Source organism: Culex pipiens, chromosome 3 (genome assembly GCF_016801865.2).
Source record: "Culex pipiens pallens isolate TS chromosome 3, TS_CPP_V2, whole genome shotgun sequence".
Lineage (NCBI taxonomy): Eukaryota > Metazoa > Arthropoda > Insecta > Diptera > Culicidae > Culex > Culex pipiens.
This window is the reverse complement of record NC_068939.1, coordinates 51,277,675-51,750,216: the sequence shown is the minus strand read 5'-3', so window position 1 is coordinate 51,750,216 and position 472,542 is coordinate 51,277,675. Positions and strand designations below refer to the sequence as shown.

Here is a 472,542-nt window from a genome sequence, read left to right as displayed (position 1 = left end):
TATCTTAACGTGTGGCCGCTATCAATTTTGTCACGCTAGATTACGGTTTCGGACCACTGTGCAGTGCAGGAAAAGTGCCATACAAATGTAAAAAAATCAGTACCTTGAGACTTTTGTTGTATCGATTTATTATCTTTGGTAAGTTAATATATACATTGATGGCAAAAATTAAAATTTGGAACCATTCAAAAAAAAAAAAAAAAATTATTGAAAAAAAAAAGTTCTATAAAACCCAAAACACAAAATGGTCAAAATCGTAAAAAAATGACCGTTCTGCGATTTTTTCAACAACACATAAGGATGATACGCCCCCCCCCCCTTGAAATTTGACCCGAAAAATCAGGGGGCAAAAAAATATTTTTTCAAAAAACATCAAAATGGATGAGTTTCCGCCTTTTCGAACGCGGTTTGTCTGAGATTCGGCCTTTTGAGCATTCGATCTTTTGGGATTTGGCCTTTCGTAGAAGACCCGATTAAACTATTTTAACAAGGACAATTGTCCCGTGAAAGAAGTCACCCAATTTAAATGTGCAAATTGTGGTGGAAATCACAAATCAAATTTCTGGGATTGCCCCATCAGAAAAAAGGTTTTGGATTCTCGTGCTAAGCATCAGCCGAAATCCAAACCGAAATTTTCTCAAAGTCAGGTTGTACCTGCATCTTTAAATCAAACGTTCGTGCTGTCTCACTCGAACAATTCTAGAAATACCCCTACCGTGGAAAAGTTAGGTAACAACAATGGCATTTCTTATGCTAACGTCGTTTCGGGTTCGGGTTCATCCACGAATTTTAAATCCTCTACCAATTTTCAAATTGGGCAGGTACCTCAAATTTCATTTGAAAATTTTTCTGCTGGCAACGCTTTGGGATCTTCTGATCTCGGCGATGTTACGTTTGAAAAAATGACTTTTTTGCAAAACTCACTGTTTGGTTTGATTCAAACAATGAGTAATGCTACATCCATGATGGAAGCAATCCAGATTGGATTAAAATTTGCGAATGATGTTGTTCTTACCCTGAAGTTTAATCATGGATCTAAGTAATTCCATCAATATTATGAATTTTAATGCTCGCTCTTTAAAAGCGAAAGAAAATGAATTTTTCAACTTTTTACGAGTTCATAACGTGCATGTTGCTGTTATAACCGAAACATTTTTAAAAACTGGCACTTATTTGAAAAGTGATCCAGATTATAAAGTTATAACTAATAACCGAATGAATCGAAATGGCGGTGGAGTTGCAATAGTTATCCACCGTAGTATGACTTATAGCACGTTACGTGACTTTAAGTTAAAAGTTATTGAAAGTTTGGGCATTGAACTTGAAACTTCTTTTGGGAAAATTATGATTGCAGCTGCATATTTGCCATTCCAATGCACTGGGGAAAATAAAAATTATTTCAAAGGGGATTTGAATAAACTTACTCGGCATAGATCTCGATTTTTGATCATCGGTGATTTTAATGCCAAACACCAATCTTGGAATAATTCAAAAGTAAATTCCAACGGTAAAATTCTATTCAGAGATTGCACTTCTGGTCTTTATTCGGTATTATACCCGAATGGACCAACTTGCTTTTCTTCTGTTAGAAATCCATCAACAATTGATTTGGTTTTGACAAATCAAAGTCAGTATTGTGGTCCTTTAGTGACTCATGCTGATTTTGATTCTGATCATCTTCCAGTAACTTTTTCGCTTTCTCATGAAGCAGTTACCAGACCCAATAGTTCTGTGTTTAATTACCACAAAGCTAATTGGGACAGGTATCAGCATCATATTGAGAATAATTTAAATCATGATTTTGTTTTAGAAACCAAAGCTGATATTGATTCAGCCTTGGAATCTTTAACTAATGCAATTTTGGATGCTAGGAATATTTCTATTCCTAAAGTCCAAGTCAAATTTGATTCTCCCATTATTGATGACGATCTTCAGCTTTTGATTCGTCTGAAAAATGTTCGCCGAAGACAGTATCAACGTTCTCGTGATCCTGCACTGAAGCGAATTCAAAAAGATTTGCAAAAGGTTATTGACCACAGATTCACTCTCCTGCGAAATGAAAAGTTCGCAAGAGATGTCGAACAAATTAAACCTTATTCCAATCCTTTTTGGAAACTTTCAAAGGTTCTTAAGAAACCACAAAAACCCATCCCTTCTTTAAAAGATGGTGATAATATTCTATTAACTAATGGGGAAAAAGCTCAAAAACTTGCTCAGCAGTTTGAGAGTGCTCATAATTTCAACTTGAATGTTTTGAGTCCTATTGAAAATCAAATTTCAATAGAATTTCAGAATATTGTTGAACAAGAATTTTCATCAGATGAAGTTTTTAATACGGATCTGAATGAAATAAAATCTATTATCAAAAAATTTAAAAATATGAAAGCCCCTGGTGAGGATGGCATTTTTTACATTTTAATTAAAAAATTACCTGAAGCAACTTTAAGTAGCTTGGTCAAAATTTTCAACAAATGTTTTGATTTGGCATATTTTCCCAGTAGTTGGAAAAATGCCAAAGTAATTCCGATTTTGAAACCGGATAAAAATCCTGCTGAAGCCTCAAGCTATCGGCCCATTAGTTTGCTTTCATCTATTAGTAAATTATTCGAAAGAATAATTCTTAATAGAATGATGACGCACATTAATGAAAATTCAATTTTCGCTGATGAGCAGTTTGGATTTCGCCTTGGGCATTCAACTACTCATCAGTTGTTGAGAGTTTCAAATTTAATTCGAAGCAACAAATCTGAGGGCTATTCTACTGGCGCTGCTCTTCTAGACATAGAAAAAGCATTTGACAGTGTTTGGCATAAAGGTTTGATTGCGAAATTGAAAAGGTTTAATTTTCCGATTTATATCGTGAAAATTATTCAAAATTATTTGACGGATCGTACTCTGCAGGTATGTTATCAGAATAGCAAATCTGATCAACTACCTGTACGTGCCGGCGTCCCTCAAGGAAGCATTTTGGGTCCAATTTTATATAATATTTTTACTTCTGACTTGCCTGATTTGCCCCCAGGATGTCAGAAATCACTTTTTGCTGATGACACAAGCATCTCCGCCAAAGGCAGAAGCCTTCGTGTCATCACAAGAAGATTACAAAAAAGCTTGGATATTTTCAATTCTTATTTGAAAGAATGGAAAATTACTCCAAATGCTGCAAAAACTCAACTTATTATTTTCCCTCACAAACCAAGGGCTGATTTTCTTAAACCAAAAAGTCATCACATTATAAAGATGAATGAGGTAAATTTAAAGTGGGAGGATCAAGTGAAATATCTTGGACTTGGTTTTGACAAAAACCTTACTTACAAGGATCACATTGAAAGTATCCAGGTTAAATGTAACAAATATATTAAATGTTTGTATCCACTTATAAACAGGAATTCTAGACTTTGTCTCAAGAATAAACTGTTAATTTATAAACAAATTTTCAGACCTGCCATGCTTTATGCTGTGCCGATCTGGACAAGCTGTTGCTTAACCAGGAAGAAAAAACTTCAGAGGATTCAGAACAAAATTCTGAAAATGATTCTGAAACTTCCTCCCTGGTTCAGCACCAGTGAACTTCATCAATTAGCCGAAGTTGACACTTTGGATGTTATGTCCAATAAGATAATTGATGCATTTCGACAAAAATCATTGCAGTCTTCAGCTGCATTGATCCGCTCTTTATATAGTTTATAAGTTAGTTTTAAGGTATCCCTTTTCCCTTTTGTACATGTAGGACCTCCTACATTTGAAATCACTGAATAGCGAAAGCTACAATATTTCATGAATAAATGAAAGTTGCTAGTATTTAAAATTGAGGTGAAAAGTCATCGTTTGTGATTGGACACTCAATAATATTTTAATTGAATGAATGTACATGGAAAAGAAATTTGAATAAATATAAATTAAAATAAAAAAAAAAAATTAAACTATTTTAAGGGATTACATACATGTAAATATGCAAAAATGTCAAAGGATGGTATGAGCACAAACTTAAGCTTTTTTTTAATGTGTTTTCGGGGCATTAAAATATACATTTTCATCTATTAACAAGCAGTTTCAAAAAATGGGTGCCGCGATATCTCAAAACTGATTGGACTAAAATTTTGGTGATAAGTGGTCCCGTGTGCGGTTTCAAAAAGTTTACTTAGAAAAAGATAAAGATATTTTTACAGTATTCCTATAAAAAATCATCAGTTTTGGATTTTTTAAAACCAAATTTAAAGATCGGGCTTCGTCATGCACACTAAGGTAGTCCAAATCCGGGATTTCTACCACCTGAAATCATAGATTGACCCATCACTAGGCTAAATTCCAAATTTGAGCTCATTCTGACCGCGGGAACCCCTCCCCCTAATCGCTTGCTATTTATTTTCTGTTATGAAAATATAACGTATTGATGTTCCCCTTGTTATACTTTGTTCACGTTTTCGGCCTTGTTCTCGGCCCAGTTACTGACCAAGTACTGCACTAACAAAATCAATACATCATATAGTTTGTTTGCTGTTTTTTTTGTTTAGTATAAATAATTTTTACCAGGGGCGCCGACTAGTCCAAAATGTTGGGGGGGCACGGTTGTTTTCCAAAATCGATAGGTAAGAGTGGCGATTAGATGTTAAAGTTTATTGTATATCACGAATTTTAATAATTTCATTACGATGTGATACGATTTATTTTTCATCTGTTTTCATTTTGTTTTTAAGAAAAAGATAATTTATTAAAACGTGATTAGAATGTTGATTGGGGGAAATTTTTTATATGTTTGGAAGGCGAATTCCATCTAATTGGCATATTCTCACTTATTTTCTAGAAGTAGGTAACAGTCAATAATAAAAATAATCAGATATTTAGAAATTTAACAATACAAATATTCTAAAAATAAAAACAAAAGAAAAAGCAAAAATTTAAAAATACAAATACACATTTATAAAACATCCATTTTTCAAATCTGCAATTTAGAAAAAAAATAACAGATACATAAAATTCAATATTCCAAAATAAAAAAAAATTAACAGTATAAAAATATTCTGAGAGATAAATTTTTTTTTAAGAAATCAAAAGCAGAAAACCAGAAATTTAAAACATCAGAAATTTAGAAATAACAATAAAATTCAATGTTTAAAAAAATCGAAAATTTAAAAATTATGATACATGAATTATTTTTTTAATAATTTAAGAATTTAAGAATTTAAGAATTTAAGAATTTAAGAATTTAAGAATTTAAGAATTTAAGAATTTAAGAATTTAAGAATTTAAGAATTTAAGAATTTAAGAATTTAAGAATTTAAGAATTTAAGAATTTAAGAATTTAAGAATTTAAGAATTTAAGAATTTAAGAATTTAAGAATTTAAGAATTTAAGAATTTAAGAATTTAAGAATTTAAGAATTTAAGAATTTAAGAATTTAAGAATTTAAGAATTTAAGAATTTAAGAATTTAAGAATTTAAGAATTTAAGAATTTAAGAATTTAAGAATTTAAGAATTTAAGAATTTAAGAATTTAAGAATTTAAGAATTTAAGAATTTAAGAATTTAAGAATTTAAGAATTTAAGAATTTAAGAATTTAAGAATTTAAGAATTTAAGAATTTAAGAATTTAAGAATTTAAGAATTTAAGAATTTAAGAATTTAAGAATTTAAGAATTTAAGAATTTAAGAATTTAAGAATTTAAGAATTTAAGAATTTAAGAATTTAAGAATTTAAGAATTTAAGAATTTAAGAATTTAAGAATTTAAGAATTTAAGAATTTAAGAATTTAAGAATTTAAGAATTTAAGAATTTAAGAATTTAAGAATTTAAGAATTTAAGAATTTAAGAAATTAAGAATTTAAGAATTTAAGAATTTAAGAATTTAAGAATTTAAGAATTTAAGAATTTAAGAATTTAAGAATTTAAGAATTTAAGAATTTAAGAATTTAAGAATTTAAGAATTTAAGAATTTAAGAATTTAAGAATTTAAGAATTTAAGAATTTAAGAATTTAAGAATTTAAGAATTTAAGAATTTAAGAATTTAAGAATTTAAGAATTTAAGAATTTAAGAATTTAAGAATTTAAGAATTTAAGAATTTAAGAATTTAAGAATTTAAGAATTTAAGAATTTAAGAATTTAAGAATTTAAGAATTTAAGAATTTAAGAATTTAAGAATTTAAGAATTTAAGAATTTAAGAATTTAAGAATTTAAGAATTTAAGAATTTAAGAATTTAAGAATTTAAGAATTTAAGAATTTAAGAATTTAAGAATTTAAGAATTTAAGAATTTAAGAATTTAAGAATTTAAGAATTTAAGAATTTAAGAATTTAAGAATTTAAGAATTTAAGAATTTAAGAATTTAAGAATTTAAGAATTTAAGAATTTAAGAATTTAAGAATTTAAGAATTTAAGAATTTAAGAATTTAAGAATTTAAGAATTTAAGAATTTAAGAATTTAAGAATTTAAGAATTTAAGAATTTAAGAATTTAAGAATTTAAGAATTTAAGAATTTAAGAATTTAAGAATTTAAGAATTTAAGAATTTAAGAATTTAAGAATTTAAGAATTTAAGAATTTAAGAATTTAAGAATTTAAGAATTTAAGAATTTAAGAATTTAAGAATTTAAGAATTTAAGAATTTAAGAATTTAAGAATTTAAGAATTTAAGAATTTAAGAATTTAAGAATTTAAGAATTTAAGAATTTAAGAATTTAAGAATTTAAGAATTTAAGAATTTAAGAATTTAAGAATTTAAGAATTTAAGAATTTAAGAATTTAAGAATTTAAGAATTTAAGAATTTAAGAATTTAAGAATTTAAGAATTTAAGAATTTAAGAATTTAAGAATTTAAGAATTTAAGAATTTAAGAATTTAAGAATTTAAGAATTTAAGAATTTAAGAATTTAAGAATTTAAGAATTTAAGAATTTAAGAATTTAAGAATTTAAGAATTTAAGAATTTAAGAATTTAAGAATTTAAGAATTTAAGAATTTAAGAATTTAAGAATTTAAGAATTTAAGAATTTAAGAATTTAAGAATTTAAGAATTTAAGAATTTAAGAATTTAAGAATTTAAGAATTTAAGAATTTTAGAATTTTAGAATTTTAGAATTTTAGAATTTTAGAATTTTAGAATTTAAGAATTTTAGAATTTTAGAATTTTAGAATTTTAGAATTTTAGAATTTTAGAATTTTAGAATTTTAGAATTTTAGAATTTTAGAATTTTAGAATTTTAGAATTTTAGAATTTTAGAATTTTAGAATTTTAGAATTTTAGAATTTTAGAATTTTAGAATTTTAGAATTTTAGAATTTTAGAATTTTAGAATTTTAGAATTTTAGAATTTTAGAATTTTAGAATTTTAGAATTTTAGAATTTTAGAATTTTAGAATTTTAGAATTTTAGAATTTTAGAATTTTAGAATTTTAGAATTTTAGAATTTTAGAATTTTAGAATTTTAGAATTTTAGAATTTTAGAATTTTAAAATTTTAGAATTTTAGAATTTTAGAATTTTAGAATTTTAGAATTTTAGAATTTTAGAATTTTAGAATTTTAGAATTTTAGAATTTTAGAATTTTAGAATTTTAGAATTTTAGAATTTTAGAATTTTAGAATTTTAGAATTTTAGAATTTTAGAATTTTAGAATTTTAGAATTTTAGAATTTTAGAATTTTAGAATTTTAGAATTTTAGAATTTTAGAATTTTAGAATTTTAGAATTTTAGAATTTTAGAATTTTAGAATTTTAGAATTTTAGAATTTTAGAATTTTAGAATTTTAGAATTTTAGAATTTTAGAATTTTAGAATTTTAGAATTTTAGAATTTTAGAATTTTAGAATTTTAGAATTTTAGAAGTTTAGAATTTTAGAATTTTAGAATTTTAGAATTTTAGAATTTTAGAATTTTAGAATTTTAGAATCACCGATGCCTCTGTGCTCTTGTACTAAGCTTACTGATTTTCCTAGAGAGCACAGTGGTATAGATAAAACGATGTCGATTTAGAAAAATAATGCATCTAAATCCAGAAAATTGTAAACGATTTTGTTCAAAAAATTTCAGCGATTTCGAAAACAACAAATGTTTTTGAACTATTTTACGGATTCGCTTACAAGAATTCTATCCGTGTGTCAAACAATGTTCCATTTATGTTTTAGATATTATTTTCAATTATTTCCTTTTTTTTATATTTGATATAAGAATATTTTTCTTCCAAAATTTCTGGGGGGGGGGGCACAACGTATGGTCTGCCCCCCCCCAGCCAAATTTTAGGAGGGGCAAAAAGTACCGTGCCCCCCCAGAGTCGGCGCCCCTGATTTTTACAATACTTTTTTATTGCGGGTCGAGGTGATATAGCCAGGATCAAGTCAGTCCAAGTCCAGTTGTGCGACGTGCCAAAACACTTTCAGATCACTCGCACTCCATAAGAAATTCACATAAAAAAATATTTTATTCAATAAAATTGTCTGGAAAGTGTCAAGTTTCTGAAAAAGTTACCAGCGCATGATTAAAGCTGAAAGAATGTAAAATTTCGAGATAAGGGTCGGAAGCTGACTTTTAAAAATATTAAAAGCACGATAAATCAATGGTTTGGTCTCAGTATGTAAGCACATGCTGGAAGTTGACGTTATGATCGTTAGATCAAAGATTTCTTCTCCAATAATTTCAATTATTGAAATTTTAGCCTAAATAGATTAAAACAACCACAATATAAACAAGAACTTAGTAGGCAGCACTAAATACCTCAAACTTCACAACTCATGCCTGAAATTTTGGAAGGTTAGTAAATCAAACAACTCATAAAAGATGATTACTAAAAATCAAACAAATATGTTTTTCAACAGCAGAGATGGAACGGCCCCCGACCGGCTGCTGCACGCCGAAGCGCACGACCTGGTCGCTGGCTCTGCTGCTGCTGGTGGCCATTCTGGTCGCGCTGCTCCTGCTGGGAATCTTCGGCATCGACGCGTCCAAACAGCTGGAGCGACGGCTGAAGGCGATCGAGCGGGCAAAATCGCACCAAGTGTGATGAACTTTTAAGTAATTAAAGCATTTTAAGACCAGACGATCGAGTTTCGATGCAGGTTGTGCAATTGCAACGCGCGGGTGTTGCCGGTACCAAGTGGGGGTCGTCATGTACTAAACACACAGCATTATCTCGATGATGATGATACAAGTTGCGACTTTGTACCTCTTAGTATTGGTGGTGACTCTTCGTGTAAACCTCGTAAATCCACGATACGACGACGCCGCTGAGAATCGATCCGAGTTGCATCTCTCTGAGCATAAGGCCGGCCCTCCGGATGATGCAACCTAGAACTTTGACGTCACCGATGGAGCTCGACACAATCCGCTCGAAACAGAGGAGAGGTCGAGCAGTGGCCGAATTGAGTTCGACTACGGAGTGGAAAGCTCCGAACAATAGTCAACACCGGGCACAGGGTAGTCCGGAATGCGGACAAGGAGTTCCCATCACTGGGAAGATACTTACGTCCAGGTTGTACGTGTTCCGGATGTCCCGGAACGAGGCCCAGGACTGCTCCTCCGTCGCGGCATCGATGTTGAGCTGCTCGCAGATGCGCCGGTGCTCGGCCCGGGGCGACTCCACGTCGCTGGCGTTTGTCATCTTACTAGGAGCGTAGAACCGGTTTCTTGGCACTGTTTCCGGCTCAAAAAGAGTTCACTAATCACTGGGGTGCAACACAGAACAGGTTCACTTCACTTCTTGCTCGCTGAGTCGCTGGATGGGACAAAGAAAAGTCCCAACACCGAGGACTGATGACCTGGGTAGCTGGTTTAGACACGGACACACTCCCGCGGCCACGACTTCGTACGAACTGGTGCGTGTTTCTGGCGCTTCTCGGAGGGTGGTTCTTCCAAGTTTGACAGCTGAAGTTGGTGGGGTGTTGTGGACAGTGTGTGAAGAGGGAAGGGGAGGAGGACGGTGTGCTAGAAGTAAAATTTTTGCAAGAAAAAATAGTTCTTGAATAGATAAAAAATATATTTTTTTTGCTGACATTAATGTCAAAACATATAGTTGTTATATTCAAATAAATAGTAAAAACTTTTTTTGTTCATGAACATTTTCATAAAATTGGTTGAGGAAACAAACCAAGAAAAAAAATCTCCAAAATAAAATTCTGGAGTTTTTTTTTTGAAAAGGTCCAATAAACCAAATTTTCATTTTTAGCTTTTTGGGTGTTTTTTAATACCCCTGACTCAAGGCGGTTTCAAAACACCCAAAAAGCAAAAACTGGAATTTTGGTTTATTGGACCATTTAAAAAAAAACTCCAGAATTGAAGTATCAGGATAGTTTATGAAAACTAGAGTAAATATTTGAACGACCTATCAGTCATGGGTCCTATGCAGATAGGATCTATACATTTTTATTTTGATTTTTGTCCAACTGTATTAATTTTTCACAATAATTATTTATGAGAATTTCTATAAAATTCTGGAAGAAATGCGATTAAAAAAATTAAAGCTTGCAGAATTTAGAACCAAATGGCGCGCTAATGTGCGTACGCGAAACGTCATAAAGCTCTAATGGGAAGTGAGCAAGCAAGTTTGGCCCAAAAATTTTGTCAAATAAATATAACAATAGTAGAAATAATCTCTAGGGAAACATTAAATTTTATTGCTATTACAGAGAATAATGTCTCAAGCCAACCCTTGATTTCTAAGCAGAGTGCGGACATTTTTCTCTGAATCGGCTATAATGTTGACGGCGCAATGTCTAATAACAAAAAAGTACAAAAAATACGTTTCAAATTAAAAAAAAAACTTTTTCCTGTCTAAACCCGAATTTCAACCAAATTTTTCAGTTTTTGCTTTTTACGTGTTTTTTGAGACCGAAAATTTGGTTTATTGGACCTTTAAAAAAACTCCAGAATTCAACCCACCGCGGTCTCAGCTAAAAAATAAAAACAACACACCCTCACACGCACGAGGAGGGCGAGGTAGAACGAAAAGAAGGGGCAAAAAAGAAAACGCACACAAACAAACAAACGTGAAACGTCATCCGCGCCACTTTCGGCGGGAAAATCTCGGCGTCCCCAGTTTCGACGCCGAGTGCACTGAGGTTGGCTTGGGACGTTCTGGGACGGGACGTACCTTTTTGGAAGACGGCAAATGGTGGCTCCCAAAGCTGGAACGTGTCTTATCAGAGGCCGCAAGATAAGGAATTTGGTGGAGGCGTAAAAGTTTTATTTCGTGGAGGGGGTGGCTTGTTCTGAGAGGGTGTGGAGGAACTGTGATTGGCGCGAGAAAGCATTTTTGACAGCGGCGTCGATGACGATGTTTTTGAGGGGTAGGAAACTTAAAACTGTTAGGTACAGAAAATTTAGAGACATCAGTGCAGACATTTTGGGACAAGATTTTCCTCTGTGAAATTCGACACGAAATCGACAGATATCATTGTTTTATATTTTAAAATTAAATATGTATCTTTAGGGTGTAATATCAAAATCGATTTTCCAGCACAGCAATTTTTCAGTTCCTTTTGGGGTCCTAAACAACTCCCCAAAGTTTGGGAACGATTGGTTTAGTCCTCACTTTGCGCAAAGCGATTCAATTTTCCATATAAATTTGTATGGGAAAACCCATTTTTTTGGATTTTGATATTTATAAAACCCACGATTCACGCTGTACTAAAACCGGATTCATATTCGGATGCTCTGGAATGTGCTCTACAACTTTCCCGAAGAGAGTATGGTGCTATCTTGTCCCTGAAAGAAGATACAGCGTCCTCAAAACTCGTCTAAATCGTGATTTTCGAGCAAAAAACACGTTTTAGACGAGTTTTGAACACGCTGTATCTTTTTATAGGAGCAAGTTAGCACCATACTCTCTTCGGGAAAGTTGTAGAGCACCTTCCAGAGTATCCGAATATGAATCCGGTTTTAGTACAGCATGAGACGTGGATTTTATAAATATCAAAATCCAAAAAATGGGTTTTCCCATACAAATTTATATGGAAAATTGAATCGCTTTGCGCAAAGTGAGGACTAAACCAATCGTTCCCAAACTTTGGGGAGTTGTTTAGGACCCCAAAAGGATCTGAAAAATGGTTGTGCTCGCTAAATTTGGACAACTTTATTTTTTTCCATACAACCATATTACACCCTAATGTATCTTAGGAAGGATTTTTTGATCGATTGGATGTCTTCGGCAAAGTTGTTGGTATAACCATTTTTTTTCAATTTACTTTTTAATTACCAATAGTTGAATTACAAAAATCCTTATTTTCAGATTTTCAATTTTTTATATGTTGAAGGGGACCAAAACAGCATATTTTGAACATCAGAGAATGTTTTGAAACAATAGTTTTTAAAAATAATCAAAAGGTAACTTACAACATTTTTGAAAAAGTTTCAAGTTTAGCCTTTAAGTTTAATTTAGAGAAAAAATCAACCATTTTTCGATTCGTAAAAATAAATGTTTTAAGTGCCAATTTCTGAACAATATATTTTTGTTTTCCAAATTCTGAGCAATTTTTTTTATAAAATCGACTCTAAAACATTCAAGATTGGAGATGCTACACCCCTAAAATAGAAATGTAGTGTTTTTATTAATGTCCTACAAGTTACTGTGTTTCATAAGTTCATTAAAAAAAACTCTAGAAATAAGCAATTAAATAATTATAATGTACAGTCCGAACTCGATTAATCAAAGTTTCGATAATCCGAAGGTTTTTTGATAGTTTAATCACGTACAAAAAAAATCGTAGAACAAACTTTCTTCTTTTTCTTCATCTTCTGCCCAATCTCCATATGACTTCCAGCCATTTCCGGGGGATTTCTGAAAAGCCTCTCCCCCCCCCTCCCTCCCTGGCTACGGCACTTTTAACAATAAAAAAAAAGGCAACGAAAGTTCTTATTTTTTGTGATTCGTGACTGTATTGAAGTATTTTAAGTGCAACCAAACCAGCACTCAATTTTCAGATGCCGATATCTCAGAAACTAATGCTCCATTTTTTAATGTCAAAAATTGAATCATTCGTGAAATGTTCTGATCTTATCGAAACAAACATTTTGAAAATATTTAATTCAAGATTGCAATTTCAAGAGGAGCAAAACTGTTGAAAAATCAGGGATTTTTTGCTTTTCTCACCTTACTGAGGAAAGGTTATACAATCACTCGTAAAAATTGACATCTTATTTCGACCTCCTAGACCCACCTTCACGTTTACATATCTGGAGTTTTTTTTTTTTTGAAAAGTTTCAATAAACCAAATTTTCAGTTTTTGCTTATTGGGTGTTTTTTAATACCCCTGACTCAAGGCGGTTTCAAAAACATCCAAAAAGCAAAAACGGGAAATTTGGTTTATTGAACCTTTCCAAAAAAAAAAAAAACTCCAGATATCGATTCAGAATCAAAATTTTAACAAATTTCGGTGTGTGTGTTTGGATGTCACTCAATTATCTTGGCACTTGATAAACCGATTTTAACCGTTTTGGTCTTTCTTGGGGTCCCATAATACCCGATTGAATATTATGAAGTTTAGTAAAGTACTTCAAAAGTTATGCTAAATAAAATGAGGAAACTCCGGAAGATTGTAAAAGGGTGGTTTTGTAAAGAAACTTGTCATGTTATATATTTTTAGATAGGCTCATTAAAAGACCATAGACTTTGTTGAGGCCGGATCTCAGATATTTTGATGAAAACGTTGTCCGGATCTATTATGCAACCCATTGGTTAGATGGGTAATCAAAAGTCCTTTCAACGAGTCCAAAAGATTGAACATCTGAAAACCCTATCGAAAGTTACAAGCACTTAAAGGTGGATCGTATTTATCAGTTATATTGAAAGAGCAATAACCATCAAAGTATTCGGATGAATGAATCAATTCAATTTAACATACCTACTTAATAAGTTTTATATTTGATCAAATGAAAAGTATACATTGCTTATTCTATTCACTAGCACTAAATGTTGAAAACTGTAGATAAAATATGAAAAATGATTAGTTTAAACACTTTTAGAATGTTTTAATTTGTGTGAAAAATGTAACAAGTTGTAATAAATTTTACCACAAATAAAAATGCACATGAAAAATATGTCCTCTCTCCACTGATCACGAGCTACTTGCATGCAAGTTTGAAAGCAAGTCCATTTTCTAGGCGCTTCGAACTCAATGCGCGCCCATTAGAACGCGCGTTGCCACTAGCAACGACTACGCAAACGAAGTTCCGCTTGTTGTTCTGGTTCCGCGTGGCCTCCAAGTAAACAGCATGAAAGAACCTTCCGGCGATGGCGAAAGCTTCTTCCATCTAGCGGTAACGGGCCAACTGGAATCGGCGTACTTTCCAATGGGTCCCGACGGTAGTAGCTTGTTCTGCCGGTATGACATCGTGGCTGGACCGGACTGGGAGTTGGTGTCCGGGATGCGGTCTGGAATTACGCAGAGTGCCCAACCGGAAGACGACTACCGGACGGTGGTGTTCAATATGCCGTTGGAGTTTACGATGAAGTCCACGAATCCGCACGGCTGGCCGCAGGTTGTGTTCAGTTTGTACGGAAACAACTTTTGGAACGTCGAGACGAATCGGGGCTACGCGAGGATACACTGCCCGCTGAGTGGGATGAAGCGAACGGTGAGGGCGCCACTGTTTGTGCCCAAGTTTAGCAACATTTGGTCGGCGGCGATGAGCTGGCTGACGGGCGTTAATCCGGAAATGCGTGATCCCAAGATTTTGGCGGATGGATCGAAGCACAAGGGGCTGGCGTGCGAGAGTTACGGCGAGTTGGTGGTCAGTTTGCAGGCGATTTCGCGAGGATGCAGCCGGATGGGCCTCGATTGGGGACAGTCTTACGATTAGGCTGAGTTGTGTAATTCCTTTACCAATAAAGATTATCTTATACTTGCAGTAGAGTTGGTTCATTTTTAGAGTTTCCTATGCAGAAAGATAGAAAGACAAAGAAATGCTAAGTAAAAATCTTACTTTCTACGCTAAAAGGCACATGTTGTCGATATCGAGGATTGATTGTTCAATAGCGTCAAATCTCAGTGATGTACTGGGACAAACTCCTCATGGCCTGCAATCGGATGTGTATTGTACCGTTTGACGACAATCGGAGGATCCGAGTCCGAGTGATGTTCCTGCTTCTTGTGCTTCTTAGCCAGCTTGTAATAATCGCTCTTCCCGCCCGTCTTCTCCACCAGCATTATATTTTTAATCAAAATTTCGTGCGAAACCGATTTGCACATGTCGTAAACGGTCAGCGCGGCAATCGAGGCCGCCGTCAGCGCTTCCATCTCGACGCCGGTTTTCCCATCGCACTTGACCTTGGTCAAAATGTGAACCTCGTGGGTGGCCGCGTTCAGGCTCGTCTCAACCTTGATCGACGACAGCGGAATGTTGTGGCACAGTGGGACCAGATCGGACGTCTTCTTTGCCGCCACAATGCCGGCCATTTGGGAAATCGACAGGACGTCACCCTTCTTCAGTTCGTTGCTCTCGATCAGCGAGGAGATGGTGGGCCCCACGTAAACCGTTGCTTGGGCCTTGGCTTCGCGTCTGGTGGACACCTTGTCGTCTACGTCGACCATTGTTGCTTTGCCGGTGCGCTCATCCACGTGGCTGAGTGAGGAGAAGGCGCGTACCCCAAGCAGGGGGTACGATCGGATGGTGGATGAGATGAGAGATGGTTGTGCTAGAAAAGAAGTAGAAAAAAAAGTTTAATTGTTTTGTCTACGCCAACAAAATTGAATATACTAAATAATAATTCAATTCAATATCTTTTTGAACCCTCTACAACGTAAGCTCCTATATTTATTAATTTTATGAAAATTTCCCAAAAAATATTTTTTCATCAAATTTAAGATGTCAGAGGTACTTATAAAAAGAGCCGTTACGCAGCCCTTGGCCGTTAACAATGTTTTAACAAATTGTTTGTTTTTAATTTTTATATTCGTAATATTATACTTCGATCGATAGATCTGTTATGAATTTCCTATGCAGATTCGTCAAAAAAAATTGAACCAGTTTTGTGTTTTTCTGCTTTTTCTCAAAAAAAAATCGTATATTTATGCACATAATCAAATGCTTAACAATGAAAATTGTGCCTTAACTTGTTGACAAAATTTATACTTTTTAAATAAGCCTGCAGAATTATATCTGATCTAGCATTCCTTTTAATGTGTTAGCAAAGAACATTCCTTGCAAACAAGAATTTTGTGAGTCATTAACAAAAATTCTGCATTTTTCGGACATTTTATCTGAAAAAATAATCACAACACTCTTTGATATCTTTTGAAAATTAGTTATTTAAGCCTGGTACAAATTTTCGACCCCGCCCAGAGCCGAGGGACAAAAACTTTGAAAAACATTTGCATTGGCTTAATTTATCGATAAAAGAAGTCGATTCTAGTTTTTATTTTTGAGAAGCCTCAGAATACAGTTTCATTGCATCTTAAACCATGACTAAGCAAAATAAACAAGATTTTTTTTCTTGATACCGGCACTCAACATCCGACCATGGCACGCACACCTCAACACATTTTTTTTCGCAAATATCGTAAACAAACCCTCGTTCGGATTTGCGTAATAAACGCCGGCTATGAATATCCAGATTTAGCCGGTTTGGCTTGTCTCACTTCGCGCACGAAACCGCGAAACAAAAATAAAAAAGAACTCGTTCGTTCGTATTTTGATCGTTTGCGCGTTTGGCGAGTACATTCGAGTCACAGGTACAATGCCACTGCCTGGAAATGGGGGACGATTCCCACACAGTTATGGGGACATACATTGAGCGAGAGACAATCACACACGATACAATCTTGTGAAAAGTTAGATGGGGTCATAAATCAATCGCTTACCTCTTATATTTTACCCGTTTTTGCTATCTATTCTAAGTGTATTGCTATCACGTCCCTGTTTGTAATTGCGCTTGTTTTATTTTGGAGGTCAGCTGCCTTCCATTTGTTCTACCGGGTGAGCGTTATCCTCCGATCAAAATCATCGGTCGGTTCTCCATCTGGGATAGGTTCAGCATTCCTACGATAATACGAACGTATTGGTCACTGGACAGGGTTCTCCGAATATCTCATCAACACTAACCTGCGTGTTGCTTCTTTTTTCGCTTGACTGCCGCCGAAATGAGGCAGCGCAAGTCGTCCTCGGAACATCCGGAGCGCAGTGCATCGCGCAGTGAAACCTCGGTATTGCCAAACAGGCACACCTTCAGGTTACCGTCGGCCGTGATGCGCAAACGGTTGCAACCACCGCAAAAGTGTTCCGTCATCGAGCTGATGAAGCCCAGCTGACCCCGGAAGCCCGGCACGTGGAACGCTTTGGCGGTGTCGTTTGGACCGTTGTCGAGGGCCGTAAAATCCGGGTAGCGCTCGCGAATGGTGGCCAGAGCCTCACGGAACGGTACCATCTCGCTAGTGTCCCACCGATTCCCAGTGAATGGCATGTACTCTATGAATCGAATGTCTACGCAACGATCCCGGGTCATCTCGACAAAGTCGCACAGCTCGTCATCGTTGAAACCTTACAACAAACCAAAGGGCGTGGGTCATCAAAGAAGCAGTGTTACACTTCGATCAATCCTCTACTTACCCTTCATTAGTACGCAGTTGACTTTCGGTTTGTAGCCCAGCTGAATGGCCAGGTCAATTCCGGCGATGACCCGCTCCCAGCCCTTCCGCCGGGTGATGCGTTCATACTTGGCCGCCTTCAGCGTGTCCAGGCTGATATTGAGCCCGTCCAGACCTGCCCGCTGCAGGCCCACCAGCTGTCGGGTCAACATGAGGCCGTTCGTTGTGATGCCAACACTTTCCAGTGACGGAATGCGCTTCAACGCAGCGACGATATCGGTCAAATCTTTGCGCACCGTTGGTTCACCCCCGGTAAGTCGTATTTTGCGGACGCCCTCGCGCACGAATAGACCGGCCAGACGGAGCACTTCGTCGGTTGTGAGTAGACTGTCCTTTGCCGTTAGGGGGACACCTTCTTCGGGCATGCAATACTTGCAGCGTAAGTTGCACCTCTCCGTCAGCGAGATTCGCAAGTAACTGTGAAATCGGCCAAACTTGTCCGTCAAGGGGCTGGCCTCTTCTTCCTGCTTCCCACTGTTGTTGCTGTTTGCTTTACTCAATGGAATCTGAACGGGGAGAAGAAGCAGAAAAAATTTATGGAGAATACATGTACAACAGCAGTCAAGTCTCGCTGTCTCTGTGGATTGAGTGAAGTTTTTTTTTGTCTGTTTTGTACAGCGAAACAGCGAAGTTCATGAGAGTTCGAACTTGTTTTTGGAATCTGAAGTATGTTGGTACTTGCCTAACCAAAAAACATACTTAAAAAAATACAAAGACCTGCTACCAAGCTTCTCCTTTGAAACGATTCTGGTAGACAAATTTCATGGAGACGCATGATAGCTTGTAACTTTTATGCTAGTAGGGGAAATTCTCGTATCTTTGGCAGGTTAAGCTCTCACTCCTAACTCCATCCAATTTGCTAATTTTCACTATTTAAACAACTAATTTTGCAAAACTCATGATTGAAACTTTCTTGCTCACTTCTTATTCAGCTATTTATCACCCGATTTCAGTTGAAAACGCTTTTAATTAGCTTTAATTGAATGTCAAAGTTCTGACCTGCCAACATTAGAGGCACGCTGGAATTAGATGCTGTTCCCCTATCCAGTATATTCACTAGAGGTCGAAAGTCATGGATTATGAATGTGCCGGACGTTTTTAAGTTGTTAACACCTTACCGAACCGTGCGATTTCATCAAAGGAGTGTATCGTTCTTTAAGCTTGTAACTTAAATCTTCCCCAATTTTAAAATATTAATAAACCTCGTACCTACACTGTACCGATAGCCGATACCGGAGAGCTCAGCAATATTTACAAACAAAATCACCAACCATTTGAGTGGGTTGCCTCCACACACCAATCGACGACCTGTGCGGCCAGTTAAACGCACAACGTTGTGTGAGTTTGCGTTTTTTTATATGATTGAATCTGTGTTTACTTCTCGACACTGCACTCATACAGAGCTAAATTTAGCCGGCACTTTAGTATTGAAAGCTAAAGCAAGTCTGATACGCAAGTCATCCAATGGTTCAAGGTGGATATGGCGGAGTTCTGCGTCACAATCTATGGTGTTTGATGGAGGTCGAATATTAATTTAACATTGCAGCATAATGTGGGGCACAGTGGAAGTTGAGTTCTTTGGGGACACTAAATACATGCATATTTAGTCACCTGAATAATTAATGTTAAACGCTCACTTCGTTGTGTCCAATTTTAACAGTGCATTTGAGTGAGGTCAATAATTCTATACACATTAGGGTGTTTCATCCAAAACCAAAAGTTCTCAAAATCAGGCAAACCGAGGATCCCCTAGTAGAGGATACCCATAGGGACTCTCATGCCAAATATCAGCCCATTTGGTTGAGAATTGGCCTGTCCCCAGCGGTTTAAAGTTTACATGGAAATTACTATGGGATTTTTGTGCTTTTCGTTCAATCGTTCCTACAGGTCTGGGGACAACATGGATTCACTCGGAATAAAGACAGGTGTGTAGGGGATGGTCCAATGAACACATTCCAGAAGGAATTAGGCTTGTCCATTCTGTCCCCAAGGTGCGCATTGGATCTACGTCCGGTATTTCCAAAACCAACGATTCATCCTTCAAAAGCATCGCATTTCCATAGTATGCTATGACGGCTAGGTGGAAACCACGACGCCCCATATGAGACGGTGAACACGTGGAGAGGCATCGATTGCATTATTAACACAAAATCATCATTTTACTTTATTTAGAATAGTTGAAATTCTTCCAGGAACATCAATAATTATAATTTTAGTACTTTAAAGAATGTTTCTGAGCCAAAACTCGAGTAGATGCTCTGCCACATGTTCACCGTCTGACATGGGGCGTCGTAATTTTCTCCAAGCCGTCATAGCATACTAAGGACAATGCGTACATTTGAAGGGTGAATTGATGATTCTGGAGACACCGGACGTCGATCCAATGCGCACCTTGGGGACAGAATGGACAAGCCTAATTCCTTCTGGAATGTGTTCATTGGACCATCCCCTACACACCTGTCTTTATTCCGAGTGAATCCATGTTGTCCCCAGACCTGTAGGAACGAATGAACGAAAAGCACAAAAATCCCATAGTAATTTCCATGTAAACTTTAAACCGCTGGGGACAGGACAATTCTCAACCAAATGGGCTGATATTTGGCATGAGAGTCCCTATGGTTATCCTCTACTAGGGGAACCTCGATTTGCCTGATTCTGAGAACTTTTGGTTTTGGATGAAACACCCTAATACACATATTGAAGATGTTATATAAACAGTAACCAGCAACAAACCACTTGTATCTGAGTTAAGGCAAGTTGTTTTTCGAAACTTTTAGTCCATTATCACTAGCTTTCTCGTTCAAGCAAAGGGGGACTCAACAATTTGTTGACACAGCGTGTACTTTTTGCGAGTTCCTGTTAATATTCAGTGCAAATAATTAACTGTCGTTAGCGTGTGCAACAAATGGGGCAGTATTTGTCAGCAAAATTGAGTATGAACTATTGAAATATATGACTGACATGGAACAGCGGGTAGAGATACTTATAGAAATATAAAATGTTAGTACTTAATTATCATGCACCTTGAATGATATGACCGAGCCATGTAGCCCAGTGGTAACGCTTCCGCCTCGTAAGCGGTAGATCGGGGTTCAAATCCCGGCTCGGACCAACACAACTGGTGATCTTTTCCCTTCTGGAATCGATTGCTTAGTAAAGCGAAGGTAGAGTATCGTCACAAACTGGACCTTATCACGACACCTTAGGGAGGCGACCTATGGAATGTTATCATTAAACCTAACATGTTAACATTAAGTTGAGAATGAAACTGCCACTGAATCCGCTTTGTAAATGCCGGCCCCAATACTCTTCAAGGGTGTTCCCCTCAGGAACTGGGAAAGATTTACTTTACTTTTTTTTACTTGAATGATAACACAACTAGATATTTTTTGAAGTCGATGTCAGTAAACGCTTCAGTCGATATTATTTAATTTTAGTGATTTCCCGGCCAATTCATATAAAAGTAAATTTCAGCTATTAATGATATGGAATCAACTAAAGCAACCATGCGCACCCACGTTTACACCCAAATAAAAGGGTGCGCATGGTTACATACAAAATCTCATCTCCACTGACGTGAATTCGAAATTAAAATGCTTTTATCACTGGTTAGTTTGCAAGACGTCGTTGTTTCAATTGTTTGCCTTTTATATTTTTATTTTATGTTTTGAACATTTTGGTCACCATCTTGAACTTAATAAACTCTAAATCATTTTAGTGTAGTTTAGGGGTCATACTTAAGCTCAACAATCAAAAATAAGACAGCGGAACATTTTTTTTCTTGATTCGATGATCTGAAGTGATTTTTTTCCGAGGCCTTCGGATAATCGAGCCTGGACTGTATAACAAGCTACACTCAACCCCCGGTGGTTGGTCACTTTTTCGTTTAACACTTTTTTAGTTTGTACCCCGTTGGTTGGTCAAAGTCAAACTAAAAAGTGACGAACTGTCACTTTTTACACGGCGCTCACGTACACCATCAAAACAAACGTTTGGTAGTGTATGTGAACTCCGTGTAAAAGGTGTGTCAAACTAAAAAGTGACCCCGTTCGTTTGACACCAGTTGGTGTCAAACCATCGGGGTTTGAGTGTACAATTAATACTTTGAAAAAAAAAAAATCGAAAAAACTGTATCCCTTGAATACAATTCATGTTGGTCAATTCTGAACTCAATTTAAACTCTGATTATTGTAGTCAAAACTGGGAATTTATTGAAACTAAATAGAAAATTAACATACCATGCGTCTCCACTGCAATTTACTTCGCCTCATATAAAACGTAAAAGCATACAAATATTAAATTTATTTCATCTTGTAATTAACAATGAATTATACATAAAAAAATGCATACTAAAGTTACAAGCAGAAAATGTTAATAATAGCGAAAACATAACTAAACAGAAGCCATTTCCTGTTACTATCGAACACCGTAGACTAAATTATCATACCTTATTGCCGTTATCAGCTGCTCCGGTACTAGATGACGACTGTCTATATTGGAGGCCACGGTTGACGACCAGCGAAGTGGCTGTGGCCTTGGCAGATACACTTTTCAGATTCTGCCGTACTGGATCGGCCATCCGAGCCGCAAATTTGCACAAATTGAGCGGAAGACGATGCATTTTCCTCGTTGTATGTTAAACAAATTAATCACAGTATTTAGAGTAAAATCTCCAGCAAAATTACACGAACAAGAACGAAAACATGTTTTGATCGCGCTATTTAGTTTTCTACACTGAATGTGAGTGCCAAACCTGTTGAATGAGTAAAGGAAAATGTCATTGCTCCGGCAGAAGTCTCAGCGCGTAGTCGTGTTTTTTTCGCGGTGTGTTTGGCGCGTTTTTCACGGCGATTCCGAGGCGTGTGCGAGCGGACAAGCCCGTTCCGGTGGTCAGAGAGGCCACAATCTGGTCGTCGTGGACACGGCGGCGGTGCAGCAGTGGAAGAGGAACGAGTTCCTGCATCCGAGCAGCAGCAGCAGGAGGAGTCAGCAGCAGCGGCTGCGGAGGCAGCTGAGGCGAGAGACAGTCGTTGGCCGGTGGAATCGGCCCCGGAGAGTCGACTGCGGTCGGCGGACCAGTTTTCGGCCAGGCCAGGTCGGAGACAACCCCGTTGTTTACGTGGCTGGCAGCAGGCAGCACAACAACAACAACAACAACAAGCGCGCGAAAACGAGCTTCCCGCGCATCCCGCTGCGGGCGGCAGCCAGTGCGGCCAGTTCGGCGGTGAGTGCGAAAGGCGAGTTTTTTGTTAGCGTTTAGTTTTTTTTTTTTTTTTCTCATAGTTTTTTTTTTCGGTTAGTTTTTTTTTTCTTTCTCCTTTTTTACTTTTGCGATTAGTTTCATCACTTTCATTTTCGTTTAGTTTATCGCGTTTCTTCGCAAACATGGATCCGACCGAGTCGGACCATGAGGAATTCGACTCCGATTCAACCCTTGAGGGTGACGAGGACGTGGAAATGGAGGACTCTGTTTTGGGAGTTCCTTCAAACACCACCAACAGGGACCTCTTCCTGAAGGATAAGGATCCTGGCGGTAAAGGGGGATCCTCGGACGGGTCTAAGAGGACGAAGCGAAAGCGTTCTAAATCAGATCCGAATCCGGTTCCCCCTCAACCACCGATTCCTCCCTTGACTCCAGACCCGATTCCTCCCAATCCAGATCCAATTCCTCCCAATCCAGATCCAATTCCTCCTAAAACACCAGTGCCGAATCCGGATCCAAATCCCCCCCCGCCCCTGAATCCTCATTCTCAAAAACCGATTCCACGTCCTCGTCAGTATCAAGAGGGATCGCAAACGGAATGGGTGGTCTTCTTCCGGCCCAAACAGAAGCCGTTAAACTTTGTACAGATCACCAAGGATTTGCAGAAGCACTATCCTGGGGTGGTCGAATGTACCAAGCTGAACAAGAGCAAGCTCCGCGTGATCGTGAACTCCGCGGTGCAAGCTAATCAGATCGTTACTGATCTGCGGTTCAGCATTGAGTACCGTGTTTGGATTCCGGCCCACAAAGTCGAAATCGATGGCGTGGTGACCGATGACAGTCTGTCGCTTGTCGACCTCTCAAGGGCGGTGGGACGCTTCAAGAACCCTAAACTTCCAGCTGTGGAGGTACTCGAGTGCCGGCAACTGGGCAACGTCACCACCGAGGGTGGCCAGAAGAAGTTCATTCCTTCTGCCTCGTTCCGGGTGACTTTTGCAGGGTCAGCTCTGCCGGACTACATTGAGCTGTACAAGCTTCGGCTTCCAGTTCGATTGTACGTTCCGCGAGTGATGAGCTGCGAAAACTGCCAGCAGTTGGGACACACCAAGACCTACTGCAGCAACAAGAGCAAGTGCTCAAAGTGCGCCGGCCCCCACAAGGACGTGGATTGCCAAAAGCAGGCTGAAAAATGCCTGCTTTGTGGCGGGGAACCGCACAAAACTCGGCAGTGCCCAAAGTACAAGGAGCGCGAGGACAAGATGAAGCGATCCTTGAGGGAACGCTCCAAGAAGTCCTTCGCGGAAATCCTGAGTCAGGTGACCCACCCCAATCGCTTCGCTCCTTTGGCGGATGAAGATTCGGAGGACGAGGAATCCGATGTGGAGGTTCTCTTCCAGAGAGACGAGGAAAGTGACTCTTCCGGGCCAAACCCGAAGCGCAACAAGGCTTCCAAGTCCAAAAAAGCCGCTGGCGGCAAGGGTAAGGAAAGTGACTCGTTGAACTTCGAGGAGGATTTTCCTTTCGGTCCGTCGGGTAAGCCCGCTCCGAAGCCGGTACCGAAGCCAGTTCCCAAGCCGCTGAAGCCCGTTCCCAAGCTGCCAAAGATCCCCCTGAAACCGGTTCCTCAACCGAATCCGATCACCGATGCCTTCAAAGGAGTCCTTCCTTTTTCCACAATCGTGGAATGGCTGTGCTCTTTTGTGAGTGAACCGACGCGTTTAATCATAAAGCGGTTTGAGCCTCTCGCTAGACACATCGGGAAACAGCTTGCTAGCACGATGCCCCTCTTGTCGTTCATTTCCTTTGATGGGTAATACACCAAAAACGAAAAACGGCATCTCCATTCTACAATGGAATTGTAGAAGTTTAACCCCCAAGTTAAACGATTTTCAACAATTCGCATTCGAACGGGACTGTGATGTGTTTGCGTTGAGCGAAACGTTTCTTATCGGAGATGAGACGCCAGCTTTCCGGGGGTACAACATCATCACAGAGAGCAGGGCAGGACCAAATAGAGGTGGAGGCGTACTGATTGGGGTCAGGAAATGCCACACTTTTAGAAAGGTCACGCTCCCGAAGCTAGGAGGAATCGAAGCAGTCGCAGTACAGGCCAGGATCAGAGGACTGGACATTTGCATTGTGTCCGTCTACGTTCCCCCACAGGTGTCGTTAACTCGACAAAAGTTGTGGGGTATGCTTGAGCTGTTGCAGGCACCGCGACTGGTTCTGGGTGACTTTAATCTTCACAGCACCGAGTGGGGAAGTCACAAGACAGACCCTCAAGCATATCTGATTCATGAACTGTGCGACGACTTCCAGATGACCCTCCTAAACAGGGACAAGCAAGTTACGCGGATTGCAACACCACCAACGTCAACCACGTCCGGTACGAAGGCGAGTGCCATCGACTTGTCGCTCTGTTCCAACAGTCTGGCAGTTCTCTGTGACTGGAACGTGCTCCAAGATCCTCGTGGCAGTGATCATTTGCCGATCGCTATTCTGGTTAGCCATGGCCCACAGCAATCGACAACGGTGGAGATGCCTTACGATCTGACGCGAAATATCGACTGGAAACAGTACGCGGAGGCAGTCTCCATTGGAGTTGAGTTGCGAGATGGGTTGGCACCGCTTGAAGAATATGCGTTTCTGGCTAATTTGATCTATGACAGTGCGATACAAGCTCAGACGAAACCCGTCCCGGGACCATACATCCGAACGCGCCCTCCACTTCCCTGGTGGGACAAGGAGTGTACGGATCTCTCGGCGGCCAGGTCAGAAGCTTATGTGGACTTCTGCAAGTGTGGAATCCGAGCGAACTTCCAAAAGTACAGAGCTCTTGATCGCAGGTATAGTAATACTCTGAAGCGAAAGAAGCGAATGTACTGGCGGGAGTTCGTTGAAGGACTACCAGCAGATACGTCCATGAGCACTCTGTGGCGCGTTGCGAGGGCCATGCGTAGAGGTTCCGTTCCGAACGAGAGTGTGGAAAAATCGGACAAGTGGATATTGGATTTCGCCAAGAAGGTGTGCCCGGACTCGGTGCCGACACAACCATCATTCGACGTTGTTGATGGGAGCGATTCTAATCCTCCCTTCTCGATGGTAGAGCTCTCCATAGCACTATTGACGGGCAACAACACTGCTCCTGGTCCGGACAAGATCAAGTTCAGCTTGCTGAAGAATCTTCCGGACGTCGCCAAGCAGCGTCTGTTGAATCTGTTCAACACGTTGGTGGAGCAGAACATAATTCCACACGAATGGCGACAGGTTCGGGTGGTTGCCATTCAAAAGCCCGGTAAGCCGGCGTCCGACCACAACTCGTATCGTCCAATCAGCTTGCTGTCGTGTCTACGCAAGTTGCTGGAGAAGATGATCCTCGACCGCCTCGAACCATGGATGGAACGAGAGCACTTGCTGTCAGACACGCAGTATGGCTTCCGGAGAGGCAAGGGAACAAGCGACTGTCTAGCCTTGCTGGCCACAGGAATCGACATAGCCCGTGGTAAAAAACAGCAAATGGCTTCTGTCTTCCTAGACATCAAGGGTGCATTCGATTCAGTCTCCATCGAGGTGTTGGGAGTAAAGCTGCGGCGGAGCGGTCTCAATCCGACGATGTGCAACTTCCTCATCAACCTGTTGTCAGAAAAACACATGCACTTTGTGCAAGGTGATCTGGCAATCACCCGGATAAGTTACATGGGTTTGGCACAAGGCTCACGCCTAAGTCCATCCATGTATAACTTCTACGTCAGCGATATCGATGATTGCTTGACCGGAGACTGCTCCCTTATACAGTACGCAGATGACGCAGTGGTTTCAATCGCTGCCAAGAAGGAAGTCGATCTGCTAGAACCCTTGCAAGATACCCTGAACAACTTGGCCCATTGGGCAGTTGGAAAGGGTATTGAATTCTCTCCGGAGAAGACGGAACTGGTCGTTTTTACGGGGAAGCATGAACCGCCGCAGCTCAATCTTTCTCTTTCGGGAAAGACTATCGAGCAGTCGGACCACTTCATGTACATGGGTACCATCTTTGATCAAAAGGGAACATGGGGGAAGCACATTAACTACCTGAAGCAAAAGTGCCTGCAAAGAACTAATTTTCTGCGCAGCGTCTCTGGCAACCGGTGGGGTGCTCATCCTTCTGACCTGCTTCGACTGTACAAGACAACGATACTCTCGGTGCTGGAATATGGCAATTTCTGCTTCCAAACAGCTGCGAAATCACGCTTGTTGGTTCTCCAGCGGATACAGTACCGAAGTCTTCGCATTGTCTTGGGATGCATGCACTCAACTCACAACATGACCCTCGAGGTCTTGGCGGGAGTGTTGCCTCTGCGAACTCGTTACTACGAACTGTCTTACCGGTTCCTGATCCGGTGTGATTACAGGAATAAACTGGTAATTGACAACTTTGAAACGTTGCTGAACCTTCACGTTGAGTCTCGGCGCATGCTTCTATATTATGACTTTATGTCATCGTGGGAGTGGAGCCCGAGCACAACGGTACAGCGCACGCCTCCGTTAACCAGCAGCACCCTGATTGGCTTCGACACGTCCATGAAAGCCGATACTCGCGGTATCCCAAACCATCTTCTGCGGGGGGTTGTACCGTCGATCTTCGCATCGAAGTACAACCATGTTCCTCCAAACAACAGATTCTTCACCGATGGCTCCAAGCTTGACGGCTGTACGGGCTTCGGTGTTTATCATGAATCTTATCAACTGTTCTTTAAGCTGAAGGACCCGAGTTCGGTTTACGTCGCAGAGTTAGCCGCGGTTTACTGCGCACTGCGAATCATCGAGACCATGCCACCTGACCACTACTTCATCTTCACCGATAGCTTTAGCTCTGTTGAGGCTATCCGGTCTCTGAAGCCGACCAGGGAGTCTACGTTTTTCCTCACGGAAATACGTAAGACTTTAAACAACCTGGCGGCTCAGTCCTTCAGCATCACGGTGGTGTGGGTCCGCGCTCATTGCTCGATTCCGGGTAATGAAAAAGCGGACTTGCTCGCCAAGAAGGGTGCTGAGAGTGGAGACATTTTTGAAAGGCCAATTAGCCTACAAGAATGCTACGGTTTTCCGAGGCAGCGTGCGCTTCTGGATTGGCAAACACAATGGGACGGCGACACCAAGGGACGTTGGATGTATTCCATACGACCTAAGGTGCAAAGAAAAGCCTGGTTCAAGGGAATGGACTTGACGCGTGGATTCATCAGAACGATGTCCCGCCTTATGTCGAACCATTACTCGTCCAAGGCTCATCTTTACCGTATCAACATGAGTGATACGAACTTATGCGACTGTGGGCAGGGTTATCAGGACATCGACCATCTCGTATGGGCGTGTCCAGATCACCATGTTCACAGAATTAAGTTGAAAGATACCCTCAGGGCCCGAGGAAGACCACCAGAAATTCCGATGCGAGACGCGTTATCTCAACTAGACCTTGATGTTCTCTATCCGATCTATCAGTTCCTCTTAGATTCCAAAATATCTATTTAGTTTTTCTTCCAGTTAGTTTTCCTTCAGTTAGTTTTCCTTCTGTTAGTATAACTCGCCTTCGCACAAAGCCGTCGTTTCTGGTTGCACCGGAAGCAAAGCAAGAACGCCCCAGCAGCTGGACACCGAGTTGCGGCTGAGGACAAAACGCAAAGGCCAGCAGAGCCAACCAAGACCCCTACACAATCCCCCTTCCCTTCCCACGCCTTGTCTTTAACATCAATCCCTTCCCTACTAACCCCGAGTAGGCCGCGGGTAATCGGCTCCCCTCCCACTAACATTTACACACAAGATCCTCTGTAATTATTAAGTCAAATGTAATTACAAAAGCCGACTCGGTCCTAACCAGGTCCCAGTACCGAAAAGGACCTAATAAAAATAATTTTATGAGAAAAAAAAAAAAAAAAAAAAGGAAAATGTCAAAATCAGCAGTAGCGTGCTTGGTAGGGAGCAACAAAAATGACTTATTTTTTGTGTCGGTGGGCATACTGCGCTTAAATCCCAAATTTGACATTTTTTTTAATTTGAAAAACTAGCCCAAAAATTGGCGTCGCAGTTGTTGCGAGGTGCTCCGCATATCTTTCTTACTGAGGCTTATTAAGAAAATCATGCTTAGAAGGTCAGTACAGAGCTCCAGAGTACACAAAACATCAATGTTATTTGTACCAAAACATGCCATGGATCTAACCTTCAAGCCAGTGATGTAGAAAAAAAATCGCATTAGTGGTCAAAGCTCCAAAGTCGACATCATTGAAAAAAATAAAATAAAAAGCTCCTTTTTCGTCACATCAAGCTCATTATTATTTGGAATTTGTCCAATGTAATTTTTGTTACACTCTAGTGCTTACATACTGAGCGGCTTTGAGGCGTGAGTTCCTTCCCGTGTGTTGGTAACAACAGTGCAGAGTACATTGGCGAAGTCATTCCAATAAGAAAACATGCAACTCAATGGAGACGCTTTGTCGATAAACGTTATCTGGCAAATATCAGTGGTTTGCAATTAATACTAACTTATTTTGCAAATATGTGAACAGGCAATGACTTGAAAATATCGAGTAAGGTAAATTGAATGCTTTGCAATTCAAGCCATAGTTAGATAAGTGTTTAAAGATCCCAATTTACTTCATTTGACTCCACTACAAAACGTTATTGAACAATACCGTATACAAATTTTGCAAAGATTCACGTCCTACTTCTACCAGCCCGGCATTAGAACTAAAGTGCTTTCAGACTGATTAATACCTTCATTCAGTTTGCCTAAAATATGATTCATCTGACCAATTAAAAAGCGCCTAAATGTTTGCTAAACATTGATGCTCTCAAAACGATATGCTATATTGAAACGAACCTACTAGCAGAGGAACACGGCAACAAATATGCCAATCAAAAGTTGAAAAACTGTAAAGATCTGTGAAAGCTATTTTTTCATACTACAGGTGTCGCATGGAACTTATTAAAATTCAGTTATTTTTGTTCAGTTATTTTTGTCTTTTTTTTTACTAGATTTCAATTTTGTGTTTTCGATTGGCATAAAACTTTCCCTGAATCAATGAAGACATTTTGCATCATTAGTTTAGCATTGTTTGTAACTTTTTATCTCTTGAATTAAAATTCCTAAAACATGTATTTCATAATAATAGAGTAATTCTCCGCCAACTCGCACAACAGTTGCCCCTCTTCGATTTGCGGGAAACTTTGTCTTAAGGAGTAACTTTTGTCCCTGATCACGAATCCGAGGTCCGTTTTTTTAATATTTCGTTTCGAGGCGTCTAATTTTACATAAAATTCCCTTTGACATCAAATTTCTACCTCATCACCGTTTCAGGCTGCAAATTATTGAAAAACACCTCTTTTTTCGCATGTTTGGAAGGGGTCGTACCACACCTCCGTCACGAGATATAAAAAAAAACGGAACATTGAATCGTGATCAGGGACAAAAGTAACCCCTTAAGACAAAGTTTCACGCAGATCGAAGAGGGGTCGAGGCACCTTTTCCCGATTTCATGTTAGTTGATTGAGAATTACTAAGGCTAGTGATTTTTCGCGGCAAAAAAAAATCGAAATTACGCTGCATGTTATTTTTTGAAACCACGGATGTCATGGCGATTCCACGGCACTCTAAAATCTGCTCAAAATAAATATAAAAATACTTTTTTGCAATTCCGTCGTGAAACTACTTACTTTTCCTGTCATTCTTGAACGACGAAATAGCCTTCTTTTCTGTACCAAAAATAACAGAATCGAATAGCAACACTTTTCAAAATAAATGCTGAAAAGTTGAACTTTTCAGCACTTATTTCGAAAAGTAACACTTTTCAACATTTTTTGATTTAAACTATTTATTGACAAAAAAAAATTAAAATTTGACATAAAATTTCACTCAGTGTGTGATTTTTGGAAATGCAAAAAATGTTGTATGGAACTCGTTGCAAAACTTAATTTTTTCAGCACTCTTCGTATTTATCCAACTCGGTGACCCTCGTTGGATAAATGTGCGACTCGTGCTGAAAAAAACCTCTTTTTGCAACTTGTTGCATAAACTACTATATTCAAGCATAATTATGTACAGAAAAGTGTCTTAAAAAGATAACAGTAGTTCAAGATACAAATAAAACCACCTCACACATATTATTCGATTTCCAAAAAAAAATTGGTTAAATTATACAGAATTTGCGTCAGCTAAATTATGATTCAGCTATTTTAAATTTAATGAGATTTTCGAAATTGATTTTGCTAAAATATCTCTGAATCAAAGCAAAACCTAAAAGTAGAATCAGCAAAATAAATGTAAAATAAATAAAGATTTTTTTTGCATTCAAACAATGATCAGACAAATTTAATTTGTAGCATTTATTGACATTTATTGATAATTTCAAATAATTATTATACCATAAAAAATGCATGTATACCTTATCATGTATGGGTAATTCTCCGCCAACTCACACAGCAGTTGCCCCGACCCCTCTTCGATTTGCGTGAAACTTTGTCCTAAGGGGTAACTTTTGTCCCTGATCACGAACCCGATGTCCGTTTTTTGATATCTCGTGACGGAGGGGCGGTACGACCCCTTCCATTTTTAAACATGCGAATAAAAGAGGTGTTTTTCAATAATTTGCAGCCTGAAACGGTGATGAGATAGAAATTTGGTGTCAAAGGGACTATTATGTAAAATTAGACGCCCGATTTGATGGCGTACTCAGAATTCCGAATAAACGTATTTTTCATAGAAAAAAACATAAAAAAGTTTTCAAAATTCTCCCATTTTCCGTTACTCGACTGTAAAAATTTTTGGAACATGCCATTTTATGGGAAATTTAATGTACTTTTCGAATCTACATTGATCCAGAAAGGTCATTTTTTCATCTAGAACAAAATTTTTCATTTTAAAATTTCGTGTTTTTTCTAACTTTGCAGGGTTATTTTTTAGAGTGTAACAATGTTCTACAAAGTTGTAGAGCAGTCAATTACAAAAAAAAATTGATATATTAACATAAGGGGTTTGCTTATAAACATCACGAGTTATCGCGATTTTACGAAAAAAAGTTTTGGAAAAGTTGGTCGTCATCGATCATGGACGTTCATGGTCACCCGCGACAGGCACGGGCAACGAAACAAGGAAAAACGCAAAAAGTAACTTTTTCAAAACTTTTTTTCGTAAAATCGCGATAACTCGTGAAGTTTATAAGCAAACCCCTTATGTCTATATATCATAGTTTTTGTAATTGTCTGCTCTATAACTTTGTAGAACGTTGTTACACTCTAAAAAATAACCCTGCAAAGTTAGAAAAAACACGAAATTTTAAAATGAAAATTTTTGTTCTAAATGAAAAAATGATCCTTTTGGGTCAATGTAGATTCGAAAAGTACATTAAATTTCCCATAAAATGACATGTTCCAAAAAATTTTACAGTCGAGTAACGGAAAATGGGAGAATTTTTGAAACTTTTTTAGTGTTTTTTTCTTTGAAAAATACGTTTTTTCGGAATTTTGAGTTCGCCATCAAATCGGGCGTCTAATTTTACATAAAATTCCCTTTGACACCAAATTTCTATCTCATCACCGTTTCAGGCTGCAAATTATTGAAAAACACCTCTTTTTTCGCATGTTCAAAAATGGAAGGGTCGTACCGCCCCTCCGTCACGAGATATCAAAAAACGGACATCGGATTCGTGATCAGGGACAAAAGTTACCCCTTAGGACAAAGTTTCACGCTAATCGAAGAGGGGTCGGGGCAACTTTTCCCGATTTCGTGTGAGTTGGTAGAGAATTACCCGTATACCTATCGGCTCAGAATCAAATTCCAGGCAATGGCTGTGTATGTGGTGGGATGTTGATCAAAAAATTGTCACTCGGTTTTGTCCGTTTTGGCCTCATTCGATCCGTCTTTGGGTCCCATAAGTCGCTATTAAAAATTATGCAGTTTAGTTGAGTACTTCAAAAGTTATGCTAGAAAAACAATTTTGACAATAGTTCGGAAGATTGATGATTTTTTGTATGAAAATCTGTCATGTTATACATTTTCAGAAAAATATTTGAAAGACCTTTTCAACGCGACCAAAACATTGAAGATCTGACAACCCTATCAAAAGTTATAAGCACTTAAGTGTTATTTATGCACTTTTTGGAGGCCGGATCTATCATGCGACCTATCTTTGGATAGGTAATTGAAAGACCTTTCCAACAAGTACCAATTGAATTGGAGATTTGACTACCCTATTATAAGTTGTAAGCACATAAACGAAACGAAACTATTGGCACTACGCCCCCCGGGGCATGGCCTTCCTCTAACGTGGGATTTCTGCTCCAGCGCCTCTGACGAGACAGGAGAAACCGGGACCGACGTTTTACTTCACCATCCGATAGAAGCTCAGTGGATAAGGCGGGAATCGAACCCGCGTCTCATAGCATCATCGGGTAAGCACATAAGTGCCCTGGAATATGAAGATCTGAACAATATTTTCAAAAAAAAAAAAAATCTAAATTTGCCTTGCATTTTTGTTTGATTTGGAAATTTGTAAAGCGTTCGAATAAAAAAAATCAATGCTTTATTGCTCTGAAAAGTAATTTTTCTCATAACTTAAATTTCACGGCCAGGAGCAAATTTCACGGATTACGCAGCTTCCGCGAAATCGCAACAAATCACTAGCCCTAAGAATTACGCATAAGGATTGAACAAAGTTTCATAAAATTAAAAAAATACAGTAAAAAGTCTAAATAAAACGAAACAAACGTTTGTAAACTGAAAAGTCACCATTCGTTCTCACCAAACTTCGAACGCAGGCACCTCTCGGAAGAGGGTGACTCGAAGCGGTGGATCTAACGCGTCTGTCCCTCGCAGCAGGACGTCACCGAGCTAGCTAGTTCGTTGGCGGTCCATCATCGATGTTGGACCCACGGACAAAATATTTTGTCAGCTTTACTCCTGCTCGGGCCACTTTTGAAAGATTGAATCGTTTGTAAGCATGCGCATCCGTCGATAGTTGCCGCACAGGGCGTTAGAGTTCTCCGAATTATATTGATTGCTGCACTGAGGACTTCATTTGGCCCGCCGGATATACCTACGTGGAAGAAAGGAATTGTTTGAGCTAAACAAATATTATGATGCCTTCGAGAGCGGCGTCGGAACTCATGCTGAGCTTCATTTATTGGCATTTGAAAAAAAGTAGAATTAATGTTTGTTGGTTCTCGGGAGGTTTTTCTGGACCACACATTAACGAAATTTATCTAGACTGTTAAGAATTGATATATCTTTCTAACAATTACTTTTTTTAAAATATATTTTTTAATTGATTTAATGATAATATTAAATCAAATATAAATTGTCTTGACACAGTACAATACTTGATTGGAAATGACATAACTAAGGCTACTAAACTTTACTGATTTTTTCCTTACCGTACGGATTTTCAACTCTCTCCGCGGATTTTAAATAGACCGGAATTTATTGCATAATACGGATTTGTACGGAATTTTACAACTTTTGAAAAATTTGATTGTTATTTGAAATGGGCCAAAGCTTTTGATAATTAGACATTTTTATTCAACTTTCAGTTTTATTTTAATGAGATATCTTGCATAATTTTCCGGGTTTTCTTCAGTTCAAAGTTGGTTACCAATAATAGTTTTTTTTTCAAATTCCTCGCAAAACATATTTGTCTAATATTTAAAAGATCCAAAATCTTTCTAAAGCTTGTTAAAACCTGTGAACATTTGCATCAACATATCTAGAGGTTTTACTTTTTTGAAAAGGTCCTATAAGCTTTTTTGTTTTACATCTTCATAAAAACACTGAGAACGATATTAGTCTTAAAAGAAAACTTGACATTTCGTAAACTTTCAAACGTTCAACAAGAAAGAATATAAAGATTTGGTTTTGCAAATCACGGTTCATTTTGTGAATATTTTTTAACGTGCAAGTCATAAGCACTCTGATAGGAATGTGATATTTGTAAGCTGCAAAAACAAAACAGTTTTATATTTTTCTTTCTAAAATTTCAAATTTATCTAAATGATTGCTCGACAGTTTTTTTATACAATGATCGGTCATAAGTGTACGGATTGTTGTTCAGAAAAAGTTGGTAGCTTTACTGTATGGTCTGTAAAAAAAGTATTTACATCCCTTGGGTACTATGCACATTTTGTGATGAAATTTGTAAAAATTGACAAAAACCTCTACGTTTTGTTCAGAAAATCATGCCAAACATTTTGCTATAAAAAGCTCACGAAAAAATGATTTCTATAAAAAGTTCTATAACAAATACTATTACAAAAATCAAAAAAGCTGCAAAAAAAGTTTGTACACCTTTCGAAAAATTAACATAAATAAAGTAATTTGTTGACAAATCACCGAAAATCCAGTCTCCAAACTCCAAATAAGCATCCTTGACTGATCAAAAAATAATTTGGATTGAAAATAAAATTTACTAACTTCTAAGTATACAAGTTTATATAACTCTGGAAATTCTATATGAAACTTATCTAAACTTAATTTTGCAAACTTTTAATTAAACTAAATGTCAATATATTACCACAGAATTGTTGAATAAACATTTTGGAGTGGGTATAACACCGTTTTGGAGGTCTTTGTATCGATAAAATAGATTTTTCGTTGGAATTTCGTACCAACCCGAAATTACGTCGTCAGAAAATCCGCCGGCATCCGAACCGGTCCACGATTCACAAATTAACCTATGTGGCATCGGAAAGAGCATAAAATGTCCGATCTTTTGATACCCAAACATCTAGGTGTTTTATAAAACCCACGCTTTAAAATACCTGAGCAAAAAGTAAGTTTGATCCACGAGAACAAAAATTACGAAAGTCCATACGAGCAATTCTCTTTTTATTGACCATTTTTATTTTTTGTATTTTTTTTTATTTGGCTCAAACATTGGGGGGGCCTTCCCTAAGACTAAAAAAGCTATTTTGCGTCATTGGTTCACCCATACAAGTCGTCATACAATTTTGGCAGCTGTCCATACAAAAATGGTACGTGAATATTTAAATAGCTGTAACTTTTGATTAAATTTTCTGATAAATTTGGTTTCTTGGGCAAAGTTGTAGGTATTGTTGAGGACTATTGATAAAAAATGGGTACACGGAAAACATTTTTTGTCGATTTTTTATTATCATTCTTTTCACAAAAACTCAACTTCCCACAATATTTTTTGTAGTTTTTATATTTTTTGATTTTCGAGCGACAAAAACCCGCAACTTTTGAGCCATAGAGAAGTATGGTAAAAAATCTGCCGCCAAATTATGATTTTTTGAAAAATATGTTAGTTTATACGAGAGATCAAAGTAGTTGAGCAGTTAACGTAGTAACGGAGAGCTTGTTATTTTTACAAATAAACTATTAACCTGTGAACCCTTACCCGAACCGGACGTACTTTCTTTGAATTCCAACTGGTTATGGGCCCAGGACGAGTTCGGAAGGAGAATCGTTAATCAAGAACTAGGAAAATGGAGATGAAGCAATTGGAATCGACCAAGCTGAACAATTCGAACTACGAGAACTGGAAAATACGGACGGAAGCGCTCCTGATCAGAGAAGGGCTGTGGAAATATGTGAAGAATGACATCCCACCGGCTGAAGGAGGTGCAGGAGATGCTGCCGTTGCAGTTCCGCTAGAATGGGCAGAGTTCGACGAACGGGCTCGGGCCACGATCCTGCTGCTGTTGGAAGAAAACCAGTACGGGATTATCAAGGCGACTAGAACGGCAAAAGGAACTTGGGAAGCTTTGGCCAAACACCACCAGAAGGCTACGCTTTCAACAAGAGTGTCCTTGCTGGAACAATTGTCAGAGACCCGATACCGAGCTGGCGATGACATCGAGGAGTACATCGCCAAAATGGAGAATATCTACACCAGATTGTGCAGTGCAGGAAAGGATCTCGGAGAGGACACGATGGTAGCGTTTATTCTACGTGGATTGCCCCGTTCGTTCAACGCGCTAACGACAGCTCTGGAAGCTCGCTCTGACGATGAGTTGACGCTTGGTCTGGTGCGAGAGAAACTGTTAGATGAGGTGAGCAAGCAGAATCGGGATGACGCAGGACCTGCTGGAGATATGGCGTACGGCGTTGCTGGACGGAGAGTTACCCAGCTGATTTGCCATTTTTGTAAGAAGCCAGGACACAAGCAGCGAGATTGCAGACAATATCTGGATCAACAAGAACAAGACAGTGAAGATGATAATCAACAAGCAAGATACGCGTTTGCTGTAACTTCTAAGGAAGCAAAGCTGAAGAAGGAATGGATAGTCGACTCAGGAGCCAGCGCACACATGACATCCAACAGGAGTTTTTTCGAGAAGCTGCGGCCAGTTTCTGGAGATGTCGTTCTGGCGGATGGACGGATTTTGCCGATAGAAGGAGTTGGAAGCGGAAACATAGTCTGCAACGATGGAAAAGGTAACAGCAACAGAATTCGACTGTATGGAGTGTTGTTCGTGCCTAGGCTTGCTGGCAGCATGTTGTCCGTTATGACGATGACATCACGGAAAGCGAAAGTTGAATTTGAAGGCATACACTGCAAGATCAGCGTGGATGGACAAGTTGTAGCAGTGGCGTGCAAAACAGCTGGTCAGTACAAGTTGGAAGGATTAACTGCAACGCAACGGGTTCGATTTGAGAAGGAGAAATTGAAGCAGAAGCAAAGTCAAAACCGTGTGCAGTCCATTGAAGAGATTCTGCAGCCTTTGCCGCCAATGTGGAAACCTGAAGTAGCTGGCTTGCGGCGGGCCGGAGATGACAACGATGTACGCAGATCGGTAAGGACCACGAAGGGCGTACCACCATCCCGTTACGCAGCTTCTGCAAACGTAGCTGTCGGACGAATCGAGAATTCACAACGCGCTGGACGATTTGGATTGATCAGGACGAAGTCGTTTGGATCGAAGGACCGGAATCGCGATCGTTTGCTGTACGTATCAAAAGGCATCGCATGAGAGACAAATCTTGACGATCCATCAGCAGGAAGTCGTGTTTATGCTGTAACAGGAGGAGCAACCAGAGCACAAAAACGCCAGATGGACCAAGAGGCCAATTGGTATCGTAACAAACGGTCTAGCAACTTTGGATATCTCGAGAAGGAGTGTTAGTTTATACGAGAGATCAAAGTAGTTGAGCAGTTAACGTAGTAACGGAGAGCTTGTTATTTTTACAAATAAACTATTAACCTGTGAACCCTTACCCGAACCGGACGTACTTTCTTTGAATTCCAACTAAATAGTGTACGCAAACTGGGCAGCTACTCGGCAGGACGTCTTCTCCGTGGGGTTTGTTTCGGTGTGGGGAACTTGCCAAAATCAAAAAAACGAACTTTCGAAGAAAACTACGGCTTAGTCTTGGGCCATTTATTTAAAGTAAAAGCAAAAGTAAAGTTGGCAGAGGTTCCTCCTCGATGTATTCTCTGTAACGTTGTCGAATACGAACTAAACCTAATGAGCCGTAGCTCCCTATCGGCTACCCGATCGATCGTGCTGACGATCGTCGGCGGAAATGCAAAAGATCGCAGAGAGCGATTGAGATTGATTGAGAGAACGCAATAATTCATGATTACATTAGAACAGTCCAAAAATTCTTATATCTAGGGTAACAAATTCAATCATCGGCAGTAGTTCTCCAACAAATAGTGATTTAAAAAAACGAAATTTTACCCAAAAAAATGTACCTCAATTTTTGATGTAAAATTAAATTTGCGATCAAAAAGTTATTTACAGATTTTTTGATAAAGGGCTCCATTTTCAAGATAAAACCACCGAATGTTTGAAAAAAGGTGCAGGTGGTTATGTTCTACATGACCAATATGACAAAGAACTTTGTACAAAACTCAAAAAATCATGCTATTTTTATTTATATTTTTTAATTCTTTGCCAATTTATTTAATCCTGAGTAATTAATTCTAATTAAATATTTGCATTCAATGGCACCTCTGTCGATATAAATTGCCCCAAGTCGAATGGCTCGATAAACGTCCCCCCGGTAGAACCTTCCCTCAGGGCCATGGCTACTCCGGGTGTGGCCAATCCTGTCAAAATGGCCATTTTCATTACCAGTATCAAAAACCATGAATTTTGATACCCATATTGCCCCAAGTCGTATGGTTCGATAAATGTCCCCCCGGTAGAACCTTCTCCAAGGCACTGGCCACTCCGGGTGTGGCCAATCCTGTCAAAATAGCAATTTTCACTACCACACCCAAAGTTAAAGAACGAAGGGATAGTCCTCACGAAAAGAAGCGTGAGGAAAGTGCTATTTTGCGAGAGTATAGTCCTCTCGCGTGTTCATTCGCTCATTGGAATAGTTCATCCTACTGAATGGCTTATATGGACAAATGACCACCATTCAGTCACCGAACTATGGTGGCCCATACGGCAAAGGCACGGATCAATATGCCGAAGGTCTTGGGTTCGAGTCTCGGTACCGGTTCGTTTTTTTTATGGATGAACTTTTTTTGAAGATGAACCTATGAGTAAAGTACTCTCGGTAATTTCGGGATTTATCCTCTCAGTCCGTACACAGTAACATTTTACTACCGAATCGAGCTCTTTATACTCTCGAATGCCGATGTCCAGTTCTGGGTGCAGTATCAAAAACCATGAATTTTGATATCCATATTGCCCCAAGTCGAATGGTTCGATAAATGTCCCCCCGGTAGAACCTTCCCTCAGGGCCATGGCCACTCCGGGTGTGGCCAATCCTGTCAAAATGGCCATTTTCACTACCAGTATCAAAAACCATGAATTTTGATACCCATATTGCCCCAAGTCGAATGGTTCGATAAATGTCCCCCCGGTAGAACCTTCCCTCAGGGCCATGGCCACTCCGGGTGTGGCCAATCCTGTCAAAATTGCCATTTTCACTACCAGTATCAAAAACCATGAATTTTGATACCCATATTGCCCCAAGTCGAATGGTTCGATAAATGTCCCCCCGGTAGAACCTTCCCTCAGGGCCATGGCCACTCCGGGTGTGGCCAATCCTGTCAAAATGGCCATTTTCACTACCAGTATCAAAAACCATGAATTTTGATACCCATATTGCCCCAAGTCGAATGGTTCGATAAATGTCCCCCCGGTAGAACCTTCCCTCAGGGCCATGGCCACTCCGGGTGTGGCCAATCTTGTCAAAATGGCCATTTTCATTATCAGTATCAAAAACCATGAATTTTGATACCCATATTGCCCCAAGTCGAATGGTTCGATAAATGTCCCCCCGGTAGAACCTTCCCTCAGGGCCATGGCCACTCCGGGTGTGGCCAATATCCTACCAGTATGGTCCCAACCCCATTGCCTTAAATTGTTCTGGTTTTCGAGTGACCGATCTAACAATCTTCGTTAGAACAGAATTCCTCCCAAGTTGGTGCACAACCTGTGTCTTTAAATGTGTGCATGTGTGTGTGAGCAATAAAATTACCACCGTCGATCCGTCTCTGACGGATTTTCGAATAAAACTAAAATTGTTCAGAGGCTATCTGTTAGCTTATATAGTAAGCATGAAATGTGGCAACATGGTGCAAATTTAGCCTCGTCTCCTGCTTTCTTGGAACTGTCACGCGAAAATGCTGCACCATTGTTGCCACATTTCATTCGTTGCAGACCCCTTCCGCAGTACCAAGCATGCAACATTTTCGTAACGCGCGACATTTTTCGTTTTTCTGGATTGACACCTCACCAGAATAGAGCCCTTAGGACAAAGTTCTTTGTCAAAAAATGTTGCGGCTCCTGGCAACGGTTTTGGACAAGGTGGACTGTCCTTCAACTTGAGCGGACTGTAAAAACTCAAGCTTCTTTTGGGAGTTCAATTCCGGGACGAAAACACAGTTTTTCACTAGCACTAAACTTGTATTTCCGATGATATTTACAGGATTACGATCTGTTCTCTACGCGATCCTTCGTGCGACTTGCTTTGGCGCGCACTTTCCGTTCGGTTTTCGTGTTCGTTGCGCGCGAACTCTCGTCGTCGCGCCGTTGTTGTTGTTCTGTCAAGTTGGCAGCGCCGTTCTGTCAGTGGCGCAGGGGTGGGGTTGCGCACACTGCTTCAAACTGCGAATTTCTTGGTGAAATCTTCGGCATCGGCCGAACAAAAAATAAAAAAACGAACAATGTGCAATTTTTCGATTTTTGAAAATAGTGACCATGAGTAACCCTACCTAAAATAATTATTTTTGAAAAGTTCAGAAAATTTGTTATGGAATTGTCTAAGAGACATCGAAGATTGGACCTCTGGTTTTTGAGATACAGCTGCTTAAAGAAAAAGAAACATGAAAATTGAAGTTGTCCAAGTCTCACTCAAACAACCCACCATTTTCTAATGTCGATATCTCAATAACTAATGGTTTCCAATGTTAAAGCATGAAACATTCGTGAAATTTTCCGATCTTTTCGAAAAAGATATTTTGAAAAAAAAAAATAAATCAAGACAAACATTTCAAAAGGTCATTATATTGAATGTGTGTTCCTTTATGAAATTCCAAAGAAAAATCTATTTTATCGATACAAAGGCCTCCAAAACGGTGTTATACCCTCCTCAAAATGTTTATTTAGCAATTCTATGGTAATATATTGACATTTATTTGAATTAAAAGTTTGCAAAATTGGGGTGGGTCTCGTGGCGCAGGGGTAGCGGCTTCGGCTGCCGATCCCGATGATGCTTTGAGACGCGGGTTCGATTCCCGCCTTATCCACTGAGCTTCTATCGGATGGTGAAGTAAAACGTCGGTCCCGGTTTCTCCTGTCTCGTCAGAGGCGCTGGAGCAGAAATCCCACGTTAGAGGAAGGCCATGCCCCGGGGGGCGTAGTGCCAATAGTTTCGTTTTTTAAAATTAAGTTTAGTAAGTTTTATATATAAATTCCAGAGTTATACAAACTTTTATACTAAGTAGTTAGTAAATTTTATATTCAATCCAAATTATTTTTTAATAAGTCAAGGACGCCTATTTGGAGTTTGGAGACTAGATTTTTGGTGTTTGTCATATTGTTATTTATGTTAATTTTTCGAAAGATGTACAAACCTTTTTTGATTTTTGTAATAGTATTTGTTATAGAACTTTTTATAGACATAATCTTTTCATGAGGTTTCTGTCAAACTTTAAATTGTTTACATGTTTCAACACAAAATGTGCATAGTGCCCAAGGGGTGTAATTACTTTTTTACATACTGTAACTAATGGTGTCCGTAAATGTTATTCTTAGTCATTAGCCGTTGCCGACCGGTTACATTATTCGTCTGTAGAAAAATGCATTTCCTTAATTTACACGGTGCCAATATAAATTCTCTTGTCTTTTGCGATCGAATCCATTTCAACTTGCAGGACGTTGCAGTTGCAGTTTAAGCGTGCGCGTCATAAGTTTGACGAGTTTGGATGTTTTGTGTTTCGTAATGGATGATCAAGTTCAAAGATCAAGGATCAAGGATCACGAGTTGACAAATTATACGGCTGGGAAAATATCGCTACGAGTTGTTGAAGGTTCTCATATGAGTATGCTAGAAAATCCATCTCCCGTGCGTGTAATAAATAACTTTCTCTATTAGTATTTCTCTACTCACTAGTTTTTGCTTAAGCTATGAAAGATTAATTTAGAATTGAAATCTGTGTAGAGATCATCAAATATGAGGTCACTCCTTTCTAAAAATAACAATCAAAACGGGAAAAGAGAAACGATTTTTAAAGAAGTCAAAGTATTTGTCGTCGCAATCCCAACATAAGGAGCACACAATCATCGATATGTTAACACGCACCAGTATCAATGACGAGCTCAGAAAGTCCACTTATAAAAAGTTAGTTAGCATAACCATCGCGCCTAGATCGCATATCGTCGACCACTACTAATAATGCTACTAAACTGATATGCTAGCAGCCGCGTGAGAAATCGATGGGAAAAATCGCGCGTATCGGATTTATTCTGACCGCACCGCCGACAAAGGGTTTGTTCCGCCACGGTGCGTCGAGGACAATCAACTATCAGATTTATGGCCACAATAAAGACACCCATGGTGACACTCGGAAACTATGGCCCTCGCTTTAGCAAAGCTGCCCCGCGTTGATCGTTTAATCAAGATATAGCTGCGGAGATAAATTACAAAACTATGTGTGTGAGATATCGATCTTGAAGTGGCGGCGACGTAGAAGAAAATTTTCTGAATGTTTTTTTTTCGGTAAATTCGTGGAAAAGCCCGAATTCCTCCCGCCAGAATGCGTGGTGAATCCGGTTGAAAGCAGTTCTCAGGCGATTGTTTGCGGTTGATTAGAGGATTTAAGCTCCGAAAAATGTTTGGAAATAATAGTCGTTTATAATCATGCAACCAAACAAAAGACTTGCTGGCTTGAGCAAGCAGCGAACCCAGGACTGGCAGCCCTGCTGAAGATGGTGGACTCTGCGGGAGAATGACACTTGTGTGAAAATGTTTTGTAGGGTGAGGATTAATAATACTGTTGAAATAGAGAAATTTGTTGAAGAACAGAACAGTAAAAACTATAAATTCCATGATAAACAATCTTACGAATCTTTCAAATTAAGATTGCGCTATCGATTTAACCAATATTCTGATTTTTCCAGTGTTTAAAAATGTGTACAATGAACATTCATTTCTAGATTTAAAGTGATGCAAAAACTGCAGTCTTTATTTAGACTTGAATCCCGATTCGCCCCTAATAATAATATTTTTTTCTACTCCCGTTCTCCCCTTTTGCAGCTTTTCGTCATTTGCACTTTATTGAAATATTCTTTACTCAGTGTGTTCATATTTAATTCGTATTTTTCGGTAATAGAAAAAACCGAAAAAGGAATAAGTAACGTTAACATTTTTGTTTTTATTAAACTTTTTTATCTTTTGAAAGTTTCTTTTCGAGGAGAAGGTGTCTTAGAAAAGTAGAAAGATTTTTTTTTTGAACGAACTTTGGAGATCTGGCAACTTTGCGTGAGATATCAAAACTCCTGCTTGAATTAAAGTTTAATTTAGATTAACGAAAATTAAGTTCAGATGGCAGTTTATTAGATGTTTCATTTACTTGCAAAGAAACATTAAGTTTTTTTTAGGAAAATGAATTCATATCAATGTGGAGAAGGCACCGTCTAATCGCGCATTTGAATTAACATTCAAAACATTTAAATTCCACTAAAATCATGACAGAATTCATGTTTGTAATTTCTTATCATCTACTCACAATCTCAACTTTTGAAATAAATGGTAAAAATCAACTTATATACTTTGGTTATGAAGTTAAATCTTGTTCGACTGTGTAATTGTCCACTCGTATCATCGGCTACAACCATGTGGTGACACGAAAAAGACACATACATACTAACACACACGCCGCCACCACCTTCAAGCAAAATGTTACCTTTTTCATGCGTGCCAAGCCGTCCGTGTGGCGAATCGTGGAGAGTTGCTTAGGTGCCCACAGAACGCACACGCACTCTCATATTTCGATGTCGGTGCGGTTGATGATCTCTCTCTCTCTCTCTCACTACCTTTCCTAGTTTACGGTTACCCTATAAAATACGCAATCTGTCACAGGCGGCAAAAGATCAAACGCGTCGGAGGCGAGAGACAGACGGTGAGAGAGAGAGAGTGTTTGTATGTGTGTATGTGTGTGTGAGAGAGAGAGAATTGGTAAAACATGCGTAGAGAGCCATCCACCGATTTTCCCCATGCCTCATGACCCCTTCTCTTTTTCGTAAGTTAAGGCAGGTACTTCTTGTTCAAGTTGGGTTAGTTTGTGGGTCCTTGGGAATATTATACAAATCCGAAACGTTTGGGCAATATTTTGCTGAGGTCGGTCATATAATTAAGACCTGTACCGTGATCATCATTTTTGTGATTCGAGAACAGATCTACTGTCCATAATTGCCCAAATGCGGCTATTATATGTAAAAAATTCATCATGTATTCTACAAAAATGTGTTCAAGAGTTCGATGCCAAATCTTCGCAAGTCGATTACCCATTACAATCCAGACTCGATTATCCGAAGCCTCTATTTCGTAGGTTTGTGTGGAACTTTGAATAATGGAATTATCAAATTAACGGATTTTTTAAATTTTCTCGAATAGTTGTTTGCCTATAAAATCAGAAGATGCATTTTTTTTTTTTCAATATGTCAACGCCGCCGTTTTGTCCGCCATCTTGTTATTAAAAATAATTATCTTAATCCACCTATGTGGTTGGTACCTTCCTCACTTTTTTTGAGTCTGGACACAAATTACATATATCTTCTTCTATATATACACACAATTTCGACGGTTTTGTTCGAACGCGAATCAATTCAACACGGAATGTCGGATTGAGGTGCTCTTTGTTGCGTTGGGTTCGTATAAGTACAAGGAAGGTTTTTACGCCAAAAAGTTACAACTTTGGCCATTCTGGAACCGATTCCGGAAAAGCTACAGATTGTATGGAAAAAGTTAAAATCAAATTTTGATCACAGGAGGCTGAATAAGCAAAAAAGTTAAAAAACGTCAACAAACGAAAAAAAGGCAGAAGTTTGTCGGGTAAGGCTTGTTTCTCAAAAAAAAAAAAAAAAATACACAAATGTCACTAAAGCGGTCATAACCTGAGACTAAGCGTTGCCAGATCTTCAATGTTTTGGACTCATTGGAAAGGTCTTTTGATTGCCTATCCGACGATGGGTTGGATGATGGATCCATACATACATTTAAGTGAGATGTGGCATCAAAAAAGTACATAAATATCACTTAAGTGGTCATAACTTGAGAAAGGGTTGCCAGATCTTCAATGTTTTGAACTCATTGGAAAGGTCTTTTGTTTACCTATCCAACGATGGGTCGGATGATGAATCTGGACTTAGTTTACATGCATTTAAGTGAGATCCGGCATCAAAATTCAAGCATCCGATTCGCAACTCTGACACTTTTTGCCTTTCTTACTAAAGAAAGGTATAGGGTTTGCTTTTGGCTCCGACGCCAAATCAAGCTTCGTTCCCAAATCATTTCTCGAGCAATATTCATTCGAAAAATCTGCAAAAAATCATGGACGATCGATTTTCGACGCCCGATTGATTGACAATGACAGAATTGGTCTACCTCCAATATCCGAATTTTGGCGCTTAATTTACTGTAGAGCACGCGTGACGTCCGTGTGTGGTAAAAAAGTGCTCAATTTTGTGGTAGGGGGTTTCTCAGAGCCCACATTATGGATTTAAGCTCTCTTGGGCGCATTTGAAAGGGGATGTGCTGAACCTGAACCAGTTCCATACCAAATTTGAATTTATCCATTTTTTATGGGGACTCGGAGTGTGTTTTCACCAAATCAGGCGGTTTTCTTATGAAAATTCGGTCGAAAATTGAAGTATTGAAATCGTTTATTTATCCAAAAAATTGCATTTTTCCAGCCCTACATCCTCCCAAATTTTCATCCATGTTGGTAATGTGGTTCTTGATTTACAGCTTGTGGACTAATTCACTGTGAGGGGGAAAAACCCCTAAAAAAGGTAAAAGCCAATTTTCACCAAATGCCAAAACATCTAATTTTTTTTCTCCACATCATAATCTAGACCATACTCGATGTTCTGAAACAAATTTGACCTCATTCGGATTTACCGTTCAGATTTTAGAAAATTTCCATTTTTGCCTTTCTTACTAAAGAAAGGTATAGGGTTTGCTTTTGGCTCCGACGCCAAATCAAGCTTCGTTCCCAAATCATTTCTCGAGCAATATTCATTCGAAAAATCTGCAAAAAATCATGGACGATCGATTTTCGTCGCTTCGTCGACAAGTTGTCAAGTTGAGCTTCACATGCAGACGCGAGCAATGCTGGCGCGTGATGCTGGCGCGTATAGAGTTTTGATACTAGATTACCCCCTTTTAGTGCAAGTTGCTTTATCGATTGCTCGTTCATCACACATCGCCTATCATTATTTTCTATGCTAAGCTTCAGTGAACGCAAACTAGACGCAAGCAGCTATCTGTTCTGAAGCCTCATGCTCATTTTTTTGCCTTTCTTTTTTGTTTTGCTCATTCTCTGATCGATATCTGAGCGAACGAATTTCTGGGAAGCGTCCAAGCTTCCCATGTGCCAGTAACAATGCACATCGCTGATTTGGTTTTCTAGCCTTTTTGTGTATTAGTATTTTTGTTTATCGTACCAGCGCACCAAGGTGGTTTATTCGGTACGTTTGCGTTTGTCGTAGTGAAGTCCCACCGAGCGCTCAGTCGTTGTTTGCTTCCCAATCCCAAAAACGCCTAAATGCATACTCTGGCTTGCTTATTGAAAGCTCACAATTTTGCCTAACGCCTAAATGACAGTTTAGTGAATTACAGAAGGCGTTTCAAAGCTTTCAAGAACATTTATGCGGCTTTACCGTTACATCGTTGTTTACAACACGGCAAATTCTCGGGTGTTGAAACACTTTCTGCCAGTCATTTTGTTACCACTTAAACGCTCTGGAGCAAGACGGAATTATTTTGTTTTCTCGTTAATTTTTAATATATTGAAAAGTGCAAAAAACACTCAGAGAATACGAACAATTTAGCGATATGCAGAAAACATTACGAACATCGCAAATTGTGAGCTAATTCTCTGTCGCAAAAACAATGTGTTCTGATTTAATAAATCGAAAATGCTTGTGTGCGAGCACAGCTTACAACCGGCCATGGCAAATGGGGCAAAAACCAGCGCTTTTCAGTTATATGAAAAAATATGGTTGAGTTTCGAGTTGAAGAATGCATGGACCATTCTTTATTTTGCTATTTCTTTGAAAAAAAAAAAAATCAACTGCCGCTAACTTCCTTTTGTAAGAAAGGCTCTATCTCACCCCAGGTGGGATTAAATCGGGTTTTTATACGTAACTTTTGAATTACTTATCGGATCTTCAAACAATTCAATAGCGCAGTAAAGGGCACCAAACCGGATCGAATGTAACTTGTTTGACTCAAGAAGAAGAAGAATTTTGAGCACTAAGTGGAATACACAAACACACATACACACAGACATTTGTTCAGTTTTCGATTCTGAGTCGATATGTATACATGAATATAGGTCTACGAGCTGTTTTTTCAAAAGTTCATTTTTCGAGCAGGATTATAGCCTTACCTTAGTGAGGAAGGCAACATTAATAATCACTTTAGCGTAGTTTATGGGTCATACTTAAGATTTAGATCGACATGTGTGATTTAAATACACGAAGTGTAGTTTTTCCGTAATTAAGTCTGAACTGGATGTTTTATGGGAGGTTTAATGATCTTTTTAATCTGCAATAACCTTTTGTGTAAAAATATTGGATAACGGACCTCAGATTCGTAATCAGGAATCAACATTAAACCTTAGAGCACAGTTTTACGAAAATCAACGAAGGATCGGGGCAACTTATTCTGATTTCGTATGCAGTTTGCAGGTTTTGGAAATTGATTCAGGAATTGTAGTGCTTTTTTACCTTGAAAAGATTAATCAGAAGACTTTCTTCAATAACAACTTCACACCAAAGTCATAATTAAACCTTGACGAACAAGCAGCATCAAACCATATTCTGCAACCCTTCAGGGAGCATAAATTCCACCTTTCAACAACAAAATAGCCCCAAATGTATGCTGCGTATACAACACCATAAACTTCAATTCGTCGAGCTTACCGTGCCGATCCCTGAGCTACGGCCACGGGCGGCCCCTTTTTCGGCAAAACTTCTGTCGTAAAACAGTTGTGAATATTTTATTGTCCCGCAGGACCTTTTTGTGCTGTGCTTGCGGGCTGCGAATACCTTACGACCTCTCCGGTTCCGTAAATTAACTTTTCAATGTTCAGGAAAACAGAAAAGTGAAAAATTTCTCGGATTTAAATTCTCTCATATTTATACCCTGCTTCTCTGCATATTTTTCCCTTGGCCGCGGAATACTTGCCGTTCGTAATGGGCTGGGCTGGCCGGGGCCCTGGCCAGAGCGACCGTGTGCCGGTGTATCCCGCGCACAAATGGGTCCCGACCCCGACAATCGACATGATCAGGCATCAGGCCCTTTCATCGTACCGCCGCCGCCAACGACCGCGTCAGCACTTGGAGAGAAGATCCTTTTTATTTGTTTTCGAGGATCAGGTTAGGATTATATTCAGATTTCCAATTTGAGATCAAAGGGTCCGAGCCGCCGTCCCGGAGCTGGCCGAGCTTGGGATGGGAGCTTAAGAGGTCAAGTGGGCTGCACAGGGACTACAGGGCTGTGATACGCACCGGCTAATGTGTACGCCACAGGATATTTTTTGACGAAATAAATCTCTTCCGAAGAAAGCCTCTGGGACAGGAAGGATGAGCCGCTTGAGGTTCGACGACGATGTTGGTGGTCCTAGGGCAGTGACGACCTCCCACTGGGTATCTATGACCCGAATTGAAAGTGCGTAGAAGCCTTAGATAGGGTGCCATAAGCGGCCAAAGTAGTCACTGGATCATTGTTTTTGTGAATTTAAAATATAATGGCAAGAGAAAAGTTATTTTTTATTTCAAAGTTTCAACATAAGTCATTTCATGTAGATCCACTCACCTGTTGTCTCGATCCTTTTCTCACACGATTTTCTCCAATTTGCAGTTCAAAAGATCGACGTGATCCAGCTATTCAGGGATTCAGGGAATACAAAATAAAATACAGAAACTATAAAAAAGCATTCCAATTTCTACAAGAATCTAACTATAAAGGATTTTTGGTTGAGAACGGCTGTTCTTGTTGGGCACACGTAAAAACTCCGTTGAAAACTGCTTCCTCAAACCGGGACTTGCTGTGTTTTTCTAATTGATTGCTTCCTATCGTTGATGCGTTTGTAGCCGTACTCATTAGAACGATGCTAAGATTGAGTGCTTAAGAAACGGAAGAACCCAAACCTTGATGCGGAAGAACGGGCACGTGTTGCCGGTTTCAACACTTTATCGATATTCGCGGGGGTTCCAAAACATGGCCAACCTCTGGCATGCCGTCTCGGTACACATTACCAAACCGGCTATCGGTTGAGAACCTCTGTGCCCAGTGATGCAATCCAAGTGAAAGAGCCTTTTACCTTCAATGATCTAACTGCAAGTGCTGTGGGCAAGGGGTTCCGCGGGCCGCGGCGAAGAAAGGTAAATATTACTTCCCTTTCGGAAATTGTTTACCTTGAAAACCACTAAAGCCACAAGAGGAGCAGCGAAGAAAACCAGCCCAAACCAGCCTGCCAGAGCAGCTCCCAGAAGAGAGGAAAAACTGCTGCGCTGAAGGATGAGGCGGCAAAAGTGCGCCCGGATTTGTTTACATCGGATCAAAGGAAGGCCGCCGCAGCACGCTTATTAGAACGATTTATGATCGGATTGTTATAACCTCACTTTAGTCCGCAGTGAGGAGGGCTTGTTTCCTTTCTGCTGGGCTTGAAAGCGTTTTTTTTTCATATGTATAAATTTTGGGTACAAACCGGCGGCGCGCAAAGCCCAGAGGGGCTTTGCAGGGAGATCGGACGGCTGCTGTTGGCCGCAGGGCTAAAGGAAACGATTTTTCAGGGTACGATCGCGAGTTTTTTTTTTTCTGAATGAGAATTGCAATGCTTTGCTACCAATAAACATGTCACTGTTGAGGGCTGCACTAGATATGTTGTTGTTTTCTTCAGTTTTACCTTAAGGTGATAACTTCAATCGTTGCAATGATTTTTCATTGGAAGATATGAATTTTGCTTACATGGCAATATTTTTTAGGAAAATGTTAAATTATCTTGCCTAGCATAATATCTAACCACCAAATACATATATGCGAAAACACATTTGTATACATAAGTGTTGAATAGGGTGACAAGAAAAATTGAAAATTTCGGAAAATCTCAAGAGATACCCACTGGCTCGATTTTTTAGGCAAAAATAAGTATCTGTGCCAATTTTGAGCCAAATCGGTTAAGGTTTAAGGGTCGCTTTTTATCGTTGAATTTTATATGAGGAAAATCGAAAAAGTGTATAGAGGAAAACATCGATTCAGGATTTTTGCAGCAGGTGATGCAGGTCTCGCTCAAAATTGCCCAAGTGTGAGATTCTCCTAGGAAATTTAATTTCTTACAACCTTGTCGAAGGGTGCAAGACGATCCGAGTTGATCCTGATGGGTTATTAACAATTCTATGAAAAGAAATCGGCTTATTTACTTGAAAGTATGTTACACCCAAAATTCGGAATCAAGAGAATCGTTCCCTCAAAATTTATGGAGAGCTCAGTGCCAAAACTGAAAGAATAATGCTTTCAACGCACACCTTGACTCACACCATCATAACAAATGTGTTCAATCGTTAATTGAAACAATAAATCTCCAACAAGTGTCATACATATCGACATCTAATCACTCCTTAGTCACCTAGCTGTGGTGGCCGAGGCAGTTAAGTCATTTTGTTAATCTGTCAAAGGTCTATGGTTCGATTCCCGTAGTCGAAACTTTTTTTTTTGTTTTGACAGATGAACTTTTTTTTACAAATGAACCTCCAGGGAATAAATCTCTCGCCCATTTCAAGTTGTGTTCTCAGTGTCCGTAAATAGTACCACTATTCTCTCGACTCAAGGCCATTATTCTCTCGGATTGGCGCTGTCCAGTTTTGGGTGTACACCAAAATTTTAACAATTTTCCATAAAGCCAAATTTATTCTGATACAAGCCCAAAAATATTGAAATTATTCATCAGATTCTGTTCCTCTATTTTCACAATCTTATCCGTATTTCCAAACCCAAATTAGCATGATTTTTTTTTCAATTTCTGGGAAACTGGGACAAAATTCCAAGTTTTGTCCAAGTAAAATTAATGGTTTTGATCAATTAGAGCCAAAAACCAACCGAAAATTAATTTACATCTTCGGTAATGTTTTAAAGTACACACTACTTCAAACCCAATTTGAAATTAAGCAGTGTTTTTTTTTGTCGCGTGTGACAGCTGCAATCAGTCAGTGTTATGGTGTTTTAATGATTTGTGTGTGTGCCAAAACTAAAAAGTGTAAAATGAAAGCTTAAGTTGTGCTCCTTTTTTGAGCACGGCATCCAATGTAAATTCACATGATTTTTTTTACTGTGTATCTTTTGATTGCAGAAATGATTTTTTGGATAAGTTACTTCAAAATTTTAAATGCTTTTAATTATGTTGCGTTCATTGATGTTATTTAGAAGAGGCGCAATAAATTCATGGTTCATTGGGGCATGGTAAAGTCACAGCAAAGCGTTTGCGGACTCGGCTCGAAAGCAGGTCGTCGAGAAAAGTGGAAACATTTCTTCTTCCTTTGGGTGACCAATACAACCAGCGTGCCGAAGACGACGGCGACAACGACGCCGCTGCTGGGCTCTGGGCTGGTGTGGTGTGTGTGTTCGGGTTGGCTACTTGGCGGCCCCTTTGATCTTTCCGTAATTGGTTTATTACTTTGTCGGCATGCCTTATTATTAGCGCACGTGTGTGTGTGTGTGAGAGAGAAAGAGAATATTACGCTGCTCTTTGAGAGAGTTGGGTTTGTATTATTTTTTCGTTATCTGCTTTTTGACATCCCTCCTCTTACTCTCTTTTTATCTGTGGTTCCTCTTTTGTTATGTGTCTCTCTAAATGTGTGCATGTGTTTGGAGCATATTTTACTCCAGTTTTACGTTCTGTTTTCCGATTCATCAATTTTTGTGTACGAACTTTTTTTTCTCACCGCGATGCCACGACCACTGATGATGGCTAATGATGCACCGTCACTGGGTGGTTATAACAAGCCTACTTTTAACATACATGTTAAAACTTAATTGTTGACAGACAAAATCGAGTTCTGCTCCAGGATAAAACTCATGAATTTGGCTCTCCTGTTCACTAGCGTGTACCTGCACAGGGTGTGGTAACATGCTGGGTGCAGAATAGTTGTTCGTAAAGCGGCCTCAATTTAGAACTGTCAAAGTGGAACCAATTTACTGTTCGCAAAATGATACCAAGAAGTGGAAAGTATTGTAATCGATCTATAATTTATTTTGTCGCTGGTGTCGAGCTTTTGCGGTATTCGACGTAAACAAATCTTAAAAAGAGGGTAGAAATCGAGAATGGGTAAATTCGTCGCTAGCATTTCAATAAGCGCTATGTCTTAAGCAAAACCTACGTTTATGACGTTTTTTGAAATATTAGCGACGAATTATCAATGAATGGCACATGCCAAATAATATTGAATAATCTTACTCCAACATTATTATTGCGCTTCAAAGATACATAATCTCGGAACTTCGATTCGGTTGTTCTTCTGATTCCCAAAATTCCACCCACTTCTGACGCAATATTTCGTCACGTGGAAATCAAGAAAGGCCTCTTTTGGCCGCCCATTTTGTTTTTTTTGTTCGATTAGTCTACGAACAAAAAAAGTGCGAAGCGCTTAATTTTTCAACGAAAATTTCAACATGAACAGATTTAAAAAAAATCAAAACAAGTCATTTCCGCAGCAAAAAATATGTCACGATTGAGCTTGAACATAGCCTTCCACTTTGTTTATGTTTACAGCTGTAGTGCAGATGTATTAGTGAGGAGCAGTGGGGAGCATTCTAAAATCACGTTACGCATTCTGTCTTTTCAGCACCCAGGTAACATGGAGCAACTGCCCTAGCAATCAGAGAAATTTATTCTTAATTTGGTTAGGGGATGTCCAACAACGACGTAATTATCATTTTTTTGCTTACTTTTTGTGTAGGATTCATAGATAAACGTAACTAGAAGGTTTCAAGAAAAATTTGCGATGATTTTTCTCCGAAGAGTGTATGGGAGCAATTCTCTACAATATCGGTCTTTTTTCTTCAATTTTAATTTGGTGCCTTCGGTATGCCCAAAGAAGCCATTTTATATCATTAGTTTGCCCATATAATTTCCCAAACAAATTTGGCAGCTGTCCATACAAAAATGATATGTGAAAATTCAAAAATCTGTATCTTTTGAAGCAATTTTTTGATCGATTTGATGTCTTCGGCAAAGTTGTAGGTATGGATACGGATTACACTGGAAAAATTGTTACACGGTAAAAAAAAATTGGTGATTTTTTATTTAACTTTTTGTCACTAAAACTTGATTTGCAAAAAACACTTTTATTTTTTTTAATTTTTTGATATGTTTTAGAGGACATGGCATTTTTTCAGAAATTTCCACGTTGTGCAAAAATCGAGTTATGATTTTTTTAAATAAATAGTAATTTAAAAAAAATCAAAATATTGCTCGCAAAAAATTTTCAACTTCATTTTTCGATGTAAAATCTAATTTGCTATCAAAAAGTACTTTAGTAAAATTTTGATAAATTAGTACACATGTTTGCCCACTCTTGAAAAACATATTTTTGAAAAGCTAAGAAAAGTCACCTAAAAATGGATTAGGGATAGGGTTTTAGGGTTAGGTAAAACAAAAGTTATCTTACAAAGCGTCTTTTAAAAACTCTAATAACTTCTCAGGATCAATTCAGATAGCTTTGCATTCTTGGAAAAAATGGTTGAGCGTTAAGATAAGGGATAAGAAGATGGATATGAAATTCTGACTGAGTTTTTGGAAAAACTTTCTTTGGAAAAACTGTACAAAAAAACTCCCTTCGACGGTAGATTCTAAAAGTTTGCAAGTGGCTGCTGGTGTTGTCCTCTCTTCTTAGCTTGGGTTGTGGATGTGATCGTTGATGCCAACATGGTAGTAGTTGTTGCTGCTGGTATCGGAACGAATAAATAAGGTATAAATTCAACGGGGCACACGCCATTTCCAAGATCAAAGGGAAAATGCCGCCGAATAAAAATTCTTCGGGCACCCTCTCTCTCTTTCTCGATGACGATGATGATTCCAGATGGCAGGAACTTGGTTTAGAATAAGTTCCAAGGGCAATTAATTTGATATTTCTATTATTTTCCGTGAGCATTTTGCCTATGCTACAATCAAGATAGAATCAACTGCTAAATTCCCGTTCAGCCTGCTACGACCAGTTGTGGGTCAACCTAGGCAAGGCCGCCAATTTTAGTAAACGGCCAAACCCCAACATCACTGATTCCGACTGATTCGATAATAACCGCGCGCGAATGACCATACACAGTGGCCCATTTCCATATCTTCCCCGAGCGGCCACCACTAGAGTTCAGCCGCGCGCCGCCCTGGCAAAGGAATTCGACGAAATGATAATCAGCAGCCAATTTCACAATGGAGGCGCACGGTATTTTATGATATAATTATTGTTTCCGATGAATGGTAGTTTATTTGTTACTTATTATCTAATTTCATAATCTCCGCTGTTTTTGGCCGCCTGGTGGTGGCCGCCCGCCAGCATGCCAGCGGCCGCGGCGGCGCCCCGGAGGTGCCTCAAACGGGCGCGCCCCGTAACATACCTCGGGGTTGTTCAGCGAGCCTCATTTGGGCATTTGATCATAAATTTGGTTTCTTTCTGTTCTCGCCGAAACGCCCCGCGCACATTTTTTTCTCTTTTAGACAGCGTTAACGGGGAGGAGGGGTTTCCCCCGAGGGGAGGAAATTAGAAATTACATCTCGGGGCAGCGCCGGTGATTTACAAAATAAACCACTGGCTCAGGTTGGTTCCCGATCTACAGACTGCGGGATATCAACGCCGCCGCTGCCGTTGCGTAGGCAAACGGAATCGGACACTTTGGCCGCGAGCAGAACTATTGGAAGAATAGTGGAACATATGAAGGTGTTTAGATGGATTGAAATTTTGTTGTTGTTTTTTTTTTATAGGCATAGTGATTTTTCTCACTGAACATTTTAAATTCAGCTGGGTCCAAATAACCAAACGCAAATTTTCATGCAAAATTTCGTCAGCTACAGAAAAATATTAAACAAAATTAAAACAAAAACAAGATGAGAAATATTTGTTATATTTTTAAGAATATTAATCAGTCATAGATCAAATTATCTCAATTCTTCTGGTATTTTAGAGTAAGTGAATGTTTACGATTTCGTAAAACACGTGAAGTACGTAAAATTTAAAACAATCCGAAAAACGTATATCCAAATAAAAAAAATAAAATTTGGATAGGATTGTTGCTGCACCCAACAAAATAGACACGGAAAAAAATCAATTCTCGAAATCGTGAATGTGAGAACCACGAAGGAAATTATTGATGAGAATGGTGCATTTGCACTATAAACGTGAATAAGCTTAATTCACGATTACGCGAAAAGATTTTTTTTCTGTGAATAAAAATAAAAGAACGGTAATTTATTACATTTTTTATTCAAATTCAACACAATTTATGACCTGCCCGTGTGGATCAATTGGACCGCGCACTGGACTCACAATCCAGTGGTTGCTGGTTCGAATCCCGCGGCGGGTGCTCTCAAATTATAAGTGTAAATATGGGTATCCGGCGCCATCGCTTTGTGCCGTAAAGAAATGGCCTACTTTGCTCTATTAAAAACAACAGGTTGGAAAATTAATACCTTTCAATACCAGCTTTTTAGCACTGAAATGGGTGCATCTTTCAATATTTTTTTGTTTTGAACGATGATTTTACTAAACACATGGATGATTGACAAAATAATTCCATTCAATAATCGTTTTTCGGAATTGCAAAAAATGTTGTAAGCAACTTGTTGCAAAACTTGATATTTTCTACTTTTTGTACCCTGTTGCATAAACTAGTGTTTTATCTGTGCAAAATATTGAGGATCACTTTACCAACAAATACAAAAAAAAATTGCATTGAAAATTTATTTCCTCAAAAACCTAACTTAAAGAATGATAAAGTGGTATGCATGATAGCCTTTTAACTTCCGCTGAAAAGATTTTTGGACAGAATGTCAGAATATCTGACGACTTTGTGGGGGTATTACAAATTTTTAACTTTTAAAAACATCAGTTTCACGCTTTTTCTTTAAAAATATCAATAAAAATCAAATTATACGCCCTACAGCATTGCCTTGGCGTTCTCGATTGCGAGATTCCTACTCGAAACTAGGTGTCCGAAGGCTTGATTGTTGAGGCAATTGCAAACCTCTTTTCACACCTAAGCTTCCATCCACCCTGGGATTTGAACTGACGACCTTTGGACTCTGAGTCCAACTGCCTACCAGCGACTCCACCGAGGCAGAACCCAGGGAAACGACTCCTACACCTGGACTGAGCTATCGACTTAACCCTTTAGGTTTGACCGGGGCCAACATTTACTTCCCCATCCGACGGAAGGCGTGGTCAGACAAATCTCGTCTCTAAAAATGCCAAAATATCAATATAAATTCCATTTAATTGCAGTTGAAAGAATAGCAAAATTTAATGAAATCTTTTGTAAGTATTTTGTCAAAAATGTTGTTCAGTTTTCTACGAAGCTAAAAAAATGTTTACAGATGTCATTTTTTCAATCATTCTGATTCTTCAAAATATATGTTGAATGGAAGATAATGTTTTCACATAACATAAATAATTAAAATACATTTGGAACAATAATACTTGTTTTGAATGATAAAATCATACATCTAAATCCTAATCTAAAACCTTATAAAAAATTTGTTTATGGATTCAGATTTTGTTCCGTGATAATTGCACATTTTCGTAATCTGAGCGCTAATACAAAATAAATATTTTTTTAATTGGAACTGAGCATGAGCATGAGCATGACCCATTGTTGCCCCTCCGTTGCTGAACAGAACCGTAATATCCTTTCAGCACGACCGATCATAGGCTTCATTGATCTAGTGGTGTTTCCCTTATCAACAGCATGTATGCTGAAAAGATAAAACACCATGATTGCTAAAACTAGATCAGTTGCGAATAGGTAACAGTCATTGGCCACCAACGGCGCCCACCATGTCAGTTTGTAGATCTCGATTTTAAGGGACGAGAACGTTAGTTAACGCTGGTTGCTACTAGGGCAGCGGTTTTATCCCTTATCCCCGAATCCCACTTTCCCGAATCCCATATCCCCGAAAATCATTTCCCCGAAAAGTCCACATCCCCGAAAATCATCTCCCCGAAAGTGCCACTTCCCCGAAAATCATTTTCCCGAAAACTCCACATCCCCGAAAATCATTTTCCCGAAAATTCCACATCCCCGAAAATCATTTTCCCGAAAATTCCATATCCCCGAATGTCATTTACCTGAATGGCCATTTTACCGAACAGCCGTTTTCTCGAATTTACATATACCCGAATGGTTACTTCACCAAAAAATCAATTTTTCCGAATGATGACCTAGATATAAACTAATTTTTTTTTATAAAAGTATGACGTTAATATTAAATTCTCCTACGTGTTTTGTAAGATTAAAAAAAAAACAAATAACCGTAGAAGGCCATTAATAAACCACGCGGACACTTCAAGAGTGCGGGGTATTGAGATCATCCACGTTCCATAAAAAAAGATTTTTTTTTGTAGCGGCCATTTTCAGCAAAGGACAATTTTCCAAAACGGTATCTTCGTGGTAAGGATAGAACAGCAACGATAGCTTCATGCGACGACTCGATGCGCAGGATTCAGTTTGTTCTAGATTTTGTTTAACTGAACTTTATCAATTTTGGCTGGATGAAGGCTTTGAACAATTATTTTTTATTTTTTTACGTCCAATTCGAGTTCTGCGACCAACACTTTTAATCAAATCTAAATAGTTGATTATTGAATTACAAAAAGCATTTTTTGAATATTTCATCACCGCCATTTTAGATTTAAAATTACTAAATCACTTTAAAGTAGTTTAGGGGCTATACTTAAGCTCGACAGCTGATTTTGGTTGCCAAGGTCCCGAGTAACAATTACAATTTTTTGCGGTAGTCGGGCCTGAACGTGTGTCAAACACGTTCTGACCTGAAATCCCTTTGGCCAGTTGTCGCACTTACATCAATTTGAATATTCAAAATTCAAGTGAAGCTCGGAATTTTTTGAACGTTCAATAGAGTAATCTACGTTCGTTTGTATTGCGTGTACGTACACAAAAATTAAGTGAGGTTAAATTTTGTCAGCCAGCAAAATCATATGGTGCATTAGTGTGCGTACGCGAAACGTCATAAAGCTCTATTGTGGACAATCAAAAATCAAAAAATCAAACCATCCACATTAACGACCCCGGGTCTTTTGTGGTCTCTATTGCAAGTTTCTGCTCGAACCTAGGAGTCCGAAGGCTTGAATGAGGAGAGCACCCAAACCTCTTTCTACTCCAAGGAACCTTCCACCCCAGTGTTTGAACTGACGACCTTTGGATTGCGAGTCCAACCGCCGCCAGCGATTCCACCGGAGTAGGCTTGGTTTGGTGTGTTGTTTGTACTTATGGCATGGAGACAACTCCTACACCTGGAATGGCTTAACGGCCTAACAACCAAGGCCGGGACCGACATTTTACTTCCTCATCCGATGGTAGGTTGCAGCAGATGGGAATCGAACCCAGAATCATCCGCTTACAAAGTGGACAGCGTAACCATTCGGCCACGCACTGCCACACATGATTGTGGACATGATACTTTATTGGTCGCTACTTCCCCGAACCCGGGGAAATGGCCGGGGATTATGGTCATTCGGGAAAATGATTTTCAGGGATGTGGAAAATTAGGGGAAGTGGCCATTCGGGAAAATGGTTTTTAGGGGAAGTCGCCATTCGGGGATGTAGCCGTTCGGGGAAATGGATCGTTCGGGGAAATGATTTTCGGGTAAATGACATTTCGGGAAAGTGTCTTTTCGGAGATGTGGCATTCGGGGAAATGTCTCTTCGGGAATGTGGGTTTCGGGGAAATGTCATAGATTCTAGGGCAGCTGGTTTGCCCTGTGCTTACACCCCACAAGCGCCAGGAACCTGAAACTTTGTTAGTAGGATAGGATGTTTGGTCAGGATTCATCATAAAAGATGATGATGCGACCCAAAATCATAGTGTTTGTTGAAAGGTATAACATATTATTCCCAAGGCAAGCAATCGGATGCTGTGGATGAGACATTTCCCGTTTATCGGTTGTTAAATTTTAAATGAAATGGTTTAATCTTAGACAGCCGGCTGTGGAAAGATAGAACCAAAATCATTTGTAATTAAATAATAAAGGATTAAGCAGTGTAACTATTAACTTGAGATGATTTAACGAGTTGTAAATGATTGATATTTAGTGAGGTATTGATTAACGAAGCGAACGCTGAGTTACGATTTTTATCGAGCAGGAATGGTATAATAAGGTTTAGTTTTTGTTGACCACCGACGACGAACGCGAAAAATCTTGCGACCCTACGGAAAGGCATCGCCAATCTCAATAAATAATTTTTTGATTGAAACTTTACATTAATTTTGGATGAATATAGTTGTTAAAGAAAAACAAAAAAATAGTAACATTTTTTAGCATTTAGGCCATTGCAAAAAAAATTCAAAGTTTATGTCACCCCATAATGGTGTATAATGCATTTTAAAACACTTTGTTTATTGTTGTTGTTGAATCTGTGACTTTTAATTTCATTTTTTTTTTCTTTTTACCTGCCCCCTTGACATAAAGTTTGACAAATATTTGCAACGGCTTTATTAAAAAAATATTAAAAGGAAAACCAACAACATTTGTTGTTATTTCCATTGCACCAAATATCCATATTCAATTTCATGGAGAGATTGAATTGAAAGTCGTTGAACAATTTTAAGAAGCTGTCGCGGGCTGGATGACATGTTTTCACGGACCTGCTCCGTGGGTTTGGCATCCCTGGTGTACAATAATATTAACTTTCAATATGATGTCTATGTTTCTTTTCCATACATGTAATTTAAATTTTTCATAAAGTGTCCTAGTTGACTTTGAAAAAAATACCTCTTTTCAACACCACTTTCCCACTGTGAGCCGTTTTCGTCGATTGATACAAGCCAAACCAGAGGGCGGGAGAAATCATAACTATCTACAATTGATCAATCAGCAGAATCATCATCATCATCGTGTTCGGCGTCTTTTGCTGTGCGGTGGAATGGAATCTAGGCTCCGTCCCGACCCTGGCCCTGGTCGTCCGGTAGAAACGGAACAACAACAGCAACACGTGTGCTGCGCGGCCTGGACACGACAAAACGGGCCACAACAGAGAAGCCAAGAGACCATTTATCGTGTTTTACATTCCAGTCGAAATTATTTCGGAAGGCACCACACTAACAACCTTTTTTTTGCTGTTCCTCAGGAGAAACAAGCCGCCGGTCAGCTAATGGTTTAGAGCCTTCTTGCCCCCCTGGGCTCCAGGTGGGTCCCTGGCGCTTCGGCGAGTTAGTCCGACTTTGGAATTCCTCCGGCAATTTCCTGCGCTCGCTTCCTGCGTGATAATTGGCCAACAGGCCGCCACCACTGGCCGGTTCCGTCTAACTAAGCCGCGCCGCCAGTCAAGTGATGATAATTGCCGGAAAATACCACGAGCCAACCCCCAACAACGAGGCCGCCCGAGATCCGGAGAATCGGAAAACGGGATACGTGTCGCCCGGAAGGCGCGCTTCCAGCTGCGCAGCATCCGCGGGGCGCCACCGACACACAGCCGGAACTGCCGGGAGCTTAATTTGCGAGGATCTTGGGTGGAAACGTGGCGCGGCTTACGTATGTTGAGCGGGCAAATGTGTCTGAACGATCACACCTGTCGGGATGGAATGGGCTGATTTGGGATTTGTCTGTAATTTGTTTTAATTAAGGATGCAATTTGCGAAAAACCCAACACATTTCTTGGCTCCAGAAATCTTTTGCGTGTTTGAACTGCGCATGAGAAGCCACTGCTGTGCCTTGATTTAAATGTTACAGAAATGGAAATAGTTTGTAGTTTTTGTTTTCCATTTGAACTAAGTGTAATTCTGTTCAAGATTCACCTTAAGAATTGCAAAGAAGGCCATCGACAAATTGACGCTCTTGTGACAAAGACCATTTTGGTAGAAATGAGTGATGAATGTTGATGTTTTAAACCGATTGTGGGTTTTCGCTTCCGTTTAGGGCTTCCAATTTTGAAATTCCCGGGAAACGGGAAAAATATTTTTTTAATCCTGGAAATTCCCGGGATTTTTTTAAAACAGTCATAAAATCTATGTTTTGCCTTCCTCACTGAGGTAAGGCTGTAATCCTGCTCTAAAAATGAACTTCGTATACAAACGTCGTAGACCCACCTTCATGTATATATATCGACTCAGAATCGAAAACTGAACAAATGTCTGTGTGTATGTGTGTGTGTATTAGGATGTAACAAAAATGACTTTTTGGCGGGCATTCAAGGGTTTGTTCCGGTGGGCATACTAAGCCCAAATCCAAAATATGAGCTTGATTGGACGTAACAGGAGCTGGCGCTCCGCCCTTCAATTTTAAATGGGATTTAACCCGTAAAAAAAGATTTTTTCAAAAATGTCACTTTTTGAGGCATTTTGGCCACCAATGCGTTTACCAAAAACATCACTAACGTGTAGGCCAGATCCTTGCGCATCTTTTGGTATATATAACATTGACATTTGGAGCACCCTGGAGCTCGATACAGGCCTTCAAAGTTTGCATTTTTTTCGAAAAATCGGTCCCGGCAAAAAAGATATGCGTCGCGCCTCGCGACGCCCTAGACGCCATTTGATTTTGCCGGGGCTGATTTTTCGAAAAAATGACAAACTTTGAAGGCCTGTATCGAGCTCCAGGGTGCTCCAAATGTCAATGTTATATATACCAAAAGAAGCGCAAGGATCTGGCCTACACGTTAGTGATGTTTTTGGTAAACGCATTGGTGGCCAAAATGCCTCAAAAAGTGACATTTTTGAAAAAATCTTTTTTTACGGGTTAAATCCCGTTTAAAATTGAAGGGCGGAGCGCCAGCTCCTGTTACGTCCAATCAAGCTCATATTTTGGATTTGGGCTTAGTATGCCCACCGGAACAAACCCTTGAATGCCCGCCAAAAAGTCATTTTTGTTACACTCTAGTGTGTATGTGTGTGTGTATGTATGTATGTGACCAACAAACTAGCTCATGTTTCTTGGCACTGGCTGAACCGATTTGACCCGAACTGGTTGCATTCGACTTGGTTTAGGGTCCCATAGATCGAGTTTTATCAGATTGAAGTTTCGATAAGTAGTTCAAAAGTTATGTATAAAAATTTGTTTTCACATATATTTGGATCTTACTTAACTGTATGTAAACTATGTCCGGGTCCACTATCCGACCCATCGTTGGTTAGGTTATCAAAAGACCTTTCCAACGAGTCTAAAACATTGAAGATTTGGCAACCCTGTCCCGAGATATGGCCACTTAAGTGATATTGATATACTTTTTTGAAGCCGGATCTCACTTAAATGTATGTAAACTATGTCCGGGTCCATCATCCAATCCATCGTTGGTTAGGTTATCAAAAGACCTTTCCAACGAGTCCAAAACATTGAAGATCTGGCAACCCTGTCTCGAGATATGGCCCCTTAAGTGATATCGATGTACTTTTTTGAAGCCAGATCTCACTTAAATGTATGTAAACTATGTCCGGGTCCATCATCCGACCCATCGTTGGTTAGATTATCAAAAGACCTTTCCAACGAGTCTAAAACATTGAAGATCTGGCAACCCTGTCTCGAGATATGGCCCCTTAAGTGATATTGATGTACTTTTTTGAAGCCGGATCTCACTTAAATGTATGTAAACTATGTCCGGATCCACCATCCAACCTATTGTTGGTTAACTTATCAAAAGACCTTTCCAATGAGTCCAAAACATTGAAGATCTGGCAACCCTGTCTCGAGATATGACCACTTAAGTGATATTGATGTACTTTTTTGAAGCCGGATCTCACTTAAATGTATGTAAACTATGTCCGGCTCCACTATCCGACCCATCGTTGGTTAGGTTATCAAAATACCTTTCCAACGAGTCCAAAACAATGAAGATTTGGCAACCCTGTCCCGAGATATGGCCACTTAAGTGATATTGATATACTTTTTTGAAGCCGGATCTCACTTAAATGTATGTAAACTATGTCCGGGTCCATCATCCAATCCATCGTTGGTTAGGTTATCAAAAGACCTTTCCAACGAGTTCAAAACATTGAAGATCTGGCAACCTTGTCTCGAGATATGGCCACTTAAGTGATATCGATGTACTTTTTGGAAGCCGGATTTAAAAAATAGATGAAACTTGTGTACAGCCATTGTTGTGAGGAAGGCTCCAACTACATAGGTGGATTAAGTTAGTTTTTATTATAGTTGTTATGTTTTCAAGCTCAAAATCATAGAATGACCTCAGTACTAGTAATTGTTGATAATCTACACTTCAATCTAAACACGGACAGAAAATATAGCTAGATTAAAAAACATTTAAAAAAATTGAACAAAAATTATTGTTGTGCTTTGAATTTGGGTAATTCTCTACCACCTCACACGAAATCGGGAAAAGTTGCCCCGACCCCTCTTCGATTTGCGTGAAACTTTGTCCTAAGGAGTAACTTTTGTCCCTGATCACGAATCCGAGGTCCATTTTTTGAAATCTCGTGACGGAGGGGCGGTACGACCCCTTCCATTTTTGAACATGCAAAAAAAGAGGTGTTTTTCAATAATTTGCAGCCTGAAACGGTGATGAAATAGAAATTTGGTGTCAAAGGGACTTTTATGTAAAATTAGACGCCCGATTTGATGGCGTACTCAGAATTTCGAAAAAACGTATTTTTCATCGAAAAAAAACACTAAAAAAGTTTAAAAAATTCTCCCATTTTCCGTTACTCGACTGTAAAAAAATTTGAAACATGTCATTTTATGGGAAATTTAATGTACTTTTCGAATCTACATTGACCCAGAAGGGTCATTTTTTCATTTAGAACAAAATTTTTCATTTTAAAATTTCGTGTTTTTTCTAACTTTGCAGGGTTATTTTTTAGAGTGTAACAATGTTCTACAAAGTTGTGGAACAGACAATTACAAAAATGTTGATATATAGACATAAGGGGTTTGCTTATAAACATCACGAGTTATCGCGATTTTACGAAAAAAAGTTTTGAAAAAGTTACTTTTTGCGTTTCTCTTTGTTTCGTCGTCCGTGTCTGTCGCGGGTGACCATGAACGGCCATGATCGACGACGAACAATTTTTTCAAAACTTTTTTCGTAAAATCACGATAACTCGTGATGTTTATAAGAAAACCCCTTATGTCTATATATCAACATTTTTGTAATTGTCTGATCTAAAACATTGTAGAACATTGTTACACTCTAAAAAATAACCCTGCAAAGTTGGAAAAAACACGAAATTTTAAAATGAAAAATTTTGTTCTAAATGAAAAAATGACCCTTCTGGGTCAACATAGATTCGAAAAGTACATTAAATTTCCCATAAAATGACATGTTCCAAAATTTTTTACAGTCGAGTAACGGAAAATGGGAGAATTTTTAAAACTTTTTTAGTGTTTTTTCGATGAAAAATACGTTTTTTTCGAAATTCTGAGTACGCCATCAAATCGGGCGTCTAATTTTACACAAAAGTCCCTTTGACACCAAATTTCTATCTCATCACCGTTTCAGGCTGCAAATTATTGAAAAACACCTCTTTTTTAGCATGTTCAAAAATGGAAGGGGTCGTACCGCCCCTCCGTCACGAGATATCAAAAAATGGACCTCGGATTCGTGATCAGGGACAAAAGTTACCCCTTAGGACAAAGTTTCACGCAAATCGAAGAGGGGTCGAGGCAACTGCTGTGTGAGTTGGCGGAGAATTACCCATTTAAATTAAACCAAAATTTTTGAACCAATGTGATTCAAATTAATTAGGATTCTTATTAATATATCTCTTTTAATGATTTTTTCTATGGCATGACTACTTAAGCTTAAACAAAATCTTTAAAACTGGCTTTAAAAAACAAGAAACGAAAATGAATAAAATGATAACAGCCAATGTAATTTTTTTGATAAGTTTAAATTTTCTTATTTTATGTAAAACACATTTTACGAATTATCTTTAAGTCACTAACGCCATCTGGGGATAATCGAGACTACAGTCTGAATAGGTACAGGGGATTTTAGAGCAATAAATTTGAAAATCGGTGTACTAACTGTTTCGCTCTGTTCCTGTTTTAAGCGAAATCAATAAAAAAATCAAAACATTTGGCCTAACAGCTGTTAATTCGTTACTTTTGTCCTGATTTGCTCCAGATGCCGGTGTTTGATGAAAAATAATTAAATATGATATTTTTATAAGTTTAAAATCATAAATTTACGTATTTACGTTTTTTGAGCACTAGGAATTTTGCGAATCTGTAAAGTTAATTTTGAACAATTTTCCTTAATAAGCTAATTTAATGCTGATATATGCCGGAAACAAATTTTAATACTATAAAATTCTTATCGATTACTTATTGATGTTCAAGTGTTCATCTATTTCCTTAACCAAATCTAAATTTGCAGACCAATATTTGTTTTTTTTTTTCGATTTCGGGAATTCCCGGAACAAAATATGAAAAATTCCGGGATTCGGGAATTCCCGGTTTTGGAAAAATCCCGGGAATTCCCGGGATGGACGCACTACTTCCGTTGTCCACTACATTCCAGTTATCATCATCAAAATGATCGTGCTATCTTGTAACTCATCATACGTACTGTTTTCTTTTCTTTTTCTTTTTTTAAAGACTAACGAGACTTTAACGCATTGTTCAAAAAGACGAAAAACTAATTCTTATTCTTCTCAAATTTATTTTGATACGCATTTTTCATAAGCAATGACATCTTTTATTTTAAAATGTACAAAGAAATACGATTATTTGAAAAATAAAACATGTTGTTGTCACAAGATAGCACACAAGTTACGAAATGGAACCGTCAACTGTATTTGGTGCCGGCCCAGTTTTTTTGGAGCTTTCGGAGACAACGCACAAGCATCTGTAGGGGAGAGTGAGGAGACTTGATCCCCGGGGACACTTGATCCCAAGGCTGTATCTCGTCAGCATGAGGGTAAAAAAAATAGATTTGTTCTAGAAAGTTGTGCGAAATTGGCTCAAACTCATTGTAGAAAACAAAGAAAAAAAATTAAAAATGTTTGGATTGAGTTACACACATTTTTCTGAAAAGTGGTGCAAAAAAACTCAATTTTGGTCTAAAAAGAATATTTTAAGTTTTCAAATATTTTACATACTAAACTCGTTATATTTTGAACATAAACATACAGGTTTTATGAGAAATTGCTTTAACTTATAGTAAATCACAAGTTTGGATGAATAAGAAACAGTTTGCTTGACATTTCTTCAAAATGTTCAAAGGGGGACCAAGTTACCCCTAACATTTGGGAAATGCCGGTTTGAATTTATTTTTTAAACGCTTGGCATGATTTGAAGAGTTTATCTGAATAAATACCCTTATCAGCCATACACAGTTGAATGTTTAAGCTTTCAAATAAATCAAAAAGTTCATAGTTTTGTGAGAAATTGACAGAGTTATGTGTGATATAAAAAAGGGGATCAAGTCTCCCCACTCTCCCCTATGCATAAACTCTTTTCCAAGCGCTCCTCAAAAGACTATTTTGTATAAATCCATTCAAAGGCAACATTCCACTGAAATCACGCAATTATGCGTAAAACGCTTACAAATGCCATCATCACTCACCGACATGAATAATTCTCCTTCAAAGTTCTAAGCTGGACGCCGCCACACCAGCAAGCGGCCATTGGGTTGCGGCAAACTCATAAGTCAGCATTAATCTCCTCACTTTCTAGGCTCCAAACATAAATTTAATCGTAAAACTAGTAGTCGATTGTATATTCATTAAGCTACTTTATTCGCTTGATAAACCTAACGCGTTTAAGCTCCTCTAATGAATGGTGGCGGTGGCAGCAGTGGCAGCGGCTTTTCGGGACGAGACTTCAAAAGAATCATCAAAGAGGAACGAACGGTCAACTTAACACCCCGACCGACTTCCAACCGTGGCGACGAGGTCCCACAAGGTTGGTCCTTGGCCACCTCACCATGCCCTGCCCGGGAGTGTTGGCTTATTCTTGTTGATGGTGCGCGCATGCGCTCTATTGATCATAATGATGATAGTCATAATCGGCGATGAGGAGACTTTGCCGGTTGACTTCTGGTTTTGAACGCTGGCCTCGCGGCAGGGTAGAGTGCTCTGTTTTTTTTTGTTTTCTATAGGACGTTGTATCGAATTCCCCATGCAACAAAAAAATCAGTAAAAAAGGTTTAAAAGTAAGATCCGAAAAACCGAAAATAGTACGTCCAACCCTTACATAACTTCTGATGCACGAAGCTCAAGTGAAAGAGATATACGACAGTGGCACAAAGTGTCTCGATTATCATCCGTCCAGGTATAACCAAACCTGACCAAGGATCACCATCACGCCACCACCGTCTTTCCAGAACCAGAGCGAACCGACTGAAAAGCTTGCCACTCAACAAGAACGTTAGATTAAAATAAAAATTACATTAAAAACGCATTACATCCGAGATTATGAGCGTTCAAAGTATATTTAAAATAATAAAATAGTAATATATTTTGCCATAATCCAATCCATCAGCGCTAATAAATATAGGATTTAAGCCGGCTTTGGGTGACTTGAACGCTGGTAGCGAGAAGCTCAGCGACGAACCCACTACGATCTCGTTGGACGACGAGAATGAGCTATCTTCGTCAAAACGAGCACAACTTCCAACTGGAGGAAGAACGTGTGCGAGCGCGCGCTTGCGGTGCATCAATTTTATGCTTATGCACTTTGGTTTTATGCGCGGGTCGTCGGAAGCTGCTGATCAGGCAAAACCAGCGATGCCGCGGCACGCTTCAAAGGCCAGTGATAAGGGAGGGAAAAAAAGTTTTATTTTATGATGGCGCGTTCTGCGCAAGTTATGTGCGATGAGAAGTTTGTAATAAAAATACTATTACGGCGAGCGCGCGAACGAAGATGCACAAAATTATGACCCCAGCAGCATCGCGGGCAAACGCGACGAAAGGGCGGTTATCAGCCAGGCCGGGTAAAATGTGCTGCAATGTAGCCGATTTTGGTTACGTCGGGGCTGGTTGAAATTTCAGTTGAGATTCCGAATAAACGATTTTATTTTTTTAGACTTTGGTTTATAGTGAATAGAAAAAAGTCTGGCTATGTGGATCAATCGGACCGCGCGCAGGACTCCGGTTCAAATCCCACAGTGAACGCTAAAAACTCAAATTGTATAAAATGGGTGAAATACGTTAGTTCATCATAATATGAACTGTTGGCATCATACAACATTAAATTGATTCAAAATTTTCTCAAGGTTTGTTGCTGAAAGATCATTTATGTTCAAAAACTTTTTTTTTACTTTAAATAGCTGGCCAATTCTCTACCATTTTGCAAATTTACAGGCGATTTTTTATGTTGCTAATGAACCATTTTGTATTGATTAAAATATAGATTTTGACAAACTATAACCTCTTAGTTTTTTTAGTTTTTTATGTTTTAGTGGTGGTTTTAATACTGTGGGGACATTTTAAGTTCGGCCAAGTTACGATTTTTGAAAAAAAAAATATATATATATATCCAGATCTCACTTAAATGTTTACATACATTTAAGTGAGATCTGGATATATATATATTTTTTTTCAAATCTGTCCCGGTCCATCATCCGACCCATCGTTGGTAAGGTTATCAAAAGACCTTTCCAACGAGTCCAAAGCATTGATGATCTGGTAACCCTGTCTCGAGGTATGGCCACTTAAGTGATTTTTATGTACTTTTTTATTCCGGATCTAAAAAATAGATGAAATTTTTGTACAATTCCATCATATCAGCCATTGTTGGTAATAAGTGAGGAAGGCTCCAACCACATAGGTGGATTAAGTAAATTTTTTCCAGAAAAGTTACTAACCTCCAAAAATGACCATTTCCGCGCTGATTGGGATTGGTTGGTTACCAGCCATTCCAAGAGATTGAAGATTTGCAAGGATTTATTAGAAGTTGAACTTTTCAGCACTAGTATCGAATGACATTTTTTAATTTTCTTTATTTTGTAAGAAATTTGTCCACAAGGGGCGGAGGAGAGGATTTGAGATTTCAAAAAAAGTATCCACTTTTGGTTCAAAAAAAAAAATGATGTTAAAATTGGATATTTTTCTTCTTTTTGAGATCCACAAACAATGTTTGGCTCATAACTACACCCCCAGTAAAAAAATCTTTTTTTCCCTAAGATTTCTGGAGAACTGTTTTAATCAATAAGAAAACGGTTATATTCTCAGTTCTAAGGCTTCATTATTACTGCTATTGTTAACATTCCGTGCATAGTAAATAATAAGTTCCCAAAACAGTGAATAATTGTTCACGAAACTGAGAACCAAGAAACCATGTTTTGAAGTTTAATGCTACGCAAAGAATAACAATTACCCGCATGGAAAGTTTTACTCAAAAACGTATATAATTGAATTATTCGTGGTTTCCAATTTAAAGAAGGCTTGTTCACGATTTTGGAAACTTATTTTTCACCGTGTAGATCAGGGGTGCCCAACCTTTTGCCCTGCCAAAAAATTGAAATTACAGGCCACGGTTTCATCATTTCAATGAAAAAGGTGTTTAAAAATGCATTGAACATCTATCCAGTTGTTTTGCAATCATAAGTTTCCAAAATTTCCAAGTATTGAGGAAAATTTTATTTTTGCGAGAAAAAAAAAGTTTTTGCGGAGATAAAAATTGGAATTTTATAAAAGTTCAAAATATTTTTAAGCGAGTCCAAACATGCTAAATAAGATTATCAATACAGAATAGCGCATTTTTTTATTGGTTTCAGTTGATTACACTTCTATTTCCATAAACAATTTTCATGTCTCTTGAAAAAAAAAAAAAAAAACAAATTTCCCCCTGATTTTTCGGACCAATTTTGAAACGATGAGGAGGGGGGGGGAGGCGACATAAACTTTGAAAAATATTTGCAACGGCCTATTGCAATTTTTTAAGTTTAATTTCCTCAATATATAAAAAAAAAAACAATAAAACATGATAAAATGTATCCAAACAATATTTGGATTCGAACATCCTTAACAAAAAACCCTTTTTAAGTTGTTGTGCACATTTATTCAAATATTTTAAAATGATTTTTTACACACAAATTTTAAAAATTGTAAAAAAATATTAAATCATTTCCAATTCGCTATTCTTCGATATTCAAAGTTTATAAAAAAAGTTATTTTTTGCTCCCTGATTTGTTGGAACATTTTGAGAAAAATACAATAGATTATGCTTACTTATTTATTTAAAAAAAATAGAAGATAGAAAAAAACTTCAATTTTAAGTAAACACAGTTAAAACTGACAGAAATTTAAATTTAGTGTCTTTTTTTACATCTTTAGACAACAAACCAAGTTTTTTTATTCCACAATTTTACGAAATTGACAATTTTGTTCTCTTGCGCTATTTTTCAATTTTAAAATATTTGAACTCAAGCTTAATTTTTTTATTCAGACAATCAATTTATTTATTTAATATTTCATGAACAGCCTTAAGGGCAGGTCACAGAACTATTTTGAAAAGCCGTCGCGGGCCGAATGGCTTCACGGGCCGGATCCGGTCCGCGGGCCGGATGTAGGGCAGTCCTGGTGTAGATCGTCTTACCTTAGGAGTCCTGATAAAGGGATACAGCTTACATAAATATTTTTTAATGCTTCTCAAATAGTAGGTACGATTTTCATGAAACCAACACAAAATTTATAATAAATGTATCACAAATTAGATTTGTATTTCTCTCTCCTCTCTTGTATGATTTGATTGTGATTTGCTCTCCTAACTATTTCCATCAGTTTTCCTTTCCAACACTTCTCCACAAATCACCTTTCGGGGTCCCTTACTACTCGACATACACACAAACACCGTACCGCCACTGCTGCTGCCACTTTCGGAGCCCTCCCGCTGGTTGGTTGGCGGCGGCGGCACCTTTTGATATGTCGGCAAACTTCAAACGGGCCCGTTGTTTACATAATAGTGGTCTTTTGATACGGAAACAATAGACTGACAGGATGAAAGACACCGCTCCAGTAACAGCTGTGTAAAATCGTTCTCTTTTCTCTTCATCTGATGTGCCCGTTTTTATTCCCTCTCTCTCTTTCTCTCTCTCTCTCTTTTTTCTCACTCATTCCTTCTTTCCGTTTTACCGCGATCGATCAGTGGTGGGACTTGATTTAGCCTCTTTTTTTACTACTTTATCGCACTTATTGCTTTAAATTGAATTGTTGATTGTGGTTTGTAACCACATGAGGTTAATTTTTCTCATTCTAGTGTATATGATTTTATATTTTGTGAATTAAAAAAAATCATTGCCATGTGTTCAAATGTTTTGATAGTTGGGTCTTTAATTTTGAATTCTGTCAAGTTTAATTTTGAAGATATTCAATTAAAATTTTTAACATAATGGCTGGCATTCTTGACACCCACAAAATAGTACCCTAAAATGACTTATTTAAACTATTCATCAAAGCAAAACTTTGAAGTAAATTATTCAGCATATTCTGATCTCAGGAACGGTAGAAGATATATCTTTATAGTTAGGTTGGTACAATTTTTTTTAAAGTTTTGTCTCCCCACCTTCAAAGTTGGCCCGAAACATAAGGGGGCGAAACAAATATTTTCTCAAAAAACTTCAGTATTTCAATGAAAATTTAGGTGCAATCAGTTGAAATCTATTTAAAATTCATACCCCTGCGTTTAGAATCTTCTTTAGCATGTTTGGATTGACTAAAAAATCTTTTGAATTTTTTTTTTAATTTTCGATGTTTATTATCGCAAAAAGTTTTATTTCGCTAAAATTTTTGTGTTCGTATTTTACATTTTTCGAAAAACTAGAGATTGCAAAACAACAGTGCTAGTGTAAAATGCATTTTAAAACACTTTTTCCATGCAAATGTTTATACTATGGCTTGTTATTTCAATATTTTTATTTTTTTGCCCCCCAGAGTCCAGGAAACAAAAACATTGAAAAATATTTGCTTCGGCCTTAGTAAAAACGGCAACAAATTTTGAATCACAAATGGAAAAACCTACAACTTTTGCCGAAGACATTAAAATGATTACAAAATATTTTCCCTAGTTGCAGCTTTCCAAAAAGTTGTCAACATTTTATGGAGACTTGTTTGGATAAAGAAATGACTACTGTTATTTGATATGAATTGGATGCTATGAATGGTTAAGTTTCCCCACAAAAAAAAAGAATAAAACATTTTTGAAATACCGCTGTAAAACTGTCAACTTTTCCTGTCCTTCTGGAGAAACGAAACGGCCTACTTTTCCCTACTAAAAATAACAAAATGGAAAATAAATACCTTTCAATACCAATAGCACTGAAATGGGTGCTGAAAAGTTGATCTTTTCAACACTAGTATAGAAAAGTAAAATTTTTCATATTTTTTTATTTTGAACGATGAAATTACTAAACACATGAATTTTTAACATAATAAAACATTCAAGAAGCGTTTTTTGGAATTGCAACTTGTTGCATAAACTACTATTACATACTTAAAATATAAAGGTTACATTAACTAAATTATTCATCCTTGATCGACATGCATGGACACGATTTTAGATTTTTTGCTAGCAATTTAATAGTTTTTTTTTTTCAAAACCAACGTAAAACCTCCTATTATGGAGATCAGCTATAATTGATCATTAATCATATAAATTAAGAGATCTTTTCCGTCTTTTATAAATATTGATTTCGTAGGGAATAAGGCTATTAGCGTTATAACCGTCAAAAATCACTTTCACCTGTTCCAAATTGATAAATAACATAAATTAAAGATATAGCAAGCTCTTCTTTTTGATTTTCGATAAAAATGTATTGACAGTGAAATACTTCAAAGGTCCCTTTTAAAAATTTGAAGGAGACCTCAATCAATTACAAATAAATTAGGAATTATATGTTATGAAGAAATCGAATAAAAACATGAAAGAATATCAGACTAGTTTCATCTTAATTTTTATTTTCCAAAAATCCAAATCAGACCATTCAATCCCACAGTGCGTCTTGGGAACAATCAGAACGAGAACGACCTAGCCCCAGCCAGCCCAGTCGCACATCGACATCTTTTAGTGAGACTAATTATGTAATTTGCGTCCGAAGGTTACTTGCAGCATCAGCATGAACCATTTCGTTCGGCTCTGCCAGCATGTTCTCCGGTCGCTCCTTACTACTGGTGTTCCGTAGAATCGTGTTCTCTACTATGAAGCGGCAAAAGAGAAAAGGAAACCCCGAGAGGCGGTACTTTTCTTATTAAAGATATGATGGCAACAACTTGCCACTCTCTTTCGGGTCCCAGCTGGGGTAGGGGAGCTTGGGTCTTCGATTTCTTGGTGTCTTTTCACCGATACTAAATGATCGGAAGCATCAAGATGAACCTTTGGAGATTGGATACGATTAGGTTTACAATTTTTTCAAAGTGATAAGTAACCCCAACCTCCCCTACGTTCCCACCAGTTGACGCAGCGTGTGGGTCGTCGTGATCGCCTTTAACGGTTCGTTACGGATCGATCTGGCTGCGACGATCCGGGAGAGGAACCCACCTCGGGGGAGACCCAAGGATCAATCCTAGGTCCCATCACACCTCCTCTTTCGTGGAACTGACGTCTGCTTCCAGGTCATCAGACAGAGCCGGAGGGACCTGCGGCTGAGCCTTAATGGAAATCATGACTTAATTGATTCGACGTGGAACGAATCTAATTAGTATTTGCTTTTAGGGATATTAAAGATTTAATAGGAGGCTATTCCGAACGCAGGTGCAGGTGGGTAAGGGCGGTCCGTTTGATGTTGAAGTCGGTTGCCGTGTTTTTTTTTTCGCCACAGACTCTTCTCCCGGGGTGAGGCATAAGTAGATTAGGTCCGTAGCCGGGCGGTGGCAGTGCTGGTTGCGAAGGGCACTGGTTGGTCGTTTATGCTAGATGTAGGAGAGTATTCAAAAATGATTCTGTAAAATTTTAAGAAAACTGTTGTATTATTTATAAATTACCTAACAAGATTGTTTTTCTTGTTATAAAAACAAATCACGAAGAGTATTTTTTTCATTCAGCAGAATTGTATTTACTAACTCATGCCCACGATAATAGTACACTAATTTTCTTTCGAAAAAAAAAACATAAAAACACCACCAAAAAAGATGCCAATTTTGTTGAAACTTCGTTAGGTTTTTAACGTGAAGACTTCCAGCATTGTCATGATTTTCCTTTAAAGATATAAAATTTGCGTCGCTTTCAATATTTTGAAAAAAAAAATCCTTCAACAATTTGTTTAGAATAGTGCCCTACACATGCTGATTCCTTTTGGTAACGATTATCCCATTCCTTGTAAAGATATGGAAATCGTCATTAATCAATGATTGCCAACTAGGACATCAATGATTGTACCACAAAATTATATAAATTTTGAAACACAATTGCTTTAGATCCAAAGTTCATTCAGTGGCTTCAAGAATGCAACAACCAGCACATGCTGATTAATTTTGGCGCAGAAATTCGTTAAATTGAATTTTATACAGAGTATTTTATAGTGATGATCAATTTTCTTCGAAAATGATCAACGGCTTCACCTTAAACATATTTTTTAAATTTTATAATAGATAACATAAGAAGATTCAAGTTGGCTGTTCAAAAAAGATGGAAGATTTTTTAGAAACAAACAAATGTTTTTTAAGATAAAATAAAAAATACATTAGTAAATTATTAGGCTTCGTGATTTTTCACGCTCAAATTTCAAATCACCAAATTTCCCGGAAATTTCGCGGAACTTTATTTTTTTTTGAATGTTTATTTATTTGTATATGCTTTATTGTATATTTGTTCAATAAAACTAATAAAAATCTTCGAACAGCAAAAAATTTTGGTTGGTTTACAAAATGTTGAGCATGCGTATTGTCATTTATTGAACTGCTTTATTAATGCTCAGTTAATGTAATGGAACAGTTTTCGCTGATTTGTAGTATACTACTTAACCTTTTGAAATTTTAGTGAATTTCATATCAGAACATGATTCAACAAAAATAACTAAAAACTTTTCTGTGGCATTTTTCCCAGTAAAAATATGTTAAAGTTTTCATCTCACTTTGCAAAAACTAAATTAAAAATCAATAGGCAAAAATAATTTAATCTGTAACGAAATCTTCAAAATTTTATGCAGACTCAGAACAGAAAAAAACTGTATTTTTTTTTGTTTCCTCGAGAACCATCCATCCAAATAATCGAATATCGTGAAAATTAAACAGGACTCAGACAGAAAATCTGAAAAAAACGAAGTTGATTTTATAGCTGTCGGCCACTATTCCTAGTACCAAACACTTGTGTCTTCCTTTTAACTACAAGGACTTCGTCGCTCTGGGCTCCTAAGTGTTTGAGTACGGCACGGAGTACCCATATTTACACTTAGAATTTTTAGGGCGCCCACCGCGGGATTCGAACCAGCAACAGCTGGAATGTGAGTCCAGTGCGCGATCCGATTGATCCACACGGGCGGGACAAAAAAAAAACTTAATTATTTTTAAAAGGCGATTTCGAAGATAAAAAAATCTATTCATTAAATTTTTAATAAACCAAGCTAGACTCTTTTAATTTCTTTCAAATTAAATCTTACAATTAAAAAATAGTCAAACTTATAAAACAGCGAGTGAAAATGTTACTAAATTTACTACACAGAAAAAAAATCATGGTAATATTACATCTGGGAAGGGGTACATCTTTTATGTCAGAAAAAAGATGTAATTTTACCTCTAGAAATGTGTAATTTTACCACTTTTCTTGTGTAATGTCACTTTTTAAGTCTAAACTGAGGTAAAATTACATCATAAAAGAGGTATCATTCAACCTTCGAAAATTACAGCATCCAAATTTACATTATTTTTTCTGTGTAAATAAAACTGATGAACTATTATTGATACTTTAAACAGCAATATTTTTTCTCAAAATTTTTCTCTATTTTGATTAAATTCAATTTTCCAATCAATATTCTTATTGTTCGCTACTCCGGTCAATGATATTTTATCTTTTAAAAAAATAGAATTTCAAAAAAATGTACGCTGTCCGCGATCGTGAAAATTCACTAACCCTAATTGCAATGATAATCGCATTCATATTGACTGGCAACTCATAAACATATCGCTAAGAAACGTGCTCTAAAATCTATTTCGATCCATAGATTTTCAATAAAATAAAATAAAAATTGTGCGTAATATACAATAAAATCAATTTAAGATTGGAAAATGATCTACGCCTAATTGCCTGAAGGACGGGTCTCTGTGTATGCTTTGAGCTAGTTTTTCTTGACTGACTCCCCTGCAAAATATATTTTCAAAGGCTGAAAAAAATCCTCAGCTGGTTATTGAGATGGATCTCGCTAAGCAAGCTCTTTAAGCTTATTTTTTCTAGTGTTACATAATTAAGGCTACCAACTGTACGGATTTTTTCCTTACCATACGGATTTTCGACCTTCTTCGCGGATTTTTAACAGCCGGAATTTTGGTACGGAATACGGATTTGTACGGAATTTCAACAACTTTTTAATCATTGAATTGCTCGAAGCTTTTGTTAACCAAGTTTTTTATTTTTCTGTGAGTTTGATTTAAAAAGAGAGAGTTTTCCGGGGTTTCCTCAATTCAATCTTGATTATCAATAATTCTAGAGTTTTTTTAACTATTGTCTTTCATATGTTGATAGGACCTTTAAAAAAACTCGAGAATTGTTTTTTTAGAAATTCCTTACTAAATATATTTATCCATTTCCAAAGATTAGAAAGCCTTGTGAATACATTTGAATTAACAAATCTAGAGATTTTTTAAAGGTCCTATAAACTGTTGTGTTTCACATGTTATAGGACCTTTTCAATAAAAAAAAAATCAGGAAAAATGTTCGTGAAAACACTAAGAACAATATTATTCGTAAAAGCAAAGTTGACAAAAAAAATGAAGAACGTAATGATTTGATTCAAATTACGGTTTATTTTATGAATACTTTTAAACGTGCAAGTCATAAGCACGCTAATAGCATTTTGTGAAATTTGTTAGCTGTAAAAACGACAAAGTTTTATATTTTTAACTCTCAAATTTATTAAATTTAGTTTATCAAAATAATTCATTGGCAGTTTTTGTTACACCATGGTGTCATATCGGCAAAGTGTACGGATTTTTGCTCAGCAAGAGTTGGTAGCCTTATACATAATTAACCCTCTTTTTAAGTTTACGATTCTTCGGAAAATATTGGTATGATTGTCTTGTAAAAAAAATAAATTTTCAGCAAACTTTATTGATTTTTTTCGTTTCAACAAAAAAGTTGAATAAAATTTTGGATTTTTCCGTGCACAGTCTAGACTCGATTATTCGAAGCCTTGATTGTCAAAAGTTTCGATTATACGAACTTCGTTTATCCGATGGTTTGTATGGTATTTCGGATAATCAAATTACGAAAATATTTTTGTTGCATTTTTTATTTTCTTATTCCAAGGCTTTTGAATAATCTACTCTGGTATCTATATCAATCATAACCTACAACTTTCCTTCTTAAGATTAAGATTTTTGAATAATGAATATGAATAACTGATTATAAACAGATAATTATCAGATCGCTAAAGTTATTAAGTAATATTTGAGCTAAGCGACCCAATTTTTCATAATCGTGATTCTCACGACGATTGAGCCTAGAAGTCCAATACAAACCTTCGGATAATTAAAACTGCGATTAATCGAGACTTCGGAGTGTGGACTGTACTGGAAAATTCCAGGTAATTTTGAAATCCATTTTTTTTTAAATTGTGGTTTTACCGCGTTTGTACGCCGAAAATCTATTTCCCAGGACTAAAAACTTTCCCCTAAAAAGAAACAAGCATAAACCCACCCCAATGCGACACCCAACACCGGCAACCGATCGGTGTCTTCCGATTACACCCACACACCCCCTGATCGCTTGCATGCGTTGATCGGTGCGGCACCCCCGCCTCCCCAGGTCCTACCAATTATGAACCCCGGCCTGAACGGGCCCAGCAGGACGGTATAATTGGCGGCAAAAGATGACAGGGAGCGACAACGGTCAAAGAAAGCCGCCCGCAAAAGGACCCCGATTACCGAGATTACCACCACGATCAGAGAGGGAGAGAGGTTGCTTCCGTGGTGAGGCGGAACCGAACGGAGAGACCCCGAATCAGGTCTGTACGCAACGAACGAAGGAATTGGTTTGAGAGTGAGAGAGCGAGAGAGAGAGAGTACAGCACGTTCGTAGTTGGAAGTGTTGGTGAAGAGAGCATGAAGCATGCGGGAGAGAGAGAATGCTCCTAGCTGGTTTTCCCGGGAAAGTGCGCACCAACACATGGCCAGCCGTGGGAAAATCCTCCATCGTATACGCACGCAGATCTTCGTGAGAATAGAAGAGAGCGGCTCTCTCTCACGTGGTTCCAGCCACCAACACAGTGCGGACGGGAACAAGCTGAAGTTTTCCGTACCTGCGCAACATCCAGGGCCGACACTACCCAGTGATCAGTCGACGGAGTGAGATGTTTGACCGTTGTGCTCTCCGGCAGAAGAAGAACCGCGAGGATCTGTGAGTGAGAGTTCAAGTGATCAAGGCGTTTGCGTAGAAGGTACTCGGACCTGTTCAAGGAACTGATTCGCTGATGAACTATTGTTATACGCGTGGACAAGAATCTACGCAAAGTGCGTGTGTGTACAGTACAGCAGTACTCGGAGGAGACAACTCGGGTGAGGTGTTGTCGGCATGCGTGTTTGGCGGCGAATTGATTGATTAAGTGTGTTGGCGGTGTACGCTACTTCGCGCGAAACAAAACGCGCACACACATCAGAAGGAAAAGAGTTCGGAATTTTGTTTTTGATCTGCGCGGCAGTTCACCTTACGGAAAAGAAGGTGAAAGAAAGTGAGGCGCGCGTACTGAGGAAGAAGAAGAAGAGGGTTGATAAAGCAAGGAAAAAAAAGAGCGCGAATAAAAATATATGATGATGAAAGTACGGAAAATGGTGTGGTAATTGAAAATTAACGTGACCACAACGTGACGGCTGCGCTGATCCCGCTGGGGGTACCTTCCGAGGAAGAAAGTGTAATGAGTGGTGTTCTGTGTTGAAGGTGCCGAGTTCAGCAGGTAGATGCGAGCAAGCGGAGCGGAATGTTGATCACGGTGTACAGCAGTCCGGTCGGAATGTGATCGGTATGCCGCAGCAGCAAGAAGCAGTGAAGAATAGATCACCGCGGGCTTCGCTGAGAAAGTGTACGGGAAAGGGCATAAAACAAACCTTAAAACAACGGCAACGACGACAGAGAGCGACATCAAAGCAATTGCATGGCCAAGTACAGCAAAAGTAGCAGTCGTCGTAGCAGCAGTAGTAGCAGTCGTACCAGCGAAAGTAAAGTCGATCGGATCAAAGTGAATTACGCTGGTGGTGTGTTGTGGAAAATTAAAAGCTGTACCAGCAGCAGCAGCAGCGGCAGCAGCCGTTCGCAGTAGATCAAAGGAAAAACTCGCGTGGCCGGTGCCCGAGTTCAAACGGTTTTGTTGTTTGCGCGCGCAAAAATATTGTTGTTGTTGTGGTCGTGAGGGAGGTTGAGAAGCGCGATGGGTGGAGTGACGAAGCTGGTGAAGGTGAAGCAGGGGCAGTGTTTTGGTTTGTTGGATGCATCAGCGCAGAACCTGCAGATGGCGAGGAGGAGGAGGTCGTCGATTGGGCGAAGAGGCGATGTGAACACGGTGAGTTGGGAATGTTTTGGAAAGATGCTGGTTTTTTTAGCTTACGATGTTGCAGTTTGAATGCAACTTGTTTGATATTTGACGTAATACATCAGACTCTGATAAATTTCAAATCAATTTAAGTTTGAGCCGTCAACTATTTTGATATTAATTTGATCATCACTCTTAACTGCTCTGTATTTAATTCAGATTAATGAATATCTGCACCAAAATTAATCAGCATGTGTCGGTTGTACCCTTCTTAAAGCCAGTGAAAGAATTTTGGATCTAAGGTAAATGTTTCTCTAAATTCATATGATTTTGTGATACAATCATTGACGTCCTCGTTGGCAATCTTTGATAAATGACGGTATCCATAATTTTACAAGGAATAGGAAAACCATCTCCAAAAAGTATCACGACGACTACTTTTAACAAATTGTAGAATGAATTTTGTCAAAATATTTAGGGCGAAGCCAAATTTATATCTTCGAAACATATCACTGACACTTGACAGATTTTTAATATATACAATGGGCGAAGGTATGCAAATAGTACCTCTTCAAAATGAACGCAAATGTTGTAATGGTGACAATCTCTAGAATGCATGCCAAGTGAAATAGCTTGTAGTTTATCTTAAAAAAGCAATCCTTTTAAACAGCTTATATTCATTTTTTAAGGATTCTTTGCAATGTGCTCTGTGAGTGAATTTTCAGTTTTTGTAAATTAAAGGGAAAAAAAAAGATTTTTTTCCTGAGTTTAATAAAACTACTGAATATTTGTTGTTTTATGTTTGTGTGAGTAGTTGTTGCCTTTTTCACATTTATATAACTTTTTATTCTAAGATATATCATCATTCCTTGGAAGTCAGTAATCTAAGCATAATTTCAAAGTCTCATGATAGCAGGGTGCCATTTTAAAAGTAAAATTCACAGCACTCTAACTTTAAAATCAGATCATCAACCTTTACATACCGATATTTCATAAAAAGGGGTTCAAACTTCAAATCAAATACCAATCCCGTTGTTGGATACACAGAGGGAAATCTGTTCCCAAAATCGTGAACAAGCGTTACTGAAATTTGAAACCACGAACAAAGTTTTAAAATTGGAACGGAACAGGGAATATTTTCTTTTATGCTGCAAATGATTGTGGCCAGCGATTTTAAAACAAACTATTTTTTTTTTCTATTTGTATACAAAACCGTTTTTGAATCAGTTTTCGTACTTTTCCGAGAAAACAACAGAAAAAAAGTCCAACGATGAAGTAAAAAAGGGATTGGACTACGACAAACAAACAAGCTTGCACTTTTTGTGTTTGACAGTTTTCCAAACTCGCAAACAAAACAAAATGTATGCAGGCTGACGTTTCTGCATACAAATAAAGCAGACAAAGTGTCAAACTGTCAAAAAGTGCAAGATTGTTTGTTTGTCCTTTAACTTGTTAGGCTGTCATATCGATGAGTCTAAATTTAAAAATAAAACTTTCAGCGATTGTCCACGCTCGCATATTTTATTTTAACAATTGAAGGGTTTCTCATAAGAAATCGACAAAAAAAAATAATATGAAAAGTTTATCACATAAAAATATTTTTTGTTTGGAAAATTCTTAAACTGGCCTGAAAAGTTAAAAAGAGCTATAAACTTTTACGTCAAATGCTGTATCAAGTAGGCGAAAACCTGTTTTACCCCTAATCCAACAAATTGTTAAAAAATATTTTAATTCATTCTAAATGGCAATTTTTCCAATCAAATTTACTACTCCAATACTACTAACTTACGTGAAATTGTCCGAGGATTCCGAATATGACAAAATTGAGACCAAAAAGTGCCGCTATGGCGGCCTACAGGGCAAAAACTTACGTTGTAAAATGTTTGTTCTAGAAAAATCGAAAAACTATGAGAAAAACTGCGATTGACCAAAAAGTTAACACCGTAGGCTTATAGTCCATGTTATTACCTATCTTTTGACCTATGGGAGTATGGGTGTTGGAGGCTGTTGCAAAAAGATATTAAGGTTTTAAAAAAATCCATTTTTGACAGTAATTTGCAAAAGCTAAGAGAAAAAGTCGAACCAATCCTGGATGTCTATGGCACATTTTGAAGTGCTTCAAATGACCTTTTAAATGCATCAAAGAGAGTTGGAATTGATGAAGTTTTACGGAAATGCGAGCAATTTTAAGATTTTTTAGGTTTTTTGGACCTCAAACTTCAAAGCCCGTTTTACCCCACTTCCCTTTGTCGTAGAGGGCTCATATTTGGCATGAGTTCATCTCATGTATAGACAAACAAACCCTTAAAGTTTCATCCAAATCGGAGCACCTCGATACGACCTCTAGAACAAACCGAGCAATATTTACAAATACTGCCTCTTAATGATAACATATACTTTTGAAATGTAAGAATAAAGGTATTGAACAATGTAGCAAGAAGGTATTTTTTAGAGCATCTATTTGGATCTTTAAAACACTTTGAAAATGTTAATCGAGTTTTATTCGACTTCACTCCACGTGACTCCCCTTTGATCTCCCGATTCAAAGGCTTCCCTAGCACGACCCTTTAATCTTCCGGGGAACACTTTTGACACCCCGAAGTGATCTTAATCAGACCTTAACTCGCTGCTGTAAGAACATCAGACATCAGAGAGAGAGCACGGTGGAAAAACAACAAACACACACCCACAAATACTTGGCTTTGAAGTTGCACACGTCAGCGTTCAGTCGGTCAATTAATCGGTCTGGGCCGTTCCGGAACGATCTCCTTTGATCACCCGAGCCGGTGGGTTCACGCTGGACAGGTAGACGCGTGCGGGGGCGGCGGCACCAACAGGTGCTATATTTATCAGGTTGGTCGCCGCGAGCGGAGGATGTCAGTACAGATTTAATCGTCCCGTGCACGTGATGTTTTGCTTCCATGGGGTGAAACTTGAAAGGAATGCTCGGTAAATACGGGATCGTCTGTAGAATTTCTCTTTGATCGCCTTGATGCAAGTCAACAGTCGGTTATCTGAAACTGTCTTTGAAGAAGTTCATAATCTGAAATTGCGTTGTTGAAAATGTTCTGTTGAAAGAAGCTTCAACATGCGTTTCAAATCATCGAAGATCATCGCTGGTTAACTAATTGGGCTCCAGATTACTCAACCAACTTCCGCTGCCCCAGTACACGTAAGTTATTTCCGAATAAGGCAATTTCAACTGGGCCGATATCCTGACAGTGCCGCTGATTAGCGCAGAGGGGAGGAAATTATTCAAATCACATTGTAATTATCCCGCGCGCCGTAACGCATCGGCGTCGGCAAAGATCACACAGGGGCGCGCGCGTGGGCAATTATAACGCGATTAATCTGGGCGCGCACGCGCTCTCTCCGCGCGGTGCCCTCAGAACCGGCCTCCTAGAGGGCTCCAGATCTAGCCCGCTCAGAACCAATCAACTAAGTACATAGCTGAGAGACCGCGCGCGCGTCTGTGTGTGCGTGCGTGTGAGTGTGTGTAATGCCGAAAATGATGGTTTGAATTTTGAAGCACGAGCTCCAAGTCTTCTGGAGATTGCTCGATAACAGAGCACGAATTCCGCCTTCCTTCCTGGGCCTGTTGATGGGCGGCCAGGTTGTTGGATCTCTCTCGCTCTGTCCGTCTGTTGCGCGTACGCGTGGTGTGTCTGCCCCACCGTACCTGCCGCCGCCGTAGACCCGGTCCGGGATGATGAACGAGCCCTTTCTTGGCGTTAACGAGCATCGCGTTGAAGGCAACTTCAAAGGTTCCGCCGCGGCCGCTGCCGCCACAGCCGCAAAATGAATTTGATAGGCTCGGCTAAAAGAGGCGCGATACCGCCACCATCACTTATTATTAAATTATGTATAATTTCAGATACAGTTTACTATTATTATTGTATCATTAATGATATTTCTTCTCTCATTTTTCGCTCTTTGGTTCGGCGGCCTGACGGCTGCTGGATCAGCTCGCCGAGTCCGGTCGAGCTGCTGGCTGGATGGGATTGGTCTGCCGACTTTGCTGTGTGGGGTTCATCGCTTGGAAAATCTTCGCGTGGCTTTGCCGGAGTAATTAGTACGCGCAGCGAACATTGTCATGAAGATCCGTGCACTTAAATAAGCGAGGTCTGACAGTCTTGCTCGACGATGACAGTTTGTTAAACAATCCAGCATCTCTCACTTGGGTGTGCAGGTCAACACGCAAGGATCAACGCGGCAAAGGTCTTCCCGGACGCCCAAACCAGATACGACGGGGGCGTAACGGCGTAAACAACAAAACTTGACAACAATCGTCCGGCTTGTTCCGTCTGTAAGCTGCCGCCGCCGTGTGATCACAGCGTTCCGACACAGCGCGGTCGGACGCCGCAACATAAGTAGATATTTGTGTTCCTAGTCATGTTTTACACGGCGGATGGCCCCCTTGTCAGTCGGACGGTCTGCGCTGCTGGTACCTCGCGAAGGGTAGTTGTTTGTATGTCAGCGGCAACCGCTCGCGCTGCAGGTCGTCCGCTCTCCGAGCTGGTCGGCCTGGTATTGTACGCGGACAACGCTAGGCTAGGTGTGGGATTCCTTGCGTGCCGTTAATTCTCGGCCAGTAATTGCAACGCCGCACCCGGTGTTTGCGGATCTCGCTGCGGAGCAGCAGCAGTAGCTAATTGAAATATCCCTCACGCACTGTCGGCCGGTCGCGGCAGATGGTAAAGGGGTAATGATCATCCGTCACGACGACGGCAGGACCGTTAATCACTCTCGGGCGGCTTTTTACACACTCACAGAGGGTTCCGCCGCGGCACTCTCGCTAATCGGCCCTAAATGGTGCGCCGAGGGCAAATTGGACGGCCTAGTTGTGATGGTGGCGCGAAAAACCATGAGCAATCGACGTGGATGTCACGGTGGTGATTAGCGTGACTTTCAGATGTCGAGGAACTAGCTCGAGTCTTCGGCGATTTGTGTTGGAGCTGTGGGAGTAACTGCACAAATTGGTACGTCGACTAATAGAGATCATATCAACGCTAACTTTTTTTAATAGATCTATGTGTCCCGCCATGACATGGCACTTTTTAAAATGTTGGCATTGGTCATCGGACTTCCGATAGAGATTATTAGTCAATATTAGTCCATAGATGGACTACTAGAATAAACAAGTAAAGTTAAGAGCTCAACCACAGATTAGGGTTAAGCTGTGATGTTTTGACCAATCATATAACGACAGGGGCTTTTGTGACCTACATTTGCTATTTTGTTTTCATTTTAGGATGTTCTTGAGAATCCGACTTGCTAGATTTGAGGTCCTAGAACATAGACCTTACTGTGAGCTTTTCGATAAAATTATGAAGAAATTGCTACTGTTATAGTTGTCCATAAGTGTTAAACCAATCCTGCACTTTTACCACAAAGAATGCAACTCTGGTGATAAGAATTGAACCTCAATTCTGCTGCAGAACTGCAGGTTGCGGTCGATTGGAGGCTCGCTCACCAAGAATGAACGAAAGCCACGTGATGCACCTGTTGTTGACGTCGTCGATGCATGCAAGCATGCATGCACGCCAAAGCAGCTGCGCAAAAGACTTTCGGTTGCGCGATGCATATAATCAGAACCCTGGATCCAGAAAGGCGGAGAACCGCCCCTCCGGGAACGGGGCAGGACGTTGGTGTGTTTCATAAACTGAAATGTTGCGCCGTCACCTGCGGTGTCAGATAAATGACGGCAGACGGCGGCGGCTTTCTTGGTGCTCTTCTTGGCGGAGTTCACGCCGATGCAGTTTTGGACCATGGAAGCCAACGAAATGGGATGCAAAGTGCATGCTCAAAGATGAATTGCAAACTTCTTACCACTCAAATAAAGTACGTGGTGAACTCCAAAAACCTAAGGTCAAACGACCTCGCAGTGGCACACGTCTGGAATGCGGTACCGATAATGTTCACCAGCTGCGGTCCCGCCAACTCGCGGCTCGTTATCTTTGGCGTGAGCTGTTAAAAAGGCGCTACTCCATAAAGTTAATTTTTCAAAATAAAGGTAGTAAAATAAATTGCCAACAAAAAAAAAATCAACTGCGCGAAAAACGAGTCCTCGCGAGTTGGCGCTGGTCGTCGGTGTCTTGTACCCCCAAAATATATGCCTGAAAATCTACATATACGCGCCCGTTTGATAAAAAGGCGACGCCGCATCATTACGCAAGTTGATAAACGCCATCTCCAGAGGCTGGCTGGCCCGGCCGAAACCGGTCCCGGGCCGATCAAGTTCGAGCCGTTTTACGCTCGCGCGGACGGGTGGACTCATCGGGGGTCAGGGTTGTGAGATGGTGATCTTTTTAGTTGTTTATCCCATGGTTGATATTTTCAAAAACGTTTTTACTTTTGTACATAAATTAATGAGTGCTTTCTATCCTATACATAAATTAAGTGATATTCTGAAGTTGTTAAAAAAACTGCCTGAGTGAAAATATTGCAAAATAAGAATTTAAAAAATGTATTTTTGGTTATTTACGACATTTTCCGATACGTTACATCCACAAAATAATTATTTTTGTCTCGAAGGAAAAAAATCATGTATTGATTTTTGCATCCAAGAAAAATGATTTGGATCTTAATTTTAGAAAACATGTTCCCAAAAAAATCTACAAAAACTGAGTTGGCCTAAAGAAATTATTTGCTTGAATTTTTTTAAGAGTAAAATTTAAAAAAAAAATATTACGGCGAAGTTTAAATTTTTTGACCTAAAAACGAAACTATTGGCACTACGCCCCCCGGGGCATGGCCTTCCTCTAACGTGGGATTTCTGCTCCAGCGCCTCTGACGAGACAAGAGAAACCGGGACCGACGTTTTACTTCACCATCCGATAGAAGCTCAGTGGATAAGGCGGGAATCGAACCCGCGTCTCATAGCATCATCGGGATCGGCAGCCGAAGCCGCTACCCCTGCGCCACGAGACCCAAAAAAATAATAAAAAAATAATAAATTAAGTAGCCTTATATGTGGAAAGGTTTCAAAATTTGGGAAAATACTCATCATCAAAACGCGTTTTTTAAGGTTTCAGAACCCGTTGTTTATTTAAACAAAATTATGATTTTTTTTGCTATGCTCTGTTTGCAATTAGCTGGTTTTAGGGAATTTATTTTGGCAAAAACATTGACAAATATTTGCAGGCAGAAAAAATGGCTACACTCTAAAAGAATAACCCATTTTTAAAAATCTGGATAAAATTTTCAAAAAGTTCCTTTCTGCATAGAAAGCCCATGACTCATGGGTTTTTTTTGAAAATTTAGTCTAGAAATACCTTTAAAAAAATAATTAAAATTCAGAAAAATGGCGTTTGTCAATACACTCTATAAAATAACTCATTTTTTAAATAAATTGTTTTAATAAAAAATAATTTCCAAAGCATATGAGTATAATTTCATTACCAAAAATAACTTTCATGCTCATCTTTTAAAAAGATATTTTCAAACTACTTAGAAATTTATCCAAAATTTTCGATTCTGAGATTTCAAATAGGATAAAACAGAAATTTAGATAAAAAAAAAATCGAATGTTTTCCTTCAAAATTAAGCGTGAACTTACTCGAAACGAAAGTTATTAATTAAATGTTGATGCAAAACTTAAGATTTAATGTAATCGTCTGAATCAGAAGTAAAATTATGTTTTTACGTATGATTTGTTGCAAATTTATATCACATCATATTTAATTTAGCGAAATTGCAAAATTGTTACAAAATTTATAAAGTAATTTACATCATTAATGATGAACCAATTTTGCATGTCATTAAACATTCAACTTTCAATGTCGACCCTTCTTCGATTTGCGTGAAACTTTGTCCTAAGGGGTAACTTTGATCCCTGATCACGAATCTGAGGTCCATTTTTTGATATCTCGTGACGGTGGAGCGGTACGACCCCTTTCATTTTTCTGTTTTTTACTAAGACACGTCTTTAAGTGATTTGTAGCTCGCAACCGTGAAGAGATAGAAATTTGATTTCAAAGGGACTTTTGTGTAAAATTAGACGATTTGATGGCCTACTCAAAATTCCGAAAAAACGTATTTTTCATCAAAAAAAGTAAAAAAATAGTTTTAAAATCGCTGCCATTTCCCGTTACTCAACGGGAAAAAATCGTGAGACATGTCATTTTATGGGAAATTTTTAGGTACTTTTCGAATCTGAAATAACCCAGAAGAGTGATTTTTTCATTCAGAACAAAATTTTTCATTTTAAAATTACGTGTTTTTTTCTAACTTTGCAGGGTTACATTTTAGAGTGCAACAATGTTCTACAAAATTGTAGAGCAGACAAAAACAAACATTTTGATATGTAAACATAAGAAGTTTGCATGTATTCTTCACGAGTTATCGGAATTTCACAAAAAAGTTTTTTGAAAAAGTTATTTTGACCATTTTTGACCAGTTTTTCGAATTTTTGACCCCAAAAACTGAAACGTGTGCTTTTGAAAGTATTTTTTTCGGAAAGTTCAGCTATTTTTGCATAAGAATGACCCCTTGGACGATTGTTGTGGCTTGTGCCGTGGCTATTTTTTAACTTTTTTGATGAAAAATACGTGTTTTTCGGAATTTTGAGTACGCCATCAAATCGTGCGTCTAATTTTACACAAAAGTCCCTTTGACGCCAAATTTTTATCTCTTCACGGCTAACTGCAAATCACGGAAAAACGTGTCTTAGTAATAAACCAGAAAAATGAAAGGGGTCGTACCGCCCCACCGTCACTAAATATTGAAAAATGAACCTTGGATTCGTGATTAGGAACCAAAATAACCCCTTAGAGCAAAGTTTTACGCAAATCGAAGAGAGGTCGGGGCAACTGCTGTGTGAGCTGGCGGAGAATGACCCATAAATAAGTCAACAAATCGTAAACACATGATTTTACCTGTGATATTCTTTTCGATTGGCATGAAAATTTTGAAACTTTTTAAATGGTATAAAAATCCTTTTGGGATAAGTCTAGAGCTTTATTTGAAGAAGAACTTAGATGCTATGTTTCATACGTATAAATAGTTATAATCGTCACAGAGAATTACTCTTCTTGAGATTTTCACAACTCTGGTATTCCTGAGGAATTTGATAAAACAAACCTAATTTTCTACAAAAGCTTAACTTAGCAAATACAATTTTCTTACTAGATTCTTTACGACCTTTTTGTTTAAAATTGTTCAAAAAATAAAACTGCAAAAAAAACAAAACAAAAAAAACAGTCGCTCTTCCAGCTGCGCGATCGCTCGACTTGTTGTAAACCCTGCAGGCTGGCATTTGGCACTGTTGGTATGCGAAGTGGCTCCAACGGGCTCCACACCTCCTCCATCTCCTCTCCGTTCTCCAGTTGCTTCTGAATGCGGCCGGCCGGTCCCATGACAAGCCTTACAGCAGCGGGCACCCCCGGTGATTTACGGTCGCGTGAAAATTGCCGACAAAACTTTCGTCATCCGGAGGTGGAGTGGCAGAAGTTGTGGCAAGGTTGTAGGGGAGCCCCTTCCGCAAGAAAAAACGGTGAGCCCCAAAACTGCTCGATAACGCACTGTAGGCGCTCTCGCGACACCAAGAAGCAGTTCAGTGTTCGATTCCAGCCGCGGCCGCGCAAGCCAAAAAGACTCGACGACGAAACCAGAAAGAGATCGACCACAAACCACAAACAGCAAGCGGCGGCAGAAACACGCAGAGAAGAGAGAAGGAGGTAAAAAAAAGGAGAAACACAACAAACGAAAGATCAAAGGATTTTTGCCGACACGCCGCGCCGGACCTGAAGAAGTAACAGTCGCGCTCCAACAGAGTACTAGCGCGCGTATCGGTGTGCATGGGAGAGTCTGACACCCAACCATGTGGTGGTGGTGGTAGTTTCCGACCTCGCGAGGAAAACGTGGAGCATAAGAGAGTTGAGAATGAGAGGGAAAGAGAGCCTGATGGTGTGTTGGGCAACTTGTTGTGGTTGTGGGACTTATCAGCTGCTGGAAAAATTCACAATATTTTTGTTCAATCAGATTATTAAGTTTAAATTGATTAGTAATAATGTCAAATGCTGAAAAATTTTAGTTAATATTTTGAACTTGTAAAACTTGTTCATCAAGTTTTTTTTATGAATTTGCAATTTTACAAGTTATCACTTAAGTTTTCACATATTTTATAAATAATTCTAAAAGGCATTTTTTGGGGAAGCAGTCTTGAATTGCAATTTTGAACTTACGAGTGGAATCAACAATATTGTCACCTTGAGAGTGAAAATTGCATCAAGATATGGTCATAATAATGAACACGATCAGTACAGACTCGATTATCCGAAGGTTTGTATGAAGTTCGGGTAATCGAATCATGACCAAATAGTAGTTTATGCAACAAGTTGCAAAAAGAGGATTTTTTCAGCACGAGTCGTACATTTATCCAACGAGGTTCACCGAGTTGGATAAATACGAAGAGTGCTGAAAACATCAAGTTTTGCAACGAGTTCCATACAACATTTTTCAATTCCAAAAAACACACACTGAGTGAAATTGAAAAATGAAAAGTTCAACCCATTTGAGTGCTGAAAAGTAGAACTTTTCAGCATTTATTTTGAAAAGTGTTGCTTTTCGATTCTGTTATTTTTGGTACAGAAAAGTAGGCTATTTCGTCGAATGACAGGAAAAGTAAGTAGTTTCACGACGGAATTGCAAAAAACATTTTTTGAAATTCCGTCGTGAAACTCCCCTCTTTTCTTCTCATTTTCGAACGACGAAACAGCCTACTTTTCTTTATCAAAAATAACAGAATCGAATAGTAACGCTTTTCAAAATAAATGCTGAAAAAATATACTTTTTTGCTGAAAATTTGTGCTTTTCAACACTTGTTTGGAAAAGTTATACTTTTCAACATTTTTTTTTATTTAAACGACTAAATGCATGGACATTTTACCTATAATTCTGTTCAAAGGGTGTTTTTCGGAATTACAAAAAATGTTGTATGGAACTCGTTGCAAAACTTGTTTTTTCAACACACGTCGTATTTATCCAACTCGGTGACCCTCGTTGGCTAAATGTACGACTCATGCTGAAAAAGTCCTCTTTTTGCAACTTGTTGCATAAACTACTATTATGCAACAAGTTGCAAAAAGAAGGTTTTTTCAGCACGAGTCGTACATTTTTCCAACGAAGTTCACCGAGTTGGATAAATAGGATCAGTGCTGAAAAAATCAAGTTTTGTAGCGAGTTCCATTCAACATTTTTTCAATTCCTTAAAACACCCTTTGAGTTGAATTATAAGTCAAATTTTCATGTATTTTCATTTCAGCATTAATTTTGAAAAGTGTAAGTATTCGGTTCTGTTATTTTTGGATTGCAAAAAAATGAATCCTGTATTTTTTTCAAATTTGACTAAAATTGGGTCGCAGAACACGAATTTAATGACAAAAGCAAGAAAATTAAAAAAATACGATGGTGACCAAAATGGCGATGATGGAATATTGGTTGACGAAAACAAAAATTTTAGAAAAAAAATATCGAAAATTTTCAGAAAATTCAAAAGATTTTCAAATCAACTCCAACATGTTAAAAGTGATTCTTAACGCAGGGAAAATTATTGTATTTAAATTTTTATTGAAATTTTAGATTTTTGAAAAAACATTTTTTGCCAGTCCGATGAGGAGTTCGTTCGTGGCCGTCATCGGGAGCAGTTCGTTCTGCTTGGCGTCCGTGTTTTTTTGTTCAATTGTTCGCGTTTTTTCTCATTTTTGTGGATCGTCCGGGTTCTTTCGATTGACCATGTTCCGAGTATTGCCACGGTGATCGTGTTTTGGTCGGTTATCGGTCGGGGAACCGTGGAAATGCGGTTTTTGCGACGATTTTGTAGTATATTTGCTAATTTTAGCGGCGTCGTTTGCTTCGATTCGGAAACGAAAGAGATGAGAAAAACCGAGAGAAAAACTGTGTTTGTGTTCGTGCGCTCTTGCCGGTCTGATAGTGTTCGTGCTGCGTCCGTTGAGCCCGCGTGTGTGGTGTTGGCAGACACGCTCCCGCTTCCAAGAACGAGAGCGGCTGTGTCATCATTAGAATCATTGCGAGCGGCGATGATGATTGCCTGGAGAGAGAAGCCAACGGGGAGACTGCTGACAGTTTATGCTGTTGGGGTGGGGGTGACGCGGGAGTCGACAGTGCTGCCGGATTAATGTTTTATTTTTCGTTACAGTAATTTATATTTTCTTCCCTATTTCCTCGACTTTTTTTGCTTTGCATTGCGATTACTTCGTAAATATTTCTTTCAAAATCAATTAAAGTTCAGAACAAAATAACTTGTTTTACTTAATGCGATTTATTCTAAGATTAGGTGTAGCTGATTTCAAAAAATATTTAACTGGTCTTTTAATTTAACTCTTTCGATCAAGTATTTAATTACTCTTCCTTCGTTTCCCTTCTACTTTTTCTTTTAATTAATATTCTTTTTCAGGAAAAATCAAGGTAATTTGTAAAACTGCAATTGATATATTATCTATATATTTTATTTATCTGAAAATAAATAACTACTATATAACACACATGAAACATGAAATTGGAGCGTTTGGTACGGTATGTCCACGCATCCTTCCTCCCCTGTAGATTCTGTGAAATGTGATCCGTTCTCAGAATCCTCTCTGCGGTAAACACAACGCAGTAGGGCTGGCCGCTTTAATTTTTGTAATACATTTTCGGGTGTTCTCGGATGTACTGCAATTATTAATATTGACAAGAAAAGTGCTTGGGGCGTTATCTAATCACAAGACTTTCCAGCATGCTTTCATCGGACTGGCTGCGTTTGTGTTAGATTAGATTAGATTAGAAAACATTTTTTGCCAGTCCGATGAAAATTTTCTAAAAAAGCTTAACTCGAATTTATTGTTAAAAAAAAGAATATAAAAATCGAAAAAAATGTCCCTTATTCGATTATTCCAAGTTTCTTTAAAAACCATTGGTTATAAAACATCGGTTAGTTAAAATTTCGAACAATTTAAACTTTGAATAATTTATTTTTTAATTACGACTATCCGAAGCCTCGATTATCCGATGTTTCGATTATCTGAAGTTCGATTATCCGAAGGTTTGTATGGCACTTCGGATAATCGAATCAGGAACAAAAAATCTTGTTTTTTTTTTATAAAAATAAATGAGTTTTACAACCTCATTTTAGTCAAATTTGGGTTGTTGATTGCCTTTAAAAAATAAAATGCATCACCGTCATTTTGGCCGCCATCTTAGATTTAAAAATTCTATATAATTTTAGCGTAGTTCAGGGGTCATACCTATGCTCATGCTCAACAATCAAAAATTAGACAACAACAATTTTTTTTCGTGATTCGATTATCCGAAGTTTCGACTATCCGAAGTGATTTTTTTCCGAGGCCTTCGGATAATCGAGTCTGGACTGTATCAAGTTTTTTTTTTAAATATTTATCACACTGTATTTTTTTCTAATTCAAAAAGAAATAATTATCATGAAACGATTTGCTCGATTTTAGCCCTATGCTGTTTTATTCATAAATAGTTTCAAATAACCTATTACAGTTCAGATTTGAAAGTTGGATATTCAAATCAACTATATCTACTACAAAGCTTGACTGCATTCCCAATCAATCAGTCAGTTCTGCAGAAACCCCCCGATACAATCGCATGTTCCGAAAGAACTCTCAGCAGCAGGAACAAAACTGCCTCAACTTTTTATTTTATTTTTCAATCTGCACAAGCAGAACAAGAAGGCACTCCAGAACAACAACAGCAAAAAGTCCAACAACACGCTACAAAATAGAAGGAAAGAGAGAAGCAAAAAAAAACGTAAACAGTGTTTTGGCGGAATCTTTGATCAAAACTCGAGCAAGGAACCCCACGCCATCGGGGCCACTTCAAACAAACGATGCCGCCCCGACAATTTATATGTATGAGATATTTCCCTCACTCGCTCTCTCTCTCTCTCCCTCTCTTTCTTTCTCCGCGCACTATCATTGCTCACACTCACACATTCAAATACTGAAAAATGAGGAAAAATCGCTCAGTTGGTCGCTCGTGCGCGTGTAAGCGCGCTCTCTTTTGCTCTTTTTTTCCTTTTGTTTTTCGCATGCTTGTGGAAAGGGGAAGGGGGAGGGGGCACCATCCCCCAAATATTTTCATGTTTGTAGTTTCGCTCTCGGCATACCATTGAAGTGGTGCCAGAATCTTTCTTTTTGTTTTGTTTATTCAAGTTACATCATGATCTCCTTATTTATTTTTGATTTTTTACAAGTCAATACTAATTTTGTAAAAGTAACAATTCTGGCAACCCTGTCATCCGGAAAATTCCTTCGATTTCTCGCTCTCTGCACTCTCTCCCAGAGCGGTGGTTGTTTTTCTTTTCGTCTGCTTTGAATGATCGTTTCCCTTTAGCGACTCTCTCTTGACCAGCCGGGTTACGGCTTCGGCGACGGAACTTGTCCGACATTCAACTTCCACCTTGCAGCAGCACATCCTCCTCGTCTCCGGTTCGTTCTCCATGCCTTGCCATCCCTCTACAGTTTCTCCCACGAGCGCGAGCACACGCTGCACGATTCGTTTGAGCATTCCGGGTCATGATCAGATCAGTTCTGAGCGGACTTTAACATAAACAACAATGCTTTGTTCAGCACGCTGAGCCGGTTGGCTAAGCCGAAAGAACGGAATGCTTTGTCGGGATGTTCCCAACAAGCATCACACGCACTCGCAGGGATTAACAACGAACGAGTCCTCGCAGATTATCTGTGGTCGTTTATCCGAAAATATTTGCTTTGTGGTCTCTGGTTTGAGCGGCGACGGCCGGCACCATTCATCTCCGGTTCGTGTTCCACCCAGAGAGGAAACCAGCAGGAGGGACCCGCTTTCACACCTAGTTCTTAGAATTTGTTTACTTAGGACCACAGACAGTCGCCGCCGACGCCGCCGCCAACGTTCTCTGTTTGTTGTTCTTGGCGATCGGAGCTTGTTTCAGCGCGGACTCACGCAGAGTATAAATCTTTCTTCGACCCCGGGACCAACCACCGCGGGGGCTCATCCGACGCAAATACCGGAGAAACACGATGCTCTCGGGCATCGTCGTCGGCAAAACCGCTTTGACATGGTGGCGGCGGCCGCCGCAAACCTGCTCAACAATTAATTATCAGCTGGAGGAGAGCTCGGATTTCAACGAGTGGCAGACGCCGGCTTCCACCGCGGGAGGACCGTAAATCACCTGCGAGAGAGAGAGAGAGAGAGAGCGAGTGTGTGTCTAGGTCGGCAAAGTTGAAGCGCGTTCGGGCACGACAGGAGACCGACGTTCGACGAACCAAACCGGACGCATTCTTCGGCGTCAGTATCGGCATCGAGTAAACATCAACAAGTGCTCGCTGACCCGCTGGGCTTTTTGGAGCACTTGAGAGTCGTTTCTTTTTTTTTTGAGGAAAAGGCCGCCAACTCGGAAAGTTGGGCCGTATTTATTCGATCTGCACGGTTGGTGGCGCTGAGCGAATCTGCGCACTGTCAATTGTACGATAAAGTAGTGCCGCTTTTCCGTAGAAATGTTTATGTGTACGTCGGTTGTTTTACAGTTAAAAGTAAATTGTTTAGGTGCAGATTTCTGAAAAAATAAATGATTAACTCCACAGCAAGCTTTATATCTGAAGATTTCAATAAAAATTTAGGTTCAAACTTACCGTCTGAATTTGCACATCATTTTAAATAAAACTGACTTATTAGCACGAAAACCATTCCAAACGCATTTTTTTTTTCATGGATGGACGTTTTGTCAAAAAGACAATCTACTGAAAATTTGTTTTACTTTAAAAATCATGCGAAATGCTTTGTATTTAGTTTTGCCTGAAAACTCACAAAATTGATCTTTTTTCCTTCAAATGATTTGATCTGTTTTTTTTTCACTGGGATTTGAAACTGACAAAAGCATATTTTTGAAAATAATGTTTCTTAGAACTGGCCATGGTCAATAGAATTCAGAGCTCTGCATCAGAATAATTAATAAAACTTTCTTTTTTTAAAAATCCCAATGAATTGCTAAAATCCTCAAAGAAATAAATGAAAAAAAATAAAAAATTTGGGTAAATGATCTTTTATTTATTGTTTTTCAAACTGCTCATTAGGGTGGGTACGGATTTTGAAAAGTTCTCAGATCAAGTTCTGGTGTGGTTCCCTTTGTAGGGCATACCCATAGGGACTCTCACGCCAAATTTCAGCTCATTTGGTTGAAAACTGGCTTGTCTCAAGCGAGTTCAAGTTTACATGGGATTTACTATGGGAAATTTTGAATTTTTATTCATTTGCTCCTACACGCCTGTGAAAAACATGTAGAAACTTCTAGGATGGTCAGAAATGAGCGGAATCGTCTGGGGAACAACTTTCCCGAAGGGACCAGGTCGATTCATCCAACCTCCATCGGGCTCAACGGGAATACATCCGGGGTTTTCGGCACCAACGGTTTTCCCCAGAAAAGCATCAAATTTACCTTAGCATGCTATGAATGCTATTATTTGGAGGTTTGAATACAGCTATATAGTATCAGGATCACCATAAATGATAACTCTATAGTTCAAAAAGTAATAAAAAGTCATTTTTTTTATAGGCGATGCTAGTCCACGTGGTAGCTGTTTGACATGTGGCGTCACGGTGTTCATCAAGCATTCATACACCCAACTGGCAGTCGCATGATTGTGATGCATGGCGGCATGAAAGTATATCAGAATCTGCATGAAATCTTTCCTCATGCATTTTTTGCGATATAGGAGTATGACATTTTTGCCCGTTACCGACAATTATCGACATTACCGACGACTTTTTGGTTGTATTTCACAAAAAAAACACTTAGCAGAACGAGGATTGAACCACCAACTTCTTGGTTATTGATCCGACACGCTACCACCGCGCCATGGACGCTTGATGAAAAGTGAGTGAAAGAGCACCAACATATGCTTCTCTTTGGAGTGTTGCTCGGGGACGGGCCAGCTTTATATGTGTTGGTGAGAACTGCAGATCGCTGAAATTTTTACACGCGGGCAAAAATGATCTACGGGCTTGCTGCAAATATGTTATAAAATATGACATTTTCTGCAGCAAATCCAATGTTGCAGATTTTGAGATATATTTTTCCTTTGGGTGTAGCATGCTAAGGAAAATTTGATGCTTTTCTGGGGAAAACCGTTGGTTCCGAAAACCCCGGATGTATTCCCGTTGAGCCCGATGGAGGTTGGATGAATCGACCTGGTCCCTTCGGGAAAGTTGTTCCCCAGACGATTCCGCTCATTTCTGACCATCCTAGAAGTTTCTACATGTTTTCCCCAGACCTGTAGGAGCAAATGAATAAAAATTCAAAATTTCCCATAGTAAATCCCATGTAAACTTGAACTCGCTTGAGACAAGCCAGTTTTCAACCAAATGAGCTGAAATTTGGCGTGAGAGTTCCTATGGGTATGCCCTACAAGAGGAACCACACCAGAACTTGATCTGAGAATTTTTCAAAATCCGTACCCACCCTAGCTCATGGTTGTAAGAATAATAAAATATCCATAAGTAATTTTTTTCTTAAACTGCTTATATATTTCATATTTTTTTTTAAATAAGTTTGAGTTCAAAGAACTGATCATGCTGAATAGAATGCAACTTCCAGATTTTTTTTGGAAATCTTTTTTTTAAGGCGTTAGTCATATCGAAAAGAATTTTAAATGCATGCAGGAATAAATTAAAGCAGCCTTTAATAAGTTCAACGAATTGCTCGTGTTTGAAAGAATGTAAAAACTTGGAAACTAACTTTTTTAAAAAAATTATTTAACAACTGATTTATTCTACACAATTGATTTCATCCCATTCGGTGAAAGGACTCAAGGCGCACCCCACCACTATTACCAATATGAACCATTTTTGTTTAGTTATGGGTAGGGCTAGTGATTTTTCGCGATTTCACGGAAGCCGCGTAGTCCCTTGCCTTGGCCGTGAAATCTGGTCAACACCGTGAAATGTCGCGAAATTCGAAAAATGACATGAAAAATTGAGGAGGATGATTTTTGAATTGAAACAGATCACAAGTAGAGCATTTTGGGAGCAGTTGTTGAAATAAATTTAAAAATATTGCATGATTATTTAGGCTCTCATTTTTTAAGTTAGATTTTCACATGTATACAGTGAACTGAACTTTGATTGTAACATGACATGGATTTTTTTAAATTACATATACTTTATTGAATCTTTCTTACAACAATTACATTTGATTTATATAATAAGGTGTCAGCTGTTGCTTTTCAGTTTTAGTTTGCTTTTCGTGATTTTAACACTGTTCATATACTTCAAAAGTATATGATTTATCATGTTTGTAACACTAGGTACAATAAAAAAATGTAAAGAAATCATAACCTAACCTAAAATAAACTTAAACTTAAAATAATCCTTGAATCTAGGAACATGTCATGGATACCATGGACACAATGTGAAATTCAATAAAAGAAACCACCAAACAGTTTGAGCTATTTTATTTTTAAATCTCTGTTAAATTTAGTAAAATAACGATGAATAAGTCACATTGAATAACGTGAAAAAAAATTCAAAATGATTTGAATATTTTAGGTAGAAATTATGTTTTTTATTCAATTTTGAAATAAAATACATGTTGATAAAGATTGCATTTTTTAAGAATTTTTGAATGGTTTAATTTTGTTTGTTGCAAAAATGTTTCAAATGGAGTCTTGCCTAAACTTATTCGAAATAATCATACACCCAAAGTTAAAGAATGAGGGGATAGTCCTCACGAAAAGAAACGTGAGGAAATTGCTATTTTGCGAGAGTATACTGCCGCTCCAATCTAGTCCGTCCCATATGTAAAAAGTGAGTGCTGAGATAATGCTGTGAGAAGCCCAAAAAAAAGTCTACCATTTTTCCCATTCTAAACAAACAATTTCCATAATTTTTTTTAAACAGTTATTTCAATATCAGTCTAAAGAATACCACTACCATAAATTTGATTTTTAAAACTTAAAATTTGGAGATAAAAAAAAAAAATTTTCAGCAAGAGACCGACTTGACTTTATTTGTCCATAAATAAAGGCAAGTCAGTGATGGTATCAAGGTAGGCTTGAACATTTACAACAGAAATTTACCTGTCATTTGTTGGTTTGTTTTGGTAGATTTTCAAGTAATTTTTATTAAATGATCTAAAAGTTTGTTTGTTTCAGGTTAATCTTATTGACGAATAGTTTTAGTAAAATTCCTAGGTATGAAACTTTAAACGGCGACGAGACAAGCAATTTCTTTTGCTGCAAAGTGGAAGATATTTGAATGCAAGTCTCAGCATATGGAACCCACGAAATTGAGTTATCCACAATCTGCGTTGGAAGGCAATCTCATCCAGAACCGGGATCAAGGGAATTCAACCAAGAAGTAACAGAACTGTTTTTTAAATATTAGTTACAATGGTATGTAGTTTCTTTTCTGGCCGTGGTTGTCCCTCGCATGAGAAAAAAAAATGCAGAATAGGTAACTTATTTTGCGCTTCAAAATTCTTAAACATTAATTAATTATCAACAATTTAAGTTTTTTTTAAGTTCAACAGGCTCTTAGAGACATAGTCTGTGTATTATTTAAATTATTAAATATTTATATTATCGATTTGAGAGACATTTCTATACAAGAACTGACTTGCCTTTATTTTGCATATGGGACAGCACAATAGTCATTTTTATTTTGGAATTTTTAGAACAAACATGACTTTTTTATTAAATAGGCTTGAAGTAGATGTTATAACAAGACTTTTGTCAGGTTTATCTCGAAATCGACAAAAATACATATGGGACGGACTAGATTGGAGCGGCAGTATACTCTCGCAAATTATTTTTTTATGTATATTTATCAACCTTACACCCAAAGTTAAAGAACGAGGGGATAGTCCTCACGAAAAGAAACGTGAGGAAAGTGCTATATTGCGAGAGTAAAGTCCTCTCGCGTGTTCATTCGTTCATTGGAACAGTTCATCCTATTGAGTGGCTTATATGGACAAATGACCGCCACTTAGTCATCCAACCATGGTGGCCCATACGGCAAAGGCACGGTTCAATATGTCAAAGGGCTTGGGTTCGAGTCTCGGTAACGGTACTTTTTTTTTGATAGATGAACTTTTTTTGAGGATGAACCCATGCGTAAAGTACTCTCGGTCATTTCGGGATTTATCCTCTCAGTCCGCACACAGTACCATTTTACTACCGAATCGTGCTCTTTATCCTCTCGTATGCCGATGTCCAGTTCTGGGTGTATATTAAAATTGTACTTTTGATGGATTAAGAATGGTTTTCGGTTGGAGAGACTTTTGCCAATTATTTTAATATTGAAATTTCAAAGTCATTCAAATGTTAAATTGGAAAAAATGAACTCATTCAAAATTTGCAATGATTATTTTGTGTCAGGGGATAATATTTTGTTTTTTTTTTTTTTTTGTGAACTATTGTTAGTTTTGAAAGTAATTTTCCTCTACACAAAAATACTAAAATAAAATAGTTTTGCCTTTTTTCTAGCAGATTTTCCAGTGCCGTGAAATTCCAATGTTTTGTAATTGGCATGCCAGGAAATTTCAATTTTTGAGCCGTGAATAATCACTAGCCCTAGTTATGGGTCTCCAAATTGTTCTGGAATACTAATCTTGGAGTCTACCAACATAACAACACGACTCTTCCGAACTCGCATTGGTGGTTCATAATTAGTGATGTCTCTTCGACGTTTGTCGACCACCTTTGGAATGTTGTGAGTCCTCCAATAGTCTACTGCCATAACATCATAATTCAACCTTGCCTTTGATCATGTTTTATACTCAGAGGTGCCCGTAGGACGTTCTGATATCACTATAAACTCTTTGAACAACCATTAGGATGTTCTGGGTCTTCCAAATCGCGAATTTGTTAGGAGAGTTACATTCCCTTAACATATAACGTACACAATTTATTTAAGAAGTTTTATTTAAAGCACAAAAAGTAGGTAAACCAAGCATAATTGCATGAAAAAAAAGTTAAACAAAAACCGCACAGACCACAGAAACTCCGGTAGCGGCATCCGTATCGAAAAGCGTCATAACCATAATAAAATTTGCACCCGGTCTTGAGAGTCCCTCCTCGCCGTCCAAATATGAAGCGTGAAAGCGGCGGCGGTCAGAGCGGTAGCCCAAGTCCAAAGCAAAAGCAAGAACTCGTGAAGGCAGTACCTCCAGATCGTCATTACCTCCCCGCACCGATCGTCGTCCCGCAAAGAACCCCCCGATGGAGTACCCAGTAAAGACACCACCAAGAAAACCTCAAAGCCCCATTAGTGGTGTCATGGCTCAGAACGTACTCCCCGGTATTATGCTCTCTTTCACACTTTGGTAGCAGGTCGGTTGGCTCCCGGACAGACGGTAGCAAATCGCCGCCACTAAAGTGCGACGTTGGTCATCGTCGTTTTTATTTTTTTTTTACTTGAGGAGTTTGGAGGAGACCTGGAGAGCGCAACGCCAAAACAACAAAGTGCCGCCGCCAGCCCAGCACCGGCTGCTACTGTTGGTGATGATGATGACGGTGATGGTTAATACCCTGGTTGGGGTCTCCCGGCGAGGGCCTCGATGCACCCACCGCCGGCCACCACACCAGCAGTGTCTTTCCAGGGCCAGTTAAGGTGTACCACTAAGGGTACGCTGATGTTGTTTGGGTTCTTTGCTGTGATCTTGGAAATTCAGTCAAGTGGGATTTACATGTAAAGATAATTTTTTAAGAATTGTGTAATTTTGAAGAACAGAATTTTGCTTTCAATAATAAAGTTCAACTGTTTCACATATTCAAACACATCATTCTTAGATTTAAAAAAAAATCTTGGAAATTGGTAAAAAAAAAAAAATCTACTCAACTTTGAATTTTACATTTTATTTGAATACAAAAAATCTTTTAAAAATGCGTCTCCTCAATAAAAATGTCCTATAAAACAAAACCTACATAATAACAACAACGAAGAAGTCGCGCGGCCAGTGGCGGCACTCTTCAAAGAACCGCGCGGCGAATCACACCGACCGACCGCCAAACAAATCGATCAGGTTCGTCGCCTGCCAGCGTGCGACGACGCCGTGAAATTATCCAGTTCAGGCGTGCCGCCGTCGCCGCTGCCTCCACTCAGTGATTGATGTCTTTTGGGTTGCGGCCGCTGGCGGGGCCCACACACCTGTCCGTCAGTTAAAAATACACTCGCGGTGATCGCTTCAGGGGTTGGGTTTCGTCGGGTTGGCTGTGCCCGGTTGGTATAATGGTCATTTAGCATACAGCTGTTTGGCAGAAGGGTTGTTTTGGCATAAAAGTCGATTCACATTATGGTCCTTACGTAGACCTAAAGAGACAAAAATCCTTTGGGCATTATGGTTTGTTTTACATGAGGATCATTTAGACATGATGATTACTTGATGGTCTTTTGGACATGATGGTTACTTGGACATGATGGTCACTTGGACATGATGGTCACTTGGACATGATGGTCACTTGGACATGATGGTCACTTGGACATGATGGTCACTTGGACATGATGGTCACTTGGACATGATGGTCACTTGGACATGATGGTCACTTGGACATGATGGTCATTTGGACGAGATGATCATTTGAAAACGAAGGTTTATTTACATTCGTTTGATTTGATCGTCGTTGGGACAATTGAATCTTTATGTCACACGTATTTATACCAACCGGGGTACACTCCTTCAACCCGGTTTTCTTCACATTCCATCAACCCTTTCCCTCCCGGCAGCTCTCCGTCGCAAATTATTTAATGACAGTTTGATTAATTTCTTGATCGATTTCTTCTTCCGCAGGCGACAACGAGGACAGTTGAAGTGACCCTGGCGGCGTGTTTGTGGCTGCTGTTGGCGGCCCTCTGTGTCGTGCCAACGAGCCGGGCGGCGGCAGTTCCGGTAACACCCGCCCCCGGCAACCGTCCCCGAATGGGCAACATCTCCATCGAGAGCAACTCGATCCAGCGGCTGGTGGGCAGTGAAAGTGAGCCGTTGGCTGCGACGGCGTTGCCAGCGGCGCCAGCAGGCGCCAACAATGGAAACAATCAGCAACCTCCGGTGGTGACGGCGTCGGCCGGTTCCGTGCAGAAGGAGTTGAAGCGGGTGTTTCTGTCCAACCGGACGGTGACCTGTAACGACGGGTCCCAGGCTGGGTTCTATCTGAGGAAGTCACCGGGCTCGAGACGGTGGGTGGTGTTCTTCGAAGGAGGATGGCACTGCTACGATCACAAGTCGTGCCGGGCCAGGTGGCTCAAGCTGCGACATCTGATGACGTCGGCGCAGTGGCCGGAAACTAGAGATGGTAAGTCATAGCGATATTCTAACCTGTTTAGAACCCTCACTCATCAATCTCTCCCACTTCAGTTGGTGGTCTGCTGTCCCCGTTGCCTCAAGAGAATCCCTACTGGTACAACGCCAACCACGTGTTCGTCCCGTACTGCAGCAGTGACTCGTGGAGCGGAACCAAGATCAAGCCGGACACCCGCGACGGGCTGCGCTTCATGGGATCGCTGATCGTGCGCCAAGTGGTGGCCGATCTGATCCCACTCGGCCTGGGACACTCGCAGGGCGCTGACCTGCTCATGGCCGGATCATCTGCCGGTGGACTGGGCGTGATGCTGAACTTGGACAAGGTGCGCAGCTTTCTGCAGTACGAAAAGGGTAAGTTTGTAGCTATGTAATCAATTCCGAATTTATGTTTTAACAATCCTTATTTTATCCAAGGACTGAAAGTGAGTGTCCGTGGCGTTAGCGACTCCGGCTGGTTCCTCGATCGGGAACCGTACACGCCAGGAGCGGTTGCCGCGTCGGAGGCAGTTCGCCAGGGCTGGAAGTTGTGGGACGGCGCCCTGCCCGAGGCGTGCGTTGCCGAACATGTGAAGGAGCCGTGGCGGTGCTACTTCGGGCATCGACTGTACAATACACTGAAATGTAAGTTGATTAAAATGTTACCATTATAAATCATATCTTATCATCAATTTCATCCTTCCAGCTCCCCTGTTCGTGTTCCAGTGGCTCTTTGACGAGGCTCAGATGCGTGCGGATCACGTTGGCGCTCCGGTGACGCCCCAGCAGTGGGACTACATTCACGACATGGGCGGAGCACTGCGAGAATCACTCAACAACGTCACAGCGGTGTTCGCTCCGTCCTGCATCGGCCACTCGGTTCTGACGAAGCGCGACTGGCTGAGCATCAAAATCGACGACATCAGCCTGGCGGATGCGCTGCGGTGCTGGGAACAGTCGGACGTACGGGAACGGCAGGTTCAGCGGAGACAGTCGAACCGGAATGCGAATCCGCAAAAGTTGAGGAGAAAACACAACGGAGGTCGGAGGAAGCAAAATCCCGGTGCTGGAGCAGATGGCCAGGGCGAACAGGTGGCAAAACCAAAGCTGACCAAAGAGGAGCGAGAACGACGTCGGGAGGAACGTCGCCAGCGGCAGAACCAGCGACGGCTGAATCGGCTAAACAAAAACAACGGCGGTGCCCGCAATCACACCCGGCATCAGCAAAAACACGAAGAATCTTCTTTATCAACGAAAGTTCCTAGACTTGAGCGTTCGCCAAATAGCACCGGAAACAGCAGCAGCAGCAGCAGTACAAACCCAAACAAGCCGCTGGTCAACCAAAACGGTGGCCACCACCGGCTGCGGAATCAGAACAAGAAACGCCTCAACCACAAAAATCGCAACCGCAAGAACATGAACAATCGGAAGAACCAACAGAGGCAGCAGCAGCAGCAGCAGGGAGGAGGCTCGTTCGCCGCTGCCTGGGAAATCCAGGAACCAAAGAAATGCTCGCTGAGGCTGCTGGAGCGGTGCAGCTGGCCCCAGTGCAACCACTCGTGTCCGACGCTGACGAACCCGCTGACCGGCGAGGAGATGAAGTTCCTCGAGCTGTTGGCCTCCTTCGGGCTGGACATGGACGCGGTCGCGACGGCGCTCGGCGTCGACATGCAAACGCTCAACAACATGGACCACGCGGAGCTGGTCAATCTGCTGACGCAGCAGGTCACGTAGCTGGAGTAGGCAGCCCGTGTGGGTGGGTGTGCATGTATGTGCGAGCAAGTTTTGTAAATACTTGAACAAACTATAGTTAGGAGATATAATTTATTTTTTTAACGCTAGCCTAATATTTGAACAAGTTCAAATGAGTAACGGTAATTGAGCAAGATGTATTTCTAAATGTTTCTAAATTAGGGGCGCTCTGCCCCCATCCTTTATTCGATTCGGTCCAGTTTTGTTTAGAAATGCAGCTCACCTTTCTTTGAGATTAACTTTCTATAGAGCGCGCGCGTGTTTGTTAGGAGTGTGAAGCAGTGCGAGAGGGGCTACGATACAAACCACACCAGACTGAATCAAATGTTTAATTTATTTATTTTCTGATATTATTAGTGACGTGTAAATTATGGAAAAGTTATTTTTAACACTACATGAATAGCGACATTGTCCCAGTACTTAGCGTAGCGAAAGTTGGCTCTATTTAAGAGACATGTTTGTAAGATACTAGCGGTTGATTTAGGCAGTAGTCGTATTTATTTGCTTGCGAACAAATTAGCCCTGTAAATAGCTAGCCGTTAAGGAACCATCAAATGACTACCTCACCGATAACTAGCATTACAACAACAAAAAATCAGCCTGTTTTGGAGCGTTCGAATAGCAATTGGTTAATTGGAAGCAACAAACAACTGCAACGAATCATATTTTGTACCTGCAATTAGTCATAGATGTAGAGCCTAAAGTGTAGCAAAAACTATATTTTTTCACTCCAAACTATCACCAATAAATCCGTCTCAGTGACAGCCTCAGTGCCAGCGGATGCTGGCCACGAGATCAAAAACCACAATTTGTCAAAATTACTAGCGGTTAAGGATTTTTACCTGTAAAATTCTTGTATTTGTACATATTTATTTATACTGATAGATCCAGAGAGTAAAGTTGAAGATGTTCGAAAATGCCAAGTGAAGATACAACACGAACGAATAAAAATAATGAATTGAATTTTACCCTACACGATCGCTTGTTTTACTCTACTGGCGAGAGTTGACCGGCTCGAAGCCATCGTTATCGTCATCGTCGTCGTCGTCGTCATTGTTACGATCCCTGGTGGACACTGCATCCAGCGATTCGTACGGGCAGCCCTCCATCAGATGATTTTTGACCATATCACAGCCATCGTTGCGGATCCATGATCGTTCCGGGCAGTTCTATAACGGTAAAAACTAGGTTACATGAAGTACTAAAGAATTATTCATCTGCATGCTGTTGAAACTCTCCACGCAGAAATTTTATACAACTTTGAGTATTCAGAAATTCGTTTTTCTGCACAAATATTTTCATATCGCCGTGAACGTGCTATCTTGTCGCACGTCGGTTTTGAGCAAAGTTGAGTTAAGAACGCCATTTTATGCAGCTCTCAATACCTTGCGACCATCAAAGAGCCCCAAAAATTGATTACAATTCTGAAATATTCATTAAAAACCGAAAATAAAACTCAGTGCATTGTTGTCACTCTTCATTTGAAAGAAGTTTCGAACTTGTCGTTCTGTCTTGACACACCCTTAAAATTGCTGAAAGTGCGACAACTGGCCAAAGGGAATTTAGTAAGAAGCAGTTTGACACAAGAACATGCCCAACTACTGTTAGCCAACACCGATTATAACCCCGGACTCCAACAACCAAATTCAACCAAACTTTGGAACATTGCTCAAAATCAGTCAATAAAACGTGTGTGTTATTATTTACATTGTGTGCTGTAGTTTATGTATATTCAAGGTCAAACATTTAAACGTGTTTTTCTCCGAACGTCCAAAAGCAACGTACAACAAGATAGAACGTTGATATGACTTAACCCTCTACTGCCAAAATTTTTTTCGAAAATTTATATTTTTCCCGTGTTCAGGAAGTCATTTTGAGCAACTTTTGTTCTACGAAAAACTTTACTTCTCTTGTTTTATGTTTTTCTTGTTTCATTTTCAGTATTTTAATTTGCATTTTTCTTGTTTAGTTTATGTTTGTTTTTGGTAGTATGTATTTGGCCTACTTTATCACCTCCTATCATTACATTTTGCCTATCTAATTTTTTCATGTTTTTACAGTAACTTTTTCAAGTTTTTGCATGTTTTTCACATTTTCTGCTATAAAATGGAACCATTATCATTTAAATTGTAAATAAATGCGTAGAGGCATAGTCTGGGGCACTAGAAAAATTACTGCATACTTCTTTTTACTTAAAATATAGGAAATGTTAGTAAAAAACACAGCCAAAGTTGACCCCTAAAAAAATGACATTTTTAAAAACATTGGCAAAGTCACATAAAACAAGTCAAACTTCCAACCCTAAAATTTTCCAAAATTTTAAAAGTTCTTCTTTCCAATGCTTTTTGAAGATCAAAAATTGGATTAAAAATGGATTTTTGGCGATTTTTTAAATCGAAGCCCGTCTAGAGGCGGGGTTGGGTTGAAGAGGGTTAAGTTTCCAATGAATTTTTATCCAATAAAAAGGAAATCTTAAATCTCCAAATATTCAAACATTATGAATTAACTTAAAAGTTAGTTGAATACCTGTAGAGTGATGTGCACTGCTTCTGTAAAACATTTTAGGAAAATTTCCACTATTTTACATTGAAATTTTACATAAGTCTTTATCTCAAAAAGATTAAAAAATAAAATAATATATTTTGAAAAACCTCCATTTGACAACTGCGATATCTCTGTAAACAAAAATTGTAGGAAAACGCTTACCAAAATTGGAAAAACTTTGTAAAAAAATTAAGAACACTGTTTTGATGTTAAAACTTTTACCAAAGTATGGGATCAATTTGAAAACAGGTTTTCATTCACGCAACATACCTTTAAAAAATTGAATCTGATGTAGTCCATCGATTTTACGTCCAAATTTCATCAAAATCGGGCTTAGTCGAACCTTCTATGATTTGTGGTGCCAGAGATATCGCAGTTTGAAAATTGAGTTTTTTCGTTGTTTTCACGAAAAAGACAAACTGAATTTGAGCGTGATCAGATAATAATGATTAAATATTTGCATTTTTTTGTATACATTTCTTGTGAAATCATTAATTTTTTTTTCGAGATGGTTCTCAAAGTATTTTATTTATGAATCGTTGTTCTTGACTGTTTTACTCAATCAGGTTGTTTTTCGGCTCAGCAGTCAGAAAAAAATCAAAAACTTGTAGTTTTTGCTTTTCTATTCCGACGTTTCGACGCAATATTTCGTCTTCTTCAGGGGAAGTTTTTTTTTTAATTTTTCTCTGACTGCAGAGCCAAAAAACATTTATTAAAAATTAACATTAACATACTGACATCACATGTGTTCGACGTGATATTTTCTAACATTTCTTATGTCCAAAGATATGAAAACACGAAAACGAAAATCACTCCCAAATTAAATTTAAATATACAGCCATTCCACGTCAAACAGGAAGTCTCCAAATCAAAAGTGCTCCGATTTGGCTCCAATTTGGAGAGGGGGTTCTTTGGCCCAAATAATTAGACCCGTATTTTTTTGTTCGGCGATTAGGGTGGTCCTATCCGAAATAGGGTGGCCCTAAAAATTGCGTTTTTCGTCAATTTTCGCAAAAACCACATTTTTCAAAAAATCATATCTCCGGAACGGCTGAACCAATTTTGGAGCGCCACAACTCAAAAGAAAGGTTATTAGTTGGGCTTTTAAGGAAAAATATGGTGAGGTCCGCAAAAACTAGCTGAATATTTGAAAAGGTCCTTTGAGAATTTTTTTTTTGCCGATTTCAAGGTCTCGGGACCAAAGAACCCATGTCTGAAAATATTTTTCCCTGATTCCTTGTAATATTTCACATAACATATCAAAAAAATTGCGAATATCCATTTACACGTTTCGGAGATATGATTTTTTTAACATAAAAACTAGGATTTTCGACGCGCCGCGCGCAAGAACGGGAAAATAACGAAAACGGATAAAAATCAACTTTTTTTTTCACTAAAACTGCGATAACTTTCACCGATGACCTAGACATGTTTGGGTACCAAAATTTTCGTAATTAAAAGACGCAACTTTTGGTACCCAAACATGTATAGGTCATCGCTTTCAAGTTATCGCAGTTTTAGTGAAAAAAGTTGATTTTTACCCGTTTTTTTCATTTTCCCATTTTAGCGCGCGGCGCGTCGAAAAAAACCCAGCTTTTATGTTAAAAAAAATCATATCTTCGAAACGTGTTAATGAATATTCGCAATTTTTTGATATGTTATGTGAAATATTACAAGGAATCAGAGAAAAATATTTTCAGACATGGGCTCTTTGGTCCCGAGACCTTGAAATCGGCATATGAAATTTTCATAGGACCTTTTCAAATATTCAGCTAGTTTTTTTGGACTTCAACATATTTTTCCTTAAAAGCCCAACTAATAACCTTTCTTTTGAATTGCGGCGCTCCAAAATTGGTTCAGCCGTTCCGGAGTTGTGGTTTTTGCGAAAAATGGACGAAAAATGCAATTTTTGGACCACCCTATTTCGGATAGGACCAACCTAATCGCCGAACAAAAAAATATGGGTCTAATTATTTGGGCCAAAGAACCCCCACTCCAAATTTGAGCCAAATCGGAGCACTTTTGGTTTGGAGACTTCCTGTTTGACGTGGAATGGCTGTATATGTAATTCTCATTAGCAAAACAAGATTTAATTATGTTCACATGGTTTACAAATATAAGTGATATGTGAACATTTGCAGAATATGTGTCTAATGTTCTACTAGAAAGATCAAAAATCCTCTCGAAAATCTATAAAATTATTTTATAGCCGGCATTGTAGCGATAATTTGTGTAAGATAGAAAGACTGCTCAGTGTTTGTTCGATTTTCTTTCACATGTAGAGCCAAGCTAAATATTTTTGATAAGAGTAAGTCCTTATCCAAATCAAATCAACTCAAACATAACATTAGACAAAAATTATCTTTCCATCTTCAAAACTTACCAGAAACATCTGAGCGTACAGGCAATCCTCAAAAACGACAGCCGCCTTTTCACACTGCTCCTGCTCTCGGTGTTCCTGGGCATGCTGGCCAACCATCCGGGTGATCTTTTCCTTGCAAAGTTTCAACGACTTGGAAATCGTCTGCCGCCACTGCTGATCGCTTCCGGCTTTCAAGTTGGTCGGCTTGAACAACCGCACGATCTCCACTCGATTGTTCACCATTGTCATGTTGATTTTGAACACCCCACAAGTTACGCTGCACTGAAGTTAAAATCATTGTTCTAAAATCAAAATCCAACAAAAAAGGTTCATGTTCTAAACACTCACCGAATCGAAATCGTTCCGATAGGTTTCCGTTTCGGACGTGGCATAGCGGCACGGTTTCAGCATGTACCGGTTGACCCACATGGGCCGCGTGCAGCACTCGTTCGGATCCGCCATGTCCCGGTGCTCGAAGCAGGACTCGTCCCCGGACTGGCCGCGGAACTGACCTAGGACGAGCGTGGTGGTCAGCGTGAAGCAGTATAGTGCTAGTTTAAGCACCATGGTTGATTAATTAGCTGCGTCCGACTCGGTCTGATGTGGCGTATTAACTTAATTTTTATGGGCCAGTGGGTTGATGATTTATAGGGAAAAAAGTTTCGAATAGTTGACTGGAGTGACTTTTCCTATCAGATTAAATAATTATAGACTATAAAACATGCGGAATAGAACATGCAGTGATTCAACGATTGTGCAATAGATAGAGGGATATGCAGGCTAGGGTGGTTCAAATTTGAAATACTATTGTATTGTAAAATTGTATTGTTTTTTTTGTACATGGTATGTAAAAATATATGCAAAAAAATATTGAATTTAAATTGATTGATTCATATTCGAAATAAATGTTCAAAACTCATGTATCTTACAGTCCGAGAAAAGTTAATTTCGAATCACCCTAATGCTGGTTGATGTTATGTTATCTTATCAATAGTGGAAATTTACAAAACATTTTATAATTCCCACCATTTAAGTGTTTCCTTATGTGCTTAAGTACAACAGGAAACGTAAATCACAAATGTTTACGAAATTGTTCGTTTTTGCACTACGCAGTTCGTTATTTTGGCATGGTATGTAGTTCGGTATTATTTCATTCCTTCCCCCAAATCAGAGTTGCACGCAATCAAGTATTTTAAGGGAATCAGGGCTTTCAACATTATGAACAATCACTTACTGCAATCCATATGATTATGTTGCGATTTTGAACATGGTCCAAATCATTTTGCGGTGCTATAGGGTTTTGTAAAATATTGAGAAATTCTTCGACACATCACACAGCAATTGGCCCGACCCCTTTTTGATATGCGCGAAACTTTGTAAGATCGCGATTACTCGTGATGATAACAAGCAAACCCCTTATGTTTATACAACTACATTTTTGTAGAACATTGTTAGACTCTAAAAACAAACCCAGCAAAATTAATACAAACACAAATTTTACACTGATTTTTTTTATTTTAAATGAAAAAATGACCCTCCTGGGTAAATACAGATTCGAAAAGTACATTAAATTTCCCTTAAAATGACATGTTCCATAAAAAATTACAATTGAATAACGAAAATGGCAGAGTTTTTAAACTTTTTTAGTGTTTTTTTAAAATAAAAAACGTTTTTTTTTCGGAATTTTGAGTACACCGCCAAATCTATCAAAAAATCCATCTCACATCATTGAAAAACATGTATTTTTTTCGCATGTTCAAAAGTTGAAGGGGCCGTACCACCCCTCCGTCACGAGATATCGAAAAACCTCAGATTCGTAATCAGGGGGTCTCGTGGCGCAGGGGTAGCGGCTTCGGCTGCCGATCCCGATGATGCTATGAGACGAGGGTTCGATTCCCGCCTTATCCACTGAGCTTCTATCGGATGGTGAAGTAAAACGTCGGTCCCGGTTTCTCCTGTCTCGTCAGAGGCGCTGGAGCAGAAATCCCACGTTAGAGGAAGGCCATGCCCCGGGGGGCGTAGTGCCAATAGTTTCGTTTTCGTAATCAGGGATAAAAGTTACCCCTTAGGACAAAGTGGGATTGCTGTGTAAGTTAGCGGAGATTGACCCAAAAAAAAATGAAATTCAACAATTATGTACATTATTTGTTAAAAAGTCATCTTTATGATGATCAAAATTCAAAATTTTAGGTACCATAATCTGGGGTGACTTTGATAGCCCGGGGTAACATTGATAGAAATTTGATTTGACCACTAATTTTAATACAACCAATATAACAGTCACATTTTTGCATATATGTTCGATAATAAGCTATCCCTTAATGCTTACATACTCAAAATTCTCAAAAATGTTAAGATATAAATTTGCCGGGCATTTGAAAAACCTATCAAAGTCACCCCAGTTTACGGTAACTATGATAGAAAAAGACGCAACCTTTTTGAACAATTTCACAATGTTTGTTTGTTTGTACGTTTCGATTGTCCGAAGTTCGAATGATTGAATTTAGAGCAAAAAAACATTTTCTCAATCCATCAAATTCAAGTTTTGGTCCCAATTTTAGACAAATTTGTCAACATTTCATTTCGCCGGATTTAAAATTTCAAAATCACTTCAAAGCATTTTTGGGAATATATTACGGCTTGAAGATCCAGAATAAAGGAATGGGGGGGGGGGGCATGGGATTTCCAAAAATTGTCCAAGCTCCATACGAGGGGGGGGGGGAGGATTTAGGTCTCTAGAGAAGTGTCACGTGGTTTATGGATGTCCATAGTGACATTTTTCTGAAAACTTCGGATAATGAAACCTGGACTGTGTATTAACCAAATAGGGGAACTATATTTTTTTTAGCCTATTTCTATTATCGGCCTATCAGCACTTTTATCATGAATTACAGCTTTCATAAAGTGTTTTTGACTGTTCCAAAGTAATAAATAGCTCAAATAAATTTGAGCAAGCAACTCTCCATTGTTGATACATGCGGAAAATGGTAAAAGAGATGAGAATTGGTCGATCGGCTTAGAGTGATTTAAATGGGTATATTTCCCCTGACTTCACCTTTTTTAAGTCGGAATGGTTTTTTTATGTTGTCCTTAAAATTTTAAATCTGGATTTTTTTTTGTTTTCAATCTACAAGAACAATTTAATTGATATTATATTATGGTATCGATAAAACTGCTGCTGTGCCATGTGTGGATGAATCATAGGTAAACTCATGTCTGATTGGTATCTCTGTAGGTTAATTTTGCTCAACAAATGAAACAACAAGTGGAACAATTAAAGTTGTTTCGAAAGGAATCGAAAAAAAAACAATTGTTTAAAGACTTTTTTTCAGCGAATAGTTAATCACATAATTAATTTTATTCAAATATGTATTTGCTTTCAGCTAGCTTTTTGCTTAGATTATTCTGGCTTACCCTTGCCTTTTTTGGGTTCACATTCACCACTTCTGATTTTGTTGCACAAGTCGGCTGCAAAAAAACACCATTGATGAGAACATCACAATTGATCAGTTGACTCAAAACTCACAATCGTTCCAGTGCTCGGCTGGACAATATTCGATAAACTTCTTGCTAAGACACATGTTCATGAAACTAGACGACGGATTGCAGCTCTCCTTTTTTCCACCGTCGCCATATTTGGCCTTCAGTCCATCATATTTAGCAAAACATTCTTCGATCATTTTTGTGCTCGTTTGTTTCCATTCGCCCTCGAATCCTTCAACTTTCGCAAGCATCTTTTCCTTGGAAACTTCACCGTCGTCTTCCAGAACTTGGTACCGTTTGAAAAAGCACTCAAGTGAACACTAAAAGTTGAAAAGATATAGTTATTTTTCGAAAAGCTGTAAAATTTGCCTATGACATTACAGCAAACATTTCGCGTTTTTCTTTGTCTTTGTTTTCTTCAAAGCATTCTTTGAGCCCTTCAGTGTTTAAGTATGTTGGAGCCGAGCAACAGTCTTGAATTTCATTTTTCTAAACAGAAATAAACTTAGATCAGTAAACTGTTGTGAGTTAGGAAAAAAGAAATTAATACTTTATCAAATACTTCCTTGCAGCTGATTGCATGAGCCATGTGCTGTAAAGGTTTTATATTTTTAATAGTTTTCACTAAGTAAAACTTAATTTACAAAAAATTCTCACCAAAATTGAACAAATTATCGCCAAAGATGCAACTACAGTCAACTGAGTTACAAAATACATAGTAGCGAATGAAGAATAATTTTCTGGCCCTAACTAAAGATTTCTATTGTACTTTTTACATGGCAAACGTATTTTATACCGAGCAGAAATATTGAAAATGAAACGAGCTCATCAATTTGCAATTTCACAGAGTCACAAAAGGTGATTTACCTGCGTCTACTAACCGGATGCATTTAATCACGATACAAAGTGTAGGTGCGAAAAAGCGGCCTGGAGTGATCAATGCTATTGATAAACGTGTCACTTTAGTTCGGAGCACTGTCGTTTGTTAGTCACTGCCGATGCAATATTCACATCATTTATGAATGACCCCTTTGGGAATCCCATTCGAGTTGTTGAGTATTGCACATCAAATGTCTTTGATGGACTTTATCTATGATACATCAGGTTACTGAGGCCCTAACGAATTGAGGACCCTCAATTTTTCCACTGATGACATCTCGACATCTAAATATTGGTAGTCTTTTTTAAATTGAGCAATTCTACGAAATCGGTATTTTTTTTAATTTTAAAAATCATAATAGTCAAAAGGGCGTAATATTGAATATTTGGCCCTTTTGAAATATTTGTCTTGATTTAAAAATATTGAAATTATTGTTGTCAACAAGATCGTAAAATTTCAAGAATGTTTCATATTTAAACATTGTAAATCGGACCATTTGTTGCTGAGATATCGACTTCAAAAAATGGTGAGTTGTTTGGGTAAGACTTAGAAAACCTCAATTTTCCTGTTTTTCAACCTTTGCATGGCAACATATTACCAATTTGGGGTCGTATCAACAATGTTCAAAAAAGCAAAATAAAGAGAATTTTTTCAGCTTTTCAAACATATTTTTTTCAAAAGGGGGCAAACATGAACACTAATTTTAAAAAATGAATAAATGCGACTATTTTCAAAAAAATAAAAAAAATACCTAAAAGTGACTATAACTTGAAAAAGGTGCATTTTATCAAAATGTCACAAAAGTACTTTTTGATTGCAAATACGATTATTTTACATCGAAAAATGAAGTTGAAAATTGTTTGCGATTAATATTTCGATTATTTGAAAAAAAGTTGGCATTTAATTTCCCCTAAAACCTATCAAAACATAGAAAAAAAAAATAAAATAGTGTTTTTCTGCAAATCAAGTTTTAATGACAAAAAGTAAAATAAAAATCTTCTTTTTTTTACCTTCTATCATTTTTTCCTGGTTTGGTCCTTACAAATACTTAAAATTTTGCCAAAGTCCAAATCGATCGAAGAATTCCTTCAGATTTTTGAATTATCATATATCATTTTTGTATGGACAGCTGCCAAATTTGTTTGGAAAAAATTGTAAAAGATATTCCAGCACTTGAGGAAAGTGGGGCAGTAATATGGACTTTTTTAAAATAACGTCTTTTATGGACGCTCCCTTTGGAAAATTTGAAGCTGGTTGGGCATCTGCCCCATGTTGCCCCACCGTGTGCACGCCAGTGTAATTCCAGACTCTCATGGAAGACGCATTTGGCAGGAACAATGAAACCCTCTTTTAAAACACGGACCCACAAAACCTGACAGCATTGCCTTGGCGTTCTCGATTACGAGATTCCTACTCGAAACTAGGTGTCCGAAGGCTTGATTGTTGAGGCAATTGCAAACCTCTTTTTACACCTTACACCATCCACCCCGGGATTCGAACTGTCGACCTTTGGATTGAGAGTAGGGCGTCCAATTTTCCCGGGTTTTGAATTTCCCGGGAAACGGGAAAAATATTTTTGAAATCCCGGGAATTCCCGGGATCCCGGGAATTTTTTTTATCAGTAATTAAATCTATGTTTTCATTATATTTGTTATGTTTTCAAGTTTAAAATCATAGAATTAGTTTAATAATATTAAATGGTGATAATCTACACTTCAATCTAAACAAAGACGACAGTTTTTAAATAGCCTATAAGAAATTAAAAATTGATAAAAATCAATTTTGTTCTTTGTGGTGTTTGGATTTTAAATCAAGTACAATTTTTAATTCCAAATTCAATTTTTTTTTTGATTTGCTGTTAAAATGACATCAGTCTTTATGAAAATATTTCCTTATAATTTTTTTATTTGACATGAGTAAAACAGCTTTAAAAGTTATATGTTTTAAAAAACAAAAAACGACAACAAATAAAATTGTACAAGTCAATGTTTAATTTTTGAATAGTTTCGAATTCATTGTTTTATATAAAACATATTTAACAAATTAACTTCAAGTTACTACCGCCAACCGGAGGAAAATCGGGTCTAAAGTTTGAATATGTACAGGAGATTTTAGAGCAATACATTTGGAAATCGGTGTAATAATTGTTTTGTTCTGTTCCTGTTTTAACCGAAGTCATCTCAAATGTTTTTTTTGTTGCTTAAGTAGCATTTGTCCTTATTTGCCACAGATGCCGGTGTTTAATTAAAAATATTTTAACATGAGATTTTTTTCAAATTTAAAATCGTAAATAAACGTAAATATATCCATTCTATTTAAAAAATAAAAGAGAATAAAATTAAAGCGCTAGGCATTTTGTGGACCTGGTAACTAAAATTATAAGAAAATAAATGCTGATATTTGCCGAATACAAACTTAAATTAATTTTATCGATTTCTTAGTATTCAACTGTTCTTCTATGTTAATGCTTCTTATCGATTACTTAGTATTCTACTATATCCACAACAAAATCTGAATTTCCAGAACAAAATATGATTATTTTTTTCAATTTCGGGAATTCCCGGGACAAATTATGGAAAATCCCGGGATTCGGGAATTCCCGGTTGTGGGAAAATCCCGGGATTTTTGTCCCGGGAATTCCCGGGATGGACGCACTAATTGAGAGTCCAACTGCCTACCAGCGACTCCACCAGGACAGGACCCAGAGAGACGACTCCTGCACCTGGACTGAGCTAACGACCTAACCTTTTTAGGTTAGTCCGGGGCCAACATTTACTTCCCGTCCGACGGAAGGCGTGATCAGACAAATCTCGTCTCAAAATTTGCCACCGGGAACTTCTGGGATCGAACCCAGGCCGACTGGGTGAGAGGCAATTACGCTTACCCCTACACCACGGTCCCGGCACACATTCCTAAAATATCAATACCGTAAACTGGGGTGACTTTGATAGCCCGGGGTGACTTTGATAGGTTTTTCAAATGCCCGTCAAATTAATATCTAAACATTTTTGAGAATTTTGAGTATGTGAACATTAAGGGATAGCTTACTATCGAAAATTTATGCAAAAATATGACTGTTACATTGGACGTATCAAAATTAGTGGCCAAACCAAATTTCTATCAATGTCACCCCGGGCTATCAAAGTCACCCCATTATACGGTACCAAATTTAGAATATATGATATTTCATTATTTTTATTTTCTAAAACAATTTACAAAAAAAAAAAACAATGCTTGAAAGGGTAAAGATAAGTTCACAAAGTGCTACCAAAATATCGATCTTCGATTAATTTCACCATGCACCACTTTCACGTCAAATGTCCACTATTCACAGTAGTAATTATTGTTTACTACCACAATATGAAGGATGTGCATGTGGCATATCTGAGTGTGCAACTTATAATTACAATCATCTGATGGCAACGATTTTCCACGGTATAAAAACGCGCATTCGTTGCACTCGAACGTTAGAATCAAAGTTTTAGTTCCGCTGACGAAAGTTGATTCTTGTTTTCCGCTACAATGGGTGTTAGATTTTTCGTGATGGCATGTGCTTTCTTGGTAAGGGTGCTTAAACTAGCCATAACAACCAACAGGTGATTACTAACTATCTCTTCTAAATTTTCAAACAGCACGTGACCTTTGCTATGGATTGCAAGGAAGTTATGGAAAGAGTAATAAATGTTTTGCTTGGTTTTGGCAAACTGATGAACACATTTCTAAATTTTCCAGCGAGAAGAAATCAAGGATTGTTGCTCGGCTCCACCAATTTTGAGCATGGATGGCCTTAAGGAATGTTTCGAAGAGAACAAGGACAAGGAGAAACGTGAAAAATTCGCGGTAAATTTACTGATTTTCATTTTAATTTCCAATCAATTTTGCTGATTTCATTCGACTGCAGTGCTCCTTCGAGTGCTTCTTCAAGCATCACAATGTCCTGGACGATAACGGTGAACCTTCCAAGGAAAAGCTGCTAGCCAAGGTGGAAGGATTCGAGGGCGAGTGGAAGCAAACGTCTATCAAAATGATCGAGGAGTGTTTCGCAACGCACGAGGAGATAAAGGCTAAGCACGGAGGTGGCGAGAAGAAGGAGGGCTGCCACCCCGCGTCTGGTTTCATGAACATGTGCCTGGGCAAGAATTACCTCCAGAATTGTCCGGCCGCGCAGTGGAATGATTGTGAGTATTTAGTTGCAAATGAAATGAAGCAATTTCTGAACATTTTTTTTTTAATTTAGCTGAGCTGTGCAACAAGGTGAAGAGTGGAGAATGTCATCCCAAGAAGGGAGGCAAGGGTGGACCACCCCCAGAGTAAGGCAAACGCTGTCGGACACTTTAAATATTTTTGGAAACTATAATTCGAAATCTTGTACATTATCAAAGATACAGATGATAAAATAAACAAATATCAATGGTTCATTATGACCAAAAAAATCCATTTTGTGTCATTGGTTCTCCCACACAAGGCTTCATACAATTTTGGCAGCTGTCCACACAAAAATGGTACGAAAATATTCGAAAACCTGTACCTCGTGAAGAAATATTGTTAATTGTTTGGTGTCCATATTTTTGTTTAATTTTATATTTTATACATACCGTCATCAGGGGTGACATTCGGTCTGGAGGTGAGATTGAGTCATACAAATTTCAGCATTTCTGTATGACCCAATCTCACCCCCCAAACCCAATGTCACCTCTGATGACGATAGACAAAAATATTAGCGGCGCGATTTTTTGAAAAGATGTAAACAATCTGTGTTAGCTTAACTTTTTTTAAATGAAAAATACAATCGATTTTTTCACAGGTAAACAAAAAGTGTCCGTGGATGTCCATCCCTGAAAATATTTTTTTTTAATTGAGAAAATTTCCAATAAATTTGCGTGAAAAACATTGAAGATTGGAGTATCTCAGTAAGTAATGGTCCTACTTTAAATGTCAAAAAATGAAAAAAATTGTAATTTTTAGAATATTTTGTATTATTCTATAAGGGCGTAATATTGAAAATTAGACCTTTTTGAAATGTTCGTCTTCTTGTTGTGTGGACAGCACAAAGTGACTTCGGCCTCTATAAGTTTGAGCCAAGTTTAAAAAAACATATTTTTAATCCATTTCCAGTTCTGGTGAAGAACTGCTCATAACAGTTATAGACATTTTTGGATTGGCTGAAACTCTACAAAAAAAAATCCCTATGACCATCAGACTCATGAATCCTCAGTTTGTTCATACAAATCTTCATACAATTTTGGAACCTATTCATACAAAAAATCTATCATAATACAATAATAAATATCTTCAGTACGGATTATCTAATCAATGTAAAATTTAAATAGTAGTTTATGCTACAAGTTGCAAAAAGAAGATTTTTTCAGCACGAGTCGTACATTTATCCAACGAGGTTCACCGAGTCGGATAAATACAACGAGTGTTGAAAAAATCATGATTTGCAACGAGTTTACAACATTTTTTTGCAATTCCGAAAAACACCCTTTGAGTGGAATTATAAGTCAAATGTTCATGTATTTTGTCAATTAACCGTTTGAATCAAAAAAATGAAAATTTTTCAGCATCCATTTCAATGCTGAAAAGTAGAACTTTTCAGCATTTATTTCGAAAAGTTTTATATTCGATTTTGTTATTTTTGGTACAGAAAAGTAGGCTTTTTCATCGTTCAAGAATGACAGGAAAAGTAAGTAGTTTCACGACCGAATTGCAAAAATGTATTTTAAAACTCATTTTTTATTATTGAAATTTTAAAACCATAACTTGCGAAAAAAAATCATTTTAGCCGGATTGTCCAAATTTTAATGCTACCAGTATCACAAAATGCTTTTTACATAATTACAGTTAATCTACTATCAATAATTTGCAATTATATCAATGCATTTTTTCTCAAACTTTATTGTCGGTGGTCCCAAAATTAAAAAAAAAATATTAAAAATCCATAAACACACATTATGCAATGTATATTCTGTATTGTTTCCAAAAGATTTTTCAAATTCTGTCAATGATTTTTTTTTCATTTGTTGCCTCTTAATTTTGAAGGAATTTTTAAAGATTTGAAATAAACCTTTCAATTGCCTGAACACGAGACAATAAATTGATTGTTGGATTTTTAATCAGGCTTTCAGATGAAAAAAAGCTTTTGGATAATTTGACATTTCCATTGATACCGTGCAAATTTAAATACAATTTCTTGTACAACGCTTAACACTTGTCCATAAATCAAAATTAAAGCAAGGTGATTCTGAGGATCTTAAACCATCCACATGACCTGTTTAGGGGTTTGAGCTAAGAGAATAGTAATCTAGATAACAAAAAAGCCTAAATCCAGGCTCATTTCAACTCCAGTCAATGCCATGTTCGGCTTCTCGACGCTAGAACATGAATGAGTCGAATGCATGAAAACAAAATGTTGATATCATGATTACATGATAAAATGAAAATACAACCGTAACAAATTATGTTCATGAGACATTCCATTTTAAATTTAGTATGGTTGAACACAAACGTATAAAATGATGGAGCAACACAAAAATGTACCAGACTTAAAGTTGTAACACAATGTTTTCAGCATTACTTTTGATCTTGTTTATGGCTGTGGTAAGGCTTGCTTTTTTAAAAGTGATAATAGTTTTAACATTTAATGGTTGTTTCATAGGATTTTTCCATTTCTGAAGAGTGTTATAAATTTATGACCCGGGTGAGATTCAATACTTTGCAATGATAGCTTGAAAATTCAAACTTAAAAATCATTTCAGATGCAAGAGCTGGAAAAATGTTGTACTGTCAAGGATCCGTTTCCGAAGGAAGCTCTCCCGAAATGCTATCAATCAGCGGAGGGAAACGAAGGGGAAAAGATTGTTGTAATGAACTTAGATGCAGTCATTTTTTTGAAAGAGATTTGTCTCACTGCATTATTTCTAGTGCGCCGTGGAGTGTAATTTCCGTGAAAGTGGCATTCTAGGAGAAAACAACGAGCTGAGCAAGGAAAAAGCCCTGGAATATGTGGCCACCATTGAGGAGGGCGAGTGGCGTGAAAAAACAAAGGAAATTATCGAATCGTGTTGGGCTAAGCTCGATGCCATGAAGGAACTGTCCGCCCAAAAACCCGCCAAATGCCCCCTGCTGTACATGATGATGCAAATCTGTTTGGGCAAAAAAATATTTTTAGAATGTCCGGCCGCGGAATGGCACACAAGTAACAAAAATATTTGAATATTTAATGCATAATTGCTTAAGTTTTTTTATTCAAACAGCGCCGTTCTGTGAGGAGGCCAAGCAGTCAAATTGCCTTCAAGATTGAAACATGGGATAAAACAACATATTGTTATAACGTCATGAAAATAAAATATTTAGGTGCACTTCATTTTTTGTAACAAAAAAATCAATAAAACAAACCAGATTCAGATTTGCAATTTTGTTTTTGTCTGCTCTACTACGGATAAGATTCTCGAAAAAAAAAAAACAAATGACTCCAATACAACGAAAAAGAGAAAAGGGGAGAATAGTAAACCAGGTAGAGCGTCCAATTTCCCGGGGTTACAAATTTCCCGGGAAACGGGAAATTTTCAGCCAATTTCCCGGGAAATCCCGGGAATTCCCGGGAAATTTTAAATTTATTGAATCTTGGTTTTAATTGATATTATGCAACAAAATTGTATAGGACATCAACATTAATGGTTTAAATAAGTGTGAAGATCAATTAACAGCTTGACTGCATGTAAAAAATCATTCAACTACAAGAAAATGTATTTTGGTATTTTTTATGAGAAATTTTAAACTTGCCTCTGTGACCAGTTTATTGAAATGAGAAAAAAAATGCAGAAATTATGTTTTTCATGACAAATACTGGTTTCAGCTCTTGAAAAAATGGTAAATCTTTTTAGTGTTGGTTTTACTCTAAACAACCTAATGTTTTCAAATATTTGAAGCAAGTTTTGCATATATTTTTGCATTTTTTGAGAACAAACAATAAGAAGGAATTTTGAATGATTTTTTTTTGTATTATTATGCAACATGATAAACGATAAATTAAAATCATCCAACAAAAAAAAAACACATTTAACTCTCTAACACCTGTAATTGCATTAGTGCTTCATAGTTCTTTTACTTCAAATTGTAATTTCTTTAGTACTAGGTGTTCAACCAAATGAATTAATTCTTTTTGCACAAATTCGATTTTCATTTCATTTGATCATGGTAAACAAAAACGTAAAAAATCTCAATTTTAATTTGGAGGTAAGTAGTTAATATTATTTTGATGAAATAACATGAATCTGTTCAAAGCTTACCTAATTGGGTAATTCTCTACCAACTCACACGAAATCGGGAAAAGTTGCCACGATCCCTCTTCGATTTGCGTGAAACTTTGTTCTAAGGGGTAACTTTTGTCCCTGATCACGAATCCGAGGTCCGTTTTTTGATATCTCGTGACGGAGGGGCGGTACGACCTCTTCCATTTTTGAACATGCGAAAAAAGAGGTGTTTTTCAATAATTTGCAACCTGAAACGGTGATGAGATAGAAATTTGGTGTCAAAGGGACTTTTATGTAAAATTAGACGCCCGATTTGATGGCGTACTCAGAATTCCGAAAAAACGTATTTTTCATCGAAAAAAACACTAAACAAGTTTTAAAAATTCTCCCATTTTCCGTTACTCGACTGTAAAAAATTTTGGAACATGTCATTTTATGGGAAATTTAATGTACTTTTCGAATCTACATTGACCCAGAAGGGTCATTTTTTCATTTAGAACAAAATTTTTCATTTTAAAATTTCGTGTTTTTTCTAACTTTGCAGGGTTATTTTTTAGAGTGTAACAATGGTCTACAAAGTTGTAGAGCAGACAATTACAAAAATTTTGATATATAGACATAAGGGGTTTGCCTGTAAACATCACGAGTTATCGCGTTTTTACGAAAAAAAGTTTTGAAAAAGTTACTTTTTGCGTTTCTTTTTGTTTCGTCGTCCATGTCTGTCGCGGGTGACCATGAACGGCCATGATCGATGACGACCAACTTTTTCAAAACTTTTTTTCGTAGAATCGCGATAACTCGTGATGTTTATGAGCAAACCCCTAATGTCTATATATATATATAGACATTAGGGGTTTGCTCATAAACATCACGACCGTTCATGGTCACCCGCGACAGACATGGACGACGAAACAAAGAGAAACGCAAAAAGTAACTTTTTCAAAACTTTTTTTCGTAAAAACGCGATAACTCGTGATGTTTACAGGCAAACCCCTTATGTCTATATAACAAAATTTTTGTAATTGTCTGTTCTACAACTTTGTAGAACATTGTTACACTCTAAAAAATAACCCTGCAAAGTTAGAAAAAACACGAAATTTGAAAATGAAAAATTTTGTTCTAAATGAAAAAATGACCCTTCTGGGTCAATGTAGATTCGAAAAGTACATTAAATTTCCCATAAAATGACATGTTCCAAAAATTTTTACAGTCGAGTAACAGAAAATGGGAGAATTTTTAAAACTTGTTCAGTGTTTTTTTCGATGAAAAATACGTTTTTTTCGGAATTCTGAGTACGCCATCAAATCGGGCGTCTAATTTTACATAAAAGTCCCTTTGACACCAAATTTCTATCTCAACACCGTTTCAGGCTGAAAATCTGGGTGCAGAATAGTTGTCCGCAAAGCGGCCTCAATTTAGAACTGTCAAAGCGGAACCAATTTACTGTTTGAAAAATGATACCAAGAAGTGGCAAGTATTGTAATCGATCTATGATTTATTTTGTCAGGAATAAAAAGACGAGGGCCTCGAGCTTTTGAGGTATTCGAAGTCAACAAATTTTAAGAAGAGGATTGGAATCGAGATTGGCATAATTTGTTGCAAACATTTAATTAAGCGCTATGTCTCTCGTAAAACCTATGCTTATGGCGTTTTTTCGAATGTTAGCGACGAATTATCAATAACTATGAATGAAATCAGTTAAATAATATTGAATAAACTTACTCCGATATTATAACTGCGCTTCAATGATACAAACTCACGGAACATCCATGTGGTTGCTCTTCAGATTCATAAAATTCCACCCACTCCTGACGCAATTGTTCGTCACGTGGAATACAAAGATGGACTCTTTTGGCTTTTTTTCACCGAAAACTTTAAAATCAACAGATCCAAAATGTTTCAAAACAAGTCACTTCAGCAGAAAAAACTATGTCACGCTTGAGCTTGAACATAGCCTTCTACTTTGTTTATGTTTACAGCTGTATTGCAGTTGTATTAGTGAAGAGCAGTGGGGATAATTCGGAAATCACGTTACGCATTCTGTCTTTTCAGCACCCAGCTGCAAATTATTGAAAAACACCTCTTTTTTCGCATGTTCAAAAATGGAAGGGGTCGTACCGCCCCTCCGTCACGAGATATTAAAAAACGGACCTCGGATTCGTGATCAGGGACAAAAGTTAACCTTAGGACAAAGTTTCACGCAAATCGAAGAGGGGCAACTGCTGTGTGAGTTGGCGGAGAATTACCCAATTGTAATAATTTAATACTCATTCAGCAAGATTTATTCACAGTTGCTTCAAAAATTAATATTTTCAGAAATAATTCTGATATCATAGTTTCTGATAATGTAATTAATTATACATAAACCAAACAGTACATTTAATTGAACAAAATCATGTTGAGTTTGTTCATTTATTATTTTTTCAGAGCAATTTAAAAAAATAGTTCAAAAAATTTAAGAAAATGTGTACTTCCACTTGAATTACGGGAATTCCCGGGAAATTTACAAATTTTTCCCGGAACGGGAAATTTGACGCTCTAAAACTAGGGGACATTTCTGGAGTCCAATAAACCAAATTTTCGGTTTTTGATTTTTGGGTGTTTTTTAATACCCCTGATTCAAGGCGGTTTCAAAACTATCCAAAAAGCAAAAACTGGAAATTTGGTTTATAGCTGATTTGCGATTTTCGCGATCAAAAACATCGTTCCAACTGTTTTTGAACGTGTTAAAAAATCGTCGAGAATTTCGCATATTTTTATCGCAAAAATTATTGCGCAATTCTCACTAACATGGACTTCGCACTAAATTATTGCTATCGATCGCACTATTGCGACTTGTCAAACTGGCTTGGAAAATTTTAATTTTCTCAAAAAATTATCAAAGCGAGCCGATGTTGCTCACCTGTCAATCGCAATTTTAAAGTGCGAATATCTATTGATCCTTTCACTGTAACTTGAATTTGGCCCGCAGTTTTCTCTCGCACTTTTGACAACAAGAATTCACAAAACTAGGCAACCGCTCGTTGTTTATTTACATTTCCAGTCGCAGTTTCCACCAAACTGGACTTTTGCACTCCAAAACTGCGAGTGACAGCTGGAAAACAAGCGATTAACCTCGGCTTGCTTTGATCATTTTTGAGGAAATTTAAAACTTCACAAGCCAGTCTGACAAGTCGATAATTTAGTGTGAAGTCCGAGTTAGTGGGAATTGCCCAATAATTTGGTGGAAACTGCGACTGGACATGTAAAGAAAAAACTGGTGGTTGCCTAGTTTTTAGAAATTTTGTTGTCAAAAGTGCGAGAGAAAAGTGCAGGCCAAAACCCAAGTAACAGTGCAAGGATCAATACAGATTTGATCAAATCAAGTTCTGACAAATTCTAGGATCATCTAGACATCCAGACAAAATACAATAACTGTAACTTTTCGTTGAGAGTTCATATGGTATATATGGTCATAGGTTGAAGCTGGCGAGAAAAATATAAAGATCTACCGTTGTTGATCCTCCCAAATAAAAAAAAACCTCATTCAAATGAAACGATTTCTACTACACATCTTGATGATATCTTTGTTAGGGAACACTTTAGGATCGTTGAAGAATAGGATTAACACAAATAAGAACTAGACATTTCGATCCAGAAGGTTTTCCACACTCATGAATCAAAAAAGAATGCGAGCTAGTAGTACTTTTTATGATATGAAACTACTAATGGAATTGAATACTTCCTCATAAAAAAAACATTTTTTTCATCTAACTGTGACGAATTCCATGATCCCGATGGACTATCACACTGCTTCATGTCGAAAGTTTAATTATCCTCTCTCGACAACATACGATCACTATAAAAGGTTGATAATTTCGTTGAACCGCGTAAAATATACCAAAATGTCCACTATATCGATTAAGATTTTAAGTTTGGTAGTAATTACTGTAATAACTGTGGATATACAAAAAAAAAACTTTATGAATTTATTGATTGAACTATTTATTCACAGAATGGCGTATTTGCGAGTGATTGTGAGTCAATTGCTGATCGGGTTTGTACCAAATTGCTTGAATGAATTCAATTCCTAATATGTTCATTTTTCTCAATAGACAGAAGAATTGTCAAAATGTTGCACAGTTCAAGATCCATTTCCTAGGGAGGCTTTTATGAAGTGTTACAACGCAGCTCAGGGAACTAACGAGGAAAAAATAATTGTGAACACTTTTTTTTCAAGTTTTAAGAAATTTCATAAAACCACAAATCTTTTTAGTGCGCAGCAGAGTGCAATTTCCGAGAAAATGGCATTCTGGGCCCGAACAATGAGCTGAACGAGGAAAAAGCTCTCGATTATGTGGACCATATCGAGCAGGACGAGTGGCGTGAGCAAGTGGCGGACATTGTGCAATCATGTTGGGCCAAACTTGATGCCATGAAGCAAGCTTCAGCTGAGAGAACCACGAAATGTCCCCTTTTTTACATGATGATGCAAATGTGTTTGGCGAATCGCAAGTTTGTTAACTGCCCTGCTCGGGAATGGCATTCATGTAAGATCATGGTTTTATATATGTTATATTTTATTTTCAAGCATATTTGTTTATTTTTATAGCTGAATTCTGCGAGGTTGCAAAGCAGTCCCAATGCTTGAATACTTTCAGCAATGGAGCATAATAAGATTAGTTCGATGCAGAAAAAAAATATTATTAAAATGTGTTTCTGTGGAAAAAAATAACAAAAAATATTTGGGATTTAAGTGATATACTTTGGTTAAGACATTTTTTTCCTTGAAATTTCCTTGAGCAAAATAATTTGACTAAAGTATTTTTTGTTTAGTGATTAAGGTAGTTATATCCGAAATGCTTCCACTACTATTCATACACCATGCACTCTTTATCCACCCCAGTTTATGCTAAATATACATTATTAGTTTAAAGTGCTACCAGAATGTTATAGCTTAAATTATGGGTGCATTTCACAACTTTGCCTAATTTTTCTAAATTAAATCTGCTCCAGTGTATAAAAATAGCCTACGCCATTCATAATGAATCATTCAAAAATGATGTAGCAATTATTGTCTCTCGTTTATTGTTCGTATGGTTGTTCCTTCTCAATAAATGAAAAGGAGAGATTTGTACAAATTGAAAATAAACGTACGTTATTTCCGAATGAACCCAATTCCAAATATAAAACGCCACAACTTTCCAACTAAACACAAACAAAAAAACACCCATTCAATTGACTGTAAGTCTCCCAGACCAAAAAAAAGAGCCATTCAATTTTCCCCCCAAACTGCGTGTCCTCCAACAGTTGTCACCGTAAAATGTTTTTCGACCTAGCAGCGCCATCGCGTGCTTATTTAACCGTTTGCGAAGGTGCGAGAAACATGTCGAGTGTGCTGGCGGTTCCTCGTCCGGCCGGGTCTGTTGTAAGGCACAGCGTCTTGCTGCTCGCTTGGCTAATCTTCACGGTCACGGGCAGCGATGGGCAACCGATAGAGTGCCACCGGCCACCGTTGGATGTGGTAAGTTAAACTCTCTATCTTTTGTTTTGTTGTATTGTCTTTTTGAAAATATTTCTTTCCAAAAGCACCCAAAGGACTGTTGCCGGATGCCACCGCTGCTGGACGAAGCTTTACTAGCCGGATGTAAGCAAATTCATGGTGGTGAAGACTTGAAACGGGGCGTAGCCTACGAGAAAGGAAGTGTACGTTTGCATCAAATTGTTTTTAGCTAAACCTAAGCTACTAAATTTCATCTTATTCCAAAAGTGCCTAGTCGAGTGTGCAATGAACGCCACCGGAACCATGACCAACGGAATGCTGGACCAGGAGCGGATTCTGCAGCTTGTGGCGGCTTCCAGCACCGGAAGTCCTGCGTTGAAGAGTGTCACCAGTGCGGCCTGTATCAGGTGCTTCCAGATGAGGCAGCAGAGGGTGCAACAACCGCTTCCGAGAGCAGCGACGTTCTGTAGCAGCGAAGCAGCGCAGTTTCTGAGCTGTGTCAACATGGAGACGTTTAAGGTAATTGTAATGCAATCAGATTTGTGCCAAATTGGAGCAATTTATTTTTTTTCCGCGGAGATATGAGTTTTTCAATACTCTTTATTATTCAATGTTGAAAGAAATAATTACAACTGCACCGTTTTCAAGTCATAGCAATTTCAAGGTTAATTTCAATTATATTAAGTACTCTCTTTCCCGTTGCAGACCTGTCTACAGGAGTACTGGACCGATAGTAGCAGTTGCATCACATTGCGGAAGTTTATCGAGAACTGTCCCATTCCGTCGTAAACCACCCAAGTCACTAACACCTAAGATAACAACAACAACAATCGGTAGTCTGTATTTGAATGTCATTTATTCCATACACATTAGAGTTGATAATTATACTAACAGGTTATGTACACATTGTAAAAAAGTTGGCGAATCTCGAAACCACCCGGCGGTAATAAACATTTGCATTTCTTAAGCCCTAGTATAACGAGTCGTAAACACCTCCCCTGCATTCACTCCCTCGGTGTCATCTTGAACTTGAGTGCCCCTTCCGGTGCGTACATGAACGTGACGACGTACTTGAGCGGATCGTGGTGGAACTCGAGCTTGTACGAGCGCAGCAGCTTAGCCAGCAGAATTTGCATCTCCAAATCGGCAAAGCGACGTCCCAGGCACATGCGGGCCCCGTAACCGTACGGCAGCGACGCGAACGGGTGCAGGTTGTCTCCGGTGCCACCCTGGCTGGGCTTGAGCCAACGTTCCGGCTTGAACGTCTTGGCGTCCGTCACGTACTCCTCCATCGTGCCGGTCACCAGGTTCGGGAAGACGCACTGGACCTGGTGTGGAAGTTGATGATGAGGTTGAAATTAGTATGATTAAAAGGTTATAAGAACACGAGGACACAACTTACCCCCTTGGGAATTCTATAGCCACAGATGACGGTGTCCTCCTGCAGGGTCCGCCCATTCCCAATCACCGTACTGTAAACCCGCAGAACCTCCTTGATGAACGCCTTCAGATAGTGGGCCTGATCGAGCAGTGGAATCGTCAGCGGAGTCTTCGGATCGGGCATGATTCGTCGCAGCTCTTCGTACACTTTCTGTTGTTCGGCTGGCCGCGTTGCCAGCTGGTACAGGATCGAGCACACGGCCATCGAGATGGTGTCGATTCCCACCAGGATCATATCCAGCGCCATTACGACCGCTAGCTTTTCGTTGTTTTGACTCTTCATTACGCGCTCCAGCAGGGAAGGTTCCCCGTCCAGGGCGCGTCCTTCGGTCAGCTTCATCCGATTGGTGGCGTTCTTGATGTATTTCATGCAAATACTGAAAAATAAGATTATCATTAAGACATTTTAAAAACCTTCCAATCAACCCTCACTACTCACTTGACGAAATAGTCCATGTTGTTGACGTACTTGGTCCACAGCGGAGTCGGGAAATACCTCCAGTAGGGCGCTTTCAGTTCCAGCGTAGCCACATTCCGCAGAGCGTACTTGGCAGCGTTGATGATCTGCTGCGGTTCCGACTTGGGATCCAAGTTGGGCTCCAGACAGCCCAACCTGGCGTCCAGCGCAACCAGACCGATACACTCGAGGGACCATTTGTGGATTTCGTTGTCGAAATCGGCCGGCAGTTCCTGCTTATCATCCAGCAGCTTGTTGCACCGATCGATGAACTCCTCGGTGACCTGCTCCAGTGGGGTCACGTACCGACGGACGGTGGATAGTTGCAGGACAGGTTTTTGGACCCGCGAACGGAACTCGCGCCATTGTTCGCCGTGGCTGGAAGTTAGTAAAACCAAATTATTACGTGTCTTTTGATTATTTATTGCAAACTGAGTAAAGATTTTATCAATTCTGGATCAATTTTCATAGATTCAAAGGCATTTTTGATACATTTTAGTGTTTAGTCCATATGACAAATTAATAATTCGTCGCCATCGTGCTAACTTGTCGTACGTGCATTTTGGGCCAAATTGAGTTAAGAACACCATTTTGTGCAGCTCACAATGCCTCACCTTTTGACCTTCACAGATCCCCAAAATTCGATTTCAATCCTGAGATATTCAACAAAAACCGGAAAAACTCCGTGCATTTTTGTCACTTTACATATGAAAGTAGTTTCAATCTTGTCGTGCTATCTTGTCACTCCATGAAAATTGATGTAAGTGCGACAAAAGGCCAAAGGGATTTCAGGTCAGGAAAGTCAGGATGCGTTTGTCGCACGTACAAGCTAGACTACCGTAAACATTTGTAATTATAACTCGGGACTCCAGCAACCAACTTCAACCAAACTTTGGGACAATGCACAGAATGGTGAGCCAAACAAAACGTGTTTGTTATTGTTTACATTGCGTGCTCTCGTTTTTGAATATTCAAGGTCAAACATTAAAACGCGTTTTTCTCGGAACGTCAAAATGGCGGGTGCGACAAAATAGCACGACGACGTCGAATTGTTCTAAGCTGTTAATCGGTGATATTTCAAAGTCTTAATGTGAGGTCCCATTTAACTATTTTTAAATTATTTTAAACGAATTTAATTTTACTGCTGATCAATATAAAATTTGGTGACATTTCTGGAGCTTACTCTCTAAGTGAGTGCTCAGTAAAACCTTATGATGGTTGACAATGTTTAATTGGGAATCCAATTGACCGACTCTCAGCACTTGTTTACCAAGGAGTAAATTTTTCAAGTTGAAATGATAATTTCTGTATTCATGTTTTACAACTTTTTGAATCATACAAAAAACATTTTTTCAAAGCATAGATCCTTTCAAGAATCTTTTTCTAAAAATATTTGTGAGCTACATTTGTGAAAGTCATGAAATGTTGGAATTTTAACAATTTTAGAAACAATTTTACAAAATAACTTAAATAAATGGTTGGATTTCAAATATTAAACTGTTCTTTATACGGAATTTTATAGTAAAATTACTCATTTAAAATAGCCCTCTTATTAGTAAAGGAAGATTCTGTAAGTATAAAATCATATACGACTTTTTTAAAATGGGGTACATGGAAGCGTTGTCCCGTCACAAAAAAAAAATACAATTGCTTAGTTTGCAATGGTTCGTGAAATAGGATTTTGGGTTTTTGGGGAACATCAATCAGCTGGATATGGAAAAAAATAATTTACGATGCCTTTATTGCATATAAAATAATAATCTTGAAAAAGCTCCTCGATTGGCCTTATTCCGGGATCCTCCGGAGAACCTGAAACCGACGCCAAAGTGGCCAGATAAGTCGAACAAGTTTCGAAGTTTCGATTATCCGAAGGTTTGTATGGGACTTCGGATAATCGAATCACGAACAAAATTTTTTTTTCGTATTTTTTCATTTTCTTGTTTTTAACATAAATTTTGTGTTCTACGACCCCAATTAAGGCAAATTTGAGTTTTTGATTGCCTTTTAAAAAATAAAATGCATTTTGGCCGCCATCATGGATTTAAAAATTCTAAATAATTTTAGCGTAGTTTAGGGGTCTTACCTATGCTCAACAATAAAAAAAAATTCGTGATTCGATTATCCGAAGTTTCGGTTATCCGAAGTGATTTTTTTCCGAGGCCTTCGGATAATCGAGTCTGGACTGTATGTGACATTATCAATAGTAACTTTTGGGTCACTTTGATCTAATATTAGAAGTTTACAAAATAAGGTTTACAAAACTTCATGTTCACGAAATCTTTGAAACCATTTAACCTGGGTGCAGAATAGTGGTTCGCAAAGCGGCCTCAATTTAGAACTGTCAAAGTGGAACCAATTTACTGTTCGCAAAATGATACCAAGAAGTGGCAAGTATTGTAATCGAACTATAATTTATTTTGTCGGTGGTGTCGAGCTTTTGAGGTATTCGAAGTTAACAAATCTTAAAAGAGGGTAGAAATCGAGTTTGGGTTAATTCGTCGCTAGCATTTCAATAAGCGGTATGTCTCCCGCAAAACCTACCTTTTTGAAATATTAGCGACGAATTATCAATTACTATGAATGGCACATGCCAATAATATTTAATAATCTTACTCCAACATTATTACTGCACTTAAAAGATACACAATCTCGGAACTTCGATTCGGTTGTTCTTCTGATACACAAAATTCCACCCACTTCTGACGTAATGTTTCGTCACATGGAAATCAAAAATGGCCTCTTTTGGCCGCCCATCGATTAGTCTACGAACAAAAAAGTGCGGAGCCCTTAATTTAAAACATAAACAGATTTAAAAAAAAACATAACAAGTCATTTCCGCAGCAAAAAATATATCACGCTTGAGCTTGAACATAGCCTTCCACTTTGTTTATGTTTACAGCTGTAGTAAGATGTATTAGTGAGGAGCAGTAGAGCATTCAAAAATCACTTTTTGCAATTCCGTCGTGAAACGACTTACTTTTCCTGTCATTCTTGAACGACGAAATAGCCTACTTTTCTGTACCAAAAATAACAGAATCGAATAGGTTGTTCTACTCAAATGGGTGCTGAAAAGTTGAACTTTTCAGCACTTGTTTCGAAAAGTAACACTTTTCAACATTTTTTGATTTAAACGATTTATTGACAAAATACATGAAAATTTGACATAAAATTTCACCCAGTGTGTGTTTTTTGGAATTGCAAAAAATGTCGTTGCAAAACTTGATTTTTTCAGCACTCTTCGTATTTATCCAACTCGGTGAACCTCGTTGGATAAATGTACGACTCGTGCTGAAAAAATCCTCTTTTTGCAACTTGTTGCATAAACTACTATTACGCATTCTGTCTTTTCAGCTCTGCTGGGTTTAACTAGTCTTTAGCCTAAAATTTCCATACATTTTTGTATGAAAAAAATTAAAACACATTGGATAACTTTTATTTTTGACAAAATTTATTCAAAATAAAAAAATAGTATTTCTGCCAAAACAGGACCAACAAATATAACTTATGCGAAAAAAGTAAGATTTTGAACCCAAAAAAGAAACATTAGCTATATAAGTACTAATAAGTTCAAATAAGTCAATATATCATAATATTATCTTGATTTGGGGTTCTTGATTATCAAACCCTTCTTGATTGGGGATCTTAATTATCAACCCCTAAATGAAAACTAAATGAAAAACTAGCTTTGACATAAAAAATAACTAAAAATTCACTTTGCCCCGCATAGTGCGTACCTTCGCTCCACATACGGGGTAAAGGTGCGTACTTCATGTTTTTTAGAGCAATTGCCTGGTTCTCGAAGTGTAAGCGATTTGAAGTAGATCCTAGTACTACGTTTTGAAGGCCATGGATTTGGTATATACAACGAATCAAAAATACTGATGGTCACCAGCGACAGAACGAATTTGCTGGAGAAAACGAATCAATGGAAATCGAAAAGATTAGTAAGCTAAACATTCCCTAAACATATCAGTTTTTTTATCAAGAAGAACATGACTAACAGCTTTTTACTAAAAACAATTATTCTAATCTTTTAACAATACCGAATCACTTATAAATCATTTGATGAAAGAGAAAATATAAAATTAATAGATTTATGGATTCGATTTAATTTCGTCATATTTGATCCAACTGACTTTCAGATTTAATTTTAGTTGCAGACTTTGTGACGCCAAGGTTATAAAACGTGAACAATGATTGGCTTTCACCATGTCCAAAAATAGCTCATAAATGTTGACCACAGCTCAACTCAACCCATTCAGGTCCGTTGAGTAACTTGTGACAACAATGTAAAATAAAGATGTTTTGTACAGATTTTCGGCCATAAAGTTATTTAAGAAATAGTTTTAAAATACTTACACTCCAACAACTCCCGGCAGATCGCCGAAGAAATCTTTCCGCAGTTCGCTCTTGTACTTGACGAGGCTGGGCATCGATGGCCGGAACGGGGTTGGGCCCTCGTGGCGATAAACCTGTGTGTATTGGTGAAACATGTTTAACTTCGCCTACTACTACAACAAAACAGTTGGTAACAAGTCGTCGCGCAACGCATCGACGACAGTCAAGTTCATTGATACAAGCGCGGAGATTAACAAAACAAAAAACGCGACGTCAACGAGAGGTGATTTGAACGGCTGGCTGGTTAGTGCAAGCGACGAACCTTGAATTCCATTCAACAAGCCCGGTTTGGGAGGTTTGGTGTGAATGATTGACACCGGTTTTGGAGCCGTTAGGTGGTTTTTTGTTTCGGTTACCGGGTAAATCGCTAATCTAGCATTGTTATGTGAAGCTTCTACTGCGGCGTTGATGGAAGGTCAAGATTGTCTACTTTTTGGAAAACGTGCTTTTTGTTATGGAACGGGTTTGGAATTGGTCAAGGTCGAAGATTTAAACAAGATGTTCGATTAGATTGTTAATAAGGACTTTTTTAGATTATTGTAGCTTGTTTTAGCTATTATTGATCAATAACTACAGATCACAAGAATATTTTTAACTGTTTAGTCAATTCGCCCGGTACGGCAATGAAAAATTGTCTTCCCGATACCGTCACATGAATATTCATTTGGAATTCGTCCAGCGTGACTTCGAAATCTACATACCTTTTCGATTTCATCAGCGTCGTACACAAACAGCAGGTCGGGCCGGCCAATCAAGCCTCCGAGCCGAACGATCCGACCGTAGTGCTCGTGCAGCAGGAACGATATCATCGCCACATCGGAGATTTTGTATTGACCAATGATGGGAAAGACGCTGAAAGAGAAGATTGGAAAATTAAAAGGATTTGCTACAAAATTTAACTTTCCTGAGAACTGTATTCAAAAAACAATTTCATAAATAAAATTATTAAAGTTAAAATAACTGGTTACACAACTAATAAATCAAATGATCATAAAATCAACACTAATGACCAATTAGTTTGCAAGTTTCGGGGATTTACTAAAAAAATTTAGGCGTCAATTTTCGCATCCTAGTTAAATGTGTTAAATACTCATTTGCGTCAAACAAACTAGTCAAGATACGAGTTCAAGTATGAATCATACTTTGTTGTAAAAAGAAAGAGGAAGAAACGTACTGCAAACGTTTATTTGAACCAGTAAATCTGAGGACCTTTTTCCAAAAATAAAAAAAAAATCAGAAGCATTGATGTTGTATTTGTCACTAATTTCAAACATTATTAAAAGCTATAAAAATTTCGACTTGAAAAATAAGCGCTGACGCAACGAATGCATCACAAGGTGCTAATTATTGCACATTTTGGGTGATTAAATATTATTTTTCAATGTGCTAAAAAGTTTGGCTACAAGCAATCAATTTAAGTGCAACCTTGGAAAATGCTGTTTTTTTGCAAATCGAATGCGTTTTTCACACCAAATAATAGCATTTAATTAAGTTGCAATGTGCATCTGATTCGAATGTAGCTTACAGTTCCTTGACATTTTTTTAGGTTCATGAAAGTGTGTCAATGGAAAACACCTCGCAAACAATGCTGAGAGCACGACTTAATGGCTTCAAGTGCAAGGTCACGCGATTGTTTTGGTTGGTTTTGTTTCCTGTTGAAATTTAACTTTTTGACTGTGCGTTTACTGGAATCAAGTTTGAAAATGTCGAGTTTTGTTATTACAAATAATTTGAATCGTTGAATTTATTTTCTGATGCTTAGAACAATTTTCTACTGCGTTCGATAGTTTCTACAATCAAATGGGTAACTCTGCGCCAACTCACACAAAATTGGTAAAAGATGTAGGAATGAATTATTTTCGAATCCGAGCTAAATTTTTCGATATCTCGTGACAAAGGGGCGGTACGACCCCATACATTTTTGAACGCTCTAAAAAACAATCCTGCAAAGTTAGAAAAAACGCGAAACATTAAAATGATTTTTTTGTGTTCGATGAAAAAATGACCCTTCAAGTTTTTTTTTTCTAATTTAAAAAATAAATGAAAATTCCCTTCAAAAGTCAAGTTCAATAAATTTTACGATTGAGCAACGAAAAATGGCAGAGTTTTTGAAACTATTATTGAACTTTTTTTTGAAGAAAAATACGTTTTTTTTCGGAATTCCGAGAACGCCATCAAATCGGGCGTCCAATTTTACATAAAGTCCTTTTGCCACCAAATTTCCAAACCATCACCATTTCAGGCAAGAAACTATTGAAAAACACGTTTTTTTTCGAATGTTCTAAAATGGAAGGGGTCGCCCCTCTGTCACTTAATATCGGAAAATGGTGCTCGGTTTTATGATCAGGGACAAATATTACCCCTTCGAACAAAATTTAACTCAAATCGAAGAGAGGTTGGTCAACTACTGTTTGAGTTATCTGAGAATTACCCAAATATTACGTGCTATTCAAATAGATTTTAAAAATATCTCCAAATTTGCAGACATTTTCAGTAGAGCAATTGCAATTGTTATTGCAAAAATTTATAACTCAAAATTGAGCTTGACGGAAATACAAAATTGAATTAAAACATCTTTTTTATGAATATTCAGTAAAGCTAAATAACTCTTTACTAACCATGAATCACATTTATACGATTGTTATGTTAGTTCTTAAGCTTAGTTCAATAAACATTAAATTGTATATTTTGAAATCAATCATTAGAATTTTCCGTACTACTGGACTGTGTGACGATTTTCCAACTTTTTATCTGTAATTCGTGAAAAAACACAATGACTTTCAAAATCACTCTGTATTTTGCCTTCCTCACTGAGGTGCTCTGAAAATGAACTTTCTATTAAAAGCTCCTAGACCCACCTTCATGTATTTGTTTATTTGTTTATTTGTTTATTGTAAAAAAAAATGTATGTGTATGTGTGTATGTGTGTGTATGTGTGTGTGTATGTGTGTGTGTATGTGTGTGTATGTGTGTGTGTATGTATGTATGTGACCAAAATTCTCACTGAGTTTTCTCAGCACTGGCTGAACCGATTTTGATCGAACCAGTTGCATTCGACATGGTTTAGGGTCCCATACATCGCAATTGAATTGTTTGAAGTTTCGATAAGTAGTTCAAAAGTTATGTATAAAAATGTGTTTTCACAAATACCCGGATCTCAATAATATGCATGTAAACGATGTCCGGATCCATCATCCGACCCATCGTTGGTTAGGTAATTGAAAGGCCTTTCCAATGAGTCCAAGACATTGAAGATCTGGCAACCCTGTCTCGAGTTATGACCACATAAGTTATACATTGTGTTCTTTTTTTCTGGATCTAAAAAAATGATGAAACCACTCGTATACCCATTTTTGGTAAAAAGTGAGAAGGCATCAGCCACATAGGTGGATTAAGTTAGTTTTTTAAATAACAATATTAACCTTAACTGTTTTTCATGTGTTGACATAAATGTGTTTTGATTATTTTTGGGGTGATGAACTAGCAAAAACAAAACATTACCAAAAATTAAATATTCAGGATTAACCTATCACTAGGTGAAATTAGGGCGAATTTTTAAACATGAGGTCACTAGCCTAGAGCCGGCTGCGTAAAAAAAAATAATTTTCGAAAGCTTGTTACTAATATGGTGTCTTTCGAAAAATTAATCCCAATTTAGCGGAAATCTTATATCCACGAATTGATAAGGGTCAAACATTTGTTAAGCTCTATATGAACCAAGCACAAAAAAAAAATGCTTTTCTCCTTTCATAGTAAGAAAATTTTGTTAATTTTTATAACAATTTCTGTTTAAAATATTTCCATCAAACATCCTTTCATCCTATAAGGATTGGTTATTTTTCACTAAATTGAGATTGAATATCTTAAAAGTTGTTTTTAAACACAGCTTTACAAGAAAGTAGAGTGTAGATCTTATTGTAACAATTTCGAGTGAGCTTTAATATCATGTTGAAAAATAGGTGGCACAAATTTATTTGCTGTTTCAAGATTTGTCAAAAAAAATTAAAATGTATTACGTAACGCATGTATGTCTTTAAATGACACCTTCATCTTGTATTTTAAAACTTGCTTCTGCGTCAAACCTTACCAGTAGCCCGATCCAAGATGAACCCAAAATTCCTTTCAAACCCAGTCAAACAGGTTCGCGAAACACCTAATGACGTTAGCAGGACCAGTTGGGATGAGGCAAATTAGATAAAATTCAAATCTGTATAAAATTCCCCAAAACTTACCGCCACGTGTTTCCCAAAATCGGCAACGGCTTCGGGCCGGGCACTTCCGAGTACGGCCGGGCCTGCTCGAGCTTGATCGTCGGCGGGGCCTGCTGGTGTGACTGCAACCGGGTGTTGATGGTGGCAGCCTCGGCTGCGGCCATGTCCACCATGTGGGGACACGTCGCTGTGGCATAGCTGGACCGGGGCACGGCGTTGCTGTTGGACGGGTTGGACGTGCTGGTGGCGGCTGTGGACGGTGCCGTTGGAGCGGCCGAAGTGGCCGATGTGGACGCTAATCGATTCAAGCCACGTATCAACCGGTGACGTGCGCTGTTCATTTTTGCTGCTATTGCTTGGTTTGCCAATAATTACTGGAGGAGGTTGGAGGAATCGCTGCAATACAAAAACCAGTGTGAATTTAAATTTCTTTGAGGACTGACAACGCGAACCGGTGGCCAGAGCGGCAACTTTCTGTTGCAGCTGCTGCGGTGATGCCGCAATGCCCGGTGGTTGAAGATCGTCATCGTAGAGCTTCGTTTGTTGTGAGTATCGATTTCGATCGAGCCTTTGCGTAACAGGGTGTGAAATAATAAACCAAAATACTAGGAAAGTGAAAGATCAACAACTGTTGCATGACCAGAGTGATTCGAGCCTAAACTGGTGCAAAAGGTAGAGCTTTCTTTTCTTCAAGCAAAGATAAGTCACATGATAAATACAGACATGAATTTCATCAAAATTATCGAAATACATCTTCAAAAATGCCCACAAGTAAGGTATTATGTCACCTACACGAAGAAAAAAGAGCTCTCAATTTCATGAACGCGTTTTCACGATTTTGGGAAATCTTTTTTCTCTGTGTATCTTCATACCACACGGAGAAAAATGAGTTCTCATAATCGTGAACAAGCGTTCATGAAATTCGGAACCACGAACAAAGTGTTCAAATTTCATGGTACGTTTTTCAAAATCGTACCATGGAAATTGAACACTTTGTTCGTGGTTCCGAATTTCATGAACGCTTGTTCACGATTTTGGGAACTCTTTTTTCTCCGTGCATGTGATCAGTTAAGAAAATCTTGTCATTGCCTGGGCAATATAGAATGAAGCAATAGTTAACTCAATTTCTACTAACTATTTGTGTTGGCTTCTTTTCGAAACTTAAATTAATTATTTAAAATTTTAGATTTATACCCATTCCTCAAAAAGGAAGGTATAATAACCTTAAAATAAACTGATAATCCTGAAGTAAGGAATATTCATTTCACTAGCAGACTTAATCCGCATATCCGAACGCTCTGCCACGGTCATGGTCAAATGCAAAATGCTGCAGATATCGTTCCAGGATGTGAGCTGTTCGACTTTGAGATTTGCAAATTATGTGCATTTTAAATAAGCCGGCAAATGCTTTCCAAAATTTTAGATCAACAATTTTTGCTTCAAGCTATTTCTTGAGGTTGTTGGCTTTTTTAAACTCTTTCCATGAAAACACAACCGTTGAATTCCGTCAACACTCAGTAAATTTTTTCACTATATAAATTTATGATCAAGTTTCCGTGTGCACTTGACATCATAAGAAATTAAAAAGTATTTTTTACATTATTCATGGCGACTTCATTCGACAATAAGTATCGAAAAACCTGTCAAAAACAATCCATTCGAAAGGACCATCACTGTGTACCCTTGAAGCAGCAATATACCCAGCGGGGATTTAACCAAAAAAAATAACACTATTTAACGATCTGAGCTCGAACATACCGAGTGCGCCGACATTGATTCAATGGAGTCGATCGCGTTGCAAACATGGGCACCGCCACAAGAACTTCGGGCCACTCAGCATCCGAAGAAACTGGTTTTCGCGAGAAGCAACAGCACAACACAAAAAAAGACTCTCGTCAGGTGCACTATTGAAGGTCAATCGACAATCGACCCCCTCTTGTACGAAAAACAAGACTCAGCTGCTCAGAACCATTGAATGTGGTGGTTAAGCAACGCTCGTTTGGTTAAGGTTGAACTACGCAATACCAATCAATTTTGCTTTGCAATCTTTTGGCTACTTATTGGAGTGAGCTGGAGATTCGGAAGCCTATAAAATTCAACATCGGAAAATTACCACCACTTTTTTTGTTGGGAAAGTGTTTTAATTAATTTTAAACATCTTATATGAACTTTTCACTTGCTGGATAAGGGTTTTCACATAAAAAGCATTTAATTACAACGATTATCAACAATAAAGCCTTCAAAATCAAAAATCAAATTATTCGCTCTACAGCATTGAATTGGCGTTCTCCATTGCGAGATTCCTACTCGAAACTAGGTGTTCGAAGGCTTGATTATTGAGGCAATTGCAAACCTCTTTTTACACCTTAACTTCCATCCACCCCGGGATTCAATCTGACGACCTTTAGATTGTTATTCCAACTGCCTACCAGCGACTCCACCGAGGCAGGACCCAGGGAGACGACTCCTACACCTGGACTGAGCTATCGACCTAACCTCTAGGTTAGACCGGGGCCAACATTTACTTCCCCGTTCGACGGAAGGCGTGGTCAGACTAATCTCGTCTCGAAAAATGCCACCGGGACCGTCTGGGATCGAACCCAAGCCGACTGGGTGAGAGGCAACCACGCTTACCCCTACACCACGGTTCCCGGCTCAATAAAGCATTCGAAACTCAAAAATTGTTGAAATTTTATTTAAAATAATTTTTAAATCTGCAAAGCGTTAAAAATTTACACGGAAAGGGGATCCAACGCCAAATTAGCAGATAGATTTCACAGATATTTTGCAAATATCTAGCTAAACCAGCGACATTTTTCGCTAAAGCCAGCAACCTAGATCTGCTGGTTAAGTTTGGCTTATTACTGGCAAACATACTCAATTTTATTAGAAAATCAAAACAATTTTATAGTATTAAAATAGTTCAACTGATCAATGTTGACATAATTATCAAGAGGTTTCCAGCATCATGTCAGACTGGTCACTAATCCGGAATTACTCGGAGTTTGAGCATGTAATTCTGCAATTCCGGAATTACTCAGTAATACCGGAGTAATCCTTACAATTCCTGTTAATTCCAATACTCAATGGTAATTACAAGATTTTTTTTTGTAAAAACGTTCTACAGAAGATTGAAAATAAAATTAAAAAAAAAGACTGTTTAAAAATAATCTCGGTAAACCTTTCATAAGTCTATGATTGCCTATTAATTTTCATGTAAAGATTTTCCGGCGCCGTTTCAAAGTGGTGGCTTAATTCAGCAATTCCAGAATTACTCAGCAGTTATGTAATTCCGTAGTAATTCGTGTAATTCAATAGTTATTCAGTAATTGTGTGTTTAAGTTTTGTTTATTAGTTTATTTTTGTTTTAGGCTGGTACAAATTTTATTTGAAGTTTTTGTCACCCCCCTTCCCCTCCTTGTAATGTCGCTTTTTCAGTCTAAATTGAGATAAAATTACATAAAAAAGAGGTAATATTCAACCTTGAAAAATTACACATTCCAAATTTACACATGTTTTTGCTGTGAACCTAAGTACCACCTATAATGTACAGACATGCCTCGGTTTAGCACCGCATATGGGGGATGCAAAACCGAGGCGTGCATAACCGAGGCACAGAGCTTATGGGATTCTGGCTATATGGGAGACATTGGCTATAATCGTATGAAAAATCATGCAAACATAAAAATATTATAGTGTTTTGGAATCGGGATGATGAATTATAATTTCATGAAATTTTTCACAATAATACGTATTTTTCCTGTATTTTGAAAATGCAATTTTTTTCTCTCAAGAAACCAAAAATATATTGTTATTGCTATATGGGTATCAAATGATCAGGATTTTTTCATACATTTTGATTGTAATAACAATTTTTTTTAAATACTCAAAATTTTCACAAAACTACGTATTTTCGAAAAAAATACCCAAAATTTCAGTTTTTACAATATGGGTATCAAACGATCAGGATTTTTTCATACATTTCGAATGTAATAACTTTTTTTTTAAATACTCAAAATTTTCACAAAACTACGTATTTTCGAAAAAATAATCAAAATTTCCGTTTTTACAATATGGGTATCAAACGATCAGGATTTTTTCATACATTTCGAAAGTAATAACAACATTTTTTGAAAATACTCAAAATTTTCACAAAACTACGTATTTTTGAAAAAAATACTCAGAATTTCAGTTTTAACAATGGGGTATCAAACGATCGGGATTTTTTCATACATTTGTAAGTAGTTTTGTGAAAATTTTGAGTATTTTCAAAAAAAAAATGTTATTATTTCATTCGAAATGTTTGAAAAAATCCCGATCGTTTGATACCCATATTGTAAAAACAGAAATTCTGTGTTTTTTCAAAAATTCGTAGTTTTGTAAAAATTTTGAGAATTTTTAAAAAATGTTGTTATTACATTCGAAATGTATGAAAAACTCCTGATCGTTTAATTCCGATATTGTAAAAACTGAAATATTGAGTATTTTTTTCAAAAATACGTAGTTTTGTGAAAATTTTGAGTGTTTTCAAAATATGTTGTTATTACATTCGAAATGTATGAAAAAATCCCGATCGTTTGATACCCATATTGTAAAAACTGAAATTTTGAGTATTTTTTTTCGAAAATTCGTAGTTTTGTGAAAATTTTGAGTATTTTCAAAAAATGTTGTTATTACATTCGAAATGTATGAAAAAATCCTGATCATTTGATACCCATATTGTAAAAACTGAAATTTTGAGTATTTTTTTTCGAAAATACGTAGTTTTGTGAAAATTTTCAGAATTTTCAAAAAATGTTGTTATTACATTCGAAATGTATGAAAAAATCCTGATCATTTGTAAAAACTGAAATTTTGAGTATTTTTTCGAGAAACATATCATTTTTAAAATACAGGAAAAATATGTATTTTAAGAAAATTTTCATGAAATTATAATTTTAATGGATCATCCCGATTCCAAAACACTATAATATTTTTATGTTTGCATGATTTTTCATACGTTTAAAGCCAATGTCTCCCATAAAGCCAAAATCCCATAAGCTCTGTGCTTCAGTTAAGCACTGGGCCGTGCTTAACAGAGGCAGCTGTACGAATCAAAACTGGGGCATCACTGTAAAATGCATCGTGTGCGTCTAATTTGCCCACGTCCAACCACCTGCATTTGGTGGTGTTTGTTAAGTTTTAATGTTTTAAAATTTGTGTTTCAATTTGGGGCGTGAAACGTGGGTGCCTTCCCATTTAAAAAAAAAAAACACATTTTATTGAAGCTCACAACAGTGGTAATATAGATCGAACAAATTTCAGTAAGTTTCGTTTCGTGACGTGTTCATTACCGAGCTTACATGACAGTCCTACCATAAAGCGGTTGACCAACTTATTGGAGAATTTCTCAAGTGACATTTAAGAGCAAAATCGAATGATGATACGATTGGGATTGGTATCAGCTGTTATTATTGAATAATGAATAGTTGAATTTGTAAGAATAATATAAAAAAATGACTCCACTAGGAAACTATAAAATGTGGCAAACTGAGAATGATTTTATTCTAAAGATGACTTCAGGCCGAAACGGGTTTTACCAGGAAATAAACCAACATAGCTTGGCAGACCGAAAATTATAATAGTTCGATAATTTATGCACATAATTTGCAGGTGGTTGTTCTTTGGCCATGATATTCAAAATATCTCGGGTGAGTTGCCAAAAAGCCTCCAACACTTATTTTCATTTTTCTCCAAATTGTAACAAAATTTCATTTATGTTTAGTTTAGGGCACTTGTAGGACGTGAACAATCTAAAGCATTTTTGAAATTGATTTTTCGTAAGTAGGTCGAATACCGACGCAAAAAAGGCCTTGTTTACAATTGGCTCTTACGTCTTTATCAAAACCAATCCGAGATATATTTTTGTTATATTTTGTCAAAAAGTTCTTTCTGACAATATGATCAAAAGAGATATGCTGACGCAATTAAATTCTTGAAATGAAAACCTTAAAGAAAAACTTTAAAACTACTTTGTATAGTGTACGTTCAACAGCGTGGTTCATCTCACGATGCACTCTACCTCTTACCGAAGTATTCATCTTTACGGCAAACGCAACAAAAAAGAGTCATATTTCCCCACTATCGCATAAAACACGCCACAATATTTTCATCATAAAACCACACCAAAAGCCAATAAAAATTCCTCTGCCCCCTCGGAGACGATAGTTTCCCTTCGTGACACACATACGTTCGAGCGTCGTGTATCGAAAAACAATGGGCCACAATCGCGTATTTAAAAAAAAATGTTACCCTCAAATAAACTCACACATCGACGTCGTCGTGCTATCTTGTCGCACCCGCCATTTTGACGTTCCGAGAAAAACGCGTTTTAATGTTTGACCTTGAATATTCAAAAACGAGCGCACGCAATGTAAACAATAACAAACACGTTTTGTTTGGCACACCATTCTGTGCATTGTCCCAAAGTTTGGTTGAAGTTGGTTGCTGGAGTCCCGAGTTATAATTACAAATGTTTACGGTAGTCTAGCTTGTACGTGCGACAAACGCATCCTGACTTTCCTGGCCTGAAATCCGTTTGGCCTTTTGTCGCACTTACATCAATTTTCATGGAGTGACAAGATAGCACGACAAGATTGAAACTACTTTTATATGTAAAGTGACAAAAATGCACGGAGTTTTTACGGTTTTTGTTGAATATCTCAGGATTGAAATCGAATTTTGGGGATCTCTGAAGGTCAAAAGGTGAGACATTGTGAGCTGCACAAAATGGCGTTCTTAACTTAATTTGGCCCAAAATGCACGTACGACAAGTTAGCACGATGGCGACGACATATAGTGTAAAGCCACTTAGTTTTGAATGCACCGTACCACGAAAGAGCAAACATTCATTGACGCTGCACCGCAATGGAGCTGGAGGGCTTGTAAGCACTATAGTGGCACCATAATGGCATTTCGGGCTTGCGCGAGCGCGCTTTGAATAAAGCTCATTTTACGGTCTCTGATAGTGAGATGTGCAGCTGGTTGCTTTGGGCTGTGGTTTTTAATGCAGATAAAGTGCCCCGTGTGTTGCACCGAAACGGATAGATTAAGCACAACAAATGAGTTTTCACAGCCCTCCCCACGGTGATGATGATGATCTCTGGTGGAGGTGCAGTTGGGCTCGCCGGTTATGACCGACATTTTTTTTCACTTTCATTCAGCGTAAGCGCATATTGAGCTTGTGGATCGTTTCACGCGATCCAGCTATATGGTGGAATGCTTGGAGCATGGAGTAAGATTAATCAACCTGTTCCAGTACAAAGGGCTGGCAAAACTTAACCTTGACTTTAAATGGTACGAGAGAAGGTTTTGAATATGTTGTTTGTTTTATTTTTTATTTTGTTAAATATATTTTTTAACTTGTCTCATTTATTGAAGTTTGTTTTCTAAATTATTTTACTGTTATTACAGCTAATGATGAATCACACAAATCAAACTACAGTGGACTCTCTGGCTGTCGATCTTCTCGATATCAATAATGCATGAATCAATAAATTTTTAAGTTCTTCAAATAGATTGCTTTGATTTTTCGTTCTATAATTTGATAACTCCCGCTCTCGACGGTCCCTTCAATATCGCCAACGAGAGTGTCCATTGTATATGTTGCTGTCTTATTTTTGATTGTCGAGCTCAAGTATGACTACTAAACCACGCTAAATTGAATTAGATTTTTTTAAGCAATGGTCAAATTGTCCTTAAAAAAATAAAATAAAATTTTGGAATTTTATAAGCTATCAACTATTCCTTTTTTACTAAACTGAGGTCGCAGAACACGAATTTTAGGAGATTTTTTTTATTCATGATTCGATTATAAAAAGTTCCTTAGGCCGTTGCAAAATTTTTCAAAGTTTATGTCACCCCCCCCCCCCCCCCTCAAAATTGGTCGGAAAAATCAGGGGGCAGACAAATTATTTTTCCAAAAAACTTCCAAATTTCCATGAAATTGAAGTCTAATCAACTGAAAACAATCTAAAATGCATTTTTCTGCATTGATAATCATATTTAGCATGTTTGGGCTTGTTTAAAAATGTTTTCAATTTTTATGAAATTCCAATGTACAGCACCGCACAAAAAATATTTTTCGCAAAAAAAATAAATTTTCGTCAATACTCAGATATTTTGGAAACAAATGATGGCAAAACAACTGGACAGATGTATAATGCATTTTAAAACACTTTTTTCATGAAAATGTTGAAACCAAGGCTCGTAAATTAAATTTTTATACTTTTTTATTTTTTTTTGCAACGGCCTTACAAACCTTCGGATAATCGAAATTCGGACAGTAAACTGTAAAAAATTTGGAAGGTGTTTTTTTGGAAGGTTCAATATTATCTCTTTTATGATATAATTTTAACGCAATTTAGACTGAAAAAGTGGCATCCCTCAAGAAAAGTGGTAAAATTACATATTTTCAGAGATGAAATTACACATAATTTCTGACATAAAAGATGTGATAATTCCATGATTTTTTGTACTTTGCACGTACCAAAATTTAAAAGGAAGATCTGTATTTCAGTGTACAACCAAACTATTCTGAAAATCTTTGGATGGAAACTTGATATCTTGCTTTCTGTTAAGCTGCAATGTTTCTCGAAAAAATACTCAAAATTATTGTTATTGCAATATGGGTATCAAATAATTTTCACAAAACCACGTATTTTCGAAAAAAAAACTCAAAATTTAAGTTTTTTACAATATGGATATCAAACAATCAGGATTTTTCCATACATTTCGTATGTATTACCATTTTTTTGTGAAACTAGTCCAAATTTTCAGAAAATCACGTATTTTCGAAAAAATACAAAAAATAATCAGTTTTTCACAAAATGGGTATCAAAAGATCGAAATTTTGAGTATTTTCAAAAAAACATGCTAATATATGGGAATTGTAGAAAAAATCTCGATCGTTTGATACCCATATTATGAAAAACGGAAATTTTTAATATTTTTTTTAAATACGTGGTTTTGTGAAAATTTTCAGTCCATTCAAAAAATGTTGCTATTACATTCGAAATGTATGAAAAAATCACGATCATTTGATACCCATATTGGTAAAAACTTAAATTTTGACTGTTTTTTTCGAAAATACTAAAAGTCCAGACTAGATTATCGGATCCTCAATCGATTATCCAAAGTTTCGATTATCCGAAATTCGATTATCTGAAGGTTTATATGGGACTCCAGATAATCGAATCACGAACAAAAAAAATTGTTTTCGTATTTTTGCATTTTCTTGTTTTTAACATAAAATTAGAGTTCTGTGACCCGATTTAAGTAAAATTTTTATCCAAAGTTTCGATTATCCGAAATTCGATTATCTGAAGGTTTATATGGGACTCCAGATAATCGAATCACGAACAAAAAAAATTGTTTTCGTATTTTTGCATTTTCTTGTTTTTAACATAAAATTAGAGTTCTGTGACCCGATTTAAGTAAAATTTGAGTTGTTGATTACCTATTAAAAAATAAAATGCATTATTTCAATAATGTGTCACCACCATTTTGGCCGCCATCTTGGATTTAAAATTTCTTAATCATTTTAGCATAGTTTAGGGGTCATCCTTAGCTCGACAATCAATAATTAGGCAACGAAAATAATTTTTTTTTTGCGTGATTCGATTATCCGAAGTTTTGATTATCCGAAGTAAAATTTCTCCGAGGCCTTCGGATAATTGAGTCTGGACTGTATTTTTGTGAAAATTTGAGTATTAAAAAAATGATAAAAATCGATCATTTGATACCTATATTGCAACAATAATTTCAAAATATAGGAAAAGTACGTATTTTGGTGAAAAATTCTAGGAAATTATAATCAATAGATAGCTATAACATCATCCCAATTCCAAAACACTATATGGGTCATTCCATCTCAACTGTGCACGAAAAAGTGCAAATTTGAAAATTACCCTCTCCGATCCTACTCAAATTTGGCAGGGTTGTTGATACTATCAAAACATGCAAAAATCCCAAATTTCATCCAAATCGGACCACCCCCTCCATTTTTGTACCTCCCCAAAAAATCGACTTTTTGGCGATTTTTGTGCGAAACCCCTATTTTCAAACGGTGATAGCTCAGAAACCACAAATCTTAGAAGGTCGGTCTTAGACTCAATTTTGAAGGAAATTGGACGTAGAATCCATTTCCGAGATCAAAATTCGGATTAATTTATTTTTTCTACCTGTATTGCGCAATTGAAAACTTTAAACGGCCGTATCTCAAAACACCCCATCTTATTTTTTTGATTTGACCTCACCATCGTGTTCCCCGGCCAATTTTACATAAGAAAGGAATATGTTTCGTTCCAGAGATATCGAATTTTAAAGTTTTGAGTATTTGAGATTACCTACATTAGCTTCATTCGCCGCATATACTAGAAGCACTCAGGAGCACTTTTTAATAATTACTACCTGATGTTGTGAAAAATGATTAATTTATTTTTTATTTTTATAATTTCACGCAATTTTCAAATAGCTAATACCTTAATCATTTTTTTGTTCAAGGAATATTTATTGGGTTATTTTGAATGTACCGTTTTTTACGAGTTGCTAACCGTTTTAGAGTACCCCGAGGCCATGACTAGGGCCTTTGTCATGAGCGGTAATAGTGCCATTCAGCAAAAACTCCAAAATCTGCTTTATGGTTCAAAAGATGGATTATATTAAATCGATTTTTATATTGTGAGCCAGATCCATTTAATTAATGGATGGTTTTGGTCAAAGTACACTTAGTATCCGTATTGTGTTCCAAGAATCCGAAATGATAGAAGAAAAAAAACATTATTGTTCGGACGGTGTCTAAATCATCGCTACTAAATTTTGGGAACTAGCTGAACTTTGTGATTTTCTTACATTTTTCAGTTTTATACTTTCCAGAAATCCTTTTCCTACTCCTTGTGATCGTCCTTCACTAGAGTACAACGTATCAACAAATTTTATTCATTTTAATTCATATTTTTTACTCAATAATGTATCGTGTATTGCCACCACAGCAGGAAAAGAGCGAAACAGGAGTTTGTAGCTTAAAATCGCAGAGCGAACTTTATTTGCGACTGGAGTGATTGAAGTGTAAACAACGAATGAACCAAAAACATCAGATGCTGCGCGAAAAACAAACGTCAACTGTCAAAAAGATAAAATACCCGGCACTGAAAAAATGCTGATCTCTTGCTAACAGGGCTGCCAACCAACACTCCTCCACAAGAGCTAAGCATTTCCTTCCTCCTCCTCTAGTGATTCAGCTTGTAAAGCTCTCCTACCTTCTGCGCGATCAACAGTACTTTGTCATTCTTCATAACACAGCATTGATCCCTTTTGAACACAACGTCAAACCCTTTCTTCGTGATAGCACTCACTGACACTACATTAGCAGACAACCCTGGAACAAACAATACGTCACCTAGCTTAACTCCAGTTGGACGATCGTTGCCATCCCGCGAAACTAAAGTCACAACTCCTTTAGCCCTCGACTGCAACACCTGGCCATCCGCAAACTTAACGTTCTTTGCTGCCATTCGATGAACCTGTTCCAGTTGATCCTTACTTCCGGTCATGTGCGCAGTAGCTCCCGAATCCAAATACCAGTCCTGTGTTGGCTCCTCCTGAATTGCCGCAAAGCACAAGTCTTCACTGGAACAGCTGTTTGTTCTGACAACTGCTGACAATGCCTTCTGCTTTCGGTCTTTCTTCGATCGTTCGTCCTCAGCTCGTAGTTTCTTAAGTAGTTCACAATCTCGCATAAGATGATCGGGACTGTCACAAGCGTAGCACTGTCGGCTCGATCCTGCAGCTCGCCGGTCCTTTGAAGCACTTCGCACAGCCATGGCCTTCTCTGGTTCCGTTTCACGCTTGTTCTTGCGGCGATCGTACTCCTCCATCAGCTTTGTCTTCACAAAATTCATCGAGAGAACCTCCATCCGACCATGAATCGACGACACGGTGCTTTCGTAGGACTCTGGTAAATTCGCCAAAATGAAGCAAGCCTTGAGGTCCTCGTCCATGCGGATGCCAACGTTGCCCATTTTCTCGAAAAGCTCCTCCATGTTCAGCAAAAACTCGCGAACGTCACCTCCTTCAGCAAGCTCCATCTTTGACAGCCGCTTGATAAGCGCCACCTTTCCGACTGAAGAATCTTTCACGAAATACTTTCGCAGCATCTCCCATGCTTCCTTCGCCGTTTCAGCGTCCTCGAACTCCCTTTGCAGCGCATCATCAACCAAGTATCCAATGGTCTGCAGCGCCAGATCGTCTTTGGCCGCCCACTCCGGAGATTTCTTCACTTCCGCCTTGGCATCATCAACAACGTAGCTCCACAATCCTTCGCGCGTCAGAAACTGCCTCGCGCGCCGCTTCCAGGTCTCATAATTGTCGTATCGCAACCTCTGGAATCCGAACTTCGCACCTTCCATCTTTAAGTCCTCGCCGAGATCAAACTTTTATCAACTTTCACACAATTCTTCCTTCAACTACAACTTCCTGTCCACTGGGCCCATAACCTATTGCCACCACAGCAGGAAAAGAGCGAAACAGGAGTTTGTAGCTTAAAATCGCAGAGCGAACTTTATTTGCGACTGGAGTGATTGAAGTGTAAACAACGAATGAACCAAAAACATCAGATGCTGCGCGAAAAACAAACGTCAACTGTCAAAAAGATAAAATACCCGGCACTGAAAAAATGCTGATCTCTTGCTAACAGGGCTGCCAACCAACATCGTGCACTTATTGTTCAGTAAATCTTGCAAGTAACAAGATCAATTGCATTTTTCTGCTCGCTGCATCGGAATCCAATTCTGCCCTGTACTGTGTGTCGTTATTGCTCTATCCTGTGGGTTAGCACAGAAATTCATCTCATTTTTTTAAGCGGATAAACATTTGCGATTTAAGGTGAAGCCTTTGATCATTTTCGAAGAAAATTGATCATCACTCTAAATTGTTCTGTACTGAATTCAATTTAACGAATTTCTGCACCAAATGTAATCAGCATGTGCCGGTTGTTGCCTTCTTAAAGCCACTGAAAGAATTGTTGGTCTAAATCAAATGTGTTTCAAAAGTTACATAATTTTGAGGTACAATCATTGACATCCTAGTTGGCAATCATTGATCAATGGCGATTTCCATAACTTTGCAATTATTGGGATAATCGTTACCAAAAGGAATCAGCTTGTTTAGGGCACTATTCTAAACAACTTGTAAAAGAAATGTTGTCAAAATATTAATAGCGACGCACAATTTATATCCAGAACGAAAAATCATGGCAAAGATGGAAGTCTTCACGTTAACGCCAGATGCCTACAGTGTTATACAGTTATTTTGCCCAATTTGCTAAAGATTATTTAATATGAAATCTTATTCCAATAAATGACCAGGTAGCAGTTATTGAACAGCGCTTATGAGTGCTTCTAGCAGATGCGGCGAATGAAGCTAATGTAGGTAATCTCAAATACTCAAAACTTTAAAATTCGATATCTCTGGAACGAAACATATCCCTTTCTGTCGATGAGTGATTCTTATGTAAAATTGGTCGGGGAACACGATGGTGAGGTCAAATCAAAAAAATAAGATGGGGTGTTTTGAGATACGGCCGTTTAAAGTTTTCAATTGCGCAATACAGGTAGAAAAAATAAATTAATCCGAATTTTGATCTCGGAAATGGATTCTAAGTCCAATTTTCTTCAAAATTGAGTCTAAGACCGACCTTCTAAGATTTGTGGTTCCTGAGCTATCGCCGTTTGAAAATAGGGGTTTCGCACAAAAATCGCCAAAAAGTCGATTTTTTGGGGAGGTACAAAAATAAAGGGGGTGGTCCGATTTGGATGAAATTCGGGATTCTTGCATGTTCCGATAGTATCAACAGCCCTGCCAAATTTGAGCAGGATCGGAGAGGGTAATTTTCAAATGCTGTTCCGCTTCAGCTGGAATGACCCATATTTTTTTTCCTCTCCGATAGCGATGGAAGAAGGCGTCGACCTTGATCAGAGCCAAGGGACCAGGGTTGACAGGTTACCAGATAAATCTGGGAATACCAAATTTTTCATGTGTCAGCCAGACTACGTCAAAACGTGGCACAGATAATGATGAATCTGTGCCAAGTTCTGACAGATTTTACATTTTCTTAAATTTTTTTGATTAGGTGTATGGGTTGAATTGAAAATTTGAAAATAAATAGTAAAGTTTTATTTTAATAAAAATATAAATTCTACCCTTTTGAGATTTAAAATCGTTAAAACCATTAGAATTTCAAAAACATTCAAATTAATTCATATCACAGCTTCCCCTTCCCCATTCATAACTGTAAGATTTTCGTCTTCCAGATTTATTTGTGGTACCTGGCCATAAATTTGTACCAGCCTGATAAAATAAGTGTAAATAAAGTAAAAGTTTAAGTCCGCATTTTTTCAAAGGCTATCTTTATAATGTATCTTCATCTGACCATTGTTAAACATAACTTAACATAAAATAAATTAGCATAAAAGGTCATTTCACAAAAAAAGAGTCATAAATCACCACCATCCAACGGTTTTCGATTTCTCCCCTGACCACGGTACACGTGCAAACACTTTTGTTTTTTCTCTCTACTCTATCATCTCCACACTCTGTGTTGCCTGTTCCGGTATTTTTGTTTTTCCTCTCGGACATCATCACCCAGTCGCTGTTGTCGCTGGTTAGAGTGTCGAGTTTTTGATTACTGCTGCTCATGTTGCAGGCATAGTTTCACTTTCGTCCAGCAGCGAGTTAAATCACCCGGTACTTTTTTCTTAATTTCTTGCCTCAATTGAGGAAGTTTCGTCTCGATTTTTCGAGTTTCACTTTGAACTAACTACGGCAAAGACGCCCCATGTTTACAATCACTTGTGATCCCCCTTTTGGCCACTACTACTGGACTACGCTGAAGAGGTTCGTCGCCGGCGAGAGTCTCCGGCCACACACGTACACGCGAGCCACGGTTCCCCTTCACGTTAACCAGGTCACTTGAAACTACTTTTCCTTTTTTTTTTGCTTTTCGGACTTTTCATGTACGCGGAGGCATTTCGATCGAAATCAACCCGATTATTTCGAAACTCACGAGACAGATCTAGGAAAACTTGAAGAACTTATGCTGCCGAGCTACTAACCACGCGCTGATCAAATAACCCAGTGAACACCAACTCTGCGTTCGGCGCTGCTTCCACGGCCTAGATTCTTCACCCCGTCAAGAAGGAACCCACAAAGCACAAGCTGCAAGGAACCGCGAGAAGAACTGCGCAAACCGGAATCGCGTGTGGACGGAACGAACGTTGAGTCGAGACTGAGCGCTGAACTTGAGCTGGCCCGGCTGGCTGGCTGATTGTGGTCGTCGCGTAGAGCTAAGCTACCGCGTCAAAGTCCAGAGAGTGCTTGCGTCAGGCTGAGGATGGTCAATGAGTGAGGTGGCTGAGGCTGAATCTGTGACTGGGGCATTCCGTCCGGTCAAATCACTATGAGCTGATTTATTAAAATAATATCATAACTAATCAAATTTTGGTGCAGAAAATTAAACCCAAAAAGACATGACAATAAAAAACGATCTTATTAAGATTTAATATACATTTCGAGTTTTTGGCCAAAAATCGCACCCTCACACCACTGTGCGTCCGTCCGTCCGGTCCGGTCTTGCGTGTGAAGTGGATATTGCTCGAGAGATGCTGCGCGCGGGCTCATAAGTAGTGGTCAAACAACCATCGGCAATCGGTGTGTCCGTACCAAGGCGGAGATCAGGTCTGTCGCAATGACCGTTGCCTGGGGCCGGCGATGGACAAATATCGTATGAAGTGTTCTTATTTCAAACCAAGCACCACCTAACGGTATCGGCTCGCCGTGGCATTAGAAAATCGAATTGCTTCCAAGTTCCCGCGCCGATGGCTGAATCAATATAGACTTGACTGTGGTGGTGGTACCGGTTTTGGAAACGAACCACTAAAAATTACGACAAATTTTTGGATTCTGAATTCGATATGATGTCCGTGTTTGCTGGGTGGAACGTAGCAATGAGTTGTGTAGATAGGTTTTTTTTTCTTTTTAGAATGTTGGAACAAGTTTTCGATTTTGTGGTACAAAGGGGTAGGTTTAGTTTTATTTGCAATTTATGTTTTTATTTTACTCATACCTAATATGTTAAATATTGATTTTATATGTTTGATTTCAGGCTGCATCACGGCTTGCATTTTTTCATATAATCAGCTAAAAATTAGCTAAAAATACTTATAGTATAGAGCAATTCTCTACCAAAACCGTAAATGGATTTTATTTGTATTTTTTGATTTGGCTCAAACAAATGTTTAAGGGGACAAAACCTGCAACTTTTGAGCCATAGAGAAACATGGTCAAAGAATCTGCTGCCAAGTTATGATTTTTTTTAAAATAGTGATTTTTGAAAAAATCGAAATTTCATGCAAAAACAAACTTAACTTAATTTTTAAATATAAAATTGAATTTGCAATCGAAAAGTACATTACAGATTATTTGATAAAGGGCTCTGTTTTCAAGATATATAATAAAATATATAAATTTGATTTTAGCGAAATATTTCTAATATCGATATCTCAGCAGGAAAGATCGAAAAATTTCACGAATGCACAGTGTTCGGAATGGCAAAATTAAGTGGAATAAATTGATAACTCCTTTATTTGACGTCCTAGCGAAATGGTGTCTTGGGAAGAGTTGTTGTACTTGATAAGGGCTATCTTTAGAAGTTATTGACATACAGGGTGACGACCTTCCAGGGTGTCAACCAAAAACTAACTTTGTTGGATAACGTTGTAGGGCTTTGGTGTCTTCGACAACGTTGTAGAGTAAAAAATTTCATGGAAGTTTGTCGAAGGCGCCAAATTTGTAGCTCTTAATCTACTCGAGATATACGCCATTTTTGCAAAAATGGTCCAAAAAAGCACTTTTTTGGTGATAACTCAAAATGTTGGCATTTTAGCGGCCTACTATGTTCCGAAGAATTGTTTATGACATAAAATTACACATCTTTGCCCAAGACAGCAAAATGTTTTGAGCCTTAATTGAGGAGTTATAACCATTTTTAGGTGATTTTGAGCCTATTTTCAAGTTGCTATGTTTTCAAAATGGCGCATTTTGGCGCAAAACCGAACAATGCACCTGAAAGTACTCACTTTCAACTACATTTCCTGAAAATATCTCAGTGTCTATCGGTGTCTATTTTTAGAAAACTCAATTTGAATTTGACGGTTTTTAATCAATTTATTTATAATTTTTAAGCTGAATCTTATTGAAAACGTGGTAATAATCGGTAAAATGAAGGGTAAATTGATAGATTTTTATTGAAAATACGTTATTTATGCTTTAATTATGACATACAATTCAAAATTCTGAATAAAAACATATTTAGCATAAAATTAATGCAAATTAAAATTTTAAGTTATTTGTTTTATTTGAAATTAATTATTTTCTTTTATACTTGGGCAATTCAGAAAGGTTGTCGTATTTTTTGCCCTTTTAAAATGTTAGTCTTGATTTAAAATATTTTTTTCGAAAAGATCGGAAAATTTTACGACCGTTTCATGTATTAAAATTGAAAATCGGACCATTAGTTGCTGAGATATCGACATTAGAAAATGGTGGGTTGTTTTGGTGAGACTTAGAAACTTCAATTTTCGTGTTTCTTTTTCTTAAAGCGGCTGTATCTCAGCAATCAGAGGTCCAATCTGCAATGTCTCTTAGACAATGTTATAGCAAATTTTCTGAGCTTAACAAAAAATAATTTTAGTAATGGTCACTCATGCTCACTATTTACAAAAATCATAAAACTACACATATTTCGCTAAAATCAAACCTTCGGTGGCTATATCTTAAAAACAGAGCCATTTATCAAATTATCTGTAAAGTACTTTTCGATTGGAAATTCATTTTTCCAGCTCAAATCAAGCAATTCCAGCAATTCCAGCTCAAATCAGGAATTTTCTGGTACAAACCCGACCCTCTCCGATTTCAATGAAACTTTGTAGACATGTTATCCTAGGCCTATATAAGCCATTTTTGTGTATATGGAGCCAATAGTACTCGAAAATAATATTTGAGAAGGGCGTTAGGTATTTAAATATTTTTTTAAATTGCAATTTGAAATTGCTGTATCTCGAAGCCGTTGCGTCGTATCAAAAAGTGGTCAAAGACAAACTTGTAGGAAATTTGACTGACTTTCTGAAAAAAATACACTGAAACAAAAATACACGCCAGATCTATGAGATTTTTTGATTTTTAAGTCTAAAACTTAAATTTAAAGATGATGTCACGATTTTTTTCGTGCCTAAGATGCTACCAAAAGACTGACGAAAAATGCAGGATGGTATGTCTCTCCTAAAAAATACAAAAATCATTTACTACAACTGTTTTTTTATAAAGTGGTCTAAACGTCAAAATTTTTAAAAACCGGTAGTGGGAATCGATTTCGCAGACAATTTTACATAAAAGTCTCAATATGACCATTGTCCTATGATCAATCCTTGGGAAGATACAGCGGTTTTAAGAATAAAAATATTAAAAAAACGGGTTGTTTTTTTGGTTTTTAGCTATTTCCATATGACAGACTTGGTTTTTCAGTCTCGTAAATATTTTTACCGGAAATCTCGTCCAATTTCCCATAAGTTTGTCTTTGACAGCATTTGAATGGATGTAAGCGCTGTATCTTCCCAAGGATTGAACATAGGACAATGGCCATATTGAGACTTTTATGTAAAATTGCCTGCGGAATCGATTCCCACTTCCGGTTTTTTAAAAATTTTGATGTTTAGACCACTTTTCAAAAAAAAAATGTGGTAAATGATTTTTGTATTTTTTTAGGAGAGACATACCATCCTGCATTTTTCGTCAGTCTTTTGGTAAAATCTTAGGCTATTTCCTCAAAAATTTTGAACGAAAAAAATCGTGACATCACCTTTAAATTTAAGTTTTAGACTTAAAAATCAAAAAATCTCATAGAAGTGGCGTGTATTTTTCTCAGAAAGCCCGTCAAATTTCCTACAAGTTTGTCTTTGACCACTTTTTTATACGACGCAACGGCTTCGAGATACAGCAATTTTGAAATTGCAAAATACAAAAATATGTTAATACCTTACGCCCTTCTCAAATGTAATTTTCGCGTACTATTGGCTCCATATACTCAAAAATGGCTTATATATGCCTAGGATAACATGTCTACAAAGTTTCATTGAAATCGGAGAGGGTCGAGTACAAAAGTACCAGAAAAAATCCTGATTTGAGCTGGAATTGCTCCATAAATAAAATTACGTCAAATTAGTTTTTGCATGAAATTTCGATTTTTTTCCAAAAATCACTATTTTTCCAAGATTCATAACTTGACGGCAGATTTTTTTACCATTTTTCTCTATGGCTCACAAGTTGCGGGTTTTTGTCCCCTAAAACATATAAAAAAACTCGAAAATATAAAAATACGTATTTTGAGAAATTGAGTTTCTGTGAAAAAAAAATCAATTTAAAAAATTGGCAATTTTTTTTTCCGTGTACCTATTTTCTTCTCAATACTCCTCAACAATAAGTACAACTTTGCCGAAGACACCAAATTGATCAGAAAATTCACTCAAAAGTTACAGCTGTTTGAATATTTACGTACCATTTTTGTATGGTTCAAAAAAAAGGTAATCCGCTCAATAGTTTTGAGATATCGTCAAATAAGTGAAAGCGTGTCAAAAAATGTCAAGTCCAATTTTCACTATTTTAAAGCAGAAACAAGTATAACAAAATGCTTGCCGCAGTTATGCTGTCACAAGTTAGCAAAATATCAATAATTTTTTGAAAATATTCTTTTTATTACAGTTTCACGTATTTTTCGATACAGTCTCAAATAAATGTGAACCCATATTTGATTTAAAATGCATAAATAAACGTTATTTAATGTATTACAAATAGTTTACACTTGATTTAACAATGTTATGAATCAAATTTTTATTTTCAGCAAAAAAAAAATGCCTTCCCCTTTTTTTTCAAATGGGAAGGCGGAGCGAGAGAAAAATATTAAATAAAATTTGCATTTGCCTTATTAGCAAAACCTATCTACACTCAAAATCAGAAGTATCCCTCAACAGGGTACTTTCTATCCTTTTTTCAAGTTCAACCGGCGTCAGTCTTTTAAATGGGTATGTCAAAATCAGTACTTTTTCGATACCCTTTTGAAGGGTGACGACGGGTGATCTTGAAAAAAGGATATTTTGAGTGTACAATAACAAATATTGAGAAAAAAGCGTTTTTTTTTTTTTTAAAAAGGTCTTTTAACCTATTGTCTTTCATCTGTTTATAGGAACTAATCAAAAAAAGTCCAGCTCGTTCCAAAGATTTTTTTTCAATACAACGAAAAAAAAAAGTGATCAAAAATCGTTTTAAATCGTGTTTGTTACCGTTGTAAATGAAAAGGACCCTATTCACGCAAATGTCACTATTTGCCCCAGATGACGGTTACAGTTCATGTGAAATTCCAATAAGCCAGTGTTTCTCAACCGGTGAGGAATTCCCCCTGGGCGGAATATGGCCATTCTTGGGGGGGGAATGACGATGTAATAGAAATACAATGCGTTTTTGTAAAAAATATAAATCTTTGTTTGTTTGGTTATAATTTGAAGTTCACAATATATTTGAAATATATGGGAATTTCTGTGATAAGATACAACATTTTTTGAAAATATTTTTATTTTATGTCAATTTTGCTCCGGTTTTGTTATGTTTAGGTATTTTGTTAAACTAGGAAGCTTTTGATAAAAAATATTTGTGAAGTTTTGCGTTGATTCGCTTTTTTGCGAACATTATTTAAATTAATACCTGGGAGTTTTCGCATCTTTTTGGACAAAAATCCTGTACTTTGAAAAATAATCGAGCATCAAATATTAGCTTTTGTAAAAAGAATGTGACGTCTTTTTTTGTCTTTTTCTTTAAATAAATGATCAGTGATGATAAATGAATCATGTTCTGTCTGTGATTGGTATAAACTAAAACTGTTAGTGTTTGCATTATTGCAACACACAGGAACATTTATAAAAAGATTATTAAAAAAAGATTTTTCGTGAGCTTTTGCATTCCATTAAATATAAACAGATAATGAATATTCGTATTAAAAATGCTGCAAGTATGTGTAAATTGTTGAGAGTGAAGAGAAAATTTAATGTTGTGAAAAATGTAAAGTTTCTGCAAACATTAATACCAAAATTATGACATTTGTGCAATGATACCCAAGGTTGGAATGGATCAATAATAGTTGAGAACCACTGCAATGAGCCTTCTGGCATGGGATGCAGACGATTTTTCAACATGAAATTCACCAAAATTATTTTTTAAACCAATTACTAACTACATAAAATTTTCGAAATTCATCTCTTGCGAATTCGAAATTCATCTCAGTGAATCAAAATCCAACTCATCAAACAAATCCGTTTCTTCGATAGGGCAGCCCGTTCCACCTAGACGTGAAATCAGAAACTAACATGTGTCTCGACTAATTCATTCTGCTTGACAGCAATCTTCATTGTAACGTTCAAATTTCAAATTGGCTTTTTCATTATAACTGTGTTAAATTTCTAGCAAATAATGATTTAAAGTTGAAGTAATAAAAATGTGAGAATACTAACCGATTGTGAAACGCTGAAAAGTACGCCACTGGCGGTCCAAATTGATTTCGGAATAAACAAACACAGACCAGCTTTTTCAATTATTTTTGAATTTATTTCTCTATCCACGATTCATCAATTTGCGTGTATTCACTTATACAATGTACAAATACAATATGTAGTAAAAAATCGTACCATATACTTAATAATTTTCCATTCATATACTTGTTGATGTTTGTTTGTTTTGTGTGTGACTTTCTGATTGCTAGAACGGAAACTTAACCTGAAACAATAACGATTCCATTTTTTTGGATCTGCAATTCAGTTTTGGATTTTTTCAGGCGTTACGAATAAAAATACAAAACTTTCGTGTATTCATTGTTGATTTCTTTTGTAGATTTAGTACGTTATAATATTTACACAGGCCGAGACTAACGTTACTTTTTGTTAATTAATTTTATCTAAAGCAGCCAATTGTTTAAATATTTGCGAAAAAAAAAACAATACAAGGGCATTGTTTTTTCGTACATTTTGTAGAAAGGAAACCAATGTTTCAATTTGTTGTATGTTTTTTTTTAAGAGAAAGAGAGACGTTAGAGTTTGATTTGACGCTTCAAATATAAATATTTCGCTAGTCCACTAGTTAGGCATTTTCGTTTGCTTTTCCTTTTTTTTTTTTTTTTTGATTTTCTTATACATATTTTTCACCTATCTCTTTTCAAATCTGGCATATATTTGGTTAAAAATCATCTGCACTTTCTCTTCCTAGCACGACTGTGACTATTTTGTGTATAATACGTATAAAAAGTTTTGGAATTTGCTCGTATCCTTCGCACGACGTCGAGAGTTTTTGTGTGATTTTGTGTGTTTCTGTGTACAAGCGGAGTAAAAATCAAATTTGGCGATAATTAGATGAGTGAAAATTGTGATGTTGTGTAAAATCTCGGATGTTTATAATTTTGTACACTGAGGGCAGTTAAAAAAGAACGCTTTGAGACGACGAAAAATCTCACGTGAGTATGTGTGACGTATGTTACATTTACACTTGTTTTGTATACTCGATGATGTTGGAAAATATTTTTATTTGTAGATGACGATTTACATTTTACAGCGATGCGTAAGTGTGATAATTTGAGTGTGGGAAAGTCATTATGAGCTGATAAGACTACATCTGCGTGAACTACAAAAGTGTGAGAAGAAAGGGGTTACACTAATGAGAGTATGGATTTAACGGAATTATGGATTTTTATGGCAGTTGAAGTGGATGGATGGTTTTCAGGTATTTGTCAAATTTAAAGTGGATATGAATTTTAAGTTTCAATATGGCAGTAGATATGTTGAATCTCAAACGGTGAATTTTAAAATCAACTTGAAATCAGAAAAAATGCATTTAAAGCGAAAATATTTCGCTTATAAAATTATAAGCGACAAAATTAATGAACGCTTGGTTAAAAATTACAAAAGTTTGAGCTTTTCAAATTGATTAAAACAAACTAAAAATAAAAGTTCTCTCCGCCCAAATTTTAACAAATACCTGAAACTGTAAGCTATTTTTATTCACCTATCGAGTTTTGCAACTGTTTTGATCCCTGGGTGCTAGTTTTGTAGTTGTTGAGTTATTCGTTTCTCACTTGTTTGCTAGAGAAACGCACGATTAACCGTACGGCTCTGAAAATAAATGCACATTTTTTTCGATTCTTGTTTTTAAAATTATACACGTACTAACGCCTACGCATTAAAAGTAAAAATCACTGGGAATGAAATGCTACCTATCTGACGCTTTTAAAATATATATTTAAAATAGTATCAATTTGCATAAAATCAAATAAAACAAAGTCAAGGAAATGGCTCAGTCGCTCTTACTTGTTTTGCATTCCACTGTGATGCGCGACTCTCAATATCATCTTGTGTGTCTTGTTTAGCGTGTGGAAAGCCTTACTCACTAGAGGGGGTTGTTTTTATCTATTTACAGAATAATTACGCGAATGTCGTCTGTCGGGGGTGTTGTCACTACTTCTCTGACCGAAGGACATCCCTTCGCCATTCGCGTTCGCGTTTTAGTAGAAACAGCAAATAAATAAGATTAGCACTAATGCGTTTCGCACGACTTGACGCTTTCGCTCGAACTCGGTCAGCTGCCATGGAGAAATGGGTTCAATTGGGTCCTAAAATGAAGCTTAGATTGCTGATATTATTGTTTACAGCGATAAAGCTTATTTTTCTGAGTAAAATGACCCTTTGTACGACCACAAAGAGTTTAAAATGGATTTTTAAATCAATTTCGAAAATTAACCTCGCGGTCCTTCTTGACAGAAAAGCTCCTACTTGACAGCTTGTTCCAAGGGGACCATAGTTGATCCATCGAAAAAATGTTGTCTTGTCAAAAAAAAATTTTGCATTAAAATGAAAAAAAGTGATCAGAAATGATTTTTAATCGTGTTTTTTACCGTTGTAAATAAAAATTGACATAGGGCTTTAGTACCCAATTTCACCTCTTTTTTTCATACACTCATAGCTCGATTGTTTGACACCAACTGTTGTCAAACGAACGGGGTCACTTTTTAAATGACACCCTTTTTATATAGATTTCACACACACTACCAAACGTTTGTTTTGATAGTGTGCGTGAGCGCCGTGTAAAAAGTGACAGTCCGTCACTTTTTAGTTTTACTTTGACCAACCAACGGGGTACAAGCTAAAAAAGTGTCAAACGAAAATGTGGCCAACCACCGGGGCTTGAGAATACTGGTTTAAGTTTTGCATCAATATCATTTTGAGACAACGGCAAATCGATTGTAGAAGCCCACAATAAAACCAAACGCAGCTTAGCGACTCGTCGCAAGTACCAACGACACGCCCTAACCTAATAATGACTAAATACTTCGTCACTTTAGGATCCAAAACAAAAATCCGGATCCACCGGCAACGGCTCATGATTCACTCGCATCGTATTCCTCATCAATCGCGCTCTTACTCTCTCTACTAGCACTCAAACTCGTTGGCCGTGATTGCACTCAGATCTTTCATCAGACCCTCGAGGTTGGCCATCTCCTGGTTGAGTTCCTCGGTCGAGGTGGACGGTGCTAACCGCTGGATCTCGTCCGTCGAGTGCTGCACGGCGGGCCCCGTCTGGAGTCGGTTCGTGAGCGAGCCGGTCGTCGACAGCGGCGGTTTCTTGTACGGGGACGAATTCTGGGGGCGTATCGTGACGGAGGGGGTTTGCACTGGAAGAAAAGGGGTTTCGTAAGAATCGTGTGATGATTCAGGGCCGGAAGTTCTTACCGTGCTTTCCCTGGTTGGTGATGATGGGGGTGGAGGCTGGTGGCGCAGGTACGCTGAAGCTCTTCAAGGGATGACCCTGCCCCCGTTTGGGGGCGTCCACGGTCATGCCCGGAGCATACGTCACGTTTGGATTACTGTAAAAGTAAGAGGTCAGTCATAAATAAAAATGTCAACAGATATCCCGAGCTCCCCTCAAAGTGAAACGCAGGCCAATTATTAAACAACTTCTGTTCAACCTGTTCAAACGAAAAAGTGACTGTATACATAACGAAATCCAGTCTACAATCCTCTAAAATTACCATCACCAAGTGAATGCGCATTATAATTTCAAGAGTAACCCCGAGTCGTACCTGTAGTTGCCCTCGTAGGTGTACGGATTCTCCGGCGTTTGGACCATCGGATTGGCCGGCGGCAGCTGGGGTGGCTGCTGGAGCAAGCTCTGCTGGGACAGGGTTTGCTGTTCGAGCGATATATGCGGTCGGGATGCCATGTTGTACTGCGTCCGCGGGTACTGCGGACGTTCCATGGTGGAGCTGAGCGGGGTTGTGGTTCCTGAAAGAAATGAATCTGGATGTCAATATTATCATTTGGGTTTAAACTAAAATCCACCCACCTGTATAACCAGGAACGTAGGTCCGCTTGTCCAGCGAGTTCGTCACGTGCGCAATCGGCGTCTCACTCTCGTACTCATGGCCCGCGACCGATCGCGGCAGTGTCATCGCCCCACTGCTGGACGCTCCCCCGTCAACCGATCCGGGCGTCGTTGTGCTGTGATTACTCTTGTCCAGATTCTTCAGCTCCATCTGGTCGTGGTGGATCCAAAGATCCGGCGGTTTGATGATCCCCGCGTTGTTCTTCTGGTAGCTCTTCTTCGCGTGCTCCGGCGTTCCCTCCGGTTTCTTGCGGCAAATCATGACTACGATTACAATGGCGATCACCGCCGTGACCAGCGAGAACCCAACGATCACGTACACCATTTCGGGGGAGATTGACTGCGGCATGGTAATGTTTCCACTGGAGTCCACCTCGGCGCCCGTCGTCTGGGACACCATAGCCGAAAAGAGGCCGTAACCCTTGGAGTTTCTCGGCTGCACCTTGTAGTAGTACATGGTGTGCGGTTCCAGGTTCTTGATCTCCGCACTGGTCTTGTCTCCGACGACCGCTTCGGCGTTCCAGTCTCGATCGCGTCGGTTCGGATCGGTGGTGTAAAGGACCACGTAGCCGGTGATTGGACTGTTGGTGTGACGTGGAGGTTCCCACTGGAGGATCGCCGTTAACGGGTTGCGTTCGTCGTGGGACACGACCAAATCTCGCGGAGGTGAAACTGGCGATGCCTGATGGGTTGAGTTTATCACAGACATTGACCACGCCGATTGACGGTGGCCTTTGACTACTTTAACTGCGAACTCGTACTGCGTACTGGGTCGAAGATCACCGATCATGCAGTTCAAATCGGTCGTGTTGTAATACCGGAATCTACTGGAGGCAGACGTTTGCGAGTACTTGACCACGTAGTGTCTGTTGTCGGTCACGTGTTGACTCTTGCTAAGGGTGGTGTCCGTCCAGTACACTACGATCGAGGTACCCGACATTGGGATGGCTCGTAAGCCTACCGGAACCTCCAGCGGAGTTGGTGCCTCAATTGGCGAATCTTCCCGAGTTCGTACGGTATCGTAGATCGGAGGACCATCGCCCATGTTATTTCTAGCACGCAGTGATATCACGTACTCCGTGTTGGGTTCCAGATTTCGAATCTCGTACGTCCGAATGTGCTCCTCTACGTCGGTAGTGTCCTCATCCGGAATGCCCTTACCCCAGCCAAGAATGTAGTTTCGCACCTTGATCTCCTGGTGAATCGGTGGAGTCCACGTGACTGAAATGCTGTCCGCTCCAGGACGCGCTGAGAAGAACAAGCAACGTTACAACCCATTCTAAACAGTCCCACAACAAAAAATACTCACTCTTGATCCAACCCGGCTGCCCGGGAACCTGCGACTCGTCCAAATCATTCTCATAAGTCTCAATATGGTGCCACTCGGTAAACGGCCCGGATCCATTTACCGTCATGGCAGCGATCTTCACCTGGTACGCCGACAGCCGTTCCAGCCCCTTCAGCTCCCAGTGCCGCACGTTAGCCGGAGTGGTCTCCACTTGCAACGCTTTCTTGTTCTTCCTGTACCGTATCTTGTACCCGGTAATCTGTCCGTTGCGATCTTCCACCGGTGGCGGTTGCCACCGGACCGTGATCGAGGTGGAACTCGTCGCCTCCAGCGTCACATTCGACGGCGGTTCCGTCGGAGTGGACGAGTGCGTTTTGACGACGATTTCGTGCGACGGGTCGCCCATGCCCATCTGGTTCCACGGCACCACGTACAGCGTGTACTCGGTGAACGGTCGCAGCTCGTTGATCGTGATCTCGGTGGACGTGGTGTCCGAGTACATTTCGTCTCCGTTTTCGATTTCGGCGTAGTACACGCGGTATTTGGAGATTTCCGCCGTGGACACGAGGGGCGCTTCCCACTGGAGGTGGATCTCCTTGTCGGTCAGGGCGAGGCCGCGGAGGTTCTGCGGTGGCCCGGCGATGTTTTCTTCCGAGTGCGTGCGGACTTCATACGCCGCGGACGATTCCCCCGAGCCGTGGTTGCTGTTGCCGACAACGCGGAACTGGTAGGTTTTACCCGGAAGCAGCGACTGGATGTTCACTTCCTGTTCGTCGCGAGACTTGGTGGTGATTTTGCGCTCCCTGAGAATAGTGTGCAGAATTAATACGTTGAGACATTTTAACAAAAATCCTAAGATTAGGGAGATATTCCGGGCACAAAGATTCTGAGATATAGAAAACGGAACACTCACCTATCACTGGTGTGCATCTTGTAGTACACCGAGTACGAGATGACCTCGTCCGGATTCTTGGCCGGTTCCAGCCAGCTGAGCGTGACGAACCGGGGCTTCACGATTTGCGCGTGCAGGTCCCGCGGGGGTCCCGGAAGGGGTGCCGCCAGTCTCTCTCCGCCGTCTAGGGTGAATTTCGGGTATTTTCGCGTGACAGCATTGGGAAAGTGTGAGTTAGAAAAGTGGCCAATGTCGCCACCGCCGTCTTCCGCCGACCGCGAACCGGTCAACGATTGGTACAGCTTGTTTGGATCTTCGTTGGGTCGCAGCGAGTAGATTTTGCCCTCCTCCTCGTCTTCGTCGTGTTCTTCTTCGTGCTCGAGATAATCGTCGTCCGTATATTCGTCATATTGGAACTTGTTCTGGTTCACGTTCGCTTTGTCCTTGGTCTTGGAGAGCAAACTGTCCAAAACCACCTTGGACAGCTTGGGGTCGGTAGGATAGGAAGGGATGATGGTTTTCTCGTACGATTTCATCTTGGATTGATTCTGGTGGTACTTTTTGCCCTTGTGTCGTTTCGATTGCCCTGGTGTCACCACCCCAAGGAAGATCCAACCAGCGTGCCAAACAAACAGAACCATTTGCATGCAAAATTGTCGCAAAAGAATGGCAATAAATCATAATCAACACAATCCGGTGCCGCGTGACGAAACGAACAGTAACCGAAATCGATAAATCGCAATGAACCAATGAAGACGAAAAGTAAATCGGAAACAGAAGAAGAAAAAACAATCAATAAAAATAGTAAGAAAAAAAAACTTATAGCAAAAAAGACAAACTCAAATCCAGCGCACTGCGCCAGCACCAAAGTTGCATCAAATAACGATAAATTACCTGGCTCGACGATTTCCAGACGGGCCGCGGCCTGGACGCTGCCGGCAGGGTTCGTGCCGATGCACTGGAACATGCCGGCGTCGGAACCGATGAGGCCGAAGATCTTGAGATTGTGGCTGGAGGTGGTGTTGGCGGCGGCGGAACAGGAAAGAAAGTAGACAGAAATGAAAAGTTTGAGTCAAAGCCAAGTTTCGTGTGCTGCTCCTGACGCAAGGTCAATGGCATGCAGTATCGATTATGCTAATGCAATTGTGGATAGACTTGTAGCATGAGGTGTATCTTAAGGTGGATTCTTGAAGCTAGACTTTGCAATTGCACAAAGGGGAAACTTCAAGCACTTACCCAGCCACAATCTGCATGTACTCGTTCGGAGTAATCAGGTCTCCATTCTTCAACCACTGAATCACGGGCGTCGGCTTGCCATGAATGCTGCACTGCAGTTCCAGCTCCTCCTTCTCGTAGGCAACCTTATCCTCCGGACTCAGGATGAACTTCGGCGGCACCTGAACCTGCACCGTCGCCGAGGCATCCAACGAGTCCTCCGAATTACTTGCCCTGCACTGGTAATCCCCCGCATCCGTATCTTGGATGGAGTTAATCTGCATCGAACCCGTTCCGATGATCCGGAAGCGCGAATCCAAATCATTCATGTCAACTTCTTCCCCGTTGCGAAGCCACTTGATGGTTGGCTTCGGATTTCCGTTGGCCACACAGTCCAGAATGACGGTGTCACCTTCTTTGACGGTTTGTGGCTGCGGAACTATCACGAACGAGGGTGGTGCGAAGCTTTGCGGTTGTCCGGCGGTTGATTTGATGTTAAGGTTCGATTTACTACTGAGGCGCGAGAAGGTTCCGGAGGTGACGTTACACTGGTACGTTCCTCGATCGGCTGGGATGACTTCATCGATTTCAAGGGCGCCCGATGGTAGCAGAAGCATCCGGGTGAGATCCATTCGCAGTGGGATTTCATCCCGGAACCATTCGACGTTGTATCGGGACTCTAAGCTGAAGGGCAGTGGGTTGGACATACACTTGAAGTAAGCCGTCTGACCAGTGTACAGGTAGATTTCGTGCGAATCTTGGTTGATCTCTGGGAGGTCTGTGAATGAAAAAAGTTGAATATTTTAAGTTTAAGTTTTTATTTAAGTTTTTCAGAATAATTTGCGTTAATCTCATCATCAACCGTATGTTGAACACCATCAAATTTTATATACTTTAATAAATGATTTTTAACAAGTTTTTGTACCCCGATTTTTTTTTAGAAATTTAGGGACAAGGTTTCAAATAAAATCTGCATTGGCCTTATGAAAAAATATTAAAATATTCGGATTATGAGCAGAGTTGCCAGGTTGCCAGATAAATCTGGGAATGCCAGATTTTTCATGCGACAGCCAGAATAAAGATTCATCTTTCTCTGAGCCAGATATTGACAGATTTTGCCAGATTTTTCATTTTATGCCCATTTTGAGCAACTTTTTGATTAATATGAATGAATTTGATTGATAACCTTAAAAAAATTCAGTTTTCCTTAAAGAAACTTTTAATTCAACATTTTTGAGGCATACAATAAGTTAAACCATATGAATTCAACAAACTTTTGAATTAACTCGTATCGTACCTCTCCTTCCCGAGCAGACGGAAATAAATTGGGGAGGTCAGTTTTTGATATTGTGAGAAGATCGAAATATGTTATTGGGATAATCGGATTAGTTGTTAAAATAACAAAAATCAATAACAAAGATTTGTTCGAAGAATAACTTAAACTGTAATTATGTTGTTATTGCAATAACAAACCAATAACACAGAAGGAATCATGAAGGAATAACAAGATTTGTTATTTTGTGCGGAGAGGTGGAGCAGCATAATTACAAAAAAATGTTATTGAACTGGTATGTCTCCATAACAAAAAAGGTTATTGTTTTGGTTTATTTGTAATTTGCAAATAAACCTGCAGTTGCCATAACTCCTCTGTACTAGTCAGGGCTGCAGAGTCGGGTACCTCCAAGCGACTTTGAAGACAACTCTGACTCTGGATGCAGGATATGACGTCAACGACGACTTCAGCTCTCCAAAAATACCCGACTTCACAGATTCCGACTCCAAGTAAAAGTTGCTGAAAATTTGCTGAATCCGATGCAGTCTCCGAGGTCTCACTCCGGCTCGAACTTCAACGTCAGGTCCGACTTCCTGGCTCTGTGAAAATAATAACAGTTTTTGTTATTCACACTTCAAAAATTCTCAATAAATAAATCAATTCCGTTAGGGAAAATAATAAAATTAAAAAAAAATTAACTCTCAAAAGTTAATTTTATCGGATTAATTTTAGCTTGCAACCCCATTTCATGGTGAAATAAATGACCCCGATGAATTTGGTCAAAATTATTACATAGTTCTAGCCAATTTTAGTAAAATCCCTTAGGGGGTATATCAAATAATTTAAAAAATCAACTTTCAAAATTTCTACTTTTAAGAATAATTTTAGCTTAAGAACCCCATTTCATGGTCAAAATAATGACCCCGACGAAATTGGTCAAAACTATCCCATAGTTCTAACCATTTTAAGCAAAGTCCTTTAGGAGCCATATCAAATAATTAAAAAAATCAATTTCAACTTTTTAGAATAATTTTAGCTTAAGGACCCCATTTCATGGCCAAATAATGACCCCGACGAAATTAGACAAAATCATCCCAAAGATCTAAACATATTTAACAAAAGAAAAATAATAACAGATTGAGTTATGGACACTTAGAAACTTATCCATTTGTGCGATTTATGGTAATTTTATTTCTAAGTCAGTATACCGAACGAATAACAAATTTTGTTACTAGGAGAGTTTTTGAAATGTATAAAATTTCCTCTTATTAACGTGTTACTAAACATTTTCAATATAATATCACTTCAATACCAAATATTGTTATTTTATCAGAAACTGTTATTATTTTTTCTTCTTGAAGTTGAACTTCAGGATAAAATATTAACACTTTTTGTTATTTTAACAGGATTTGTTATTGAAATATCATTAATTTTGTTATTACCGTCTACCCGGGTTTACCATTCAGAAATGTTAAATTTTCGTCTGATAAATTAAAAAAAAAATGACCTGGTAACCCTGATTGTGCGTGATGATTTTTTTTTGTAATTATTGTTTTGAAATAAAGATTTTTTTAATTTTTTTTGTTTAAGTGTTGATAATTTCTTATGCATCAATTTATTACACAAAAAAATGTTTCACAGGAAAAATAAAAACTGTTATCGGAAAAGAGCAGTACTCTAGACTTTTGCAAACCAAATCTGTTACTATTTTTTGTATTTCTTAATTTGAATAACACTTTTTCATCGATTCCTTAGGTTCGATAAAGCCATTTTGCATCATAGGTTTCTCCAAACAAATTTTGGGGCTGTCCATAGAACAGTGCTACTATGTTGAGTAGGGATTTTTTGATCGATTTGGTGTCTGCCTTTTTTTAATTTTTAATTAACGTCACCCCCTGTGATTTATTTAATTTTTTATGTTTTTAGTGGAAAAAGTGCCAATTTCAAGAAATAGGGTCTGACGTTCGTTTAGTTTTGATATCTCGTGACGGAGGAGTGGTACGTCCCCTTTCATTTTTGAACATGCAAAAAAGACATGTTTTCAATAATTTGTAGCCTGAAACGGTGATAAGATAGAAAAAAACACTAGAAAAGTTAAAAAAAACTCTAAAATTTTCCGTTACTCAACTGTACAAAATTTTGGAACATGTCATTTTAAGGGAAATTTAATGTACTTTTCGAATCTAATTTTACATAAAAGTCCCTTTGGCACCAAATAGCCTGTTAAAAATGAAAGGGGTTGTACTGCCGTTTTACGGTGATATGATGTATACGCCATCGAGGTGATTTTGCTGTAGACACGATTTTCTGTTTTTGTTCATTTTTAAAAATTTTCCATGATTGATTTAAAGTCTGCTCTGTAGAAACTGTTAAAAAGTACAATAAAAATGTGCCCCCTACAAAATTTCTTGTTTTTTCCTATTCTCTACGATTTCAAACCACAAACATCATTTGGCCGAAAAAATAGCAATAAAAAATCACTACTTTTCCTTCCCAATGATGTATGTATACATTGCTCGATCAAAGCTTGCTATATTTTTTGTGCCAGCTATTTTGACAGCTGAGCGGATCCCTTAATACTGTCCACGTGGATACTTTAAGGGTGGGAGCGTTCTTTTATTACGTAACGCAGTTGTGGGGAGGGGGAGGGGGGGTGTTGGAGGCCGTGTTACGCTCCATACATTGTTTTTTTTAATTTGTATGGAATTTTTGAGGAGGGGGTCTAAAAATCCGATTTTTTGTGTTACGTAATAAAAGAACGCTCCCTTAGTGATTGTCTACGCTACATAAACACATTTTTTGCATGAACAATTGTCCGCAAGGGAGGTGGGTGGGTCTAGAATTTTCAAAAAAGTGTCTACGTGGATGTGGATAAGGTGTCATCCATTAAGTACGTCACATTTAGTACGTCAGCCGAAATTTACTCTACCCCCCTTTGTCACGATTTCCCTATGCTTTTAACACGCAATGTCACGCTTGCTCAAAACCCCCCTCTTCCCTCAGAACGTGACGTACTTTATGGATGACGCCTATTGGACGTCCCCTTAAGAATTAAATCGAAATAATGTAATAAAATATTGCCCAGTCTTGATTTGGTCCAACAATTCAACATTCAAACAGTATTTTTTTTTTTTTATTTATTTATTTGTTTTATTCCATATAGTAACTTAAGACATAGTCTTTTTTATGTTACAGTGTGTGTTCTGCTGAGTTCTGCTTCAATTTAAATTAACTAACTTTAATTTATTTGGTTCTCTTATTTAACTAGTGGTTAATGTTGAGGTTGGCGAGTAAACTCTGCTTGAAATTATATTTGGAAGTATTTTGTTTCAATGTTGTCGGAAGGCTGTTCCAATTTACAATGCCCCTAGCAAAAAACGATTGACTGTAATAAAATGAGCTATGGTTGGGTATTAGAAAGCTGTAAGTTCTGGTGTTACGAAACGGTACTAATTTTTCATAAAGGTATGTGGGTTTTTTGGTGTTAATTATTCTGTGTAAGACAACACATGATCTAAATTTATAGAAGTTTGAAAAACTACATCCAATAAGGTGTTTTTGTAAATGCGAAACCCTAGACATTCTATTTAAGTTGAAAACATATCTTACACAAGCATTCAAAGCAATACGTAGCCTATCAATATGCATACCGTTGGCATTAGAGTAAATAAAATCGGTATAGATAAAGTGTGGAAAAATCAGCGATCTAAATAACTTAAGTTTAGTATTAACATCAAGATGTTTCGTTGTTAGAGTAAGTTGCTTCAAAGATATGTATATTTTTCGGCATTGAGATTTGATTTGAAGATCCCATTCTAAATTATCTCTGAAAATCAGGCCAAGATTGTTTGCTTCGTTGACGAAACAGATTTGTGCGCCATTCATGATCAAGTTAGGAAAATCAGGTTTCGTTTTAAGTTTAGTAATTAGTAACGCTTTAGTTTTAGCAGGATTTATTGATAATAAATTAGACTCAGACCAAGTATGAATTTGATTCAAGTCAAAATTTATCTTCGAACAAATATCAGGAATGTTAAAGTTTTGATCAGAACAGAAATAAATTTGCACATCATCCGCAAAAAGATGTACTGAGCAATATTTTAAAACGTTTGGCAAATCATTTATAAACAGAGAAAATAGTAATGGTCCAAGAATAGAGCCCTGTGGAACTCCAGACTCACAAAGGATAAATGATGATAAAATACCGTTAAAAAAAAACTGCCTGGTAACGTTCTGTTAAGTAACTTTTTAACAATTTCGTAGCAGCATTTGAGAAATTGTACAAAGAAATAAGTTTATTCAAAAGCTTAACATGAGAAACGCGATCGAATGCTTTGGCAAAATCAATCAGCAGAAGAACAGCGACACATTTTTTATCAACAGATAACGCAATATCATCGTGAACTTTCATTAGTGCTGTTTCTGTGCTATGATTTTTTCTAAACCCAGATTGCAAGGCATGTAAGTAATTCATTTCAGTAATGTAATGTGAAATTTGGTCTTTTATTACTTTTTCGAAAACTTTTGAGAGGGTGCATAGCAAACTTATTGGTCTTAAATTGGTAATCTCTGAAGATCCACTCTTTTTGTATATTCAGGGTTGTTACGGAAAAGTCGAGAAAAAATCCGCGCCAGATCCGCGCCGACCCCAAAACCCAATCCGCGCGAAATCCGCGCCATATAAAAAAAAATCGCGAAAAAAAATAAAAGGGTGTAACATAATGAATGAAATTTTAATCGAAAAAAGAATAATACAGAAGGCATTTGGATCAGTACCGTTGATCAGTTGTGGATTCATATCGCACCTGTACCAAATGGAATCTTTTTTGCCATTTCTGAAACAATATTAGCGTTTTTTACAACACTTTAAATATCGTTGCTTTAAAAACAAATTCAGAAAAAAATTAAATTCGAAAATTTTAAAAAATTAAAGCCATAAAATAAATCACCAAATTATAAAATCTAGGTATTTAGTGCTTGATAATTCTCGCCAAAACTTTACTCTGGAAAATCGAAACACGAAATTTCTATTATTTCCTTCTCTAAATTTCTCTAAACTAAAATATGACTCCGAAAATGATCCGAACTAAGAAAATGGCAAAAAATAATTTAATAATTTAATAATTTGATAATTTAATAATTTAATAGTTTGATAATTTAATAATTTAATAATTTAATAATTTAATAATTTAATAATTTAATAATTTAATAATTTAATAATTTAATAATTTAATAATTTAATAATTTAATAATTTAATAATTTAATAATTTAATAATTTAATAATTTAATAATTTAATAATTTAATAATTTAATAATTTAATAATTTAATAATTTAATAATTTAATAATTTAATAATTTAATAATTTAATAATTTAATAATTTAATAATTTAATAATTTAATAATTTAATAATTTAATAATTTAATAATTTAATATTTAAATAACTTTATTATTTAACAATTTAATAATTTAATAATTTAAAAATTTAAAAATTTAATAATTTAATAATTTAATAATTTAATGATTTAATAATTTAATAATTTAATAATTCAATAATTTAATAATTTAATAATTTAATAATTTAATAATTTAATATTTTAATAATTTAATAATTTAAAAATTTAATAATTTAATAATTTAATAATTTAATAATTCAATAATTTAATAATTTAATAATTTAATAATTTAATAATTTAATAATTTAATAATTTAATAATTTAATAATTTAATAATTTAATAATTTAATAATTTAATAATTTAATAATTTAATAATTTAATAATTTAATAATTTAATAATTTAATAATTTAATAATTTAATAATTTAATAATTTAATAATCTAATAATTTAATAATTTAATATTTTAATAATTTAATAATTTAATAATTTAATAATTTAATAATTTAATAATTTAATAATTTAATAATTTAATAATTTAATAATTTAATAATTTAATAATTTAATAATTTAATAATTTAATAATTTAATAATTTAATAATTTAATAATTTAATAATTTAATAATTTAATAATTTAATAATTTAATAATTTTAATAATATAATAATATAATAATCAAATAATTTAATAATCTAATAATTTAAAAAAAAATTTATTTGATAACTTAAAAACTTTCCTTAAAAAATAAAAATAACAAAATCAATTGTAACATTTTCGTAATTTTTCAATTTAATAATTCGTACTTTTTTAGGTTTTTTAAGTCTGTAAGTTTTGACAATTTCAAATTATGAATTCTAATTTTTTTATTTTTTGAATATGTAAATTCTGAAATTTCAAATGGAACATTTCCATTCGAGCAGTTTTTGCTTTTTTGTACAATGTATTTTTTATGGAGCGAAATGTCAAAAACTGCTCGACTGTGGGTGCTCCATTGGGAGTAGAATCAATTCTACCTTTTTTTTTTTTGAATTAAATATACTTTATTGAATCTTTCTTATAATAATTACATTTGGTTTACATAATAAGTGGTCAGCTGTGGCTCTTCAGCTTTAGTTTGCTTTTCGTGATTTAAACACTGTTCATTTTCATAACTTTAAAAGTATATGATTTATCATTTTTGTAACACTAGGTACAATGAGAGAAAAAAAAAAATGTTAAGAAAACATAACCTAACCTAAAACTAACTTAATCTTACCATAAACTAAACCAATCCTTGAATCAAGGGGTATTCAGAAATAGCACATTTTTCCCTGAATTTCAAACATTTTTCTTGAATTTTCTGATCCAACATTTTTACTTCTGCTAATTCATGAACCTCACTTGATCTTGTCCAGCCAGGAACATTCAAAACCATTTTGAGTACCTTGTTTTGGACACGCTGGAGCTTCAATTTATGAGTTCTAGCGCAACACTCCCAAACAGGTACTGCATACTCAATAACGGGGTAAATTATTTGTTTGTAAACTGCTAGCTTATTTTTCAAAGATAGCTTCGATTTTCTGTTAATTAAAGGATACAAACTCCTGATGAGAATGCTGCACTTGTTCAATATTTTATCTACATGCTGCCGAAACAATAGTTTCGAGTCAAGTATGAGACCTAAATAGACAACTTCCTTTGACCAGGGTATCGAAACATCATTCATTTTTATCAAAACATCATCTTTTGGGGCAAATCTGGCCGATTTGGAAAGTGGAAAAATGATGGTTTGAGTTTTGGCTGCATTTATGCGAATTTTCCAGTCGCCAAAGTATTCGGAAAGAACGTCAAGACCCTTCTGAAGACGGCCAACTAAATATCTGGTTATTTTACCCTTATAAATAACGGCAGTGTCATCTGCAAAAAGTGACAACACACCATTACCAGGAAGAGTAGGCAAATCAGATGTAAAAATATTGTACAGAAGTGGGCCAAGAATACTTCCTTGGGGAACCCCAGCATCAATGTTGAATAATCCAGAAGCAATCCCATTCAGAAAAACCCTGAACGATCTCTCCGAAAGATAGTGCTGGATAATTTTGATAAGATACATTGGAAAACCGTACAAATACAGTTTATGTATCAAACCATCATGCCAAACATTGTCAAAAGCCTTCTCAACATCCAACAAAGCCATAGCAGTTGATTTAGACTCAAGCTTGTTCTGCTTGATGATTTTAGTTACTCTCGTAAGCTGATGAGCAGTATTATGCTCCTTTCGGAAGCCAAACTGCTCATTCAAAATTATATTATTATCGTTGGTAAAATCCAAAAGCCTTGAATAGATGACCTTCTCAAAGAGTTTGGACAGACTACTCAAAAGACTTATGGGACGATAACTTGTTGGCGATGTTGGATCTTTTTGAGGCTTCAAAATTGGTATGACTTTGCCCAGCTTCCAATTGGTGGGGAAGTAACCAAGTTGCAAACATTTATTGAAAATATTGGCTAGATGTTGAAAGAACTGATCACTCTGTTTTTTCAACACTAGATTAAAAATGTTATCAAAGCCTGGAGCTTTCATATTTTTCATTTGTTTAACTGCAACTTTGACTTCCTCACCAGAAACATGGGAATCTGCAGGAAATTCAAAGGTAGAGTCATTGATTGTTGAAATACTATTGGCAACTGATGTTTCTTTACGGCTGGTCATGGAAGCGCCAAGATTATGTGAACTAACAAAATGAAGCCCAAGTGCATTTGCCTTTTCCTCGGATGTAATCAAACGAGAATCCTCAACAATAAGAGGAGGAATCGGCTTTGGTTTGTTTTTAAGAACTTTTGAAAGTTTCCAAAATGGTTTTGAATAGTTCCCCAGCTGGCTTACATGTTTTGAAAATTCTTGATTTCTGATATTGTCAAGTCGGTCTTGTATGATTTTGTTCAAATTGTTCACTGAAATCTTTTTGTCATAGTCCCCAGTCCGTTGATATTGTCTCCTATAAACATTCCTAAGTCTAATCAAGTGTTTAGTATCTACGTCAATATCAGTTACCTTAAAATTAACAGGAACCTCCCGAACGTTGGCAGCCTCTGCTTGGTTGATAGCCTGCTGGATCACCTCCAGCGAACGATCAATATCGGCAGAAGTTTCCGGGTGTTGATCATAGTCGATGTTGCTGTCGACCACTTGCTGAAACTGCTGCCAGTCAACGTTGTTGTAATCTTTCCGGGTTGGTTGCCGCTGCGGAGTAACGGAAGCTCCAACCTCCACAACCACCGGATAGTGATCAGAACTCAACTCTTCAAACACCTCAGGATGAGCCACGTTCTCAGCCATATTGGTAATGAAGAAGTCGATGATTGAGTGATTCCCAGACCGAGCCACCCTCGTTGGACGATCCGGACTCACAACGTTGTAGTATCCGTTTTGCAGATCGTTGTGCAGAATCACTCCGTTCCGATTCCTCCTGCTGTTGCCCCAAACTTCATGCTTCGCGTTGAGGTCACCAGCGATGATGTACTTTGCGCTCCGCCGTGTCAGCTTCTGGATATCGCCCTTCAGTTTTGCTGCTGAACCATCTCTGGAATTCACCTGACGTGGGCAGTATGCAGCAATGAAGAGTACTGGGCCAACCGAAGTGGGAATTTCCACCCCAACGGCCTCGATGATGTCCAGCTTGAAGTGTGGCAGCCGGCGTGGCTTGAGATCACGATGAACAGCGACAAGCACACCTCCTCCTCCAGAGGCGGTCCTATCGAGCTGTGTCGCGATCTTGTAGTTTTGCAGATAAACTTTTTCACCGGGCTTCAGATGAGTTTCCGTGATGGCAGCTACGTCGATCTCCTTCTCGCGAAGAAAATCCACCAGCTCTAAGTTCTTCCTCCTAATGGAGCAAGCGTTCCAATTCAGCAGCTTGAGGGACCTACGATCCATACTGGATGACGAACGAGGTCAGCACTTCAATCTGCTGGGTCTTGGTTTTGCATCCACGCAGTGCAGCGGACATCTGTTTGAAAATATTGAGGAGTTCGGCTGAGGTGTAAAGATCATTACCATTTTCCTCAACTGCTGGTTCTTGGGTTGGTCTTGGCTCCTGGCTGAAGCCCGGTGGTGGCGGTCTCGGCTCCTGGCTGGAACCCGGCCGTGGATGATTCATCTCAGCTCTCTTCCTGGGATCCAACGGTAACGGTGCCAAGTTCGGGACCTGGCGTCGCGGTTGAAGAGGTGGAAAATTTTGCTCCACCAGGGCTGGAGGAGTTCTACGACGCTGAGGCTGATTCTTCGTCGATGCTTGCTGCCGAATTTTCACGAACTCAGCTCTCTTGGGGCACTTTCGGTCGGTTGACGAGTGCTCACCGTTGCAGTTGAGGCACTTCACCAGCGAATCTTGGATGCACTGGGATGTGATGTGCGCATCGGTACCACATTTGGCGCAACGACGCTTCAGGTGGCAGTTCTTACCTCCGTGCCCGAAACCCAGGCAGTTGAAGCATTGTGTGACGTCACGATGCACTGGTCGGTATCGCTCCCACGACACGATAATGTTGAAAACCGCTCGAATTGCCTTCAACTCAGGAAGCGTCGTCGATCCCTTAGCCAAATGCAGCAGGTAGAGCTGGTCACGATACTTGATGTCTTTGTTGCGTCGGCTCATTTTGTGCACGGCCAACACATCCAGTTTCAAAACTTTTAGCTCGGCAGCTAATTCCTCCACTCGCATGTCGTACAGACCTCTGACGACGATTTTGTACGGCTTATCCATGACGACATCATGGGTAAAGTACTCCGCCTCGTTTTCGGTCAAGTAATCCTTGACCAGTTGATAGTGCTGCCTGGATTGCACCAGCACCTTAAATCCGTCCTGACATAGACGAATGTTGCCTAGGACTTTCCCAGACTTGATGAGTTCAACCAGCCCCGCTCGAAAGTCGATCGTTGCTGCTGATTGCCGCACATAAAAAGGAGGCAGTTTCTCCTTTCGCTGTTTCACTTCATTCTCATTTGCTTCCGCTACCTGGTCCTCGTCAGGCAGTCCAGCGAACTTGTTGTTCTTCAAAAGCTGCTCCTCGTGCGATGAAGAGTTCTCCTCCTCCTCATCCATCGGTACAGTACCGTCGCTCTTTTTCGTCTTTTTGCTGTTCGATGTCACTTCCAAAAGCACCTTCCTTTTGGAAATTCCCGGTTTTTGGCCATCAGTTGAGGCCTCAACCTTCCTTTTGGAAATTCCCACTTTTTTGCCTGCTTGAGCCGCAGGTAGGGCAATATTGCCGGCGTTTTGCGCCGGGACGCGACGAGTCATGTTGATTCAGACAACCTTCACCAACGAATGCTCGGATAACAATGTGATCAATTCTACCTGAATCAGAGTGGTAACAGAAGTTTTGTTTTTTTTTTAATAAACCAAAAATTTAAAAATTTAAATTTTTATATTGAAAAACATAGAAAATCTAAAAAGTTTCATTGCTTCAAATTTTTAAAATTCTGTAATTTTTCGAATTTTGTTCTTTTGATTTTAATAAAATTTGATATTTATTTGAATTGTAAGGCAGATGTTTTAAAAATAATGAGTTGTAATGTTATGTTGAATTAATATAACAAATCTCCATACATTAAAAAAATCGCTTCTTGAAGATTATTTCGAAGTTTCATATTAAGAAAAAAAAAACAATCAATAATTTTTTGAACAAAATTTTCTTCATTAACAACTTCTTAGAAACTGATATTTTCGCACTCAACGAAAAAGAATTAATTTATTTAATTCCTAATAATATTTTTCTTTGTAATTTGAAAGAAATTCTATCGTTATCAATTATTTTGTTTATCAAATTGATATCCGCGCGAAATCCGCGCCTGAGCAAAATTAGCCAGCAAATCCGCGCCAGATCCGCGCGATACGCGCCATCCGCGCCATCCGCGCGATCCGCGCCGTCCGTAACAACCCTGTATATTGGAATCACTTTAACACGTTTCCAAAGTGCTGGAAAATTGGATGTTTTTACGATAGTATTAAAGAGATGTTCAAAAAATGGCAGTAGAAAGGGAAGAACAACTTTTAGAAATGAAATCGGAAGATTGTCAAGACCAGCAGCATTAGACTTGATTGAGTAAACTGCATCCACTATTTCATAACTGTGGATTTGCCTAAAATGGAAACTATCTGTTGAATGAGAATAGTGAATACTAGACGAACTTCTTTCACTATAATTAGACGCAAAATAATTGTTAACTTCTTCCGCTGAATGGGTGCTATCAATGTTATTGTTTTTACTTTTAGAGACTCCTAATTTTTTTATGTTTTTCCACATTTGTCTAACTGGAACATTTAAGTTGATACGTTGTCGATCGTGATCACGTTTGGCAGTTTTAGTTAAATAATTCACAACATTTCTAAGACGGTTGTAATTGGTGCGATGTTCTGGTGATTTTGATCTTTTGTAAGCATTATAAGCAATGTCTCTGTTGATTATAGCTCTTTCAATATCTGGGTTAAACCAAGATTTATAAAATGACTTCTTGAATTTTACTGGAAAAGCTTGTTCATGTAAGATAAACATATGATTGTTCAAAGTATTGAGAAGAATGTCAGAATCATCGATGCTAAGAAATTCATTAATGCTAAGACGCGATAATGCATTTTCGAAAGCATGATTGTTAAAATTATTGTAATCACGATACCAATAACCGTCTAGGTCAACACGTTTTTCAAAATCCAAAGTAGCAAACACTAGATCATGAGCCGATATTCCGGGCATGGATACTTGATTGAATTTGAGTACCAATTCTGGTGAATTTGTCAATAAAAGATCTAGAAGAGAGCAACCATCATTGTAGAAAAAAGTAGGTTCAAAATTGACACAAGAAAACGACATGCTAGCGATTGTATCTATAAAATCATTAGTTTTTCTAGTATTTTTTCGAATATCAGTGTTAAAATCGCCAATAAAAAATGAATTTTCATATTTTAAACAAAATTGTTCAATGTGGGTGCGAAGTAGGTAAGAACAGTCACTTTGTGGCGGGTTGTAGTACACAGCTAAAACAAAACGATTTCCATTAAATTGCATTTCAAGTAACAGAAAATCAGTTTCATAACGACCATTGGTAGAAATTGCACCAAGAGATTTCTTAAGAATTTTACAGCTAATATTTTGCTTAAAGTATACACATACACCCCCACCGTGCCGATTACGGTTTTGTCGAACTAAGTTGTAACCTTGTATTTCAATGGTTGCATCAGTTATGGAATCATCCAACCAGGTTTCTGTTAAACAGATAATATCCACTTTGCTTGTAATAAAGTTTAGTTTGAGTTCTTCAAATTTGGAAAAACGGCGAGCACAGAGGCTCTGAACGTCATTCACCAAACAAGCATTCATTACAGCTCTTGGAATCAAGTAATTTGCAGAGGCGTCGTCATTAGAAGAATCAAACATTATTAGTGGGGAACGCGCTAAATTTCAAACAAAAGCCGCCCACCAAACCTACACCAATTGAACCATAGCTTAATAAAGAGAACCATAACTTAAAACTAACTAGGGGAAATCTACCCTTTCCAATCAAACACCTATCTTCGTCATATGGAGGGTTTGATGCTCGATTAAAGCTCCAAAAATACTATTTGGGCTATAAACTTACCAGCAACAGCACCGCCTCGAGTAAGCACGCAAATGTATGCCACTAACTGGCCAAAAAGATCACATTTAATGCACTTTTGATCATAATTTGTATTTTGCGAGACCACTTCTCATTATTTTGTTGGCACACACAGTGACACACACGAGAATCCCTCAAGCGCTTAATGAATATCGTCAAAATTAACTTTTCACTTTCGCTTACTTTTTCACGGCGCTTAAGATATGAAATTGCTTCCAACTACCGGCAACATGTTCTTTTGATCATTAGTAAGGCACTCACTTGAAGAATAATCCCGAAAAATGTAATAAATTAGCAAGCGCCATCAAAAAAACAAACGCGTCAAGTCGTTTGACGTTTCAATTTTCACTTTGCATTCCAACCGAAGGCTGAAGAAAACCGAGCGAGAGACGAAGGCAAAAAAGAACAAAGGCTGGCCGTCAACACCACCAGCAACACAGCCAGCGATGCCAGGAAACTTTCCCTATAAATGCCACTTTTCGTGAGTGTTCGTTTGAACTGTCAGCGCAAATGGCAACACTCGACAGAGTGTTGGAAGAAAAAAGAACTAAGCCGATATTAGAAAAATGGGCGTGGCCCAATGCATTCGCCTCGATTAGAATACCCTTGGGATTTTTTTTTGTTAAATGCTTGGTAAAGAAATAGAATAACTTTTAGTGAAAGTGAAAATAAACAGAAATGTTCACAAAAACTTGCTCTACTCGTTGGTGTACTTGGTTTTAGTAAAATTCAAGGGAGACTCTAGATTATCCAGCATCATTCAAACACGACCGCTTATTAGGATTAAAATGGGTAGATTTCCCCTAAATAGGTTTTAGAAAACTTTTTTGTACGAGCCATAATGTAGGAAAAAAAAAATCAGAATTTGATCAAAACAAATATCGGCAGCAGTAAAGTTAGCAAGCACACACGTTTCTATTTGTACCATGTTCCAGTCTCGACCTGACCACAGCCATCCCATGGCACGAACAGCACCAACAGCATTTCCATAACAGCAACTTCAGCAACCAAATCAGCATCTACAGCGTTACAGTCCAGCAGAAGGCATCATCGACACGAACCAGCATGACTTTCAGGACGGATGGAGGAGACACAGGATCGAAAGGGATCGGAATCAAAGGATGATCGTGGAGGGATAAAGAATAACTTTTTGGAAAGGGTTTATCTTCTATGTTGTTGACTTTCAGGAGGGGAAGGAATCAAAGGAGAAAAGGAATGGAATCAAAGGATAAGCTTGGGAAGGAGATGAAGAACTTTGAGGAAAGGGTTTACTTTTGCAGCGACAATTGTTGAACACACTGCACAAGCTCCGATGTTGGTTGACCCTGGCGTTTCACGTACACAGCACCATTCCTTGTGAACACTTGAGCAAAGATTCCAGCTTTTTTCATCCTCAGAGCTTGACTGCGAATCTCCCGGGCCAGCTTCGTGAGGTTCTCGTTCATGAAAATCCTTTTGTCAGCATCAAAACCAATGTGTCGTAACGTCAGGTCCCGGTTGGTCATGTAGCGACGGTAGAAATCGTTACGTACGTTTCGCAGTGCAAATTGGCACAGTATTGGTGGAGCAGATCCGGCTGCAATGGGTAACTTGGCCAGTCGTTGCAGGTCAACAATCGGAGGTTGGTCATAACCGAGCACAGTAGCAATGTTTTGGAAGAACTGAGGAAGGTTCTCGGTCTGTTGATAAGGAATCCCAGAGATTATCAGCTCCGACGCCCGTTCCAGCCTAGCAACATCTTCAGCAGTTTGTTGTAATCCGAACTCGACGGAGTTCACCCGGTGGTGAACAGCCTCCATTTGCTCACCACATTCCTTCCTGAGAGCGACGAATTCCTCTTCCAAATCATCAATACTCGTTTTGCACGCATCGATTTTTCCTTCCAGACGTGAGTTCGAATTAAACAGCAGCTTCTTCATGTTGCGCCACAGGTCGGTAATGTTCTCCACTTCGTCCGGATAATCTGCAACAGTAAGATCCTCTCTCGAGCGCTTCAGAGTCTGGCCATCTCCGTCCACTGCAGAGGCAGAGCGTGTTTTTGTTTTGTTTGACATCGTAAACAAACCTGACGTTTCCAGGTGTTTGACTGCCAAGAATAGTGGGAAGCAACGGTAGATTGGACGATACTGAAGGGTGCGATGGAAGCCGTGGCAATGTGCAGAAAGCCAAATTATTTCTCCAGTTTAGTGGCTTGAAAACAGGTGCACTCAAAAAGCTTGATTATCCTCAGGTTGAAACACTTTTGGCGGACCGAATGCACAACTTTTAGCGAAACGCGCAGCTCTTAGCAAGAAAAAAGGCCGATTTGTTTATGACCACGCGACACCGTTTACTCGTCACTTGCCATCCCTTCAAAATTTTTGTATTGAATTGACTTATATCAATTCTCAATGTTTACATACATCATGGTGAGTAAAATTGGCGTATACATCATTGTTTGTTTGCTTAATAAAATGGGCCCCAGAGCAGTTTTTTGAAAAATTCTTTCGTCAAGAGGTAGCTTTCAAGATTATTTATCAGATTGTACAATAAAATTGAAAATGTCCAAAATGGCGTATACATCATATCGCCGTAAAACGGCAGTGTACCGCCCCTCCGTCATGAGATATTAAAAAAAGGACCTCGGATTCGTGATTAGGGACAAAAGTTACCGCTTAGGACAAAGTTTCACGCAAATCGAAGAGGTTAGGTAAGAAAAATTGTCTTTTTTAAGTACTGTATATTCTTGTCTATTTCTGAGAAAATATATTTGAAAAGCGATGGAAACTATTAATCCGATTTTTTTAGTTAAAAAGTGAAAGACGAGAGTTCAAGTTCAAATGTTTCCAAAATTGTTATGTCAGTTTCCAAGACTTTATCGATTGAAAATTGAGAGCCGAACAGGATTAACCAATGATGCAAAATGGCTTTTTTGAACCTAAGGAATCGATCGACAAAGTTTGAATCGATTAAAAAAATATAAAGAAAAGTCGATTTGCGTAAACGTAGAGAATTACTTAATTTTTAGCATGTATTTAATTATAAATATTTGCGGCGCCCGTACTCAATTTGCTTTGGCATTCAATAATAAAAAAATATTTATAGCGCTAGAAATACTGTCATCTGGGGTGGATCGGGACAACATTTTTGACCACACATTTTGTTTGTCTCAACTGTTCTAAACGAAAACAGCCAGACACATCAAAATATCGTGCTAAAACATTGTTTAACCTGCTGTCCCAATTTGCTCCAGTTGACTGTACATTTAAAAATTTCAACTCACCAGCAATGGCGACCCGCGCCGATCGACTCACGATCGTCCCAACGCCGTCCAGCGTCAGCAGGCAGTGGTACAGCCCCGTCAGGCCACGGTTCTTCTCCACCGAGCTGATGTACAGCGATCCGTTGGCCAGCTGGGACCGGAAGGTATCGCCCACGATCCCGATGTCCTGCCCGTCGGGACCTCGCCACCGAATGTTGGGCGCAATTTTGCCCTCCCGCAGACCCTTCTGTTCCGCCCGGCCCACACACTGCAGCGTGACTGAACTGCCCTCGGGGACGGTCACGTCCGATGGTTCCTCGGTGAACTCCAGCACTGAAAAGGGAAATGGAGAGAAAAATATGATAAATTACACTTACTTGTTAAAATTAATCAACCGATCAGTCAGCGGCGGCAGACCATCAGTGATAGCTTAATTAAATTTTGAGTGATTGTACTTTATAAATGGTCCAGTTGGCGTATCGCACTTCTCTTAATTGTAATCACATGTTGTGACCACTCTCGTTGGTGAAGAGGCCTTGCCCATGGCCACCAAGGAACCGAAAAGAAGGAAATGAAATTCCACATAGACTTTGGTGTAACTTTTAATCACAGCTCAACACAGGTTCCTCAACGGGCGGGACTACACCGAACGTGACGTTTGAAGTTTTGGCCAGATGTGGCCACCCCTCGGGGCACTCAGCTCTGGCCAACGAATGCACGCGACGGGGTCGCTTTAGCGCTTCGTCATCACCCAACCGACCTTTTTTGGCCAGAATGACGATGATGTTAACCGTCATATCGACAGCTCGCAAGAACCCAGAGTTGGGTGAGCCGGTATCAAGATGGTGTGAAAATTACTGAAAATCTTCGCACGATCATTAGCGGTGGTCAACAGCGAGGGGGTGAGGGGGAGTGTCGAATGTTTATGATCGTGACGAACGGGGGCGATGGACAGCTGATGAGTTTTGATTAAAAAATTGCGTGGGGTGTAACAGCTTAATTAGCTGCGAAAACAGTGGGGGAGCAGATTAAATGGAAACCGATGGCGATGAAGTGATCTGGGTTTTGTAAAGATTGCTTACAAATGGGTTGTGTTGGTTGGAAAGAACAGTCAATTAACAACAATCCAAAATGTTGGAAGCTAAAGTTGGCTTAGGTAATAATGTTTGCTAATAATCCATATTTTTTGGAATTTTCCCGAAATATATTAAAAGTATCGATATTCTTAAGTTTTTCGCAACAAATTTGTTAACATTTATGAAAAAAAGATAGAACAGCACATTTACATTGATCCAGTTTGATTTAGTTTACTGTACTCATTCAACTCAAATGTTCTTCTGAATTTATAATCTCGAAATATGACAAGGAGACCACCGATACATAATTATTTTATTTTGTTGAAACATTCGCAATTCGCAATTCGCAATTTTCAGTGTAAGAACGGGCCTTGACCGATCTTATGCACTAGGTTCCCGACGAACACGCACTGCCCTTACACCTACATCTCACCCTTGCTCTGAGTCAGTACGAGCAACACTCTAGAACACGCTTTGAGTGTTCGTGCCAGGCATGCACACCTTCTTTTCCGGTTACGCATTTTAACTCGGCCGGGGGTGGTACATTACGTAGGGTTTGATGTAAGTATAAGCGCCTAACCATTTATAGTGTGCCTATCAACATTCATTAAAGCAAAAACTGTTTTATTTTTAGTTTGAATTCAAAAACTAGTTGTTATTCTACTGTGTACTGTTTTCTCCTGAAATCTTCCCTAATGTTGAATCGTGTTAATCTGTTGCTATTTCTTCTGTCGCGGTGTTTTGTTACAATGTTTTGGACCTAAGCATGTTATTCAAAAGTTTACCAAAAATACAATAGTAATATTTGTGTTAATCCTTTAACCATTCCATAAATTGAGTAAGGGCTCAAACCTCACTTGTTTGAAAAAAGGGTGAAGATTGAAAACAATAGACAGTAAAAGAGAATTTATTTTATAAAAATCATGTATCAATAGTAAGAGAATGATGAGCGTATTTTGAAGAATAAAAATGAGAAGCTAGATGTATTAGATGTAAAATTAGACAATAGTTAATAAATAGCAGGGCTGCGGAGTCGGGTCATGTTTCAAACGACTCCGACTCCAACTCCGACTCCAGCTTTCTGGGATTAGCCGGCTCCGACTCCGACTCCGGCTCCGGCTTTCAACTCCAACCGACTCCGTCTCCTACTCCGACTCCGGCCTGCCAACTTTAGCCGACTCCGACTCCGACTCCGACTCCAGCTTTCAATAAATTGTTGGCTCCGACTCCGACTCCGACTCCACGTATTTTTCAATATATCAAAAGTTAGTTAACTATTATTTTGAAAACAATGATAAATACGATTATTTAAATACTCTCTTAGTTTCATGTTTTGCTCAAGGAAAGAAAATTCGAATCAAAAATGGAAAAAAAGTTTCTAGGTTATAAGTTTTATACGTTATTATACCATAAATCAAAAAATATCTCCAGATTTGAAGGCATTTTAAAGTATTTTTTTATTCATTAACTTAACTTCAAATTTACGTATAGTTTATTAAAGGCTGATAAATTTAAACGAAACTATTACATAGACATCACGCCATGGCTGAAGGAGATTATTATTGTAAATTATTGTACCTACATTTTTCTTCGTGGAATGGACTCTTAAGGGGTCTTTTTCAAATATCCGTGACCTTAAAAATATCCTAGTTGAAGGATTTTTTCAATTGATTTTAAATTTGAAATTTTCTATATATTTCAAAGAAGACGCGCAATAAATCATGAATCTTCACCTAGAACGAAGCTTTATAAACGATCGTGTGCCTCCATCAAAATATTTGAAAAACCTTAAAATAAAAAATAAAAAACACAAAAATCCTCGGTAAAATATTTCCTAGGTCACTGATATTTCAAAAGGGCCCCTTGAACTACCTTTCCAATAAGATTTTTTTAGGTTGATTGATTTTCAATGATAGTCACCTTCCGTCATATTGGCGTGAGACATTTACATTATGACAAAATTCATACCGGTTGAATCACATTTTATAAATAAATTAAAGTCCTATAATTATTTTTCATACATTTTTTATTGGTTCATTTTCGGTACTTAAATTCTGAGATTTGTTCAATGATAATTTGCAACGATATCAACATAGTTTGCAAGGATAAACACTTTTAGATAGAAATAGAAAACATTAAGATAATCGGTTCATTTGCCATAATCAATAATAAAAAAAACTATTGGCACTACGCCCCCCGGGGCATGGCCTTCCTCTAACGTGGGATTTCTGCTCCAGCGCCTCTGACGAGACAGGAGAAACCGGGACCGACGTTTTTACTTCACCATCCGATAGAAGCTCAGTGGATAAGGCGGGAATCGAACCCGCGTCTCATAGCATCATCGGGATCGGCAGCCGAAGCCGCTACCCCTGCGCCACGAGACCCACCATAATCAATGCTTATTTCAAAATAAGTTGCAACTTTATATGATATTTTTTGTCAGTTTCAAATATTTTAAATGCGACATGTTGAGTTCCAATTAATAGATTATTATAATCGTTGATTATTTGATGGAATAGTTTCCCGATTATTTTCAATCTTTTTATGTACCTCGCAACTTTTTTCGTAAAAAAAATTTACTTAGAACTTCAAATACATTCGCTAAAGGGGTAAAAGATGACTGTATATGTAATTTTAAAAAAACTGGATTTAATTTGGTCAAATTTGAATTGAAAGGGCACAAAAATATAAGCAAAAAAAGCAGTCAAGAATCAATTGAATATTTCTGACTACAAATCCAATATTGTTAATTTTTATAGTTATGATACTACATACTTGGGTAAGAGAGGAATAACAGGTTATCAATTTCAATGATCATAGTGAATTAACACAATTAAAGCATTCAAATCACAATAAATAAAATGCTTCAAAACATAATGGCACCTGATAAATCTCTTTCAGAAAATAAATAAAAGGGCAACGCAGTGCATGCAACTCAAAAAACAATTGAAAATATAAGAAATTTCGAGAATTAACCTGCATTACAACAATTACAACAATAAACAATGAAAAACACATATTTTTGTTGAATTTTAGATAACTCCGACTCCGACTCCGGGTTATCAGAAATATTTGGCTCCGACTCCGACTCCGACTCCGGCTCATAAAAATTTAGCCGACTCCAGCTCCGACTCCGACTCCAGCTGTTCGAGTTTTGACGACTCCGACTCCGACTCCGACTCCAGGTCCCTAAAAAGACCCGACTCCACCGACTCCGGCTCCGACTCCGACTCCGACTCCACAGCCCTGATAAATAGAGATACAAAACAAGCTAAGATTATAGTAATGATAATTTATAGGACAGATAAAGATTTATTTAAATAAATAAATTCGCAATAAAATCAAAAAAGATTAGGCGAATGATAAATAGACTTGATATTACTATTACATTAAGGAAAAGTATATTTTTAAGGAAAAAAACAAAACAAAGTTTGTTACAGCAGTATCAATTAATAGAAAAGAGTGGAAAAGCTTTGAGAGATAAGAGAATCAAAAGTTAGTAAAATTAAAATCAAATGTTGGATATTAAATAGAAGAATCAGTGAAGGATTGGGAATCAGAAGAGCAAAATAAAAATAGGAGATAGGTGGTAGCTGAGAATGAACAGAAGAGAAACCCCGTTGTGCGATGTTTCAGGTACATCCACAGCAGTTGACTCAACATACTGCGAATCAAAACAATACCGTATACAATCACAAATTACTTCCCTTTCCCACATTGTCGCGCCCCTTTCATTTAGCCGTCTCGACTCTGACCCGCGGTGGTCAAAGGTTTACGATCCGTTTCCACAGGCCACCAGCTAGGTCATCATGAAAACCAAGCCAACGTGGAGGTAAGAAAATAGGACACTCGCAAGGAACCACAGCTATACTGTTCTGATCAAGATAATTTGGATGATCTAACAGAACTACGGATGTAGTTAGTTACGCTCCTTCCAGGATGTTCCTTACGTGGACGTCAACCGAAGAGCACGCAACAAGGTCAGTGCCATTGCATGCTCTTAGGTATCAATCCTTGGCCTGCAATTTTTTTTTTTGAGACATAAATTTTTCACAAAACTACGTATTTTTTAAAATATGCTCAAAATTTCAGTTTTTCACAAATGATAATTAAATAATTGTGATATTTTAATAAATTTCGAGAGCTATAACAATGTTTTTTAAAAATACTCAAAGTTTTCACAAAACTACGGGTTTTTTCATTTATTTCGAACGTAATATTTTTTTTTGAAAATACTAAAAAAAATCGTAAAACAACGAATTTAAAATAATACTCAAAATTTTGGGTAATTCTCTACCAACTCACACGAAATCGGGAAAAGTTGCCCCGACCCCTCTTCGATTTGCGTGAAACTTTGTCCTAAGGGGTAACTTTTGTCCCTGATCACGAATCCGAGGTCCGTTTTTTGATATCTCGTGACGGAGGGGCGGTACGACCCCTTCCATTTTTGAACATGCGAAAAAAGAGGTGTTTTTCAATAATTTGCAGCCTGAAACGGTGATGAGATAGAAATTTGGTGTCAAAGGGACTTTTATGTAAAATTAGACGCCCGATTTGATGGCGTACTCAGAATTCCGAAAAAACGTATTTTTCATCGAAAAAAACACTAAAAAAGTTTTAAAAATTCTCCCATTTTCCGTTACTCGACTGTAAAAAATTTTGAAACATGTCATTTTATGGGAAATTTAATGAACTTTTCGAATCTACATTGTCCCAGAAGGGTCATTTTTTCATTTAGAACAAAATTTTTCATTTTAAAATTTCGTGTTTTTTCTAACTTTGCAGGGTTATTTTTTAGAGTGTAACAATGTTCTACAAAGTTGTAGAGCAATTTTAATATATATACATAAGGGGTTTGCTTATAAACATCACAAGTTATCGCGATTTTACGAAAAAAAGTTTTGAAAAAGTTACTTTTTGCGTTTCTCTTTGTTTCGTCGTCCGTGTCTGTCGCGGGTGACCATGAACGGCCATGATCGATGACGACCAACTTTTTTAAAACTTTTTTTCGTAAAATCGTGATAACTTGTGATGTTTATAAGCAAAACCCTTATGTATATATATTAAAATTTTTGTAATTGTCTGCTCTACAACTTTGTAGAACATTGTTACACTCTAAAAAATAACCCTGCAAAGTTAGAAAAAACACGAAATTTTAAAATGAAAAATTTTGTTCTAAATGAAAAAAATGACCCTTCTGGGACAATGTAGATTCGAAAAGTACATTAAATTTCCCATAAAATGACATGTTCCAAAATTTTTTACAGTCGAGTAACGGAAAATGGGAGAATTTTTAAAACTTTTTTAGTGTTTTTTTCGATGAAAAATACGTTTTTTCGGAATTCTGAGTACGCCATCAAATCGGGCGTCTAATTTTACATAAAAGTCCCTTTGACACCAAATTTCTATCTCATCACCGTTTCAGGCTGCAAATTATTGAAAAACACCTCTTTTTTCGCATGTTCAAAAATGGAAGGGGTCGTACCGCCCCTCCGTCACGAGATATCAAAAAACGGACCTCGGATTCGTGATCAGGGACAAAAGTTACCCCTTAGGACAAATTTTCACGCAAATCGAAGAGGGGTCGGGGCAACTGCTGTGTGAGTTGGCGGAGAATCACCCTTTAGTTTTTTACACTATGGGTATCAAACGATCGGGGCATTTTCATATATTTCGAAAGTTACAAAACATTTTTTCGAAAATACTCAAATTTGGAAAAATACGAAAAATTTCATATTTTTACAGCATGGGTGTCAAACGATCGGAATTTTATCTATACATTTCGAATTTAATAACAAGATTTTTTTAATACTAAAAAAATCACAAAACTACGTATTTCCGAAAAAATACTCAAAATTTCAGTTTTTTAATATGGGTACCAAATGATTGGGACTTTTTCATACATATCGCATATAGTATCATTTTTGGAAAATACTCTAAATTTTCAGGAAACTACATATTTTCGAAAAAAAACACTAAAAATTTCAGTTTTTTACAGCATGGATATCAAACGATCGGGATTTTTTCATAAATTTCGAAAGTTGTAACACATTTTTTAAATACTCAAATTTTTCACAAAACTACGTATTATCGGAAAATTGCTCCAAATTTCAGCTTTTCACATATGGTTATCAAATGATCGAGATATTTTAATAAATTTCGAAAGCTTTAACAATGTTTGTTGAAAATACTAAAAATTCTCACAAAGCTACGAATTTTCTGAAAAATACTCAAATTTATAACATTCGAACTGTTTCAATAAATTCCGATAATTTCTTACCCAATTGAAATTTTGAGTGTTTTTCTTCGAAAATACGTAGTTTTGTGAAAATTTTGAGTATTTTTTAAAAAAAGGTTGTTATTACATTCTAAATGTATGAAAAAAAAATCCGATCAATTTATACTCATATTGAGAAAAACTGAAATTATAAGTATTGTTTTCAAAAATACGTAGTTTTGAAAATTTTGAGCACGAGCATGAGCATAAGAGACCACCCATGGTTGCCCCTCCGTTGCTGAACAGAACCGTAATATCCTTTCAGCACTACTGATCATAGGCTACGACTATCAAGTGGTGTTTCCCTTATCAACACCATGCAATACGTAGTTTTGAAAATTTTGAGTATTTTCAAAAAATGTTGAAATTACATTCCAATTGTATGATAAAGTGCCGATCATTTGATACCCATATTGCATAAAGTTGAAATTTTGAGTATTTTTTCGAAAATACTTTTTTTGAGAAAATTTTGAGTATTTTCAAAAAAATTGTTATTACATTCGAAATGTATGAAAAATTCCCAATAATTTAAAACCAATATTTCCAAAAACTTAAATTTCGAGTATTTTTTCCAAATGTCTCTTCATGGATATTTTGAAAACTTATGATTGAAAAGCATCTGGACGCGTGTGAAATGCATTTTAAAACAATTTCAAACAATTTGTACATGGCATTTTACACCACTATTTTTTTTTTTTTTGTAATTTATAGTTTATTTTTTCTAATGCTTATCAAAATATTTAATTTAATTCTAGGTTTGCTTTTGTCTTAGACTGTATTAAATTCATGTAATACTATGTTAAGATTCTAGTAAGTTTTGTTCCCTGAAACCGACTTATTCCTTCACCCAGACCGCAATTTACATCTGTTCCCCGCGGGGTCAAATCTGGCGCACCCGAAAAGTCGGGGCTTGTTTGTGGTTAACTTGACTTTAAACTTGTCCAGCCATTCATCTTAATTGATAAATTAAACCGATTTATACTGACGGTCACATCGTCATTGTTCCAGCATCTCTCTCTCGAGGGAGAAGAAAAAGACAACAGCACTCAAATGTGCGGGAGTCGCCCACTTCAAACCGAACCGAACAAACTAAACCGAGCTGGATGAAGTGATTTTAAATTGAATGAAGAGTAATGAGGAGAGTGTTTACACACTCGGCGTGTGCGTTCCGGTTCCGAAATAACAAGAAAACACAAGGTTTGCGCAACCGAACAATCTGCTGGAATCATTTATATAGTGCTGATTAGGGGAGAGTGGTTGCCTTGAGACTTGTTGATTTTTTGGAGTGATTGTATAGCATTTTATCAAAAAGAGAAATTTATTTAAAATTAGTCAAACAATAAAAAAACATATCTTCTTAAATATATTAATGTTTCAAATTCAAACATTTTACAGCAAATTAAAATAAGCCATCCTCCCCTACGAAAAGAAAGATGAGGGCATTCCTCAATTAGAACCTCGTTAAAAGTTTTTTCCAAACAACAGGCGCGCGCGGTGGCGGGACCAGACACTAATAATTGGCATTGAAAATTGCCAACAATCAGCGGGAATTAGCCCTCTGGCTCTCTTTCATTCATTGTGTGTTGGAAGGAATTTATAAACACATCGGGCGAAAGGCGAAGGCGGGCCCACATTTGGAACTATTAGTGCGCACTTAAGCGAAAGTTAGCTCAAGAGATGAACGACGGAGGAACAAGACTTTTATATTTTTAGTTAGTTGACCGGAGTCTTCTTCTTGTTCCTTTCTTTTGTTGCGGTCTGTCCAATTTTAAATCTGAGGGAGCAGTTTTCCGCTTTGATGCCAGTCCGACTGGAATGCACGGTGTGATTTGTTATAAAAAATAATAAATTACTGACGATTTAAATTTTTGAATTATGCAAAAGATATAAATTCTGGAAAGGTGAAAGAAAAGTTGAAAGATGTAAACAAATGTTACATATTTTGTTTTTTTTTGCATTGCTTTTTGAGAGGCTCAAAGATTTTTTTTATTCCCTATTATAACCCACCTTGTTGACCACCGCGACCATGATCACGATTTTCGACGGCAGACGTTAAATTAATATGACGAACGCATCGTGCCCTGCGTAATGTTCTGTACCGCGGCCAACCAGAGAGACCGACGACGACGCAGACTTCAAAGACCAAATGCGCGGGTACGCTCGGTGGCACGTGTAGAACGAACTTGCTGACTGACTGGGAACGTCGACGCAGTCAATTTGGTTGGTTCTACGCGGGACTGTCTGTTATTTGCACTCGGCTGCCTTATTTGGTTTTCTTGGATAGAGTCTAGCCGGGCGGGATTGCACAGAAATAAAAATATTTACATCTTAAACGAGTGAAAATTTTAGATACAATTTAACTAATTTTGATATTTTTTATTACTTCAGAAAAATCACAGTTCAAATTTAGCTCAACACTTTTGTTTTATAAATTTTGCTACTGTGTTTAGCTGCATTCAGTAGGAGCAGAAAACGGCAATGTTTGTTGTGTGTTATAATAGACAATTAAGCCTAAGTGAGTGTTTTTTGCATTTTGAAAACCTTTTCTGAACCCAAAACGGGATTAGCAAATAAGTTGTAATGTGTCAGTCAAAAGCTACGTGCCCAGTGAACACTAATTAACGAGCTATAGCAATGAATAGATTAGAGTCCATGTTCTTGGTAGAATTATACAAATTAAATATGATTTTTATTTCTGGTTCTAGATACATTTAAATTGACTAAAATATTGAGGGTTCACCTAAATACTAACGCAATCTTGCACTTTTTCCAATATTTATGAACTCTCTTTCCATCCCAAAAACATTGAACAATTTTGCAACGATTTGAACAAAATATTGAAAATAACACTTAGCAATGCTCAAAAATAAAACTGATGTGAAATTCTTTTTTTTTTTCTGGATTCGTAAAGCGACAACCAACAAAATAACATTTCGATGCCCGTGTGCTCTCTTGTTCTATCTTGAAAGGAATCCCAGCAAGCTTAGTACAAAAGATCACACCGGCATCGATTTGCTAAATAAATATATAGCTAGAATTCCTAGATTTCTTAAATTTAAATGTTTGTCGCTGCCCAGACTGGATTTGCCAATGTTCTCGCAATAAAAATACTTTTGATCAAGGTATGTTTATTGAATAAAGTAAGGTGGGGTTTCCAGCTGTCAAAAAATAGTTATCACGAAACCCGAATTTTATATGAAGTTTTTTAGAAAAGTGAAAATTTGAAAAAAAAAATCGGCCAAGTTATTTTTCTGTATTTTTGTTACTAAATCGTTTTCGGTTCAGTTTAGCATGCTTAACAACGCTCCGGATAAAAATCCGGTTAGTTTGTCCGGAAAATTGTAAAAATTTCACTATAATGATAATCCATGTAAAATTCGGGTTTCATGCTAATTATTTTTTGACAGATGGAAAACCCGACGTATCTTACAATATCTTGGTAAGAAATTTTCATATGCTTGGTATGAAATTTTCACATATTATAACAGGGTAATTCTCCGCCAACTCACACAGCAGTTTCCCCGACCCCTCTTCGATTTGCGTGAAACTTTGTCCTGAGGGGTAACTTTTGTCCCTGATCACGAATCCGAGGTCCGTTTTTTGATATCTCGTGACGGAGGGGTGGAACGACCCCTTCCATTTTTGAACATGCGAAAAGAGAGGTATTATTCAATAATTTGCAGCCTGAAACGGTGATGAGATAGAAATTTGGTGTCAAACGGACTTTTATGTAAAATTAGACGCCCGATTTGATGGCGTACTCAGAATTTCTAAAAAACGTATTTTTCATCGAAAAAAACACTAAAAACGTTTTAAAAATTCTCCCATTTTCCGTTACTCGAATGTAAAAAATTTTGGAACATGTCATTTTATGGGAGATTTAATGAACTTTTCGAATCTACATTGTCCCAGAAGGGTCATTTTTTCATTCAGAACAAAATTTTTCATTTTAAAATTTCGTGTTTTTTTCTAACTTTGCAGGGTTATTTTTTAGAGTGTAACAATGTTCTACAAAGTTGTAGAGCAGACAATTACAAAAATTTTGATATATAGACATAAGGGGTTTGCTTGTAAACATCACGAGTTATCGTGATTTTACTAAAAAAAGTTTTGAAAAAGTTGGTCGTCGTCGATCATGGCTGTTCATGGCAGACACGGACGACGAAACAAAGAGAAACGCAAAAAGTAACTTTTTCAAAAAAAATTTTCGTAAAATCGCGATAACTCGTGATGTTTATAAGCAAACCCCTTATGTCTATATATCAATTTTTTTGTAATTGTCTAATCTACAACTTTGTAGAACATTGTTACACTCTAAAAAATAATCCTGCAAAGTTAGAAAAAACACGAAATTTTAAAATGAAAATTTTTGTTCTAAATGAAAAAATGACCTTTCTGGGTCAATGTAGAATCTAAAAGTACATTAAATTTCCCATAAAATGACATGTTCCAAATTTTTTTACAGTCGAGTAACGGAAAATGGGAGAATTTTAAAAACGTTTTAAGTGTTTTTTCGATGAAAAATAGTTTTTTCGGAATTCTGAGTACGCCATCAAATCGGGCGTCTAATTTTACATAAAAGTCCGTTTGACACCAAATTTCTATCTCATCACCGTTTCAGGCTGCAAATTATTGAAAAATACCTCTTTTTTCGCATGTTCAAAAATGGAAGGGGTCGTACCGCCCCTCCGTCACGAGATATCAAAAAATGGACCTCGGATTCGTGATCAGGGACAAAAGTTACCCCTTAGGACAAAGTTTCACGCAAATCGAAGAGGGGTCAGGGCAACTTTTCCCGATTTTGTGTGAGTTGGTAGAGAATTACCCAACAAAAAATTGATAAGGAACATTTATTTGCTTTTTATTTGCTGCAATAAATTGTTGTTATTTTAACGTTTTTTTTTTGGGTTTGGCTTCGTTTTTTCAACATTGTTAATTGAAATTCAATGTTTGAATGATTTGAATTTAATTCTTATAATTTCTTTATTGATATTTTCAGAATCAAGCGTTAAACTGAAAAATGGCGCAAGAAAACAAAATTGTCCATTTCGTAAAAAATTACATATATGTAAAATTTAGGATTGATTTCTAATAATGTACAAAAGACACTTACTCTAAATTTAAATTTTCTGCGAACTGAACTTTTTCCATTTTGAGAAACCTGATTAAAATTATTTTTGAAATAAATAAGTAAGCAAAACTTTTTGGTTAAACAAAACTTCAAATAGCATTTTAATTATTTTTAAATAAATATTAATGCAAATATTTTTAAAATATTCCAAAAAAATCTCAAAATCAATCAAGAAATTAGAGATCAAAAATATATTTTTTCATAAATTTCAATAGTTTCAAGAATTTTTCATTATTAATGTTGCCACACTTTTTCTGTGTGTGTAGGTACAATGAAAATTTTAAAATATTTTGCAATATTTTCAAATAAGGTGCACACCATTTTTGGGAATTTTTTGTTGTATGAAAACATTGTTCCTGACATCCTAATCTATCATTCTAGGGGTGAGCACCGAAGATTTGACAACTTTTCATTTTTTTTGGGACGGCCTATTAAAGCATACATTCGAGATGCTGATGATATAAAAAATCTTCTTTACCTTAATAAGACATAAACTTCATAAAAAGTAGTTGCTGCTGCTAAACGTTGGATTATCTCCCTGTTTTCAATGCTTGATTTAAATTCTACAGAATTTTACTTTTGTATTGTTTTATAGATGCTACAAATTTGTAACAATAACGGACAATACATTTGATGATAAATCAAATTTGCTGAAGGGATAGAATTGTATATATTTTTTGTTGTTAATTTGGGACTGCTTGATCTTCATTAAGGTAATCAATTTTATAAAAAAAATAATATGATTTTCAAAAGGGAGTTATTTACATTAACGTTCCTGTTAAAAGCATTCAAAACAAAAAAAAACTTTATTTTTGATCAGTTGAAATTTCACAAAAAAACTAACTTAATCCACCTATGTGGTTGGAGCCTTCCTCACTTATTACCAACAATGGCTGATATGATGGAATTGTACAAACATTTCATCTTTTTTTAGATCCGGAATAAAAAAGTACATAAATATCACTTAAGTGGACATATCTCGAGACAGGGTTGCCAGTTCTTCAATGTTTTAAACTCGTTGGAAAGGTTTTTTGATAACCTTACCAACAATGGGTCGGATGGTGGATCCGGACATAGTTTACATACATTTAAGTGAGATCCGGCTTCCAAAAAGTACATAAATGTCACTTAAGTGGCCATATCTCGAGATGGGGTTGCCAGATCTCTAATGTTTTGAACTCGTTGGAAAGGTCTTTTGATAACCTTACCAACAATGGGTCGGATGGTGGATCCGGACATAGTTTACATACATTTAAGTGAGATTCGGTTTCCAAAAAGTACATCAATATCACTTAAGTGGCCATATCTCGAGACAGGGTTTCAATGTTTTGGACTCGTTGGAATGGTCTTTTGATAACCTTACCAACAATGGGTCGGATGGTGGATCCGGATATAGTTTACATACATTTAAGTGAGATCCGGCTTCCAAAAAGTACATCAATATCTCGAGACAGGGTTGCCAGATCTTCAATGTTTTAGGCTTGTTGGAAAGGTCTTTTGATAACCTAACCAACGATGATGGTCGGATGATGGACCCGGACATAGTTTACATACATTTAAGTGAGATCCGGATATATGTGAAAACACATTTTTATACATAACTTTTGAACTACTTATCGAAACTTCAATCTGTATAAAACTCGATCGATGGGACCCTAAACCAAGTCGAATGCAACAGGTTCGGGTCAAATCGGTTCAGCCAGTGCCGAGAAACATGAGCTAGTTTGTTGGTCACATACATACATACACACACATACACACAGACATTTGTTCAGTTTTCGATTCTGAGTCGATATGTATACATGAAGGTGGGTCTACGACGTTTTGATTCAAAGTTCATTTTTAGAGCAGGATTATGGCCTTACCTCAGTGAGGAAGGCAAAATATAAGGAAGGAATGTTGATCTGGAAAAAAACAGTCGAATATCGGACGTGCAGTTTTAAATGTCTATTCTTATGACCTTCACAGATCCCCAAAATCTGATTTCAATACTAGATATTTATTAAAAACCATAAAACACCGTTGTTGTCGCGCATCAGAAAATAGTTGCAATCTGAAAATTGCGTCAATTGCGACTACTGGCAAAGGGATTTTGGTCAGAACGTGTTTGGCACACGTGCATACCAAACTACTGTAAAATAATAATAATACAGCGTTTTGAAAGAAATCTGTCACCGCGAAACAATTTATCTTGTTTCCACGCCATCAGAATCACAGTGACAGATTTGTCTAAATTCCGTATAACTCGGGACTCTGGCAACCAAATTCAACCAAACTTTGGTACTATGCCAGAATTAGATATTTATTTAGAAAGTGCAGATATGCTATAAATTAAAAAAAACAAATTTTCCATTCAACCGTTTCTGATCGAAAGTTAAACACGTTTAAAACTTTTTTTTTTGTAATTCGCATAATTGCATGCATTACCCATCAATAAATATGTTTGAAGCTCTGTGGCACGTGCTCCAACATGCCACGATTATTCACTGGAATTTCCCCAAGGTAACACGTCTCAAAAACACCAATTTATGATAGTGCTGCTGCAGCGTCAACAAACGGCAATTAACGTTTACAACCGATCGATCAAAGTTCAATTTACCCCCCCTTTCCCAAATGGGTTGTTATTTACAACGCGCGCAACACATGTGCTGTTCGACGCCTCTGATAATACCGCTGTTCACACCCACTTGAACAAGGCGGGCATGAAATTGACACCCAAATCTCACCGCGCTGGACCACCTGGAACCCGGCAGTTCGCGGCAGGTCGTCCCGTCAACACAAACCCGGTTCCACACGATTATCGAAAGTCGTGCGCGGTTTTCACTTTTACCCAGGGCTTTTTTGATTGACAGCTAACACGACGAACCACGCCGACAATAATGTGTCGAGTCTACAAAACTGAAGTGGTTAATGGAAGTTGTACAAAGTATACTGTTTTGATTGTTTGTAGGTTGAAATGGTTTTTGTTATCCAAATCTAAAATATTGTTTTTCCATTCCTCAAGATACTATTTTACCCCAACTTCCCTAAAAAGGCTTAACAAAAGTGGTGGTGAACCGATAAAATCAATGTTGATTGAGACTGACTGCTTTACTTTCTTATTAAATGACCACAAAAGGCCGTATCAGCAAGAAGAAGAAAAACCAAAAAGAAGGAAGCTGCAAACTAATTTCACTTTCCTTGTGCAAACATTCTCTGGACTTCCCCCAAAATTGGTGCCATTCAACCCCTCCGCCTATCCAGAGCGTAATGTATTTGCCCAAACAGACGAAACGAAAATAAAAGTTTCTCTCTTCTGGTGCATGCGAGGGAGACACCACCACCAGGCTCGAATTCGATACAGTCAGTGTTGCAGCCCCAACTCCTCCCCCTGCCCCCAAGCCTTAAGCATAACAAACGAGCATATCTTGCGGGGCTAGTAAACATCCATCGCCATGCTGCCGCCGCCGTCATTGAAGTTCCAGCATCCTAATCCCACTGTCTCCCCTTTCTGGAAGTCGCCGATGAAATTGATTTCTATTTACCCTGAACTACTCACAAATACACACACTTGCGTTTGTAAGCTTTTATGGGTAGGACAAATAACGTTAGTTCAATGAATTTTTATTCACATTCTGCACACCTTCGACAATTTGTTTGCTACAAGTTACGACGTTGATGATTTCAAATTCTCTTTTTTTTAAATCGCATGAAAAATATATTTTGAGAAAAAGGATGTGAGCAATTCTCAACCAAAATCGGAAATGGAATTTATTTATATTTTCAACATTCCAGCACAAAAACAGCTTGATTCGAAGTGCTATTTATTAATATGAAGCTAGATTTGTTAAATTCCAAACTATTTTTTTCTTAAAGCCCAATCAATGTATTTAATAAAATCTGTGGAAATGGCACGGAGTTATGATTTTTTTTTTCAAAAATGTGTTCTACGCGAAATTCGACGAAAATGGCCATTTCTTGGACCACCTTTACACGGCGCAGGTCACCCTAAGAGCAAAAAAGTACGAGTCTAATTATTTGGGCCAAGGAACTCCCACTCCAATTTTTCTCAATCGATTTCCTTTTTCGATACTTTTTTGATTTGGTTCAAACTTTGTAGGGTCCTTCCCTATGATCAAAGAAGTCATTTCCTGTCATTGGTTCACCCATACAAGGCTTCATAAAATTTTGGCAGCTGTCCATTAAAAAAAACTGAAGCTTTTGGAGAAATTTTCTGATCGATTTGATATCTTCAGCAAAGTTTTAGATATTTATGAGGACTTTTCAGGTAAAACTAGGAACAAGGATTTTTTTTTACCAATTTTTACATTAACTTTTTTTTGCAGAAAAAAATATTTCCCAAAATTCGTTTTCAATATTTTTTGAAACAAAAGAAACGCATCTTTTAGGCAATAAAGAAGTATCGACAAAAAATTGCCACCAGGTTATGATTTTTTATGAAAACATGTGTTTTCTTGAAAAAATAGAACTTTCAGTAATTTTTTTGCTTCAGTTTTTAATGTAAAATCGAATTTGCAATCAAAATGTACTCTTCAAAATTTTGTTTTATTAGGTGCACCGTTTTCAAGAAATAGCCACTTAAAGTATAATTTCAATTTCAATTTTTCGATTTAAAAAAAAATCCATGATTGTCCATTTTTAAAAATATATTCTTTTGAAAAGTTCATAAAATTTACAATAAAATTGCATGATATACGTTAAAGATTGGACCTCTGATTGCTGAAAGCAAAAAAAAGGAAAATTTAAGTTTTTTTAAGCCGCATCAAATATTTTAAAAATTTTGGAATAAAATTTCCTTTTCAAATTGACGTAATATTCAATGTTTCTAAAAGATCATAAAATATGATTAATTTTAAATTTTTCAACATTGCAAATTGGACTATAAGTTGCTGAGATATTGGCATTAGGAAATGTGTTTTTCATTTAGTTTCAGATTATTCAAAGATATTTATAAAATCACTAAAGATGCGATAAGCAGCACTAAACAATGTTTTAGATCATATATAAAATTAAACCCAAAACCCAAAACTTTAAATTCATATTTATATTTCAAGCAAAGGGACGTTTTACTATTTTGGGTGGGGGTTTTGAGATTTCGAAGAAAAAAAATGTCCACGTGGTTTAAGGATGGGAGCAACTCTCTAGGAAATCGGCCGATTTCGACCATTTTTATTTTTTGTATTTTTTTATTTACGTCATTGGTTCACCCTTACAATTCTCCATACAATTTTGGCTGCTGTCCATACAAAAATGGTACGTGAATATTTAAACAGCTGTAACTTTTGAGTGAATTTTCTGATCAATTTGGTGTCTTCGGCAAAGTTGTAGGTATTGTTGAGGACTATTAAGAAAAAAATAGGTACACGGAAAAAAAATTTTGCAGATTTTTTTATCAACATTTTTTTTACTAAAACTCAATTTCCCAAAATACGTTTTTTTTATTTTCGAGATTTTTTGATATGTTTTAGGGGACAAAAATCCGCAACTTTTGAGCCATAGAGAAACATGGTCAAAAAATCTGTGATTTTTGGAAAAAGTTGAAAGTTCATGCAAAAACAAGTTTGACATTACTTTTTAATGCAAAATTGAATTTGCAATCGAAAAGTACTTCACAGATTTTTTGATAAAGGGCTCCGTTTTTAAGATATAGCCACCGAAAGTTTGATTTTAGCGAAATATTTGCAGTTTTTCAATTTTTAAAAATAGTGACCATGAGGGACCATTTCTAAAAATATTTTTTTTGAAAAGTTCAGAATATTTGCTATAAAATTGTCTCAGAGACATTGAAGATTGGACCTCCGGTTGCTGAGATAGAGCCGCTTTAAGAAAAAGAAACACGAAAATTGAAGTTTTCTAAATCTCACCAAAACAACCCACCTTTTTCTAATGATGATATCTCAGCAATTAATGGTCCGATTTTCAATGTTAATATATGAAACATTCGTAAAATTTTCTGATCTTTTCGAAAAAAATATTTTGAAAATTTTTAAATCAAGACTAACATTTTAAAAGGGCCAAATATTGAATATTACGCTCATTTAAAATGCTAGTCTTGATTTAAAAAAATTTAAAATATTTTTTTCGAAAAGATCGGAAAATTTCACGAATGTTTCATGTATTAACATTGAAAATCGGACCATTAATTGCTGAGATATCGTCATTAGAAAATGGTGGGCTGATTGGGTGAGACTTAGAAAACTTCAATTTTCGTGTTTCTTTTTCTTTAAGCCGCTGTATTTCAGCAACCAGAGGTCCAATCTTCAATGTCTCTTAGCAATTTTATAGCAAATTATCTGAACTTCAAAAAATATATATTGTTAGAAATGGTCACTCATGGTCACTATTTTTAAGAATTGAAAAACTGCAAATATTTCGCTAAAATCAAACTTTCGGTGGCTATATCTTGAAAACGGAGCCCTTTATCAAAAAATCTGTAAAGTACTTTTCGATTGCAAATTCAATTTTGCATTAAAAAGTAATGTCAAACTTGTTTTTGCATAAAACTTCGATTTTTTCCAAAAATCACTATTTTTTCAAAAATTCATAACTCGGCGGCAGATTTTTTGACCATGTTTCTCTATGGCTCAAAAGTTGCGGATTTTTGTCCCCTAAAACATATCAAAAAATCTCGAAAATAAAAAATACGTATTTTGGGAAATTGAGTTTTAGTGAAAAAAAGTTGATAAAAAAATCTGCAATTTTTTTTCCGTGTACCTATTTTTTTCTCAAAAGTCCTCAACAATACCTACAACTTTGCCGAAGACACCAAATTGATCAGAAAATTCACTCAAAAGTCACCCTAATGGCCAAACAAAAAAAAATACAGGTCTAATTATTTTGGCACTTTTGTTTTTTTTAGATGCTGTTTTCGTGGGCAATTGCTGTTTATTTAAAGGCTTTTTTAGAAAATTTTATTTTTTGGGTTCATATGCCTGAAAGGGTTAAGACAAAAAAGTACACGATTTTACATAAATTTAGTTATTCATATTTTCGTTATTTTCGTAAAGTATTTCAACCACAAACAACAACAGTTTCACATCCAAATTATTTTTATTTATTAAAATTCGTCTGGTCGATTTGGCATGGAAAACGTCAAGATTTTTATAATAAAGACGATGATACAGAATTGTATTTCTTAAAAATATATTAGACAGCAAATTTTGAACTTCTAACAATGTTAATTTTTTTAAGATAGTTTCAAATTAAGTAAAACCAAACTTGTAGAAAATCACTTTAACAGATTATTATGTTTAAAAATTGGTGATATAACTTTAAATGACAGTGGAAAATATCTTCGTTTTGTGAGAATATAGAAAAAAAAATCATAAATATTCACCCTAGAAAGAAATTAATTGAACTTATCATTGGCGCCCTCGTTCTTCATGCCCTGAGTCAGAACTTTTTTTCGACAAAAAATAAACCGGAAGTAACGCGCCTTGCGGGACAAATATAAATGCACCATCTCTCACCACCCCCGCCACACACTGCTGCTACACAACATAAAAATTCTATCACACAAATTGGCGCAACGAATGCGAAAGAAATCTACTCCCCATATGAGGGTGGAAGAGCCCGGGTGTGATTGTGTGCGTGTGATTTTTATGTTGTTACGGCTCTCCCTTTTTTGCCGGCTCCTGTCTGCCCTCCAATTATGCTTGGGTGACTTTTACCTCCCCGCCCGCCACAAAACATTAGTCTACGAGTACGTGTAAGAATTGCTTCAGCACTTTTACAGGAGGGACACGAGACGATGCGAAGGAATTTATGTGCAGCAGTCGCTCGGAATCGTGTGGCCTCATACATAAACCACCGACCCATAAAATATAATGGTTTTTGAAGGCAGCGCCAGAAATTGCACATTGGCGCACCCCCGACGTCACTGCCGGTGGCCACCATTATCATTCTGAAGTTCTTGGTTTTCCCCCATCGCGGGGGAGAAGGTGGAAGGATGTCTTGCACGGAAGTGCGGAGCCCATGCTAGGAGGGGACGTAACGTAGTTTATGTACCATAACACACAATGTTGTGTTGTGGAACAAACTGTTTACAAAGTTAAACTTCCGGTGGTAAACTTACTCTGATTTGGTTTTGTTGATTGTATGACGAGTAGAACTTTGCTTTTTATACAATTTATTTCCATTTTCTTCTGTTCATAGGCAAATTTGAAGACAAAATGGAAAAACAATATTCATGATATCTATTGGTTAATTTCCATAACTCCAAAAAAAGATTTCTGAAATCCCTCAAATCAAATCAAATTATTCGCTCTACAGCTTTGCCTTGGCGTTCTCGATTGCGAGATTCCTACTCGAAACTAGGTGTCCGAAGGCTTGATTGCTGAGGCAATTGCAAACCTCTTTGTACACCTTAGCTTCCATCCACTCCGGGATTCAAACTGACGACCTTTGGATTGTTAGTCCAACTGCCTACCAGCGACTCCACCGAGGCAGGACCCAGGGAGACGACTCCTTCACCTGGACTGAGCTAACGACCTAACCTTTTTTTTTAGGTTAGTCCGGGGCCAACATTTACTTCCCGTCCGACGGAAGGCGTGATCAGACAAATCTCGTCTCGAAAAATGCCACCGGGACCGTCTGGGATCGAACCCAGGCCGACTGGGTGAGAGGCAATCACGCTTACCCCTACACCACGGTCCCGGCTGAAATCCCTATTTTTAAAATAAATACAAGGAATTCCAAAAAATCATTTAATTTTTGATATCTCACCTAAGAGAGATGATAGTGAAACTTGTTGATATTCTGTTGATATTCCAAAAAAAGTCATCTAGCTAGTTTCAAAATAGTTCTAGTCTAAATTTGATAAAACAGCATCTGCTAAACATAACTCATCAAAAAGTTTTCTTCAAATTGTCTTGGTTGATTAATAGGGTCAATCGAAATATTTTGGAGGGTTCAAATTCAAATTAATATGATGCATAAATTCAAATATACAAAAACTCTGCTAAATTTCCTTCTAACCAAGTAAATGGTTGTATTACAACACTATGGTCCAGTCCAAAATTCCACCCAAACCAGACAACGATGACAACGTGTGGGAAACTCGGCACTCCTCGTCGGTCGATCGTCCGAGTGAGTGTTTCCAAACAATTCCCTAAACTAATTTAATTTCGGTAAATATTGCTTCAGAGAGTATGTAAATATTCAACATCTTTGTTCGTTGCCCTTCCGCCCACGCTCGCACTCATTTCAGACGGAATGCCCCCAAAAGATTGTCGCCACACGTCGTCCTGAATGCACTTAAAGTGCGCAAAATACACATTTCAACATTGCAGTGTTGCCCTCAGACGGTTGAAGTGAAAGTAGTTGTAGGGTAAAGGGGCCGTCAATTTTAAAATTATTTCATTTTCTCATTTAAAGCAATAATCAGTAAAAAAGTTTTTTTAAACATCTTTAAAAGTATTCGATAAAAATCTTCTTAATTTTGAAAGAAAAAAACAAGATAAATTTTAAATTACTAAAGCATCTTAAAATCTGTGAAAGTACCAAAGTACCCCTACAAAATGTGTGGAGAATCTTCCAACAACATCTCGGCCACTAGCCCAAAGGCTTCCCTTAAGTTGGCCGTATTTTGCCTGAAAAGGCAATCCCGCTCATGGAGAAGGTTCACTTTGGAATGCATCCGAAGGGCACTGCATCCCGGAGTCAGCATGAGACCCAACTCAAGGTGGGACGGACCAATCTCTGTGTTGTCCAGCAGTTCAGGCCCGAAACAGTGTAACACTTTACGGTGAAAACATCTCTGATCTGTTGAAATTTTCACTCTGGGGCCACCAGGATGGATTGAGGGTCCCCCTTTCTGCGCAAATATTTACCACTTCCATTAATTTTGTTTTTGCTCTGAACACGGTAAAAAAGTACTATCCAGATTACTTTAAAATGTTCTGAAAACATTGAAATATAATCATACCAATTTAAATAAGGGGGAATAACATCACAATAAGAAAATCCATGAATTTTGTTTTAAGTTTTCTAAACAATAGAGCTATTCTCTCAGATTTCGGTCATTCGATTTTTCTGTATTTTTTAATCCGGCTGAAACTTTTTTGATGCCTTCGGTATGCCCGCAGAAGTCACTTTGCATCATTAGTTTGTCCATATAATTTTTCATACAAATTTGGCAGTTGTCCATACAAAAATGATATGTGAAAATTCAAAAATCTGTATCTGTTGAAGTAATTTTTTGATCGATGTGGTGTCTTGGGTAAAGTTGTAGGTATGGATAAGGACAACACTGAAAAAAAATATACACGGTAAAAAAATGGTGATTTTTAATTTATCTTTTTGTCACTAAAACTTGATTTGCAACAAAAACACCATTTTTAATATTTTGTTCTATTTTCTGTATGTTTTAGAGGCCAACTTTTCAGACATTTCCAGAGTGTGCAAAAAATATTTGACCGAGTTATGAATTGTTGACAGATTTAAAAAATCAAAATATTCGTCGCACAAATTTTCTACTTCATTTTTCAATGCAAAAACTAATTAGAAATCAAAAAGTACTTTAGTGATATCTTGATAAAGTGCACATTTTTTCTAGTTTAAGCCATTTTAATGTATCTTCTTTAAAAATAGTCGTAGTTTTTAATTTTTAAAAATTAGTGCACAGTTTGTCCACTTAAAAATAATATATTTTTGAAAAGCTGATAAAATTCTCTATATTTGCTTTTAGAACTTTGTTGATACGACCTTTAGTAGCTGAGATATTGCCATGCAAAGATTTAAAAATAAAACAATTGATGTTTTCTAAGTCTCACCCAAACAACCCATCATTTTCTAACGTCGATATCACAGCAACTAATGGTCCGGTTCACAATGTTAAAACATAGAACATTCGTGAAATTGTCCGATCTTTTCGAAATCAATATTTTCAAAATTTCCAAATCAAGACAAACATTTGAAAAGGGCGAAATATTGAATGTTTGGCCCTTTTGAAATCTTAGTCAAAAATATGTTTTTCGAAGGTGGGCAAACATGTGCACAAATTAAAAAAAAACTAAAAACTGCGACTATTTAAAAAAACTAACCTTAAAATGGCTATAACTTGAAAACGGTGCAGTTTATCAAAATTTACTGAAGTACTTTTTGATTGCAAATTTGATTTAACATCGAAAAATGAAGTCAAAAAATTGTGGCGACCAATATTTCGATTTTTGAAAAAAAAATCAGTGATGATTCAAAAATTCATAACTCGTTCAAAGATTTTTTAAACAACCTGGAAATTTCTGAAAGGGTGGCATTTGATGTTCCCTAAAAAATATCAAAAAATGAAAACAAATAGTGTGTTTTGCAAATCAAGTTTTAGTGACAAAAAGCCATTAAAGTTTCAGCCGGATTAACAAATACAAAAATTAAAATTAAAAAAAAAATTGATTTCGTAGAGAACTGCTCAATAGCAACAAATAACAAAAAACGCATATCTTGGACTTGGTTTTGACAAAAACCTTACTTACAAGGATCACATTGAAAGTATCCAGGTTAAATGTAACAAATATATTAAATGTTTGTATCCACTTATAAACAGGAATTCTAGACTTTGTCTCAAGAATAAACTGTTAATTTATAAACAAATTTTCAGACCTGCCATGCTTTATGCTGTGCCGATCTGGACAAGCTGTTGCTTAACCAGGAAGAAAAAACTTCAGAGGATTCAGAACAAAATTCTGAAAATGATTCTGAAACTTCCTCCCTGGTTCAGCACCAGTGAACTTCATCAATTAGCCGAAGTTGACACTTTGGATGTTATGTCCAATAAGATAATTGATGCATTTCGACAAAAATCATTGCAGTCTTCAGCTGCATTGATCCGCTCTTTATATAGTTTATAAGTTAGTTTTAAGGTATCCCTTTTCCCTTTTGTACATGTAGGACCTCCTACATTTGAAATCACTGAATAGCGAAAGCTACAATATTTCATGAATAAATGAAAGTTGCTAGTATTTAAAATTGAGGTGAAAAGTCATCGTTTGTGATTGGACACTCAATAATATTTTAACTGAATGAATGTACATGGAAAAGAAATTTGAATAAATATAAATTAAAAAAAAAAAAAAAAAAACGCATTGCAAATTACATGAACTTTTAGAAACAATTGAGTGATATTTATGTTATTGAACAAATTATTTAAGTTTCTTAACCGTCTAACGCCCACATTTTTTCTTCATAATAATTTTTAACATAATTTAAAGAAAATGTTATTTAAAAACACAGCCAAACTTGACCCCACAAAAATACATTTTCAAATACATTGCACAGTGGGGCGAGGCAGCAATCTAGCGGGACAAAATTAATGGCGCTCTGGGGTTACGTCCTAGAGCTTCGGTGTCTTCAGCAAAGTTGCTCAGAAAAATCAGGGCTACATTTTGGTACTAAAATGTAGTTCCAATTTTGGCCGCATAGGTGGCGCTGAAATCTAACTTTTTCCAGTGACCTCCTAGCGAGTTGGTGTCTTTGACAAAGTTGTAGATCTCGCCAAATTACGTATAGTCACGGAACATGTCAAAATTCTCAAAAATAACTGCGTAAAGTTACAGTTAGTTTAAAAAATAGTTATAATTAAGCTATGAATATTCAGTCAATCTAGCAGGACAAAATTAATGGCGCTCTGGGGTTACGTCCTAGAGCTTCGGTGTCTTCAGCAAAGTTGCTCAGAAAAATCAGGGCTACATTTTGGTACTAAAATGTAGTTCCAATTTTGGCCGCATAGGTGGCGCTGAAATCTAACTTTTTCCAGTGACCTCCTAGCGAGTTGGTGTCTTCGACAAAGTTGTAGATCTCGCCAAATTACGTAAAGTTACCGAACATGTCAAAATTCTCAAAAATAACTGCGTAAAGTTACTGTTAGTTTAAAAAATTGTTATAATTAAGCTATGAATATTCAGTCAATCTAGCAGGACAAAATTAATAGCGCTCTGGGGTTACGTCCTAGAGCTTCGGTGTCTTCAGCAAAGTTGCTCAGAAAAATCAGGGCTACATTTTGGTACTAAAATGTAGTTCCAATTATGGCCGCATAGGTGGCGCTGAAATCTAACTTTTTCCAGTGACCTCCTAGCGAGTTGGTGTCTTCGACAAAATTGTAGATCTCGCCAAATTACGTAAAGTTACCGAACATGTCAAAATTCTCAAAAATAACTGCGTAAAGTTACAGTTAGTTTAAAAAATAAACAAATTAGCTTGCGGGCCAGATGTACAAAATTGAATGAAATTACGTTATTTTCATATAAAAGACTAAAAAATTATCTATCACTTGAAGTTTTTTTAATTTCTGTTATTTTTTGGAAATTTTTGGTAATTTAAAAATAATAGAAAAGCTGAAAATAACAGTTGTCTATCAGTTTTGTTGATTTTATTGTTTTTGGTGTTTGAAAAGGTATTTAGTTTAACGTTCTTGTGTTTTCATTGAAATTTGAGACTATTTTTAGGTGACATAAAATCTGAACAATTTATGTAGTGCAGGGTGGCCACCTCGGGAAAAAACCGGGAAAACCGGGAAAAACCCGGGAATTTATTCCATCGGGAGAAAACCGGGAAAAACTCGGGAATTTGACTGACAAACCGGGAAAATATTTTAAGTTTAGTTAAAATTCGACAAATTCCTCTTAAATTAATTCAATGTATACTTTTCTCTATTAGAATATTATACTATTTTGTGTAATAGACTCAAGCTACTAGGCTTTGGTTTTATTTTCTTCTGTTGAGTATTCCATGATATTTTTCTTCGGTGAACTTGCTTTTTTAAATAAAATAAATTGTTCAAGGTCATGCTGTAGACTTGGCGCTATGGCTATGGCAAAACAAGATGTCTGAAGGCTTAAAACAGTGAGGTAATCCAAACCTCTTTTTCCACCTAAGCTCCCATCCTCCCCGGGATTCGAACTGATGACCTTTGGCAGTGAGTTGGTTAAGCCTGGGCCATTTACTTCCTCATTCCGACAAATCTCGTCTCGTAAAATGCCATCGGGGCCAACTGGGGGGAAATGCAACCACGATTTAAAAAACCACCGGACCCGATTTAAAAAACAAATGTTTGATAAGCTGCAATATTCCGATCAATTTCGCGTGTCAATAGAAAATTTACTCAGCCGTATGATTTTTGAAATCTTATTTCAATAAGTATTGAATTCCATAAGCACAATAAACAATTGACTAAATTCATCCGTTTAATTTTATTATATATTTCAATATCAACTTAAGGTTGCACAGCAGCCAAGGAAGTTGTTGCCTTCTTATTTCAAAATTGTCAAACTTACGGATTTAACCCTTCAACAATATGATTGTAAAAATTGTAAAAATCTGCTTTATTTGTTTTGTAGACAGTACTTCAGGGGATGAATAAAAATCATATCGATAGTTCCCATAATTTTTAAGATACTTAAATCCGAAAAGCGTGGTGCAAAAAGCTCTACTTGATGTGCGCCGTAAAAATAATAATATAGTCCAGACTCGATAATATTTCGGATAATCGAAACTTCGGATAATCGAGTCTGGACTGTACACAATTTTTACTGTAAAACATTTGGTGGAATTTCAAAAATCTGTTTTTAGTAGTATTTTATAAGATGATTTTTGGCTTTGTCAGTCTAACAAATTATTAAGGACAAATTGCTATGAAACTTTGTCTTTGTGTTATTAAAACAGATTTGAGTACTTTTGTATAATTTTAAAATGTCGGAAATATTTGGTATTTAAGATATTTTTATATAGTTATTTGGGAATCTTTTAACAGATAAATGCCTATCAAATTGTGTTCAAATTCAAAACACTTGAAATATCTTTCTTGCAAAATTTGTTTTAAAACTGTAATTTAAATTTTAAATAAAATTTTCAGATATTTTAAAATTACAATATTTTCAGAGTTCTACTGCAAAATAGTCATTTCAATACAAACAGTCACTTTTATGTGGATAGGTACTACATCAACATAAAAGTTGAGTTTTTGTTGGGTTTTATTTAATTCTCATCTGAAAATTTATTAAAAAAATATTAACTCAATTTTGACTGTTTCGGTTGTGTAGTTCAGAAAATCGCAGCACAGTCAATTGATTTCTTACCATTTTGTGTTGTTCAAACTTTTTAAAACATCAAAACATGTTTATTTTTTCTTTTTTCTATGTCCGTGCATAACTTATTTGCAATAAATGTGGCAAATCTTTTTTACCTATTTGATACATTGTAAATCCTATTTCCTGCTTTCCAGTAATAATTTATGTAATTCTCAAAACGAACGGTATACGTTGTGTATACGTTCAAAAAGTATTTTGATACTAACGTCAGTCTATAAAAAACATAGTAATTTGATTTAAAACTATATGGAAAAATTCCTTCTGGCCTCGGGAGAAAACCGGGAAAATACCGGGAAATTGAAAATCCAAATCTGGTGGCCACCCTGGTAGTGGCGTAATTTTATCTTTCAATCAATTGTAACGTTTTGGACGTTATTTTGCAACAATTAGACTTTGGCCATGGTCGAGTGGAGGCAAAGAAAATTAAAAGAAATATAAAAAGTGAGATTACAAGCCAGAATTTATACATTTCAATAAAAAAATGGTTATAAAATGTATTACACAAAAGTACTCTTGATTTGCAATCATTATTTTCAAAAAATATAAGATTCGGGAATAAAAAAAGCATTTTAGCGATACTGTTCATCTAAAATTTAATTAAATTAAAATTGTTTTTGAATAAACCCGAACATGCACAAAATTATTCTTAACGCAGAGCAATTCATTTTAAATGGATTTCAGCTGACTACACATAAGTTTCCATTGAAAGTATGATTTTTTTTTTTTGAAAAAATATGCTCTACCTCTGATTTGGGGGTGGTGACAAAAGCATTGAAACATACAGTATGTAAAAAAGTATGTTTACACACCTTGGGCACTATGCACAAATTGTGATGAAACATGTAAACAATTTAAAGTTTGACAGAAACCTAGTACTGAATTTTCATAGCCTAATTATAACTATTTTTTAAACTAACTGTAACTTTACGCAGTTATTTTTGAGAATTTTGACATGTTCGGTAACTTTACGTAATTTGGCGAGATCTACAACTTTGTCGAAGACACCAACTCGCTAGGAGGTCACTGGAAAAAGTTAGATTTCAGCGCCACCTATGCGGCCAAAATTGGAACTACATTTTAGTACCAAAATGTAGCCCTGATTTTTTTGAGCAACTTTGCTGAAGACACCGAATCTTTATGACGTAACCCCAGAGCGCTATTAATTTTGTCCTGCTAGATTGACTGAATATTCATAGCTTAATTATAACTATTTTTTAAACTAACTGTAACTTTACGCAGTTATTTTTGAGAATTTTGACATGTTCCGTGACTATACGTAATTTGGCGAGATCTACAACTTTGTCGAAGACACCAACTCGCTAGGAGGTAACTGGAAAAAGTTAGATTTCAGCGCCACCTATGCGGCCAAAATTGGAACTACATTTTAGTACCAAAATGTAGCCCTGATTTTTCTGAGCAACTTTGCTGAAGACACCGAAGTTCTAGGACGTAACTCCAGAGCGCCATTAATTTTGTCCTGCTAGATTGACTGAATATTCATAGCTTAATTATAACTATTTTTTAAACTAACTGTAACTTTGCACAGTTATTTTTGAGAATTTTGACATGTTCCGTGACTATACGTAATTTGGCGAGATCTACAACTTTGTTGAAGACATCAACTCGCTAGGAGGTAACTGGAAAAAGTTAGATTTCAGCGCCACCTATGCGGCCAAAATTGGAACTACATTTTAGTACCAAAATGTAGCCCTGATTTTTCTAAGCAACTTTGCTGAAGACACCGAAGCTCTAGGACGTAACCCCAGAGCGCTATTAATTTTGTCCCGCTAGATTGCCACCTCGCCCCACTGTGCATTGGCAAAGTCACATTAAACAACACATAAAACACATAAAACAATTTCTAAATATTTTAAGAGCTCTTCTTCCCAATGCATAAATACGTAAATTGGTTAAAACAAATATTTTTTGCGAAAGTCTAGATCAAAGCCCGTTTAGGGGCGTTGGGTTGTCGAGGTTGTAGAGAGTTAAAACATATGGATCCAAAATTTACCTAAAACACAGAACTTTTGAAATACATTACTACACTTCATCACATTCAATAGGTCTTATGGACCTCCAGGACGGACAGAATGAGACCAGAACGGTACGAATTGGTTCGGCCATTCCGGAGATAATAGAGTGCATTTTTTTTAAAGATGCACAGACTTCGAAACACAAACATTTGATCAGAATTTGATACCGAGTCGATATGAGAAGGTGGGTCTCTAGGACGTCATATTATGAAATTCTTATTCAAAGGCAAAAACGAAAAAGTGAATGTTGTGAAATTCAGCAAATAAGCGAAAAATATTGATTCGAGTTTGTAGAATAGGCCTAAAATTACCAACAAAGAATAAAAACCAAACAAAAAAAATGCATATAAAATTGCTAAAAAATAATTATGGAAAACTTAAACCAAGAAAAGTTAAGTTCTTCACAGATTAAAAAATGGGCAGCAGAAGGGTAATGATTTTTCAAACTCCATTTCTTACTGTAGCAATTGTACCTCTGGCCATCGAATGATGTCCCTCTCAGGAACAATTTGCATGGTACCAACCAACCGACCTTACGATTGATTGTGGCCCAGGGAAAAAAGAGAGGAATCAGTGCCGATTTTGCCCACCCCGAACCTCCGATGGCCACAATTGGCTTTTTGTGCACTCATGTGACAAATTAATTGATGTTTGTGTACGCCAAGACCATCTGATTAGAGAGTGTGGACCGAACTAGACTTTAAAGGATTCACCCCTGGGAGATGCTTTGGATGTTGTTTGCTGCTAGCGCAAACATTGCTTCTAGCTTGACCTTTTTGATCGGAAAAACATGGCTTTTGATTGTGGGTGTTTTCAGTAGATAAAAATAACGTAATTTCTTTCATGTTTCCTGATCCGTTGCATCTACAAACCACTCAGCTCGGTACACTGCGGGAGAATGTTTTACCTGAAAAGAGAGAGTGATGAAAAGAAGATTAGAAACTAGATGAAATGTGATGGAAGTTATTGTGTAGAATTTTATTTAAATTTTAGTGATGTCTGAGAATGTTTATTTTATTTGTACTTCACTTTGTGCAATGTTTAATCCATTTGATATAATTGCCTCTACGGATTACGCTGAATAGCCAAAAAGGGTAAACAGCCCTCCAATAAACTTGTGTTTATCTAACCATCTCGAGTTAGAAATCATCCATCAACAACACAATTTTTCCTCGCCAAGGGGCATGTCCTTTCCACTCGAAAACGTCCTCTCATCAATATTTCATCAGCTGGTTTCTTACGGTCCAGCGTAAAGTCATCCGCAAGAAAAAATCCTTCATCCATCGAAAGCACTACAGGAAAAAAAAACTTTCGGTTTGTTAACATCCTTCCTTCGGTAAACATTTCGTTCCCCCCTTGCTTATTTATCTCCAAACGGCGAAAAACTTTTATCCCAACAAAGGGCACACAAATTGGAGCAAATGATGATTTAGGAGTTAGGCTCATCGAGTAGGGGGATCGATTTTTTTTTTATTTTGCTGGCTCGCACCCTCTTGAAGCGATGTTACCAGTCACGTGTCGATGAGGCTGTTCTGCAACTTCAAGCCTGTCTGGCCATCCCACTAACAATGTAACAGCAAGGATTTCTTCGTTAATTCACTTAACTCGGAGGACGAAGGATACGCTTCCCTTTCAACACTTCCTGTTTCAGCTCTGACGACGACGACGGCGTCCTTTGGGGCTGGTAAATCACGAAACAGTTTTTATGTATTAAGCTAAAATCTCTTTGAAAAATAACGTGATAATAGAAATAATCTATTTATAATGTTGTAAAATTAGATGTGTAGGAATTTTTTTAGCAGATTCAAGTAAACGCCAATGGGCTAATGAAAAAAGATGTAAAAATGGCGTGAACTTCCAAGAGAATTCCTGCAAACTGTCCAAACCAACGTTGTTAATGGAATGCCTCGAGGGAGCTGGAATTCAGAGTAGAGACTACGTTTCCAGGAGGGACGGGGAGAATGCACATTTTCTTGGTGGATGCTTTCAAGGTTTTATGTGGTCATCGAAGAATGCTACTGAACTCGTAATGGGTGGTAGTCTTCGAGGGGGAAAAGCCCATTACAAAGTAGGGCCACAGACAAGTAGAGAGACCTTTAAAGTTTTAGGCAATTCAAAATTTTTAAAAGAGGAAATACGAGCCACAAATTACAAATTTGCATTTTGTATTGCCAAAAAAAACTTTTAAATGAATAACAGATCTAACGGTAACCCAGGTCAAATGGGACTTTCATTGCTGCAAAGCTGTCAATTTGCCACACACAGTATGAGTTTAAAACAGTTCACTCCAAATGGACTCGGCAACATCATCAAAGTGCAATAAAAATGAGCACGTGTTGTGTGGAAGTTAATTTATGGTACGCGATAGAATGGGTCCATAAATTGGAGCTATTTCGAATAAAACTGTCAACCCGGGTCCGACTGATGTGCGGAGGGAGATGGGAGGAATTGATGCACCGTTTAGAGCGAACCATTATGGTTCCGGTGCCGTGATCCATCAAGGTTGGAGGACAGGTTTCAGCGGATGCTGGACTGGCCATAAAATGTAAAAGGTTGTGGGAATTGTGAATGAAAGGGTCATCTTCTGGAAGATCGTGAATTTATGATTAGCTTTCTAGTAACATAAATTTTCTTTAAAATGTTGTCGAAATAGTTATTATTAAGAGGAATTATCTCTAATGTTTGGCAAGTAACAGTGGTCTTTTTTCCAACCAATTTGCTGTTTTCACTATTTTAATAAATTGTTTTGCAAAACTTATGATGATCAAAACTAGCTTGATTACTTCCTGCTGAGCTATTTATTTCTTGATTTTAGGTGAAATGAACGTCAAAGTGCTGATAGGCCAACATTTGGATAGAATCACATGCAAGTCCCCAATGTCAAAATATTTTTTTGTTAAGGTCTATTTTTGTGTTGTTGTTTGTCTGCTCTACAAGTTTTAAGAACAATGTTACAAAAATGTTTCTGCAAAACACGAACTTAAAAAAAATAATCAAAATTCAAAACACTCTTCTTGATTATTGCAGATATGAAAAGGACATTGAAATTACTTATGACACCAAATTCTCGTTTTTTTTTAGATTGGAACTTGAGCAAATTAAGAAATGTTCATTGTGGCATTCGCCATAAAACCAGTTGTTTGCATGCTTGACATCCCTCAGGGGTGTCCCAACAAATCATCCCAACAACCATAAACGTCCCACAACTCACAATCCATCAAGCGTCTCCATCGGCGTAAATCTCCATTTCTGATGGTAATACTTTTTTTTATTTCAAAACAACCACCTCGGCTCTATGCGTTCCCCAATTTCAACGTCATGGATCACCGACGCTCTGGCTCAGGCTGGAGAATAAAAACATCCAAGACCCGGCGTCGTCGTCGTCGTCGTTTCCATCGTCTGGTCCATGCTGATTTATTTTAGACACCACCAAAAAGGCTGATTTCGGGGCTGTAATAGCACAAAATGAATACACTGTGAAAATTATTTTTTTATGTATATTTATCAACCTTAACAAAATCATACAGATTTGAGCATTATGACGAATTTTTAAATATTTTAACTGTGTATTTTTGTGTTTCCCTGGCTCACGAAATTCATCATCCCGCTCCATTCTAGACGATGGAAATATAGATCCCCTAGAAAAACAAACGCGGCATGGCTAGGGCACCGGAGAAAGCAGTTGGAGTGAGCCAGATATTGACGCCACGTTCCGGCAGCAAACCTATCAAATTACCGCCAAGATTCAGAACTTGGAGGTGGGACAATGGCAAAAAGAAAGTCAACAAATAATTCAAGGTACAGCAGATCCGTCGCCTTCGTTGGAAAATATTGATCCATTTCGAACCTGGAATTGCTTATTGGCACGAATTTCCACCCAGACCGCAAATTGGACAACCGTGTCGCTCACGAAAGAGGCGGTAATTTTTGAAGGTTTTGACGCCATTGAAAATGGATAGACGGCTTTGGGGTCATGAACCTGAAAAGGGAGGCATCAATTTTGTTTTTTTGTTCTGAAGGAGAAAGAAATTGAACAAAATTAGCCAAAAAGATGATTCACAAGTACCCAAAAATTAATAAAAAATCAGCATCAATAAACGCTGAACAGTGTATTTAACATTTTAAAAGACATTATTAGAAAATACCGGTTAGTTTTTCAAGTCTAAATATTGCATTGAAATTGATTGAAATAAACAGAACATTTGAATATTAAATAAAGCTATTTTTGTGTAACATTCAGACAAATTAAAGATACAATGTCTAGTTCATGATTTTTTTTACTAAAACTCAAATCCACTTGTCACAAATTCGACGCTCAATGACACCCGATGACGACCACATTCTGGCTGCTTTCGACAACTTGTTGAGAAAGGATTGAAATTCACACGCAATTATGTATGGGCTGTTGCTTCCGGTGGAGTAGCACTCCCGCTCAAAGACAAACTTTCGGCCAATTCAGATATTCCTCACACACACACACCTCTCGGAGCCAGGTCCTTGCCAGGTTTCGAGTCCGTAAAATGAGACCAGCCAGCACCAGCAGTCGTCGTCAAGCTGTCAGAATCAGACATTTTTGAAACGTGGTAGCAACAGTTTGAGAACAATTGTAATTGTGTGAGTATGTGCGGAAAGGGAACGAGCACAGAATCCATTACTTTGTGAGCTTCAGGAGCGAAATTTAATATTATATTTTGCTGAAAGTTGGAGCGATTCAAGCTATAGCTTCATGCGAGATTTGTTCCTGGGATGAGAGAGGAAAGCAGCTTAAAGTTGGATGGTGGTTAAATTTAGATTGTTTTTCATCATACGGATTTTCTGCAGAATTGAGCCTTAATAATGCTAGACAGAATTTAGTTTGGATTTACTCATGATGAACATTGAACAATCTATTAAATGGATTTCCGTTTAAACTTTGACACATTTTGCATTAAGATGTTTGATCTCCAGAAATTATTGAAACAAAATCTTAAGGCTCTTTAAAAAATAAGGCAGCTGAGCAATTATCTACGAAATCGGTCTTTTTTTAATTTTAATTTTTGGTTTTTTTTTTAATCCGGCTGAAATTTTTTTGGAACCTTTGGTATGCCCAAAGAAGCCATTTTGCATCATTAGTTTGTCTATTTAATTTATCATACAAATTTGGGAGCTGTACAAAACGATATATAAAAATTCAAAAATATGAATCTTTGATGGAATAATTTAATCGATTTGATGTCTTCGGCAAAGTTGTTGGTATGAATAAGGACTACACTGAAAAAAAATGATCACGGTAAATTTTTTTTTGGTGATTAATTTTACTTTTTGTCACAACACAAAAAAAAACTTTTTATCTGATATTCGTAATATTCAATATTTGGCCTTTTTGAAATGTTAGTCTTAATTTAAAAACAAATCAGACCATTAGTTGCTGAAATTAAGGGTTATTTGGGTGAGACATAGAAAACATCAATTTTCCTATTTTTAAATCTTTGCATGGCAATATCTCAGCAACTAAAGGTCGTATCAACAAAATTCATATAAGCAAAACATAGAGATTTTTTTCAGTTTTTCAAAAATATTTTAATTTTTCAAAAGTGGGCAAACATGTGCACAGTGTTGCGATTTTCAGCGCTCATGCGCTCATGAGCGAGCATTTTTCGCTAATTCGTGAAGAGGAGCGCTACGCGAGCTGGCTCACGTTTGCTCGCGCTCATGTTTGCTCATATATTTTGTCAGCAAAAATGTTCACCGCTCGCGCTCTTGTTTTGCTTATTGAGCAAAATGAGCGCTAATTTTTCACTTGATACGGGTATACGCTAATATTTTTTTTCAGCAGTGCTTTGAGGTTGTATTTTGTGAAAAATGGAGACAGGAATAGACTTTTTTTAATACTAATAGATGAAGATATTTTTTATAAATTTTGTTTTGAAGATTGAATTGGAGTCGTTGTTTAGCTTCCAAGTATGATTTTCTAGGTTATCTGAAAAAATAATTCGCTATAAAAATGTAGTTGATATAAAGGTACATATGTAATGTGAAAGTAAACAATTTAATAAAGTTGAAAAGTATCTTTAAAGCAGCACAATTTTTTTTCTTGGCAATATATTACGCCATGTTTCAAAATTCTTGTATAATCAATTATTATAAAATAAACTAGATTAATAAATGGATTTTCTGCTGAAGTTAATTTCAAATAATTGAATAAATCTTTTTTTAAACATAAAAATATTGATTGCCTTCCTTAAAAGCTTATTTAAGACCTTTAAATGCTATTGATTGAATGTATAGTTTCAATATAAAACTACAAGTAGTCTTTTTGATTCTCAATTTCAGGTACTTGAGCTTCAAATTTGTAAATCCAATGGCTTGTAACTTTTTTTGCAAATCTAGTTTATGTGACAAAAAGTGAAATTGAAAATCACCAAAATTTTTTCTATCGTGTTTTATATTTTTCAGTGCAGTCCTTATCCATATCTACAACTTTGCCGAAGACACCAAATCAATCAAAAAATTCCTTTTAAAGGTAGAGATTTTTGAATCATTTTTATATGAAAAGCTTCCAAATTTGTATGGAAAATTATATGGACAAACTATTTATGCAAAATGGCTTCTTTGGGCATAACGAAGTCACCAAAAAAGTTTCAGCCTGATTAAAAAATACAAAAAAAATCGAATGATCAAAATCTCAATCATGAACAACACCTAAACAAATTTAAACAGCTAACAGCTAACAGCCATACAATTGATATCAAAATTTACATTGGCAATAATAAAGTAAAAATAAAACAGTGAAGGAAATCACCTTCTTAAAATATGCATTCGAAGAAGTTGTTCTAAAATATGAAGTGATACCATTTCCATCGTCTCATGAATACTAAGCAGCAGCGCTCCCGTCCAAGCTGCTGCAACTCATTAGCTACCCCTATCGTAAAATTATACCATTTAACACTTTACACCGGCGTAAGTTTGCTCCGACCTAGCCAAAATAAAACTTCTTCCCAGCCATTGTCTGACCTCGCAAATTGATCTACATCCCGCTAAAAGAACAGTTAGCAACTTCAAAAGTGAGTCATAAATCAGATCTGGGCTTGCAGGCTAAGAGTTGTACAAGGAAGAACAAAACTCTTCTCACGACTCTCATCCTCGCCAAATCGTTCATGTCATGCTACTGAATCGCAATTAAGGAATTATAGAACTGACAAAGAGTAAGTGACAAGATTGATTCAAATTCCTTTCCTCTAACTATCCCCCATCTATTAGCGATTCAAAGGATATTTTGTAACTTGTTTTCTAAAGTAGAATTTTTCAGCTTTTGAGACTATCCACATCTCATGGAACCACACAAAGAGACGTCCAACTTTTTTTCTCCAAATGACATTTGCGCCAACACATCACGTACTCGAGAAACATGAAACTAAGGAAAACTCTTGCTTCAACGCCGCTGAATTGGCCTCATTACGAGAACTGTCTGTTGACCTGCCACCAGACCGGTCAAAGAAGACTCTGGCACAAAAGTTTAATAACTTTTTTGCCCGACATTTGGCGAATCTGGATCACGCTCTCACTCCACTCTTCCTAGGAGTTGCTATCGAAGATGCCCTTCCCTTCTCTGCTGACTAACTGACTGACTGGCAGCAGCAGCAATATGGCACAGCTTGGTACCAAACTTGGAGCATGCCGCGCTCCTTCACAGAAGGCGACCAACAAATTAGCGAAATTCATTACACTTTACGAGGAGGCACAATTTCGACGAAGATTGGAATCCCTCCGCTTTTGGAAGTTTCGCTGAAGATGGCTCGAAAAAGGATGGCCCCGTATTCTGTTTCAAGCTGCAGTAAGATCATAGCAAATGAATGAAAATGAAAAGTATGTAATATAAAATTTAAAATTATATTAAAACAAATGCTGAAACATAAAAATATTATTTTTTTTTTTTGTATTTTTAAAGAAACCCGCTAAAAACAACCGTGCTTTGTACAGATAGCCTGTACTTGGCATTCTCGAAATAAAACGCTAAAAGGTTCAGGGCAACTGAATTAAGTGTAATAAATTCAATAATGACAGCACAAATAAGGCTGTGTGCTCATCGAGCAGCACCGGCAGATTTGGGTGCTCCCGTACGTCACGATTTTTCCAAGCAGCTAACTGGATGAGTTTCAATGGCAGTAAACGAAAATATGAGTGCACTCATGAAATTGTTGAGAGCTACTGAGTTTTGGTTACCTACCTAATTTGTTTTTAAGATATTGTATCGAATGAAACTTTCGCACATCTTTAAATATTGCACATTTCATTTCTATACTCAAATAACTTTTCTTAATCCACCATTAGGTGGGTGATGCCTTCCTCACATTTACAAAGTAATAATGAAAATAAGTTTATGAAAAAATATATACCTGATACAGACTTTTCCAGAAAACATGCAGACTCTCATTTGAAGCAATGTGGCAAACGGGCCTTTCGCATCTGGCGCGACTCTCGCACGTAAACATAAAGACCCGGCCTTTTGAGGTTATGCAAAAAATCACCCTTGTTTGTATCTACAAAAATCTTTTTCTTGGCATAACTTTTTAAATACTTAACTAAACAAAATAAAATTTAATAGGGTCTTAGGGGACCCCAAAACGAACAGAATAAGGCGGATCCGGCCAAAATCGGTTTTTGGAAATCTCACCCCCCCCCCCCCCCTCGTGGACAACTGTCCATACAAAAAAAAAACTTTTTTGTATGGAGCGTGGACAATCGCCATACCCCCCCCCCCCCTCAAGTGTCCACGTGGTTTATGGATGGTCCCTTCTGAGTCGATAGGTATACGTGAAGGTATATCTAGGAGGTGTTTTCAAGAAGTTCATTTTTCGAGTGATTTTATAGACTTGCCTCAGTATCAAAATTTTAATCAAAAAGTGGATTTCTTTGTGTTTTTTCATTTCAATTTACTATTTCTGGACTCTGAATTCAAAATGCTTCAAAAGTGGAAGGCACCTTCTGCGACCTTAAAAACACATGTTGTCCGTAAAATCTTTGAAATTATGGTAGAGAAAAATTTCTGTTCAAAATTAAAATTAAGTGACAAAAACATATATTTTCCAAAGTAAAATCAGTAAACTAGAATTTGTATCTTTCTTCGCTTCAAGGCAATTCAAATAGTTTTAAAAAGTGTAGGAAAAATTCAGTTATTTTTTGTAACGTTTACCGTCATCCAGGGGGTGAATCAGGACTTATGGGGTGAATTATCCCAAATTTGAAGTTTCTAAGTGCTCATCAAATTGATGTCTCTATTCAGACTGTAGTCATGATTTGCCCCCGTTGACGGAATCTAAACAAAATTATATCTAACCTTTTATTTCAAAAAATTACATTTGAAATTGTTGTATTTTGTTGTTTTATCGGCAACGATAGTCTGTAAGTTTAAACCGTAAGTATAAACCGTGTGTAAGCGTCCCAATTGAGTTAAGTGTTAGTGTTAGTGTTAGTGTTAGTGTTAGTGTTAGTGTTAGTGTTAGTGTTAGTGTTAGTGTTAGTGTTAGTGTTAGTGTTAGTGTTAGTGTTAGTGTTAGTGTTAGTGTTAGTGTTAGTGTTAGTGTTAGTGTTAGTGTTAGTGTTAGTGTTAGTGTTAGTGTTAGTGTTAGTGTTAGTGTTAGTGTTAGTGTTTGTGTTAGTGTTAGTGTTAGTGTTCTTACAAAAAATGCACGAAGAACACTTGCCGGACACAATCGTGTTTTTTTTGTGCTGATGCAAATTGAAGATGTGTAACAGTTGTGTCTCAACACCCACACATTTGTTATGAGAACTCAGGAGGAGAAAATCTTCAACATGGTTTTAGCAATGGTACCAAAGGGTGGAGAAAAATGGGGAAATATGTTTTTTGCAATTCCGTCGTGAAACTACTTACTTTTCCTGTCATTCTCCAACGACGAAACAGCCTACTTTTCCCTACCAAACATAACAGAATCGAATAGTAACCCTTTACAAAACAAAAGTTCTACTTTTCAGCACTGAAATGGATGCTGAAAAGTTGAACTTTTCAGCACTTGTTAGGAAAAGTAATACTTTTCAACATTTTTTTTTTATTTAAACGATTTATTGACAAAATCCATGAAAATTTGACTTCAAATTTCACTCAATCGGTGTTTTTCGGAATTGCAAAAAATGTTGTATGGAACTCGTTGCAAAACTTGATTTTTTCAGCACTCTTCGTATTTATCCAACTCGGTGAACCTCGTTGGATAAATGTACAACTCGTGCTGAAAAAATCCTCTTTTTGCAACTTGTTGCATAAACTACTATTTTGCAATTCCGTCGTGAAACTTCCATTTAATTATATATATTTCATTGGAAAGAGAATAATTGTTGACATGGCAGTCACAATATTTTGATTAATTACGATCGTCGTCAGTTGATATGGAAGTTCGTTATTCGCCAATTCGGTGAAGCATTTTCCGGAAGAGGATTCACTGGTGCGTTTGATTTAACACAAGCATCGAGAGTTTTCCGATCAATTTCAATGTCCCCAGCGGCAAATTCCGATGATTTGCGCCGTATATTTCTTCTCCAAAACAGACAATCCAGATCGACAGGTTGTGTTCGAAGTGGAGGGGGGTGGATGCAACTTTATGAAAATGTTTGCATTTACCTGTTCCACCGTTGGCTATTTTCCAACAAAAACAAAAATCGTTTGTTTTCACTCATATTTCCGCACACATTCACTTTTCACATTGTTTGTATTTTTTTTTTGCATCCACAAAGCCTTCTGGTGCTATCTGACCAAGTGGGCCTTGAACCGCACATAGTTGCAGTCACTAACGGGTGTGCAAATTGTTTGCCAAAGTTGTACCAAAGCTGCAATCAACCCCGTTGTCTGTGCTCTACCACCAGCAGCACCGGTCAGGTGCCGAAATATAGTGGAGAGAACCGGTTTGGACCATCAAGAATTGGGGTGAAAAAAATAGAAACAAGTTTGCAGCGAAAGCGAAAACAGGTGCATTTGAACGTTATATTTATTCAATATGCATGAATTGTTCAGCCTGGGAATTTGTGGGCCGTTTTTTGTGGATACACAGAACCAGGGAGCAGAGGAGCCTGGCTTAGAATTGGCCGATTCTAAACAATCAAAAACAAATATGCTTGCAGTTAGGCAACTGGAAGTGACTTGAATCAGTGGACCTGGTGGAAAGTCAGTCGATTGGAAGAACAAACGGAATAATAAAGCGGAATATTCGAAATTGGAAAGAAATACGGAGTCATGTCTTTTCTGTAGAAATTATTGAAACACATGAAGATTTTAGAATTGTATATTTTGATTCATGCAGCTGAACTCTTTAACCACAACTTAATGACCGAATCTCACGAATAAAACCAACCCACGAAAACTACAAACCAAAACCAACAGATCGTAATTTTAAGTCAAAAACTTGTTCTTTTTTTGTGAGTTTTCCATTTCTCGGGCTCTGTTTCTCACCAATCGTACACTCGATTCAAGTAGAGCAAAAAAAAAACTATTATCGTTATGATTATTATTATTATTTTCATCCATTTCCTGCGGGCAAAGCGGCAATCTTCACTGGACCACGTTCCGTGGAACAATTGAAACTTTTTCCTCTCAAAAGCTCGTTTCTTGGCCCGGGGTCCGGTGTCCACTTTTAATCGAACTAGTTTACACTGCCATTATCGCAACATGATGCCAAAAGTGCCCGGAAGAGGCAGCCGGGTTGAGCATCTTCCGGTTCCGGAATGCCTGCTGACCGACACGCCCAACTGATAATTGCATTTAAAACTTGGCCCTGAGAGAGAGAGAGTGCCAAGCTGCTTGCTGCAAGATAGTTTTCAAGTGATAGTGTGCTGAGTAGTTTTGCTCTCTGGGTTGGTAAGAAGTTTGCTGGAGATTTCTTCCGTACGAAGGAGGACGGGGACTGGGCGGAATTTGCACCGGAAAGACCGGGACGGGGGACGACGGAAAGTTTTATCGATACATCAGCAAACCAGGGGCCAAGTTTTGCATTGTTTCAGCTCTCTTTCGAGGAGGAAAATTGATTTTGTGGTCCAGTGAACTCCGGAACGGATAATTGAGGGACGAACTCTGATGATTGAGTTTCGTGTACGAATTTTCGTTCGTGTTTCCCGGACTATTCAAGTGGAAAGCGATCGCTTGTTTCGACTTCTGAATGAACGAGCTTGTTGAAAACTTTTCTGGCGTATGATTTACGATGTTTGTTTACCCAAACTGGGGAAAAATGTTACAACACACGAGCTGCATGCAGCTCCAATTATTCATAGAACGCTCTAATCGTTTATGGTTTAACGGTATTGCACCGCCGTACCCCGAACCAAACATCTTTTGAAGTCAGACTTAAACATGCTTCGTATGCAGCAGGCAAATCTCGAGTAAACAGGGGCCAATGATCATTACCTTCGAACGTTTACGGTAATAACTGGCCCGGAGGAAGCAAAGAACCACGGTGGAATGGTACAGAACCCAAATATGAAATATTTTAATTGCTCCCTCTTATTGCTCTATTTGGAGCTGATCTCAACGGATAGGATGCCGACCCCTTGAGTACACAAATGTATGCCTCTGTCCATCGCGTTACGATGCATTTGAGAGCAGTGTTGGAAGTCTTCAAAAGAATGCTCGTGAAAACTAAACTGTCACACTGTTTTTTTTTATAAACAAAACTGATGGTTTTCATCGGCCATTAACTTAAATCACTTTTATTTTGAAGGCAACGTATAAAGTTGTGCATCCGGATCAAATCACACAAAAAAAACGAAAAATTGTCAAATCGTGACCAAAAAATCAACAAAACAACAAACATGCCGGTTAGGTGGCAGAATTCAAAGCATCACGAACTTGTGCTTTATGGGCTCCTACTTGTTACAACGGATACTACACCCAAAGTTAAAGAACGAGGGGATAGTCCTCACGAAAAGAAACGTGAGGAAAGTGCTATATTGCGAGAGTAAAGTCCTCTCGCGTGTTCATTCGTTCATTGGAACAGTTCATCCTATGAGTGGCTTATATGAACAAAAGACCGCCACTTAGTCACCGAACCATGGTGGCCCATACGGCAAAGGCACGGTTCAATATGCCGAAGGTTTTGGGTTCAAGTCTCGGTACTGGTACTTTTTTTTTGATAGATGAACTTTTTTGGAAAATGAACCATGAGTAAAGTACTCTCGGTAATTTCGGGATTTATCCTCTCCGTCCGCACACAGTACCATTTTACTACCGAATCGTGCTCTTTATCCTCTCGTATGCTGATGCCCAGTTCTGGGTGTACACCCAAAATTCAGAATCGAGATAATCGTTCTCTCAAAATTTATTGAGGGCTCAGTGCCAAAATCGATAGAATAATGGTATCAACTCACACCATCATAACAAATGAGTTCATTCGTTAGTTGAATCAATAAATCTCCAACAAGTGTCATACATCGACTTCTGACTTCTCCATGGTCACCAAGCTGTGGTGGCCGAGGCAGCTAAGTCATTGGATTGGTTTGTCAAAGGTCTCTGGTTTGATTCCCGTTGTCGACACTTTTGGTTTTTTGTTTGACGGATGAACTTTTTTTGCAAATGAACCTCGAGAGAATAGTTCTATCGCCCATCTCGAGCTGTGTTCTCTGCGTCCGTGAATGGTACCACTATTCTCTCGACTCGAGACCATCATTCTCTCGGACTAGCGCTGCCAGTTTTGGGTATACACCCAAAGTTGAAGAACGAGGGGATAGTCCTCACAAAAAGAAACGTGAGTAAAGTGCTATTTAGCGAGAGTAAAGTCCTCTCGCGTGTTCATTCGTTCATTGGAACAGTTCATCCTATTGAGTGGCTTATATGGACAAATGACCGCCACTTAGTCATCGAACCATGGTGGCCCATACGGCAAAGGCACGGTTCAATATGCCGAAGGTCTTGGGTTCGAGTCTCGGTACCGGTACTTTTTTTTGATAGATGAACTTTTTTTGAAGATGAACCATGAGTAAAGTACTCTCGGTAATTTCGGGATTTATCCTCTCCGTCCGCACACAGTACCATTTTACTACCGAATCGTGCTCTTTATCCTCTCGTATGCTGATACCCAGTTCTGGGTGTACCAAAGGTGGAATTATTAGCCCATCTTTACGCGACAAAATATTGTTTGGAGTTCGCATTCGCATGGAGATGGTGATCTTAGCGGGTTGCAGACTGGATTTCGTCATGTATGTGTGATAATTGTCCAGCCCAGGTTGCTTAGGAATTGATTAGAGCGAATTAAAACCAATTCTACCTGTACAGGACATGTAGCACCATGAAAGCCATCCATTGCCAGCCGCTCCCATCTCCACCATACACCGGGAGAGGAATAAGGATTAGGAGCACGGGAAGTGTTGATGCTGAACTTACTTAGAAAAAGGTAGCGAAACCGCAGGCTTTTTTTCCCAACCTTATTGTGGAACTCGATCATAATGAAGTTAACTGTTAGATTTTTATTCTCGAGGCAAGCAATCGGATGCTGCTGTTGAGACAATTCCTGGTTAGATTAAGTGGGGTTTAGTTATTTTAACATGGTTGAACATTTATTCTCACAGCAAGCAGTCGGATGCTGCTGCCGAGAGCGTGTTATTGTTATTTCAGTGTATTTTATATTTTTATCCCAACGCGAATATTTGTTTGAGATCTAATCTTAGACAGCCGGCTGTGGAAAGATATGATCCGTGCGCCTAAATATTGATCATCATTTAATACAAAACGATTAATTTTTTAGTTAACGCAAAGATGAAGTTATTAATACAAAATAATCTAGAAAATAAAAAAGTCGTGAATTCGCAAATGTTATATTCAATAACCGACAAAATATTGTTTGGAGTTGTACCAAAACGAAATCAAACATAAAATAATAGACAAAGTTAACGTTTCACGAAAAGAAGGTGTGATTCTTACAGAAATTTAGTTAAAAGTCCTCAAAAAAAACTAATTATTTGTTCAACTACAATATATTTCAGATAAAAAAAAGTTCCTTGAGTTGACAGTTTGTATCAGTTCTCAAAACTAGTAAATCAAGCAAAAATATTATTGAATTTTACTAATTTATCAACTCGAAATATGCTGCCAGTTTTGAATGCCGCATGTTTCGAGTTAGTCTGAGTTTTCAGCTTAGCAAGATTTCGACAATTTTAACCGTTTTTTTTATTATTTTCAAAATTTTCCTTTGTTTTTTTTACCAATTTCTAGTTGGTACATTTATCTAAAATGTTAGCTAATTCAACCAAAAAATTATCTGTTTCACCAATTTGAAAAGTTAAATTTTAGATGAAACTCCTTTCCGTGTTGTTAACACAGTCCACCAGAATCAAAGAGCACAAGATTATATCTCCGAATTATGTATTTTAGGAATATGCATACCGCTGGTTCCAAACCGAGCCACTTACTTTGTGCTAAAATATCATATGTTTGTAGTATTTTTAGCACCTTTCATTTTCTTCTTAATGTTGTTTTGTTTTTAATTTAAAATGTGAAATAAAAATCAAAAACAAAGTTTTACATTAAATAAAATAAATTTTTAATCTAACAAAACTAGTTTAAAAATTATCTAAACTTGAAAAAAAAACAAAATTCTTTAAAAAGTTAATCATTGCTTGAAACAGTGTCGTCCTGATTTCTTTCACTAAAATCTGCGCACCGTTCCCCCACAATCTCTGCGGTGTTGCACATTGATAAATGGTAACGATCCTTATAAAACGAAACCGCACCTCGACTAAACTGCAACCTCTACCGTCGAAGTTGGGCAATCGAAGCACAGAGAGCATGGCGGTTATGCTGTACTTGTCCGGGTTGCATCGAGAACATCACTTTAAGAAGCTTTTCCACTAGAAAGCGTTTTGCTTGTGTGAAAAGAGGATTTGTAGTGTTTTGATTTTGTAGTTGTAAAGGGACTGAAATTTACGAAGTATAATTTTAATTTAAACAATAAAACTTTTACGAACTTGACATCAGTAAACGCTTCAGTTATTTCATCAAGGTATGATTTGTAGAAAAGCAAAAATAAGTGGGTACGTGATGATTCAATAGCATTTATACCCGAAATATACAATTTTATTTATTGGCATGAAATACATTGCAATTCAGTTCCGTCGATTTGAGCGTGTTCATGGAGCTCAAATCTATCATATCTGACAATACTAAAGCGTTTACTAACATCAGCTACAAAAAAATTCGAGTTGTGTTATTAAACCATGTTATTCGTTAGGCCCTTTCGAAATGCTTCCACCAAACTGCCTCGTCACCATCAACCGCAATTATCGTCACCATCTTCATCGTTTGGAGCATTTTTCCTTCTCCGACAGACTTTCAGATCATAATCACAATCCATCGCGTCGTTCGTTTGGCTTCTTGCCACGATTTATGGTGTGATAATCGCGCGCTGTTTCTGTGGTTTGGATTGTTTTGGAAAACCGCAGGAACCGCGAGCGCGCGCGAGTTCTGAAAAGTTTTTCGTGTCGAAGACGGAGGGACAAACTTAAAAGTCGCGGCTTATGAAGCGTTACGAAATTTTGTAATTTATTAAGCGTTTTGTTATGTTCTTTGATTGTTTAGTGTTTGGTTGGGGTAATCATTTGAGTGCGGTTTTTGTTTGTTTAAATTTTATGTTTGAAACGTGAGAAAGTTGATAATAGTTTTGGATCATTTCTGTAATACAGAAATTGCATACTTTACTTGTGCATCACTTCCTTTCTTCATGATGAACTCACCTGTGAAAGGAAAAGAAAGAGAAACATTAGAGATATATTGCGTACTCTCATTCACGCAGTACTAGGTAGGTTATTAAAAATGTAAACGTTTAAAGATATGCAATTACTTCAGAAAACCAACGAGAGCAAAAAACACATGAAAATTCTTCCACGTTTTTGTTCCAACAGTTCGGCTCCAGCTGTACCATAATGCTCTCCAAGAAAAGCGGAAATATTTACGTTAAACAGACGCTCTTTGCTCTAGAATTAAATTGAAACCCCCTCTCTATCATCACAGTGCTCACGTAAGGCGTGGGTGGTCTCTCTCGCACTGCCAGTCTTTCAGCCACTTCAAACGCCAAGGTTTCGTTTGATTGCCAGCGACTTCAATTCCGGAGTGTTTACTAGAAATTCCACGTCCGTGGTCGAACGCACGACGATATTGTTAGTCGGCGGCAGGTTCCTGTTTACCATCAATATCGTCGACGTCGCTTGTCGTCCCAGCAATATCTGAAGCCCAACGACCGCAGGCAAAAGCAATTTCATTCTGATATTTATTTGAATACCTGACATGGATTCGTGGCATCGGGCCCGCGATTGAGATACAGACTTCAAACATTATTGTGTGACTTTCCGGAAGGCACGCACACCCACATATGGTCGCGCAGTTCTATCGCACAGGTGGTTCATTGGTTATGCATGAGCCAAATATGCATCAAAATTGCATCAATTTCGCGTCGATTATTTATCCGCTTGATCCGAGTCAATATCCACGTATATTACGCACAGGTGGTGTGTGCATGGTGCAGTAAATATTCACTTTGAAACTCACACCAGCTGTTTGTGATCACTGGAATTGTGTGATCTATGCTTTGTAGGATGGCTGGACTTTTTGTTGGATTTTCCCCAAACAGCGTAGAGATATACATTCGGATGGTTATGAAAAATTAAAGTTTCTGGATTCTAAATTCACCATCAGGATCTACATCGAAAGTGCTCCAATTTGGCTAACACTTGGCCTGGGAGTTCCCTGGTTAAAAAAGTTATATTCGTTTTTTTATTTTTCGATTTGAGAGGTCCTAGCATTTTTGAAGCTTTTCGCAAAAAAAAAAACACAATTTGTCAAGGAACTCTCAGGCCAAAATTCGTCCGCTGTCATATAAAAATTATAATTTATGAATATGATTAAATTAAGGCCTATCAGACCACCTAATTCATCATCAAATCGTCAGGTGTGCGTGCCTGATCCGTTCAAAAAAAAAACTCCAATGGTAAATCAATATTGCACCAGTAATAAAACCGAACTAATATTTATGTCACCGGCTTCATAAAACACGATCCGGATGGTCACGGTGGTTGGTGTGACGCTATTTTCCGTGTAATTTTCACACGAAACGCAAATGAGCGCAAAATGAGACCTAACCGAAATTCCAAATTCGCAGTTTAATCATAAATCTATTCAGGACGATCAGGTTTGCTGCATGCAGCAGCGTTTTGGATGAATTTCAATCATATTCTGACACGCGATTTTGGATTAAGTGCTCGAAATTTGCGGCTAATTAAACTGTAAATCGCTGATTGATGTACCGGTGTAGCGTGTAATCCGAATTTGAATGAAGCTTTGAAATTGAGGATTATACAGATGAATTAGTTCCTGTTTTCGACGTCACTCAAATATCTAAGCGAACAATGTCTTGTGAAGATGATGCTCGTTTATTTTCATGTGGATTATGATTGATTTAATTTGAAGAAGTATTCAATGGCATCGTAAATTTTGCAACTCAGCAATGCATCTCAATCAGAGCTGGTGGCACATTCAAGATTAAAATCAAGCCGTATAAATCAATTCAAATTGCTGCTTCAAATCCATTCCACATTTACGCAAAAAAAAAGAAATGTAAATCTTCAACTGCTCTCGGCTTCAAATATCGTAACGACAACAATAACTGCTACCAGCCTGATGCCGTACTGCGAAGCCGGTGACGAGAGACGACTTCTGCCCGTTCTCTGGAAATGGTCGAGAAAACGTTATTTTACAGCTCAGAGGCGCGAATACAATGAGATTTATGGAGACCATAAAATATGTACTGGCGGTCGGCGGTGCGAAAAGAGCACTATATCACAGGATCAAAATACCGGAATTAATTCTTTTCAATACCCAAGTACCCAAGGCCCCATCCATCTCACCCACTGCTGCTTCTGGAGGAGGGCCTCCCCAGAACGGTAAGACGTTTGTTTGTTACTGTGTTGCCCTGCCAGAGCACACTGTAAACTTCCAGGGAGGATCGAATCCAGAGAGATGGGTTTGCAATCGGGGATCGGAACATCATGCTAACACGTACGAAGCATACCGCACTCAGGGATTGTCGGCCACAGAGGTGTTTGCATATGCTCTAAGGTTAAACTGCAGAAAGAACGCAGCTACCCTGAGTGAAGGTAAGGTAAATGCACCTAATTTCAACCCCTTTTTTCAAATGATGCTAGAAAGTTCAGTTCGTGTAAGTAAGAGCAACTTCAACCCTACATTTGCTTTCTAGCATCACCAGGAACGCCCTATCCGTCCCAAAGGATTGCACAGACTGGTACGAGTGCTACTGGTGCCGTGTACGAAGAGATGGTGCTCATTTTTAGGATGGCGAATATTTGCAAATCTCTGCCAATACTTGAACCGAAAGGGCACATGGGAAGAAAGCTCAACGAAATCGTGTAAACAACAAATGGTGCACAGTGAGATCAGTGGTGCAATAAGGTGGTCAAAAGACTAATTTCTAAAATTAATATAAAGCACGATGTAGTTCAGCACGAGACTTGATCAGGGTTTTCTCATAGCACCGCAGCTTGTAAGGCACAGCGTCGATCTTTCTAATTGGTATTATATTTCAAAAATAATTGCGTAAAAATTCATGTTTAAATAAAAACTCTCGCAAATAATGTACTTAAAAACATTGTGCTAGACATTAAAAGCAGTTCAAAACAAAATAAAGAGACCTCCGTTCGCAAATGTTCATACTATGCTGCTCAAACTCCAGTAGCAGTAGATAGTAACGAATCCCAATCGACGGAAGCCAACCCGAAGGGCGGCAAGACATCGTCGCACACTCCCCGGTAGTTCTTCGTTACGTCGTCGTCGCCGTTGTCGGTCCTTCGCACCATGATCCGATGTGTTTCTTCTGCTCCGTTTGTAACGTCTACAGTGCGCACCAAATGCAGTAAATCATAAGCCCCTTAGTCTGTTGTACACACACTCCACTCTTTCTCGGCCCATAGAGAAGAACACTTTCGTTGATTCCGTCGTCGGTGGCGTTCGACGTCCAAGGACCGTTTTTCAGGGACCATGTTCGGCTGGGTTGGGGGTCGGAGCAGGGCGGGGTCTCGACAGCGCACAGAAGCGCCAGAACTGTGTACAAGATAAGAGGTCCATCGTCGTCCAGATTTACGCGCGCACCCATCCGACCATAGAACAGGGGGACGTATGGCCTTGGGTGGATCTACGGCCGGGTTGTTCTTCTAGGCGCTGCCGTGGACCCTCGACGGACCGTAGCTTGGACGACGCAAATGGCTCGTAAATATTAACGCTTGATTATATCGCAACGGACCATTGAGGACCTCGCACATAAAGACGTGCGAGTATTTCAATAATTCATCCACCACTAAACTTTGGTTGGAGAGCGGAGGAATCTGACCGTTTTTCGGGACGATTTAGCTAGCGCCAGCGATAGTGGCATTCCGACAACCAGACAGTGTAAATCTGCTAATTAAATTTATGACACCCGGTGACCTTTGCCTTAAAGACTGACCAATTTCGGGTAATTAGTTTGCTTTTTGTCTTCCAATTCAAGCTCTATTATAAGCGGTCTTCAAATGGATGCAAACAGAAAAATAAGCTCTATCGTTGTGAACAATAATATCAGCAATCTAAACTTAATTTTCGGATTGATTCAATTGATTCTGTTTTTTTCTGCAAATTCCGAAATCTCCACTAAACATAGTAACATAGTATATAGGAATTTAAAATTAAAGGTATTGGTGAGGACCGTTCAGAAAAAAGTACACGGAACTAGGTTATAATTTTATATACAGTATGTATAAAAAGTATTTACACCCCTTGGGCACTATGCACATTTTGTGATGAAACATGTAAAAATTTTAAAGTTCGACAGGAACCTAGTACTACGTTTTGTTCAGAAACTCATGCCAAACATTTTGCTACAAAAAGCTCATGAAAAGATGATTTATATAAAAAGTTATATAACAAATACTATTACGAAAATAAAAAAGGTGCAAAAAAAGTGTGTACACCTTTCGAAAAATTAACATAAATAATGTTATTTGTTGACAAATCACCATAAATCCAGTCTCCCAACTCCAAATAGGCATCCTTGACTGATTAAAAAATAATAATTTGGATTGAATATAAAGTTTACTAACTACTTAGTATAAAAGTTTATATAACTCTGGAAATTCTATATAAAACTTATCTAAACTTAATTTTGCAAACTTTTGATTCAACTAAATGTCAATATATTACCATAGAATTGCTAAATAAACATTTTGGAGTGGGTATAACACCGTTTTGGGGGTATTTGTATTGATAGAATAGATTTTTCGTTGGAATTTCGTACCAACCCGGCAGGGCCGTAGCCAGGATTTTTGTTTGGGGGGGGCTTGGGTTCAAAAATTCAAAGGATATGGAAATCAGCAAATCAGAAATTCCATTTGTTTAAATTCACCTGGCTAACGGTATGATTATTGAGACAAATTGTAACACTGTAAAATAATGTATGCAAAAAAGATTTAAAAAAAGCTTCATCCAATGTTTAAAAAAATAAATTGAAGAAAATGCTTCCTCAAAAATCCACTTTTTTCGTATACTATGTTTATATAAAAGACTTGAAAAGAAAGTGTTTTTTTTTACGTTTTTTTGGATTGTTGAAATTAAAACGAATTTCATGTCCGCTAGCAAATTGTCGTTAAATTTTAAATATACCCTAAATAAATTTTTAATAAAAAATGGCCGAAGAATGTTAATTTATCTCACTTATGTATAATTTCGTTTTTCAACAAATCTGGATGAAAAACTTATGAACAAATTGGTAAATTTCTACTATCCAATTTAATACCGTTTAGATTTAAATTTTTAGCTGTGTGCATATTTTGATGGCAAATTTTATAAATTAAAACTATGAACTGAAAAAAAAATGTTGCACGATTTTTAAACAAAATAAAACTCATAACTTAACTTTTCTTGAAAAAAAAACAATAACACTGTTTTATTTAAATTGTTTTAAGGCTATTGAGGCTTTTGGTTATTTTCTAAAGCTAATGCAACCTCTCCCAACTTAAAAAAAGTTTGATTACTGGTTGTTTTGAATTTCGTTTTTTTACTGAATTTTAATGTATAAAGAGATATTAAGAAATGTAAAAAAATATAAACGCCACAATATTTACTGAAAAAAATGCATTAATTTAAAGCAAGCATAATTCATAGTTTGATTTTTCCCGATTAAATCAAACAAAAAAATTGCTGAAAATTGCTCCAGAATTTTGAGCATTAATAAAATTTTGCAAATTGTTGAAAACATTTAAATCAGATCCTTATTTCTAAAAGTTTTTTTTTATAGCAGATAATATATGGTTGAATGCTGTCAAAATTTTATCTTCAAATAAATATAGTTCTATTTTTCCTTTAATATGACTGAACAAACAGTTCAATTCCAAATTGAAAAAATCCAGCAAAGAGTATCACAAAATGCTTATAAACATTATTATAGGTATGCTAGAGTCAAAATGAATTCATAAAAAAAAACATTTATTCTTCAAAAAAAAAAATATGTCTTTTCCGATTTTCGACCAAAAATCCGAAAAAATCCGTAATCTTCAAAGAGTACTATTTCATTAAAAAAGCTAAAATAAACACTATCCGAAATTGTGCGATGAAAAATATAAATACATATAAACACGATGAACACATTGAAATCTTCAATTAATTTTATTGCTGTCCGAACTGTATTTTAATCTGAAATGAGTTTTGATAGAAAATATGAGTTTACATGAAAATAGGAAAAAAATGAATGTTTTAAAAAAAATAAAAAAAATACAAAATAAAAAAATACATATCACAATATTTTTTTCATTTCCCTGATTTGACTAATAAAAATGATGGAAAATTATATAGGTTTTTATATTCAAGCAATATCGTGACACTGGAAACGAAATCCTACAAATTTTAGGATTTAGAATTTTTTTATTTACGAAATCTGGTTCAATGAAAAGTCAAGAAAACTTTACATAAGAATGATTAAAACAATGAGGCTTTTCCTGTAAATCTAATCTACGTCTGACATATTGCTACTAGAACCATATTTAACATTCAAAAGGAAATTAAAAAAAAATTGCCCTGTCATGCTAATAAGAAGCACGGAAGGAATCAAAAAGTGGCGTTTGACGTTTCTTCGCGCGCTAATTGTTTGCAATATTTTTTGATGAAAATCATCAAATAACTTGAGTTTGTTTATTTGAATGCGACTGAAAATTAGAAACGTTTGAAAAATGTTGTATATGCTAAAAAAATATTAAAAATCCATAATTTCCTAAAAACGCAGAGTCAAACATTTAAAGGAAAGAGTTTGTTTTTAACTGACAATGAAGTTAAAAATTAGGGAAAGCCATTACAATAATCATATAATTTTTAGGAAAAAAAAACTGAAAAACTCAACAATTTATAAATTGTAGAATTAAATAATAAGCATAGGAATTAGTACATTTCAAATATATAGGAATTATTTTTTTTTAGAATTAGGTAATTCTAAAACCAAAAACAATAAAAAAAACGCAAAATTTTAAAAAATAGAAAATTTAAAATTTAGAGGATTTAAAAAAAATGAAATTGAGCATTTCAAAATTCAGTAATTTAAAAATTTCTAAATTCAAATAATCCAAAATACAAAGAAAATACACTTTGAAATAAAGAAAATTAAATCGAATATTATTAAAATTGTGAAATTTTTAAATTTAAAATTAGGTCGCTGCGAATATTTTTTAAATTTATATCTCTCGATTCTGACCAAGGTCGAGGAGGTGGAGCAAAATCAAATAAAAAATATATTGAAAAATTAAATTATAAAACATGGTTTTAGAGCATGAGCATGAGCATGAGAGATCACCCAGGGTTGCCCCTCCGTTGCTGAACAGAACCGTAATATCCTTTCAGCACTACTGATTATATGCTTCGACGATCTAGTGGTGTTTCCCTTATCAACAGCATGTATGAATGCGCTGAAAAGATAAAACACCATGATTGCTAAAGCTAGATCAGTTGCGAATAGGTAACAGTCATTGGCCACCAACGGCGCCCGCCATGTCAGTTTGTAGATCTCGATTTTAAGGGACGGGAATGTTAGTTAGCGCAGGTTGCTACTAGGGCAGCGGATTTACTCTGTGCTTACACCCCACAACACGCACACAAATGTTGTGAGTTTGAATTTACAAACAGGTTTATTGAATCCTACTATCCTGTTTATTGGCTTAACAAACGTATTATATCGGTTCAATAAACGTATTTTAGCAAAACAACCATGATGTTATTCCGTTTGACAAACTGGTTTAGCATTTGTCAGTTTCTTTTCATAAACGTGTAGACAAAATTTATAGTGTAACATCTCTTGAAATCTCTATTCTGCTTTCAAGATGGCGAAGCCAAAAATAAACATTAAAAAGATCGGAAATTCTTTGTATAATTATTAATCTCGCAGTCATGAATCGAAGCTTATAATTTACAGAGTGGAATTGATTAAGGGTTAAATTTGAAAAAAATATCGGTAGGTATCAATTATTTTTGGGTAAACTTATTTGAAGACATCGCTTAACCTTTGCAGAAAACTTGTGGTCTTTGAGGCATTTCAAATCATCGATTGGCTGGAACATGATTTTTGGAATATCTCTACAGATGGGTGGGCAGATCAACCAGGTAACAAAAAGGGTTTTCTATTTTCCAAAATAAATAATACTAAATTTATTCACAGGGATTCTGAAGTTGGAAACAAAAGCAATGCTTCACGTGGATGATCCGGAGCTGATGGCGGAATGTACTATAGCTAGAGAGCAGTGTAGCAACAAGCGGCGATAGCTACAATGCAACGGAATTTATATTTTGTACACAGAAGGTTTGACTAAAAATATAGAAAACAAGCTAACCCCGACAAACTTCGTCTTGTCATTTTTTCACTTCTTGACGTTTTGAGCCTCCTGTGATCAAAATTTGATTTTACGCAACTTTTCCCATACAATCTGCAGATCTTCCGGAATCGGTTCCGGAGTGGCCAAAGTTGTCCTCTTTAGCGTAAAAACCTTCCTTGGGCTTATACGAACCTAACGCAACAAAAAGCACCTCAATCCGACGCTCCGTGTTCAACTGATTCGCGTTCGAACAAAACCGTCGAAATTTTTTATATATATAGATATGCAAAACCTTGTTTTGATCGTCAAACAAAAGAAAACATCAAGGAGTTGTAGAAAATTCACACGAATAATTTATTGGAACTACAATCTTGATTTTCAAACCAACCTGGAACGTTTATTACACCAACAATCATGTTTGTCAATTTAATAAAAATGATTATTGGGATTACAAACATCCTTCGCTTTGATGACAACAATCTCGTTTGTCGAACCCACAAACATGTTAGGTTGAATTTGGCAAACATGTTAGCCGGCCCTGAGATGACAAACATGTTTGTGGGCTACGCCCAACATTTTGCCAGATTCACAATCGGATTTTTCTGCGTGAAGCGCCAGGAACCTGAAAATTTGTTAGTAGGATAAGGTGCTTGGTCAGAATTCATCATAGAAGATGATGATGCGACCCAAAATCATAGTGTTTGTTGAAAGGTATAATGTTTTATTCTCAAGGCAAGCAATCGGATGCTGCGGATGAGACATTTCAGCCGGCTGTGGAAAGATAGAACCAAAATTGTTGGTAATTACATGATGAAGGATTTAACAGTCTGACTTTTTAATTGAGATGTTTTTACGAGTTTTACATGATTCATGTTTAGTGGGGTACTGATTAACGAAGCGAACGACGAGTTACGATGTTTATCGAGCTGAAATGGTATGATAATGATGTTGTTATTGTACACCGACGACGAACGCGAAAATTAAATTATAAAACATGGGTTTATTATTTTAAGTGTGTTAAAATGCATTTTGTACCAGTTGTTTTGCATCCTTAGTTTTAAAAATATCCGGCTAGTGACGAAAACTTTTTTTCTGTACTGTACATCGAAATTTTAGAAAAAAAATGAAATATTTTCAGCGAGGCAAAAAATGCCGTATTATTGACACACGAAAATGCACTTCAATTTGTTTTCTACATAATGGTGTGAAGTTATTTGAAACAAATTTTTTATTTGTCCTTCGAATTTTCGGACGAGTTGCAGGAGAGGAAATATGAAATTAAAAAAAAAATATTTAGAATTTTTTATTTTGAAAAAATTAAAACTCTGAAATTCTAAATCTAAAGATGCTGGAAATTAAAAAAATCAGAAAGTTTTAAGTTTGAAAACAGAAAAGTATAAAAATAAAATATTAATCAGCAATCAAATAATGAGAAAATTTAAAAATCACTTGAAAAACGCTCCTAAAATAAACTCCATACAAAATTAAAGAATTAAAAAAAAATAATCAATAAATATTCAAAACAATAGAAAAAAATATTTTGGGAATTTTTAGTTTTAATTTCATGATTTTTTCATTTGAGCAACTCTACGAAATCGGCCGATTTCGGCCATTTTTATTTTTTGTATTTTTTGATTTGGCTCAAAATTTGTGGGAGCCTTTCCTATGACCAAATAAGCTATTTTGTGTCATTGGTTCACCCATACAAGTCTCCATACAATTTTGGCTGCTGTCCATACAAAAATGGTAGGTAATTATTCAAACAGCTGTAACTTTTGAGTGAATTTTCTGATCAATTTGATGTCTTGGGCAAAGTTGTAGGTATTGTTGAGGACTATTGAGAAAAAATAGGTACACGGAATTTTTTTTGCAGATTTTTTAATAAACTTTTTTTTCTTAAAATCTCAACTTCCCAAAATACGTATTTTTTTTTATTTTCGAGATTTTTTTATATGTTCTAGGGGACAAAAATCCGCAACTTTTGAGCCATAGAGAAACATGGGCAAAAAATCTGCCGCCGAGTTATGAATTTTTGAAAAATAGTGATTTTTGGAAAAAATCGAAATTTCATGCAAAAACAAATTTGACATAATTTTTAATGTAAAATTGAACTTGCAATCGAAAAGTACTTTACAGATTTTTTGATAAAGGGCTCCGTTTTCAAGATATAGCCACCGAAAGTTTGATTTAGGCGAAATATTTGCAGTTTTTCGATTTTTAAAAATAGTGACCATATTTGCAATAAAATTGTCTGAGAGACATTGAAGATTGGACATCTGGTTGCTGAGATAATGCGGCTTTAAGAAAAAGAATCAGGAAATTGAAGTTTTTTGAGTCTCACCACAACAACCCACCATTTTCTAATGTCGATATCTCAGCAACTAATGGTACGATTTTCAATGTTAAAACATGAAACATGAAAAAAATAAAAAATGGTATTTTTATTTACTTGATGTTTAAATCAAATTCGGCTTCTGCCACCTCATTTCAGTCAAATTCTATATTTCATCACCGCCTTTATGACCGCTTTCTTAAAATCACTTTAGAAAAGTGCCGTACTAAAGCTCGAAAATTAAAAATAACACACTTTTTTTCGTGATTCTATTTTTCGAAGTCAAATTATTGCAAGGTCTACGGGAAATTGAGGCAGGGCTGAACTTTATTTGACCTAGGCACTCTTTTAGACATTTGTTCTTCTTTCTTCTTTGAAAGATAGCCCAACGTCTCAGTGTAGGATAGATGTTGCACCAAAGTAAAACGATGTTCAAATAAGCAGCTCAATTGTTAAATATTGGATCTATATTCCACAAAGTTTTTGCCCGGCAATGGACGCAAAAATTACATAGTTTGATCAATGTATTCTAGATTCTCTATCTAACAATCTTTTTCTGGGAGAATGAAAGAGAACACACAATCATCGATTTTAGATTATTTTTTCGATAGTAATAATAAAAAAAATATGGGAAAAATTTCGGGGGGGGCTGCAGCCCGGTAGCCCCCCCCCTGGCTACGGGCCTGCAACCCGGAATTACGTCGTAGGAAAATCCGCCGGCATCTGAACCGGTACATGATTTACAAGTCAACCTATGTGGAATTGGAAAGGGCATAAAATTTCCGATCTTTTGATACCCAAACATCAAGGTTTTCTTTAAAACCCTACGTATTTAAATACCTGGGCAAATATTTCAAAATGGCGCAAAATTAAATGTGTTGCTTTTTTGAAACGTTTGTCTTGATTCCAAAATTTAAAAAAAATCGAATGGATCAGACAATTTTATCAGAAATTTATAAATGTTTCGTAATATATTGAATATTTGGCCCTTATGAAATGTTAATCATGGTTCCAAAATTTTCAAAATATGTTTATCGAAAAGATCAATAAATTTAGCATTGAAAATTGAACCATCAGTTGCTGAGACATTGACATCAGAAAATGGGGGGTTTTTTGGTTGAGACTTTGAAAACTTCAATTTTCTTCTATGTTTCTTAGACGAAATTTAAGGAAATTTTCTAAACTTTCCGATAAACAAATCAGTGATTGTTACTCATGGGCACTTTTTTAATAAATCAAAATGCTGCAAATTTTTGGTTAAAATCAATCTTCAAGAGTCCTTAACTCAAAAATTGTGCAAATAATCAAAGTTTATGTAAGGTACTTTTTGATTGCAAATTCCATTGCACATAAAACTGTAGCCAAACCAATTTTGACGAAGAACTTCGTCTTAGGGCTCTATACAGGGTAGCAATCCAAAATTTCGCGGAGCGAAATGTAACGAAAAATTAAACGCGACTGCAAGATTTGTAACATTAATTTCTCAGCTCCTGTTCAACACACGTAAAAGTGGTACCCACCAAACGAAAGGGGAGATTTCACGCATTCTTACTATACCTAATTAATGGCCATGAAATTTAGTTGAAGCACTTAAAAACTGAGTTTAAATTAATAAAACTGCTTCCACACAGCAAGCAAGCACGCACACAACACACACACGCGCACACTCTCTCTTTGACTCCGCCCCCAAAGCCTTGCCTGCGTTTGGCCTTGACACAATTTGGCGATTTATTCCTTTTGTGCTGCTGCTTCGCCAAACGCCAAAACGATTTTATATAAAAGGAGGTGCCGATCCAAAATCAAGGCAAATCAATTTTGGACGCCGACCTGGAAGGAGCTCCTGCTGCTGCTGAAGCTGGACCGAGGAGGAAACCAGTCACGAGGAATCCACGACCGGACGACGTTGCCATGGAGATTTTGCGGGACGGAACCAAGGAAGGACGCGAGGGGTGACGGAATTCACAGCTCGGCGAGCTGCCTTCACCCCGCTCCCCCAAACCGGTGACGGATTTCACAGCTCGAGGAAGCTGCTCTCGCCCGGCGCCCGGTTGAGGAAGCGGCCAGATTCCGTGCATCGTGTTGCCATGGAGATTTTGCGGGACGGAACCAAGGAAGGACGCGAGGGGTGACGGGATCCACAGCTACGCAGAAAGCTGCTCTCACCCCTTCGCTCTCTCTTTGACAAATTTGACATTTTGGTAGTAGTGGCCACCACCTGGATTGGCCGGAGGCCCCGGGGGTGTTCCGATAGGGGGACATTTGCGGAACCATAAGAGTTGGGGCAATATGGGTATCAAACTTTAGGGATTTTGATACTGGACGTGAAATTTGACATTTTGGCAGTAGTGGCCGCCACCTGGAGTGGCCGCAGGCCCCGGGGATGTTCCGATAAGGGGACATTTGCGGAACCATAAGAGTTGGGGCAATATGGGTATCAAACTTTAGGAATTTTGATACTGGACATGAAATTTGACATTTTGGCAGTAGTGGCCGCCACCTGGAGTGGCCGCAGGCCCCGGGGATGTTCCGATAAGGGGACATTTGCGGAACCATATGAGTTGGGACAATATGGGTATCAAACTTTAGGGATTTTGATACTGGACATGAAATTTGACATTTTGGCAGTAGTGGCCACAACCTGGAGTGGCCGCAGGCCCCGGGGATGTTCCGATAAGGGGACATTTGCGGAACCATAAGAGTTGGGGCAATATGGGTATCAAACTTTAGGGATTTTGATACTGGACGTGAAATTTGACATTTTGGCAGTAGTGGTCGCCACCTGGAGTGGCCGCAGGCCCCGGGGATGTTCCGATAGGGGGACATTAGCGGAACCATAAGAGTTGGGGCAATATGGGTATCAAACTTTAGGAATTTTGATACTGGACATGAAATTTGACATTTTGGCAGTAGTGGCCGCCACCTGGAGTGGCCGCAGGCCCCGGGGATGTTCCGATAAGGGGACATTTGCGGAACCATAAGAGTTGGGGCAATATGGGTATCAAACTTTAGGGATTTTGATACTGGACGTGAAATTTGACATTTTGGCAGTAGTGGCCGCCACCTGGAGTGGCCGCAGGCCCCGGGGATGTTCCGATAAGGGGACATTTGCGGAACCATAAGAGTTGGGGCAATATGGGTATCAAACTTTAGGGATTTTGATACTGGACGTGAAATTTGACATTTTGGCAGTAGTGGTCGCCACCTGGAGTGGCCGCAGGCCCCGGGGATGTTCCGATAGGGGGACATTTGCGGAACCATAAGAGTTGGGGCAATATGGGTATCAAACTTTAGGAATTTTGATACTGGACATGAAATTTGACATTTTGGCAGTCGTGGCCGCCACCTGGAGTGGCCGCAGGCCCCGGGGATGTTCCGATAGGGGGACATTTGCGGAACCATAAGAGTTGGGGCAATATGGGTATCAAACTTTAGGGATTTTGATACTGGACGTGAAATTTGACATTTTGGCAGTAGTGGTCGCCACCTGGAGTGGCCGCAGGCCCCGGGGATGTTCCGATAAGGGGACATTTGCGGAACCATAAGAGTTGGGGCAGTATGGGTATCAAACTTTAGGGATTTTGATACTGGACGTGAAATTTGACATTTTGGCAGTAGTGCCCACCACCTGGAGTGGCCGCAGGCCCCGGGGATGTTCCGATAAGGGGACATTTGCGGAACCATAAGAGTTGGGGCAATATGGGTATCAAACTTTAGGGATTTTGATACTGGACATGAAATTTGACATTTTGACAGTAGTGACCATTACCAGAAGTGGCCGGAGGCCCCGGGGATGTTCCGATAAGGGGACAATTGCGGAACCATAAGAGTTGGGGCAATATGGGTATCAAACTTTAGGGTTTGTGATACTGGACATGAAATTTGACATTTTGGCAGTAGTGGCCACCACCTGGAGTGGCCGGAGGCCCCGGGGATGTTCCGATAAGGGTACATTTACGGAACCATAAGAGTTGGGGCAATATGGGTATCAAAATTTAGGGATTTTGATACTGGACATGAAATTTTACATTTTGGCAGTAGTGGCCACCACCTGGAGTGGCCGCAGGCCTCGGGGATGTTTCGATAGGGGGACATTTGCGGAACCATAAGAGTTGGGGCAATATGGGTATCAAACTTTAGGGATTTTGATACTGGACGTGAAATTTGACATTTTGGCAGTAGTGGTCGCCACCTGGAGTGGCCGCAGGCCCCGGGGATGTTCCGATAAGGGGACATTTGCGGAACCATAAGAGTTGGGGCAATATGGGTATCAAACTTTAGGGATTTTGATACTGGACGTGAAATTTTACATTTTGGCAGTAGTGGCCGCCACCTGGAGTGGCCGCAGGCCCCGGGGATGTTCCGATAAGGGGACATTTGCGGAACCATAAGAGTTGGGGCAGTATGGGTATCAAACTTTAGGGATTTTGATACTGGACGTGAAATTTTACATTTTGGCAGTAGTGCCCACCTCCTGGAGTGGCCGCAGGCCCCGGGGATGTTCCGATAAGGGGACATTTGCGGAACCATAAGAGTTGGGGCAATATGGGTATCAAACTTTAGGGATTTTGATACTGGACGTGAAATTTGACATTTTGGCAGTAGTGGCCGCCACCTGGAGTGGCCGCAGGCCCCGGGGATGTTCCGATAAGGGGACATTTGCGGAACCATAAGAGTTGGGGCAATATGGGTATCAAACTTTAGGGATTTTGATACTGGACGTGAAATTTGACATTTTGGCAGTAGTGGCCGCCACCTGGAGTGGCCGCAGGCCCCGGGGATGTTCCGATAAGGGGACATTTGCGGAACCATAAGAGTTGGGGCAATATGGGTATCAAATTTTAGGGATTTTGATACTGGACGTGAAATTTGACATTTTGGCAGTAGTGGCCGCCACCTGGAGTGGCCGCAGGCCCCGGGGATGTTCCGATAAGGGGACATTTGCGGAACCATAAGAGTTGGGGCAATATGGGTATCAAACTTTAGGGATTTTGATACTGGACGTGAAATTTTACATTTTGGCAGTAGTGGCCGCCACCTGGAGTGGCCGCAGGCCCCGGGGATGTTCCGATAAGGGGACAATTGCGGAACCATAAAAGTTGGGGCAATATGGGTATCAAACTCTAGGGTTTATGTGTTGTGTCTTTAACACATGGTTCAGAATGACTCTTTGTAATAAATTTTATTGTTTGCAAAACAATATTTGAAAATTGTTCAATGCCGAAAGTTTAACAGAGAATTGATGAAATGATTTCATATCAACTGGCCCGAAAATTTTGCCATTACAATTAGCTGAAGAAGCGTTTGAAAGTCTTAAACGTTATTAAACGTCAAAATACTATGAGACCATCTTTGAGCAAAAATAATAGATCTTACGAAATAACTATTTCGTGATTGATTTTGTGGCAAAGAAACGCAAATATTAAAAACTATAAAAATTTCATTTACTTTTGTGTCCGAAGTTCTTCGTCATGATGGTTATGCCTGTAGGATAACCACTGCACCTTTTTTGGATAACGTTTATATTTTTTCGAAAAAAACATAACTCAGCAGCAAAAAAATTACTCATGCTTTTATATGGGTCAAACGATTTTTTGGAAATTGAATTTTTGTAAAAAAAAAGATTATTTGAAAACCCAAGACACCCATTTAAAAAAAAATATTAAGATTATGGATAGCTGCCAAAATTGTATGAAGGCATGTATGGGTTAGTCAATGACACAAGATGGAAATCCTCAAAAAGTTTGAGCAAAATTCGTAAAGAATTGCGCAGCATCAATCCAAGACTACGAAAAAATCCACAGCTTTGCCCATTTCTCAATTTGGCTAAGTTATAAAAAAATATAAAAAAAGTGTAACCCGATTAAACTTATCCAGGAACGTTTTTTCCGTATAATAAATAAATAACATAAAAATTTGTTTTAAATGAGATAATTTTGATTTCAAGTTTATCAATATATAAATTGATGCTTGCAAAGCCATTTTTCAAACTCTTTTTAATAAACTTTTCTCAATCATTTTATCACTCTCTAAATCAACATGTAATTAAATTGTTTTCAAAGCACAACAAAACCCCAAAAAAATCACCCCGAAAAAGTTGCGCCCTTGTTTCAGCCACTGAACATCAGTGTTGTCGATCGTGCTGAGATTGCTGCAAGTTAAAAATATTAATTTTTCGTGATTGAAATTTGACAGCAGCTGCCTGACACAGAGTTGGCGCCCCAGCACTTCAACAATGTTTGCTGCAGTGGGGACACGAGAATCGCGCGTGCAGATTATTATTGGCCCCGGCCAATCCAATCACGTGTATTGAATTGTAAAACGCTGTGAGAAAAAAAAACACGAAGTAAAACTCTGCAGAATAAAAGTAAAAAAAAAGGTTCACGATTTTTTTACTCACTACCCCCGAAGTACACAGTGTTTAAACAGTCAAAAGGCGCGATAAAAGGCGAACCAGCAAAAATAAAACAATTTGCATAGAGATTGACTGATTATGCTCTGACGAGGAGGGGGTTTATACATATAACACAGAGAACGGCACCTCCTACCTCCTACCCACGATCGACGACGACGGATGAAAGAATCCTTGCCGGTGGAGAGAATCGACAAAGAGCAGAACGCGCGCAATGCAAACATGAACTTTAACTGTTAACAAGGTACAAATCACGGCACGGTGAACTGGGACGGAACGGTAGGTAAGTCATTGGAAAGTGGAAAAAAGTGGGTGGGAAAATCGAAGCTTTGGTTTGTACGATTGAGGACACAGAGAGAAAAATTATTGAAACTGTATGAAATTAAATAAATCTTTTGTGAAGAAAAACAAGTACAAACAAATTTTTAATATTTTAAAATCAATGTCAACTTTAAATAAAAGCAACACAAAAAAAAACCTACAAAATTCTTTCAGTGTACCCAAACAACGCAGAATGTAAAAAAGTAAATACTTGTTCGTACCTTGAGCACGATACAACTTGGGCAAAAGCAAAGGAAAATCAAACTGTTCCGAGATTATTTTCCCAGCTTTTCACTGTTGTTGTTTGCTGTTGTGCCAGCTAGGATTTGCGCTCCTTTTCTCCTCGCAAAAAAGAGAAAAGGTTTAATCCAAATGGTGGAGCCACGCTGCTGGTGGAAAATTCAATTTCTGGTAATTGTATAAAATTATTAAACAATGTACCGATTCAATGAGGGCTAAAATTAAATTAAAAATTAAATGGTTCGTTGATTGGGTGGTTTACTGGCTGATGAAGCTTGTTAGCAATTATATTTAGAAGTGCTTTGATGTCGAGGGAAATGAGGAGAGTTTTTAATGAAGTAGAGTGATTGAGACTTGATTGTTTTGTCGTGGTGTTTGACTTGAACAATCAGTGCTAAACAAAATAGCAAACTGATAAAAGGAAAGATAATGCCAATACTAATTTAACACCCCAATAGTTATACTAAAAAATACCATTGAACTCATTACTACACAAAAAAATCATTCGTTCAAACACCTCTACCTTCGAGGGCTAGAAAAAATTCAAATCAGCTTACGGTCTAGCGTCAAAGTGAGGATTTGCAATACTTCTTCGAAAGTCATCAGTGGACGAAACGCACCGACAGACGCAATTTTCTTTGGAAGCTGCAAATTGAAATTTAATGATTTTTCTTTGCCCAGCTTTCGTCAGCTTGCTCCAAACGACACCGACCAGCAGTGGCGGACGGATGACCGAGTCCTGCTGCTGAAGCTGATGCTGGAAAAACATGAAAAGAGGATTTTCCTTTGTGTGTTTTTTTTCCCTTGCAATTTTTGACTCAGCCGAGGCAAGGATTCTTGTTTCAACAAAGTATTTATTCCCCTTCTTTTCTTTTTATACTAAAGCTTTCCCAGATGAGATCAAGCGGATAAAGCTAGAGATAAGCTCATAATGAATTGATTTGAATCTCCGGAAATTGAATTAGTGCTGATTAGTGTTTGCTACTGATAAATATGAATCGTTTGCTATAAACTGCACCATCATTGGAAAACGCCCTTTGATTTCAGCAAACACGACATTTTCCACCCTCACCCCTCAATCATTTATAATTTCCCTTGGTGGAAAGCGCTAGCGAACGGAAATGCTTTTTTTTTTCGGCATTTGAATCACGTTAGAAGAGTCCTCCTCCGTCCATGCTAACATATGCACTTTATGTAAAAACAACCATTTGGAGTTTTCCACCCAAACAACGTGATTCAGCAACCAGGCAAGCAAGGCAGCAATAACCCTACCCATTTCGCACTTGTCGTATGGACTGCAGATTCTGGCGGGCTTTTGGGTTATGCTGCGGATGGTGGAATGTTATTTTGAACAATGAGTAAAAGTCAAACAAAAAGAAGTTTTTTTTCAAAAATATGTTTGGTAATGGTTGAATGTGTTTTTTTTTATCATATTTTGGATTTTTTTCCCCTCCATAAATATGATAAAAAAAAACATCAAAGGGTGCAATAACTCTAAGCTTCAGGGATTTCAGGTCAGAATGCGTTTGACGCACGTACAAGTTAGACTACCGTAAACATTTGTAATTATAACTCGGGACTGCAGCAACCAAATTCAACCAAACTTCGGGGCAAAGCACAGAATGGTCAACCAAACAAAACGTGATTGTTATTGTTTACATCGCGTGCTCTCGTTTTTGTTTATTCAAGGTCAAACATTAAAACGCGTTTTTCTCGGAACGTCGAAATGGCGTGTGCGACAAGACAGCACGACGACGTTGAAATGTAAATGAAAGGTAGAAAAGTGAGCAAAAAAAATCATTTATTGATTTGTCAAACTTTGCGTATTCTTTCATTTGAGATTTGGATTCAATTTTAATATTTAAAAAAGATCATTCATGGACATTTCTGGTCTTACTCTGGCTCTATGTTTTTTGCCTTTCTTACTAAAGAAAGGTATAGGTTTTACTTTAAGGCGCATGCAAAAATGCATAATTGCCTTTCTTACTAAAGAAAGGTATAGGTTTTACTTTAAGGCTGGACGTCATTTCCAGCTTCGTAAATATGTCGATTCAGCATGAATTTTAATCGGAAAAATCGACAAAAAATCACACTGCATCGATTTTCGACGCTCTATCGATTCACCTTGACAGAACTCGTCTATCTCGAACCCTCGAATTTTGAGAAAATAAATTCCGTGGAGGTCGAGTGATGTTCGTATGTGGTAAAATTTTGCAAAATTTTGTGTCGCGCCGTTCTCAGCTCCCATATATCCGATTTCGATTCTTCTGAATGCAGATGAAAGCTATTGTGCTGAACCTGGGCGAGTTGCCGCGCAAATTTCGAAATATCCATCTGCTTTCGGATGCGGCCAGACTTTTCAACAAAATACACAGTTTTCAAATGAAAATATGGTCAAATTTTTTCATTTTCATATTTTAATTTATCTCAAAAATTGCATTTTTCGAGCTCTACAACCTCCCAAATTTTCATCCAGATTCATAATATGGTTCTGGAGTTAGAGCCGTTTGATTAACCTACCATAAGAAAAAAAATCCCTAAAAAAAGGTAAAAGCCCACCTGGTAACCTTCGTCAACATATTTCATTTCTGATTTTATCCGAAATTTTTTTCTACATTCATAGTACAACCATGAGTGAGCATCTGAAACAAATTCGACATCGATCGGCAATCCCGATCAATTTTTAGAGCGATTTACTTTTTGCCTTTCTTACTAAAGAAAGGTATAGGTTTTACTTTAAGACTGGACGTCATTTCCAGCTTCGTAAATATGTCGATTCAGCATGAATTTTAATCCGAAAAATCGCTAAAAAATCACACTGCATCGATTTTCGACGCTTCGTCGCCAAGTCGACAAGTTGTCAAGTTGAGCTTCGAATACTGGCGCGAGAATGCTGGCGCATATATTTTGTGGCTCGATTTATACTCGTTTTGTAGTAGCTTGTCTACCGATGTTTCCTACAATATGTGAGATATCGTAGCTTTTCTTTTTCTTTTGCCCTGTCCGTTTTTGCATAACTGTCCAATGTTTATGCAAAAACTTTTGTGACATAGGACATTCATCCGGCTACAATCAATTTGTTTCCTGTGTGCTCCTAAAATCGCCTAGAAGTAGACTTCATTTTTTCGTGATTTCGAAAATTTTCTTAACAGGGTTCATTGGATTCCAATAGGAGCTTTCCAAGCTTTTCATCGTTTATATCGTTTTCAAAGTTTTCAATGCTGGCGACGCCAATGGCTTTCTACCTAAGGTGGTGCGGTTGTAAAAATAGCTATCTCTGACTCTGTCACTTTCGGTTTACTTGTACCTCGGTTTTTCTTTGCGCCTGATATGTTCGGTACGATGGTACGATGAATCAAACTACCAACACACGTACCGAAGCTAGAAAACCAAAACCGCGGTGTGCATTGTCACTGACGCATGGGATGTATGTACGATTAAAAATATTCTTTTTGGGAAAATTGCGTTTTTTATTTCTTTTGGAAAACATATCATTTATAATACTATGCTTTCATCATAAGACTTTCTTTTGTGCACTGCTGACGTTATACTTAAACAGAGTCGATGTTATGAATTGAAAGAAGTTCTACCATGTTATATTCTTTAGTAAGAAAGGCTCTATCTCACCCCAGGTGGGATTAAATCGGGTTTTGAAAGTTTTCAGGATTACATTTTTGAAGATTTTTAGAGATAATAGATTTTCTTCCATAAAATACCAGCATCTAAGGCGAATGAGGACAAATGTTATGAGTTGGGACCGCTGTTAAAGCCATGTTTCTTGCTAAATGTTTTTTTATATATATATTTTCGAATGATATAGGTTGAATCAGGAACAGAACAACAAATTAAGTACTTCAATTTCCAAATTTACTATCCCTTTTCAGACTGTAGTCCCGATTTTCCCAGCTGGCGGTAAGTGACTTATTTGAGCTAAATGATAAATTGACAAATATTTTTATGTTACTTTTGTAAGTCCCGCCCGTGTGGATTAATTGGACCGCGAGCTGGACTCACAATCCAGAGGTTGCTGGTTAAAATCCCACGGCGGGCGCTCTAAAATTCTAAATGTAAATATGGGTATCCGGCGCCGTCGCTCCGTGCCTTACTCAAACACTTAGAAGCCCAGGGCGGCGAAGTCCTTGTAGTTAAAAGGAAGACACTAGTGGTTGGTACTAGCAAAAGTGGCCGACAGCTATATAGTCAACTTCGTTTTTTTTTTTTTTTTGTTATAAATTATCAAAGACAACATAAAACCATACTCATTGGCTTTCCTAATCATATAAAAAAAGTAAATTTATTTATAACAGAACTATTTAATCTGAATCTCATTGGTCAGTAAATTTTCGGTGATATCAAATCCAAAACACAACAAAGTACATAGACGATTAAACTTCAAATCCTTTTCAGCTATCTCAAACTGCTGTCCCTGTTAGGTTGTAGTCTGGATTATTACCAGTTAATGGTACCGTCATCTGGGGCGAATCGGGACTACAGTCTGAATGGGAACAGCAGTATTTAGAGCACTTAAAGTTTTAAATTTGGAAATGGGTGTACACATTTTGTTGGTCTGAGTCTGTTCTATCCAGTCAGAAAAATAAATCCAATCAGAAAAATAAAAATATTATGCTCCCAATTCACCCCATGTACACCAATTCGCCCCAGTTGATGGTAATCTACTTGTTCTATAATTTCAAACCTTAAAAAATTAAAAATTATAGTTAAAAATGGTTTTAAGACCATTTTAAAAATATCCCAAGGATCCCGAGTATTCTTGAGGTTAAAAAACCCGAAAATTAAAAACCCGGGAAAAATTTTATTTAAATTTCTTAACAATTGATGTTGAACCATTTCAAATCCAAGCAAATTAGCTCTACAAATTAAAAGAATCGCCGAGATGTATTCTTTTAACAGTGTAAATCGGTCCAAAAGCTTTTGAGATTTCATCACTTGAAATATTTGGATTGATTAAAAAATTTAAAACAGAATTGATAGAATACAAAATTTTACACAAGTTATTTTTAAAGAAAGTCAAACCAATAGTTGCAAAAATATCCAGAGTTAAAAATTTAGAACACTTACAAAAACACAAAATGAGGTTGTAGCTCACCAACCAGTTGTTGGATCAACAAAGTTTGAATGAGGAATTCGAATGAAATCGTCTCAACTTTTCTAAAAGATTTGCTGAAAATTTTTAAATTGCAAAAAAATGAACTTTTTTCGAAAAAAAGACTTCAAAATGCGTTTAACTGGAAAACAAATGTGTAAAATCATTTTCGATTGCAAATTGGAATTTGCGTCAAAAATGTTGTATGGAGACTTGTTTTGAAAAGCCAATGAAGCAAAATGGCTTCTTTTGGCATAGATAGTGGATGCATGGAAAAAGTCTTATCAGTGAATATATATTTGAAAATATTTTTTTTTTAACAAACATAATAATAAATTTATAAATACATATTCACAACTCAAAATAATTGTTAATTTTCATTTTACATCGCTTCGCAGCAAACATTGGATTGGGTTCGAGGATGTATGATGAGATAATGTGAGAAATACTTAGATTTTATGGTATCAATCTGTTTGGTTCAAAATCGAAACAATTAAATTAAATTGGTTCGATATTCAATTCAACAGATTGATAATTTCACACACTATCCCAACATTTCCCCGAAAAGCCATCTCGCCCAGCTTACTCTCGACTTCCGAGTTCTGGATGGCTCTTTCCATTCGCTCAACAAAAAAATCCCCGACTTTGGTGGCGGTGAACATTGCACGGTTCGCATTAAAATGACTGCAGGTAATTTTTCCGACGATTCCCCTTTTTTCTACCGGTAAACGAACACCTCTGCCTCACAATCATGACTTGGGATTTCCGGGGTTTTTTGTTGGGATCTTTTTGGACCTGTTTTGGAGCCACCGACAAACGAATGATAAAATTTTCCTCCCTGGGTTGGTGCAATTTTTTCACCCTAGTGAGGCATTTCTCCCCGTTTAGCCTAGTTTTCCCATGCGCCGTGATGGTGGTGGTGGCCATGTGCACTCCATGAATGCTGAATGACGACACAGTCTGGCTCTAAGCTGGCCCGGCCATGGCCTTGTGGTTTGACGTTCTCGTTCCAGGTCCAGACCAGAGTTGACTGACGAATATGGCGAGAAATGTGCCCATCAACGAGTTCTTCAACGGTCTGTAGTGGTATGCATTCCAGCAAAAAATAGTACATTCTCCATGAACATTCCAGAAGTCAGTTCTAGTGGGTGGTTGTGAAGCAGCTTGAATAGGCTTAAGAGTAATTCGAGGTACTTGCGAAAGGATTGTGGTTAAACTGTTTTGAAAACTACACCATCACTTTTGAGGTGAACGTGCTGGGTGAGCATGAACTCGTTCTAACCGAAAAACCAATCAGATTAGTGCCACTTTGCAGAACCACAAAAAAAGCCAAATTCAGCCAAAAACAACAACCCTTTGCATTATAAAAACTAATACGTGCCTGGCAGTAAAAATTCCCTCCAAACCACCAAGTAAGCCATTACGGCACAATTTTATGAGGTTTTTTTTTTTTAGGACGACCCCCCTTTTCCTGGCTCAGCTGTGGTCGACTTGTGGCAGTTCCAGAAAACACATTTTCGTGATAAGGTGTCATCCTGGGCACCACACGAAAATCTGCTTGGGGTGACACTTTCTTCCCTGGGCGGGAGCTCCACCAAGTCAATCGAGCTATCGACAAAGCTCAAACCATCAGCAAGCTACAAAGCTTCTTACGTTTGAAACTGTGTCCTGTGAGTAGGAGGAGTTGGCTAAAATTGAAAGAATTTTCCATTTTAAATTTTAAATAAATTATATTAAAAAAGCTCTACCTTGAAAATTTATTAAAAAAATCAAATAATATTTATAATCTTTAAATTCTTCAAACTTTCAATTTGATAATCAAAAATATATTCAAGATAGATAACTCTCCTCTACCCCAAAGGGACTCAGTGTCTCCTGGCCGTCTTCGCGGGTGAAGTGGCAATAAAAATATGTATTCCAGACGAATAACCCGTAGATTTACGACATCGAGAGCCATCATCAGGCGCGATTGCAGCCAGCTTTTCCACCCTGGATGGGTCCCTTGGGTGCAACCAACCCCCAGTCAGTGTAAAAGTGCTGCTCCAACACGTCAAGCTCCATATCGATTTGGGTACACTTTTACTAATTTTCCTCTTAAAAGTTTTCCATATACAGTACTTTTTTGTTAGTTAAACGTTAACAATTTGTGAATACAAAAGTAATGAAACAGATATGAAAAACTTCACATTTAAACTCAAATTTAACATTTTTTGACTGTGCTCCTCGGTTGACATGTAAAAGATTTACCAACCAATCTATTCTTTCCCGATAGTTTTTCACCGCAGTAGTTTTTTTCCTCCTCAAAAGTGTCATAAGCTGTTGTGCGTGCCGTGGAAGCTTTAGTGAGACGTCAACCAAAAGCTTTTGTGACGTTCGCGCAAAGAAAATGAAAATTGGTGCTGCAAACGACACCATCTTGAACACAGAAGCTCTGACAAGCTGGTTACAAAACGAAAACTCTTTTCCAGGGATGAGAGACTTGGGGGAAAACCAAAGTGGTAAAAAGAAGTGACGAGAGGCAGGGTTTATTTAGTTGAGACGTGTCGTGACATTTTGGATGGAGCGGTTATGTTTGGTGGTGTGGTTGAATGGTCAAGTCTGATCCAGATTCTATGAACTGTGGAGAAGATGGGAGGTTCATTGGACTACGATGATGTTTTTGGCATTTTTTTGTGAAAGCCTAAATATAATTAGATACAACCAGATTGCTTTCAGTCTATAGATTCGAATCCCAAAACGCTCGAAAAAGTGCTACATCATTTGTAGACAGTCGTTAATTATATAAAACAAATTGTCAGTCCAAATTACACTGAATTACATTATTATGTGCGGCTATACCTCAAAATTCTTCAAATTTAATTGACTTAGCTAAATAACACATCATAGCTATCAAAACCCATCTTTCCAAGCTATTAAAATGCATTAATTGTGTGTCTGCCAATAAAGATTACCCCAAAAAAAGCAAACCTATTCTTTCCTCAATTTTACATTTACGACGTTCTAAATTTATTCCACTCTGCAGGCATACTTCACCATTCGCAAAGCTCTCAAAATCCTGACTTGATTGGCCTTCAGTGACAAATAAAAAGTATCCTTCCCGCCGCCACCAGGATGGTGAGCTGTGACCGAATTCATTTTATGTATTTCCCTCCTGCTGCTGCCACCTACACACACCCAATTCAAGGCGCGTCTACCACTCCCACCACTCTGTCCGTAAAACAGGTCGTCCAAAACGGGAGAGCCCCAATTTTAAGCTCCAGAAAAGTCGTCCAATTTTAGCTGGTCCCCCCTGCCTCCCAGCGAAAAGCCACCGGAGAAACCGAAAGAAAATATGAGCTATTCAACGCCACTTACCATTATAAGTCACCATTTTGGATATTATTTACATTTCCTTGGCGGCGGCAGCGGTGCGAACGTCATTTGCATTTACATTTCGCTCACTATTATTGCCAACCATTCATTCCTTTACACTGGGAGGAGGACAGAGAGGAAAACGAGGAAGAAGTGGGTCGGAAAAGCTGGAAAAGCCACTCTGACGGAGCGTTCCGACTTATCCGTCCATCCATCTCGACCAGCTAAAATTCTGGTGTGTGTGTTTTTCTCCTGTGGGCTCTCTTGATTTTGCCAAAGGACGAACGACCAACGTTCGTTCTCCTTAATCAAGAAAAGTACCATCCATTTGGGCGTATTTGTTCGCCGCCGTTTCAGGTTGCTGCTGTCCCGGCGTGCACGGAGAAAATAGAGTTCCCAAAATCGAGAACAAGCGTTCATGAAAATGAGAACCACGAACAAAGTGTTCAAATTTCATGGTACGTTTTTCAAAATCGTACCATGGGATTTGAACACTTTGTTCGAGGTTCTCATTTCCATGAACGCTTGTTCACGATTTTGGGAACTCTTTTTTCTCCGTGTGGCCGGTAGCTTTGGCCAATCTTCTTCCATTTTTTTTTATGGCGATGGAATTCCAGATCAAATCTACAACTCAAAATTGGGCTAGTTTATTAGCATGTTAAAAATACTTCAAAAATTCATGCCAATGAATTCTTGTTTAATTGAAACGAATAATAATTTTTGTTATTAAATTTATTTGGCACTTTCTTTATTTTCACCAGCATTTCAACTATGGCAGTTTTCAGTAAATTTGGGCACTTTTGAGAAATTACTAAAGATATTCAAACATTAGTCAAGGCATCTCAAGACCTGAGAATAATATAGCATAATTTCTAACGATGAGAGATCGGATAGATTTGAACCCAATTTTTGTATCAATGTTCTCTCAATGTATTACAAAACTTTGATCTTTTTGCAAAAAGTGCATGTTAGGCTTGTATGGATTTGTGACGAACAAAATCATTGAGTCATGCCAAACGTATTGAATAATCAATTTTGACCAGTTTGTTTTCGAATTATGCAGCTTAATTATCAACTTAATTACTTTAAAAAATATATGAAAGATCCATCGATCGATATTTAAAAAAACCTGATATAATAACAAAAAATTAAATCTTAAAATTTAAACTATAACTAAAACTTGTAAAGCTGAGCAAGTCTCAAAGTTATTTACAAATAAACATTTCGTTGATTTTTGTTTTATTTGCATAAAACTTTATCCATCAAATGCGTATGTGTAAAAATATGCGTGTTTGGCTGTGTTGTGGCTTCACCAATAATAGTTCTCCTACAAAAGTGTTATAAAAACGTCGAAAATCCGTATCTTTAGAGAAAATTTTCAAATTGATTTAGTATCTCCAGCAAAGTTGTAAATACTTCGTAGAATTCAGATTAAAACAAGTACAGGACAAAAAACTTATTATAACCTTTCAATATTACGCCCTTTTAAAATGTTAGTCTTGGTTAGAAAAAATTGAAAATATTTTTTTCGAAAAGATCGAAAAATTTCCCGAATGTTTCATATTTTAACGTTGAAAATATAACCATTAGTTGCTGAGATAACGACATTAGAAAATTGCGTGTTGTTTGGGTGGGACTTAGAAAACATCAATTTTCCTGTTTTTAAACCTTTGCATCGCAATATCTCAGCAACTAAAGGTTGTATCAACAAAGTCCAAAGAAGCAAAATATAGAGAATTTTCTCAGCTTTTCAAAAATATTTTTTTCAAAAGTGGGCAAACATGTGCACTAATCGAAAAAAAAGTCACCTAAAAATGGATTTAACTTGAAAACGGTGCACTTTACCAAAATTTCACTATAGTACTATTTGATTGAAATTTGATTTTACATCGAAAAATGAAGTTAAAAAATTTTTGCGACCAATTTTTCGATTTTTTTTTAAATCAGTATTGATTCAAAAATTCATAACTCGCTCAAAGATTTTTTGCACAACCTGGAAATTTCTGAAAAGTTGGCATTTGATGTCCTCTAAAACATATCAAAAAAAAAAAATAGTGTTTTTTTTTTGCAAATCAAGATTTAGTGACAAAAAGTTAAAGAAAAAATCACCAAATTTTTTTTCACCGTGTATCATTTTTTTCCAGTGTAGTCCATATCCATGCCTACAACTTTACCGAAGACACCAAATCAATCAAAAAAATCCTTCAAAATATACAGATTTTTGAATTTGCACACATCATTTTTGTATGAACAGCTGCCAAATTTGTATGGAAAATTATATGGACAAACTAATGATGCAAAATGGGTTCTTTGGGCATACCGAAGGCACCAAAAAAGATTCAGTCGGATTAAAAAATACAAAAATTAAAATTTAAGAAAAAAGACCAATTTCGTAGAGAATTTCTCACTTTATCAAAAGTTCACAAATGTACTTTTCAATTGCAAATTCAATTTTACATCTGAGAATGTTTTTAAAAATGTTTTTGAAAACATAATTTGCTTAAACAGTTCTCAAGTATGTATGGAGACTTGTATAGAGAAAACAAGAAATGGACACATTTTTATCCCATTCAAAAACTACAAATGTGGGGTTCACGAAAAAAACTAAAAAAACGTTACTTAATCCACCCTTAGGTGGTTGGCGCCTTCCTCACATTTAAAAGGTGCTATCCAAAATGCAAAAAGTGCGTAAATAACACTTAAGTGCTTATAACTTTTGATAGGGTTGTCAGATCTTCAATGTTTTGGACGCGTTAGAAAGGTCTTTTGAATACCTATCCAACGATAGGTCGCATGAGAGATCCGGACAACGTTTCCATCAAAATATCTGAGATCCGGCCTCCAAAAAGTACATAAATAACTCTGAAGTGCTTATAACTTTCGATAGGGTTGTCAGATCTTCAATGTTTTCGACGCGTTGGAAAGGTCTTTTGAATACCTATCCAACATTAGGTCGCATGAGAGATCCGGACAGCATTTTCATCAAAATATCTGAGATCCGGCCTCGAAAAGTGCTTAAATAACACTTGAATGCTTATAACTTTTGATAGGAATGTCAGATCTTCAATGTTTTGGACGCATTGGAAAGCTCTTTTGAATACCTATCCAACGATAGGTCGCATGAGAGATCCGGACAACGCTTTCATCAACATATCTGAGATCCGGCCTCCAAAAAGCGTATAAATTACACTTAAGTGCTTATAACTTTTGATAGGATAGTCAGATCTTCAATGTCTTGGACGCGTTGGAAAGGTCTTTTAAATACCTTTCTGAAAATGTATAGCATGACGGGTTTTCTTACAAAAACCACCCTTTTTACAATCTTTCGGACTTTTGCTAAAATCGTTTTTTTAGCATAACTTTTGAAGTACTTAACTTAACTGCATAATTTTTAATAGCGACTTATGGGACCTCAAGACGGATCGAATGACGCCAAAATGGACAAAATCGGTTTAGCCAATGTCGAGATAATCGAGTGACAATTTTTTGATCAACATCCCACCACACACACAGACATTTGCTCAGAATTTGATTCTGAGTCGATAGGTATACATGAAGGTGGGTCTAGGAGGTCTAATTGAGAAGTTCATTTTTCGAGTGATTTTATAGCCTTTCCTCAGTAACGTGAGGAAGGCAAAAAGCATGATAATTACTCAGTAATTAAAAAAAATCTTTTAATTTGCAGATTCGAAACGTAATTTAAATGAAGATAAAAATAAATGTATATTACGATATTTTACAGTTGAATAAACAAATTCCTTTTAAAAAAATTGTTTTTCGTTAAGAGGTAGGCATGCTAAGAAAAAAAGTGTGTAAGTGATGAAGATATTGACCAGTGGATCGGTCAGGGTACTGGTTACAAGAAAAAGAGTAAGGATAAAAAACTAAACTATTGGCACTACGCCCCCCGGGGCATGGCCTTCCTCTAACGTGGGATTTCTGCTCCAGCGCCTCTGACGAGACAGGAGAAACCGGGACCGACGTTTTACTTCACCATCCGATAGAAGCTCAGTGGATAAGGCGGAAATCGAACCCGCGTCTCATAGCATCATCGGGATCGGCAGCCGAAGCCGCTACCCCTGCGCCACGAGACCCAGTAAGGATAACAGCTGGTAAAATTGACAGAAAATAACCCACAAAAAATAGTTCAATTTAAAAACCGAAATTGAGGACATTTTTGGGGAAATTTTCAAGAAAAAGCCTCTACAAACTTGAAAACACATTTATTATGGCATAATTTTTTTTTTTCATAAACCTATGGAAATCATAAATAACAAATAACTTTCACGATTTAGATAATTTTAGATGAACTGAAAACTATCAAACATAATAAAACAAAACTAAGGTTATCACTTTGCTGTGGAAACAAGTCCCACTGAAATATGCTATCAGATCGTATAATACAAAACTGAGAAGAAAAACAAAAAGCAAAAAGGTACGTTCATTTTTTTTCCTTCTGCCAGAATCACCATTCTCACGGTCCTTTCGTTTGGGCCCACAGACCTTAAAGAAACGCTCCGAATCGAGCCCCGTCAAATGGGTGGTGGAAAATTTGCTTAAAAGAGCGGAAAATGTGCGTCCTCCTGCTGCCAACTGTGTCACAATGTGAGCAAGACAACACCAGTGAGGAAGTTCATGGAAAATGCGAACAAAAAATATAAGAAAGGCCTACAAAAGTGACAAAAAATACAGACGAAAGAGGTGAATTATAAAATTGAGTTATAAAAAAGGTCAGGGTGAAGGTGGATCAACAAAAAAAGTGGAAGGGAAAACACATCGTAAAATTCGGGGGAGACGGAAACGTGTCGAAAGGAGAGCAAAAAGGCGCGAAAAGATGCGAACGAATGATAACACACTGACTGTGCGGGAGGAAAAACCCATTTTCCTTGCGTAAAAGAACCTGGGTGTAAAATTGAACCCAATTCCGGGTCAAAGGGTTAAGTGCTACTTCGGCACAATAATTCACGGAGTTCGCATGTGGAAGAAAGGTTGGAAAAAAAATCTCTCACTCCATTTAGAGGGCGAAAATATAAGAGTTCAGCAAATATGATTCTATATCGGAAAAGTGCTTTTCCAGCAGCCAACTCGAATTCACTCTGTCATTCATCGAATTTTTCGCTGATAAAAGCGGAAAAATCAAGTGGAAAGTTGTTTACGCTTCAAACGACACAAAAGGGTGGTAAATGTTGGTTTTGGAAAACCGAAAATTAAATTTGCTGCAGCATCAAACCACCGGAAAAAAGTGGAAAACTAATCAACCGTACCAAAATATGGCGGAAAGGCGAAATGCGCTTAAAATCCATCATTTTCCCTCCGCAAATGCAAAACGTAAATAGACACAACGCAGAAACCACTTGATTACTGTCGGTAAATGATGTTTGAACAGATAAATATATGTACAGAATCGGAATGCACTTTGCAGGCCCTCCCCCCAGCTGGTTTCAGTGTACAGTCTGTCAGCCGGGGTAATTCCCTGACGACGGCACTGACTGATAACATCGCGCGTGGCGTCACCGACCGCGTAATATTGAGCCCTCTCGCCGCGTCTGGATGATGTTCGAAAGTGGTTTTTAAATATTTGTTTGTACACATCATTTCGAGTACTGTGGGAGAGGGTAGAGGGAAGCGGGACTTTGTGTTTATTCGGGTTCATGAGGGTGAACACTGATATCTGATCGAGGTGTACATCGACCACTGTGTAAATTGCAGATTTTAAAACCACCGTACGACTCCACGTAACCATTGCGTAGTTTGGTAGTACATGGGTTTGAAAAAAAAATGATGTTGTTTGATGTTTATATACTGATTATCCCCATAATTAGATTTAAACGACACACCGCTTGATTAGCGTTTGATTTAGCTTGAATGCCCTTTTTAATCAGACTAGCACTACGTAATTTGATTAAAATGCTATGTTCAAATGCCCCCACAGCTATTTAGTTTTTAATTAACTTCGAAAATTTATCCATCCGAGCGTTACATATTTCGTTACAAATTGGTCATAATTTTTTGGTGATTTGATGAGCTGGTATACACTGCGCGATAAAAATAATGGATGGTCCCATGTCAAAAGAAGCCATTTTGCCTCATTGGCTTTTCCATACAAGTTTTTATACAATCTTTGGGGCTGGCATACAAAATGGGTATTTAAATGTATGAAATTTTGTACCTTGAGAAGGGACTTTCTAATCGATTCGGAGTCTTGTAAGTTATGATTGAGAATTTACAGAAAATAAATTGGTACTCGGAAAAAAAATCCCATTCTTTTAATGAAAAAAATGATCTTTTAAAACACTTTTTTTTATTTTCGAAAAAAATGGTTTTGTTTTAGGGGACTCAATTGGACAATAGAGATTTTTTTATTTTGGAAAATATCAAAAAGATGGATAGACAAAATATGTTTTTTTTATTAAATGTGTTATTCCCAAGTTAAAGCCGCTCAAATTCATTTGGTGGCTGAATTCAATGCCAAATAATTAACTAAAATTAAAATATGAGTATACAAACATTTTGAAACATTTCACAGGCGTCCTAAGCAAAGGTAAACCAATGCAGAAATTTATGATATTGATTTCCTTAAATCCTAGCAATGGTAGCATATTGTTAAATAAAATATCGAGTGTTTTGATGTTAACAGCTTATTTGACAGCTTACTTAAAGAATGCCACCCACTAAAATTCAGGCCAGATTTGTGCGATTCATAAGCAAAACGAGTATCCGGAATGCGAAACAAAATTGTGAGGATTTTGAATCAGCTTTTATCAGTGTCCGGAGTTCGAAGCACACAAGTCATTTTAATTTAATAATTCCCACTCCCACTTACTTCCTGTAAAAGTTCTACAATTTTTAACTTGTTCCGCGATATTTTTCAAGATATATCAAAAATATTATGCTAGGCGTTATCCATAAAGTATGTCACGCAAAAATCGGCCAAAATTACATTACGCCCTACCAATCGTCTGAATTTCGAATCATGAGTTGTTTAGCTTTGTTTTTCTTTTTTTTTTTGTTTTCTTGCATTTAAAATAATGGTTCTTTTAAAAAAAGCAGAATAGAAAAAAAGCAAAGCTGAAAATAAAACTAAAATTTTCTCTCGGAAACTTTGAAATTCAGTTTCTTTGACAATCAGTTTCTAAGATACAGCCTCACATAGAATTCGAATCAACGAAAATAAATTTCATTAAGTGTCACCTAATTCTCTAATCTTCTGATCTTTTCAATAAAAATAGTTTTAAAATCAAGCTTAACTTTCGAAAAGGTCTTAAAAATAGATAATTTTGCTAATTTCATCTCTAAGAACAAAATTTTAAACAATTCATTAAATCAAGGGGGTAACATAAACTTTGAGAAATATTTACAACGGCCTAAAACGTATCAAATAAAACAAATATAAAAATAAACGTATTTTGAGAATTTAACTTTTAGTCATAAAAATGGTGATAAAAAGACGAGATTTTTTCGTGTATCTATTTTTTCTGAAAAGTCATAGGGGGAGAGGGGGTAATATGCACCCCCTAAGTGAAAACTGTGATTTCTCAACCATTACAGCATTACTGTGGAAGAATTTTGTTCTATGTTCTAAACCAACTATTATTCTTCGTCATCCATGTGAAAAAAGTCTTTAAAAACCTCAAAAATGTTCGAAATATCAAATTTCTAAAAACATTTCTGATTCATTCAAACAACCATGCGGGGCAATATGCACCGCAACATTGGGGCAAAATGCACTACAACAACGGGGCAAAATGCACCACAACATGGGGGCAAAATTCACCGGATAAAAGCAGTTTTCACTAGTCACCACTAGATGCAGTTTGACCCAACTACGCTTTTTGTAGAAAATTTAAAAAAAAATGCATTTTTGATGTTTTTGGACTCATCTCTCTACAGAATAATGAAGATTATGGCAAAAACTATTTACCTCAAAACTTGCAATACCAATAAATGCTTTTTATATTGTCCAAAAATCATAATGAAAGTTCAATGAAAATTAAATGAAAACACAAATTTTAATGTTTTGAAAATAACTCAAACTAATTTTATAAGGGAAATTCTCGTATCTTTGGCAGATTAAGCTCTCGCTCCTAACTCCATCCAATTTGCTGATTTTCACGATTTAAACAACTAATTTTGCAAAACTTTTGGTAGAAACTTGCTTGCTCACTTCTTATTGAGCTATTTATCACTCGATTTCAGTTGAAAACGCTTTTATTTAGCTTTAATTGCATGTCAAAGTTCTGACCTGCCAACATTAGAGGCACGCTGGAATTAGATGCTGTTCCCCTACTACGAAGTTCAAATGTTTCCAGCGTGGTTTAGCAATAATAAGCTTCCAATATCTTTGATTTTTTCCCGAACAATTCTTCCAAATACCGAGAAAAGCTGGAAGTGCATTTTGCCCCGGGGGTGCATATTACCCCCTCTCCCCCTAATCATAACCTACAACTAAAACTAATGATGCAAAATGACTTGTTTTGCCAAACGAAATGCATGGACAAAGTTTCATCCAAAACTCTTTGATTCGAGTGATTCGAAAAAAATGTCTGATCAGGTCGAAATGGATCTTGGCCGAAATTATTATGGGTCTTATTATATGACCCCTATTTTTTGTTAAGCTATTAGGGTGATCACAGAGAAAAATCAGTTACTGAAATCGTTAACAAGCGTTCTTTAACTTCGGAACCACAACAAAATGTTCAAATAGCATAGTACGTTTTTCAAACCTTATTTGCAAAGTGCATATGAGTTGCATTATAATTCCATTCTTATCCACCGTGCATGCAATTTTATCGGATTTTTTGCTGTGGTGCTACTAAAACAATATTTTCCAAAACATAACAGCCCAATTGGTTATCTCAGAAAAGAAACCCTAAATTTTAAAAACGCGCTTCATTTATGAAATCCCGTTCATTCTTGTACATCATGATAAAAATCTACATTTTTAAACCGTCGTTCGAAAAACTATCCCGGACAGTATATTCAATAATCCCACGTCAAAATCCGATTTTACCCTACATCAAACAAAAGTCTGCGCTGCTGCAATGTTCTAGAATCTCACTACACTTAGACGGCAGCCCTTCAACACCTTCGTCGTCGTTCGAGTTTTTCCTCGTCTTCTTCTTCTACCAACACCACCACGTGTGTGGCGCATTAAACCCCGTGGCAAAGTGGATCGGCCGATATGACGGGACGATTAAACCGCCCGCTCCATGTGTAGTCTCGATATGATATAATACATAATCCCACACACAGTACAAAAATTGCAATTTTTTTTTTTTTTTTTGAGAAAAAAACTTAACACGATTTGTGTTTTTTATATTTTAAATATTTGTAGTTAAACTTTTAAAACTCTTGTAATTCAAAAACGTATTTTATAAGTTTTTTCTCATAGTTCAAACGAACACACAGACAGTTGGCCCACGCGGTACTCCCAGAATGGGAGTGATGCACGTGCAGCGATGGCGGCGGCAGTGTTATGCTATTTACCGGCATATGTTGGCGTCATAAATTAGGAGTTGGTTTACGCTCTGGGTCACCCACCAACCCCTCCAGCACACCCGTCGTTTCAGGGAGTTTATCGTGATCCGCCGCACGACGACGGCGTCAACGTCGTTGCATGTGTGTGAGTGAGCCGGCATCGCGCGAAAGGATATCAGATTTATGGGTGGTGCGAGATTTTCGCGAAGGGAAAGTGGAGGATTGCTGGCGTTAAATATTCACTTGACTTGGTAGTTTCGAAAGCGAACGTGATAATCTGGGTGCTGAAAAGACAGAATGTGTAACGTGATTTCCGAATGATCCCCACTGCTCCTCACTAATACAACTGCACTACAGCTGTAAAGATAAACAAAGTAGAAGGCTTTGTTCAAGCTCAAGCGTGACATATTTTTTGCTGCTGAAGTGACTCGTTTTGAAACATTTTGGATCTAATAATATTAAAGTTTTCGGTGAAAAATTAAGTTCTTCGTCCTTTTTTTGTTCGTAGACTAGACGATGGGCGGTTAAAAGCGTCCTTCTATGTTTTCAACGTGATGAAATATTACGTCAGAAGTGGGGGAATTTTGTGAATCAGAAAAGCAACCGGATGGAAGTTACGAGATTATGTATCTTTGAAGCGCTGTGATAATACAGAAGTAAGATTATTCAATGTTATTTGGCAGGTGCCATTCACTTTCACAGTTACTGATAATTCGTCGTAAACAATTCGTAAACATAGGTTTTGAGTGAGACATAGCGCTTATGGAAATGTTAACGACGAATTATGGCAATCTCGATTTCATCTCTTTCTTAAGACTGACTCAAAAACTCGACGCCCTCGATTTTTTTATTCCTGACAAAATAAATTATAGATCGATTACAATACTTGCCACTTTTTGACATCATTTTTCAAACAGTAAATTGGTTCCGCGTTGACAGTTCTAAATTGAGGCCGCTTTGCGGACAACTATTCTGCACCCAGGTGATAATTATGCTTAAAACTTCACGGGTGGCAATTTGATGGCGAGATAATTGGTGTTTTCCGGATGGATTTCAATAAGAAACAATTTTACGTCATGGAAATCTATTATATTCTGAAAGCTAAGAACTAAATGGAATGTCCTGAAACGGCCAATGAAAGCCAAAAAAAATGTAAGATTTTTTAAAAATTCAAGTGCTATAACATTATTCACAATTTGAAATTTGATGCAGATCTTTATTTTTTTCTTTGTATTGACAGTAAATTTTCTACTGAAATCCATTGTTTTTTATAAATAGGTTTTTTGGTTTGTTGATTATCAATGATATTTCACGCACAGAATTAGTTAATGTTTTCATTATAACAATAATCAAAGCATAGTGATTGAAGTATTACTTTTCGATACAGGTGCTAATAATTTCATCTATTAAGCTTCTATATCAGTGCTGAAAAGTATAAATTTTCAGTCCTTGCATCAAAAAGTTTTACTTTTCGATTCTGTCTGCTGTCAAAAGAGAAGACGTGTCACAAAATAGCGCACGAGTGACATTTTTTTTCTTTTTTGTGGGTCTACTAAGTTTTTTGGAAAATAATCATTTGCTTTATAATAGAAATAAAAGCTAAAAACAAATTTTTGATTGCTGAAAATGTTTAGTTAAAATTAATTGAAATTTCAAATGTGTGTTGTCTATCTGGTTAATAATAAATTCCTTAAAGCCATTATTTTTAATAATAATAGTTATTTTTAGTTTTGAGATTATCAATAATTTTGCACGCACATAGCATCTTCAAATAAAACACTAGACCTCTACATAATTCCAACAAACATAACAAAAATTTAATTTTAAAATTATCTTGACCCAACGAGATGGATCGTTTTTACTTGACTGTATAGTTCAATCATGACAATGCCATCTAATAATAGGGAAATATTTTGAGCAACAAATAATTGTTATTCTATAAATAAAATAAGTTCAGAAAACATTTTCACACCTTTCAAAATTCATACTGAGCAATTTACTGCGATTTCATTCGATTTTTTCTGTATTTTTTAATCCGGCTGAAACTTTTTTTGTGCCTTCGGTATGCCCAAAAAGCCATTTTGCATCATTAGTTTATCCATATAATTTTCCATACAAATTTGGCAGCTGTCCATACAAAAATGATATGTGAAAATTCAAAAATTCTGTATCTTTTAAAGGAATTTTTTGATAGATTTGGTGTCTTCGGCAAAGTTGTAGGTATGGATATGGAATACTCTGAAAAAAATGATACACGGTAAAATTTTTTTTGATGATTTTAAATTTCACTTTTTGTCACTAAAACTTGATTTGCAAAAAAAACACTATTTTGATTTTTTTATTTTTTTGATATGTTTTAGAGGACATCATGCCAACTTTTCAGAAATTTCCTGAATGGGCAAAAAATCTTTGACTTTTTTTCAAAAAATCGAAATATTGGTCGCAATTCTTTCAATTTAATTTTTCGATGTAAAATTGAATTTGCAATCAAAAAGTACTTTAGAGAAATTTTCATACAGTGTACCGTTTTCAAGTTATAGCCATTTTTATGTAACTTTTTTCAAAATAGTCGAAGTTATTATTTTTTTAAAAATAGTGCTCATGTTTGCCAACTTTTGAAAGAAATATGTTTGAAAAGCTGAGCAAATTCTCTATATTTTGCTTTTTCGGACATTGTTGATACGACCCTTAGTTGCTGAGATATTGCCATGCAAAGGTTTAAAAACAAGAAAATTGATGTTTTTTAAGTCTCACCCAAACATCCCACCATTTTCTAATGTCGAAATCTCAGCAACTAATGGTCCGATTTACAATGTAAAAGCATGAAACATTTGTGAAATTTTCCGATCTAATCAAAAAAATATTTTCATGAATTTTAAATCAATACTAACATTTTAAAAAGACCAAACATTGAATATTACGCCCTTTTGATATGTTAGTCTTGATTTAAAAATCATCTTTTTCGAAAAGATCGGAAAATTTCAAGTATGTTTCATGTTTTAATATTGTAAATCAGACCATTAGTTGCTGATATATCGACATTACAAAATGATGGTTTGTTTGAGTGAGACTTAGAAAACATCAATTTTCCTGTTTTTAAACCTTTGCATGGCAATATCTCAGCAACTAAGGTTCGTATCAACAAAGTCCGAGAAGCCAATTTATAGAGAATTTACTCAGCTTTTCAAAATATGTTTTTCAAAGTTACATGGGTACTATTTTTAAAAAATAACTGCTACTATTTTGAAAAAAGTTACATAAAAATGACTATAACTTGAAAACGGTGCACTTTATCAAAATTTCACTAGAGTACTTTTTGATTGCAAATTCAATTTTACATCGAAAAATGAAATTGAAAAAAATTTGCGACTAATATTACGATATTTTGAAAAAAATTGTGTTGATTCAAAAAATCATAACTTGGTCAAAGATTTTTTGCCCAACTAATGATGCAAAATGGCTTCTTTGGGCATACCGAAGAGAACTGCTCTACTAACTTCTTCAGTGAAGAAACTATTTGTTCTGTTTGGACAGTTGTGTAAAGGGTATCTTAAGGAAACTAATACATGCTAAAGCTGTTCAAATTTGGGATACTTTTGGGCAAAAATTATCACACAAAAATGAACTTTTGAATTTTTTTTGTAGGTAATCAAAAAAACTGACATGTTTTAAAATTCTCTCGAACAAGCTACACTTATGGAAAACTTGTTTTACCCTTTTTTGTATTGAGCATAATATAAATTTCATTTGATTCCTTCTGATTGTTGAGATTGGATGATTTTTTAAACGATTGGTAAAGCAGGTTTCATAATACTCTTCCAAATTTTGGGAAAATGTTGGTTAACGATTAATGACCATTTTCTCGTAAAAAAGTCTTATGTATTGTTTAAATTGTTTTTTTTTTTTTTTAATTATTAACTACGAGAGGTCTGTCATTTTTCGACACCCCTCACTGACGGTAGCTTATGTGTTGAAGAAGGAAAATCCACTTAAAAATATTGATTTCAATCAATATTCCACCGCCAAAATCTTAAAGATGCAACTAATCCTCAAGAGTGCCATCGATCATCACTTTGCTCTTATCGCCATCATCATCACCACGATTTCCCCCGTCGTTGTAAAGTCACCCCTTCAAAATGTGACCATTTGCCAATTTACCCTGCTTCCACCCCTTAACAGGAACACCCGATACACCCCAGGAGAGAGGAGAGGCTATATCAAGTAACTCATCCGATGACACTATCAAAGCGCAATCGACCGCACCGAACGAGATAAATGCGATCCCGACGAAAGCGTTTTGCGGCCAATTCCCCCTTTAGTTTGAACTTAATTAGAGCTGCGGCTGGGAAGTCACTTTATTTGGCATTGTCGCATTACCATACTTTTACCACGCAGATAAACTGACTAACTGGCTGATTGCCAGACAAGTTTTAACATTTTATAAACTGCTTAAAATAGCAAGTAGTTTAAGTTTCTAACACTTGAAGCAATACTTGAAAGAAAACATAAGTTCAACACGCAAATCAGCTCGAAAGTAGTTGTAAAAATACCTAATTTTACATTCAAACGCACGTAAACTCCATTCCATTTCCATGCAAATTTTGCTAACCGTGTACTTCCAAGCTTCCAAGTGACTTCATCGCATGGTTCATGTAAATTTTTCAAATGAGCTGGAAATTGCACAAAGTTTCAAATTGAATTTTCTCACTCTTTTCCGAGAGCTTTGGTCTGCACTAGCGCCATCTCTTACCAGTTTGCGCTTAGTTCTGGTTCATTACGCTGCCAGCTGAAAACTTGACGTAATTTAGCGAAAGTTCGTCGTCGTCACCACAATCAGCCAAGCTTTTCGCGCGCTTGAATCTGGTTAGCTGGCTGCTGCGGTAGGTTTCTGTGGGTGTGAATTTTCCAACCGAGAAAAATGGTCCTGTTTGCCCAGAGTCCACCCCCCCGTCCAGACGCGACCGCAATTTGTTGGAAAAACTCACCTGGAACGGAAACAGAAGAAAACGGGTAGAATTAGCTAAATTAATTACCAGGTGGATGAAATATTTACAACTGCTGGGTAACCTGGCCAAAGCTCGAAAAGGTTAAAAAAAGCGAGGGTTTGCTGCCCACGAGGGACGAACAACCTCTGGGGTTCTGTCCCGAAATAGTGTAAAAGTTAAAGTATACGGAGTAAAAAGTAATTAAATCTTTTGCAAAACTCATCTTCAACGAAAGCAGCCCAGTTGGGAAAAGGGAACCACAAACACTACCTGCACCACATGAATAATAATTCCCCCTTTTAAGGGACGTGGTCAACATTAGAATAAACACAGTTTTTCTCCGAAGATCAGGGAAACACCACTCGAGTTTTGGGAACTTGGGAGGGGAGAAGATAGGTTGGGAAAACGGAAAGGAACGGAAAGGATTCCGGAAACGGTAATCAAAAAGCAATATGTTTAAGGTGAATTGAATGATTTCAACCTGAAACTAGCACTTATTTGAGTGTTGGAATATGTATGTTGCAATTTATTCCATTTTTAAATCAACATTTATATCTTTGAAAAGCTTATAAGCACTAACCAACATTTTCCAATAATAATTTTAGGTTTCTTAAACTTCCAAAGCTAACTCGCAAAGATTATTTTTTCATAAATGTTTTTAATATTAGCAATTTTTTCCAAATTCCGAAAAGGATTTGATTTATATTTTTTAATTCTAGATTACTTTTCCAAAACAATCAATGCGCCATAGGTTTCCTATGTACTATGTTTTTATAGGACAATATTATTGAAAATAGTAATAGGTCAAAAATTTCTATTTAAAAGAAGTTACGCCACATCAAATCAAATTATTCGTTCTACTTTGTTTTGGTGTTCTCGATTGTGAGATTCCTACTCGAAACTAGGTGTCCGAAGGCTTGATTGTTGAGGCAATTGCAAACCTCTTTTTACACCTAAGCTTCCATCCACCCCGGGATTCGAATTGGCGACCTTTGGATTGTGAGTCCAACTGCCTACCAGCGACTCCACCGAGGCAGGACCCAGGGAGATGACTCCTACACCTGGTTTGAGCTATCGACCTAACCTCTAGGTTAGACCAACATTTACTTCCCCGTCCGACGAAAGGCGTGATCAGACAAATCTCGTCTTCTGGGATCGCACCCAGGCCGACTAGGTGTGAGGCAACCACACTTACCCCTACACCACGGTTCCCGACCACATATTTTCTTTTAAAAATATTTGGATTATTTTGGAGTTATCAATTAAAACAGAAGAACAATTAGCATAATTCCCAATTGAATACGTTCTCACCAGGAAGCAATTAAAACCACCAACAAAATTATTGTCCATTGTTTCCCCACCACAATTAATACCCTATTTCCATTAAACACGACGCAAACGCATGGCATTAATTAACATCTGAAATACAGGACACTCCATCAAAAACACTTCCTGAGTGGATGTGGCACACAATTTAAACAAAAAACCTGGGAAATCAGCCACCATTATGCAGACATTAACAGAACAAAGCATCGATGAATGAAAAACAAAAACGAAAAAAAAATACTTGGCAATCACCAATTCATTGATGTGTTCACAAAAACAACACCAAAAACTGTCAAAAGCGCGCTCTTATGGACACCACAAGATAATTTGCATACTAGCAACCTCCACCCCCATTTCCCCCCTCATGTGTGCAAGGTGATTATCATGAAAGCATAGTAAATTTTGGACTCAAACACACACACCCTCAACACATGCTTCGAGAGCTTTATGTGCGTTTCGGTGTTTATGGGAAAGCTTTTTCCGTCACCACAACAAGGGCCGCAAAAAAGTGGTTCGGCTTTTTCCCCCAAAATTTTCCTTTGTTGTGAAGTGTCAAGCGCACGAGGTCGAAGCGGGAAAAAAGTGTGAGTGTTTATTTTAAAATACCACCGGCTAAAGTTGCATTTCTTTTTAATCTCTGTCCGGAGCCGTCAGAGGTTAAGCCGGTCTGATATTTTAGGGGAAGTAGGTTGATTTGCAGAATTAATTATTACCTAAACATTAAAATCTAAACTTAATTTGAACAAATTTGTATTATTTTATAGACATATTTCAAAATGTGGGAGAAATTTCAACTGTTCTCCCCTAAAATAGTTCTGCCGGCATTTTACGTTTAATTCTCATCCCACAATCTATGCCACAACAAAAAATATGTTATTCTAGCCGGCAGCGTACAAACCAAACCAGAAGAAGGATGAGGTCTTAATTCTGTCACCTCAAACTCTCCCTCCGCCCCAAACTACCCTGTGGTGAGTGAGTCAGAAAATATGCACAGCTCGAGGCGTGAACCGGAACGCCCCATGAATTGCTACTTTTTTTATCTGCCTTGCAAGCACTTACTCTTGATTCCGGCGCAAATTCCACCATCATCCCCGGTTGGAAGTTAGTGAAGGGTGGCAAGGGTTTAAATTAAATTAAGGTATCCGGGCAGGGTGGGGTAAAAGATTGTTGCGGTTCCCCAAAACAGCAGGAACATGTCTAACGAGAAGGGGTTACCTCCCAGTAAATTGGAAATAATGGTTCAACTTGCTTAAAATCAGGGGTGCAGACCATTGCTATAACATACAATCTTCCAAGGATGCTGCAAACTGCCAGATTTTTTGCTTGTTCACACCAGCTCCCATAAGCGGCAAGAAGCGATTTGTTTCGGTCCAAATTTGACTCCATAATTTCATTACGTGTGTCGTGAGCAACAGACGTGAAAATTGACCGGACGTCCTCGGGCCCCCGGTAAGAACTTGATAGAAGGACTCGTCTTAGTTGGATACACACTGCGACGCTCAGACCCAAGGCGCTGTTTGTAATCTCAGAAGGTCGAGGACAAAGCGTGATAACTGTAATGAATATATTCATGATTTTCAATTTGACGCACGAGTGAACTTTTGATCCCATCTTTCCAGATCATTAAGTGAAGTTTTAACAAGTTTCTGCTATATTAATGCTTATAATAAATGTAATTCCATCTATTCCTACTGCCTACTGCCTACCTTTAAATATAATTTTTACCCAGTGATTAAAATTCATATTTTTTCTAATTTGTAATCTATACACCCAAAACTGGCAGCGCTAGTCCGAGAGAATGATGGTCTCGAGTCGAGAGAATAGTGGTACCATTCACGGACGCAGAGAACACAGCTCGAGATGGGCGATACAACTATTCTCTCGAGGTTCATTTGCAAAAAAAGTTCATCCGTCAAACAAAAAACCGAAAGTGTCGACAACGGGAATCGAACCAGAGACCTTTGACAAACCAATCCAATGACTTAGCTGCCTCGGCCACCACAGCTTGGTGACCAAGGAGAAGTCAGAAGTCGATGTATGACACTTGTTGGAGATTTATTGATTCAACTAACGAATGAACTCATTTGTTATGATGGTGTGAGTTGGTACCATTATTCTATCGATTTTGGCACTGAGCCCTCAATAAATTTTGAGAGAACGATTATCTCGATTCTGAATTTTGGGTGTAGTTGATGCTAAAACGTGACTACTATCGTTAAGCACTATTTCCGTAGAAACAGTTCAGTAGGGCGAATCTACGTTTATAAACAAGCAGTCTTTCCCCCTTTTGCTTGACGTGAACTGTCAGTTGAACAAAAGGGATAGACTGCATGTTTACAAACGCAGATTCACCCTATTGAACTGTTACTATGGATTTCTCAAAGAAAATAACTGATCTGAAAGTTTAAAAATCGGGTTTCTGAAAAATGTATCACTTTGTGTTAAAGTCAATAAATGATGAAATAATTATTTAGTTTATTTTCATAGAAAACTTTATTTGATTTCATTCGAAAAATTGAAAAAAAAAACAAAAGAAAATCAATCAGACTTTTCTGATTGCAGTTAATAACTTTTCAAGAACTGGTATTCTTGTGAGGCTTCATCAATAAAGAACGTCTGGCAAAACAAACAAGTAAAACGCATTTGAAAACGCTCCAAAAATTGCATAAAAATTGCACAAGGAGTAACCCGCACTAAAAAAAAAAAAAAAAACCCGCACTAACTCTTCATAAAACTTTGGAGAAAAGTCATTCGGCTCACCCTAAATATTCCTGAAAAATTAAAGGTGCACGGGTTTCAATCTTCTTACTAAACTTATTGATTAATCCAATTGTTGAATTTGACAAGTATCTACTAGCTTATCTTATGAGCTTCTTGGATAATCAGAACTCTTCAAAAAGTGTAATAAATAGTCAAATACCAAATTAGAAATAGTCTAACTAAAGAAACATATTCACCACTAAGATGGCAGTCAAAAACACAATAAAACATTCCATAATGACACGCACATTTTCCGCCCAGACACCTGCTGCTGACGATTTGCGTCAGGCTGCCTGCTGGCATTTTCCTGTAAAAAATAACCCCATCAAATCAAACCTGCCATGCAAGCCAGGATTTGCACGAATCATCACGAGACGTATTCCAGCACAAATCCACGAACACACGCGTCTAAACATGAAATTGATTATAATCGCGGAGGGGCCCCTCTCGCAACTTCCAGCCACGTGCACACACTTTTCAAATCGGTCACGCTATTCGCCCGTGACAGCATAATTTATGTCATCCAGGAGTTTTGGTGGTTTTCCCTTTTTTCCGTCTGCGGCACGAACTTGATAGTATACCAGACCGATTGAAGCTAAATGAGACGTTGGAAATTCTTTGAACTAACATTTCATTATGGGTTTAGGCAGCCAAAAGGTCCAAAGGGATTAATGGTTATCCCTACCGGGAAGCAATGTAAGATAAAATTAAATTTCTTGATCAATTTCAATTTCAATTTCGAAAACCTTCACCGAACGGTCCAACGAACGACGTTCCCAAAAGAGTAGTTTCGACCCGAGATGGGGGAAAAAAGGACGAAAGTAAAGCAATTAATTGGCAAAATTTTCCGAGGAGGGTGAGTCCTGAAAAAAAACCCCGTCTACAACACAACCACTTGTCCTCGGTTGGACGGGTAAGGGCAAACAATACTCGAGAGCCGACGAAGGGTTCCACAAAATCAACCCGGTCGGAGTTTGTTCGGCAATCATTGGGTAGAATTTAAATTAAAGGCCGATGCTCGGGCTCAGAGTATAATCACCCTGATTGGAGAGGGCTTGGACAATATGCCCGATGCAGATATATGCGAGCTCTCTGGAAATCATACACCCACCCTACTACTGCGAAACCCGGAGTTGTTGGAACGGGGGAGTTTGGAAAAGGACTCTGGAACAAGTGTTTCGGAGCATATTTACATCGGAGTAGAATTTTTAATCACCAAACCCGGAAGGGTTCCCATTTTGAAGAGTGAGAGAGAGTGCAGTTTTGAAGCTGGGGTGTGAATGTTCGTTAAAGTCGACCTTTTTGCTGTAAATCAATTGCTGCCAGACGGGGAGTGGGGACTTTTTGTGAAGACGCTCTCGGGAAACTGCAAAAAGGGTTTTGTAATCGTGGCTTGGGATATTGTGAGTTTAAGGTGGTTTGTTGAAGAAATAATTTAGCTAATTGCTCTTCCAGTGAAATGTATGGAGGGTTTTTTTCAAAAATAAACCGAAAAAGATATGCTACGAGGTTTGTTTCTTTTTTATTATGTCCGAATCTGCCTTTTAATTGTTTCAATATTGCTAGTAAATACAAATAACTATAAAATTACTTGATATGAATACACAATTTAAATCTGAATTTGATGCTAAGATTACTATTCTTTATTATTCTAAATCTAAATTATTCGCTTTACAGCATTGCCTTGGCGTTCTCGATTGCGAGATTCCTACTCGAAACTAGGTGTTCGAAGGCTTGATTGTTGAGGCAATTGCAAGCCTCTTTTTACACCTTAGCTTCCATCCACCCCGGGATTCGAACTGACGACCTTTGGATTGTTAGTCCAACTGCCTACCAGCGACTCCACCGAGACAGGACCCAGGGAGACGACTCCTACACCTGGACTGAGCTAACGACCTAACCTTTTAGGTTAGTCCGGGGCCAACATTTACTTCCCCATCCGACGGAAGGCGTGATCAGACAAATCTCGTCTCGAAAAATGCCACCGGGACCGTCTGGGATCGAATCCAGGCCGACTGGGTGAGAGGCAATCACGCTTACCCCTACACCACGGTCCCGGTTATTATTAAACTATGAAATTTGCACTGCAAAGAATGTCAGAATTGTGCCATTAAGCTAAATCGGCATTATTATTTAAAAACAACACACAGTATAGGAGCAGTTCTCTCAAATTTCGGTCATTAGATTTTTTTATATTTTTTAAACCGACTGAAACTTTTTTGTTGCCTTCGGTATGCCTAATGAAGCCATTTTGCATCAGTAGTTTGTCCATATAATTTTCCATACAATTTTGGCAGCTATCCATACAAAAATTATGTATGAAAATTCAAAAATCTGTATCTTTTGAAGGAATTTTTGGATCGATTAGGTGTCTTCGGCAAAGTTGTAGGTATGGATACGGACTACACTGGAAAAAAATTAAACATGGTAATTTTTTTTGTGATTTTTTATTTAACTTTTTGACTTGATTTGCAAAAAACACAATCTTTACATTTTTTTAAATCAAGACTAACATTTCAAAAGGGCCAAACATTCAATATAACACACTTTTAAAATGTTAGTCTTGATTTAATTTTTTATAATATTTTTTTTCGAAAAGATTGGAAAATTTCACGAATGTATTAAAACCAATTTAAACAGACCAATTTATTCATTACATCACAAATTGCTGTTACAAAATTTACTAAAAGTATTTGTTTCCCTGATTTCTGCATTTGGGCCTATAGGACTATAGTCAAGATCAATAGAAAGGGAGGGAGTGAAAACAATAAAAAAAGAAACATATAATAATAATGCTAAGGCTGTCTAAAATTTGCAAAATTTAAAGTTATACTTCTTTTCAAAATCAAAACTTGTTAAAAGGCTAAACTGCTCATTTAAATTTAAATGTAAAAATATAAATGTAAAAATTTTGCTTATGCAACGCGATTAACATTTTTTACATAATTAATCATAGTTTTTGCGAAAGAGGATGTTTCTCCAGATTTATAAAGAAATTTTTATCAGGGCCCCATATAAGTCAGTATAATTTTTAGTTAAATCACTTTTACTTCTTTCGTATCTTTAAATCATTTTTCTTTTAATTAGGTAAAAAGATTCACAATATCCTTCATACATCATACACATAATGTTACTGTCAATAATGTGCAAATTTTGAATTAATTAGAAGGTTTATTGTTTTTAATGATTCCAAATTTTAAATTCTCATCAAATTGGGTACTTAATATTATTCAAAATAGAATATAACGTGTTTATAGGACATATTTAAAAAAATATGGAATTTACTTAAAACTAAAGGGTTACTAATCACAACACGGCCAAATAGCAAAAAATCCGATGTTAAAATCGCATGCAAAAGCATGCACATTACCTTCGTCAAAATAAACACATAATATTACACACTGCATGTACAATTTTTGCAAACAAAAAAAAGTTGCAACCGACGGGATTCAAACCTAGCACCAATAATATGGACTGGCGCCTTAGCCCACTCGGCCATCAGACCGATGAGAATTGTTTGGATAAACGCATATATGAGCTTGACATTTCGGTCAAGTAGGTTTTCCATACTGATGAGCTACATATTTTAGGGTGTAAAATCACATAAAATTGCATAAAATAAAGCAATATTTATTTTACACCCAGGCCTTTTACACCCAGCAGGATTACTACTTTTTTAGCTGTGCACAGTTTACCAAAAAAAATATTTATGTATTCAATGCAATGGGTTATAAATATTAAAGATTTGTCTTTCCAGTTTAAAAAAAAAAACAAAAAATCTAAGCGGATAGTATGTTTAGAACTTTTTCAATGATTTTATTCAATTAGATTTGAGATAATCATTATTTTTTTGCTGGAAAAGTGTTTATAAAGGACACACATTTTTTTAAATTAAAGTATTCATTTAAGCAAAACAATGTAAATGGGCCAATGTCAAAGTGTAAACAGTGAATCTACCTTGCTCACGTCAGCTGTTGTTTACATTAGCAACGAGCAGGAGAGACTCTTTGTTTTCACTTCGACATTGGTCCATTCACATTTTTTTTGCTTGATTTAATGAAAAAAACAATTAAGACCATTTCAATAATTCCATAAAAAATAACTTTCTAAACAACGTTATGTTTTCAACACTTATCTTAAAACTAAATTGAGCATAATTTTAATTTATATCTTATCACTCATTCGTGGTATTTTTTATGTATGTTTCGTTTATAAATTATATTTAAAATTATCGAAGTTGACTTTATAGCTGTCGGCCACTATTGCTAGTACCAACCACTAGTGTCTTCCTTTTATCTACAAGGACTTCGCCGCCCTGGGCTACTAAGTGTATGAAAGTATGGCACGGAGCGACGGCGCCAAATACCCATATTTACACAAAGAATTTTAGAACGCCTGCCGCGGGATTCGAACCGGCGACCTCTGGATTGTGAGTCCAGTGCGCGGTCCGATTGATCCACACGGACGGTATAAAATTAAGAAAAAAAATCATGGCTTTATCGTTAATTTTTTTAAACTGCAATCTGCTAGGCAGTCACATAACTTCACAACAAATAACTAGGAAACATTTTGCTATCCCAAAAATTTTCTGAGGTAAGTAAGATTTTTTAGTTATTCAAAAGTTGAAAATTGCTCAAGATTTGTAATTTTTTGTTAAAAAATGCAAACAAATGTCAGTAAAAACGATCATTCGTAAAAACCACTCATTTTTTTTTTTTTTTTTATGACAACAACCAGCAAAACGATATCCACTTAGCAAAGAGGACATCCAAAATTGATTTCTATTTTGTTCCGGTTAAAATGACTCTCAAGTACTTGTACGTGTACCACACACGAACCATTTCGTCCAATGCTCCAATATTTTCCGGCCCGTTTCCCATAATATCACCCAACGCCAGAAGCGTTTGAACATCAGATACACACACACACAAACTCTTACTAGAGCGCACACCGCTTCGTAAGATCAATTATTTCCTTCCCATTAGCGCATTATGGCGTCTATGTGAGCACCAGCATCGGTAGACTCATCCAGAGTGCCGCCCCAGGTCTGTCAACTTTCCTCCTCCTGGCTCGGTACAACCACCATCTGGAATCCATCGCCCTGAAGGGACATCCTCTCATGCAAAGCAGCCTCTTCCCTCCTCCCGCCTAGACCAGAGCAATAACAATCAGGGTCATTACACACACTTTACTCCGAGCGAGCTGGAGCGAGATTCTCAAGAGTCGTGACAAATTTTCCCGACCTGCCGAAGGGAAATGGTACCGAGCATAACCTTCCCGTTTGAGTTCGCCCAGAAATCGTGCACTTCCAAAAGCAACCCCTTAAAACGAGCTGGTTCAACGATTCCGTGGCAAAGTTGTCCTTTGAAGCGGTTTTTTTCAGTCGTTTTTTTTTTGTTTTAAATACTTGAAAGCCCCCACCAGCCCAAGGGCTGAACTCCCTTGAGGCAAAAATTACAATATCTCGGTAAACAAATCTCGAATCCTTGCACGGTCCTTTCAGCGTAATGCATTATTCAACGACTCGTTTAGCCGTGTTCACACCTTTATCACAGCTTTATTTTAAAGAGTATTCACCTGCACGACGACTCCTCGAGAACTTCCATTCCATACTGGGTCGTCGTCAAGTGCAATCAAGAAGTAATTTGGATCCGGCCACCAGCCTGCGAGGCTGGCGACATTCAGGGTACGCTAGACTTGTCAGATATCCGGAGGAATAAAAGGTGTTTAAATGTTGAAAATTCTTAAATTTTATAATGTCAACTACACTTTTTGGACCTATATTGCAACAGTGATCATGATTTTCAATGTCCAAACCGTAGCGTCGTAACTGAGGTGGCACGCCGACGGGCTCACATTTATAACAAAAAATCCCTCTTTCACTGCACCGCTATTTCACGCGAGCGCACGCGTTTTCTATTAAATTAATAAATTTCTACTTGACAAATTTCAACGAAATTCCAGACGCCACCAGGAGCACGACCGGTAGCTGAGTAGTCATAGCAACCAGACAGCGATTCCCAGTGCGAGGGTGCAAATTTCTGCTCTAACTGCCGTTAGTTGACTGTGTGCTGCTGACTTGGCTGGCACTGATTACATTAAATTTCAAATAAATTATTTTGATACCAGTTGTCGAGGGGAAGGAGTCGCTAGACCTGTCGGCAGCTGCTGCCGGCGTGAAAACGATTTTCTTCATTGCATCAGTTAAAAAGAGCAGGTGTACTCACGCAGAAAAATGTTTTGTAGAATCAGCCTGTACGAGGTTTGTTTCAACAAAAAATTTGTTGAATATAATCAACGCCGATTTTGCGTTGAAACAAACCTTGATTTTCTCAATTCCACAAAAATCTTTTGTTGTTTTGAAAAAGATGCTTTGACGTTTAGCGTTGATTCAACAAAAATCTTGATTTTCAAATCAACAAAATGTTTTGTTGATTCAAATATGCCTTATTTTTCTGCGTGCTGTTACTGCTTTGGGAAGAGCAAGTTGGAGTACCGTAAACTGGGGTGACTTTGATGGGATTTCAATTTGTTTTTGGAATATTTTCCAACAGTTAAGGTTTTTCTAAAGATTATTATTTTTAAAACATGTACTGGGGTAGGCCACACTAAGTCCATGCACTATTTTGGAAAAAAAGTTTTTTCAATAGTGTTTAGAAAAATAGTTACGTTAAAAATTCTTAGTTTAAATTCCGGGGTGACTTTGATAGTCATAGTTTTCTTGTTAAAATCATATTTAAGATGTTCAAACATTATTTGTACGTTAAATGAACCATCAATAAAGAAGCTGATATAGTTTTTAAGAAAAAAAAATAATGTTTATGTTAAGTTAACTAAGTTTATAAGCTTTTTAACAAAATTCATATAACTTTTAGTAAAAATTGTTATTAAGTCGGAATTTGGCCTGAAATTTGTCAAAACTAGTTTTGTTTATGAAATTATCGATTTATATTGCATTTTATTCTGAATTCGAAGCACGAATCACAAGTTTTCACATTTTACATGAATTTGTTCAACTGAAATTGCCTAGAAATTAGGAGATTTTTTTAAATTGTGTTTCAAAAACATATATTATTTATTATTTACAAACTTATTTAACCTTCTCCTAGTGGAAAATTGTCCAAAGAATCCGTAAATGCATTCCGTTTTCCGATTCAAAATCGAGTTCATTGAAAAAATCATGACACTTTGAGAAGTTTAAAATAAAGACTTTCATCAACATTTTCTTAACTATAGTAAACTAACTTTTTAAACTTTTCAACATTTTATGAAATGTTCTTTTTGAGGTACTTTGAACACTTCTCTACCACGGTCAATATGATTCTAAACAATTCCGTACGTATTTTGATTGTACTCTTCAATTTGCGGAAAAATCTCAAACCTATCAAAGTCAACCCGGCTATCAAAGTCACCCCGTTTTACGGTACCGTCTTGGGTGATGGTAAGTGGAAATTCTTCTGATTGTCACACTATTGCTGGAGCAGCAGGTAGCAGTTCTGAGATAGAAGAATTAAATGGAACGAATCGAGGGTAAATGTCCCTATTTTGGACCTGCTTAACAAAGCCTCACTCATTTTAGCTTTTTCTCGAGAAAAGTTTAACCAAGATCTTTAGATCAACTTCAGACATGCGAACATTTAACCGACTTACGTAACGTCAAATAATTATAATTATTATATTAGGTCCAATATAGGTCAAAATAAAGTTCAATATAGGGTCCAATATAGGGACATTTGCTCTACATCGTAATATAACGCAGTTACTGTTTTCTTATGAGAACAGAGATAGAGAATTTTAAAACAGGTAGAATAACTGAAATACATTAAGATAGTTGATGTACTGAATTGGTGCTCATTGAAGAGATGAGAGAGCAATTGCTATTACTTGTCAAAATTAGGCTAGGGAAATCAAAGGAAGAGACGGGTCGATGCTTTTAGAGCGATTTTTGACATATTTAATTTTTAAAAGCATCTCCAAGTGTACTGTAATAAATCAATAACCTGTGTTATTTTTTGAGTCTTAATGGATCATGCTAAAGACACTTGTTAATAAAACTCAATTCAAAATATGCCGTCAATCCCAAATGCATCAATTATGCAAACACTTCATTCACAGCGTCTAAAACATATTTCAACAAAAAGGTATTTTTGCTGATTCCAAATCGGATTACGAGCAAACTTCCTCCGGACTGTGTAAACACAAACCCTCCGGCTACATCAACATTGTCTGAGTTATCAATTACGGATCGGGGCGAGCGAACCAGGCCTCGCCAAAACTTGACCCCTTCAGCAAAATTGCCTCCCAGCCGAGCCAAGCACCCAATTAGGTTTGCTTCTAAAATAATCACAATTGCATTTACTATCAACAACAACATCATACTTTGTACCCCCGGTTCCTCAGCTAATAGCACTTGCCTTCCCAGGGTGTCAGTCCCGAGCGTTTTGACGAGACTCTTTCGAAGTGACGACGAGGAGAACCCAGCAACAAAAACAACAGCCCGGGGGTATCATCTGTTACAATCTCGTTTACTTTGGCACAAGCATTAACCTTCGATCAGGGTCGCATACACCAACTACGTACAACAATACACCCCTGAGTGCCGCAGCCAACCCTACCCCGGTGTTCCCCCGGTTATGGGCAACGAAAATAACTTTCTGCAACACTTACGTCTATACATCAGCTCAGTCTTCTCGTCTCGGAGCGAACGAAGGAGCGCTTTTCGATAGACGGCAATATCAACGGCATCGATCACTCCGAGTGTGCTTCGCCCTCTAAAAGTATCCTTTTGAGGCGGGTATAGGTTGCCCGGCGAGACACCGGCAAACTTTCATAATCCTTCCATCAGCTGTTATTATTCCATACTGGCTGGCTAGTTCGGGACAAAGTGCAAACGGTAAGTGCAGAGCTGCAGTTTACCGCAATTTTAGCAGACAGAGTAACGAAGGGTTGAGCTTGTATTAAATTTGCCTCGTAACATTGTCAGGTCCATTTTACCCCAGCAGCACCTGCTCAGCACTGTATGACCCCACTTAAAACTGCAACTCTCGATATGGTTTATTTTCGTTGAAATTTTCCCCTGTTAATTAATAAACTTTCGCGGCCAGACAATGAAGGCTCCTTCAAGTAAGTAGAGCGTGAGCGTGCTATTTTTAAAAAGAATCTCTACGAAGGATGCTTGAAACAAGTGTTCAGTGTAGGTACTGTTATGATCTACGAAACTTCTACCTTACAAGGAAGTAAATTTAAAATAATTTTCGTATCGATATTTTAGAAGAAGATTGAAAAACATGCGTATTGACTCACAATCCAATGGTCGTCAGTTCAAATCCCGAGTAAGTCGTGTCTAGGTGTTGGAGGTTGGAGAAATCTTGGAACAGTTACCGCCATTAAAACTTGTATTTAAAATTTACAGAAAACGCGAAAATAGCTTGGAAAATTCGTATCGCCATTATCGCCATTTGTAACATCTATCCAAAAGCTTTCAAAGATCCAATTAAAACCCACAATTTGACACACTTCCCAGCACGTGATCCCAGGTTCGTCCGAAATGCCGGTCATTCGGCCAAACCATTAACTGGCTGGACACTTGCGCTCCGGCAATAAATAGCGTCCCATTAATCACAACCTCAGCCCCCAAAACAACAACAACAAGTTCATTTTGATTGAACGCACGCTGTACCGTCGTCGTAGCAAAGACATAAAAGTGTAAAACAGAACAACCCACCGAGCTGAACCGTCCAAATCCGCACAAATCGCATAAAACACCCGTGGACGGATGATTGATATGGAGTTCACAACCGACGAATGAAAGCGTCCGAACAAAAAAACCGGGTTGTTCAAACGACCTTTTGTGGAGTGCTTCTCAAGCAGTTCTTCATACATCTTCATTTGAGCTTCTCTATTTTTATTGCCCGATTTGGGGTCCACAACCTACGGCACGTCTACGACAACCATTTTTTTTTCGGGGAGGGGACCAGTTGCTCCGCCGAGGTTCCACCGGATTTTGATGAACATCAACGAATTGCTCGCCAGCCACGGCTACTCTGTTGATTTATGTGCGACCTGCGAGCAATAGTTCATGAGAAATTGGCCTGCAAGATTTATGGACACTGCGCGCTGGCTTAGTTCAAATGTTTCCCGCTTCATCCGGAGATTAACTGGGGAACTGCTCCGCGGGTACAAATCCGGATCACTCCGGAGTGGTGCTCCAAAACTGGAATTTTCTTAAAGTTGATGGATCAACGCCCCACCATCTCGTTTCAAGCTACTTGCCACTCCACCAAAGGAAGAAAAAAACGCTTTGTATGGATAAATAAAATGCAAATTGTGAATGAAAAGCAACGCATCAAGCATCCCTCCCATTTTGACACACAATAAAACTTGTTATGACTTGTTCCGCCATAGCGAGAGAGAGAGTAGTTTTAAGCGATTGAATCGATACTATGTGTCTAGCCGCGAAGTTGGAGGAATCTCGACACATGCTTCAGGGCACTTTCTTTGAAAACAACGTTTATTTTCGCGTGGAAATGGCTCTTCAATCGCATCAATTTTTCTTCAAACTCGTTGATTTTGTTGAAAAGTGATGACGGAGGGTGGTTCTGGGAGAAAAAAAATGCTAAACATTTTTTTTTCGAAGACTCCAACCTTTTTCGTTTTTTTTTTCAACCTAGAAATGCCTACAGCTTGAAAATTGTACACTGTCTCATTAAAAATGGACAAACCATTTTCAAATCCAACTTTGATTTTGCATCTTAAAATTTATTTAAAAAACATTGTTTACTCAATATTTTCCAAAACTCATAAATTTTTTTCTACTCCGGAGACACATTTGCATCAATTTTAGCACAGAAAAAAACATTTTTTGCTTCCCTATCCAAAATCCAAAAATCAAAAAAATGTATTTATCTTTTAGTAGTAAAAAGTTAAACCAAAAATCGAGTTTTTCTCGATGTTACTATATTTTCTGAAAAGTCATAATCATAACCTACAACTTTGCTAAAGACTTCAAATCGATCAGAAAATCCTTTCTCAAGACACAGAATTTAGAATATTCACATGCCCATTTTGTGAGGGTTGACCTCAAAATTGTATAGAGACTTGTATGGAAAAACAAAAGAAGCAAAAAGTCTTCTTAGACATGCATAAACAAAGTTTCGTTCAAATAAAAAAATACAAAGGAAAAGTCGATTTGCAAAAACGTAAAGCATTGCTCATAATTATTTCTATGCAAAACAAAAACTGTTTAGTCGATCATAAATAGGGCTAGTGATTTTTCACGGCAAAAAAAATCGAAATTACGTGGCATGCCAATTACAAAACAATGCTCAAGATAAACATAAAAATATATTCTTTTAGCAAAATTATTACCAGAAAAGTGTCTTTAAAGTGCTTTTCACGTTGGGATGACGGATTTTGAAAGCTTGGCAAAAAAAATCGAAATTACGCGGCATGCCAATTACAAAACAAAAAGTCTTCTTAGGCATGCATAAACAAAGTTTCGTCCAAATAATAAAATAAAAAGGAAAAGTCGATTTGCAAAAACGTAAAACATTGCTCATAATTATTTCTATGCAAAACAAAAACTGTTTAGTCGATCATAAATAGGGCTAGTGATTTTTCACGGCAAAAAAAAAATCGAAATTACGTGGCATGCCAATTACAAAACAATGCTCAAGATAAACATAAAAATATATTCTTTTAGCAAAATTATCACCAGAAAAGTGTCTTTAAAGTGCTTTTCACGTTGGGATGACGGATTTTGAAAGCTTGTTTGTGTCAAGTCAAGAATTGATGCTTCAGCTGTTTTTCTTTTATTGAGATTTAATTAAATTAATTTGCTTAAATACGTAGTACGTCCTGAACTTCTTATTCATTAAAATTAGAATCATTAATATAAGTGCAATAAAGATTTTTTTGCTTTCCCTAATTTCAGCGATGGGAAAATTTTAGTATTTTAAAAAGTTCAGGCAAAACTTCATTAAAAGCAGTTTAAACATTTATTGATAATTCAAGAAAAAATATAATACATTTCGAAATGGTTAACAAATATGATTTCAATGTATATTATTTTACTAATCAATTGAATTAAAAACACATAATTTATATTCAATATATTTAAATGCAATTTGTTCATCATTGATAAATTAAAATAAATTTTACAAAGCATAAACATAAAAGGCTTTTTTGCGTTTTCTTTCGAAGAAGTGTTGATTAATGTAATTTAAAAATCTTTTTAGAATTTTGTGGAATAAAGAAACTATCTGCATTTTGTTGAATATTCTAATGAACAATATCTTCAAAAAACAGTTGTAAATATGATATTGATATGAAATACTTTTTCATTGTAAACTGCTTTTTAAATGCTTATTAAAAATCTTTTTAAAAGTTTGAAGCTTAAATGCACTGAGTAGCGATTAATCAATTGAATATTTCAAATTTCGCGGCATTTCACGGTATTTCCCAAATTACACGGCCAGGGGTGAATTTCACGGATTGAGCGGCTTCCGTGAAATCGCGAAAAATCACTAACCCTAATCATAAACTTATTAGTAAACAATTGGCTCTTTCCTATTTTTAAATATACTGCAGAAATTTTAAGAACAAAATAATAATAATTTTCAAAATGTTTCTTAAATAAATCTTTTTATATCACCAGAATTTTTCATATTTTTCAGTTGAATATTATGAAAAACAAACTACGGATTAAAGTGTACATTATCCACTTTTTTTATACATTAATTTTAAACTACCGTCATCTGAGACAAACCGGAAATTCAGTGTAAAAAGAAACAGCAGGTTTTAGAGTACTTACTAAATTTGGAAATTGAAACAATATTTTTGTTAATCTGTGTCTGTTCTATCTGAAACCGATCAAAAATATCCTGTTTATTCTCCAAGCGGGGGTAAACGTGGCAAAAAATGGAATTTCAAAATTATGATTTCAGCGGAATAGTTTCAGTGGTCTACATTATATTTGAAATAACGAATTGAAATTTATAGATTTAACTAAATTTTTAATAGTTTTCAAATACATCTTTCTGCCAAATTTTCCTTAGACGCACCTATTCCACTCGATCTTAACTACTACAAGAAAACGACCACCCTTCCCAGCATGATTGAGAGCAATAAATTTAAATATTCTCTCAAACGGAAAGCAAACATATTTGAAAAATTATGATCTCGAGCTGAAGAACATCTTGCTGCAAGAGAGCTCCAGAGGGAAGAAGGGGCACTTTGGATCCCTCCTCGCATCAACCAAAACTGCATACACACACACACATGACTCTGGTCCATTGGTTGGCCACGTTGGCGAAAGGAAAACGTTCTCCTAAATGGGATGAGAACGTCAAAAATTGTTCGCCAGGGGGGTGGGCAAACGAGCAGCAATAGAGTCGTTGTCCTCCTTCACTTTTCAGAAAAACGTCGAGAATGTATTATTCAATCAAAAGTTTCATTCAACTGCTGGCGGAGTTCTTCTTAAAGGGGGGATGATTTTCCACACACACACTCTGACTGCAATATATGGAGTGGTTTTCCAACTCAAATAGTGTGCTAAAAGCTAAATCGAAAATGGGCACTTTCATTTTGGCTTTGTCGACATATTCGATTGAAATGGTGCTTTGGTCAGGAAGTTTGCAAGAAAGAGCTGCACTTGACTTTTGCCTCTCGACCAGAAGATTTTGGGGACGACCACAATTCTATCCTTTATTGACTGCCAATCGATTGGATCAATCGAGCTTTCTTTTAGTTGTCGAATCCTTTTTTAAGAATTGTATCATCAAACTTAAATGCAAGCCAAACCATCCATAATTCATGACTCATAATAGGATTGCAAACCACCCTTGCGTCAAATCCCCGATCCGAAAATTGGCCATATCCTCGACACACAACATCCTGACCCAAGCAAATATTTCCAGAACCGTCCCGAAAACGCCCCGAAAGTGCCGACGCAGACAGAAAGTAAAATTAATAACGGTAATTTTCTAAAGCCAAATTAATACAGCTTATTCACAGTTCGATACGTCTCCCGGTTGATCCGAACCCTTGGAAACCCCGTGGGCGTGACCCTCACACAACAACTCGATTAATAGGTTTTCCCTCCCCCCTACGAAGCTCATTCACAGAGAGACATCCAGGACATCCAGGAATCGGGGCCAACAACGTTCCGCCCGTCCTGGGAAGAAAGTGGCAAGTGCAGCGTGAAAACTCAATCAATAATATGGAAATTTCACGCTTTTCCCTAAGACCACGACGTCGATATTGGGAAAAACGGTGCCAGTTGTGGGCCCCCTCCCGCGCTCGCTCCGGGTTTTGTTCCCGAAAAAAGGAGGCCATAAATCGTCACTCCCTGTGGAAATACGAACGGCGTACAATTCGATACTTATTTAGGCAGAGCGAGCGGACTAAATTGCAAAATTGCAGCCTGCGTATTCCGGGGCATCAGCAGCAGCAGGGGTGACCCCGAAATTGCAAAGTTTCCTCACTGGAAGAGTGATTGATCGGGGTCGGTCGATTGTTGCACATGATGTTGGCACTATTAAAAAGTATTATTTTTCCCCTGGATTAATAAGTTGAAAAATATCAATAAGTTGAAATATATCAATAAATTCTCCTCAGACATTTCAGAAAAGTCGACCGATTTTGTTCCAAAACGTTGAACACAACGCCAGTTTGAATCCTTTGGAAAATCCAGGCTGCATTAACGTGTCAAGTTTGAAACGGAACGCATTGCTGGCACAGGGTTCAAAACCTATCCCCCTCTGTTTGCTTTTCCAGCTCTACCAAGGCACTGCACTTTGGCCAGTTCCATTGGTGGTTCGTTGGCACATCTTAAAACCCATTTCGCAGGGATAGGTCATGACAGCAAACAGCATGTGCCAACGCCAGCCAGCAGGAAACAATCATGAAAGAAAAGTGTCAGTTTTGTTGCGCGCTGTGTAATACCCGCGGGATTACGCCAGTTGTGGCAGTTGATGGCAATAAAAGCGGTGTTCGGCAAACTTAAACGATTTCGATGTGAACACAGCTGCCAGTTATCGTACCTGAAAATAAGGAGAAAAGTGAGAAGTTAAACTTTAGTATTACAGGAAAAAATATAATGTACAAACAGAGCAAATTCAACATTCTTGCAAAACAATAGCCAATTACAGACATTCACTTATCAACGCAAAACAGTCGCCATCAAAAAATGATGAAGTCATAAAATTATAATTCCTCCCCCTGACGACGACAGTCATAGCATCCTCCCCACTGGAGGAGGCTCAACGGGAGGGTAAACATTAAAAGAAAACACCATAAAACTGGCGCAATTTTCCCTCCTGACTGCCCTCAAAGTATACCGACTGGACGCACAATTATATTTGGATGAGTGACAACATCAGCGGTGGAATTTTATTCGTTTTTTGTTGAAAAGAACCCGTCGACTTTCAAGTACTTTAGGATTCAGCGTTGAACTTTTGATCTGTAAAATTCCGATGTTTCACATCAAAGTGCAAAATACCTCCACAAAAGTGAGTCAACTCCCTTCAAGAAAAAAAGGGACCATTTGTCCACTCCCGCCCAATTACGATACACAATAATTAGCAGCGAAAGTGCAGTAATTTTTCAGAGTACACAACAAAGCTTGGAGACCCATTCGTTAGCCTGTCTGGAGCAGAGCTGCTGCCAGAAATGTGTGTCCAAAAGCTTAAGAATCGAGGTGGGGGATAATCATCCTGTCACAAAGTACACAACATTTCAACCGGATACTTTGTACTTTATTTAGTGGATATTTTCTTTCCTTAAACAGGGTTTGCCTCCCGTTTTTTTGAGAACTGGATAGGAGGAAGCCTTATTTTAGCATGGAGGGGTAATTAAATGTGTGTTTCCTTTTTCGGTTTAGGAAATTTAAGAACTTTAACTTCTTGTTCTTGGCACACAAAGCAAGACAAGATTAGTTAAAATGGCAAATAGAAATTGGTTTAGGCCAGTTTAAATTTTAAAAATATTGCATGCAAACGTACACAAATTAATAACATTTATTTTTATTTTATTTATGAATATATTTCTAAACATTTTAAATAATGCTATAGGTATCATGAACCAGTAGTTCTCAACCTGATTCCCACCATTCCTTCGAACTAAACTGAATTCCCAATTCTACTTTAGCCATTCAACATATTTACTATACGGGTGCAGGACTAGGATGTAACAAAAATGACTTTTTGGCGGGCATTCAAGGGTTTGTTCCGGTGGGCATACTAAGCCCAAATCCAAAATATGAGCTTGATTGGACGTAACAGGAGCCGGCGGAGCGCCCTTCAATTTTATGGGATTTAACCTGTAATTTTTTTTTTAAAGTGTCACTTTTTGACTGTGTCACTGAAGCGTTTATTTTCAACATCATTGGCGTGTAGGCCAGATCCTTGCGCATCTTTTGGTATACACGCAACCGAGCTCGGCTCAAAATCACGAGGAAACCCTCCCGAATCGAGTGTGAAATACTTCCATTCACGGACAGGGGAGAAATCCCTCAAGATTTTTGAGAGGAAGCTCCGCAAGCTCAAATCGAAGCGAAATCACGCACACTTTCGTACAATTAAACATGTGTTGGTAATATTTTGGTTCGGTGGCCCTTGTTAGTGTATTAGTGACTTCAGCGGTGGGTTTCTTTGTATTGGTAACATCGACAATAAAATGGCTTCCCTTGCTTTTCTCAAAAAATACATCAAAAATAAACAAGAAATGTTCGCAGAAAATAGCTTTATTCACAGTATTTCAACATAAAAACCCGAGGGCCGTCTTTCAGATTTCTCGTTTGCGTGTACATAACATTGAAATTTGGAGCAACCTGGAGCTCGGTACAGACCTTCAAAGTTTGGCATTTTTTCAAAAAATCGGCCCGGCAAAAAAGATATGCGTCGCGCCCTAAACGCCATTTGATTTTGTTGGGGTCAATTTTTCAAAAAAAAACCTAACTTTGATGGTCTATACCGAGTTCCAGTGTGCTCCAAATTTCAATGTCTTTATTTACGGGTTAAATCCCATTTAAAATTGAAGGGCGGAGCGCCAGCTGCTGTTACGTCCAATCAAGCTCATGTTTTGGATTTGGGCTTAGTATGCCAACCGGAACAAACCCTTGATAGCCCGCCAAAAAGTCATTTTTGTTACACTCTAGTGCAGGACATTTCACCTTAAGTCGTTTCGCCGAAGATCGTTCACGGCGTGTTTTCTAGAACAACTTTTCAAGAAAAATAGTCATCGCTGATTTCAAATTTTCTCGGCTTTCCAATGCTTCAAATAGCGCTTTTATGCTTTTTTGTTTTGAATTCCTCCATCATTTATTGGAAACTTTTAAATATTAGGAAACTTGTCATTTACTCATCAACATTTACGATTGGGATGTCCGGATTGTTGTGGTTGATCAGCTTTAAATAGAACCTATTTTAATTTATCCAATTAATTCAAATATTTATACAAGGTCACAATTATTTAGTAATTAAACACCCTTCTTGCAATCCTTTTTGGTTTCAATTGGGGCTATAAATTTCCCATATGCATTTTTATCACTTTTGAGTTATTGATGTAGTTTGGTTAAAAATCGTTCAGAAAAAAACCAAAAATATTACAGTGGAGTACTTGTACACAATTTTTTGTAACCCTCTACAACCTAACCCCGCCTTTAGACGGGCTTCGATCTGAAAAATCGCCAAAAATCCATTTTTCAACCAATTTTTGATCTTTAAAATGCATTGGAAAGAAGAACTCTTAAAATTTTAGAAAATTTCAGGGTTGGAAGTTTTACTTGCTTCATGTGACTTTGCCAATGTTTTTAAAAATGTCATTTTTTTAGGGGTCAACTTTGGCTGTGTTTTTTACTAACATTTCCTATATTTTAAGTAAAAATAAGTATGCAGTAATTTTTGTAGTGTACCAGTCTATGCCTCTACGCATTTTTCAACAATTTAAATGATAATGGTACCATTCTATAGCAGAAAATGTGAAAATCAAGTAAAAAATTGAAAAAGTGACTGTAAAAACATGAAAAAAATAGATAGGCGAAATGTAATGATAGGAGGTGTTAGAATAGGCTAAATACTACCAAAAACAAACATAAACTAAACAAGATAAATGAAAATTAAAATACTAAAAATAAAACAAGAAAAACATAAAACAAGAGAAGTGAAGTTTTTCGTAGAACAAAAGTTGCTTAAAATGGCCTCCTGAACACGGGAAAAATAAAAAAATTCGAAAAAAAAATTGGGCAGTAGAGGGTTAATAATCTATTTGTTCTTGTAAAAAAATAGATTTTAACAGGTTTTATGATTTTAATTTCAGAATAAATTCCACATATTTAAAAACTCAGTTGAAACTTAATTTTTAAAATGTTTAAGCAATCTGCAACCTTCAACAAAGTCGTTTCTTGTTTTATTTTGCACATTTTGATGAGTAAATGACACATCATTAAACAAGTTTCATGAACTGATATTTAAAGGTTTCTAGTAAATGATGAAGGAATTTAAAACAAAAAACTTTAAAAACAGATATCTCAGAAATGTATCGATGAAACAGTTCGCTTTTTGAAGCATTGGAAAGCCGAGAAAATTTCCTGTAAGACGTGGGACATTTTTCCGAAGGTAAAAAAAATGTGAAGAACAAATCAATTAAAATGTCCAAACATCAATAATTTTCATGAGTTTAAAATGAGCAGTTTTTGCATGATTCAAAAAGATTATTTTTGATTTTGCGTTATTTCAACAGAAGTCATTCTTCAAAAAATCAATAGGTTTTTGCATTCTTTTAAACATGACCAAATTAATTTAAAAATGTAAATTCTATGATTATTATATCTGTTCAAACATGATCAGTTTTTGAAAATAAAGTATTTAAAAACATGTTTTTTTTAATTCTCTACGACCATGATCAAAAAATTGTAAAAATATATGTTCATGAACCATTTCTATGATTTTTGCATACTTTTCAAAATCACCTGTTATTGAAAAATAAATTCTGTTTAAAATAAATATTTTTTATTACCTTTATTTTCTTTCAAACCTGAGCAGCTGTAAAATAAATTGGCATAAAAGTTTCTTTGAATTTTTGCATTCAAAAACAAATGTTTTTTTTTATTGTTGGTTTTTACATTTATTTATTTTTTGAATACGTGATTTTACGTGAATTATCTTTCAGTAATTTTAAGTGACGGTTTTATCTATTTTTGAAAGTTTTTGCACAAGCAGTTCCATGAACCAAATAGAAGTTTAAAACACAAATTAATCAAGAAAATCTTCGAATTATCTTGCTGTGAAAAAAGAAATCTTTCACAATATTTCTTCTTGTACTAAAATAAAAAACAAATTTGCAGCTCAAACATCTTCCAAACAAGATCCATTTTGTAGTTTAGGCTGCCAAAAATAAATACAAAGTTTTTCCCATATTTTTGAGAAAATGCATTCGACAAAAGTCTATTCACTTAAACGTCCTTCAACGAAATGTCTCAGATTATTTTCTTTACAATTTTGAATATGGATTTTGAAGAAAATTAACAACTTCAATAAATATTGTATGCATGTATTTTTCAAGCAATCTTCTTACAATTACAAACACTCTTTTAATGAAAAAATCAATATTTTTCATAAAAGTTAAAGTCAGCAGGAATGAAAGACTGCAGTGATTTATAAGCATATTACTGAATTTAAAAATATAATTTCAAAATTCCTGGGATGACGAAAATTTCCAAAAATCAGGAGAAACAAAAATCACAAAAAAATAATACATTTAAAAGTTGTAAAAACAATTTTTGGCAGTTTTAAAGTAATTTGCCAATAATTTTTAAAAGTTTATTGTGGTCTTAAATTTTTGATAAAAACTAACAAACAAGGCTGTTGAGCTACTTTAACATACCAGTTTTCAATTAGGTTAAAGGGAATCAGTGCTCGACTTTAATGATCGACACCTACGCATAAATTTGTCTCGATTTCGAACATTTTAAAATTCCGTGAGCCATTCCACTTCAAGACATTTAAAATGCCATTAAATTTGAATTAAAATTTCTAAGACGTCCCACTATCGCTCACATTTTTCATAAAAAAGAGCTCATCAAATCGTTAAACCTGCTACTTTATTGTCACCCGAAGCTCTATCGAGTACGCGTCTCCCGCTAACGAGGGGCTATTCAAGCGTGAGCTCCACACTCTCAGCTACCAGGCTTTAATGTTTGCGTGTGTATTTTTTTCCTCCTCTCCAACTTGATCGAGTCGTCGAGGGGTCGCCCAAACGACCAAAAACAATAATTAGCCATAAAGTATAGGCGCGGGAATAGCTTCATTACCATACCGACTGCCAAGAAGGCGCGCGTATTCCCTCAACAAATCCGACTGGAGCCGTTTCGAGTGTTGTTGTTTGTTTTGAATACGGCTCAAATCTAGGAGAAGGCAGCAGCTGTACGAAACTTTACGCGGTAGAAGGAGAAGCCCAATTCCACAGCCTCAACGAGGAGAGACCACACCAAGACAATTTAGCTCTGATCGATACATATGGGAACTTATTTGTCGTCTCGAATAAAAAACTGATGCCGTTGCATAACAATTGAACAAACAATCTCGCGACACGACCCGCCTGCGATCCAAATATGGTGAAGCGTTAGCGAATTGTTACAGGGTGGGTGCTGCAACAAAATGTTACTTCTAAGAAATATTTTGAGGTTATCTAGAGCAACCCTAAACAGAAAATTGCTAAACTACATGATATCGAAATTTTCGGTCAACATAAATTTGTATCACCCTACACGGAACAAAATCCGGTCGGCGGATCCGAAAAATTTTCGCGATGGATTCGAAAACATCGGTTGTTTCCGAATTCATCAAAAATGTTTCCGATTTTGAAAGAATTATTTTCACATTCGAAGAAAATGTTTGCAAAATCGCAAACACCATGTTTGCAGCACCCTTTTCTGTGACGCCCGACGCAGCCAATGCGTTACGCTGCTGTCAAAATCAGCAGCTCGCGCAAACGGTGTAAACATAAACAAAAAATAATTGTGCTGCAAATCGCGAGTGTTCGACCGTTCGAACAAGCTCGGCTGAACAAGTGCGCCATAAAGGACTGAAGGTCTGGGCAGCAAGGGCGTGTCCGCCGTAGGAATTTTGTCCATCCGGTCGAAGGTGAGAACGGCGGGATGCTGCAGCAGTTGCTTAAAAAGCTCGTCGTAAACACGATCCCTGGCATCGAGGAGCACCAGCACCGAGCACAGCGAGAGGAAGTAGATTACGGAAATCCTAGCCGAGCATCATCTCCCAGTTAAAACTGGAGAAAGCTGGTCACCGGTGCTGTGACGGAGGACGTTTACGGCGTGCCAAAGCTGGCGGAAAACTTACGCAAAAAGGTACAGGAGTTTCCGGTTTCATAAATTAACTTATCATTACTGCCGTTTTACGGCGATATGATGTATACGCCATTGAGGTGATTTTGCTGTAGACACGATTTTCTGTTTTTGATCATTTTTTCAATTTAAAATGACTAATTTGAGGTCTGCTCTGTAGAAACTGTTAAAAAGTACAATAAAAATGTGGCCCCTACAAAATTTCTTGTTTTTTCCTATTCTCTACGATTTTAAACCACAAACATCATTTGGCCGTAAAAATAGCAATAAAAAATCACTACTTTTCCTGCCCAATGATGTATGTATACATTGCTCGATCAAAGCTGGCTTTATTTTTTGTGCCAGCTATTTTGAATTCTGAGTGGATCGTTGATACGTTAAGGTGGGGTGGGGAGGTATTAGGGAGCATTCTTTTATTACGTAACGCAGTTGGGGGGAGGGGGTCAGAGGCCGTGTTACGCTCCATACAAAATTTTTAAAATTTGTATGGACATTTTGTTACGAGGGGGGGGGGGATTTTTTGCGTTACGTAATAAAATAACGCTCCCTTAGCGATTGTCTCTGCTCCATAAACACATTTTTTGCATGAGCAATTGTTAGCCAGGGAGGTGGGTGGGTCTAGAATTTTCAAAAAAGTGTCTACATGGATGTGGATAAGGTGTCATCCATTAAGTACGTCACATTAAAATCAGCCAAAATGTACTCCACCCCCCTTTGTCACGATTTCCCTATGCTTTTAACACGCAACGTCACGCTTTTTCAAAAGCCCCCTGTTCCCTCAGAACGTGACGTACTTTATGGATGATGCCTAATGGACGTCCCCTTAAGAATTAAATCGAAATAATGTAATGAAATATTGCCCAATCTTGATTTGGTCCCAAAACCTCAAATCAACATTCAAACAGTATTGAATTTGACTTCTATCAATTCTCAATGTATACATACATCATAATGAGTAAAATTGGCGTATACATCATTGTTTGTTTGCTTAATAAAATGGACCCCAGAGCAGTTTTTTGAAAAATTCTTTCGTCAGGAGGTAGCTTTTAAGATTCTTTATCAGACTGTACAATAAAATTGAAAATGTCCAAAATGGCGTATACATCATATCGCCGTAAAACGGCAGATTACTCCTCCCTTCTCTTATCCCCCCAGCATTCTGATCATCGTTCCTCTGATTGACTGCCGCTGCAATCCCGGATGCCATCAACCCCGTAACATCGTGATTCTTCTGTGCTTGTGTGCGCCTCTTGAGCGCGCGGCCAGATTCCGGATCACAGCCGGATGGAAACCGGAGAGGCGAATCTAAACCAGGATCGTAGGAATCTAGCCGGATACCGACTCACTAGTCAAACAGATGACCCAGCACTCACATCGGCGCCAGAAAGCTGCGAAACACAAACACAGCGAGCATGTTATCGTCCGGAACGCCAACAGATTAACCATTTCGCCCCTGGACGGAATGTCCAGCGATGACGAATCTGCGGGTTTGAAGAATCTAAGTACCAAGAAGTGGCCGCTGAAGTCACGTCATTACTTCACGAAGCAGTTCAATAAAATTTCTAAAATTTCTAAAATTTCTAAAATTTCTAAAATTTCTAAAATTTCTAAAATTTCCTAAATTTCTAAAATTTCTAAAATTTCTAAAATTTCTAAAATTTCTAAAATTTCTAAAATTTCTAAAATTTCTAAAATTTCCAAAATTTCTAAGATTTTTAAAATTTCAAAAATTTCTAAAATTTCAACATTTCTAAAATTTCTAAAATATCTAAAATTTCTAAAATTTCTAAAATTTCTAAAACTTCTAAAATTTCTAAAATTTCTAAAATTTCTAAAATTTCTAAAATTTCTAAAATTTCTAAAATTTCTAAAATTTCTAAAATTTCTAAAATTTCTAAAATTTCTAAAATTTCTAAAATTTCTAAAATTTTTAAAATTTCTAAAATTTCTAAAATTTTTAAACTTTATAAAATTTTTAAAATTTCTAAAAATTTCTAAAATTTCTAAAATTTCTAAAATTTCTAAAATTTCTAAAATCTCTAAAATTTTTAAAATTTCTAAAATTTCTAAAATTTCAAAAATTTCTAAAATTTCTAAAATTTCTAAAATTTCTAAAATTTCTAAAATTTCTAAAATTTTTAAAATTTCTAAAATTTCTAAAATTTCTAAAATTTCTAAAATTTCTAAAATTTCTGAAATTTTTAAAATTTATAAAAGTTCTAAAATTTTTAAAATTTTAAAAATTTTAAAAATTTCTAAAATTTTTTAAAATTTCTAAAATTTCAAAAATTTTAAAATTTTTTACAATTTCTAAAATTTCTAAAATTTTTTACAATTTCTAAAATTTCTAAAATTTCAAAAATTTTAAAAAATTTTAAAATTTCTAAAATTTTCTAAAATTTTTAAATTTTCTAAAATTTCTAAAGTTTCTAAAATTTCTAAAATTTCTAAAATTTCTAAAATTTCTAAAATTTCTAAAATTTCTAAAATCTCTAAAATTTCTAAAATTTCTAAAATTTCTAAAATTTCTAAAATTTCTAAAATTTCTAAAATTTCTAAAATTTCTAAAATTTCTAAAATTTCTAAAATTTCTAAAATTTCTAAAATTTCTAAAATTTCTAAAATTTCTAAAATTTCTAAAATTTCTAAAATTTCTAAAATTTCTAAAATTTCTAAAATTTCTAAAATTTCTAAAATTTCTAAAATTTCTAAAATTTCTAAAATTTCTAAAATTTCTAAAATTTCAAAAATTTCAAAAATTTCAAAAATTTCTAAAATTTCTAAAATTTCTAAAATTTCTAAAATTTCTAAAATTTCTAAAATTTTCTAAAATTTTAAAAATTTCTTAAATTTTGAATTTTTGACTTTTTGAATTTTTGAATTTATGACTTTTTGAATTTTTGAATTTATGACTTTTTAAATTTTTGAATTTTTGAATTTTTGAATTTTTGAATTTTTGAATTTTTGAATTTTTGAATTTTTGAATTTTTGAATTTTTGAATTTTTGAATTTTTGAATTTTTGAATTTTTGAATTTTTGAATTTTTGAATTTTTGAATTTTTGAATTTTTGAATTTTTGAATTTTTGAATTTTTGAATTTTTGAATTTTTGAATTTTTGAATTTTTGAATTTTTGAATTTTTGAATTTTTGAATTTTTGAATTTTTGAATTTTTGAATTTTTGAATTTTTGAATTTTTGAATTTTTGAATTTTTGAATTTTTGAATTTTTGAATTTTTAAATTTTTAAATTTTTAAAATTTTGAATTTTTGAATTTTTGAATTTTTGAATTTTTGAATTTTTGAATTTTTGAATTTTTGAATTTTTGAATTTTTGAATTTTTGAATTTTTGAATTTTTGAATTTTTGAATTTTTGAATTTTTGAATTTTTGAATTTTTGAATTTTTGAATTTTTGAATTTTTGAATTTTTGAATTTTTGAATTTTTGAATTTTTGAATTTTTGAATTTTTGAATTTTTGAATTTTTGAATTTTTGAATTTTTGAATTTTTGAATTTTTGAATTTTTGAATTTTTGAATTTTTGAATTTTTGAATTTTTGAATTTTTGAATTTTTGAATTTTTGAATTTTTGAATTTTTGAATTTTTGAATTTTTGAATTTTTGAATTTTTGAATTTTTGAATTTTTGAATTTTTGAATTTTTGAATTTTTGAATTTTTGAATTTTTGAATTTTTGAATTTTTGAATTTTTGAATTTTTGAATTTTTGAATTTTTGAATTTTTGAATTTTTGAATTTTTGAATTTTTGAATTTTTGAATTTTTGAATTTTTGAATTTTTGAATTTTTGAATTTTTGAATTTTTGAATTTTTGAATTTTTGAATTTTTGAATTTTTGAATTTTTGAATTTTTGAATTTTTGAATTTTTGAATTTTTGAATTTTTGAATTTTTGAATTTTTGAATTTTTGAATTTTTGAATTTTTGAATTTTTGAATTTTTGAATTTTTGAATTTTTGAATTTTTGAATTTTTTGAATTTTTGAATTTTTGAATTTTTGAATTTTTGAATTTTTAAATTTTTAAATTTTTGAAATTTTGAACTTTTGAATTTTTGAATTTTTGAATTTTTGAATTTTTGAATTTTTGAATTTTTGAATTTTTGAATTTTTGAATTTTTGAATTTTTGAATTTTTGAATTTTTGAATTTTTGAATTTTTGAATTTTTGAAATTTTGAATTTTTGAATTTTTGAATTTTTGAATTTTTGAATTTTTGAATTTTTGAATTTTTGAATTTTTGAATTTTTGAATTTTTGAATTTTTGAATTTTTGAATTTTTGAATTTTTGAATTTTTGAATTTTTGAATTTTTGAATTTTTAAATTTTTGAATTTTTGAATTTTTGAATTTTTGAATTTTTAAATTTTTAAATTTTTAAATTTTTGAACTTTTGAATTTTTGAATTTTTGAATTTTTGAATTTTTGAATTTTTGAATTTTTGAATTTTTGAATTTTTGAATTTTTGAATTTTTGAATTTTTGAATTTTTGAATTTTTGAATTTTTGAATTTTTGAATTTTTGAATTTTTGAATTTTTGAATTTTTGAATTTTTGAATTTTTGAATTTTTGAATTTTTGAATTTTTGAATTTTTGAATTTTTGAATTTTTGAATTTTTGAATTTTTGAATTTTTGAATTTTTGAATTTTTGAATTTTTGAATTTTTGAATTTTTGAATTTTTGAATTTTTGAATTTTTGAATTTTTGAATTTTTGAATTTTTGAATTTTTGAATTTTTGAATTTTTGAATTTTTGAATTTTTGAATTTTTGAATTTTTGAATTTTTGAATTTTTGAATTTTTGAATTTTTGAATTTTTGAATTTTTGAATTTTTGAATTTTTGAATTTTTGAATTTTTGAATTTTTGAATTTTTGAATTTTTGAATTTTTGAATTTTTGAATTTTTGAATTTTTGAATTTTTGAATTTTTGAATTTTTGAATTTTTGAATTTTTGAATTTTTGAATTTTTGAATTTTTGAATTTTTGAATTTTTGAATTTTTGAATTTTTGAATTTTTGAATTTTTGAATTTTTGAATTTTTGAATTTTTGAATTTTTGAATTTTTGAATTTTTGAATTTTTGAATTTTTGAATTTTTGAATTTTTGAATTTTGAATTTTTGAATTTTTGAATTTTTGAATTTTTGAATTTTTGAATTTTTGAATTTTTGAATTTTTGAATTTTTGAATTTTTGAATTTTTGAATTTTTGAATTTTTGAATTTTTGAATTTTTGAATTTTTGAATTTTTGAATTTTTGAATTTTTGAATTTTTGAATTTTTGATTTTTTGAATTTTTGAATTTTTGAATTTTTGAATTTTTGAATTTTTGAATTTTTGAATTTTTGAATTTTTGAATTTTTGAATTTTTGAATTTTTGAATTTTTGAATTTTTGAATTTTTGAATTTTTGAATTTTTGAATTTTTGAATTTTTGAATTTTTGAATTTTTGAATTTTTGAATTTTTGAATTTTTGAATTTTTGAATTTTTAAATTTTTGAATTTTTGAATTTTTGAATTTTTGAATTTTTGAATTTTTGAATTTTTGAATTTTTGAATTTTTGAATTTTTGAATTTTTGAATTTTTGAATTTTTGAATTTTTGAATTTTTGAATTTTTGAATTTTTGAATTTTTGAATTTTTGAATTTTTGAATTTTTAAATTTTTGAATTTTTGAAATTTTGAATTTTTGAATTTTTGAATTTTTGAATTTTTGAATTTTTGAATTTTTGAATTTTTGAATTTTTGAATTTTTGAATTTTTGAATTTTTGAATTTTTGAATTTTTGAATTTTTGAATTTTTAAATTTTTGAATTTTTGAATTTTTGAATTTTTGAATTTTTGAATTTTTGAATTTTTGAATTTTTGAATTTTTGAATTTTTGAATTTTTGAATTTTTGAATTTTTGAATTTTTGAATTTTTGAATTTTTGAATTTTTGAATTTTTGAATTTTTGAATTTTTGAATTTTTGAATTTTTGAATTTTTGAATTTTTGAATTTTTGAATTTTTGAATTTTTGAATTTTTGAATTTTTGAATTTTTGAATTTTTGAATTTTTGAATTTTTGAATTTTTGAATTTTTGAATTTTCGAATTTTTGAATTTTTGAATTTTTGAATTTTTGAATTTTTGAATTTTTGAATTTTTGAATTTTTGAATTTTTGAATCTTTAAACTTTCGAATTTTTTAATTTTTTATTTTTGAATTTTTGAGTTTTTGAATTTTTGAAATTTTGAATTTTTTAATTTTTGAATTTTTGAATTTTTGAATTTTTGAATTTTTGAATTTTTGAATTTTTGAATTTTTGAATTTTTGAATTTTTTATTTTTGAATTTTTGAGTTTTTGAATTTTTGAATTTTTGAATTTTTTAATTTTTGAATTTTTAAATTTTTGAATTTTTGAATTTTTAAATTTTTGAATTTTTGAATTTTTGAATTTTTGAATTTTTGAATTTTTGAATTTTTGAATTTTTGAATTTTTGAATTTTTGAATTTTTGAATTTTTGAATTTTTGAATTTTTGAATTTTTGAATTTTTGAATTTTTGAATTTTTGAATTTTTGAATTTTTGAATTTTTGAATTTTTGAATTTTTGAATTTTTGAATTTTTGAATTTTTGAATTTTTGAATTTTTGAATTTTTGAATTTTTGAATTTTTGAATTTTTGAATTTTTGAATTTTTGAATTTTTGAATTTTTGAATTTTTGAATTTTTGAATTTTTGAATTTTTGAATTTTTGAATTTTTGAATTTTTGAATTTTTGAATTTTTAAATTGAATTTTTGAATTTTTGAATTTTTGAATTTTTGAATTTTTGAATTTTTGAATTTTTGAATTTTTGAATTTTTGAATTTTTGAATTTTTGAATTTTTGAATTTTTGAATTTTTGAATTTTTGAATTTTTGAATTTTTGAATTTTTAAATTTTTGAATTTTTGAATTTTTGAATTTTTGAATTTTTGAATTTTTGAATTTTTGAATTTTTGAATTTTTGAATTTTTGAATTTTTGAATTTTTGAATTTTTGAATTTTTGAATTTTTGAATTTTTGAATTTTTGAATTTTTGAATTTTTGAATTTTTGAATTTTTGAATTTTAGAATTTTTGAATTTTTGAATTTTTGAATTTTGATGTGTGAAGGGACAAAAACTTAAACTTAATTTTGTGTTCTCTTTCGCAGTCTACGCCTCACGATTGCAACGTGAATTCGGCCAGCAAGGTGTTCAAAGCTGGGACTCATTCCAGGCGGACGGTCTTCTAGCAGATGCCGCTCCACTCAAGTTGGTCCTCGAGGTGAATATCGGAAATGGAATCGCTATCGTGGCGCTGTGCATGGGTTCCTTTGTTGCCCTGGTGAGGCATCATATGCTCCAGAGTCAAGCATGAACCTGAGTCCGCACCAGGACCTTTCCCGAATGCACGAAGAAGCAAACAGCCGAAACCTCCAGAACGAGGTGAACTTCCGGCGTTTCGCGAATCCGCTAAGATGAAGTGCCAGCTAGGAACTGAATCCGGCGCCGGAAATCATTCCGATTGCCGGCCCGAGCACGCTGGCATGGTCTCAGCAGCACCTCTATCCGGGATCTAGGCGAGGCGGGGATCATCAACCGGATATCGCACACACTGCTGCACAAAACACTGACATCAAAACATCAACACTGACATCATCCGTACATCAGCGAGTTCACGGCAGCAGTACCCAACTGCACCACGGACATCGAGGCCATCAGACAAATCGACTCATTCGAATCGTCATCGTATTTTAGAAAAAGCCAAAAAAAAAACATCACACAATATCAGTAAAATTTCGTACTAAATACACCTCTTTTTATTATGTTTAGAAATATGAACAAATAAATGAAAATTAAATGAGCGCTTCTTCTTCTTATTTCCAACTGAATTTCGAGCAGCAACGGTCAATGGAATACCCGATTCGAGTGGTAGAAATGACAGTTCTCCTATAAGGATTACATTGTAGAAAAAAGCAAAAACTGCTCGAATGGAAATGCTCCATTCAAAAAGGTAAATATTGAAGTGGCTGCGTTCTGCGTGCTTTTGGCGGGGTGGGCGTTACTGCGTTACGTTTGCGATATCGCAAATAATCGTTTGCGATATTGGAAGCAATGTTTCCTGCTGACGGGTGGAAACCGAGATTTGCGATTTTTAGAGCAAATCGAAAGCAGAGTTTCCGATTCCGCAAACCGGATTTTGTTCCGTGTAGTGCAAACGGTCAGCGAATCTTCATCCATCAATCGTGGCACTTTTTGTCCATCTCAGCATTATTACGAATGCCACAAACGTCGTTCAACAACCACACACTGCACAATGGGTTATGATGTGGAAGCCATGCCCCACGTGTCCATCCACCCTTCACTCGGGGTGGCCACGTGCCATCAACCCCACTGAAGACAATCCAAAAGAATAAAGCAAAATCGTGAACCATCGGAATTTGGAGAATCTACCCCGGGTGACCCCCACCGATCGTCGGCCGGATAACAAACTCGTGAGTTAACCCAAAATGGAATAACTTGTATTCATATGTGAAGTCTTAGAGTCCAGCATTTGAGGGGGGATTCGGTGGTCCGGAAATCGAAAGTCATGCACCGAGGGGAGGGCGGAACTTCTTGTACTTGTCTATGCGAAAGAATCATGACCGATGGAAGACAAAACGCTGCTCGTCGTGGTTCCGTGGACAATTGGGCAGAGTCAACTCTCTATGGCGGCATTCCGTGATTTATCGTGATATCCAATGCGGTTGAATGAAGATATGATTCGACAAGTAACGGGCAGTGATGGATGGTAATTACGAAACTTGATTAACCGTGAAATATTGATTGAGTCCACTGGGCAGCGGCACTTTGGAATATCTAGGGCAACTTTACGAAATCAGCGGTTTAAAGAGTTTTAAATTGCTTCCAAATAACAGGGGTTCAAAAGATCACCAAACTAGAGTCCACTTCGTAGAGCTATTCACGCTTTGTTACTTCACCACTCGAACCTGCAGTCAAACCCCCGGTCAGTACGCCCAGAAGTGGCCCGACCTGTACCTACTCCGTAGGTGCGATGTAAATTCGGCTGAAATGGCATCCGTTCGAACCTTTGACTTTTTAATGTCATGACACACTCACAACTGCACAGGGCAACCTTCCACCTAGCAAAACCGTCGAAAATTGGTTTTTGGGCGATCCCACGAGGTGGGTCGAATCTCGGCCCCGTTAAAATGTTTGCAATTGCGCCCCGGCTAATGGTTTCAAATTAATAGCCAGGGAGTTGGGCAAGGTCCTGCCGGTCGACGGAGCGCGCGCGTTCGATGATTCGATTACCTTTCCCAAATTAGCATTATTGCGCACCGCCGGACACCGGGCACCGGGAGTTTCCGCGTAATGAGTAACTATACTGTTGCTGCTCGGCATTAGTGGGCTGGGCTGGACAGGGAGATGGTCCTTGAATGCCATTGTGTGTGCCGGAATGCGCTTCAGAGGACCCTCACTGCAGTTAGTGCTTGTTCAACATTCGGTAGAAGGGCACTTTAGTTGCTGTTTGATTTGGAACGAGACTACGTTTAGAATGGACATGAAAGGCACTTGTGTTTGTGTTTAATGAAATTAGATGCGAATGCAAGCAATTTGATTGCTTTATACAGGAGTGGACTGTTTTCAGATGTTTATTAATTTTATTTTAAATTCATTTCATTAAAAAACTTATAGTTATGGTTTATCTCACACCATTTTATAATTTTAATCATAACATTAACTTCATTAAAAAGTCTTTGATCCGGCTTCTAATATTTTTGCAACATCTTTTTTTGGCATACAGTATGTAAAAAAAGTATTTACACCCCTTGGGCACTATGCACATTTTGTGATGAAACATGTGACAATTTAAAGTTTGACAGAAACCTAGAACTACATTGCGTTCAGAAACTCATGCCAAACATTTTGCTGCCAAATGCTCATGAAAAGATGATTTCTGTAAAAAGTTCTATAACAAATACTATTACAGAATCAAAAAAGGTGCAAAAAAAAGTGTGTACACCTTTCGAAAAATTAACATAAATAAAGTTATTTGTTGACAAATCACCATAAAACCAGTCTCCCTTGGAGTTGGGAGAATTTTATGCCCTTTCCGATGCCACATAGGTTGACTTGTGAATTGTGGACCGGTTCGGATGCCGGCGGATTTTCCGACGACGTAATTCCGGGTTGGTACGAAATTCCAACGAAAAATCTATTCTAGCGATACAAAGACCCCCAAAACGGTGTTATACCCACTCCAGAATGTTTATTTAGCGATTCTATGGTAATATATTGAAATTTAGTTAAATTTAAAGTTTGCAAAATTAAGTTTAGATAAGTTTTATTTAGAATTTCCAGAGTTATATAAACATTTATACTAAGTAATTAGTAAACTTTATATTCAATCCAAATTATTTTTTTAATCAGTCAAGGATGCCTATTTGGAGTTGGAAGACTGGATTTATGGTGATTTGTCAACAAATAATTTTATTTATGTTAATTTTTCGAAAGGTGTACAAACTTTTTTTGCACCTTTTTTGATTTTTGTAATAGTATTTGTTATACAACTTTTTATAGAAAACATCTTTTCATGAGCTTTTTGTAGCAAAATATTCGGCATGAGTTTCTGAACAAAACGTAGTACTAGGTGTCTGTCAAACTTTAAATTGTAACATGTTTCATCACAAAATGTGCATAGTGCCCAAGGGGTGTAAATACTTGTTTAACATACTGTATTTGAACTCAATGAACTAATATGAATGAAAACCGGCTTAATGGTTACGGCTTCTGCCTCACAAGCAGAAGGTTCAGGGATCAATCCCGGTCGATATCTTTGAAATTGGAATCGGGAATTTGAACTTTTAATATGAACAAAAACGAAAACGAAATTGAATCAGGTTGGATTCGAACTCACACCTTTGGATTGGTAGTCTGGGACGCTAAGCAGTCAGCCATCAGAAGGATTTTACACTCTAGCTGTGAATTGATCCGTAGTGTTGAAAAATGTTATCTTCTCATATTTAATACGCGCTGATCCCTGATTTGCCTGAGGGGATTGGAAGTCTAAATATAGATCGAGTTTCCTTCAGATGTTTGCTTCTATGTTTAGGCGGGGCCGAACAATGCCCAGCCACCTCGGAATTGGACCGCAAGGAGCTCTGTCATTCTGAAATGGGTCGTTGAAAGCAGCGCGAGGGCTATCACCACCTAATACCCGGAATTGAGATAAGTTGTGTCAGCCTTCGGCATATACAAAGTCTGATACAAACTATCAAAAAAAAATCAAATCATTCGTTCTACAGCATTGCCTTGGCGTTCTCGATTGCGAGATTCCTACTCGAAACTAGGTGTCCGAAGGCTTGATTGTTGAGGCAATTGCAAACCTCTTTTTACACCTTAGCTTCCATCCACCCCGGGATTCGAACTGAAGACCTTTGGATTGTTAGTCCAACTGCCTACCAGCGACTCCACCGAGGCAGGACCCAGGGAGACGACTCCTACACCTGGACTGAGCTAACGACCTAACCTTTTTAGGTTAGTCCGGGGCCAACATTTACTTCCCGTCTGACGGAAGGAGTGATCAGACAAATCTCGTCTCGAAAAATGCCACCGGGACCGTCTGGGATCGAACCCAGGCCGACTGGGTGAGAGGCAATCACGCTTACCCCTACACCACGGTCCCGGCTACAAACTATACTTTTCCATAATATCGCTACCGGTTAGCGGGTATTGGATTGGACCACACACACACACACACACACACACACACACACATCCTTTTTTGGCATATGAATGAGTTAAATTGTGCATCTATTAAAATAATGAACTCAATTTAGATTCTGTCGATTGTAGCGGTTCCTGGAAGCTCAATTCTAAAATCACTGACTGACCTACAAAAACCTACGAAAATTATTTCTTTAACAGTCCATTCGTACACAAAATTTATGATGTAACATTTTTTTCAAAATCTTAAAACCAACCTAACCTAAATGGCCCAACCCAACATAGTAACAATTATTGCGACCATAAAACCAACCCATCATCAACACTCGGTTCCGTTTGACCAGAGACAGATCTACAGTGTAGATTCTACACAGAATGCACCAACCGTCGATTCCCGATCCTGTCCAGTGCAACGAACGGACATCAACGGCGAACGCGCATCGCCAGCCCAGTCCATAACCGTCCGCAAAAAGCCACAGAATCAACAAATAATAGCCAAGTCGATTCGAGTCGAGAGCGTCCAGCGTTCCAGTCCATCCAGTATTCAAATCAGACGTTCAACGCGGCGGCTACCCATTATCAATTCAAAGTTCAATTAAAATTGATTGAATTAACAGATAACACCGCGCGCTCGTTCCCGCCTCCTCCGGGAGTTCCCTCCCTTGACCACACTGGCACGCAACCAGGGAATGGACTCTCCGTTGACGTTCCGTCGAACAATTCAAAGCGCTGCTGCTATTTACATTTCAAGAATTTGTTTGCATTGTACCTCCTCCTCCTCATACACTGAACCTCCTCAGGATGTCCCTCGACACCCATATGGACAATGTTTAGTTGCCCACCCTGCTACGAGTCCCAACGGAACCTGTTAGAGCACCCGTGCCAGGCCAACCGAGGCTGTTGCTACACTATTCAGAAAACTGTTATTTAGAGATTAAACCCCAAATTTGCATATGGCAGCAGAATGCATTTTATTCACCCGTGGGCACAATGGATGAGCACACCCGGACGATCCTTTATACTTGGAGCACTCTCCTCCGGCATCGACACTACACACTGAATAGGTGAACCAATTGACACTGCAGGCGGAGAGCTGCAGAACAACAGAGATCAGACAAATCTGCCACCCGGTACGGAAAGGTCTTGACCATTTACAGGAGTTAATAACTTGAAAGCGTTTGTTTACCATCATCAGGCGGGGCGAACTCGAGGGAAACGCTATGGCGGAGTGATGCAAATGGAGGAGGAAATCCTGGCAAAAGAGCAACAGACTGGAAGAAGGCTTTGTGGTTTGCAGTTAAAACCGTACTGCCAAGACGTCCCATTCGCACGACGAAGAAAGCAGATGCAACCAACTGCAAATTAATTTGGTTGTTGCAAACTGTTGTTGTACGGAGTTCAACATCGGGGTGCTCTTTTGCCGTTTTGGCTTCCAGTTTTTGCAGCATATCCATTTGTTGCTGTGCGGTGCCATAATCTGCAAGCCACCACCGACTATTTTCCGCGGTTTGAACTAATGTGAATATTGTGTAGCAAAGAGTGCAAATTACTGTGGCCAACTTGGGGGGAAGAAGCGGTTTTGGGACGTTCAAAAGATAGTGGCATTTTTCGGTTGAAAGGATTTTGCTGTCTCAGAGTTTACAAGCTATCAGGGATCCATAGATTCAATAGCCCTTTAAAGCATATTTGAAGCTGATTCTCATATAATCAATTCTAAAATATTCCCTAATGAGTAGAAAGCGCAATTTTACGATTTTTTGTTCTTCAATGAATATTTAATGACCCAGTGATCACTTTCCAAATTATAAAATCGTCACTTTGATGCTATTTGCAACACATTTGCTGTAAAAAGGTAGGACGTGTCACAATATAGCACACAAGCGACAATATGTCTAGCTAAAACTCGTTAAAATACTCAAATTATGTCAGCCTTTTTCTAAAACAACAGATTTTTGAAAATTGAGTTTATCAGCACGGAATTTGGCTGAAATACGGCTATTGTAAGTTCAAATTAAAATGGCTTACTCAATTATTAAATTTTACGCTTCTTTATTAAAGCAATTCCAGCTCAAATCAGAATTTCGTCTGGTACTTTTGTACCCGGCCATCTCCGATTTCAATGAAACTTCGTATGACAAAATTGTAGGAAATCGGACGGGCTTTCTGAAAAAATACACTTGAATAAAAATACACGCCACTTCTATGATTTTTTTTATTTTTATGTTTAAAAATCAAATTTTAAAGTGATGTCATGATTTTTTTTCCTTCAAAATTTTTGAAGATATAGCCTAAGATGTTACAAAAAGACTGACTAAAAATGCAGGTTGGTATGTCTCTCCTACAAAAATACAAAAATAATTTACTATAACTGTTTTTTTTTTTTTTTTTTAAAGTGGTATAAACGCAAAAATGTTTTAGAACCGATAATGGGAATCGATTCGCCAGACCATTTTACACAAAAGTCTCCATATTAAACATTGTCTTATGTCCAATCCTTGGGGAGATACAGCGGTTTAAAAAAAATAAAATGTCGAAAAATAGGTTTTTTGTGGATTTTGGCAATTTTCAGTTGATTTTGCAGTCTCGAAAATATTTTTACCGTAAAGCTCGTCCAAACTTATGACCTTTGACAGCTTTTCAATTGGATGTATGGGCAAACAGATATAAGCTTAAATACATTGCTCATAACTGAAAATAGAATATTTTTTCAGTGTGGTAGAAACCTGAATAGTAAATAAGCTTACCCAAATCGTTTGAATATTTGCACTTCACAGAAAAAAAATCATGGTAATATTACATCAAAAAGGTGTAATTTTTTACCTTTGGAAATGTGCAATTTTACCTCTTTTCTGGTGTAATGTCATTTTTTCAGTCTAATTTGAGGTTAAGTTACAACATAAATGAGGAAATATTCAACCTTCCAAAATTACAGCTTACATTATTTTTTACTGTGTTCGAGATACAGTAATTTTTAAATTTCAAAATACAAAAATGTTATTTTCGAGTACAATTGGCTCCATATACACAAAAATGGCTTATATAGGCCTAGGATAACATGCCTACAAAGTTTCATCGAAATCGGAGAGGGTCAGGTACAACAGAACCAGAAAAAATCCTGATTTGAGCTTAAATTGCTCATCAACATTTTGAAACAAAAAGTATACGAAGAATTTTTAAATCAAAAATATCATATGAAAACTATTACTCAAAATTAAAAAAAAAATCTAAACAAAAATCAGCTGGTTCAAATAACTAGATAAGCATTTCTTTTATATTTGAGTGGTTACCCTAACCTAACAAAAAAAATAAAAATTTCAAAAAACACCTTTTTTTTATTTGCAAAAAAATATAACTCCTCATTTTATACGATTTTAACTCTCTTGGACGCAAATGAATGGTTATTAGTCAGAATTGAAGGGAAAAAATGTGTATCGAAAAATCTAGCCTAACATTTGAAAAGGTAGTAGAAACACATATAAAACACAGCTTAGTCCGTGTCTGGACCAAAAAGCCAAGGTCCGGAAAATTTCACATAATAAATTCAAGAACAGAAGTACCGTCATCTGGGGTCAATTGGAACAAATGGGGTGAATTGGGACAGTTGTTTTAGCAATTTTAAAGCCTAATATTTTAATATTTCTGAGTGGTTTCGGGTAGACCAGATTCAGAGCAACAATACGTGTACAACCATTTCCAAATATTAAGCATTTAACTGCTCTAAAAATTGCTGTTCCTATTCAGACTGTAGTCTTGATTCGCCCCAGATGACGGTAGTTCGAGATACACATTTTTGAACACAAATCCAAGCGTTGTCGAAAAATTGTGAGATGCAATACTCGATACTTCGAAATTTCGATTATCCGAATGTTCGTATAGGACTTCGGATCATCCAAACATGAACAACAACAAAAAGTCTTTAATTTCTTAGTTTTGATACCAAATTAGAGTGCTGTGAACCCATTTTAGTCAAATTTGAATGGTTGATTGTCTATTAGAAAAATGTATCTTTGAAATTTATGAACTCATTTGTCATAATGTTTTCTGTCACCGCTGTAGGGGAGAGATCGACGTGGATCAGTTAGCGAGAGAGAGGATGTGGTTAGATTGATTTAAGCGTGTAGCGTGGAGGGAGAGTAAGGTTTGGACGGACGCTTGGGACGGACGGGAGAAATTGCGGAGAATAAAAAGTCAGCTTAAATCCTTGCATTAATCGGCCGTTTTTAATTCCGGAAAGTGACTCCTCTACATCTGGCGACGAGGACATCATGGAAGGAATTGTAAGTGTGCAAACCCGGCAGAATTTAGTGCAATTTAGTGGAAACCAACGATGCAGCTTGAAAATCTGTTTGATGAAATATCGGGCCCCATCGGGGCGTAGCGCCGCCATGTTTTTTTCTTCTCGTGCACTGATATTTGATGGCAGCGATAACTGCAGTACTAGAATTCGAATTGACGTGGGATTACACTTAGATTTGTTTACAAATATTACTGCTGAAAAAAAAGAAACCCTGAGGGGATTAGCAGTTAACTCTGAGGAGTGAACGGATTTTGCTTCATACTCTGAGGAGTAGTTTAATTTTCTAAACAAATCGAGGTTTGTTGCTTCAAAAAAAAAAAAAAAAAAAGAAACTCTGAGGAGTAAGCGTTTTCTGAAGAAATTTGCTAAATACTCTGAGGAGTAGTTCGTACTTCAAACAAATCGAGATTTGTTGCTTCAAAGCTCTAAGGAGTAAGCGTTTTTCTAAGATAAATACTCTGAGGAGTAGTTGCATTTTTTTAAAACAAATCGAGGTTTGTTGTGTATCTAGAAAGTGTACATTTTCTGAGAGTTTTCCAAATATGAGATGAATGTTGCGAAACAAATCGTTTCAAATTATATGCTTTTCGTTTGTAGGTTGACGATGCTCGGCCTGTTCCACCGTTTCGGTGCGAGCAAATTGAACGGAGTCACCTGGCAAAGGAGTGAAAAAGCTGGAGGTCGGCTCTGGAGATTTACTTCGATGCGTACGATGTCTGCGATCAGCGTAAAAAGAGGGCGAAACTGCTGCACTTCGGCGGTAGACAACTACAGAAAGTCTTCGATAGTTTCCCCGACAGCGTTAAGGCACCTGAAGATCCGTTGCCCGTCTACGACACGGCTATCAACAAGCTGAATGAGTTCTTCGAACCAACCCGTCAGTACATACTGGAACGAGCGCGACTGAGGAAAATGCGGCAGGAGAAGAACGAAAGGTTCGCGCATTTTGTCATGCGGATCAGGCAACAGCTGGCTTGCTGTGGCATGGAACACTTCTCACCGGAAACGAGAGAAGTCCTGACGGAAATCCTCATCATCGACACCATCACGACGGGATGCAGCTCCGATGAGTTGCGACGGAGCATCATGCGAAGAGACAGATCGCTCGCCAAGATTGAAGAGCTCGGATCATCGATGGAGTGCGTGGAACAGCAGGTTAAAGATATCGGATTGCTGAAGGTACCGGAACCGCAGATGGAGAAGGCTTTTCGCGTGGAGAGATACCCTCGTACGGGGCGCTTCAACCGAACGGATCGCTTCAGCCGACCGGATCGCTTCAGCCGGCCGGAGCGCTACACAAGGTCTGGACCGACCGCAAGCGATGCGAAGTGTTACAGATGCGGCGTTCCAGGACATCTCGCCAATTCGGAAGATTGCCGAGCTCGAGACCAAATGTGCCATCACTGCAAGACAATTGGGCACTTCGGAGCTGTGTGCAACAAGCGATTGCAGTCGAAGCAGGGCACCAAACGAGTCCACGTGGTGGAACGCGAAGAGACACGGCAGGTTTTGCCGAAGGATGAACCGAAGGAAGAAGCTCAAACACAGTCGAAGAAGGAGTACTACTGTTTCTACTCGGGTAACGAATCGAATACCATTAGCTGTACAGTCGGAGGGGTCTCACTGAAAATGCTAGTAGACTCCGGATCGGACGCCAACGTGGTCAACACAGCGACCTGGGAAAAATTGAAAAAAGAACACGTTCATGTGGTTTCGATGCAAAAAGGAACTGACCAGGTGCTGAGAGGTTATGGAAGTAGTGCGCCGTTGCGTATACGTGGAACGTTCCAAGCCAGTGTCAGTGTGAGCGGACGAACGGTTGATGCGACATTTTTTGTCGTGGAAGAAGGTCAATGTTGCTTGCTTGGCAATGCAACCTCCAAAGCACTGGGCGTGCTGAGAGTAGGGGTTAACTGCGTGGATCAAAGCACCAAGCCATTTGGTAAAATTAAGGACGTGCAGGTCAACATACACATGGATTCGTCGTTCAAGCCTGTTTTCCAACCAGTTCGACGAGTTCCCATTCCGTTGGAGGCCGCGGTGAACAAAAAGTTGGAGGAAATGTTGGCACGAGACATAATCGAGGTGAACTACTAAAATCTATACTTACTCTGTACACACCAACGGATCAGTTCTTTGGAACGTTTTCATCATTACAAATAAAAAGTCAATCTGACATGTAATTACTAAATTGCTTCATTATTTCGTTTAACACAGGTGAAAACCGGCCCAACGTCGTGGGTGTCACCGTTAGTAGTAGTGGGAAAGGCCAATGGGGAGTTGCGCTTATGTCTGGATCTGAGGCGTGTGAACGAAGCAGTTTTACGCGAGCGTTTTCCTATGCCGGTTGTTGATGAACTTCTCGCGCGGATTGGAAAAGGAAAAATTCGCAGCCGACTAGATATCCGTGAGGCATTCCTGCAAACTGAGCTGGCACCTGAATCGAGAGACATCACGACCTTTATCACAAGTAAAGGTTTGTTCCGCTTCAAACGGCTACCGTTCGGCCTGGTATCAGCGCCGGAAATATTCCAGCGGGTCATGGAAGGAATTCTAGCGGGTTGCGAAGGGACAATCTGTTACCTGGACGACATTTATGTGGAAGGCGAAACCATTGACCAGCACGATGCAAGACTGAATGAAGTATTGAAACGCCTCAATGACTACGGAGTCATTCTTAACGACGCTAAGTGCATTGTTGGGGTCACTGAGCTGGAGTTCTTGGGACACGTCATCTCGCCACATGGAATTCGACCAGTTTCGTCTAAAATTGAATCGCTTGTGTCCTTCCGTCGCCCTGAAAGCGTGAACGAGCTGAAAAGTTTTCTGGGCCTTGCAAACTATCTGAACAAGTTCATTCCCAACTTAGCAACCATCGACGAACCGTTGCGAAACTCCTCCATCATTCACAAAAGTTCGAATGGTCCCAGCAGCAACAAAATGCGTTTGAAGCGATCAAACTAGCATTAGCAAACTCCAGCTGTCTCGGACACTTCTCGGTTGAGGACTCCACCTTGGTGTTTGCGGATGCCAGTCCAACGGCACTCGGAGCTGTTTTGATACAGAGGAAATCGGATGGGGCTTGTCGAGTTATTTCCTACGCGTCGAAATCTCTGACGGACATGGAGAAGCGATATTGTCAGACGGAGAAAGAGGCCTTGGCCTTGGTCTGGAGCGTCGAGAAATTCCAAATGTACCTGCTTGGGATGGAGTTCAAGCTTCTGACCGATTGTAAGGCTCTGCTGTACCTTTTCACCCCTCGATCAAGGCCGTGCGCAAGAATGGAAAGATGGATTTTGCGATTGCAAGGCTTCAAATACGTCGTGAAACATATTCCAGGCGATCAAAACATTGCTGATGTTCTTTCCCGATTGTCAACGATGGCGCCGGAGCCATTCGACGCCTCAGAGGAACTTTTCATCAACGAGATCGCCCAATCTGCGGCGGTAAACATTGCGATTCGTTGGGAGGAGCTTGAGAGATGTTCAGCAGAGGACGAAGAGATCAAGTCCATACTCGAGCTCCTGGACCAGGATCGGCTTTTTGAGCTACCGTTGCAGTATCGAGTTGTAAGTAAGGAACTTTGTCGTCTGGGTAACATTTTGATGCGTGGAGACCGTGTTGTTGTTCCTCAACGGCTGCGAGACCAGATATTGAAGATCGCACACGAAGGCCATCCGGGGTCCCGTATGATGAAAAGTCATCTCCGATCTTCAGTATGGTGGCCGAAACTGGACCAGGACACGGATCGTGTTGTAGCTCAGTGTCGAGGATGTACTCTGGTTTCGGCACCGTCTGCGCCAGAACCAATGAGCCGTCGAGAACTACCCGCAAGGCCATGGGAAGATCTGGCCATTGATTTTCTTGGCCCACTCCCGGAAGGACAGTTTTTGTTAGTAGTTGTTGACTATTATTCTCGGTACTACGAGGTATGTGAGATGGGAACCATCACAGCAGAGGACACCATTAGGGAGCTAAGGGCAATCTTTAGTCGTTTTGGGGTACCTTTGACCGTGACCGCCGACAATGGTCCGCAACTGAGTGAAGATTGCGTGGAGTTTTCTGACTTCTGTCAAAGTTATGGAGTAAAGCTGATAAATACTGTGCCCTACTGGCCCCAGATGAATGGAGAGGTCGAACGGCAGAATCGGACAATCTTGAAGCGACTACAAATTGCCCAGGAACTGGGGCAGGATTGGCGAGCTGAACTGCAACGATTCCTTCTCACATATCGTGCTACGGCACACCCTACAACAGGACGATCACCAGCGGAGCTACTGATGGGTAGGCCGATTCGTACCAAGCTTCCACAGTTGACTGTTACTCGCTTGGATGACGATGAGGTTAGGTACAAGGACAGTGTGGAAAAGGCGAAGGGGATGGAATATGCAAACGCGAAACGACGAGCCAAGGAGAGTGACATCAGTGTAGGCGATCATGTTTTCATGAAGAGAATGAAAAAGGACAACAAGCTGAGTACTGAATACATGAACGAGGATTTTGTTGTGATGACCAAGACCGGTTCCGACGTTACGGTGAAATCTGTAAAAACCGGAAAGGAGTTCAGACGGAACGTTACCCACCTCAAGAAGATCCAGCAAAGTGAAACCGACAACGAAACCACCGCCGATGGAGAAGCAACTGGGGATTCTGCATCTATGGAGAAGGAGACGTCATCCGAGAACATTGCTGACGAACCATCCGAGATGACAACAGGGAGTACCGTAGCTGCTCGGGCACGGAAGCGTCAGGAACCTTCACGGTTCCGGGATTACGTGGCTTACCAACTAAATACGTTTTAGGGGGGATGTAGGGGAGAGATCGACGTGGATCAGTTAGCGAGAGAGAGGATGTGGTTAGATTGATTTAAGCGTGTAGCGTGGAGGGAGAGTAAGGTTTGGACGGACGCTTGGAACGGACGGGAGAAATTGCGGAGAATAAAAAGTCAGCTTAAATCCTTGCATTAATCGGCCGTTTTTAATTCCGGAAAGTGACTCCTCTACAACCGCTACACAAAGCATTTCTTTGTCCTACAGCAAACAATAAATCTCATTTCTCCAAGTCGGTTACCCGAATCTGTCACACATTTTCCCAACCGCTTTGCGCTGCCTAATTGATCATATCGCTCATCTCCAGGGAAATACCCAAAAATCCTGCTCCTCATTCAATCCACACGTGCTACTACTCCCATCATCCTCACACGACCTGCTCGACCTCCCATATGTCACTCGATACATGTGTGTGCCGAAAGCCTAAGCCAAATATCCCACTCCAGCGAGTTCATCGAAATGGGCCTTTGTAGTCCTTGTTGTCAGCTCTTCGAGAGTCTCGTCGTAACCACCAACGACCGAAAAAAAATACGGAGGCCATTTCTTCGCCGAGCAGCAAATTCACTTCCAAATTGGTATCAAATTCTTCCCGAACATCTGCCGACGACGAGCGAGCGAGCATCAATGGCCACCGATTATTATTATTATAAGTGTGGTTTCTTTTCGAGCTTTTTTCTTGTTCGGTTGCTTGAGAAGAAATCGATATGCTGCTGCTGCTCATCCGAAAAACATATATTAATTTTTTGTTCATCTCGAAGAAAGAGTGGACGTGGAAGACGAGCCATTCGAGGGAAGCTCGAGAAAAGTGTTGAAAATTATACCCCGTCAGATGGCTAAAGATCCATGTAACTGACGCGGGTGTCGATTGCACAAGATGAGCTGCTGCTGGAGAGCTGTTGATTAGAACAAGCTGGAGAACATGGTGGAGTTGGAGTCTCTTGGGAAACAGTTACAGTTGATTGTGTTGTCCAAGTCTCCTAATATGACTACGTCAACAAACCTGACTCAAAAATGTTTTGGTAATAAATAAAAATCGTTTTTCATTCCAACAAATTGTGGCCTTCAACCATTCTGGCATAAATTTACAGTACCGAAATTACACTACTAGGTAACCAGATCTTCAAATTGTATGACTCGTTAAAATGGTTTATCGTGTAAATAGAAATGAACCCATCCCATCATTTTCATCTCGTCGCCGTCGTGCTAACTTGTCGTACGTGCATTTTGGGCCAAATTTAGTTAAGAACGCCATTTTGTGCAGCTCACAATGCCTCACCTTTTGACCTTCACAGATCTCCAAAATTCGATTTCAATCCTGAGATATTCAACGAAATCCGAAAAAACTCCATGCATTTTTGTCACTTTACATATGAAAGTAGTGTCAATCTTGTCGTGCTATCTTGTCACTCCCTGAAAATTGATGTAAGTGCGACAACTGGCCAAAGGGATTTCAGGTTAGAACGCGTTTGACGCACGTACAAGTTAGACTACCGTAAACATTTGTAATTATAACTCGGGACTTCAGCAGCCTACTTCAACCAAACTTCGAGACAATGCACATAATGGTCAGCCAAACAAAACGTGTTTGTTATTGTTTACATTGCGTGCTATCATTTTTGTTAATTAAAGGTCAAACATTAAGAGTCGTTTTAATGGAACTCCAGTTTCCAACCAACAGTATTCGAACCGGCGATTCGAATAGGCTGGAAAACAGAATGATTTTCGTTAAATTATCTCAAAACATGAATTAGTCTTCCATAAGTTCTCAAACGATTTCCCATGTGAGCTATGTTGTGATAACCTCCTCGTGCGTTGATCTATTTTCAAGTAATTAAGATGCAATATTTTGATAGCACAGCATCCACACTGTGCAAACACATTTACAATAATTTATGACAGCATAATATGCTCCAGACGCAACAGACACACACGCAAGCATAACAAAACGATGCTCAAGCGCGATCCACTTCGCAGCACATCTCACACCCATCAAATCTATTCTTGTTATGTTTACAGTCATTCTTTTTTTTTCGCTGACTGCTGAAAGTGAAATTTTTATGCACTGCTGGAGCAGCATAAACTGCATTTTCTCGCCTCGACCGCACACACACATGTGGTGGAGGATGCTGGGAAGCTGTGGAAGCAAAATATTGTGTGTGTGATGCTCTGCTGACATAATTGTAACTTCAAAGGTTTGGAAGAACCGTAAAATTGGTTCAAATTAAACAAATTTCAAACTGTCAAATAAAAAATATCAACTCAAGAAAACCATGCTGGTAAGAGAGTATCACCCCAACGATTGGTTGTGCCAAGCCAAGACCTTGCCGTATAGTAGCAACACACAACCTCTAAGATGAAACGAAAACAACCCAGTCTAATCCAGTTGCAGCCGCCGCCGACGCCTCGGCGAGAAACCGGAGAGGCAGCATACAACGTAAACACATGTATCTTTGCCACGTAAAACAGCTGTCAGCTGTCAAAATTTTAAAAATGCACAACCTAGCTCAGCAGAAAACGGTGACTCCCGGGTGGCGCACGATTTGACTTTTTTTTCGTTTTTTTTAGAGACGTGGAAAATTTTCGCAGTTGCTGGAAACATAATTTTATTATCAGAATTATGATATTTTGAACGAAAAAACCGAGAAAAAAAACACGAACCTCCAAATTAGAGGCTTAAAGAGATTTTCTCGGAAACATTTTTTCCCAAACAAAAAAAAAGTACCAAAATCTTAACACGGTTACCAATTTGTTCCTGCTTCGTTTCCTCGGAGAGTTTTTATTTTTATTATTTAACTGATTTCGTGTTGTATACACACACACAAAACAGCCAGCCATCGGTTCCATGTTCGGGCCAGGATCGCGCGGGCCATATGGGTTCCCCCAAAAAAAGCAGGAGACCCCTGCTCGGAACAAAGCGAACAACGGAAAGCTTACGCTTTATGATAATCTCAATTCTCATGATTCAAGCATGATTCGAACGTGTGCTCGTGTGTAGCCGCGGCTGCTGCCACTCCTCGAGGGACACAGCCACAGATAAGGAGAGGTTAGATATCGAAAATAGTGCCGTTACAATCATTAATATAAGAGCATTTTTTTTAATTAAATCATAAACATCTTAACCCTCTAACGCCCATGGTTACTCCAGAGCACCACTCATTTTCAACTTCAAAATTAAATATTTCGACGACCAGTCAATTTTTCGACCTGATTCAATTTGCACTGCTTAATGTAGAATTGTATCTATCAGCAATTAAAATTTCATCCATTTTAGTCAATTCAGTGTCTAGTAATAATGTAAAACGTTAAAAAAAATCTCGTTTTTGTTCTGGGCGGGAAGGGGTTAAAAAGCTCCACTTTTTGTATTTTGGTATTTTTTTAAGTTGTAGAAAAAAAACTTATTCCAAAAAATCGTTCCAATCATAAAATGAAAGTAAATATCTGGCAACCCTATGCAAAGTTAATTTTCAAGTGTGATGAATCGTATATTTTGAAGATCTGGCAACCCTGAAATAAGTTATTTTAACTAAAAAATTTGATTTCAATTTTAATTAAATTACTTCTTAACTCAGATTTAACAAAATGGGTCAATTTTGGAAGCATTTAACGACAAGATCCCTAAAATCCACAAAAAAAGTTCGAACCCAGAAACAAAGTTCTAGCCAAATTTTAGCAGAGTTCTAACAGAGCTGGATATATATAGCATCCTAGCAGAATGTTCTACCGTTCTAGCAAGATTCTGGCAAAACCAGCTCTGCTAGAATATTTCGTGAGTGGGAATAGTCGTTCAGCAAAATTTTCTGAGCTTCCTCAAAAAATATTTCTTTGGGAGCAAACCATTGTTTTTAAGAGGTCGCACGTAATTTTCTGGACACGCATGGTGCATTATGTTTAATTAGTGTACCGAATAATAATTTTCAAAAAGTTTTATCTCAAAATCCTGAAAATGAATATTCACCGTCATTTTTGGATAAGTTACGTTTCATTTGATCTATAAGCGATGTTTTGAAATGTCATAGTATTTTTCATTAATCACTTTTGCAGCGTGACCATCTGAAATTCAGCCATTTTGGAGTTATAAATTTTTGATTTTTTTTTTTTTTGCAAAATACATGAAAAATGCCATTTTTGTGCCACTCTATTTTGGACTACCGTAATAGCCAAACATAAAAATACGGTTCCAATTATTTTACCCAAGGAACTCCCATGCCAAATTTGACTCAACTTGGTTTGACGTGGAATCGCTGGGATTCAAAAGGAACATTAAATTTCTTAGAAAATTACATGTGTCTTTCGATTTTTGACAGTTTTATAACGGCAAATGACAGCTATTTTGTATCTTTTTTTATGAAAATCATCGTCCTTTTTGCCTTCCTCACCTTACTGAGGAAAAGCTATAAAATCACTCGAAAAACGATATTTTTAATTTGACCTCCTAGACCCACTTTCATGTATGCATATCGACTCAGAATCAAATTTTGAACAAATGTCTGTGTGTGTGGTGGGATGTTGACCAAAAAAAATTGCACTGAGTTATTTCGGCACTGGCTGACCCGATTCGGACCGTTTTGGTCACATTTGATCCGTCTTGGGGTCCCATAAATCGCTATTGAAAATGATAAAGTTTAGTTAAGTACTTTAAAAGTTATGCTAAAAAAACGATTTTAACAAAAGTCCGGAAGATTGTAATAAGGGTTGTTTTTGTAAGAAACCTCGTCATGTTATACTTTTTTAGAAAGGTATTCAAAAGACCTTTTCAACGATTTCAATAGATTGCAGATCTGACAACCCTATCAAAAGTTATAAGCACTTAAGTGTTATTTATGAACTTTTTGGAGGCCGGATCTCAGATATTTTGACAAAAACGTTGTCCGGATCTATCATGCGACCTGTCGTTGGATAGGTAATCAAAAGATCTTTACAACGAGTTCAATAGATTGAAGATCTGACGACCTTATCAAAAGTTATAAGCACTTAAGCGTTATTTATGAACTTTTAAGAGGCCGGATCTCAGATATTTTGACAAAAACGTTGTCCGGATGTATCATGTGACCTATCGTTGGATAGTTATAAGCACATAAGTACCCTGAATTAAGAAGATCTGACTACCCAATCTGATGGTATAAAAATGCATCAAGTTGATAGACCACTGAAAGGTCCGCCCTTTTATATCTATTTTGGATAGCATTACCCTCTAAATGTGCGGAAGGCACCAACCACCTAATAGTGGATTAAGTAACGTTTTTTTTTATATTTTCAGACGTGGTCGCGAAAATTAATTTTAGGTGGCTATAACCTGAAAAGATTAACAATATTCAAATTAAATATATGTTTTTTCGATCGCAAATCAAATTTCTAAACCATCTTACAAATAAGGAAAAACTTTTTCGGATTTCATGTGAGTTGGTGGAGAATAACCCAGAGGTAACTTTGAAAAAAAATAGTGAGAACAGGTGAGAACTGAGGAACCACCCACAAATTATGTGGGCACTTTTATGTAATTTGAAAATAGTATTTGTTCTAAAGTGGAATTATTTATATCAATTGATAAGTTAAAGAGTTTTATTTGACTTTTGCGAAAAAAATAATCAAAATTCTTGCCATCCTGTATTGAAGTTTTATGACTTTTATAAGATTAATATTTTTTAGGAGCATTGTTTGTGAGCAGCAGTTAGATTTTTAAATTTAGTTTTTTTAGTTTTTAAGCTGTATGATATGTTCCAATAACTTGTCTCTGAATCCAGACGATGCTCCCGGCAGTTGGGATGCATTTTGTCGGGAATAAGCATTTTTATGCTTTTCCCTTTTTCGCCCAACTGGTCATCAGCGAGGCTTGTGTGTGTTTGGAAGCCCAGGTGCGCACCTGGGTAGTCTGGGCCATCGTGACCAGCTGCCGGCAGCGTCCAGTTGCTGGACAAACAGGATTAAACCCAAGTGGGACTTGTTGAAAGCGGGTGGATTTAAATTTTCAGTTTTTTTCGTGTGTGCCATTCCCTCCGAAAAACCAGGGCACATCAAATATCCCGCCGCACTCTCGATCTCACACCAGGGGATTACGAACCGGATCACACCTGGGACGGGTTGCGTTCCCGGAAATCCGGAATTTGTATGTTGATTCGAGTGGACGCATCGGCTGGTGCTGGTAATCGTTTAAATATTGGGATTAATCGAAAAATCTGGGGGTTTATCGCGTTTTTGTCTCAATTCAGTGGTTCATGAACAGATGGTATTGGTACATCATTTTACTGGGGATTTCATGTGTATGTACCAGTAGATAGTGAGAACGCGTGTGGTGGTGCAAACCACAAATCGTTTCAACATTCCGCATCATCGAGCAAATCTTGTCATCCGTTCAACGCTGAGTGGAACAAACCGCTTACATGCGCGTGCAACTGGTGGCTCTGACAACCAAGCTGATTAAGCTGGAATGACAACTTCTCGGCGAAGAACCTAATCTCGGAGTTCTTCGCCATGAATCGAAAAACCGCAAATCCCGTACCGAGTCAATGTGTGAAAATGCAACAACTTTGCCCTCAAACCTCATCGTTTGGTGTCATATTTCATGCCATACTTGCCAACCGACACACATATCTACGCTGGAAGTCTTGAACGGATTCTCCGTGGTTCGTTTACGCCGCAGGAATTATAGACTTTCGGAAGCCCATTCGTTATTAGATTGGAGAATTTTCACCCTATATCTCCCGGTGGCAGCGAATCTGGGAAGCACGGCCAGCACTCCATTCTTCGTGTGTCGTGAACTCGATTGCCGCTCGATGGGGATATATGGTCCTCACATATTGTATCCATTGTGGAGTTCACTTGCAATCGGGTGTAGAACTGCTGCACTGGTATCAAGTACACCCAAATGGAAAAAGTCAAATTTTCGTGCAAGTTTGTCGTATACTGAACATCATTGTCAGAGAACTTTCACTTGGGTGTACGCTGCACTGCTGGAAGATTGCTCCACGGAGAAGTTCACTTAATAATAATGCTCACGATGGAACAAATGAAAGCTGCACCACAAAGAAGTAGCTAATAACAATGAAAACATATATGAACTACATATAGAACGTATAGAATAAAGCTATGGTGAATCGTGCCGTATCGGCTGGTTAGCTGGGAAGTAGTATTTATTGGAGCGAACGGAGACACCGCACTTATGCTTCCTCCCTGTCTTACTACCGCCCTTTGAGTAATGAATGCACTCTCTAGATGAATGGAAACGGAAGAAAGAGATAAGTTTTTTCGCCCCATTTTCAATGTATCGATTTGAATTATGGGCTGAGAGGAAGCCATATTTATGCATCGCTTAATTAGAATGCATTGACTTTCCATTGTTTGCCGTCCCACAAGGGGAATTTCCTCCCACAATGGGTAGCCATCGAAGCGAAAGAACGTGAAATTTGTTCCAACTCAGGTGATTATTTTTGTTTGGTTTTGTGGAAAAAGGAATTTACAGGATTACATGTAAATTGGAAAATCTTTGTTTTTTTCTAAATTTAAGCTATCCGTGGATGATTGCATACAAGCTTTACTGGTCAGCACAACATATTTAAGCCAATTAACTATAAAAACACTTTATTCTTACAACTTCTCAAGGAACTTCAAAGAGTAGTCTTCAACGAAAGGAAAAGCTGGAGGAATCGTTCTGCAACACAAGTCACACGTCAAGTGAGCATATTGCGGTGGCAAGCTCACAGCGAGTTTCCGTGGCTGTGCTACGTGGAAAGCGAAGCTTGAGGAGCAGTAACAGAAGAAAAACTCAAACATGTCATAATTCACTTATTTTTTAAAGTAAAAACAAATATAAAATTAGAATTAATTAATTGATAAACAATGTAATAATGTGAATCTCAAGAAGATCTATTCAGAGCCCAATCATCGTCGCAAGCCTAGCAGAACGTGTGCCTCTAATTATGGCGCATAACTGTCATACTTAATCACTTCCTAATAACTTCATGCGGATCAATGAACCGCAGCGTTCAACACAAACGCTTGTGGAGTGGCCACTCCGGAACGCCGTGGCGACAATAATTATGCGCACCCACTCCCGTTGCCCCGTGTTGGTTCCACGGTCGTCGACCATCACAAATGATATATCACCTCGCCTCGGTAATGTCTTCATTTGACCAGTCTGGCCAACAGTAAACAACACCACCGCCGGTCTTCCTCGGCTGGATCTCCAACGAAAGACACGCACACGTGGCAAAGTGAAGCCATAATGCATAGAGTCAATAAATGGCACCACGGAACACTCTCTCTCTGGGTAGATGCTGGACACGGTTCCGTCCCGGGAGGAAGATCACTCGATAGACGTGGAAATTATATTGCAACCAATAAATATGACAAAAATGAAACGTTCAAACAAATAACTCCACTATCTTCGGCGAAGAAGTTGATAGAGAGGCAAAGCCAACAAGAAACGTCAACCAGGAAGACAAACACAAACTTGGGCTTTCGATACGGAACGGGGGGAATCTATTGCCACTGACTGTATGGTGTTCAGAAAAGAGGAAAGAGGAAATTATGACAATTTTATGGACAAATAATAGTTTTCAAGTTCATTAATTATGTCTCGTAGCTTTTCTCTGGTGAAGGAAACTGTGTAAACACAGCCGGAAATAAATACAAACTTAGACAATTAGTAACGGTATTCAGCATTCAGGAAGATTGGTGCTTCTATTGACAATAACATTCAATCTCTTCTAGAAATATCTTAAAAATCTATGATCGTTTATTCTAACAGCATAGCGTTGATGTACCAACTTCATGCTGTTATAACAGCAGGATGGAATTACAGTTTTTAATGTAAAAAATATTTTGCAATCAAAAAGTAACATTAAGAAATTTGCATCAAGTTTTTGAGATATGGCCACGTAAATTTTGATTTTTACTAAAAATTTTGAATTTTTTATTTTATGCCCTTTTTGAAATGATTGTCTTGGATTCAAAATTGTCAAAATATATTTTTCGAAAAGGCACTGCAATTCACTTGAAATTAAACTTAGAGTCACCGTATCTCGAAAATACTTTATCAAAATTTCTGTAATTCGAAATTCATTTTACATTAAACTATTCTTTAAAAAACTGCTTTTTTTTCAAAAATCATGACTGGGCGGAAAATGTTTGGCCGTACCCCTCTAAGATTCAAAATTTTTGTCCCCAAAAAATATATGATAAAATTTAAAATACGGATTTTTGGTAGTTATGTCTGAGTGCCAGCGAGTTGAATTTGGGAGGCTTGAGCGTCCGTGTAAGTTGGAGATTATTAAAAAGATGTTTTCAAAAAATATTTTAAAAATATGACGAAAACATAATTTTTCTTCTCTATTCTTTCTGTGTAGATGTCATGATGCAAAAAATACATTCAGAGTCCATAAAAATCAAAATCACTTTGTTCACACTCCAAATACATGATAAAAGCTCCCGATAGCAAACGTATACATATTTTATTTATGATGTGGCGCCAGTCAACCAAATAATCATCCCACCATGATTTACTGCATTCATTTGTCACCGAATATGATGATAACACTGGGTAGTGTTGAGAGGAGAGAGGAAGGGGGACCTCCTCCATTATCGAGGAGCGTTACCAACCTGGAAAGAAAACAAAAGAGAAGAAAATCGATTAGCGACTTGTCGGATTCTGTCGACGAGGTTGATAGATCTCAACGAGAGAGTGAGGGAGTGAGAAAACTTTTCAACCAGATTGAAATTCATAATGTCCTCCTCTGTTTTCAAGGCGGATTTTTTTATTTCATGAATATTTGAATGAGCCTCGAATAGGCAGGATTTTTTTCCGCCAAAAAGAAGATAACGCCGAAGACAAACACAAAGTTTTGACGTGTTTTGAGTGAAAACTTTTGCCTTTGTGTCGAAAGCTGTTTAAGTCAATTCTAGGCTGTCAAGTCTACGTTGAGCTTCTTTGACAGTTTTCAACCGCAAATCTACGAAAATTGTTTCATAAATATTTGAAAGATTTTAAAAACAAGTTTTTGGAAAAAGAAAGACTGAAGCCCACATTTGAAACAAATCGTCTTTCGGAAAAATATTTCACTTAAAGCAGCAACAACAACTTCAGCAATTTGGTCCCAACTCTCGTTAGAGAGAGCAAGATGAACGCTGTGTGACACTATTGTGCCACGTGGTTTCATTTGAGAAGCAAACGAGAGGGCGTGACAGAATCTAATAATGTAATTATGTCCCAATGTTTTGATGGCTTTTCAAAAGCGTCCCACTGTGAGGTGTATCCCCTGGGTAGCTATAATTAAACGTGTCAAGCTGTCTCCGGAATTGAGATCGACTGTCCATTTTGGTGGACGCAGTCCAAAAATATGGTTTCTCCTTCACTTTTTTTTCAAAAAGCTAGTTCATGAATCCGGACGTATACCTAGAAATACACCAAACCCCGTAGATTATACGCCGAACTCCATTAGCTCATCCCCATCCTGTCTGAATTTTTGCCTCGAACGATCCCTGGAGTGTTTGGACGAGCCCATAACGAGCTATTATTGTTATTTGCAGTTAGTTTTTGCCAAGCACCGGTTGTTTGTTTGTCAATAGTGTTCGTTAATGTCCGGAATGGCAGTGACCGGTCCCCGTAGGGAATGTAGTCTCTATGATCCGATTTAAGGGGTGAGCCAAACGAAATGTGACAGAAATTAGTCAGGAAGTTAAAGTGAAATTGCTTGCAAATGATTTGATGCATCCATGGATGTGTCGAAATATATAAGTTGAAGTTTGAATTGATTCATTGCTTATTGAATTATAGTTGACGATTACATTTTGATCTCACGTTTTGCAATTATTCAAATGTATTAAATCTACACAGAAATAATAAAACATTGTTGAGAAATTGATACAGATTCAACCTAAGCCAATGAAGTCCAGAAAGGATCCAGTATATTTCATATAATTTAATTGCATAATTGTTCAAAGAATACCTGAATACTAAGTTTTTAAAATTTCAACTTGAAAAGAATGACACCCAAAGAACACACTTGCATTCAAATGCCCATAAACGCATATATTACTGAAACGGTCACTGATAAAACAAAATATCCCACAAGCACTTTATTTCCACTCCTCGTGGAAAAACAAAACAATACTGCGAGTCGTCGTGACTGAATAGCGAGCCCCTTTTCCCGCGATTTTCCCTCAATGAAAACGGTGCGGAAGTATCTATCGAATGATCGTTAATGGTCGACAACGATGAGTCTAGCAAGCTGAAAATCGCGGTTCTGTATTTATTTTGGCGCGAAACGGCCACCACCACCAACGCAATAGGCGCCGGAAACCGAAAAGTGGGATTATTTTTCCGTCCCTTTAACCACCCACCCACCGAAGGGGTGCGAGTGAACACCCCCTCCAAAACCAACCCGCTCCGCCGTCGTGTGGCCTAGGATTATGTTGGCCAGGGCAGGAAAATAGCCCGACGGCCTCAGCGCAGCAATAACAAACGGAATAATTTATGGACGAGTGGTGTCTGTGGTTTTTCAATTTTTCCGCCGCAGCTCTCTTTCTGGGGTAGGATTTTTTACAAATTGTCTGCGAAATAGATAGGGATTTGACGCGGAGCGGGAATGGAGCGGCTTCGCGAGATGGTGACAACGAACGGGGGTTTTTAGTGCCATCTGTTTCTATATTGGAAAATGTGGTTGAGTATCGTATTTTTGATACTTTTGTAACAAATTTTGAAATTGGAAAAATGAGAGTCTGCAAAAAAACCTATTTGTTTCAAGATTTGTAATACAATCGACTTTCTGGCTGTCGATCTTCTCGATATCAATATTGCTCCATCTATCGATGAATTCTTCAGTCCCTTCAAACTGCATACTTCGATTGTCTTTATTCCTCGATATTTTCTCTTGCTTGAAGGATCTCTTCCTCGACGGTCCCTTGGATTCTGTTTGCTTTAAAAATCTCTTCCGGTTGTCAATATTGTCACTATCTCATGGCTTGCATAGACATTTTTTTTTTTGCGAAACGAAGCTTTGAAGGGTGTTTGACATTAGTTTGTTTTTGTTTGCTGGACGTTGCCATGATTCTCTCCCATAGCTGGGTACCAAGAAAAACATATTTTCAATCGAGTCTTCATTTTGCATCGTTCTGTAAACTGATGATTCTCTTCTTCGACGGTCCCTTGGATATTGACAACCACAGAGTCGACTGTAAATAACACATGTTTAGAAATTTTATTTAATATTCTATTAATTCCAAATTTGACTAATTTTTTGAGGACTAAAAAGAGTAAATCTCTTGTTTTGAGCTAACTTAAAAATATTTCAATAATGTTACATTTATCTTGTTTGGTTTTTCAATGTTTGCATCTTAATTTGCGTTGTAAACAAATTCATGGATTACAAATTTTTGTATGAAACATAATGTATAAGTAAATCTCATTTTCATATACATATGAAAAAAACACAATTGTTATTTAAATTTAAATTTAAATCCACAAGTAAGGCCATTATAATATTAATAAAAGTGTTTGTCTATCGGTCTTTGTCGTGGCCGAGAAAAAGGGACAAAATAACAATTTAAAGTCAAATTTTGAAAATGTTGAAGCAAAATTAAATTCTAAAGATTAATTAAGGCTATGAAAAACTATCAATGAATTAATGAAAAAAACTCTAGGTTGGAATCACTTTGGAATATTTTTATACAAAAAAAAAACGAATTTTGTAACATCACACATTTTGTGAAACTAATAATAATAATTATTATAAACTAAAGTTTCACAACATTTGCCAAATTTCGTTTGTAGATCAAACACATTTTAAACAGAATTTAACCATATACTCGCAAGAACAAGTCACACGATTGAAACCCTTCAATGACAGTTCGTTAAAACCCAGAAAGTAACACAATGATTATTATATTATTATTATTATTATTTTTTTTTTTTTTTTTTTTGACGAAACTAAATATAAAATTTGAATTGGGCTTATTAACCCTCTACAACCCAACCCCGCCTTTAGACAGGATTCGATTTAAAAGATCGCCGAAAATCAATTTTTTTACCAATTTTTGATCTTTAAAAGGCATTGAAAAGAAGAACTCTTAATTTTTTTTTTTGAAAATTTATGGGTTGGAAGTTTTACTTGTTTTACGTTACTTTTCCATTGTGAGCAACTCTCTACGAAATCGGCCGATTTCGACCATTATTATTTTTTTGTATTTTTTGATTTGACTTAAACATTGCGGGGGCCATCCCTATGACCAAATCTGGAGCAACACGAGAAAAGGGCGGTTAAGAATTTTGACAGCTTGAACTATTTTGCAAATTCCGAGAAAACAGGAAACTTTTTCGCAAAACTCGAAATGTTAACCAATAGTTGGCCTTCTCAGCAACTTTACAACACTGCGAGTTTTGTCAAATAGTTACTTGTTGGCTCTGAATTTGCAAAATAGTTCTGGCTGTCAAAATGCTTATGCGCCCTTTTCAAATGTTGCTCCAGAAATAAGCTATTTTGCGTCATTGGTTCACCCATACAAGTCTCCATACAATTTTGGCTGCTGTCCATACAAAAATGGTATGTAAATATTCAAACATCTGTAACTTTTGAGTAAATTTTCTGATCAATTTGGTGTCTTCGGCAAAGTTGTAGGAATTGTTGAGGACTTTTGAGAAAAAAATAGGTACACGGACAAAAAAATTACAGATTTTTTAAAAAACTTTTTTTTCACTAAAACTCAATTTCCCAAAATTTTCGAGATTTTTTGATATGTTTTAAAGGACACAAACCGCAACTTTTGAGCCATAGAGAAACATGGTCAAAAAATCTGCCACCGAGTTATGAATTTTTGAAAAAACAGTGAGTTTTGGAAAAAAAATTCGAAGTTTCATGCAAAAACAAGTTTGACATTATTTTTTAATGCAAAATTGAATTTGCAATCGAAAAGTACTTTACAGATTTTTTGATAAAGGGCTCCATTTTCAAGATATAGACACCGAAAGTTTGATTTTAGCGAAATATTTGCAGTTTTTCAATTTTTAAAAATAGTGACCATAAGTGACCATTTCTAAAAATATTGTTTTTTTGAGAAGTTCAGAAAATTTGCTATAAAATTGTCTGAGAGACATTGAAGATTGTACCTCGGGTTGCTGAGATAGAGCCGCTTTAAGAAAAAGGAACACTAAAATTGAAGTTTTCTTAATCTCACCAAATAACCCACCATTTTCTAATGACGATATCTCAGCAACTAATGGTCCGATTATCAATGTTAAAACATAAAACATTCGTGAAATTTTCCGATCTTTTCGAAAAAAATATTTTTTAAATCAAGACTAACATTTTAAAAACCACCAAACATTGAATATTACGCCCATTTAAAATGCTAGTCTTGATTTAAAAAAAATCAAAATATTTTTTTCGAAAAGATCGGAAAATTTCACGAATTTTTCACGTATTAACATTGAAAATCGGACCATTATATATAATGTATAATGTCAAACTTGTTTTTGCATGAAACTTCGATTTTTTTTCTAAAAATCACTATTTTTTCAAAAAATCATTACTCGGCGGCAGATTTTTTGACCATGTTTCTCTATGGCTCAAAAGTTGCGGATTTGTGTCCCCTAAAGCATATCAAAAAATCTCGAAAATAAAAAAATACGTATTTTGGGAAATTGAGATTTAGTGAAAAAAAAGTTTATTTAAAAATCTGTAATTTTTTTGTCCGTGTACCTATTTTTTTCAAAAGTCCTCAACAATACCTACAACTTTGTCGAAGACACCAAATTGATCAGAAAATTCACTCAAAAGTTACAGCTGTTTGAATATTTACATACCATTTTTGTATGGACAGCAGCCAAAATTGTATGGAGACTTGTATGGATGAACAAATCACACAAAATAGTTTATTTGGTCATAGGGGAGGCCCCCACAAGGTTTGAGCTAAATCAAAAAATACAAATAAAATCCATTTCCGGTTTTGGTAGAGAATTGCTCATGTTTTTTTTAAATATCATTTTTCAGGGGTCAACTTTGGCTGTGTTTTATACTAACATTTCCTATATTTTAAGAAAAAAGAAGTTTGCAGTAATTTTTCTAGGGTCCCAAACTATGCCACTATGCATTATTCAACAATTTAAATGATAATGGTGCCATTTTAAAGCAGAAAATGTGGAAAACAAGCAAAACATTGAAACAGTGACTGTAAAAACATGAAATGACCTCCTAAACAAGAGAAAAATAAAAAAAAATCTAAAACAAAATTTGGGCAGTAGAGAGATAAAAAAAATCATAACTATATATTTGGGGTCCCAATTTACTTTGAAATTAAAGTAAATAATTTGAAAAAAAATACAATAATTTAAATATTGAACAATAATTTTGAAAAATATAACGCAAAACAGAAAAAAGATGAAGGAATTTAGAAAAGAGAAAATATTATTTTGAAAATAAATTTAAAAAAAACTCCAAGGGAAGTACAATTTTGTGCAAGGAAAAAGTTTCTTAAATTACCTCCAAATCATTTAAATATCATTGGAAAACAGAGAAAAATCCTGGAGAAAAAAACATGGACGCTGATTTTCTAAACAGAAAATGCAAATTTTTTTTTTAATCTTTAAAAGAATGTTCAACAAATCCCACTATGCACAACAACACGCGCCATCTGCAATCGAAATGGAGCTGCTCAAAAAAATAGAAAAAAGGAAGTAAAAAAAAAGTTGAAAGTGCATTCAAAACTAAGTTGCATTCTACGGTGGGGCTTTGCACCCGTGCGATAGATTGCAGTCTGATTGTTGCATTCGGCAACCACAAACCAAAAGTTGGGTTGGGTGAAAATCCGTTCTGAAGTTAACGAAGAGTAATGGTCGAAATCTGCACAAATTAAGCGGGGGTGTTTGAATTGTGGCCGCTTATCGGCTATTGATCCATCGAAAGGTGACCAAATCGAAGGATTGGAAATGAATGTTATTGTTTTTGGCGACCGTGTAATAACTCTGGATTGCAGCTTCAATCAACTTCAACTTTGTATGACGTTTTCTATAGATAAAAACCGCATGTGCAACATAAAAAATCCACCTAACAATGTTGAACAGTTGATTGGCCACATTTTGTTGACCGAGGGTAGTTAATCAAAAGTCTTTTGTACCTTCTGCACAACCCATTACAAGCTTTTTATTGCACTTTAACAATCACCACAAAGTTCCCGACCATTTTCCGACGACCGGTTATTAGTCGCTTGGACAAGCCCATTGTACGGCTCCCGGACAATCGGACCCTGCAAGGGCATGAAAAACATCAGCAGAGCGATTTCTGTTTTTTGCCATTCCGCAATAAAAATGGCAAACCTGGAGCGCAACAACCGCAGAATACTGTGAGGGCGCGAGCCACAAAAAAAAATCCAATTGATAAGGAACTGGAAGCTCCCACGCGATTTTGACCCCGCGGTACGGACTGGGGTTCCGTTTGTCGTATAAACATTGCTGGGGATCATTTCTGGCGAGAATATGGGTGCCTTCTGGAATCGTTTGATGTGGTGACTTTGGACCAAATAAAATAAATATTTAAAAAAAACTCGAATTCTTAGTAGGTAAGAAGCTACTGATTCACTTGTAGATTGAATTCTGGTTAAACAACCTCAACCATTCAAAGAGCAGCTCAAAAGACGAACATCTAGTGATGAGCACAATATATTCAATCATTTTCCCAAGTCCCCTCTACTGACAGTAGCGGGTATAGTTGGGAACGACTTTGTAAAGCTGACCGACCGTTTGTCCGTTGGCTGCACCCAGCTCCAGCATGGAGTCCACCTTGAACGGCATTCCAAGCCTCAAACCAGGAGTAGACCAACTCCAGCACCACCACAGTAGAGCGGTTGAACTGTACCAGTTCTTCAGAAAACGGTTCATATCCATCCCCAGTGCCGTTTGCGTGTGTTTGTATATCTCCCCAAACTGTATGTCTGCGGCTGAAGTTTATTATGCAATAAACACAGCAATAATTCAAAGCAGATTTGATTGTGCAGGAGCACATACTGCCAGCAAAAAACGCTGCGCGCCGTCGTCCCTTAACGAACGTGCGCCATTGGCGAGAGGTGCAACCTGTCCAGAAACCGGAGGAAACGGCGACGTCGAGCCCATTGAAAAGAGCATAAATCGACGGTGACCATATCGGACGACCGAAGCGCGCGCACAATAATGGTAGAAAAATAATATATGACCAAATGTGGGATATCCGAGGACAGCAGCGGTATGGTAGCGGCGAAAAAAACGGTAGAACCGGGATCGATCTGCCTAGCAGGCCGTTTGCTATTCCGTCTTTTAAATAATTACTTTTCCTGTCATTCTAGTGACACCAACTTTTCAGCACTTGTATCGAAAAGTTCTACTTTTCGACACTGTTTCGAATTTTGAGTTGACCAAACTTTTAAAAATTTTCTGAACCATTCTCCTCGCAATAAGATAACCTTCTATATCACAACTCTACGACAAACTGTCCGGCCCGAACCGCTTGAACGTCGTCAAGCCAAAGTTCGGTGCCGTGAACTTTCTAACGTATACGTGTGCTCACCTTGCAACCCATATGTCATCGTTGAGAAGGCTTGAAAGGACGACAACAACAACAAAGGGACCCCCTCCGTTGACAAATGGCAGTTCGCAAGATATGACACCAGAAATTGACACGTTTGTTATCAGGTGTCAAAACAAAAAGCAAGCCGGCAACACACACACACAAAGGGCCTGCTGTCACGATGTCACGGCAGGTAAGATTCAACCCTTTTTGGGACGAACCATATGGCTGGAGCGTGGGAGGACCAAACCTTTTGATTTCCCTTGAGGAAGTTTGGAAGGGGAGGGGAGGGGATGGGAGGTGTCAATTTTCGCACTGCAGTTTCTGGCTCCATGTGGGAAGGTAAAATCGAAGAAGAGTAAACATAAACAAGTAATTTTGCATGAAGGTGGAATCCCCCCTGTCCTGTCTGTCACCTGCGAGGGAAGTTTCCGGATGAGACACAACCCTTTTCACAGCGAAGAGAGGAACGGAAGAACTTTCAGGGTGCATGGCAAATGAGCACGTGCGACGGATGTTTGGCGAAATTGGTGAATTGGATATTGGGGAGATATAAGCAAATTTACACGTGTCGTATAAGGGTTTTCAGAGGACTGACTTGGCGAGGGAAAGGGAACTTATTTGATGGTTGCACCAGAAAGTTGTCGTGCCATTGACGTCTATATTATTTCCTGTTATGACAGGACGTGTTTATTGACAAAAAGGAATAAAATATATAGAAATGACATGTTTTGAATTGTTGAGTATAGAATATTTTTTGAGAATTTACAATTATTCATTTGATCTTGACTGAAATTTGAAAAAAAGGTTAAGAAAATTTCAAGGAAAATTAACTTTTATTTACATGAAAACCAATGCAATTTCAATTCCTGCAAATGTGTATGATATGTTTAAACTTTAAAAGTACTCTACTAAACAGAATAAAATTTGATAGGGTCTTAGGGGAGCCGAAAACGAACATAATAGGGCGGATCCGTCCAAAATCAGTTAAGCCAGTTCTGAGATAATCGTGTGGACATTTGTTCAGAATTTGATTCTGAGTCGATAGGTATACGTGAAGGTATATCCAGGAGTCGTATTTAAGAAGTTCATTTTTCGAGTGATTTTATAGCCTTACCTCAGTGAGGTGAGGAAGGCAAAAATGGTACGTAAATATTCGGAAATCTGTTACTTTTGAAGGAATTTTCTGATCGATTTAGTGTCTTCGACAAAGTTGTAATATTGATGAGAACTAGGACTAGACATAGCCACCTAAAGTTTTGTTTTAACTAAAAAAATAACGTTTTTCGTTTTTTTTTTAAATTTTTTTAATAGTGTCGAAGATTGTCAAAATTTAAACATAGAAAATTTTTAAAAACTAAATAGATTTTTAAATTAACCCAAACATGCTAAAAATGATTACAAACGCAGGGGAATGCATTTTAAATTGATTTCAGCAGCACTTAAATTTGCATTGAAATTTTGAAGTTTTTTTTTTCGAAAAAAAAATTCTCCCCTGATTTTTTGGGACAACTTTGAACGGGGAGGGGGGTGACAACAACTTTGAATAAAAGCCTAATGCTGAAAATGAAACATTCGTTATGATCTTTTCGGAAACAATATTTTTATATATTTTTGAATCAAGACTATCATTTGAAATGAGCAATGAATTGAATATTAGGCCCTTCTGAAATATTAGTCTCGATTCCAAAATTTTATAAATATTGTTTTCAAAAAGATCAAAAAAATCACAAATGTTTCATTTTTCAACATTGAAAATTTAAGCATTAGTTGCTAAGATATTGGCATTTGAAAATATGAGAATGTTTGAAAAGACATAAAAAAAATATTTTCTTTTTCTTTTAATCGCTGTATTTCAGCAATCAGAGTCCAATCTGTCATAGGCAATAATTTTTTTTTTTTTTTGAATGTTCTAACTGTTAAAAATATTTTTATGAAGTAGCAATCATGGTCTGTAATAAAAAAAAATATAAAAAATCGAAAAATGAGAAGTTTTCACTTGAAATTAAACTTTAAGTGGCTATATCATGAAAACAGGTTTTGTACTCAAACTTCTATTTTAACAAAAAATTATAACTCGACATCAATTTCTTCTCCATGCTTCTCTGTGGCTCAAAAGTTTCAATTTCAACAACATATCAAAATTTAAAAAAATCAAAAAAAAATTACAGATTTTTGCTTTTGTTTTTGGGTTTTGAAAAATTAATTTCGTAAAAAAAATAAAAATAAGCAAAAAGTCCGTGTACCTCTTTTTAAATAGTCCTAATCAATACTCTTAATTTTGCCGAAGACACAAAATGGATCAGAAAATTCCATTATATTAAGGTGAAGCCGTTGATCATTTTCGAAGAAAATTAATCATCACTATAAAAAATTGTGTATTGATTTCAATTTAACGAATTTCTGCACCAAAATGAATCAGCATGTAGGGTAGGGTAGTCATCAATGAGACACTTTTGGTTTTCAACTTTCAACGATTTTTCTAATTTTTTCATTAGAATGTTTTAATGAGCTTTTAGTTGCATTATCTTTCTTTTAATGTGTTCTAACATTGACCAAAATATGAGATCGATCCGACATCTACAGCCAGAGTTATTCAACTGTCTCATTGTAGACGCACTTGGCAGGAACAATGAGACAGCTGGGGAACAATGAGACACTTTACGAAAATCAACATTTTTCTAGCAAAACATCATGTTTTTGTATTGTTCCATTGCAGGTGACTTGCCTTGAACATTTTAGAGCAATTTTGCCTACATGAAACTTTTAATAACAAAAGTTACACTAAAAAGTATTGAAATTTTGTAAAATCCATATATTAATAACAAATAACTTAGTATTTTTGGTTAAATGAAGTTTAAACTCTATAAATATGCCAAAAATCACTTTCAATTCATGTTTTGAAAGATTTTCATCGATTTTGAAAAGTTTATTGAAGAAAAATCAAAGTGTCTCATTGTTACCCATGGGCTAAAATGAGTGGGGAACAATGAGACAGCCCTGGATTCTGGGTATATTCTAAATTTTGGTCAAACCTAATGGAAGGACATTGTAGCCCAACTTAATCCCTATGGAACGTCGAAAGAAATTTGAAGAAATATTAGTTTTTGTGTAAATGGCAGCCTACGAGCGAAAAAGTATTTTTTGTCCATAATTTACTTTTACACCCCATAATCAAACATTTATGAATTACTTTTCAAGGGAGCGTCCATAACCAAAGCCACTAATATGGCAGAAGTGTATCCAGTAGACACACCTTTCCCCCAAATATGAGCCTGATTGGTTGAAACTACGACTTGTGAGAGCCATTTTATCATTGTTCCCCGTGTCTCATTGATGACTACTCTACCCTACCGGTTGTTGCCTTTTGAAGCCACTGAAGGAATTTTTGATCTAAATCAATTGTGCTTCAAAAATTATATAATTTTGTGGCACAGTCATTGACGTCCTAGTTGGCAATCATTGATTAATGACGATTTCCATAACTTAACAAGGAATGGGATAATCGTTACCAAAAGGAATCAGCATGTGTAAGGCACTATTCTAAACAACTTGTTGAAGGAATTTTGTCAAAATATTGAAAGCGAAGCAAAGTTTATATATTTGAAGGAAAAATCACGACAATGATGGAAATCTTCACGATTTCAGATTTTCGTAAAGTTACGTGCCATGAAAATTATGAGAGTTCAATTTTTTTTCTGTACTCAAGGACACACTTAATAGATCAATCGTTTCTATTTTGAATCCCGCAAAGCATTAAATTTGCAAAATTTTCTGAGTCTTCCGAAAAAAATACTTTAAAAAACACGATTGGAAAACTTTGTTCTACATGAAAAAATAACACTATAGGTTATTGTTGATTCGAAAAACACATTGAATTTCCTATAGACATTAAAGTTTCAAGTTATCGATGTTAGAGCTACACAACTATGGAAACATAGTGAAAATTCATTAAAAATGGAAGGGTCGCACTCTCACGAAAATGAAACTCTTGCAACAAATTTGGTTTAAAAATGTTCAAATCGTTTCCCCCCAGGTAAATTTGTCACGCATCAAACGCACAAACCTAATTCAATCACCCGTCGGAAAGTCACCAGCCGCGTAATCTAACCTCCCCTCTCTCGTTGATGCGTGTGGAAGTGAAATTTGATACGCCCCCACACGACAAACCGGCGTAAACTTTTCCAATATATTGTTAGCCAAAGAAAAGTGTTTATCCCTTGGTGTCACCACGCCGTGGCTACAACAGTCCGTGAAAAGCGCGAAGAGAAAAACTTTTCAAAAACAAATAAACCTAGTTTGCTGGACTCTCTACCGCTGTGTTTTCGGGAAGAAAAATTGTCGAAAAAGTTTTTGCTTGAAAGAAAACGTAAAGTACCGCAAAGTTTGGACGGAAATTTTGCACTCCCCTGTCTATTTATCTCGGGGAAAATTGTTGCGAGTCTAAAAGGGAACAAAAAGTTGTGTGAGTGTGCAAAAATCGTACTCGGCAAATTCACTTCCAAGAAGTTTCGCGCGAAAGTTGATTTTGTACACTACATAGTTCGAAACAACTGGTGCATACCTTGAGGAGCTCATTTTCCCAGCAGTTTTTTGCTTCGTGCCACTCCTTCAAAGACAGTTTTCCTCGGTACTTTTTTTTTTCGAGGGCGAAATTCTAGTTTCACATTGCACGAGCTTCATATTTAATAACCCCTAGGTAGGTGCAACTTTCGAAACTGATGGAGAAAAGTTGGGACGTGCCGAATCGTTTAGTTTCAAGTTGCCGCGGTACTGTTTTTTACGCGCCACTGCACAACTTCATTTCCGGTGTGTGCGAAATTTTGTGGGAACACGAATGGAAGGACAACCAGCAGTGGCTGAACTTGGGCGAGGTAGAACGTAATTATGCAAAACAAGTTTGTTGCGAAAGCGGACGAAGTTTGCGAGTGTCGCTGTTCGAGTGCATTGGGTGATTGGCTATTATAATTAAATAATGGCATCAGTAGTGTGGTGCCTGTGTGGACGCGCAGTCCTGTTTTTTCGTGTTATTTTCCGTCTTTTTTGTGTCGCTGTTCGAGTGCATTGGGTGATTGGCTATTATAATTTAATAATGGCATCAGTAGTGTGGTGCCTGTGTGGACGCGCAGTCCTGTTTTTTCGTGTTATTTTCCGTCTTTTTTGTGTCGCTGTTCGAGTGCATTGGGTGATTGGATATTATAATTAAATAATGGCATCAGTAGTATGGTGCCTGTGTGGACGCGCAGTCCTGTTTTTTCGTGTTATTTTCCGTCTCTTTTGTGTCGCTGTTCGAGTGCATTGGGTGATTGGCTATTATAATTAAATAATGGCATCAGTAGTGCGGTGCCTGTGTGGACGCGCAGTCCTGTTTTTTCGTGTTATTTTCCGTCTCTTTTGTGTCGCTGTTCGAGTGCATGGGGTGATTGGCTATTATAATTAAATAATGGCATCAGTAGTGTGGTGCTTTTCGGGACGCGCAGTTCTGTTTTTTTACCTTCTTTTTTTTCATTGTTTTTTTTTCCACTCGCGTTCGTTGGCCGATGAGTTTTTTTGTGTTGTTCTCTATTTATAGTTTTCTATAAAAACGTACCTATTTTTTTTTTGAGACTAGCAAGTCGTATTGCTGGATTAAGCCCTTTCTATATCATTTCAATAATCATTTCAATAAATGAAGCCCTTCCTACATCACCGTTGATCGGAAGGCACGCCGACGGAGAATTTCTGGAGAATCGTGGTCGAATTAATACTATATTTAAATCCCTAGATAGCTATCTTTCCGCAGCCGGCTGCCTAAGATTTTTAAAATTTCAACCGATAAACAAATTGCTTATGGTCGCATCACCTACCACAGTGAATCCTGACCTCATACCCATCTTACTAACCCCTCAAAACTCATGTGATACTTTGTCGGAGACGCAGTCGATTTGGCGGTCCCATCACTCAAGTATCGGACTAACATTCCCATCCACTTCCCCGTGTCTTACCTCTGGTCGTGGCCGGCGTCGGTATTGATCAGCATGATAGGGACCTTTGAAAATTGCGAAGGGGTGATGATTGGTACCTACTTTTCATCTGTGGTCCACGGAGCAATGTTTGGGGGTCCTGGTCAATAACGAAGTAGCAGCTACGGGTAGACACCAATGCTATGCTATGCTAATTCGAACGAAGTTTGCGAGCGGTTTTCGATTAATTGGAACTTGAACAAATTGGAAACGGTGCTACATCATCAGAAATTTAACTTTTCAAGATGACAAAGATTCAAAAAATTTAAATGTAAAAAATTTATGGAAAAAATGAGAACATGTATGGAAAAAAATAGTTTCAGAATTTCGCCAGTAGAAAGCGTTACTTTCACCTACATTACTTCAATTCCTTAAAACTTACACAGCAAAAAAGAGTTGAATTTAGGAATGTTGAAAATTTGGTAGGTTGAATATAAACCCTTTTTTGAGTAATACTACTAAATAAATGTGTAAAAAACTGATGAAAATCCATCATTTTCCGATGTAAGATTACACATTTTTTTGACACAAAATCTGTCAACATTTCCAGATGAATATTACCATCATTTTTTTCTGTGTACATAGTTGAAGGGAGGAAAACTGTTCAAACTAAACAAAAGTACACAAAATGCGCAGGTGTTTACAAAAAAAAACTAAAAATTATGCTCTTGTCACAAATGAGCAGTTCTCTCAGCTTTCGATCATTCGATTTTTTTTAATCCGACTGAAACTTTTTTGGTGCCTTCGATATGCCCCCAACTAAAACTTGATTGGCAAAAAAACACTATTTTTTTCATTTATTGATATCTTTGACCGAGTTATGATTTTTTTTAATCAATACTGATTTAAAAAAAATTGAAATATTGAAAAAAAAATTCAACTTCATTTTTTGATGTTTAATCAAATTTGCAATTAAAAAGTACTTTTGTGAAATTTTGATAAAGTGCACCATTTTCAAGTAATTGCCATTTTAGGTGACTTTTTTGAAAATAGTCGCAGTTTTTTTTTTTTTTAATAAGTGCACATGTTTGCCCACCTTTGAAAAAAATATTTTTGAAAAGCTGAGAAAATTCTCTACATTTTTGAATCAACAACTAATAGTCTGATTTACAAAGTTAAAACATGAAACATTCGTAAAATTTTCCGATATTTTCGAAAAAAATATTTTCAAAATTTTTAAACCAAGACTAATATTTTAAAAGGGCTTTATATTAAAGATTTGGCCCTTTTGTAATGTTAGTCTTGATTTAAAAATTTTGAAAATATTGTTTTCGAAATTATCGGAAAATTTCACGATTGTTTCATATTTTGACATTGTAAATCGGACCATTAGCTGCTGAGATATCGACGTTAGAAAATTGTGGGTTGTTTGGGTGATATAGACTTGGAAAACATCAATTTTCATGTTTTTAAACCTTTGCATGGCAATATCTCAGCAACTAAGGGTCGTATCAACTAAGTTCAAAAAAGCAAAATATAGAGAATTTTCTCAGCTTTTCAAAAATATTTTTTTCAAAGCCGGGCAAACATGTGAACTAATTTAAAAAAATGTAAAACTGCGACTTTTTTCAAAAAAATCACCTAAAAATGGCTATAACTTGAAAATATCAAAATTTCACTAAAGTACTTTTTGATTGCAAATTTTATTTTACATCAAAAAATGAAGTTAAAAAATTTTTGCGACCAATATTTCGATTTTTTTTAAATCAGTATTGATAAAAAAATCATAACTCGGTCAAACATTTTTTGCACAACCTGGAAATTTCTGAGAAGTTGGCATTAGATGTTTTCTAAAACATATAAAAAAGAAAAAGATTAAAAATAGTGTATTTTTTGCAAATCAGGCTTTAGTGCCAAAGAGTTAAAGAAAAAATCACCAAAGTTTTTTTTTACCGTGTATAATTTTTTCCAGTGTAGTCCATATCCATACCTATAACTTTGCCGAAGACACCAAATCGATCAAAAAATTCCATCAAAAGATACAGATTTTTGAATTTTTACATATCATTTTTGTATTGACAGCTGCCATATTATTATGGACAATTATATGAACAAAGAAATAATGCAAAATGGCTTCTTTGGGCATACTGAAGGCACCAAAAAAGTTTCAGGTGGAATAAAAAAAATAAATTCTAAAAAAAAGACCGATTTCGTAGAGAATTGCTCAAATTTGGAAAGTATAAAAAATTGTTTAAAATAAATCCTTGAATCAATTAGAAAATCGTGGACAAACTGTTGAAAAAAATGCGAATAGCTAGAGAATGGCTCTTCTTCCTTCCTGTTTACAGCAAATTAATTTTCTTTTTTTGTGAACACCCAGACAACCTTTTCCCGGAAAACAAGATAATGATCGTTGTGTCGATAATCGCGGATTTAAGGCTCACCCCCCGGGCGCGGAGGATGTGAAGCGTCCCTCGGTCGTCTTCCTCCGCGGGTGCAGGAGAAGGAGGAGGTGGAGTTAATTAAGATTTCTGTTCGGGATCTTCCGCCTTCCTTGGCACCCCGTAGAAGGAATTACGGGGGAGGCATTTTTCAATTTCTTCGCCACCTTAATTGGTAGTTAAATCTGCAATAGCCGGCAGCTACGGGCACCGATAAATTTGAGTTTTTCTTCGTAAATTGCATTTAAAGGGGATTAAGATTTTGGGTCGGAAATTGCTGCTGAGTTATTGAAATTTTTGTGAAAAGGTACACGCACGTGGCGTCACGTGCTGCGTTTGTATTTTATCTAAATTTGGAGATATTCAACCAGGAAAAAGTATTTTGAAACAGAGATGATTATTTTTTTGTTTTGTTGTTTGTCTTCTAACCTGTTAGTATTTTTTTTAGTTTGTGTTTTTAAAATTTGTCTATTCCTTTCTGAATGTATTTCAGCCACAGTTTTTTGTTCTCAAACCCCTGAGCACGTACTTTTGCAGCGACGACTGCTGGACGGATCACGGTATAACTGTCGCAATTGTTCCGGCTCGTTAAACTTGAGCAAACTTATCGCAGCTTCAAACCGTGATGGTCGCCACCACCAGTGCCGTAGAACCAAACCAAGGATTTAACATAAATTTTCACTTGGTTCCTCGGTGGCTTCTTGATTTCCCGTCAGCAACAGCTGCCGGCTGGGAGGGGAAACTCGGTGAAAAGTTGAATTTATTACGGATTTAGTAATTAATTTAATATTTAATGGGGGAAAACTCCGACTCCGCAAACCAAATAAGAAGTGCTTCCGAGATTTTCTTTTTTTCCGGGAGATCCTGGCGTCGGCGGTTCTGTGCTTTGAAGAGAGAAGCGTGCTTTTTTTGGTGCGTCCACGGGTGTCGGTTCGGAGGCTTCCACCGGGACCTATAAAGGTATATTAAATTTCATAAGTTACGAAACCGGAGGCGAAAAAATCGTGTGTAGTCGTCCAGGGAAAATATCCAATTCCAAAGTGCGATGGCAGCGTATACTTTAGGACTTTGCGGCTGGGGAAAAAACGTCCAGGGCATAAATATGGTCACGTATCTCGAGGGGTGTTATCGTACGAATCCACAAACGTCGTCGTACACAACACCGAGCTCCCGAACTAGCTATAGCGCTGTCGATACAAAATGTCCAACGCCACGCCGTGCCAAGCTGCATACATATTGTGGGCGAGCTTTCGAGCTTGGGGGAAACCAAAGCCAGATTTAAACGTCCTGAGATTTCTGATCCCGATACGTCGGATATGGCTTTTTTCGTTTCGTTGCCGTCTGTCTCGCCTGACTTTTTCACCCTTCTGGCTACTAACAAGGTGCACAGTAAAAAAAAAACATGATTTTCAAATATAAGGATCTGATCAACATTATAAAAGATAAATTCAATAAAATTTTCAACAAAAAAAAACATTAGTGGTTTTTTTCAGTGTCCCACCACGAGCAATGGCCGGTTTGCTCCCCTACACACAAAAATGCACCCAAGCAACTCCCCAGCGCCATTTATGTATGAATGTTATTACGACAACGACGGCGCATCAGTTCTGCCATTTATAAAAGTGAAAGCTCTCTCCCTCGGGGATGGATAGAAAACTCATGCCTTCATGCTACCCATGTGTGGTGGAGCCGTTCTGTCGGGGGTGGATTGTTGTTATGCTTTTTATCCTGCTGAGGGTGGAGAAACGGGGGAAAAATATTTACCCATTTCGGGAGGAGCAGACTTGGTTTGAACTGGAGAGTTCAACTATCCATCTATGGGATCGAAAATATGAATGCACCTCCAATCCACCCACCCACGCATTTCGGAGGCGTTATGCAACGTATCATGCATTTCCGAAAAAGTTAAGTCGACATGAGAGCGGATTATTTTGGTGTATGAGAGATGGGTTGGAGGTTTTACTGTCAAAAACTCCCCGAAGCAAAACAAATTTTGTACTCGAACAGGTGCCACTTACAGGGAAACTCAGGATAGCAAATTTTGATTGGCATCTAACGTTCAGGTTAAATATTGTAAAACAACTTTGGTGTTTTTAATGAACTCATAACCATAGCATGGAAAAACACAGAAACCAGTGTGAGACTAGCAAAGGATTTGTAAGGATTAACAAAGTTGTTATTTTGATTTGCTCAGAGTAAGTCAACAGATAAGCATGGTTCAGCATTGGTTGTAGTTTTTTTGGTAATCAAGGATCTGAAACTATCCTCAGATATTCCTAAGTTTCCTTATCTTTTTTACAATTGAGTGCTCTGCCTCTCAAACAAAAACGACTCTTTCAAGGGCATCAGATTTTTTAATTTGTCTTAAAACAGCTCAACGTCGATTAGGAGGTAGGCTTACAGATTTTGTCGCTTGAGTGCTATCTTGTGATAAGTCTGGTCTCTGATCATGAAAGTACATCTTATTTTAAAATTTTAAGGTATTGACAAAGAAATATGTTTAACTATTTTGTAGCTTGAAACTGTGATGAAATAGAGGTTTGATGAGAAAAGGTTTGAAACTCTATCTGGCACTGTATCATCAAATAAATCAATTTTCAAATTATTTTATAAGAAATCCTGTAAACAAATCTGGTAACTCTTTGTTGTTGAATTCTATAACATGAAATGTTTCTTAAATCGTCAACATTTTTCTCGATTTCACTGCAAATGTTCTCAAAATCGATAACATTGTTGTTCAAAAACGAAAAAAATGTTGAAAAGTTTGGAAACATTTCATGTTGTCGAATTCAATAACATAGAGTTACCGGGTTTGCTTACAGGATTTCTATCCATGCATGATCATTTAATTTAATTAGCCATTTAAAATTATATTTATATCGCTCTTTGAATCTCCACTCAAATTGAATGCAGTTCATTGCGTTAAACATATTATTATACTGTCCCTAAAACATACAGATAAGTACCTTTTTGTTTTAAGTAAATTTTAGTATAACTCGTAAAGGTCACAGACTAACTATTTTTTAAACAATTTTAAAAACATTATGATTATTTCAAGTATTTTGATTTCTTATCAAACATTTTATTTAGATTTTATTATGCTCCGGAATTTTCAATATCAAATATTAATACTGCTTCAAATGGACTTTTGTCTTTTTTTTTAAACTATAAATTTTCTTTCCCGATCAGACGGTAATAACTTAATTCATGCCATTTCAATAACTAATACTGTTAAAATAACAAAAAGTGTTATGGGATATTCTTGCAAAATCAATTTATGCATAAGAGTTAAATAACAGTTTATGTTATTATAACAAATTTTGTTCTTGGTCTGATATTGGTTGAAAGCCAAAAAAAACTTTGGAATGACATTTTTTGTTATGGAAGAATAACTCCAACTGTTATTGGGATGATCGGATTAGTTGTTAAAATAACAAAAAATAATAACTGGAAATGTTATTAGTCTGTTATTACAATAACAATCCAATAACAAAAAAATCATAACGACGAATAACAAATCTTGTTATAAATAACTTATAACGTTATTGGCTTAGTATTTTCAAATATCCAAAAATGTTATTCCCACGTTATTTCCGTCTGCTCGGGTTTGCTTAAATCTATGATAACAAAATAATGGTAAAGAAATTTCAGTAAATTTAATGTCTAAAATGTATTTGGGTAATTCTCCGCCAACTCACACAGCAGTTGCCCCGACCCCTCTTCGATTTGCGTGAAACTTTGTCCTATGGGGTAACTTTTGTCCCTGATCATGAATCCGAGGTCCGTTTTTTGATATCTCGTGACGGAGGGGCGGTACGACCCCTTCCATTTTTGAACATGCGAAAAAAGAGGTGTTTTTCAATAATTTGCGGTGATGAGATAGAAATTTGGTGTTAAAGGGACTTTTATGTAAAATTAGACGCCCGATTTGATGGCGTACTCAGAATTCCGAAAAAACGTATTTTTCATCGAAAAAAACACAAAAAAAGTTTTAAAAATTCTCCCATTTTCCGTTACTCGACTGTAAAATTTTTTGGAACATGTTATTTTATGGGAAATTACATTGACCCAGAAGGGTCATTTTTTCATTTAGAACAAAATTTTTCATTTTAAAATTTCGTGTTTTTTCTAACTTTGCAGGGTTATTTTTTAGAGTGTAACAATGTTCTACAAAGTTGTAGAGCAGATAATTACAAAAATTTTGATATATAGACATAAGGGGTTTGCTTATAAACATCACGAGTTATCGCGATTTTACGAAAAAAAGTTTTGAAAAAGTTGGTCGTCATCGATCATGGCCGTTCATAGTCACCCGCGAAAGACACGGACGACGAAACGAAGAAAAACGCAAAATAGTAGTTTATGCAACAAGTTGCAAAAAGAGGATTTTTTCAGCACGAGTCGTACATTTATCCAACGAGGTTCACCGAGAGTACGAAGAGTGCTGAAAAAATCAAGTTTTGCAACGAGTTCCATACAACATTTTTTGCAATTCCAAAAAACACACACTGAGTGAAATTGTATGTCAAATTTTCATGTATTTTGTCAATACATCGTTTAAATCAAAAAAATGTTGAAAAGTGTTACTTTTCAAAACAAGTGCTGAAAAGTTCAACTTTTCAGCACCCATTTGAGTGCTGAAAAGTAGAACTTTTCAGCATTTATTTTGAAAAGTATTGCTATTCGATTCTGTTATTTTTGGTACAGAAAAGTAGGCTATTTCGTCGTTCAAGAATGACAGGAAAAGAAAGTAGTTTCACAACGGAATTGCAAAAAGTAACTTTTTCAAAACTTTTTTTTCGTAAAATCGCAATAACTCGTGAAGTTTATAAGCAAACCCCTTATGTCTATATATCAAATTTTTTGTAATTGTCTGCTCTACAACTTTGTAGAACATTGTTACACTCTAAACAATAACCCTGCAAAGTTAGAAAAAACACGAAATTTTAAAATGAAAAATTTTGTTCTAAATGAAAAAATGACCCTTCTGGGTCAATGTAGATTCGAAAAGTACATTAAATTTTCCATAAAATAACATGTTTCAAATTTTTTTACAGTCGAGTAACGGAAAATGGGAGAATTTTTAAAACTTTTTTAGTGTTTTTTTCGATGAAAAATACGTTTTTTCGGAATTCTGAGTACGCCATCAAATCGGGCGTCTAATTTTACATAAAAGTCCCTTTGACACCAAATTTCTATCTCATCACCGTTTCAGGCTGCAAATTATTGAAAAACACCTCTTTTTTCGCATGTTCAAAAATGGAAAGGGTCGTACCGCCCCTCCGTCACGAGATATCAAAAAACGGACCTCGGATTCGTGATCAGGGACAAAAGTTACCCCTTAGGACAAAGTTTCACGCAAATCGAAGAAGGTCGGGGCAACTTTTCCCGATTTCGTGTGAGTTGGTAGAGAATTACCCATTTAATTTTTTTTATCTCTTCAAATCAAATAAATTGAATCAACAAATGAAAAATCACCAAAATTTCAAAATATTAAATAATTATATTACAATAAACATTTTGTGTCAGAGTTTACAATTTGTATTTTGAACTACTGCTAACTTTTCAGGTTCTTTCCTGTACACAATAACACTTAAATAAAAAAAAATGTTGCATTTAATTTAAGCAGATTTTAGAGTACGGTGAAATAGCCGTGAAATTTCTATAATTTGTGATTGACACGTCGCGAAATTTCATTTTTTTCGAAAAATCACTAGCTTTAGCTGTACAGAAATCCCCCACGAAAACAGCATGGAAAAAAACAAAAGTGCTCGGGTCGGGCTTAAATTTTTTTTCGGGGCCGAAATAATTAGACCCGTATTTATTTGGTTTGGCCATTAGGGTGACCCACGCCGTGTTGGGGTGGTCTGAAAAATTTCCATTTTCGTCGATTTTTGCGAAGCGTCGGAAAACCAAGTTTATATTTTCAAAAAATCGTATTTCGGAATATTGAAAACATAACTTACACATTTTTTTTAAATGTTAAGTAAAGTTTTCCGAGGAATCTGATACAAATATTTTCAAACATAGGCTCTTTGGTCCCGAGACCTTCAAAAGAGCATCTTAAGTTTTCATTTGACCTTTTCAATTATAAGGCTAGATATTTGAAACTTTTAACTATTTTTCCTTAAAAGCCTATGTAATACACTTTCGTTTGCGCTCAAGACAGCTAAGATCGGTTGAAATTGTGCGGAGTTATAATTTTTTGAAAAATGAGGTTTTTGCAGAAATCGACAAAAATTGCAAATTTTCGGACCACCCTAACACGGTGTAGGTCACCCAAATGGGCAAACAAAAAATACGGGTCAAATTATTTCGGCCAAGGAACCCCCAGATTTTTTTTCGAATCATGCTGTTTTCGTGGGGAATATCTGTATTTTTACAATTAAAAAAATGATTCAATTGCTAATTCAACTTAACCTCTTTTAAATATTTATCAAAACCACGTTTCAGTTTCAAATTCACTTTGAAGTAAGAAGAGGGTTTTCTGAAAAAAAAAAATGTTTTCAAATCATATGCATATGTCCTCACGGCACTTTTTTCCAAGTGGTGAAGAGCAGCCCCTTAAGACTTTAACCTGAATTTTAATTGTTCTACAGTGTGATTACCTCTAAAATGTTTTAAAATTAAATGATGTGATATTACAGAGGATTAAAAAATAATTTTGGGATCCTATTGGGTATAAAATAGTACAGTAGTTGTTCGGTAACTGGGCGTTGTTTAACTGGGCTGCTTTTTAACTGGGCGCTCGATAACTGGGCCGTAGCCCAGTTAAAAAGCAGACAAACGTCAAAAAATCAAAACAAACCAAAATGACCGAGGGGTTAATGGATGCAAAAATCATATTCAATAAATAAAAAAAAACTTTTTTCAAACTTTTGTTTAATTTTAAGTTACGATTAAAGAAATATGAAAAGTTAGCATTGTAAATAAATTTGAGTAACTTTTATTTTTATATTTCATCTGGAAAATATTATGCATCGGTGGTCCCCTCGTTATTTTATGTTCAGCCCAGTTAACGAGCAACATTCGGTGACTGGGCTACGTTCTCAGCCCAGTTACCGAACAACTACTGTATTTTATTGAAATACTTCAAGTTTAAAACTCTTTAATGCTCAAATTTGGTAAAATATGTAAGTAAGAGTCTAATGAAACATGAATCCATCAGATCTTCAAAAAAAAGCTCTAAACCCTGAATGAAATCTGTCGAATCACAACGAAACATGTCGGGAAAGTCCTTCTTAGAGAGTGCCAAACAGCTACCTTGCCGAATTTGTATTCTAATGTTCTAAACTAAACGTTTTAAGATCTTCTTAACACCAAGAATCAAGGTGTCATCCACCGTATAACGACAAACGGCCCATTTACAAGCATTCTAGCATACCAGCTGGCACTCCAGCTAGACATGGCACCTACTACGCTAGCATCCACCCACCCATGGGCCCATATATCATTTCGGGAAATGTTTAACATTTTTCAAGTTTATTTATTTGTTTACACGGTACACGCACATGCACCGCCATTCGTAATTGATGTCTAGGCGCGCTGGTGCTACAACCATCCTCAACTATAGGAGATAGTCACCGTTTTGGTACACATTTCGCTATCGTGACGTCGTCTACGGTTATAGCATAATCAAGGCCCATATAGAACCCATCGCCGTCACCGTTAGGGTGTCGCTCCAAGCCAAACAGCACTGCTGGGAGCACACTGCTAGAGGGGCCGAGATGTGCACATGTCCCGTAAGAATGTCCCATGCTCCTGGAGCCACCGGTGCACCGGCTCCGCTCCACAACTGTACGGTTGCACTTCGATGGTTTGACACTTTTCAATACAGTAATTTCAAAGTTTGCCGACTGCCACGCCACCAGAGTTCTACCGTAAAGTCTAACCCATCGGGGCGTCGCAGGGTAAACCACACAGCGATGACATCGACGACGTAGTCTGCTCGTCTACATCTCCGTCGTCATTGTCGTCATCATCAGTCACTTCTGCGGTTCACCGTAGAACCCATCGCAGCAGCTGCCAGGTCGGTGGTGATACCATACTCCAGGCTCGTTCCGACTGATGAGCACGTTGACGCTGAATAATGGTACATCTATCTCCACAGCAGCAGCAGCATCATCAGAATCCACTGTGCTGCTGCACATGCAGAACATGCACAGTGCGTGACTGGATGGGTTTTTTTGGGGACACTCACACACACCCAGCATCCGCTGGAGGAGCACCGATTTCCTCTCGTAGCCACACGGTTTCGAACGACAAGTGCAAACGGGCCAGGATCGTCGCTTAGTAATTATCGTCATGTTTTTCACACAATATCCCGCTTTCCTGGGGAGTTAATTGGGGTGCATGTACCGAAATCGGGATGATCCTCTCGAGAAGTGGAGGAGGAGAAAACGGTGCTGGAGAACCGCATGCGGAGTCGCTAATGCTGGATAAGAACACACTTACACGGTTTGGGATAATAATTTGAATGTAGCAGCTTGTTGCACGACACTTCCCGTCTCCGTGGTGATGCCGGCGGCTAAAGTGGCACGTTGTTGGATAGTGTGAATCTCCGAATGAGATATATGCAACTATACGTGATGATCTGCTGATGGTGATTGTTCCTGGCAACGCTTACAGAAAAACAATAATTAAGGCTGCCCGAAGTCATAACACGCATTGGAATAGGCTCTCCGTATTCATAGAAATTTTCAAAACATAACACTTCAGTGGAAGTCATTACCTGAAAAAAATACAAGAAAAAAACAATTAACACCTTTGAGTTTAAACAAAATAAAATTGCTAATATTTTTTCCTAACTGCTGATTCATTCAAAACAGTAAAACAAATCATGATAATAATCTTGTTATGAGTACATCTTTTAAGACATAAAAAATATTTATTTTTCGCTCGAAAAATGTGTAAATCTACCAATATTTCACTTTTCCAATTTTAATCCTTTCAAATTCAAACATTTTTTGTACTGTATGAGTTTATGTTTTTCACCCGGATTGATCTAATGACCTAACCTCTAGGTTAGACCGGGGCCAACATTTTCTTCCTCATCCGATGGAAAGCGTTATCAGATAAATCTCGTCTCGAAAAATGCCACCGGGACCAGCTGGGATCAAACCCAGACCGAGAGGCAACCACGCTTACCCCTAGACCATGGGTCCTGGGTGTAATATTAAGTTACCAAAATTATGCATCAGTATCAAAAAAAAATGTAGACATGTTACAAAAGCCAATTGTGTGTCTATGGAGTCAGTTGCTCTCAATAATGACATTTGAAAAAGGCGTAAATTATTTAGAAATTATTGTATCTCGTAATTATGATATTGCTACATCTCGATTCCAAACTGACCAAAGACAAACTTGTAGGACAAACTTAAAGCTGTCTTAAATACACTGCGAGAAAAATACACGATATTTCTATGGGATTTTTTATTTTAAGATTTAAAAAACCCTGGTATGAAAAATAGTGTTTCTTATGTAAACAAATTCGGGAAATCGATTGGTGATAGTTTCATCCACCGCACGAAACGGCAAAGGGTCCATTTTGCCCCAATTCTCCATTTTTTACACTTTTTCTTGAAAATCGATCTGTATTTAGAGCGGAGGCTTTCTGCGGCCATCCAAAATGCACTTAACTTATGTGAAAATGTCCCAGAAATCTAGTAAAAATAACCACTTGCACTGCAAAAGTAATGTAGGGTCCATTTAACCCCAATTCCACTATAAAAGCATTTTTGGCCGTAAATCCCTTCCTCTTTATTTTTAATGAAATAATAATATTTTACTTATAATTTGATCGTTTTTCTAAATATCTAAATAATATCGCTATATTTCGTATGAATTTTTTTTTTAACAATTTATTATCAGTTTTTAAGTACTACTATGCATTAATATCCCAATATAATATGTTTTTGCAACAATTCGTAATTTTTCCCATACTTAAAATCCATATGGTACACTTGTCCACTTAAAAATGGTTTTTTAAAAGCCTTTAACAAAAACAACGAAATGATAAAACATACTTTATAATAGGTGAAAATCATTGGTAGGGCCACTACTAATCCAGGAAAAAATTCATTTTGATATAATGAGCCTTAAAACGAACCCCAAGCCTTATTTTGTACTTTCCAAATGTTATAAGAAAACAAAGGTTTTGAAAAAAACTTTATTAAATCTGAGCAGTTCTCTCAGATTTCGGTGATTCGATTTTTTTGTATTTTTTAATCCGACTGAATCTTTTTTGGTGCCTTCGGTATGCCCAAAGAAGCCATTTTGCATCATTAGTTTGTCCACAAAAATGATGTATAAAAATTCAAGACTAACATATCAACAGGGCATAATATTGAATGTTTGGCCCTTTTGAAATGTTAGTCTTGATTTGAAAATTTTGAAAATATTTTTTTTCGAAAAGATCGGTAAATTTCACAAATGTTTCATATTTTAACATTGAAAATCGGACCATTATTTGCTGAGATATCGACATTAGAAAATGGTGTGTTGTTTGGGTGGGACTTAGAAAACACCAATCTTCCTGTTTTTAAAACTTTGCATGTCAATATCTCAGCAACTAAGGGTCGTATCAACAAAATTCAAATATGCAAAATATAGAGAATTTGCTCAGCTTTTCAAAAATATTTTTTCATAAGTGGGCAAACATGTGCACTAATTTGAGAAAATGAAAAACTGCGACTATTTTCAAAAAAGTCACCTAGAAATGGATTTAACTTGAAAACGGTACACTTTATCAAAATTTCACTAAAGTACTTTTTGATTGCAAATTTGATTTTACATCGAAAAATGAAGTTGAAAAATTTTTGCGACCAATTTTTCGATTTTTTGAAAAAATCAGTATTGATTCAAAAATTTATAACACGACTTTTGCACAACCTGAAAATTTCTGAAAAGTTGGCATTTGATGTCCTCTAAAACATATAAAAAAATAAAAAAAAATAAAAATCGTGTTTTTTTGCAAATCAAGTTTTAGTGACAAAAAGTTAAATAAAAAATCACCAAAATTTTCTTTTACCGTGTATCATTTTTTTCCAGTGTAGTCCATACCTCCAACTTTGCCGAAGACACCAAATCGATCAAAAAATTCCTTCAAAAGATACAGATTTTTGAACTTCCATACATCATTTTTGTATGGTTGCCAAAATTGTATGGAAAATTATATGTACAAACTAATGATGCAAAATGGCTTCTTTGGGCATACCGAAGGCACCAAAAAAGTTTCAGTCGGATTAAAAAATACAAAAATTAAAACTTAAGAAAAAAAACCGATTTCGTAGAGAACTGCTCATCTTATACCTCGTGGTGTTTAGGTCGTTTTGACGGTTATGTGGTAGTAGAATCAACTTATTGCATTGCTAGCAACAATTCCTCATACTGGAAATATCAAAATTATAAAAAATTACCGCTGTACGAACGATTGCATCACTTGCCGCATATGGTCGTCTTGCCCCACCTTCCCCTATACGTAATCGCCTTTTTCCCGATTTTATCCCACAGAGCAAAATGGGGATGGCGTCGCTAGTTTTAGACCACGTTTTCCACTTTTTCTCCATCGAAACCGACTACTTTATCGACTTCATTTTGCTGGGCGAACGTCGTCTATTTTTAGACGATGACTCAGCACTATTCCACTTTTGCATTTAGAAAATCCAGATGGCAGCACGATGTAACGCCACGTCCCTATGGGTTGATCTCAATCAATTTCTCTCAAAATTTGCACAGATGCTTAAAGTAACAAAAAACTAAAAAACCAAGAGAACCGGAACCGGAAAACTGGATTTTTGATATGAATGTTAAAATTGATAGCTTTACAGTTGACAGTCAATTATTGCGCCACTTTCATTTCAAGCCAGCTCAACTGATGCGTCACTAAAAGCATTCCAGGAAGCCAGGAATCTTGTTTAGTTGGCATTCCTGTCAAGTTGAGCCTGTCGGAGGACCACCCCCACCCCAGTTCCTAAACCTTTTCCCGTAGCAAATAATTAGCATATCATTTCGCCTGGCACGCCAAGGGAGGAAACAAACCGTCCAACCATTTACCTTCTCCTAAGTGGTTCAGGGTTGAACGACTCTCCACCACTACCACCATCATCATCAACTTTCCCCGAAACCCGGCGTTCTGTTGTGGAATGTTGTCGACTTTTCGAAAAGTGGGGATCGCTTTTCCAGCCACCCCCTCGTTTTCCCGGGAAAAGATGTACCTCGAAAGGTGGAATGATACAACACATCACAATAACTTTTCATTATGCAAATTTCTATTAAGAATGTTAAGTATTTTCCCCTGTTTGAACTGCGAGAGTTGTCTTTTGATTCGGTTGGAAGAAATTGCTGAATTTGTAGTCTTGGTAATGTCTGAACTAGTCGTTTCGAGTGTCGTTCATCGGCAAGTTTTCCGGGAACTCCTTCCGGGGGCTTGGCGGCCACGGTTTGCGCGAATGAAGCAAATAAATAATTTTCTGCTTTTCCACTTGGCACGTGCTCGCACTGTCTCTCTCTCTCTCCCGGGTGTCGGCGTTTTTCCGGGGAAATGATAAATGTTGCGTGGCGGAGCGGCTGCAGCTCTTTTTCCCAACTCTTATTCAACTCTGGGAGATCTTGTTGGCGAGCAGTACTTTCGACAAATGAAGCCACATTAGTGGAGGCGTTTGTTGTGATGGTTCCATCCCTTCTCCTCTCGTGGAAGAGTTCCAACGGGAAGCGATAGAGCGAATGAATAAATTTAAATTTTCTATAAATATAAATTTACGGCCTGAAGAGGAGTGATGGCTTGAAGTGGATTCCTTAAGGAAAAAAAAGGGGCGTTAAAATGGATATGTGGTCATAAATTAATCGCCCGTCATTTAGACCTGGGGCCAGGACCAGGACCGTACTCAACATATTATTGTAGAGCTAAACATTTGAGCAATTGAGTGGAAACTTGTACATTGAACTTCCGAAAGACGAAGAAGATAGATGGCCGTGGGAGAAGTTTGTTATTTTAAATTCAATAAGGTAAAGACCATAACCTGTGTTGGAAATTTGCTTCAAAGATCAAAATATGCAATGCATTTTTTTAAGGTTTTTTAAAATGACAATTTTTGAATATGAATATGAAACCTGAAATGTTTAGCCAAATATTTCATGATATTTCAAAATTAAGAGAAAAAAAAGTAATTAGCACACTTTATTTAATATTGTTATCATTAAACAATTATTCCAAAAATAAATTTATCAATCTTCCCTTTTTCTGGAAAATTATTATACTGAGGGAAATCATTTGCCAGACGTCCCAAGAATGTGTTTATTCCACCAATTTCGAATGCTTCCGATGAAGTCGTAGTCCGTTTATCTCTAGAAGACAACGTGACTGTACGCAACTTTCAAATTTGTTGCCATAGTCTGTGACTCACCGCCATCTGTCGATCTAGAGTGAGCAATATGTTCACTGCCTAACGCAGTAAATTCTAGCTGAAATACCACCATAAAAAAACACAATAAATACAAATGAGATCTTCTTCCACTAACACAAACTGCACGGAGAAAATTCAGTCACAAAAATCGTGAACAAGTGTTCATAAAATTCGTAACCACGAAAAAGGATACGGTACGGTTTCAAAATCATACCATGAAATTTGAACACTTTGTTCGTGGTTTTTCATGAATTTCATAAACGAGTGTTCTGATTTTTCCGTGTAAGTCTGTATTAAGCATTTCCCAGCACTCAACTTCGAATTAAATGTTCCTTTCTTCATTTTCCACGCTTTTCAATCAGGAGGTGGAAAATTCTCCCAACCTGCACACTTGTCACACACAGACACACCAACATTTCACTAATGAGCGCAATCTTCCTTGGCGTACCGTCCCAAATCCCCGTGAAAAACTTTGTTTTTTTTTTTGCCCGTCATAGTTTTCGCGCACCTTTTCTTTTGTGTGCAATTTTCCCCCTTCCTTCCCTCACCACAGCCGGTGCCGGTGGGTGTGGAAAAGCTGTGCAGAATGTCTCATTAATTAGCACACTTCCGCGCGACGGGATGAGAAACTCAGACACTAACTTTGCCCTGCAACACATCGTGTGCCCGCGTGGAAAGCAGTTGCACGAAATTGCATTAAAACATGGCAGTAATTAGAAAAAAGTGTGGAAGACACTGCTCGGGTGGCGCGATTACATCGCAAAGCTCTTTTAAAAGTTCCGACAACTTGAAGTTTCAGGCAATGTTTTCGAGTGCATACCCCTCACCTTCGAATATTTCCCCTCTCAACAATCTTAATAGTTCATCATCCCTCTGTAATGTCCCCCTTTAAAGACACAACTTTTAAATCCCTCATTTTCCCGCAAATGGTACACAAATCGTGCGGTTCACAGAAAACGCACGTGCGAGTCCACCAAACCTTCCGACAAATCCGTCCCAACGAGCGGTCCCACTTGAAACTGCTTTGCTATGCTGCTATGTGTCGTAATTTAAACTTCAGCTTCATTGTCATCATCAAACACTTATCCTCTTGCAGAGGTTCGTTTTTTACCCCCCTCCAGTCTCCGGGCTTAGTTTTCTTTTCAGACTCTTTTCACGGCGACCTCGGAATACCCTTTGGAAGTAAACCATCCGAGGAGTATTTTCGTTTTTGTCTTTTTTTTTCAAGTTTTGAATTGTTGACAAATTTCTTCCTGAATCGTTCTAGGATTGGAGGTACGAACTGTGTGTTTGTGTGGCAGGCAATGATTGTTCTAAGTGGAGTGTGCAATGCAGGGTACAGTGCAGAGCGAAAGTATTAATCAAACCATTATCTATACATATGATTTTTCTTAAATTGATTGATAACACGTTACTGAATCCTCCGTAAGGTGGACATTATTTTTTTACATTAATAAAAATGTCAAACCTACAAATCTGGAGTTTTTGTAAAAAAAAAAGGTCCAATAGACCAAATTTGGCTTTTGTTGGCTTTTGTTTTTTTTTTAATCGCCTCGAGTCCACGGTACTCAAAAACAATCGAAGAGTGATTTCGAGTGATTTTATAGCATTTCCTCAGTAAGGTGAAAAAAGCAAAACATTGAATTTTCCTTTTAATTCTGTAGAGTTCAAAATGTGATTTGTTCATTTTTTTTTTCATGTAAATTCTTTGAGTTGGATTAATTTAAATTTAAAAACCTTTTATAAATTTATCGGAATGCTTTGAACATGCATAATTTAAGTTTTACAGTTGAACCTTTACATTGTTTTCTACTTAAATTTCCAAAACTTTGCAAAACCCTGCAAAGTTAGCAAAAACTCGAAATTTTAAAATTAAAAATATTGTTCTAAATGAAAAATGACCCTTCTGGGTCAATGTAGATTCGTAAAGTACATTAAATTTCCCATAAAGTGACATGTTCCAAACTTTTTTACAGTTGAGTAACGGAAAATGGAAGAGTTTAAAAAAAAAGTGTTTTTTTATGAATAATAAGTTTTTTAAAGTTTTAATTCTGAGTACGCCATCAAATCGGGCGACTAATTTTACATAAAAGTCCTTTTGACACCACATTTCTATCTCATCACCGTTTCAGGCTGCAAATTATTGAAAAACACTTCTTTTTTCGCATGTTCAAAAATTGAAGGGGCCGTACCGCCTCTCCGTCACGAGATATCAAAAAACGGACCTCGGATTCGTGATCAGGGACAAAAGTTACCCCTTAGGACAAAGTTTCACGCAAATCGAAGAGGGGTCGGGGCAACTTTTCCCAATTGAATGTGAGTTGGTAGAGAATTACCCAAATATGTTTTCTAAAAATATCAAAAAATATAAATATATAACGATCAAGATGGGTTTGAAAATAACAAACATCGTAATAAGACGTACGAGTTTTAATAACCTGTTGAAAATTTTATTAAAAATACATTGAATTGAAACATTTCTTCAACTGCATTAAAAAAGACGAAATCGTTTATTTTTTTTGCATTCTTTGATTTTGTCTAACTTTATTTTAAAACGTTTAAATATGTTGGATACTTAGAATTTGTCAGTTAGTTTTTTTGATCTTCTTAATTTATAAAAATGCACAAATTTTCTGCGTTCTGTTACAAATTTGATTTAAAAATCTTTTGGCTGAAATTTCCGGAAACATCATAACAAGTTTAACAACAATTCTTAATTTCACAAAAAAAGGGAATTGCAAGATGATTCTGAAAACTTGTTGATAATTTACCCTAAAAAATCAAGTTTTATGATGTTTCTCTGATTTCCTGTAAAGGAATTCATAAACTTATTTATTCTTCTTTTTTTCTATCGATTTTTGCACTGAGTTTAATAAAAATCCTTACTACACACATACCTGCTTACTTTTTTACCGTATTCGATAGTTGAATAATCGGTAAAGTTGAGATCGATAAACTATCTGTCAAAATGAACAATTTGTTACCGAATTTCAGTAGTACGATGAACAATAATAAATTTCATTACCGATTTTCGGTAATTTTTTACCGAATTCAGTCATTTTCAGTTTTGTTCAGCAGTTCAAAATTTGGTAAACATGACCGAATTCGGTAAAAAAAACATATGTATGTATGTATGTATTGTCAGAGATATATTCGAAAAATTATTATTCATCAGTTTACAGTATTAAAAGGTAAAAAAATAATACAAAGAAAAGCGTGATAAATTTCAAAAACATTAAAAACTTTCATCCGTCACTGTGCCCACAGTGCTCCAAATAGTTCAGACTGCTCTTTTAAAAACGAACAAAAAAACAGAAATAAATCCCCAAACGGATGCCATTCCAGCGATCTGTCACACAATGGCATCTCCGATAGACGTTTCTCTGTGCGAGTTTGAGAGTGACAGAAGAGAAAATATAATAAAAAAAACCAAATCTGTATACACACAACGGAGCATTAGATTTAAACGACGACATTGCTATGCAATCCGATGGTAAATGGCGGTAGTAATGGAAGTGCGTTCTTTTGTTCGTACCGTTTTCCTCGTCTTTTTGTTGCGGCGGCAAAGGTCCCTCTTCAAACGCCATGAAATATCGTTTAAATAAATGCCACAATCAGATGAGTGCAATAAGCGGTTACAATCGTCTTGCTTTTCTACATTGAGTAGAAACGGGGAAATATTTTGTTTTTTATTCAGAAAAAATATGATTGAAGAAAAGTCAAAAACTAAGAGGAAAAAAAGAAAAACAGAAACGAATTATAAACAAAAAAAAGCTAATCAGGAGACTCAAAAAAAGAACATGAAAATTAATATTATGAAAGTTACAAAACAAAACAAAAACATGCAAATTGTCACAATGTTCCATTATCCAGCATGACGGACGCAGGATCTGCTGCGCGCCATCACGTCACACCAAACAATGGAACAATCCAGACAGGAGTCCCACCCCGAATCGGATGACTGGAGCCTGGCGGAGGGATATCAAGAAGGAACGAACTTCCTTCCTTCCCAAACACTCGAAGTGAGGTTAGGTGTGCGACGTCATTCTTTTTCGTGACTGTATGCAGCTGCTTTTGCTCAGTTTGATCTCGCTCGGTGAGAGTGTATGCATAAAAGATTAGGGAAGATGAGTGGAAAAATGTGAATAAAAGAATTAAAACGAAACGAAACGAAAAACCGTGCATTGTTCGTGATGTGACGGACAAATGGAACCGAATCCCTGGTCGTCGTCATGGCAGAGGACGAAAACAAGTGTCTTTTATTCAGATTTGTATAATACCCGAAGTGACACAATACACTCGGGATCGGAGGAAGAAGGAGTTTGTCAACGCCGAGGACAGTTATGGCAAGTGATTAAAGATCTCGGTTCTTTTGTTGACGAAAATGCGCCAATTTTTTGCATCTGATTGCGAGCACTATTGTATTTATGATCGACTTGATGTCGCCAGGGATTAATTTTAGCCATAAAAAAGATTTCTTGAACTGCTCAAAAAACGAAAAAGGGCTTTCATCACAGCTCACAAAGCATCAGGAACTTCAGAATAGCTCTCCCGAGTGCCATACCTTGCAAAGAAATTTTTATTTGTTCCAGAAGACACCGCTATGCCGATTGAACATTCCTGTTTTATTATTAACCGGTAGCAATGGGATGACAAAAAACCAATACCGATACGATTTCACCTTCAACTCTGCCACTTGGAACGAAGGACCTTCAGGACGAAGATTCTTTTTGCTTGTGGTGAGTGGAAGATATTGGAAAAATGTCTGGGCTTCACATGCCAACTTTCAAGGCTACACTACAATAAGAAAAATGACATCAAATTTTGAAGGGGGGAGAAACAAACGTTTGAAAATATTTGTGTTCGGCCAGGCGGCCGACGCAGAAGGACCTCGACCCGCGGATTGTCTCAGCAAACACAAGCAGCAGATTTCGGTGCACAAATGAAACAATAGAATTGTTCAGACCGACCGATCTAGGCGGTGGTCGCGGTGTTACTCAACACTTTATTGAAAAGAACGGTACAGAGTAGAAGATAGAAATCTGGAGTTTTTTTTTTTTAAAGGACCAATAAACCAAATTTCCAGTTTTTGCTTTTTGGGTGTTTTTGAAACCGCCTTGAGTCAGGGGTATTGAAAAACACCCAAAAAGTAAAAACTGGAAATTTGGTTTATTGGTGCTTTTCAAAAAAACTCCAGAAATGAAGAGTACAAAAACAAACGTTGAATATTAGGGTGGTACAAAAATCATGTTGGTCGCAACAATTTGCAACAGCTTAAAAATATAAAGTAAAGAATGTTCGAACAGGGCCAGGAAACACTTTTGTGTTTAACCAATTGTCCAGCATTTCGGGCATTCCCGGATTTTGACAGATTTTATTTTATCAGGAACGCTGAATTTGAGCATTTTCATTTTAAAAAAAATCTTATCGTTAATAGCAAGCAATTAAACTTTCAAAAAATATTTAGAAAATTTGTGTCAACTACATTTTTTATAAAAAGACATTGCATTTTTTTAAAGCCGTTGCAATTATTTTTTGTAATTTATAATTATATCCCTCGACTCTTACCAAAGTCAAGCAAAAAAAAAAAATGAAGTGTTTTTTGGGATATTTTTGAAGTACAAACACGTCGTTCCTGACACAAAAATCTGTTACAATTCAGGTGGACCCGAAGGTTATCACACCGCGTTTTTTTTTCAATTTTTACGTTCTTGTTGTTATTATCTTTTGGCGTTTTCTTATAATGAAAATCAATATTTTACGATTAAAACCCGTCCTAATAGATACACAGTAAAAAATTGTGTAGATTTGGATGGTCTAAAATTGGATGGTTTGAATTACCTCTTTTATGATGTAAATATTACCTCAATTTAGACTGAAAAATTTGCATTACAACAGAATATTGGTAATTTCACACATTTTTAGAGGTTAAATAACACATTTTTTCTGATACAAAAAATGTTCTCATTACCAGATGTTACATTACCATGATTTTTTTTACTGTGTACCAAAATTGTGTCATTTGAAAAAGTCAAGCTTGTTGAAACGACCTTTAGAAACAAGTAATTTTATGCCGTATTTATTTTCAGATATTCTCAAAAACTGTCTGCTAAAATTTGAATTAAAGATCGCATTCTTAAGTTTCTCAGGCATTAGTAATTAGAAATATTTTTAAGTGAGCGATTTTAAGAAGGATTAACATTTGCTTCCAATCATTTGAAATAATTTCAAACATATTTGAATAGTTCTTTCTACGTTTAAATTGGCTGAATTCTGAAAAATCAGTAATAAATAACTCAGAGCACTGTTTATCATCAGTCAGATTCAGTACAAAACAGTTAAAGTAATTATAAAAAGAAGAAAAAAAAAGATATATCAAAATACAATCGAAAAACTATTGCCGATAACATTTTTTGCTTTCCCAAAGAGTGAAAAAATCTGCTCTCGAAAAGATTACTTCCACCCTGTTGTCGCTTGTCGTTATACCTTCAGGGTGCACTTAAAATTGAATATCGATCTTGACCTGTTGACGGGCGGTACTGCTGCCGTAGCAAAGCCAAGCCGGTGAACCCTGGTCCCATATCTTGGCCGATATTATTGTCTTCTGTGCCACCGAACGAGTTCCGGGTATCAAACTACTCGGCACTCTTGCTCCGGCACTATCGGCCAGCAACAAAAACTGCCACCGGGGTCCTCGAGAGCAAATAATAGGAAAAATAAGGCCCAGCTTCTGTGCTGCTTTCCCAACCCCCTCACGAAGGGACGGAAGGTCGGAGATCGAAACCCCATTCCTTCTGCTGGAAAGCAAAGAAACAAAATACGACAACCGAGAATCGTGCAAACCTCCGGGATATGGGACACAACAGTCACTCACAGCGTCTCAGGGCACTGGTTCGGAAATAACCTAGCACGGAATTATTGCCCTCTGTGCCGGAAGGGAGCTTCTGCAACCTAATTGAATGCATGGTATAGATTGATTTTCTTTTCTATTTTTTTCACGGCTGAACCAGTTCTACATAACCCCGGGCGGGGAAATCATTCTCGAAGAAATCACGAAAATCGATACTCATCCTCTCCGATTGCCACCTCTGCGGGGCGGGTGCAAATGTTTATGTTTATGTTTTGCCTCGCGGGATGTGCTACCAACCTGTAAATAGAAACAAACAGAGAACAAAAAAACGGGAAATTAGTCAACCGTTACTGTTGGTGCTCATTAGTAATCGATCTAGAGATGAAAGTATCTTTGAATGAGAAGCATCTCATATTTCATTGAAATTATTGATGAGGATTATTCAGATTTGGGTCAAAAAATTGTCCACGTGGTATTTGGATGTCCCTTTATATCTTTTTAGATGTGTTTAAAAATTGATGACAATATACATTCAAATAAAATTGATTTTTTTTAATACTTAGTTAGAATATTTTTAATATCTTAGTTTGAGAACTTCAATTTATTTTACATGTTTTTATTTTATTTTAATTCTAGCTTTTAGCTAACTTAAGCTCATTTAGTTTTTCTGTTGTTTTTTTTTTTTTTTTTGTATGATTTTATCCCCTTTTTGTAAATTAGACCACTCATCGAAAAGAGACAAATTCTTTGTGTTACAAGTTCATAGACATTATATAAATTGTAGGAAGAAGCTGTAACAATACCGCATATTTATTTTTAAAAATTACTTATTTTATCGTCGGCAAATTTGTGATAACTTAGCTTCATCACATTCAACGGAGAGAAAATTTTGCAAGTTAAAGATTTGAATGATTTCATCGCTGGTCATGAGAAATCTCAAAAACAGCGAATCATATTCACAATCTAGATTTTTTATATATTTTATATCGCTAATTTCCTTATAATTTTGATAAAAAAATGTTTTTGAAAATTTTATGAAGCGTTTTTTTTTATATTTAACTAACACTCTACTCTCTAACTCCGTTATACTCAATCTAAGATTTCGCCAAACATCAATTTTTCTAGACAATTTTCGAACTTAAAAAAGCAATTGAATGAAGAACTGTTAATTCCTCAGAAAAATTTTACTTGTTTTATATAAATTCATCAATGTTCTGACTTATGGTTATTTTGACTGACTTATTCTAAATTTAAAATCACATTAGTTGCAATTTAGTAAACCCAGAGCTGGGCATCGGTGAACGGACGGAGAGGATGAATCCCAAAATAACCGAGAGTACTTTACTCATGGGTTCATCTTCCAAAATGTTCACCCTTCAAAAAAAAGTGTCGATACCGAGACTCGAACCCGAGACCTTCGTCATATTGAACTGCGCCTTTGCCGTATCGGCCACCACAGTTCGACATTTGTTCATTAAAGCCACTCAAAGGGATGAACTGCTTTAATGAACGAATGAACACAATTTGTTGTTGTTGTACCGCGAGAGGTCTTTACTCTCGCCAAATACTACTTTGTTCTCGATTCTTTTCGAAAGGACTATCCGCATGGATTTTAATTTTGGGTGTAGCATAAAATGTAAAAAATATTTAAACAAATGAAAGTGACTGAAAAGTCTTAAAACATATCCGTTTGCGAATATTCTTTTTCAAATTGAAATAAACTTCAATATAAATAATGAATAAATTAGCAATGTTGGTCCATAGAGCCCCACAATGCGAACCAACCAGCAAACCAATAAAATCTCACAACAGACCAACTGGACCGTAGATTCCTCCCCGGAACATGGTCCACCAAAAGACCACATCATAAAACCGTATAAAAACATCCGCCAGCCGTGTGCATCGGGAGGGCGACCAGAAAACACAACACAAACCAAAAACCATAATCGGCAAATGATGACCCCACTCCCATCGCGCCATTATAGCACACTCAGAGTGAGGACGACCTTTTTTTTGGGGGCACTTCTTTTGCCCTCGTCGGAAATCAAACAACAACATCCTGCGGGCCCAGTCAGTGACACGAGACCGTCTCGTTTCCTTCTTGTCCGCAGGCCATCTCATCATTATTGATGTGCTAATTTTTCCTGCCCCGTCCAAAGACCCATGGGAGGGTTGGGGTGGTTGGCTGGAACTTGTTCTATAGTGGTCTCTGGAGGGTGGGGGTTTGGGGGTTAAAGTGAGGTTAATTTGCATGTCAATTAGAATTTTAATTGAATTTTTAGGATTCTTTAGAAGGTGTCATTACAGTTAACGAGAGTGAGGATCATTCCCTGATGAGGCAATATTTAGAGGGATTAGTCAAGCTTAATTAGATTGTAATGACGAGTCTATGATATGTTTACAAGTTGAAAACCACAGACTTTGAATCTTGAACTTGAAACTGAGTTGAACTAAATCTTATCCATAACGATGTAGACTAAGTGAAATTCGCAATCCTTTAAAAAGTTATCTTCTGTTGGCTAAGAATGTTTGCCAAATTCAAAGCCAAATCTTGCCAAATACTTTCCACGTTGAGAAGGTTCGTGTCCGCCCTTTCTGCCTCAAAACATTCACATTCCATTCAATTTGGCCCCCCAATTCTGGGCGAGACCGTAAAAAGTTGTATTTATACGCCCGAAACGCCTCCAACTCGACGCAAAGATTGTTGTTTGCTGGCTGGTTAATCTTGGGTCTCCCCCACACACACACACCCAGAATTCGACAGGAAAATGTTGAAAAGCTCACCCACCCACAACCTCCCCCAAGGGAACCACATCCCTTTTCACACGCAGTCAAAAGCTCTTTGCCATCGAGGGCAAATCGTGGGGAAAAGCCAAAAATCTGCGCCAGCCAACAAAAGGACCAAAAAGCACACAAACCAAGCAACTAGCAGGGGGAGGGGGGAAACTATTTTCCACCCCCTTTTCATGTTCTTGCTGGTTTGCCGTTTCGATTATGCTGAGCTGCGAGTTGAGCTTCGAAAAGTTCTTTATGTTGGCATATTTTCGTTCCCTTGCGTTACATGCAAAGTTTTCTGCCACACCCGTCAAAAGCCTCCCGACCGCTATCTTCGCGGGAGCAGCTTTCTCGAGCGTCGTGATGTGGTCCTTCGACTGGGGCGTTTTTTAATACCGGAGAAAAGCTTATTTACTTGGCAAACCGTTTAAAGTCACTTTCACCACTTTTAAGTTAGGAGTTTTTTCTCTTTTTATGACTCTATTGTTTAAAAAAATATATATCAGATTTCACTGAAGAAAATTACTAGACCGTTGCAAATATTTTTAAAAATTGTTGTCGTCCCATCCCACTTCAAAATTGGCCCGTAAAATCAGAGAACCACATTAATTGTTTTCAAAAGCATCAAAATTGTAATCAACTAAAATCAATTCGAAATGCAGTTTTGCACGTTGATAATCATATTTAGCATGTCTGGGCTCATTTCCTAACAATTTGATTTTATTTCTGTGAAATTTTGATGTGGGTAATTCTCTACCAACTCACACGAAATCGGGAAAAGTTGCCCCGACCCCTCTTCGATTTGCGTGAAACTTTGTCCTAAGGGGTAACTTTTGTCCCTGATCACGAATTCGAGGTCCGTTTTTTGATATCTCGTGACGGAGGGGCGGTACGACCCCTTCCATTTTTGAACATGCGAAAAAAGAGGTGTTTTTCAATAATTTGCAGCCTGAAACGGTGATGAGATAGAAATTTGGTGTCAAAGGGACTTTTATGTAAAATTAGACGCCCGATTTGATGGCGTACTCAGAATTCCGAAAAAACGTATTTTTCATCGAAAAAAACACTAAAAAAGTTTTAAAAATTCTCCCATTTTCCGTTACTCGACTGTAAAAAATTTTGGAACATGTCATTTTATGGGAAATTTAATGTACTTTTCGAATCTACATTGTCCCAGAAGGGTCATTTTTTCATTTAGAACAAAATTTTTTATTTTAAAATTTCGTGTTTTTTCTAACTTTGCAGGGTTGTTTTTTAGAGTGTAACAATGTTGTACAAAGTTGTAGAGCAGACAATTACAAAAATTTTGATATATAGACATAAGGGGTTTGCTTATAAACATCACAAGTTATAGCGATTTTACGAAAAAAAGTTTTGAAAAAGTTACTTTTTGCGTTTCTCTTTGTTTCGTCGTCCGTGTCTGTCGCGGGTGACCATGAACGGCCATGATCGATGACGACCAACTTTTTTAAAACTTTTTTTCGTAAAATCGTGATAACTTGTGATGTTTATAAGCAAACCCCTTATGTATATATATCAAAAATTTTGTAATTGTCTGCTCTACAACTTTGTAGAACATTGTTACACTATAAAAAATAACCCTGCAAAGTTAGAAAAAACACGAAATTTTAAAATGAAAAATTTTGTTCTAAATGAAAAAATGACCCTTCTGGGACAATGTAGATTCGAAAAGTACATTAAATTTCCCATAAAATGACATGTTCCAAAATTTTTTACAGTCGAGTAACGGAAAATGGGAGAATTTTTAAAACTTTTTTAGTGTTTTTTTCGATGAAAAATACGTTTTTTCGGAATTCTGAGTACGCCATCAAATCGGGCGTCTAATTTTACATAAAAGTCCCTTTGACACCAAATTTCTATCTCATCACCGTTTCAGGCTGCAAATTATTGAAAAACACCTCTTTTTTCGCATGTTCAAAAATGGAAGGGGTCGTACCGCCCCTCCGTCACGAGATATCAAAAAACGGACCTCGGATTCGTGATCAGGGACAAAAGTTACCCCTTAGGACAAAGTTTCACGCAAATCGAAGAGGGGTCGGGGCAACTGCTGTGTGAGTTGGCGGAGAATTACCCATGTACAATCCCATAAAAAGTTTTTAATTTATATATTTTTATGAATTTTCTCAGCGAGCTTTGTCCCAAGTTGTTAGAAATATGTAAAACATAAATTCGTGATTTTCAAGTTAAATGTATTTTTAGGCTAACATTGTCCAAAAATCTTCATTTTTTTTGCAATTTATCAGAGGCGACTCGTGCCCGAATGAAGCACCTGTTCAATGTTAAGAAATGTTTTCAATGTTTTATGTTTCCAATGGCTTTTATTTTACGTTTTTTCAAATTATTTTTATACTATTATAATTTTCTGTTCATGCAAAAAATAACTGAAATTATGATTGATTTTTTATTATCTCGCTAATAGTAGTTTATGCAACAAGTTGCAAAAAGAGGATTTTTTCAGCACGAGTCGTACATTTATCCAACGAGGTTCACCGAGTTGGATAAATACGAAGAGTGCTGAAAAAATCAAGTTTTGCAACGAGTTCCATACAACATTTTTTGCAATTTCGAAAAACACCCATTGAGTGAAATTTTAAGTCGAATTTTCATGTATTTTGTCAAAAAATCGTTTAAATCAAAAAAATGTTGAAAAGTGTTACTTTTCGAAACAAGTGCTGAAAAGTTCAACTTTTCAGCACCCATTTCAGTGCTGAAAAGTAGAACTTTTCAGCATTTATTTTGAAAAGTGTTGCTATTCGATTCTGTTATTTTTTGGTACAGAAAAGTAGGCTTTTTCGTCGTTCAAGAATGACAGGAAAAGTAAGTAGTTTCACGACGGAATGTGATAAAATAGGGCAGTTGCTCCGCCATCCTTATTGAAATTCATGGGAATTTATTAATTATTGTTTCGAATTTTGAAACTATTCATCAGGGGTTTCAGAAAAAATACCACATCCTTCACTAAAGAAAACTGCTTGTTGGGCTTTTTTAAGCCCAACTTATTTTGAGTTAACTTGGTTACTTGAGGACAAAGCTATTAAAAAAATCATTGTGCATTCAAACATGTTTTTTTCATCTCATTTTACTTTTTACTTTTTAGAAGCAGGTCGTATCGCTTTTGGTACTTTATCAATTTTCTAGAATTTACACACTATGCTGCCAAAGAGAATTTCCACTGCTTGATATGTCTTCATATTTTCAATTTCCGAATAAAAAGAAGGGCTTTTGATGTTAAAAATAAAATTAGATTGACCTGAATCCGAGATAATGAATTTTTTTGTTTTCAACATCAGTGAAAAAAAAATATTTCAGAACAAATTCATGCTATAATATATGATATATTTAACTAGAGTGAACCGGGACTACAGTCTGAATAAACACAGTCGTTTTTGAAGCATTTAATGGCATCAAATCTTAAACGAATTTACATTTTTTTTTACTTTAGTAAGAAAGGCAAAAACGATGGTTGAATCTACTGTCATAATTCTGCTCATGTGTCTCGATTCCCAGATGACAGTGATGTTGGAAAAGGGGAGCACTTTTTTGTTTCAATTCATTCTATCAATCACACTATCCAAACATAACATTACATCATTTTCCAGTAGACCAAAAATCCACTAGTAACCAAGAAGATCGAAGATGTTCAACGCGCGCAGTTGAACATTCCTGTTTTAAAACGGGACATCGCCAGTCTGCGCAAAACAGCCTGAAGCCTAAAATTGCGCCAAATATAGAGCAATATCGGTCGTGCTCTCGCGCTCTCTCATTTATTCACGCTCTCAACGTGCTATCACCGCACTGGCTTGTTTACATTTGCATGCAGCTCCCTGCTGAGTTGAGTCACGCTCTCAGTTTGAACCAGATTTACCAACACCTCGATACTGGCGCTGCGTGTGAATAGAGCTTTATGACGTTTCGCGTACGCACACTAGCGCATCATTTGATTTTGCTGGCCGGACAAAATTTAACCTCACTTTTTTTCGTGTACGTACACGCAATACATGCGTACGTAAATAACTCTATAGGAAGCTCTTTACATGTGTTGAAGTTTTTCTGTATGGAGATTTTTTCCCCGACGTTCAGAGGGTCGTTGTGAACGCGACGCGCATTTTTCGCTTTAGTATTGGTGGGTTGGAAAGAGTAAAGGGTGGCGGGCCAAAGCTTTTTCGGTGCATGAGCGCTGCTGAACATAGGGCGTTGATTTTGTTTACGAGAGCTTATATTCAAACAAAAATTGTAATTGTAATTTGCTGGTTTGAAAAGCTCTGCAATACTTAATAAAATTTATCCGCTTGAAATCGGCTACCTGTTCAATAAACAGGTTGGACAGGTGGACGAGTCGCCTCTGCAATTTATAAGTATTTTATGAAGGATGCATCATTGAAAAAAAAGTTTTTTTTTAGACTTAGTTGATCGAATGGCTTGTTGCTGGGAAACAACCTCTTTAAGAGAAAAATAAAATATGAGAGATTAGTTTTTTCATTTTCATTTAAACAGCTCTCTTTTTTTAACAGGCAATATTTCGAAAACCATAGTTTTATTTTCAGCGATAGAAATGAAACTTTTGCGAAATTTTCCGCGCATTTTATTATACATTAATCTGAATTTATAAAATCAAGCCTAACATTTGAAAATGGACACAATATTTGTTAAGCTTTTCTGCAATGTCAGGCTCGATTTTATTGTTTAATAAGGCCGTTGCAAATTTTTTTAAAATTTAATTCCCCCCCCCCCCCCCCCCCCTTCAAAGTTGGCCTATAATCAGGGGGCAAAACAAATATTTTTTCAAAAAACTTCAAAATTTAAATGAAAATTAAAGTTTAAACAACTGAAAACCAGTTAAAATGCATTTCCCACGTTTATAATCATATTTATCATGTTTGTACTCCTTTCAAAATATTTTAAATTTTCATGAAATGCCAATGTACAGTCCCACGAAAAGTTTGTTTTCTGCAAAAAAAGCCCAATCTAAACTCTTTTGCAGTTTGCTGCTGTTAAAAAATCAAATATATCAACCATAGAGAGTTGCTTGCTCACTTTAATTTAAACTATTCATTACTTTGAAATAGTCAAAACACATTATGAAAGTTGTCTTTCATGATCAATGTGCTAATAAGCCAATTAAAGTAATGGGCCGAGAAAAGGTATATTTCCCCTATATATTTCAAACCCTAGGCTTCATTATGAATATTTTTTATACACGAAAGCTCCTCGATAATTATATTTTTTTAGCTAGACACTCAAAATCAAATTGTCATGGTTTTTACAAAATTTGACTTTTTTTTTTTAAGTCTAGTTTTAAACCAAAGATGTTTCCACTTTCAAATCAACAAGTTTAAGAAAAAACGAAATATCAACAATTAAAAAACGTTTTATTTCTTTCATATGCCGTAAAACGGGGTGACTTTGATAGATTTGAGATTTTTCCCGAAAAAAGAAGATTATAAATTAAATACGTACGGAATGATATAGAATCATACTGACCGTAGTAGAAAAGTGTTCAAAGTACCTTCAAAGGACCTTTTCATAAAATTTAAAATGTTTGGAAAGTTAGTTAACTGTAACTAAGAAAATGTCGAGGAACAGCATTATTTTAAGCTTCTCAAAATGTCATGATTATCTTAATGAACAGATTTTGAATCGGAACACGGAATGCATTTTCGGATGCGTTGGACAATTTCCCACAACTAAAGTAAATCTTTCGCATTTCCTGAGGGGAACACCCTTGTAGAGTATCGGGGCCGGCATTTACAAAGCGGATTCAGTGGTAGTTTTTTAACTCAACTAATGTTAAGGTTCATGTTAAAATTCCATGGGTCGCCTTTCTAAGGTGTCATTGATAAGGTCCAGCTTGTGACGATGCACTACCTTTCCTTTACTAAGCAATCGAATCCAGAAGAGAAAAGATCACCAGTTGTGTTGGTCCAAGCCGGGATTTGAACCCCGATCTACCGCTTACGAGGCGGAAACGTTACCACCGAGCTACGTAACTCGACCAATTTTTCACTAGGAAAAGGTATAATAAGTATGTAAAAAAATAAATAGTATGTGTTTTTCAAACATAAATAAAAAAAACTCCATGTTTATAGGCATTTTCAGTAGAACAAATTTCATATAAAAGGTAATAACTTTTAATTCGTGCTTCTAATTTAGTTTAGTATCGATTAGGGCGTCCAATTTTCCCGGGTTTTGAATTTCCCGGGAAACGGGAAAAATATTTTTGGAATCCCGGGAATTCCCGGGATCCCGGGAAATTTTTGAAGCAGTCACAAAATCTATATTTTCATTATATTTGTTACCTTTTTCTAGCTTGAATCATAGAATTAGCTCAAAACTGTTAATTGGTGATAAGCTACACTTCAATCTGAACAAGGACAGCAGATCTTTAGATAGTTTAAAACAAATTTAAAAAAAATTGTGTATTGTGCTTTGAAATTTAAGTGACCCAATTTTTTTAATATATTTATTTTATTTATTTATTTATATAACATAACTACAAAAGCTTAAACAATTTCATTACAATTGTCTAAAACAACAAGAAATAAAATTATACAAGACAATGTAACACTTTGGATAAGTTTAGTATTGTATGTTTTATACTTAAAACATATTTTAAAAATTATCTTTAAGTCACTACCGCTAACTGGGGATAATTGGAACTGCAGTCTGAATAGGTGCAGGAGATTTAGAGCAATAAATTTGTAAATCGGCGTACTAACTGTTTTGTTCTGTTCCTGTTGTAACTGAAAACAATCAAAACTATCAGAACATTATTCAAAAAAAAATTAGCTTAAACAGTTTTGTCCTGAATTGCAGTTTTGTCCTTTTGTACTGATTTGCTCCAGATGCCGGTTTTTGATGAAAAGTTTTTTTTTAGTATACCTAATACTTAATTCAATTTAAAAGTCATAAATATACGTGAATATAATACTAAGTGTTTTTTTTATTATTTAATTTTATAAGACATTTTTTAAGGCGCAAAGCATTTTGCGGATCCGTAAACCAAAATTTTAACAATTTTCTCTAACAATCCAAATCAATGCTGATATATGCCGAATACAAATTTTAATGCTTTAAAATTCTATTCGATTACTAGGTATTCAACTGCTGATCTATTTCCACAACCAAATCTGAATTTCTAGACGAAAATTTGACTTGTTTTAAATTTCGGGAATTCCCGGGACAAAATATAAAAAATCCCGGGATTCGGGAATTCCCGGTTTTGTAAAAATCCCGGGATTTTTGTCCCGGGAATTCCCGGGATGGACGCACTAGTATCGATAAGTACAACAAAACTAGTTTTAACGAAAAAATCAGACTCCTCACAATTTCACCTAAAATTTATATGTTTTTTGGTAAAAAGCATAGAAACTTAGTTAACTAAATATAAACATTTCATCCCCGAATTCAAATTAATGAATTTTCAACCAATATTCAAATGATTCTTTTTAAATGGTGCATGGACTTTGTGTGGCCTACCCCAATAGATTTTTTGAAAATAATAATCTTGAGGAAAACCTTACAAGTTGGAAAATATTCCAATAATAAATTGAAATCTTTAACTGTAAAGAATATTTAAAATCCAGTCTTTAAACGACGCACTAGGCACGTACATAAATAGACATTGTCCCCTTTTTAAAAAAGTGTGCGGGAAATAGTCGCGGTCCAACCCAAAGGACCGTCTCTTCCTTGCAACAGTTCACTCACCAGTGAATAGAAAAGTGCTTCTTATCGTCAGCCCACAGGCAAGGCCGTTCACCACCCCCTCGCTACCTCCCAGATTATGCTTCGAAATGGTTTAACCACAAACAACGTGACCATTTTTTTTTTTTAATTTTTAACTTTCTATCTTGAACCATTTTTTCAGTATTTAGTTTTCTACAAAGTGGTCTTCAAAAGTTTCAACTTTTATGGATGACCCCCTTCTCCCCTGGGGAAAATGCCTGAGCAGCGCCACAATGTGCACTTTTACAACCATTTTACTCCCTCGTCCTTTTTTTGTAAAGTCACTTGATAGACCGACATTGAGTTGCCGTCGCTGCACACGCCTAAAGTCAGGCAACTGGAAAATCTTTAGCATCGTCATCGTCATGTCGAAGGATGACGCCAGGTTTATCATTGAGGGGGCTTGAAGAAGGTTATCTCTGGGGTTTCACTAGATATATTACACAGTCCAACAAGATTTTGTCTCTGAGACGAGAATATGTGTTCCTAGTAGATTTTTGCCTGCTGAATCCGAATCCGGGTCCAGAATTGCTCCAAATGGTCCCAATTTTGAGATACACCCGTTTGAAATGTTAGTTTAGGCCAAAATTAGCTACTTTGTCGACTATTTTACAAAAGAACTATTGAATAATCAAATAAACCAATACATGTATCTTAAAGTTTACGTTTTCCCCTTTCTGAAACACCCCTGGTTTTTAAAATTTGATTGTTTCTACGCATATTTATAGCCATTTTAAAGTTATATTTTCAGTTGGTTCTCATTCAAGTTTTTCCAACTTGCATGCAAGTCAAATTCTAATTTTAAAATGGCTATAAATATGCGTAGAAACAATCAAATTTTGAAAACCAGGGGTGTTTCAGAAAGGGGAGAACGTGAACTTTAAGATACATGTATTGGTTTATTTGTTTATTCAATAGTTCTTTTGTAAAATAGTCGACAAAGTAGCTAATTTTGGCCTAAACTAACATTTCAAACGAGTGTATCTCAAAATTGGGACCATTTGGAGCAATTCTGGACCCGGATTCGGATTCAGCAGGCAAAAATCTACTAGGAACACATATTCTCGTCTCAGAGACAAGAAACATTTGATTTTTTGTTGAACTGTGTTATTTGCAAATGTACAGGCTGGTTAACACGTTTAGCATACTTTTTTACAGGAATACTAAGATGAAGAAATGCACAATGAAAAAAAAGCAAATGTCAAATGATAGCTTCAATTATTCAACATATTTATGATTTTCTAACAGAAGGTAATCGACTTAAAGGCTGAATCGTCAATTCTAAACGTGATTGCTACATAATGGCTAACAACTGTCTTTTATTCCTTTTTTTATTGTGCAAAATTACCCACGCTTAAGCACACGTCAAAAGGCTCAACCAGACCGTGGATTAAGGGAAAAAAGGAAAATTCACAGCACTAGTAAAGTCCCACCGCCGTGACTCTTACTACTTTCTATTGTGCGAAGAACCGCGAATATTGCCGCTGTAAAGCTTCAATTCGAAGGATCCCCAGCTGGATAACGACGGCCATACTCCTGACAGACAGTCAGACAGCTCGGTTTGTTCCGTGTCTGTGCTGGTGGTGCCTTCATCAGTGACGACGTCCGTGGAGAATTTTCCTATACGTAAAGCGTTTTCCCCGACCATTTTTCACCGCGAAGGTTTTGCAAAAGGGGCAAAATATGAACGAACGATTGAGTGAAATGGCACAAATGAAATTATATATGTAAATGTGATGGAACACACGATATACTTTTATTTTCTGCTGTGAGCAGAAAAGTTTTTTTTTTGTGCTTGTTTGTCTACTTTCCAGTGGGAAATTTGCTTTTCCATATCCTTTTTGGGGTTGTGTGTGTGTTTATTTTTCTCAGCTCTATTCAGTAAAAAGATTCCGCCGGAAGTCGCAGGAAATGCTACTGTTTCAGGACGAAACCGTTTGCTGGTTGATGTCAAAAAATAAATGGCAATAAACTTGTGACGGGAAACAGCGCAAAAAGCGAGCTGTTTTTCTTTCTCGTAATCCCCGGTTGCAGTTCGGTAATTGCATTTGTATATTCCTGGGATCCCGACCAAGTTTGTACCAACTTGTCATTCCTGGTTTCCGGGTTTTTCTCAGTTTCAGACTCCTCACGATGATGGTGCTGGAAGATAACCGGGTTCGTGGCAGGAGGGCACTTTGGCATAATAAATGTTTATGCATATCATCCGGTGTGGAGAGCGCACTGACTCAAAACTGCACCCGACGAGATGTTTGTGCACTAAATCCAGTTATGATTGCACTTCCGAAGAGCAGTTCTGGTGATGTAGCGGAAGGACTAAGTCACTAACTTGCAGTGCGTTCTGGTTGGTACAAAGTAAACAAATGCAATTCAAATGAAAATTGAATCAAATTGAATCACAAAATGGCAAAAACTGTTTCATTATGGCAAAGGACGTTTTAAATTTAACGTTTAAAAATCTTAGTATTAATTTCAGATTTCAGATTTTTTGTCAGATTTGGTACTGATTTTGTGAAAAAAGGGTCACGTCGTTTTTCCATTTTTTTCCTTTTAAATAATAAAATTCGTTTGGGAAAATACAAAAAGTATTGCTCCGTTGGAAATTGTTTAATTTAAGAAGGTTTTTTTGGGGGGTTGTGTTAAGGGAATTCTGATTCTTGTTGTCGTTGGAAGTGAATTTCGCTGAAAATTCATCAAATCGTTCGAATCTGCCAAGAATCAGGAAGTAAGTGAAAAGAAAGTGGAAGGGCTTGCCAATTCACACTAACACACCACACCCAACTAATTCGGAGCGTTTGGTACGGTATGCCCACGCATCCTTCCTCCCCTGTTGATTCTGTGAAATGTGGTCCGTTCACGGAATCTGTCTTTGCGGTTAATGCAACGCAGTAGGCCTGGCCGCTTTAATTTTTCCTATACATTTTCGGGGTAGCTCGGATGTACTGTAATTATTAATAATGACAAGAAAGAACTTGGGGCGTAATCTAACCACAAGTTCTTCCAGGATGCTTTCTTCGGACTGGCTGCGCTTGTGTTCGATTAGATTAGATTAGATTAGATTTGGTACAGTCGTCCCACATATTCGGAACACTTTTGTGATAATTTGTCAATAGCATGAGAAATGCAGCTTTTCTCTCGACCCTACTTTTTTTAGGACCTTTATTTGGACATTTTTTTGCTATTTCACTAGTAAAAGTAGTACTTTTTGAACAAAAAACTTCACTTCAAGGCTATTTTATCCAGAGCAGCAAAACACTGCCTTCAAATTGCCTGTTCCATGTTATTGTGCCTCCCACAATTGTGGAACACCTGAGTTTAACTGTTATTTTCACAAAAAAAAAGTTGTCAGACCATGGATAAAACATCACTAAGCTTGAGTTTTACTGGTTGCAGTATGTGAAGTCATTATTTTGTTACAAATATGTGCTCCTGGAGAGATCCAAAGTTTGTTTACATCCGTTAGAAAAGAGTGTTCCGAATTTGTGGATTTCAAGAGTCAAAGTTTTTCTTCAAAAACTTGATATAAAAGTTAAATTTTGCAGTTGTTCGATACAGCACTCGAAAGATCGCATGAAAAGCTTTCAAATGAAGGTTAAAGTGAATCATTAAGTTCAATTACCGATTTGCTGTAATTTTTTGAACATTGGCCGATCTGTAAACTGTTCCGAATATGAGGGATGACTGTACTGACTTTGTGAACGGAAAATACAAAAAAAATAACAATATTATAGCAACATCAAAAGAAACCATTCTGCATAATTAGTTTTTCCATACAAGTCTCCATAAAATTTGCGGGCTGGTCATACAAAATGGGCGTGCGAAGATTCGAAAAACTGTATTATGAGAAGGGATTTTCTGATTGATGTTGTAGGTTATGACTAGGATTATTTTAAAAAAATGGAACACGAAAAACCCGATGTTTCATTTGACTTATTATCATTAAAGCTCACTTCCCATTTTTTATATTGTTGAAATTTGTTGATATGTTGAAGCGGACTTAAAATGGTAGTTTATGCAACAAGTTGCAAAAAGAAGATTTTTTCAGCACGAGTCGTACATTTATCCAACAAGGTTTACCAAGTTGCTTACAAAATTGTTTGCAATTCCGAGAAAAAAGCTTTTTGATTGCAATTTTAAGTCAATCATCCATGTGTTCAGTAAACTCACCGCTCAAAACAAAAAATATTTAAAAATTCTACTTTGCGCCCAATGTTCAACACCCACGTAAAACTTTTCTGCACTGGTTTTGTAAGATATTAATTTTCCATTCTGTTATTTTTGGTAGGGAAGAGTAAGCCGTTTCGTTTCTCCAGAAGGACAAGAAAAGTTGGCAGTTTCACATCGGAATTGCCAAAAAGTATAAATTTATGTTTCATTTTTAAATGCAATATCTAATTAGCAACCAAAAATTACTTTACATTTTTTCATTATAAATTTGGCCATTTTTGGGCAAACATTTTCAATAGAATTTTATGCAACAAGTTGCAAAAGCACAAGTCGCACATCTATCACATTTATGGAATTTTAAGTCAATTGTCGTTATGCGAGATTGGCAGGAAAAGTAAAAAGTTTCACAACGAAATTGCAAAAAATATGTTTTGCTATTAAAAAAATATTTTTAATGAAGAAAAAGACACCTCTGCAAAATACATTTTCCAAAAGCGGAATCAAAAATTCAGTCCTTAAATAAATAATTATGCAGGAAAAAATGTTTAAAACAGATTTTTTTAATGAATAATAATACATAAAATTCTTTAATACATAATAATAATACATAAAATGCGACCCCAGCAGATGCATCAAAAATATTGATTTTTTTGCAAAAATAATAAAGTTTTCTGGTAACTTATCGTAATAATTTTTAAGTTTTTTTATTGTACCATTTTCAAGCGATTGAAATTTTAAGGTTAAAATTATAGTTTTTGTTTGAATTTTCAGAATGATTTATCGTTGATCCGGACAATTTTTTGTTAAGATTGCGTTGAAATATTGCGTTAAAAAATAGAGAAAATGTATTGCTTTGGAACGACTTATTTTTCTTGTCCTTGAATAAGTTTCTTGTCCTTGAATAGATAAAACGAATAATTTCAAAACCTATTTATTGTGTCACATCATGGCCATATTATATCTGCTGCCCATTGAAAAAGGGTTCACCAGATAAATTAACCCATCCCCAAACGAAAAAAAAAGTCCATTTCCCAGTTTATCTGTCTAAAAATAATAGTTCACTTTGCCAGTGGTAAGTGATTTCTCAGCAAACAACAAACTTGCCACCTCTTCTACAAGATGAAACAAGCCCCGTCGCAGCAAAACCTTGAAAAGTTGGAGCAGCGAAAAAAAAGGGCCAAGGTTTATCTTTCCATGTTGATCTTGATAAATCCCCACTAATATTTTCCAGTTTTCTTTCGCCAGATTTAAACTTGGAACGGACGGACGAGGACGGTTCTTTGCGCTACGCCGGAGCTTTTCTTCTAATAAGTTGGGTTTTTCGTTTGTGTATAGTGAATCTCACTCTCTCGTTTGAAGCAGGAAGATGATGCCAAGAACCAGGGCTTAATTCCTTATCTCCGCTGCCATCGGTTGGGCACATGACTCACGGTCGGGACTAAAGCGTCGACTTGGGCTGTAGAGTTATTAATACGAAAACATCCACCATAAAAAATAAATTAATGGACTACATATTTCATCCTAGTTTGTCTGTCCCAACAACCGGAAGAGATTAAGGGTAGGACAGACATGGAATGGTGTTGTTGTTAGCCAGGACCAATTCTTCGAGGTGGCCTGCCGGACAGCGTGTGATTAGTATTGATGAGGTTTTGGTCGCCGTTCACCTAATCAGATCACCGGAACGTCGTCCCACGGTCCACATACACGGCCGACGTGTGGTCATCAACATCTGTCGGTGACCTCGTAACGAGGGCCACAGATAACCATATGAGGGCGATTATCTTTATGGATATTCCAGCAGCGCCAGCGCCAAATGAAGCCATGGGAGACTTCTTTCGTTTTGCCTTTCCACTAGTCGTGTGGGCTGGCAAAATTCGCCCAGCAGGACAGCACCTCTGCGCGCCGTAATGACCCGGGACATCTGGGCCGGAGCCGGAGTTTGTTGTGGTCAGCTGGATCCGTTACATCTGGGTCAGCCGAACTAGTACGGTGCGTGGTGGTTGGACTGTATTAGCTCCTAAATTACATGTTTATGCCGTCCTGCTGATCACAGAAGAGTCTCTGAACCTCTTATCTGCCACACTAGATGCTGTCATCTCTTCAAGTGAGGTCCGTCAGATAGAGGCCCGCAATCATAGACCTTATTACAACAACAACAAGCACTCACGGTACGACCGACTACGAACGATGACGACGTGTTGCTATCTGTGTCAGATCTTTATCGGTTCTTGCACAGAGATTGAGAACGAGAAAGCTGTTGAAACCATCAAGAAGCTGGGCATCAAGCCGTGAGTCAATCCATGAGTCAAACGACTTGAGAAAATTGAGTTCTCAGAGCTGTTACGGAATCGATAGAATGATTACCTACGATTCCGGAGTACACGACTATTTACTTAATCATCCCATTGAGTACAACTTAATACTGACCATAATGTGAGCAAAATGTTGGCACGACAATTACGAAAAGGCTTAAATTGTAGTCACAACAAAACTTTAACAGAGAACATTCACCAGGTGCCCACAAAACCGCCAACGACAAAGCAATATTAAAAGTGAAAAATTACCCCGTTTAAAGCAAATATCGTGCGGTCTACCTTCAACGCGTGTCCTGTCCGGGACCGTCCATCGGACCAACCCGGTGTAAAACGATCAAAGTTTACTCAATTTTTAGCCACTTAACTACATTACAGAGCGAGAGCGCGCGCGTGACGTGTGAAATTTGTGGCCAGGGTCGTAAAAAAGTTGTATTTATGATCGCACGCCCACTCGGTCGTCATCACTTCTGGAAGGTAGGGACGATTGGGAGCTCGTTATTTTTCTAGAGCAACTCCAGGTGTTCGGGGAAGCAAGGGAGGGGGACATCAAGGTGGACGAGGTGCAATAAACGCATTCCGGCCAATTCCGGTGGAGCCAGCGAGCGATATCACCTTGATTGGATATAAATTGATTTTTGATTATTTGCTGCCGTGGTTGAGCGGTGATGGAATGATTTTCAGGGAGCTGGGAGATGATAACGCTGACGAATTAAATTATGCTAGCCGAAACGGAAGCTTAATGACTGGAAGATATGGGAACATTTATATCGGTTCATCGAAACTTTAATGGTAATCGGAGAATACTAACAAAAAGACTATACAATCTTTTTCTAAACATTTTACCAATTCTTGATATCTACTCCATATTGAAAAATCTATCCAAATGAAGATTAATGTTTAAAAAAATCAAAATGATTGAATGATTTGTTCACGTTTCACTTACTTTTGTTAACTATTTCAATTAAATTGTTATTTTTGCCTTTCTTACAAAACAAAGTTTGCTTTTGGAAAAACGCTTTTATCAGAAATCTTCAAAAATTCGTGCACGGCGGGGTTTCGTCCCAGAAAAAATCCTATTACTAATTTGAAGGTTTTGATGCGCTCTTTCGATTGAATTTTGGCCCGAAACCCGGAACTCAAAGCCTGATTTTTTAGTGCTCTTTTTCTGAAATACTTGGGCGATGTCTGTATCCGCTCTTAAAAATTTGTGTCTTCCATCATTGGAAAACCACTCGTTAAACCCGCAATTTTTATATTTCAGATTTGTATCCGTGGGGTCGGGAACGAACATTTTATTTGTCGATTCACAGTTTTCGACCAGTAAGTGTGGTCAAAGACATTTTTTTCAAATTAAAAGAATTCAGTTTCAAACAAAAAGCCATTCGAAAACATGCGCCATAAACTGCTTGGGCCCAAAATTTGAAGCTTTTCCAAAATGTATTTCCAGAGGGCTATATCTCTATTAGTGTTTTACGTCTTATTTTTACCCTATTTTTTCTATTAAATTGTGGGTTTTATACAGAATCATATACTGAACATCAAATTCGAAGTCCCGGCTCGTTCTCGCTCGAAAGATCGACAAGTCGTCAAGTCGAAGCATAAACGCCAGCACATTTACGCTTGCGCGTTTTACGCTGCGCGTGAAAGTGTTCTTTCTGGCTTCTCATAATAGATCGACAAAGTGCAATATCGATACATATTTTTTTTAGTTAATCATAGACTTACATTAAAGACTGAGTACCCATTATTTTTTTAATAATGTCAATTCATTATGTATTTTTTAATTAAATATAATTAAATTAAAAAAATAGCAATCGAGGTTTAGCCTAAAAAGATTTGAAACTTTAGGTCAAATTCTCACTGGGTGGTATCATTATGTTTCTGAAAAATTAATTGCACCAATATATTTGTTGGAGTTTCATCATTTTGTAAGAAAGGCTCTATTTCACCTCTGGTGATATTAAATTGGGTTTTTAAATTCAAACCATATTGTCCGATTTTCAAAAAAAAATTGTGAAATTTTCTGAACTCTTCAATGAAAATAATTTCACAATTTTAAAATCAAGCTTCTTTAAGAAAGGTCTAAAAATAGATTATTTTTAGTTTTGAAACATGTTTATTGAAAGGATCAGAACATTTAACAAAAATTTAAATTTTTAAACATTGAACATCGTACCAATAATTTCCGGAATATCGTCATTTGAAAAATACAAGCTAATTTGGTGAAACTTAGAGAAATAATTTTCATCGATTCGAATTCTTTGTAAGGCTGTATCTCAGAAACTAATTGCTCTATTTTCAAAGTTCCAGAGAGATAATTGTAGAAAATCTTCCCAGCTTTATAAAAATAAAAATAAATCGAAAATTTAAACCTAGAAGTAGCTGTTAGACCGAAGCTGATATATTTCAAAGTTCACCCTGGCTAAAGTCTAGAGGGGGGTTGACAAAAAATTAAAAAAAATATATATGCAAATTTAAATAACAAACCATAGTCTCAACATTTGAATGAAAGAAATATGTTTTAAAATGCATTTTACAATAGTTCATTGGATTTACAATCATTACCTTTCAAAAAAAGTAAGATTTGGCGAAAACTAAAATTTTAGCACAAAAAAACTTTTTGCGGTACTGTACAATTTCCCATCCCGGGAAAAAAAATCCCGGGAATTCCCGGGATTTCCCGAAAAATAATATTTCCCGTTTCCCGGGAAATTTGTAAATTTCCCGTTTCCCGGAAATTTGGAAATTTCCCGGGAATTCCCGAAATTCGAGCAGAAGTATACATTTTTCTTACTTTTTGGTTCCAACTTTTTGAAAATTTACAAAAAAATAAAGAGATTTTATTCATTCCAATCTACTGTTCATATTGAACTAATCAGAAAAAAAACAGGTTCATTTCAGGGTTATATACTGGGTTGACCACACAAGTCACTATTGTAGGAAAAATGGTTTATTCAATAGTATTTAAAAAGTAGTTGCGTTGAAAATTTTATTTATAATAAAATCAGATTTAAGGTGTTTACATTTTATTTTAACGTCAAATGTAACATCACTAAGGTTGCTGATAAGTTTTTAAGATGGAAAAAATCAATGTGTAAATTTAGTAATAGTAGTTTATGCAACAAGTTGCAAAAAGTGGCTTTTTTCAGCACGAGTCGTACATTTATCCAACGAGGTTCACCGAGTTGGATAAATACGAAGAGTGCTGAAAAAATCAAGTTTTGCAACGAGTTCCATACAACATTTTTTGCAATTCCAAAAAACGCACACTGAGTGAAATTTTAAGTCAAATTTTCATGTAATTTGGTAATAAATCGTTTAAATCAAAAAAATGTTGAAAAAAGTTACTTTTCGAAACAAGTGCTGAAAAGTTCATTTTTTCAGCACCCATTTGAGAGTTGAAAAGTAGAACTTTACAGCATTTATATTGAAAAGTGTTGCTATTCGATTCTGTTATTTTTGGTACAGAAAAGTAGGCTATTTTGTCGTTCAAGAATGACAGGAAAGGTAAATAGTTTCACGACGGAATTGCAAAAACTAAGTTTATAAGCTTTTTAACAAAATACATAAAAGTTTTAGGTAAAATTGTTAAACAGTCTGAATTTAGTCTTAAATGCGATAAAAACTAGTTTTTTGATAAAATTACTGTATAGAACTAGTTATTTGCCATCAAAATGGTCACAGAGACAAATTTAAAAGCATTTTTATGGTTGAGAAGCATGGATTTTACTCACTGATTTGAAAAAAGTTTACTTCTCAACAAAAAATACAAATAATATTTTTTGATTTGGTTTGATTTGAAAGACAAATTAGAAATTTTGTATATTTTTCTAAAGCTGTATGATTTTTTAAAAGCAGTCGAGCCATTAATTGATCTTCACACTCATTTTAAACATTAAAGTTGCTTTTCTATACAATTTTGTTGCCAAATATAAATCAGAATAATTTTCGATAAATTTCAAATTTCCCTGGAATTCCCGGGATTTTCCGGGAAATTTGTTAAAAATTCCCGTTTCCCGAGAATTCTGTAACCCCGGGAAATTGGACGCTCTATTCTGGAACAAACCAAGCATGCTAGATATTCTGAAAGCAGTAATTTAAATTGATTTCAGCTGATTGCGCTTGAATTTCCATTGAAATTTTGATGTTCTTTAAAAAATATGTTTACACCCGGATATTTTTTTCGAAAATTCGTATCTCCTAAAAAAGATTTTGCACCATCACGCAGTTTTGCTAAGAAAATGTCTTTTTTAGTTCTCTAAAACAAGAAAAAACCGAACATCAAAAAAAACGTATTTCGGGATTTTAATTTTCAGTGATGAAAAGTAAAATGAAAAAATCGGATTATTTCCCCGGCACCAATTTTTCAAAAAAGTTCTAATCATAACCGAAGACACCAATTTCATACAATTTACACACCCATTTTATATGATCTGCCCTCGAGTCTGGAGGGCTTTTGTTAATTTGATTTGGTTAACCGCGGTGGATTTTCTTGAAATAATTCGAGCTGTCAAAAATCCACCAAAGCATCTACCACATTGATCGCACAAAAATCTGTGGTAGAAAAGTATCCACCGTTAGATGCTTTGGTGGATTTTTGACAGTTCGAATTATTTCAAGAAAATCCACCGCGGTTAACCAAATCAAATTAACAAAAGCCCTTGGGTCTTGTGTTGAAAAATTAATGACTTCTTTTAACATACTGTCAGGGAATGTAACAAAATTTCATCCAAATCAATAAATGAAAATTTAAAAATCGCAAAAAATTGCAAAATCGTACTACTAAAGACATATTTTCAAATTTACGTTATATCACCCAAAGCATCTTATATAAATGATTGATTTTTTTTTAAAACAATATAACAGTTAATTAAAGCAGTGCAGCCTGCTGTCGTGCATCAAAACAAACTGAAACGTCCCACGAAACAGAAAAAAAATGCTAAACTCCTTTCACTTCCCGGGATTGTCATTGTGTCAGTCAGTCAATCGATTTCGCAATCAAAAGTGTCACTGTGAACGCAAACAAACGACCCAAGACTGACAGAACACAGTCTCCTCCAAACCGACACAATACCTTGTAGCCCGTTTATTGCATCATAAAACATCGCGGACTGGAATGGCAAATATACTGGGTGCATTTTTTTTTGTTCAACTTCGCCAAGAGAAAGAAAAACTTCCGCCTTCGCGCAATTCTACGCGCGGGTGCTCGATTTGAATAAATGTCTGACTGTCAATAAATCAATTTGTACTACACGACGAGAGAGAGAGAGCGATTTTCCTCTTTGTCCGAGATGCCATTGCGAATGGCTTTCAGGGCATTTCAGACAATACCGGCGAAGTCGATTGAGTCCATATTTCATTCATCGTTTGTGTAGATCGTCTTCGTTGTGATATCTTGGCTGATGGTCTTGTTACTTGCTTTGGGCGTATCCTAATTGGTTTAATAATTTGTTCTTTCCATCTAAAATTAAACTAATTCAAAAAAATTACTGTTATAAACCTTGCTGTTATAAAAACTTGCTTAGAATAATCCTAATACTGTAATTTTTTTTAAATGTCGAAAGAGGCAACTCGTTATAGAGCAATTCCATGTCAAATAGGGAATCGGTTGTACCCGACCCTCTCCGATTTCAATGAAACTTTGTAGACATGTTATCCTAGGCATATATAAGCCATTTTTGTGTATATGGAGCCAGTAACACTCGATAATGACATTTGAGAAGGGCGTACGTGTTTTCAATATTTTTGTATTTCGTAATTTAAATATTGCTGTATCTCGAAGCCGTTGCATCGTATCAAAAAGTGGTCAAAGACAAACTTGTAGGAAATTTGATGGGCTTTCCGAAAAAAATACACTGAAAGAAAAAAACACTCCACTTTTATGAGATTTTTTGATTTTTAAGTTTAAAAGTTAAATTTGAAGGTGAGCCCACGATTTTTTTTCGCTCAATTTTTTTGTGAAAATAGCCTAAGATGTTACAAAAAGACTCACGAAAAATGCAGGATGGAGCAACTCACCTAAAAAAATATAAAAATCATTTACTGAAACTGTTTTTTTGAAAAGTGCTCTAAACGTCAAAATTTTCAAAAACCGAATACGGGAATCGATTCTCCAGACAATTTTACATAAAAGTCTCCATATTGACCATGGTCCTAAGTCCAATCCATGTGAAGTTACAGCGATTTGAAAAATAAAAATGTTGAAAAAATAGGTTTTTTGATGGTTTTTGGCAATTTCTATATGACGGACTTGATTTTTCAGTTTCGAAAATATTTTTACCAAAAAGCTCGTCCAATTTCCCATAAGTTTGTCTTTGATAATTCAATAATTCAAGTATAACATAACACAACATAATTCAAGCATAACATTTTTTCAGTGTAGTAAAGTAACCTGAATAATAAATTAGCTTATATCTGTAAGCCCATACATCCAATTGAAATGTGGTCAAAGACAAACTTATGGGAAATTGGACGAGCTTTTTGGTAAAAATATTTTCGAAACTGAAAAATCAAGTCCGTCATATAGAAATTGCCAAAAACCATCAAAAAACCTATTTTTTCAACATTTTTATTTTTCAAATCGCTGTAACTTCACAAGGATTGGACTTAGGACCATGGTCAATATGGAGACTTTTATGTAAAATTGTCTGGAGAATCGATTCCCGTATTCGGCTTTTGAAAATTTTGACGTTTAGAGCACTTTTCGAAAAAACAGTTTCAGTAAATGATTTTTATATTTTTTTAGGTGAGTTGCTCCATCCTGCATTTTTCGTGAGTCTTTTTGTAACATCTTAGGCTATTTTCACAAAAAAATTGAGCGAAAAAAAATCGTGGGCTCACCTTCAAATTTAACTTTTAAACTTAAAAATCAAAAAATCTCATAAAAGTGGAGTGTTTTTTTCTTTCAGTGTATTTTTTTCGGAAAGCCCAACAAATTTCCTACAAGTTTGTCTTTGCCCACTTTTTGATACGATGCAACTGCTTCGAGATAAAGCAATATTTAAATTACGAAATAGAGCAATTCCAGCTCAAATCAGGAATTTTTCTGGTACTTTTGTACCCGACCCTCTCCGATTTCAATGAAAGTTTTTAGACATGTTATCCTAGGCCTATATAAGCCATTTTTGTGTATATGGAGCCAATAGTACTCGAAAATAACATTTGAGAAGGGCGTAAGGTATTTAAATATTTTTGTATTTTGCAATTTAAAAATTACTGTGTCTCGAAGCCATTGCGTCGTATCAAAAAGTGGTCCAAGACAAACTTTTAGGAAATTGGACGGGCTTTCTGAAAAAAATACACTGAAACAAAAATACACGCCACTTCTATGAGATTTTTTGATTTTTAAGTCTAAAACTTAAATTTAAAGGTGTTGTCACGATTTTTTTTCGTTCAAATTTTTTGAGGAAATAGCCTAAGATGTTACCAAAAGACTGACGAAAAATGCAGGATGGTATGTCTCTCCTAAAAAAATACAAAAATCATTTACTAAAACTGTTTTTTTGAAAAGTGGTCTAAACGTCAAAATTTTAAAAAACCCATAGTGGGAATCGGTTTCCCAGACAATTTTACATAAAAGTCTCCATATTGACCATTGTCCTTTGTGTAATTAAGCTTATAACTGTAAGCCCTTACATCCAATTGAAATGCTGTCAAAGGCAAACTTATGGGAAATTGGACGAGCTTTCCGGTAAAAATATTTACGAGACTGAAAAACCAAGTCTGTCATATAGAAATTGCCAAAAACCACCAAAAAACCCATTTTTTCATCATTTTTATTTTTAAAACCGCTGTATCTTCCCAAGGATTGGACATAGGACAATGGTCAATATGGAGACTTTTATGTAAAATTGTCTGGGGAACCGATTCCCACTATGGGTTTTTTTTAAATTTTGACGTTTAGACCACTTTTCAAAAAAACAGTTTTAGTAAATGATTTTTGTATTTTTTTAGGAGAGACATACCATCCTGCATTTTTCGTCAGTCTTTTGGTAACATCTTAGGCTATTTCCTCAAAAATTTTGAACGAAAAAAAATCGTGACAACACCTTTAAATTTAAGTTCTAGACTTAAAAATCAAAAAATCTCATAGAAGTGGCGTATATTTTTGTTTCAGTGTATTTTTTCAGAAAGCCCATCCAATTTCCTACAAGTTTGTCTTGGACCACTTTTTGATACGACGCAATGGCTTCGAGACACAGTAATTTTTAAATTGCAAAATACAAAAATATTTAAATACCTTACGCCCTTCTCAAATGTTATTTTCGAGTACTATTGGCTCCATATACACAAAAATGGCTTATATAGGCCTAGGATAACATGCCTAAAAACTTTCATTGAAATCGGAGAGGGTCGGGTACAAAAGTACCAGAAAAATTCCTGATTTGAGCTGGAATTGCTCAATACAAAAATATTGAAAACACGTACGCCCTTCTCAAATGTCATTATCGAGTGTTACTGGCTCCATATACACAAAAATGGATTATATATGCCTAGGATAACATGTCTACAAAGTTTCATTGAAATCGGAGAGGGTTGAGAAAAAAGTACCTAAAAAAATCCTGTTTTGGGCTGGAAGTGCTCTATAACCTTGTCCAGCGATTGCGAATCAACTAAAATACCACAGGTATTGCATTAAACGGATTAAGCAATTTTTCCCTTTCGACTTCCATTTTTCTGATGACGTTTAACGATCATTTCCGCGGCCATTATTGGCCATTCGCCTTTCAAACCACTCTCTCTCTCTCTCTCTCCGCAGCATCAGCAGTGATGCCATCGTCCGCCGGAGTTACGCACCAACTTGGCCCATTAGTAAGGGGGGTCGAGGGGCGGTCTCGCGATTATCTGGGATAAATATGCAAATTAGCGAGATAATTATAGGACTTGAATTGAATTTCTATTATCGATGGCTGACCGCGCGTGTGCACTCCCTCTTGGACAATAGAGACCTGCCTAGCCATAATCGAGTGATGCTCGACATTCTCCCTGCTGACCACGGTAGGGGTCTCAATGAACACGAATAGCACGTGGCCACGCAAGCAATTTAAAAAAAACAACAATTTTAATCTAATTAAAATGCTTTTTTCCAACATTTAGAGATATTTTATAATTGTGGAACAATTACTGCACCCAATTTTGACCAAAAAATCCATCCAAAATTTAGAACATTCAAAAAGTTAAAATTCATCCATCGCGCTCGTCATTCATAAAGTGCCCGTTTATTATTTGTTTATTGATCATTTTAGTGCCATTTTCCTAGCTTGCTCGCGTCCAACATTCTGTGTCAATGAAAGCACAGCAACGAACAACCGCCCCATTAATGACGTGTTGAGAGAGTGGCACGCTTTTGAAGTCCATTGGAGCAGGTCCCAGAAGTGGGGAAAATTTATGACAGAGTCGATAAGGATATCTCACGCCGGGGAAAATGCGTGATTGAAAATTAGAAAAGCCGATTAAAAAGAACGCAGCCTCGCAGACTTAATTAGATCATTCTCCAGAGCTCGCTGGTGCGGCATTCGGGCGATGCCATTGAGGGGCTTAATTGAGCTTATAAATAAACAGTGATGTTAACGGGCTTTGGAGGCTTTCCGAACGGGATTTGTCAATGAGGGGCTCATGAACAGTCTTACTTTAAGATGTTATAATTTGTTTATGCTGCAAAAAAGCATAATTTTATCGTTGAAGTTTGGTTTTGGTAATTTTATCGCCTGGATTTTTTTTTCTACATTCTTGCTAACATCACGGATTTTCCCAATTTTAAACAACTTTGAAGAAAAAAATACATTTTTTGGGAATTCAACTTTTAGTGATAAAAAGTCAAATAAAAAATCGAAAAAAAAATCCGTGTAACTATTTTTTCTGAGGAGTCTCAATCGTAACCTACAATTTTGCCGATGCCACTAAATCGATCAGAAATCCCATTCTCAAAATAGATTTTCGAATATTTACTTGCCAATTTTATATGACAAACCCGCGAATTCTTTTGGAGATGAACCTTGTATGGAAAAACTAATAGCTTCTTTTGACAAAAATTTGGATAAAATCTGCTAAGTTCTAGAGAATTTAACATCAATTTCACAACGGAATTACAAAAAAAAATGTGAAAAATGAGTTATTCTCAGTTTTATCTCGGAATCTGTCTATTAGTTTTTTTATGTTAAAAAGTGAAATTTTTGTGAAATTTTCTGCTCTTTCCAGAAATATATTTTCGAAATTTTATAATCTTATAATCTGTCATGCCATTCTCACATAACGAAATGGCATATTCTTCATCTAAAAAAAAACAGTACTGAAAAGTACTTTTCGGCACTTATCGTATTTATCCAACGAAGCTCTGCCAGCCCTCTGTCACGACGGCCATGTTTATGAAACCTAAATGTTCGACGCGAACATGAAGACAACAAAGAATATGAAGAATCAGTGTCTTGCGAACCTTCGTGGTGAACGGACACTAGAGCTGCGGTATTTTTTACTACCTAAGCTCAGAGTTATTTCAAAACAAAATTCACAGTCTTTTTAAAGACTACCTGAGTTATTTTCCAAAATTCTAAACAGTCTTTTCAAGACTAACCCCGCCTGAAATTTTGTTGTATTTTACAAACGAAGCCATCTTTTTAAGAGAACTTTGCTTGCAAAATGCGTCAAAACAAAGGTAAACGCAAATCTTCTGAAGATTTGGTCGTTACGTCGGTGAAGCGTTTGAACGCTAAACCGGCTAACGGAAACAGAAAAAGAAAACAGCCTCTTCTGAGGTCTGATTCTGATTCTGAATGTGAGGTCAATCCTCCAATTCCATTGACAAACAGTTTCGGTGTTTTATCCGAAACTGATGACAAGGAACCTTCTCCTCGTACTGAGCCTTCTGCCGTCGAGAAACGAGTAAAGGCTCCGCCAATTGTAGTGACTTCCGTCTCCGATTTGGCCAGCTTTCGAACGCAACTGAAGAATTGCAAGGAAACTTGCAATTTGAAAGTTTCGTTCCAGCTTGGTCGAAGAGGAGAATGTCGCTTGTTGACGGAATCTTTACAAGATCACCAAACTTTTGTTGGTTATTTGAAAAACCACAAACACAATTTCTACACGTATGAGACCAAGAATGCTCGTCCATTCAAGGCGGTCTTGAAAGGTCTCTCCAACGACTTGTCGGTGGATGAGATCAAAAACGAACTTAAGGTGTTGCTTGGCTTTGCCCCATCCCAAGTAATACCGATGAAGAAAAAATCAAACGGGAATATTTCTCGCTTTGGTTTGACTTCACAATTTTATCTGATTCATTTCAACAGAAATGAAATCAACAATTTGAAACTTTTGGACAAAGTTCAGTTTTTGTTCCATGTACGGGTAAAGTGGGAGCATTTTAAGAAACATGGCGGTAATGGCCAGAATCTGACCCAGTGCCGGCGTTGCCAGGCATTCGGTCACGGTACTGATCATTGCGCCATGGTTCCAAAATGCATGGTTTGCGGGGATTCTTCTCACGACAAGGACAATTGTCCCGTGAAAGAAGTCACCCAATTTAAATGTGCAAATTGTGGTGGAAATCACAAATCAAATTTCTGGGATTGCCCCATCAGAAAAAAGGTTTTGGATTCTCGTGCTAAGCATCAGCCGAAATCCAAACCGAAATTTTCTCAAAGTCAGGTTGTACCTGCATCTTTAAATCAAACGTTCGTGCTGTCTCACTCGAACAATTCTAGAAATACCCCTACCGTGGAAAAGTTAGGTAACAACAATGGCATTTCTTATGCTAACGTCGTTTCGGGTTCATCCACGAATTTTAAATCCTCTACCAATCTTTCTGAAATTGGGCAGGTACCTCAAATCTCATTTGAAAATTTTTCTGCTGGCAACGCTTTGGGATCTTCTGATCTCGGCGATGTTACGTTTGAAAAAATGACTTTTTTGCAAAACTCACTGTTTGGTTTGATTCAAACAATGAGTAATGCTACATCCATGATGGAAGCTATCCAGATTGGATTAAAATTTGCGAATGATGTTGTTCTTACCCTGAAGTTTAATCATGGACCTAAGTAATTCCATCAATATTATGAATTTTAATGCTCGCTCTTTAAAAGCGAAAGAAAATGAATTTTTCAACTTTTTACGAGTTCATAACGTGCATGTTGCTGTTATAACCGAAACATTTTTAAAAACTGGCACTTATTTGAAAAGTGATCCAGATTATAAAGTTATAACTAATAACCGAATGAATCGAAATGGCGGTGGAGTTGCAATAGTTATCCACCGTAGTATGACTTATAGCACGTTACGTGACTTTAAGTTAAAAGTTATTGAAAGTTTGGGCATTGAACTTGAAACTTCTTTTGGGAAAATTATGATTGCAGCTGCATATTTGCCTTTCCAATGCACTGGGGAAAATAAAAATTTTTTCAAAGGGGATTTGAATAAACTTACTCGGCATAGATCTCGATTTTTGATCATCGGTGATTTTAATGCCAAACACCAATCTTGGAATAATTCAAAAGTAAATTCCAATGGTAAAATTCTGTTCAGAGATTGCACTTCTGGTCTTTATTCGGTTTTATACCCGAATGGGCCAACTTGCTTTTCTTCTGTTAGAAATCCATCAACAATTGATTTGGTGTTGACAAATCAAAGTCAGTATTGTGGTCCTTTAGTGACTCATGCTGATTTTGATTCTGATCATCTTCCAGTAACTTTTTCACTTTCTCATGAAGCAGTTACCAGACCCAATAGTTCTGTGTTTAATTACCACAAAGCTAATTGGGGCAGGTATCAGCATCATATTGAGAATAATTTAAATCATGATTTTGTTTTAGAAACCAAAGCTGATATTGATTCAGCCTTGGAATCTTTAACTAATGCAATTTTGGATGCTAGGAATATTGCTATTCCTAAAGTCCAAGTCAAATTTGATTCTCCCATTATTGATGACGATCTTCAGCTTCTGATTCGTCTGAAAAATGTTCGCCGAAGACAGTATCAACGTTCTCGTGATCCTGCACTGAAGCGAATTCAAAAAGATTTGCAAAAGGTTATTGACCATAGATTCACTCTCCTGCGAAATGAAAAGTTCGCAAGAGATGTCGAACAAATTAAACCTTATTCCAAACCTTTTTGGAAACTTTCAAAGGTTCTTAAGAAACCTCAAAAACCCATCCCTTCTTTAAAAGATGGTGATAATATTCTATTAACTAATGGGGAAAAAGCTCAAAAACTTGCTCAGCAGTTTGAGAGTGCTCATAATTTCAACTTGAATGTTTTGAGTCCTATTGAAAATCAAATTTCAATAGAATTTCAGAATATTGTTGAACAAGAATTTTCATCAGATGAAGTTTTTAATACGGATCTGAATGAAATAAAATCTATTATCAAAAAATTTAAAAATATGAAAGCCCCTGGTGAGGATGGCATTTTTTACATTTTAATTAAAAAATTACCAGAAGTAACTTTAAGTTGCTTGGTCAAAATTTTCAACAAATGTTTTGATTTGGCATATTTTCCCAGTAGTTGGAAAAATGCCAAAGTAATTCCGATTTTGAAACCGGATAAAAATCCTGCTGAAGCCTCAAGCTATCGGCCCATTAGTTTGCTTTCATCTATTAGTAAATTATTCGAAAGAATAATTCTTAATAGAATGATGACGCACATTAATGAAAATTCAATTTTCGCTGATGAGCAGTTTGGATTTCGCCTTGGGCATTCAACTACTCATCAGTTGTTGAGAGTTTCAAATTTAATTCGAAGCAACAAATCTGAGGGCTATTCTACTGGCGCTGCTCTTCTAGACATAGAAAAAGCATTTGACAGTGTTTGGCATAAAGGTTTGATTGCGAAATTGAAAAGGTTTAATTTTCCGATTTATATCGTGAAAATTATTCAAAATTATTTGACGGATCGTACTCTGCAGGTATGTTATCAGAATAACAAATCTGATCAACTACCTGTACGTGCTGGCGTCCCTCAAGGAAGCATTTTGGGTCCAATTTTATACAATATTTTTACTTCTGACTTGCCTGATTTGCCCCCAGGATGTCAGAAATCACTTTTTGCTGATGACACAAGCATCTCCGCCAAAGGCAGAAGCCTTCGTGTCATCACAAGAAGATTACAAAAAAGCTTGGATATTTTCAATTCTTATTTGAAAGAATGGAAAATTACTCCAAATGCTGCAAAAACTCAACTTATTATTTTCCCTCACAAACCAAGGGCTGATTTTCTTAAACCAAAAAGCCATCACATTATAAAGATGAATGAGGTAAATTTAAAGTGATAGGATCAAGTGAAATATCTTGGACTTGGTTTTGACAAAAACCTTACTTACAAGGATCACATTGAAAGTATCCAGATTAAATGTAACAAATATATTAAATGTTTGTATCCACTTATAAACAGGAATTCTAGACTTTGTCTCAAGAATAAACTGTTAATTTATAAACAAATTTTCAGACCTGCCATGCTTTATGCTGTGCCGATCTGGACAAGCTGTTGCTTAACCAGGAAGAAAAAACTTCAGAGGATTCAGAACAAAATTCTGAAAATGATTCTGAAACTTCCTCCCTGGTTCAGCACCAGTGAACTTCATCAATTAGCCGACGTTGACACTTTGGATGTTATGTCCAATAAGATAATTGATGCATTTCGACAAAAATCATTGCAGTCTTCAGCTGCATTGATCCGCTCTTTATATAGTTTATAAGTTAGTTTTAAGGTATCCCTTTTCCCTTTTGTACATGTAGGACCTCCTACATTTGAAATCACTGAATAGCGAAAGCTACAATATTTCATGAATAAATGAAAGTTGCTAGTATTTAAAATTGAGGTGAAAAGTCATCGTTTGTGATTGGACACTCAATAATATTTTAATTAAATGAATGTACATGGAAAAGAAATTTAAATAAATATAAATTAAAAAAAAAAAAAAAGAATATGAAGAACGCATTTGCTGTCAAAATTTGAAAATAAACAAACCGCGTGGTAAAAAAAGGCATAATTTCATAACGACACGGGACGGATTTCCAAACACAAGTTCCCGAAGGACACTATCCGCCAGAGACTATGGATAAATGCCCCGCGAAGTGGCGAAGAAGACGGTTTTTGCAAGTTCAAAGTTCAAATAAAATCAAATCAAATTATTTGTTCGGACCACTTCGCGATGAACTTCTTGTGAGTCCACAAAAGGTCGGATTCTACACAAGCACGCGATTCCTTCAATTCCCTGTGAGAGTCGACAGCGGGAGTTGGCCAATCCTCGGAGAAGGTTATCGAAGGATGCTCGGAAAGACCAGCTCCGCCACAATCACCGGAATCACGGATGTTTCTGCACTTGGTCGGTTACTCCCTGCCGGAGATTGCAGCGAGTTGTTAGGAAGGATCAACAGCGGGACTTGGCCAGTCCCCGGTCCAGTACTACCCGGCATATCTTCCCGGTCTGCAATACTGCTACACTCACAGCGCCCACGTAGTAGTATTAGTGAAGAGCCCACGATAAACAACGTGGGCTCTTCACTAATACTATTACGTGGGCTCCAGGAAGGTGCTGTGTCCTATCCTTCGCCTAAACCAGACCAAAACCCATGATAAAGCTGTCAGACCAAATCTGTCAGACCAAGACTGTCAGACCAAAGAGCAAAAAGTAAACAATCTTGGTCTTCGATGTAGGTGCACACAAATCAAGAAAAGAAAATTTGAAAAAGAATTTTAATTTTCCAATTCAATAACTGGTTTTGGGCTGCAAAATTTAATGTACGCCAGAAAATGTTAAAACAGTGCGACGACCTGTACACCGACAATTAAATAAGCAGTTAGACGCTTTATTCTTTCACTTTAATTTTTGATCGCGTTTTCGGTTTACACCTGAACAATCTTAAAATTATTTATGCGGATTTGTGATTCCTCTCGTTCAATCATTCCCTTGTGGTGGGCTCTTCGAGGTTTTGGTGACTGTCAAACGTTCTACACAGAAAAAAAAAATCATGTTAATATTACATCTGGGAAGGGGTACATCTTTTATGGCAGAAAAAAGGTGTAATTTTACCTCTAGAAATGTGTAATTTTACCACTTTTCTGTTGTAATGTCACTTTTTCAGTCTAAATTGAGGTAAAATTACATCATAAAAGAGGTAATATTCAACCTTCCAAAATTAAAGCTTCCAAATTTACATTATTTTTTTCTGTGTAGCCATTTACAGTGGTGCCAGAGGGTTGGGCTCTGCCGGATCATGCTGAAAAATCCCCAATTAAATATAAGAATTATGAAATCAAGTTGAAGCTCAGCAAATTTTTACCCATTTGTAAACTCGATGACATTTTATGTAAGATGTGCATTGTTACCTGCAACGAGAGAAGTGAAAAGAGAATTGGAATTAGTGGATCTCCATTTTATTTGAAACTTCTTTGTACTGCCCATTATTTGCAAAGGACCACACTGCGTATAATCAAAAGAGTTTTAAATTTGAAATTTAATTGCTAGAAACTCTTAATTGCAATTTCAATGTTAAGATCCATACAACCACAGAATTTTTCATGAATAATGCGTCACACAGTCAAACAATTTATGCTTTAAAAAAAATAAGTTGATATTTCATTGGGTGAAAAAAAAACATAAATCTTTCAAGTATTTTTTTTTGCAATCCTAAATCGAATTATGATGCAAACTTGTTTTGTATTTAACACTTAACCGCCCAAATTTTTTTTCGATTTTTTGTTTTTTTAACCGTGTTTAGGAAGTCATTTTAACAACTTTTGTTCTTCGAAAATTTTTAACTTCTCTTGATTTATGTTTTTCTTGTTTCATTTTTAGTATTTATAATTTTATTTTTCGTGTTTAGTTTATGTTTGTTTCTGATAGCATTTGGCTTACTCTACCAGCTCCTATTACTTTTTGCCAATCTAGTTTTTCATGTTTTTACAGTCGCTTTTTCAATGTTTTGCTTGTTTTTCACATATTCAACCATAGAGCAATGTCATTATCATTTAAATTGTTGAAAAATGCTTAGAGGCATAGTCTGGTACACAACAAAAATTACTACATACTTATTTTCACATAATATAGAGACACAGAAAAAATAAATTAAAAAAAAAACATTGTCAAAAATCAATAATTGGTTAAATAATTGATTTTTGGAGAATTTTGAGATCGAAGCCCGCCTAGAGGTGGGGTTGGGTTGTAGAGGGTGAAGCTTATTCCTAAAATGAATTTAGATATTTTTAATTTTTTTTTTAAATTATGTGTTCTGCGTATTCTATTGATATCTATCTATGTTTCTGAACTCATAATTAAAACTCTTTAATCAATTAACCAAGAACATTACAGCTCTAATGAGTTAAATGGAATGTATGTGTTAAAATTAATACTTAATTATTTATTCAAATATTTTTAAAATTCACTCACCTAATTTTTAATTGGTGTGAAACAATGAGTTTCTATGAATTGATTAAGCCAAACCAACCCAATTAAAAAGTATGCCCAGCACAAACTCATTCCTCTTCTCCGCCTACACTCACTATTGACAGTGTTGAAATTAAAAATGGAATTCACAATCCACAATGTTTGCACTTCTATATGAACTTCCGAGCCGAGGATTACGGAAACCCGCTAACAATCCTGGTTACCCGGAATTTATATGCTCACCGCTGAAATGGATATCCATCCAATTGTTCCTCATACATGGGAAGGATGGTGGTCCGGGAAATAGGATAGTGCTAACTATTGTCACATTTTTAATTAATTGTTCAAGTGAAAATAAAAAAAAAATCTATGAAAAATAAATTTTGAATGATTTCCAAGTATGGTCAGACATGAAATTTTATAAATGCTCTGCTATTTTTTGAGAAACTGAATGACCAAAAATTATTCACCAGAGGTACGATTGCCTAGAAAATTAAACGAAAACATCTCACACCCCCACCTCTTAGCCTTTCCTATATGCACCCGACTCATGACTGCCTGCGGGATTCAATTAGCCGCCAAGGAAACTCGAACAAATTTAATTAAAATTATACCGTCGTGCTCTACACCGCTTTTGCAATTCCTTTCCAGAGCATGCTGAATTTGAAACCAGGTCGCTACACATTCCGTGAACGTCATCTTTCTCTCAATAGAGTCCGCGCGCCGAGTTGATTGCTGACCATCATCGCATCGCACCAGAAACGGAATTGACCTGGACTGACTAGATCAACAGTACCACGTTGATTGAGTTACAGGTTAGGTTTACGCGGGAAAAGGTCGACCACTAAACTGAGGTGGGTGGTGGCGTCAGCGGCGCGGCCAGGATAGAAATCGATTGCGTAAAACAATCACTTTCTGGTTAGGATTGTGCGTGTGTGCCGGACGGATTTGTACATAATTAATTAAATTGATTCAATTAATCCACGCAGGACAGGTCAGCGCAGAGGGCATATAAGTTTTGCAGGACTCAACAGCACGTTCCTGTGGGGAACGTGATCTGCTCGATTGGAGCCGGAGATAATTAGGTGTGGAGCTCACGAGCCACGTCGTGACAAATTTAGAAGATTTGTCTAACAGAGTTCGGTGCAGAGCTTGTCTTCGGCAAGGTGCGTGTGGAAGAAAATCAATCAAATTAAAAGAAGGGAGAGGGATGACTAAGTACTTATTCGAATGAAATAACTCAATCCTTTCATTATTTTTTAGATGCTTTAACATTTCACCTTTTTGGACCAAAATTTTAATGAAAACACAAATAAATTCAGCTAAAATTTTTTTTCTAATGAGCAACTCTCTTTTTTTTAGAATTTTTATTTTTTATTTTTTTAATCCGACGGGAACTTTTTTGGTGCCACCGGTATGCCCAAAGGAAAAGCCATTTTGCATCATTAGTTTGTCCAAATAATTTTTCATACAAATTTGGCAGCTGTCCATACAAAAATGATGTATGAAAATTCAAAAATCTTTATCTTGTGAAGGAATTTTTTGATCGATTTGATGTCTTCGTCTAAGTTATAGGTATAGATATGGACTACACTGAAAAAAATGATACACGGTAAAAAAATGGGTGATTTTTCATTTAACTGATTGTCACTAAAATTTGATTTGCAAAATAACACATTTTTTTTATATGTTTTAGAGGACATTAAATGCCAACTTCTCAGAAATTTCCAGGTTGTGCAAAAAATCTTTGGCCTAGTTATGAATTTTTTTAATCAATACTGATTTTTTTTTTCTTACTTACTTTACTTTTACTGCTCGTACAACCTCCGGGTCATGAGCTGTCTCCAGATGCGTTGCCATCTAACTCGGTCCTGGGCTGCTTCTCTCCAATTCCGCTGCGGAACTCCCACACTTTCCAGATCTTCCTCCACTTGGTTCAACCACCTTGCTCGTTGCGCCCCCCTCCGCCGCGTTCCAACCGGCTCCGAATTGAACACCAACTTCACCGGATTGGTAGTCTGGTTCGGTTGGCGCGCATCCAGCGCGTCCGGCATTCTCGCGACGTGTCCGGCCCACCTGATCCGGCCAGCCTTGGCGACCTTCCGAATACTTGGCTTGCCGTAGAGTTGCGCCAGCTCGTGGTTCATCCTTCTCCTCCATACAGTGTTCTCACGCACGCCGCCAAAGATCGTCCTAAGCACTCGCCGTTCGAAAACTTCAAGCGCTTGCAAGTCCTCCTCGAGCATCGTCCACGTCTCGTGCCCGTAGAGAACGACCGGTCTTATCAGCGTTTCGTACATGGTGCACTTTGTACGCCGGGAAAGATGACCAGACCGTAGGGTCTTGTGGAGTCCGTAGTAGGCACGACTACCGGTGATGATGCGCCTCCGAATTTCTCTGCTGCAGTTGTTGTCCGACGTTACCAATGATCCGAGGTACACAAACTCCTCCACGACCTCGAACTCGTCGCCGTCGATCGTCACGCTCGGTCCTATGCGAGCCCTAAGGGACTCGGTTCCTCCTGCCAGCAGATACTTCGTCTTCGCAACATTCACCTTCAATCCAACCTTATCCGCTTCCCGCTTCAATTCGGTGTACCGCTTAGCCACCTCCTCGAACGTCCTGCCGACAATGTCCATGTCGTCGGCATAGCAGATGAACTGGCTGGACCGGTTGATAATCGTGCCCCGCATGTTGAAGCCCGCTCGCCTCATGACACCTTCAAGCCCAATGTTGAAACAGAGGCCGGAGATACCGTCGCCTTGTCGCAGTCCCTTGCGCGATTCGATCGGGTCGGACATCGCTCCCGAAATCTTCACGCTGCACCGTGCACCATCCATCGTTGATTTCACCAGTCTGATCAGCTTCCCGGGAAAGCCGTTCTCGTACATGATCTTCCATAGCTCATCGCGATCGACCGAGTCGTACGCGGCTTTGAAATCGATGAATAGGTGGTGCGTCGGGATCTGGTACTCGCGACACTTTTGGAGGATTTGGCGTAGCAAAAAGATTTGGTCCGTCGTCGATTTCCCCTCCACAAAACCGGCTTGGTACGTCCCAACGAAATCCTTTGCTCGCTCCGACAGACGACAGAAGATGATCTGCGACAGCACTTTGTAGGCCGCGTTGAGAATAGTGATGGCTCGATAGTTCTCACATTCCAACTTGTCCCCCTTCTTGTAGATCGGGCATATTACTCCCTCTTTCCACTCCTCCGGTAGCTGTTCTGTGTCCCAGACCTTGACTATCAGCCGGTGTAGGCAGGCCGCCAGCTTGTCCGGGCCCATCTTGATGAGTTCAGCACCGATACCATCCTTACCCGCTGCTTTGTTGTTCTTCAGCTTCTTGATGGCATCCTTAACATCCCTCATCGTGGGTGCTGGCTCGTCCCCGCCGTCCACCATACCGCTGACGTCGTTTCCCTCGTCGCCCTGGTACTCCGCCTCTGGGCCGTTCAGGTGCTCGTCGAAGTGCTGCTTCCACCTTTCGATCACCTCACGCTCGTCCGTCAAGATGCCTCCGTCCTTATCCCGGCACATTTCGGCCCGCGGCATGAAGCCTTTCCGGGATTGACTAAGTTTCTTGTAGAACTTACGCGTTTCGTTGGAGCGATACAGCTGTTCCATGTCCTGGCACTCCAACTCTTCCAGGCGGCGCTTCTTGTCCCGAAAGAGATGGGTTTGCTGTCTTCGCAACTGTTTGTACGACTCCTTGTTCCCACGGGTGTTGTGCAGCAGCCACTTGTCCCGCGCTGCTTTCTTCTCGTCCCAAATCGCCTGACATTCCTCGTCGAACCAGCCGTTCCGTCGAACTCGGTCCACGTACCCGATGGCGCTCGATGCCGCTGCGTTGATGGCTGCTTCCATATGGCTCCAGCAGGCCTCCAGAGGGGCTTCGGCAAGCTCACCCTCGTCAGGCAACGCAGCTTCGAGTTCCCGCGCGTACTGGGTAGCGACCTCATGGTCCTTGAGCCGCTCCAGATTATACCGCTGCGGGCGACGGTACCGGATCTTGTTGACCTCAGACAGGCGTTGGCGCAGCTTAGCCACCACCAGGTAGTGGTCCGAGTCGATGTCCGCGCCACGGTAGGTTCTGACGTCGATTATGTCCGAGAAGTGCCGACCATCGATGAGAACATGGTCGATTTGCGTCTCCGTGTCGTTTGGTGATCTCCAGGTGTACTTGTATAGGGAGGTGTGCTGGAAGAAGGTACTACGTATGGCCATGTTTCGGGAGGTAGCGAAATCGATGAGTCGTAGGCCGTTCTCGTTCGTCTGCTGGTGGGCGCTGAACCTCCCAATAACCGGTCTAAACTCCTCCTCCTGGCCGACTTGAGCGTTTAAGTCGCCGATGACAATCTTGACGTCGTGTTTTGGACACTTCCTGTACTCGCGGTCAAGAAGCTCGTAGAAAGCGTCCTTGTCATCGGCGTCGCTTCCCATGTGCGGGCTGTGCACGTTGATGATGCTCAGGTTGAAGAATCGGCCCTTGATTCTCAACCGGCACATTCTGTCGTTGACTGGCCACCAACCAATCACGCGCTTCGACATTTCGCCCAACACTATAAAAGCTGTCCCCAGCTCGTGTGTATTGCCGCCGCTCCAATACATAGTGTAGTCACCGTACACCCGGTGGTCCTTCCCCGTCCAGCACACCTCCTGCAGCGCCACGACTTCGAGACCGCGGACCCGCAATTCGTTGGAAAGAATGCGGTCGCTCCCATCGAAGTTGAGAGACCTGCAGTTCCACGTCCCGAGTTTCCAATCCCTGGATCCCCGAAAATCGGGTCGGCGATTGGATCTGCTCGCATCTGGAGCTCTCTGCACTACTGTTTTACGGCGGGTGCGTGTAGCCATCACCAACCCCCTGTCTCGCCGGAGGACCGTCGTACCAGGACTGTTTAAAGTCCCACCCTGGCACTGGGACTGTTAGTCAGCCGCCCCTAACCTGGGGAACAGACGCTGTTCCGAGCCGCCCCTAACCTGGGGAACAGACGCTCGAGGGGGGGGGGTCCTAACTCTATCTGCTGTAAGCCGCCCCTAACCTGGAGAACAGACGCTTACCTCGACGATGGAGCAGGACACCGGTTTCCTTGAGCCGCCCCTAACCTGGGGAACAGACGCTCGAAGGGGGGGGGGGGGTTCACTCGCCTCTATAGGAGCCGCCCCTAACCTGGGAACAGCCGCTCACGGGTAGAAGGCGTCGAAACCCCTATTGTTTTGGGCCGCCCCTAACCTGGGGTACAGCCGCCCAAAAACGGATGGCGGAGGGGGGGGGGGGGGTGCACGTACGATCTGGTTGATTTAATTCACTCCACTTTAGCACAAAAAAATTTCTTTTAAATTTTTTAAAACTTTTTGTTGATTTTTTTCTGCCGCACACTTTTTTCACTCCGACCCATTGTGCGTGTCGAAATTTCTTCCACACTTCCAAGCAGCACTACACCCAGCTCGTTCACGACGACGACGATACCAGCACACAACACAATCGCGGTGCGAAAGAACGAAGGCGACGACGACGACGGTATTGTACTTGCCACGCGGGAAGCACTTTATTGTTCTTGTTGTGGCTCGATTTGATCCGCAAATCGGCACAAAAACTCGCGAGAATTATGACGGATTCGCGATCGTCGAGCACTGCTTTTAATGTCCACCGGTTCACTGCAGGTTCCGGAGAGTCTCAACGGATTTTCACGCCGCGATGTACCGGCTGACAACGATTTTCGCGATAAAATCGACGGACCGGCCGGAGCGCGACACTACACCAGCTCGCACACTGGAACACTTTTTTTCAGATTTTCAGATTTTTTAAATAAGACCTAACATTTGAAAACGGCCAAAATTGCTTTTATAGCGGAATTGGGGTTAAATGGACTCTAGATGATTTTTGCGGTGCAAGTGGTTATTTTTACTGGATTTCTGGGACATTTTCACATAAATTCAGTGCATTTTGGATGGCCGCATGAAGCCTCCGCTCTAAATACAGACTGATTTTTAAGAAAAAAATGTAAAAAATGGGGGATTGGGGCAAAATGGACCCTTTGCCGTTTCGTGCGGTGGATGAAACCATCACCGATCGATTCGCCGGATTTTTTTTACATAAGAAACATTATTTTTCATACCCGGGAACCAGCCGCGTTTAATTAAGTCCGATTTTGGGTTCCATTTCGCCCACTGTGCAAAGGTTTAAAAGCATGAAAATTGATGTTTCCACCCAAACAAAGTTTGGGTTTAGGACAAAGTTTCACGCAAATCGAAGAGGGGTCGGGGCAACTGCTGTGTGAGTTGGCGGAGAATTACCCACCATTAGTTGAGATATTGACGTTAGAAAATGTTGGGTTGTTTGGGTGAGAAAAAACTTTTTTTCGTAAAATCGCGATAACTCGTGATGTTTATAAGCAAACCCCTTATGTCTATATATCAATTTTTTGTTATTGTCTGCTCTACAACTTTGTAGAACATTGTTACACTCTAAAAAATAACCCTGCAAAGTTAGAAAAAACACGAAATTTTAAAATGAAAAATTTTGTTCTAAATGAAAAATGACCCTTCTGGGTTAATGTAGATTCGAAAAGTACATTAAATTTCCCATAAAATAACATGTTCCAAAATTTTTTACAGTCGAGTAACGGAAAATGGGAGAATTTTTAAAACTTTTTTAGTGTTTTTTTCGATGAAAAATACGTTTTTTCGGAATTCTGAGTACGCCATCAAATCAGGCGTCTAATTTTACATAAAAGTCCCTTTGACATTAAATTTCTATCTCATCACCGTTTCAGGCTGCAAATGATTGAAAAACACCTCTTTTTTCGCATGTTCAAAAATGGAAGGGGTCGTACCGCCCCTCCGTCACGAGATATCAAAAAACGGACCTCGGATTCGTGATCAGGGACAAAAGTTACCCCTTAGGACAAAGTTTCACGCAAATCGAAGAGGGGTCGGGGCAACTTTTCCCGATTTCGTGTGAGTTGGTAGAGAATTTCCCTGGTCCGATTTACAATGTTAAAATATGAAACATTCGTGAAATTTTCCGATCTTTTCAACTGATAGATGGATTTTGTAGTGTATAAATAAAAATAACGATTTTTTTTAAATAGCCTATTTTGTAAATTTGGCCCATAAGCTTATTTGGGCCGGCCTCCAAAAACTTTGAGGAACCCCTGGTTTAAAAGGATTGGAAAGAATAAATACATAGATTGTACTATCAGTAACAAACATAAACAAAATATGATAAATGATACAAGAAAAACTTAAAACAAAAAAGGTGCTCGAACTGATTTCCTGAACACGGTAAACATAAAAAAAATCAAAAAAGGGCATTAAAATAGGTTGATTATTTTCAATTTTCAGGGAAAAATATGTTTTGATATAATTTCTATCCATACCTTGTACATGATTATTTTCTCTGCCTTTTCCTTTATTAAAATCGAGAGGCTCAAAAGAATTTTTTGATTAAAAAATAAATATATCGTTTCTTTTTCTTCTACAGTTTGCATAGATAATCTCCAAAATACATCAAATGTCCAAGAATCTCCAGAAGCCTAATAGTTTTATACTATCTAGAACACACACAGCGACACAAACAATGATACACAATTATATAAATTATAACCCCTCAGCTTTGAGGTTCGCCCTTTGCCAGGCTTTAAATTCCCAGCAAAGATACGGAAGAAGTTTGTCAAATAAAACGTCCCTAATTTGGATCTAAATTAAGGTGCAACTCCTCCCGGTTCAAGCGGCGACGGTAAAAGACGAGAAATGCTATAAGCCGAAAAGCTGATTTTCCCCACCCCAATCACAACCACCACCACCGCCCACTAAGAATCCAAACACGTGCGTTTGCGGAGGATCAAAGGCGGAACGTAAGTATTTGCATACAAACACACACACAGAGAGAAAGCTTCTTACTACACACACAAAGACGCGGGAGAACAAATGATTGAAATTCCTCCAAGAAATCTAGATCTATCTATTAACCTAATTGCTTCGACGTGCCACAGTCGAGTTGATGTCGCGCAATGGTGGCGTCCCCCGAAAGTCCTAGGATCGGTGAAATCGGATTGTCCGGGTACGGGACGAGATTTGCTGGGGTTTGTGGGGGGAGGGGCGGAGAACAAAGCCGGAAATTCTAGCAGAAGGAAGAGGCAAGACCGCCATGATTAATGGTAAGGGTTGAACGAACATGATGGTGAATGTTACACAGCTGTTGCGCCACGTACAAAGTACCACCATACATGCATATACATACAAATAGTTGGCCAACAACTACACTAATGATGATGGTTGATCTGAGGTTACCTCATTGTGTATGTGTGTGTGTACTTGTGTTTGGATGTGCTAACAGACGTTGTCGGAGTCGGTCCTAGATTGAGATTGGATTGTGGAGAAAGGAGACATAACTGGTCCGGATCTCAGCCTCGTCCTGTGGACGGAAGAACTAATTATCTTGTTACAAATGAGGGCAACGTTGGTTGGTGAGAAGGACCAGTTGTGTAGAATAAGTTGAAATTAAAAACAAGTTTCTAATTTATAAATAAGCTTTCTAAACAATCAAGCCAATCAAAACTGAAAAGCATATCGTCGCCGTCGTTCTAACTTGTTGTACGTGCATGTTGAGTCAAATTAAGAACGCCATTTTGCGGCCTTCACAGATCCCCAAAAATCGATTTAAATTTTGAGATATTACATAAAAACCGAAAAAAAACTCCGTGCATTTTTGTCACTTTTCATATGAAAGAAGTTTCAATCTTGTCGTGCTATCTAGACACAGCCTGAAAATTGATGTAAGTACGACAATTGGCCAACAGGATTTCAGGTCATAACGCGTTTGTAAGTACAAGCTCGACTTCCGTAAACACTCCGGCAACCAAAATCAACCAAACTTCGGGGCAATTCAAGTTTGTTATTATTTACATTGCTTATTCTCATTTCTGTTAATTCAAGGTCAAACATTAAAACGCGTTTTCTCGTAACGTCAAAAAGCGACGCACGAAAAGATAGCACGACAGCGTCGATATGTTAACTTGATGCTTTCATTTGTTTTAAGGATTACATACTTCAAAATTGATGACAATATATATTTATCAACAAAAAAATCGACAACTGTTGGCAGTGTTGCCTGATATTCAGAATTTGTTTAAAAAATTTATTAATAATTCAGCAAAACTTCTGGCTTACTAATCTCAAAAATCTAGCTTAAGAGACAACATCTTACGACAGGGTTGCCAGATCTTCAAAATTCATAGTTAATCGAAAAGGTTTTCAAAAAACTATCTAACAATTAACAATAAATAGTTAGATGCTTATGAAAACATTTCAACAATAGTTTTTCTTTAAGTTTCTTAAGTGACGACAACTCATTACAGTGTTGCCAGATATTGAATGTGTATGACTAAACGCTTCTAAATGTATTTAAAGCAGCATGATTTTAAAATTTGCAATTCTTAGAAAGATTTACAAGCCCTACCCAAAAAGTTAGTTTCATAAAATGAAACGACGCCCGGGTTCGCGATTCTTCATCTATTGTACATAAAAAAATGACTAAACATTATTTCTTTCAATACAAACTGTAATCCTGAAAAAATCTATGATTTGAGTGATTTTAAAGTTTTTTCTCAGTGTGTTTTCTCAAAAATGATAGCAGCCAACATAAATTGCTGGAATATCCAAAAAAAATATTTCCAAATTTCCACCAATCAAGTAAACTGCCAACTTGTTGTCTTTGGCCCTTATATTTCCTCCCCCATTATCCTGCCTACAAATAGATCACAATCACGGCGATTTCCTCGAGACCGTGATTTAATTTCATTTACTTCGTTGAACTGGCCAACGACGCTGATGATAATGGTGATGCTGATATCGCTGAATCACCATCATCGCCATCGGAGAGGTGAGGGCAAACCTAATAACCATTGGACCCCATTCATCCATCCCATTTTGCCATCGATCCAAGATAGGTAAATTGTGCGCGCGCTTTCACTACCCGTGCTGCACGACCGCCAACTCTTCCCCCCAAGAGGTACCGTAAACCGGGGTGACTTTGATAGGATTTCAATTTGTTTTTGTAAGATTTTCCAACAGGTAAGGTTTTTCTCAAGATTATTATTTTTAAAACATGTGGTAGGCCACACAAAGTCCATGCACTATTTTGGAAAAAAAAGTTTTGGCAATAGTGTTTAAAAAAATAGTTACGTTAAAAATTCTTAGTTTAAATTCCGGGGTGACTTTGATAGTCATAGTTTTTCTTGTCAAAATCATATTTAAGATGTTCAAATTTTATTTGTACGCTAAATGTACCATCACTAAAGTAGCTGATATAGTTTTTAAGCAAAAAAATCAATGTTTATATTTAGTTAACTAAGTGTATAATGTATAAGCTTTTTAGCAAACTACATATAAGTTTTTGGTAAAATTGTTAAAAAGTCGGAATTTTACTTGAAATTTGTTAAAACTAGTTTTGTTTATAAAATTATAGATTTATATAACATTGTATACTGAATTCGAAGCACAAATCACAAGTTTTCACATTTAACATGAAATTTGTTCAACTGAGATTGCCTATAAATGTGGAGATTTTTTTAATTGTGTTTTAAAAACACATATTATTTATTATTTACAAACTTTTTTAACCTTCTCCTAGTGGAAAATTGTCCAAAGAATCCGAAAATGCATTCCGTTTTCCGATTCAAAATCATGTTCATTGAGAAAATCATGACACTTTGAGTAGTTTAAAATAATGACTTTCATCAACATTTTCTTAACAATAGTTAACTAACTTTTTAAACTTTTCAAAATTTTATGAAAAGTTCTTCTCGTGGTACTTTGAACACTTCTCTACCACGGTCAGTATGATTCTAAACCATTCCTTACGTATTTTAATTGTACTGTTCATTTTGCGGAAAAATCGCAAACCTATCAAAGTCACCCCGTTTTACGGTACTTCTAAATTAACGAGGCACAGTGGTTAGATTGCGACTAAATTTATGGTTCAAATAAATAATAAATAGTTTTAAACAAACATTGTTTAAAAATTTCAAATTATTAGCTTGAAAAGTTTATGGGAGGTTGTAGAACAGACTTAATTTATAGTACAGAGAAACCTCTTTTTACGCGGTGGCGTTACGCTTTTTGTTTCGTAAATTTCTCTTAAACCATACAATATTATTGCAAACTTCAAAAAACGTTTTGTACACAGCAAATTCTGATGTTCGTTTTTTATTTACTGAAAACTGCACTTCTGATAGGAGCGGCCGTGGCTGACTGGTTACGGTGTTCGCTGTGTAAGCGAATGGTTCTGGGTTCGATGCTCATCTGCTCCCAACGAGTAAGTTAAGAACACATAAATTTGAAATGATGAATATGACCGAAAAATCAAAGTCGCTCGAGGCGGAGTTCGAACCCCCGTACTTTGGATTGGTAAGCAAAAATGCTAACCCCTAGGCCATGTCGACTTGGTGAGCGTGGACTGGAATTAGGAATACTGTTACAGAGAGCGAGTTGTGGCGCTATAACCACGGCAAATAGTGTCCAGGGCATTCGTGGAAATACAATGTCCCATCCCAGAGGGTCCCGGAGTACCAAACCTTCTTAGCATGGTGCTCCCAATAAATACAACCAAATCTCGGAGCGTATGGTGGTGTGTCCCCACGCTTCTTCCTCCCCTGTCGATTCAGAATTGTGTTGTTGTTCGAACACTCCGTGCTCAAACTCAACCCAATTACGAGTCATCTCTGCGATACGGCTTTACGCAGTAGGCCTGGCCGCTTTAACGCTTGTGTTGTTTCAATGGATTCCGATGCAATGGCGCACTACAAATGTTAATAAATGACAAGAAGAGTGCTAGGCGTCATCTAACCTAAGGCACTCTCCAGGATCCCTTCGAAAGATTGGCTGCGCTAGGGTCTGATTAGATTAGATTAGAAACTGAATTCTGAACTTCAATTAGTATTTCGCTGAACTTCAGTTAAAATTTGTATGGAGCTGTCAAAGTTTGCTGAAATTTCAGCAAGTTTTCATTTACTAAAAATTTCAGTAAATTTTACTGAATTCAGTAATGAGAAATTGGTGTGTAGGTTTGAACAAAACCTACAAATTCTTTCAAAAGATTGCAAATATGTTGCGTCGTTCCAGAGAAATCGACAAATTAGAAAAGCGTAACGCATCGCCTAAAAAGAGGTTTCACTGTACCAAAAAAAAAACAATAACTATAAACAAATTAAATACAGTATTGAAGAAAACAAGAAAATTAGAATTAGAAAAATATAATAAAAAGTGAACAGAAACAAGATATAAATCTGCTACTTATTTTCCAAACCCACTGTGCCACTCCGTAGCTGATGAATATCTCACGATTACAAATTGCCACGGAAAAGGTCCGGACCGACCGGGGGGCAACCTGCGACGCGGACAGGGAGGAAAGGTCGCTACAAAATTTTCATCTCGTCCAAATCATCATTATCCATCTCGCTTACTGTCGGTTGTGTTGTTTGGAGAAAAACAGGCACAGACTGCTTCATTGTAGCCCGCTGCCCAAAGATAAGCCCACTGTTTGGGGAGGCAGCCACAAATCAGCAATTCAACAAAGCCCAAAGGGACAAATGGGACTCATAGGTCTATTTTGGGCTCCAAGGGGCTCCGGTCCTTTTGTCTATCTTCAATTTGCCTGCACCCATGACTTGACGAATTTGAAGTTACTCATTCATGACGCAATTTGAACAAAATTTTATTTAATTGTTTTGTTTTGATAATTTATTTATTAAAAATTTAATTTCACAAAAAATAATTTGAAAATATTTTATTATTTCTCAAAGTGTGTTTTAAAATCTAAACCTCACCTTTTCGCGAAGTAAACACAAGATTTGAATCTTCCACGGAAAACGATTTATGATCTCACGGCCCTTCTAACATTTGTCCACCTCGGTGTGAAAAACATGCTCCGCGAATGGACGCGACGATGCCGCGGGATGGGTCGAACAAGGGGCCCTTGGAGGGTGGAGAAAGATTGTAATCTTATTGTGTGGCACAGAAAATTAACCGTAATGCTCCTTTGCAGCTTTTCATCGCGAATTTCTTCTGTTTGGGTGGAACCGTTTGACACAGACAAACGGATTTGTTTTATTTCTATTTATTTTTTTAAAATTTCCAATTCTCGCTAGATTTTGAGAATTTTAATAACAACAAATTTTACATTCAAATAAAATCTCATAACTTTAATTTTTATTTATTTATTTTTACGGAAATGATTCCTTCGTGCTGTGCTTGTGATTCATTTATCTATGATTTAAACAAACCAACTACGGTGAGCTTTGTCGGTATCAACTGTGAGGGCGGTTTTTGGTGTTTCGAGAAGTGATTTCCATGTCTGCAAATATTTATTTCATTTTCGAAAGCATTAGCAAACGATGCTGGGGCTCTGTTCAGCAAACACACCGCTTGAGGTTGTCTAATCGACCGCGGAAGATCTGTAGAAGGGTTAGAGGTCTTGATTTTGAATTTTTAGATTGCTAGAAACAAGATCTAAACTGTTGGATTTATATTCAGTTGGTATGAGCTACAGCCATCCCTCATATTCGGAACAGTTTACAGATCTGCCAATGTTCAACAAATCATAGAAAATCGATAATTTAACATAATGATTTGCTTTTTCCTTTATGTGAAAGTTTTTCTTGCGATCTTTCAATTGATGTATAGACCGGCTGTACATTTTTACGTTTTATATCAAGTTTTTAAAGAAGACATTGACCCGTGAAATCCACAAATTCGGAACACTTTTTCCTTACGATGTAAACAAACTTTTTTTTTCTCTTCAGGAGTACACACTTTTTACAAAAAATGACTTCACACTCTGAAACCAATAAAACTAAAGCTCTGTGATGTTTCAAACATGGTCTGATAACATTTTTTGTGAAAATATCAATTAAATTCAGGTGTTTCACAATTGTGGGAGGCACAATAACATCCCACAATTATGGAACAGGCAATTTGGAGGCAGAGTTTTGCTGCTCTGGATAGAATAGTCTTGAAATGAGGGTTTTTGTTCAAAAAGTACTATTTTTACTAGTGAAATAGCAAGAGAATGTCCAAATAAAGGTCCTAAAAATAGCAGGGATGACAAAAAAGTTGCATTTTGCATCCTATTGACAAATTACTACAAAAGTGTTCCGAATTTGTGGGTGTTCCGAATATGTGGGATGGCTGTACATTTTTTTAGGATAAACCATATTTTGCCTTTATACCAAAGTAAAACACGAAAAAATAGTCTAACCGTTAAATCGTGTTGTCAAAGGCATACATCACTAAAATTGGAAGTCCTTTATTGTCATTTATAAGCGGTTTCAAAACTAATAAGATTCTAGTTATACCCCAAACCTCAAACCTAAAATCCAAAGACATTCCAAACAAATTTCAAAACCGTGCCTCGCATTTCCATAATCCCGGCCAACATTCCGCGCCCTCTTTTCGGCTATTTATCCCAAAGAGCGTTTAAAGTTGGCAAAAGTTTCCACGAGCGCGTATAGTTTGAACCGCTCAGACCTTGACTTTCTTGGGCCAAAAGGTCCGGGATTGCCCCGGCTCACACAGTAAACGGCTTCCGTTTTCCTGCCACACCAAAAACCCAGGATCAAAGGAACCACCCAGCAAAACTTTTCCAACTCGTTGAACGCCGAGGACTCTCTTCCGTCTTCATCAACGACTGTGATGGTGGCGACGCGACGGGACAAGTTTCGGATGCCTTCAAGCTCAAGTAGTTGCGCTGTTGATCCTCCAGCGCTTGAGTTGATTCTGGTAATTATTTCCACAGTTCAGCGAGTTTTCTTGATTTGGACTCGAAAGTTGATCGTCTGCGAGGGTAGTTTTGGCGGGAAATTGATTCCAGAAGTCAGACACAGTTGGTCCGGGTTGTAAATTAAGTTTTTATTATCGGCGCTTATCTGTGAGACTTCGTCGAGATAGGTTCCGATATCCGAACATCAAACGTCACTCGGTTTGTGGTCCAGCACTAATATGAAGTTGTCCACTTAACCTGCGATGTGTCACACTCGACCGACGGAATATGGACACATCCGTTGCCACGGCGAAATGCCGATTTCTATGCAAATTTATGCTGCTCGAAGCCTGTTTTGGCTCTGGTATGATAATTTTCGGCCACGTTTCGGACCATATTTATTCCAAAACCAACCCCCGACGGTGCGGCGCGCGTGTGTGGGAAGTGTCCGCGGACCATCAACGGAAAAAAATATCGATCCATTAAAAATACAAATAAACACCCGAAAAAAAAACCCTCCAAGTTTGCAGCTCTTGAAACAACTCTCGAAGATGATGATGAGTCTCTTTTGTGGCCAAACGTTTACTCTGCACTTTTTGACGGTTTGGTTTTTTGTTCTCTACCATGTGGCTACCGAAGATCGTGCCGCGTGTCACACGCCGTTGCCGCCAACGACGGTCCACTCCAAGTGAGACCGACCGACTTGAAAAATTGAAACCATATCAAGTGTCCCCCACTTGAGCAAACAGCCATCCTCGGAACAACTCCGGGGCCGGGCGACCTTCTTCAGCGCTCCGAGGAGAGTTTGCCGAACGTGTCAATACTCCGGTCCCAGACTCAAAAGAAGCAGGAGGATGTGGTGCGGTGGACCGTCCGACGACTCAACGGTGGCGATTACTTTGGAGCCAATCTAAACACTTATGGGATGAGCGAGCTCGTTGCGACCCATGACAGTGCAGTCCAGACTCGATTATACGAAGTTCTCGGGAAAATTTCACTTTGAATAATTGAAATGAACTTAAGTGATTGGAAACTTTATGTCCAAGATGGTGGCCAATATGACGGTGAATAAATAATGAGAAAATAATTTTGATTTTGTGACAGGCAATATTTTCATAAAAAAATAATGAAAGTATTAAGCCTCATTTTCCAAATATTGAGGCAAAAATTGATTTTATCTTCAAAAGCATTCCAAATATTGTAGAGTTCATTAATTTCAACTTGTTAGTTCCTCTTCCTCTCATTTATAGAGTGATTCCAACCCCCCTAAAGTGTCCACATAATTTAAAGATCTCCCCTAACGTGATCGCAGCACTCGAAAATAAAATGTTGTCTTATTTATTTTAATGGTTACCCAAGTAACATTTTTAAACTAACTAGCCACCACCTAGTTTTATCGAGGTTTTATGATAGTATCTTGATTGGGCATTCACCGCAACCAACAAGCAAGAGCTAATTAATAGGTTCTAACAGGGTTTTATGCCTCGGACATAAAATCGGGTGGAAATAAAAGCCGACTGGCTTTCAATAAGGTTTTATGAAAGTTTTAATAGATGCTTGAAAACCAGATGGCAATGCCATGCCTAACGGTTTTATCGCATGCTTTGTTAAAACCTAAGGTGTTGTAGCTGTCAAGTGCCATTAGGCATGTAAAAAGCTCACTTAAAACCACAAGCTCCTAAAAGAGCATTTATCGCAGCCAAAAAGCAGTGCATAAATATGGCGCTAAACGCGTGCTCTGATTGAATATGATTGACCGCCATCTTGATTGAAGAAAAAGAAAACTGAAAAATTTGATTTAAATTTGATGAAAACACACATTTGTGCTGAATTTCTGGTATGATTAATATAGTGCTATTTTGAACATTTTTTTCAAAGAATTGCAATAAAATATTTTTTAACATTAAACACTATGATTACAAAATATTGATTTTTGATGAAGCGAGTTGATTTTTTTGGCTCTATCTCCCCTACATTTATCAATAAAATTTCAACCGCAGCTGAATTTGAGCCATCAATTGCGAGAAATAAGCTTTCAAATTATTTGGATTACCTATAATATCTATTATTTATCATCGCCATTTTTGACAACCCTCTCCATAATATCATTTGGCAAGACGAAGACTTATTTTTGCCAAAATAAAACCTATTTGGCATAAAACGTTCGAAGATGTATGAAATGTCATTTTTCCATAACTCCTGACTAGGTTTTAACAAAGGTTTTATCAAGGCTTTGAGGATGTTGTTAGGATTCAGTTGTAAAGCCTTGAACTCCTATGTAGGTTTTATAAATAGGCCGTAACAACCTTTTGCGGAGGTCCTTTTGGGTTTTAAGTGGGGTATCAAGGTTCTGGAGAGTTTGTTACGACTAAGGGGTTTTAATGTTGGTTTTGGCTGATAGGTTTTATAGCGGTTGTGACAACTTTGATAAAGCCTAAAATGTTACTTGGGACACCCTAGTTTGAAACTGTTCTAAAGTGGTCGAAAGCATTAATGCTCAGTCGAGACACGCACCACTATAGGCGACCGGGGGGGGAGAAGGGGTAAGATTTCAAGTGTGAAAATATTTGGTGTGCAGATATTTGCAAGGATGGAGAATTTGGTGCAAAGTGTGCAATACTTAAATGTCAGTCAAAATACAAATATTTTTTCAAAAAAAATAAATTCAACTAAACGCGTGTTTCGGTTCAGTTTGGCATGCTCAACAACCCCACAGAAAAAAATCCAGTGAAATTTGCCCGGAAAATGGTAAAATTTTCACTTTTCTGAAAATCTCCATATAAAATCCGGGTTTCGTGCTAACTATTTTGACAGCTGGGAATTCCCGTCTTACCTTATCTAATCTACATACCTTGGGTCGATACTCGACTGACCCCTGGATCAACTTGACGATTATATTCGCAAGAATTTGCGTTAGTTTGATGGTAGATCAGGCTTAAAAATTGGTTCAGTACAAAACATTAGGAGAAAATAGAATTTAAAAAATCCTAAATATTTGATTCAAGGGTCTCAAAGAGATCAACCCCAACAAACCAAGACGTAAGCGAGAAGCAAAACACATTTTGGGCCACGGTCAGTAGGTAGTAGGAGCCACCGGCAGCCCAGAGTCAACCAGCAGGAGTCTTGAGGTTATGTTTACGTTTCGATTGTGCTGAAGCACGCTTCTGTTGATGGTGGCCCTCTCCAAGCAGCGTGGGTGGACGGACATAGAGAGCCGATGAGACCAAATGTTTACCGTAAAATCCCACAATCACTGGCCAGCTTCTTCTCAACTTTTGCTCTCGATGGGAAAAGGTATAGCCGATGTGGTGGCTAGAAGTTGATAATATCTTCAAGATGTAATGTCGATATATTAAGCCTAGCAAAAATTTAGGCTTAAATTTATGATGTATTTCAAAAGAATGAACTACTTAATTTTGTTGTTTAGTTAAATTAGTTTTGGATTTCCTTTGAACTTTGATCTATATTTAAATGATTTTTTAAATTAAAACATTTTTTTTACTAAATAACTTTCAAAACTAGAGCATTTTCTCATACGAGAACTTTCAAAGTTTCTTCTCAAACTCTAGTTACAAGTGATCTGTTTCGCAATCGCTCCTCGACAGCAGTTATTTTCGTTACGAGATGGCATCCACTGACGAGGCGGCTATTGGAAAGTTGAAACGACCATGTAAGTGCTGACTAAGAACTTCTTATCGGTCACACCCCGGTGGGTGGCGTTCGGACGCGAAGAGTAGAAGAGAAGCGTAGGTGGCGCTATAAATTGATTGCGGTGGACGCAATTGGGTTGATAAGGGCCGCCGTGATTGAACAGCCTTTCTGTGTCATAATTTAATCTAAACGAGATGAGTTTGGTTGGACATCGTCGATGCAATCGGTATCGAATCAATTTATGAAATTGGGGCGCTATAGAACTTGGGAAACAAACATGATATTTTTAAAACAATCAAATAAATGGTTTATTTTAAATTCAAATAAACTACACACACCAACCATTCCTACACAAAAACAACGACTGATGCTAAACAAAACGGCTTCACCATAATCCGGTTTATTCCAATCCCACCCAGCCCTGCGATAAACCCTTCCATCACCGATAATTCTAATGAAGGCATCGATTCCAAACCCAGCCCCAGCCGACCGTTCTCTTCCAAACCACCCGACCCGGGATTAGCCTCTGTTTATGATCCCCAAACTGCTGGCCGTTGCTGCTGCTGCTGTTGTGTTTACGTAAATTTCACACGTTTGGCTGCGGCTTCTGGTTTCAGCCGGTAGAAACGGAAGGAAACCGAGAAACAGCACGTGCGCGTCGACTTCTTCAACGTCTCTTCTGCCAGTGCAGTGTAGTGTGTAGAAGAACAGCCGTAGCATGTGCTTCCGGAATCTACCACCTCTCGTGCGAGGATTGATTGGCTCCGGTTAATTCTGCTGGCTGTCCGTTCCCAACGGAACATACCACAAGTGCCATGTTCTATAGCAGCCGACCCCAGGTCTTTGGTGTTAGTGGTTGCGCTCCCGATACAAACACACACCTGTGACTACTAATTAGCATCCTAATTGGAGCTATTGCCAGCATCTCGCTCCGGGGAGTCTCATCAGTTTGACCCCCGGAGGCGCAAAACCACTTCAATTAAGCTTGCCACTTCCGCTTGACACACGGTGCTGCTTCGAGTCCAAGTCCGTAGATTACGTCACTTTGACTCCAAGACTCGCTCGCTCGAAAGATGAGTCGTCGGCTTTCAAGTGCCGTTTTTTTCAGAACCGTTGATAATCTCAGTCGAGTCTAGTACAGCTCTTCGACGACACTTGCGATAGTGGATGCTGCAGCGGAACAGTTGTGTAAACATAACGCTGTACGGCCAGCAAGCTGAATGGCGATGACGACGCGCGGAGCTTGGCAAAATCCAGTTGCGCGCGCTATTTTTACGCCGGTCAGTAGATCGTCGTTTCGTACACGCAAGTTCGCGCATTTGATGATAAGAAACTTGCCCGAGTGAGCGAAACAAGTTCCCACAGAGGCGGCGGCCGCAGTCGCCAGGTTCCGGAGAGCTGTCTAGCGAATTCTTCATCGGCACCTCTTTTTTTATAGCGGTCATAACATGATAATTTCATGGCGATGTTAACACACGGTGGCGAATTAATAATACAGTATCGGGCGGATATTAGCTTCTTGAAGATGCTGTGCGGGCACTGGATGTTAGTGGATTCAGCTCTCCAGAATTGCACGATTTACTTTGTACGAATCAAGTTTGAAGACGACTCCAACTTGCCCGCAGTACGTGCTCTTTTGTTTTGAGCTCCCACCAGCATTCAGCGTATTGCATTTGCCTCTTCGAGATCGAGTTCGAACGCCCAGCCTCCGCGAAGAAAACGGGTTTTCACAGCAGCCGTCACCTTCAACCACGGTACGGAGCACGCTAACGATCCGAACTCGCCAAAAGCGCGACAAATTCAGTTTGTGTCGAAGTGTGGTGGTTGTGGTTTTTGTGCCATCGATCGCCAGCCACCGCGCGGGTACATTCCTTAATTTTCCCTTTTACGCAATCTCGATCTCGGGCTCTATGACCATTTGTGGGAGCTGGTTACCGTTTTTTTTGTGCTCTGCTTCAGTTATTTTTTGCTGCGTTCCCATTGCACCCGATTCGACAATTGGCGCAATTTGTGCTTCGCAGGCCTTTCACCGTGTGGTTCGAATTTTGCTGAAAAGCTTGATGCCCCCTGCATCCCAGGTTCATGAAATTTTGATCGATTCTCGTACGAGCCGCACAGGAGAAACCGGAGCAGCCAATACAATTAGTGCGATAATTTCCATGTTTAATTAACATTTGTTCGACGAAGCCGAGCTACTCATCTGCTGTGATTTCCGTCAATCAATGTGAAGTTTCTTCGTGGAATTCCCAACAATTTGATCAACTTTTCCGATAAATCTTTTATCATTCTTTGAATTTGAGTATCTTCTTATTTTATCTTTAACCGCTACACTTGCTAGCTCAGCTCCACTCGGGTCTACTCGGCTCCAGCGTCGTCGTTGTCATACCCGAAGGAGTTCGTCACTCATTTCGGTCTGCCGGAATTACACTTTACTATAACAAACTCGTTTGCAATCAATCCCCCCAGTCTCCTGCTCCCGCTCTCAACTCACACGGAGCTAGATTTCTTTTGTTGTGGTCAGCTAGCTGTGTATCGTTTTGTCGTCGCTGCGTTCCCTCACCCTGCTTACCTTGACTGCTGTAAACTGTTGTAAACATTAGCGAAAACACAGCTCCCCATATGATTAGCTTCAGCCTGCCGTGTCTGCTGCTATCGGTTCCTCCACCGCCTCTGCCTCTCACCGCAGACATGTTGATCATTTTCGTTTTCATTCACAATTTATGCACTCACGGAAAACACTCGTTTTTATTCGCCTTTTCCTACTCCGTACTGGTACTTCTTGGCAATCGCCAAGAAAACATACAAATTTCCCTTCCTTACAGCAGCCGCCCCGTTTTCGCGGCGCCTCGCCCACTCTCTTTCTCTTCACTTCGATCGGCGCGACTCCACAAACTCACAAACACTGCCTCTTGCTTCTTCTCCAACTGCTGCTAACACTTGCGAAAAACACTAAATTTCATCCCTTCATCTTGTTTCGACCCTCGCTCCAGCTACTGTTGACCGATCGGCAAGCACTTCTAATCAAACTTTAATTCACAATTCGACACAAAAGCCTCGCGCTGACACTCTTTTCATTGCCCAAAAATTTGCAGTCGGTCGATCGAACGCAATCCGCTCCAACTCCCGCACACACCCTCGCACAAACAAAGCAGGCCCTTTTCGCCCTTTGACGGATATCGAATATTCTCTGAGGAAAGGCAGGCTCCTACAAACACAAGTTACGCGACGACGAAGACGACGACGGGCAGCGACAGCATCCTGCTCCCGAGCCGGCCATATTGCGAATGATGACTGAGGCTCGGTCGGCACCACTACAAACCGGCAAGCGACGGCCCGTGTGCGCATATACACAGCTATAGAACGGCGACGACGCGACCAAAGAATAACAACAAACACAACCAAGCCCGCAAGTCAGTTGTGTATACTATACACGCAATAGACGTATCCAGTTTGAAATGGCCGCTAGGTGGCCAATGGTGTTAGAAATGACAGCTTCCATGTATTTGAATAAGGGAGCTCAGGAAAATTCAATTTTTAAGCAATAAAATGATTATTTATGATAAAAGTATTGATTGATTAGGTGCACAAAATGTGTCTAGAATATTATTAAAATAAAAACTGTTCGAAAAATTTGCAATTGAGATAAGTACACCATTCGATTCAGCAGGAATTTTGGGCACCAAAAATATATAGTTTTCATATGTTAAGTGTTTTATTTTAGAAGAAAATTAACAAAAAGTATGAAAATCGAGACATTTAGTATGGGAGCTGTCAAATCTCTCACCATCAAAAAGCAGCGTTGAGCTTTCGCTGGATTTGTCTATACAGCAACAGCAGCAGCAACCGTCAGTCAGAAAAAAAGTGACGTTCAGTTGAGGCTGTCATTGTGGAAGTGGTATAACCTGGGTGATGAATAGAGCGAAAGCGTAACGTGATTTCCGAATGATCCCACTTTGTTTACATCTACAAATTAGGAAGCTGTTCAAGCACAAGCATGACTTTTTTCTTACTGATAAATGAGCTGTTTTATGTTAAGTTGTTTGTGTTTCATTTTGGCCTGTTTTTGATATTTTTTGCTGGAAAATTGTGTGTGTGTGAATCAAATCAAGATGAAGACAGAATCTGGATAGATATAACCGCATCGACTCCATAAACAATTTCAATTCACAATTTTTGAAAAATGACGATCTCGCCTTCAACTTTGTAAAGATTTCTTAACTTCAATTTCAGGTCCTCAAAAGCCAACAAAAAATCATTCTTGAACAAAAAAAACTTTTTTTTGTTAAATGATCGATAACAATACTCTCTACTTCTAGCGAACAGTAAATTGGTTCCACTTTGACAGTTCAAAATTGAGGCCGTTTTGCGAACCACTATTCAGCACCCAGGGTATAACTATACCGGATTGACGTTTCTGGAGTTCTTATATTAACAACTGAAGTTATTTTGATTTCAACGTTGATAAGAAATCGCGACTGATACTGGAATATCATTAATTTTCACAGAGTTACGAATATTTTGTGTTAATAACATCCAACGTGTGCAGCCGCTTACCGTAGTTCAGCTGTAATCCAGATGCAGCAGGGAGAACAAACATTGTGAGCAATGATCCAATACTAAGAATCATTCCAGCTTCCAGCTGAAACATATCCCGAACGGTCAACACTAGTATGGACGTTTTGTTTTAAGGAAATCAAGCAACGGTGCTAGACGTCGGAGGATGCCCAGGGCATCCGAATCCCGCGCTAGAAGTTCGTAAAGGAAAGGCTAGATCGATAACTGAACATGCTGTTTAAAGCATTTTAAATCGCAAAACGAAGAAAAGTGAAGTGACAATGGCAAGGAAACTAAAATTTATTCAATTATACTTAAAGTTTCGAGTTTGAGGAATAATTGATCATGAATCATGAGAAAATCTAGATTTCTTGAAGTTTCTATACTTTCTACATGTTTGAAATTTACGTCTGTTTTAGAGAAGCGTTTTTTTATTTTTTATTTTTTTTTTTTTTTGACATACTTTCTTATATTACAGACAACAGACATCGTAGCACGGACGAACGGGCATGACACGGGGTTAAAAAAGTGAAGCCGTTTTTTTTTTCTGTTGTGGTAACAAACCCTTGGGCACAGCGATTCAATAGTATGGGAATTTGCATAGACAAACTTTTTTTTTATTATTCAAAAAATCCACTTTCCAAGCCATATTAAAACCGACTGCTTGTTTACAATTGCAGATTCACCCCTTGATTCACCCTATTGAACTGTTACTACGGAAATAGTCATCGCTACTTTCAAATGTTTATTGTATCCAGGTTTTTAAGCGAAAATGGCGTTCGAATGGTGAAAGTAGCACCAACATTAGAAAAAAGTGTGACTGTCATGCCATGGCTTAATGTTGGGGAGCGTTCTTTTATTACGTAACGCAGCAGGGGGGGAGGGGGGGGTCGGAGGCCGTGTTACGCTCCATACAAAATTTCTAAAATTTGTATGGAAATTTTGTTACGAGGGGGGGGAGGGGGTCTAAAAGTCCGATTTTTCGCGTTACGTAATAAAAAAAAAGCTCCCTTGGTACCACTGCGTGATTTTGACATTTCGGGCGTTCACAATTCTAACGCCATCTTCGCTTCAAAATCTGGATACACTCAACCCCCGGTGGTTGGTCACTTTTTCGTTTGACACTTTTTTAGTTTGTACCCCGTTGGTTAGACAAAGTCAAACTAAAAAGTAACGAACTGTCACTTTTTACAGAGAGAAGGGAAATACACTTTGCTTTTTACACGAGACTCACACATACTATCAAACAAAACGTTTGGTAGCAAGTGTGAGCTCTCTGTAAAGAGGGTGTCAAACTAAAAAGTGACCCCGCTAGTTTGACAACAATTGGTGTCAAACCAACCGGGTTTCAGTGTAATATGAAATTTTTTCAACTTTCCGATGTTTCAAAGAGCGAGTCATGGAGAAATTTCTGCGACAACTTTTTTTTTTTTTTGCTTTAAATTCCTTAATTATTTATTTTTAATTATTTAACTTTTCAATAATCCTCCCACTAATATTTACACACAAGATCCTCTGTAATTACTCTTAGCTTTAAGTAAAATGTAATTACAAAAGCCGACTCGGTCCTTACCAGGTCCAAGCACCGAAAAGGACCTTATAAAAATAATTTTACGAAAAAATTTTTTTTAAAAAAACGTGTCGAATAATGTGTTTTATGTGTCATTTTCTCATCAAAATATGCAAAACAATACATAAAACCATTTTGTAGAAGGATGCAAACCACCTGATATTCAATATAAACATAGTTTTAACCAAGGTTTTAACTGAGTTTTTGAAATTGTGGGATTTATTCAGAAATTAAATTTATTAAACCATATTAACAGTCTGGATCCGATGCCTGATTTTTCTAGATAAATAATGAATAAATTGTTTGCTGTACAGTTTACAGCATTGCCTTGGCGTTCTCGATTGCGAGATTCCTACTTGAAACTTGGTGCCCGAAGGCTTGATTGTCGAGGCAACGGCAAACCTCTTTTTACACTTAATTGTGAGTCCAACTAAGCAGTTTTCTAAGACTTCGGTCATTCGTTTTTTCTTGTATTTTTTAATCCGACTGAAACTTTTTTGGTGCCTTTGGTATGCCCAAAGGAGCCATTTTGCATCATCAGTTTGTCCATATAATTTTCCATACAAATTTGGCAGCTGTTCTGTTCATACACAAATTCGAAAATCTGTATCTTTTGAAGGTATTTTTTGATCGATTTGGTGTCTTGGGCAAAGTTGTAAGTATGGATAAGGACTACACTGGAAAAAATGATACAAGGTAAAAAAATTGTCATTTTTAATTTCACTTTTTGTCACTAAAACTTGATTGCATAAAAAACACAATTTTTTATTGTTTTTATTTTCTGATATGTTTTAGGGGACATAAAATGCCAACTTTTCAGAAATTTCCAGAAAGTGCAAAACATCTTTGACCGAGTTATGATTTTTTAAACCATTAATGGATTCTGCAAAAAAAAAATTCGATGTAAAATCAAATTAGCTATCAAAAATTACTTTTGTGAAATTTTGATAAATTGCACCGTTTTCAAATTAAAGCCATTTTCAGGTAACTTTTTTAAAAAAAAAGTCGCAGTTATTCATTTTTTAAAATTAGTGCCAAATATTTTCGAAAACAATATTTTTTTCATTTTTTAAAATCAAGACTAACATTTCAAAAGGGCCGCAAATTCAATATTACGCCCATTTGAAATGTTAGTCATGATTTAAAAAAATAAAAAAAAATGTTTTCGAAAAGATCGGAAAATTTCACGAATGTTTTATATTTAACATTGAAAATCGGACCATTATTGGTAATACATCGACATTAGAAAATGAAGGGTTTTTCGGGTGAGACTTAGAAAACATAAATTTTCCTGTTTTTAAATCTTTGCATGGCAATATCTCAGCAACTAAAGGTCGTATCAACAAAGTTTAAAAAAGCGAAAAAATATAGGGATTTTTCTCAGGTTCTCAAAACTTTTTTTTCAATAGTGGGCAAACATGAGCACTAATTTAAAAAAAATGAAAAGCTGCGACTATTTTCAAAAAAAAAACTTGAAAACAGTGCACTTTATCAAAATTTCACTAAAGTACGTTTTGACTGCAAATTTGATTTTACATCGAATTTTTTTTTTTTTTTTTGCAGAAACCATTAATGGTTTAAAAAATCATAACTCGGTCAAAGATGTTTTGCACTTCCTGGAAATTTCTGAAAAGTTGGCATTTTATGTCCCCTAAAACATATCAGAAAATAAAAAAAAATGTGTTTTTTGCTATTAGTGACAAAAAGTAAAATTAACATTACCATTTTTTTATCGTGTATCATTTTTTCCAGTGTAGTCCTTATCCATACCTAAAACTTTGCCGAAGACACCAAATCGATCAAAAAATTCCTTCAAAAGAAACAGATTTTATTCATATTTCATTTTTGTATGGGCAGCTGCCAAATTTGTACGGAAAATTATATGGACAAATTAATGATGCAAAATGGTTTTTTTTTTTTTTTTTAGCCGGATTAAATAATCACAAAAAAATCGAATGGCCGAAATCTCAGAGAATTGTTTACGGTTTTTTTCTCAAGGAGGTGAACGATAACTGGACAAATAAATTCGGGTTATTTTGGAAAAAAATAGGCCTTGCGATCTATGCAACTTGCCCATCACTTGATGCGCCTGCAGTTATGCTCTTCTGGCTCTTCTCGACTCTCGCACGATATCCCTGCTGTAAAAAATCCCACACGCCTCGCTCACACACGCTCCCGTCAAATCCCCAGCGCTGCCAACCTGACGCGTGCGCCAGCTGTCACTTTTCTACATGCCGTTTCTTTTACGCTAAAGTGCCGTGCCAGGACGTGTGGATTTTTTCCTCTGTCTGCTAAAAAGGTGGTTATTTCGGCCAATTTGCGGTGAATTTGTGCTGTTTGGGTAGATTAGAGCGTGCTGCTTCCGGCGGGCTGTAAATTCGGTGGAAATCGTTTGCGGGTTGGGTGATTTTAGCGCCGAAAAAGGGCACACTTTGAGGAACGGGGAAAAGTGAGGTTATGACTTCCTGGGGGCAGCTTTGTTTACCCGCAGTGTTTTGAAGTTGGAATCGATTGGATTTGTTTCGGGACTAACTTCCGGCTTTGTGTTTTTGCTGATTTGATTTCAGGTGTGACCGCCAAGATGTCGACCGCGACGATTCGTACCCGCCGTTTCATGACCAACCGGCTGCTGTGCCGCAAGCAGATGATCTGCGACGTGCTGCACCCGGGTCTGGCCTCGGTCTCGAAGAAGGAGATCCGCGACAAGCTGGCCGCCATGTACAAGGTCACCCCGGATGTGGTGTTCGTGTTCGGCTTCAAGAACAACTTTGGCGGCGGCAAGTCGACCGGCTTCGGGCTCATCTACGACACCCTGGACAACGCCAAGAAGTTCGAACCCAAGCACCGACTGGGCCGCCACGGACTGTACGAGAAGAAGAAGATGACCCGCAAGCAGCGCAAGGAACGCAAGAACCGTATGAAGAAGGTGCGCGGAACCAAGAAGGCCAAGGTCGGACAGGCCGTCAAGAAGTAAGCGCTCTCTGCTTGGGTGCGGATGCTGCTGGGTGGCTGTCGTTGTTGTTGTCCCCTTGTTCCGGGGGACAGCTGCAAGGGGATGCTTTCTTGCTTGTGTGGGAACTAGAATATTCCATCAAACGAGAAAATACAAAAACACTTTAATGGTTTAAGATACAGTACAGTCTATTGAATGTTTATCAAAATGCTTTCATCGAGATATCACATCATAGTAGGCTCTTGGAGCAAATCGCAGCAATCCGTGCCCTCCACCAACGTCAACTTGTCACTTTCGTTTTAAAATTTCCAAATTCCGGACGTGAAGGCTTTTTCGCCGCCCAAAAAAAATGGCCACTTCCTTCGAAGCAACCTCCAAAATGGAATACCTGTTCCACGAAGCTCTCACGGCCTTCCTGTCCGGCCTGGTGGAAATCAACTCGTCCTTCACCCAGATGAACACCCTGCTGGAGGCCACCCGAAAGCGGCAAGATTTCTGCGAAGAACAATCCGCCACCTCGTTGGCCGTCTCCCTGATGGCCTTTTTCGGCTTTGTCGTGTTTTTGGGGTACATCAACGTTAATTTCAAAAATCTCAAATCGCACGCGGTTCGCTGGTTCACCGCAAACCGTCAGCCCAATCCGGTGCTGGTCGTGAACCAGGAGATGATCCGGGAGTGGGAAACCCTGTTCCGCAAGGCGAAACTGTTCGACGCCCTGCTGGTCAAGCAGCAGGTTCTAAGCCAGAAGCGTCGTCGCTCCAAACGCCACAGCAAGACAAGTTTGCTACGAATTTCCGAACCCGAGCTGCTCCGCTGTAATCCGAAGATTGTAACGACGGAAGAACTGCTAGCGATGAAGCAAAGCCGTTACGGGGAGGAGTCAGGCTCGGAACAGGAAGTGTACGTTGAGGCGATTGAGGATTCCCACCCGCGTTTCGTGTCTACCGAAGAGATGCTGGAAATCAAGCACAATCTGTACGACGAAGGGGAGTCATTCTGCTAGAGAGCAATAAATTCGCTGTGAGAAACAATTTGAACTTTATTTCTTAACCTTCTTTAGTTTACCCTTTTTACCAACCTTCCCTTCCACTTTCTTCTTCTGCACCAACTCGTCCAGCTTGTCCGTCTCGACAAACTTTCGCTTCTTAAACTTTTTGCTCTCAACAGCATCCTTGAAGCGGTCATCTTTCACCACGAATCCGAGCCGTTCGCCGTGTTCTTTCCTCATCTCGTTCTCCCTCCGCAGCCGCTCCTTCCGCTCAATCTTCCGCTGCTCCTGTTCGCGCTTCCACTTGGCATCCATCTCGTCCGGATCCAAGCCCTGCTCGAGCCACTTCTTGCGCCGGTAGTTGTGCCTCCGCTCGTCAAAGTCCTTGTTGTCCAGGTTCATTTCCGCTTCGCGCCTGGCCACGCTGACCTGCATGAAGATGCGCTCAACGAGGCGCTGGTCCACCGGATGTTCCGTTAGCTTCGTGTTGATGAGCGCTTCAATTTCCCCCAGAAATTCCAAATCTCGCGGGAATCGGAAAATTGAAATCGCAAGGCCTTTCCGGCCGGCTCGTGCCGTGCGACCGACCCGATGAATGTACTCGTTCGGAACCTTGGGCAATCGGTGGTTCAACACCAGCTGAACATTCGGGATGTCCAAGCCACGACTTGCCACATCTGTGGCAATCAAGATTCTCACGTGCTTCGATTTGAACCGATTCAACGCCGCCACTCGTTCCTTCTGCCGCAGAAACCCGTGCAAACAAACGTTATCGAACCCGATCTTGTTCAACGTCAACGACAAAACCTGGCAATCCTTCTTCGAATTTGTAAAAATGATCACATTAGCATCCTCCTTCTCCTCCTTAAACTTCCTCAGCGTCTCAATCAGCACCATGTCCCGATCGTAGTCCGCACACAAAATGTACCTCTGGTCCAGCGTCTCCACCGTGGCCACCTCACTCTCCTCCGACCACTCAAACGCACCCCCCGCAATCGGAAACACGCTACTCTCCCTCATAAACTCCTTCAAAGTCGCCGAAAAGAACAAATTCTGTCGCTTCTCCGGCAGAAACCGCTTAATCGCCTCCAAATCCTCGTCGAAACTCCCGCTCAGCACCCGGTCCGCCTCGTCCACCACCAGAAACTGCAGCGCCCGGAACGAGTACGTGTTGCACCCAGTCAAATGGGCCGCCAACCGGCCCGGCATCGCCACCACAATGTGCGGCCGCGCCTGCAACCGTTGCGCCTCCAGCAGCTGGTCCGTCCCGCCGGTGACCACGCAAACCTTCACCCCCATCGGTTGACCGGCCACCGAAAACTGTTCCGCTATCTGGTAGGCCAGCTCGTGCGTTGGAGTCAGGATGAGCGCGAAGTTGCTCGTCGGTTCCTCGCTCAGCCGCTGCAGGATGGGAAGCGCAAAGGCGAACGTCTTTCCCGAACCCGTTTTGGCCGCTCCGATGCAGTCCTGGCCGTCCAGAATGCGCGGTATGCAGGTCTGCTGGATGGGCGTGGGACGGCGAAGACCCAGCTTCTCCAACTGTTTCGTTATCCATGGTTTGAGGCCGAGATCGGCAAACTTCTGGTCCGTTTTCTGTGCCATTTCAGCTTGGCATTACAAGGATATCCGTGAAATAAGTTAGTTTTCCAGAAATTTCAACGATTTTCGCTCGCGAACAGAGCTGCACGTGCTGATTCGAGTTTGTTGTTGTTATGATTTGGTTGCGCTCTGTCAGTGAAAAGGGTTGCGTTCACACCACCTGATTTTAGTAAGTGGAGCACGTTCGCAGGTGATAAGGTGAATGGTCCTGTTTTGGATAAGATTTATGAAAAATAAATTTCCAGATTTTTTTTTTATTAAAAAAGGACTAAAACATATTAGCAGAATTACACTTTGTACGACCACAAAGGGTTAAAATTGATTGTTTAATCAATTTTGAAAAAATCAATTTCACGACCCTTCTTCGTTCCGAAGAGACCATAGTGACTGTTGATCTATTGGTAAAATGTTTTCTTTTTTTGCATTGAAATTAGAAAATAAAATCAATGTTGGCAAAAATGTCCTATATATAAAAAAACAGCAAACTGAAAAAACGCAATGCAAAAGTCCCACACGTAAGGCTACGTGTTAAGTTTTCGTTTCAACGGTATACGCACTTCGGAAGGAACCGGTCAAGAAAAAAATCAAACGGGCTGCTGCGGCAGCGCAAACAAGTCAGAGAGCGTGAAGAAAAGCCCCAAGAAATCGCTCCCTCTCTTTTGTTCTGCTGTTCGTTAAGATGTTTCTTGACCCCTTTCCTTCCGATCTGCATATTAGCCTTAAAGTACGGTATGCTGATCGGAAGGAACGCGGTCAAGAAATGTTGCGTGTTCTTTTCGTGACCCCCCCAAGAAATGTTGACAGTTCGGTATGAGCGCGATTGTCGGTGTGCGCGCTTGAGGTTCTTTCGAGGAAAAAATAAAAAGATTAAAAATATTCAAAAGTTAAAATTAAATCGGAATTAAATAGATTCAAAATGTTTATTCAAAAAACTTTTAACAACAATTATGAACAAAATTAAGAAATGAAAATTTCTTTTAAAAACAACAAAAAATTAGGAAGTCTTAAATTTTGAAACTAGAAAAACTAAAATTAAAAAAAAATGTTATTGTGAAATAAGGATATCAAAAAATAACGTAATCATGAAATAAGGAAATAAAAAAATTAGGAAATTAGGAAACCAGGGAATTAGGAAATTTGGAAATTATGATATTAGCAAATTAGTAAAATATAGAAAATAATAAAATTAAGAATTATGATATAAGGAAACAAAGAAATCAAGAAATTAGGAAATTAGGAAATTAATATGAAAGGAAATACGGATGTTAGGAAGTTAGGAAATTTGGAAATGAGGAAATTAGGAAGTTAGGAAATTTTTAAATTAGGAAACTAGGAAATTAGGAAGTTAGGAAATTAGGATATTAGGAAGTGTGGAAGTTAGGAAATTGGGAAATTAGGATATCAGGAAACTAGGAAATTTGGAAATTAAGAAGTTAGGAAGTTAGGAAATTAAGAAGTTAGGAAATTAGGAAATCAGGAAATTAGGAATTCAGGAAATTAGGAAGTTAGGAAATTAGGAAATTAGGAAACTAGGAAATTAGGAGTTTAGGAAGTTAGGAAGTTAAGAAATTTGGAAATATGTAAATTAGGAAATCAGGAAATAAGGATATTCGGAAACTAGGAAATCAGGAAATAAGTAAATTTGGAAATTATAAAACAAGGCTGGTACAAATGATTTTTTTTAAATTCTTAAATTCTTAAATTCTTAAATTCTTAAATTCTTAAATTATTAAATTCTTAAATTCTTAAATTCTTAAATTCTTAAATTCTTAAATTCTTAAATTCTTAAATTCTTAAATTCTTAAATTCTTAAATTTTTAAATTCTTAAATTCTTAAATTCTTAAATTCTTAAATTCTTAAATTCTTAAATTCTTAAATTCTTAAATTCTTAAATTCTTAAATTCTTAAATTCTTAAATTCTTAAATTCTTAAATTCTTAAATTCTTAAATTCTTAAATTCTTAAATTCTTAAATTCTTAAATTCTTAAATTCTTAAATTCTTAAATTCTTAAATTCTTAAATTCTTAAATTCTTAAATTCTTAAATTCTTAAATTCTTAAATTCTTAAATTCTTGAATTCTTAAATTCTTAAATTCTTAAATTCTTAAATTCTTAAATTCTTAAATTCTTAAATTCTTAAATTCTTAAATTCTTAAATTCTTAAATTCTTAAATTCTTAAATTCTTAAATTCTTAAATTCTTAAATTCTTAAATTCTTAAATTCTTAAATTCTTAAATTCTTAAATTCTTAAATTCTTAAATTCTTAAATTCTTAAATTCTTAAATTCTTAAATTCTTAAATTCTTAAATTCTTAAATTCTTAAATTCTTAAATTCTTAAATTCTTAAATTCTTAAATTCTTAAATTCTTAAATTCTTAAATTCTTAAATTCTTAAATTCTTAAATTCTTAAATTCTTAAATTCTTAAATTCTTAAATTCTTAAATTCTTAAATTCTTAAATTCTTAAATTCTTAAATTCTTAAATTCTTAAATTCTTAAATTCTTAAATTCTTAAATTCTTAAATTCTTAAATTCTTAAATTCTTAAATTCTTAAATTCTTAAATTCTTAAATTCTTAAATTCTTAAATTCTTAAATTCTTAAATTCTTAAATTCTTAAATTCTTAAATTCTTAAATTCTTAAATTCTTAAATTCTTAAATTCTTAAATTCTTAAATTCTTAAATTCTTAAATTCTTAAATTCTTAAATTCTTAAATTCTTAAATTCTTAAATTCTTAAATTCTTAAATTCTTAAATTCTTAAATTCTTAAATTCTTAAATTCTTAAATTCTTAAATTCTTAAATTCTTAAATTCTTAAATTCTTAAATTCTTAAATTCTTAAATTCTTAAATTCTTAAATTCTTAAATTCTTAAATTCTTAAATTCTTAAATTCTTAAATTCTTAAATTCTTAAATTCTTAAATTCTTAAATTCTTAAATTCTTAAATTCTTAAATTCTTAAATTCTTAAATTCTTAAATTCTTAAATTCTTAAATTCTTAAATTCTTAAATTCTTAAATTCTTAAATTCTTAAATTCTTAAATTCTTAAATTCTTAAATTCTTAAATTCTTAAATTCTTAAATTCTTAAATTCTTAAATTCTTAAATTCTTAAATTCTTAAATTCTTAAATTCTTAAATTCTTAAATTCTTAAATTCTTAAATTCTTAAATTCTTAAATTCTTAAATTCTTAAATTCTTAAATTCTTAAATTCTTAAATTCTTAAATTCTTAAATTCTTAAATTCTTAAATTCTTAAATTCTTAAATTCTTAAATTCTTAAATTCTTAAATTCTTAAATTCTTAAATTCTTAAATTCTTAAATTCTTAAATTCTTAAATTCTTAAATTCTTAAATTCTTAAATTCTTAAATTCTTAAATTCTTAAATTCTTAAATTCTTAAATTCTTAAATTCTTAAATTCTTAAATTCTTAAATTCTTAAATTCTTAAATTCTTAAATTCTTAAATTCTTAAATTCTTAAATTCATAAATTCTTAAATTCTTAAATTCTTAAATTCTTAAATTCTTAAATTCTTAAATTCTTAAATTCTTAAATTCTTAAATTCTTAAATTCTTAAATTCTTAAATTCTTAAATTCTTAAATTCTTAAATTCTTAAATTCTTAAATTCTTAAATTCTTAAATTCTTAAATTCTTAAATTCTTAAATTCTTAAATTCTTAAATTCTTAAATTCTTAAATTCTTAAATTCTTAAATTCTTAAATTCTTAAATTCTTAAATTCTTAAATTCTTAAATTCTTAAATTCTTAAATTCTTAAATTCTTGAATTCTTAAATTCTTAAATTCTTAAATTCTTAAATTCTTAAATTCATAAATTCTTAAATTCTTAAATTCTTAAATTCTTAAATTCTTAAATTCTTAAATTCTTAAATTCTTAAATTCTTAAATTCTTAAATTCTTAAATTCTTAAATTTTTAAATTCTTAAATTCTTAAATTTTTAAATTCTTAAATTCTTAAATTCTTAAATTCTTAAATTCTTAAATTCTTAAATTCTTAAATTCTTAAATTCTTAAATTCTTAAATTCTTAAATTCTTAAATTCTTAAATTCTTAAATTCTTAAATTCTTAAATTCTTAAATTCTTAAATTCTTAAATTCTTAAATTCTTAAATTCTTAAATTCTTAAATTCTTAAATTCTTAAATTCTTGAATTCTTAAATTCTTAAATTCTTAAATTCTTAAATTCTTAAATTCTTAAATTCTTAAATTCTTAAATTCTTAAATTCTTAAATTCTTAAATTCTTAAATTCTTAAATTCTTAAATTCTTAAATTCTTAAATTCTTAAATTCTTAAATTCTTAAATTCTTAAATTCTTAAATTCTTAAATTCTTAAATTCTTAAATTCTTAAATTCTTAAATTCTTAAATTCTTAAATTCTTAAATTCTTAAATTCTTAAATTCTTAAATTCTTAAATTCTTAAATTCTTAAATTCTTAAATTCTTAAATTCTTAAATTCTTAAATTCTTAAATTCTTAAATTCTTAAATTCTTAAATTCTTAAATTCTTAAATTCTTAAATTCTTAAATTCTTAAATTCTTAAATTCTTAAATTCTTAAATTCTTAAATTCTTAAATTCTTAAATTCTTAATTTTTCATTCTAGATTTTTTTAATTTTGGAAGAAATAGAGTTTTTGATTGTTATAATTTCGAGGTTTTCTTAAATTTGTAATTACGAATTTCTATGTTTCCGATTTTTAAAACTTTTGAAATTTCGACTTGTACATTCGTTCCGAGTTTTAACTTTTTTGAGCTATTGAATTTATAAAAACTTTAATATTAAAATTATTATTCAATTCTGCATATTTTTAATTTTGAATTTCCAAATTTCATATTTTTGTTGAAATTTTCTTTATTATTTAAAAAAAAGTTATTTGAAATTTCTGAAATGTTTGATTTTTCATATTTTTTAATTTGTTGTTAGGTTGGATTTCAAAATTTCAGATTATTATTGTATTTTCAGTAAGAACATAGACATTTGTATGATTATTGTCAAGTTTAATTTCACTCTGATTTACTGCATTTTGGTCCCGCGAGTGTGGATCAATCGGACAGCGCAGGGGACTCGTAATATAGAGTACTGGTGGGTACTAGCAATAAATAGTTGGTGACACGATGGCCGACATCTATAAAGACAACTTCTTTTTTTTACTCCATTTCGACCAAAAAACTAAATCTGTCCTTTAAATTTCAATATTCATTATATCATTTTGAGATTCGGCGGGAATTTTAAATATTATTATATCCTATACAAAATTATTTAAACGTTTGTAGTTATCAGTCGCATTTAAAAAAGAAAAGGCAATTCTTTGATTTTTTCATCAAAACATATTGCAAATAAGCACCGCGCGAAGAAACGTCAAACGCAATCTTTCCGTTTCTGTTACTTTTCAGCTGCGTACCGCTTAAGAAAAATCTTTTCGTGACCCTTTCCTTGACCGTTTCTTGGGCGTTTTTTTATATGGAGTTTTGCGTTCCTTCCGATCAGCATACCAGCCTTTAATCAGGAACATATATATATATCGGACGATATATCGGACGAGCAGCATCCCAGTCACGAAATATTCTAGCAGAGCTGGTTCTGCCAGAATCTTGCTAGAACGGTGGAACATTTCTGCTAGAATGCTGTAAGATCCAGCTCTGTGAGAACTCTGCTAGAATCCTGCTGGAACGTCGTGACTGGGATTCGGTAACTTGACTACGTTTTCAGTCCAGTTACCGAAGAAGTACCATATTTAAATTAATTGGGTCCTAAAATAAAGCTTAGATTGCTGATATTTTTGTTTACAGCGATAAAGCTTATTTTTCTGAGTACAATGACCCTTTGTACGACCACAAAGAGTTTAAAATGGATTTTTAAATCAATTTTGAAAAATTAACCTCGCGGTCCTTCTTGACAGAAAAGCTCCTACTTGACAGCTCGTTCCAAGGGGACCATAGTTGATCCATCGAAAAAATGTTGTCTTGTAAAATTTTTTTAAGTTAAAATGAAAAAAAAAAGATCAGAAATGGTTTTTAATCGTGTTTTTTTACCATTGTACATAAAAATTGACACAGGACTTTAGTACCCAATTAATCTGAAATGAAATGATGAAACCCTATGTTGTATCTGTGAACGTGTCCCAATCGGATTAAAAAGATCTGTCAAATTTAAATCCCGTCAATCGACGATTTATTTACCTGCCAAAATTCAAACTTTCTCATCAATCTGTAGTGATTTCAGTAATTTAAACAAATTTGTGTTATAAAATTACGTAAAAAAAAGTTAAACCCGGCTGAGTCATAGCCCGGCGACGGTGAAAATCTTCCACGGTGTCCGCGATATCATTCGCGCACACAGTAACAGAACCTCAGATCAAACAACAACACACACACAGCCAGCCGAAAGAACCGGCCCCGCGGTTAGTGATAACACGGTGGAGGCAGAACCGAGAGGTCGGACGCACGACGGCACACAGCTACATCATCATCATCAGAGAGTTCGCCAGTCTTGTCAAGCAATTCGCCGGGATCGGATCGTCGTGGTATCCTCTCGTATGTTCATTCGCTGCTGCTGCTGCTGCGGTCACAAAGTGTTCTTATCAGTCTTCACCGTGTGTGCCTTCCCGTCGCCCGTGTGGGTACGGAAAATGTAATCTAATCACTACTGGCGAGCCCGAGAGTTCCGTATCAGTTTGCCAAGCTGAAACCTTTGCCTCTTATCAGTCGTCGTTCATCTGGGTGGAGAGCAGGTTTCGGGGCTTGAATTGGTCAAAGTGATCTTCTCTGTTGAGTGGTAGCGGCACTTAACGGTTCCAGAGGACAGTGACTTTGACGGATAGGAGGAATTCGGATACAGAGCTAAATATAACCCAAGGACAAGGCCCCAATGTTGAAGACGGCACATTTTGGACGGACGATCGCAGGTAGGTCGGCGTGGGACGACGGGATGTGAAGAGGGTAGAAAGCTTTAGTACGTAAGTGCAGGCAGAAATAGCTGCAGCCGTATCAGAGGTTGACCTAGAATCTGGGAAAATGGCATCGAGAACCGGTTAGTCGAGCGAGGTTTTCGTTTTCTTGCTTCGCGAGCATCGTCTGGCTGCAATTTGTTGCAGCAAGATTAATCGCTGCAGCAGCCACAGCTGGTGAAAGCATGGCTTTATACACATCTGCATCCCGTGATTATGGATGAAATTCGCCTCATCATCACCATATGATGATGATGATGACGGACGTTGAGCCGCTTCTAATCACGAGCTTTTTCTCTCGCGGCGACGATAATTAAAACGAGTCGCAAAAAGTGTCACTTTCCAGAAAACAAAAAGTGACGAAATTACGTAGCTGATAACGCTCGTGGCAAAATATGAGATATTACAAGATATCTCGCAACAATTCAGTTTTGTTGTTTTTTGTTCGAATTTAATCGAGCACCGCAGGGGGGACGGCGACGACGACCAAAAAGAGACTTAAAAATGGCAAAAATAAACCGCGCACACCCCTTCACGTTTGCTGCCCTCTTCTGTGGTGGCTGTTTTTGCAAGCGCTCTAGAACATGCTGTGTCTGCGTAAGCGAATTGTTTTTGCGTTTCACTTCTTTTTTTTTCTGCGCGTAGAAAGACAGCACACACCCCAAAATTTGAAGTTGTTTTTAGCATTTATTTATACATTTTGAGGGGGAGAGATAAACAAGGATGTGACCGAATCTAAGGTTAATAAAGTTGTTTTAAGTTTTTGTTTTGTTTAAGAAGAAATTAATCGTTCTTCTTGTCAAACAATAGCGTCTAATCAAGTATAGCTTACGAAACACATTTGTTTTCATTCAACTTTTCTAGTAATGTGGAAAGAGCGCTGTTCTTTTTCTATTATTCTGACTTCAGACGCTTGTATTTCCGTAGCACGATTAATGCATCATTCGACTTAAAATTTTATCAGCAATTTTCTATCAAACTTTCAACAATGGCATAATTATTCAACTTCAACTTTAGTCAAAATAGTTTAGTTATAAAATAACCGGATTAGCGTTAGTTCATGACAGTTTGGCTTATCGAGAAATTGAATGGTAGTTTCGGTAAACGCTGGATTTCCCAAAAAAACGATTTTTTTTTCGAAAAATCGGTCCCGGCAAAAAAGATATGCGTCGCGTCTTGCGACGCCCTAGACGCCTTTTGTTTTTGCCGAGGCCTATTTTTCGAAAAAAAAATCCAAACTTTGAAGGTCTGTACCGAGCTACAGAGTGCACCAATGTTCAATGTTATATACAGTAGTTGTTCGGTAACTTGGCGTTCTTTAACTGGACTGCTTTTTAACTGGGCGCTCGATAACTGGGCCGTAGCCCAGTTAAAAAGCAGACAAACGTCAAAAACCCAAAACAAACCAAAATGACCGAGGGGTTAATGGATGCAAAAATCATATTCCATAAATTAAAAAAAGATTTTTCAAACTTTTGTTTAATTTAAAGTTTTAATTAAAAAATATGAAAAGTAATCATTGTAAATAAATTTGAGTAACTTTTATTTTTATATTTCATCTGGAAAATATTATGCATCGGTGACTGGGCTACGTTCTCAGCCCAGTTACCGAACAACTACTGTATATCAAAAGATGCGCAAGGATCTGGCCTACACGCCAATGATGTTGAAAATGAAAGCTCCAGTGGCTAAAATGCCTTAAAAAGTGACATTAAACCCCACTTAAAATTCAAATGCAAAGCGCCAGCTCCTGTTACGTCCAATCAAGCTCATATTTTGGATTTGGGCTTAGTATGCCCACCGGAACAAACCCTTGAATGCCCGCCAAAAAGTCATTTTTGTTGCACTCTAATATTTATTGCATTATTTATCCAGATTTTAAGCGAAGATGACGTTACGAATGGTGAACGCCCGAAATGTCAAAATCACGCAGTGGTTCCAGCATTACAAAAAAAGTGTGCCATGGCATGACAGCCACACTTTGTTTCTAATGTTGGTACCACTGCGCGATTTTGACATTTCGGGCGTGCACCATTCGTAACGCCATCTTCGCTTAAAAATCTGTATAATTTAAGAGGACAAATTGAATTATTTTTGCCCATCTAAATGAAGGTAATGACAAATCATTTTCGAAGGGGCAAATTACTGCCAGTTTTGGTGAAATGCACAATTTCGTTGAATTAAGTTTGATAGACCCAAAATAGATCCTAGGCCCAAAATAGGGACAAATACCCTACATCTGAAAATGTTGATTTTATAATAGCGGAAAACAGCAAAAGTGATGAGAATTGGTCGAACGGTTTAGACTTAGAGTGATTAAAATGGGTATATTTCCCCTACTATTGCTAGTACCAACCACTAGTGTCTTACTTTTAACTACAAGAACTTCAAACTTTTTTGCTATTTCTTGATATTAAATAAACTGATTTCTAGCTAAACTACTTACGTAATTGCACCAGAGTGGAGATGCAAACAAAAATTTATATTTTTATTAATAATTTTTTTAATGAAAAAAAAAATTATAATTCCAAAATTATAGAATGCCGCCATTTTAAATTACAGAAAATTAAAAACCTTTGAGTTATATTTCAGGTCTCAAATTTGAGACAAATAAAAATTTCCTAATCAAATTATTCGGTGTGAAAATTTGGGGAGGATTTCTGGTAATCGAGTACGAAACGAATTTAAATTTTTCGATTTCCAAATTTGAAAAGCTATTTTTTTTGATTAAATTTGAATTTCTGAATTTATTTTTCTAATTTGTTTAATTTTTGCTTTTTTGATGCTAAGATTTTTTAATTTGTGGTAGGTATTTGTGAATTATTGATTTATTTTAATTTTTATATTCTGGATTTGAGAACACCCCAAGCAAAAAAGCCAAAAAATATAAAAATTTAAAGCAAATGGCATGAGGGCTGATACAAATTTTATCTCTTTTTTAATTTTTGAAAACAAATGATTGCAAAATATCTAAACTAGTAAAAAATGCATTTTAAAACACTTTTTTCATTAAGATGTTGAGACTAAGGCTTATTATCTCAATTTTTATATTTTATTGTCGCAAAAAAAGATTAACTGCTTTTTTGGGCCTGAAAATAAAATGATTATTAGAGTGTAACAAAAATGACTTTTTGGCGAACATTCAAGGGTTTGTTCCGGTGGGCATACTAAGCCCAAATCCAAAATATGAGCTTGATTGGACGTAACAGGAGCTGGCGCTCCGCCCTTCAATTTTAAATGGGATTTAACCCGTAATTTTTTTTTTTCAAAAATGTCACTTTTTGAGGCATTTTGGCCACCAATGCGTTTACCAAAAACATCACTGGCGTGTATTCCAGATCCTTGCGCATCTTTTGGTATATATAACATTGACATTTGGAGCACCCTGGAGCTCGGTGCAGGCCTTCAAAGTTTGGCATTTTTTCGGAAAATCGGCTCCGGCAAAATCAAATGGCGTCTAGGGCGTCGCGAGGCGCGACGCATATCTTTTTTGCCGGGACCGATTTTTCGAAAAAATGCCAAACTTTGAAGGCCTGTACCGAGCTCCAGGGTGCTCCAAATGTCAATGTTATATATACCAAAAGATGCGCAAGGATCTGGAATACACGCCAGTGATGTTTTTGGTAAACGCATTGGTGGCCAAAATGCCTCAAAAAGTGACACTTTTGAAAAAAAAAATTTACGGGTTAAATCCCATTTAAAATTGAAGGGCGGAGCGCCAGCTCCTGTTACGTCCAATCAAGCTCATATTTTGGATTTGAGCTTAGTATGCCCACCGGAACAAACCCTTGAATGCCCGCCAAAAAGTCATTTTTGTTACATCCTAATGATTATAATGTTTATGGCTTTTCCCATCTGTTTCATTGTTGGCAAAAAACAAAACAAAATCCGTAATTTTAATGGTCAGCATTTAAAGATTCTGCGTTTTAATATTCGGCCTTATGAAGTAATTCTTTAAATGTTTTAAACGATAGTAATTTTTTTTGGCATTCAAATAAGCAAATACAAATTATTTGATTATTTTCATCAGAACCAGCACCGCGCAAAAAAACTTAACTTACTTACTTACCTCAATGTGAAAAATTCCCCAAACACAGATGTGAACTTCAAGTAGGCACCAAGAGTGTAGATAAGATTTCAACTTCAATTCAACATAGAAATTTCAGCAAAAAGTGCAGAATTGGAGATTTTGTAGAACGAAAAAACGGTTTTGGTAATTTTTGTTCTAAAGTTTATCATATCAGCACCGATTTCGCAGAAATTTTTACCACAGACAAACAGACGTAAATCTCTTTTTAATTCCATCAATCAGGAATATAACGGCTGATTTGAATTTAAACTTAGTTCTCGGATTATCCACCAGAATAGGATGGCGCTGCAATCAAGGCACACTTTCAAATGACGTTTAAGCTAGCGCGCCAAAAGTTTCAGGTAGCGCGCCAAAAGTTTTGTTTTTTTCTGCTGCTACTTGAGTGTGAGGATGGACCAGTTTGGAGAAGATTGATCGGTGGAATTTTTGGATACGGACCCGCCTCCGGGTGTGGATTCCGCTAAATGGTCTGTTGAGCATTTAGATAATCCTCAATCCTTCCCGGCCGAACCGTTAGAAGAAGAGACGCCGGATTGGTTTGAAAGTTTTATCACAAAACACGAGCTACAGGATGAAGATATGCCGGATGCGAACTGCGGAAGTCTACTGCTAGACCGACACGAGCCACTGGACGAAGAAATGCCGGAAGCTACGAGTAACGATTCCGGTGTTCTGAACATCGGAAGATTCTTAGGCAATTCCAACAACGAGACGCCGTCCCATTCAGCTGATTTTGTTATTTCATCCGTCGGCGTTGGTAAATTTCAACTAGATCTTGAATGAATGCAATTAGAAACTGAATTTGGTCTGCATTATTGATGGTGTACCCCAACTTGACCAGGTGAATGGGTTAGGCAATGCAGTGTCCACCGGAATCGCCTCGCCAACCTCGAGCACGCAAGAGACCGCGAGAATCTTGACTCCGTCGTGGTTCTCAAATCCGGCCTTCGTGAATGACGCGGTGTCCAGCGATGGCAGTTGCGCGACCCGGCCGACTTCGAGCACGCAAGAGACCGTGATAATCTTAACTCCGTCGTGGTCCTCAAATCCGGCCTTCGTGAATGATGCTGTGTCCAGCGATGGCGATTGCGCTTACCACGATTTCAGCAACTCGGTATTGACAACCCGGCCGACCTCGAGAATGTTGACTCCGTCGTGGCCCTCAAATCCGTCCCTCATGGATGAACCGGTGTCCAGCGATGGCAATTGCGCGACCCGGCCGACTTCGAGCACGAGTCTACCAAACAGCGTTTGCCCTCCTAAATTGCTTGCCGAGAAGGTAGCTTAACCTCACGCCAAGAAATTTATTATTTAAACTCATGGCCAATTTGTGGGCATTGTTCACAAACAGCGCAGTAATACCCAAACCACCCTCAAACTGGTGCATCTTTCCATCAACCTCTGCAGCCTACACGAATGTTTCCTCGGCAAGATTTACCTAGTGCATGGCCGCAATCGGACGCGGACGTGGACCGTCTGCGTCTGCGTGAGTTAAGAATTTGAACTTCTTGCATTCTTCTCACATGTTGGTAAACAAATGTAAATGTTAGTAAACAAATCTCCCTCCTCTCACTACAACAAGAGTGACCGCGTTCACTCACACACTAACCAATTCTCATATACAGTGATGCTTAATGCTAGTATTGGCCACCAGATCGAGCTACTAGCTAACCTTTTTCCATTTTTTTTGTGATTGATGGATTTTCGTTAAATTTGTTCAATGATTTACGTCTGTTTGTCTGTGTTTTTACCATGGCCATGTGCTGAACCCAAAAGACTCCTTTACCTATTTCGAACCGTAAAACTGTTGGCACAATGGATCACTCTGCGCTACATCCGCTTACATTAGCGGTATGCTTGTCCTAACAATTGACGCACTTTATACTCCAGGCTTGTGCTGATGCACGAAGCATTCTCTCGTAAGTCGCGACTTAGTTTGGCCGTGAGCTTACGGGTTTCGCCTTGTAAGCGCAAGGTGATGGGTTCGATTCCTATCTGGCTCGGCAAAGTCAGATCGCTTCAAAGAGTTAATTCGCTCACTGGGGAAAATATTAACCGGCATACTATTTCACACTGATTTGTTTTATCTCAACTCAAGTCTTATCTATATTGTGCTGACACGTGCAGTCTGTACTATTACGAGTTTGCAGGTCAAGGTTCTTCTGGCCACGAACAGCACAAAAAAAAAACAAAGAAATAAGGTGTAACTTTCGAAAACAGACTAACAATTTTTCTCTTTTACAGGCTGCAAAAATGTCCTCCAACAGGTCGGCGGTGGCGCCCGCCGCCCGTTTGGCACAAATCCCAAAACGAAGCTGCGGCGCGTTCTGGTCGTGTCGAAGCTGACGCGGCTCGAGTTCGAGAAGAACCGCGACCAGTCGGCGACCTCGCTGAGCGATGCGAAGCTGGAGCAGAAAATCCGCGACCGCGGCTCGGATTACGACGCCATGAAGTACTACCACCACCTGCACAAGGACGTCGAGGAGGACGTGATCCGGTGCTTTCGGGAGCAGGGCATTGAGGTGCGGGTCGTGAATCGGTTGACGATCAACAAGGAGTTGCTGCGGTGGGCGGATGTGCTGGTTCCGGTTGGGGGTGACGGGACGTTCTTGCTGGCGGCTGGGCGGGCGAGTCCGTTTATGTTGGACGAACCGCGGAAGATTCCGGTGGTGGGGTTCAATTCGGATCCGCGGAGGTCCGAGGGCAGGTTGATGCTGCCCAAGCACTACTCGGCGAATGTGGGCGAAGCGGTGAAGCGGATTTTGGCGGGTGATTTCAGCTGGATGCACCGGTCCAGGATTAGGATTACGCTGGTTGGGGCAGCTACAACGGAACGACCTCCGCCGATCGATCTGCACGAGTACAACGTATCTCCGGTGGAGCACAAAGAGATTGTGGGATTGAATGGGAACGATCAACCGCAGAGCAGCAGCCGCATTCTGCCGTATTTGGCACTGAATGAGGTGAGTTGGGAGCGTGTGCATTGGTTTCAAATTGGAATGAACCCTTTTTCTTACAGGTCTTCATCGGAGAAATGGTCTCGGCGCGGGTGTCACACCTGCACCTCCGGATCGACAAGTCGGACGTTGTGACGAAAACGAAGAGTTCCGGACTATGCGTCAGCACCGGAACCGGCTCGACCTCGTGGCTGACCAGCATGAACCGGCTGTCGACGGACAACGTGCGCGACCTGGTCGAAATCATCCGGCGGCGGACAAACCACGCGACGGCGCTGGCCGGCCTCGATCCGGAGGCCATTTCCGACGAGTACAACCAGCAGCTGGTGTTTCCCCCGGACGATCCGCGCCTGTGCTACTCGATTCGGGAGCAAATCTGCGTCGGCGTTTGGCCCAACCCGAAGGGACTGGAATCGCGTGGGTTCGCCAAGCAAATCTCGGTCCGGTCCCGGTGCATCGATGCAAGTGCGTATTAGGAAAAGGCCTGCCTCTTGGCTCAAATGTTAATTGTCTCTCTTTCCCAGGCTTAGTGATAGACGGCAGTATTGCGTACAATTTCAATGACGGGGCAAAGGCGTCCCTGGCGGTTTACCCCGAGGACGCGCTGCTGACCATCGAAATGAACTGAAAGAAAGCTTTGGCAAACGAGTTTTAATTTTTTATTTGGCAGAACACAAGGAGTCCTCTCGCGAGGTGGCCGCTTTAGCTAAAATTTTATACTAAAGTAATGTTCCAAATTTCTAAGTTATTTTCTAGGATATTTTTTAATTGAGTTTAGAGGTAGAAAGAGGGGAAGTGTGCATTTATAACGCGTCAGACGATGATATAGAACAAAGTGCTGTTAATAAATGTTTATCGAAAAATGATTTTAGTTCCATTATTTTTGAAGAAAGTCCAAAACCGTAAGGGAATGTGATATTTAATTATTCTACAAATTCGATGCATTCTTGCAGTGTACAGTTTATTAAATAGATAATTATTTGCTTTGAATGTGAAAAATACATCGGACACACAAAAATTCAATTCAATTATCTACAATCGCCCAAAATGCGGTTAGGAAATGCTTAATTCGTACGTATTTTCACGACACCCAATTAGGAAATGATTCGGTTTTTTTTTTGGGATTGCGATCCGCTAGTTTGCGCAGCGGAAAAAGTTATCGATATAAATTATTAAGATTGTTAAGCCATTTAAAAACCATTTCTCTTTTCACCCACCCTTCAAACAGACCCGTGTTGTGAGTACCTGCTAGCATCATTCTCATTTAATTATACACATTTAAATATCCCCTCGCCCCGCTTATAAATGCTAATCTATTTCCCGCGGATAACGTACAACAGATTGCTTATCTATATATAGAGTAATAATATCATCTTATATTGGTGGATTGTTTGTTGAAAGTACGCGCGGAGAGTAGGGAGGTGTGACGCAAAATGCTTATAACTTATCTGATTCACAATAAAAGTATCAATTCATTTGGGAAGTTTCGTTTCGAGCTTGGTTACATTCGGTGAGACTCATAGATTAACATGTATTTAGATTTTTATATATTCGACTTACTTTGAAGTTATACTGTTTGTGGAAACATACCAATTTCAAACCATAACCCCTTGTGATTGAGGGATTCTATACATAAAAGATATGGTATTTCCAAGAAAAATGATCTGTATTTCATAAAAGGGTTACTGGATCATTACACCTTTAACCCTTTCAGGCCTGAATTTTCAAAAAAAATATGTTTTTATATAATGATGGGAAAACGATTCTTTTGACCGTACGAAAATTATATGATAGTTCAGGTTTTTTTTTATTTTTTTAATATTTGGGTCATTGGGGTGTAATATCAAAACTAATTCTCAGCACAGCAATTTTTCAGTTCCTTTTGGGGTCCTAAACAACCCCCCAAAGTTTGGGACCGATTGGCTTAGTCCTTACTTTGCGCAAAGCGATTCAATTTTCCATATAAATTTGTATGGGGAAAACCGCTTTTTTGGATTATGATATTTGAGCAATTCTCTACGAAATCGGTCTTTTTTTTGAATTTTAATTTTTGTATTTTTTAATCCGACTAATTTTGGTGCCTTCGGTGTTAAACCAAAAATGGGTTGTATGAGTGTATAACATTTTGAGAGTGTAGGAGAGAAACAGCCCTGTGTAGAGTGACAGCTGGATAGCTTGATATTTTCTTGCAAGTGATTGGTTTCCGGTCAGTGCGAAGCAGGGCAAGGAAAGTTAGTTGGAAAAAGAGATCTAACAGAATATACACGTTTGAAATACAGTCCACCGCTTTTTTATTTAACCCGCGAGTTTCCGGAGAAACATTGGTCCGTTTCGTGACGGATAAAACCGCGAGTGTTTTAAGAACGATAACAACGCGTGTGTGAAAAATCTCGTGACACGGGCGAAAAATGCAATCGTTCGAAGGTGAACATTGCAACCGTAGTGATTTTGACACGTGTTGAAAAAACGACGGAGTCTCTGCCACGAGGGCGGAACGCCGATAAAAACGACGGGGTCTTTGCCACGAGGGCGGAACACCGATAAAGAACGACGGAGTTTCTGCAACGCGGGTGGAACACCGTAAAAGTGAATGTGAAAGTAAGTTCGCCAAAGGGCGAAAGAAAATCCTGAAGACTTCGAGAAAGTCCACGAATTCGGCCGAGGACGGAGTGACCGGCACGGGGAAGTGGAAGTTTCAGGAGTTTAGGCCAGTGAAATCGCCGGAAGGCGAAGTGCTGCCACCGGTCTGACGAAAAACCGGAGGACAACATAGTGACGGCGATCCTCGCGAGGGGCGAAACGCCGAGAAGAAGAGAGTGGAAGTGTTAGCTGGCCGAGTGAAAGTGTTGGTGAATCCGCTAAAGGACAAAGAACTGGCTCAGAAGTATCCGAGTTTGCCGATAAGGTTCACCCATTGCGTGGAAGTGTTCGCTTAAATTGGAATATGACGCACTGGCGCGGAAAAGGTGACGGCCATCTTTAGTTTTGAACAAGTTCGGTGAGGTGCAAAGTGGCATGCAGTTGAGATCTGGGAAACTGATACAGATTCGAAAGAAACTCCAGTTCGCAACGCCCGTCCCTTCGCCGCTCGGTTCCCCTCTGTACTACACCCCTCGAGCGGAGCTTGAAACCAGTTTCTGCGCAACCCCGCTGACCCCAGTTCCCAGTGTTCGCGAGCAAAAAGAACAGCAGAAGGCGCGGCAAAGGCGAGCAAAGATGGCGGAATCTTTGGCGGCCCTCGAGCAGTGCTTCTTCGCTGCGCAGAGCAAGGTAGAGCGAGTCCGCGACTCCATCCAGAAGGCCAACCTCGAACACGGTAAGTTTTCTTACAATGGCCTTAAACTTTACACCGAGACCGTAATTGCGGCGTACAACGATGTGAACTCGTTCACGAATCGGATCTACTTGCTCGATCCGAAGCAGCGTGCAGAGCACGAGAAGCGGTTCGTCTTATTCGAGGAGATGTACGAATTCGTACGCATCGCCCTGGCCGACATGATCCAGGCGTACGACGACGAAAAGAAGTTCGTCGAGGCGGTTCAAATCAAGAATGCTCTCCCACCAGTGCCCCGAGCAGAACATCTGAGCGTAGCGAGAGCACCCGCGAGGGGTCGGGCCGAAGGCCCGAATGTCATTCGCCAGAATGATGTTTGCCAGAACACCAAACGCCAGAAAAAGTCAAATGCCAGAAAATCAAACTCCAGAATTTTCTTTTGGCAGAAAAAGTCATTCGCCAGAAAATTATTTGCCAGAAATGGTCAAACGGCAGAATGAGTCAAATGGCAGAAAATTTAAATGGCAGAAAATTTAAACGGCAGAAAAGAATACAAGGCAAAAATACTTATTAAGCTCGACAAAATAATACGAGTGTTCTTGCTGATTGTACAGACTGACTGTTTTTAATAAACATGATTTTTCTATTATTGGTATGAAAATATCGTTAAAAATTCTTTCGATATTGTACCTACAAAGATAAACGTTAAAATTGCAATTTTATGTTTTCACTTCGACTATTTTAAAACTCACGTATAACAAATGGAAGGTGATGATGATTTTTTTTTAGTTTGGATTTGAACTATGGATATGACCAACAATCATTCGAACTAGCTACTTTGATTATGTGATCTAAGATGCTAAACCGATTGCCATCAAGCAGCTCAAGGAGCTATTTTACTATGGCAAACAAACAAACAAACCTGTACTTGCGGCAAATTCGCAAATAAGACAAAATGTATGCAAGCTGGCGTTTCTGCAAACAAATGTTGAAGAACAAACAACAAACTGTCTAAATGTGCGAGTTTGTTTATTTGCCGTAGTGAATGTGGCATCAAGAAAAGAACTTTTTAAATTCACTTCTGAAATTGATGCGTTCCTTACAAAATCATTTAATCTAATCTAATCTAACCCTATCGCAGCCAGTCTTTCGAGGGCATCCTGGAAGATGCCTTAGGTTGATTAACGCCTAGCATCCCTGACTGACCTCAGAACAGGTCAGAACAGAACAGTTCAGTTCAGTTTCTGTAAAATACAGCCCAGTTCACGCGAATAAAGTCTTTTTGTATTAAACAGTTTTGTTCTACACTGAAGATAAAAATTACGCCCAAAATGTGTCGATCCGACACATTGAATGTGTAAACCGCGTTGTTTTGAAATCGATGTGTGGCTTTTACACATCACGATGGCTTTTGGTCAAAAATCCATCAAATGTGTAAATTGCTTTTTCGCCTGTTTCACCAAAGTTGCCACTGGGTGTCGCCACGGTCGCCACCAGACTTGGACTTTGACGTTTGCAAGAAGTGAAAAATAAAACATGCGGTTTTCACTGTCTGCCTGCAAATCTTTTGGTAATTTTAGTTATTTGGGTGTTAACATTGCAAATTTAATTGATTTTCTTCCTCAGCCTCGCCACGGTTTCTCCGGTCAAGTCAGCTACTGTGTTCCTGCAAAGATTCGCTTCCGTTTTCAACTACACTTTTCTTCTCCTGCTCGACGTCGCGTCCCGGAGGTGGTTCAATAGAACAGTTCGTTGGCTGCTGATTCTGGACTGCGTTGTCTAGGTTTATTCAACGTAAACGGCCCTAGACGGGAAGCCGGTCCGTTCCGGATGTTGGACAGTACGGCGAGATGAGCGGGCCTCGGATTGGCGTACTTGAGCGGTCCGTGAAAGCAAATCAAGCCTGAAAGATGTGCAAAAGGATGAATTTGTGCAACCGGCAGTTGCAGGTTACAATCCCTACCATTGCCAAGAGCGTACACGTTTACTCCCGACGTTTACAAGGGGAACCTGTTGAAGAGGGAGAATCTGCCGACACAACCAGCGCCTCCAAGCACAAATAACATCCGTTGAACGCTGCTGAAAGTATAGCTGCATCCGGCTGCAAGGCTGAGAAGCATCGATACGGTCCGCGAAATCAAATCGAATTTGAAAGCCCTGTCCAAACCATCTAATTATCGTCGGGTGCAGTTTAATTGGTAAGTTTAACTTAGTGTTTGCGAAGCAAAAAGATTTGAAAATTATCTTGTTTTCAGTACCCTCCGGAAGTCTTAAATCAACTTAAATCGAACGGTAACGGTACAGCTGTGACCATCTTCAAATCTTCGGCATGGGATATGACTTTCTAGGTTAAGCGGACGATGGTGATAAGCCCTCCGAATTGCTCTAATATAGAACGACAGTCGCGACGCAACGAGCTGACTGTGAGAAGTGCAAGAATTTTTAGCGGAAGCCCAACTGACGAGTGGGACGTGCAGCATAGGGATTTCGTCCTTTATTCCAGCAGCAGGTTCGCGGGTGTTCACGGGGACCAGTCTAGAAAAGATTCTGCAAAAGCACAGGTAAGGCTGAGTCTAACCAGCATAGGTTTCAAATCATTAAAAATCTATTTTTTTACAGTGCTCCCAGCCGCTGACGGGTGCAACATTGGGTATCGGTCAACGAGCAACGTGGGACTCTGTGCGTATCAAGCAGATCGAAATTGTCCTCATTCAAGCCCCAAACGAGCCCAAGGACAAGAAGATCCGGATGTGCAAAAGCTGATGCAAGCTACGTTGGAGAAGTATGAATATGAATGCACCGCCGTTGGACCGGACTCCAACCGTAGCTGAAGGACAAATGTGCACGTGTCGTACAATCCGGACCGCGCAAGACGGTTGGTCCTTCCATCGGGGTGCAAACTACCGGACCACCAGCAGCTGTAGCGACCGCTTGACTCGATGAGGTGCTACAAACCGATGTCCAAGTGAAGTGATATGTTTCAATGCAATGTTATTTATAAATTGAATAAAATTTGATTTTTCACGTTTTTTTAACCAAAAAAAACAAACCAAACAAAAAAAAGTTTTTTCCATTCACCAACACGTGGCAGCACAATATTTCCGCTATTCGAAAGCTTCACATTTTTGCCACCAGGTGGCCACCACCAATACAAAATTTACACATTGGATGCGTTTTTGACCAAAATCCAGCCAATGTGTTCCGGGCTGTTTACACGGCGCGATGGTTGAAGCGTGGTCTTGTGCGAAAATGGTTGGATTCAACGCTTTTTGGTGTAATTCTGATCTTCAGTGTACGTAATCTGAGTGTTGTAATTTGTATTTACCGGGAATGAAAGTGCGACAGGATCAACAGACGTCCTTACCCAGTAGTGTGGTTCATGGCCCCTTGGAAATGCAAAAATGTCAGCTAGACCGTTGCATTGTTGATAAAGTCATTGTTCTATGTCTACAGAAGCTCCCCTGAAATTTTCAGCCAATTTGGTTCAGGATTCATCGAAGCTCTTTAGCATTTAAGTTTGTATGCGATTTTCATAGAGAATCTTCACCTTTTTACATTTTCTGACCGCAAAAATCATCTACTGAACCAAAATGTCTGAAACCTTAGATATATATCAATTATAATATGGGGAACAATTTTCTAGAACACCCCAAGTTGATCTAAGCCGAACTGACTTAGTTATAAGTGGATTAAGTGAAGGTGTCGATGTTGTATTTTCCAAAGGGCCTCTTTCGCCAAATTTTCACCTGATGGCTCACTTTGATCGATGGCAAATCGTTTGACAACTTGTTTGTTGTTGATGTCAGAAAAAATGGGAATGAGGGTTTCAACGTCTGTGGAACGATTTAATTAGCTTTCTTCCGTCTTTTTCAGGTTCCAGCTGGATATGAGCGCTTGGCCAGCATTGAGCAACAGTTGAACTCGATCTGTGAAACACGACAGATTCAAGGATATTTGATCAGCAGCTTAAACGGGCCTTCTGTTTAGTGAGGAAGGTGGTGTGTTTCGTGGTGGTTTGTTGAGGTGCTGACGTATCGTCACAAGCTCAACCGATGTTCGCGCTCCGGTGAAGTACGGACCGCTAGAGGAGCTTCAATTCCACGCTTCCCCTTACACACTGGGTGGGGGAAAAGCGGGGGGAGGTCGGTTGGCTGATTAGTTGCTTATAGTTGCGCCTGCGATCTACGTCACCGGAGCAGTATTTCTTCTGCATTCTTTCGTGCCGGATGTACTTAGTGACGGCCAGCAGGCGTTACTAACTTTGCATATTCCCTCCTTGTCAAATCGACAGACCAATCTTCTGCTGACCCGGACTTGTCGGAAAGGGTGCCTCCTTTACGATGATGGCTAGCCGACTGATGATTGTCATCCTTGACGGCTATGGGCCGGAGAAGCGCCAACGACGGGGAGGTCATTATGAGACGTGGACACACGGCGGGACGGGACTCATACTGCTTAGGCTGACCAATCCGGGTGAACGCACGCTAACAGAATCGCCTGGTCCCGCACTTCTATGTGAAGTCGATTGACTACCTGCACTATAACGAGCGTGAATTGTCAACTCGGACCCCTGAAGAGTATAAAAGGCCGAACTTTCCTAGATCAACTCTTTATAACACCGTGTTTGGGAGTAGCCCTTCAACATTCTCAGGAGTCAGGACTATATCCCTATCACTGCTTCGCTCTGGTCAGCTCAGAACAATTAGAACAATACGCGAACTCGAGTACGGATATCGTAGAGAGGAGACCATAACGACCACTGATAAGGGATAACATCGCGATAATCATCGTAGTCAGAAACGGTCTTCGGGATACTACGGTCGAGGGAGTGGATGTCGAGGTAGGGGAAATTGTACGACTCGTCTGGTCATGGTACTTGGATTCTTGATGACATTTATCTTATATCTATCTTATGCCATGCAGAGCGTCAAACTGGACAATTCACGCTCGTTATAGTGCAGGTAGTCAATCGACTTCACATAGAAGTGCGGGACCAGGCGATTCTGTTAGCGTGCGTTCACCCGGATTGGTCAGCCTAAGCAGTATGAGTCCCGTCCCGCCATGTGTCCACGTCTCATAATGACCTCCCCGTCGTTGGCGCTTCTCCGGCCCATAGCCGTCAAGGATGACAATCCTCAGTCGGCTAGCCATCATCGTAAAGGAGGCACCCTTTCCGACATGTCCGGGTCAGCAGAAGATTGGTCTGTCGATTTGACAAGGAGGGAATATGCAAAGTTAGTAACGCCTGCTGGCCGTCACTAAGTACATCCGGCACGAAAGAATGCAGAAGAAATACTGCTCCGGTGACGTAGACCGCAGGCGCAACTATAAGCAACTAATCAGCCAACCGACCTCCCCCCGCTTTTCCCCCACCCAGTGTGTAAGGGGAAGCGTGGAATTGAAGCTCCTCTAGCGGTCCGTACTTCGCCGGAGCGCGAACATCGGTTGAGCTTGTGACGATACGTCAGCACCTCAACAAACCACCACGAAACACACCACCTTCCTCACTAAACAGAAGGCCCGTTTAAGCTGCTGATCAAATATCCTTGAATCTGTCGTGTTTCACAGATCGAGTTCAACTGTTGCTCAATGCTGGCCAAGCGCTCATATCCAGCTGGAACCTGAAAAAGACGGAAGAAAGCTAATTAAATCGTTCCACAGACGTTGAAACCCTCATTCCCATTTTTTCTGACATCAACAACAAACAAGTTGTCAAACGATTTGCCATCGATCAAAGTGAGCCATCAGGTGAAAATTTGGCGAAAGAGGCCCTTTGGAAAATACAACATCGACACCTTCACTTAATCCACTTATAACTAAGTCAGTTCGGCTTAGATCAACTTGGGGTGTTCTAGAAAATTGTTCCCCATATTATAATTGATATATATCTAAGGTTTCAGACATTTTGGTTCAGTAGATGATTTTTGCGGTCAGAAAATGTAAAAAGGTGAAGATTCTCTATGAAAATCGCATACAAACTTAAATGCTAAAGAGCTTCGATGAATCCTGAACCAAATTGGCTGAAAATTTCAGGGGAGCTTCTGTAGACATAGAACAATGACTTTATCAACAATGCAACGGTCTAGCTGACATTTTTGCATTTCCAAGGGGCCATGAACCACACTATTACCCAGTCACGAAATATTCTAGCAGAGCTGGTTCTGTCAGAATCCTACTAGAATGGTGGAATGCTTAAAGAATATCCAGCTCTGTTAGAACTGTGCTAGAATCCTGCTAGAACGCCGTGACTGGGTATGTGCTCAATCATAAAATGGTTTATTATTAACATTTGCAATGCCCCAATTCATTAAATGCTTTGAAACGTCGCAAATGTTAAAGCGGCCAGGCCAACTGCGTAAAGTTAACCGTAAAGATGATTCGTTGAATTGGATTGAGTTTGAGCAAAAGTTTTCAAACACCATTACATTTCTGAATCTACAGGGGAGATGCGTTCCTTACAAAATCCTTTGCAAATAATTTTGTTTGTATTTGACTACGCCCCTATAAAAATATAAAAATATAAAAATATAAAGATATAAAAATATAAAAATATAAAAATATAAAAATATAAAAATATAAAAATTTAAAAATATAAAAATATAAAAAATATAAAAACATAAAAACATAAAAATATAAAAATATAAAAATATAAAAATATAAAAATATAAAAATATAAACATATAAAAATATAAAAATATAAAAATATAAAAATATAAAAATATAAAAATATAAAAATATAAAAATATAAAAAATATAAAAATATAAAAATATAAAAATATAAAAATATAAAAATATAAAAATATAAAAATATAAAAATATAAAAATATAAAAATATAAAAATATAAAAATATAAAAATATAAAAATATAAAAATAAAAAAATAAAAAAATATAAAAATATAAAAATATAAAAATATAAAAATATAAAAATATAAAAATATAAAAATATAAAAATACAAAAATATAAAAATATAAAAATATAAAAATATAAAAATATAAAAATATAAAAATATAAAAATATAAAAATATAAAAATATAAAAATATAAAAATATAAAAATATAAAAATATAAAAATATAAAAATATAAAAATATAAAAATATAAAAATTTAAAAATATAAAAATATCAAAATATCAAAATATAAAAATATAAAAATATTAAAATATTAAAATATTAAAATATTAAAATAATAAAATAATAAAATAATAAAATATTAAAATATTAAAATATTAAAATATTAAAATATTAAAATATTAAAATATTAAAATATTAAAATATTAAAATATTAAAATATTAAAATATTAAAATATTAAAATATAAAAATATAAAAATATAAAAATATTAAAATATTAAAATATTAAAATATTGAAATATTAAAATATTAAAATATTAAAATATTAAAATATTAAAATATTAAAATATTAAAATATAAAAATATAAAAATAATAAAATATTAAAATATTAAAATATTAAAATATTAAAATATTAAAATATCAAAATATTAAAATATCAAAATATTAAAATATTAAAATATTAAAATATAAAAATATTAAAATATTAAAATATTAAAATATTAAAATATTAAAATATTAAAATATTAAAATATTAAAATATTAAAATATTAAAATATTAAAATATAAAAATATAAAAATATTGAAATATTGAAATATTAAAATATTAAAATATTAAAATATTAAAATATTAAAATATTAAAATTTAAAAATATAAATATCTAAAAATATAAAAATATTAATAAAATATTAAAATATTAAAATATTAAAATATTAAAATATTAAAATATTAAAATATTAAAATATTAAAATATATAAATATTATAATATTAAAATATTAAAATATAGAGTTGAACCAGCTTCCGGCTGAAAAACTCTATAATAAAAAATAAAAAAATATTAAAATAATAATATATAAAAATATTAAAAAATGAAAAGCAATTTTCTATTAATAGAAAATTAGCAAATTGGATGGAGTTAGGGGCGAGTCCTCAACCTGCCAAACATATGGGAATTTCCCCTATGTGTATTGGAAACATAATCTAGATTTAATCTTTGTGCAATGTTGTTTTTTTGGTTATATAATGAATCATTATAATGCATTATTAATGATTGAAAATATTGGTATTCAGCGCCCTCTCCTAGTGTCATGCTTTATTAGGAAAATTAGAAGACCATTTTTTTAATAGTAGTCATCTAATGACCATGGTCATGTGTTGCGAGGTTTATAGGGCCATGTTATAGTTTTTTGTTTTATTTGATATTTTTCTGAATAAATGAGATTACTACTTTGACTAAAACATCTAAAATTCTACATCACATACAGTGAACTCACAATGTTGCCGCTTTAGAATGAGAAACAATCTGGATTACTTTTGAAGAACCTTTTGAAAAAGTAAGCGAGCAATGTTCAAACTTTCAATTAGGAACGTTCAAGTTACCAACTTTGCATTTTTTCAAACATTCATCTGTTCGTTTATTCATGCTCTGTGTTAAATATATGATTCTACCGTGCTTTGTTTCGTTATATTCTTTATAATTTTATTGAAACTTTTTGTCATTTAACCTTTTCTGCCGAATGATTTTTCTGCCATTTAAAACATTCTGCCATTCAGTTTTCTGGCAAATGGTTTTCTGGCGAATGACATTTTCTGGCATATGAAAATTCGGCTTTTTGAACTTTTCGGGCATTTAACCCATTCTGGCATTTGATTTTCTGGCGTTTGGTGTTCTGGCAAACAACATTCTGGCGAATGACATTCGGGCCTTCGGCCCGACCCCCACCCGCGATTGTGCCATCACTTCTCTTGCAGCAGAACCCTCTGCCAACTTTTGATGGCCGCTACGAAAACTGGCACAAATTCCGGGACCGGTTCAAGGATATTGTCGACAAGTGCGTCGGCGATTCTCCAGCAACGAAGCTTGATTACCTGGACAAGGCACTCGTGGGTATGGCCAAGGGGTCGATCGACCAACAGACACTGAACGACAACAACTACGACGGTGCGTGGAGGATCTTGGCCTCGAAGTATGAAAACGTTCGGATGGTGGTGCACGGTCACGTCTCACAGCTACTTTCGTTGAAGCCGATGACCAAGGATACTCATGCCGAGCTGAAGGCGTTGCTGGATGTTGTTGAGAAGCGGCTGGAATCGCTCGAGTTCCACAAGTTTAAGATGAACCACAGACAAACAGACGTGACTCTCCATACAAATTATTTTTGAAATCTATCGTCCTTCCATAAATCCATCAAATCAAGGCGATACTAGCGCTGCCTGGTGAGCTACTGCCGAAACAAGACTTGAACGTACCTATACCAACAACGGTGCTGTCATAAATCTGTCAGTGTATGTGTGAGACTTTCTGCCGGTAATGTCAACACCTACTGCGAGCACGTGCTCAACAAAAACATAAACAATTGTGTTTTAGCATTGAATCTATTCAAGTGCTGGGACAGGTTGTCGGATTTTACCTCATCCTGCTCCGGAGGTCGGAGTGCCGGAGGATATGTTTTAGGACATTCCAGTAAATTTCGTCCGCGGGTGTCATGGCGATTGTGAGAAAAGGAAATCACCGTACAAACACAGAAAACGCGTGCGACGACCAAAAGGTGCTGCACGGCGAGGTAGTCCTGCAAAATGAGATGGAGAAAGAAGATGCTGGCCCACAAAACGACTCCGCACGGTACCACCAAAATGTGCTGGCCAACGGGTTGTTTCGTCGGAACACGGATAGAGGAACAACTTGTTGATCCAAGCTGGAGCAACACGACTAAGTTCAATCGGAAGACCAAGCCCTAGCTGTCTGACCTACTCCTCCGGAATGAATCTAACTTGTATCTAAATGATAATCAATAAACACTTGCTTTCGTTTTGCTTTGCGTTTTATCTTTTAATTCTCAGACGGACCCGTAGGCCAGTAAATCTCTTCCGTCGTCCGTAGCGGGGTCTCAGGGTCCATCTCGTCGTACAGCACATATTGCCCATCGTCCGTAGAGTCGAGCAGGGTCTTGTTGCTCCAGCTTCAGTGTCGAGCGGGGGACGCGTTCCTCCAGCTGGGGACAGCATCTTCTTCCTCCATCTCATCATGTAGGCGTGTTCCCCCGGACCAGCCCGTAGGCCGGCATGTCTCGTTCGTCGCCCGTTGTGCCGAGCAGGGTCTCGGGGTCCATTTCGCCGTGCAGCATTTCTTGATCGTCGCACGCGTTGGCAAGCGGATTGTGTTCCTCCAGCTAGAGCCAACATCTTTCTCCGTCCCATCACGTATTCCGACGAAACAACCCGTTGGCCAGCACATTTTGGCCGTCTTTTTTTTTTCAAACAAAAAAACGTGCAGCGCGCGCATTGTTTTTAAACGTCACTGTGGGCCAGCCTCACACGCACACTAAAAAAAGGAGGGTGAGCTGTCAATACATCAGCGCCACCATGTCGTGGGTGAGCAAATGCCGAAACTAAATTAGATTTGAAATGACCGTTTTGGATGGTCGATGAGTTGGAACTCGAGTGTCCCGTCTGTTTGTCTGTGGATGAACGATAACCTGTCTGAGACAATCATCGTGAACCTTCTCATATCTCGACTGGATCCAGAAACCCGACGTGCCTGGGAGACCACAATGACCCACGGAGAAATGCCGAAGTACAAGCCGACGATTGAGTTCCTGCGAGAACGCTGTTACGTATTGGAGCGAAGCGAAATGTCGATGAACCCGAACAAGCCCAAGAACCCGGGTGCAAACCAGAGGATCGCTCCACCCATGACGACAGCCAGAGCGTACGTAGCTCAGGAGGAGAAGTTGAACCATCCGGCTCCGGGGGGAGTATGTTAAACCAAAAATGGGTTGTATGAGTGTATAACATTTTGAGAGTGTAGGAGAGAAACAGCCCTGTGTAGAGTGACAGCTGGATAGCTTGATATTTTCTTGCAAGTGATTGGTTTCCGGTCAGTGCGAAGCAGGGCAAGGAAAGTTAGTTGGAAAAAGAGATCTAACAGAATATACACGTTTGAAATACAGTCCACCGCTTTTTTATTTAACCCGCGAGTTTCCGGAGAAACATTCGGTATGCCAAAAGAAGCTATTTTGCATTATAAGTTTGTCCATATAATTTTCCATACAAATTTGGCAGCTGTCCATACAAATACGATGTATGAAAATTAAAAAAAATCTGTATCTTTTGAAGGAATTTTTTAATCGATTTGGTGTCTTCGGCAAAGTTGTAGGTTTGGATATAGAATTCACTGAAAAAAAATTATACACGGTAAAAAAAATTTGGGGTTTTTTTATTTAACTTTTTGTCACTAAAACTTGATTTGCAAAAAAAATCAAAATTTTTGAATAAAGACTAACATTTCGAAAAGGCCAAATATCAATATTACGCCCTTTTGAAATGTTAGTCTTGAATTAAAATTTTTGAAAATATTTTTTTCGAAGAGATCGGAAAATTTCACATTGTTTCATAGTTTTACATTGTAAATCGGACCATTAGTTGCTGAGATATCGACGTTAGAAAATGGTTGGTTGTTTGGGTGAGACTTGGAAAACATAAATTTTCCTGTTTTTTAACCTTTGCATGGCTATATCTCAGCAACTAAGGGTCATATCTGAAGTTTTTTTTTTTTTTTAAAAGATCCTATAAACCAAATTTTCATTTTTTGCTTTTTGGGTGTTTTTGAATACCTCTGACTCAAGGCGGTTCTAAAAACACCCAAAAAGCAAAATTTGAAAATTTGTTTTAAAGGACCATTTCAAAAAAAAAACTTCAGATATCAACAAAGTTGAAAAAAGCAAAATATAGATAATTTTCTCAGCCTTTCAAAAATATTTTTTTCAGAAGTGGGCAAACATGTGCACTAATTTTAAAAAATGAAAAAGTGAGACTATATTCAAAAAAGTTACCTAAAAATGGCCTTAACTTGAAAACGGTGCACTTAATCAAAATTTCACTAAAGTACTTTTTGATTGCAAATTGGATTTTACATCGAAAAATGAAGTTGAAAAATTTTTGCGACCAATATTCAGATTTTTTGAAAAAAATCAGTATTGATTCAAAAATTCATAACTCGGTCAAAGATTTTTTGCACAACCTGAAAATTTCTGAAAAGTTGGCATTTTATGTCCCCTAAAACATATCAAAAAAAATAGTGTTTTTTTGCAAATCAAATCTTAGTGACAAAAAGTTTAATAAAAAAAATCACAATTTTTTACCGTGTATCATTTTTTTCAGTGTTTTCCTTATCTATACCTACAACTTTGCCGAATACACCAAATCCATCAAAAAATTCCTTCAAGGATACAGATTTTTGAATTTTCATACATCGTTTTGTATGGAAGGCTGCCAAATTTGTATGGAAAATTATATGGACAAACTAATGATGCAAAATGGCTTCTTTGGGCATACCGAAGGCACCAAAAAAGTTTCAGTCGGAATAAAAATACAAAAAAAGAATCGAATCCACGTTTCATGTTATATCAAAACCGGACTCATATTCGGATGCTCTGGAATGTCCTCTACAACTTTCCTGAAGAGAGTATGGTGCTAGCTTGCCCCTAAAAAAAGATATAGCGTGTTTAAAACTTGTCTAAAACGTGTTTTTGCTCGAAAATCACGTTTTAGACGAGTTTTGAGGACGCTATATCGAGCCAAACATTTCATTAGGGCACAAAACCAAAAACCGCGATTCGAGAAAATCGTTTGCAAAAAGTGGACAACTTGTTTCAATTCCTATTTTAAAAAGAAGCTTGACTGATGGTATTTTTACTTATGATACGATAAAACACATCATTATCCTCAACTCTGCTTAAATGCTTCTTAATTTTTGTTGATTTTCGAAATAAAACTCATAATTTAAAAAAAAATCGTTATTGGACCCTTTTAACTTTCCAACTATTGTTCATAATGGGCCCTTTCTAGATGCAATTTCGAATAGAATTGTAAGGGCACTAAAGCGCTGTCATCCGATTGTTGTTTTGAATGATGTTTACGGGCCCTTTTGTTTAGTAAGAAAAAATGAGAAATTCAGTAGAAATTTTGATTATTGGTGATGTTTTGTGATTGAATAGTGTAGATAAGGTATGTGAAACATAAAAATTCTTAAATAGTGTACTGAACAGCAGCCGCGGGACCGTATTAAATATTGTTTTTTGACTAAGTTTTTCTCTGCAGAAATCCTTGGTGAAAAGTAAACCAAACTTTTTTTTAAGTGAATTGTATGAAAAGTTCACTTTACAACACAAAAAGTTCCTCAAGTACGAGAACCTAACGAAAAATAAAAGGGCACATTTGAACATTATTTTTTGGTTTGCAGTGAACATGGTTATGTGCCCTTTTGTGTTTGATTTTTTCAATAGGAAATTGTTTGTTATCAATCTGATTCTTGGAGGACATGTAGGGAGTGTACTAATGAATGGAATAGTGGAATAATCCCAAATGTTTACGTTTTGGTTTTGTGCCCTAATGAAATGTTTGGCTCGAATATCTTCTTTCAGGAGCAAGTTAGCATCATACTCTCTTCGGCAAAGTTGTAGAGCACATTCTAGAGCATCCGAATATGGGTCCGGTTTTAGTACAGCATAAAACTTAGATTTTTTTAAATATTAAAATTCAAAAAAAATATTTTTTTCATGCAAATTTATGTGGAAAATTAAATTGTTATTTAGGACCCCAAAAGGAACTGAAAAAGTGCTGTGCTGGAAAATCGATTACACCCTATTGAGTCAGAGGTATTAGAAAACACCCAAAAAGCAATAAATGAAAATTTGATTTATTGGACCCTTCAAAAACAATTCTAGAAATGGCTATCTTGGAACGAACGGCTAACACGAAGAGCTCGCGTCGAGAACGAGAGCGAGGAGATGAAAGGACTACAAGTGCTCTCCCTCGCTCACGAGTGAGCAAAGCTTTCTTTCTTCTCGCTCAATTTCCAACACTGCTCAAATGTGAAGTTTGTATGGTAAAAATCCAAGAAATGTATTCAACACCAAATTTTCTTGTAATTTTGTCTGCAGCGTACGCTTCTTCACTACAAATATTTCCAAAGGTGAGATTCTTATAGCAAATGTAATGCTCTACAACTTTGTCGAAACCACGGACACAAAATTTTGTTTTCTAATTTTCAAAGGTTCTAAAAGACAAAAGCATAGTTATTATGTTAACGGCATAATTCGACGAAATAATCAGAAAGGCGTTGGCTAACTTAACTAATATCAAATTATTAAATATCGAATAATTTCCAAGGAACTAATTGAAGATTTATATTTTTACCATTTTATTAATTCAAATTGACAAATTCCATGTAAGGAAAACGTAGGTTTTTAATAAATAAATACCAAAAAAATATTATCAACCTTTTACCTTAATCGTTATGCTTCCACAAACAGAAAAAAAATCCGCGACTGTGACTAGCTACGCTTACCTTACGATACCGGCTTCCAAGAGCCTGTACTACCGCTGGCACTCACTCTGCACCTGCGCCCACGTTCTGCAGCATCGTCGCCTGGCCGCAGTGGTTAATTTTAACATCGCAAGCCGCCTGCATCCACGGCTCGCCGTCGGCTTGCACCGGCACCGTCCCGTTGATGCGGAACCGCACGCTTCGGGCCTGCCCCAGCCGGACCGGTTTGCTGAGGCCAACCTGCAGCTGGGCGATGTGGAAGGACGACACGACGCCAAACACCTCCAGCACGCCGTCCGAGATGCTGTGCGCCTCGCGCATGATTCCCCCGTGGGTGGGCGAATCTTTGCTCATTTCTGGGGGAAAAAGAGTTTTGAGATTTGGCTTGAAATCTTTTTCAGGGAGAGACAAACCCCAAAGTTTAACGCCAGCGCCCCACGAGTCAATGTTAAGTACGACGATCGATTGCAGCTCGGGCAAATCTATTTTGACGTCGTCAAGATACAGCTCAACCTTCTTTTCCAAATCTACGCAGTCCTGTTGCATGACTTGGTGCGTACCAAAGCAGAGATACAGTGCCTGATGGGATAGAGATTTCATTAGTAATTGATTCAAATTGAAGTAAATTAATCTTACCTTATTGATAAATCTACTACTAAACACATACAGCGAGCTTTCCCGGGCTTTGTGGAAATTAAGCGTCACCAAAGCGTCCACCCCAACACTAAAATAATTGTACACGAAAACGCTTCGCCGCTGGTGAAACCTCGGAACCGGAAACCGGATGTGATGATGGGCGTCAATTTCCATCAGCCACCGGTCCAGTTTAACAGCTCGCGCCTGCTGAATCTTGCGCAGATATTGGATCGGGTTGAACGTGTCCGGACCTTCGGCGCCCCAGCCAAGAACGCGCGACAAATCGTTTCCGGTTCCCAGCGGCAGGATGGCCACCTCCGGCAGTGGATCCACGTTCATCTGCAGTATCGTGTTTAGGACCCAATCAACTGTTCCGTCACCTCCGGCGACCAAGATTCGACAGGTGGCCGGCGCAGCATGGATTGCCCACTGAAGTGCTTCCTGCGGACCGTGCGATTCGAGCTCAAACACCTGCAACGGGTGCAGGATGCCGCGCATTTGAGCGACCACTTCCGGAGATCCGCTGCTGCCGGATTTAGAGTTTGCTGAAAGAAGAAATTTGGTGTTATCTCAAATGTTAGAAAAAGTCATCAAGAACTCACCAACTACGATCAAAGGCCGCCACTGGTCCTTCCACTCGGGAGGAATAATCCCCGTCAGATGCACCTTCGGAGCTCCCTTCGTCCTCGACGCCAGAATGCACTTTGGAGGGAAAATCATACTCTTAAACTCCCCAAAGTCGCACAGCGTGGACGAAACCTCCGAAAAGCACTTGTCGTGCGCCGTCCGCTGGCACCAGGCACACCGCTGACCATAAAGCCCCGGTTCGCTAACCTGGTCCACATCCTCCGCGCAAACGCAGCATTCCGACGCCAGCGGAAGATTCCCCCTAACCCACAAGTGCCGACTCTCCTTCCCATCATCCGCCCTGCTCCTAATTCGCAGCTCTTTACATCGAAACTCCACGTCCGCCTTCCGGACGCACCCATTGTCGGAACAAACCCCGCAATTCTCACAAAACACCCCATTCGAGGACATCAAGATCTCGCAGATCGAACAGAAACACGACCGATTCAGCAGCTTAATCGACTTCCACGCGTGCCGCCGCTTGCCGTCCGGAATGTACACGACCTGTTCCTTCAGAAAGAACCTGCCGGCGAGCCATACCGAGCCCAGAATCAGAAACACGGACAGGAACAGGTTGAACGAGCAATCAAACATGATTCTTGTTTTGGAGTCCCCACGGGGAAAACCAACTCCGCACCTCTCTACACAACACAAAGCGCTGCACACCGTACAACACTAGAAATTTTCCATCGTCACGCAAATAAATGCAAATTTATAACCACGACCTTTTCAAGGATTTTTGGAAAAAGGAAATTAATTTCCAGCTGATGCGCAAAATTAATGGATCGCGCGAGCTTTGTTTACGTTTTGATGCGCTGCTGGGATGCGTTCACGGAGCAAACGACGTCAAAAGAGGTGTGAACGTGCATCCCCACCTGGCACGGAAAAAAGTTTGTTTGACTAGAATGAAATTTTTATTTTTGTAAATAAGGGAGCGTTCTTTTATTACGTAGGTTGGGGGAGGGGAGAGGTAGGGGGGGGATCGGTTGTCGTGTTACGCTCCATACAAATTTTTTAAAATTTATATGGAAATTTTGTTACGAGGGGGTCTAAAATCCGCACCATTTGATTTTGCTGGCCGGACAAAATTTGACCTCAATCTTGTTCGTGTACGTACACGCAATACATGTGCACGTGGATACCTAATGTATAAGGCTTTCTAGTCAGAAAATCACCAACACATTCAAAGTATGTTTACATGACAGCTGGACATTTGTTCAGGTTTCCTATCTCTTTCTAGCAAAAGTTTTTTGTCAGGCAACTTCTAGCTGGTTTTTTTTTGACTGACCGCCCGATATATCAGCCAACATACTTCGCAGGGCTGTGACAGCTCGAGCTCGATCATTGTTTGCATCAGGACACTGTGACGAGGAGTTCATCATTTTCGAATAAAATTATATTTTTTTCACTGGGCCTAGAAAGCCTTATTGTTATCTCAAGCAAAACATTGTAAACGGGCCAATGTCGAAGTGTAAACAAAGAGTCTATCCTGCTCACGTCAGTTGATGTTTACATTAGGAACGAGCAGGACAGACTTTTTTGTTTACACTTCAACATCGGCCCGTTTACAATGTTTTGCTAGATCTGAGGTTTAAATTTACATATGGATTTTGGACCCTACGCACAAAGAAAAAAACTGATCGTTCGTTGGATTAATTGTTTGCGTTCGCTACACTGATAAACAGCATTACACTTTTTTCAGTTCACTTTTACACACTTGTATGGGATTTTTCAGTTCAAGTATGATTACACACTTTCGTGTAATCATACTTGAACAGAAAAATCCCATGCATACAAGTGTGTAAAAGTGAACTGAACAGTGTGTAATGTTGATTATCAGTGTAATTCAAACGTATTCGGATAAAAAAGCACTTAAGTGTCAAATACAACAGATGTCAAACTGATCATATGTTGACGTTTCAACACCATTGTTTGACAATTTCCGAACACACCCACTGAGAATTTTGGCTCGAGCCTCGACTCGATTCAGGCTCGATCTTGAGTCAGATTGACTCGAGGTTCGAGCCAAAATTCTCAGTGGGCATGGTTTCAAGCTTTTTTTTTTTTTGACAGCTGAGTCTTTCCGATTGGGTCCTAAAATTAAGCTTAAATTTGTGATATTATTGTTCACAACTAGAGAGCCTGGAGCTTATTAGAGAACGAACATCTCAAACCAAAAGTACCAATCGAAGCACGAGAACTGTCAAACGGAGGTACCAATCGAGCAAAATCGAGCAATCTGACTCAAGATCGAGCCTGAATCGAGTCGAGGCTCAAGCCAAAATTCTCAGTGGGTGTGTTCGGAAATTGTCAAACAATGGTGTTGAAACGTCAACATATGATCAGTTTGACATCTGTTGGATTTGACACTTGAGTGGCTTTTTTATCCGAATAGAGCTATCTAAGCCCGATCTCACGCACACTAGCTTACCATTTGTTTTTGCTGGCGGGTACAAATTTTAACCTAAAAACCCTTCGTGTACAAACACGCAATACATGCGCACGTAGATAACTCTATCGAGAAATTAAAAGTGAGAGTGTGTGCGTGCAACATGGAGTTAAACTTTTCAAAGTGCCATGGTAACCTTCACAGCAACTTCATAGAAAGTTTAACTCCATGTTGCACACACTCTCACTTTTAATTTCTCGATACGTTCGAATTAGCGAACGCGCTCCAGGCTCTCTATTCACAACGATAATTCCCAGTCATGGCGTTCTCGTACACTGTAACTGAAAATCGCACTTTGCTGAGTTCGTTTTCGCACTTTTTCATACGATTTTTTCAGTTCGACTGCGATTACACAAAAAGTGTAATCGCAGTCGAACTGAAAAAATCGTATGAAAAAGTGCGAAGAACTAACGAATTAAATGGCAAACATTTCTGCTAGAATTGCACGAATTTTGCTAGAAAAAAAACGGATCAGATTTTTTGGGAGGCGGTTTATAAATGCTAGAACATTCTGGCAAAATTCTAGCAGAAATCTGACAGGCTTGCTAGAATCATTCTAGCAGGATTCTAGCAGAACCAATTCTGTAAGAAATCCTCGTGTCTGGGAAAGCTTATTTTTCTGAGTACAATGACGCTTTGATTTTGACTTTGACTTTGGATTTTTAATTCAATTTTTAAAAATTAACTCCACTGCCCTTCTTGACAGAAAAGGTCCTACTTGACAGCTCGTTCCAAGGGATCCATCGAAAAAATGTTGCCCTGTATATTTTTTTTTGCATTAAAATGAAATAAAGTGATCAGGAATGGTTTTTTTATCGTGTTTTTTTACCGTTGTAGATAAAAATTGACTTAGGGCACGGGTATGAATCTTCAAGCAATTTCAATATGGCGACTTGTATCAGAAGAAAGTGAGGCATTTTCGCTAGTTCTCACTGTTCTGTGTTCTGCGTGGGTGTATCCCATTTGGCATAATGCCATTTGGCATAATGCCTTTTGGCATAACGCCGTTTGGCATAATGCCGTTTGGCATAATGGACGTTTGGCATAACGGTCATTTGGCATAATGGCCATTTGGCATAAAGGTCATTTGGCATAATGGTCATTTGGCATAATGATATTAAATTTTCAAAATTATTTCAATTCCATAGACTGGGATCAATCGACACTACAGTTTGAATGAGGACAGCAGTTTTTAGTACATTTTAAAGCTTGACATTTAGAAAACGATGCACTTTTTTGAATGTTACAGAATTTATAACACCACCGCTGGAAATTTAAACTTTTTCTTCAAGCTCTTCTGGCAGCTTGCTTGCCCACTGAGAATTTTGGCTCGAACCTCGAGTCGATCTGGTTCGAGATCGAGCCTGATCGAGTCGAGGCACAAGCAAAATTCGCAGTGGGTGGTTACATCCCGAGCATGGGTAAATAACAAGGGAAATGCGTAATAATACCTTTCTCTGGTATCAATACCAAATTTTGGTATTCCTGGACCCTTTGAAATTTGTCTTAAGGATTATGCAAGAGCAAAATGTGGTATCATACCAATTTAAGGTATTGTTTTGATATTGCTAAATTGCAGAATTTGGCAATGGTCGAACACCACATTTTGGTATTCTTTTGGTATTACAGTGTTTTATCAAATTCCTCTGCAACTATGGGAGAATTTTGACCAATTTTGACAAAATAATTAATTTTGCTCTAAAATGATGTCTCAAAGCGAATGCTTTCATTGAAAACCGGAAATTTCAAACTTGATTTTAAACATTTTTGATATACCCCCTACAGAAATGACTTGAAATTGTGGAAAATTTTCTAAGTCAGGATGGCACATTTTGGTATTATTTTGGTATTAAAGTGTTTTATCAAATTCCTCTGAAACTATGGGAAAATTTTGACCAATTTTGACAAAATAATTAATTTTGCGCTAAAATGATGTCTCAAAGCGAATGCTTTCATTGAAAACCGGAAATTTCAAACTTGATTTTAAAAATTTTTGATATACCCCCTACAGAAATGACTTGAAATTGTGGAAAATTTTCTAAGTCAGGATGGCACATTTTGGTATTATTTTGGTATTGGAAGGTTTCATCAATTTTCTCTGAAACTATGGGATTTTTTTACCAATTTGGACAAGATAATAAATTTTGCGCTAAAATGACTTGAAAAAAAAAATTTAAAGCTGGTTTTAACATTTTTTTATATACCCATTAAGATTTTTTTTTTTAAATCGTTGAAATTTCTCTAAGTCGGGATAACCCAATACTTTGAAAAATGAGTCAATCGAATGATTATTGAATTTTGGTGAATTTCAATCCAGTTTCATTTTAATAACACTTATTTTTCAATCTTGTTATTTTTCAGAAGCTTCAAGAACTTCAAGCACAGGCCGTTCATCAATGACAAATGCATTCGGTGTGGTGAAGGATATCACTAAGAACAACATGGAACCATCAGGTGAGTAGATTTGGCTGTTGCATATGGATCATTTCCGTTTTTTCACTAACTGCAACTGCTGCACTAAAAATGGTATGAAAATATCAAATTTTGGTATTACTTGTGCAAATACCAGCGACCAAAATGTGATTTTGGTTGCCCAGTAATAGATGGTAAAATACCATGGAATCATACCAAAATCATGTATGTGGAAGACCACAGAAATACCAAAATATGATTTTCCAAGGGCGCGGGAATACCTAAAATTAAAACCATGGCAATACCAAGTTTTGGTGTTCAAGCAATGTTCAAAAATCCAGAAGACCTCAACTTGGTATTGAAATGGTTTTATTTTGAGGTATTATTTTACCCTTGGAATAACATGGTTTGGTATTGTTGTGCCCTTCCACATACAAGACTTTGGTATGATTTCATGGTATTTTACCATCTATTACTGGGCAACCAAGGGCACATTTTGGTCCCTGTTATTTGCCCAAGTAACACCAAAATTTGGTATTCCCGTGTTATTTACCCTTGCTCGGGATGCCTCAATCTTCTCTGCAGTAGCAGCAAGTGCTGCCAGAAGAGCTTACAGAAAAAGTTGAAGTTTTCAGCGGTGGTGATATAAATTCTGTAGCATTCCTTATATTTGACGAATCTTTCCGCACTCTTCGGTTCCCTGGTTGTTCCTGGGTTGTGCCCTGGAACACGAACTATGAGCTCGTGAGGTTGATGAAAAATTCAAAAATCATTAAGGGACTCAAAACTCAAAACCAAAACGCACCGATTATACGGGTTTAAATCCCATTTAAATTTCAAAGTCAAAGCGCCAGGTCCTGTCACAATCATATTTGGGATTCGGGCTCAGTGCATCCAGGGGATCATGCCCTGAAATGTACGCGAAATTCACTCATTTTGTTACATCATGCCAACATATACTCGTTCATATTACACAGCAAAAAAAAAAGTTGAATTTGGAATGTTGAAAATTTGGTTGGTTGAATATTACTCATTTTTTGAGTGAAATTAATCAAAAATTGTGTAAAAATGTGAACCTGATGAATATTCATCAGAAACTGACGAAAATTCACCAGTTCCTGATGTAATATTACACATTTTTTTCGCCACAAAATCTGTCACCATTTCCTGATGAATATTACCATAATTTGTTTTTCTGTGTATACAGGGTGAATATTAATTGAATATTTTATCAGCCAGTGGCGCTACTTTCATTCAAATATACACAAAAGTGAGATTTCTATTTGAAATTTAAAGCATTCCACTTCGTCATATACGTAGAAACATATTAATTCACCGTCTTCAGCTTTGGATCTAACCCAAATGAGCTGCGGGTCATTTTTCTAAACTCTCAACTGCTGACTCAAGGTTTATATTTCCTTTAAAGAAATGAACACTTTCTTGACTTGTGACAACTGCTGATAAAAGTTGAATTTTCCTTCTAAAGTTGAATTTTCTTAATTAAAAAGGGGATAATGCGCTTCAGCGGTGGTCACAACTCAAAGAGTTTTCCCTTCTTTAAAGAAGGGAAAATTCAACTTGTATCAGCAGTCAAGTGAGTTTTCCCTTCTTTAAAGAAGGGAAAATTAAACTCATGTTAGTAGTTATCTCAAGTCAAAGAAAGTTTTCACTTCTTTTAAGAAAGATAAATTCAACTTGTGTCAGCAGTTATCACAAGTCAGTAAGTTTTTTGTTTCTTCTTTGAATAATGGAAAATTCTCTTTACTAATAACTAATAACTAATAACACGAGTTGAATTATCCCTATATGTTTGATTTTTCTCTCCCTTTCTGTAGGGAAAATTTTCTTGGCTTGTGATAACTGCTGACACAAGTTGAATTTGTCTTTCTTTAAAGAAGTGAACACTTTCTTTGATTTGAGATAACTACTAACATCAGTTGAATTTTCCCTTCTTTAAAGAAGGGAAAACTCTCTTGACTGCTGATATGGGTGAATATTTTTTTAAAAAGAAGGAAAAACTCGATTGAGTTGTGACCACAGCTGAAGCGCATTTTCCTCTTTTTTCTGTGCAGTTATGGCAAGCCTAGAAAGTGTTCCTTTCTTTAAAGGAAATATTAACCACAAAGTAACCCAGAGTGACCAGTCCGAAGAAAGTCATTCAATTCTTGGCTCCATAAATGTCGAACATATTTGGCTCAATCTAGAGCACTGGGAACAATATTCAGCATGTGGAGCAATATTTTGAACAAACGTTTCAAGTTCTGAGCAGTTTTTAAATCAAGAAAAAAAAATTCTTAAGGAATGAAAAAATCAGCTTTCGCCGGCAGTTTTTTTTTTTTTTTTTTTTTTTTTTTTATCGCAACCTAATGTGGTCTTCTTAAAGCAATTACAATATTAGACTTTATTTTGAAATTTTAACATCATTATGCCAAATGACCATTATGCCAAATGGTCATTATGCCAAATGACCGTTATGCCAAACGTCCATTATGCCAAACGGCATTATGCCAAACGGCGTTATGCCAAACGGCATTATGCCAAATGGCATTATGCCAAATGGGATACACCCGTTCTGCGTGCACGTCCGCAAATATCGACCACACACATACTAACACAAAGCGCCACCAAGAGGCAAAAGGTAGTTACGAATATTTTTGGCACTTTTGTTAAAAAATATGCGGTTTTGTAAAAACAAATAACAAAACCAACTTTTAAGTGTAGTTCGACTATCAAACTTGTAATTCGTTGCTGATTTGTTGGGAATTTTTTTAAAAATAAAAAGTTTTTTTGCAGCACCCCTTTTGGGCGGACATTTCTGTTGTCACCTTTTGGTTCCTTGGATTTTCCATGGATAATTTCACAGTGTAATAAACAGGGCAGCTACCACCACGCGGCGCCACCGTTTTGATTGAGAAAATGATACAGGTTTTTCAGACGAGTTTCAATCCCGTGCTTAGGGCTTGAGTACCCAATGGAGCACTTCCATTCGAGCAGTTTTTGCTTTTTTCTACAATGTATTTCTTATGGAGAGAACTGTCAAAAACTGCTCGACTGCGGGTGCTCCATAGAGCTATCTAAGCTAGAGACCCTAAATAGGGAGACTGGTCTAAGCTTGCTAAATCGATCGGGCAACGCATGTTTGAGCTTGGCTGTAGAGTCGTGCTATTTGTAAATACCATTACACATACCATCGTAGTTCCAAATGTTGGATACCTCTATACATCGAGTACTTTGGCAGGGAGTAAGTGTGGAGGAGACAGAGAGTGTGAGTGAGTGGATGACGCAGGACGCGGTTCTGGAGATTATCCGAAACCTCCGAAACCTTACGGGCCGGAAGCGGCCTTCTTGCACTGTCAGTAAGCGGGTGGACGGGAGGATAGACCGGCATCTACAATGCGCATCCGCGCTACTACATCTGGCGACGAGGATTAAGCGGTAAGAGGATTGAAAAGAGATGTTTTCTTGGGGCGAGGGCGTAGCGCTCAGTGATCACAGTTGCTGCGGGGAGGATGAAGGTTGACAGGAAGGAGAGATTTTCAGTGTGGTAGTGCGGTTTTTTTTGGTTACATTTCTGGATGAAATTTTGGGGCACTGTTTGTTTTTGTTTGCAGTTTCATGGCAGACGAAAGATTCAACGAAAGATTTATTTTTCTCTGTACGAGATATTTGCAGACTTTTGCTTTGAATTACCCAATGTTGGGTATGATTATTTCGTTCTAAACGTTCTTACAATTCTGTAAAAAATGGGGTAAACTTTCAAGCTATGCAATTCACGTTTTGCTTCGATGATGTAGACATTCATGGAGAGTTTTCTGCTAGGGGTTGGACAGAGTAAAAATTTTAACCATTCGTCAATATATTGACGTTGTTATTGATCTATTGGTCAATATATTGACGAAAAACTTTTCGACCTGCATTTGGACACCTTGGTTTGACAGATGACAGACAAAAACAGCAACCGCATTTTGACAATAGATTTTTTTGCCGTTTTCGAGCAATCTGTGGCAATATTCTAAAATTATTGGAAAATAGACTTGCTTATTCCAAAATTGGGTCAACTCCGGCCATCGGAAGAGAGAGCTCGTACCGCATCGTACAATCTGCCGGGTTAAACAGAGTTAAAACGGGAGAATGTTTCAGACCAGCAAGCAAAAAAGCACCTCCAGTACAGCTTGCGAAGGAGGAGGCAGGATTTTAACGGGTTTCTCGGTCGGCAGGATTTCTCAGGTTCTTTTCAACATTGTGGGAAGGATAGGAAAGCGCAAGCTCAACTTTCTTCTTTTCCGCGTCTGTGCCCTCAATTGTGGAACCCGGCGTTCTCTGATGCATATCGTGCCCAAGCAGCATTTATTGTCGCCAAGCCTTATTTGCAACTAATTCAAAACAATCCAATATTGCTCAGGCAACATGTACGCAACACTCCTGGTGACAAAAAAAGCGCACGACAACAACGCGATTGGCAACAATAGCCAGATAGTTGTGAACGTGTTGTGGCAATGTTTCCTATGCGATGCTAATATTTGTAGGAGAAATTGATGGTGTTGCAACAATGTTACAAATATGTTGCAAATATGTTACCATTATGGTGAATTTTTTGGTTGCTCGAAATCAAACGTGCACCCGCCATGATTTCAAGCGCAACTAACTTCTAATTAATTTCTCAATAAATATGTTTCCATTTTGTTTTCGCTACAAAACAAAAATGGATAAGTCTGGAAAAATAAACCAGTCACAATTTTCGTCGACAACAAACAAAATTGCTTTTCTTAATGTATAGAAGGTGTATTTCTTTGGCCATTTAAAGTTTACCGAGTAAAATTGCATTCTATTCGTGATTTTTTCATGCGCCCTTAATATTTTTAAAATTTGCTATGTTTTCTAGAGCTATTTTCGTTTGGAAATAAAAAAAAGTTGGCAAATATATTTGAAAATTTTCTGCTTTTCAATGCAAGTTATGCAGAATGTCAATTCTGTAGAAAAACATTATAAAAAATGGGTTTAAATAGCTGAAAATTGATTATGAAAGTATTTTTTCCAATCTACCATCATGGCGCTTCGTACGCACAGGGGTGTATTCAGGAACCTTTTATAAAATCAGCGATGGAAAATTTTGTATTTTTTTGCAAACTAGGACGGCATTATGCTTTTTAATGTATGTTAGGCGATACTTTTGTGTAAATTTTCTGATATTGGACTTGCAATTTAAAAATAAGTTGATTTTATTTTATTTTGATCTAAGGTGTCCCCCGAGCAAAAATGTTCAACCAACAATATCACTAAAAGTAAAAGTGTCTATTTAATATGTTAAACTGCCTTACCCAAAACGTTAACAGTCTCAGATGGTAGTCCCAGATGTCCCCTACAAGCTCCAGGTCGAATCGATTTGATATCTGGATGGAACACTTTTTTATTTGAGTTTGAAAATTGTGCTATTTTTTCACTAAAATGCCAATAACTCCCTTCAGATTTAACCAATGGAGCACCCGATTCGAGTGGCAGAAAAGACAGTTCTCCCATAAGGAATACATTGTAGAAAAAAAGCAAAAACTGCTCGAATGGAAATGCTCCATTGGGATGCTTCACCCAGCAATTCGTTGCATTTTTCAAGTCCTTTTAGATGCATTTTGAATTTTAAAATTAAATTGAATTTTGCCTAAGTTACAGGCTTTTTACGATTTTTGAAGTATTTGAACCTTCAAACTTTGTGTCCCGATTTGCCCCACTTCCCGTTGACCTTGAGTACTCTAGCAGATGTTAGTTTTATATGTACAAAAAACCCCTGAAAATTTCAGGCAGATTGATGAGGTCCAAACGACGTCCCATACAAAGGGGTATGCCCTGTTCGTGGACTCGCTCTTAAATTTTGTTTTTGTCAA

At 37.4% G+C, this 472,542-nt stretch overlaps 18 protein-coding genes across 22 annotated transcripts in view; 10 read left to right on the top strand and 8 right to left on the bottom strand.

Moving 5' to 3' along the window:
• LOC120412894 (retinoblastoma-like protein 2) overlaps positions 1–11,220 on the bottom strand; it is a 61,923-nt gene extending 50,703 nt beyond the window's left edge. For both annotated transcript variants that reach the window (XM_052710508.1, XM_052710509.1), the window contains exons 1-2: positions 11,079–11,220; positions 9,456–9,913 (exon numbers count right to left, since the gene is read on the bottom strand). In XM_052710508.1, coding sequence (XP_052566468.1) covers positions 9,456–9,590 — 135 coding nt within the window. In that variant the 5' untranslated portion in view covers positions 9,591–9,913; positions 11,079–11,220. The remainder of the gene's footprint in view (positions 1–9,455; positions 9,914–11,078) is intronic.
• Positions 11,221–13,825: 2,605 nt separating this feature from the next.
• LOC120418480 (B9 domain-containing protein 1) lies at positions 13,826–15,137 on the top strand. Its single transcript, XM_039580919.2, has one exon. It carries the CDS (start codon positions 14,198–14,200, stop codon positions 14,783–14,785), a length of 588 nt encoding a protein of 195 aa, XP_039436853.1. The 5' UTR covers positions 13,826–14,197; the 3' UTR covers positions 14,786–15,137.
• LOC120418479 (molybdenum cofactor biosynthesis protein 1) lies at positions 14,829–22,310 on the bottom strand. 2 transcript variants are annotated; one of them, XR_008212397.1, is made up of 5 exons: positions 22,016–22,310; positions 17,531–18,074; positions 17,027–17,461; positions 16,786–16,963; positions 15,480–15,620 (listed from the first exon to the last, which is right to left on the bottom strand). XR_008212397.1 is itself a non-coding variant. In XM_039580917.2 (4 exons), the coding sequence occupies exons 1-4, from the start codon at positions 22,187–22,189 to the stop codon at positions 14,971–14,973; spliced, it is 1,803 nt and encodes a 600-aa protein (XP_039436851.1). In that variant the 5' UTR covers positions 22,190–22,308; the 3' UTR covers positions 14,829–14,970. The 2 variants fall into 2 exon arrangements, 1 of the variants encoding a protein (XP_039436851.1); XM_039580917.2 differs by lacking the exon at positions 16,786–16,963 and having other exon boundaries at positions 14,829–15,620; positions 22,016–22,308.
• Positions 22,311–78,937: 56,627 nt separating this feature from the next.
• Positions 78,938–106,228, top strand: LOC120418495 (palmitoleoyl-protein carboxylesterase NOTUM). Its single transcript, XM_039580932.2, has 5 exons — positions 78,938–80,261; positions 103,018–103,519; positions 103,582–103,878; positions 103,942–104,148; positions 104,210–106,228. The coding sequence occupies exons 1-5, from the start codon at positions 80,130–80,132 to the stop codon at positions 105,235–105,237; spliced, it is 2,166 nt and encodes a 721-aa protein (XP_039436866.1). The 5' UTR covers positions 78,938–80,129; the 3' UTR covers positions 105,238–106,228.
• Positions 106,229–106,239: 11 nt separating this feature from the next.
• LOC120418496 (general odorant-binding protein 67-like) lies at positions 106,240–110,757 on the bottom strand. Its single transcript, XM_039580933.2, has 3 exons — positions 110,510–110,757; positions 110,183–110,443; positions 106,240–106,424 (listed from the first exon to the last, which is right to left on the bottom strand). The coding sequence occupies exons 1-3, from the start codon at positions 110,726–110,728 to the stop codon at positions 106,248–106,250; spliced, it is 657 nt and encodes a 218-aa protein (XP_039436867.1). The 5' UTR covers positions 110,729–110,757; the 3' UTR covers positions 106,240–106,247.
• Positions 110,758–113,121: 2,364 nt separating this feature from the next.
• On the bottom strand, positions 113,122–114,418 carry LOC120418507 (uncharacterized). The gene is made up of 5 exons (XM_039580944.2): positions 114,302–114,418; positions 114,195–114,236; positions 114,026–114,133; positions 113,688–113,964; positions 113,122–113,629 (listed from the first exon to the last, which is right to left on the bottom strand). The coding sequence occupies exons 1-5, from the start codon at positions 114,359–114,361 to the stop codon at positions 113,562–113,564; spliced, it is 555 nt and encodes a 184-aa protein (XP_039436878.1). The 5' UTR covers positions 114,362–114,418; the 3' UTR covers positions 113,122–113,561.
• Positions 114,419–117,990: 3,572 nt separating this feature from the next.
• Positions 117,991–118,953, top strand: LOC120418494 (uncharacterized). The gene is made up of 5 exons (XM_039580931.2): positions 117,991–118,085; positions 118,157–118,198; positions 118,257–118,364; positions 118,426–118,702; positions 118,762–118,953. Exons 1-5 carry the CDS (start codon positions 118,047–118,049, stop codon positions 118,836–118,838), a joined length of 543 nt encoding a protein of 180 aa, XP_039436865.1. The 5' UTR covers positions 117,991–118,046; the 3' UTR covers positions 118,839–118,953.
• Positions 118,954–121,019: 2,066 nt separating this feature from the next.
• On the top strand, positions 121,020–121,933 carry LOC120418505 (uncharacterized). Its single transcript, XM_039580942.1, has 5 exons — positions 121,020–121,124; positions 121,183–121,224; positions 121,283–121,387; positions 121,449–121,722; positions 121,781–121,933. Exons 1-5 carry the CDS (start codon positions 121,086–121,088, stop codon positions 121,825–121,827), a joined length of 507 nt encoding a protein of 168 aa, XP_039436876.1. The 5' UTR covers positions 121,020–121,085; the 3' UTR covers positions 121,828–121,933.
• A 4,668-nt stretch (positions 121,934–126,601) lies between these two features.
• Positions 126,602–127,452, top strand: LOC128093633 (uncharacterized). The gene is made up of 5 exons (XM_052711187.1): positions 126,602–126,708; positions 126,774–126,815; positions 126,874–126,978; positions 127,035–127,308; positions 127,371–127,452. The coding sequence occupies exons 1-5, from the start codon at positions 126,664–126,666 to the stop codon at positions 127,430–127,432; spliced, it is 528 nt and encodes a 175-aa protein (XP_052567147.1). The 5' UTR covers positions 126,602–126,663; the 3' UTR covers positions 127,433–127,452.
• A 626-nt stretch (positions 127,453–128,078) lies between these two features.
• Positions 128,079–129,087, top strand: LOC120418510 (uncharacterized). Its single transcript, XM_039580947.2, has 4 exons — positions 128,079–128,282; positions 128,348–128,464; positions 128,529–128,780; positions 128,967–129,087. The coding sequence occupies exons 1-4, from the start codon at positions 128,082–128,084 to the stop codon at positions 129,048–129,050; spliced, it is 654 nt and encodes a 217-aa protein (XP_039436881.1). The 5' UTR covers positions 128,079–128,081; the 3' UTR covers positions 129,051–129,087.
• Positions 129,088–129,095: 8 nt separating this feature from the next.
• LOC120418500 (probable cytochrome P450 301a1, mitochondrial) lies at positions 129,096–154,098 on the bottom strand. 2 transcript variants are annotated; one of them, XM_039580937.2, is made up of 7 exons: positions 153,917–154,098; positions 138,789–139,163; positions 135,258–135,408; positions 134,518–134,630; positions 130,141–130,536; positions 129,664–130,078; positions 129,096–129,589 (listed from the first exon to the last, which is right to left on the bottom strand). In XM_039580937.2, the coding sequence occupies exons 2-7, from the start codon at positions 139,106–139,108 to the stop codon at positions 129,266–129,268; spliced, it is 1,719 nt and encodes a 572-aa protein (XP_039436871.1). In that variant the 5' UTR covers positions 139,109–139,163; positions 153,917–154,098; the 3' UTR covers positions 129,096–129,265. The 2 variants fall into 2 exon arrangements, with proteins under 2 accessions (XP_039436871.1, XP_052566428.1); XM_052710468.1 differs by lacking the exon at positions 153,917–154,098 and adding an exon at positions 153,868–153,883.
• A 6,824-nt stretch (positions 154,099–160,922) lies between these two features.
• On the bottom strand, positions 160,923–420,596 carry LOC120418485 (neogenin). Of its 2 annotated transcripts, none has more exons than XM_039580923.2 (10): positions 419,762–420,596; positions 185,288–185,599; positions 167,744–168,500; positions 167,402–167,517; positions 166,529–167,093; positions 165,637–166,418; positions 164,289–165,575; positions 164,026–164,227; positions 163,676–163,809; positions 160,923–163,617 (listed from the first exon to the last, which is right to left on the bottom strand). In XM_039580923.2, the coding sequence occupies exons 1-10, from the start codon at positions 419,901–419,903 to the stop codon at positions 163,376–163,378; spliced, it is 4,539 nt and encodes a 1,512-aa protein (XP_039436857.1). In that variant the 5' UTR covers positions 419,904–420,596; the 3' UTR covers positions 160,923–163,375. The 2 variants fall into 2 exon arrangements, with proteins under 2 accessions (XP_039436857.1, XP_039436858.1); XM_039580924.2 differs by having other exon boundaries at positions 166,529–166,691; positions 419,762–420,595.
• Positions 313,180–318,399, top strand: LOC120418486 (uncharacterized protein K02A2.6-like). The gene is made up of 3 exons (XM_039580925.2): positions 313,180–313,400; positions 314,018–315,505; positions 315,638–318,399. The coding sequence occupies exons 2-3, from the start codon at positions 314,333–314,335 to the stop codon at positions 316,382–316,384; spliced, it is 1,920 nt and encodes a 639-aa protein (XP_039436859.1). The 5' UTR covers positions 313,180–313,400; positions 314,018–314,332; the 3' UTR covers positions 316,385–318,399.
• A 5,263-nt stretch (positions 420,597–425,859) lies between the features above and the next one.
• LOC120418490 (40S ribosomal protein S24) lies at positions 425,860–426,460 on the top strand. Its single transcript, XM_039580927.2, has one exon. It carries the CDS (start codon positions 425,898–425,900, stop codon positions 426,288–426,290), a length of 393 nt encoding a protein of 130 aa, XP_039436861.1. The 5' UTR covers positions 425,860–425,897; the 3' UTR covers positions 426,291–426,460.
• Positions 426,461–427,288: 828 nt separating this feature from the next.
• On the bottom strand, positions 427,289–428,976 carry LOC120418489 (probable ATP-dependent RNA helicase Dbp45A). Its single transcript, XM_039580926.2, has one exon. It carries the CDS (start codon positions 428,857–428,859, stop codon positions 427,309–427,311), a length of 1,551 nt encoding a protein of 516 aa, XP_039436860.1. The 5' UTR covers positions 428,860–428,976; the 3' UTR covers positions 427,289–427,308.
• Positions 428,977–435,130: 6,154 nt separating this feature from the next.
• Positions 435,131–443,738, top strand: LOC120418482 (NAD kinase 2, mitochondrial). The gene is made up of 4 exons (XM_039580921.2): positions 435,131–435,783; positions 442,160–442,878; positions 442,935–443,337; positions 443,397–443,738. The coding sequence occupies exons 1-4, from the start codon at positions 435,747–435,749 to the stop codon at positions 443,498–443,500; spliced, it is 1,263 nt and encodes a 420-aa protein (XP_039436855.1). The 5' UTR covers positions 435,131–435,746; the 3' UTR covers positions 443,501–443,738.
• A 4,685-nt stretch (positions 443,739–448,423) lies between these two features.
• Positions 448,424–449,186, top strand: LOC128093661 (uncharacterized). Its single transcript, XM_052711278.1, has 2 exons — positions 448,424–448,707; positions 448,766–449,186. The coding sequence occupies exons 1-2, from the start codon at positions 448,507–448,509 to the stop codon at positions 448,907–448,909; spliced, it is 345 nt and encodes a 114-aa protein (XP_052567238.1). The 5' UTR covers positions 448,424–448,506; the 3' UTR covers positions 448,910–449,186.
• An 11,012-nt stretch (positions 449,187–460,198) lies between these two features.
• LOC120418504 (diacylglycerol kinase epsilon) lies at positions 460,199–462,601 on the bottom strand. Its single transcript, XM_039580941.2, has 4 exons — positions 461,781–462,601; positions 461,179–461,723; positions 460,956–461,121; positions 460,199–460,898 (listed from the first exon to the last, which is right to left on the bottom strand). The coding sequence occupies exons 1-4, from the start codon at positions 462,397–462,399 to the stop codon at positions 460,606–460,608; spliced, it is 1,623 nt and encodes a 540-aa protein (XP_039436875.1). The 5' UTR covers positions 462,400–462,601; the 3' UTR covers positions 460,199–460,605.
• Positions 462,602–472,542: the final 9,941 nt, after the last annotated feature.

Coding starts and splice junctions, on each gene's coding strand:
- LOC120418480 (XM_039580919.2), top strand. CDS start 14,198: ATGAAAGAACCTTCCGGCGATGGCGAAAGCTTCTTCCATCTAGCGGTA.
- LOC120418479 (XM_039580917.2), bottom strand. CDS start 22,189: ATGCATCGTCTTCCGCTCAATTTGTGCAAATTTGCGGCTCGGATGGCC. Junction 18,075..22,015: donor CAGCTGATAACGGCAATAAG/GTATGATAATTT, acceptor CTCCCCGTTCAG/ATTCCATTGAGTAAAGCAAA. Junction 15,621..17,026: donor AAAAAAGAAGCAACACGCAG/GTTAGTGTTGAT, acceptor CTTCTTTTCTAG/CACAACCATCTCTCATCTCA.
- LOC120418495 (XM_039580932.2), top strand. CDS start 80,130: ATGGGTGGAGTGACGAAGCTGGTGAAGGTGAAGCAGGGGCAGTGTTTT. Junction 103,520..103,581: donor GTGGCCGGAAACTAGAGATG/GTAAGTCATAGC, acceptor CTCCCACTTCAG/TTGGTGGTCTGCTGTCCCCG. Junction 104,149..104,209: donor ACTGTACAATACACTGAAAT/GTAAGTTGATTA, acceptor TCATCCTTCCAG/CTCCCCTGTTCGTGTTCCAG.
- LOC120418496 (XM_039580933.2), bottom strand. CDS start 110,728: ATGGTGCTTAAACTAGCACTATACTGCTTCACGCTGACCACCACGCTC. Junction 110,444..110,509: donor ATCGGAACGATTTCGATTCG/GTGAGTGTTTAG, acceptor TTTTAACTTCAG/TGCAGCGTAACTTGTGGGGT. Junction 106,425..110,182: donor TGTACGCTCAGATGTTTCTG/GTAAGTTTTGAA, acceptor TTACCGTTATAG/AACTGCCCGGAACGATCATG.
- LOC120418507 (XM_039580944.2), bottom strand. CDS start 114,361: ATGTATTTTGTAACTCAGTTGACTGTAGTTGCATCTTTGGCGATAATT. Junction 114,134..114,194: donor GCAAGGAAGTATTTGATAAA/GTATTAATTTCT, acceptor ATTTCTGTTTAG/AAAAATGAAATTCAAGACTG. Junction 113,965..114,025: donor AAAAACGCGAAATGTTTGCT/GTAATGTCATAG, acceptor TTCAACTTTTAG/TGTTCACTTGAGTGCTTTTT.
- LOC120418494 (XM_039580931.2), top strand. CDS start 118,047: ATGGGTGTTAGATTTTTCGTGATGGCATGTGCTTTCTTG. Junction 118,199..118,256: donor GCAAGGAAGTTATGGAAAGA/GTAATAAATGTT, acceptor TAAATTTTCCAG/CGAGAAGAAATCAAGGATTG. Junction 118,703..118,761: donor GGCCGCGCAGTGGAATGATT/GTGAGTATTTAG, acceptor TTTTTAATTTAG/CTGAGCTGTGCAACAAGGTG.
- LOC120418505 (XM_039580942.1), top strand. CDS start 121,086: ATGTTTTCAGCATTACTTTTGATCTTGTTTATGGCTGTG. Junction 121,125..121,182: donor TGATCTTGTTTATGGCTGTG/GTAAGGCTTGCT, acceptor GTTGTTTCATAG/GATTTTTCCATTTCTGAAGA. Junction 121,225..121,282: donor GTTATAAATTTATGACCCGG/GTGAGATTCAAT, acceptor AAATCATTTCAG/ATGCAAGAGCTGGAAAAATG.
- LOC128093633 (XM_052711187.1), top strand. CDS start 126,664: ATGTCCACTATATCGATTAAGATTTTAAGTTTGGTAGTAATTACT. Junction 126,709..126,773: donor TAAGTTTGGTAGTAATTACT/GTAATAACTGTG, acceptor ATTTATTCACAG/AATGGCGTATTTGCGAGTGA. Junction 126,816..126,873: donor GTGAGTCAATTGCTGATCGG/GTTTGTACCAAA, acceptor TTTTCTCAATAG/ACAGAAGAATTGTCAAAATG.
- LOC120418510 (XM_039580947.2), top strand. CDS start 128,082: ATGTTTTTCGACCTAGCAGCGCCATCGCGTGCTTATTTAACCGTTTGC. Junction 128,283..128,347: donor ACCGGCCACCGTTGGATGTG/GTAAGTTAAACT, acceptor TCTTTCCAAAAG/CACCCAAAGGACTGTTGCCG. Junction 128,465..128,528: donor TAGCCTACGAGAAAGGAAGT/GTACGTTTGCAT, acceptor TTATTCCAAAAG/TGCCTAGTCGAGTGTGCAAT.
- LOC120418500 (XM_039580937.2), bottom strand. CDS start 139,108: ATGAACAGCGCACGTCACCGGTTGATACGTGGCTTGAATCGATTAGCG. Junction 134,631..135,257: donor ACGCTGATGAAATCGAAAAG/GTATGTAGATTT, acceptor CAATACACACAG/GTTTATCGCCACGAGGGCCC. Junction 130,079..130,140: donor AACATGGACTATTTCGTCAA/GTGAGTAGTGAG, acceptor CTTATTTTTCAG/TATTTGCATGAAATACATCA.
- LOC120418486 (XM_039580925.2), top strand. CDS start 314,333: ATGCGGCAGGAGAAGAACGAAAGGTTCGCGCATTTTGTCATGCGGATC. Junction 315,506..315,637: donor TGGCACGAGACATAATCGAG/GTGAACTACTAA, acceptor CGTTTAACACAG/GTGAAAACCGGCCCAACGTC.
- LOC120418485 (XM_039580923.2), bottom strand. CDS start 419,903: ATGAAAACGAAAATGATCAACATGTCTGCGGTGAGAGGCAGAGGCGGT. Junction 167,518..167,743: donor TACATGCAGATTGTGGCTGG/GTAAGTGCTTGA, acceptor CACCACCTCCAG/CCACAATCTCAAGATCTTCG. Junction 165,576..165,636: donor GCAGCCGGGTTGGATCAAGA/GTGAGTATTTTT, acceptor TGTTCTTCTCAG/CGCGTCCTGGAGCGGACAGC.
- LOC120418490 (XM_039580927.2), top strand. CDS start 425,898: ATGTCGACCGCGACGATTCGTACCCGCCGTTTCATGACCAACCGGCTG.
- LOC120418489 (XM_039580926.2), bottom strand. CDS start 428,859: ATGGCACAGAAAACGGACCAGAAGTTTGCCGATCTCGGCCTCAAACCA.
- LOC120418482 (XM_039580921.2), top strand. CDS start 435,747: ATGTTGAAGACGGCACATTTTGGACGGACGATCGCAG. Junction 442,879..442,934: donor CGTATTTGGCACTGAATGAG/GTGAGTTGGGAG, acceptor TTTTTCTTACAG/GTCTTCATCGGAGAAATGGT. Junction 443,338..443,396: donor GTCCCGGTGCATCGATGCAA/GTGCGTATTAGG, acceptor TCTCTTTCCCAG/GCTTAGTGATAGACGGCAGT.
- LOC128093661 (XM_052711278.1), top strand. CDS start 448,507: ATGGTGATAAGCCCTCCGAATTGCTCTAATATAGAACGACAGTCGCGA. Junction 448,708..448,765: donor AAGATTCTGCAAAAGCACAG/GTAAGGCTGAGT, acceptor ATTTTTTTACAG/TGCTCCCAGCCGCTGACGGG.
- LOC120418504 (XM_039580941.2), bottom strand. CDS start 462,399: ATGTTTGATTGCTCGTTCAACCTGTTCCTGTCCGTGTTTCTGATTCTG. Junction 461,724..461,780: donor GCGGCCTTTGATCGTAGTTG/GTGAGTTCTTGA, acceptor TTCTTCTTTCAG/CAAACTCTAAATCCGGCAGC. Junction 460,899..460,955: donor CGCTGGCGTTAAACTTTGGG/GTTTGTCTCTCC, acceptor TTTTTCCCCCAG/AAATGAGCAAAGATTCGCCC.